The sequence below is a fragment of the Mauremys reevesii genome, linkage group 5 (assembly GCF_016161935.1).
Source record: "Mauremys reevesii isolate NIE-2019 linkage group 5, ASM1616193v1, whole genome shotgun sequence".
In the NCBI taxonomy this organism is placed as follows: domain Eukaryota; kingdom Metazoa; phylum Chordata; order Testudines; family Geoemydidae; genus Mauremys; species Mauremys reevesii.
The window spans coordinates 27,279,084-27,740,134 of NC_052627.1; the positions used below are offsets into that span (position 1 = coordinate 27,279,084).

At 41.5% G+C, this 461,051-nt stretch overlaps 1 protein-coding gene across 11 annotated transcripts; it reads right to left on the reverse strand.

Moving 5' to 3' along the window:
- Nucleotides 1-50,646: 50,646 nt before the first annotated feature.
- STPG2 (sperm tail PG-rich repeat containing 2) lies at nt 50,647-460,785 on the reverse strand. Of its 11 annotated transcripts, XM_039541571.1 has the most exons (16): nt 460,595-460,615; nt 457,155-457,264; nt 454,065-454,155; nt 452,377-452,535; nt 450,560-450,724; nt 421,687-421,802; nt 419,323-419,434; nt 374,381-374,491; nt 368,522-368,681; nt 366,349-366,512; nt 359,381-359,470; nt 304,609-304,774; nt 207,462-207,577; nt 125,310-125,396; nt 53,640-53,790; nt 50,647-50,928 (listed from the first exon to the last, which is right to left on the reverse strand). In XM_039541571.1, the coding sequence occupies exons 2-15, from the start codon at nt 457,205-457,207 to the stop codon at nt 53,653-53,655; spliced, it is 1,728 nt and encodes a 575-aa protein (XP_039397505.1). In that variant the 5' UTR covers nt 457,208-457,264; nt 460,595-460,615; the 3' UTR covers nt 50,647-50,928; nt 53,640-53,652. The 11 variants fall into 11 exon arrangements, with proteins under 11 accessions (XP_039397505.1, XP_039397503.1, XP_039397508.1 ...); XM_039541569.1 differs by lacking the exon at nt 454,065-454,155 and having other exon boundaries at nt 460,595-460,779; XM_039541570.1 differs by lacking the exons at nt 50,647-50,928; nt 454,065-454,155 and adding an exon at nt 51,006-51,713 and having other exon boundaries at nt 460,595-460,784.
- Between the last annotated feature and the right edge of the window lie 266 nt (nt 460,786-461,051).

Genomic DNA, 461,051 nt, shown 5'->3' on the forward strand with positions numbered 1-461,051 from the left:
ATTGCAATCTTCATAAGTCTGCTTTAATTAAAGTGCAATTTCTTTTTTAAAACTGACACACACCACTGCTATCCAGAGCTCTGCTTTGCATAGATATTTTTCAGCACTGTGCAGTAAGTTGTTATGCAGTACCACTCCGAGAAAGCTTCGCAATAAGAGAAGTGATAATGAAGACAGCAGTTGTTACTAAATTACTAAAACAAGACAGATTTGTTGGCAAACACTAATATTCTGGGTACGTTTTTTGCAAGTTCAACACTTCTGTAAACAGCCATTGTTTGGACTCCTCGGATGGTGTGGGATGGTACCAGTTGACAGAGGACTTACGGCTTTGCTGACACAGCCAGCCGCTCCATCTAGTGATCCCCATCACAGGAATGTAATTAACAGCCATCTTGCTACTCCACGTCACTTCTCATCTTTTAGAAAGTGAATTCTAGTGCTTGGGATAGGGCCAGAATGACAACCCTAAAGGCCAAAGTCCTCTGTTTTCCCACATAAGAGGAATCACAGTCAGAGCACACTTCCCCGTATTGTCACACCAAGGTGCTACAACTACAAGCTAGAGGAGAAAACTTTCTAGTTCAGTCTCTCTGCTCATTCAGTCCTTGACCTCTCAGTTAAGACAGTGAACCAATGCCCAGTGGAGTCCAGTTCATTCCATGTAACACAATAAATAGCTGTCTGACAGTGACTGAAAGATGTTACTACCAATCTGGGCAGGGTCTGAACCAGAGACCTAAAGGTAAAAGGCTACATATATATATATATATATATATGTATATATGTATATATATATATATGTATGTATATATATATATATATATACACACATACATATATATATACATATATACATACATATATATATATATACATATATACATATACATATATATATATATATATATATATATATATATATATATATATATATATAGGGCCAGATCCTCAGCTGGTGTAAATTACTGTAACTCATTGGAGCTAGACTGACTTATACCAGCTGAGATTCTGACCCAAACTTCCTGACCTACCAAGTCCCCTCAGATTATTGGATGTGTTTTATCATCCACAATCTTACACTTTTGAGAAATTTCCATAGAGAATCAATCATTGATTTTACTGCCCATTATACCATATAAAGGAGCACAATAGCTGGCCATTGTTCCAGCAGATTTATGTGCCTTTGCCAAGTTGTCCATATGGGTACAGGTGTGCAACAGGCATTTTGAATTCTGGTGCATTTGCTTCCCTCTCTTTCCCCCATGCGTGGTCTGAAATAGTCAGCTCCCTGGATGGAGAAAGCCAGAAAGGAGGCATTTTCCTCTATATCATTACTATTATTGCTAATTTTACAGTGCCCAGAAGTGTACTAGGCACTCTACAAACCAAACAGCCACTGCCTCGAAGATCTTACAGCCTAATGTTCAATGTGACGCCATTAGAGAGAGTAGGAAACAGTAGTGAAGGGAAGGACAATGATTGCATCAAGGAGATTGTGTAATTACTCATTTTATGTATGGTGGTGTCTGGCTGAATGTGATTCATAGATTTTTAAAGTCAGAAGTGACCATCAGATCATCATCTAGTTGGACTTCCTGTACATCAGTGGCCATAGAATTTTACCCACTCACTCCTATATTAAGCCTAATGAATTATGTTTGGATAAGAACTTCCAAAAAGTCTTGAATTTTTCCTATGCCCCTTCAGTGGCCAGTCCACAAAGAGGATGAGAGCCTACTATTGTTCCTATTAATGGAGTTTTTCTTTAGCTAAAGTGATAGAAGATTATGCTTTGATTGTGGGCACTGTGGCAAAGATGAGGCTTAAGGAGGGATTTGAATTAAGAGACGGTCATGGCTTTGTGCATCAGAAATGGAAAGCTGCTCCAGGAGTAGGGGTCAGGGTAGGAGAGAGAGAAGTGGATGAATGGGGTGAGAGAAACCTAGTAAGAGGGATGGTCAAGCATGTAGGCAAAGCAGAACCTCGTTCAGAGCCTTGAAGTGACAGCAACATATTTAAAACTGAGGAGGAGGAGAACATGGGGCCAGCAAGAGGTTTCAAAGTCATAGGTAATGGGTTCAGACTGGCAGGTGAGGAAGATCATTTTGGTGGCCATATTCTGGATGAACTGCTGAGCGGGTTTGTGTGAATGTCTTGTGATTCAGGGAGAATGACATTGCAGTAGTCAAGATGGGAAATGACCATGGTGAGGAAGAAGGGGTTTGGAACTGGGACAGGTACAATCTTACCCAGCTTTTGATATCTCAGGAAGTCTGAGGGGGTTTTCATTGTGCCTAGTGCAATACGCACGGTAGACTCTGTGTCAGCCTTGCCATTCAGATGTTCTCTCTCTAGTCCATGATTCAAGTACCAACAGTTGTCTCAGTGCAGAAGGCATGTTTCAACACTGGCATTATTTGAGCAGGAGGTCACATTGCAGGAACAGCTGCTGCACTGGCGAATCTTATGAGACTCTTGTGTGAAAGGACATGGCGATGTGCCAGAAATGAGGAAAACAAAGAATAGAGGTGTGTGGGTTGGAGCGTAAATGCCCCTAACCAGACACACTCACACCCAAACCACTGCTGATGGGGAAGATGGAGGCTACCTTATCAGATGCCCTGGCCAGGATTTGGTGAATTAGAAACAAATGGGGCTCTCTCCCACAAGGAGGCAAGGAGCAAGACCAATCCCTACAATAAAAAAAGAGAAGATAGACTCTGCTGTCCAGCAGAGTCTGCGCAGGAATGGTGTTCTTACCATTACTGTCTAGAAGTGCCAAGGGAGCAGAAGAGGGAGCAGGTGACTCTCCACCTCCATTGTCCAAATCCAAAAAGGGCAAGGGGTGTCTTCAGCCCTTTTTCTCCGGCGGTGGCTCTGTGGTGTCCAAATGGCTGGTGGGTTACCATCGGGTGGATGAGTTTGTTGTTTCTGACAAAAAAACTTTAAGAAAGAGAGTTTGGGAACAAAAAGGCCTAAAAATAATATAAAGGGGAAGTTGGAAGCAGATGCCAATGTAGAGTTTCTTCTCTTTTTTTAACACAGCAAGTATGTAACACACAGAGGAAAGAAAGGCTAACCTTCTTAGTTCTCTTCAGGGTTATAGAAGAGCTGCTCATGCCAACCAGGAAAGGTCAGGTCAGCACTTTCATTAGGAAGCATGGAGGTGGGAGGGGTGTTGGTTCTTTGGTTTTTAAATTGCACAATTTGGAAAATGTAGCTTAAGCTGACTTTTTAAATAAATAAATAAATAAATAAAATAAAAAGAACATCATAAATGGGGATTTTTACATACATGGCACCTGCAACAAAAGAAATGAAACTTGATCAATGTGTAGATACAAATAATCCAAGTAGATTGGATTTAAAATGTAAATTGGGCACGTCATTCATACATAATCCTGATCACTTTCCCTAACAGCTCCCTTTAACCTCTCCTTCCCCACCCATCCACAAATCAAACTACTCAAGATTAGTAACACATTCTGCACCTTTTTTCTATCAATATTATTTTTGCTATCACACAGACCATATTGTCTAACTACATCCCAGGCCAGAACAACTCCAATAGAAGAATTTGAAAAATTGCCCAGCCATGTAATTACCTGATGAACTCAGTCTAGCCTTTTGGGAAGTAGCATGTTTATCAATAATCACCCAGGGCCACCTTCTACCTTAATTGATCTTCATTCAGCACTAGTAAGCACCTGTTCAGCTTCAGGTTGCCAGGATATGAGGATAGAATATGACCCACAGAGCATGCTGGCTCCTGCAGTTTTTACATGTAGCACAGCAACTGGATTCTTGTGTGTATCTCTCTCTCTCTCTCTATATATATATATATAGACATTCCCCTCCAACTTCATTTTAAGACACCATTTTCATCAACATGTCTTCTTCCTCATCATCAGACTAACTTAATACATCATTAATACATCGAACTAGCTTTGCTAAATAGAAAGCATACTATGCGCAGTACTGCATGTATATACACAGAGCATGGCAGTGTTGTTTAGTAGACAGAGCATCAATATGGCAGTCAGGATTACAAGTTCTGTTCCTGGCTCTGCTGATGACCTACTGTGTGAGCTGAGGCTAGTCACTTGAACTTTCTGCACCTCGGTTTACCCACCTGTAAAATGGACAATAATAAGATATTAAGTACCTATCTCACAAGGGAGTTATAATGCTTAATTATGCCATCAGATATGTATGGCCCACTCCTGCAATCGGATCTGACTCGTGTGGCTGCACCAAGCTCCACTGACTTCAATGGGACTTTGTGCAGATGTGAGGGTCTGCCTGCAAGAAACCAGTTCCTGTGGGAGGGAGAGAGAGATGGAGAGACAGAATTAGTGAATGTTTGCTAAATGCATAGAGTTCCTGGAATGCATGTTATAATTGCTATAACAGATCCATCCTGAGAGAACAGAATAACATTTCTGGAGCTGTGTGTTATTCACCTCACCCACCAGGCTGAGGTGAATAACACACATTTTATCATTTCCCATCAAATACTCCTTTATCTTTAAAATACAGAAAAGAGGAAATTAAACATAGAAAAAAAACACCTTATGTTATTACAAAACAGAGGCAACTGTTGGAATCCAGGAAATTCACAATTGAATTGAGGCCGCCAGACAACTCTCCAACACCAAATTCTACAGGCCACTGCCCTCAGATCCCACTGAGGAATACACTAAGGAACTGAACCATCTACTCAGGACACTCCCTACACTAACACCGGAACAAATCAACATACCCTTAGAGCCCCGACCAGGGCTATTCTATCTACTGCCCAAAATCCACAAACCTGGAAATCCTGGACGCCCCATCATCTCGGGCATTGGAACTCTCACTGAAGGACTGTCTGGATATGTGGACTTTCTACTCAGACCCTATGCCACCAGCACTCCCAGCTATCTCCGTGACACCACTGATTTCCTGAGGAAACTACAATGCATTGGTGACCTTCCAGAAAACACCATCCTGGCCACCATGGATGTAGAGGCTCTCTACACCAACATCCCACACGCTGATGGAATACAAGCTGTCAGGAACAGTATCCCTGATGATGCCACAGCACAACTGGTTGCTGAGCTCTGTGCCTTTATCCTCAGACACAACTATTTCAAATTTGATGACAATATATATCTCCAGATCAGTGGCACCGCTATGGGCACCCGCATGGCCCCACAATATGCCAATATTTTTATGACTGACATGGAACAACGTTTCCTCAGCTCCCGTCCACTCACGCCCCTTCTCTACCTACGCTACATTGATGACATCTTCATCATCTGGACCCATGGGAAAGAGACTCTGGAAAAATTCCACCATGATTTCAACAGCTTCCACCCCACCATCAACCTCAGCCTTGGCCAATCTACACGGGAGGTCCACTTCCTAGACACTACGGTGCAAATAATTGATGGACACATTAACACCACCCTATACCGAAAACCTACCGACCACTATGCCTACCTTCATGCCTCCAGCTTCCATCCCGGGCACACCACAAGATCCATTGTCTACAGCCAAGCACTGAGGTACAACCGCATCTGCTCTAACCCCACAGACAGAGACCAACACCTACAAAATCTCCACCAAGCATTCTCAAAACTACAGTACCCGCACGAGGAAATAAGGAGACAGATCAACAGAGCCAGACGTGTACCCAGAAGCCTCCTACTGCAAGACAAACCCAAGAAAGAAACCAACAGGACTCCACTGGCCATCACATACAGTCCCCAGCTAAAACCCCTCCAGCGCATCATCAGGGATCTACAACCCTTCCTGGAGAATGATCCCACACTTTCACAGGCCTTGGGTGGCAGGCCAGTCCTCGCCCACAGACAACCTGCCAACCTGAAGCATATTCTCACCAGTAACTGCACACCGCACCATAGTAACTCTAGCTCAGGAACCAACCCATGCAACAAACCTCGATGCCAACTCTGCCCACATATCTACACCAGCAACACCATCACAGGACCTAACCAGATCAGCCACACCATCACCGGTTCATTCACCTGCACGTCCACCAATGTAATATATGCCATCATATGCCAGCAATGCCCCTCTGCTATGTACATCGGCCAAACTGGACAGTCTCTAAGGAAAAGGATAAATGGACACAAATCAGATATTAGGAATGGCAATATACAAAAACCTGTAGGAGAACACTTCAACCTCCCTGGCCACACAATAGCAGATCTTAAGGTGGCCATCCTGCAGCAAAAAAACTTCAGGACCAGACTTCAAAGAGAAACTGCTGAGCTCCAGTTCATCTGCAAATTTGACACCATCAGCTCAGGATTGAACAAAGACTGTGAATGGCTTGCCAATTACAGAACCAGTTTCTCCTCCCTTGGTTTTCACACCTCAACTGCTAGAACAGGGCCTCATCCTCCCTGATTGAACTAACCTCGTTATCTCTAGCTTGCTTCTTGCTTGCATATATAAACCTGCCCCTGGAATTTTCCACCACTTGCATCCGAAGAAGTGGGTATTCACCCACGAAAGCTCATGCTGCAAAACGTCTGTTAGTCTATAAGGTGCCACAGGATTCTTTGTTACAATTGGGTTTGGAATTCCAGGCTACCCCAGAATCATCCAGACCAGTTATTGGAGGTGGTCTTTGAACCAAGAGGATTTGACGAATATCTGGGGAGGAGGGTGATTTCAGCCTTATCTCTGAATTCCTTGACTTGCATTATGCACAGCAACAAAGCTACTTAAACAGTGGTGGCTGTGTCACCCCTAGGCTTTGCAAACTGGACTGGCTCCTCATTTCCTTCACAGCAGATTTCAAAATGTTGGTGTTCAAGAAGGTGTTTAATAGGTTGGACCTAGTTACCTTAGAGACCACTATTACCGGTACTTCCCAAGCCAGCTATGTTCCATAGGGACAGTGCAGCTGAACAAACCAGGTTCTGGGGGCAGAAGAGTTTTGGCAGTAGACCCAAGTGGGAAGCTCTGCATCAGCAGGGATCAGGAGGAGGCCAAGTCCAATGAAGAGGCAACACACACGTTTTCAATAAAGCCTTCCCCTGAAATAATGGTCTTAAATAAAAAATTGAAGCCCCAATGGAACCAGAGAAGAAAACAGCTTTTATTCTAGCTTTTGTGCCTCTTAGTTTCATCCAGTGCTCATGTACCAGGGTGATAGGTGTTATAAAATGCAGCTAATGCTTTCTGCCTGGCTTAGGCTGTTGTTAGCACATCTAGCCCATACTCCAATCCCTTCAGTGGCTCCCCATCCTCATCAGTTGCCAGTGTAAGGCCTTGGGCCTAATCTTTAAAGCAATTTATGGATCAAGGCCTGGCTACACTGAAGATTGAATTTCAATCCATGAGATGCCAAGGTATCTGCACTGTTCTGGGCATATGCAGATCACAAAGCCCAGGGTATAGCTCTTGACAGCTGTGGACAGAGTGTAGTCAGCTGAAGGGATCTGGCTGTGGAAAGAATTCCCATAAGAGATTAGGTGAATCCAGAGTCTGACTGTCTTTAGAAAGAACTTCAAACTTTCCTCTTTAACAAAGCCTCTCCAGCATAGCAAAAAAACCTGACACACAAAAAAGCCAAACAAACAAGAACATCACCCTACCCAAGCAAAGATTTTTACTCATTCGAGAAGACAATCCAGAAACTCCATCAAGCCCAGTAGGGATTTTACTAGTGCTGGTGGAGTTCATGTGGAAGGCACTCAGATATCATGAGGATGTGCGGTAGTATAAAACCTGAAGACAGACAGTTTTGTGCAATCCGATGTACTGTGGTCTATATGCTGTGAGCTGTGATTGCCTGTACAATTAATTGTGAGTGAAAAATTGTATCTACTAACATGAAAACTCAAGACTGGGTGTTTTTCTACAAAGATATGCTCTAGGCATATTTTGAGGGAAGTTCCAGATAATATGCAGGAGGGCAGAGGTGGTGATCATAATGGTCCCATCTGGCCTTAGCATGTATGAAAAGCTGGGGTGAAGCTCTTTTAAAAATTGGAGTGTGTCTCTTTGAACAGCAGCAAGCACACTGTCAGCGCTCAGTAAATTACCATAAGAATGTGTGGCTAAATCCCAGCACTTTACACTGAAAAAGTGCCTGCCTGTGCATGCTCTCTTATACAGTTTTTTCATTTTGCACAGTAACTGGATTCTTGCAGATAGATAGATTAGATTAGATATGCAAGAATCCAGTTACTGTGCAACATGTGAAAACTGCAGGAGACAGCACACACCTATGACAGGCAGGCACTTTTTCAGTGTAAAGTGCTGGGATTTAGCCACACACTGTTATGGTAATTTATTGAGTGCTGACAGTGTGCTTGGTGCTGTTCAAAGAGACACAATCCAATTTTATATATATTTCCCTCCAAGCTCATTTTAAGACACCATTTTCTATCTGGGGATGATTTTCATCAACATGTCTTCTTCCTCCATAATCCCATTAAAAAGAATTAGGAATGAACAAGAAATTTGTTTAATCATCTTCTGTGAGATCAGCTGAAGTCTAATGCTGTTTGATTACAGCTAGTTGCAGAAATGTCAAGTGCATTTCCATTTAAAGTGCTTGCTTAAACAGCCATGCAAATGGGGAACACCCGAAAAAATCAGCTTATATCATGAGAGATCTGAGCTTCCTTATGGCACATACTTGTTTTAATCCACTCTCTTGCTTTTTAAAATAATGCATTTTCCAAGCACATCATTTCCCTAAATGAGTATGATACATCACCGCTGCAGATTGAGTCATGGGCCCCATTAATAAAGTCAGGGGATTCTCAGCAGCTTTTCTCACTGGGAAGGTGGTATCTTACTGTCTGCCTTTGTAATGAATATGATGCTCTTCTGGTTGAGCCCATCCCACAGGTCCTGCTCCCCTGTCAATTTTGATTGGAGGTTTTCATTGCAGAGGCAGTGGCACCATGTTGGAGAATAAATAATGCACCATTCTTTTCCCTGAGTAAGTAGCTATTCATTTCAACTACAGTAAAAGTGTTTGATTGAAATGGGTTTCCATTGTTGTATGTGATCCACTTCTTTTGTTGTATGTGATCCACGTGCATCCGAAGAAGTGGGTATTCACCCACGAAAGCTCATGCTGCAAAACGTCTGTTAGTCTATAAGGTGCCACAGGATTCTTTGCTGCTTCTTTTGAAATGCCTGTCTCCTAATCTTCCATCCCACTACGTCATCCGCTATGACATATCATGGGGCTTTTTTTTAAAATGGTCTCCAATTTTGTGCCTGCAGTTTTGCATGCTCGTTGATGGGGCAAATAGCTAGGGTTGGTTGAAAATTTTCCATCAAAACTTTTGGGATAGAAACTATGGTTGTAGGTTGTAGAATAACCTAAAATATTAATGTAAAGTGTCTACTTTCAGAGAACTAAACACCCCCACCAAAATTATTTTAAATTGTTTTTGGCTGAAAATTTTGAGTTTTCAGTAGCAAAAATGTTTGGTTTTCATTTCTTCAATGAAAACTCAAAATTTTCTGGTGAAAAGATTCATGAAAACAAAATATGTTGTTGTTGTTGAAATTTTCCATGGGGGAGGATCATTTTCTGAATAGATCTGGAAATGACAAACATTAGACCATATCGGGGCTGGGGTTTTCAATAGACCCTAAGGGAGTCAGGCACCCAAGTCAATGAGAGTTGGGTACCTCTCACAGATCTTGTTGAGTGCCCCTCTTGGCCACTCAGCCTGCTGTGAAGGGCTCCACCTCACTGGGCCGCAGGTGCTTTAAGCCCCTTGTGTCTGAACCACGTCCAGGTACCGCTTCTTGTTTGGGATCCTATGCAGTTTCTCAGGGTTAGATCCTCTAACACTCCTCCTGGGAGCTGAGACCTCACGGTTCAACTGCTTAGATCCTGGGACTAGTGCTGGCCCTACAGACTCCTCCATAGCTTAAATGCATCCTCTCCTAGAACTTCAGTTGTGTGGGTGTTCCATGGCCACAGGTTAATTCTTAAAGGGCAAATCATTGCTAGAACATGTACAAAGCACAGACACTTTGCACAGGATCCTAACACCATTACCCTTTAATCACATGAGAAATTCATAGATTTATACTTAAAAAAACCTACACACATTTCCTTTCCTTCACTTCCTCACTACTCTAGAGTGTTCTTTGGGCTGCAGTCAGAGTTCTCTGGGATCATCCAGGATCCTTCTGTTGCAATGCATGGCTTGACGTCTCAGGCATGGAGTCTCTCTCTCTCTCTCTCTGCATCAATTGCTTTGACCTTGGTTGAACCCACAGCTAAAACACCGCCTCATTGCCCACAAAATCATATACCTCTCCTCTCCTCCTGTCCAAAGCTTCCTGGGTGGCTCTCTGCTTCTCACAATTTATATATCCTACCCTCAACACCTGGTTTCTTCCGAGCTCCAGCCAACCTCCTTAGCACACCTGTTGACTAGCCAGAGTACAGTCATTAAGAGTAACTACTCTCCATTGTATCTTGTCTGGAAGAGCCATGATTACAGGCTTGTCAGCAATGGTGGATACATATAGACAGAGGCATTCCATGATACAACAATTTTCATAAGAACAACTTCAGAACATCAATCAGAATTCATGAGTTGTACAGATAGATTCTCCAAATCACCACAGCACCTGACTCCTTTAGTCTTCTTTTAGGCAGCGTTGCTGTAGCCGCGTTGGTCCCAGGATATTAGAGAGGTCTGAAGAACAACTCTGCGTAAGCTTGAAAGCTTGTCTCTCTTACCAACAGAAATTGGTTCAATAAGAGATATTACCTCACCCACCTTGTCTCTTTAGTCTTCTTTGACAGTCTCAGCCTGGGCCCACAAATCAGATGTGAAGCACTCTTGTTGCCCTAATCTTACCCACGTTTTGCCATCCACAACTTGTTGCTGGACACAAAATTGCAGATGCAAAATTAGTGGCTGGACAGAAGATCCTTTAAAAATAAGGCCCTATACTTTGAAGCTATGTATTATTTAGACCATGAAGTAGAAGGTCATTAAAGATTTGGAGGCTCAGATAAGAGATAAATTACCTACATTTGAGACATTTATCTTCAAAGCTTCACTGAGGCCTGGTCGATAATACAAACTTATGTCAGAATAACTATATCACTCCGGCATGTGGAAAATCCACACCCCTGAGCTATGCAGTTATACTGACCTAACTCCCAGTGTAGACAGTGCTGTGTTGATGGGAGGGCTTCTCCTATTAACACAGCTTCCGCCTCTTGAGGAGGTCAAGTACCTACACCAGTGGGAGAAGCTCTCCCATCGGCGTAGGTAGCATCTTCACTAAGTACTACAGCGGCGCAGCTTCAGGTCTGTAAGTATAGACAAGCCCTGAGTCTGTTTGGTCTCAAATCTCATGGAAAAAAGCTCCCCAGTGAGATTCACAAGTACCTTTCAATGTAAACCACCTTGAAAGTATTGCAGGAATGGCATCTTTTATGATGGTACTTCCACTTCCTCTTCTGGTCAAAATGAGGAAGTACAGAGATGTGACATTTAAAAACAACAAATCTTTTAAGTTTTACCAAACTTTTTTGAACCCCCAAAGAATTTACTGGGTTTGAATTTTGAGCAGACATTCAGCCCAGTTCCGGTTTTCTCCAGCACATTTGTCCAGCTTTAACAATGGCTGGTGCATGTATTATGTCTGATATCACATATGCATGGACTAGAACTTACAAGGCATATTAGCCTCCCTCTGATCAATCCTCCCAATGAAAGCAGAAAAGGAGAAAAGAGAGCACTGTTTAGAGATTACTCCCTATCCTGTTTTTAGTTATTTCATTATAATGGACTGTAAATAGCTTACAGCCGTTAAGACCCCATTGGGGCATGAAGCATTTATAGCCGCTTCAGCTATTACAAAGGCAGCTACTTTGGTTACTGCTGAGCTGTATTAGAAGGAAGATGGTGTGAAGTTGACACTGAGAGCCAGGAAGAAAGCCATACATAAACAAGGGAGCACAAGATGAGGATACAGAACAGGCAGGCACTGATGGACAGGAAGTGAAACGTCCTTTGGCTGTGTGTCGCTAACACAAAGGAGCAGACAGTGCCTAGAGCATTAATTCAGCAGAAGCAACCAGGATTGAGAGTTGATTAAAAAACAAAGCTAGCGTTGAGGAGGAAAAAATACTGCAGGTTACCACAGCTAACATTCATGTTCCGCTTGGGTCCAGGGGTGAAGGTAAAATACAGCTCTTACCGGTACGGGTCCCACTCTGACTCCCCCCACCCTCCCTGAAAGGGGCGGGGCCTCAGACAGAAGGGGTGGGGCCAAGGGTGGAAGTAAGTTACATTTCTTACCCGTACAGTCCAAACACAAGCAACCCACCTCTCCTACATACTTCATGGATCCCTCCCATTGCATGACTTAGATATAGAAAATAAAGCTACTATTACTACTACCAGTACTGTCTGTAATAAAACTTTACTATTGGAATAAGCCTGAAAAACTGAAAACTCACTGTCACATTTTTCTCCTTGTCCTTCCTCCTCCTCTTCCAGCCAGGCTGCCCAACGCAGCTAGGCTCCACGTTCCCTCAACCCCCGCACTCAGCAGGGGCTGTGGGGGCTCCCCTCTAGCTTGTAGCAGGGGGACTGGCTGAGGGAGAAGCCTCCCCAGGTAGCCTTCTGCCTGCATAAGAACAGTTTAAACTTAGCTGTTCGCTCTGCCGCGGAACCGCAGGATTTGGGGCTATTTCTGGCATCCTTGTTAATTTCACTCACAGTTGTTGTGTGTGTGTGTGGGGGGGGGGGTGACCAATGCCGGTGCAGTTCTTTTCTGGCTGGAGGAGAAAAAGGAGAGAAACAAACAAAGAAACGTGACAGTAAGTTTTCCCTTTCCCAGCTTTTATTAGCTTTGAGTTTTAACTTTTTGTTATGCAGCCAAAAGAGGTGAAAGTAAGCCAGTACTGAAAGCTCCACTTATTGGCCGGTACACTCTGCACCTTTTTTTACCGGTACTCCGTACCGGGCCATACCGGCTTACTTTCACCTCTGCTTGGGTCTAGAAAGAGTATGGCTAGGCAATCTATCTTACAATTCCCTGCAGCCTGCTAGCATTACAGAGCCAGACCAGTCTACTGGAGTTCCACTTAAAAACAATATTTAAAAAACACAGGAGGTTTGACCAACTTTGTAAGAAGGCAGCCTAATAAATGGGAGATCTGGCAAGTCAGTGGACTTGCAAACCACATTAGCCCAGAAACCTACAGGGTAAATTACATCCAGGAGAAGACTTGTATTGTACTGCAGGTTTCCTGAAGTTTTGGGAGGAAGGAGAAAACTGGATCCCCTCTGATGTGTAGAAATTTTCCCAATTAGAGATGAGCCCAAGCTGTAAAGCTTAAATCTAGACTTGAACTTTCCCAAAGTTTGTGGGTGTTCAGATTTGGTTTAGGTCCATTTCTAATTCCAAGTAAAATCCCAAAATGTTTTAGGGGTCCAGGAGTCAAAACAGAAATGTTGGTGATTAAACCAAGATGCTTTACATGATTTCATTGTCTTGAATTCCAGTGTGGAATCTAACTGTGACAACTTGCAGTAACTCATGGGATGTATCACACAGTAACTCAGAAAGGAAGCCAGCTGTCTCCAGTCTATTCTGTATTTGCTTCATAAATCACTGTGAATTCTTTGTCCTTGCTGTGGAAGGCAAATAGGTTTAAATCTTAATTTAACCTTTCCCATTATTCTCCCACCCAACCCCGTCCCTTAATGACAGAGGCCAGGGCATGTTGCAGCGAGTGTGCAGCGCTGCTGCCAGCGCAGCAGCGCAGCCAGCGCTATTGACAGCGCTGCCTGACCCTGCTTGTTGTGGGCACACTGCAGCACTTTCCAGAGGCACAGTTGAGAGACTTTCCAGCCACAGGGCAGCAGGAAGCTGAACATTGCATTCCCGCCAGCTTTTGGCGCTGCGTATTGTGGGCAGGGAAGGAAGGCGCCGGTGTCAGCATCGTGAAGGATCTGTGCATCGCTTGTGTGCGCGTTTACTCTTTCCCGTTCGCGATTTCTGGCGCGCGCCATTGTGCGATCTGCGCAGCTGGCTCTGTGAATCGCGATTTCTGTGGCAAATGGAGCGATCTGCTTTGAGGACGGCTGGCATGAGTGCTGCCAGCACAACACGCTTGTGAGTCAGAGGAGTTTCGCGATGATCCAAAGTGAATGCTAGTCCGCGTTGAAGAATCAAGGGGGATTGCGTGCCGCGTTGATTGTGGGAAACAATCGTGAGTGGTGCAATCAAAGCAGCGGCACATGGGATGAACTGTGGCTGATGAGTGCCTGGGCTGGTGGGGGACTCACAGTGGCATGAGCGCTGAGGATCGAGACTGGCCTCGCCACTTTCTTCTGAGAAAAGCCACGTGGAAAAGCCTGCACAAGGTGGCCTGACACTCTGCGTGTGGACTGGGTCTGCCGAGCTGGCTCTGACGGTGGAAAAGGTGGGTGGCTATTGGTGCTCACTGGTGGCAAAGTTTGACAGGAAGTTTTCCGTGCGGATGTCGCGGTGGTTGTGGTGCAGGGGATTGACTGCTGGTGGAAATGCAAGTGCATGATAATGTTTTGCTGGAACTTGGATACGTGGGGCTTTGGTGATAGATGGGGCGCATATGCCTATGATGGGGGATGGCTTTGGTGAGGTGGCTCTATTCTGGGAATCCCCACCTGGCATCAGAAGTAGTTAATTTCTGGGGGTATTTCTCTAGCTGGCAGGGCTTGTCGTTAATCGCGCAGTGTTTCAGATGGGCTTACACAGGCTGGCCTGGCTTGTTCAGGGATCTAGGCACACACTGGCCAGTCAGGAGGAAGATCAGATGCAGGGGAACAGTGGAGAGGAGTGGAAGATGGAGGGCAGGGAGATGCCCTGTGAAAACTGTGATCCTGATAGATGCCAGGAAGAAGCTCAAGTGGAAGGCCCATGAAACCCTGACACAGGCAGCTACAGAGGAGCAAGGACCAGTTCAACTTTGGAGCTAGACAGGAGACTGCACCGGCTTTGCTGGGCGGTGGAACATAGGAATGTTTGTGGGAGAGCTTGAAGTGGGAAATGCTTGGGCGCTTTGGCCTGCTTGGCATCCCCGAGGGGAAGTAAGCAGGATTGCTGCAGGTGAAGGTGGGTGAAGGGAAGATAGAGACACATGGACCACTGTGAGGACCGAGGAGAGGCTGAATAGGGACACAGAGAGAGCAGCCAGATGAGAGGAGCCATAGAGAGGCCAGCAGGAAGGAAAAGAGCAGGAGGGCTTTGAGCTTGAGGCTGAATTGCAATGCTGACACTAAGTGGATGCTTTCTGTATGCACAGCTAATTGCACTGCTTATGATAATTATTCTATATCTTGTATCTTTTCTTTTTTGCATAAGGTGTCTTTTCTTTCATGGGCTAAAAAATTTCACTATTAAAGCCAAGAATTGTTTTATTGAAAAGAAAATTCTTCCTTGAACAGAGAACAGACACACAACATTTCATTAACACAAGAGGGCAAGGACACAGGTTGGTGAACTGTACAAGGGACAGTTTTGCATAGCCTGTGTCTGGATTGCTGTTAATGAACTGCATGGTGCATTATACTGCATGGTGATGGGGGGGGAATGCAGAGGGTGGGGTGGTGGGTGGTGGGTATGGGGGTGGTGGGCAGAGGTGGGGTGTGGGAGTAGGAGGTGGGTGGTGTGAGTGGTGGCTGGGGGGGGGGGGGTGGAGGTAAGGGCGGTGGGGGTGGGGTGTGGGGACGGGGCAGCAAGGACGCACGTACGGGGAGTGCTTGGGCAGTGCTCAGGATGCTTAGCACTCTGCGGCGCTCAGGATGGCTTGGCCGCCCAGGCTGTTTCCCTCTTCTCTGCTGCTTTTCTCTCCTGCTGCATTTTTCTTCTCTCTCTCCTTTTCCTCTCGCTCTCTCTCTTTCTCTCTTTTCTTCTCTTCTTTTCATTTTCCTGTCTTCTTTTTTTGTTTCTTTTTTCTTTTCTTTTTTTTTTGAAGCCTTTGTCAAAAATCTTCAACATCCAGTCAGATGTTGTCACACTACACACAGGCACAACATTCAACACGGGCAACATTATCATCCACCTTCATCAGACATGAACCAGCACACTGAGGTTGTCACTTCACTTGCAAGTTCTCACTTGCATTCTCACAGAAACATGAAAACACAACGAGAGAAGAGAGGTGAGGGGGAGAGGGGAGCTTGAGTGAGAGGGGAGGGGAGGGTTGGGGGTTGGTGAGAGAGAGAGGGGAGGAGGATAGAGTGATCTGGAAGATGAAGAGGTGATCTATCTCTTCACTTCTCTTCACTAAAGAGTCTCTTCACCCACTTAATCCTGAAGATGTGAAGATGTTTCTTCAGAGCAGAACACTTCCAATTTGGATTTTTCCTTGGGACCCTTCCGCGGGGCCCCCTATGCGCCTGAGGTCCCCCCTGGCCTGCCCCTGGAAATGTGCCCGTGCGGCAGTGGACACGCCGCCACCGACACTGGGACAAGGGGCTCAATGCAGGCATATTGCCCATTTGCTGAGACGCCTGAAGCAGATTGCTGAGATGAGATGAGAGAGACACGCGACCGCGACCAGATCAACCACCTATTCGGCATCCAGAACCCCCTGCGCCTGCCACCACACATCCCCCCTTCCTCCAAAAAACGCTTCCATTTCCAAACAGAAAATACAACGCCGCCGCCCGCTCTGCTGTCCCTCTGCTTGTCCTGCTGGCACTGCTGGCTGCTGGCTCTTCCTCCTGCTCCTGCTCTTCTCCCATGGCTGCCTCCCTGCTCCATCCCATCTGCCTTTCTCCCCCCCCCTCCTTCCCCCCTCCCCTCCTCTCCTCCCCTCCCCTCCCCCTCCTCCCTCTGTCCCTCACCTGCCTCCTGTCCCCCCTGTGGCCCCTGCAGCTCCAGGTCCCCCTCTCCACGGTATGTTGTCCATCTCCACGGGGGATCTCGATCTGGGCGATTCCCTCCTCTCCTTTGCTCGGCTTTGTAAAGGGCACTACTTTCTCTCCCACTTTCTGCGTCCCAGTGATGGCCCCCGCCCATATCCCCATGTCATGTATATGCCGATATCCAAAGATCCATTAACCTCTACGGCCGCGCAGCTGGCTGTGCCTCCTCGCCCGCCCACCCCAAACACTGATGCAGTTCACCAATGCACCATGCTCCCATGCTGGGCCTGCTTTGAGGCATGATGTGGGGGTTAACTGTAACCTGTAAACTGATAACTGAACACACACCCTGGCTGCAGCAAACAGGAGGAAGATTTTTTAAATTATTAGCATTTTTAAGGCGGGTCAGGCAAGAGCAGAAGGAGGCAGTGCTGATGTGCAGAGTGGCTGAACAGGAACAGGAATTCTGGGATAGCCTCCCCTGGAGGGAGGGTAGGTAAGCGCTGGTGAGTGTCCCACTGAGCAGCAGCAGCGTGTCACCGCTGCACTCTGCATACCCCAACCCGGATGATGGTTTTTCAGCCAGCGCAACCAGGAGCAGCGCGCGCCGCTGCCCTGCAAGTGTGGACGGGGTGTTAATTGCAGCGCTGGAAAGCCTCCACCAGCGCTGCAACTTGTAAGTGTAGCCAAGCCCAGAGAGATTTTAACTGCTGCAGATCAGTGCATGAGCCACAGGTGGTGGTCAGATATAGTTTCCCCCGGAGCCAAAGCTATGTTAATCATTATCAGCAGAGAGAGAGAGACTTGCCGCCTGACTAGATTAAGATCTAGAAAGCAACATCATCTAAGTGACGTATTGATTCTGAAGTCATCAATGACATTTCATACCGCAAAGTTTCAGTCATTAGCCAAACCCCAGAGCATTGGCACCAACCCTGAAATTTATCTCTAATTTTAATTGAATATCGAGTACAAAAAAAAAGCAAAAAAGTGGGAAAAAATGAACTCTGTAAGGGATGATTAATTGTTTAATAAGTAATGCAGCTGCATAAAAGTGATATGTGCTGAATGGTGCTCCACTTTAACTTCCCGGTAAAACCCTTTTTGTGAAATTGGGATAAAATACAGTAACTCAGTGATACAGCACATGATTAAAATGTCACTGTTCAATGGGAAGGCTGAAGTATAGGTAACAACTGTTCTTCCATGTTAAGTTACTGCTGAAAATTGATCAAACACAGGATGGATGAAACAGTTCTTTACTTCATTTTATCTTTAGCTCCCTAGGGACCAGCTATTATTGCATGCTCCTGACTGAAGCACTGGGAAACACTGGGTTAGATTTTATCACAAGTACCCCAAAGGGGAAACACATGTTCTGTCTAACTTTTCCATGCTTGTGAATACGGAAAGTGTCTGACAGCCTACCTCAGTATGCAGAACACCTGTCTGGAAGGAGAAAGCAAGAGCAAGACCCCCTGTCATGTGACTGGCTACTCTCTGTTTGTAACGCAAAGATCTGTAATAAGAGCCATCTATCTTCTATAAAGCCTTCTCACTCAGAACATTTTTACTGAAAGCCCCAAAACTGACAACCAACTGGGAGTTTTCCTCAGGCTGTCGTTAGAGGAGGAGACAAAAAGCCCAGATTAAAGATGTATTTTCTAGGGCGCCTGCTGAACGGGTTTAAGAAGCTGGCCAATAAACCATTACTCAGTAGAGACAATCAACCCAATTGATAATTATGTTCAGGAGCCCAGCCTTATTGCCCAGACTATGTCCCACCCTTTTCAATATCGGAATCATTCTATCATTTAGCTCATTATGTCTTGCACTATAATCTCGTAATGAATTCCTCTGCTGTTGTAAATATTAAGTAATCACACCATCTTTTGCATGCAGACATGTGGAGCAATCGTTCAGAGCTAGTGGGTCCTTACAGATAAAACAAAATAATAAAAATCATCATCATCATAATACCTTGTACTTACACAGATCACATTTTCAAAAGAGGTGAGCTCCCATTTAAAATGAACTTGTGTGGTGGGTCTATTTGCAAATCTGGCCAACCGTGTTGTTCCTCTGAAGCCAATACAATGCTTTACAAACAATGGGCCAGATCCTCAGCTGGTGTAAATCAGCATATTTCCATTCACTCTAGTGGAATGATACCAATGTGCAACACTGAGAATTCCACCCATTAATTACATAAGCTTCAGAACACCCCTGTGAGATAGTAAGTATTAGCATAGAGCGGGAAACTGAAGGACATTGAGGTTAAGGGTGAAATGTACTCCTGGGTAGACAGCCAGTACAAGGCCTATAAATCGCTTAAGTAGGATTTAAGTGGTGCAAAGCCCCATGCTGCTCTCAGCACAGAGGTAAGTTTCATCCTAAAAGACTTGTCTCACGTCACAGAACAGGACAGTGTCTGTCCTGGTAAAATGCACAGATTGCCTGACTCTCAGTCTCATGCTATAACCCTTAAATCACAGTTCCTCCCTTCCAAGATAAAGGGCTTGAAATAAATTTTTGCTTCTTGCCAGTGTGGCTGCTCCTGAAGTAACGTGAAAAATTATACTCAGCCAGGAAATTTTGCAAAATTTCCTTTCTTTTTTTTTTTTTTAACCACACACACAATTTTGGTGCCTGAAATGTATTAACCATAATTGCTAATAGCACAAATCTGTTTTGATCAAGAACAAGGAAATGTTTCCATTTCCTTAAAATATAGCAAACTGATCTCAGGACCTGAATGCTACTGAGACCTCAACGGGGAGAATGGTGAAGCAAGTGTGACAAAGTTCCTCTTCTACCTTGGTGGGTCCTGCGCTTCTTGGCGGATTTGCTCACCTCAGTGATCTTCCCCTCTGGTGGAACCCACAGTCTGGGTCAACTCCTCCTGTGTCTGATCAGGAGTTGGGAGGTTTGGGGGGAACCCGGGCCGACCCTCTACTCCGGGTTCCAGCCCAGGGCCCTATGCATTGCAGCTGTCTATAGTGCCTCTTGTAACAGCTGCATGACAGCTACAACTCCCTGGGCTACTTCTCCATGGCCTCCTCCAAACACCTTCTTTATCCTCACCACAGGTCCTTCCTCCTGGTGTCTGATAATGCTTGATTGTATGATAATTCCTTAATCCTCCAGCAGCATCCCCTCTCAGTCTCAGCTCCTTATGCCTCTTGCTCCCAGCTCCTCACACGCACTTCTCTCCTCTGGCTCCTCCCTCCCTGACTGGAGTGAGCTCCCTTTTTAAACCAGGTGCCCTGATTAGCCTGCCTTGATTGGCTGCAGGTGTTCTAATCAGTGTAGCTATCTCCACTGCCTTCTAGAAAGATCTTAAGTGGCCTCAGGTGCCTTGATTAACCTGCCTTGATTGGCTGCAGGTGTTCTAATCAGTGTAGCTCTCTCCACTGCCTTCTAGAAAGATCTTAATTGGCCCCAGGTGCCTTGATTAACCTGGAGCAACTGCCATTTGGTTACCACGGTGCTAGGGATTTGTTTAGCCTGGGGCTAACATACCTGTTCCTCAGCACTTTACTGTAGCCATCTGGCCTTGCCCCATCACACAAGCTTTTGGAGGAAAAACCTGAAGAGAATACTCTTATTAAATTGCAAAATGATAACAGAAGATTCTTTACCTCCTTCACGATTATGTGACTGTTTATTAACTATTCTGCTTTCTGTGATATTTTAGGTAGAGTAAAATGGAATTTATTTGTAAAATTCTACTACAGATAAAAATTACCCACCCATTGTTACTATTTTCCTATGCTGCTAAGTAGTTTGCCAGGCCTAAGAGGTATACAGAGAGGTATTGTACCAAAATCTCCTTGAGTGCTTAATTAAAATTACATAGACTACTCCACACTGCTTTTACAGAGCCGATCCAAAACCCACTGAAGTCAAACAAGAGTCCCATGGGCTTCACTGGGATTTGGGTCATGTCCACAGGGCTATACAGATTCCTGTTAGTGGAACATGAAGGTTTACAATATGTTTTTATATACCGAGCAGCACCTTGTGGCATATGTCAGCATCTGTGAGCACTGAATGGTGTAAATAACTAATAATACTAATTAATAATAAATTTGTAATGCAATAGTGCCTAGGAGCCCCAGTCATGGACCACGCCCCCAGTGTGCTGAACACTGTACAATCGCAGGACAAAAAGATGGTCCTTGACCCAAAGAGCTTCCATCTAAGTAAATCTACTGCCACTGGGAGCAAAGGCACATTCCAATAACTTGACTTTACCTGGAAGGAATAATTTGGATGAGTCCTTATGTGTCACCCAAATTATGCAGGAAGTGACAAAAAATAAAGCTCACGGGGGAAAAATATATAAATATGTGTGTCCAAGAGAGAGAGAGATTGCTGATCAGAGACATTTGGTTTCGCAATGCTCTGTGAATTTCACTAAATATTTTTGTACTGTGTTTTTACAAAATCTGTTCATGATGCTGTAAACTCAAGCAAACATAAATATGACCTTTTAGTTCCAAGGCATGAGTGACAGTGATTCAGTTTTGCCATATTCTGAATATAGCTCATAGATAATTATGTACCATATTTGTAAGGAATCCGGTCCATAAATCTTTACATGCAGCACTTTAACCAACTTTAAAAGAATGAACAGCTGGATAGAATTGTAATGATATAATGAGGAAGAATAAAAGTTGAAACCTTATACTTACCTAGTAAATTTTATCCATTTTATATGGTCTCTTCTATATTTATTATATCATATATCAAATTATTTTACTTTCTCAGAAGCTCAGTTTTGTCTCTGCGCAGTTGACACCATCATCTATAGACATGGTAAATCTGGAGGAGTTGTAACGGACACAGAAATAAAAGGAGACCGTTAATGATTTTTTTAAACAGTTGTAAAAAGCAAAGTAGTGCTACTGGGTGAACTGGTCAATTGGTGGCATATAATTCATACATTTGTTAAGGTCAGAAGGGACCATTAGGTAATCTATTCTGGCCTCCTGTATAATATAGACCACAGAATTTCATCCAGTTACCACTGCACTGAGCCCTGTAATTTGTCTTTGGCTAAAAAATAACTTTCAGAATGACATCCAGTCTTCACTTCAAGACCACACAAGATGGAGAATCCATCACTTCCTTTTCTGGTTTGTTTCAATAGTAAATCACCCTCTCTGTTAATAATTTTAAAAAAAAGTGCCTTATTTCTAATGTGAATTTGGCTGGCTTCAATTTTCAGCTATTGATTCTTGTTATGCCTGTGACATTGGCAGACTCAATGCCAGCTTTTGGAAAGGCCTCAGGCCTCACTGAATACCGACAAATGCATAGCTGGAAACCAATCTGGCTCACCCGTGTGTTAGTATTGTTAAAACAGGATGTTAGAGTTATAAGATGTCTTTAGTGTTTAGACTTTATGGAATGCTCATAGGATGCTGGAAGTGTTAATCCTACTTATAATATCTGTATCCCATGTTATAAGGTAATGATTAAATGTTTGCTCTGTGACTATACAAATGTTTGCTTAAGACTGTACCTAAGAACATAAGAACAGCCATATGGGTCAGAGTAATGGTCCGTCTACCCAGTATCCTCTCATCTGACAGTGGCAAATACCAGATGCTTCAGAGGGAATGAACAGAACAGGTAATCATCAAGTGATCCATCCCCTGTCGCCCATTCCCAGCTTCTGGGAAACAGAGGCTAGGGACACATCCCTGCCCATCCTGGCTAATAGCCACTGATGGACCTATCCTCCATGAACTTATCTAGTTCTTTTTTGAACCTTGTTATAGTCTTGGCCTTCACAACATCCACTGGCAAACAGTTCCACAGGTTGACTAAGCATTGTGTGAAGAAATACTTCCTTTTGTTTGTAAATCCTGCATAGCCAAGGGAGAAGCATGACCAAGTATGAAATGCTAGTTTACCACAAAAGGTGTTATCTCCGCCCAAACAAAAGGTCTACAGACATCAGACAAGACATTGTGGACAAAAGACTTTGTTGATTGCTTCACCCATACCCAAGAAGAGGGTATGTGCATAAGCCCTCAACCCACCACAGCACGAATGCTGGGGAAGGGAATAAAAATGCCTGCTAGGGAGAAATAGCTAGTCACATCCTGCTTGAACTCTGTGGGGCAAAGATTTCTAAGCATAAGCAAAGGATCCTCAGCTGTTTAGCTTGGGTTAGTCCTAAAGGACACAGAGTTTGTATATTATAGAAATTTCTATTATCTTTTGAAATCTACCACTGAAATTCATTTGTGTATATTTTTATCCACTTTAATCTTATAAATAACTCATTTCTTTTTCTTAGTCAATAAACCTTTAGATCGTTTTTTTTACAGGATCTAAGGTGCAATTGACCTGGGGTAAAAGTGGCTGGTCCCTTGGGACTGGAAGTAACTTGAATATTGTGATTTTTTTTCGTGTAAGAGACTATCTATCACAGAGGGAGGCCTGCCTGGGAGGCAAGATAGATCGGAGTGTCCAACAAGGCTGTCTCTGGCTCCCTATTAAGGCTGTTATACTGCCTGAGGATTTCAGACTTGTTACTTCATTGGCAAACATAAGTATAGAACACAATGCGTTTGGGGTTCATGCCCTGTTTCTGACAGCCTGCCCAGGGTCGTGGATGCTCCAGACATCATGACAAAGCCTTTCTCATTTGGATGGAAGAGTCCTTTAGTACTCCTTATTTTCTCCCCAAGAAGGCATTTATATACCTCTTAATCTAGTCACTTCTCAATCTTCTTCTCAGTTTAAATGTTGATCTCATGTTTACGGGTAAAGATGATGTTTCCTTAGAAAATGGGCAAATATTTGAGTTTGTGACCTAAATAGGCTCTAATGTTTAATTAACCCATTGAAAAGTTGACACCCCCAGTGCTTTGTTCTTCCATTATAAATACAACTAATACCCACAGACTTCAATAGGATTTACCTGACTGGAGAACCAGGGCCCAGGAGTATTGTACATCAGAAAGGAAACTTATTCCACACAGACGACCATACTTTTATCTTGAAACAAAAGTGAATTGTAGGTATCAAACAATATTTATTACTTACAGAGTAAATTGGCCTGAAAATCATTTTTTCCCAAGTTACTAATTCAACTTAGATTATATAAGGAGCTGTCCTATCACCCACTACAATTATATTAACATGAGTCATAAAGAGCTTGTCACATTTTCCACTTAGTGTTTCACGGCATCGTTTAGGGCGGAGAGAATGCTTATAAAATTTGCAAATGACAGCAAAGTGGGAGGGGTGTCAAGCCCACTCTGGAGGACAGGACTAGAATTCAAAACAACCTTGACAAATTGGAATAATTGGTCTGAAATCAATAAAACGAATTCACTAAAGACAAGTGCAAAGTACTTCACTTAGGAAGGAAAAATCAAATGCACAGCTACAAAATGGGGAATAAGTGGCTAGGCAGTAGTCCTGCTGAAAAGGATCTGGAGTTTATAGTGGATCACAGATTGAATATGAGTCAACAATGTGATGCAGTTATGAAAAAGGCTAATATTCTAGGGTGTATGAACAGAAGTGTCATATGTAAGACAGAAGAGGTAATTGTCCTGTTCTACTTGGTACTAGTGAGCCTCACATGGAGTATTGTTTCCAAGTCTGGCCACCACACTTTAGGGAAGATGTGGACAAATTGTAGAAGGTCCAGAGGAGAGCAACAAAAACTATAAAAGGTTTAGAAAACCTGGCCTATGAGGACAAATTAAAAAAACTGGTAGTCCTCAAAAAAGAAGACTGAGGGGGCACTGATAACAGTCTTGAACATATTAAAGGCTGTTATAAAGAGGATGGGGATCAATTGCTTTCCATGTCTGCTGAAGGTAGGACAAGAACTAATGGGTTTAATCTGCAGCAATGTAAGTCTACCCAGGAGGGCAATCTACATTTCTGCCACACCCCACTGCACAGAACATCTTCTGTTTCCTCCCCCTCCAACCACCTCCAGCTACAAGTTATACAGAGTGGATGAATCTCCTGGAAGGTCTCCTATGCTATCTGATCCAACATTTGGGGACCAGCAGAGAACTGTAGGATGGGTTCACTCTTCTTCCCTAGGCGGATCCTCACATCTATGTCTCCTGGAAGCTGTTCTCCTCTTAGCTGGCTTCCTCTGAGTCTTTGCAGCCGAGAGCTTAATATTTTAAAACAATGGCATTTTCTTCTCCAAGTGGGATTTTTTCCTCCCATCCACAGGCACTTTACAGACAAAAAAAAGGTCTTTGTCGTGAAGCCCAGTTTTGAAACAAGGCCCATGTGCCCTCTACTGGACATTGTTTTCACTATAAAAACTGACATTTAATCACTTCACATTCTTTGCTCTTGCAGTTGCTTGCTTTTTACAAACTTCTTCTTATTATTATTCACTCCCCGTGGAGCATAAGGCGCCAACCACTCTCCTCCATTCATTTTGTTCTTGAGCGAGACAGCAGATTTCATCCCACTTCATTCCCATACCTTTCATTTCCTCTTCAATGGTCCTTCGCCACATCCCCAATGGTCTACTTCTCCTCCTTCTTCCTTGTGGTGTCCATTGTAGGGCAATACGAGGGTGTCTGTCAGCATCCATTTTACAAACTACTGTGAAGAAAACCCATGAAATTCTGCTGTCGAAGTGCAGCACCAGGACAAACAAAATTGCAGAAAATGTTGCCAAAAATGTCCTACAAGTTTTCCCCAACTCAGAACCCATTGGTTGTATGTCCTGTCTCATCAAAGAGAAGCATCCTTTCTTACTTGTCAAAAGTACTTAACTCTGAACTCCACTTTTCAGGAAAAGAAACTATTACTCGGTTTTCTTTTTTACACACAGGCACTGTCTTAGATATGATGGAGACCCCTTTACGAAAACATCTCCAGGTAGGCTTAACAAAGAGCAACCAGAGATTCTAGTATTTCAGAGCAAGCCGGTGACCAAGGGAAGCCAAATACAGTGAATGTCCTTGAATACCTGTAGTGAGTTTGAGTTCGTCTCTTCTTCCCAGTAGGAGGGGCATATCACCATATAGTTTTCCTTTCCAATAAATCTACCCACAGGAATCTTGTCTCCCTGCAGCTGAGTTTTAAATGAGTGAAGTCAGAGAACTGTTCAATTGTTCCTAATTACAAATAGAAATTTAGTAACTTGAGATTTCCAGTTCTTTAAAACTAGGGAAATTAAATGACATTTTACATGAATGTGTGTTTAGAACTCGTAATCTTTCAATACAATAAATCTGAGTGCAGAGCTCCTCAAGGTGAGGGATACTGCTTGCCATAGTATATTGTCCTTAAATCAAGAAACACCACGCTTTGAGTGTGGCTTGGCATCCAGATTCTTGCTCATAAAAAGTTGTATGCAACTTTTTTATTGTTTTTGCTTGGAAATATTCTTTTTTAATGATCAATGAGTGAGAACAAAATATAAGAAAGGGGGGAAAAAATAAAATCAAACAGATGGAGGAGCCTCTACCAGAATGATGCCAGCATGGAGTTGCAGCAAATAATTTAGTTAAAGCACACTTGCTTGGTTTGCTTAGCTGAGCAGAACAAACAATCAGATAAGCCGACTGGAGCATATTCACAGTCTTTCACTGAAATAAAATAATAGAGCCAGATCCATGGAGTGTGCTGCACACTGACACCAAAAGTGTAACAAAAAGAAAATGTGATTTATTATAGCATTTATCTGACAGCGAATGGTATATCAAGGAGCAGCAGTGGAAGAATGCTTTTGTATCATCTGGGGCGTCATGCTCTTTTCTGGCCCCATCACTGAAACAGAAATTTTAAAAGTGCCATTGACTCAGAGTTTCCAGTGGCACAGAATGAATTGTAAAGCAGTCAGCACGATACACTGGTCACTATAGCTACACATCCCCGAGGGAGATCAGAGCAACTTTTCACACTCAATTGGCCAAACTTGCAGACAGGAAAATGAGCAGGGGAGCTTACTCCCTGGTAACAGGCCTCCGTGGATGGTACACACCTCCACAGGAATTGCCGATTGCTAGAGTATCATCATTTGTTCTCCTGTTTCATGCAGCACAGTAGGGCTTAGAAACTGTGCAGAGAAAACCAAACTCATGAGCAAAGAAGGGTACATTGTGTCCCGCTCGTCCATCTCCAATTTATGTTCGAAACTGGGCATCAAATTACAAGGACTGTCAGGACACAAACTGATCATCAATTAGAGTTAAGGACCTTTACCTCATGGGGCAGATATTCCACAATTTGCCCCATTTATGGCACAATGAGGCACCTCTCTATGAAAATGAAGTTCTAACTCTGAAAAGTGACCTCTAGCTGAATGGCATTGTGGGTTTCCGTGATTACTGCCTTTCAAACACTTCAGACCCAGTTTGTTTGGCAGATGGTTTTTCTAACTGCTACTACTGTAAACTCCACTGGGGATCTGAGAGGCAAGCTAGGCTCCTTGTCCTTCTGACTCAGGCATCAGCACCAGCAATATAGAATCTACCAATGGAACTTAGTGCATGAGACAGAAAAGGGTCTAGCTCACTCCCTCCCACCCCCACAAAGTTCTGGTGCCTCTGGAGGGCTAACAGAAGCAAGAGTTAACATGTATTCTTGTCACTACCCTTGTTTCTGGCTGCAGAAGATCCCATAGCAGGCATTCCACTGCATGAAGTAGAGCTCAGGGGTGAGGCACACCATTCCACATCAGCTCCCTCCCTACCAGGATACAGGGTGTAAAATGCAGTCAGACGTTCTGCTACCATGACTCCTCAGATCCTCTCTCATGTACATAAACACATGGCAGACATAATTAGAGCCACAGAGGCTACTGCAGCCTCAGGGCTACGTAGAAGCTGCAGAACAGCTCAGCAGCCATAGTCCAGTGCGGGGGCTGGAGAGCATCACTCCATTGGCCACCCCAGCTACTCATGCTGGGCACAGAGCTGAAGGTTTGCCTCTAATTGCATTCTTTTGCCTTGCTCTGCAGCATGAGATATTGGCCACTGTGACTGGACACTGGCCTAGATGGACCACTAATCCAGCATGCCACATCCTAGAAACGTAATTATTGGACCCCGATCAGGGCAAGAGCACCTTCCACATTAACAGCAATCTCTGTGACAAGCTTTTTGCTACACAGAGCTCTTATAGACCTAATAGAAGGGCACTATCCCCCTTTAGGCCCATGGTTCCCAAACTTTTTAGTAATGTGGATCCCTTATAGATATTTTAAAACTTGGTGGTTCCCCACAACCAAATATTATTTTCTTTACTGACTCAGGATGCTAGATCCCAGAATTCAGGACACTAGATTCAAGAGGGACACTAGAATTTGAACAGGTTTGCGGTTTTATTCAACTACCTGCAGTATGTTTAAGTATATAATCTGAACCAAGCCAATCTAGTCCAAGTTTTTAAAACTATAATTTGACAATATGGATTGTGGGCAAGTTCAGGCCCAGCCTAAGATTTCAGTGAGCAGGACGGACCTGTGACATAACAGTTCTTCTGCTCTTGCTTTGACAAATCTCACTCCACACACAAGCTGAGCCGTGTTGGCTACATCTACGGACTCATCAATATGCAGTACAAAATATTGACTCTTCTTAACTTATTCCATCAACTAGTCCTGAACATTGTCTGCAAGTTATTAGTGGATCAATGGTGGGCATTATATGGCATAGGAATGGTTTTCAGTCCCCTGGCTGCTTGTTTCCCAGTCATAATTCTATGTGTCTGTTGCTGCTAGAAGTACAAGAGTCTTGCCAACGGTGTGTGCTTGTTTATATTTTCAATTCACATGGTCACAAGGGGCTTCTAAATCTTTTTGAGAAAAAGTTGCTTCTTTAGACAGGACTTTTGGCTGTTTAATTCTTTTTGTTTCCAAAGGGAACAATTGCAGCTCTGTTTTACAGATTCCAGGTGTCCGGTATCTACATAGCTCAGCAGTTTCCCAGGCCTCATACTTTCATTTACTAACACTTGAAAACAAACACCACATTGTAGCGGTGGATTTTCTGCAGTAATATCAAGAGACAAAAAATCCAAATGTAATGTAACTATCCTCATATAGACTTTTCTTCCTTGTCTGCTTAGCTTTATTAAAATCATCTTCTTCAGCCGAACATTCGCTCAGCACTTTGTAAAAAACATTCCATTATAAAGATAAGACAGACCTATCTCACAGCCTCTTTTCCCTATCGGCTAGTGCTCTTGCTGCCCCCAGCCCAAGGCCCCACCAGCACATCAGACACAAACCCAGAGATAAAATGCAGGTGATCTGTAAACCTTGTTTATTATTCTCTTAATTAGAAAAAAAACCCCAAATGGGCATAATCCATTAAAATTTTTCCCAAACACTTGTGGCTCCCCCAGGAACCTTTTGTGACTCCCCAAACATGGGCAAAGCCACCCTTATTAGAACAGACATAAAACTAGCAAGTTCTTGACAGAAGTCTGGGGAAATCTGGATTATCTTTTTTTCCTCTCTCCCTCTCCCCTTCATCTCCTGTTTTCATCTAGAGACCATCACCATATGACATAAGCACTGCTTATCCATCCCTGCCCTTCCTCCTTTCTGCTCGCCTGGGCCCTGCTGAGAACATGGGGCATACCCTCCTCTCCCACCACCACTCTGATTACTGTTGCTCCCCACTTGACCTGAAAAACTTGATCCGAACAGGGAGCAGAGGGCTCCTCAGAGGAACACTCCCATGTGTGAAGCAGAGCAAGTGTTACAGGAGTGCGCTATCAAAAAAGAAATGCCTGCATATATGTAAACACTTAATAGATAAGGTACCAGTAGATGGCACTGAAGAATATTTAGCACAGTTCCCGGGTTTTGTAGGACCTATACAATTGCTGTTGTGCTCTGCAAATGACTTCTTGTGTGCAGTCCTTTACATGGAGCTCACAGCAGCAAGGAGCAGTCCCTGTGTGTCAAGCAGCCCTGGTTTGGGTGTGTGGCCAAAATCTTCTCACTTCTTTTTTAACACCAATTAAAAAACAATCCCACCCTCCATCTCCATCGTGACTGCTGAGGTGTTTGTCCTACCCTTATCTCCTCCTTTGATTCCTGCAACCTCCTCCAATCAGGCCTCCCTCCTAGCCATAGAACTCACAGTGCCAAATGCCACAGACAAAATTATCTTCTTTGCCCATGTATCAGGCCACATTACTCCCCTCTCTTTCAACTGCCCAAGGGCTTCCTCTTGCCCATCCTGTCATGCTCAAGTTCATCCCCATCAAAGTCCTGCACACAACTCAGCACCAGCCCACATCCGACAGCTCATCTTCCATCATGGTCACACTCATCCCCTTGCCTCCACCAACAATACCAGTGTTCACATCCCCTGACTTTGTGCCTTCTGCTGCACTGCCTCTTATGCATGGAATGGCCTCCCAATTCTAGTCTGCCAGGCCTCTCACCCTATAAGCCGCTCCCTGTTCACCAACTGCTTCCTGGAGGCTCAGAAGAAAAAACAATAAATTAAAGGCCAGATCCTGATCTCCTCACTCACACCAAGTAGTACCTTACTCTGTGAATAGTCCCATTGTCTTTAACATCAGTCAGAAAATGGGGGCTCTATATCTCACCTGGATCCTATTGTCCCTCCAGAATGTCATTGGAATGAGATTCTAGACTACTTTTTTTCCAATGGCCTTGTTATTGCATCTGAAAATTTGGGAGTAAAATCAATTTGTGTGTGCAAACCCCACATTTGCATATGTAAAGCAATTGTGCGTGTAAACGAGCATTCTCACACATACAAAGAAAGAGACACCAGAAAATACTGTGGGTGCATTTTTGGAAGATCATTTGATATTACATTTCAATATTTGTTTCTTGTATCTCTGGTTTGAAAAGTAAACCTCACCACACATGCTTAAAGATTATTTACTGAGCCTCATGAATACTTTCTAAACTATGACTTTCCAATGATGTAAAGCAATGGTTCTCAAACCAGGGCCGCAGCTTGTTCAGGAAAAGCCCCGGCGGGCTGGACAGGTTTGTTTACCTGCTGCGTCCGCAGGTTTGGCCGATCGTGGCTCCAACTGGCCATGGTTCGCTGCTCCAGGCCAATGGGGGCTGCAGGAAGGGTGGACAGCACATCCCTTGGCCTGCGCCACTTCCTGCAGCCCCCACTGGCCTGAAGTAGTGAACAGTGGCCAGTGGGAGCTGCGATTGGCCAAACCTGCGGACACGGCAGGTAAACAAACCGACCTGGCCTACCAGGGGCTTTCCCTGAACAAGCTGCAGCCCAAGTTTGAGAACCGCTGATGTAAAGTACACACAGTCACATTTTCTAAGGGGCATAACCCAGACCCCCACATTTGAATGCCTAAAGTTATTGCCATATGTTTTTCTTTGCTTTCTTTTCGGCATCTGTCAAGGCTGATTCCCCACTCTGGCACTTCGAGTGCAGAAGGTGGGGCCCGCAAGGATTCTAAACCTTAATACTGACCACTCCAGGCTTGTATTAAACTCCCAAGGTTACAGCTTTTCTCTGACCTTGGATGGGTCGATGCTGCCACCATCCAAGTGCAAAAAACCCTTGTAGAACCCAGGAAGGTGCACTTGGGAATTCCTTCCTGTGGGGTACCCTCAAACCCTTTCACCCCCGACCTTCTGGGGAAGAGCTGAGAAAGAAAACAAAGGAAATCAGCTGTTGCCACCAGCTAATTAAACATAATAGGCACAAACCTCGTAGGAAACAAAATCCAATCCTGTTCTTAGAAAAGATAAATTTCGTTAAAAAGAAAAGAAAGAAAATACATTTGAAAACTCAGGCTATTGCTAAATTTAAAAAAAAAAACACTGACAGGAATTAGGCATCAAGAATAACCTTCTTGAGGTCCATCTTAAAGGTTACAAGCAAAACAAAAGCATTTGGGATTAGCACAGGGGAGTCCACAAGCCATAAAGAAATAAAAATAAATAAACCGAATGCGTCTTTCTAGACATTTCCTGTTCTACTTACATATCTGGGAGTTTCAAGTGAGTAATTTCTAGGTATGATTCAGATGATTTTTCGTACCTAGCCCCAAGCTTCTTACAGCATATTTCCAGCCCTGTCTCTGCTTCTCCCCAAGAACAACAAGACAGACAAAGGGGAAGCTTTTCCCCAATTTTAAAAATGTCTAGCCTTCCCATTGGCTCTTTTGTTCAGGCGCCCACTCCCTTCCTTTTACCTATGCAGGGAGACCTTTTAACCCTTTACAGGTAAAGCAAGTAGAGAATAACTACTAAGAGGGATTTTATGGCTAACTGGCTGGCTGGATCCATAAGATGAAGCTACCTCCCGCCCCCCTAATTTATCACAGCATCTATGATTTTGTGCTTGTAAAAAGTCAGGTGTGAGGTCAATGGGAGTTAGGCATCTAACTCACTTAGGCACTTTTGTAATTCCCACTAGGCACCTTGCATCTTTAGGAACCTAAGTATCTTTGAAAATCTGGATCTCACTGTCTCCGAGTATTTAAAGCTCCTAATTATCAAATTTGTTCCAACAAATACAGTTTGCATGCACATACAGAAATCTTGTCTGATTCTTTTTCTCACACAGATCTAGTTCCATTAGAGTTTGGTCTCTTTTAGGCAGTTCGCTAAGGTGACCCTCTGAGCAAACAATGGATTCTGTGCTGTTCGTACCACAGTTAATAGGTAGGGTAGTATAATCTGCTGCTCCTACCCACTGAAGGAAATGGACTGGGCCAGTTAGAGTCAAATACTGGATCTGGAATTTTAAAAGGGCTGGATAACTTTACAAGCAGTAACAAAATGTGCTGTTAAGAGTATTCAGATGCATTAGTTAATCTCTGCTGAGGTCAGGAAGGATTTCCTTCCTCCATATAGAGCCCTCCACAATCGGCCAGGTAAATTATGGGCTATGGTCACTATGGAAGGCAGGACACTGGACGTAATGAACCAAGGGACTAATACAGCATGGCAAATACTGTCTTCCTATAGAAGTGGGTTGATGGCCCCTTTGAGAAGGAAGGAAGCCAGTGGAGATTGAAGCAGGCTCTGAAGAGCCCAGCAAAGATTATCAGATAAAATTATTGTCTCAGGGCCTATGCTTACGCACGCCCCACCTTGTTGACTTGCTGACACCCCGCTGTTACTCACAGCTGCAGAGAGGTCAGTTCCAGGTGCATGTCTCCAGGTAAGCTCCTGCATCTTCACCATTCGTTGGCACAGGCAATCCTGAAAAAAAAAGAGCACTTTGCACAGGCTGTACATTGGCATTCATGCAGCCACTGACCATTTATCTCGCAAAAGGTTATTTCTGCAACTTCTATTTATGTTTCCCACACAGTGACTGCTGAGGGTTTGTTTAAAGAAAACATTTCAGTCAGGTATCAAGACTTTAATATCCTAAAGTACTGCTCCAGAATTTGGTTGTGCTGCAAAGGTCTGCAGTTACAGAGATGTCAGGAGAGAGAGGGTTTGGAGCAAAGTGTGCTGATGATTGGGTGGTGTGTGGAAAGGGGAGGGAGTTGAAAGGAATGTTCCAGGGCTAAAGCTGTTTCTCAGAGCTGCAGTTCTGTGGCAGTGTTGCTAGATACAGTGGTGGGACCCCATCCAACTGGGGATTTCACAAACAGTTTCAAAACAGGCAGTACTGACAGGATGGCTCTTTACAATCTGTAACTCTGGCAACCATTATGAATGGTCGGAGAAAATGAACACTTCCCATTGGCTGATGGAATTTTGACCTTGGCTCTATGTAATATAAATGGCTACCAGAGTTTTGATCCCACCCCTACCGTGAAGACCTGAAGATTTATTGTGATTGGCCTTCCCTCCTCCCCCAAATCTTTTTGGGCTGCTGCTGTTGGCAATCCCCACTGAAGGCCATATGGATGGCAATTAACAAGTATTCAGCAGCTTAGGACCAGTGATTATATTACTGGGGAATTTTATTATGAGATGTTTGAGCCTCTGTGTGCTATGTTTTCCGGTGACATGTCTGAGTGCCAGCGAAGGGACTTTGTAAACACATTGCTCATGCTCTTTTGCATTGATCTGGTAATCAAGAAGAAATTGGGCTTAATGGGGTTATATTGGTGGCAAATTTGCCTCACTATGTCCAATGACTAAAAATAACTGCTCCATAGAATCTCACATGGTCTGATGAGCATAGCAAGAGAGAGGCAGGAGCTGTCATGGAAATTTGTTTCCTTTTATAATACACAGAAGCAAATTCAGACCTGCCGATGGCTGATAGAATGCCATTGTCAGCAATGGAGTTGCACCCACATACACAGGGTTTGAATTTGGCTCATGGATTTTTCAGATTTGTTTTTAAAAGGCATCTCTACTTGGTCCAGCATCATGCCCTAGCAACTTCAGGACCACGTCAGAAGGGGAAAAGTGGTGACAGTCTGATGACTAGAACTGTGTGGGAATCAGAATTTCCATTTCACAGGAAATCTCACAGTTTCCAAATTTGTTTCATTCTGAATCTGAACTAAACCAAAGAATTTAAAAATTTCCTGTGAAACAAAAGTAAATTTAAAAAGTATAATATAAAATAATACATTCCAAAACAAAGTAATTTCAAAAAGAAAAACATGCTGCATATATTGAAATGGACATTTTGACCAATATCAAAACATTTTGGTTGTTGTTGTTTTTTTATTTCTATTAATGAAATGAAATTTCATTGAAATTAACACAGTCCTACCTGAAATTTTGATTGCAATTATACAGTATTTTCCAGTGGAAATTGTTCTGTTGGAAAATTTTTGACCAGCTCGAATTATGACTGAGTGCTTGTTCTGCCTGGATGGGTGCATTTCTTCAGGATCAAACACAATGAATTTACAGCACACTTTATAGGCTTTGACTGAGTTGTTGACGTGACACATGACTTAAATTAGCAACTAGGACCTTGTCAAGAACATAAGTATATCTGGAAATGATCCTTTGTTCTGAGTATCTTGGGGGATCTCTTCTCATACTAGTGATCTGGACTGATCTGTAGACAGAGTGGGGAAAAATTCCAGACTATGAATATACACTGCAGTTGGCAATACTTCTAGCACACACAGTCAAGAGTGTTTATTTCTCCTCCCTGGGAAAGGACATCAGTGTTGTTATGATTTGGTCCTCGCAGGCTAAGTGGTCTAGTGCAGCAGTTCTCAAACTGTGGGTCGGGACCCCAAAGTGGGTCACAACTCCATTTTAATGGATTTGCCAGGCCTGGATTAGACTTGCTGGGGCCCAGGGCCAAAGCCTGAGCCCCACTGCCCCAGCCAGCAGGGCTCAAGTTACAGGCCCCCTGCCTGGGGCTGAAACCCTGGGGATTCGACTTTGGCTCCCCTGCCCAGGCCAGTGGGGCTTGGGCTTTGACCCCCCCGGCTCACCCAGGACGGCAGAGCCTGGGCAGGCTCAGGCTTCGGTCCCCCCCTCCTGGGGCAACGTCATAATTTTTGTTGTCAGATGGGGGTCACGGGGCAATGAAGTTTGAGAACCCCGATCTAGTGCGTGGTCAAGGCTAATTTGGTGCTATGTTCATGACCACCACTTGTTTATTTGTGTAAATAAAGCAGTGGCCATAGCCTTCTGATGACAGGTATGGCTCTGAGCTAATGATGAAGCGGGACAGGGAGGGTGTGGGATATGCCAGTGTTAATGAAGATTTATTCAACAGAGACATTGGATCAGATCTACTGGGTGAATTCTTAGATTTCATTAGTTAAAGACATAGAGCAGTTTGTCTGATTAAAGAGAGAAAAAGCAGTGGGGAGCTCACATAAATTACTACAGCTCAATTAGGTGCAGACAATTTAGTGAGTGTTTATTACCAGTAGAAAGGAAGATTTTCCAATTAGATTAAAAGGTTTTGAAAACAACAGTTATAGTGCACAGTGATTTAGATCCACTGCTAGAATAATACATTGTGAGAAGTAGCATTGATTAAAAGCAAACTGATAAGTTATTTGCACTGCCTCATTGTTTATCAATGGAGCCCCTGCTGCCTAGGTGCAATTTACCTCACAAGATCAATGTGTGGACTTGGCTAATTTTCTCCTTGGCCTGAAGATTTATATGAATGTAAAGGGCAGCTAAATCACTGCTGAAAATACCAACATGATTTATTTGGGATAATCATCACGGAAGTGAAGCTGCATAAATCATCAGGAATGTATCTTTGCCATGCTGGGCCTTTCAGGCTCGCATCCCTGCTGCAAAGCTGGGTTTAAAAAAAAAAAGATTTTAATCAGAAAAGAACTTGATTTCAGTGACATCCCATAAGCTCATTGCGCAAACTGAAAAAGGCATTAAAACAAAAGTGGAAATATATAGAGTGCTCAGAAAGTGGTCAATCAGTATTTCTGACAACTGATTGAAGGTACTCAGTGTATAGTTCAGTATAAGCCCATGATTCATGAATCCCTATGTCCTAGGGTGCAGAGTGTGGCTTCCAGCCGTGCTGAGCGAGCTGGAATTCAGGTCTGCTTTGCCAAAGGTTTTTTGGATATGGGCTATGAGAGGCAGGGGGTCATTCTCCACAACTGTGAATGACTGATTATTTCCCATGTTGAACTGGGGGCGAGGGGAGAGGGAGAAAGAAAAGAAAATGAATGATTTCTAAATTCCTCATTGTCCTACTGTGCCCTTCAGAACACATGCAGGCTTGCAGCTGTTTCTAATCCCCGTCTCCCAGAATTGTTTAGAAGACTAGGAGAACTAAGTGGGACAAAAAAAATGACCTAAAATGTTCATTTTAAACCAGATACATAGAGTTCTAAGTTTAAATTTTTTTCCTTTGTTTCGTTTATGCATGTGAATAGGACTCAAATGAATCCAAATGTCACAGCACTGATACCTCTTCCTCTCTGTATTCTCCTCCCTATTGCATTAGCATATGCAGGATTTTGCCTTTGTTAACACATTTGCCCTAGCACTGGATTCAATTCAATAGCTATTGAAGATGATGGCAAAAGGCGCATTGTCTACCAGGGAACAGAATTGGGCCCTCTTCTTTTGGTTTTAATGATCAGTCCTCTCTCGCTCTCTCTTACACACACACCGCAAGAACACTAAGTGCAATTGTCTTCCATAGAATCATAAAAACTAGAGCCGGAAAGGAACTATTATTATTATTTATATATATTATGTCAGCGTGTGATGGATGCTCTCCAAGCACACAGGGATACACAGATCCTGCCCGCAAGAGCTTGCTGGGCCACTTCTACATAAAGGAAAGGGAGCAGATTTGTGTAAACATGTGAGCACATTTGTTCCTGTACAAATACCCATTTGCTTGCACGAGATACTATTTTCACGCATACCTCTTGGAGGGACATGCTGTAGCTCACAATTGCTGTGATCACAAATGGGTCTCAGCATTTTAAAAATGGGGCTCATTAGAAGCAACATTGTCTTACGTACTTACACGAATAATAGTCCCATTGACTTCAGTGTAAGCACTCACCAGCATACTTAAGATGTACACGACACAGCCCTAAATCATCTGATCTTCCCCTTGTCCCGTGCAGGATTATACTAGTCTATATTATAATTCTGAGTGCTCTGTCCTGTACAGTCAAGCAACGGGGCGTTCCCTTGGGCATCTTTTACACATTATGAGATGTCACTGCCCTAATCGTAAATACATTTCACCAAAGCAACCAGCAATAATTTCACATCAGAATAAGTCACATTCAAATCCCATCCAGCCACCCCATCTGGTATTTTCACCTGATTTGAATAGCTCCTGGTGAATAAACGACATGACATTCCTTCTCACAGCAAATGTCCTGGTGGTTTGCTAAACTGGGCTTTAGGTTTGTTTTCCTTTTAATTGAAAGAGCCTGTCATTTAAGGCAACAATTAACATTTGTTGTGAGCAACTTGATTGTAAATGACTCCTACTATTACACTAAATACATTTAATTATGATGTATCAGTGCATAGCAACCTTTTGTAAGTCATACTCTAACATCCATTTTTGCTTAATTAAACTCATTATAGCAGCACTTTGCTACATAACCAGAGCAAAATCAAAATGGTAAAACTGACAATCCCATACTTGTGTTCAAAATAAAGGACATCATGGAAAATAAGCAATACTGATCTTGCTATTATGTTGTTATTTTAATGGTGCTCCTTGGATAAAAGCCTGGAGAAAGCTAAAGTTATAAAGAGATTTACTTACTCATAGCTGGAATTCTTTGAGAGTGTTGCCTCTAGTACATTTACATGAGAGACATGTCATGGCCCCTCAGAGTTCTAAAAACTTCTGAAAAAATGGTGCCCATGGAGGCCTCTAGAGAATCCAAGGAGAATTATCTATGCCTGTATGTAAAATCAGTTGTACTCAAAGCAATAAACTATGGTTGCTTAGTAAATGTATGTAGTGCTGTAAAATCAGGATGTAATGACACCATTTGGCTTCAGGAGCTTTCCAACAGCCCCTGGAATATTTTTGGTGTTCTGTGCTCAAATTATGGATAATGGGGCTGATTCTGAGAAGGGCCGAGCAGCTGTAGCTCCCACAGGAAGCCCTCAGAATTCACAGACAGCTTGGTGCACAAGACATAAGAATGCTATTGCCTTCTATCTGCAGGTGTTACGAGCAGTAGGAGCATAATATAGACACATCTGAAACAAAGTAAAATGCACGCGCGCGCACACACACACACACACACACACACACACTGTGCTGTGATAAAAAAAGAAAAGGATACTAGACCTGGCCAATCTACTGACTTGTGAATCTGACAGGTAATTTGGGGATTAATAATAGTCATTTTTCAATTAGTGTAAGTATCCATTATGTAGAGTTGGAGTTATCCAATTAGGTTACTGGCAGGAGGCGTGCTAAAGCAGAGATGATATGGATAAATGTGAGATGAATACATGTCAATTACAGCCTAAATTGAGAATAAATGTACACATACCAGTTCAACAGAGATGGGCATGAACTGTAAAACCTAGATCTGAACTCCCCTGAACTTCAGGGGTGCTAGGATCAAGTGTATTGTTTCTGCCCCTAGAATTCAAACACATTCTAAAGCAACCCCTCCTTTCTCTCATATGGACTCTGCTAAGAGGTGCTGAAAATCATGCAGTGTCCAATCACGTTAGCATTTTGCATTGCTAAGATTCTTTACTGACTGATTTTCAAGTTATAGTATTTCCTTGGTCATCTTGACCACTCCATGTCAAGAATCGAGGCCACATACTAGATTTCCAGGCCAAACAAAGATAAACAAACTTTCTCTTCTTCATTAGTGCTTCCCACACATACATACAGCACCTGTAGCTGCTGCCTTTATCGCTACAGTTTACACCGTGATATTTTACTGCAGAAAAAACTCACAAGAAGCAAAGGAGGTTAAGACGTGAGTGGGGGGATTTGAATTTTAAATTCCCACTGAATCTAGATGCTTCTGAAATGAAATCAAAGTGAGCCCAGGCTCAAATAATCTAATCTTCAAACACAGTTTCATGTGGAATGAAGAGTGGCATAAATATTATTTTATTTTTTATTTACTAACATGGTGGTTTGATGACATTAGCATAAGACATAAATGGGGGCATTTTCAAAGTGATGTGTGAAATGTACAGGCTCAAATCCTGTTATTTATAACACGATTTCTGTATGTAACTCCTGTGCAGTCATTGAAAATTTCCCCTCCCCTCCTTTCTCCAGTTAATCATGAGGTCAGAGTTAAACTGCAGCCTGTCAGTATTTAAATGAATACGTTTTACATATCCTAGCGGCTCCCTTGCTCAGCAACAGCCTATGCTATCTGGAGGCCAAAGATAAGTGCTCAGGGATTACCTTTAAAACAATCACCCAGCTCTATTGTCAGAAACTCAGAACAAAAACTAAAGAGCAGTAATCCTCTCTCCTGTGGACTGGCCAAATATTAACAATGGAAGGTTCAGAAAGAGCCCTTGAAAGTCAATATCAAAGCTCAACCAAATTTACAGTCGCTATGTTACAAGAACTGGCAGAATGGACACCATTTATTTTCATTATTTTTTCCCCAGAAAAACCAGCTTCAACTCTTAACTGCTGCCAAATGTAGATTTGATTGACTGTTGCTCTGCACATTCTCTAATCCTTTACCCCAGCATAGAGTGGATGAAGAATGCTAACACATCAGAGTAGTAGCATATCACATCCACTTTGCACAGGGGTAAGGGTCTACACAAGGTGCATCTTGCATATAGAATCAGAGATGGAAAAAGAACAGTCACTATGTAATGTAGTCCATACAGCCACCTGAATAAGGTGGCCCATACCATACTGTGGCCTAGATTTAAGAATCAGCCATTGTGCAGCAGGTGGCTAGGTAGAGAGAACTACTTCCCTTTTTAAGAAAGCAGCCTGACCTGAGGCAGAAACCCTCTGACTCAGTTTTGTTTGCAAAGGAACCAGTGAAGCTTTTCTGTAGCCCTGGGTGAAGACTAAAATTGGAGCCAAGTAAGGGCAGGAAGTTAAAAAATCCTGCCTCGAGAAATGGAGATGGATTTCAAAGAAACCTTATTGAGGTTGCAGGAACAAACCATCCCGATGTGTAGGAAGAAAAGTAAATATGGCAGGCGACCAGCTTGGCTTAACAGTGAAATCCTTGCTCGTCTTAAACACAAAAGAAGAACAGCTTACAAGAAGTGGAAGATTGGACAAATAACCAGGGAGGAGTATAAAAGTATTGTTCAGGCATGCAGGTGTGAAATCAGGAAGGCCAAATCACACTTGGAGTTGCAGCTAGCCGGAGATGTTAGGAGTAACAAGAAGGGTTTCTTCAGGTATGTTAGCAACAAGAAGAAAGTCAAGGAAAGTGTGGGCCCCTTGCTGAATGAGGGAGGGAACCTAGTGACAGAGGATGTGGAGAAAGCTAGTGTACTCAATGCTTTTTTTGCCTCTGTCTTCACAGACAAGGTCAGCTCCCAGACAGCTGCACTCTGCAGCACGGTATGGGGAGGAGGTGACCAGCTCTCTGTGGAGAAAGAAGTAGTTCGGGGCTATTTAGGAAAGCTGGACGAGCACAAGTCTATGGGGCCGGACGCACTGCATCCGAGGGTGCTAAAGGAGTTGGCCGATGAGATTGCAGAGCCATTGGCCATTATCTTTGAAAAATCATGGTGATCGGGGGAGGTCCCGGATGACTGGAAAAAAGCTAATGTAATGCCCATCTTTAAAAAAGGGAAGAAGGAAGATCCTGGGAACTACAGGCTGGTCAGTCTCACCTCAGTCCCTGGAAAAATCATGGAACAGGTCCTCAAGGAATCAATCCTGAACCACTTAAAGGAGGGGAAAGTGATCAGGAACAGTCAGCATGGATTCACCAAGGGCAAGTCATGCCTGACTAACATAATTGCCTTCTATGATGAGATAACCGGCTCTGTGGATGAGGGGAAAGCAGTGGATGTACTATTTCTGGACTTAAACAAAGCTTTTGATATGGTCTCCCACAGTATTCTTGCCAACAAGTTAAAGAAGTATGGGCTGGATGAATGGACGGTAAGGTGGATAGAAAACTGGCTAGATCGTCGGGCTCAACGGGTAGTGATCAATGGTTCCATGTCTAGTTGGCAGCCGGTATCAAGTGGAGTGCCCCAAGGGTCGGTGCTGGGGCCGGTTTTATTCAATATCTTCATTAATGATCTGGAGGATGGTGTGGACTGCACCCTTAGCAAGTTTGCAGATGACACTAAACTGGGAGGAGTGGTTGATACACTGGAGGGTAGGGCTAGGATACAGAGGGACCTAGACAAATTAGAGGATTGGTCCAAAAGAAATATGATGAGGTTCAACAAGGACAAGTGCAGAGTCCTGCACTTAGGACGGAAGAATCCCATGCACTGCTACAGACTAGGGACCGAATGGCTGGGCAGCAGTTCTGCAGAAAAGGACCTAGGGGTTACGGTGGACGAAAAGCTGAATATGAGTCAACAGTGTGCCCTTGTTGCCAAGAAGGCTAATGGCATTTTGGGTTGTATAAGTAGGGGCATTTCCAGCAGATCGAGGGATGTGATCATTCCCCTCTATTCAGCACTGGTGAGGCCTCATTTGGAGTACTGTGTCCAGTTTTGGGCCCCACACTACAAGAAGGATGTGGATAAATTGGAAAGAGTCCAGCGGAGGGCAACAAAAATGATTAGGGAGCTGGAGCACATGACTTATGAGGAGAGGCTGAGGGAACTGGGATTGTTTAGTCTGCAGAAGAGAAGAATGAGGGGGGATTTGATAGCTGCTTTCAACTACCTGAAAGGGGGTTCCAAAGAGGATGGATCTAGACTGTTCTCAGTGGTAGAAGATGACAGAACAAGGAGTAATGGTCTCAAGTTGCAGAGGGGGAGGTTTAGGCTGGATATTAGGAAAAACTTTTTCACTAGTAGGGTGGTGAAGAACTGGAATGGGTTACCTAGGGAGGTAGTGGAATCTCCTTCCTTAGAGGTTTTTAAGGTCAGGCTTGACAAAGCCCTGGCTGGGATGATTTAGTTGGGTTTGGTCCTGCTTTGAGCAGGGGGTTGGACTAGATGACCTCCTGAGGTCCCTTCCAACCCTGAGATTCTATGATTCTATGATTTGGCCATCAGAACCTCATGCATGTGCAAAAAAGGTGTTGAATGCTGTTCAGATGATCAGAGAGCCTTCCCGTGGCCATGCTTAACACAGGACTGAGTCAAACATCCACACCCCTGAGCAGCACAGTTCAGCCAACCTCATCCCCAATGTAGACAGTGCTTGGTTGATGGCTACCAGTACTGACAGGAGAACCCCGCACATTGGTATAGGAAGTGTCTACACTCAAGCGCTGCAGCAGTGGAGCTGTGCCACTGTAGCATTTCAAGTGTGGACAAGCCCATAGTGACTGATGGATTTTATGTCTTGTTTATGGCTGCTCTGGCCTGTTTGACGCTGTATGTCACAGTCCTGCACTGTCCTGTATAGGAGACAGCCAGATTTACCATCCAAGGGAATGCTAGGCTGTTAAGCTGCCCAGTGCACTTTTTGGTGCTTCTTGCCCCAAAGAGGTCATGGCTGCAGTAGTGGTGAAGGACCAGGCCATCCTGCTTGCCTAGTGGAGTTAGGAAACTGGAGCTGTGGGCAACTGCTTCAAGGACATGAAGAAAAGTAATTATTTAATTGCCTACACACCAACGCTAGGAGCCCGGGTAACAAACAAGAAGAATTAGAATTGCTCATTTATGAGCATAAATTTTATTTAGCTTGTATTACTGAAACTTGGTTGGATGATAGTAATAGGATGAAATTTAATAGTGAAAAGTGCAAGGTCATGCATTTAGGGATTAATAACAAGAACTATTGTTATAAGGTGGGGAGGCATCAGTTGGAAGTAACAGAGGAGAAGGATCTCAGAGTATTGGTTGATCACAAGGATGACTGAGCCGCCAGTGTGATATGGCTTTGAAAAAAGCTAATGCAGTCTTGGGATGCATCAGGGGAGGTATTTCCAGAAGAGACAAGGAGGTGTTAGTACCATTGTACAAGGCAGTGGTGAGACCTCATCTGGAATACTGTGTGCAGTTCTGTTCTCCCATGTTTAAGAAGGATGAATTCAAACTGAAACAGGTTCAGAGAAGGGCTACAAGATGATCCGAAGAATGGAAAACCTGTCATATGAAAGGAGACTCAAAGAGCTTGGCTTGTTTAGCCTAACCAAAAGAAGGCTGAGGTGAGATATGATTGCTCTCTATAAATATATCAGAGGAATAAATACCAAGGAGTGAGAGGAATTATTTAAACTCAGTACCAATGTGGACACAAGAACAAATGGATATAAACTGGCTATCCGGAAGTTTAGACTTGAAATTAGACGAAGGTTTCTAACCATCAGAGGAGTGAATTTCTGAAACAGCCTTCCAAGGGGAGTAGTGGGGGCAAAAGACATATCTGGCTTCAAGACTAAGCTTGATAAGTTTATGGAAGGGGATGGTATAATGGGATAGCCTAATTTGGGCAATGAATTAGTCTTTGACTACTAGCAGTAAATATGCCCAATGGCTTGTGATGGGATGTTAGATGGGGTGGGATCTGAGTTACTACAGAGAATTCTTTCCTGGGTGTCTGGCTGGTGACTCTTGCCCACATGCTCAAGGTTTAGCTGATCGCCATATTTGGGGTCGGGAAGGAATTTTCCTCCAAGGCAGATTGGCAGAAGCCCTGGGAGTTTTTGCCTTCCTCTGCAGCATGGGGCACGGGCCACTTGCTGGAAGGTTCGCTGCACCTTGAAGTCTTTAAACCATGATTTGAGGACTTCAATGGCTCAGACATAGGTTAGGGGGTTGTTACAGGAGTGAGTGGGTGACATTCTGTGGCCTGCATTGTGCAGGAGGTCAGACTAGATGATCATAATTGTCCCTTCTGACCTTAAAGTCTATGAGTCTATGATTGAAATGTTAAAATCAATGGTTATAACCTATTTAGGAAGGATCAACCAGGCAAAAGAGAAGGGGGAGGGGCACTCTCTTTAAAAAAATAGAATGACCTGTTTTTGAGTGACTGATGCATTCAGAAGAAAATGATCTTGAATATCTATGGATCAATGTCCTAACAAATAAAGCAAAAGATGGGGTATTAGTTGGTGTCTGCTACAGACCACCAGATCACACTAGGGAACAGGATGACTGGCTCCTTACACACCTATCTATAATGTGTAGGGAAAAAATGTGTGAGATCATGGGGAACTTCAATATGAGTGATATATGCTGGAGATTTCATGCTGTCAGTACTAAAACAAAACATCCTTGGAATTTCTAAATATTACAGATGGCCATTTCCTAACGCAGAAAGGGTTACAGCCAACATGGAGGAATTCTATAGTAGACCTTGTCTTGACAGATGAAGAGGAACTGATTACTGAAGTAAAAATTAATGGTAACTTAGGTACAAATTATCATGACTTGTTCAAATTTATAATATGCAAACAGAATACATTCCAGAATATATACTTGGTGTTTTAAAAGGACCAACTTTACAAAGCTGAAAACAATTATGAGCCATATCAGCTGGGAGAAAGAGTTTAATCAGAAAAATGAGAATGATAACCAGGAAATGTTTAAGAACACTTTACTAGATACCCAAAAAGCCACAATTAATGGAAAATACTGTATTGGTTTAAAAATGCACCTCCAGCTTCCATCCCGGATACACCACATGATCCATCGTCTACAGCCAAGCACTGAGGTATAACCGCATTTGCTCCAACCCCTCAGACAGAAACCAACACCTACAAGATCTTCACCAGTCTTCACCAAGCATTCTCAAAACTACGATACACACAGGAGGAAATAAGGAAACAAATCAACAGAGCCAGACATGTACCCAGAAGCTTCCTGCTGCAAGACAAGCCCAAGAAAGAAACCAACAGAACTCCACTGGCCATCACCTACAGTCCTCAGCTAAAACCTCTCCAACACATCATCAGTGATCTACAACCCATCCTGGACAACAATCCCTCACTTTCACAGGCCTTGGGAGGCAGACCAGTCCTCGCCCACAGACAACCTGCCAACCTTAAGCATATTCTCACCAAAAATCTCACACCGCACCATAGTAACTCTAACTCAGGAACCAATCCATGCAACAAACCTGCCCACATATTTACACTAGTGACACCATCACAGGACCTAACCAGATCAGCCACAACATCACTGGTTCATTCACTTGCACTTCAACCAATGTAATATACGCCATCATGTGCCAGCAATGCCCCTCTGCTATGTAAATCGGCCAAACTGGACAATCCCTATGTAAAAGTATAAATGGACACAAGTCAGATATTAGGAATGGCAACATACAAAAACCTGTAGGAGAACACTTCAACCTCCCTGGACACACAATAGCAGATTTAAAGGTAGCCATCCTGCAGCAAAAAAAGTTCAGGACCAGACTCCAGAGAGAAACTACTGAACTTCAGTTCATTTGCAAATTTGACACCATCAGCTCAGGATTAAACAAAGACTGCGGATGGCTAGCCAACTAAAAAAGCAGTTTCTCCTCCCTTGGTGTTCACACCTCAACTGCTAGAAGAGGGCCTCAGCCTCCCTGATTGAACTAACCTCATTATTTCTAGACTGATTTTTGCCTGCATATTTATACCTGCCTCTGGAAATTTCCACCACATACGTCTGATGAAGTGGGTATTTACCCACGAAAGCTTATGCTCCAATATGTCTATAAGGTGCCACAGGACTCTTTGTCGCTTTTTACAGATCCAGACTAACACGGCTACCCCTCTGATAATTAAAAAACAGTAAACAGGATGACCTAGGTAATTATCTCCTGTCAGTCTGACATTGATCCTGGGCAAAATAGTGGAACAGCTGATATGGGACTCAATTAAAGAATTAAAGGAGGGTAATATAAGTAATTCCAATAAACATGGATTTATGGGAAATGGATCCTGTCAAACTAACTTGATATAATATCTTTTTTGATGAGATTACAAGTTTGGTTGATATAGTTAATAGTGTCGACATAATATACTTAGACTTCTGTAAGGCATTTCACTTGGTACCACATGATATTTTGATTAAAAAACTAGAAAGATATAAAATTAACATGTCACATATTAAATGGACTAAAATGCATGCAGAGTAGTTGTAGCCGTGTTGGTCCCAGGATATTAGAAGATGAAGCAGCTCTGATCTCTAAAGCTTGTCTCTTATCAGAAGAAGTTGGTCCAATAAAAGATATTACCTCACCCACTTTGTCTCTCTAATATCCTGGGATCAACACAGCTACAACAGCAGTGCATATTGCTATTTGATAGCTGTTCAGTGGCCTTAGTGAAATGATTTGGTGATGTCTATCCAGTTGACAAGAATCCATAGCACAAGATCCCCCAATACAATTGACCCTGCCTTTGGCAGCCTCAGGGCAGAACCCAAGGACTGAATGGTCCGGGAGCCTGAGCTAATCACCTCCTCACCCCCCAGAGATAGTTTCTTGAGGTCTAGCAACCTGGCATTTTCAGGATCCCCAGATTTGCCCAAAATGTTTTGATAAATAATTTTAGAAACCCACAGACACATTCACTTGCTCATTTACAAAAGTCACAGGTGATTGTCTGTGTCAGTTGTGGCAACAAAGTTCCAAGGATCAGACAAAAATAAACCATATTGAAAAGTGAATTTGAAGGCGAACAACCTAATAGCAGTTTTTTAAAACATTTTTTTACAGTATTAAACACCTCAGTAGCATTTCTTGACGCATTTGGGCCTGATTTTTAAACCTTGCTTCTGTTTGTGAGAATACCCAATCGACTGAAAGCACAAATGCTAACATTTAGATCTCTAAACTGAATTGCAAGCAGAGTGGAATAGTCCAATACTCAAATGTTAGCATTTACACCCACAAAAATGAAGGCAACATTTAAAAGTCAGGCCCACTGAAAATCCATAACACTATTTAGATCTATATACCTTATAGATTAACTAAATCCAATCAACCGAGAACAAAACCAATTAAAGAAATGTAGCATTAACATATGAAAACAACAGTAACAATAAGGCCAACACAACTCAAATCCAAGAGAATGCATTAGGGAAAATATATGCTTAAATTATTTGAAAATCCTACATCAGAGTGAAAAATAGTACACTGGCAAGCCTGGAGACAATTTGGCTGCATTTGCCATGCTCATGTGGAATGCCTCCGGGCTTCACACCCGTGTACTCTATTTCTGCTCCCCTCCTAACAGACACACACACACATTTACACATTCCCCAGCAACCCTCGGGCTGCAAAAGAAAAATGTGGCTTCCGATGTGTAATTACATGCACAAACTAATTTTTCAAGATATCCTTTGGAAATGTGTCTCTTTATGCATTGCCACATTCTGAGCTCTCAAGAGAGGTGACTGTACCACAGTCAAGAGGAGCATAATTGGCCACAGCTCATGCTCATGGTGAAATACACCAGTAGTGCAAGCTGGGTGTTACCATTCTAGATACATTTTGGGTATTTAAAAAGACAAGTGGAAATAATTGAGATATTTAAGTTTTAAAATTAGCTGCTAATTATGCATAGTAGTTAATTTCCTCCAACATTTTATGTGATAAGACCAACTCTTATTAAAATAAATGGGATGTTGGCACCATTCTCTTTAGTCCCACTTAGCGATGTCACAATCCTGCTTATTATGGATTTTTTGACAATACTTCCCACTCAAATGATCAGGAAGCTAGACTCCACCATTCGTGTTAATGGCAGTTGTGGTCCTAAAACTTTTTTATGGAAGATATCCCTTGAATAATATGTTTGGTATAATGGATATCATTACAACTGGAGTTGTGTGTGCTCAACACTTTTGAACATCAAGCCTAGAGTGTCTCAAGTTGGACACGCAAAAAGTGAGTCACTCCCAAATTAGTAGTCACAGTCAAACATTTTGGCCATAATATCTGTGGCTAAAAGGAGGTGGAAGGCTGTGCATACTGGATTTTGGTCAATTATCTCATATACACAGATATCATCTTTATAAAGCTTTTCATGTTTGCTTCAGAGCCAGAGAAAAAACCTTTTTATTTCTTTAATGCTTCATTTTTAAAGTACAACTTTGAAAATATGTTTCCTTGACTGCAGATTTTTGTTTCCATTTCGAAATGGCTGGTTGAATGAGGGAGGTCATGAATCATGCTGCTCTGTGAATTTTGCACTGCTAATATTGCTGTGAGTGACTCTATAATAGGATGTGATCTAGTAGCTAGGCACTGTCTTGATTAAGTTGTGATAAAAAGGAGTTCTCAATGGTTACAGTGAATTTAAGGCACTTTATTGCTGAATATAGCAATGATATATTGCAGAATGCTTTTTAATTGGTTGTTAGCTTCCAGTGTGTTGCTAAGACCAGCAGTATGCATCCATATAGCACCCACATAAAATCAGTTTTAAGGCTGCACTCTACAGTACTAGTTAGAATTAAGGGGTGAACATTTTCCATTTTCAAGATCCCTTTAATGATCAGGGTTTTCATCCCTTTCCTGGTTCTATCCCACTGTTACGTGTCCATGTCAGTAGCTACTGAGAGACCATTTAAATATCAGGTTTAAGCAATTACCAACCAGTTTATGGGTGTGTTTAATTTCAGGAGACTTTGGGTCTTTTTCATGGTTAGTCTTTTTAATTTTTACTTCTAATTGCTCATCCATATGCTTTCAAAACCCCTAAGGAGGGGTATCACAGACAACAGAGGTGGAAAAGGCCTATTAAGTTACATTATCTAGGTCATCCCCTCAGTGTATTCCATGAAGTATATTCGCAAGTGCTTTCTCCAGATGCTATATATGGAAAAGAAAAATACTGCACAGGGTGTGAGTTATTGTATGTCTTTTTTCTTACTAAATATTTAATATCCTCGCTTCCTTGCTACTACAATATAAATAACAATAATAGTTGTTCGAGATGGTAGTTTTTAGCATTCTCTGAATCAGGAATTGAAAATTCCTCACATCTGAGGTTTGGGACTTGCAACATTAAGACTTGCAAAGGTGCCAATAAAACATAGTTAGACCCAAGAACCAATAGCAGTTTAAAGGTCTAATATCTTGCAAACTGACGGAATCAGAAACAAATGTTTGGTAGCTTTCATAGGCTGTGCCAATGACATAATTGCAAGGTTTTCCAACTCTGTTACTTTGTGAGATATCATATCTTGAAACTATGTCATTCTGATTAGCATAATACTTTTGGTTCTCATTTGAATTCCAACATGATTTTAGCAGCCACTATCTTGAGAACTACCGGAATGCAAACACTATGCTTTAATACCATTTAAAGCTTGGCTCCTCACTTTGAAATTGTACAAAGCACTAATAAGTTTAGTAAACCACAGGCTACTACAACTATGTCAGAACTGAAGTGGGGAAAAGTACACGATGCTACTTAGAACGACATGATGTAAAGCTCTGCTATGTCATAATCTGCAAGGCTTATAAACTCTTTCATAAACCAGAATACATTTTTTCAGGAGCAATAAGCCCTCAGTCCTCGGCAACTGATAAGAAGGAGTAACTAAAAAATGAACAAAAGGTCCAGTCATGTCCCCTTGATCCATGCACAGAGGAGAGTCCATGTGTAGATTTGTCCCAGGCCATGTAGTGGCATGAATAGGAATCATCTTCTTCCACACCACGATCCCCTCTGTTCCTACACCAGCAGAGACCCCTCCTCTGCAGGTTCAGGGACCTGCATGTGGACAGAGGGCAGGGCAGAATATACATCCTTTCCCCTTCTCAACCACATGGGCCATCCAATCAGCAGTAAAGCACTCTGAGATTGAACAGCCCCCTCCGTCTCCAGCGGCAGATGCTAAGAAGAGAAACCTTGTCAGTACAGGTCAATCCAGAGGAGAATAGGTGGCAGCTGAGGAGCGGCAAAGGTACAGGGTCTCATGTGCAAGTCTCTGTATCTCATAGGATTCTCTGAGATCTGTGCATATCTTGAGGGATCTGTGAGGTTCAGGGACCAGTCTCTTCACTTCTTCACTTGGAAGAAGGGGGCAAATCTTTCACCCACTTACATATTCTGAGGAAAAACAGCCTTGAAGGGAGCCTCACCAATTTATCCTTCCCCCTTTCTATGTTTGTGGTGGGGGTTTCTGCCATATTGGCTCAATCAGGCTGTTGGTTAATTCATCCTGATGAGGACAGGCAACAAAAACTCAATCATCACCTTTATTTTTGTTTCACATGGCCTAGCGTTTTGTAGTTTGGTGCCTTCTCTGGTATCTGGCAAAGAGGAGAGTGGGGAGAAAAAAGACAAAAGGAAACAAATGTTTCATCTCATATTTTTATTTGCAGTTGTACTTTAAAAAGAGGACAGTCAGCGCTTCATGAGTTAAAGAACTGGAACAGATTCTGATAGTAGGAAAAAAGTACAGAGGAGGGGGAAATTAAATAAGATCTCTTGCAAGACCAGCTTTTCTATCTCTGTAGGTTATAAGAGCAAACGTTCCTTTGAGCAGCTGATGGAGGACATCATTAAAATGTAGGCACTCCTTTGGAAGAGAACTTTCAGCTTGATTTGGTCATTAATAGGCACTAATGCTGGATTATGCCTGTGTGAAACAGAAAAGAAGAAAAATCTGGTTCACTAAGTCTGACTCTCCTAAACCTTAATTAAAGGAATCCTTTCAAACATTCTCCAGCTTATTAGAAACATAAAATTCTATTGGGTCACGTTGCTTTAAGAGACGCATCACACTACACTAGGCAACTGATGAATCATAGCATGGGCTGTTTGGAGTATGCTGTGTGGATATATGTCTTCTTCATTTGCAATGTCTAGTCATGGTTGACTATCCAGTCCAAAAATAGTGCAGTGTATAGGCTGCCCTTTAAAATTTAGCTGCCACAAAATATGACTGCTGCACCATGTTCTATCTTGTAGGCACGCATGCAGTGTAGGAAGACTAGGGCTCAATGAACCATGGAAGTTTAGTTCACAAAGGGGATGATGAACCAAATCCTATGGTTTGGTTTGAAAGGTTGGAAGTGATTCAGGTTTGCTTGGATGTTTGGTTCTGATTAACTTGAACTGTCAAGGTGTTAATCCCATGGATAGCCCCCTTCCTCACCTACCACTGATGTCTCTTCTAACAAGCCCCAGGATCTCACTTTCTTTCCTAAGGTATCTTCAGAGGGTGAGGGGACCCTGGGATTGGTTAGCGAGAGAAAACAAGAAACCAGTTTGGGGGAAGGGAGGTGCACCAGCATGCCAGCTGTGCTAACTTCACCCCATGTTCACGGAACGTTTGTGGGCTAGTCACAGAAACAAAACTTGAATTCCCGTTTCAGTTTGAATCAGTCTGACATTGGATGGAGATATTTTGCACAGATGTTTCTATTAAGGAGAAGATGAGAGACAGTTCAGCATAGCCTGGTTCTGACAAAAAGAAGGAAAATCTCAGTTCTAACATTTGCTGTAACTAAGTACCCAAAGGAAATATTTTGAAACCCTGTTTAGATGAAGGGAAGATGCTTACATGACATCTTCTCTGTAATACGTCCAAACTCCACTGTTTAAAAGTACATCTGAAAGAATGCAGACCTAGGATTCTAGTAGGGTAGAGGCCTGACATACCCTGACATAGAACAGTGGATCTCAACTTTTTTTTTTCACAGACCACTTGAAAATTGCTGAAGGTCTTGGCGGACCACTCAAGGATCTTTCCAAATGGTGTTTGTACCATTAGCTAACTGTTGTAAAGCGCATTGGATAAAAGCGCTATATAAAAATAATAAACATTTTTTGTTCTACAAATAAAAGCACACAACTCATATTTTAATATCAGTAGTCTTATCTTTCTAATGCGATGGACGTGCCCTCTCTCCCCTGCCATGGCAGCCCCCAAGCTGGGGCTGAGAAGGAGCGGGGTCTCTCCTCCGCCACAGCAACCACAGAGCCGAGGCTGGGAAGGAGCGGGGTCTCTCCCCCGCCACAGCAACCACAGAGCCGAGGCTGGGAAGGAGCGGGGTCTCTCCCCCGCCACAGCAACCACAGAGCCAAGGCTGGGAAGGAGCGGGGTCTCTCCCCCGCCACAGCAACCACAGAGCCGAGGCTGGGAAGGAGCGGGGTCTCTCCCCCGCCACAGCAACCACAGAGCCAAAGCTGGGAAGGAGGGCCATCTCTCCCTGGAAGCCTCAGCCCTGGAGCTGGGGAAAGTCGCCTCTTTCTCTGGCCATCGCAGCCCTGCACATCCCAAATTCTCTCCACCTCGTTTTCTCACCCCACTGCCCCCTCCCACCTATCCCCTATTCCCCCTCACATACCCCAGGCATCTAATTAGTGGAGCCATGCCTGCACGGATCCAGTAGTTAGGTGGATGGCCCTTCATTCTCTTGTGTGCGGCCAATCAGGCACGCACCTTAGAGGGAACTATCCACGGACCACCTGAATGGAGCTCGCGGACTACTGGTGGTCCATGGACCACAGTTTGAGAACCTCTGCCTTAGAAGTTGTGCTTTTTAGTAAGCTAACAAAATATTGGATAACTTGTTAACAATAGGGTAAGAGACAAAGTCATAGTTCATTAACATATTGGAAGATAAAATAAAAGTCTATTTTAAATATAAAAAAATGCTGCTTTGTCTCAGGTACTGTCATGTGGTAGCATGGGTAAATGCTTACTTTTCAGTGGTGACCACTGTACATTTGCAGATATCTTTAAGTCAGATTTCTGAATTTTAACATTGTTTTATACTGAAGTTCACCTTTAATTTAGCAACTTGCCCATCAGAGTTCAATTATTTCTGTCTGACTTTGCAATAAAACCACAATCCATTATTGCAAAGTGATCACATTAACAGAGTACAATCCAGTGTTAGTATTAGGAGTTCATTGCTTCAGCTGATAAAGGACTTGAACTGTGGAAAAGCCTGCCACCTACATTTCATTTATGTGTAGTTTCCACAGTTTTCGCTAAAGAAGTTAGGGAAATATTTATTTGGGAAGTAGAAAGCTAATAAACTTTCCTTGCCATGCCTGGCACAATTATAATTTGATTTAACTACGAGTACAGCATTCCACTGTAACATTTATTCAAAAATTGCTATCTATCAACCCTCTTGAGTGCAAATATTAATATGGAGGGGAAAATTTGCAAATATATTACCAATTTCCTTTACTATGTGGAATAAAGAGACAGTCATTTCCCATATTAAATAAAGTTAAAATTAATATGTTTTGTAATTTTGAGACTATACTAGAAAATGTAACAACCTAATATGAACTCTTAAATCTTCTAGTAATATAGGTAAGCATATTCACCATTGACGAATTCCTAAGTAGACACACAAAGTGTGCCTGGGTGCACTGCCTCATATTTGCAAACAGTGTTGTCCATCTGAGTTGCAACAGGATTCTGTAAGGTAGCATTAAATGTTCTCTTCAGGACAGTGTCCTTAAACAATGAGCTTAGCTGTGGAGACATAAATATATGAATTTCAGTCAGATCAACAGTAAGCATACATGAGCAGAATTCTACAATAATCTTGCTTATATACTTCCTAGGAAAGAAAGATTCTGCTTGCCAGAAGAGACTGCTTCCTCCAATACAGGTTATACAAAGCTCTTGTATGGAAAAGGAGTCAACATTATCTACTACAGCTAAGAATACCTTATTACACTGTGACATTTTGAATTATTGAGCTATAAACAGTGCTGGAAACTGCAGGTGCTCAGAACCACTGAAAACCAGGCAAGTTATTTAGATGCCTACATATGCATGTAGGACCATAAGTTTAGGAACCTTTTTAAAAAATAATATGGGGCATGGTGATGGGAGTCTTAGTAGTATGAGTGAAGGGAAGGAGGAAAGAACAGAAAACAAGAGGGAAAGGAATGCGGTGTTTGGAGATTATTTTTTTCCAAGACAACAATCATTTACATTTGTGTTTCAGATTTTGTTTAGTTTTTACTCTTTTTTAAATTGTATTTATTTGTTAGCTATTTCATGATCAGTCACAGGGGTAAGAGTAGAGAAGCCAGCAAAGAGATTAACACATTTAAAGTAAATGCACTTTCTTAGGGTTTGGCTACACTTGCAGGTGTGCAGCACTGGCAGTTAAAGCTGTCTTCGTACAGCTGTGTAGGGAAAGCACTGCAGTGTGGCCACACTGACAGCTACCAGCGCTGCAGTGTGGCCACATTTGCAGCATTTGCAGCGGTGTTGGGAGTGATGCATTATGGGCAGCTATCCCACAGCGCACCTCTTCCCATTCTGGAGCCGTGGGTTGTGGGCGGAGGGTGCGGGTCATTCTGCTTCCTGTCCCCAACACCCCATGATGCATCGCTTCACATCCCAGCAATCCCTGTTTTTCCGTCCATGTTTGGCGCCATCTTGACTCTCTCAACGGTTTCTGTGCAGCGCGATTTCTGTGGGAAATGGAGCCCGAACTGCTGAGGAATATGCTGACGAGTCTCGCCAGCACATCACGTTTGGCAGTTGAGCTATTCCTTAAGATCCAAAATGATGAGGAGTCAGACAATGATAGCGAGTCGCATGATGTGTATGACACGAAATTGCTTGTGGCATTCACGGAAATGCTCAGCACCATAGAACGCCGCTTTTGGGCTCGGGAAACAAGCACTGAGTGGTGGGACCACATTGTCATGGAAGTCTGGGATGACGAGCAGTGGCTGCAGAACTTTCGGATGAGAAAAGCCACTTTCATGGGACTGTGTGAGGAGCTCGCCCCCACCCTGCGGCGCAAGGACACGAGATTGAGTGCTGCCCTGCCGGTGGAGAAGTGGGTGGCTATTGCAATCTGGAAGCTGGCAACTCCAGACAGCTACCGGTCGGTCGGGAACCAGTTTGGAGTGGGAAAGTTGACCATTGTAATCGTGTTGATGCAAGTTTGAGGGCCATTAATCGCATCCTGCTAAGAAGAACCGTGACTCTGGGGAACGTGCAGGACATTGTGGATGGCTTTGCACAAATGGGTTTGCCTAACTGTGGAGGGGCAATAGATGGGACGCATATTCCTATTCTGGCACCACCCCACCTGGCATCCGAGTACATTAATCGGAAGGGCTATTTCTCTATGGTTCTGCAGGCGCTTGTGGATCACTGTGGGTGTTTCATTGAGATTAACGCAGGCTGGCCTGGAAAGGTGCATGATGCACGCATCTTTCGGAACACTGGCCTCTTCAGGAAGCTGCAGGCCGGGACTTTTTTCCCAGACCGGAAGATCACAATAGGGGACGTTGAAATGCCCATTGTGATCCTTGGAGACCCCGCTTACCCCTTAATGCCGTGGCTCATGAAACCATATACAGGGAACCTTGACAGGTGCAAGGACCGGTTCAACTACAGGCTGAGCCGGTGCCGAATGACTGTGGAGTGTGCTATTGGCCATTTAAAGGGGCGCTGGGGATCTCTGTATGGGAAGCTAGACTTGGGGGGAAAGCAGCATCCCCGCGGTTATATCCGCGTGCTGTACCCTCCATAATATTTGTGAAGGGAAGGGTGAACGATTCAGTCAGGCATGGACCTCCGAGGTTCAACACCTGGAGGCTGAATTTGCACAGCCAGAGAGCAGGGCTACTAGAGAGGCCCAGCACAGGGCTGCAAGGATTAGGGATACCTTGAGGGAGGAATTTGAGGCTGAAAACCAACAGTAATGTTTGGTGCCTTGCACAGGAGTGAAGTGCAGTGGTTACAATGTTAGTAGGAGTCTGTGTTTCCTAAGCTGATTTGCAGTGCCTGTTTCTTTCCTGGGCTATGGTATCTTTGACTTTCTGCAATAATAAAGACTGTTTTCAAAGCCAAGGATTCATTTATTGGAAAGAAAATTACTTTATTGACAGACACACAACTTTTTGGGAACCTAAAAGGGCAGGGGGTGGGGTGGGGAACTGTACAGTCACAGGTTTGAATATGTCCTATCTTGAGTGCTGTGCAATGACTGCTGCACATCAGGATGGCTATACTGCATGGTGATGGAGGTTGAGTGCAGAGGGTAAGCGTTATAATTCTCAGGGCTGGTTGGTGAATGTACAGGTGTTGGAGGCAGCTGGTGGTGGTAAGAACCTGGATGCTGGGGAAGGGGGTTTTGAGCTGACATTGGGGCACAAGGGAAAGAGCTTTGGGACCGGGGGTGGGGGCAGGCGGGCACGGCGGTGCTCTGCCTGCATGGCTATGAGCGCCTGGATAGAGTCCACTTGGCGCGCCAGGATGCTTATCAGCTGCTTTGTGCTTTTCTTCCTGTCCGCTGCGTTTTTCTGGCAGATCCTGCTTTCCCTTTCCCTTTCCCTCCAGTCCTGCACTTTTTGATTTTCTGTGACAGAGTGTTGCATAACTGCTTGCAGCATGTCTTCTTTGCTTTTTTGCGGCTTCTTCCGGAGGTTTTGTAGTCTTTGAGACGTTGATAATACGGGCAGCTGAGATCTCAAGGTTGCTTCTGTAAAGGCAAAAAATGCAACACTTAACAGAGGCAGCATTGTTTATACCAGACAGTTATTCCCACACAGTTAAGGAGTGTAACAGTCTTCACAATTGCATAATTTTCCCATCCCAAAGAGAGTGCACATAACCCATGGGAGCCCCAAAATGGAGAGTAAGGGGGACTGATTGCTTCAAGGCTCTACTGTCCTCGGGGTTTCTGTGCGTTGGGGAAAGCAAACAGCTGCAGGGGGCACCTACACTGAACACTATCCCAACATTTTCCACAGGAGTTGATCCTGGAAGATATCTCGCTGCTGCGGGTCACCTGGGAAGCGCGGGAGGGTCTTCTACAGCAATGTGGATTCCGCCCTGGCCCCTATGCAGCTTCCCTGTGTGCAGCAATGGTCCCCCCACCCCTCGTGGCACAGTGGCGTGGACGCGTTAGCCTCACTGGGACAAGGACCACAGTGGCTCTCCCAATAAATTTGCGCAAGCGCATTGCCCACGCTCTGGCTGAAACTTTTGAAGAGATTACCGAGGCCGATTACCGCGACGTGATAGACCACATCAATACACTATTCCGCATCTAGGCATGCATGCATGCAGCCCTAACCCTCCCTCCTCTTCCAAAAAATTTCCATCATGAAAATAAAAGCCGCTTACCGGGAACCCGCTCCTCTTTTTGTCCTCCACCAAGTACTGGCTGCTGCGACTGGCTACCTTCCTCCTGGCTTGAGAAGAGCTCCTGGCTGCATGCCTCCAGGGACTCCGGAGTGTCTCCCCCCACCACAGTACCCTCACTCTCGCTTTCCTCCTCCTCCTCCTCCCCCCGCTATGAAGTGTCCATTGTGGTCCTTGGAGTGGTGGTGGGGTCACCCCCAAGTATCGCGTCCAGCTTTTTGTAAAAACGGCAGGTCATGGGGGCAGCGCCGGAACAGCGGTTTCCCTCGCGGGCTTTGCAATAGGCACTCCGCAGCTCCTTCACTTTAACCCTGCACTGCAGCGCGTCCCGGTCATGGCCCCTTTCCAACATGGCCCTTGATATCTGCCCATAGGTATCGTAATTCCCATGGCTGGAGCACAGCTGGGACTGCACAGCTTCCTCCCCCCAAACACTGATGAGGTCCAGCAACTCGCCATTGCTCCATGCTAGGGATTGTTTGCCACGTGGAGCCATGGTCACCTGGAAAGATTCACTGACTGCACTCCACACCTGGCTGAGCAAACAGGAAGTGGATTTTTAAAATTCCCGGGGCATTTAAAGGGCAGGTCACCTGAGGCCAGGGCAGTAGAGTTCGAACTGATGAGCAGAGTGGCTGAACAGGCATTCTGGGATACCTCCAAATACCTCTGGAGGCCAATAACAGCGCTTTTGGTGGCCACACTGGCGGAGCAGCGCTGCATCACCAGCGCTGAAGTCGTTATTCCCCAGGCAGAGGTGGAATACATGCAGCACTGTAGCCAGGGAGATACAGCGCTGTATGTGCCTTGCAAGTGTGGACGGTGAGTGAGTTGCAGTGCTGCAACTCTTCAGTGTAGCCAAGCCCTTAGGCTTAAAATACAAAAATAAAACCATTTTGGAGACTGCTGACACACAGGTCTTTTAGGGAGTCTTGACTACTTTTTAGTAGCTGGATGTCCTGGCTATTTGCAAAATATAGAATTGAGCTATGGACTGGACTTATGAATATCACATCCCCACCATCTTGAAAGGCTCCCTTCTCATGATGATCCTCCCTTTGGAAATTTACAGCTGAATGCAGTCCATCAACAACCCCTGATGCATTGATCAGAGAGGGCTGCTGGAAAGTGATATTGTTTGAGGTCCTCTTTCCCCTACAGTCGCTGAGTCTGCTGTGCTTTTTCCGCATTTTTAAGCCCCATCCTTTTCGACATTCTTAAGCCTCAGGCAGTCATGGGACCTCAAGACAATCTTGTGAACTGAACTCACGTCAGCAGGCTGTGCAGCATCTAGGTTGCGAGGTGGCCCATTCAAGACCAATGACCTTAACTGATTCACATTTCCACTCAGTACACACCCACATCACCCAGGTCGGCAAAGAAAGGAAGTCGATGTGTCTGACCTTCAGAAAAGAAGGAGAGATTTTACTGAAACCAACCCTAACTTTACAGAACAAATAAAAAGAGCCTCATTAGAATGTTTCTGGAGAACCTCCTCAACCCAGAAAGAGGAAACAAACCGTTATATCATGACAAGGGTAGAAAGAAGTTTGTTATCCTTTTGGCACTTTTCAAACTTGATCTGCTTGCAGAAACACATAAGAAAGTCCAGAATTATCCTCTCCGGAACTGTATGTGAGTGCTAAGGTCTTGATCCTGGAAGGTGGTAAATGCCGACTCTCAGTAATATAGGGCAGAACATGCTTTATAGGATTTCCCCCCCTCCATATTTATTTCTCACGGGCAGCCAACTTCACAAGGAGTTTTATTAAGGTCCATCAGCAGTTAGAATACATTTGTATTTTAGTCTGATATCAAAGTATCTGTGATGACAGCATAATTCAGATGTCCCCGAAAGAATACAGAAATTTATGTTTATTTAAGATGTAGTTTATATTCATTTCTTTTTATTTACTTTAAAATGGAAATTTCCCTACTTATAAAGTATGAACTTTTCAACATATTTTAATTTCCATGACAATTCAGTCATTAGCACCGCTGCAGAGAGTATCAATAAAGGTGCCCATTATGGTCATTTTTGCTACGTGAACACTTGTCCACTAGCAACTGGGACTAAGATCAGAAACTCATTTTACATAGGCCACTGAACAACCATTAGATGATAATGACTTTTAGTCACTACCAACCTGAGTCAGATAGGAGCTGGTGACCTGGAGGTAAAAGGCCCTAGGTCACATTACCAGTCCTTTGATCCTTCCTGCTCCCAAAAATAGCCAGTTCCAATCTCTACTTTTTACTGGTCCTTAACCACTGGATATGCATAATAGAACTAGCCTTAAATGATCACAGATTTATTTATCATGCAACAACTCTCATATGAAATCTCAACTGACTGCTAAGTGAAGTATTAAAAGAATTCAGTGTTGGCACAAAAGCTGTTAGAAGCAAAAAAAGATCATGCTTAAGAGGTTTTTCTTTAATCCATAAAAAATGTCTGCATTAAGTAAAAAACGAAAACTAAAAAAATAAATAAAAACAATATGGATTATATTTTTAAATCCCCAAAGACAAAAGATGGCAAACATCCCTCTGAATGAAAGGAAGAGATTTGGTTAATGTTGTTTTTCAGCCTCTGATCAAAGAACAGTATCATTTTTTGTTGGAAAAGTGACAGAGGTTTCTTCTAGCATTTCTCAATCCTAGAAGATTTCCCATAGAAATACAGAAAAAACTCTTATCTCTTTCTTTGATACTTTTAATATATCTTGCTTTAACTCTCAGGCCATAATTAAAAATCATACTATACACACATCTGAGATGCATTGTGAAGTTGATCGCTTCCATCACCCAAGACATATATTTATTATATGACACTGTCATCATGTCTTTAGGAAATAATTATTGGGCTGCGACATAGTTAATGAGCCAGAACACTAAAATAACTAAGACCCGGTGAATTTGACTAATTAATTAATCAATCAAAACCAAGTAAACATTATATTATAACCTCACATCCTGTATGTATCAGCTATATAATTCACAATTTTCATCAGACACTCAGATTGTTCCTTTACTGTAAACCATAAAAAAAGTATATAAACTAAATGAAAAATGGACTTGCTAATGACTTGATTAAGGATGGAGCTACTCAGTACTTGGCTCAGCAGAATTCATACAAGTATTCTTTATCACGTAGGTGGTCCTTTTGAACTATGTCTTCAAGCCACCAGGGCCTGATGAAATACACCCTAGAATACTCAAGGAGCTGACTGAGGAGATATCTGAGCCATTAGTGATTATCTTCAAAAACTCATGGAAGATGGGAGAGATTCCAGAGGACTGGAAAAGGACAAATATGGTGCCAATCTATAAAAAGGGCAATAAGGACAACCTGGTGAATTACAAACCAGTCATCTTAACTTCAGTACCTGTAAAGATAATGGAGAAAATAATCAAGCAATCAGTTTGCAAACACCTAGAAGATAAAAGTGGTAACAAAAACAGTCAGCATGGATTTGTCAAGAACAAATTGTGTATTCAAACCTACCTAATAGTTTTCTTTGACAGGTTAACAAGCCTTGTGAATATGAGGGACATGGTAGATGTGGTATACCTTGACTTCAGTAAGGCTTTTGATAAAGTCTTGCATGACCTTCTCATAAATAAACTAGGGAAATACAACCTAGATGGAGCTACTGTAAGATGGGTGCATAACTGGATGGAAAAACGGTCCCAGTAGTTATCAGTGGTTCATAGTCAATCTGGAAGGGCATATTAAGTGGGGTCCTGCAGGGATCATTCCTGGATCCGGTTCTGTTCAATATCTTCATCGATTATTTAGATAATAGCAGGTGGAATATACTTACTAAGGTTGCAAATTATACAAAGCTGAGAGGGGTTGCAAGTGCTTTGGAGGATACAATTAATATTCAAAATGATCTGTACAAACTGGAGAAATGGTCTGACGCATATAGGATGAAATTCAATAAGGACAAATGCAAAGAACTCCACTTAGGATGGAACAAACCAATTGTACATATACAAAATAGGAAATTACTGCCTAGGAAGGAGTACTGCAGAAAGGGATCTGGGGACTATAGTGGATCACAAGCTAAATATGACACAACAGTGTAACACTGTTTCAAAAAAAGTTAACATCATTTTGGGCTATATTAGCAAGAGTGTTATAGGCAAGACGTGAGAAGTAACTCTTCTTGTTCTACTTCATGCTGATAAGGCCTTATCTGGAGTCATGTGTCCAGTTCTGGGCATAACATTTCAGGAAAGACGTGGACAAATTGGAGAAAATCCAGAGGAGAGCAACAAAAATTATTAAAGGTCTAGAAAACATTATAAGAACATAAGAACGGCTGTACCGGGTCAGACCAAAGGTCCATCTAGCCTCGTATCCTGTCTACCGACAGTGGCCAGTGCCAGGTGCCCCAGAGGGAGTGAACCTAACAGGCAATGATCAAGTGATCTCTCTCTCCTGCCATCCATTTCCACCCTCTGACAAACAGAGGTTAGGGACACCATTCCTTACCCATCCTGGCTAATAGCCATTAATGGACTTAACCACCATGAATTTATCCAGTTCTCTTTTAAACACTGTTATAGTCCTAGCCTTCACAACCTCCTCAGGTAAGGAGTTCCACAAGTTGACTGTGTGCTGTGTGAAGAAGAACTTCCTATTTGTTTTAAACCTGCTGCCTATTAATTTCATTTGGTGACCCCTAGTTCTTGTATTATGGGAATTACTAAATAACTTTTCCTTATCCACTTTCTCCACATCACTCATGATTTTATATACCTCTATCATATCCCCCCTTAGTCTCCTCTTTTCCAAGCTGAAGAGTCCTAGCCCTAGCCTCTCCTCATATGGGAACCATTCCAAACCCCTAATCATTTTAGTTGCCCTTTTCTGAACCTTTTCTAGTGCCAGTACATCTTTTTTGAGATGAGGAGACCACATCTGTACGCAGTATTCGAGATGTGGGCATACCATCGATTTATATAAGGGCAATCTATGAGGAAAGATGGAAAACATTGAGTTTGTTTAATCTGGAGAAGAGAAAACTAAGGGAGAACATGACAGTTTTCAAGTACATCAAAGGTTGTTAGAAGGAAGAGGATGAAATTTTGTTTTTGTTAAGCTCTAAGGATAGGACAAGAGGCAATGGGCTTAAATTGCAGCAAGGAAGATTTAAGTTGGACATTGGGAACTTTGTCACTGAAAGGGTAGTTAAGCACTTGAGTGAACTGCCTACAGAGTTGTGGAATCTCTGTCACTGGAAGTTTTTAAGAGCAGGTAGATAGACACCTGTCAGAAATGGTCTAGTTATTACATAGTCCGGCCTTGAGTGCAGGGGACTGAACTAGATGACCGTCTGAAGTCCCTTCCAGTCCTGCAGTTCTATGATTCTGTGACTGCAGGACCACCCATACCAATAAAGGTTTGCAGGATCAGGATCAGGCTTGGTAAAATTGAGTTAATTCAAATGCATATGGGCATCCCACTGTTCAGGTGTTTTACATTTCTGTAATTACTAATGCGCAATATCACAAAATATTTTATGCATAAAGATGACAATAAATTAAGGAGAAAAGGATCACTTTGAGGTGAAATTTCAAGGGAGGAAGTAATTCTTTGTCTTGGAGGGAAGGAAAGACAGAGATTATAAATAGATGTGTCAGGACATGCTCATGTGGGTCCCCAACTTCTGAGGCAGAGATCAGAGGATCAGTGAGGAATAGGTGAGCATATTCTCAAAGATGTCTGCGAGAGGATTCTGGAGACCATCATGTCAATTTTGAATTTGCTAAGTCAGTTAAAGTGGCAATGGATGGGGATGATCTTTCTCCCTGAAACAGGAAAAAAGCAATAGCATTCTTAACTTTCTGTGGCTTAAAAAGTAGGGAGTTTGGAAGATTATAATAAAGGGAATTGCAAGAGAAATGGGTGACAGAAATGAAGGGCCTAATTCTCATTTACACCTAGGCCACTTTACTCTCCTCTGTTCGTGTACAGTGGGAGTAGATTATAGTTAAACCCACTTTAATATCCCTTTACATGATTAGAACAGTTTAAATGCCCCTCCTGTAGATGAGAATCGGGCCTGAAGATTTCAGTAGAGGCAGGGTCATAATAATTAAACATTCTAGAAACTTTCTAGTAAGTTCTGAAACACAGAAATGGGAACGATTGGTGAAAAAAAGTTATCATGGATAAATCCAAGATTTCTGACCTTGGGAGCAAACTAAAGCCAGATTTACAGAGTCATGAAGTCAGAAACATGGGACTAGAGCTGGGGAACTATTTCTAGTGAATGATATATTTTACAAACAGAGGCCTTTCTTCTGTGCATAAGTTATTTATTTGTTATTTATTTGTCATTGTCCCATTAGCTAATACTGTTTTAGGCTTCCAGAACTGCTTCACAGCCATCACGAACTTGAGCAGAGACACGTAGCACACAGTGTGGTATGCAAGCGGTGTGTTCGATGGGAAGCCCTGGGCTCTAAGGATGAGGTCTACAGCTTTGAAGTTAGTTGGACATATAAATTGAATAAATGCAGATATACTGTATAAGGTACTGAATTTTAGAAGGACATCGAGTGCTGCTTACAACTCAGGATTATTGAGCATAAAAGTCAATCTTCTAATAAAGTAATTTAAGCCATATTTTAACTCTGAATATGCTGTATACAACTCCTGATTTGAGTATAGAAGTTAGTCCCATCAGCTGGATAAGAAATTAATATTAAGAACAGTCTCTGTAGTGTATATCTATAAGAAGGCCATTCCTTTGGCCCTCTGAGTTTGCATTCTACCTTTTTTTAAAAGGTGCCTAATCAAAAAGCAGTCCATGAAAAAATCAGAAATATCTCTGAAACTAAGCCCCGGAATTTGTAGTTTTAGTGGATGCAAAAGAGTACAATGCGTTGGTATCTGAATTTTAAATTAAACATCTTTTTCAGTGGGTATTATTTACAATTTGAGCAAAAGCAACATTGTATTCATATGTATTACCCCTGAACTTCTGCAGCAGCCAAAATGTGCTGAATTCGGCCTTTAGGTACACGTGTGTGCATGCACCACTAAGTTTACTATGCTTGCATGAATGTAAATGAAAGTTGAGTTTAGCCCAAAGTGTTTTTACACTTGACTGATGTCATTTTCATCTAATTGTTTCGCGCATATACTCAATAAATCAACATAAATAAATGGCACTAGATTATTTTTTACAATACATATCTCCTTCCACACGGAGAACCGTTTTAAGGTACAAATGCCTCCCCTATGCACCACTATTTTTGAAGTATATCCTATGGTATGTTGTTCCAGAGACAGCATTCCCCTAGAGGATAAAATATCAGATCAAATTGAATAGATACGCTGCAATTTTTTATCATGGTCTTATAACAGTATGAAGGTTATATATGAAGGTTATTTAACAGCAATTGTTGTTCTCCAGATATATTGCCACTGCATATTCCCATGTGTGGCACTCTGTACCTCAAAGTAGTACCCTGGGTCCCCCATATTCACTACTGTGATATTATATGTTTTCAAAGTATTCCTTGTGATATATCATTTTAAAAGTCTTGATCTGCAGAACATTAATATCCTGTTGAATTATATGTACTATAATTGTATGTGAAGTTATGAAGTATTGCTATAAGTGTTACTGAAATATGTTGTGAGGTTGGGAACACCCACAGCCAGTCTTTCAGTTACAACAAAGGAGTAGTCATCAATAGCCAAATGACATTAATGATTCATCAACGCACAATTCACTATCCCAGAGACTTGAGAAGGTATGTACATCTACCCACGTCACAGCAAAGATCTTTTCAGCAAGCTGGAAGAAAGTATAAAAGAGAGACAGTGACATCATCACTTTGCTTCTCCTCCCCCCCAACTCAACAGCTGGAAGAACATCTGGAGGACAAAGACTTCGAACTGGGGAAGTTTGGTCCCACACTGGAAAAGGGTCCAGTCTGTGTATTGAAGAATTGCAAAAGTTTAGGATTTAGAATGCATGTTTACTTTTTTATTTTCTTAACCTTTATTTTCTTACCCTATCTCTGAACTTTATGCCTATTATAATCACTTAAAATCTTTCTGTAGTTGTTAATCTTATTTTAATGTTTTACCCTTACCAGTGAGTTTGTCTAAAATGCTTGTGAAATCTCAACTCATATTACAAAGGCTGGTGCATGTCCACTTTCTTATGAAGAAGTGGCAAACCAAGTAATGTGCTTACACTGGCCCAGCCTCTGACCAATGCAAGATGGTACAATTCTGGTGTGAAAGACCGGGGAGCTGAAGGGAATTGGCTGGAGCCTCTCTATTGATGGTTCATGAGCGGCTAGGAGATCATTCATGTAACACAGTTAAGTGTGTCCCAGCCTGTGGATATCTGTATAAGTGCAATCCTATCAGACGTTTGTAACTTGACATCAGCATCACGGTGTGAGAGGCAGCCCAGTTTGGTGGGTTTGGAGGGCTCAGGGTCCCATAGTCCATGTTGCACTCCGGGGACCTCATCACACCATAGTAGAGTCATTGACCTCAAGACATGAGTCACAACATCATTGAAAGCTGTACAGTTATCAAGGGGCATGCGCATGTGTGTCACAGTTCCAGCCTTCTGGAATAGAAAGTATAAAAGATGTTGTTTCTTAATTATCCCCCAGTTCCTTGCTACCACTAGAAATTATCAAAACCCAAGTAAAGGCGTGAATCTGTAGAAGCAATACATTCAGAGAAGTTGTTGCTTAAAAATAACCTTCTCCCTTTGTCTCTGCAGGTCCCCCTGTAGGAGACTAGCAAGGGAGACAGTCCTCAGGAAGAGGGGTTGCTGTGTACCATTAAAAAGAGACAGAAGCACTGCTCTCCTGGAATGAACGTCCTATCTGGATTTATCATCGAGAAATTTAGCTCTGTGAAAATATGAGTTGAAATCCATTGATGAGTCTTGCAGAGTTCGGCTATTGGTACATTGCAAAGGTAAGCTATCGATGCTGCTATCCTTCTGGTAGACTGGGTCCTAAGTCCTGGACTGATGCTTCTTTCAGAACATGGCTCCCATCTCTCCACGGTAGTGTACCCCCTTCACACACATTTCTTCAAGCACCCACTTCCTCTCCTTCACAGAACTCAAGATAATCCCTAACTTATCACTGGGGAGAGAAAACAGGCACCAGTCTTGCCATTTCATCAATGTATTGGGAGTAGGTGGTCCCCTTTCCACTCTTCTGGGTGCCAGAGGGCTTACAATATAGTTGCTCCCACCTGATTAGATTCTTCAGGAGGCCACCAACTAGGGTCCCTGTATTCACCAATCCAGAGTATGGTTCTCAGAAAGATACAGGAGACCACCCAGTCTAACAAGGTAACATGATGGGAAACTAACCCACTTCTAGCCAGGAGTTCCCTACAAGACTTTGCATGGTTGCTAGAGAACTGCAGGGTGTTTTCTATCAACCATGGAAAGAATTACAAGGTGCTACCTGCTCCTACTAAATCACACAGCCCTGACAGCAGGAGCAGAATTGTTTCCTGCCTCCCACTACTCTGTTGGGGACTCAGACTACCATCTGATTCCCTGATGACCCTGCTCAAGATCAAGAAAAGCAGTGCCTCTACCTAGAGAGTCCTCTGATTGAGGAGTAGCTACCTACTGTCCCCTGAAAATCCACCTCAGGATGTTGGTGGAGAGGAAACTGGTCCCCATGAAGACAACTAATGTTTGAGGTGTGTGTGGGAGAGTTTCGGGGTGGGGTGAGGTGAGGTGGATATACAGTGGTGCGCAGGGAGGGCTTGCTAAAGGGACAGAGATTTTTCATAGAGAGTCATGTTTTACACAAACCCTAATCTCCATGTGAAGCAGCAGTGGCTGATTCAGTGACAGATCCTGAGACCAAAACCCTGCTGGGTTAAATTAACAAAACTCATGAAACAAAGGACTCTTCTCTTCAGTTCTAAAAGTATCTAGTGGATTGAGTGCGGTGATGGACGCCAGGAGCACCTGATTTCTAATCAAGGAATCACATCCACAGGAACAGATGAGGTTCTAAAAGGGCCCAACAGACCAGTCCTTCCTGTAGCACTTGGCAAACTGGACATTCCCCACGGAGTGTGCCTGTACACAATCCACTATTTCACCTATTCCAGTTGAAACTGGGAAGAACTATCTAAAGAAACAGCAGAGCAGACATAAGAAACTGGATACCAAACTTCTACTACCTGTCCACTGCACAGGACAATTACCTAGGTACAGGCCACAAGAAGGCAGCACACACTTATCTGAACTAAAATTGATGCTGATCAATGCAAGATCCGTCACCAACAAACAACAAGCAATACACAACCCTATTAGTGAAGCAATATAGCTAGCAATACTGAGACTCAGCTGGATGATACTGCTAGCTCTGTGCTAGCCCACCTCATCCCCTAGGTTACATGGCCCATCACAAGTCCAGAGAGGTCAAGAAGGCAGGCCACACTGCATTAGTCTTCTTTTCAAACATCAGATCCAAAGGAGATGCCTCAGGTAAGACATTCAAATTAATTTAACTAACAGTAGAAACCAGAGACACAGCTAACAGATTTTATGCTCATTTATAGACCATCAAAGAGTATATGGTTCATAAAGGAGCTCACTGATATCTTATTGATGATGGTGATGAAACACCCCTGACTTGTCATCCTGGAAATGTCAACATTCAGGCTGACAAAGGGGCAAATGTAAACTCATCTCTCCAATTGCCCTCCTAGGACTTTCACAGGTTAGCTCTGATCCAACCCACACAGCCAGTCTCACCTGGGTCTTAGACTAGATGTCAATATAGAGGCTAACATAACCCAAGCAAGCCTTTGGACAAACCATAACTTCATTTAATCAGAGGACAATGGTTTCCCCACTTCCAGGTAACAAGAAAGACTCATGACTCTGATTCAACCATGAAGCATCTTAGTGAAGGTCTACACTGCAATTCAGGGGGTAACTGCAGCATGGGTAGACATACCTTCACAAGCTTTACCAGCACTAGCTTGGCTATAAATAGCAGCATGGGCTTCAGTGTTGGCTAGCAAGGCAAACAGATCCCCAGAGTGCTTGTACAGATGCGCTGAAGTCCCTGCTGCAGTATCTACACTGCTATTTTTAGCTGTACTAGCATGAATAAAACTACTCCAGGTATGTCTACCCATGCTGCAATATTATCTCGGACTGCATGGTAGACATATCCTTAGAGTCCATTAAATTCCAAAGCATGCTAAATAACAGCACCACTCCACCTTCAGGAGGAGAAGTCAACAATCTGGTGAATCCTTATGATTATACCCTAGACTCGACCTTCAACACACTTGCACCCCAACCAGCCCCTTCTCCTCGTCGTCCATATAGATTTCTTTGGTTTTCTGACACCCAGCACCAGATGAAGAGAGAAGGTCAGGAAGTTGAGCACAGAAGATGGAAAACAAAGACTGAAACAGACAGGATGAAACATAAATAATTTCTGAGGCTGTATTTACAGGCAAAGAGAACCTTCCTATCAGCCTCCACTGAAGCTCCCAAATCCCATTCCAGGAAGACAGTCTGGTGGTAAACTGCTTCATCAATCTTAACTGCCTGCAGCCCACAACAAAACCCAACACCAAGCCCTGGGAAGAACAATCAGCCTACTTTGCTGAAAAGATCACATACATTTGGGAAAACTCTCAAACAGCATGGATCTGCTCCCCCTATTCTGGCCAACAAACAGCCCCCTAAAATCCCAGAGTTCGGTACACTTACTCCTCAAAAAGTTCTGGACATCCTAAAGGAGTCTCAACCAAAGGCCTCTGAACCTCTCCCAATCCCTTCCTGGCTGACGAAAGACACTCATGAGCAACTGGTGCTACTAATGAAGGAAATAGCTGATGTCTTGTTCAGTAAAGGATTCCTCCTTCAAACACACTATAGTCCAACCATCACTGAAGAAATCTACATTCTTACACACATCAGTTCTTGCCAGCTACCAGCCAGGATCAAAAATTCCACTTCTTATCAAGCTCTTAGAGAAGCTGACCAAAGACCAATTACAGGCTCATCTAATTGAAGATAACATCCTTGATCCAGTACAATTTGGATTCAGGCCAAGAAATGGGATGGAAAAAGCTTTAGTAATACTGATGGGGTGATCTCCTCCGGTCAATAGATGGTATGTAGGCATCCATTCTCATCCTCCTGGACCTCTCTGCAGTATTCAACACTGTTAGCCATGAAATACTGCTGTCCTGCCTGAGAGAGGTGGCAGAGATCCAGGATAATACCCTAAAATGGATTAAATCCTTTCTGGAGGGATGCGCACAAGGAATAGTCATGGGAAACTGCCATTAGACCCTTCACTTATGGAGTCCCATAAGGATCAATTCTCTCTCCAGTCCTATTCTACATCTACATGCAGCCACTAGATCAAGGATAGGCAATCTATGGCATGCGTGCCAAAGGCGGCACGCGAGCTGATTTTCAGTGGCACTCACACTGCCTGGGTCCTGGCCACTGGTGTGTGTGTGTGTGTGTGTGTGTCTGCATTTTAATTTAATTTTAAATGAAGATTCTTAAACATTTTAAAAGCCTTATTTACTTCAACAATAGTTTAGTTATATATTATAGACTTATAGAAAGAGACCTTCTAAAAACATTTAACTATTACTGGCACGTAAAACCTTAAATTAGAGTGAATAAAGGAAACTCAGCACACCACTTCTGAAAGGTTGCCGACCCCTGCACTAGATGAACTAGCCAGACAACACAGACTGAAGTGCAAGCAATATGCAGTTGATACACAGCTCTACTATCCTTCATCTGACCACTAAAATAGCTCTGTGATTGGATGAAATCAGCCCCTGGAAGAAAAACAGCTGGCTGAATCTGAATCTGAGCAAGACAAAGATTATGTTGGAGCAGAAGAAAGCACTTTGAAGGGCTTGCATCCATGGCAGGTGTGTCCCTTCAGCCAGAGGATACTGTGCCATGGATGCAAGGCCTTCAAATTAATAAGTGTTATATCTGCATTAATGTAAATTAATTAGGAGTGCTCCTGGATTTTTCGCTGATGCTAAGCTTTCACATAGCAGTATCCATAACTAATGCTTTCTATCATCTTTGGTTGGCTAAGAGACTCCATCTTATTCAGCAGCCAATGATCTGCTCTTTGTTATATATGTCTTTGTTACCTCCTCTCTAAACTACAGCAAAGAAATATATGTGGCCATGAAACGATGAGATCTTAGGAAACTCCAAGCAGCACAGAATGCTGCAACACATCAACATGAGCTACTGTGAGCATCTCAAACCAGTCCTCACCTCACTACACTGGCTTCCAATAGAATACCAAGTCAAGTTCAAGGTGTAGGTCATTATCTTCAGCTCAACGGCCTGAACCTAAAGCTCCAAAATGAAAACTGTGGTTAACAGCTCTAGTCCACAAGCACAATGAAACGTGCCACCACAAGGCTAAAGCTCATCTGTGCAGGAGACAGAACTTTCTCAGGGGCTGGTCTGAGACTGTGAAATGAACTCCCACAGGAACAGGACCATCATAAACCTCACCACCTTCCACTCCAGTTGCAAGCCCTTCATCAATTTGTCTTCTCTAATATAAACAAATAGCAGTTGGCACATTTTAAAACAAACAGAACCCGACACAGCACACACGACTCTCCCGCACAGGAGAAGATGAGAGAGAGAATGACTATAGATGACAAATGTTACAATACTTAATGCACTCCTGGAAGGCACTCATATACTATGGTGATGAGGAGAGGAGAGTATTCCAGCTCTGCCACTAACCCATTGTGTTTATGTGTAAGTAACTTAAATTCTTTGTTTCAGTTTCCTTGAGGACGGTCTGAGGATTAGTTAATGTTTGTAAAATATGTTGAAAATGGAGTGCAGAGTATTTTTGTTATAAGAATGTTATACAGGTAGGTTAAGTACTACCAAAATTACTGACATACCCATGTTGTGAACAGGAATCCCTCTAAGAGTCATTATTAAGCAAGAGAAAAAATTGAAGGAGTAAGGCCCAACCTCAGGCTTTTAATCCAGGCAGTTATTATTTGCCTGGAAATGCACAACCCAGAGGTCAGCATTGCTACTATAAACTGTACACTAATAACAACATCTGAAAATGTGAAAAACACCTTTTCACATACACACAGTTTGTCTCAAGAATGGCCAAATGGAATTCTAGCAAATGTTCCAATACCAAAAAGAATATCCTCTGAGTTGACAATAATTATAAGAAATTTCAGCCCAGAGTAATCTCCACCGACCATCCCTGAAAAGTAAGTGTCAGAAAAAGAGGGTCTTATGATCTAAATTTCTGAATTTTGCAATGTAAATTCTACCACCTTTTTTTTTTTAAATTTACTGTGGGTTTACTAAGATGACATCAAAGAGTGTTCTTTACACATAACGATGGCAGGAGATGGCCTAGTGGTGAAGAAGTAATACCAGCTCTGAAAAGATTTAAGGCTCTTGGAACTGGTTACAGGTAAACAGTCATTTAGTTTAACAGCATGCCCTAATATAATAGAATTTGGGAAAATATCCAATATGGGATGACGATAACTTGTCTTTATCTACGATTTGCCACACAGTATCCATCTTAATGCAGTAATGGCCACAACCAATCACTAATACTAAAGAGCTAAGAGAGATTCCTTCTCCACCAGATGTTTTTTCTTATAATCCCTCAAAACTGTACAATTTCTTTTGTTCACTACAATAAGCAATAATAAGAATCCATCTCTGTGCTGATCTTCCAAGATTTTCAAAAATCCTCCTATATTTCCAATTTATGCCAAGCTATGTAATTAGTTTCTTTTAATGCCTTAGCTCATTAGGCATCTTAGCAAAAGGATTTACATAAAGGAAAAATCTAATAAATAACTTTATCATGTGAAAATACTAAAGGCCAGAGTTTTTCATGTAACAATTTAGTAAGTAACCCTAATCCTTCTAATAGCTATACTTTGAGTATTTAATATCTCCAGAATAGAAAAAAAGTCATGTAGTCAATTTCTTACATAACAAGAGTTATCCTGGATACAAAAAATACTTATACCACTTCTAAAATAAAACATATATTGCAATAACAATTTTTAAATTTCATGGAAAAATCAGATTTTGTCTCAAACTACTTTCTGAAATACTACAAAATAATAAATTCACAGAATATGGAGCCATACAAGAAAATGCAGAGCTACATGTTGAAAATAACATAAATAATTTATGCACTCACCGTTCCAATAAGATGACCAGTTAATGTTCTCCTTACATAAGCCCATCTAGCCCAATATTCTGCCTTCTGACAGTGGCTGGTGCCAGATGCGTCACAGCAAATGAACAAAACAGGGCAATTTATCAAGTGATCCATCATCCCCTGGTGTCCCACCTTCTAACAGTCAGAGGTTTAAGGACACCCAAAGCATGGAGTTGTGCCCCTGACCATCTTGGTTAATAGTCACTGATGGACCTATCCTCCATGAACTTATCTAATTCTCTTATGAACCTGCTTAATACTTTTGGCCTACACATCATCATTTGGCAAGGAATTTCACAGGTTGACTGTGTGTCGCGTGAAGAAGTACTTCCTTCTATTTGTTTTAAATCTACTATCTATTAATTTCATTGGATGACCCCTAGTTTGTGTGGCATGTGAAGGGGTAAATAACACTTATTCACTTTCTCCCACCATTCATGGTTTTATAGACCTCTATCATCTCCTCTCTCAATCATCTTTTTTCCAAGATGAACAGTCACAGTCTTTTTAATCTCTCCTCACATAGAAGCTGTTCCATGCCCCTCTGTAAGATCTTTCACACTGTGCTGTGACATTTTCTAAAACGTGATTGCTCTGTAAGTAAATATATTGTAACACACCTTAAAAATGCATGAGGAGAGCAAATGCATTATTCTAAACATTCCTTCTGAACACACACTTCTAAATATTCCAGAAAAAAGGGCCAGACTATATGCTAAGTAGTACCTTGCTTCACTCATGTTCACATTGACACTGAGAAGACTATTAGCATAGAAAGGCACTACTGCGTGTAATGGGTTATCTTAAGCATTTTCTGATCAATGTCATTATAATAAATTTTGCAAATCTATACATTTTAAACACTCATTTTGTAGGGAATACAAAATAATTTTTAAAAAACAAAATATGGATGCTTATCTGAACCTTATGTACAAATGTAAAAACCCTGGAGAGCTGATCTTGCCTTCCAATCAAGCTTTATGTAAGCCTTCCATTTTCAACCCTGGCTCACAGCAATAGCAGCCAATTCTATTACCTAACCTTCTGACTATAGTCTCTTAGACCTATTCCCTATCTGAGATTAAAACTGAATATTCAACAATCAATCTGTTACTGGAAATTCAAACTATTTGCACTGAAAATATAGAATTAAAGAGGTTTATAAAACCAAGATCTTGGACCAGCTGAGATAAAAGGAGTCAACAGGCACTAAACAATAAACTAAGTGACAGAATAATTGATTAAGGGCCCAATTCAGCAAAGGATTTAAGCACATACTTAAGTCTGTCTCTGTTCAGCAAAACACTCAGGCCTCAATTTAGGAGAGCATCCCTATTCAGGCAGGATGCTTAAGCATGTGCTAAAAAGTCCCATTAATACACTTAAGTCTATATTCAAATGCTTTCCTGAACCAGGAAAGCATGTGCTTAAGTGCATTTTAAAAGCTATTTAGGCATTGCTGTGCTCAGTGTTGCAATGACTGGCTAATTTAGGAGCCTAAGTCTCATTTTCAAAGGAGATTTAGACATTCAGGAGTCTAAATTCAATCAACTGTTGATAGAATTAGACTCCTAAGTGCCTAAATGCATTTTGAAAATGAGATTTAATCTCCTAAATCAGTTAGGCCTTGCAATGCTGAGCACAGCAACGCATACATAGCTTTAAAAATGTGGGCCTAAATGAAAAGTGGAATGAATGAGTGAAAAAGATTTTAAGGCAATTTTCTCTACATAAGAGTTATTTTCATGGAAGACTAGTTCACAGCCACATAATTTTGTAACTTACAATATAGAAACGAGTTTAGTAAAAAAAAATGTAATTTATAATCCGTAATTGCCTCTTGTACACAAATGGTTATCTCTATGCTTGTTCAGGCTTTCAATGGTCTGGCACTAGGCTAGTTGAAATACTATAAAAATAACATTATATTACATATACTTCAAATAAGCAAAATTAATACATTCAAAACTGCAGAAAAAAATACTATACACAAACATCATGTAATTCTTTTATCATTTTTACTGAACATACATATGTGATGCCTACACGATGAGAGGCAATTTAAAGGTTGACTGAATTGCTGAGATATGGGTCTGCTAGCTATCAGCACATATGTTAAGTATAAAGAAAGCATTCACTTTTCACTCGTTAATGCCATAATTTTTCTGTTTGCATTTCACTTTGTTACAGGCTTCAAATGCCAATTAAAAAGTTCAAACAACAACTTATTTTTTGATGACAAAGATGTAAACTTTTAAATCAGCATAGACTCCAGGAGAGCAGTAGAAAAATTATTTCCATTTTTTATTTGATTTTAACAATTAAGTACTCTGAACATTAAAAAAAACCCCAAAGTTTAGCAGTTGAACAGAATACCTATTGTATCTCTAGACAGTCAAAAGAAAGCTGCCTCAGGGAAATAATTTATTAAACATCCCTCAGACCCATTTTGAACTCAGAATAACACAGCGTGCATCCTGTCTCAAAAACATTGTGATTTGCCTTTCAGTCATATACTTCCTGCTGCTGGTGAAATCTAAGCTGTGTTTCATGAAAATGTTCAACTCAAGAATTATTACAATGCCATGGTTACAAGGCAAATGTATGGTAGCCGCAGGGGGGCAACCAAATGAAACTTGGTTTTAGAAGAAAAATGACCCCTCTATTTGGAATTTCACATGCATAACCTTTTGCATTTACGTATATATGTATCTGTAAAGTTTAACTGAATATCTCATAAACATCGTAATGCTGACCCGTTTTATCTGCAGTGCACTTTGTGTGGTCCAACCATTTATGAAATAATAATGTTATCTAGTAAAGCCTGTTTATATTTCCTTTATCATCTCATAACCATTCTGACAACTTTTCCAAAGATGTGTGAGAAATGCTTAGGGATGCCAGTTTGTTGGCAAAGCACCCAGTAAGCAATTTGTAAAGGTTGAAAACTTATGAACTTCTGAATTGAATTCTGCATCTTTTAATTTCCCTTTCAAAACATACATTAAACATACTTAATGAAATTAAAACTTTATAATGATAACATTTTCAGTGCTTCCAACACAGAGAAATGGCACAGACTAGTTTAAATCACACAACTGTGAGTAGATCCTCAACTAAAACTGCTCGGTTTAATGAGGCAGATGAGGGCCTTCATTTTACACTGCCTGGCATCTAACATGCTTTTTTATGCACTGCATGTCCCAGGAATGGATAATGGTGCTGCCGATGTTCTAGCGCAATTTCAGGATGACAGATTTTAGGAACGCCACCTGCCAGCAGGCATCCACAGGTGATGCTTTGGAACCTTGGCTAATGACAGCTGTGGGACTAGTCAAAGACTTGGTTGCCCTGGGGACTCTGGGGGCCTACAAGGCCAGGCTTACAGAGTTCACAGAATTTAGGGCACAGGAAGAGCTTTGGCAGAAGTGATCCATACCAACACACCTCATGGTGCGATACATGGTGATTTGTCCCACCATGGGTTTTCATAAATTCCCAGACCAGAAGGGACCGTTGTGATCATCTAGTCTGACCTCCTGGATAACACAGGCCAGAGAACGTCCCCAAAATAATTAATAAAGCAGATTTTTCAGAAAAAAATAACCCAGCTTGATTTAAAAATTGTCATTGATGGAGAATCCACCATGACTTTTGGTAAATTACTCCAGTGGTTAATTACTCTTACCATTACAAATTTATGCCTTATTTCCATTCTGAATTTGTCTAGCTTCAACTTCCAGCCACTGGATCTTGTTATATCTTTCTCTGCTAGATTGAAGAGCCCATTATTAAATATTTGTTCTCCATGTATATAGTTATAGACTCAAGACTTATAGTAATCAAGTCACCCCTTAACCTTCTCTTGGTAAGCTACATAAATTGAGCTTCTTGAGTCTATCACTATAAGGCATGTTTTCTGATCCTTTAATCGTTCTCGTGGCTCTTCTCTGAACACTCTCCAAAACATCAACATTCTTCTTGAATTGTGGGCACCAGAACTGGACATAATATTCCAGCAGTGGTTGCTCAGTGACAAACACCGAGGTAAAGTAACTTTTCTACTCCTATTTGAGATTCCTCTGTTTATGCATCCTAGGATCGCATGAGCTCTTTTGGCCACAGCATCACACCAAGAGCTTATGCTCAGTTGATTATTCAAACTGACTGTCAAATCTTTTTCAGTCACTGCATCTCAGGATAGAGTCCCCCATCCTGTAAGTATGGCCTACGTCCGAGGCTCCTTCCACTGTATAACCAACAACAACTAGTAGGCCGGTTCCACTGGTGTAGGTTGGTGGGTTTCCAGGCCCATATAGCACAGAAGCTCTTCAAGAGGGGTTCAGGAGGGGCAGGTACAGGAGGGACAAAAGATGACACATAACCCTGACAAGTATCAGAGGGGTAGCCGTGATAGTCTGGATCTGTAAAAGCAGCAAAGAGTCACCTTATAGACTAACAGACGTATTGGAGCATGAGCTTTTGTGGGTGAATACCCACTTCGTCGGATGCATGTAGTGGAAATTTCCACCCATGAAAGCTCATGCTCCAATCCTGACAAGCTTATCAATGGCACTACCACAGGTATTCAGCTGTGGCAGGGAGGCCATTTTTATTTAGGGCAGCATTCATTGTTGCCTTCTTTGGCACTTTTAGAGTCAGCGGGCTGGGCCTTTGACAGACACAGACAGGTCCCAGCAGGCACTGAATGTAACTGTATGGTTATTTACAGAAGCAGTGTCCCTGTCATTAAGGTACTCGTAAAATGGACCAGAAGGGAAGGGGGACTTATGTGGTATTGAAGGAATGTGCATTTGAATGCCTGTGCCCCATTAAGGCAGTAAAGCCATACTAGAAATCCAGAACCAGCAGTCAAGACTGCTGTTCATACATGATGATGGCTCTGTAACTATAAAAACATTTGCTAAGTCTGTAAAACTCCACAGTCAGGTGAGAAGCATGACCAAGTGTGAAATACTAGTTTACCACAAGAAGTGTAATTTCCTTCACAACGAAAGAAGTCCCATAGACATCAGACATTGTGGAACATCAGTGGACAAAAGACTTTGTTGACTGCTTCCTCCCACATCCCTTAAGTGGATACTGTGTGCACAAGCCCTCATCTCATCACATCTTGAACACTAGGGGAAGGGAATACAAATCCCTGTGAAGGAGGAATTGTTATCATTACGCTGCTTGGAATTTGGAGAGGGCAATATTTCTAAGCATAAGTAAGGGATCCCCAAACTGCTTAGCTTGGGTTAGCCCTAAAGGACATATAGAGCTTTTGCATTACAACAATTTCTATTACTTTAGAAACCTAAGACCTTAACTCATTTGTGTATGTTTACCTACTTTAATCTTGTAAAAAACTCTATTTCTTTTCCCTAGTTAATAAACCTTTAGTTATAGGATTGTCTACAAGCATCTTTGGTGAGAGATCTAAGGTACAAGTGACCTGGGGTAAGTGACTGGTCCTTTGGAACTCAGAGTAATCTGGATAATTAGACAGACCGGAGTGCCCAAGGGGACTGTCTAAGACTCCATGTTCAGGCTGTTATAGTGCTTGAGGAGTTCACACTTGATACTTGGTTGGTGACATCTAATTATAGAACATACAACCCGTTTGGGGTTTGTGCCCTGGCTTGACACCCACATTTATGAGCCACTCCAAACAGCGTGACAGGAGGTACAACAGCTGTTCGAGTTGGCCAGAATGTTTCAGGGATGATGGTGTCCATTTGTCAGATGGAGGCACTGACATATGGCTGTGGAATGTGAGGGAACTGATGGGCAGAAATTGCGATACCAAGTGGTGTAGGTGTGTGTGGGGGGTGTGAACAAGCTAGTCACTGGTGCCCTTTTGATTGGTTTCCAGTGAGGTTCAAAGGATAAAATTAACAACTCTCAGAGGTAAAAGACCTGGGATTTTGCTGATGGGCCTTGGCATAGGTTGATACCCTGTGGCCTTTCTGGATGTGGTCCCCACCCTTCTGCACCCTCTGTCCTCCTTGTGGGTGAGAGGTTAGTAGGACTCCAAGTGAGCAGAATACTGGGGGCTAGGCTGAGAAAAGCCTACCCAAGTTATGAGTTATGTAGTAGGAGCCCTGGAACCCCTGCACTGGAACCACTTCAACTCCTGGTATATGAGAGTATGGGTGTTTAAGTTAAAAGTTGCGGCCTGCCACTTAAAATCCATCCATATGTCTGTTCTCCTTTTGTCACTGTGTCCGAATCAACAAGGGAGCATTTTCCAATGGGCAGCTATGTCATGGCTAATCAAATGTGGCCTCTTGCATATGTTGAGGCTCTGATGTTACTTGAGCAAAGAGATCTAAGATTGGTTACAACTTGCCCCACTGATCTCCACTGTAAAGACCATATAACAGCAAATTCTGAAAGAAAACGTTTGACCATTAAGGAAAAAAAATAAAAACAGTTAAAAATAAAAGGGATTTGGTGTTTGGTTTTTTTTGGGAGATGAGGATCAATATAAATACATTTCTCTTTGATATATTTGATCTGCCACAACACTGAAAGAGGCTTTTCTTTGACTATGGCCATGATCAAGCAAAACACCTAAACTTGTACAACACATGAATAGTCCCATTTAAGTCAATAGGACTATACGAGTCTTAAAGTTCCCCACTTTTACAATAAAGCATCACTTGTGCGCTTCTTTTAACTTGGAAAATGTTCCTGCGCCTTTTAGAAGAACACCACATCTAGAAAATAAATTTGAGATAAATAGACTTAAGATGAAAATACCTAAGTAAGTAATGGATTGGACATATAGAACCTGATCCAATGCCAATTGAAGTTAATGAAAAGCCTGCTATTGACTTCAGTGTACAAATGCACATTGGAGCAAGCCCATATACAACAGATCTGAATCCACGTCTTTCATTAAGTACCATGTTGCACATCATTTTGTTGTATATTTCCAAAGGATGTTCCAAAGACTTTCAGCAAAAAATTTACAAAGCATACTATTTCCATGGACAGAAGAAACAGAAATATGCAGAGCTCTATAAATTTAAAATTCATTCTCTCAACTTCATTACAATCGAACTCTGAGGACACTAACTCAACCTACTTCAATGAAGTCTGAATGCTGAGAAGCAGCAAATACACAAATTGCAAAGTAGTGTGTCTGACTGCTAAAACAATAGATGTTTTGCAAATATTTGCAAAGTACTGGAAATAACAAAGAACCTTTGTAAAGCATCTGCCTAGAAGTTTGGGAACTGGATGCTAATGTTTGATAGTCTCAGAAATTAAAATGATCTTTTACAGTTTATTTGCATGAAAAAGAGCTTCTTTTTGCAAATGACATAAAAATTTATAAGCACTTTTCCCAAGTATCATAGAAATAATCAAATGGAAAGTATTCATAATACATTCAGTAAGGGCTTACACTTGTTCATTTAGCTACAGGAAGATTTCAGTGCATAATGCTGTTTTGCCATACCACTGAACCAAGCAAGAGAAGCTTTGTTAAAAAAAAAGCCTCAATATTCTTTCTATAAGATCCTCACAGACACTTCCCTGTGCTCATACCAAAGCTAAACTTATTCTTCTCCCTCCATATCTCAAATTGCTTATGCTCTTCCCCAGAACAATTGTACGCTGCAGTTACCACATCTTTTTCTCACCCCTTTGCCTCTGTTTGACAAATTTTTCCTTATTATCCTTTATTCTCTAACTGTCCAATTTAAAGGCTTGAAATGACTAATGTAAGGGAACCGGGCAAAACATAAGCCAAGACAAAATACAGTGAAGTTGTTTTAAACCTCACTGACAGCTTTAGGGCTCTGGGTACAGAAAGTATTCAGAATGTAAAGCTCTTTTTCTTGTTACAATCCCCAGATCATTAGGGATAAGAGCCATGGATTCCACCAGGAATAAACAGCTTAAAAAGCACATAGACAGACCCAGAAATGCATTTCAGTTTTTCCTCACAAAAAATTATTCCCTCTTTTCCAACATAGCTGTACCAGTCAGTCAGTCATAACACAGAGACTTGAACAAGTCAAGATGTCTTTTGAGATGACAGTTCAAAAATGGATTTTGGTCAGGGAGATGTGACAGCTCCCATTGGACTGTAGATCTCTCCCAATGGCAGTCTGAAAGGGGAACTCTCACCATTCAGTCAAACCTCCCTCTCCACAACAGTAATATGTGGGATGATGGGTCACTAACAATCAACTCAAGTATCGGGGGATAGCTGTGTTAGTCTGTATCCACAAAAACAACAAGGAGTCCAGTGGCACCTTAAAGAATAACAGATTTATTTAGGCATAAGCTTTCATGGGTAAAAAACCTCACTTCTTCAGATGCATGGAGTGAAAGTTACAGATGCAGGCATTATATAATGACACATGAAGAGAAGAGAGTTACCTCACAAGTGGAGAACCAGTGTTGACAGTGCCAATTTGATCAGGGTAGATGTAGTCCACTCCCAATAATAGAGGTGTCAATTCCAGGAGAGGCAAAGCTGCTTTTGTAATGAGCCAGCCACTCCCACTCCCTATTCAAGCCCAAATCAATGGTGCTAAATTTGCAAATGAATTTTAGTTCAGCTGTTTCTCTTTGAAGTCTATTTCTGAAGTTTTTTTGTTCAAGAATAGTTACTTTTAAATCTGTTATAGAATGGCCAGGGAGATTGAAGTATTCACCTACCAGCTTTTGTATGTTACCATTCGTGATGTCCGATTTGTGTCCATTTATTCTTTTACATAGGGACTGTCTGGTTTGGCCAATGTACATGGCAGAGGGGCATTGCTGGCACACAACACATACATTAGTACGTGTAGGTGAATGGTGAATGATGTGGCTGTGTGTGTGTGGGTTTGGGGATGGTGTGTGATGCTAGCGCTAGAGTAGGGGAGGGGACAGAATATGAGGATGAGTTTGGGTGGGGGTTGTGTTGTTGGTTGGTGTTTCTGTGGTGTGGTGTGTAGCTGCTGGTGAGTATTTGCTTCAGGTTGGGGGGTTGTCTGTAAGCGAGGACTGGCCTGCCTCCCAAGGTCTTTGAGAGTGAGGGATCATTTTCCAGGATAGGTTGTAGATCATTGATAGGTTTTAGCTGGGGGCTGTACGTGAATAATCAACTCAAGAGACCCCATGAGGAGGAGGAAGGAAAGGTATATTTATATATTTTATTTTTTAGAGAAATTTTTCAGAGATCCCCTTTCACCCACCCCCACACCAGCCACCCCACTATGGGGGTTTCTGCTGCTGGGGTTTGGGTTGGGAATGGAGGGGGGGGAAGGGGAATGGGAGGATGGAAGAGGACTTCAGCTACTATAGCCTTCATAGCAACAGTTCCTTGTATAGTCACAGATTAGTCAGCCCAGTGCATGGCCCCCATACAAGCCTATTGTATGTTAAGTGCTAAAGTAAAGCCCATAAAGTGCTAAAAAAAACAAAAAGGACAAAAGGAAATAAAAAAAATAAAAAAACCTATTCCTCAGTACTGAAAGAAGGGAAGGAAAAGAATGAACAAAATAGAAGGATCAGACTGCAGGTTAGACCAAGCATAGTATGTCTCTCGAGAGCACCATTTCTTACATGATTCTCTAATAGTTCTCATGGGAAAAGGCTCATCAGTGTTCAAGGAAAATCCTTTAATTAAAGCAAAAAAAAAAAAAACAAAAAGAAAACAGACAGTGCAGAAGAGAATTACATTAAAAAAAAAAACAAAAAAAAATGATGAAGAAGGTGAAAGAAATAAGAATAAAATTAAATACATATTTTATTTATTTTAGAGAAGAGAGAGAGAATACTTCTAAATTACTAAAGTAGACAACACCAGTTCATATTATATTACAACTTACTTCTATGACACTACAGTATTTCTATATTCTGTAGCTATATTATACATAGATGATAGCTGAATGCATATTTACAGTGCATCTGTACTTCAAAATAATTATAATAATTTTGAAAATACAGCTATACAGTATGTGTAGGTTAATATTTGTAATGTAATCCACACATACATATATATAAAATTAAAAAAAAAATAAAAAACAAAAAAAATATAACAACAACATATCAAAAACTGAAAAAACTGAAAAAAAACTTTTTTTTTCATGTATAATATATATCTTCCACATCAATAATAATGTTGATTGATTTATATATGAAGTTGGATAACATTTATATATGCAGATCAGTGACATATATGACTAAAGCTCTAAGCAGATCTGGGTGGGTCTCAGGCAGAACAAACAAAATGTCAGACAGAGCTCCTCACTTTGGGTATGGCTACACTTGCAGCTGTACAGTGCTGGGAGTTAAACCTGTCTTCGTACAGCTGACTAGGGAAAGCACTGCAGTGTGGCCACACTGCCAGCTGCCAGTGCACTGTCGTGGCCACATTTGCAGCATCTGCAGCGGCATTGGGAGTGGTGCATTATGGGCAGCTATCCCAGCGTGCAAGTGGCTGCAACGTGCTTTTCAAAAGAGGGGGGTGGGGTGGAGTGTGACAGGGAGCGTGGGGGAGAGAGTGAGTGGTTTTTTGGAGCTGACACTCTGTCAGCAGCTGCCTTGCAAGTTCCAACCCCCTCCCCCACCCCTCTCTCACTCACTGAAAGCAAACAACAGCTGTTTGTTTTTTTCCTCACAGACCAGAGAAGCAGTCTCCCTGAAATGGACTCCCCGAAAGGACTCCCCCCTCCCTCCCGTGCCGTGCCGCTTCTCTCCTCAAGCCCCCTCCCTTCCCCTCTCTTCAAGCAAACACTAGCTGTGGGCATTCCAAAGGGAGCCCTGCTGCCTCTGCCCATTCACAGCAAACAGTAGCTGTGTTTGTTTTTTTGATAAGCAGCTTCGGGAGCCCAGAGTTCACAACAAAACAAAGAGAGGCATCACAACAAAACAAAGAGAGTTATCTTTACTTAAAAGTATTATGGGAAGCTTCCGGAGGTCAGTTACAGCGTACTAAGATTATTCTCTGTTTACACTGGCACCCCAGCGCTGCAGCAGCAGCGCTATTCTCTTTATTCCTCTCGTCAAGGTGGGGTACAAGCAGCACTGTAGCCAGGGAGATACAGCGCTGTATGTGCCTTGCCATGTGGACGGGGAGTGAGTTACAGCACTATAAAGCCACCACCAGCTTGTGTAGCCAAGTGTAGCCAAGGCCTCTGAGAGATACATAAGCAGCTGTGGAAAGAGTGCTGAGCAAATGGGATGAAAGCTGTCCCCAGAGTGGAAATTCTGTCACTGGTGCTTTGAACAGGACAACTCCCTTGCTACTAAAGATTCACCTTCTGTTTTCCTTTTGTCTGTCTGTGTTCAGAGGGAGCATATCTTAAGGATAATATCCTGCAGCACATGGCTCTTCTCAGCTGAGGATATCATGCAATGATGCTGTCATCATTGCAACATTGGTCACAATGAGATTCCCATGCCCCAGATCACAAACTTGCTGGTTCTGTTCAGCAGGATAGGCTAGAATGTGGCCTGTTTTGGATTCCTAACAGAACCATCATCATCTCAGTGCAATATGAGGCATACAAAAGACTTTTATAGATTTTGTGACAGTTACATAGCTTTGATTTCTCTAAAAGATGAACAGATTAACAATGGACTATGCCTCCAAATCTAATTGTACCAGAAGACATGTTTTCTGTATAGACAAAAAAAAACTCATCTACTAAGAAGTCAACTGTAAAACAAGGTATCATCACTCCAGATGACTGGAGAAAGATATAAGACAGAAACAAATACATCAACATTTTATAAGATTAATAAGAAACGGAATTGGGACCAAGTGACATGGTGTGGTGGAAATATAGCATTATTTCCATTTTATTGGTCTAACAGAAGTGTTCACTGCTTACACCTTCCTGAGTGACAGTGTAGTTTGTAAGTATCATACTCCTCAAGAAGTCACCAGATGTTGGATAGCAAGTGCTAACAAAGAACAATTGTACCAAGACAGATATTCCCCTTTCCTAGAGTGACATGCAACAAGAGTGACTTGCTACAAGAAGGAATTCAAGCTAGTGACCAGGGTGTGTATTTCATTAAGGCTCATTAGCAGGCACCTGGACCTAAACTGTGGCATGTTCACAGAGAAATCTATATAATAATGATCTACCATTCATTTCCTTAAGAATTAAAAGAGTTGAGGGAAAAAATCATTACAAAGTTTATTTTCAATGTATTTTTAATCAAATGGATATTTCTCAAAAACCCAGAGGTACTGTAAAATTTGTGCTAATATTTAAGAACCATTAAGTATGATTGCTACAGTAGCTTTAGTAGATATATTACAGGCTCTTCAGAGTATGTTTATTTTTAACACCCATTTTTGCTTTTTTGTAATATTGTTTGATAATTCAGCATCTAACCAGTGCAAAGTTTTAAGAATTAAAATTGACATTACATTTTCCAGGAGAAAAATAAAGGAATAAATTTCTGGCAATCAGTGTAGTTCATTTACATGAATTATAAGCGGTTTAAAATAATTTGCTGTGTGAGTAATTCTAACCTTGCAAGAAAATCTTTAAGAGAGTTCAGATGCAAATTTACATAAATGCAATAAATGTTTCAAATCTTGCATTTATGTTTTCCTTGAGCAAAATATCTTTTTTCCAGCAACTTTTGGTCAGCTTTAATTGTAACGAGCAAAGAAGCGCTTTTTCTATTACATGAGACATTAGAGTTTTGACACCATGGTCTAGATAAAAATAGCCATGGGCACAGAGGAGTTGCAAATTGATGTTGATTTACCCAAGGAAATGTAACTTTGAGCCCTGACTGGTTTTTAAAGAATTCCCCTGGTGGAAGCTGACTGAAAAGGAAAGACACTGAATCAGCACCTCACCCAGCTGGCCAAATCCTCTCCAACTCTTGGGGAGATGCCGTCCCACTTTGGTGGTTGCATACGCTGATATGGAGTTCATCATTCTCAACCTCCCATTTCTACTCTCTTGTTGAGGCAGAAGCTGAGATGGTGCTGCTTTTGTGACAGAAGATCAGAGCAGAACCTAGTGGGTAGACAGCTAAAGACCAAAGAGTTTGAACACTCTCCTTAGGGTTGACGAAACATTGCCCCCCTTTGCTTCCCCATCTAAGACAGACAAGGGGATGGGGACCTTAAGCTTTTAGGTGGGAAGTCCTGAATTCCCTGGATTACTTCATGAGAGGAGAGAGATGCTGGTGCTGTTCAGACTACTGAATACCTTTCAAGAGGCAAATATGAGAAAAAAAAGATGGAGATTTTAACCTCCAGGATAGGGAACTAGCTCTTTCCCCTAATTCCGCTCTACCAGCAAAAGCTGTTGCAGACTTCACTTAGCAGCTGCTCCTTTTCACAGTAGCTGCCAACCCCCACTTCTGTTTCTGCCCTATTCTGAGGCATAGGTGAAGGCTGTGGAAGGGAACATACAGATATTGTTGCATATGGGGAGGGTTCCTTCCAGTCTAAATTCTATTCTGCTTTCACTGTGGATTTTGATTGATAAGAACCATATTTTAAAGTTAACTGTTGCATCTGAGTGACTTACTGTTACTCTGCCATCTGAAACAATGTCATATTGAAAGGAAGGAACATTACAATCTTGCCTGAAGGTTCCTTTAAATTTTTTACATTGAGCAGTGGTCTGTAGAAATCCATTTCCTTTCCCCTCCTTTATTATTTCTTCTTCCTTTAATTTTCCTCTTCTCAGCCTTATTCCTCTTCCTATTTTCTTGTGATTCAATCTCTTATTCAATTTAACTATCCTCCTTTCTCATTCCTGTGCCTCTTTCTATTTCTCTTTTACTTCTACTATTTTATCTTTCTTTCCTCTCCTCACTCTGTCAGATAGATAAACTATATGTGAATATAAAGAGTGAAATCCTGGCCCCACTGAAGATCTAATGTTTGGTTTTAAACTTCTGATTCTTTTTATCATTTCTGTATGAATACATTATATCATGTATTCTTGGACAAACAAGCCCATACAGTTCAACTAGACCTACTATTTTGGAAGGAGAAAATGGCCTAGTAGCCATACACATTATGCAAAGTTGGGGAAGATGAGACACATGATCTCAAACAAATTAATTTTTAGGAGGTAATATAAATGGATGATTTGCGGCCTCAGATATAAAGAGGTGGGAAGATAACAGCATATTTAAAAAAAATCTTTGTTTTCCTCAAATGCCTGGTTTGTACTTTCTATTTTATTTTGTAATTTCATCTCTAGTTCAATAATTTGTCCATAAATTTGCTTTAAGACTATCTGAATAAGATGTGAAGACTCAATTGATGGATAATCACTGTAGAGATGACGCAGTGAAAGAATGGATTTTTGAGAAGGATAAGTTAGGGCTGGGGTAGTGATTTGAGGGCAAAAGTGTTTGTGATTCTGCTCCCCAAATAGTGCCCAAAAGGACATTGTCACTAGGCATGGGAAAGTTAAATAACCTGAGAGATGCTAGGCTTTGTTACAGCCTGCCTTTTTCCTCCTCTCCCCATCTTTGTTTTTCTATCCTGCTGTCCTCCCACTATATTTTCTTCTCCTTTCTTTCCTCACCTTGTTGACCCTCAGTTATTTAGCATTCTAGTCATATAGTAAATTTTTTTAAGCATAAACAACCCAGATGTTAGAGTTTTGTGCCATATTCTTTTTCATTCATACCAGTGTAAATCCAGAACAACAACTACTATAGTCAGTGGAGTTACTCTGGATTTATGCTGGTAAAATGGAGTAGATTGAGGCCCTTTGTCCTGCAATGTTAACAACTGAATTATTTTCATTACTCTGTCACTTTGTTACCTTTGCTATCAGTAATCTTCTAACAAGGCTAACATCAAGCATGTTGTCCTTATAGATTTTTCCCTTATTCAAATAGCTGTAACTCATCTACTAAAAATAAGGTGGATAACAGAACAAGGCTTTGTGAAGTCATATATCAGGAGGAAAGTTTTATAGCTTTAGCGTTGCTTACAAATCAATTCCTTGGAATTGGGTTACCATTAGTAGCTTTTAAGACTGCCAGGAGCTGTGTCATTCACTGCTGTTTTGACACATTAATGCATTAATGGTATGTGGAGGCTGACATAACTTCTCTGAAGTACTATTACAGTAATTATTAGGAGTCTTCCACAAGATATGCAAAGTTAAGAAAGGTGACAAAAGACTATGTAAATACTCAGACATCATTTAAGCACCCATTCAACATTGACAGTGCATAATTAAGAAACTACAAAAACACTGAGATGTGGACTGTCTGCTAAGAATCCCCTTAGAAAAAAGGAGCAGGAACAAAGAGACAGTCATCTGAAAACAATGACTGGTGCTCTCAAGTAGTTATTTTTGCTTCAGTAAAAGAGGGTTATAAGTCATAACAAGGTAAAGAATGTCAGGTATTATGTTCTGTTTAGTTCTTTTGAAGAGAAAATGTTCCATTTCTGATTAGTTATTAATAAAATGAATATTAATTCAGAAGGCAATTTAAGAGGCATCAGATGGTATGAATCTTGAGTCTGTGTCTAGAACCATTAAACTTGGGATGAAATGGATATTTCAATTCCCTCTTAATATACCACAATTATCTATTATGGTAAATTAATAAGAATGGAAAAAGTAGTTAGGAAAATAAATCTCAGCAATCCCTAGTCAGTTTATTTTCCTCTAACTAAATTTAACCTGGATTATTTTTTAAGGTTAATATTCATATGGAGTAGAAATTAAATACACTATCCCTCTCCTCTCCTTCCAACAGGTCCAACAAAGATCAGTCTCATGCCATGCTAAAGGCTCAGTAAATCAGTTCTATGAACTGAGTTCCTCAATATGATATTCTGCATATTCCCCGCTACTCAGCCGCACTTCTTTTCCTTCAAGACTCCAAATTGGGGCTCAATCCTGGAAGGGGCCAAGTATCCTCAGTATCAAGCCCTTGATTCATACACCTTTAACAATCTCATTGCTATCTACTCTAGAAAATGCTATGCTCTATAGCTCAATTTCTTTGCAACTGCAATGCTGTGTTTCCTCTGGCCACACACTAAATTATGGAGAACTTCTGAGTTGGGACTACCCATACACACACACATCTCAGGATTCCAATGACCTCACAACACACTTGAGCTTTGCAACATGGGTAAAGCTCATGGGTAAATAATGTAACTCACTCCTAAGTGTGTTTTCAGACTGTTTGTGTAGTATCTTCTTTCACTCTTGATATACACACAAAAGTTACATTATAGCTGTGGTAGTTTAAAATTAATCAAAATAATCAATAAACATATAATTTAAAATGTTTGTGGGTAGTATACAGGCCAAATTTTCTGCTTGACTTCAATGGACCATGCTAATCACAATTTTTTTATTATGTTGAAAGGTAAACTGCCAGGACCTAAGTTTAAGGTTCCGTGTTGGCCCTACAATATTTCTTGCCATCATTAACCCCAAAATCAGACCAAAGAACTGCATCCCTTAAACTTCCTTAAGTGTCTATATGATCATCATTTTTAGCTGGGAAAATACAGGCAACCAGTATGCAAAGTTATTTTTAACTGTTTTTAACAATAGTTGAAATATTTAAATTAATACATTCTTACAGCCAAATCCTAAAGTTCAGTGATAATTTAGCAAGAATAAAAACTGAGCCAGAACCTCAGGATTTGGCCTTAATGATTTTGAAATTATAAACATTTTTATATTCATAGACAGATCAATATTTAAAGCTTTTTCATTTTACCTTTAATAGTATATGAAAAAAGTAGTTTAACAAGATGAACAATATTTTAACTGATCCAAAGATATTTTACGTCTGTCAGTTTTCAATCAATGGCTTTCTGGAATCAGTTTTTTCATACATATTAAATTTTTGCAGCAGCCTATTTTCAGTAAAATAGCACAGCTAACATTTTATTTAGAAACATTTCAAAACAGGCCCCAGAAAATCTTTTTTAAGACTACAAAATGCCTTGGTATGATTTATGCTATGAAAGGTAGTAATGTATCTTTGAAACATACTAGAACTGTATTTCCCTTGTTTTATTAAGAGAGTCCAGCTTGCACTTTGGCAGCTTGATATAGGTTTCTTTAAGTCTCATGTTTTTCACCTTTGCCATAAGGACAGAACAAACTTGATACTAATGTTCTACTGGTTAGATTAGCTACAAAGCAGGTCAGAGCCTTTGCACATCTTGATGGAAAAGGAAAGCAAATGAGAAAGAAAAGGTTGCTCTAATAAGTATAAGTACGGTATTGTTAGATATAAAAGCCTTTATTTTTCACTTTTTTAATCGTCTGTGGTCTAAGCTTTCTTTCCTTGTGTATTTAAACCTCCTACAAACTTTAGGTTAAAATGTGAACTTCTTGTCTCACTGACAGGGGTCCAGCCTACAGTAGAGCGAGTCTCCTGAGAACCCAATGAGCACAGCTGGCCCCAGGGGTGAAAGTAATATTAAATTCTTACCAGTGTCGAAGAAAAACTCAGTTCTCACTTTTTGTTTGGAAAAGCAAATATTATATCTTTATTAATTATAATTATCATGGAGAGAGAGAGTGCCATAGGACACCAGGTCTCTGGACAGGTCTCTCAACTGGTAAACAATCACAGCTTTTTATACCTTTTTTTACACAACAACAATAAATAATACAGACAGTAAAAACACACAACATTTTTTGTTATATACAGCTTCCCTCCTATCTCACTAGAAAAAAAACAAAGACTGACTGCACATTGCAAGGTCGTAATAACTTTCACACAAATTTCATCTCTCTTTTTATCTCTCTGCCTCCTCACACCCAGGGTCACAGTTAACCTAACTCATGCTAACTAACATTCATTAAGATCTCTTCAAAACCTTGTTAATTATTTACTGGCTTCCACACCAGTATGGGGGCCTGGAGCCAGGCCCCCAGAAGGGGCAGGACTGGGGGCCATACTGCCTGGCCCGTGCCGCCCAGGGATCCAGGGGTGATTTAAAAGGGCTCGGGGCTCCAGCCGCAGCAGCCGGGAGCCAGGAGCCCCGGGCCCTTTTAAATCGCCGGACCTAGGGCAGCTGCTCCCTTTGCCCCCCCCAACCACCCTGTCAGCGACCCCGGTGGTGGTGGGGGGAGAAGGGGCAATGATGCTAACGCACAGCCACAGCGCTTTAACATCATTGCTCCTTTTGCCTCCCCCATCGGCGGCCCTGCAAGCAGGGTCTAGTCTGGCAGGGCTGCCAACGGGGAAGGGGCAGCGACGTTAGAGCGCTGCTCGGGCAGTGCTTTAAGGAGGGTCCTTTGCCGCTGCAGCGCTTTAACGTCGTCTGTGTACAGGCCGGTACCGGCTTCTTACCAGTACGCTGTACCATCCCACTTTCACCCCTGGCTGGCCCTGATAAAAGCACTGTGACTGACTGTGCCACCTGATTGGCTGAAGAAGTCAGCAAGCTCATACTTGAGTTCACTAGCAGCAGCAGTGCTATGGCAGTGCTGGCCTGGCAGGAGTGGAAGGATTTTCTGACCCGAAATGAAGTCACTCTGGAAAGAGCCTATTAGAGAAGGAGAATAGATACAAAGTAGGGAATAAAGAGAACAGTAAAAGCAGAAAGTTATAATTGTAGGATCCCTAGCCAAGGAAATAAAATGAGATAATGTTAACCCTGTGATAGCAGGCTGCGAGATGGGGATCTTTGGATGAATGTAAAAACAATGAGCAAGCTGATACACTGCTAAAAACTAAAATGCTGGGGAAAGTTAAAATAAGTTGCCAGCTATGAAAGTATTTGACTGAAAAAAAGGATGTAATATATGGAATACCATTAGAACTGAACAATGATGAGCTAACTAAAAGCAGAGAAGATAAAGTATTAGTAAATAAGTGACTAATTAGTAAACGAGGATGGGAAAACAAGTCATCAACAGCAGTACTAACTGGCCTGTGATGGGGTGGACAAACCCCACACAAGGCCAGAAGAGTTTAAAGGGCAGTACTGGGTGCAGATATCCCCACCCCTGCAGCACATGCTCCAACTGGATACAGGGCTGAAAAGGGAGCAACCCAGCTCAGAAGGGGGTAGGACGGACCTACTCTGAAGGCACCTGATAAGGGCACTAGCGAAGTGTCCCTGTGGGAATAAGTCTGTGCAAGGAGCCTGATTAGAACTAATGGTTTGGTTGCCTTTTTCTTTTTACCTTCTATTGGATGGGAGGGACCCAAGCCATCTGTCCACCTCGCTGCTCCTGTGAGTGAAAGAGGACTTGGACTGCAATACCCACCCACTGGGAGGTGACGCTAAGTATGCTAACCACTAGGCCACCTAGCCCACTGACGACCCTAGTACATGGCCACTGTGGCTTAAACAAATGTTGTTTTCAATAAATAGACACAACGATGGACTCTACTGTGGAAGAAACAATTGATCACCTTTTATGGGTATGAAAGGACTTCAATAAAGAAAGGGGAAGATTTCTGAGGAATTCAGATGTCTTAAGGTAACAGAAGTTACATTATGTTATTTAGTAAAAACATCAGGGAAATGGAGTATTAGTAAAGAGGCTTTGTTGCATTCCCTGAAAGATACAAGGCAGAGTGAGAGAATATAGACTGCTAAGTATTGAGGAATTATAGAATATTCAGTCAAGTCTGTTTCATCATAAAAAAGAGAAAAAAGAAAAAGTCCAGTGGCTGCTCCATGCATTCCTAGCCTGCACTTTTTCCTAGTCCTGTCTCTACCTCTACTATTTCTAGCCTGGCCCGAGCCCCAGCCCCTGCCTGCATCTGCCCCTGCTCCAGCCCAGCTCCTTCCTGAACTCTGACTCCTGGCTCAGACCCTCAGCTGTACCTTCATCCTAGGCTTTGGTCTCTGATTCCTGGCTACAACCCTTGGCTTTGCTCCTGGAACTGCTATGTCTGGATTCAGCTCTAAACAGGACACTTGCTCCAGCCACTAGGCCAGATTGTCCAAGACTCAGTCGCTGACACCCACAGATAATGTTATCCAGTTCAGGATTAAACTACTAGTTTACTAACTAAACAATACAAAATAACAGTGATAATTTGTGATTAGACATGTAATATGGAAACATAATTTTCCAACATACACATGTAAAACTTTCCTAGCTAGCCATTTGCTCCCTTCTCTACCAACTACTGTTTTCCAATAATTTTGTTAACAAGAAGCACCATCTGTAAGGAATCATTGAACTTCAGAATTAGGAAATACCAGCATAGGTTTCCTCTCTCTCAAACATTCCCTTTTCAGGTACACACAGCATACACTGTGCTCTGATAATACAGAAATTGAGACTAGACTATTTAATAATTTGACAATACAGTATTTAATAATATGCCTCTGTAGCAGCTGTACTACGCCCACATACATGGTAGAAAATACAATTTATTTACCTCTCCTCTTTAGAAATTAAAGCACACAAACTTTGCGTAGGAACAGACTGCATACCTGTCCTCAATTCCATAAACAAACAAAGCTCTAAAAAGAGTTTGAGTATCAGAATATCACATGTATATCATATTTGCATGCCTGCCATGCCCCCAAAAACAAGAGACCAAAGGAAAGATTCAAAAAAGTACTTTCTTTTCTAACGACACAAAAATCTTTTGCTATATGCCAGGGGCAATCCTGGCACAGCATGGTCTGACAACCACAACCATAAAATATGAACTTTAGGAATAAAATAAATAATAATAATAAAACAACAACAACAAAAATGTTATGTATGTCAGTACACAAGCCTAAATTCCTGAGAGTAAACAGAAGCTGTTTCTGGGAAGATGCATTTTCAGAAAGGACAAAAAACTGGTGGCCAAGACAGAAGCAGGCTGCAAGCATGTGATTAACAAAAATGAAATAATTTTTGCTTGTTAAGAGACAAAATGAAACGAATGTTTAAAATTATCAGATTATGTTACATTGGTCCATTGAGAGATTTTAGAAACAACAGCCCTTTGGATAGGAAATCAAACATATATAAAGAAAAGGATTAAAAGATTCGATGTAATTCCACAGAAAGGAGGAGTTTTACACAGACCTCTTGGATGACAAAGTTCATCTTAAGAGGAAGTTCAATTGCTAGGAGCTTGTGACCAAAAAGTATCTTGCTAATATGTTTTCATTTTAAATAAAGAATGTTGATTAATGACCATAAGTAACAAACAACAAGAAAATGTATCAAAGGTTTGTATGTTAAATCAAAGACCAACGGAACAATTTTAATGTTGAGGAGCCAATGTGCAAGGAAAACCTTCAAAAGTAAACCCACTCAAAATATATCAAAGAACTGAAGAGCCACAGAGGATGGTTAACCGCTTGGATTAGAAGTACACAGATGAAGTGATTCCAGCACACATCAAATAAGAAAAAACAAGTGCACATGCAGAGATTAAACATGTATGCAGCTAATTCATCCTGCTGATGTTGAACCAAGCTAAGACTGCTGGTGAACAGATGGCCCAAGTGCCTATATTGTTGTATAGTGGATTTGCTAAATACATTGACAAAAACAACTAAGAATGTGGAGTGACTTTACATAAAAGACCACAAAACTTCAAAATGGACTTTGCTAAGAAGAGACACCACATAGCAAGAATGTAGAGCAAAAGTGTCTATCTATATGTTTTATCCTGTCTTCCTTACCTAAAGATAGCATTCTAACTTGACAGCAACATAATAGCTGAAATTAACATTGAGACATATTTTAAAATCGTTTCCTCTTTACACTGGGATACTCTGTGTAGTACAACATTAAAAGCTGTATCATCAACCTCTCCATTACTGCAGTGCATCATAATTCTTTGTAGTACACAGAATGTATGTCAAGTTCTAAGCAATTCACTCCATGAAGACTATGACACATGAACTACACACCGATAAATATGCTCTTTAATTTGTAAATTATATATTCTGACATCATAGAACATCAACCTTTGACATACAAAACATGTCTATCATCAGGAGCTAATTTAAAACTGAAGTCATGGAAATAAAAACAGTGTTTATATATTGCCTTGAGGTGGTTGCTTTTCAGCTTCTGGGGATGGATTGTTTCACAGAGAGGTGTAAGTCTCACGACAGTGCGGACCATCAAGACAATCTAGAACAACAAATGAAATAATTGCCAAGAAAAAAAAATCTCAGCGGAACGTGAGTGTAAATTGGGGAGCTTCTTTGGATAAATTAGGAAATAAAATATGAAATAAATATAGAAAAACTGAAATACCATGGGTCCCAAATCTCTCTCTGGAAGGCTTCTATGCAGAAATATGATAATTATTATATATAATTGTTCTTTTTCATAATGTTAAATGTATTTTTCTTAAGTATGCTACTATCTCTCTCTCTCTCTAAAATTACAGATTGAACAGAATGGGGAAAAAGTTTATCCACTGTAAGTTCATTTGATATGAGCAATCAACAGTGAGGAGAGTTTACAGTTATTGTAGTTCTTATGATGGGCATGAAGTTGCTCTCATTGAAGTCTATGACAAAACTTCATTATAGCTAAATAGTCTAGACCTAGGACCAGATCTTGGCCCCTGCTGTGGCTAATTTGCACCGCTGACAGCACAGAATAGCTGTAAAGACCGCAGATCCAGTCCCCTGAGGTATTATCCCACCAAAGCTGGATTTCCACCATAGGGAAACCTCCAGGTGGAATAGAACCACTGCAGTGGCTCCTGTGCTACTCCCTGTTACCCGTTCTTGGAACCAGCCAAGAAATAACCACAAACAAAGGGTGAACTAGAGCAGGACTGACGACTGATTTATTGCTTCCCTTAGTTGCCTAATTATACTCTCACACACAACATATTCATGCTGGCAGGCTGCAGGTGTGGATGTTGGTTTCGATTTCACAGGTGGCTGAGACTGGCCAGGGCACAGCTGCCCAGAGATCAGCCGTAGGACGACGAGAGTCCCCGGAGTCCCTTCGGATACGCGGGAGGGCTCTACTGTTTCCGGTCCGGTCCCAAGTTTAGTGTGCTGTTACATTTCCTTGTTGGTAACCTTGACCGGGCCACCTGTCACCAAGATAATACCATGTTGATAACATGTTCATAAGCATGAATACAGTTGGTGATATAGAGCAATACAGCTTTAAGCAAGCATCTAACATCATCGGGAACTTTCCATTGCTGCTTGTGGTTTTGTAACAGCATAACAGGAAACTACGCAAAGTGCACTCGAAAGAACAAATGGGTGTATGGGGGGGAGAGGGGGCGGCATCTGGCTACACTCCCCTCCTGGTCCTATGGAGAGTGGGTATAGCTGAGACAAACGGGATGTGGCTGGGGTATTCCTAAGTCTTAGTAATGCCTTCCTGCTGCAATGATCCCTTGGCACCAAAGGCAGATAAGAATAAAGTAGAGCAGTTCCAAGGCTCTAACTTATACCAGGTGTCACATACATCAGGATCAGGATGCACACAGGTTGTTTTGCCCCTTTCCCTCTGAGTTTTGTGTTAAATATTGCTCAGATGATAGTATTGTGGAGCTGAAGATGGCATAGAAGCAGAGCCACAGTGATTGCATAATGTTCCACGAAGGTGTGGACTGATGCCCATGTCACCACTCTGCAGATCTCTGAGATGGGAACATCCTTAAAGAAGGCGACAGATGAAGAGATTGATCTTGTGGAATGAGTCCTTTATGGGGACATAATATTTTTTGCCTGCCCCCTTGCATGTGGAGGCTACTGATGTCGGGGTTTGCCATACTGTCTCAGCTGGGTCTAGGAGAGCCTAGTTGATCGGGAGGATGATTTTCAATGAGGAGGAAGAGTGAAGGATATCGACGAGCTGGTGGTGCATGTCTTTGATCTCCTCCAGTGGTATGTCTGCCACTCTTTGCACCAGCTCCTGAAACAAGTGGAAGTCATTTGCCATGAAAGGTGGTGAAGACTTCATACAGGGAAGAGGAGGATATGGCCTTAGGTGTTACCTCTTCCTCCATGTCCCCTTCTTGCTTCTCCATTCCTTGAGGCTCTGAGGCCCTCAATGCTGTAGCCAAGGGAGCATGCCTGCAGCATTGTTGTAGGATGCTTGGCATCCTTGAGGCAGACTGTTGGTGCGCCACCCAGGGGGGTCCCAATATGGCCACTTATTGGCATAGGTCCTGGTGGAGGTGCCCAGGGGTGGCTTACCAAGATGGTGGTGATGCCATTTGCTAATATATTCCCAGATATTGTTGATGATGGGTCCCATATGGACCTTGAGTACTGCAAAATTCCCTCCAGCTCACTTAACAGTGGAGTGACACAGCATGATTGTGGGGAGAAATCCCGTGCCTGGCAATGGCTCAGTGCCATGAGCTCGGTACTGAGGGGCAGAGAGTCGGGTGCCTTCAACATGCCTACGTCACCATCTGATGGAATTCTGCTGGTACCGAGTGCCCCAGCATCTGTGGCAGTGCTGGAGGAGATGAAGACCTCATTCGCACCAGTCTCTCAGGTGCCAGGTGGGCTAATATCGCTGGAAGTACTGACGTTGACTTGTGTACCAGGAGTATCTTAGGCTGCTTGCCTAAAATACTCCCTAAAGATTCAGTGCCCATGCCCAAAGGGTCCATGGGCCTGTCAACTAGAGGCCAACATTTGCCGTGAGTGCCAGATGATTCCCGTTCTGGCAGTGCCAAGAATACCGAGCAAGATGATGATTGCTTTCAGCTATCCCTGAGCTCTCTGAGGAGACTCCCCACTTTCTTTTCCAACTTATGAGAGGAGTCCCCAGACCATTTTTCGACTCACTATCCTTCAAAGTCAGAGGTTGAGGGGAAGACTCACACCTGTCAGAGGGCTGAGATCAGAGAACTGCCTTCATAAAGATGATTTTTTGGCAAAGCTCTCTGTCCTTGCGGGATCTCAGTCAGAGCTGCTGGCAAAGGCACCACTTCTGTTGGATGTGGCCCTCACCGAGACAGTGGATGCATTAAGACTGCTTATCCGCAACCAGGCTCACCTTACTGCAATTGTGGCACTTCTTGAATCCCAACGAGCCAGGCATATCCTTGTCCAGGGGATCCCCCCACCGGGGTCCAACTCCAGAACAAAGTCATTTCTTCGTCTTTCTTCTTCCAAAGAAGCTAAAACTTAACAAATGAAAGAGAGTTAACGATCCACTAATGGACGCTAACGGCTCCATGTCTAGCCAGGGGTAGTTGAGAAGGAACTGCCAGCACTGGCTAGCCTTGTGGCACAGCATGTGCGGGCCCAACAGACACTGTTACCGAAGTTCTCCCATCAGCAGCACAGGGACGCACACATGCCTACAGTCGAGCACCCATAGGGATACTACTCAAAGAAGAAATAATATTTAAGTGAAGATAGTATTCTAATAAAAATGTCTGCTTCATGTAGCACTATTCTATTCTTTGAAAACAAAAGTTGCTTCTTCAGAAGTATTGTCCAGGGTTTTTTACATATTGCTGCATAAAAGGAAATGACCCTAACATGAATGTTTTAGCAATCTTGTGACCAATGCTGTAATACTCAGACTTAAAAATAAAATCCTCTTAAAAAATGTCATGTCAATGGCAGAAAAAATGGCTACAAAAGCGAGAGGGGAATTCAATTCCATGCGACTTCTGTGTGCATAACGAAAATCACAGCAGTAGCGGGTACATATTTTTATGTGAAAAAAGCGAGAGATCTTAAAAACTTGCAGGGGACAGCAGAAAATTTGACTCAAAATGATTTTTTAAAAGCATCTGAACAAAACCATGGCAAGTCAAAATGTTTTCAAAAGAGTCATTCTACTTAGATCAACATGAAACATCTGTGAGGTTTCAGATATCAAAGCCCTCACTCAACTTCAAACAAATCAGATCTCTTTGAAAGCAACTGCGGGACCTGAAGATACAACACAAACACAAACCTACGTGTTGATGTACTGTTTCTCTTCATAAAAAGTATGATATTTAGGTCGTATTAAACAAACACACTTAAAAAAACCCAGAGTGTGATGCCAGCAATAGCACGTCATGCACACCTCCAAATGAATAATTATTGAAAGGAGCTAAGAACTGCTCCTCTGGCCGTACTATGCCAAAACAGGCTCTGCTTGCTGACGGGAGAAGTGTATCGCAGGGCATTGCCTACTCCTGATGTGTGTGCAACCCCTATTTCCCTTACCTGGCACCTCTACCTCCTGCCCTTCAAAAGTTGATCATTTAAGCTTAACCCTGCATTACCTGACTTCTGAGGGTTGGTTTCTCAAACTTAACATAGCACTAGCTCTTTGCATGGAATTATTTTGATTTAAAAACAAAAAACCCCAAACCTCTGAAACCTCAGATTTTTTTAAATCTCCATTGGCTCCCACAGCCCAGCTCTTATGTTCTTTGCAGTAAACCACAATGGGCTTACGGGGGAACTTACAAGTTTCACCAACTTTGCCATTTTATACTTTTAAAAATAGATCTTTACCAAACTATGGTCCTTATCTATGTTATTCCTATAGTTAGAATGAACAAATACTGCAGGTAGTCAACACCTAATTTTCACCAGCATCCACTGCAGGCCCACTGATTTTGGCCTATTCAGTTTGAAGCCTGCTGAATTGAGCCCAACTTAACGGAGGCCATCTCAGTGGCATCTTCAGCACACAGGTATCTTAAATTTTGAGGCATTTTGAGCAAAGTTTGTTTTCTTCCATTTCACCACACTACTTTCTGTTTATTATCTAATCACAGTCCTTTCCTCCACTACCACGCCCATTTGGTATATCAGGCTATGACAAAAGATATTTTTACTCAGTGATGCTGGAACAATTTGTATAGTGAGGGTACTGAGAGCCATTGAACCAAACTATCAACCATGTATATGATGGAAACCACTTCAAGCCAGAGGGTGCGGTATCACCACTAGTTCCAACACCTATGCTTTTACTTTAAAAATAGAAAATGTTCTAAACGAGAACATGTATAAAATAGCTCCGAAATGATGGTATGTGTGGGTGGGGACCACTTTGTGAGGGAAAGAATAGATCCACATTTATGTCCTTCTACAGGAAAAAAAAAGAATATATTTAGAGCACACATTTACATGTATTTGTAAAAGTAAAAGATCAGTTTCATGTGTGAATATATATGAAGGACAACTGCCTGCTAGGTAGGAAAGGTCATAAGTCTGTGTGCTAGAAAGCAGCAAACAAAAGTGTCTACATACACATTTCTGTGGAGAACTTGTGTATGTAGATGTACCCCTAAACAGTGATGGACATGCGTGTAGACGTTTTTAACTATGCTGAGTATGCAACTGTGTGATATTTTATGTATATATGGGGCAAAGATCAAATGTAGGGCATCTGACAGGTCTGAACAGGCTTTAATTGATATATCTCTGTAAGTTCATTAACTATGAAATATCCTGAGCAAAATTCTGGTCCTAATGAAGTCAATGGCAAGGATTACATTGACTTCAATGGGGCCATAATTTCCTCCACTGTATCCAAAAGATCTATCATGGGTTAGGATAGATTTGATTATGACTAATCTTGGTTTATGAGAAACTTGATTAGAAATGGCTGAATTTGGAGTGAAATCACTTAAGGGTGAGTTTGAGATGCCCTAAATTTGAAATGTTCCATGAGTTGGTGGTGTAGGATAGCCTGAATATCAGATAAAGACAATATCATTCAAACTGTCCATCCAATTAGGGTTCTTCTGGAGTTCGAGCACAGAAAACCAGTATTAATGTTTTATTTGCTATTGGAATACATACTGACAACCGAGTATTAAACGGGGTCTGCTAATTTCTGAATTGCTATGCAATTTTGAATCACATAAATACATTCTGCATGCTACAAAGGTAAGCACTGTAAATGTACATTAAGTAAACACAAAGATTTGATGATCCTAGTGTGCTAGGCTCTCGTTCTAATCAGATTTCATCATTTGAATATGGACTATAGTTACATGTACATAAAGATACAACCAAATAAAAGGACTGCAATCAAAGAGCGTGTCCCTGCAACCCTTACTCACACAAGTAGTGCCTGTGATGGGTGTATAACCCCATGTTAGCAGGGAAGGGGCTAGAGAGGCTCTGTGCGCTAAATTAGTCCCACCACTCTGGCCCTGACAATCAAGCATGGTAGAGAGGAGGAGTTTAAAAGGAGGAAGCTCCAGTCTGCAGGGGGGAAGCCCTGAGAAAGGAGTGACCCCTGAAGCAGTAGGAGAAATGCACATGCTAGAGACCACGACAGCTCTGCAAGGAATCCAGCGAACAGCAGAGCAAGTCCTTTAGGGTAGAGACTGACTCAGCTACCTGGCCCTAAGGACTCCAGTACAACCACTACCCAGGCACCCCTGACCTTTTTGTTGAGTCTGGGAGGATTTGTTCTCTGTAAAGTCTGAGCTATGACTTTTCTGCCACCCATATACAAAGTAAGCAGGCCTGCAAGGGCAGAATCCACGGCAAGAACTAAGAGTCTGGGGTCTGGACTGGGTTCAGCCCATGGTGGTAACTGGATATGGCAAAGGGCCTCAACTCAGCTAGAGAGGCACCCCAGAGAGACTGTTTTCACAGTGCCAGAGGAAAAATGATTAAAAGATACATTTGCACCTAATATAATTGGAAAAGTAATTAAAAAAATAATTCAACTTTGCAGACATATTAATCCTGGAACTGAGCGACAATCAGCATCAACATGAGTTACCTTCTCTGGTCATGTTAACTAAAAATTACCAAGAGCAACTATGTCTATTATACTCAGGGCATGTCTACACTTATCAGTAGATTGGCACTGCTGCAATCGATGCAGTGAGAGTCGATTTAGCGGGTCTGGTGAAGACAAGCTAAATCAATGGGAGAGCACTCTCCCATCGATTTGTGTACTCCAACTCCCTAAGAAGCATAAGAGAAGTTGATGGGAGATGCTCTCCCATTGATACAGTGCAGTGGAGCCATCACGGTAAGTGGATTTAACTATGTCGACTTCAGTTATGTTATTATGCAACTGAAGTTGCATAAGTTAGATCGATTTACGGTGGTAGTGTAGACCAGCCCTCAATTATAGACCTTGGGGAAAGATTTTCTTTTGTGACATGCTTCTCTTTATTCATCTGTGCCACCATTACACCCTTATGATCTTTAGTATAAATGTAATGCCCATGATCCACACACAATTACCAATGGCATCTGTGGGAATCAAATGCATTAAATAAGTAATGTTCACGAACTTTTGTGTCCCACTGTATACCACAATAAACAAATTAAATGTTTATGGATAAGTTTCATGTCAATAACATGTGACAAGCATGGTGCTGAATTTTCTGTAAAAACCCTCCATGAAAACTGAGCATACACAATGTATGCTGCTAGAAATACACCCTCTGCTTAAAAGCAGAACATTTCTGTCTTATTAGTCTCCGTGTTCTGAGATCCACATGATACCATGTATTTGGTAGTATTAGCCTTTCATAATATATTGCTGAATTTATATTTACAATCATTTGCTTGATATACAATTCAAGAGAATGATCATTTGATTTTACCTGCATAAAAAATAATTAAGGGCCTGACCCAGCTACCACTGAAGTCAACAGGAATTGCTCAGCTAAATTCAGTGGCATGGGCCCTGAGGCTATGCCTACTCTGCAGCTGGGAGTGAGCCTCCCAGCCCAAGCAGACAGACTTGTGCTAACTCTTCTCAAGCTAGCGTGCTAGAAATAGCTGTGGAGACACTGCAGCTTGGGCAGCAGCTCAGGCTTTCAAGTCCACCCGATCCCTTGGGTCTGAGCTCAAGTCTACACTGAACCACAACATCCACACTGCTATTTGTAGTGAGCTAGTCTGTCTGTCTGTCTACCCGGGCTTAGACGTTCACTTCCAGCTGCAGTGTAGACATAGCCTAAGTGGCCAAAGGAGTCTAGAACATCAGCATTTATGGAAAGAATTAATACATTTATACCTTTTGTTAAAAGAGCAATTTTGAGCAAATGTTAAAATGATAATTGTTACACTGTTAAAAAGATATTACCTCACTCACCTTGTCTCTCTAATTGTTACAGGATCATTCAAAAATGTATTTACCAAGGCAGAAACTTTTTCTGTGTGGGTCCACAATCACTGATTACGTGCATTACATTTTGAATTTGTGCAGGTTTCTCTATTTTATGCAAACTCTCTTTTTACACAAAGAACAAAAGCACTGATATTACTGAGTGAAATTCCCTCTTATGCAGAGGGTCAACTGAAGGTCTAGGCCAGGGGTAGGCAACCTATGGCACATGTGCCAAAGGCGGCACGCGAGCTGATTTTCATTGGCACTCACACTGCCCGGGTTCTGGCCACCGGTCCGAGAGGCTCTGCATTTTAATTTAATTTTAAATGAAGCTTCTTAAACATTTTAAAAACCTTATTTACTTTACATACAACAACAGTTTAGTTATATATTATAGAATTATAGAAAGAGACCTTCTAAAAATGTTAAAATGTATTATTGGCATGCAAAACCTTACATTAGAGTGAATAAATGAAGACTTGGCACACCACTTCTGAAAGGTTGCCGAGCCCTGGTCTAGGCACCTCTTACATTCCACTTAATCCCTCATAAAAGGGGTTTAAGCGAGACTTAAGTGGTACAAAGGCTGTGAGCTGGCCCTGAGGCTAGGGATGAATTTCACCCACTCTAAATGAATATGTTGATATTATATTTTCTGTGAGTGTGTACTTTGAAAAGTTTTAGAATTGTGAAAATACTAAACAGAAAATTGCTTTTATTTTTATATGCAAGATGTGTAATAATAACTATCTTAATTCTTTATTCACTAGTATTTAAAAAGGGCTAGGTATTGTTGATGGCTTCTACCACTACCCCAGAGAAAATGTAACATTAAAGTTATTATTTCATGCCCTGAATATGTATGAAGAATGAAATGTCCCTCTGGAACTCTCATAATTTCAGTTATGCTGTTGCATCTACTTGAAAAGTTTTACTGTATTTCTATGAAAGATTACTCTATGCACTTTTCAACAAAAAACATTTGCTATAATTTCTTCTAGAGAAGCCAGAAGAGATCTATGGGACTTGAACACTATGGGCCAAATCGTATAGTCTTTAACTATCCAAAAATCCCATTGACTTTAATGGGAATTTTGCTTGAGTAAAGACTGCAGATTTGGTGCTATGTGAGCAAAGTATATAATGTGATTCCCGAGAGTTCTAAGTGTGACAAAAACTTCTGAGCTCAAGAAAACCTATCTGCATATATGATTTACATGAGGGAACTTCTATTCTCTCCTTATTTCCATGGATTAGAAAACAATTCCCACTGCCACCTTTGCAGTGATACTTTTATTTTAAAAGTATATTTTAATCAATTTAGGGGGGAAATTTCAGTCCACAAAAACAAAATAAATATGCACATGAAACCATCACTCATAGTTTGAGACTACAAATAAAAGACACTCCCCTATACTGGGAAAAGAAAATACTCCCATAGAATTACATACGATTAGATCATTTGTGAACTACATTAGGAAGATAATGCTTTTATCACTTGCATAGAAGATTTTTTAGCATCCCTCTTCTAGAAAGCCCTAACTTAGCTCTCTATTAATTGCGCTAGTAGCATAAAGATATTCTATCCAAGTTGACCCTGTGGGGCACATTTTAGTGAAACCAAACCAAAACAACAAAAAAACCCTTTTAGTACACATTCCATTCCACTCCTAGCTGTAATGATTGTAATTAATCTGTATTATATTTCAGTATGTCTTTCAAACACCACTTTCCTTTACTTGGATTTATGTGATTTGAAGGAAAGCATATTTGCTTTTTTGGATGCATGTATGTATATATATGTATGAGGTAAGAAGTTAGACCTAGAAAGTGTGTGTGTGTATATATATATATCAAGTGATTTTATATATATATATACACACACACACACACTTTATATATATATATCAAGTGAAATGAATTTCCTTTTAGTATTTGACTGGAAGCAGTTTTACAAGGAAAATAAGATTGACTGTTCTGTCACTGGACCCATCATCATCCATGCATCCAAAAAAGCTAATATGCCTCTCTCTCTCTCTCTCTATATATATATATATACACACACAGAAAAGCAGTAGAAACCTCAACATAGTTCACACTACAGTTCAGTGAATCAATTTTATCTCTCTCTCTCTTCTCCATTTTGCGCTCGTCACAGATATTTAGTTTATTATTTAAATGTGTTCTAGCTCCAGAAGGAGATATAGGGTATCCAAGTTTGTTTCTGAAAACAAAGGTCAGACCTTACATAATTCTCACACGAGCCTAACAAACATTCTTGACATTTCAAGAGTTCATAAAATGTCAAAAATACAAACAAGGCACACTGAAGAGAACAAAAGTAATTCTTTTACAGAAACTACAATCCCATCAGCCACACTATCAGAGGCTCATTCACCTGCACATCTACCAATGTGATATATGCCATCATGTGCCAGCAATGCCCCTCTGCCATGTACATTGGCCAAACTGGACAGTCTCTACACAAAAGAATAAATGGACACAAATCAGACGTCAAGAATTATAACGTTAAAAAACTAGTTGGAGAACACTTCAATCTCCCTGGTCACTCAATTACAGATCTCAAAGTCGCAATACTCCAACAACAAAAACTTCAAAAACAGACTCCAACGAGAAACTGCAGAATTGGAATTAATTTGCAAACTAGACACCATTAAATTACGCTTGAATAAGGACTGGGAGTGGACAGGTCATTATAAAAAGTAAAAACTGTTTCCCCATGCTAATTTTTTCTCCCCTACTGTTACTCACACCTTCTTGTCAACTGTTGGAAATGGGCCATTCTGATTATCACTACAACAGTTTGTTTTCTCTTACTGATAATAGCTCACCTAATAGCTCACCTTAATTAATAGCTCACCTAATAGCTCACCTTAATTAATAGCTCACCTAATAGCTCATTACATTTGGTATGGCAACATCCATTTTTTCATGTTCTCTGTGTATGTATATCTTCCTACTGTATTTTCCACTGCATGCATCTGATGAAGTGGGTTTTAGCCCACAAAAGCTTATGCTACAATAAATTTGCTAGTCTCTAAGGTGCCACAAGTACTCCTTGTTCTTTTTGATGACACAGACTAACACGGCTACCATTCAGAAACTTAACAGCATCATGAGATCAAAGTGATAGTGTTTGGTGTTACAAAAGTATTGTAGTGGGAAATTGTAGCGAAACTTATGTTTAGAATGCCTAACACCTTTGATCATAAAAGATTCTTATGACCTTTTCTTGAGGTCCATTGTTTGCAGAAAGCAGTTGAAATCTGGCAGGGACAAAGCACCAAGGCTAGAGATGTGCCTTTAACCTGTCCCACTAAATTCATTTAGGTTTGGCTGAGAAACAAACTTCTAAAATTTGTCATCTCCCTTCACTCCCTTTTTTCCTTAGAAAAATGTTGTCAGCATGCCAAAATAAAATTGAATATAAACATTCTAAGCAGGATCCATACCAACACCTGGCAGTTGCAGAAGCAGCTGTAGTGGGAGAAGGGAGAGATAGAGAACCACACCCTCCCCAGACCTATAGTCTCCATTCCCCTCAGAGAGCTCCCTTCATTGCCTGAGGGAGAGGGGGAGGGAAATAGATTGAGCTCCTCCAAGTTAACTGCCCCCATATTCAGAACATGACTTCAAGCCTTCAGCACTTCAGAAAACAAAAAATGAAATATACCCATATGGATCTTCAAAGCCATTAAAAACACGAGAGGCATTTCAGACACTAAGCTCAAACACCAGGTGTAGTACAAGAACTTTTAGGAGGGAGCAGAATGGCTTGGATCTCAATTTAACATAACAAAAACCAAGTAATTAACCTCTGTACTGAAAGACAAAGCTTTACAGATCATGCAAAAAGAAAGAGATTTCTAAGGATAACAGGAAATGTAAAAAACGGTCAAATTACACATCACATGTGCCATCCAATTTTCATGTTCATAAAAAGGCCAAAGGAGAGCTACAGCAGCTAGACGATGGACTTCACCTGCAAAAGTTGAACGTTCAATGCCGTGGGTATTCCCTATCCCAGTGGCGCCAAAACTAAAACATCCTGGTGAAATACATCAATATACTGCTGCCTAATAAAGAAATTAGGAATGAAATATATTTCACGCCACTTTAGATGACACTGTTACCTACTTAAGTGATATCAAAGCAAGTTTAAAATTAGATTTAATCTCTGTGTACCATCAATTAAAATTTAATCAAGACTACCACTATACTAGCATTCTCAACACACACTGGACCTTGATTTGAATTTTGGCATCCCATCTGCAGCAGAAATCTTTCAGATTGACATTAAAGGAACACTGTCATGTTTAAATGGAGTATTGAATGTCAGTGATGACATTCTAGTACATAGAAAAATGCAAGAATAATGACACCAGATTGGAGGGCATCTTTCAAAGACAGAAAGAACAATTCGGCTTTACATGAGAAAAATATGATTATTAAATAGCATTTGAATTTTATGGCTCTTTTTTAAGAAAAAGAGAGTGTCTGATGACCATGATCTGTTAGAACCCCCTGAAAGTTGGAGGCATAAAACAAAAGCCTATGAACTACAAAACACTGCAGAGATAAGAATCTTTCAGGCCCTAGTCTTTTTCTTCCTTTCTTTCTTTCTTCACACACCTCCCCCTGCCACGGTCATCATCTTATTCACAACATGGCTGTTACTTAGCCTTTATGTAAAATAACATTTAAAAAATAAATAAATAAATAAATAAATAAAACATGAGAATGGACAAAAACATATCAAAATGCCCTGAAAACAGTTTTACAAAAATACAGACACTAGTGATTCTATCATATCATACTTTGACCCACAGAAACAAAACAAAAATAGTGAACAAAGTTTTCTCAATTTGAAAGGCTTTTAAAAACTGACCCAGATGTCAGGTTAAGTTTGCACGGCTGGTAGTTAGAAAAATACAATTTTGAAATTGGTCAGATTTGTTATGAAAATCATTGTGAAACTGGAAATAGGGAATTGTAAAGGCCATTTTTAAAGAGTCAACTTTCAAAATTTAACCACATTTTAATTCTGTTATAATCAAAAGCAAAAGTAAGTATATGTAAAATAGTAAGATCAGAACTTAGCTATTTAGCACAACTAAGATGCCTCTAGCAAACACATTATTTAATAGACCAATGGATAATAAATTGCTGTCCATACAATCAGTGGGGAATGATATGGATAAAGAAGCTATTCTCAAGCAAGACATGCAATTAAAAAAAGAGAAAGAAAGAAACACAGCTGATAGGAAAGTGCAAATGAACCAACCATACATAGAATATTGGTTGAAAGCGTGAAGCCAACCAGTAAATTTCAGATATCACATGGCTAAATTCCTTTTTAAGGTTATTTTAAAAGAATAACAATGATCCCCAGCATGAAATGGAAAATTTTCATGGACTGTAAGAAAGCAAGCCAGAGAGAATGCAAGAAAAAAAAGCTGGTGGTTACTATCAGGAATCAAGATGAGGTTCTAACAGATCATGGTCAAGGCATAATTGAGGACATCATACCATTTTATCTACAAGGCAAAGCACCTATCAACACGTGAAAAGACTTTGGACAGATTGTAAATACTTCTCAGAAGAGTAGGAATAAATACCACCAGATCAATTTTTGTTTGCAAAACAATGATGGAGAAACAATATCATATGAAAATTTTAAAAAAAGATGTAGAGTTCTTACAAATTCCTAAAATGTAGATATTACCATTCTGCTGTCATGCTGCAGCTGCTCAAAGTAACTATACTAATACTCATGTACCACTCTTAGGGCTAGTGAATGAATAAAGGTATTGTCCAAAGTGTTCCAACACAGCAGCACTATAGATGGGTCTCTGTTTTCTGCAGTGACGGTTTTATATCAGATAGAGAGATGAAAGGCAACTCAGTATTACAGCGATGCGAGCCATAGAAGGACGTTGTAGATGGACAGAAAGGAAGGGAAAGGGAAAACAGGTGCTTACTTCTCCTCTCCAGATTTGAATTGGGTTCTGCTGCAGAGCCCAGATGGAAGCTCTACACAAACCCTACAGACACTACAGAGCACTGTATTTGGTTCAGTGTTTAAAATATCTAAAAACTGAAAAAGCTTGTTCAGTCAGAGTCCCATATTGTACAAAGCAATGAGACTAGATCTAAAGCTTTGTAGAATGACTTATCAATGTTTGGATGCATTCACTTTCTGAATACTTCAGTGTTAATTATGAACTAAAGTCAAATGTTGATTTCTTTGATTAATTGATGAGAATGAAAAGCTAGGAGAAAGCAGAACAAACAGTATCTGATTAAACAATTTAGAATGTGTTCCGGAATCTATTTCCCCATGTTATTAATCATTTTAAAGACATTTTAAATTCATAAAAATACTGATTTGAACAGGAACGATTTAAATGTGTTTTCTACATGTGTCTAGTATAGAAATATATCATCAAATGCAAGAGGAGATCTTTTATTGGACCAACATCTGTTGGTGGAAGTACAGGCTTTTGAGCTACACAATGCTCTTCTTCAGGGGAAGGAAATCAGAGTGTCTAAGCTAAACACAAGTTTGGACAGATTGTTAAGCATAAGGGCAAATGCATGTTGTAGGTAGTCAAATGAAATGAAGTGGGCAATTGAGGGTTAGATTGTTAACCTGCCTGCTACCCTTAATTGCCCACTTCAAATTCCTTATGTATAACAATCTATCCCAACTTGTATTTAGCTCAGAAAACCTGATTTCTTGGAAACCTAGAAAGCTTGTACTTTCCACCAGCAGAAGCTGGTCCAATAAAATATAGGACCTCACCTAACTTGTCTCTCTCATATCCTGGGACTAACAGGGCTACAACAACATTGCACATAACTAGAAAACAAATACACTTCTGGTCTGGTCCTGGCACAAGAAATATATTGATCATGAGTGATATGTAACTATGCTGCATAAAAGTGGTTTAGTCCACTGGTAAACAAACTCTTTTGTACTCTGTAATACAAACAACTTTTATATATATATATTATTGCCTTACTTTTCCCCTTATTACCTTTACCTTTTCTTTCATTGGTATAATAATATGTGGAAAAAACTTATTTCTTACTGTAACCCTTCTGCCCATCAGAGTTGTCAGCAACAAGGGCCGGATTCAGTATCTAGGGGCTCCTTTTCAATAACACAATGCAATTGTAAAACCTGGAGCAATTACATACCACCCCCCTGGAAGCCTCTAAGAGGCAATACTTCCCCTCTTGCAAGTACAGAGTCTGAGTGTAGCAAAAGCCTTTAAATAAAGGAGGGAAACAATGCGGCATTATGTTGGGGAAACACCACAAACAGGATTCATAACACAAACTATGAGCAAAAGACCCACCCCCAAAAAGTATGGCAGTGTCCTTTTCCTCTGAGGTTCTTAAGTCCAGCAACCCAACAGTCACCCCACCCACAGTTTGTCCTTGGTCAGTGCAGCTCCCAGAGTTCAGAAGTTCATCTGCAGAGTTTACCTCCCAGCCTGGGTGGAAGGGCGGGGGAGCTTTGGGGGGCACCTTACATGCTCTGCTGCTCAGATTGACGGCCGATTGCCACACCTCTCCATGGGGTTCTGCTGCAGTCTTCACCACCAGCCATGCCTCTCCGCCAGCTGTCAGCTCCTCTCCGCCTGCTGTCCTGCTGGCCACTCCTCTCCACTAGCCAGTCTGCTAGCCACACACCAACATGTCTTCAGGCCCCCCGCTACTTAACACAGCTCTCAGTGATTTCAGCTCTTTAGTGATTTCAGCTGTTAGTCGGGGGGCTCAGTGCTGGTGCACTCAGAACCACTAGTCCAAAGCAGGTCTAATGCTTAGACCTAGGTATCAGTGATTTCAGCTCTGCAGCATATAACAAGACTCCTAATGGAGTAAAAATTAGCTCTGTTATTACACAGTGGAGAGAGGATGGGTCAAAATGCTGTTTGGGGCCCACACTACCAGGTACAAATACCTGTCCCCAGCCTCTCTCAATTCACTGGGCTTTGGAACCTATGTCCCTTGCCTAGCGTATGCTACTTAGTTGAGGGTGAGTCCCTCCGTCATAAACTGCCAAGTACAGTCCTACTGTCCTTGATACACATAACCAGGATAACAACACTTTATTACTCCTGCCCCAATATCAGAGACTGGGGATCCCACAGCAGCCAAAGTGACCATTTGGGCAAGCAGTCCCATCATGCTAGGCAGTGGGGCAAGCAGTCCCATCTCCCAGGCAAACGAGATCAGCCCCAGAAGTCCTTTTCCACAGCTCACCACCAGACGTCAGGGTAGAGCTCATTCTGACTCTGCTTATATCACCATATCATATTATCTGAAAAACACTGAGGTCAAGATTTTCAAAACTGAGGAGCAAATTTTCATTTCGAAAAGCAAAAGGATAGAAGTGATTAACTGTCAATTGTCTATGAAAATCTCCCTGCATGCCTAAAATCAAGCTTCTAATTCCATATTTGTGCACCTAAACAAATAACCTGATTTCTGAAGGTGCTGAGGACTCAGTAACTCCCAATGACTTGTATGGGAACTGTTAGGTGATCAGCCCACCTATTGAGGTACCTAAACTTTGAGGTGCCTAGACTTTGAAGCCCATTTTAAAAAATCTTGACTTGTGGTAATTATGAAAGACCAGTGAGTTTACAGACCTAAGACTACTGGAACATCACATGAACTGTATATTCAGAAAAGAGTTAGCTAATTTTCTACTTTCTCATGCATCCATATTACTTGCACATTACTAAACAAACTATCCTTCTTTTAGCTTATTGCGGTCCCTTCTGAACATTCACACCCCTATTTTATAAAATAAAGAGGGAATTATTTATGAACTGTTTATATGGTGTATAAGTGAATCATAATAAAAAGTATCTGGAGGAAAATGATTAAATGTAATAAGGTTGGTAAAAACTTCACATAAACACACTGGGCCTGACTCACTTGCTGTATTCTATGGGGAAGGCCACTGGAACCATGGCTGCAGGCCTTCAAAAATGTCACTCACAGCAAAGTATCACAAGTTTGCTGATACATTCATTTTGTTGATAGATCTGGAGTCAGCCTACCCAGGTCAGAAAGTGGACTGGGCTGGCTGGTGGAGAGGAGGTGAATGCAGGGAATCGTGGTGATGTGCTGATTTATCATAAGCTTTTAATAATCCCTAACTTGACTCCATGAAGACATCCAGTAGCTCTGATGGCAAAGAGCACTTGACCCATCCCTCCTAGCACCCCACATTCCCCAGAGCACTAACACTGAGAACTTATTTGGGTCCTCTGGGAGGCAGGGAATGCCATCTGCTAAGGGAATGCTCTTTCTCTATTCTCGTCTGAGCTTTTATGGTTTTGGGAAGTTCCTTATCTACTCTACCTGGGCCACAAGTATTTTGTTTTTATGCTTGGTTAGGAAACTCTTACTTAAAAATTGTAAACCTAGATGGAGAAAAAGCGTCTTTCATATTTATTTTTACTGCCCAAATCATATCCATTTCCTGTGTGGCAACAATAGTATCATTTGTCATCACACAGTGATAAGATCACATCTTATGTCAGGGGCCAGGAGAGAAATGTGATATTCTGCATTATATGATCTTATCTTTAAATTGTAAAAAGGCTCTTTAAGAGATAAAGGACAGCGTAACCCAAACCAAAATAAGATTTTTATTTTTTTAAAGAAAAACATGATCTTGTTACCTTTTCAGAGACTGCCCAGCTTGCTTAGTATTACTCAGCTCCCTCAGGCAGAAGAGATCTTTATATTAAGAAAAAAATGGAGGATGATCCACCACAGTAAAACTTTCCCTAGTTTCTTCCAAATATTTTAGTCAATTTTTTTCATGTTACAGCTTCAGATTTAAATATTTTAAAGAAAATTTTATAGTATAGTTGGAGAAAGAAAAACATGTAATATTAATAGATTAACAAGAAGCAATTGCTTTACATAAAAACTAAACATATTAAATATTTGTTGCCATTGCTGAATTTTTGAGCATCAATGGAGGATCCTGTTTACTTCCTCAGCTGCAAATGCAAAGCACTTACAATAATAGTAATATTTACACACACACAAGCTGGTAAGTGTGAAACTCGATGCAGGAGAATAGGTCAGACAAATAAAAGGATCTCACTGAGGTGCAAGTTCAATTCGAATATAAAACCAATAACCGTTTTTAGAGATATATTTCAGAAATAAGACAATAAAAATTAATATAATGAATTATGCATCTAGCATTATAACATAGAAACAACTAAAAATGAGGTGTTGCATTGAACATGTCCTTTGGAGATACATCAATAAAAGGTAGAAAAAAGGAAAGTTATATTTATGAAAACCAAAGATCTGTAAGAATGGGCTATTATCTCAGACACTCAATCCCAGATTCTGATCAGTATATAGGTGCCTAACTTTGAATTAAATGAGAAAGAGAGAAGGTAGGTGAGGTAATATCTTTTATAGGACCAAATTCTGTTGGTGGAAGGGACAAGCTTTTGAGTTTCACAGAGCTGTTCTTCAGGTCTGGAGAAGGTAACCAGACTGTCCAAGGTGGGACAGATTGTTAAGTATAAGGTATTCACACATGCTGTAGGAACCCACTTAAAATGAAATAGACAATTAAGGGTCAGCAGGCAGAGTGTGTGTTACATATAGTTGTCATGAGCCACAAAACCAGTGTCTCTGTTAAATCCATTGTTTTTAGTGTCCAGCAGAATTATGAATTTAAAATCCTAGGCTCTCCTTTTTAAGGTGTTCTGCAGGTTTCCTTTGCAGTCACATTTGGAGTGATCACGTTGAGAAAAGTGTTCGCCACTGGTGTTTGGTATATGGTGTTTTTATTTTATTTTTTCTGTGTGAGTTCACTCAAGAGCATAGTGATTATCTGGCTTCCCCAATGTAATTGTTACTGGGGCATTTAGCACACTGGATGAAGTACACCACATGTTGCGATAGGCTTGTGTAGGACCCATGGATCTTGTAAGGTGTGTTGTGGGGGTACAGATCATTGTAGCAGTGGCAATATATTTGCAGGTTTTGCATGTGCTGTTCTGGCAGGGTCTGGTGCCACTTTGAGTTGGTGGGTCCTAGTCTGTGGTGAGCTTGCTTCTGATGATGAGCTTGATGAGGTTGGGGGGGGTTGTTAGAAGGCCAGAAGAGCGGGTTCAGGAAAGATTTCTTTCAGAATGTGGTCCTCATCAAATATGGGATGTAAATGTTTGCTGATACCCCATATGGATTTTAGTGTGGGGTAGTAGATGACAATTAAGGGTGTATGTGTAACCCACACATCTTCTGGGTGTGGTGCTCTATCCCATCTAGTGGCATCAAGACCACTTAGAGAGAGCAATAAAATGAGTCTGCTCTACAGCCCTAGCTAAAAGTCAGTTGGCTTTTAGCACATGCAGTAGAGGCTCATGCACTAAGCTCCAAAGATCCTATGTTTGACCCTGCTCACTGACGACCGGGGTCTGTTGGCGTTACAAGTGGCAACGGTTTGTGCAAACATACATGCACTAGCTCCACTCAAGCTAGCATGCTAAAAAAAGTAGTGTGGCCATGGCTGCACGGGCAGCCGGTTATGGCCCCAAGGGATTGGGCAGGACTGTACTCAGGCAGCTAGCAGGACTCGCCACCCGTGCTGCCATAGCCACACTGCTATTTTTAGCATGCTGAGCTGGAGCAAAGTTAGTGCAGGTATGTCTACCTATGATGGGATTTATATCTGTGTAGATGTACCCTCAGTTACATTTCAATCTAATTGCAGCCACATTAATTCTGCACATGTTGTTAAAAGTCAGGGCATATGGTTAGTTATTTGAACTGCAAAGTAATTTTCTCTGGCAAGGACACTGTTTCTTCAGCTATTTTCTCAAACACACATGAAAATTATAATTCACACCATTGTCACCTCTAGACTTTATTGTTGTAACTCCTTATTTTATGGATGTGTGAACAGATCCTCTCATAGCATAAAGATTGCAACGCACGCAGAATGGCGCTGTTAAGGCGTTTATTGACTCTAGGTGTTCAACAGAATTCAGCAGCTCTTCAAATAAAGATGAAAAATGCTACAATTTAAGATTCAAAGACATAAGAATTATTTTAAAAAATTGTGTAAAAGTCATGATACGTTCAATATGGGAAAAAAAGTCAAAATCTGGCAAAGGACACCCTATTCAGACTATTTCTTGTCCTAGAAAAAAAATGCCTTAGAACTTTATTTTCTCCATTCATAAACTGCAGTTCACATTTTTATGATAAAAGTCTATGTTTGAAGTCATTACTGAAACACCAACTTATAAAAATGAGGCTGGGGTCACTGCAAATGCCCCACTAGAGAATCCTGTTAGAAAAGGCTTTTTATACCAACTTTTCAAGTTGAACTGTAAAAAGCTGCTCTAATTTCCCTGTCCCCTCTTTTCCCATCTCGAGAGCTTTGAATTATAGAATATCAAAAAAATCCAGAAACTCACTGTTTATTACTGTGCAGTAGTTCACAAGTGGTGCTGGGTATCAAACTGTTCTCATGTGCGGCAGATAATGTGCTGTGGTTTGTTCAGCTGCCTTCTATAGTCATCTCAAATTTCAAGAATCCTTTCTTATAAGAATCACACAAGGATAGTAACAGACATTCTTGCAAATGAAGCACTGCATTGGTTTCAGTGGGAAAACTATAGTTGCATGATCATTATAAAGGGAAATTAATTAACTGTAACTCAAGTTTCCACATATCTCTTGTGAGTGATTCCAAGAATAAAACAGAAGTCTATAGACATTCAAGAAATGATTGATGTTAGCAAGGGTTATTACTATATATTCTAGCTCTTACCTGTAAGATTAATTTTTGCCTAACCACCTATTAACCACTTATAGTGACAAATATTCAAAGTGACCTCCCTCTGGTCTACAACTTTGTAGTCACTTAACAGGAGAAGGCAAATTCAGCCTTTTTCATAGATGATTCCATGTGAAAAATTATAGGTATTGTGATGGAGCAAGGCCAGATGGCTACAGGAAAGTACTGAGGAGCAGGTATGTTAGCTCCAGGATAAGCAAATCCCTAGTACCATGGGAACCAAAATGGCAGTTGCTCCAGGCTAATCAAGGCACCTGGGGCCAATTAAGAACTTTCTAGAAGGCACCGGAGAGAGCTACATTGATTGGAGCACCTGCAGCCAATCAGGACAGGCTAATCAGGGCATCTGGTATAAAAAGGGGAGCTCACTCCAGTCTAAGGGGGAGGAGCCAGAGGAAAGAAGTGTGCATGAGGAGCTGGGAGCAAGAGACACAAGGAACTAAGAACTGAGAGGGGGTACTACTGGAGGATTGAGGAAAACACCATACAATCAAGCAGCATCAGACACCAGGAGGATCCTGTGGTGAGGATAAAGAAGGTGTTTGAAGGAGGCTATGGGGAAGTAGCCCAGGGAGCTGTAGCGGTCAAGCAGCGGTTACAAGTAGCACTATAGAGACTGCTGCAATTCACAGGGCCCTGGGCTGGAACCCGGAGTAGAGGGCAGGCCCGGGTTCCTCCCCTAGCCCCGCTACTCCTAATCAGACATAGGAGTAGTTGATCCAGACTATGGGTTTCAAACAAGGGGAAAACCACTGAGGGGAAGAAATCCGCCAATAAGCGCAGGACCTACTAGAGGAGAGGAGGAACTTTGCCACAGTATATATTTGGAGATTGTTTTAGTTTTTAGCATCTCAAAGGGAAGTAGCAGGAATGTCTTTGTGTCCAGAAATGTGACACAAGTAGAAGTGCTCTCTGGCAAACAAAAGTAGGGTTGCCAACTCTTCTGATTTTTATCATAAGAGTCATGATAATTGATGCTTTCCTAAAAGACTAACTTGCTGGAGTCCTATGAATATCTGAAAATCTGAGCTTTCATTAAAAAAATGTTAATTTAAAAACATTTCTAGACATTATGGTTGAAGAGAAAAATATGAAAACGTTACCACAGTGTACCCTACAGGCTCAAAGAGCTGAAAGCAATAAAAAGAGCTATCAAAATATATCATAATTTTTAAGTGAATATCATGATTTTTTAACATTTGCTGCTAGTGATGCTGCAAAAGTGTCAAGGGGCTGAAATGGCCTGATTGCCAAATTGGTTGCTGAACTTCTGCAGCTCATACTGATTTCAATGTCGGTTGAGTTTGAGTTGAGTTTCCTCCAACTCTGGGCAGGGTAACTGATGTCTTGAGCCATGAGGTCTGCCAGTTGTGTTCTACCCGTAAGAAAGAGGATAACCAAACTGTTTACTATGCTTTGGTTCCATCCATTCTGTGGATTTTTCCTGTAAGGGGCAATGTCTGAAAGCATTATCATCCATTGAGACCCCCTACTAGGGCCAGCATTACAAACCTTAGTGTTGGGGTTGGCTCTCCAGGGGCCATACATCAATATCGAGGGAATTGTAGTGGCCAAGAGGGATATCCTCCTCCAAGTAGCTGTAGAACATGAAGATATTGTCTTGCAGACATGTAGAATATTGTCTTACTTCAGGAAACACACTCTACTACTGACACTTTCAACTGTCAATTCCTGGCTTTGCGGTTGTGCCTTACCTCCATCACAGGCAATACAGGATGGCATCCTGCATCAGGAAAGGTATCCCAGCAACTCCGGTCTCATTATCAGGTCCATATGATGTTATCGAATGGCAGGGTATAAAAGTGAAGGACCTGATTCTTATCAACGTCTACAAACATCCATCTGCCAATTGGCCAACTCATGCCTTACTCATTTTCTCAGGACCTTTAGTCTACTGTGGCGATTTTAATTCACACCATTCCCACTATGGGATATCCAGATAATTATGCAGATGGAGTAAAGCTAAAGAAGTAGATGTCTATGGACAACCTGCAGGTTCTGTATGATCCTAAGCAGCAACCCACTTTCCATACCCTTTTATACAACTGGGCAACATGCTCTGTTGGCCATACAGTGTAAAATGTTTGTTTTTCTTCCTCAGTCCCAGCCATATCTGTGCACAACATGCATACAAATTCCAAATACATGTGGCCTCCAGAAACTCCAGTGGAATTTCTGAAAGGCAAGGTGAGATCTGTTCCAATCTGAGTTCGACTCTCTTGTGAGTAAAGACTTCAAATCAAATATTAGGAACAAATATATTAGTGCCACCTATCAAGTTTTCTGTGATAAAAGTTCTGGCCACTGCAAATAAATCGATACTTAAGGGATTTTTCTGAACAATTCATTCCTGGAAGGTCATATGATGCAAACAGATATCAGGAATTTAAATCCAACAAGAATGAACAGGAGATTTTTGTGAAAACTAGAGACTTTTTTGCCTTCTAGATCAAACCAGGCAAGAGCGATGGAAAGAAACTGTCTCCAAATCAAAATTCACGCATTCTAGTTGTGAAGCTTGGCAAACTTTTAAGAGTCTGAGCACAGACTCTAGTCTGGGCAAGAGGGAATACACAAAACTCCATCACATCTCAATTGGTGGCCAATGGCAGAGCTCCCAATCAAAATAAAGTTTTCAGACATGCAGTTAAAATGGTTGCTGACAGATGGCAGACTTCAAGTGTGGACAGGAACTGATGGCTCCTTTTACTGATCAAGAACTCAAACTGATTATACATGAGTTGCAACCTAACAAGGCTCCTGGTCCAGACAATATCCATAACAAGTTAATCTCTCACTTTGGGCCAATTGCCAAAAGCTAGCTGCTTCAATTTCTGAGTCTGTTCAGAGCAAAGATCATAGCTGCTCCCAAGCCAGGGAAACCATTGACAGATCCGAAGAGCTACCAACCCATTTCTCTGCTGTGTGTTACTTATATGCTGATGGATAGACTAATCTTGATGTGGATTAATGAGGTAGTTGATCCTCAGCTACCTTGCATTCAAAGCTGGATTCAGGAGGTGAAAATGAACCCAGATATTTTGTCTGAGTCAAGACAGAAAATCTATTTGAGTCAGGAAAGAAAGGTGGTCTAGTCCTCACTGACCCGATGGCTACTTACAACACAGTGTGGCATGTCGGAATCACTGCCAAGCTGCTGCAAGTTATTTCTTGTAGCCAATGATGTGGTGTGGCTGAGAAATGATTAACAACTGAAATTTCATCCTGAGAGTCAGGGAGAAAATCAGTCAACTTAAATGTTTCTGCAATAGCCTTAAACAAATGGTAAGTTTGGGCTCTGGTTTTGTTCAATATAGACACATTCAACCTTCCTGAAATGCAGGCTGAGAAGTATGTGTATGCTGATGACATCTGTATTGTGACAATGGAAACAATTTCCATAGGTTCCAAGTATCAATAGTAGAGTGTGTTTCCTGAAGTAAGACAATGTTCTACATGTCTCCAAGATAATATCTTCATGTTCTACATCCACTTGGAGGAGGATATCCCTCTTGACCACTACAATTCAGACATTGCCCCTTACAGGAAAAATCCACAGAACTGATGGAACCACTCATATTATCAGTGGCTGCTTGAATTATACACCAACCTCCAGTTTGTATGTGCTAGCATACGTAGCACCACCAGACCTCTGACGAGATGCGATTATTGTTAAGCCTGCCTGGCGAGCTCTGACAGATGAAACCAACCTATTACATCGTCAGTTGACTGATGCCCCATTTTCAGACAGGAAATAACATGCATCACCAACTCACATTCAGGGCAGGAATCCCACTCCTGTGGACCAGGGCGTAACTCCACAGTTGATCTCTCAACACCCCTTTGCTACAGAAGCTCATGCGCTCCTGGCCATGAGCACTACTGACTCTTTACCATGCACAAATAATTACCGCCACTAGAAAAATGAAAACTATGTTCTTATACAGTGGAAACATCAGTGGGAACTGACATTAAGTACATACAGAAGTCTATCACTGCACCTGCCTCCTTGTCCACTTGATCATAGATTCTGAACCAGGCTCAACAGATTGCTCGCTGGTTCATCCAGTTTTGCCACAACTATGTACAAAACTGGCCTGATTTCCCCTCCACACTGTAATTATGGGGCAGCATTGCAGACAATAACTCATGTGGTGGAAGAGCACCCAACTTGACATCTGGAGATGGTTTACAATGCCTAGCCTCCCTTGATACAGAAGCTATCTTCTGGTTATAGAACCTGGACATCAAGCTCTTGTCTGCATACAAGACAAAGAAGGGGGACTCAGAACTACTCCACTTGAGCTTTCTTCAGGAATTTGGGATTACTTGTTTCTCCTGTAAGAAGGAGAGTCTTGTGGAAGCAGAGAAAGAACTGACAGGAAGGGGATTGCAATGCATGACAGTTTTAGCAAGAGTCAGGCTAACTGTAACCCTAATAACGCGAGATTTGTAGAAGCGAGGATTGTGTGAGGCAAGTGGAAAAGAACTGTGTGAGAAGTTGTTTCGACCTTGTGTAGATAATGTATAGATAATACGAAATGTAGACTGGAGTCTCTTAAGTGAGAAAAACAAGATATCAGGATGACCTATGTATAAACAAAATGCAGCTGTTGCTTATTATTGTCTGTAACAAAAGTATAAATGCTTGCTGTAATTGTTTACCTGTTGAGAGACCTGTTTAGGAAGGGGAGACCCTATGTCCTAGTCAGGGGCGGCTCTAGAAATTAGGCTGCCCCAGGCAGCGCGGTGTGCTGCACCGCCCTTCCTCGGTCCCGCGGCGGGTCCCCTCTTCCCGCGGCTCCAGTTGAGCTCCCGTGGCAGGTCCACTGGAGCCCCGGGACGAGCGGACCTGCCGCAGGCATGACTGCGGGAGCTCCACCGGAGCCGCGGGAACAGCGAACCTCCCGCGGGCACGGTCCGGCGGCTCCGCTTGAGCTGCCGCAGTCATGCCTGCGGGAGGTCCAGCCGAGCCGCGGGACGAGCCCCCCTCCGCAGTCATGCCTGCGGCAGGTCCGGTCGTCCGCGGCTCTGGTGGACCTCCCGGCCCAGCCTGCCGCCCCCTAGATTTGGCCGCCCTAGGCAACAGCTTGGTTTGCTGGTGCCTAGAGCCGCCCCTGGTCCTAGTGCACTCTCTCCCTGCTGTAGCTGCTAAACAGAATAAAGTATCTCATTTTGCTGTACCCAACCAAAAAGTGAGAACTAAGTTTTTCTCCGACAATTCGCTCCAGCTCTCCTGCTGCAAGGGTTGCCTGTTTTACCTTCAGGAAGACAGCACAGACATTACTCATAGTGACTTTTTAATAAAGGGAATCTGACTGACCATAAATGACTGAAGGCTATGACTACACTACAGAGACTGTTGGCATGGCTATTCCAGCATGGCCCCTACTGCAGATTCAGTGTATACTGACAGGAGATTTTCTGGTGAGATAGGAACACCACCTCCCCAAATGACTTTTACTACATCAACAGAAGCCCAGTTCTGATGTCAGAGCTGCGTCTACATTGAGGCTTTTATCAGCATAACTATGTTGCTGGGGGGGAAGGGGTCATACTCTCACCAACATTGCTATACTATACTACTAGACCACGCTAAAAACACGTGTTGAGAGCTCTCTCTTTCCATCTACAGCATGTGCCTATGAGTAAAAGATCTTGCCTGGGCATCTGGGGAAGAGAGATAGGGGATGAACTATATGAGTAGTGTCCTTTCTGGAACAAGAGTCAGAGTTGTCCCCAAAAATATCTATTTTACCCTTCAACCAGGCTAGATGCAAAGATGCAAAGTTACCACATGCTGTCAACTGGTACTATATTATAAATAAGGCTACATTTATGTCACGGAGGTCATGGAAGTCATGGAATCCATGACTTCCAGAGACCTCTGTGGCATTCTCTGCTTCAGCCCCAGGGGCGGTGGGACTCTGGAGCTGGCAGGCAGTGTGGCCCTGGCAGGGTTCCAGCGGCAGGTGACAGGCGGCCCTCTGCAAGGTTCCAGAGACAGGTGACCGACTCTTGAGGGGGCCCTCCTCAGGGTTCCAGCAATGGGTGACAGCCTCACACAGGACAGGGGCACACCTGAGGCAAGCGACTAGGGGTGTTCGTTTTCTCTTTGGGAAATATGGTCACCCTGCAGCTCCCAGCCATCGTGCTGTAAGCCCCGCCCCTTCCCAGCAGCTTCCAGCTGCTGCAGGTGGAGGGGGAACCCCACAGTCCCATCCACCATGGTGGTGGGGGAAACCATGGAGCTGCAGCAGCAAAAGTCACAGACAGGTCACGGCTTCCATGATTTTTTATTGATTGTCTGTGATGTGGCCGTGACTTTTACTGAAAATAACCATGACAAAATCTTAGCCTTAATTATAATCACTCAGGGGCAGTTCTTCAGGTCTTTTTGTTATGTATTTGCATAGCATCTAGCATAATAGGGCCCTGATCCATGATTGTGACCCTAGGTACTACTACAGTGCAAATAACAACATTTAGTCAGTGGAGTCAGTCCACCTGCCTGGAAGCCATATTGAGCTAGTGAGGCCTTATACAACTGAATGACATTCTTCTCTTTGTCTGTCAGCATGTCTGTCTATTTTACAGTATATACAATGATAACTTTTGAACATCACATCTGATCAATTCCAAAATTGTAGGGAATGTTCTAAGCACGAATTGCCAGTACCATATTGATTTTGGGGACAATCAGAAAATTGAAAGAGGGCAAATGAGGGGACACATGGTGCTGCTGTCATCTGTTGACGGCACCCATTAACACCTTGCTGCATAACAATAGCCCTGCTTATCCTCCCAATAGAGTTGAACACTGTTGACATCCTGAATGACAGAAGAGAAATAACTGCTCTTCTTTCTGGGAGCCTTGGGACAGGCTTAAATAGAGGTAACACTGCTAAATTCGACCTAAAATCGTAGTGTAGATCAGGCCTCAGTGAGCAGGGACAGAGGAAGAGGAAAGACAAGTTTTCCTTCTTTCCGTCCTCCTTCCTAACATCTTGCCTTCTCCAGATTGGGGAAAGAGGGCATCAACTATCAGCCCCTCCCTTCCAATCTGGGGGGAATAAAGGTACTTTGGGTTGGGGGAAAGAAAGAGACACAGAGCCCCTGGCATGGTGGAGAGAATAGTGGACCTGGGTACAAAGAACACTGGAGGGCGATTGGGGGATACTGGTATGGGGAAAGGTGGGCTCACAGAGCCCCTGGTGTGGGGGATAAGGTGGGAATGGGGCCACACAGAGCCCCTGCCATTGGAAAGGAAGTGTGAAATAGAGGACCTGGGGAAAAGTGGGAATGAAGGTGCCATAGCTGTTGGCATGAGAGAGAAAATGGGGGCCCTGATATGGGGGAGACACAGATTCCCTGCCAAGGGGGACATCGGGGGAGTTGCAGGAAGTCACTGTAGTACAGGGTCATGGGAGGGTGGCACAAAGGTAGTTTCTGTAGGTAATGGAGGATGCAAGGAGCCCCTGCGATAAGGTCCGGCTACATAAGTTATGAAGTGAAATCCTTGCTGATCTTCAACACACAAAAGAAGCTTACAAGAAGTGGAAGATTGGACAAATGACCAGGGAGGAGTATAAAAATATTGCTCAGGCATGCAGGAGTGAAATCAGGAAGGCCAAATCACACTTGGAGTTGCAGCTAGCAAGGGATGTTAAGAGTAACAAGAAGGGTTTCTTCAGCTTTGTTAGCAACAAGAAGTCAAGGAAAGTGTGGGACCCTTACTGAATGGGGGAGGCAAACTAGTGACAGGAGATGTGAAAAAAGCTAATGTACTCAATGCTATTTTTGCCTCTTGTTCATGAACAAGATCAGCTCCCAGACTACTGCACTGGGCAGCACAGCATGGGGAGGAGGTGACCATCCCTCTGCGGAGAAAGAAGTGGTTCAGGACTATTTAGAAAAGCTGGACAAGCACAAGTCCATGGGGCTGGATGCGCTGCATCCAAGGGTGCTAAAGGAGTTGATGGATGTGATTGCATAGCCATTGGTCATTATCTTTGAAAACTCATGGCAATCGGGGGAGGTCCCGGATGACTGGAAAAAGGCTAATGTAGTGCCCATCTTTAAAAAAGGGAAGGAGGATCTGGGAAAATACAGGCCAGTCAGCCTCACCTCAGTCCCTGGAAAAATCATGGAGCAGGTCCTCAAGGAATCAATTCTGAAGCTCTTAGAGGAAAGGAAAGTGATCAGGAACAGTTAGCATGGATTCACCAAAGGCAAGTCATGCCTGACTAACCTAATTGACTTCTATGATGAGATAACTGGCTCTGTGGATAAGGGGAAAGCAGTGAACGTGTTATTCCTTGACTTTAGCAAAGCTTTTGATTCTTGCCAGCAATTTAAGGAAGTATGGCCTGGAAGTAGAAAGCTGGCTAGATCATTGAGCTCAACGGGTAGTGATCAATGGCTCCATGTCTAGTTGGCAGCCGGTATCCAGCCGAGGGCCCCAAGGGTCGGTCCTGGGGCCGGTTTTGTTCAATATCTTCATTAATGATCTGGAGGATGCTGTGGACTGCACCCTCAGCAAGTTTGCAGATGACACTAAATTGGGAGGAGTGGTAGATACGCTGGAGGGTAGGGATAGGATACAGAGGGACCTAGACAAGTTAGAGGATTGGGCCAAAAGAAATCTGATGAGGTTCAACAAGGACAAGCGTAGAGTCCTGCACTTAGGATGGAAGAATCCCATGCACTGCTACAGACTAGGGACCAAGTGGCTAGGCAGCAGTTCTGCAGAAAAGGACCTGGGGGTTACAGTGGACGAGAAGCTGGATATGAGTCAACAGTGTGCCCTTGTTGCCAAGAAGGCTAACGGCATTTTGGGCTGTATAAGTAGGGGCACTGTCAGCAGATCGAGGGACGTGATCATTCCCCTCTATTCGACATTGGTGAGGCCTCATCTGGAGTACTGTGTCCAGTTTTGGGCCCCACGCTACAAGAAGGATATGGAAAAATTGGAAAGAGTCCAGTGGAGGGCAACAAAAAAGATTAGGGGGCTGGAGCACATGACTTATAGAATAGAATAATAGAAAATCAGGGTTAGAAGGAACCTCAGGAGATCATCTAGTCCAAACCCCTGCTCAAAGCAGGACCAATCTCCAGACAGATTTTTGCCCCAGATCCCTAAGTGGCCCCCTCAAGGATTGAACTCACAACCGTGGGTTTAGCAGGCCAATGCTCAAATCACTGAACTATCTCTCCCCCAGGAAGGGATATGAGGAGCGGTGAAGGAAACTGGGATTATTTAGTCTCCAGAAGAGAAGAATATGGGGGATTTGATAGCTGCTTTCAACTACCTGAAAGAGGGTTCCAAAGAGGATGGATCTAGATAGTTCTCAGTGGTAGCAGAGTAATGGTCTCAAGTTGCAGTGTGAGAGGTTTAGGTTGAATATTAGGAAAAACTTTTTCACTAGGAGGGTAGTGAAGCACGAAATGGATTATCCAGAGAGGTGGTGGAATCTATTTCTTTAGAGGTTTTTAAGGTCAGGTTTGACAAAGCCCAGGCTGGGATGATTTAGTTGGGGATTGGTCCTGCTTTGAGCAGGAGGTTGGACTAGATGACCTCCTGAGGTCCCTTCCAACCCTGATATTCTATGATTCTAAGCGTGTGTCCCCCTCGTCTTTAGAGCAGAGATTTTGAACCTAGGGGTCCACAGACTATGTCTAAGTGGTTTGCAAAAGGTTGTTACCATAGAACAGTGTTTTCCAACCTGTACTCCAGGGGCCCCAGGCAGGCCGCAAATTATGTCTAAGATTTCCAAGGGGTCCACACCGCCATTTGAAATATGTGTAGGGGTCTACAAATGAAAAAAGGTTGAAAACCACTGCTTTAGAGGTTTCTTATTTGAGCATTAAAATACAATTAAATTTAAAATCCTTCAAAACAACTTCTGTTAAATAGATGCTAAATAAAAATGCAAAGGGGTTCTAAAAGTAGGATGCTCCTTTTTATATAAAATATTTTATGTAGTTCTTTATATTTTAAACTAATTTCCCTACCAAGACCTACTCATTCATTTAGAATAACAAGCTATTGCTATGACTATTTGGCTCTATTGTCTATAATTCTCAGCATGGGCCAGATCCTCTGAGCTGTTAAGGCCCCTCTGTGCTGCCAGAGAAAAGTACTATTGCTTTAGCCAGCATAAGTAAGAGTAGCGCTGTGACTGCTCTAATTTGTGCTGAGGTCAGTTCAGCCCCCAGCCAGCCCTAGGATGTGGGGGGAGGGTTTTAAGGTCACTTAGAGCCACTTTTGTCTCTCCTCCACTCTATCCCCAGCTGGGCTGTGTACAGGGGCGGCTCTATGTTTTTTGCCGCCCCAAGCACGGCAGTCAGGCGGCCTTCGACGGCATTTCTGCGGGTGATCTGCCAGTCCCGCGCCTTCAAAGGCAGCCTGACTGCTGCCGCCCCCACGGTGACCAGCTCGCTGCCTAGGGTGACCAGACAGCAAGTGTGAAAAATTGGGACAGAGGGTGGGGGGTAATAGCAGGGGCGACTCTACGTTTTTGGCCGCCCCAAGCAGTCATGCGCGGGAGGCGCCCCGGAGCCGCGGGAGCAGCGGACCTCCCGCGGGCATGACTGCAGAGGGACCGCTGGTCCCGCGTGGCTCAGCTGGACCTCCCGTGGCTGCGGACGGTTCGCGGGTCCGGCGGCTCCGCTTGAGCTGCCGCAGTCATGCCTGCGGGAGGTCCAGCCGAGCCGCGGGACGAGCGCCCCCTCCGCAGTCATGCCTGCGGCAGGTCCAGTCGTCCCGGGGCTCCGGTGGACCTCCCGCAGGCATGACTGTGGCAGGTCCGCCGGCCCAGACTGCTGCCCCCCCGGCCGCAGGGGACGCCCCCTAGATTTTGCCGCCCTAGGCACCAGCTTGTTTTGCTGGTGCCTAGAGCCGCCCCTGGGTAATAGGCACCCATGTAAGAAAAAGCCTCAACTATCGGGACTGTCCCTATTTAATTGGGACATCTGATCACCCTATTGCCACCCCCTGCGGCTTGCCGCCCCAGGCATGTGCTTGCTGTGCTGGTGCCTGGAGCCGCCCCTGGCTGTGTATGAGCTTGGCACACCTGGGGATTGAACTCTATTTAGGCCACATGTTCTGCTGAAGTTGCTACTGCAACTAGACTCTTTACTTAAAATTCAGCTCTCTGTTCAAGGGGACTGGCTAATTAAAAATAATATTTTTTCTACCCATGAAGTTGGCAAAAAGGAGAGATGCAGTCATCTGTATTATAACAAACATTGTAACTTACAGCCCATGGGCAATTATCATTACTACAGAGGTTACAAAAGCCCATATGCATTGTCCATTACGGCCTTGCTTTTTGTTTTAGTTTCATTTTTCAAAACTACAAAGGGTATGAGACCATTATTACAATCCTGGGAGAATAGCCATTTGAGTGATTATTACGATTTTGCAAGATAATACCCTCTAAATGTTAAAGAAAACACTGCACCGCATGATTCTTAAACAGCTTGTTTATAGATAAACAAAAAAAGTCATTAGAATGAATGGTAAAGTTATTTAGGTTGGCATCAGTAGTACAGAGAATTAACCATATTTATTGTGATCTGAGATGAATAGCCCATCTTCTTCATCATAATCAGCTTCATCTAATTCCATCCTTCAGATACTTTAATTTATCTAACTTACACAGAATGTGTTAAACAAAAAAGCACTTCACAATATTGGTGTAATTTACATCAAATGCACTAGAGAAAATTACCTAATACAATTTTCTAAACCATTTAGTATCATGAACTTGGCACTAAAAGGGAAAATTGCATTTTATGATTTGTAGGCTATTGAAACCACTGCACACCTGAATTCACACAATCTGTGCATTATCATGCCTCTCCCTTAGCAGTATAAAAGCCTTAATAAAGCTGAAAGCTAGCCTGAAGATTCTGTGCATTAGGCAGAAAGATATATTAAATTCCTAGCCCCACTAGCCACGTTAGAATCTGCAATTGTAACAATATGATTGTGGTCTCTTTTCAGATTCTGGCACGAGTGTCTAGAAAGTCACTCCTTACTCTGGAGTGGTTTCCTTCTGAGGGAATAGGAAAACACAGCAGTGGAGAAATAAACATCAATTAAAAAAAACAAACAGCTGAATCAACGCTACCAAATAACAGGACTCTGCTAAAGTAAAGTCAATATATCTATAACATGTTGAGATTTCATTACCATTTTTGTTACCTGTGGAGCTGTTTGTACAACCTACCCCAAATGAATTTAAGCCAAAAGAGGATAATCACATATAGAAAAAATGTTGCTAAGATACTACTAAATACACAGGGCCAAAATTGCGACGCCTTTCCTAATTCATGGCCAGATCATTCCCTACTGGGGTCTACTCAATGGGAGGGAGATCAGGAGGAGAACATTTCGACCTTACAGGGATTCCTCACACCCTCACTCTGCATAAAAGACCTCTTCTTTTACTCTGTTTTTATTCAGGCAAACTTCACTTGGAAAGGAATGGGCTACATCCTAATAGGTAGTGAGGACCCATTACTCCCTCTGAAGTAAACGGGACTTGTAGATGGTCAAAGATTCTCTGGATCTAATAATAGGGAGTTCTGACTCAGAAAAAAAATGAGTGTCAAATGAGTAAGAAACCTATTAACTTAATTTGGAAAATGTAAATCTTAATTAAAACAAATCTATTTTACAGAGTAATTTGGAATACACCTCTACCTTGATATAATGCTGTCCTCAGGAGCCAAAATATCTTACCACGTTATAGGTGAAACCGCGTTATATCGAACTTGCCTTGATCCACCGGAGTGTGCACCCCCCCCCCCCCCGGAGCACTGCTTTACCACGTTATATCTGAATTCGTGTTATATCGGGTCACGTTATATCGAGGTAGAGATGTACTTTTCAGAAATACATGTAGTTTCATTACCAGCAAATTGAAAATTCAAATTGTGAAAACAAGTCCATTCTAAAAGGTAGGCTTTAAAGGATTACCCTAAACAAATCTTAGGAACAGAGCTACCAATTTTGTAGACAAATGCTCATTTAATTCAAAAAGTAAATGACAAATAATGGTACAAAACCAGTTTGCAATATTTTTATATTAACTAAGCAGTTTTTAATATATTAGAAAAAGCAAAACAGTGAAACTCTGTCTTTAAGGTCAAAAAGTAGCAAAGTCAGCAGGCATGCAAGCTATATTTTGACATGAGACTGAAAAAAGTCACAGTACCCAATTTACAGTTTCCATGAAACATAATATTCCATTCCTTGAGGGCAAGAAAGAGTTTAGTATTTAATTGCTACTTTTCCCAAAGGAGCAGAATGGCTATGTTCAGAACAGTTTAGAAATATACAAATACTAATTTTAACTGGCTTTCCTCTATAATTTTTTCTATAAATACTAAAATTATTTTGTGATTTAACACTTTTACCTACTTTGTGTATTTTTCCTATTTTTTTTGGCAGAGGACTGCATTGTCAGATATAAACCCCAAATCCAAAATTCTGTACTGTAATGCTAATAGTAATTTAACAGGAAATTTTTAAAGCAAAAACAAATTGTGAGAATCAGAGGGTAAATTTAGACAACAGCCAAGGGGCTCCTAATTAAGCTGGCTGAAATTCCCTAAGGTTCTTGAGGATCTAGTCCATGTTACTAACTGTAAGAAATGTAACTCTATGTTCGCTATATAGATTACAGTTGATAAAAAAAATCAAGCAAGAGCAAGCATATCCTTAAACTAAAATACTTTTAACACTATTAATTGAAGTTGATTTGTCAAATCAAAGGCAAGTTACAGTCAAATTGAAACATCAATAAGAATCAAGTCAATAGATCAATGAATGTGTGCTAGAAATATGTTTAAAATATACAAGGATTTATACAGTACTGAGTCTCCATTCACCTATTTAGGGAGTTTAAGATGGAATACATTTTGTACAAAGCCTTCTATTTTTCTACAGAAGAGGTACATCCTTGGCAGTATCACTGCATGCATCTTCACACTGCCTAACCAATGTGCTTGAAGTTGAGAGAAGTTCACCTGTAACAGTGAAAGGGAAGTTTGGTTTTGAGAATTCCACCCCACTCTGGATTGGCTCTGCTCCCATTTAAGTCAATAGTAAAGCTCTCATTGACTTCAACGATAGAATAGTACAGACTCTAAGGGTGGGATCTTCAAAAATGCTCAGTAGTAAAATCTTCATTGACTTTAATAAGAGCAGAGTTGGGCCAGCACTGAGCATTTTTGTAGATCCCACCCTTAAAGTATGTACCATTGATCACTAGCTTCTCTGCTCAAATTGCCAACAAAGGTATCAATTAGAACTAATTTTGGTGTGGATATATCCATTGGAAACTTGATCAAAAGTTACCACATCTCTTTAAAAAGGCCAGTGGACAATCATTGGAAGGTGAAAGTTGCAGTCATCAGTGACCTGGGTCAGTCACACAATAATCTAGCAGTGAAAGGCTAAGATCCCATGACCAATCTCCTGAGACATGCCGTGCCCTCATTCTAACCATTTGGCCAGTTGCATGTGAAATTGAAAGAATCAAAACAGCATTATGGACAAAACGTAGCACATAAATTTTAACTTAGGTTTCTTTTATAGACACTGCAAAAGAAAAGTGATTGATAAAACATGCTCTCACTTAATAATATCAATGGCAAGTATAGTACACACTTACTATAAAAACAAATAAATAAATACTGTTTCCTCTCCACCTTAAACTTTTAACGACAGTGGGAAAATAGTACAGCAAACAAGATATTCAAGCTTTATCCAAAAGCTCCTATAAAAATGACATTCAGCTTGAGACTAAAATAAAATTTCAAACCCCAAAAGCTTTGAAATATATAGTCAAAGGCTAAAATAAAATTACAATATTTAATTTTCAGCACTGTGCAGGTGTGATGGGACAAACCTTACCTGAGCAAAACATTTTGCAAGATTGTAGCAAGGAAAGCAGTGTTATAAAAAATTGTTTTGAGGTAAAAATTCCAAGTTCTTCAAAATAAAAATATACTATATAATTGTTCAACAAGATACAGTCATCTGAATACTTTTTTCCTGATGGTTTTTACCTTTATTTATTTCTCCCATTTTTTCCTTACAGTTTTAGATGCTTAACAAGTATGTATAAAGTTAATTCTCTTATATAATTCCCTAGAATATTTAGAAACTGCTATATTTACTGTTTTTCTTTTAAATTCATTTAGTGTGTTTTGTTCTACATTAAAGAAAAAGGATTCACAATCTAACTAAAGGAGGAATTATATTTATATCCTTTTAATAAAAAATAATTCCTCCCACTTGCACAGTATGTTTCATCTGAAGATCTCAAGTGCTTTAAGAATACTAAGGGCCAAATTCTGGGGTTAAATGTCAGCATAAGTTGCATAGTGCAAAACTAGCACGAGTATAAATTAGTTTATATAGTGCTCAGGTGTGGGAAAGAGTGGGGTTCTAGCAACAAAGCAACCAGCAGGACTTTAAAGGATGAGGGATGCCTCCGTTAAGAACAAGTTTGAAATCTCTGTAAATTCCTTTTCTGTGGCACTGCTGCAGGGCTGTGATGGTTCAAGATACTTACAAAATCCACTGGTAAAGTATTCAGACTTCAAACTGAAGAACCTCATGTCAGTAATCTATACTTATTACTGGAATGTCCAGCAGCCCTTGTGAGCTACAGAGGCCAAGAAATTTTCAAAGTTAGTTAAGGATCATTCTGTAAAGGCTGCCTTAGCTGATGATTTTATGAATGCCACCAGGGGACAGGAAGCACCTTTTTTAATGGGTCCAGGATCTTAATATTTAGCACTGGCCCAGGATTAATCTAAACAGGTCCAGAGTGAGGACAGTTCCATTGCAGATCTGTTAAAAATGCTTTCACCCCAATATACAGAATGAAAAATCCAAGGTAAGCTGAATGTTTCTAAAAAAAGACTACCCAATCGGGAATTTCCATTTACTGAAACTAACCCGTTTTGCTCTTTCCTGAGGTTAGCACAAAAGCGAACTCTTTTGAGACTAAAAAGCAGTCTTGGTCTGAAACAGAATGAGGGAGCTGAGGATCTGCATGAAGTGACTGTTTTGCTAGGGTGTGCATGAATCTAAATAAATTCATCCAAAGTCAGTACAGGATTCCATAGTGTCACTTCATAGGACTACTGAAAAGGGAAGCATCTAGTAAACTTCATACAAGAAATTTTAGTTCTAGTGGAAACAGCTTTTTGTCCAGCTCAGCTCAACTTCCTGGAGAGCGCAATAAAGATATAACATGTACACTTCAAATTATCGCGATCCTTTGCACTCAGGAACCCAAGTAATACAGAGGTGAGATGGAGATCAGAACCTAACAAAACCCAGACCAGTGTGTCCTGCTTCAACTCTCATTAACCAGCATTTTTTACTTCAGCTAATGTTTTTGGATTTCAGATTTGAATAAGAAGCTACCGGTATTCTGGAAGAGTGATATGAATGGAGATAAGTAACAGAAGAGGCTATCAGTCAGTGGTTAAGAGGATTTCATCTGGAGGACATGCAGCGTATTTATCCTTCCCACCTGGTAGGTCAACGCCCCCCACCTGAGCTGGGATTCCACTTCCCCCTTGATCCTCTCTGATATTGCCCTCTGAACCTTCCCTGTGTAACCTAGGGCAGCAGAGATGCTTAAAGAGGCCACTTTTTCTCAGTGCTGTCTGGACAAAGACCTACCACATTCAGTTGTAGTGAGGACATTTTCTCACACCCTAATCCACAGACCTTTTAGCCTGTGCAAACTCGGACTGTGGCTCTATACTACTAATCTGTATCATCCTGAACTCATTCTCCAGCTTCAAAAGACTTAAAAATTATCTCGTCATCAACAGGACAGATGCAACTGAATAATGTAGCTGTCTTTAAATGTGCATCAAGACAATATCAGGAAACTAAATGTAAATAAGATTGCTGACAGTTTCATCCAGAAAGCTACAGTAAGACACAATGTCTTTAAACTGGGACATTAGTGAAGACAGCTTGTAGGTGATTGAATGATTTTAATATACTGTAATTTATGATAATGTAATTATGTAGTTCATAACAATTTAATCATTATTAAAATAGTAAAGATACCAATGATAGACATGTTCAATAACTAGAATATGAAAGAAGTGTATAAATATACTGAAAATAGCTTCCCCCGAAAACTGACAGAGTGCCCCCTCCTCCCCCAAACACACACATCTCTTCAAAAGCATCCACCGGCAAAACCAAAAGTCAGCGCCTATGGCACCAGCTTCATGGACTCATAGAAGAGATGAGTGACCCATCAGAGCACAGGACTCAGATTTCTCCTTTCTTGGAAATGAGCTTGACTATAGAATCTTTAAATTAGTGGGATCTTCGGCCTCTCTAAGTGCCAACAGATGATAAAAGGCTTCAGTGCCTTGTCTTTCACCAGCTAAGTCTCCCGATGTCAGTGGCCAAGAGGCTGGAGTTCAGTCATTCAATCAGTAATTCTAGCCCTTTTTAGCTCTGAGGATGAGAACAGTGTAGTATGAGCATCACTTAACATGAGAGTCAGCCCCTCAGGTACCTCAAACAATGGATCACAATTGACATTTTTCTATTTTAAGATGCATATTATTGTAAAATTGTTCTTGTTTTAAAGCTAACATGGAAGATTATGGGAAAGAGATGGTTCCTTGATTACTTCGTAAGTGGGGAGAAAAAAAGACAAAAGTTGACCATGTAGACAGGCCTTTTATAATCTCCAGTCCTAGAACATTCAGTTGTTAAGTAGGTTTTAAGTGGCCCCTGGCAACCTTACTTCTGTCAATATTTTTGCAGCTCATAAGACTCTCTATAACTCCTGTAGTTGGCATGGTCAGAAGAGTAGAGGACTTTGCTCATGCAGCCATCCTTTGATCGTAACAACCTAGCCAATTATCACCTTGTGACGAAGTTGCCATTTGTGAGGAAAATTATTGAGAAAGTCAAGGCAGAGCAACTCCAGCCTCACCTGGGCTCCTCCAATTTCCTGAATCTCTACTGATCTTCTTTTTGGTCTTGGCATAGTATGGAGACTTCATTAGTACCTTTGGCTGATGAGCTCCATCTTGCCATGGGCAATGGTCAGATGCCAATGATGATTTTATTAGCTCTATTGGTGGCCTTAGATATGTCAGGTTCCTGTATATAAAATACTAGCAATATTGATTGTGTCCTTTTAATATTTAAATAAAACCTCTCTTCATGAATGTTTTTCCAGCTGCTACCTAATTTACCTAATACAGTATTGGCTTGCTGTAAATATTAGTGTGGAACAGAGTGACATACCTATTACATCTCGGAGAGGATGGGTAACAGGAAGGGGGAGTGTGGGGGAGAAGAGTTTTACTCCTATCCCTTTTCCAGATGATGTGGTTGGGCAGCAGCAGGAGAAAAGGGGATGGGACAGTGAATCAAAGAGTATGGGAAAGCAACAGTGGATGGGGGCAGCAAAAGAGACTGTATACTCAAGGAGGAGAGAGTGGCGCACAGCTATGGGTGGTGACAGAAATGGGGTCTAACCCCCCAAGTGTTCAGGTAAGTATGCAGCAGTGTTATGGGAGAGAACAAGGCATTGGCCACTCTTCTCCAGGACATTATCTCAGCTAGACACAAGGAAAGCAGAAAACTACAATGCCCAGATTGAACATAAATGAGATTTAGATCTGATCACTGTCCTGTGGACACTACAGCCTAAAACACCTCACTATCTCCTCTAACAGCCTTTCTTATACATCTACCAAAAGGGCAGAATAGGACCCTGCATGATGTTTCAGTGCAGATGAACAGTTATTTAATAACACATTTTTGTCAAGTGAAATTATAATTCTCATTTATTTAGGTTGGTTGGGAACAAACAAAGGCCTGCATGATTGCCAGAACCTTGTGTCAATGAGTAAATCTAGGCCTCAGATATTAGGTTATCTATCCATTGAACACTAAACCTTTTGCAGGCTGCATGTGAAGAACTAGAAAGTCCTCCCAAAGACAAGCGTTCTTGGGAAGGCAACTTAGTTCAAAGGAAGAAGAACAGGGCTGAATTCTAATTTGGTCTCTGCTACAGGCTTACAGTGTGACCTCGAGCAAGTCACTTCCCCGCTCTGTCCCACGTTTTCCACTTGTGAAATTGTCCATGGCCCCTGATGCATGCACAGAGGTAGCTACACACACACACACATACATTATATATATAGATATAGATATATTTGTGCCCTCAGGTAACTTTTGCTTTGTTTATATGTGAAACCAAACTGGATTATTGGATTTAAGCTGTCATGTTTTAAAGTAGCCTTAATAAAAGATACACTGTACACCATTAAAAGCTTGACTTTTACCACAGTACAGTGTTTCCAGTACTCCCCATTCTTAGAATTGGAAATCTCACAAATAGCATAACAAATATTTCACTTTGGCAAGAGGTCTATTCAAAGATTTTAATGGTGATCATTGTAAAGGTAATACATCAAAATGCGCTTGCTGGATATTTTTAAACCTGTTAGAAATAGGAAATCGCAAAAGTTAACGTATAAGTAACTTACCAGATCCTTTCACCCCACTTTCTAACAGGGGGGCTGTATTTAGATAAGAAAACTTTCCCAGTGATGAAAGTAACTATTGATAGGGAGAGATTCCCGTGAATGAAAATATTTAAAACACTCAAAATCCCAATTTCCTCTTAATTCACCTGACTCCCCGCTTTTCTAAAAAAAAAAAGACTGAGCAAAGGTACTCGTTGCCAGCCACACTGAGCTGACATCTCCAAAAATAGACTTGTCTCTTCTCTGACAAAAGCCACACTTTACAAACGTGATAGCCATGCATAAACTGACATAGCTGAGATATCTTTACATGGTATACTCACCTTTTCACAATATTGGGAGGGATATTATACTAATCCAATGCAAGAACGTATACATTTGGGATAAGTATTATCTATATCCTTACTACAGCATCTATTCTATTGAACTATACATTTGAACAGATATGGTTAGTGAATTGAAGTTAGAGATTTTAACAATTAAAAGCTAAATTCTGAGATGTTTCAAGGAATGCCTCAGAAATGGGAATAGGCTGAAGTTTATTCAACTTATGTAGCTTCAAAACGGCTATACCTCAGATCCACATTCTTGTAGTAAATGACTCGACTGAAAGAACTATTTGAGCAGCTGACATTTATATTCTGACACAAACTATGCTGAACGTGTATGGACAGCATAGGACACTTGGCTCTCTGGCTCTCCTTAGTTGATGAACAGTTCTCGTTAGCTACAGGTTAGAGGAGCTTCCAGGCTTGTAAGGGTTAATAAGAAAACTGTAACTGTCTCTGAGCCCTCATCCACACTAGCCTCTTCTGCATCGAATTTCTGCTTAGTGCAGCAAAGAATCTAGACCTTTGAGGGTGAAAATAATCCTATTTGCCAAACTTGAAATTGAAGCACAATATAAATAACGATGTGAGAATAAATCTCCTGTGCTGAAGAAATAAATCTGTGAATGCAACTCTAGGACTTAAAAATCCACTAGGTCATGCATCATTTTCAAGTGAGGAAACCTTCCCCGGTAAGCATGGAAAACTAAACCATCAATTCCTGTAGAATTTAAGCTTCCATTTTTAAAATCAGTAATATTTACAATGCTTGTGGTTGTATAAATAGCCTTACACATAAAATTGATGCAACCAAGACAATGTTTTATTTCTGAGTCTGCAGACAGATGGCTCCATTTCTGTTTGTAGCTGTGTAACCATGCCTCCTCAGTGGATCTCAACTGAGAATGCCAAATTCATGACAACCTGCTGAGAAATGGGGCAAATACACCCCAAGACTGGTGGCTAATCCCCCATAAGATATACCAAACCAGCAACAAAAGGAAACTTCTGTTTCACCACACTGGCTAACAAGAAGTCATGAAAGCAGTTTCCTTAGGCATTCCAGTCCTTATAGTACCACCAAAACAACCAGACTTAGAGATGAGTGGTTCTTTAAAATCAATCTCTTCAAATAAAGGGTTCTTCTGATCCCAAAGGACCAGCCACACACCCAGGTCAATATATAACTTAGATCTTACTCAAAAACTCACACTGATGCCAATCCTTTAGTATCTAAAATCTAAAGGTTTATTTATAAGAAGGGAGGAAGGAAGGAAGGAAGGGAGAGAGGAAAGAAGTTAAAATTGGTTAAAGGAATCAAATGCATACAGTTATTGCAAAGTTCTTGGTTCAGGCTTGTAGCAGTGATGGAATAAACTGCTGGCTTAAGTCAAGTCTCTGGTCGCTTCCAAAACATTGGAAGATCCTCAGTCCCTTGGATAGAATACTCCCATTAGTATAAGTCCATATTCCAGAGGTTTGAGTAGGAAAGAGGCTGGAGCAGAAAAGAGGCAAAATGGAGGGGTTTCCAGGGCCTTTTATCTCTTTTGCTGTGTGGAGGGAATCTCATGATTCTTACTATGGAAATGTATGGTAACAAGATGGTGGTTGGAGTCACATGGACAAGTCACATGTCCATGCATTTTGCCTAGTCATTGCAGGAAGCCATTTCCTATACTTCAGATGGAACATTTGCAGGATAGTCCATTCAGTGTAAATGGGCGTCTCCCATGGTCCATTGTCAGTTAAGTGTTTCTTGATGAGCCACTTAATTTGAATAGTCTCTTCAAGATGTGCTGGCGAACTACTTCTTTAATTACCTCAGGAGCAAACATTTGAAATACAGGTATAGAGCCAATACTCATAACTTCAAATACAAATACGATACATGATACAGAGAGCATAATCATAACGAGCAAACCTTTTTATAGACACCTCACTTGACAACCTTTGTACAAGATTTGTTGCAAATATATAACAGTGGTTGCAACAATAATCTATATGGTCATATTTTAATCAGATAACGTCACAAGCTGACAAGCAAAAGCACAGTGAAATTAACAAGATGGGTCATTTTCAGGACTCTGATGCTCCCTAGACAAAAGTGAAAGTGTCATGATTCATGTCAATTTCAAGGTGCTGCTGTTCAACAAAGTTATGAGTCACAGCCACTGTTGCTGCAGGGATTCATAAAGGATAAGTACTATAAAAATGTAGGCTAGAGTGGGAGTAGAGTAGCAGAGACCTCTTACCCCCCAGGAAATCTAGGGGAGGGATAGAGTAGTGAGCAACTTGAAGGGGTACTGAGTGGAGACCCTCCACCTCCCGCAGCAGACAGGAAGCTTTGCAGTATATGTATGCCCAATAGAAACAGTTCCACTTGCATAAGTATGGATATACATTAAAAATATGAATCATTTTGTACAAGTCACAAAGGGAAGAAATGCCTCAAATATGAAAGAGAAATATGTAGAAATTTGTGTTTTGTTGTTTCTACCATAAGACTAAACATCAGATCTTCCTAACCACAGCTAGTGTTGTCAGTTCCTATTTAGAACCACTGTAGGATTTAAAGTGGCAAATGAAATGGCAAAAACCTCAAAGGAATATTGAAATTCCAAGGGTCAAAATGCGATCTGTATATACACTTGAGGAATTCTTCAGATCTCATTTTCAGTGGAAATAGTTTGATTTAAATAATCATCTTTGTTGATGCAGATCTCAAACTGACACATGCATGTTCTTGTTCAAATGAAAAAACAAAGTTACTTTATCGTATATTTTTATTTTTTATCTTTTAGATGAGTATATATCATACTCAACTTGTCTTGACTTTTGCAACTCCCTTCTCTACGGACTCTTCAATTCCCAGCTCACCAGAATCCAGCATGTGCTGACAGTCGTAGTCTACCTCTTCACATATACGAAGAGCAAGCAGCACATCAATTGAATTGTTAATACTGCCAGCTCTCAATGCATTTCAGAATCTAGTTTATGGTTTTCCTCCTTGTTTTTAAAATCCTCACTGAATTCACTCCAGCCTGTCTCACAGACTTTGTTGCTTTTTTCCCCCACCACCACCACAACCACCACCACCTATTTATCTCGTAATGGTCTTTTCTCTGTTCCTTTACATAATTTTAACAGTGTTGTTACGGCTTGAACATCATCGTAAATCTGAGGCTAAACCGAAGAGCTTATCATCTCGTTTATATAGAGTAGAGACACTTAGAGAAGGAGCAAGGGAACATGGGGGTAGTGGGGCAAAAAAGACGGTTACTCACCGTTGTAACTGTTGTTCTTCGAGATGTGTTGCTCATATCCATTCCATGTAGGTGTGTGCGCGCCGCGTGCACGTTCGTCGGAAGACTTTTACCCTAGCAACTCAGTGGGTTGGCTGGGCGCCCCCTGGAGTGGCGCCACCATGGCGCCGGATATATACACCAGCCGACCCACCCACTCCTCAGTTCCTTCTTGCCAGCTACTCCGACAGTGGGGAACAAGGGTGGGTTTGGAATGGATATGAGCAACACATCTTGAAGAACAACAGTTACAACGGTGAGTAACCGTCTTTTCTTCTTCGAGTGGTTGCTCATATCCATTCCATGTAGGTGATTCCCAAGCCTTACGTAGGCGGTGGGGTCGGAGTGAGATGTTGCAGAATGCAAACTGCTGAGCCAAAAGCTGCATCATCTCTGGACAGTTAGACCAAAGAGGCAAAGGTCCGGAGAGAGGACCAGGTAGTAGCATGACATAGCCCTTGGAAGGGTATGTGAGTCGGAAAGGCAGCAGAAGAAGCCTGAGCCCTGGTGAAACGAGCAGTAAGGTGGCTCGACGGAACATGGGCCAAGTCACAGGAGGTGCAAATGCATGACGTCACCCAAGATGGAAAGCTCTGGGAGGAGACAGGTAGGCCCTTCATCCGGTCTGCCAATACAACGAAGAGTTGGGGGCGTACAAAAAGGCTTGTCCGCTCGACATAAAAAGCGGACGTCTAGGGAGGGCAAATGTGCTCCCTTCGCGATGAATGGGGCTTCGGAAAGAAGACCGGAAGGAAGATATCCCGGATGATATGAAGGGTCAACAGCACCTTAGGGAGGAAGGCCAGATGTGGTCACAACCGCCCCTTGTCCTTACGCAACATAGTGTACCGTGGGTCCACTGTGAGAGCCCGAAGCTCGGAGACTTGTCCAGCCGATGCAAAGGCTACAAGGAAAAAACTGTCCCTCAGGACAGGCATCTCAGCGAGCATGTTGTCAGTGGTTCGAATGGAGCAGGCATAAGTCTGCTTATAACCAGGTTGAAGACCCAGGAGTTGGTGGGGCGGTGAACCTGGGGGCATAAATGCCCCAAGCCCTTGAGGAACCTAGAAACCACAGTGTGTGAGAATATGAAGCAGCCACTCTCCCTTGGGAGGAAGGTAGAGAAGGCTGCCAAGTGCACCCTTAATTTTGAACTGCGCCAGGCGCTGCTGTTGGAAGATCATAGGCGATCCAAGAGGAAATGGATTGGAACCTCTGTGGGGGAAACATTGTGCTTTGTAGCAGCAAGAGAAAGACTGCCAGTTGGGCAGATACGTTAACCGAGTGGAAGGCTTCCTACCACCCAGGAGAATCCTGTAGAACCGAGGCAGAACAACGTAACTCGGATCGGTTTAGGCCCGCAGCAGGCATGCGGAGATGTGCAGGGATTGCAGGTCTAGGTGGTAACGTTTGCCGTGATCCAGCGTTATGAGGTCTGGGCAAAGAGGCAAGGGAATTGGTTGGCTACCGACAGGTGTAGCAACATGGTGTACCAGTGCTGCCTGGACCACGCTGGAGCGATCATGATCAGATGCACTCTGTCCCTGCGGAGTGTTAGCAGGACCTTGCGAACCAGTGGGAGCGGTGGGAAAGCGGACGGCAAACGGCTCGTCCACGGCATCAGAAAAGCAGCCAAGATCAAGCCCTGGGAGAGGCCTTGGCATGAGCAGAACTTCTCTCTCGTTCTGTTTCCGCGAGAGCAAAGTTCCGGAAACGTAATGGATAACCTCCGGAGGAATCAACCACTTGAGAGACAGGAAGGATCTGCTGAGGCGATCCGCTAGAGTGTTCCGCACTCCTAGGAGAAAGGACACTACCAGGACCATCAATTGAACTGTGCAGGAGTCCCGGAGCTGGATAGCTCCCTGCAAAGAGAGGAGGACCGTGCTCCTCCGTGCTTGTTTATGCAACGGGTGTCCGTTGTGTTGTCTGTGAACACCGAGACACAACAGCCTTGTAGGTACTGCTGAAGCGCCTGGTACACAAGGCAGACTGCTCTCAACTCCCGGACATTGATGTGCAAGGGCAGCTGTTGAGCCAACCAAAGGTCTGGAGTGGGAAACTGACCCAAGTGAGCACCCCAGCCAAGAGATGGGGGCGTCCATCATGAGGGACACCGAGGGTGAGGTGGATGGAACAGCACCCCTGCACACATCAGGGAGGGCGTCAACCCCCAGTTGAGGGAGCCTAGGACGCTCGGGGGGATCGAGGCCACCATGACCATGCTGTCTCTGGCCGGGTGGTACACTGAGGTGAGTCACGATTAAAGTGTACGGAGGCGAAGCCTGGCATGTTCGGTTACGCACGTGCAGGCAGAAAACCTAGGCAAGTTCAAGCCAAAGTTGCCGGGAAGGTCCGTAGACCTTGTACAATGGTTACCATTGTGTGAAATCAAGGCGTAGGTAAGCAGGCTGTGCGATATTGAAGTCCAGGGTGGCCTCAGTTAAGTCTATTCCCTGAGCGGGAATCAGGGTGGATTTCGCTATATGGATCCTCAGTCCTAAACCCAGGAATAGGACCTCGTTGACGCCCACACGAGTGGTAACTTGGGCCCCGGTGCCCCCTGGAATGAGCCAATCGTCCAGATATGGAGAACGTGTATCCAACAGTGGCGGAGAGGGCGGCGACTACAGCCAGACACCGTGAATACACAGGGGGCTGTATAGAGGCCGACCGGGAGGACCGTAAACTGGAAATGACGGTTGGCCACAAACCGGAGGTACCTTCTGTGCGGAGGATAAATGGCAACGTGAAAATACGCGCCCTTCATATCGAGGGCGGCATACCAGTCTCCGGGATCCAAGGATGGGATGACGGTCCCCATGGATACCATGTGGAACTCCAGGTATATCATAACCTGTTGAGCTCCCGCAGGTCTAGGATAGGTCTGAGACCTCCCTTCACCTTGGGGATCAGGAACTAGTGGGGCTAGAACCTTTTGTCCCTTTCATCCTTGGAACCTCCTCTATAGCTCCGATGGTGAGGAGCGGCTGCACCTCTTGCAAGAGGAATTGCTCGTGAGAGGGGTCCCTAAGAGGGACGAGGAGGGATAGGTTTTGCTCGATTGGTGGTTGGGAGGACCCAGATTTTGGCCCCTCCGGGGTCCCGACCAACGCCTACGACTGCCTCAGCATCGCCTGCTGGTAAAGCCCTGTCGTCGTCTAGGTGCAGGGTAAGGGCGGTGAGGCTGGCGGAAAGGTCGGCAGTGAGACATCGGCATGTACATGCCGAGAGGGAGTGCATAGTGACCTCGCTGTCCTTTGGGCCCTGCAGCCTAGGGTCAGCTTTGAGAACAGGCCTTTGTCATTGAAGGACAAGTCCTGTATAGTGTGCAGCAGCTGCGAGGGAAGGCTCGATAACTGGAGCCATGAAATTCGCCTCGTGGCAACACCCGAGGACAGAGTTGTGGCTGTGGAGTCCGCTACATCCAACAAGGTCTGGAGGGAAACTCTCGCCACTTTCGGCCCTTTTTCCAGGAGGGCATCAAACTCTAGACGGGAGATCTGAGAACCTACTCAGTAAATTCTCCCACCGCCGCCCATAGTAACGGCTAAGCAGGGCTTGCTGGTTTGCTACGCGAAGTTGCAGGGCGCCTGGCGAGTACATCTTATGGCCCAGGAAGTCCATTCGCCTAGCCCCCTTGAACATAGGGGCTGCTACCTGTAGGCCATGGCGTTGCGTCTCATTGACGGACTAGATGACAAGGGAGCAGGGGGAAAGATGTACATATAGGTGCCCGTCGCCCCTGGAGGATACCATGCACATGCACTTGACTCCCATGCCCATGGGCGGGGTAGTGGCCACTTGGAGATTCATAGTGAATGCCACCCGTCTCGGGAGGTCCTGATGGGCCCCCAGGCCAATTAGGGGAGGGCCCAAGGAGTACGCTTCTGCCACCGCCTCATCTGGGGAGGAGGGAGAAGAAAGGCTGGGGACAAGTGGGTCCTGTGTGGGCTCACACTCCTGGACGACCTCCTGATCCGGTGGGATGTGGGAATCTGGTGGCAGAACCAGACTTCCTCCGTACCGGTCAGATGGGGATGGCTAACTGTCGCCCCTGGTACCCAGTGCTCTGACGGAACAGAGCGCGATGGGATCACAGGTAGGCCTTTGGCCTGATGGCACGCCCAAGATGTACAGGGCAGCCACTGATGGGGGTCAGGGTCCTGGCCTGGGGCACCTGGAAGACTCTGGTGTGCACATCCGAATGGATGGCCATGGAGAAGTTAAAGCCCTGGGCAGAGTCTCCCTCTCCAGCTCATGGCGCTCGATTGGTACCGTGAGGCCTACCGGTACCGGGAGCGAGAATGGGACCTGCGACCGGAGCGGTGCCGGGAGGCTGACCGAGATCTCGAGGCTTGACGCCGGGAGTGGTTATGGGAGTCCACTGCCTGGAGCGGTGCCGGGAGCTGGATCGGCACCGAGTGTTGCAGGTCGGGGAACAGGACGCTGATCGGTGCCGCGGGTACGACCGGTACCGATATGGGGAACGGTGCCAGGACCGTGAGCGGTGCCGGCAGCTGGCTTGGCGACAGGACCGAGAACATCTGCGGGACCGCGATTGTGAATGGTGCCGCTCTGTGGTGCCGACGCAGGGTGGCCTGAGCAAGACAGGCTCGCCGATAGACAATATAACCCGGACCGGCGGTGCCGGGGGTTGAAGCAGCGCAGGCTCTGTCCTTGCCATCAACTCCCTCGCTGTGGAAATGTTTCCGGCATGGAGGGAATAGTGAGCTCAACCACGGCTCGCACCGGGGAGCGTTCAGGTGCTGGACTCAGCAGCTCTTGCGTGGCCAGAGTCGACGGTGCTGATATTGTCGGTGCCGCGGCAGGTATCAGAACCGGGCAGACCGACTTAGTATAGCGCTCGGCTGCGGAGCAGGCGGCTCTGACGCAGCTGAAGAGTGAGCTCAACCACGGCTCGTACCGGGAAGCGTGTCAGTACCGGACTCGACAGCTCTTGCATGGCCGGAGTGGACGGTGCCGATACTGTCGGTGCCGCAGCAGGTATAGGTGCCGGGCAGTGCGACTTAGTAGAGCGCTCGGCTGCGGAGCAGGCGGCTCCGACGCAGCTTAATAACAGGCTTGACCACGGTTCATACCGGGGAGCTTTCCAGCACCGGACTCGACGGCTCTTGCATGGCCAGAGTTAGCGGTGCGGATATTGTCGGCGCCGCGGCAGACATCGGTGCCGGGCGATCCGACTGAGCATAGTGCTCGGGCTGCGGAGCAGGCGGCTCGGACGCAGCAAGAATCGTGCCTCTTCATCCTCCAGGAGAGGGGTCCATGCCGGGTGGACATCGGAGCTAACAATGGCCGGTGCCGAGAGGCCTTGGCGGTACCGGCGATCCGGTGCCGAGGGGGCGCTCCTTGAAGACTAACCCGCGCTCGGTGCCGAGAGCGGAGGAGCAAGAGCTGCCTCCGTCAGGAGCTGCTTGAGATGAAAGTCCCGCTCCCCTTTGTTCTCGGAATAAAGGCCTCACAAATGTGGCACTTATCTGTGAGGTGAGATTCCTCGAGGCACTTAGGAGAGGATCTCTTGTCGGCATCGGCTTGTGGCTGGCCGAGCATTATGAAACCCTGTGGACCGGGCATCGGACCCGGCACCGCGTGAGGGGAAGGGGATAAACCCCGAATCCCTGTGAAATAAATACACTATACTATACTACAAACAAATAAAGTTAACTACAACTATAAAAATCTGAACTATATACGATACTTAACGAGAGAAACTACGAGTAGCTAGGGAAGTGGAGGTCAGCTAAGCCGCGCTCCACTGTTCCAACGACCGACACGGGCGGTAAGAAGGAACTGAGGAGTGGGTGGGTCGGCTGGTGTATATATCCGGCGCCATGGTGGCGCCACTCCAGGGGGCGCCCAGCCGACCCACTGAGTTGCTAGGGTAAAAGTCTTCCGACGAATGTGCACGCGGCGCGCACACACCTACATGGAATGGATATGAGCAATCACTCGAAGAAGAACAAAAGGAAAGGAGAATTATTTTTTTGCCAGCATGTATTATGGATTACAATCTCTTGAGTTCTCCATTTACTTCAGTCTTTTATAGATTCTTTTAAAAATATTTTATAATTGTATCATGGGTAGGCACAAGAGCATCCAAATAAAAATCCATGGGAGGTTGATAAGTGAAAGTAATGAGTTTTGAGGAGGGATTTGAAAGACAAGAGTGTGGTTACTCGGTGCACTGGAAGAGAGATGTTCTTCCAAGCTCAAGGGACAGCATGTAAGAAGGTTTAGAGCCATGAATGGGTGAAAGAGAGAAAGGGTACATCTACACGGGGATAAAAGACCCACGGCATGGCTGCTGCTGGCCTAGGCTTGCAGGGCTAAAAATCGCTATGTAGATGTTCATGTCTGGGCTAGAGCCCAAGCTCTGGGACCTTCCACCTTTGCAGGGTCCCAGAGCTCGAGCTCCAGCCCAAGCTCAAATGTCTGTGCATTGATTTTTCAGCCTGAGGCCTGCAAGCCTTGGGCAGCTGACTTGGGCCAGCTGCAAGTTCTTTATCCTTGTGAAGACGTAGCCAAAGACAGCATGAAGGTGTGTAGAGTAGTAGTAGCAGATGATGGTTTAGATATATATAAGGTCAGAGTTATGAAGGATCTGGAAACTAGTTTAAAGGAATCTAAATCTGATGCAGGAGACAGGACATTACAATGGAGAGCTGAAGAAAGGGACATTGCTATAGTGTTGGGAGAGAAAAATCATACTTTCAGCAGTGTTTTGGAGGAAACGGAGGAGACTAAGAGGAAAGCTAGGGATGCTAGGGAGAACATGGTGGCAGGGTTCACTGTGATGATGGTCCAAGCCAGGGATAGCAGCTTTAGCAGTGGGACAGAAAGATTTTGAGATATTGAACAGGAAGAACTGACAGGATTTAGTGATAGACTGAATGTAGATGGGGATAAAAGCAAGAGAGAGAAAGGAGTCGAGTAAGGAATGGCTTCTCTGCTGTACCTCCCCTGCCACAGGAACTACCTCATTTTAAATCTCAGATTACAATATGTATTTTATCATTATTTTAGACCACTCAAAAATGTATAAGGCACTTGGTCTTTTCTCTTTTACCTATACAGAATGGGTGGGCTTTTCGGTGAAGCATGATGACGATCCAGGCAATCTAGATTCTAATTCCCAGACTGACTTTCTGACTGATGCTGCGCATGACCCCTGCACTTTGGGGATCTCAGAGGATACTCTGTTCCCATCTGTCTCCAGAAGTGCGAAGCACCCCAGAAAGGGACAGGAGGAGCTGGAACAATGGCTTAACTCCCCATGCATGGCCAGTAGCACTGGATGGCTGCAGACTGTACACTGCACCCCACAAAGGGGTGTAGTGGCAGTTGCACAACCTCTGAGAGCCTAGCAGCTCCAGGAAGTACTCCCTGAGGCAGAATGCGTCCAACTGTTCTCATGGGAGCGGGGAAGCTCAACATCAACCTTATCATGGGCCGTGAATCAGTGATACAGTTCAGCCCAGAATTCTTAGAAATGCTCTCACTTTCAGCTATTTGCTGTTTTGGAAAACAGCATGTACACAAAACACTATCTACAATGATACAATTTTACATTGAATATAATGGAACATCATAAAACCGTTACAGTTACAACATAATCTTTAGTACATTTATGGCATCTCTTTCCCAAATCAATCTAAATATCTTGTCAAGATCCATAATGCCCAAGTGTATCTTACAATTGAGATGACAATCATAATTCCCTATCAAAATGATCCAGCAGCCTCAACTTTTTTCATGTGGTAACTCAATCTTGGTACAGAGATCTGTATTCCCAGAGAAATACATGTATTCTGCAATTATGTGGCCACAGAATTTGCTGCAGAATTGTGCTCCACAATTCAGCTTTTTAAAAAAATATATATATTATTCTGCCCCTTATTATAATGAGAGAAATAAACAAAAACAAAAGCCCACAACAACCTTGAAAATGTGAATCAAATTAGACCAATGAAACATTGTTCTCCTGAATTAGCATGCAGCCTGAAACAATAATTCTGAGAGATGTAAACTGCTCCATTCAGCTTAATGGACTGTTGACTGTGAAATCTAAATCTGCAGAATATTTAAAAACTGAAGATGTCAGGAGAGCATGAAAAATGGAATGAAAATCTAATAAATACCACATGAGCTGCTTTATTGGCAGGAGTAAAAAATTATTTTTTGTCAAGGTCTAAATTTCTTGGTCAAGGTATAGTCAAAGTCCACACTCCAGAGAAGATTTTTTTTTTAAATAATGATAATAATAGGTAAATAAAAAGATTTTGGGGTCTGTTCAAAAGCATCTGATGGTTTGGATTTTTCCCATGGTCGACCTATTGACTATAGCTGGGCTATATTATTCATTTTTATATTTAATTTAATAAAAACCTCCATATGTTTAATTTAGCTGAAGTGACTGAAAAATCTAAGGGTCTTTTTGCAGAATTTAGGTTCAGCTTGCCTCAGAGTAAATGGAGCCCGATTTATTTTCTAAATCATGTCTGGATTTAGAAAATAAACAACCTGAATGAAATCTTGGGAAACATGGTGTATAAACTGAGAGACAGAATTTGATCAATAGTATTAACTAATCCTTGCTTTTTTAATGTAATAAATGCAAATATTATCAGCTTTCTTAGCTGTTTAAAAGGCAGGCTAGTTATCTTGCATAAAGACACATTGGATGGGATACTATGGGTTCATTCCCTGGTATGGTTTGAAGAGGCCTTTTAAAAGGCTTTCATTTGTTGCAGTATGCTGAATCCAAATGCTCGGGTTTTAGAAAATAAAAAAATAAACCTCTTGAACATATAAGAATAAAAATTCATTTCAGGTTGGCAAAGATTAGGATATAAAACAGTACTTTCTGGTTGAGCGCAGTTAGTATCTCTGTTAATTCGATGGTGTTATGGGACAGGATTTAATTATTGAAAAACTCAGAGCAATGCTACAGTAGCAGGTAGTATTATGGAAATTGCACTTAAGCATCAATAGCTGAAGTAACTCATGCATCATTACCTACAGTACGCGGAACATTTCTACTGTTCTTTAAATAAGTGGAATATATTCATTAATTACATTAATCCACAACTTAGAATTCTCACCAAAACCTGAATATTAACCTCACACTTTTCAACAATGATTTAATTGTAAAATAAGAACTGATTACAACACTCTACTAAGACTTAATTACTTTTACATAATATACTACAATACATTTATTGTATACTTTACAACATAATTAAAACTAAACTACACTTGCCAAATAAATGAACAAAGTATATTTTGTGAGTAAGGGTCCCTGAGCATTTTTAATGTATTCGTTCATTTAATCAGTAACCGTTCAATTCAGAGGGAGATTTTCAAAGGCGCAAATTGAAGGTAGGGGTCCTAATCCCATTGATTTTCTATAAACAATGGAACTACTTTTATGCTTAAAGTTAAGCATGTGCTTAAGTGCTTTGCTGGGTCAGGGTCTAACTGGCAACTATACCATCCTTACTTATCCTGGGAAGTCCTTTATTCCACAAGCAGTCCCATTGATTTAGAACCTTAGAAAAATCAAGATTTATATAGTAATCACTCAGCAATTACATGTTTTCTCTGCACTATACACTTTTTGCTACTCATAAATTTATATTATCTGGCAAGAAGCATTGTTCTATTAAGTTTGTAAGACTACGTATTGGAGGGGAAACACAAGTGCAGGTCAAATTTGGAGCAGCACTGAACTACTTCTGTGGTTATCTTGTTTTATGAATGGTACTGAAAGAGCCACATAATAAATGGTAAATATACTTTTGAATCATCCAGTGACTGTTTTTATTTCTGATATAACGAAATCATCAAAATTTGTGAAAACTATTCTTTAAGTCATAAGATATCACAACATCATTATTTGTATATGAGACAATTGGTGATACAAAAATCAAGGTACCCTCTCAGTTACACGTTTTCTTAATTTATTTAGATTGCTAAAAAGATCTTTAAGATAACCTTCAGATGTGCAATGACACTAACTTTTTATTTTTAACCAAAGTGTTAATTACAATTTCTTTCTTCTGTAAAAGCTTTTTTTAGAAAGAAAGAAAGAAAGAAAGAAAGAAAGAAAGAAAGAAAGAAAGAAAGAAAGAAAGAAAGAAAGAAAGAAAGAAAGAAAAAGCCAAACAATCTACTTGGAAGAAGCAGGTAATTCCTAGAGAAAAAATTCAGGTACCTATATTTAAATTGTTCTTCTCTGCCACAGCAATGTGAGTAATTCAAATTGATTATGAAATTTCAACTAGTGCCAATGCTATAAACTCATAACTGTTTAAGTCCATACTTTGTGGACTTGGGACAAAAAGCTCTATGCTTATGACTACTACAAGAAGCCAGAAGAATTTATTTAGAAAAATATTTCTTTTTTATTTCAAGTAGGTCCTAATCCAGCAAAGCACGTAAGCACCTACTCAACTTTAACATGTGTTAAAGATAAGACTGTATTTAAGTCCTTTGATGGCTCAGGGCCTTAGAAACCAATGTTATTCCCTTACTCAATTTTCCTTGTCAAGCCAACAAAAGTAGTAACTCAATTTCTATTGAAACCAAGATTATTTTTGCTAATATGCCCTATTGGTAAATAATAATGGGCCACCTCGTGAATGGTCCTTGCACAGGTGCATCAGGATGGAGGGAGGTAAGAAGAGACTTGTGCAATGGGCTAGTCACGATTGCATACCCTGTGCTCCCCAAACCCCTGGAACTGCTCTCTCCTACCACCCCTGGAGATACTAGACACTGAAAAGGGAGTGGGAAGGAGCAAGAAAGAGAGTGGTGCATCGCCATCCATTCTCTCTTCACATTCCAGAATAGCTTGCAAGCTATGGAGAGTGAAGATATAACCTCACCCACCATGTCTCTCTCAAGTCCTATGGGACATATAATTCCATGTTCATACAAAGTAACTTAAAATACTACAGAAAAAAAATCTACTCTTGACCATCCTAACTTGTGGTCAGTCATGAAGGATAAGCAAACGCTAGAGTCTGCGCGGGCACTTCCATTGGTGGTACTCCTTTTTCTGAGTCAATATTGAACCAACCCTCTAACACAATGTTACGAAGCAATATGATGGTGGAGGTTTAAATGGAATAGCTGTAAAGCTGAGGTTCTGACTTTCTGACCAATAGGATAGCAATTTTTACATTCCAGTGTCTTGAACAAATTATAACATTCACAGATGACTAGCCAACATTTTCACCTCCAGTTTTTGCATTTTTCTCTAATGACTAAAGATACTTTTTCCTGGAATTGAATGAGAAATGTCCTCCCTCTTCTACCTCAAAATATTATGCCCTCTGGAATCCTCTGCTGCAGAGGGTTAAATCCACAGGGGTCAGGACTGGCACATGCTTGGGGCAGCACAATTCCAGGGGCGGCAATCCAGGTTTTTTTGTTTGTTTCTTTGTGTGGTTTTTTTTGTTTTGTTTTGTTTTTGCTTGGGGCAGCAAAAAATCTAGAGCTGGCCCTGACAGGGGTGGAAGCTGATGCAAGAGGCGAGGTTCACCTCAGGCTGGACAGGACAAGGTCGTGGCTGGGCAACCAGCAAAAAACAGGCAAGGTGGAACCAAGGAGTGAGAATGAACTGTAGCCCAATCTATAGATTACTTATTAATTATATTGATTACTTAAGAATTCCCTGTAATTACTCTGAGCTTTGACAGGTTCTTGTTTCAAGATCAGACCCAGTATTATCAAAATTACTGTTCAGTTGGGAACCCCAATGTACACAATTGCAATACTCACACTTTAGAATGTATTTCTTGCATTACTGCTGAATAAAATAAATACTAAAGGTAGTTCTATGGGCTACAGAATTCAGTATTCTAGAGAAAGTGTTTTGTTGTTGAAAAACAAGCCTTGGGTTCTAGTCCTCTTTCTGCCACTGGCCTTCCTGGTGACCTTTACCTCTGGGCCTCAGTTTCCCTAATTGTAACATGAGAATAATGATACCAACTTCTTTTGTAAAGCACTTTGAGATCTGCTGATGAAAAGCACTGGATAAGAGCGAGATACTATCATTATTTTTCCTTCTGTGAAAAATCTATGAATTAGAAAACACTTGAAATGAGACATGAGAAAAGAAATGAGCAAGAGAATATGTGAACCTGCCTTGGGGTGGAAGAGAAATGAGAGAAGAAATAGATAAAAGAATTGGAGAGGAGTGTTAATGGCTGTGCTGCCAGGGGAATCCTGGATAAGTGAGGCCTAATTCAATTGGACAGGTAGCATACGTTCAAGGCTGCCACTGCTGAGGAATTCCATGGGAGTTCTCTCTCAGGCTTTCCCAATAAAAGATATTACCTCACCTGCCTTGTCTCTCTCATATCCTGGGACCAACATGACTACAACAACACTGTGTACTACAACCGTTTTCTCAGATACTACAAATCAGGTATGTTTTTATTATTTTTGGCATTTGATTTTGTTGCATATGGAACAAGAACACATTAAAGAGAGACCTTACTAAAACTGTCTAAAAATCAGATACCAAAATGTACAAGTGTTCAAGACACACAGCATTTGAACACAGATTCACATACTATACTAATATCTTATTGGTGTGTTTCATACAAAGTTGTGTAATGGGTGCATTTCTGCTTTTGGATCAACAAATTAAGAATCCAAATTTCTACAGATACTGTAAACACAATGTTGAGTAAACAATAAATATATGGTACCCGTCAAAGAAATAGTTAGTGAACTGATTATTCCTAACTTTTCCACCTAGTTAAATGTTGTGCCATGCATCATGGAATCATAGCCAGTTGGTACAGATGGCTTCATACACAGCCTACCAAATAGTATATACAACTTTCAAATAGCTATATTACACACAACTCATTATTAAACACCACCATAATCAGCATCTGGAATCCACTCTGCAAATCATCAGACTTTCTAACCTTGAAACTTAATAATGAACCAGAGTGTAATCTCAGTTATATTTGTGTAAACCTGGATTAACTCCATTTTCTTCAGTAATGTTAGTCCAGATTTACTTGAGTATATCTGAAATTAGAATCTGGCCGAGTATTTTCTTATTCTGTATAGGAGGTCAATTTTTTAATGGCCAGTTTTCGTAAAATTGTCTATACAAGTTGGAAAAATATAGCATCCACTATAACTATAGAGTAACAAAATCCATTTACCAAAGTTGCAGTAATCATTCTATGGAAATTAATTATAATCTTAATTGTAACACATAAAATGTATTTACAAACAATTATAAAGTTGTCATCATCTTCTGATAGTCAGTCTTCAAATACATTTTCCTCAAATATTACTTTTCCAGTGATATAATTCTGACGGAAAATCCATCATTCAAATAGACAATTATATTTGTACTGCTTGAGATGCTAGTTATATGGGCATACTGATATGTTTAAATGGTCCCTGAGTTCAGATGATAGATTAATCTAAGGGTAGTTTGAAGCTGATACAAATAAATGTTTACAGTTTAAGGTATTCATTCATTCAGCTTGATTACTACTTGCTTGGTCCTGTCACTAAAGTAATTAAACCCAAAAACTTTTAAAGAAAAACTATCCCTCCAACATTAGTATGATTATCAAGAAGAAAAATAATAATTCACTAGCCTGAAAAAAAAAACACTAGAAAAGTTTATAAGTACTATCTCGAGGATGCAATCCTCACCTAGTGAAGACAGCAGGATAATTACTTTAGTCTACCTCCAATTCCATCTGGGCAATTTTAAACTCTTAAAGCTTTGATGACATTTGTTTGGTTAGTGTGAATTGTATTCATAATTATTCCTATTTTAAGCACTAGTTGGTGGGAGTCTATAATTGGTACAAATGAATAAACATTAGATGTAAAAAACTAATTCAATGTATCAATGCAGAAATAGTGGAGCAAGAGTTGTTAACATATACAGAATAAGCATGTAATAACTTTGCCACAGAATATATTAATATTACCACACTGCTACTTTGTAGTATCTATCTTTGTGGAAAATGTAGCGAGCTGAAGGACCTATTTAATTTGATTTATTAATCTCTTAGGGCTACTATTAATGCTGAAATAAAATAATTGTGGTTATTATTACCACATGTCAATCTGCTGCAACATTATACCTGAAGCTACTTGAGCCATTGTCATAAAATTTCCATTATGTTAGAACTCTATTAGCTACAATTCAGTGAAGAAAAAGCAGTTCAATTTTTAGAAAACAACATAAATTATTTTAAAATATATTGAAAACCCGACATCACCTTGAAGTCTAGTATTATATTCCTCTCATTTTTCATTGTTAATTATAGGAAATAAGCGCCAGCCAAGCAGCTCTATTGGTTTTATTTATGCTTACATTTACATCACTATTGTTTCTGTTCACACCTTCTCATGGGAACATCAATCTGAATCTTTAAGTTATGGGGAAAATGACACCATTTTTAAACTTTCTATGAAATAAATATTGTGCATTAAGATGACAACTTAAAGAAGTATCATATCAAATATGACCATAAAGGCTTCCAGATGAAACCAAGTGTCCCAGCAGATGACATGGTGAGTTTAATCCATATAATACAAGAGCAAGAGCAGGAAGGAAATATTCTAACGTTTGGCAAAATTGCTACAGTATAGATTTAGGAGAATTCCTTTCTCAAATCCTATATAAAGCATCCATCATTTGTTATGAATGTGAGTATGTAGAGAGTAAAAAACAGAAAGTTTCACAGGGCTCAGTGCACACTGTATTATATCCACAGTAAACAAGACAATAGCCAGATTTTTGTAGATCAAGTGTCTGGTTTATCCAAGATATGGAAAAGATGGTGGAGAGCACAACAAGCTATTAGAAATTTCTTGTTCTTCTGAATCAAACTTAAATAACCCCAGTTTCTTGTCTTCTGAAATTAATTTCTATTGGCAGGGGCGGCTCTAGGTATTTTGCTGCCCCAAGCACGGCAGGCAGGCTGCCTTCAGCGGCTTGCCTGCGGGAGGTCCCCGGTCCTGCGGATTCGGTGGCACGCCTGCGGGAGGTCCGCCGAAGCCGCGGGAGCAGCGGACCCTCCGCAGGCATGCCGCTGAAGGCAACCTGCCTGCCGCCCTCGCGGCGACCAGCAGAGCGCCCCCCATGGCTTGCCGCCCCAGGCACACGCTTGGCATGCTGGTGCCTGAAGCTGCCCCTGTCTATTGTATATATCAAAGTATATTAAATTAATTCACAAACAATTTTGAAAAAGTAGCAGATTTTTAAAGGTCTGCTTTGCTAGAACCATTAGCTAGAAATAGACCTTAATCTTACTTAATACTGGATACTTAAACTACTTTGGAACTTTTAAACTTACATTACTTTAGAATTTTTTTTATATTTGACAACCTGTTCAGATTCCCATCTACACTGCTTATGTAAAAAATATCCCAACACAAAATCTTGGATACATTTACCAGTTGACCTAGACTGATTAGAAACCAAATTACTCTTCAAGATAAAATTAGGTTATTCTCTAGCACATATTGGCCTTTATAGCTTTAATAAATAATTACACTACTGTAATAGAAAGGTCGGGAAATTAAAAATACATAATGTCATTTTTCACAAAATCCCAGATGTCACAGTATTACTGTAATTTCTGATACACTAAACTGAAATTCAATTTTCAAAACTACACTAATTAATTCTATGGACTTGGATTAAAGACTAAAATTTTCTCCATCATAATCACACATAGTAAGAGAGACTCTTATTACAAGGCTCCTATGTAAAATTATTGTTAATGATCCTAGAAGCATCGTATTAAGAGAACAAAGGCTAGGAATGTCACCTGGTCTAGGAGGATGTTGTTGTTAGATTGTGCTAGTTTGGGTGAGCTGTCAGAATAAGATAAGTGGAGTTCAGTTGTGCCATTAACCTCTGACATTTTTGACTGTGTAAGGCTATGTACTGTGAGAAAAGTCGCACATTTATTCTTTTAACTTGCTTCCCCTCCATTTGTAATGGTACTAAGATAAGATAGAATGGTTTAATGAAAGACAAAAAACACCACCACCAATACCCCAAAACTGGTTAAGAGAACCCATAAGGCATACAGAGAGATTTTTTAATAATTAGATATAAAAAATGAACCTGTACAGAGTAAATGAAACAAATTCTGCCAAGAGACAAAACACTGTAAATGTAGATAATTTACCCATCATAAATCTGGACATTTTAAGAACAAAAATTACAACTTCCAGTGCTGACAATTTGATTTATACTCTTGTCAAGCTAAGTTTAAATATCTAGAGAGATAGAAGAACAATGACAATCGTTGCACTATTTGTGCTTCTGGAGTTAAGTTTTAACTTTATAAATCCCAAATTCTTGATGTCTGATTTGTGTCCATTTATTCTTTTGCATAGAGACTGTCTGGTTTAATGTGATATATACCATCATGTGTCAGCAATCCACCTCTGTCATGTACATTGGCCAAACCGGACAGTCTCTACGCAAAAGAATAAATGGACAGAAATCAGACATCAAGAATTGGAACATTCAAAATTCTTGGAGAGCACTTCAGGCTCCCTCGACACTCAATAAAAGACTTAAAAGTGGCAATTCTTCAACCAAAAAACTTCAAAAACAGACTTCAATGACAAACTGCAGAACTGAAATTAATTTGCAAACTGGACACCATCAAATTAGGCCTGAATAAAGACTCAGAGTGGATGGGTCACTACAAAAAGTAATTTTCCCTCTGCTGATATTCACAACTTCTTGTCAACTGTTGGAAATGGGTGATTGCATTGGCCTCGTTAGCACTGACCCCCCGACTTGGTAAGGCAACTCCCACCTGTTCATGTGTTGTAATATATATACACTGCTTACTGTATTTTTCACTCCATGCATCTGATGAAGTGAGTTTTAGCCCATGAAAGCTTATGCTCAAATACATTTGTTAGTCTCTAAATTGCCACAGGGACTCCTTCTTCATTTGTTGGGATTAAGCACTGGTATAACAATCTCAATACATTATTAATATAATTCTATGGAGACAAGATTACAATGTCAAAATTAAACGAAATGATGTCAAAACAAATATCTGGATGTGCATTATGCTGTCAAAATAAAATCAGGTGAAAGGCTATTACTGCAAATCTTTAGAGACAACATAGTGCTGTCAGGATGACTAAAATGTCTACAGAGAAACTTATGATGTGAAAACAAAAAACTAAGTTACTAGTAAACAGAGTTCACCAATATATGGTCTTTACAGTTCCCACTTGAAGTCATGCACTGTAGTACCTTAGAATTGTTTTTAAATGTATGAATTTTTAAAAGTACTAAACCTATAAGCCCACCATATGCACATGTACCATGGCACCTGCTATGCTAAGAATTATATACAGAAGTACACAGAAGTGCAACAGCCTCTCATCCTCTGACTTCCTGTACATCTGTCCAGACAAGATATTCTGAAGAAAAGCTTAAATGAAGGATGGCATTGAATCTAGATCTGTGAAGGCAATTTATCTGAAGAATTCCCATTAGTGGGAGTTTTTTCCCCTTATAAATCTACCTCCACAGATCCCCACTCTAGCAAGCAATAAATACGTTCATAGGGGAAGGGCTAAGAAGTAAATATAAGTAAAATATCATGATAAAACTGTCTTCCCTAAATAAGCCTATGAGGTACCTTCTTCACCTAAATAGTACCACTGTGAAAATATGAATATAGCTCAAAATAGCTACCTTATAGATATCAGCCCAGCTGGGAACCTTGTTGTGATATGTCTTCAAAGCTGCCATAGCTTTTCTGGAATAAGGCTGGAGACTTTCTGGTGCTGAAACATGTGCACTCTTATCAATCAATCAATTCTAGTAGCTGCTTAGATAGTCTTAGAACTGTCTCCTTTGGGACCATGCCCTTTTAACGATACCCAACAATGCCAGGAAGATTTACAAATATCTTCAGTTTTCTCAGCATAAGAAATCCATGCCATTTCATTGCCAACTTGTAGAGAATTACCCATCTTGGAAGAGCTGAAGGATAGAAGGGAAAGAAAATTGGTTGAGCAATGGACTACCGAAGCAGGAATTGAGACATGCGCTCAGGAAGAATTCAGGCAGTGCTGTCATGGGACAAAGTCTTATGGAATATAGTGAAGTCACTCACTTGTGTGATTATGGTGATTGTGACAAAAAGCCCCCATTTCAAGCAGATAGTAGAAACTCTCTGAGAGTTTAAACTAATTCTGTAGCTTAGAGAGGACCAGATAGTGATCCCAAAACTCAGCAGGGATCTTTGTTGAATGACAAAGATGAAAAGATTTTTCAAGATGGATTTTCCCAGTGTGAGTAAATAAATGGAGATTTCTCTTCCACTGACCTATGATAGTACCCTCTACTTGGAATTCATAGGAGTGAGAAGTTAATTTCTTTAACTAGGATTGTAAAATAGGACTGTGTGATCCCTACTCTCACCCTAAATTTCCATTTTGCAACATAGGTCTTTGGAGATGCTAAGAGATTGCTCTATGTTTCGCCATACAGAGCAGTGCCATCCCACTCTAGTTGTCTGGCTATGCTGAAAGAATGACATTAGATATGGGTTTAATCAGGCCGCAACTTTATTATTGACAGATGTCTGGGACTAACCCAGTGGATAAAATGTGTGCAGTGCAGGTGCAAAATTTATGTCCCTCCATCAGATTCACTGCTGGGACCTTACCAATTCCAGCCAATTCCGTGGGGAAGGTGGGGGGGGTGTGGATTCCACAGCTCCCCACTAATTATCCAGGTCCCTCCAGCAATTCCCTTGCCAGGACCTTACCACTTCCAGCCAGCTCCGGGGGGAGAATGGGGGCGGGGGCCTTGCACCAGCTCTCCCGCCCCCCTTTTCGTCCAGGTCCCTCCAGCAATTTTCTTGCTGGGACCAGGTCCCTCCAGCAATTCCCTTGCTGGGACCTTACCAACCACACCCCCTCGTAGGAGGGGGTTAAGGTGGACTATAATGATGCGGGGGGTTGGCTCCCTGCTGTACCAGTTATAGGAGTCCCCAACTGTCCCCGGCTTGCTCAATTACCAGCACCTCTCCTTAATTCCTTTTCAAAGCCATATCTTTGTGTTCTTTTGTGCCTTAATTTATGGAGTACCTGCACTATACACCTAAATAAAGAGTTGCAACATATGCTATGCCTGAACCGAGCCTAGCTGAACCTGCTGCGAGGAAGGCGAATCCCCCCAACACTGCACTTGGCCAATATGGTGGTAAGGGAAAAATTCCTTCCCAGCCCCCCTTAGTGGGGTGGCTAGCGTAATGCCCACAGCAGATATAGCTGAACACCCGGCATATTTGTGACCTAATTAGGGAGCGAGGGTGGGTGCTGCCCAGCCTGTTCTGAGTAAAAAAGGGAGGGGTCAGGCCAAACTGACCTTTTTAAACCCCACATTCCTATGTGGTGAGTCATGTACCATGCTGACTGCTCTTTCCAACAGCTTTTCATCTACCCTCCTCCCCCAAGCCAGAAAGCATTGCCTCCCACAAGCCAGATAGCCTTCTTCTCCCGGCCAGCCAGACAAACTCCTCCCTGCTTAAGTGTAGGGTGGCGAAAGTGCAAGATCCATACTCCTATAGAAAAAAAAGCCATTTCTGGATAAAGAATGTGCCCTTCTTTCTGGAAGAAGCAACTGGGAATATGCCCAGTCCAGTGCAGTACTGAGATCAAATATAGTCCTTGGATATATAAGGAAGGAATATCCAGTGAAGTAGCGAGGTCTTATTACCACTGTATATGGCATTACTATTACAGTAATGGTCTCATTGTATCCAGTTCTGGTGCCCACACTTTTAAAATTATGTTGACAAATGGGAAAGGGTTCAGACAAGAGTTACAAGAATGATTAAAGGTTTGGAAAACATGCCTTACAGTCAGAGACTAAGAAGATCAATCTATTTAATTTATGTAAGAGGAGATTAAGAGGTGACTTGATAATATTGTATAAATACTTACCACAGCAAAAATATTTCTGACAGTGAAGGGCTCAGTAATTTAGCAGACAAAGGCATAACAAGATCCATTAGCTAGAAGAAATAAGGGGCAAATTTTTATCAGTGGGTAATTAACCACTGGTACAACCTACAGAGAGATATGGTAGATTCTCCATCACTTGAAGTCTTTAAATCTTTCTAAAAGATATGCCAGAGTTCAATTAGAAGTTATGAACTTGATGCAGGAATCATTTGGTGAAATTCTACGGGCTGTGATATGCAGGAGGTCAGCCTAGATAAGGGTCACTTCTGAACTGAAAAATCAGTGGCACTCTGAAAAAGTGGTAAAGCAAAAGGAGGATTTTACAACAACACTAGGAGGTCTGACTAAAATTAATGAGCTTAAATCAGAGTCATCAGGATATGATGGGTATTTTTGCCTTGCTTTATGTAGCACTTTGGAAACAGAGGGAAGGTACACAGAACTTGTTTACAATTGTACCAAGTCAATGCCTGGATACCTTTCCTTGTCTTTGAGCAGAATTATCAGCATTTGCTCTTCTTCTGACTAGCAGAGGTCTATGTGCAAGGTATCACATTCCAGAAACTACCTATTGACTACAATTTGAGATAAAGACCACCTGTGCTGATTCCAGCCCAGACAAATGAGGCTGCTATTCTTGTCAGGAGAATAGCTGAAGAAAAGACTATGTGCCATTCACAAAGATGAGTTACCTCTTTTCAAATTAAATTGGATCTTACCTGACCCTGACAAATGAGAGAGAATATTGCTGTAGTCTTGTCTATCAGCAACTGAACTACATGACCCTAACTGACTATAAAGAATAGACCACATAAAGAACAGCAAAATGATGAATGAGAGTGTATTAGAATACCATTCTTTTTTTTAACCCAAAAAATTGAAAACAAAGGGTTTGCATTTTGAGCTTTTACACACACTCTTATGTGGAACAAAGAGAACTTTTCCAAGAGTACTTTTCACAGAAATACTGTAAGATGCATAAGAGCTATTTAAAATCAGATCACATTTTGCTAGTGAGTCAATAAATGGGAATGCAGTAACACCCTCTTTTCACTTGTATGTGCAAATCCACCAATATATCTACAATACAATCCCAGATGAACAGATTAAACAAGACCTAATTTTGCTCCGTCAATACACATCACATTCACAAGAAAAGTGGAATACTCTCAAAATATTAAGGGCTGTATGAAATCTCCTCAATAACTGCTTTCAGCAGATCACTTTCCCTTGTTCATCACAACAATTTAAAATTACATTGTTTTTTCTTGAGGGTTGGACTGCTTAGCATTTTGCAAATTTAAGAAAAAGCAGTATACTTTGGAATATATATTGTACTCTAAGATGTTTTATTATATATAATATAAATATTATATATGATATTGTTACCTGTTTTCACACAAGCAGTTTGCCAAAGTTCAGGGTGCTGTGAGTTGTTTCTGCCTGAGGAGAAACTGATGACAGAGTCACAGTTTACCCAATCCTGTTTATTCACAAAGAATGTACCAAGTCCTGTTTCCCTGAGCACAGGAGGAATGAAACAACAGGAGGTAGCTTCTTTGCTCACAGCTCCAAACTCCTTTCAGCCAGCCCTCCATCTCCAAAACTTTCTCTCTAGGCTTTTCTCAGGGACACACTCCCAATGCTTGTTTAGGCAGTATCTGGAGCTTCTTTGTTACCTTCTATCTGCTTCTGTGGTGTTTCTCACCCTCTCTCTCACACACAAAAATACACCCCTCCCCCAAATGATACCCAGTGAAAAACCTTTATCCACATAGTTCTAATTCCATGTGCCTTTGTTGTGGTTTGAGGTCTCTATTGTTTCTTACATTTGTCCCAAATGAAGGGTGGCTGCTACACTCACCAATTTCACTATCATTTCACCCCAAACCATAACATTATAAATATACTAAAATTAAACAAATTTTCCATTTTGGACAATTACAACACAATACATAGTGTTTCAATGGTAGGGCCAAATCTCCATCATCTTATTCATAAAAAAGTCATATTAACTCTAATGGTCCATGATTTGACCCATAATTTGTAATCTTATGCAAAGGCTTTAATAGCAGCAAACTGCTGCAAATTTGACACCATCAGCTCAGGATTAAACAAAGACTGTGAATGGCTTGCCAACTACAGAACCAGTTTCTCCTCCCTTGGTTTTCACACCTCAACTGCTAGAACAGGGCCTCATCCTCCCTGATTGATCTAACCTCGTTATCTCTAGCTTGCTTCTTGCTTGCTTATATTTACCTGCCCCTGGAAATTTCCACTCTTGCATCCAACGAAGTGGGCATTCACCCACGAAAGCTCATGCTGCAAAACGTCTGTTAGTCTATAAGGTGCCACAGGATTCTTTGCTGCTTTTACAGAACCAGACTAACACGGCTACCTCTCTGATACTAAAGGCTTTAATGTTTGTCAGTAAAGGAAAGAGAACAGAAACAAACTGAATTTCATTTTATATATTCCCTTCATACTAAAGATATCTCATAGGACCATGCATACAATAAGGGCATGTCTACATTACACGCTGGATCAACTGGCAGCAATCGATCCAGCGGGAGTCGATTTATCGCATCTAGTCTAGATGCGATAAATTGACTGTCGAGCACTCTCCCGTCAACTCCAGTACTCCACTGGAGTGAGAAGCAGAAACGGAGTTGATGGGGGAGCATCAGCAGTCAATCTACTGCAGTGAAAATACCGTGGTAAGTAGATCTAAGTACGTCGACTTCAGCTACGTTATTCACGTAGCTGAAGTTGCGTAACTTAGATCAATTCCCCCCCTCCCACAGTGTAGACCAGGCCTAAATAACACACTTATAATACAAGAAACCACATAATCAATCATTAAGCTAAGAGCAACAGCTCTTACATCCTTGAATATTACATGTGAATTTATCTAAAGAGGAAATACTGGCCATGAACTAGTTTCCCCAACTATTTGTGCAAAGCACCATGAGATATTTAGCTTTTTTCATGGACAACCAGCAGAAAAGAGTAGAAGACACCTCAGCTTACAGTCAGATCACAAGGGTGACAACTTATTATCCAAATGTGACACTTTCTCTTGCCTTCAGTATTGCTTTGGTATGGCAGCCCTAGCTGTATTTCTATGGTACATTGCATTGTCCATTTTCAACTGATATTTCTGTGAAAACAGGAATTTATTTTTTCAAGGAATCCTGCCACAGTTGACAGACCCCAAATCCAGCCCATGCTCCTGTTAATCGTGAAAACATTATGAGTCCTCTGAAACAAGAATGGCAATATTCTTAAGTGTCTAAGAACCATGCTTTAAAGCACCTTTGAAAACCCATACACAGATAGATAAACAGATAAAGCTTGATGTCAAAGGGAGTTGAGGGCATTCAGAACCTTCAGGATAAGGCAAAAAGAAAAATCTCAATGCACAGGTTATGTAGTACAAACAAAATAGGCCTGGGACTTTGGATTTCCTGCACTTGCAGGGACTGTGAGTGGTAGTCCTGCAAGTACAGGCAAAGGTCTGTGCTGGGAACATGGGAATCATAAAAGTGCAGTTTTAGGTCCAACCATTGTGATTTTAAGATTACTGCAACCTCATTTGGTGGCTCTTGGGGGGGGATCCCATGGAAATTACAATATCTTTTAAAATTGGGGGGTGGGCAGGGAAGAGAGGTCCAAACTTTAAAATGTCCCTTTGGGAATTCATCCGCTCCCATTTCTTTCTTAAATGAAGCTAGCCTTTATTTAGACATTACAATTGATTGCTACAGAAATTATTATATCATCATAAACTAAGAGTTACTTCAGGAAGAGAGCAGGCAGCAGGGACAGAGACTCAATGGTTGTATTTTCATGCATAGATGCCTTGTAATAAAGAATGAAGAGAAATACAACAAATTGCAGAAAATGCACTGTTAGGTTGGGAACGATTGCATGGTATGTACTCAAGTAAAAAGCTGCTACATCTCATGGAACACTTTGGGGTTGTCTGCATGGAGACATGTAGAAAATTAAGGTGTATCAGGTAAAAGTGTGAAGTCAGTGAGCATAAGTTAAAGCACGTTAAATCTTCATGTGGATGCTCTAATTCGGGAGTAAAGTAGTTTTATGTCTGTGTAACTTAATCCTCCTTGTAATAACAACTCCTTGTAGGAGGATTAAGTTACAGCAAACTAAGGCTACTTTGCTCTTGAGTGAAAACATTCATATAGCTGTGGTGTGTGTGGATGTATGTGTTAATGCACTTTAACTTATATGCATTGACTTCATACCTTCAGTTGATTCACCTTAACTTTCGTGAGTATCCTCCTGTAGACAAGCCCTTTGAAATGTATTTTATTACACTATAAGGGACTAGAACGATTTCTTAATAGAATGCCTTTCTCAGTGTTCCATGACATGTAACAGCTCTGTAACTTGAGCACAAACTCACACAAACATTCATGTTCTAAACTAAACCATACTGCTTCAGTAGGCATATACCATCTAAGTTGTATTGTTTACACTAGTAGTTTTACTTGTATGATTATGTTTCTTGAACAATGGACTGTTTACAGCTCCCTGTTAAGAGAGAGATTAAGGCATTCTTCTAATTTTCCACTTCATTATTCCTTTGACTATTGACCTTTTGTATTTTTGGATGTAACTGATCATGGAAAAAGTCAGCAGAGTACTATTGCAATAGATTAAATTCAGCTTTCCAAAAAGATCGCATATCCTTCAGAAAAACATACTAAAATGAAACACAATATCAAAAGTTATTTTCTTGAATGCTTTGCAAACATGATGCAGTGTTGTGTCAGAGAGGAAAATTTCTGTGAAGCCTTTCAATCTGCCAATGGATTTCTTATATTTTTTTCCATTTTTTAATAGGAAAAAAAGATGTTTCCCAAGGAACAACCCATGCATACTGAATACCTCTCTCCTTTATCCCTTTATTTCATGGTTCACTTTCATCAGTACATGGGGAGCTGATATAGGCAAGAGAAGTTACAAGCTCATCCTCTTTAAAATAAATGCTTGAGTTCACAGGATGATACACCTCTCCTTTCCACACTGACTTTTTTTTCCTAACTTGGTTAGGGTCTAACCAATCACATGCATGAATCACATGCATTTTTCCATTCTCGTATATTGAAAATGATTAATTATTTAAGTGACTTGTCTATGTGTTCCAATTCACTGTAGAACTGCACAAAACTTTATTGAAATAAACTAATTTGGGGGCTTCTTCTATTGTGTGCTTTTGTAAGGATATCACACACAAAAAAATAATAATAAAGAATAGATGACAGCATCTGAAATCTAACTTAAGATAATCCATATTCTCATTTTCCAAGTTTTTCAAGACAATTACTGACCTTTTAACTATGTTTCCACTTACTTTTTTTTATTTTGTTGGGTAGAATTTTCATTTATCATTGGTGCTATTAAGCCCACCTTCACAGCTCCTGCTGCTGCTGCTGCAGAGAACAATGCCTGAATGAGGGCACATTCTGAGCAATGGACAAGCAGGGGTTGCCTGAGGATCCCCTATGTGAAAAGCACTCTTCAATATTGCAGTAACATTTCCAAAGTACACTCATATATTTAAAACATGACATCTAATTGAGGATGGTAAAGGAATGGTAAAGGGAAATGTTCTAACCTGACCATGTGGGATGTTGAGCCTATAATGAGCATGTGTGGTGTTGAAGTCATTCTTACCCATAATAGTAATTTTGTTGCAAAGATACATTAACCTTTAGAGGCCTGGAATTTCTTTACATTACCAACAAAAGGCATCACAATGAATACATTATAAGTAGCTCCTGTTTTGAAAGCATTAAAATTATGCGTGTCCACTTCGGGCCAATTTGTCTTTGTCTCTAGAATCCATGGGATCTGTGCATAGCCCACACAAGGGGTATGCACAGGAACAATCACAGTCCCTGAACTCAGAAAAGTCCAGCCCACCTTTGCATTTGTCTGCAAAATATACCAGATGAACCAGGGCACAATCCCTCTCAGGGCTCTCCCAGGGTGGTACAGTTCAGCATCATCCCCAGCTAATGGCCGTGGCAAAATATCACCATCTATTCTGGGTATTAGGAGAGCTGGAGAGGCAACATGCTTAACCTCTGGATTGGGAAAGTGTACCTCACTTTGCTCAAAAGTGGTCTCCATAGCTTTGATCTTGCTGGCTCTTTGACAGCAGCTTCTCATCCAATTTAACTTCCCTGAAAGTCATACTCTACCTAGTAACAGTTTTCTCCAGGGCAAGCTGCTTTCACTAAATACATTTAACATGATGGCAGGCATTGTCCAGTCTCCCAGGTACGTTTTACAGTGATTTATTTCAATTTCTATCAAACTCCTTAGTGGAAGATCCCAAAGGCAAAGGAAGTGACAGCACTCCACAGCAGCTACAGGACACCAAGTTAACAAATAAGTCATTTTCTCTAACAAAATGGCTAAATATGCTGTCAAGTTGGTGAGTCCGTATGTCCCTTGGCACACAGCTTTCCATGCTTATTAAATAAAAGCTTCCAAGTCAAAGGGAGCTGCTTGTGTGCTCAGCAATTATGAAAATCAAGTCATCTCTTTAGGTGCCTAAATATTGACCTAAAAACCTAACTTCGGGCTTCTATTTTTGAAAATCTTGTCCACAGCTTTTTCATATTAGCATAGAGAATGATAGGCTTAATCAGGGTCTGCAACCCAAGCCCAGCAAAAGCCAGACTTGGAGAGTGGTCAGGTTAAGAGTAGAGTGTTCAGTATGTGGTGATCTAGCCATAAAAGGGACTATATTCCTACGTCTGCAATCCATTCATTTTATAAGACATTTTATCTGATGGGACTAGCTGCTTTGTTCAATATGGGATGTAGTCAGTGAGCTTCTAAGGCTGGTCATGAGTCAGCTTCACTCCATGTCACACAGCAGGCAGTAGCTGATTCAAGTGCTTCATTAATGGACATGCTTTGTAATCCAGTAGAATCCTGATTTTTATGAGTATTGACCAGTTTTCTGAACCACTTTTCTGCTGCTGAAGTAATCTTTCTGCCACCAAATGTGACATCAATCCTTCCGCCAATATCAAGCTATCAGAACATGAATACTCCCAGATGGTTTGGGCATATGAAGAATCACCCTTCTGCACTTACCCAAAGACAATGAAGCAACAATGAGACATAGAGGAGATGCATGTGGAAGTTAAAGGCAGGCATCTACATCATCCCAGGCTGGGAGTGCTCTTGAGCTCGCTTTTTTTCTTATAAGAAAATGAAGGGAATCAAAATTACCTAACTTGCAACAGTGAAACTAATGGGAGCATTTGCAGACTAAGGACTAAAAGACTTGACAAGAATAAAGCACGGCACATGGACTTTTCCATCTGTGGCTGATCATGTAAGGACTGGACCTTTACTGACTTTGGCAAGATGTCTCTCATGGACAGGGTAGATGTCTAAGGCATTGACCTCTCTATGGAACCTGGACCACTGTTTGAGGTCTGTGCAACCATTCATGGTTTTGGGTACGAATGGATGTTGGCTACTGCTGGGATAACTCCTTAGGTTGAGATGGAGGCACTTAGGGATGACAACTGCTTCAGGGGACACTATGTAACTGGAGCTAGAGTACATTTTGGAGAGTTTCTGTGTATGTTTATGTCAGCAACATTGAAACATTTGTAGTTTAACAGTAAATCCAAGTTTATATTGTTCCCGAATAATTTTCACATAAACAAAAGGCTTGATTAGGCCCAAGCTATTTTTTTTTTACAAGTAATGAACTCCAATTCAGTGTTAAATGGAAGTGGAAGAGTTGGTAAAAGAGCATTCATTATTAATGCTGTACCTCCGGTTTAAGAAGATGAACTAATTACAATAAAAATAATAGCCTCTATTCACAAAAAGTCTCATCAGCAGCAAAGGCAGATTTATATAAAGATAGATATGGATCAATACACCTTATAAAAACAAAGAAACATAAACGTTGAACATGATTAAAAATACAGTCCTTTATGCAAATGTGAATGTGCAAATATTTAACTCTTATGATTTAACTCTAATGAAAAAGAAATCTTAACCATGTAAGAGATTGGGGAAGTTCAGTCTAGTGCACATGTTCATATTGAAAACACAGGGAAACAAATCCTCTGCAGTCAGAACTGAGGACTGGGTTTTATGATTAACTCTACACTGCTCCTTATGTGACTTTGGACAAAAACACTTTTCTTCTCTTTCTCAGTATAACTGTTTGTTAAATGGGTATAATAATACTTACACACCACATAGCAGTGTTCCAAGTAAAATTTGGTGGGGGAAGTATATTACAATTACTGGTCCGGTGTATAATGAAAAGTAATATTTTTACTTAATTTATATATAAAGCATTGTTTTTATATATACCTAGACTGTGAAATACATGGATTTTTATAAAGTAAAGAGATAAATAAGGTGCTAAAGATATGTCACTGACTGATGCTTATATTAACCACATTTCCATACTCTCAGAAGTTTCTTCATCATTCATTTAAATATACTGTAAACTGAATTATTGAGTTCTATACTGAATAACCATATAATAAAGTACAATAGCACATTATTCTGGAGAGATTCAAAGAGAATTAATTTATTTCAACTAATAATGGTCTCATATTGATTTATTTTCTAGTCAAATCTAAAATGAAACTTGATAAAAAATATTACTTCAAAGTAACAGGATAAAGGAAACAAAATATTCTTTCAGTATGACCCTCTGAGAACATGATTTGGGGCAACAATTAAGTAATCAATTTGGTTATTAAATGCCATTGCCTTTTAAAAACAGCAGCTCTCTGATTCCATTAGGGTGTCAATTTAGAATTATGAAAGCACTTTAAGTTCTTTCAGATTCTGCTGGAGCGAGTGATCCAAAGTAAAAAGCCTTTCCAAGTTCAAGGGGGACTGACACATTTCAGGTGAAAGTTTACAGTCATTGGGGTGACGCAAAAAAGTAGAATTCTTCAACTGTACCACATTTCTTTGTAGACTCCTTTTGTTGGTTATTATGGAGAAACACAGTTGAACCCATGTTCTACTCTGAAAAGGACAATGTAAAAATGTTAACTACTTAACTCAAAAGATCTGTTAACTTTTTATGGTTATTTAGTTTCATATAAGCCCGCTTCATTGCCAAAAATAAACTCCTGCTGCCTTTTATCCCTGTTAACCCTGCAGGCCAACAAAGCTAAGAGCAAGTCTACACTTAAAATGTTGCATTGGAGCAGCTGGGGAGAGAGCTCTCCCACCAACATAGTGCTGTCTACACGGTGGGTTAGGTCGGTTTAACTATGTCACTCAGGGATGTGGATTTTTCACAACCCTGAGTGACATAGTTATACTGATATAGGTCTGTAGTGTAGATCAGAACTAAAACTTCAGTGTAGACACTCAATACTGTGATGCAAGTGGTTCTTCCATCGCCGTAGTCAATCCACCTACCTCAGAGGTGGTATAGATTGAAGGAAAAAAATTTCCATCCACTTCACACTGTCTACACTGGGGTTAAGATCAGCTTAACTATGTTGTTCAGGGGTGTGGATTTTTTACACCCTTAAGTGACATAACTTTTCTGTGTAGAACAGCCCTAAGTTACTGTCAGTGAAACTGTGCAAACCCATTAATGGCAACTGGGCTGTACAGGTATCAAGGTGGAAACACCCAGCACTGATGCATCACCCTCAATTTCTGGGCAGGATTTTAAGTCTTCTCTGCATGCATTAAGCTCGCTGAGGAATAGAGATGTTGGGAGCACTTTGTTGCACCAACCTGTGTTTTAGACCTGTATTTTTCTGACTGGTAAATGCCAGTGGGGAAGACGTGTGCTCATTGTTGGTGGAGAAGGTCAATCACCCACTTAGAGAAGACAGTTTGCTGGCTTCCCATAAGAATATCCTCAAATAGTCTGTGCTCATGAAACCATCAGTTAACACGTCAATCTGGGCAAACAGCAGCCTGTATCTAACATTTAGTTTAACTCTTTCCACTTATACTGTCTCTGTTTATGCTGTGTTTTTAAAAGTGCAAGCGCTTTGGAGCTGGGATCATGCTTCTTTGTACAGCTTCAAATATATTTTGGATGCTAAGAAACAAATACATACTAATAATATTCATACTAAACATCATTTTTGGTTGTCTCTGTGGGTGAAATTCTGCTAGATTTGATATCTGCACTATGCTTTTAAAGATTTGTCAAAAGCATCTATAACATTTCAGAGGTGCTTTATATTTTTGCATATACATAGAAATCAGTATGTACACGAGTACTAGGTAAAAGAGAATCCTGAAAGTTCAGTTACAAAAGAAGATGTCTGATACTAAAATAGCAAAAATGTGAAATCCTGATACACAAAACAAATTCAAACAAAATACACACCTACACAGCTGTTACAGTAACAGCTGGGCCACATCTGTGGCTCTAAAAACTGACAAAGATGTTATGTGAAAACAGCTGTCTGAACATATTTAAAATGTAAATGATTTTACATAGTAGCAAGAGATGGGGAAAAAACAACACCCTGTTGCTTCGTTATGAACAAGACAACATTCTGATTCTCCTTTAAAAAAGGATATGCTTGTAAATATTTTAACAACATATGAATCAGTATGCAGCCAAACAGCAAAAGTTTAGCTTGACCAAACTGAATAAATTCTATTTAATTACATGCAGTTCTAGAGCTTTAAAATTCCATCTCTCCTGCAGGGTATTTTCTCCCCATATGGAGATTTTCATTGAACAACACTGCATTCCCATAAAAAGGCATTCCTCTCATGCAGCAATGGTGAAATGTTAGGGCTCTGGGGCTGTGAAATATTAAAGCCATCCCTCACCTGAGGCTTTGATACCATCAAGTGTCACAAGCTAAGATAAGAGGAGGGCTTGCTCAGTGCTTGCAAGAGAGACCCTCAAGGAAAATCCTCCCCCTGAAGAAAGTGATGTTGAGGACATTATGCTGGGAGAAAGACTATAGTTGTAAGAAGACATGGGGCGGCTCCAGGCCCCAGCACGCCAAGCACGTGGTTGGGGCGGCAAGCCGCGGGGGGCACTCTGCCGGCGCCGCGAGGGAGGCAGGCAGGCTGCCTCCGCGGTTTGCCTGCGGAGGGTCCACTGGTCCCGCGGCTTCGGCGGACCTCCCGCAGGCGTGGTTGCGGGACCATCGGACCATCTGCAGGCAAGCCGCAGAAGGCAGCTTGCCTGCCGTGCTTGGGGCAGCAAAATTCCTAGAGTCGCCCCTGAAGAAGACATAGACAAGATTGTATCAATTTTGGTTCGATAAATTTCCCAATGGCACTTTTCACAAGAATAGAGTTTTAGATCCAGTATTAATGGCCAATTTCCCATCTGACTTTTTACATCCTGTCAACTAGAGTGGGTCACAACATTTTTGACAAGATGTAATTTCATCAAAGACAAAAGTTTTTGTGGAGACATGTTGATTTTGGTAATGTTTTCGATGGGAAGGTTTCTGAGGTCCAGGGCTCTCTGTCACTTTTGAACAAAGTGAGAATTAGAGACAGACTAATGGAAAAGCTCACGTTTTCAATCCAAAAACAGCTGTTTTGATGCAAATCAGTTTCACAAAAAACATTTGAAAAGTTTTATTTTCATTTCCAAGTAGAACGAAAATAAATTTCAAAACACTTGTATTCCAGCCACTTCTACTCAGGGGCGGCTCTAGACATTTCGCCGCCCCAAGCACGGCGGCACGCCACAGGGGGCGCTCTGCTGGTCGCCGGTCCCGCGGCTCCGGTGGACCTCCCGCAGGAGTGCCTGTGGAGGGTCCGCTGGTCCCGCAGCTCCACCGAAGCCACAGGACTAGTGGACCCTCCGCAGGCACACCTGCGGGAGGTTCACCCAAGCCCTGCCTGCCACCCTCCCAGGGACTGGCAGAGCGCCCCCCGCGGCATGCCGCCCCAAGCACGCGCTTGGTGTGCTGGGGTCTGGAGCCGCCCCTGCTTCTACTGTCTACTTTAATGACTCAGAGTTTCACTTTCTGCCCCAAGTTATTGTATAGAGTTGTTGTGTGAGGTGAAACAAATGCTATGTTCCAGTTTAGAGGATTGTTGCATTTCAGAGGTAAACCACTTTGGGAGACTTGGGAACTAAACAGCTGTTTAAATGAAGTGTTATTAGTCATTGTAGTTCCTCACACACAAACCCCACAGAGAAAAAAGTAATTAACGCATCTAGGTAAAAGAAATTATACTTCAAATCACAAACCCTTTAATTTCTGTATTTCTTACATTCCAAACCAATATATTTAATTTACTTTAAAACTTCAAAATTGTTCTTGTTCAATATCTTTTTCAAAGTTATACAGAACACATAATATATTACAATGAGAAACTTACGCAGCCCAGACTATTTAATTTAAGAAAAAAGATTATGATGTGATTTGATCAGAGTTTGTAAATACTTACTGTAGGGAGATGATTTCTGACGCTAAAAGGGGCTGCAATGCAATAGTCAAAGGCATAACAAGATCCAATGGCTATAAATTGAGGCCGAAGAAATTGAGATTGGAAATGAGGCATACATTTTAAAATAGTGAGAATAATCAACCACTGGGATAACTTATCAAGGGATGTTAGCGGATTTTCTGTCATTAGAAATCCTTAAATCAAAATTGGATATCTTTCTTAAAAAAATAAAAAAAAGCTCTAGCTCAACCAGAAGTTACAGGCTTGATGCAAGAATTACTGGATAAAATTCTACATGTGTTATGCAGGTCAGACTAGACGGTTACAATGGTCCCTTCTGGCCTTTACATCTATGAATCTATGTTGACTCTCTCTATATATTAAGAGACACTAGATTGTTCTTCGTGGGTATATGCATTGTAGGCAGGGCAACTATAATACCTGGAGTACTCTGGTGTCTGGGGGAGCATGAAAACATCTATACTCCTTGAAGGCCAATGTTTGGGTGAAGGGAATCACAGTTCCACTCATTGTCCATTCTCCTCAACCTCTTTAAGACACTGTGTGCTTCCAGGGAAAGTCTTAATGAGCTGTCCCAGTGCTCCCTGGAGTTATGGGGAGGAGTCCAAAAGACACAGCTTCTTATTCCCCACAGTACATCTGTGTAAGGGATAGCCAGATTCTAGTCTTAAATGTATTATTTCAAATATTATACAAATAAAATTCCCATTTGCAAATATAACATAACAGGAGTAACTATGACATAGTGATGTCAGCATTTCAAACGCGCTATGAACATAATGACCATGACATAATCACCCTCAAAAGTACATTTCCATTTTGTAGGGTTGGAGTATAAGGGGACTGTCATAAAGATTGACAATTTTGCTTTATCCGTATGATTCAAAATTTGAGAGAGGAGAAAAAATGTTCTATTATTTGTTTTGTTTTCTGTGTAGAAATCATAGAGCTGTTGTTCAGTTTCTAAATTCAGAGACAAGTTTGTTTTAAAATGTCCAAACGATAAGAATGCTTTAATGAATATGCCTTTGATTACCTACATTCTTTTTTGTTTATTTTTTGTCTCAAACCACATGCCTTCCTTTAAAAATATTTTCAGCATGATTAAATAATGGCAATGTGACCCCACCCCCTTTTTTTTTTTGGTTAAAAGGTTTTAATGGATAGTATTTAAGAGGCTGTCATGGAAGCACTACTTAAATACTAAAGTTTTGAGCCATTTATGTTATTGCAACTTTCATGAGCACATATAAAATAAATCTAACGTAATACAGTAAATGCACATGGAAACATATTTACTAAAAATCCTCTTTATGTAACTGTCTTTATCAAGGATTGAAGAGCAATGCAAATGCATAACAAAACACCATCCTTATAACTTAGTGGGTCTTTTTGTTGTTGTTGCTTTTTAATGACTAATATTGAATTTATTTCTAATATACTATCACTGCAATAAACACAAATGTACATGTTGTCCAGCATATTATGGACAAAGGCTTACTGGACTGGAAGAAGAGCAGAGGACAGGGCTGGCTCCAGGGTTTTTGCCACCCCAAGCGCGGGGGGGGGGGGGGAGAAAAAGCCGCGATCGCAATCGGCAGCAATTTGGCGGTAGCGCTATCACACCGCTTTCTTCTTCGGCGGCAGGTCCTTCCCTCCGAAAAGGACTGAGGGACCCGCCGCCAAATTGCCGCCGAAGAACCTGACGTGCCGCCCCTTCCCCTTGGCCGCCCCAAGCACCTGCTTGCTGAGCTGGTACCTGGAGCCAGCCCTGGCAGAGTAATAGCCAATGCATGAGGATTAGCATAAGCTTCATGGCATTGGAACCAGGGATCCTTATTGCACTACACAATTACAAGTCCATGTTTATGTTTCTTCTCTTAGGTCCCGACTCAATTCCTACTTAAGTTAATGGGAATCTTTCCATTGACTTTGATAGGAGCTAGGTTGGACCATATATCTCCCCCCATCCCATTGAGGATCACACAAATTGAATTTCTGCTCCATCAAAAATGTAGAAACATTGTAACTTTTCTCTTCTGCACATCATTGATAAAGAGGATACTATTTGGTCCACTGTAAGCAACTGGTGCAGGGGTAGGCAACCTGCGGGACGCGAGCTGATTTTCAGTGGCACTCACACTGGCCGGGTCCTGGCCACTGGTCCAAGGGGCTCTGCATTTTAATTTAATTTTAAATGAAGCTTCTTAAACATTTGAAAAACATTATTTACTTTACATACAACAATAGTTTAGTTATATATTACAGACTTATAGAAAGAGACCTTCTAAAATGTATTACTAGCACGCAAAACCTTAAAATAGGGTGAATAAATGAAGACTCAGCACACCACTTATGAAAGGTTGCCGACCCCTGAACTGGTGTATGACATGCACTTTTCTTCAAATGTAAGCACATCCTTACACTATGTATTTGTTGCCGTACTTATTTAAAGCTGGCAATTGTTAAAAAGTATTTAGAGAATCTCCTTTAACAAATAAAAGGCAATTATGATCAAATTAACATTGAATTCTAATTAAGCAGGAAGGTGGCTGTTTTATGTGCCTAGCTAGACATATCAAAACTATGAGATGGCAGCAAACTTTTAAAATTGTTTTTTTTTTTATGATTCTGAGACCAGCTTTCACTCATGATCACAAGCCTTTTTTGGAACATGAAGAAATCTCTCTCTGCCTTTGGGCTATCCATTATCTGTCTGTTCATAAAATAAAATAAATACTCAAAAAAATCCTCTTGTGAATGTCCAGAATGTAAGTTAGACAAAACCTTGGCGATATATTTATATTGTATGTCCCTGATTTATTACATGCTCTATTTTTATTAATATTAGGTTAGGTATTTTTGTTGGGACATCTGAACATTATTTTTGTGGATGCTGTCCTTTTATTAAATATGCATTCTGGAGAGAAGTGTTTTCACTGAACTAGTTGCACATGAACATATCATTTCCCATTTGTTTAAAATTTAAACTAGAGAATGTTATTAATTTTAATTTCAGCTATTCTGTACACTTTATGTGTAAATGCTGTAAAAAGATGTGTAACGATTGTGTACATTAAAGTAAATTGGGCGCTTAAAGCAAACAGAATACAACTGTAGTGTTTTACTTCACTGAGTATTAATGTTTAATAAAAACCAGCATTAATGCCTGTGGATTTTAATAATAAACCACATCCAGAGAATTATTTTGATAATTTTAGACAAATATAACGTATGTCTTCAGTTAATATACTTCAAAAATGGAATATGTATTTCTAATTCCTAATAAACTGCATTTAATCCAAAAATTTCATGAAGAAAAACAAATTAAATGTATTTTATTGATTCATAGATTCCAGGAACAGAAGGGACCATTGTGATCATCTAGTCTGACCTCCTGTATAACACAAGCAAGAGAACTTCCTGAAAATAATTCATAGAGCACACTTTTTTATAAAAACAGCCAATCTTGATTTAAAAATGGTCAGTGATGGAGAATCCACCATGACCATTAGTAAATTGTTCCAATGGTTAATTGCTCGGACCATTATCAATTTACACCCTACTTCCTGTCTGAACTTGTCTAGCTTTAACTTCCAGCCATTGGATTGTGTTATACTTTTCTCTGCTAGACTGAAGTCCTCGTTATTAAATATCCATATGTAAATACTTATAGACTGTTAGCAAGTCACCTCTTAACCTTCTCTGAGTTAAACCAAACAGATTGAGTGCTTGGAATCTCTCATTATAAAGCATGTTTTCTATTAATTTAATCATTCTTGTGGCTCTTCTCTGAACCCTCCCCAATTTACCAACATCCTTGAATTGTGGACACCAGAACTGGACACAGTAGTTCAGCAGTGATAGCATCACTGCCACGCATAGAGGTAAAAAAACCTCTCTACTTCTACTCAAGATTTCCATTTATGCATCCCAGGATCGCATTAGCCCTTTTGGCCACAGCTCCACACTGGGAACTCCTGGTCAGCTGATTAACCACGACTTGCAAATCTTTTTCAAAAAGTCACTGTTTCCTAAGATAGAGTCCCCTATCCTGTAAGTATGGCCTACATTCTTTGTTCTAGATATATACATTTACCTTTGGCCACACTAAAACACATATTGTTTTCTTGTGCCCAGTATACCAAGAAATCCAGATCACTTTCTGTAAGTGATTTGTCCTCTTCATTATTTACCATTGCCCCAATTTTTGCATCATCTGCAAACTTATTAGTAATAATCTTGTGTTTTCTTCAAGGCCATTGATTAGAATGTTAAATAGGGTAGGGCCAAGAACCAATCCCTGCAGGACCCCACTGGAAACATACCTGTCGATAGTGACTCTCCATTTACAATTACATTGAGACCTATGAGTTATCACCTTTTAATCCATATAATAATGTTTGCCGTGTTAATTTTATATTATATCAACCCTATTACCTTTATCAACCAAACTTGTAATCTCATCAAAAAATCTCATCAAGTTAGTTTGACAGGATCCATTTTCCACAAACTCATGTTGATTGGCATTAATTATATTACCCTCCTTTAATGCTTTATTTATCAAGTCCCCTATCAGCTGCTCCATTATCTTGGGTGACTTGAAACTAAACATATTAGAAAGCACAGAACAAAGAAGCCAATCACTAATTCCTAACCAAAGTGTGGGTATTATTTATGAATACTCTCATATTAAAAATACATCATAGATCAGTATTGCTAAGGGAGTCAATAACTGTGTTTTTTAAGTTGGAAGAGACCAAAGACACTAAAGAATCTGATCTTTTTGCATATCTTTGCTGCTTACAAAATAGTGTACTTTTTATGTATTGTAACACAGAAACATTAGTCCCTGATCCTGCCAAATACACTTTTGCTTAACTTTACTATCCCCAGTTGACCCCTTGAAATCAATGGGACTATCCAGGGTAGAAGCTATCTAGTTTGCAGGGTGAGGCACTTAACTGTTAATGTGGGGGAATCCCCAATTATACAGCTCCGACACCTTGCCTATACTCTGTCCAAAAATGTATAAGAAAATAATAACTGGTCTCTGCAAAGTGTCTATGGTACATTTTGGCTCAAAGCAAATTTTTTCAGCTGAGTTATCAAGTCCTAAAAATTAATTTCTAATAAAAATGCTAAGAGGCCTTTAACTACAGTGGTGCTAGTGGGCACTACTAAAATAAACAGAAGTCCCTGTCAGTGCCAGAAAACCAGTCCATCGTTAGAGACACTTTTCTAGAAGCTTTTTATTATATCTGGATGATAATAATCTTCCCACTAGTGAGTCTGCTGGTTTCAGGGACATACCAAGTTTGTCAGAATAATTTTACATGTTCCAAACAGCAGGCAGAGTAAACAATAACAAAATAGAAAACAAACGTTGCATGTCTTCTTTCTCGGAAGTTACTACAGTAACTTTTTGTAGTTAGTAACAAAAGCAGTCATTTAACCATACTCCTGTGCATATTAAAATTCTCAATTTAAATAGCTGAAGATACAATGTAAACTTTCTGGGCCCAAGTCTCAGATGTGGCAGAGGAGCACTCAACAAAGCTGAGGAGTGAGAGTGTGTGCATGTGCAAAGGCAGATTTAAGCTACTTTTACACTCCCCTGATGATGGGGCCACCCTGCAGTGGGCTGATCCCTGACATAAATTTAAGAGGCGTGATGGCTGCCCTAATTTATTGTGGTTGCCTATGGCTCCTAAGCACATTAGGACAGCCCAGAGTCCCCAAGGCATAGGGATGCACCAGTGACACCACTGTTCTCCCAGTCATGCCCTCTGAATTAGTCTCAGGAAGGGGAGATGGCATAGGAGCCACTGTAGCTGCTCTATGTCACATAAAGAATACCCTCTACAGGTGGACTCCTCTACCTGCCAAGTATGCCACTTTGTACCTGGCAAGTATACAACTTGGATTTCTGAACAGTTCTCCCAGAGTAGTACAGCAATCTTTTAAAAATTAGTTAAAACCTTGACCATATTACAGGCAAGAAATAGATTTGCGAGTTCTGTTAGATTGTGATATAAACTGTGGCCTGACCCGTGCAAACATTTCCAAAGGACTACTCTGGTAATTACTGTGATGCTTGATAATAAGTGTTTTAAGGACTGGAGCATATTAAAAGCAAAATTAAGACTGACACTATCCTTAAATTGTCCATATTTCTTAGTGTATTGTACATATTGTCCCGTACATAACATCACCTGTTGCTCTGAGACTCTTCCACCCAAAGGATGAGGTAAAGGTTAGAGAGTCAGGTTTAAAATGAAGTTGTTTAGCAAAATCTGTAGCTTAGTTAGTAACTTGGCCTGCAGAACCTTTATTACTGGAAATGGTAGGAACTCAGCTTGGTAGGAAATGGTAAGACTCTCAGAGACCAGACTCAATTTACAGGGCTTTTTACTTATAAGCTTAGCACATTTGATCTAGAAATTAATGGGAGATGATAAACATAGACCCTCAAAATGCTGTTTGTCAGTCACTTTTCACAGTAGATCCACACTTTAAAAAAGAAACCAGGTAACTGACAGTGGCATGACACAACAAAGCTGAAAGAAGTCTGTGTTTGACATGAGTTTTATGTCACTGAAAAGTGCAACACTTTCTGGCTAGTGAGTCACTTATTTGGAACATAACATTGACTCTTGCAATGGTAATGCACACACAGCACAAGTTAGTTTAACTGGGAAGAGGCACATGCATCTCAGAGCATATCATAGCCCCAAACACTGGAGGGTCAAACATTTTGAAGAACAGCAAAATATTAGATGATCTTCAGTAAAATACAGAGCCTATGGTCAATTCCTTCAATACTTAACTAAAATTAAATCCTAAAGATTCTGGGTGAGGATAAAAGTCCAAAATGATGTTCCTTGCTTTCAAAATTGAAAACGAGTTTTCAATTACACACACACCTAAAAGTATTTTATACTGATAAATATCTGCCACCCTCCCATCCTACCAATTAAATTCTCCAGTAGAAAGAAAGAAAGAAAGAAAGAAGCCAAACCAAGTCTTTGAAAAGTTGCCCAAAACCATACCTCCATTTGCACACATTATATGCAAGGATTTAGCTTGGAGCACATTTTTACTGCTAATTTATAAAACCTTGAAATATGGGGTTTAAAACAGAATGTTAATATAACTAACTACGGCAGTGCTTGCAGGCACTGCTATAATGAAGGAAATAATTGCATCAATAAAATTATAGTAGTTTGACACTAACAGTTTGCCAAAACAAACAATTCTGAGTATCTAACAAGCACTATAAATATGGCTGTCATCATAAATCAAAGCTATCTGAGACCAGGATGGATGAAACTCTGAAAAAATACCAATGCTACTGATGACTCTTTATAAAAAGAAAGCATCTTTTGTCAGCATTAAGAATTTTATTAAGCTCCTTCATGCTCAATTATGAACTCAGTGTTCCTTTGAAATTTTTCATCAGCTATCATGTTTTACAATATATACAATTATGAGTAACTTGGACATAAGCTTCTATTTGATTTGCTGTAGAATCAACAAGTTCTAAACTCATAAAATTACCTCAGCAATTTAAAGAAATATAGTCAACTTGGAATCTAGCCAATTTTAAATAATGAATTTAAAGTACTTCCAGGCGCTATACTATTTCCTCCCACTAATTACTGCAGTTTTATAATCACCATTTTTGCTTTTTATAGTGTTTTTCTCACTCCTATTTCTGGGCAAAAAAACAAAACAGTGAGAACTGCTAAGGCCCCAATTCTATGATACAAAAGCCCATGAGTAATTTTAGCATGTCAGTTGACCCATTGGGTTCCACAAGTACCCACAGGATAGGGGCCTAAATGATTCTAAAGACTGGTCTACAAATAGAAATTACATCAGCTGAACCAAATCTAAATTGATTTGGTTAAATTGGGGCAATCCCCATGTGTGGACACTCTTCAATCAGTTTATGGGGGCCTTGTATTAGTTTATCTTAAATTGGTAGCAAACAGAATTAAACTAAATTGATATTAGTCATTTTTAAATCAATTTAAGTTTCCCACACATGGGGGTTGATTTAGAAACTGACACAATGGCTGTATGAAAATATGCCTAATATTTCACATTTCAAGTGTTAAACCCTACAAAAGGTGTGGTTCAAATACAGGCTAATGACCTCAAAAAGATTTTATTTTTCCTGCATGCCTGAAAATTAGAAAACAACAAATCAATTATGTTTTTTTATTGTAATAAACAAATATTACTTCCAAATCAAAATTTGACTATGATTCAATAAACGTTTGCAGCTGCCTACCTACTGATACCTCAGGTTTTCAGAAGCCACCTGTCAATGTGGAATTATACATTATGGAGGAATAAAGCTCTGTATTAAAATATGAATATGTTTTGTGGGCATTGCTTTAATGAATTATAGTGAGTCTCTCCATAAATTCCCAGATGTTCTATATTGATGAGCTGATGAGTCTACAAACCTAAAAACATAATTAAGTTCAGAAATATTTCCCAACAGTTTCTGAAGGACTCAATATTTTTCAGGCAATTATTAGAATGGAAGCAAAATGGATTTTTCATAATCTGCACATTCTTTTATGTATTGCTCTGGACTTCAGCGCATTTAATTTGTTTAATGCATATGGATGATCTATGTTGTGCAGTATGGTTTGAAGCAGAATTGGTGAACTCTTTCTTTTTCAATTTGGATAGTGCATTCAGGGGGAAACATTTAAGTAAAATAAAGAGCTTTAGAATGCAAAGTATGTTGCTACAGTAGATTGACGAGTTAAATTATATTGACATTTCTTCTTGCCTGATGAATACCTTCCTGATCTTAACTATTATTACGTAACAGACCACTGCCAAGTATTGCTGTTAACACAGCTATGAAACCTAAATATCATCTCATTTGTGTTACAAGTGTGTGTGATTTACTGTCATTACCAGGATAGCGTGGCTTGAGATAGGAAGACAGAGGCATTGACACATTAGATAACCATATACTGTTTAAAGGGCAACTTCAAAAAACGAGAAAAATTTCAAAACAGGTCCCATGTCATATCATCAATTATAACACTGTCACACTAATGGCTGAGAAAAGCAGGGGAGCAGTGACAATAAGTGCATTCATCTTACTATTGCTCTGGAAAAGGTGCACCTGTATCCCAGTGCACTCTGTCTCCTGTTATCCCCTGATGAGTGCGCTCCACGACAGTGGATCTGATAGTGAGAATGTTAGCTATCTGTCATCCCTTCTTGCTGAAAGGCACCTTGACTACATCTAATGACTGTAACAAGAGTAAACTAGAGCCTCCCCCTCTACCTATGTCCAGTTTCTTTGTTATGATGCTGACATAGTAGTGAATTATCTAATAAACATATTCTAAAGCAAAGGCTAACAATGTCTTTAATACACTTTTGCTGTGTAAGTATTGCATGATATGTAGCCGATATAAACAACAGGAAACAACTGTTATGGTAGGCATAAAGAAAACTCTGGATTTTTCATAAGTATTAAGGTATAGTACTGCATTTACAAACATGCAAGGAGGTAATATACACTTAGGGCCCGATCCTGGAGTCTCACTGATCTGCACAGACTAGAAGTGAAGTGTACATAAGAAAGGTGGCTGAAAGCTCACCTGTGCACTCTTCTGATCTTGTTGCTACTCTTTGCAGAGCTGGTCCTCCTGGTCCCTGTTTGAGCAGCCCAACACATCCTACAGCAAACAGCCCCCCCATCACCAAAAATGCAGACAGGAATCAACATGACAAGGAGGGATTCCACTTATCCCTTTTTTCTGGTGTACAGGCAACAGGGCAGGGAGTTCCAACATGGTATCATGGTACAGAAAAAAATTGAGAAGCAGTGTTCTTGAATGATTCCCCCCCAGACTAGTGACACTGGCTTTAGGGCCAGTATACACGGGCACTGTGATGTGAACAGTCACACTCCAATGGAGAATCTGGCCAGTAGCTTTTGCACAAGAAGGGAGGATTTGCCTCTAGATACTTTCCTTTTCAAAATAGTTCACTCCCTGATCTGTTTGTTTTTTATGATTCTGGGGGAAGCCTTTTAGCTACTGAATGAAAATGTGATATGTTTGTACATTATCTGGAAAATTTAATCCTCCCCTTTGTGGAAACATTTTTGATAGATGTTTTGTTGTGTTGTTGCAGTCCTATAAAACATTATTGATAAGTTATTTAGTACGGTGAAGTTTAGCTTGGGGATTTCTATTCACATGGGGTTTTACTAATGTAAATGAGACAAGGGAGAATAAGATTTGCAACAGCCACATTACATAGAAAGCAGCTTGAGTTGTAAGCAGTTAATTTTGTATCCTGATGTGATCAGTGCAGATAAATATTTCTGGCAGGTTGATGGTTTATTGTTTACCACTTACAATGTTTGTACCTTGTTTATTATCTGTTTTGGTCTTATTTTTGATGCCAACAGTTAAGTACCTAAGGTAAAATGTGAGTAGATACAGTAACAGCACTGCGTGATTCCACATTTTTGAGGAAGATGGTAGAAATGATTCCATTAGCACCATTTGAGCCATTGATTTTTTTAAGCAGAAGCCCCTCTTTGAAATCAATAGAGGGTTTCTGCTTAAAAATGTATGACATGAGACAGCTGTTAGCTTTTGCAACCTTGAGTCTTGAGTTGCAAGACTCATCTCTTCCTGCAGGCATTCTCTTAACGACTAAGAGCAAACGGTCTAGTAAATAAATCCCCTAGATTCAACTACTCAAAAGGGACTTATAGCTAAGGGGGAGAAGCTGTTCTTTCTTCTGAAGTAAACTGTTGAACTTCTAAATGAATGCCAAAGTGTTTTGACATTATACTAATAGGTGTCTTAATATAGCAGTTCAAGTGCTGATAATTGTTTGATTAACAGGTTGAAGTTGTATTGAATCCACAGCCTTTTAGTTCCTTGATTAAAGTATTTAATTTTGCTCGGCTGGACATTTTTTCCTTAGCTAAGGATATAGCTACTATCTGTTCATTTTTTTTTAAGTTTGATTGCAGAATTACAAACTCAAAGTCCAACCCTGGAGTCTTTACTTAGGCAAACTCTTATTGAAATCAAACAGGAATTTACCCTGTGTAAGAACTACAGGATCAGGTCCTCTGTGCATTCCTATAAATAACATGAACATTTTGTATAGTTCCCCCCCAGATTTCTCAATAATATTTCATTTCTTTATTAATGTACAGTACAAATACTCATATTTATTATTTTACTAATATCACAGAGGAAATTGCCTGTAGTTATAAAAGCATCATAATATTTTTATGAGACTAAAATTATTGATATCTAGAAACTACGCCAGTCAGGAACCTGTCCTACCAGGTGCTGAGGATTTTCAAGGAGTTCAGCATTCCCATTTCCCACTGAAGTCAATAGGATTCAAGGGAGCCTCACAGAAAGCATTCAACACTAGAGCTGGGCTACATTTTTTGGACAAATAGTTTATTTGCTGAAAAATGCAGTTTTGGTCAACTTAAAACAATTTGTGAATTCATGCCAAAGTCACCAAATAGTTCAGGACAATAAATTTTGGGGGACAGGTTCACAAAAGAACAGGAGGTGCTAGTACACCTCTTGCAGTCTATAGCCCAGTAGTTAGGGCACTCATCTGGGAGACCCAGGTTCAAATCTCAGCTCTAGAACAGGGATCTGAATCCAGTTCTCCACTCTCCTAACCACCTGGGTATTCTGCAGCAGAGCACGTATCTATACAGTCATTTTCTCGCTCACATCCAATGACTATTCAAGTATTTTATACATTTCAATTTGCTGTAAATTCCCCAAAGTTTCAGCTTTGGTTCCACCCAAACCATTATTAATTATTATTATTATTATTTTAGTTTTTCAGAATGGCAAATGAACAGAAAAACCAGTTATTTGCCAAATTCTACTCAACAACTCAGGATGAGGACTCACATAATAAAAATAATACCCGACATGGACAGTGAGTGTTGGAGAAGGTTTTTTTTAATTATTATTGTCATTTTAAGCTGTAACAAAAATGATAAAGGCATGAAAGCTTTTATAAGAATTCTTTACAATAAGAGCATGGTGATAGAGCAATAAAGATCTACAGCCTTCTGAGCCATAAAAGCTGCTGAAGGCTGTGGTTGCCAATTCTGTGACATGCCACCTACCAGTCAAGGGAAGGGTCAACTTGCTATAGAAACAGAGGTATGCTTCTCCTTTTTAAGTTAATGGCATTTTGCTATTGATTTCAGTGGGAGCAAGATCACGTCTTAGGGGAACAGACCTCAGGTAACTGAAGTCACCTTCCGTGAAGAGCAATTATGTCTTCTCATTTCTCTGTTCATTTGTGTATGTCCTCACATCCTGTTAGAGCCATGCAGGCATGAGAGATAGCACTGTGCATTAAACTACTTAAAATATAAGCTCTAATGGTAGCTAATTGCATTTTTTAAAGTAGGAGTTTTAAGTTGTGAACAGTTATTTATTTAGTTGCCTTCTTCCACTGGATCAAATAGGAGGCACTATCAGAAACTGAAGTGTCTAAATGGTGGTGGCAAAACAAAAACACTAAACTGCAGCATAACAAAGTCACTGCAGGACTGGGTGGTATATATTTTCAAGGCCACTAAAAGAATTTAAAAATGAAGGGGCTGAATTGCTAACAAAAATCAAACACTAAACGGAATCATCTGATCTTCACCTGAATTTTGGACCACTCATGTACATAAAAATACTGATTATGTTAAGAAAATCCAAAACTTTACATTAGGGAGAAGTGTTTGTGTTAACAATAAATTAGTCTAAATGTAAATACAAGGCCGTCTGTTAAAGAAAGGCAACGTAGTGCAAACTTCATATATAACCTCATGCGTGTGCATAAGTGTATGTGCTGTTAATAAGAGAGGTAAGGTAGGTGATGTAATATCTTGTATTGGACCAACTTCTATTGGTGGAAGGCACACGCTTTCAAACTTCAGAGAACTCTGCCTCATGTCTGAAGAAAATAACCAGAGTGTCTGAGCTAAAGGTGGGGCATATTGTTAAGCATAAGGGTTTTCACACATGCTGTAGGAAACCACTTAAAATTATGCGCACAATTAAGGGTTAGCAGGCAGTAGGGTGTGTTTCAAATTGTCATTGTGAGCTATAAACCAGTGTCTCTATTAAGTCCATGATTTTTTGTGTCCAGCAGAGTTATGAATTTAAGCTCCTAGGCTCATCTTTTGAACATATTGTGCAGGTTTCCTTTGAGGATGAATACTGGGGGGTCAGACATAGAGTGATTGCTTTGTGAAATGTGTTCACACGGGTGATTGGGTGTTTTTGTCTATAATTTTTCTATGTGAGTTAATTTGAGAGCATAGAGATTGGTTTCACCCACATAGTCGTTGGGGCACTTGGTGCACCAGATGAAGTATACCACATGTTATAATAGTCATGTGTAGGTCCCATGGATCTTGAAAGGTGTGTTGTGGGTGGTTTTAAGTCTGTTAAGATGTATATCCCAGACTTTCTTTGGAGCAAATTCTGTGGTATCAGAGTGTCTGGCTGTAGATAACAGATTTCTTAAGATGGTTGTGGCTGCTGGATCAGTGAAGATGGATGTGCTGATCCATGGGTATTTTGCATTTAGTCATCTGTAGGGTTCCAAGGTTGATGCTGATCATAGTACCAAGAAAGTTGATGCTGGTGTAAGAGTGTTCAAGAGAGAGTTTGAGGGACAGGTGGTGGTTGTTGGCTGCTGGTGGTTGAAATCTAAGAGAAGATGAAATCATCATCCATGTACCCCAGGTATGGCGCATAGTGCATTTTTCCAGAAATGTAATGTTAATATATAGTTCATGGAATAAATCACAGCATTAAAATGTTGTTTTAAAAATGCTTTTGCTTTCAATACTCTACTTTTCTCTATATGTTGCTTTTTTTGATCTCCCATCCCCCAATATTAACTCTGATGTTTACCCAGAAAACTGTGAAGTTAATATTTTGCATTGATTTTCACCCATTTAATTTTTAAAATAAACTCTAATAAATTCTTGGGGATTTAAAATAAAATAAAAACTGAAAATGAAGAGAGTCGTAATTACTCGAGAGGCATCTGGTAACCTTTGCAGATAGCATACATATTAGTAGAATTTTGAATAAAGAGAACCTTTATAAGTAAAGATTTACAATGTCAAAGAGGGATCTAATACTCCATATCTCACTGTTACAGCTAATGAACTAATTACACTAGAAATCATGCTACTTTGGACTTCTATAACACCTTCCATCTGTAATTTCCACAGAGTTGCGGGTATTTCTACAGGAATGCACTAAATTTTGAAGTACTATGTATTGTATAAGTCACCAGCTATTGATAGTGACCACCAAATGCTTTTTTAAATTGAAGATTGTGAATTCCTAGTAAAATGGTTTCAATTAGCTCTAAAAATGGTTAAATGCACTAAACTGCTGGACAGAATGACAAGGCATTTACTGTTTTTTAATAACTCTATCATTTTCTTAGCAGATGATGCAGAACCAATTATAGCTATTAGACCAATTTAATCATGAAAAACAACAAGTGATGACTGGATCATAATAGTACCATGGTCAATTTTCTCTCTGTTTTAAGCTATAGTTTAATTTTAATAGTGTATGTCTCTGCCATTTCTCATAAGCAGTGCTTATACTCAGATTACCCATACTCTCTATGGAGGTATGGGGAGATTTTTTAGCATTAGATTTCTCATCAAGAGAAATCACATTTTGCAAACATTTTTTTCTGAAGAGGTTGTAAGACTGGGAATTCACGGAAAGGCTACAAAACGGCAACACAGAAACACCATAGCTAGGATAGTGGCTGCAGCCACTCTGCACCCCTGACATAATGGTTTGGGCCACTAGATCCGTATCAGCATGTACAATAGCCTCAACACAGGCTCACCCTAACCTTCCACTTTACATGCTGGCCTGTTTGGGGCGAAAGTCGAGATGCACCCCACTGCACACAGGGTTTGTGGACACCCATCCATGCAATGCTCCCTCTGCACCACTCTCAGCCCAGCTATACTACAGGGCCTAAGTGGAGTGAGGAGACTCATGAGGACCCTCTGTACCAGAGCGAACATCAATGCGTTTGATTATTTATTATTAGTAGTAGTATTTTGTAGGATTACTGGGGAATATCTTAAATTGATATTTTATATGTAGTAATTTCTAACAGGCCAAATCTTCAACTTCTGTCCAAGAAGGAGAGGGAGAGAGAGAAAAAAAAACTGAAGTACCATGCTGTAAGTCAGTGCAGCAGTGGGGAGAATGGAAGAACAGCCACACTGGGTCAGATCAATGGTCCATTTAGACCAGTATCCTGTCTCTGACAGTGGCCAGTACCAGAGCTTCAGTGGGAGCATACAGAACAGAGCAATGGTGGAGACATCCACCCCAGTGTTCTCCTCCCAGCTTCGGAGGTTTAGGGTCTCTGTGAACATGAAGGTGCATCCCTGATCATCTTGGCTAATAGCCATTGATTGACCTATCCTCCATAAACTTGTCTATTTCTGTTTGGAACCCAGTTATAATTTTGGCGATCACAACAACCCATGGCAATGAGTTCCACAGATTAATTCTGCATTGTGTGAAAAAATATTTCTTTGGGTTTCTATTAAACCTGTTGCTTATTAATTTCATTGGGTGACTCCTGGTTTTTGTTTTGTGGGGAAATGTAAATAACACTTCTGTCTTCATTTTTTGCACACATTCATGATAATCATATCCCCCTTAATCATCTTTTTTCTAAGTTGAACAGCCGTAATCTTTTTAGTTTTTCCTTATATGGAAGCTGTTCCATACCTTGGATCACCTTTGTTGCCTTTCTGTGAACCTTGTCTAGTTCCACTATATTCTTTATTCAAAAGATTATGTTCATAGTACTACTTACACAGCTCTGTCCACTCATGCTGAACCCAACTACCGCTAGCATATCTATACATCTATTTATCTATGTTATTTATTTGTCCCCAATTACCATAGTATCTAAGCATCTCACAATCTTTAATGTATTTATCTTCAGAGTTTCACAAAACATAAAGAAAGGTTAAAATAGAATGTTGAGAATTGCAGCCAATAGCACAGCTGATAAATTGTGGGAACAATCTCATGACTTACATGAAGGTAACACTGACCACCTCCACTCTATTACAAGGCTATATTTTTATATGTCCTTCAGCAATGAATTACGCTCAGGTGCCATGCATTCCTGCATAGCGCAACAGATGGCAGCTGAGAATCAGCATTCATGGCCTCTCAGCTGGACCCTCTCCCTGTGCTTCAGCAACACTCCACTTATTCATCTTCGGAGCCTGGATAGGGCACAATATAATTACTGCTTTGTTTTTATGGCCCCTATTCCAACTAATTTGAAGCCAAAACATATCGACCCAGAGTGTTTACAGTACATTTCCTATGTGAAAATGACAAATCACAGCAGTCCACTGGAACAATCTAATCTCTCAGCAATACAGAAGCTAAGATGTCAACATGATATCGAGTTTATCTGTTGTAGAGACCTTTGCCCTGTGCATTCAATTAAACATAATGATGGACTGAAAATGTTATTTTATTATTATTTACAATGTTAAGAGTATGTGTTGAATACCATTTAAGCACAATACTAAAATTTGCAAGCCATTTTTTCAAGTTCACAAATGCAAGTTCTCCATAATCATCAGTTCCATCTCAATGTGACACCTAAGCATTCACTTTGCTGGTGACTGCAAACACATAATTAAGCCACACTGGAAGCTGTCTATAATGGAAAGGCATTTTCTGTATTTTTCAATATTGCACAATTTTTAACAGTTTTAATATTGTAAGATAGTAAATAGAAAACTTTAAAAAATGCATCTTATGGAGGAAAAATGAACTCTCCCTGTCACTGTGATTCTGTAAGAACTCAAAAGCTAAGATGAGTTTAGCTGGGACACTTATTGTAGGTATTCTAGGAAGTGGTGTTTGTGATTCATTAGACAGGACTCTTACTTCTGAGTCAGTACCAATGCCCTGGTGTGGTGTGAAGAGGAAACATTCAGCTGGTGATTCTGATGACATGAATGATTCTGCATGGTGATTCTGATTTACTGTGATGATTCCAGTGAAATGTAAAACGAAAGATGCTCAGCATTTGTGGTCATACAAGATCTAAAATATTATGGTGATACTTTTAGAAATCTTTATTAGATTAGATATGAGACACTACTTTTCATAAAAGAGTACAGATATAAACCCTGACGTCTCATCCAAATTCCACTTACAGCAATTACATTCTTCTTATATAAACTACCCCTGTTGTTTCAACTGGATAGAGTACACTTCTTCATTCTTGCTCTAAGCTGTTGTCTAATGTTGCTATCTGCTGTTTATCAGCTACTACATTCCTCCCCAAAAAGAAGGGACTGTATTCCAGTGGTGGGCAAAATGATATAGATAAAAAATCCTCCTTCCCTTAATACATTAAATGCATTTAAAATGCTTTCAGATTTGCTACATAAAAGAGTAAATTATTTATCTTTTATGATAGTCAGGCTTTGTTCACTGGTGTTTCCTTGACATATGGCACTACAGTTTACTCCAGTGTGTTAATAATATAAAGGCTACCTTCTCTAAAGAGTAAGAATTCAACAATTTATTACATTTTTGCTTGTACCCTCGCTACCATGTTTTTCCATCATTGTGTAACACGCAAAGCTGAAAATAATAGAGCTTCTTTAAATACCAGGAGCCTACAGGTGAACTGAAAATGACCAGTTACCAAGGAAACTAAGTTGAATAGTTAAAAGTGCTGTGAGTATTGTTATAATAAACAAGATTTAAGAAAGCAGTGTAGCAGTTAAAGAAATACTGACCTGAAATCATATTTCAGACATAATGTGTGGTATCAACTCATCATCCTAATCAACATATCACTCCTCCACACATCCATTGTGAAGATTACAGTCAGTATGGTTGAGAAGATCAGGGCAAACCCATGCCTATCACTATACACAGACCTCTTCGGCCACTCAAAAGCGAGGTTATCGTCAAGGCACCATTCTGGGCCCACTTGCCATGCCCAGATTTCTCTGCGACACTGATGTGGCAGGAAGAATGGTCTGCAGCTGATGTCAGAAACCAGTCTCTTATAACTTACCCGACCACGTGTGTACCAGGCTTTGATTTTCCAGGACGCTTATAGGCCCTTCTGAATCGATTTTGAATGGGCCAGGGTCAGTGTGCAGCCAGTTTTCACACCTGTGGCCAACAAGAGGATCCCACATGCAGCTGTGGCCAAAGGCAGACAACATCCCACATCACTGATGACTGCCTTCTGACCAGATTTGATGGTGGTCGGAGGGCTCTGCACTTTGCTGGTGAGGCAGCCACTAATTGCCTTGGCAAGCTTCATAACAAGTAAGATGACCATTTACACCTAGTCATTTCTTTCTGTCCACAATATAGTACTCATTATTTCAGTTGTTCAGATAGTCCCCAACTTCTTAAAAATCATATATGGTTGCTCTGACATGGTCATTTAACTTAAGGTTTATTTTGTCCCAGGAATAGTTTTAAATCAAAGAGAACATTTTCTCATAAAACAAAAAAAAAGTTAAACAAAACAGAAAACCCTGGTTAGTGCTTTGAAGATTTACTTATTTATTCTGTCCTTAAAAGTAAAAAGGTCACATTTATTTTTTTCCCTAAATAAAAGGAAATCAACCTTTGTTCTCAGAATAAAAACACATACAAACTGACTGAATTACTTTTGGCGGTTAGCTATGTAAATGTTATGAATGTAGCTATAAAAGTTAAACGTCATCTAATTTGCACAAAGACTGTTAATAATTTGTACAGCACATAATTAGGCAACTTGTATGCTTCCCTCAGGTCAGGAAAAAAACACTCCAAATTTCCATCTAGTAACAGAACATTTAAAAAAAAGAGAAACTTCTGCTTTACTAATCTCCTTTATCAAACTGCTCCCTTCATTTGTGAAAAGGTCATTGTAAAATCTACTATTTATTAAATAAATAGATATATTAAAACCCCAGTTATCATGTACTCTTTACTGTACTTCCCCAGAGGGGGAAAAAGTACAACTAAGATTTGAGAATTTAAACAAGAAAAGAATTATTAAATTGTCAGTTAAGTTTCCAAGAGAAGCATTTTAACTACCTCTCCATTAGTGCTCCTAGCCTCCATATATTAGTAGGAAACACACCCAATATAACACTACCCTTTTGCTCACAATTAATACAACAAGGCCTTACATAACCATGGGCAATGTCACATCCATCCATCCATAAAAAGTGAAAAATACAGGCAGTATATTATAGTCTAGTGCAGGGGTTCCCAAACTTGGTTTGCAACTTGTTCAGGGTACACGCCTGGCGGGCCACAAGACGCTTTGTTTACCTGGAGCATCTGCAGGTATGGCTGCTCGCAGCTCCCAGTGGCCAAGGTTCACCATTCCCGGCCAATGGGAGCTGCGGGAAGTGGTGGCCTGACCCATGCTGCTTCCCACAGCTCCCATTGGCTGGGAACGGCGAAACTGTAAATGTAGTTGCTTTGGATTGTAAATATCAGCTTACAAAATGAAACAACTGGAATGCAGTAAACTTGTATATTATTTTTCAGCTCTTGCCTATTTTATTCTCTCTATCCAAAATTTTCTATTGTGGCCACCAACTAAGAACATTTTAGGCCAAAAGAAGCTTTTAGAGAAGGTAGGCTACCAAAACAGAGCTTAGAGTGGAAAGCCTCTTGCACCTTTAACAATAGAGTTGTGACTGGCAACTCTGTAATAAGGATATAAAGAGCTTAAAACTGATTTTACACTCTGGGGATAGTTTAATCAATAGTGCAATTACTGCAGCAATAGTATCTAAACCAGAGTTTACTATCTGGAACAAATGACAAGCACAGAATACAAATTTACTTTTGCTTTACAGAGTGAATACCATCACCTTTCCTCCAAGTGAATGACCCTAATTGATTACTACATTTTACTGACATGAATCAATCAGAAGGGATTTCTGAACCCAAAAAGCTTGGTAATTAAGATTAACATATCAATGTCAGTTATCAGGTAATGTTGGTCCTGATGTAGGAGACAAGCTAAACTATTAAACAGTCATGAAATGAAATGAAAAACTACTTAAACATCAGAATTACTATATGATTTTTATTAAAGAAGGTGTATGTGATATGTATCATTGTTATTAACAATTCTCCTGGTACGGCAAAAGGGAGGATCACTCAGCTAAAGAGATAATGTCAAATGAATAGCTAGTTACATCTTGGAAAGAAGTATTAGATAATAAGATTTAAAATAGAAATACGTCATATTTTCAGCTAGTGTAAATCTACACTGACTTCAATTGAACTACACCAGCTGAGAAACTGTCCAACAAACTGTATTTCTGTTTCCAGTATTCATTGCCAAAAGAAGAGGAAAGAGTTGTATTTTATAAAACTATTTTTCCTATTAGCAAAAGATACAGGAGTACCCGAAAACAACCTTTATTGGTTTTGAGTCATAAAAGCCTCAAAACATGTAAAAATTTGTTCTACCAGGAATCTAGCATATTCAGAGCTATTTGAATGCGTCATCCACTTCCTTAATAAAAGAACAGTCATTCAATCAGCAATTTATCCCTTCAACATTTATTCTTGCATAGGTTACAGTAATAAAGAAATAGTTTTCCACAACAAGAAAAAACCCTAAACCAGTAACAACTATCCCCAAACCTGGGTATGATGCACTCTTTTGAAAGGCCTCCTCTCTGGTGAGATCTTATACTGCTTATTGAGTTCCCCAACCCTTCTTCATCACTGGCCCAAGCCACTTATAGAATCATAGAAAAGTAGAACTGGAAAGGACCTTGAGAGGTCATTTAGTCCAGTCCCCTGCACTGAGGCAGATGAAGTATTATCTATTCTAGACCATCCCTGACAGATGTTTGTCTAACCTGTTCTTAAAAACATCCAATGACGGAGATTCCATAACCTCCCTAAATAAAGTGTTCCATGCTTAACTAACCTTACAGCGAGGAAGTTTTTTATAATGTCTAAGCTAAATCTCCCTTTCTGGAATTTAAGCCCATTACTTCTTGTCCTGTCCTCAGTGGATATGAAGAACAATTTATCCCCCATCTCTTTATAACCACCTTTTTATGTACTTGAAGACTAAACAAACTCATTTTTTTTCAAATCTTTCCTTCTAAGTCATGTTTTATTTGTATCGCTCTCCTCTGGACTTTCCTGAAGTGTGGTACCCAGAACAGGACACAGTACTCCAGCTGAAGCCTTATCAGTGCTGAGTAGAAGTCTTGCTTACACAATTCCTGCTAATACATCCCAGAATGACGTTCACTTTTTTTGCAATGGTATTATATTGTTGACTCATATTTAGTTTGTGGTCCATTATAACCTCCCAGTCCTTTTCTCCAGTACTTCTTCCTAAGCAGTCATTTCCCATTTTGTATTTGCGCAAATGATTATTCCTTCCTAAGTGGAGTACTTTGCATTTGTCCCTATTGATTTTCATCCTATTTATTTCAGACCATTTTTCCAGTTTGTCAAGATCACTTTGAATTCTAATCCTGTCCTCCAAAGTGCTTGCAATCCCTCCCCAGATTGTGTGAGGCTTGAGCAAAGAACTAAGCCCCATATCTATAAAGGGATTTGCAGATAGATTTTTATGCAGAGGAAGTGCGGGAGGATGGTAGAACAGAACAACCTGGCCACCCTTATAACCTCAGTCCAATGGTTATTGCACTCATCTGGGATGTGGGAGACCCACATTCAATTCCCCTGTTGCCTGACAAGAAGGGATTTGCAAAGCGGTTTCTACCCCCCTTTCCCTGAGGCCTGGACAATAGAGCCATTCTGTTTCTCTCTCTGGCCCAATTAATATTTAATACAAAGTGGAACAGCTTCAACCAGAGAGCCCCACACCAGAATATTCCTTAGCCCAATGGCACTCGCCTGAGAAGTGAGGAGCCCCTGTCCAAATCCTTTCTCCTCAGCAGGCAGAGGTGGGAATTGAACAGGGCATTCTCACATCCAATTGAGCATCCTAACCACTGGGCTAAATCACTCCTCCCCACCATCAACTATTTTGCAGTGAGTTAGGCATGCTCAGAGCATGCCTTCTAGATAGGGCCTTTCAGGTCACATAAGTGTTTGAGTCGGGGGCTTGTGGATTAGTAGCAACTACATCAGGGATTTAGGTGCCTATGTCCTTTTTCGGATCTGGACCTAACTTTTTGGTTTCTGGGAATCAGTTATTACAGAATTTTCCCCTGTTGCCAACTCTTACAATTGAATCATGAATCTCACATTATTTGGGTTTTTTTCTTAAGGCCCCCCGCTCCTAAAGTCATGTGATCACATGAGAGTCTTACCAAAGTTTCAAAATCTATCATTTTTAAGCCTGAATTATTGTTTTTGAATACAGGAGGCTGGCAGTACTGCTTTTGTATCCTGTTACACAATTTTTCTGTAATGGATTGTTAAAATGGTTTCGTCCTCTTTACACTACAGAATAAACAGTTTTAAATCCTGGCCACAAGACACTTAGGGCAATCTGTGGTTGACATATGTTAGGGTTTTCTACACAGTGAAATAGCCTGGAATAACTTCTGCTATCGCTCCACTCTTATTCCACACTGACTGCCTTTGGGGAGTTTAATACACTTTCAAAATGGATTAAGCTAATCTAAAGTGCAAAAAGGCATCCTTAGTGCAGAATAAGTGTCTCCACACAGGAGCTACTGCAGAATAGCTATTGCACTTTAATTTCACACCCCAGTTTATTTCACAGCAGCTTCCACATGTTGACAAGCCCTTATTATTGCAGGTCATTTTCCCAGTGCAGCAAAAGGTCAAGAGTTTGAATGTAAAAAAATATGGAGACAAGCAATACATTCATATCCAAGAAGAATCTGAAATTTTCTTATCAAGTTAGGGGCAACCCATGTTATGTTGTCCTTATTATGGTGCAATTGTTGTAAAACTCTTGAAATCAGAGGGACTAATAGAAAAGGCTTAATATGGAGAGGATATCCTGTCAATTGCCCCTTTCTTCCCTGCTGCGAGAGAGATCCTTTTTGTTTAACTATGGAAGACACTGGGCAGTTTTATTATCTAATAATGCTGAGTAAACACAGTTTATCCATTGTCTGTGCAGAACATTTGGGATTAACTAAATTTACATGGAAGATTTAATTTTCAACTCTAATATTTGGGTTACAGGAACATCAAATTAATCTCTCCCATGCTGAAGATAAATTAAGGTATTTCAAAGAGTAGCCTTGTGCCTTACTGCTCTCTGGCTGTTGAGGTTTGAGACTGCAATCACCGTGTCTGACCTGACAGCTGCATTGTCTGTACCTTGCTCTTGTATGTCAGTGAGGCTTCTCAACTCTTGCAAATTGATCTAAATCTTGTACTCTGTTCTGAAATTTTTCCCTAAAGCAATTTGGTCTTTCAACAAGGCACCCAAACCAAATATAGTAGCATCTGCAGTTAGAATAACCAGCAGTGAGTATTCATGCAAAGAAGATAAATCGCCATCTGGCTGAGACCCAGCAGCAGAAGTGTCAGACCCAAAAGTGATTTTTTTCAGATAAGCAAGTGAAAACAGAGAAGTCTAGTGAACTCCATACATAATCTTACCTACAAACATTACTCAACATATGGTCTATGCAAAACAAAACAACTTTTTATTTGTTTTACTCAGATAATTAAAGGAGAACACCATTCACTTAATGAGGAAAGGAGAAGCAGGTATACAAAGTGGCAGGTCATCATGTTGAGGGAGTTAATACTACACAAATAATAAATTGTATAATTATGGCCCTGAGTTTCATGCAGTTTGGTGCTTTCCATGGCAACACAGAATACCTAATTAGTTCAGTTAGCTGCAAGCATATCTAGTGGACCTGAGAAATCGATAACTATCTTGTTTGAGATTTTGGGGTATAATTTCAGCACTTTATACTCAAAGCTAAAGAGTTCCACAGTCCCAACATTCAGCTTCTTAAAATTATAAACTTGTTTCAGATGACAACTTATTTTTAACATGTTAACAATAATTAACAAGATCTGCCACTAGTGTAAATTGGAGCAACTCATTTGAAGTCAACAGAGCTACTCTCATGTGCAATAGCAGAAAAATTTCCCCAAGATTTCTTAGCGCTTTTGATAGCTGTAAAACCTTAATAAAAATGGAAAAAAAATTGAAGCATCTTTAAAAGTTGATAAGCATGAAGTACATAACTTGTAAATAAAAATTAAAATAAAAAAGGTAAGAAATGAATGGAACTATTTTAAAAGTACACATTGGTAACTCCCAACATTTTAGGTCCTTTGTGGACAGGAGATGAAATATATTGTGTGAGGCTTTTTATGAATTACTTTGAAAAAAACGTTGCATAAGCACATATAACCCAGAAGATTAGAGAGAATGAGTGGGAAGTGTTGTTAGAATCCAGAGTTAAAACTAATTGAAATGAACTAATTGCTCTGCACCAGAATACACCATGAGAAAAGGATAAAGTTCCCCACTAGCAAAAGGTCAGGCTAGTTCTTATCTTTTAGTAATTTGATTTATCCTTCCTTTGTTAAAACCCCCACTGGAAGAAATAGGCAGCCTCTAGAACATATAATACTGACTATATAAATAATTCCTAATCACTCTGAACAGGTGCCTAATTGAAGGGTCACTCTGGTGTTTAATAGTGTCAAATGCTGCATTATTGTGCTTATATTGGTCTGCTACTATTATAACTAGGGCTCTACTAAATTCACGATTCATTTTAGTCAATTTCACGGTCATAGGAATTTAAAAATAGTAACTTTTATGATTTCACCTATTTAAATCTGAAATTTCACAGTGTTATAGTTGTAGGGATCCTGACCCAAAAAGAACTTGTGGAGTGGTTGCAAGTGGTTATTGTAGGGGGGGATTGCAGTACTGCTATCCTTACTTCTGTGCTGCTGCGGGCGGCAGCACTGCCTTCAGAGCTGGGCACCTGGAGAGCAGTCGCTGCTGGCCGGGAGCCCAGCTTGGAAGGCAGGGCTGTTGCCAGCAGCAGGGTAGAAGTAAGGATGGTATGGTATTACCACCCTTACTTCTGCACAGCTGCCTGCACAGCTGGGCCCTCAGTCAGCAGCTGCCACTCTCTGGCCACCCAGCTCTGAAGGAAGCAATGCAGAAGAAAGGATGGCATGGTATGGTATTGCCACGCTTACTTCTGTACTGCTGCTGGCATGGCATCACCTTCAGAGCTGGGCACCTGGCCAACAGCTGCTGCTCTGCAGCTGCCCAGCTCTGAAAGAAGTGTAGAAGTAAGTGGCAATACCGCGACCCCCCCTGCAACTCCCTTTTGGGTCAGGACCCCCAATTTGAGAAATGCTGGTCTCCCCCATGAAATCTGTATAACGAAAAGACCATATTTCACGGTCCATGATGCATTTTTCATGGCCCTTTGGTAGGGCCCTAATTATAACAGTGTTGGAAAAATTATATCGTGAGCTTCTTAGCCCAAGGACCAACGTCTTGACCATATTTGTCCATAACATGTCATGCCCATCTATAGTGTTGCATAAATAATAATAATTGTGCTTATTAAATTCTATGTAGTGAAGCAACATTGTAGAGTAACAAAAATATTTCCATAAGTGCCTTTCCTCCTCTTCAATTACATTTCACCAGTTTTTATAATTACTCCATACATTAGGCCAAAGATCACATTAATATTATATCCACAGAAGGCTATAAAATGTTCCATGTCTGGAAAATTGAACAAAATTGCTAATTACATCATAAAAAGGTGTCACACAGATAAGCTGGCATACCAAAAAGAACTGACATACTAGCTTTCACACTGTCAAGTAAAGGGGTGACAGGTATTATGACAGAAATGTTTACACTTTGCTACATTTAACAGTGTTAAAAACAAGTAATTAATTTGCACTCACTGTACAGCTTTTTTGAGGGTTATAACTTTTATTAAAATGTCTGCCAATTAAAAAAAAGGCAAAACTAGAACTGTGCATTAGCACAATTTTTCAAAAGAAGCATTATTTCTTAATATACTGTATGGCACTGGTTTGATTTTCTAAGGTATTTCAATGGGACTTGCAGCTGCTTAGCACCTCTGAAAACCAGGCAACTCATTACATTTCGAGACCTTCATTTTTACAGACCATACTGTGCCACCAGTTTTCAAGTAGAATACACCAGTGAAATCAGAAGGGAGTTCTGTTTAAAAAGCAATGACATGATTATGGCGCTATGTCATTTATGGAAGTTTTACAAAACATTTTGGGTTTGCTCCTCCCACATCTCTTGACACTTTAAGCTAGGTGAAAAGGATCGAGTGGCATAAGTTGTTCTAAAAGAGTAGCTAGCCAGGGCTGCGGCAGTGGAGATTCTGGGCAGTGCTGCACCTTTAGGGCCTAGGCTGCCATAACTGATGACACACACTGCAGGGCTATCTAAAAGATGGTGGACGTCGCAGAACAGCCCAGGATTCTGAGGGTGCGGAGGTGGTTTACCATCACTTTACTGCACGCCTGCCCTGAGCTCCAAGTTATTTTTTTGCTTCTAGACTTAGATCCATAGCACAGAAATTCGGCGAGTGGCCGGCGCAGGCTCTTCTGATGGCTACCCAGCCGCCCGCCTGGTTGCGGCGCGCCCTGGCGGGCGCTAGGCTCTCAGGGATGGCGGCGTTACTAGGTCCAGTTGACGGCCCCTTCTCCCAGAGGGGAGAGGAAGGCCCAGGAGTTGGGTCAGTTTCCTCGGCGGAGGCTCCTTGCTCGGAGCCGGGCCTCTAGAGCCCTGGTAAAGCCCTTGCGGTTGCGGTGTGATTGCTCCAAATGCTAAGCCTAGCCTCAGGCGGTGAAGTGCCGTGGTCTCCGAACAGCTGGGAAGGGAGGAGGTCGGGAAGGCAGATGGCTGAGCTGGGCTAGGAGAGAGGACTTGGTGGGTGATGTCGCGGCGAGTGTGGCCAGGTGCGGGCGTGCATGTGGACCGCTCGCGGGGAGGGAGCTGCGGAGCCATGGAGGCAAGAGTGGCTCGGGAGGAGGCGGAGCGACGGTGCGTGAGTTGCTCTGGTTGCATGGCTCTGCTGCGGCATGAGCGAGGGGATTTGTGTCACGGCAGGAGGTGCCTGGTGGGAAGCTGCGTGGCCAGCTGCTTCGAGCGGCGGGGGCGAAAGCGGGCACGCGCCGGAGCTTGCGATGGTGTGGTGGGCCGGGGTCGCGCGTCGCGCCCTGATTAGGGTGCGCTGTGTGGACAGTGATTTGAAGGGAAGGTGGGGAAGAGGGAAGCCCGGACCCAAGAGGCGGTGTTGGAGGTTGAGGCCGGGCTGCGATGGCAGGGAGGCGGGGCCGCGGAGAAGGAGGCCGAGCGGTGGGCTCGGGAGGAGGCTAGGCTCGAGGTGGAGGAGGGCGGAAGGCCTTGCCATAGAGATCCAGGGAGGAAGGTGGGATGGGGCGGAGGCGGAGGCTGGAGAGGAAGGGAGAGGGGCTTGGAGGACCAGCACGGCAAAGTGGGGAGGAGGTCGAGGTCCCAGGCGAGGCGGAGCGATATGGGAGGCCCAGGGGGCGACCGGCGGGTCGGGCAAGAGAGGCCGGTCCCTCCCGGCGGTAGGGGAGGGGGCCTTGCACGCGGCCAGATGAGGAGGACCGAGAAAAGCGCAGACTGTCCACGGAGGTGATGGTGGACTCTCTGGCGACCCAGACCAGACCCTGGCTGGTGTGAGTGACCTCTCCAATCTGACCAACGGTGTGTGGCTGGACCAGGTCGCCCTTGAGGGCTGAAGGCTTTGGGTGCGAACATCCACTTCCCCTGCCTGCTATGGCAGGGGCCAGAGGCTTCCATTTGGCATGTGGGGCTTGGGGTGGCGGGAGGTCTGCTAGTCATGGAGAGATTGCAGCCTGCATGGGAGGGAGGGAGTGGCAGTGTGAAAATGCAGATTGCCAGGAGGGAGGGTGGTGACCTGCCAGCGAGAGGTGGAGTGATGTGTGTGGCTCCATCATTGAGGCGAGCCAGGCTGAGTGTGGAGCAGGCTGCTGTGGGCTCTGGGAAGGAAGGATGGTGGAGCGATCGCGCCTTGTGGAGGAAGGACAGGAGAGAGCGGAGAGCTCGAGGAGAGGGGTGAGGAGGATCTGAGACAGCTGAAGTGAGGCCCCCCGAGGCAGAGGGCAGAGGACCAGAGATCCCGGGAGGAGAGGCGAAGAGGAGAGACGGGAGGAACCCCACCTCTGGAAGATGTGTAAGACGTCAGAGGCGGGGGACCACCACTCGTGGGAAAAACCCAGAAAGGAAAGGAGGAGGTTCAGGCGAGAAGAGGGGGGGAGAAGTCCAGCCCTGGAGAGCTGTGCCTGAGGTCAGAGGAGGAAGAGGAGGAGCAGAGAGGAATGGGGTGGGAGCGGACTTGCACGCCAGTCTCTAGCCTGGCTGTGCCTTGTTGTGCGGTCCGGAGTCCTGGCGGACACATGCCTTGCGAGCCGCTGCAGCTGTTGTGTTGTAACGCGGACAGCGGACGCAGGTCCTGCAGGCGAGAAGCGCGTGATGGAGCCGGAGCCCCGCGGCGAGGCGCGGTGCGCCCGCCAGAAAGCTCGGTCCTGGTCGCGCAGGCGCCCGAGGTCAGCGGGTCGGCGCTCCGTCGCAGCCGAGGCCGCCGTCGGTGACGGCGGTCTGCGGGCGGACGAGAAGGAGGACTCTGTCGCCGCGCGCCCCACGCCGGCGGGGTGGCCGTGGCGGAACCGCGGCGGTGGTCGGCGGTGTGCGGGAGCAGGCGGTCGTGACCCAGCGGTGCGGCGGACCAGCGACGAGGTGACTCGACCAGACGTGCATGTGAGCGCGGAGTACCGCGCATTGACCGAGGAATGAGGCAGGAGACCACGTGGCGGAGAAGACCACGGCTCAGTGTGAGGAGGAGATGAGACCATTCGAGAGCGCCGAGAGGTGAGCGCCAGGCGCCAGGGGCAGGCCGAGCTGCTCACCATTGACAAGCAGGCGAGGTGTTGAGCATTGGAACAGGTGCAGTGAGGGGGCTAGCAGGGCCACTCGGTTCGCCGCCTGGACAGCCGGTCGCCACTGACCGGGGCCTCGCCTGGTCTGCCCACCCTGCGAGGGCACCCTGCCATCTGGCGCTGGGCTGGTACCAGCTGCTGGCGCCCGCGAAGGGCAAGCTGCAAACCACACGCTGCCTGGGCAAGGTTTGTGGTGCCGTGGCAAAGCCTGCAGAAACGAGGGCAGGCTGATTGTACTTTGTGACGAGGAGGGGCGAAGTGAAGTGGTAAACCAATCTCGAAGAAGTAAGGAGGATCATGTCGAATCTTGCAAACCAAAATCCCCCCTCCAGAGAAAGATGAATTGCCCGTTGGGTGACCATTTGTTCTTGGGGCTCGGTATTTTTGAGCATCAATTTGTTCCAAAGGTGAGAATAGAGAATAACCCCGCCTGATAGCCTACTCCTGGGTCATGAAATAGCAACCCTGCCCTGCCCTCTGGAGGCACTCATGGGATGGCACCAGGCATCCTTGAGGAGGGGGAGGGGGATGAGGGTGGTGAGAGAAGGAGGGAAGGGGAGGAGGGGGGAAGAGGGGGTGGGTCTAAAGGAGGGGGGCGTCTGTAGGAGGAAAGTATCCCGTCTGGAGGGTCTGAAGAAGCGAGAGAAAAAAGGTCGGGATAGGGGGAACGAAGGAAACAGGCGGGATGGAAAACAAGGAGGGAGGGAAGGGAGAGGATATGATGCGGAGTGATGGGCGGTGCAGGACTGGTTGCCCCTGGCCCTTTGCGGAGGCATGGGGAGGAAGGCGGGCTGGACTGCCGTTACGGGATTGCCTGCGCGCTGCGCGGACCTTGGTGATGGGCCCTGGCGGGACCTGCATGGCGCCGGCGGCGCGTGCGCATGCTGTTGCGGGCTGCGGCTGCGTTGCGGTGAGGGCGTGCATGTCCGCATTCAAGGTCTGTAATGGCGAGTCGGTCTTCAAAAAATGTATAGTCCTTGGTCTTTTGAACCTGCCTTGGTTCTCAGCGAGGATTGGCCTGGCGCAAGTACTGCACCTCTTGTGGCGGCGAGAGCGATTGCAGCCGCGTGCGCCGCGCGGCCGCCGTCTCGCCGCGTCTGTCGCGCCCGCTGTCGCGTCGCCGAGAGCCGTGGCGCGCAGGGTCGGACGCCTGTCGGCAGAAGTTCGTCGATTTTCGCCCTGGCGAAGTTGTGGCCAGAAGTGATGTCGCCAGGCCAGTCATGGGAGATGGGAGATGCATTTGGCATACCTGGCCGCCAGGCCTAGGCGTTAGCGCAGCGCATGCGGCGTGGCCCGCGGCGCCTAGCTTGTCGGCCCTGCGGGGCGGTTGACCGTTCGTTCACCATTGCTGACCGGTGCCTCGACCCCCGTTGGGTTGGTTCCGATCGCGAAGTACGGGGGCGGGATACAGGCCTGAGTACTTCGCTCTACAGGGGCAGCGGGGGGGTGCAGTGGGGTGTTGCAGTGGGTGCGGCAGGCGTTGCAGCAGAGCGTGCAACAGGCGTCTTTGTTGGCTTCACGTGCTGGTCTGCACACCGGCCCGGCCTGTCTGGGTCCGACCTCCTCATCCTCGGCTCCTCATGCCCTATGGCCGCGGAGTAGTTCCTGTGCGGCAGGCGCTGGAGGGGGCCTTGAGGGCAGCCAGCCGGGGAGTCCTAGAAGTCCCAGCCACGGTCCGGCCAGGGCGATGACGGAGACCCGCCCGATGGCGTGCTCGGGGCGCGATGGCGCGCCAGAGGCGGCCAGCCAGGCCAGGCGGGGCGGGGCGGGGCGGGGGGGGGCTGGGGGCGCGGAGGGGGGGAGGGGAGGTCGCGGGGAGGGCGGAGGCTCCGGGCGGGCATCCTGGCCGGCGCCGGCGGGGGGGGGCGCGGAACTTGCGCGCGTGGTGCGGAATGCCCCCCCCAGTGGCCTGCTGAGCACTGCTGAGCACCTTGCGCGGGGGGAGGGGGGGTGGAGGCGGTGCCGGTCCGCGCCGCCGCGCGCGCGCCGCGCGCCGGGCCGGGCCAGCGGGCGCGGCGAGGCGAGCCGGGCCGAGCGAAGCCGGCGTCTGACCCGGTGCGGGTGGTCCGTGTCGGTCCGACCGGACCGAGTGCGACTCGACCGCGGCGGGCGCGGCACCGGCGGCGACGGGGCGGCTGCGCGGCGGGCGCGGCGCCGGGCGGTGGCCGCGCGGGCTGCGGGACCGGGCGGGGCGCCGGCGGCGGGCGGTGGCGGCGGCGGCGATGGGACGCCGCGGCGGTCGACGCGACCCGGGACGCGACCGGCGCGGTGCGCGGGTACGACCCGGTATGGCGCGGCGCACGATGGGCGGCCGGCGAGATCTCGACGGGCGCGGGGCCGGCGGCGGGAGCGGGCCGCCGGTCGACCGGGCGGCGGGCGCGACGAGCGGTGGTGGGGCCCGGCGTGTCGGTCCGTGGCCGCGGCGCGGTCAGATGCCCGGACCGGAACTGCCCGGTTTTCAGCCGCCGGACCGAGCCCGCCGGAGCTCGGGAGGCGGAGGCTCTCGTCTGTTCGGCGCGGCTCGTCGTCGTCGGCGTCCGGCCTCCCGGCGGCACAAGGCTCGGCTTACCGGCGGGCGCGGCGCGGCGGAGTCGAGCGGCGGACCGGGCGGCACCTCGCGGAGTCGCCGTGCGCGCGCCGCGCAGGGCGGCTGGCGCACAGCGGACTTAGCTCGAGCTCTCAGCGACTCTTGGCTTTCTCTCACGCTCGCTTCGGTGAAGTGGCGCGCGCGGCGGCGGCGGCGGTGGGGGCGCGGGCGGGGCCGGGGGGCGCACGGCGGCGGCGGCCGAGGTGCGCGTGGTGAACGGTGCGAACCCGGTGGGGCCAGCGTCCGGTGTGCCGCGCGCCGGTTGGGCCCCGCTAGTATATCTGCTGCCTGTGGGTGTGGTCGTTTTCCGTGTGTCCTTAGGCTGAACAGATACAAAGCGTGCTTGCGTCGCGGTGTCCTCAGCGAGGCGGAGGCAGCGGCGCTGTGGGATCTCGGGCGGGGGCTTTTGGCTTGGCTTGAGGGCGGGAGAAGTGCCCTGTGCCTGAGCCCGCCCCGGGCCGGGAAGGGGGGGGGAAGGAAACCAACCAACTAACAACTAGAACAACAACACTACACAAACTAAAAAAAAAATACTAACTACTAACTATACAACTATATATATAAATACAAAAAAGTGAGTGAAGGCTAGGTGAGGGGCAGAGAGCACTCCACAGTTGTTCCGACGGCCGTCAAGTGGCGAAAGAGACTGAGAGAGCGGGCGGGCGGCTGGGGTATATATATAGCCCGCGCCACGCGCCGCGCCAGGCGCAGCGCCGCCGCCGCAGGGGAGGGGAAAAAAAAGAGAAGCTTCGTGCGTGTGGCGCGCGCACACCTAACTGGAATGCATTGGAGCAATCACTCGAAGAAGAATCTCACCCACCAAGTACAGTTTGAAATAAAACTATTTCAGTATGCAGAGAGAATTTTTGTTGTATTTAGACTAAGGACCTTTATTCCAGTTAACCTTTCTTGAAACAGTTTCCATATTCTAGAGCATAAGGGTCTGATGTCACAGCTCACACTCACATGGATACAGGCTTCAGAATTGGGCCCTAACAGTTCACCATCAAATATTAAGAAGGAAAAAATTAGAATTTTGTTATATATTCTTTCTAACTCCCTGAAGGCTCATTTTAGTCTACTGCTGACTAACAGGAAGTCCAGTGGCAAAAATAATTCTTTACTTATCTGCTTCGCAATTATGGCAGTGAAGATAAATGAACAGCACTCTATATTACGGGATCCATAGGGACTTATGATGAGTCATGCAATTTAAGCATCATGGTTATAGTTACTAGTGTATTTCAGTTTATATAAACACACATAACTTTCTTGTAGTAAACAAAGCAGTGTAACTTGAGAAGTCTAACGCATAATAAATTAGGTAAACATTACTTCAACTATAAATAGAACTTCAGTAATAGCTCTACGCTGGCCATGATCAGAGTATTGTAGCAGTGTATAGTGTACCATACCACGACCACACAACTTACTGAAAATTTCACCCCTTTGTGTGAAATTGTGCTCCAGGATCCCAGCTTACATGGAAAAAAAGCATGTTTCTAGCCAGTATGGTTGTGGAAATAAACTTGCAATTGATAATGGAATGTAAACCAATGAGGTGTCACCTGATGGGCTCTGCAGAGAGTCTGAGACAATAGATCTAAAAGATTTGGACTGTCTGGTTCACCACAGTGGACTCTGCATTGCTGCAGCCACGAAATATAGCTTTTTTAAAAGATGCCACTAAATTCAGTTTTTTGCTGAAGAATTTACCATTTTTCTGTGGCCAGGCATTAAACACTGCTTTTTTCGACCACCTGCCCTGCCGGGACCTGACTGCAACAGCCTGCTGCTTTGCACCTCTCCACTACAAGAAGGTGTTAATTATAGCATATTTTCCATACACTGTTTCATGAAGCATGACTGCATGAGATCAAAGGAGCTGAGGAGCTGTAGCTCTTCCCTTCCCTGCAATATGGAGGAAGGAGATTCTGAGTCATGCCACTGGGAAAACATTGCAGGAACACAAGGGTGGGAGGCAATGGGCTGCCCAAAGAGTACACTAAAAAAATCCACCCAGAAATAAATCACTATAAAAAATAATCATTTATGAATTTTATGTCAAGGAGCAGATTCAGCTATGGGCCAGTTGTGTCGTGGGAGCAGATGGGTGTGTGAGAGAGATGGGAATGAAATAGCAATAGAATAAGTGTATATTGCTATGGAAATTTGTACATGCACAGGGCCCTAATCGTGATATGTGCTTTTATCACCACAAAATTCTGATTGTTAAAATTGTCATCCTCAAAATATTTACTGGATGTCTGACCAGCTGCACTGTAAAAGCAATATGTTAATCAACAGTACATTTATAGTTTTTAATATAGTTGCAACATACACAGGGGAGAACAGACATTAAAAAGGACACCACTGAGTCCTTTACTGTTAAAAACTGAAAAGTTAAAGCTTACTAAAATTATGTATATCAAACTAAAGCACAGAACTCTACCATTATGCTTTTCCACTATGAATTAATTAATTTTAAATGATTTCTAATATACAGTCCTATGATACACCAGTTCCTGTCCATAACTAAACCCAAGATTAAGACTAATCAAAGCCCAGCTGACTTCCCCAAAATGCTCCACTTCCTCTGCATCCTCAGACTATGGATGAATAACACACAAAATCAAGCAGAAGCGAAAGTACACAACGCATGCTCATTTTTCCCATCAGATGCAGGCGAAAACAGATGAACGCAACCAAAAATACTACATTAGTATTGGAAATGATAAAATCATTCAAAAATATAGCTCCATCATTGCAGCAGCATGTATTTTAAAAAAATCCAACAAATTTCATTTCCCACTACTGAATCCAATTAGTCCCTCAGCTATGTTTAGAAGAATTGGACTCATGCTGACATCCAATCCACAGAGAGGTCTCTCAGACATTCCCTCTGATACAGAGTCCCCATTGACTCCTGACTGATGCAAACACTGATAGAATTACTGTACGCACATTCTGTACGTGTACTCTGCTTCCCTAACCTTGTATTGTCCCCTTCAATGATTTTTCTTTCTTGTTTAGAAATTTGCTCAACTTTTCTTATCTCTTCCCTTTGTCAAGCCATTCCCTTTTCTATAAAGTCTCTCTTCCCTCTTACTCTGTTTTCCATGTTTTTGCTCTCTTCCCAATCTTTCCATCTCTCATCCTTCCAATTACTTCATTCTCTGTGTTCCCTCAATTGCCATCTCACCCCTTCTTCTTCTTTGTACTACCCCAATCTCTCTCTCCATTATCCCACTCCTGCCATTGTCAAAACGCTGGGTTCTCTATTTATCTCAGATCATATATAGCCACAATGGAGAATCTAAACACCACACCACCATAAGGTATGAAAATATTATTCTCATTTTACAGACAAGGATCTGAAGCACAGAGAGATTTGATTGATGACTTGCCCAAAGTTCACACACATCCGGGAACTGAACTCAGAACTCCTAATTCACAGTCCACTTCCTTGACTGCAAAATCATCTTTCCTTCCCCCCCAGTCATTACACTGCATTCTGTTCTCCCCAAAAGTTGTAAGGAAAGGATCAGGCAAGGTTCCTTGTGGCAGCACCTATTCCCTCACAGGACAGAGGAATAATAATGAGATCAATTAGATCTCTTTTTCACCCCCTCCCCCATGGAGAAGAAAGCCAACAGGGTCCAAAGGTGGAGCAGAACAGGAGGGGGAAGGGAAGAGGCTTTCTACAGATACTGTTGCTCTAGAAAGAGTAGTTGGTCAGGGGACCAGAGAGGAACTAACAGGGGCCTTTCCTCCTTCCCCTTCTTGCTCCACATCTTCACTTCAGTCTCTTGCCTCCCATTTCATTGCCTGGGAAGACCAGCTAATATGGCTGAGTTTCCTCAGACCTAATCCCAAGTAGCAGTGCATTTGGCACATAATTGCCACCCAGAGATGAGAGAGCTATGGCAGGGCAATTGTAGCAATTAGTTATATGGTGAAGGCTGCCCTTCCATTGCTCTTTCATCGAGTTTTCTGCTCCACAGAGCTAGGCCCCCTCCCTCAGTAGGCCATCAGTCAAAGATGTTTAATTTGCTCATGGCTAAATTCACATTGGAATACATAAGTATAACACAAAGAAAAGATTCAGGCACTGAAAGTGTGCTATATTTCATTACACGGAGCAACAGAGGGAGCGAAAGCGAATCAGAGAAGCAATATTTATTTACTCCCATCTGATTCAGCAGTGAATAATGGGTCTGAGGTGAGCCTCTACTCCAGCATCTATTTAAAGCACATACAGTAGGTATGTCGACAAATTGTCATTTACTCTGCTTATTACTGGTCACGTTTTTAAAACCTGGCCTCCATTCCTGTTCCCACAATTTGGGAATTGTCATTTAGATAGCTAAATATAGACTGTCCCTACAAATCATGTTAAATGCCTAAATACTGCCAGGAAAACTACAAGCACAACAAAAGCAATCTAGCTAAGGCAAGGATGAAAAATCAGCCCCAGTATGTGACCGAGAACACAGCCACATCAACAAACCTCATAAGCTCCTGGACCGGGAGTAATCTCTTTCACGTCCTTAAAACGCTCCACTCTGGAAACAAATAGGGAAATACTGGAAGCTGACTTCACTACAGGATTGTACGTCCCTGGTCCTATGGGGGGAAAAGGAATAATTCATTAAGTAAAGAATTCTTTTAAATGGCTGTTAATAATAATCTTAGAATGTTGTTTGACTAGTATATAGTTTATATATATCCTGCAACCTTACTGCCAGATGTCCTACATCATTTGTTTTTCCTTTTAAAATGTAATGTTCATGAAAGGCACCAGAAATAGCATTGTGGACTGAAACATTCAGAATAATTCCATCACAAAGAGAAGCAGTATAAACTTATCCACACCATTCTATCAATGTGGCTGAACTCTGTGTTTTGAGGGACTACCTTCAGTGGAAAAGCAGTACTCCAGACTCGACTACCATTTAGTCCTTGGCTTCTCTGCTGAAATGTGAGCTGTTGTAGTAACTGTGGTAATTCTGAGAGGAGAATGTGATGACTACACAATATATGGAATCAGGTGACTTCGGACAGAATGTTAGAAAAGAGAATCTAGTGGAATCTGGTTGGGAGCTGGTGATGGGGTTTTTGTTTGTTTGTTTTCTGGTTGTCTACACTACAAAACATCCTTGCAGTCTTGACTTAGACATTCTATCACCATGTATCTAACCTTACCTTACTCAGAGCAAAATAGTAACAATGCCTGAGTCCTATATTCGTACCACAGTCAAGGTACTCTAGTGGTGAATTACGGCTACAAAATTTGCTAGTACTTGCAAGGTCTCAGTGAATAAGTTGAGAAGAGCTCAAAGAATGTGTGAGGATGAGATCAAAGTTGCTGCCAACACGAATTTTGTGTCAATTATAATCTTTTGTTGGCTGTGTGCATAAGATGTGTGTAGAAAGAATCACAGCTTAACTGAGTCAAAGAATTTATCTTTCATTCTCTTACTTTCTTCCTATTTCTCTGCAGTCTTCCTATTGCCTCTATATTTAGCATAGGATAATTAGGATATGTTGCTAATTTAATAAAATCTTTATGTTATTTAAACGATTAATGGGACCAACTCTATCTATTATAACAGTGTAAATTCTGAATCACTGCTCTGAATTCAATGGAGTTACTCAGGACACCAGCATAACAGAGAGAAGAATTTGGCCCTCCATTAAAAGTAAAATAAGGTGTTGATTTAATTCTTTTCTGAAACATCTGAAAGCAATTGGTGTTCCACTAGCCAAACTGACATATCTAACTGCTAACAAATTTGGCTCCTCAAAAAACTATGAAATTGTGTGCAAATGTGTGTGGCCACAGACTGAGTCTCATATCTGGCGCCCTTTGATGGTAACAAAAAGCAGCAGGGTGTGCTGAGCAAAGGTGTCCATGATAGTGAAATGAATACTTTGATCTTTCTCTCTCTCTCTCTCTCTCTCTCTGAATACACTCCAATACATAATGAATGACTTTAAAATTAGTAATAAATATCTCCTTACAAGTGACGTAACACTAAGAGTGTAAAAAGATCAGCATTTTTGTTATTCTAATAACTGAATATCATACACCTTACCAGTAATCGAGGGCAGGAGGACTAGGTTGGATTTGTTTCGATTTTTATGTAAAACAAAATTCTGCAAAAAAATCTTTCTTACTTAAATGCCTAAACTGGGGTTTTCGAAGGAGACTATTGGAGTTAGGCACTCAATTGCAGTTTTATACACCTAACTCCCTTAGTCTCCTTTGAAAATCCCAGTCCTACTGTATACTTAGGCCTGGTCTACACTAGTCTGTTATTTCAGAATTAGCCGAGTTAATTCAAAAAAAAAAAAATGATTCCATTCACATGACCAAACCGGCTTTTTCGATTTAAAGGGCTCTTTAAATCGATTTCTGTACTCCACCTCAGCAAGTGGAGTAGCACTTAAATCAAGATCGCAATCCCGGGTTAAAGGTATTGTGGAAGCAAATCAATGTTATTGGCCTCCGCGAGCCATCCCAGAATGCTCCCTTGTGACCACTCTGGACGACACTCTCAACTCTGATGCACTAGCCAGGTGGGCAGGAAAAGCCCTGGGAACTTTTGAATTTCAATTCCTGTTTAGTCATCATCAGCACAGGTGACCGTCAGCACAGTCCACCATCACAGGCGACCATGCAGAGTACACCATCACAAGAGATCACGCAGTCCCGGATTCGCAGACAAGCTCCAGCATGGTCCGAATGGGAGGTACTGCATCTCATCGCACGTCGGGGAGACGAGTCTGTTATGGCAGAACTACGTTCCAAAAAAAATGAACACAAATATGTATGCTAAAGTCTCCAGGGCCATGACGGAAAGAGGCTACTCCGGGGACACAGAGCAATGTCGTACAAAACTTAAATGAGTTACTCCACATACAGACTCAGATATTTAAAATAATTTTATCCTTATGGATTTTTTAAACATCTGGAATAAGGGTACATAAAATAGTATGTGAACTTACAAGTAAACAGTAAAAACGTATCACTTTGTGTGCTTTCAGAAAACCCACAGTCACAGGACTACCAAAAAGGAATCAGTGACCAGAGAGAAAGAATGTTAAACTCGACTGTAAACCATTTTTGAAGAAAAAAGATTGTCATGATTTATAGATGAGGCTGATAATACTTCCATCAGTGTCTAACAGATAGAAACAGATTATTTGTTCATCCACATAATTTATAGCCAAATGGTTTAGCCTTGCTTGCAGGAAACATTTCCCATCAAATTTATTTTAAAACTCTCTTCCCCTCCTGCCCCAGTTCTTTCTCATTAGAAATTTCTTGTAGAGAGAAATTGTAGATAATTTTTTATGTAGAGATATTTTATTGGATATTTATTAAATAATATAGTATTATACAGTTTCTCTATTCAAGCAGGATACGCTGGCCTCCTGTAAGCTAAGAATTCTTGGACCTCATGCTACACTTTCAGCTGACCCCACCTTCATTCATTTCAAAATGATCTTCTGAATGTTAAGACTTTGGTCAATGGAGGGTGGGAGTTTTGTGTTGAAATTAATTTGAAACATAAAAGAAAGGGAATATTAAATAAGCATCATTAGAAATCAGCCTTTACCATTTTTACTTCACAGGTTTGATACACATATATCCTGACTAAAGATGTACTTACTTTGGTATTTTTTTAATCCTACTCTCATGTTTACTTGCAGAATGTGTGTTCCCAATGGCAAAGGCAAATATTTTAACATTGTTTTAAAAACAGACAAAATTTATTTTCTCCCTTTAGTTTACAATTAAAACACACTATGCCAAGGTTTTAAAGATACTGATACCATGCACCTGCATTATACTTTTACTAGCCCATGTATATTTTTGCTCTGTTCTGGTATGGAAGGTCATATAATAAGTGATTTACTGTACATTTTGGAAGATCATTTTAAGATCTTCAAGAATTGCTTAATTGTTTATTGATCTCATTATTATCCTACATTTGTGGTTTCTTCGGATGTTAATGTTAGCAGTATGCTACATGTTAAATATTATTGTTAGGTCTGTTATTTCCAAAACATCAATATAAAAACAGTACATATGAATCATTACATATTAATCATACAGATGAATCATAGGCAATATGATTCATATTGGGGGGGAGAGATAGCTCAGTGGTTTGAGCATTGGCCTGCTAAACCCAGGGTTGTGAGTTCAATCCTTGAGGGGGCCACTTAGGGATCAGGGCAAAAATTGGTCCTGCTAGTGAAGGCAGAGGGCTGGACTCAATGATCCTTCAAGGTCCCTTCCAGTTCTAGGAGATAGGCATATCTCCTATTATTATTTATTATAATATGCATAGAGGGTGAACTACATCAAGTGGCTAGAAAGTATGTGGTCCAGGGAATATTGTAAGAAAAACTGGATAATTAAGGAGTATCTTTTTGTTCAATACCAACAAAATGTACACACATAGGGCTCAATCCTACTAACACTGAACTCTGTGAGAACAGGATCAGGCTCATATTGTAATCAGGAATTGTGTGCCTAGTCCATGGATAACATGTACATGAAAATGTACCAACCAACCACTAAGACCTACTCAGGTTAATGCGACATGCAAGACTCTTGCCCAAAATAATACTGATTTTAGAACAGATTTGTCTCTAGTCTGTTACCATAATAATGATTTATATTTTTAATTTTGAAATAGGCTTTCTAGTCTTACCATTCTTTACAATAATTGCTAATGCATTTACATATGTGTCTATAGCTACTAAAGCAGTTAAATGAGTTACTCTATGGCTTTAACCTTATTATTATTATATTGAAGTCTTTCACAGAGTATAGGGTGAAACAAAACTTCACTTATCTTGCCACCTGATGTCAGTCATTTTTCTTCATTTCTGCATTATGCCTGTTTTAAGACATCTAACATTAAAAAAAGTGTATTGTGTTACACAGTTTTTTATCTTAGAATATATTTCCCATTACATATGCTGCTGCTTATGTGATACAGGTCAAAGGCTTTCATTGCATTTCCCAGCACCAGTTCAGAGCTGAATTACGCAGAAGCTATCTTCAATTTATTTACCAAAATGCCACATTTTAATCACAGGTCAACGAAGAATAAAACTTCTCATTCCAAATCAAACACCTATGAAAAATCTGCCTGTATCATGATTGGTATGTAATGGGAAAATCAAGAGCAGATGATTCTTATAATTATATATTTTCCAGCCCTATGCCGGCTCACTCTCTATGAAATGTCAACCAACGCTACAGGGCAAAAATGGCAGAGAACAGGAACAATGGGTAATTTAAAGTGAAAATCTATGTTTCTGGCCCCTCAATGAGAATGTTCCAGTACATCAAAAAAGGACTGGAAAATGACTGCTTTTATAAATAAGAACTTTAAAATCCAAACTTAGATGAGAAGCATGAATTTTCTTTGTAACAAGTAGAAAATTATGAATCATACACTGCTCACTTGCTCTTCTACATTACTGGGAACTGCTGTTACAATATCTTATGTGGGATTACAAAAATCCACTGTTAATGAAAGCATGAATTCGAAGAATAAAAGGGTATGCTAATACAATGAAAATGAGAAGAGTTGTTTTATACAATGTGTTTTAAAATTACATATTTTTAATATGTATGTTCTGATTTTTGTTCTAATCAAGTAACTGTAAAGACAACAGATTAGTGCATAAGGAAATATCATCACTGCCTGGAAAACGTTATGCTTAATATTCATCTGCTACTACTAAAATTCATTTTGATTTAAATGGCACTTCCAATTACGCTTATAAAGCTGCACAGGCCATTCAGTCTGTCATATTTGTAAAACAAAATAGACATATACACAAGGATACGAAATTCTAAAAAGTTGCTACCAAAACACCCCTACATTTTGATAAAAAAATAAACAAAATACTGCACTACACAAAACAACAGTGTGCTGCACAGGGACTGATAAAGAGATAAGAATATACCTAGTTGGACTGTACTGTGCCTGTATGACACGGAAAAAAATCTGTTTATACTAGTAAATGACCTCAACATTGTTTCAATGCCATTTGCAATAAAGATCCTACCTAGAACTTGTAACAGTCATTCCTTCCATTGGCCTGGAATCATAACTCTAGTAAATGCTGCAGCTCTGCAGAAGATAACATGTTTGGAAGCAGTAGTAGGATTCCAGACACCAAGATGATGGAGATAGTTAGTTTTGGAGACAAAATATTATGAAATTTCAGGCTTTGTGCCCCTGACAACTGAGTCAAGAGTCACCCACTTATGTACAGTAGTGGTCTCTTTCTCTCTCTCTCTCTCTCAAATGTTGGAGGGTGCATGGAGTAATGTTAGGATCAGTGCAACTGAACAGAAACTCAGCAGACTCCTAGGTTAAGCAGCAAAAACCCTCCCTGAGAGTTTAAATTTGCCTAGTCAAACCAAAATAAAAACAGAATAGCAGGTTCTCTGGCCATATTCCCTTCATTCAGCTGAACAGCATTGACATGATAATCAGAGCAGCTCTCAAACCTACAGAGTTTCTTGGCCCAGTATCTAAACAGAAATCACCATGTGTTTTAAGGCTCTGAGCCCAACTGGGCTCAGCTACCTGCTTAACTCAGGTGCAAGTAAAAGATTTAGGATTTGTGCCAGATACCTTCATGTAACTAGTAAGATACAACAAAAATACTCTGAGCACACTGTCCCTCGTAACACCTTCCCACCCCCCAGGGGAGCAGCAAGCTAATTGGAAAACAGGTGTTAGGAATGTGTGTGGGGTGACTCTCCAATTACTGCCTTTAAATCCTTGTTTAGGGGTTTATTTGTGGCCTATCCCTTCTACTATATGTAATTTAATTTTTAAAAAAGTTCGTGTTAAGCTGTTGCCCATTTAATGAAGTCTATATCGTAAAGAAACCTGTCTGTCAATCCAGCATCTCTTCTTTCCTTTTGGTGACAATCAGCTGTATACTTAAGCTCAAAGAGACACTCCCCAATAGTATTCAGAAAATGCACTCCAGAACCCCCGCTAGGATGCAATCACCTCTACTCCACCACAAAAGACTCATATACACCTCTGCCCTGATATAACGTTGTCCTCAGGGGCCAAAAAATCTTACCACGTTATAGGTGAAACCATGTTATATTGAACTTGCTTTGATCTGCTGGAGCACGCAGCCCTCCCCTCCCCTCCCCTCCCCCACCCAGTAAAGTGCTGCTTTACTGCGTTATATCCAAATTTGTGTTATAGTGTGTTGTGTTATATTGGGGTAGAGGTGTATTACTGTCTGACTCCAACAGGTGCACAATTTAGGCATGTTAGATCCCAGATGCTTCTGAATGCACAGGAAGTGGTTGAAGCCAAAAGCATTTCTTCCATCTGCATTTTGCAAAATGAAGGCAGCATTCTCTCTCTCTGATGCAGTCCTTGCCACAATTATGCTGTTTCTGTCACCTTGTAGAGGAGCGGACTCACCCCTGCAGCGCCTCCTGCTGGTGACTTCTGGGAATTAGCTCTTTTCCAGCCAGGAGCGCCCTCTGCAGGCCCCCGTGTCCCTCCCTGTACCTGGTGCCCTTTTACCTGGGGTGCTGCCCCTGGCAGTAACCCCTCAGTCTTAGGGTCTCCCCTCCCCAGGGAACCCCCACCCACTATTCCCACCTCGCCTCAGTATATGGCTACTGCCGGTCATCGTCTAGCCCCACGCCCTGGGGCAGACTGCAGTATCAGCCTACTCATCACTGGCAAGGTTGGGTTTGGACCTGCTGCCTTGGCCTATCCCTGGGCTGCCCTCTGCAACCCCTAGTACCCCTTGGCCTTCTGCTAGGCCGCAGCCTGGGGCTTTCCAGGCTGGAGCTCCCCAGCCCTACTTCTCCCAAGTACTCTGCTCAGGTCCCTGCAGCCAAGTCCATCTCCCTCTACAAACAGAGAGAGGCTGTTTGCTCCTGGCTTCCCTGGCCTTATCATAAGGCCCTGTTGCTCAGTTTGGGGCGTGGCCCCAGCTGTAGCCACTTCTCCTAATCAGCCAGGGTTTTACCTTGCCCAGCCCCAGCCCTCTGCAGGGGCTTTTCCAACCCCTCCAGGGCCGGAGCGGGTGCTCACCCCGCTACACACCTCTACATTGCTGTAATGTGTTCTACATGGGTCTACACCTTGGGATCATTCAGGAGCAGAAGCTAATGCAAAATACTGCACCCTACTTATTAAGTAGAGTTGCACATGGGAACAAATCAAAGCAGAGCTCCATGATCTGCACTGACTACCATGGAGAATTCAGGGTATTCTAACCTTGTTACCTGAGAGATCCCCTCTCACTCTGTGATATACTGCCACACTGAGCAAAGGCTCTTGAGCTAAGTTTATATCCTCAACATAAACAAGAAAAATCTGGTGGGAAGCCATTCTCTGTGAGCAGTATTTGGAATTTCCTTTCTCCCTCTTGGTCTGAGAGACCCTAGATTTGTAAATCATCCAGGCACGTTTCAAAGCTCATCCTCCCCCCCCCGCCCATGTTAAGGCTGTGGAGGTGATATATTTATGGGACAGTCCTTTATGTTTATGTTGTAACTTTTAATGTACTGGATAAATAGCCAGAGCTCTTGATGGGCACCTATTTGAAAAAATTGAATAAAATAAATACATTCCCATGGTGGGAGTCCAAATGGGCAACAAATGACCAGTGCACACCACCACAGTATGCGACTGATTGTTCTGCACTCTACAATTTGGCAACACTGAAAAGATTCTGGAGGGCAAAAGGACTGCACCTACTAAATTACAGTACCAGTTTTCTAAGCAAAATAAGCTGATGAGCTTCTTAACTCAATGAAACATCCTTTCTAGTTTCATCTGTTTGAGGGCGGGGGGTAAGGTACAGAGAGAGGAAAGGAGAAGAGGGAGGGCCAGCTGAAGCAGGACAAAGTGAGTGTGAACTCAGAAGAAATTCAGAATACAATGGGTTTTATTCTCCACGGCTGCACCCTGTGTAGTCATTTATGTCTGTGCAAAGTGATGTAAACTGCTAGGTAATATTTTTACACCCACTCTGCACAGCTGAAAATGACGACATAAGGTTCAAGGCCGACTCCGGATCTGTGATGGAAGACATTTGCGGAATAAATCAATCACTTCTCTCTACTTTATTTTTGATTTTTTTTTTGCAATTTCAAATCTAAATTGAATATGTAGCAACAGTTCTCTCACGGGTTGTTGAGTTGAAAAGCTGAACAATTAACTCAAATGTGAAAGATAAGTGAAAAGAGTTTCAAAAGCTTCAGAAAAGAGTTGCTGCCCCTCAACTTGTTAGGTTCTGTTCTCTGGCCCCAAGTTTTTGTACTTAATGTAAATTAGTTAAAGTTTTCTAAATTGCAAATATTCTAGTTTATCAATGGCTAATATTCTGGGGAGAGGGGTTATTCTTCACATTGTAGATAATGAAGATGTGATACTAAGAAATAAGATGAATTCAATAATTTATTAATGCAGACTATTTATCCTTTGGTACTAAATAAGAATCTTTTAAAATGATAATCCTTCTAAACACATTCTGAAAATATGCAGAAAGGCAGTCGAGCATGTCTTTCCCAAAGGTTAAAGGGTGTTTGTGAATCTACTGCTGCCATTAATTTAGCCAGTAAAAACAACATGGAAAAGTTAAGAACTTGGTTTCCAGTATAGTACACTATAAATGCTGGATAGGTAAAACATTTAGTTTAATAGGACTCTGTGGGAGGGTTTAGGACAATTTGTAATGGGAAGGTGAGATCTAACCTGCTGAGTCTTCAGCTTGAAGCAGTGCTTTCCTGTTAGTTGCTCTGTCATCGTGTTTAGCTGTAAGTCACTATACATCTAACCCCATAAAAAAAAGATTAGAGACATTTTACACCTACTGAGGTGGTCTTATGAAAATGACATCTTCTTAAGGACTCTGATCAACAACAAAGTATTTACAGTGGCTGCAGTTAGCGTAGAATTAGCATTTTCATTATAGAACCCTAGTTCTTGTGTTTATAACTCAGCTGAAAAAAGGGTATCTATGTTATAACTTAGCAAACCTATAGAACCTACAGTCACTGTTAAAATATTTACAATTGCCTTGGTAAGCAATAAATGTTACTGCATAATTCTCCAAGTTGTCCCTATTCTAAGAATAGAGGAAACAGTAATACCATGGCAACATTATCTACTTGTAAAAGGCAAGTTTAATGGTAACTACATTACTGTATGTGCATATATATAAAAATATATATATACACACACACAGATTGTAAGACTCCAGGGGAGGGATTCTACCTTTTGAACTCTTTCTATAGTGCTTAGACAGCATTGGTTCTCTCCAATAAATAAATATATTTATATTGTTTTGATTTTCAACAGGCAGAACACTCACCATTTTCCATTGAATTAAATGGAAACTGCATAGGCTCAGCACCTTTGAACATCAGATCTATACATTATAGGTACAACAGTAGTGAGACCTACATTAAGGATTCATAATACTTTCCATTATAAATCTCAATCACTTTGGCAAACTTGAATTATTTGAGCATAAAGTTTGAGCAAAAGCTGGTTAGCATTCATTCAGGACAAAGAGAGTGGAAAATAGGTTGTCTTACCATAGTTACATTTTTCCCCCGACACTTGAACTTGATATTTGGCAAGGAGATAGTCCTGGCAATAGAGACATGCCTTTTGCTATAGCCATGAAAATCCATTCAGGTTTGGTGACGTTACAAGTCATAGAAAATCACAACAGCAAATGCATAGCAGAGCTTGCTAGAAATGTGCTTTTTACATTCCTACTATATTACGCATAATCAAACCTCATGAATTCTCATAAAGCAGGCACACAATGAAAACTCTTTTCCACACAGCACACATGAAATACAAATAAGCACCTTATTAACTATAGACAACATCTAGTGGTACAGAAAACTAATGAATTACAAAATCAAAGTCCACATTCATATTTTGTTTTGGTTTTTTTGACAATGCTTTTAATGGGCAATTCTACTTAAAAAAAAGTGACAGTAAAAATGACATTATTGAGTTCTGTGTTTATTGTCTGTCAAAGATTGCCATCTTAACATGTTCAGTTGACAAGAAAAATGTTTGTCTAACTGCTAGCTCACCCTGGAATCTGAGAGTCAAGCTGGGTTCTTTTCTGCCTGTGCATCAGCACCAAATTAAAAAAAAACAACATTTTGAAGGTCAAATTATGCCCTTAATTAAATCAATGCAAACCACTGAATTCAAATTATGCATAATATATTCCAGCTCCTTTGCGCACAGCTACATTGATTCTTCAGTGTTAACAGGAATACATTTCAGTTGAAACATATTTTTGTCACTACAGTTAATAGGACTCTGAATATACACAAGGAACAGATCTGTTGAGTAAGATGATGGTATCACTTATACATAGTCACTTTACAGAGCAGATGAGTAACTTAAGGCTCTATAATGCCAAGCAACTTCATTTTTACTGATCTTTTCCAAAAATGAGTAATAATTGACGATCATGCAGCTTTATAAGCTTTTCCCCAGGAATCTAAGCAATTTTTGTGTATTATCCTTTTGAGAAGGCAGCCTCTATCTGGCAAAGTATTGTGTTAAGTGTATGTTTGGCAAGCATTCTATTATATAGTATAGTCAAAAAAGTAAGTCTAATGAGTATTTGAAAGCTAAATCCAAATATATATCTCGTCTGTTCCTGATATGAAGCCAGTTTTGGATGTGTTTGGGGCATTTTACTGCCAATATACTCATCTAGCAATATAGATATGAAGGAAAATAAGAGATACACATTTGCAAGAGTAAAACAAGAAAAAGAATGTACATGGCTGTCATGGGTTTCAGTATGGCTCAAAAACAGCACAGTGATGTTTAATGTCTCCTTTAAAAGCTGAAGCAATCATTCACTTTACTCTGAGTGACCTCTGGTGGTAAGAAAAACACATACACACATACATTGTCCAGCTATACCAAAAGGAGGACAGGAAACACTTGATATGATTTAATAAGGCTGCAACTTTATTATTAGATGTCTGGGATTTCCTGGTAGATAAAAGTGTACAGTATAGGTAACTCCATGATCATTTCAATATCTGTGGGGGGCTTCTGCCACTCCCCTCCCTTTTCCATCCAGGTCCCCCAGCCAACCAATTGCTGGGACCTTACCATCCTCCCCCTTGAGCAAGAGTTAAGGTGGGCTATAAGGAAAGGGGGTTGGCTCCCTGCTGTGCCCGTCATACGGACCCCTCACCCCTCCGTTCCACTCCTTTAACAAACACTTCCTTATTAAATCCTGTACCAAGCCATTTATCTGGTCACTGTATCCCTTCCCTATGGAGTACCTGCATTGGACATCTGGCCCATACTTACATAATGAGTTGCGACATCATAGCCTAACTCCGTTAACTATTCACTATAACAAAGCCCTCCTTGACCCTGCTGTGGGGAAGGTGAACACCTCCCCCCCCGCCACACACACTCTCCATGTTGGCCAATCTGGTAATGATGGAAAAATTCCTTCCCAGCTCCTCTAGAAAGGAGTCACTAGAATGATGCCTACAACAGGTCCTGACCAAACCTGGTATTTTGCCATCTCTAAGGGGAGAGAGGATGGGTGTTGTTCCACCTGGTCTGGGGGAAAGGGGCTTCTCATTCTGACCTTGCCCTTTATCAACTTCCCAGCCCTTCCGGTCCATGGGGGACCATGAGTCAGCGTCGCCACACTGACCCACTCAACTTTTGCAACAGCTTCTGAACCTCTCTCTTAACCGCTGCTCATAAAGAGTTATACCTTTTCCCCTGACAAGCCAGACAAGCCCCCCTGCCCCATTTAAGGTGCAGTGCAGTCATTACCAGCCACTCACTCAGGGCTGTCCCTAGCCATTTGGGTGCCCTACACAGCCCTCCCATGAGGGGGCTGTGCGGGCCTCAGGCCTCCCCCCACCAGAGTCTGGGAGGCAGGAGTTGTGGGGGGTCACTTTTGGGGGCCCCACAGGCCCAGAGTCACCCGGGGGATTAGTGAGGGGCCAGGAGCAGCCCGCTCCACTTCCCTAGCCTCGGCCCCAGCCATGTCACTCAGGGGAAGGGGCTTGGGGGAAGTGGAGCAGCCCAGCCCCAGCCCGCTCTACTAAGCCAGCTCCCAGCTGCGGCGCTCCGCTTCCCGCCACTGGTGAGAGCCAACCCAAGTGACATGGCTGGGACTGGGGCAAGCGAAGCAGAGTGGGCTAGGACCGCGTCTCTCCGCTTCCCACCGCTGGGGGAGCAGGGGGGAAGGGTAAGAGGCAGGGCGGAGGGAGTTGTCCAAGGCCCGACCTCTCACTAGGGACGGTCCTGTCCCTTGCATGGGGGGCCAGCTGAGCATTAAGGCTGGTCACCGGAGCTGGTACTGCTGCGTATGCAGCACGCAGCTGCCTAGGGCACCATGAAATTTGGGGCAATTTGGTGCCCAAATTTCATGGTGCCCTACACAGCTGTGTATGCCTAAGGATGGCCCTACACTCACTTATCAAGACTACTTTTAAATATATGTTATTACATAGTTTCTTCCCTTCATCTTTTTCAGAATGATACAACAACAGAGGAGTTCAGTTCAGGTTCTGTATATTAAGAAGGAAGTTTTAAGTATATTTTGCTCTTCCTAATGTCCTTCACTTTAAACGTGCCATTGTTACATGAAAAACAAGATAATTCCCAATTACAGAATGGTATATTCCTTTGGGATTTGGCTTTTTTATATTTGGTGGGTTCCTTTGTCTTTTGGGGTTATAACCTAAACCAATCAAATGTTATTTCATCCTTATTACATTGTAATCAGTAGAAAATAGTCGAAGACCAAGTTCTGACTTTGGACTTCTTTAATGAGTCTTCATCAAACTTATCTGATGATTCTTGTAAAGTACCGAGGCCTTTATTTAAATGTATAAATCTAATGTAAAGGAAAGCACTTACAGCTATCACATGCAAGACGTACAGTCCTAAAAATGAAAGATGTATTCAATTAAGTAATATATGTATTGAGACTGTGATGCTTGCATTGTGCTAAATCCAACATGCAACTAGATAAGAAATAGCAAAAACACCACACCCACCCGCACCCCCACACAAAATTAAGAACAGATATCCAGAGGGTTACAGTCAACATTTTCAATAGCTTACATTAAGCATTTTTGACCCAGAGCAATATTAAAAACATCTTTACAGAAACAGAAAAATATGTTTTTATTATTTGAAGTATTCATAAAAATGTCAAAAACTGTTGATAGACTCTAAAGAGTTTTGACCAAGAAAATTATTACAATGCATAACTGCTGATCGCTGCAGTACCCCCTCTTATTTAACAATGTCCATGAAAAAAAGAGAAACATATTAGGTCTCTGCTTCAGCAAATACTGAAATCTATTTATATGCAAATAAGCTATCCATTATTAGTCTGAGAAGAGACTTAGGCATAAAGGGAGAAATAAATTATCACTGGAAACCCTTAATGAAATCTACTTCAAAACATAACATTTTACAAGAGCCCTCACTCATGTAATATTTGTTCAAGCCTAGAAAGGAATTGGTGAGTTCTGCACTTAGATGAGATCTCATACTACAATATTTCCCATGCCAATTTGTTTTATAAAATGCATTTATTCTTTCCTTAGAAAAAAACCTGATAATTATAAATCCACAGTTTCCTTATGAAGGGCTGTATTTTCAAACTACAGTGGACTTTGGTGCTCCTTTTACATTATTACCAGGCAGTTTTGTTTTTTTTAAAGCACTTTATTTTTGTTAACCTATGTTGTTGCTAATTTATGTAGAACAAATCAACATTATTGACAATTCCTGTATTAACCAAGGAACAAGCATTTGAGAAAGGTGTAGGCTGAGCACTACTGAGTTCTAAACCCAGGACTGACACTGGCTAATTCTGTAGCCCTTGGCTAAATCACTAGGAGACTCTGCCTCAATTTCTCTACATATAAAATTGGGATTCATAACAGCTTTTGAGGTTCTGATGATTAGTTAATGTTTGTACAGTGCCTTGAAGCTGGAAAGTGCTTTTTAAGAATTATTATTATTGTTAGATGACCGCTACCAGCTCAAAATAAATAAGAAAGAGACAAATTCCCAGTTTGAATTCAATTTGTCCATGAATCTACCCACATTCCAAGTATCTGAATCTTGTGCAGAACATTTTCAATAAGAAACCTTGATTCTGGACCCAATCAGCACTGGCCTATTGACCTTGAACAGTCTCAGTTCTCAAAACAGGGCTCCTCCCTGGATCAGGTTCTTCTTAGCATGACTTTGGTTAAGTGATGTTAAGCATTCCATAGTCTGAAGTCTTTCTTTTGTAGGCATGCCATGTCAGCTGAACCCACCATCACAACAGGGCAGGTTGCAAAGCTCACCAATTAACACAACGTGTTGCCTGTTTTTCTGGGGATCCAGGGAGAGGTAGCTTGAGTCTTTTAATGGCCACCAAGCCAATACGTTACCATCATTTAACTGATATATTTGTATATATACACACATACTATGAGTATGGTTAATCAGCACACAAAATTATGATGAATAAATGACTTATTAAACAATACAGCTGTTAGTGTCACAAACAGTAAAATGCAAGGATGCAGTTTCCTGCTGGTTAGGTGTCTGTGATATTATCAACACTTGCAAAAACACAGATCTTGGACTTTGGGTCACAGATAGAAATGTAATTATTTGTCATTTTAAGCTTACATATGTACTATTAGAGCCTGATCCCGAGTGGTACTGAGTACCTTAAGGGCTGAGAACTCTCAATTCTCACTAACATCCAGTGGAAATGAGAGGGCTGAGAACCTCACAAAAGATTCTTAGTACATTGCAGAATTATGCCTTTTATGATCTCATATTAAAAACAATGTTTATAAATGTTTTTCTGTTCATTTGTATAAACCTAAGAAGCACAGAGCTCATGTCACTGTTTGATAAACCTAAGTGAGGGTCACTTCTAAAGCCAAACTTTGCTCTTGGTTACAGCATGGTAAATCCAAAATAACTCCATTAAAGTCAATAAAGTGACTCTGGATTTATAATGGTATAAATGTGAGCACATGAGTAATGGGGGAGATGCAGACATGTAGTTTTCTGCAAATTAACAGAAAAACAAAAATAAGACCAAGATATCAAGAAGCAGACTTGATAAAACAAAAATAAACCTTCCAGCTGCACATAAATGGCTACATTTTTATATCAGTTACATTGGGATGAATCTGGAATAACTCCATTGAAGTTAGAGGTGGTTACTGAGACAAGAATCTGATCCAAAGAAATTTCCACTGAGCTCTAGAAAAAAACATAGGTTTCTGATGAAACAAGTCAATTCTACATATATCAGCGATAGGCAAATATTCAAAATCAGACAAAAATCACATTCAAGGGCCAAAATATCTGAAGGTTATCCAGATGCCTAATTATCATCTGTTCTCTCCCTCCTCCAGGATTCTTTTCCTCTCAGGGGAGTGGCTTTCACCTAATATTATTTTAGGAGAGTGTAGGCATGGACCAAACAAATTTTAACAATCAATCCTGATATCTTCAGAGGAGGGAGACAGGTGACAGGCTCCCTATTTCTCCTAAATTGTCAAGGGTAGTTAAATGGTATTGCTGCCCATACCTAAATACACTGGGCAAAAAGAAAATTCCCTCATTGTAAAAGACCTTCTTAACTATTTTAGCAGTTGACTCAGCAGAATCCAAAGACACCTCTTCCAGCCCAGCTGTCCTCACCCGTTAAAGTTCTCAGTCTGAAATTCCCAAAATGCTTACAACTATGGGGAAATCTTGCCCATTAGACTAGTGTGAAATAACCATTGCAGTGGGCCTGGAAAAAGAAAATCCCAGTGTTACTGCTGCAAAATAGGGAAGGAAGGACTTTTAATATGTAAAATAACTTGGCAAGACAATTTCACAAACCAGATATCTCCTTTCACGTCATTCCAAAACCAACCACCACTGACACTTTTATTGTGTCATTTAAACATTTTCCCCTCTATATTTTTATATACATAAATGTAAGCACAACATTATATTGTTCATAGGAACAAAGAACAATAAGCCCTCTTTTCCCTTTTGTCTGTCCCCTTTTTAAATAATATTGAATGTTTAATAGATTTACTTCTATTATTGCCATAGAGCTATTTCCCCATGATCATGATGAATTGGCAGTTCCAGAAACAGTCTTTTCTGGAATTACAGATTAGGTCTAGCAAAGGACAAGCAACTCAATAGTAACTGTAGGTTAAGGAGGAGTTGAAGAAACATGATTTAATTGTCAGATTGTGTTATTTATGGATTCATACTGGCACTTCAAAAATGGGGCACTTGCCAACATTGCTTTCAGTCAAAATGTGAGTTACCCACACTTCTACTTCTAGTGCCTATTGTACAAAAATATGAAAATGGGAACACGAAAGTGTCTTTAATGGGTATAATAAATCACAATCACATCAGTAAAAAGCAATTACAGCATATTTAACTTCATACTACTCCAAGTCAATCTATAATATTATGTGTTAATTTCAGTTCAAGTGATATTAAAAAAAAAACCCTACAGGTATTTTTCTTGATCTCACCTCTTCTTTGCCCTTTTCATTGATCAAATTAGTCCATATTCCCTCAAAACCTTTTGACTGTAGTAACACCATTAGAGAGGGCACAGCTACTTAATTTTTTTCTGTTATAATCAGCCAACAAAACCATTTACCCCTACACTAGAAGTGCATGGTTTTTAGAAAAATGAGATCTCTTTCTCTCCCTCTGGGACAAATGTCAGGCCAGGTGATTCCCAGAACCTACATGCTGTTCAACACCAAGTATTTTGTTAGTACTTAATTTAAATTCTCGATATATGATGGTGTGAATAAAAAAAATAACGCTGTTCACAATTTTGAATTCATTAGTTTGCTAGATAAGCAAAGTTAATTCATGAGAATCTCACTAGTTATGTGGCTGGATTACTATGGTTATCTTTGTAGGCATCTGTTTTATTGTAAACTAATATAGTACAGAAGTGATCTTTCAGATTTTGTTTAAACAACAATGGGTCAGTTTATACCAGCACAAAATGTAGTCTAATATCTCTGCCTCCTAGCTAAAATATGGACTTGGGTCCAAAACTGTGCTGTTTATATGTATGGAAGTACTGCTTTACTATTTTGTTAGATTTTCTAAAGTAAAAACACTATGTAACCCTTGTTTTCTGAAATAGGTTATGTAAGATATAATAAAATTGTCATCCTGAAAATTTTAATGACTTCACCTGGGCCTGATTTTACACTCACTTACACTGATGTAAACAGGGAGTAGCTCTGTTAATTCAATCGAGTTATACTGATGTCAGAGGAAGTGTTAATTAAAATATGAACAATGACCAGGTCAAATTCAAAAGTATCTTGTGCCACTGGGCAATGCATCAAATTGTTTAGATTTACCTAGGAAAGTGGCAGATAACACATCATGAAATGGCCTGCCAATGTCAAGATCAACTTATTCCAGCTCAAAGGTAGAAGTAAGTCCTGAGGGGCCAAGTAAGTCCTTGTATGAGGATACAAGGAGAAAGACAACTAGAAGTGCCTGGGGGACAGCTGAGAAAGGCTCACTCAGGGGAAGCCTCTTTGGCAGTATTGATACAATTTCCTGGCCTCTGAGGCGTACCGATAAGTGTCAGTAGGGACTGTTTGAGTTGGAATCATATGTGGAACTAGCATGGTACTCAGTAGAACACTGCACAACCTGTGCTATGTGCCAGTAACTGAGAACAAGTGAAGACTGCAATACAATCTGCAGAAAAGTTAGTACATCCCTAGATACAGACACTCCCTGGGATACGCAAACCCGACTTATGCAGATCCACACTGACGGAAAAAGTTCTGTACGTTCTGTAAGCTAGAAAGGTTTTTTTGTTTGTTTGTTTTTTGCCTAATGGTTGGGTATACATTTCCGACTTAAGCAAAATTCAAGTTACGCAAGGCATTCCGGAATGTTTTGAAGCACTTGGAGGAGAAGAAGGTGATCAGGAACAGTCAACAAGGATTCACCAAGGGCAAGTCATGCCTGACCAATCTGAATGCCTTCTATGATGAGATAACTGGCTCTGTGGATATGGGGAAAGTGGTGAATGTGATATATCTTGACTTTAGCAAAGCTTTTGATACAGTCTCCCACAGTATTCTTGCCAGCAAGTTAAAAAAGTATGGGTTGGATGAATGGACTATAAGGTGGATAGAAAGCTAGCTAGATGGTCGGGCTCAATGGGTAGTGATCAATGGCTCGATGTCTAGTTGGCAGCCGGTATCAAGCGGAGTGCCCCAGGGGTGAGTCCTGGGCCAATTTTGTTAACATCTTTAATTATGATCTGGATAGTGAGATTAATTGCAACCTCAGTAAATTTGCAGATGACACTAAGATGGGAGGAGAGGTAGATATGCTGGAGGCTAGGGATAGTGCCAGAGTGACCTAGACAAATTGGAGGATTGGGCCAAAAGAAATCTGATGAGGTTCAACAAGGACAAGTGCAGAATTCTGCACTTAGGAAGAAAGAATCCCATGCACCGCTACAGGATGGGGACCGACTGGCTAAGCAGTGGTTCTGCAGAAAAGGACCTGGGGATTACAGTGGATGAGAAGCTAGATATGAGTCAACAGTGTGCCCTTGTTGCCAAGAAGGCCAATGGCATATTGGGCTGTATTAGTAGGAGCATTGCCAGCAGATCGAGGGAAATGATTATTCCCCTCTATTCGACACTTGTGAGGCCACACCTGGAGTATTGTGTCCAGTTTTGGTCCCCCCACTACAGAAGGGATGTGGACAAATGGAAGAGAGTCCAGCGGAGGGCAACGAAAATGATTAGGGGGCCGGGGCACACAATGTACGAGGAGAGGCTGAAGGAACTTGGGTTATTTAATCTGCAGAAGAGAAGAGCGGGTGATTTGATAGCAGCCTTCAACTACCTGAAGGGGGGTTCCAAAGAGGATAGAGTTAGGCTGTTTTCAGTGGTGGCAGACTTCCAACCCTAATATTCTATGATTCTATGCATAATTAGTGGACATTGAAGGCTGTAGGCACCATAGTCCCATATTAAAAATACAAATGTTAACAGAAATATAAGTAAACCCAACAACTTCCTCAAAGTCAGTAAAGAAAGCAAAAACCACCGCAGTCTCAAAATACCAGCCCCCCACACACCCTTCCTCTGCTCAAAATCTTGGGGAAAGAGGTGAGATTTGCAGTATGCGTGGACAATTAATTTGGGCTATTGCAGACTAGTGGGAGGGAAGAGAATTCTTAAGTCCAAGGCCTCACAGTGCAACAAGCTGCTGGCAACTCCCTCTCTTTTATACCAAGGGGGTTGCAGCTCAAGCAACTCTGATAACCACTGCTCTGCCAATATTACACAGGCAGAAAAGAGATCACAGTACAAAGGCCCACACCTAAAAAAATAGTCACCATCTCCTGAGTAGAAAGAGATGCAAAAAAACATCCTGGTCACTGCTGTTATATGGTAATCTAAGAGTATACAGGGATCCAGCAATACCCCAGAGTGTGAACTATCCTAAAAGTAGCTGGCACATGCTCAAAGGGGCAAATATAACCCTTCTCATATCTTCCAGTTGTCTCTACCAATTTCATTCCCATCTCATCTGCACTGAGTTTCAGCCAGATAACCCTGTCTATTGCCCTGGTCTTTACCAAATCCTGGGCAAGGCAAACACTGGCTCTATTAGATGACACAGATATAGGGAGAATTCTCATCTGCCACTGGTAAACACCATAGTCTATTTCCTCCTCACTAACCTATCCAATGGTCCTATATACATACTGAACAAGGAGGAGATAAGATGGAGCACCTGTGCAACTTCACATCTTCCATTTGGGAGAAGACCAATTGCCCCAAACTACCTTCTCGAATTTCTCAGAGAAACAGGAATGACACCACTGAAGAGCTGTCCCATCAACTTCTACTAGTGTTCAGAGAAGGGTCAGCATTACAGCATGATCAATGATATTAAGGGAAGATGAATAATACAATTATATTATTATGGACATATGATCATTCATTGCCAGGAGGAGATCATCTACTAAAGCCACCAGTGTAGCCTCTGTGCTGTATCCTGGCCTTTATCCAGATTAACAAGGCCAGGAATATCTGAGCCATTTAGGTACTCAGATTTGTTTCAGTCTAACCTTCTCAATAATTTTAACCAGAAATGGAAAATTGGGTACATGTTGATAATTAGGCAGACAGCTGATGTCACAGGATATTTTAAGTGATATGTGTACAATAATTTCCTTTAATGACACCAACAACTTACTGTGACAGAGGCATAGATAATCTCCATCAGTAACAGACCCAATTCTTCCTCACTGGTCTTCATCAGCCAGGAAGGACATGGGTCCAAAGTACAGGTTGTGGCATGAAATATTTCTAAATCTTCTACCATTTATTGAGCAACAATGACCTAAACTCAAGCAGAAAAGACTTTGCATTCAGTTCAGTCCAAATCCATTTGATTTAAAAAAAAACCATCCACATGTTAATTTTCAAATAACTGACATTGCTGTATGTTCCAGTCTATGCATCCGATGAAGTGGGCTGTAGCCCACGAAAGCTTATGCTCAAATAAATTTGTTAGTCTCTAAGATGCCACAAGTATTCCTGTTCCTTTTGACATTAATATATGTGTCTGCACATATAGTCATATGGACATGCATCACTATATTGTAGAAGTAAATAAAAAATGTTAAATATATATTATATACATTATGAGACATAATACTATTAAAATAATTCTTATATCACTTATTACTGTACAGTGGTAATATGCATACTTATCTAAGAACTGCACTTTAAGAACAGAAAGGTTAGTGTATTAAAAATGAAAGCGTAGTGTTCTGTGTCTAATACTATTCAAGAGCTTTTCTCAAAAGGCTAATTTCACTCCAGATTTGCAAATAACTAGCTCTATAAAATGTCACAGAAAAAAAACTCAACAGAAACAGAAATAGCTTCTATAGGTCAGATCATCAATATTTTTATCTTCATCAAGTGTATCATAGTTTTTACTTTTTAACATTAATTCAAGATATTTGTATCTGTTATCTATCTGTTCCATTACTCGTTATCACAATCCTAAAGACTGCTATTTTTAAATATATTTTTTTCAATTATGTAGATTTTTTTAGTTTGGCTTTTTTCTCATTTTCTTTTAAAAAAAGCTTCACACTCTATACATAATAACTCAGCCAAACATTCCTTCTGCCACAGCCCTTTCCCTCTATTTTATTCCTGTGTAATCTAAGAATTTCCTCTCTGGACTCTGTGAAATGCAGCAGGGTTGATTTTTCTCCCAAGTGCAGTGTTTTCTGCCCCTTCTAGCTCAAGGGGCCAGATGATACTAAATAAATTACTTATGTAGTGCTTTTCCAAGAACTATACAAACATTCATCTTCAATCCACACAGTTCCTCTGTGCAGTACGTAAATAAGGACTGTATTAATATCCCAATTTGACATGTGTGGAAACAGAGAGGTTAAGTTATTAGCCCCAAGTCACACAGCAAATAAATGTGAGACCCACGAGTCAAAATAAGGTATTTCAGAGACTGAAGTCTAATCCATTATCACAAATTGCTATCTGGACAAGTCATTCAAACTTCCTGGGTCTCAGCTTTCCCATATGCACTTACATTGCACTTTTTCATCTGTCAAAACAGTTGACAAAAGTGGGCAATCCAGCATAGCCTCTTTCTATGGAGTGACATAATGAGCAGATACATATAAAATAATTTTTCTAAGCAGCAAAGTAGCTTAGTGGATAAGGAATGACCCAAGAGTAGGAGAAAGGTGGCTTTATGCCAGCTAAATCTCCGTTGTTCAGGCTGAAGACAGAATTGTTCGGCCCCCAGAACAATTGAGAGAATCCTCAGGACTGTTTCATCTCACGCCCCAGCTGCACAAGTCTCCAAAGATCTATTTGGGCAGCCAGGAATAGTCAGGGCACAGCAGCACTCCGGCCACACCCCTTTTCCTAACTGTGTTCCACTGTGATTCATTTACCCGACCACGATCACATAAAAGTACTTGAATAATACAATATCATATGCAATTTTCTATCAATTTCTACACTGGTGTAGCAACATGTAGCACTGTTTACCATTCTGTGTATGCCCAAGTCATATCCATATGCCAGAGTAACCCAGAAAGCCCATAGCCAAAGAGTGCAGAGGAGGGTATATGGAGTATGGTTGGAGGGCTTGAAGCCCTACCTGGAAGCTTTCATCCAACACAGAACCCCTTTAAATAACCACAAATTTCAAGAAGTGTGAATGCTATTATAGTAAGAAGGAGGGGAAAACCACATGTATCCAGGGGCTCCATCTGATACCAATGCAGTCCTTCATATCATATTGTCAGGGGCGGCTCCAGGCCCCAGCACGCCAAGCACGTGCTTGGGGTGGCATGCCGCAGGAGGCGCTCTGCCGGTCGCTGGGAGGGCGACAGGCAGGCAGCCTTCGGCGTCATGCCTGCGGAGGGTCCGCTGGTCCCGCAGCTCTGGTGGACCTCCCGCAGGCTTGCCTGCGGAGGGTCTGCTGGTCCCGCGGCTTCAGTGGAGTACGCCTGCGGGAGGTCCACCAAAGCCGCGGGACCAGTGACCGGCAGAGCGCCCCCCGCGGCATGCCGCCGTGCTTGGGGCGGCGAAATGTCTAGAGCCACCCCTGCATATTGTTATATTTCAAATTTAACACATCTCAATATTAACTAAAAATAATTTTAAGTATATACAGCTCACAAATAATGCTTTCCTGCAGATGTTGTATGAGGGTGGAATCTTGTACTTTCCCTTCCAGAATATAATAATTTAAATTATAGGCTTAACTAAATGTTGCTTTGGCCTGACAATAATAGCTCCACATCTGCATTGGCCTTATTTTATGACCTGAATTTGGTTCAGAAATTATGATAAGTTTATTTTTTTAGAAAAAAATTCAATTATTATAGACTCACAGACTTTAAGGTCAGAAGGGACCATTATGATCTTCTAGTCTGACCTCCTGCACAATGCAGGCCACAGAATCTCACCCACTCACCCACCTGTAACAAACCCCTGACCTATGTCTGAGCTATTGAAGTCCTCAACTTGTGGTTTAAAGACTTCAAGAGAATCCTCCAGCAAGTGACCCATGCCCATGCTGCAGAGGAAGGCGAAAAAACCCCAGGGCCTCTGCCAAACTGCCCTGGAGGAAAATTCCTTCCCGACCCCAAATATGGTGATCAGCTAAACCCTGAGTATGTGGGCAAGACTCACCAGCCAGACATCCAGGAAAGAATTCTTTGTAGTAACTCAGATCACACCCTCTTTACTGTCCCATCACAGGTCATCAGGCATATTTACCGCTAATAGTCAAAGATCAATTAATTGCCAAAATTAGGCTATCCCATCATACCATCCCTTCCAGAAACTTATCAAGCTTAGTCTTGAAGCCAGATATGTCTTTTGCCTCCACTGCTCCCCTTGGAAGGCTATTCCAGAACTTCACTCCTCGGATGGTTAGAAACCTTCATCTAATTTCAAGTCTAAATTTCCTGATGGCCAGTTTATATCCATTTGTTCTTGTGTCCACATTGGTAGTGAGCTTAAATAATTCCTCTTCCTCCCTGGTATTTATCCCTCTGATATATTTATAAAGAGCAATCATCTCTCCCCTCAGCCTTCTTTTGGTTAGGCTAAACAAGCCAAGCTCTTTGAGTCTCTTTTCATAAGACAGGTTTTCCATTCCTCGGATCATCCTAGTAGCCCTTCTCTGTACCTGTTCCAGTTTGAATTCATCCTTCTTAAACATGGGAGACCAGAACTGCACACAATATTCCAGATGAGGTTTCACCAGTGCCTTGTATAATGGTACTAACACCTCCTTGTCTCTTCTGGAAATACCTCCCCTGATGCATCCCAAGACTGCATTAGCTTTTTCCAAAGCCATATCACACTGGTGGCTCAGTCATCCTTGTGATCAACCAATACTCTGAGATCCTTCACCTCCTCCCAGGCTTGCAGTGCCTAAGCTGATTGGCGCCGCAAGCCGGGGAGGCGGGAGAAGTGAAGCAGTGACGGCGTGCTCGGGGAGGAGGCGGAGCAGGGGTAAGCTGGGGTGGGGAGTTCCCCTGCGTGCCGCTCCCCCCCTTACTTGCTGCAGGCGGCCCTCCCCGCCCCCCCTCGCCCCAGTTCCCTCTGCCTAAATGCCGGAGGCGACCGGGGCGGCCGAAGATCTGGCCGCCGTGGTCGCCGCCGAAGAAAATGCCCCCTCCCTCCAAATCCTAGTGCCCCAGGCGACTGTCTAGATCGCCTAACAGGTTGCACGGACCCTGCTGCTATTAGCTCAGATAAAATTTTGCAACTCCCAAATTCCACAAAATTCTGCAAGGACCTGAGTGCAGCGATCGATCCAGCGGTGGTCGATTTATCACATCTAGTCTAGAGGCAATAAATTGACAGCCGAGCACTCTCCCATTGACTCTGGTACTCCACCAGGGCGAGAGGCGCAGGCAGAGTTGACAGGAGAGCATCAGCCGTCGACTTACCGCAGTGAAGACACCATGATAAGTAGAGCTAAGTATGTCGACTTCAGCTACATTATTCATGTAGCTGAAATTGCGTAACTTAGATTGATTCCTCCACCCCCCTCAAGTGTAGACCAGACCTCAGTTCTGTGAAATCCTACCCAATTATGTCAATGGCAAAACTCCCACTGACTTCAGTGGAGCCAGGATTGCACCACAGGATTACTCCTGCAGGTTTTAATGACACAACTAACATGGAATGCAATTTGTTAGTCTCTAAGGTGCCACAAGTACTCCTTGTTCTTTTTGCTGATACAGACTAACACGGCTACGACTCTGAAATGTAAAGAATGTAGCTCCCTGCTCTGTGTCAAGCCTTACAAGAGAAACAGAGAATCCCAGTTTGGGATCTTGATTGGTAAAAGCCATTTCAGCTTACTATTTTTATTCTGGTCATTTTCAAACTACACATATATTCTGTTAATGATTTTAAACATTTTTTTCCAATTATCATAAGGCATTTTTCGCTATTATGCTTAAAGAGCAAGATGATAAGTTACAGTATCAATGTCACACAATAGAAATCTGTTCATTACAATGCATAATAATAGCTGTACTAAGAGAATGTCATTCCAAACTGTTCCAGCTCATTGGCTATAAAAGAAAAATAAATAGTTTGTACATCTATGGCCCATTTATGACTAATTTTGGTCATTTTGATGCTCCTCCATGATACTGACCAAAGTAGAGGGTCATGGAAACTCACCCACACTAAAAGTGCCGAGTGAGGGGAAAGTCTTATTTCTGCAGAATATTTGTATTAGACGAACTGAATGTATTGCATTAAAAACCTTCATTTTAATTTCTACTACTACTTGGTGTGCATAAATTTAAGCATATAAGTCTTTGCAGGACTGGGACCTTACCGATGAAGACAATTCAGATTTAAAAAGAGTTAAGGATTACATTTAATTTTGTTTTTAAGCATAATTCTTTTCGGGACACTGTGTCAAGAGATCTTCTAACCTGTACTAGTCAATAATGCTGAATTATTGCTTTGGAGTAGTTTGTGTCATTGATAATACCAAGGAGCCTCTTTGTAACTGAAGTGTTAGCCATTGCTGATTATCACTTAACAACTTTCATTTGTCTTAAAACACAGAAAGTAATTAACCTTTACATTCTATTACGTTGTTTCACTCTCTGCAACACTATTACATTTTGTATATTTCCATCCTTACAGTATTTAGACTTTGGGGGGGGTTGTTTTGTTTTGTTTTTTGACTTCCACTAAACTTTAGGAGCTAATTAAGCAAGTGAGCATCTACTTTTGAAGCATCTCATTAAAGTCACATGCTACCAATACTGAAATGTCCTTGAAATTTCCGAAAATTATAAGTGACAATTTCATAGCTCAAAAAGTGTTGCATCCAACACTGAGGAATTGTATCTTAGGACACCATCCTGACAGATAAAAAAGAACTGATCAACAAATTAAAAATTAGTGGTTGTTTATGTGCAAGTGATCATAACTTCATTACATTTGTTATGGATAAACAGAATGAAGCCCCAACTAGTAATATATATACTTGGTGCTTTAAAAGGACCAGTTTCATAAAGCTGAAAACAATTATGAGACAAATCAGCTGGCAGAAAGAGTTTAAACATGAAAATTGTGAATAATTGGGAAATGATGAAGAATATTTAAGTGGATGCCCTTAAAGACACAAATCAAGGAAAAAAAGTCTTTACTGGTTTAAAAAAAAACAAACAGCCTGCCTTAGAGGGGAAGTGAAAGCAGCCATGGGCGCCAACTTATATGGGCTCCTGGGGCTAAAGCCCCAGGAATATTCAAAGTCAGGGGCTCTGCTCCACCAATATTTGGAGCTGCGGGGAGCCCAGAGCCCTTTAAATCCCAGCCGCGGCCGGGAGTCAGAGGGCTCTGGGTTGCCCGCAGCCGCGGGGAGCCCAGAGCCCTTTAAATCTCAGCCGCGGCCGGGAGTCAGAGGGCTCTGGGTTGCCCGCAGTGGCGGGGAGCCCAGAGCCCTTTAAATCCCAGCCGCGGCCGGGAGTCAGAGGGCTCTGGGTTGCCCGCAGTGGCGGGGAGCCCAGAGCCCTTTAAATCCCAGCCACGGCCGGGAGTCAGAGGGCTCTGGGTTGCCCGCAGCGGCGGGGAGCCCAGAGCCCTTTAAATCTCAGCTGCGGCCGGGAGTCAGAGGGCTCTGGGCTGTCCGCAGCGGCGGGGAGCCCAGAGCCCTTTAAATCTCAGCTGCGGCCGGGAGTCAGAGGGCTCTGGGCTGTCCGCAGCGGCGGGGAGCCCAGAGCCCTTTAAATCTCAGCCGCGGCCGGGAATTAAAAGGCTCTGGGCTGTCCGCAGCGGCGGGGAGCCCAGAGCCCTTTAAATCTCAGCTGCGGCCGGGAGTCAGAGGGCTCTGGGTTGCCTGCAGCGGCGGGGAACCCAGTGCCCTTTAAATCTCAGCCGGGCTGGGAGTCAGAGGGCTCTGGGCTGCCTGCAGAGATTCCGAGCCCTGGCTGGGATTTAAAGGGCTCATGGCTCCCCGTGGTTGCCAGCAGCCCAGGGCTGTTTCAATCCCGGCATGCAGCCGCTGTTTGCCCCCTCCCCAGACTTCTGCCCCAACTGCCCCCCAGGACCCCCACCCCTATCTAACACTGCTGGTGGTCCTTATTCCCTGATACCGCTCTCCTGGGACTCCTGCCCCTAACTGCCCCCCAGGACCCCACCCCCTATCTAAATGCTGCTCCTCCTTGTCCCCCGATTGTTCCCTCCCAAGACCACTGCTCCAACTGCCCCTTGGGACCCCATCCCTATCTAAGCCTCCCGTCTCCTTGTCCCCAACTGCCCCCTCCTGAGACCCCCAGCTTTCCCCAGGACCCCACCCCCTACCTGTCCCCTGATAAATCCCTGGGACTCCCATGCCTATCCAACTGCTGACTGTCCCCTGACTGCCCCCCTGAACCTCTGCCCCATCCAACCACCCCAGCTCCCTGTCCCTTGACTGTCCCCTGGAACTCCCTACCCCTTCTCCAACCCCCAGCCCCCTTACTGTGCCACTCAGACCAGCGTGTCTGGCTCCATGCAGCTCCAGACACGCTGCTGCATACATCCTGCCGTGCTCCCCCACAGAGCCCACAGCCCCACCCCCATCCCAGCACCTGCCCAGGGCGCGCGGCCAGAGCGCCAAGGGCGCGCTTGGGGCGGCCGGGGGCGGTGGCGCTCGTGGCGCTGCCGCGGCATGCCGGCGGCAGCTCGGCCCAGCCGGAGAGCGCGGACCGCGAGCGCCGCGACCGCGCGCGGTCCCCCTCCCCTTCCCGCCGGCCGCTGAGCTGCGCGCGGGCTGCGCGGGCTCTTTCCGCCGGCTCTCGTCCGCCTGCCGCCAGGAGCTCCGCCGGAGCCGAGCCAAGGGGGAAGGAGGGACCGCCCCGGGACCGGATAGGGGCGCAGCGCCCCGCCGCGCTGGGGGCAGCCCGATTTCTAGAGCCGCCCCTGCACCTGCCTTCCAGATTTGAACACCTCAAAATTCAGGAGTGCTCAAGCTCAGTCTGGGCAGCTGTTACTTCATTTCTCCCAAATCAAATATACTGATCCACTGTAACTTGCTGTAGAAAAAGCAGGATAAAATTGAGCAAGAAATGCTTATTAGCACTGGAATTGCTATTTTCAACAGCCATTGCCTTTTTGTTTGTTTAAGGAAGACAGTGATATTGCATTGGAAAATTCCCCATAGAAAGAAAGAGTGGAACAAAAGAATAATAAAGGCACCTCAACTTTTCCTCATTTATGGAGGACAGTCATATAATATGCATCCAGATATCTTCCAATCACACAAGCTGAAAATTGTTCCACTTTACTGCAGCTCTGTAACCATATGGGAACCAATCCTGTCTGTGTTTTGTGCACATACAAAATTCCTGCTGAATGATCTGCCCTGGGAGCATTACCAGTGACCCAGGGCTGGGGAGGCAGGAGGTGTGTGTGGGGGGGAGGCACTGGTGTGGGGGAGCCCAGGGCTGGGGCACTGGTGGGGAGGAAAGGGGGAAGCCCAGCAGCAGGGGGTGTGGGTCAGTGGGGGGAGAGCCCAGGATGGGGGCAGCAGGGGGGTACAGGGGGGAGCCCAGGGCTGGGACGGGGGCAGACAAATTTTTTTTTGCTTGGGGCAGCAAAAAACCTAGAGCTGACACTGCCGGGTTCCCCCAGCCGCCGGAGCCCCAAGCCCTTTAATTTGACCCTGAGGGCTCCCAGCCACCTCTTCAGCTGGGAGCCCCCGGTTGATTTAAAATAAGGTATCACCTCCCCACCCCCAACCTTCCTCTGTCGGAGCATACTGTCTCCAGGGAAAGAAGCTTACACCTTCCTGGGTCTGACCTCGGAGCATTCAGCATGCACTTCCACATCATGCACTTTCCACAGCGAGTCTGCCCAGGCGGGTCCTGGGGCAACCAGAGGTCCCTGCACCCCAACTCCGCAGTCAGATGTGACTCTCAGCCAGACAGTAAAACAGAAGGTTTATTAGATGACAGGAACACAGTTTAAACAGAGCTTGTTGGTACAGAAAACAGAACCCCTCTGTCAGGTCCATCTTGGGGGGGTGGGAAGCCCAGAACCAAGTTCTGGGTCTCTCCCCATTTCCCCAGCCAGCTCCAAACTGACACTCCCTCCTCTGGCCTCTGTGTCTCTTCCGGACAAGGAGGCCACCTAATATCTTTGTCCCCAACACCTTCAGTTGGCATCTTGCAGGGGAAACTGAGGCACCCACACAGCATTCAGAGAAAATATTAAGAACATTCCCACTTCATCACAACAGGTGCAACAAAATATAATACTGTATATTGAAGTAGGCAAGTGCTGCTTCTGACTTTCCACTTTTAATTGACCCTTGTAATCTTGTGGCACTGACGCATTGTAGCTTCATTTTATATCGGCTTACAGGGTGGGAGCGGGGGGGCACCACCATTTTGGGCCCCACCAAAAATTATACAAACCTGCCACCTATGAAAGCAGCAGTATATGGCTCTGTGTGTGTTGTGATAAACTCAGGACAGACAGCTGCGAGGGAGGGATAGAAAACAGTCTCAGAGGGTTAAAGGGCCCTCCTCCCTATCAACTGAGGGGTACTACAGGTCAATCAGGTTCAGCTGAGAAGGGGCTACCAAAGTATCAATTAGAATCAGCTGAAAGGGAGCTACCTGAGGTTCATTAGGATCAACTGATTCCAACTAAGGGCTGCCTGAGACCTTTTTTAACCCTCCCCTGGGGGAAAAGAAGGGGGGAGAGAAGGAGCTCTGCTGCCAGGAGGTTAGGAGCAGCAAGACAGTGAGCCTCACCAGGAGGAGAGGCAGTATTCTCTCCCACAAGGGAGAAAAATACCCGGTACGCTAAAAAGGACTGGCGGAGAGAAGGAACAGACTTCCCCTGTGTCCCAAGGGGGACCAGATTACCTAAGCCTATCTCGCCAGGGCTAAAAGCAGTGGAGGCTGGGGAGACTGAGAAGGTGCCTTGCCACTGTGTGTGTGTGTGTATGTATACACATGATTATAAACTAAATATACACAATGAATATAAGCTAGAAAAGACACAAGGAGACACCTATTACCTGCAGAGTTAAGGATAATAAAGATTTTTTTAAGTCTCAGAAACAAAAGGAACCCAAACAATGGAATTGGTCCATTACTACATGGAAATGACAGAGCAGTCAATAACAACATATAAGAGGCAAAAGTGTTCAGTGAATATTTCTGTTCTGTATTTGGGGAGAAAGCCAAATGATATATACATACGGTATGATGATAAAGTTTAAATACTTTCCAACAGTAACTAAGGAGGATATTACATAGCAAGAACTGAAGTCAGACATCTTAATCAGCAGGTCTGGTTAACTTCCTTCTTTTAAAATATATGAGTTTTAAAAGAGTTAGTCAATGAGTTTGCTGGCCCATTAATGTTGATTTTCAATAAGTCTTGGAAAACAGGGGAAGTTCCAGAGGATGGAAAGGAAGTTAATGTTGTGCCAAAATTTAAAAAGGGTAAACAGGATGATATAAATAATCATAGGTCTGACTTCAATCCCAGGCACAATAGCAGCTGATACAGAACTCTATTAACAAAGCATTAAGGGATGTAAAATACTTAATGACAATCAACAGAGGTTTATGGAAAATAGATCCTGTCAAACTAACTAGATTTTTTTTTTGGTCTGGGGAAGAGCTTACAGATTTGGTTGATAAAGGTAATAATGATGATGTGCTGTACTTACACTTCTGTAAGTCATTTGATTTGGTACCGCACAATTTTTTGATTAAAAAATGAAAATGATATAAAATCAACATGGCACACCATACATGGATTAAAAACAGTCTAACTGACAGGTCTCAACATGTAATTGTAAAGAAGGAATCATCATTCAAGTGGGTCTGTTGCTGGTGTGGTATCACAGGGATTAGTTACAGTACTACACTGTTTAAAACTTTTATCAATGACCTAGAAGAAAACATAAAATTACTGATAAAGTTTGCAGATGACAGAAACATTGTGGGAGCAGCAAATAATTAAGAGGAGAGGTCACTGACAGAGAGTGATCTGGATTGCTTAGTAAGCTGAGCACAGTTAAACAATGCATGTTTCAATAGGGTCAAATGTATGATTATATATCTAAGAACAAAGAATGTAGAGAATGGATGACTCTATCCAGGGAATCAGTCATTCTGCAAGACTTGGGGATGAGGGAATGGTGAATAATAAGCTGAACATGAGCTCTTGATACTGTGGATAGAAGAACTATTTTGACCCTTCGATGCAAAAAGAGGGGAATATGAAGTAGGGTTAGCAAAGATATACTACCTCTTTATCTGACACTGGTGTGACCATTACTGGAATACAGTGTCCAGTTCTGGTATCCACAATTAAAAAAGAATGTTGAAAAATTGTGGAGGGTTCAAAGAAGAGACACAAGAAAGATGGAGGATTAGAAAACATACCTTGGAGTCAGGGGCGGCTCTAGGCATTTTGCCGCCCCAAGCACGGCAGGCAGGCTGCCTTCGGTGGCTTGCCTGCGGAGGTCCGCTGGTCTCGCAGCTTCGGCATGCCTGTGGGAGGTCCGCCGCCGTGGGACCAGCGGACCCGCCGCAGGCAAGCCGCCGAAGGCAGCCTGCCTGCCGCCCTCGCAGCGACCGACAGAGCGCCCCAAGTGGCTTGCCGCCCCAAGCACGCGCTTGGCATGCTGGTGCCTGGATCCATCCCTGCTTGGAGTGGAAGATGCAGAGAGCTCAATGTATTTAGTTTATAAAAGAGAAAAGATTAAATGCTGATTTGATTACAACCTATAAATACTCACACAGAAAATAGAAATTTGATAATAAAGGGCTTTTTAATCTAGCAGACAAAGGTATAACAAAATCCAAAATCTGAAAGTTGAAGCTAGACAAATTCAGACTAGTAATACAGTGCATTTTTTTTAAAACTTGGGGGATAATTAACCACCAGAACAATCTACAAAGGTTGTGGTGGATTCTCTATCACTGGCAATTTTAAAATCAGCATTGCATGTTTTTCTATAAAATATGCTCTAGAGTTCAACCAGTTATAGGAACTGAAGCAATAATTAGTTCAGGGAAATCCTAGGGCCTGTTTAATATAGGGGAGCAGACTAGATAGTCACAGTTGGTCCCTTCTGGCCTTCAAAATCTATGAATCATATAAATTTTGGGGAAAAAAGAATAAAGAATTGCTCTATAGTGCCCTTTTAAAAGCCGGCAATCTCCCTCATTCCACAGATTTTCCATATTTCGCATAACCACAATAACATACATTTACAGTGATAATGTACTATAAGTTTTTCAGTATCCATAGACGTTTCCCATGTGTAACTGTATTGTAGCTTTAGAGTCATCAAATCCCAATGAGCCAATTACATCATATTACTACTCCCAATAAGCGTATCAAATATGTAATTGCATTCTAAATATCCTTTGCAAATTAAAGGCAATAGATGCAGAGATCTAACATGAAACTATCCATGATATCAGAGGGCACATAATATTAAATATTTATGAAAAAAATTAAAAAGTTGAAAAAGTATTGCAAAATCTTAAGAACTTGTCTAAAGTTTTTTAGTTTTGCAAAATCAAAATTTCTTAGAGTTCTTCTATCTCTAGTGCCTATACAGCATACATCTTTTTCCAGTTTTCACAAGTGAACTATTTCTTCTGCCTTCAGAAAGATTATTCACACTTTCAATACATTATAAATGCACATTTTGATAACTCGGTCTATTACTTTTCTTTTTAATATATTCCATAACGCCAATGTTATTTCTATCAAAAAAGTAAAAATCACTTCTATACATCCTTGTATTCTTTGTTTCACAAGCTTTGATCTCACATTTAAATTCTTCTCAGAAAGAATGCCATCTTGTTTCCTCAGACTACAGACAATATTGAACCTCCATGCAGTAATCGTTTGATTGTGGGAAGTAAAGCTGCACTTTCAATGATGTCCTTACTTGATATAACAATGCAAATGTATTTTGATGTTACGTCTAGCACTGACTTTGAAATGATTCCATAATTAATGTAAGCAAGCATATGTAACAGCATGTAAAAGCCAACTACCCACAGACACAGCATTATCTACCTGTAGCAATACAGAATTTTCAAGTCAAAGGATTCTATAATATATTAATAAACATATATATTATATAATAAACAAATACAATACTTTTCTTTAGTACAGTTTCTTTATTTAAAAAGCTTTTCAGAGTTATTTTAAATGATGCAATTAAAAAGTTAAATAATAATTGCAGAGAGAGAAAGGTATAGGACAAGGTGAAAAGCAATGTTTTCAGCTGCAATTTTTAATGAGACGGAGAGTGAATTAGGTGGACAGGGATCTGTTCTGGGTCTGGTCTTATTTAATATATTTATTAATGGTCTGGATGTAGGAATAAAGAGCGTACTGATCAAATTTGCAGATGACACAAAGCTATGACAGGAAGGCTATTCAAGGCTACACAGGCTGCAGTGGAGTGGCACCCACATACCAAGGCTGTATGGAGTGATGGGAAGAAAGCCAGTTCAAGATACGCACAAGCAGTGCAGATGGTAGTAGACAGACAAGGGATCTAATTCTGATCTCACAAAGTTTACACTGGTATAACTCTGCTGATGCCCATGGATTTATAAATGTTTACATGAGAGAGAAGAATAAGGTCCAAAGTCAGTGAAACAGGCTGGAAAAGGAGGGCATTTATGAACAGGATCCTGAAATGAAATGATGTCTGGTGGAGTTCTTTTATACTGGGGACGATGTGGTTGCCTTCCTTTATCCATGTGAAAAACTCAGTCATTAGCTTTCAGTACACACTGGAGTCTGGAAAGTGGGGATTTGGGGAAGCCCTACAGAGTCAAGAGTTGCAATTTTAAAAGATTAAGCACAAATGAGGATTTCAAAGGGGGTTGAGGCAAGGCAGTTTTTTACATGGACAGTATCAAAAAAGTAACGATAGGCAGATTTCCAAACAAAAAGCGTTCGAGGAGAGTTCAGTGTCAAACATGACATGAAGGTTATGCACAGAGGAAGTTAATATAAGGTCTGAGTTAAGGGAGATGGCAGAAGAGACAGAATTGTGTTTGAGAGTGATCTCTTTGTCTAAGAGAATCACTTCTGGTTTTGAGACATTTAACTGAGACAAAACCAAGAGAGACTGATTCTCCTCTGCTTTCCACCAGTTCTACACTGATGGAATGCCACTGGAGTGACAACGGAGACACCATGACAGAAAACTACAGTAACACAGTGGAGAATGAGGCCCCATATGTTTACTTAGTCAAGGAAGGCAAAGTAAATGTACAAGAAGGAGGAAACTGAGATGTCAAAAGTTTATATTTGAGTATTATGAACATAAAAATGCCAGTTCATTTATAAGCCGACCCCCCCAAGATGGATAGGTAAAAATAGCAAAAACTGTATGACCCTTTCATAAGCCGACCCTATATTTCAGGGGTTGGCAAATTTTGGCTCCTGGCCCGTTAGGGTAAGCCACTAGCAGGCCTGGACATTTTGTTTACCTGGAGCGTTCACAGGCATGGAGCCCCTCAGTTCCCAGTGGCCACAGTTTGCCCGTCCCCAGCCAATGGGATTCAATTTTTTCTTCCAGATCTTTCGGCAGCTGACGAAGACAGAGACCATGACGGTTCATGAAGCGAGTACACCAACCCGCTGATGTGACAAACACTGATAGCTTTACTGACTTGTATTTGCCGTCTTTTGACATTTGCAGAGCATGCAGACGAATTCCAGTTCTAGTGACAATGTATCCATTTTGTTGACATTCAACAACCCAATTATTGAGTTCTTTCTCCAGCTCAGGAAACGATGTGCACCTCATTGGACATGTTTTTCTTGCTTCTTGGCATGTCTTTTAGTGTTGTTTTATTTTTTTGCCATTCTCTTACTTGCATCTCATTGACACAGAATTAATGAGCAGCGGCGCAATTATTGTTTGCTTCTGCATATTCAGCAACTTTAAGTTTGAACGCTACGTGTTAAGCAAACCTTTTTCTTTTGATTTTACCATTGTTCATTTTAAATACTAGCATGAAAATAGATTATTATTGTAGTTATAGATTTTGTAGGACTTTATATAGGAATGTCACCTGCTTTATCACTGTCAAATTATTATTGTTCTTTTTTTATTTCAAAGCAGCCCTGTAGATTGGCATGTCTGTGGGGATTACAGGCTATTTCAATTTTATTAGGGATTCCATCGATTCTGCACATTATATTTTCATATTGGCTCAAGACTTATAAGGTCCATTGGTAGAAATGGATGAAGAGATCAAATTACACCGTAGTGGACTGACACCAGTGCTATAGTATTATCGTTCATTGTATTTTTCTGATTGGCTTGTAAGGCATAGCATTTTGTGAAATGCATGGGTCAAATGTTGTGCAGATCTGCAGGACTGCTCTTTTAGTATTCCTTTCAAGCCAATCTAGTCCACTAAACAAAGCCTTTGCAACTTTAAAAGGCTGCAGTATTGACATCAATAAATGGGTTGGCAAACTTTGGCTCCCGGCCTGTCAGGGTAAGCTGCTGGTGAGTTGGGACAGTTTGTTTACCAGGAGCATCTGCAGACATGGAGCCTCTCAGCTCCGTGGCCGTGGTTCACTGTTCCCAGCCAATGGGAACTGTGGGAAGTGGTGCCACTTCCCGCAGCTCCCATTGGCTGGGAACAGTGAACCGCAGCCACAGGGAGCTGTGGGGCTCCATGCCTGCAGACACTCCAGGTAAACAAAATGACAATGTATTAGATATTCAATTCAATGAGTCCATAGAGTTTAAAATCATCAAATTTTGGTGTAGACCTGTTTATAAGCCGACCCCCACTCTTTGATGTGTCACTTTTTTACCAAAAATATTTGGCTTATGAACGAGTATATATGGAAAATAACAAGAATTAGCATTATCAGGCTAGAAGTGGAAAGGGCAGAGGGTCAGAAACTAAATCTAATGACATGGGGCAACAGCCAGAAAGAGAGAATGTTAGAGAGGATAAGAACCAGGAGAGCTGAGAAGAGGGTGAAGGAAGGAGGTGATTTTCTAAATAATTAATTAAATGTTTCAATTCACTCTGAAAAGAAAAATGCTAAGAATCATAAAGGAGGTGGATCTGAGGGGAAAAAAACCCAAAGATTGCCAGCACTGTTGGAAAGAAAGAAAATGTTGATAAAAAACCTTAGAACATTGAGGGCTTCATGCACTGGGAATGGAGATGGAACATGTGCCATTCATTATTTTTCAAGATAACTTGTGCCTTTAATGGTCTATAGTTCATCCATGTACTTTGGGAAGCTTACATGACAAATGTGTGTTTTCTGGTGAAGAAAAAACAGCTCAGGGCAAAGGGTGTAGATATCAAATACAAAGACTTTTTCTTTTGGGGAGTGAGAAGGTTGTTAGCAAATGGGGAAGCAAAAAAGCATATCAATCTGGAGAGTTTTATGGGGTGAACGTGCTTGAGACCATATTGAAGAAGGTAACTGTCAAGGCTGATTCCCCACTCTGGCACTTTGAGGATTCTAAAACTTAATACTGGCAAGGATTCTAAACCTTAATACTGGCCACTCCAGGCTTGTATTAAACTCCCAAGGTTACAGCTTCTCTCGACCTTGGATGGGAAGTTGCTGCCACCACCCAAATGCAAAAAATACCCTTTTGAGAACCCAGAAAGGCACACTTGGGAATTCCTTCCTGTGGGGTACCCTCAAGCCCTTTCTCACACACACACACACACTCCAGGGAAGAGCTGAAAAAGAAAAACAAAGAAGATCAGCTGTTGCCAAAAGGTTAATTTTATTAGAAAGAAAGAAAGAAAGAAAGAAAGACAGAAAGAAAGAAAGAAAGAAAGAAAGAAAACATCTGGAACTTAGGCTTTCTGCTAGATAAAAAAAATAAATTACAAACATTTAGCATCAAGATAGCTCTCCTGAGGTTCAGCTTAAAGGTTACAAGCAAAACAAAAGCACCTGGGGTTAGCACAGAGGAGTCCACAAGCCAATAAGAAATAAAAGAAATAACCCTAATTGTGTCTTCCTAGACCTTCCCTGACTTACTTACATATCTGGGGTTTCAGATAAGCAATCTCTAGGTATGATCTGATGGTTTTTCATACCTGGCTTAAAGCTTCCTGCTCTGCGTCTCCTCTCTCTGGAGAACAACAACAAAACATACAAAGGGAAAGATTTTTTCCCAATTTAAAAAAGTTCTAGCCCTCCTATTGGCTCTTTGTGCCCACTCTCTTATTTTTACCTATGGGCTTTTTAACCCTTTACAGGTAAAGCAAGTGGAGAACAGCTACCAAGAGGGATTTTATAGCTAACTTCTGACTGGGAGTCCATAAAAGGAAGCTTCATTTATCACAGTAACGTTATGAGGAAAATAAGTGACAGAGGGAATTCATTAACATAACAAGGGTGGGTGGTGTATGTGAATAGAAAAGGGACGTTGCTGCTAATAGGTGCTCAGAACCTGAACATAATAGAATATAACCAAGAGTATGGTCTTGGGCATGCTTAGGAGTAGTGACAGACTAAGACTAAGGATTCAAGAATGGAGATAACACTGGAAGAAAATGGGTCATAGTGCTCATAAGTATGCATTAAAGAGTCCCTAGTAAGGATGAAATCAAAGGAGAGGACAGTCAAGGAGAGAAAATGAAAAGTAAGCAATGATAGATTAAAAAAACAACCTAAAGTTATTCTGTGCCATCCTCTGCCATTTAACCTACATATTTTTTTGAGAAAATATTTCCTCCTAAATATTCTTTGACCACATCTGTCATATTAGGATTACTATTTAATCACAGAATTTAGTAAACAATGTGATGGAATAATTACTAATACAATAGCATGCACAGTGTGAAAAAGACTTTTTACATTTTACTTAGCTGCTAATCACAATTTGCCAATTTTACTACAAAAATAAAAGAGGTCAACCCTGCATGTGAGCAACTTTATTCACATGATTAATTTTATTAACTACTTGAAAACAGATTTTCTTTCACACAAGATTAATCCTTTGGATCCATTTTTTCCTCTTTTTTGTTATATATCTGTTACTGATGTCAAAAGGAGTTGGAGGAGCTCAGCACCACATGGGAAGTGCTCAGCACCTCATACAATCAGGCCCCTAAAATGAAGGTTACTGTAACTGCATATAGCCTTAAGAGGAAAAAAAATCTTTGCCATAAGAGTTCCTATTCCAGAAATATGCTGGTTTCTCTGGCCTGTTGCCTTTTAAAAATATATAAGTTAAGGTATTAATATATCCATTTTAAGTGGAAAGGCTTTTGAAAAAAACCTGTTACTTACCATAAAATAACTGTGGTTCAAGATGTTGTAGACAGTGTGGATTACACTCTAGTTGTGAATGCATCTCACGGGAATTTGTGAGCAGCAGTGTTCATCTGGGCAATGCATGTGCCCTGTGCTTAACTTGTACTCCCTTGTGAGAGCATAAAGGAAGAAGCAGATTTATACCCTCCAAGATCAGGTCATTTCTAAAGCAGATTGCTGCAGCCTGTGCTCTGGTGGAGCATGTTCAAAGAGAGAGGTGGGAAGCTGATAGCAGGTGGAAGTGTACTGTGTGATCCACTTGGAAATTCTCTGCAAAGAAATGGCTTGCTGTCTGGATGGACCAGAAATGGTCATAAAGATATGGACAGATGGCCAAAAGGACTTTCTCCAATTAAGATAATACAGTAAAGCTCTGGATACATCAAAAGGTGTCTTTCTTCTCTCTCAGTATTGAGTGTGCCTTTGGGAAGACTAGCAAGGTAATCAAATAATTTAGGTGAAAGTCTGAGACCACCTTGGGTGTGAATTTTGGGTCCTGTGCAAGCACCACCTTGCCCCATGAAATACTATATAAGGCTGTCCAGCCATAAGAACCTGGAGTACTTGACTCTCTGAGGTGAGATGATGGCCAACAGAAAGACTGATTTAAGGGTAAAGTGGTGCATGGAGCATTCTGACAGTGGGTTCAAAGGGATACTCCATGAGCTTCAGGAAAATGACCCTGAGGTTCCAGGAGGGAGCCAGCTCTCTAACTATGAAGAGAGCCTTTAAGGAATTGTGGGCGTAAGAAGATTGAGTGTAACTAATGGAGTGTGCTCGTAGGTGGATCTTGAGAGAGTTCAATGCTAGTCCCGCCTGTTTTTAAGATCTTTGGTATTGATGCTGCCATAAGTCTCAATTGTTCTGGGGTGCCCATCTGGACAATCTTTTCCCTGTTGAGAAATAAGTCTTCCTCTGTATGAGAATTTTTTGAACCAGTCTCTTTCAGTAGTGCCCAGCCAACCAACATCCAAGCTGTGAGATGAAACGATAGTGGTCTCGGTTCAAGAGCTGATCTGGGTTCTGTTATATTACGTCTATACATGATAGAGGTATATAAAATCATGAGTGATGTTGAGAAAGTGGATAAGGAAAAGTTATTTACTTATTCCCATAATACAAGAACTAGGGGTCACCAAATGAAATTAATAGGCAGCAGGTTTAAAACAAATAAAAGGAAGTTCTTCTTCACGCAGCGCACAGTCAACTTGTGGAACTCCTTACCTGAGGAGGTTGTGAAGGCTAGGACTATAACAATGTTTAAAAGGGGACTGGATAAATTCATGGTGGCTAAGTCCATAAATGGCTATTAGCCAGGATGGGTAAGAATGGTGTCCCTAGCCTCTGTTCGTCAGAGGATGGAGATGGATGGCAGGAGAGAGATCACTTGATCATTGCCTGTTAGGTTCACTCCCTCAGGGGCACCTGGCATTGGCCACTGTCGGTAGACAGATACTGGGCTAGATGGACCTTTGGTCTGACCCGGTACGGCCTTTCTTATGTTCTTATGTTCTATGCAGTACAGGTCTGGAAGGTAAATACACATGGAGTGCACAGTGACCTTTGAGTCTATTAATGAGTACAGAGCCATATCTGTCCACTCACTGAAAGGCTTCATGCCCTTGAAGGGCAAGTCCTCAATCATGACCTGTACCTTCCTCAGGACGGCTGATACTTGGAGCCACGATGCTCTCCACATTGTCGTCAGGGTGGCCACAGATCTTGCTGTGGTCTCATGTTCATTGTTTGGTTTCTTGTGCCATCTTGCTGATATTCCTTTATGATGTCCCTTAACACCTCCCACTGAGAGCAATGCCTTAAATAGGAACAGAGTATGTCAACGCTGAGTGCTTCTACCCATATTATAACCTACTGATCTCAATAGGACTACTTAATTTGGTAAGAACTATATTCAGTAATGTTTGCAAGATTGAGTCCTAAATGTGTAACTGCAGGGTCACAAGCGGTACAAATCAAGTATAAAAGAAAGTGATTTATGCTGTAAGAGAATTCATTAGTTAAACAGAAAGGAGCTTCCTGCATAAGTCCTGAATAGTGGGTTTGATTTAGAAGTCTGAACCAGATTTACTGGTGACACTTAGCTGATCTTATCGGTAGTTAGAAAAATCCCTTCCCTAATTTAACCTAGGTTAGAAAAGCCCACTCAATCCATTTTCAAAATAAGGCTTTTCTTTCCTTTCATTTTGATGAAAGATGAACAAAGCTGATAAGAATAATTTGTTCTTTTCTTCTTTATGTCAAGGTACTTTACTTATTAACTTTAACCTAAGGTCCTATCCGATTAGGCTTCTAAAAGATAAGTATTTAACAATTTACCAGTCACACTTCTAACAGAAATCAATATTCATAAGTGAAAAGTTTGTGGTTTCTCCAAATAAATAAACCCCTTTTGTTTTGGCATTCCTAAAATATGCTACATGTACTGTATACTGCCTTATTTGCATATTTAAAAACTACAGCCTACACATTAGATTACACTTCATTTTAGGCAGACAAGTCATTAGAATCATACTTCACAAAAAGTATGTGAACAACTTAATTCTGTTCAGATATTTTATCACTGACTGACTGAAAGCCATTCTGTTTCGATAATGTACATTTTTTCAAAATTAAATATTGAATTTGTTTTTTCTGGATGCTTGCAGCTGCATTTTACTATATACTTTAGAAAGGAACTGTAATTACTCAACTGATAGCGTATCTATCATAAATCTTATTAAAGAAAAAGCATAGAAAACTCATAGGATAGAGGAATTGTGCTTTTTATTCTGTCATTTCATGTAATCAGTTATAAGTATACTATCAAAGCAGCAAAAACAACCTTTGTGTGAGTGAGTAATCTTTTTTTTCTTATTGTTGTAAATAGCATTGCTAAACAACAAAAAGGAAAATGTATCAGAAGTTTTTCATGCATAACTTCTGTAAGTTTTGAGAAAATTCTTGCTAATTTATTTTTCTTTTTATTCCCTACAGAAAGGATAATCTTCTGCAAAATATGTTTTTATAAACATAAATCATGCCTTTCAAGAGCTCTGAATCTGCTCTGAGCTTCCTGATATTAGATTAAAAAAAATGTTTTGTAGAAGGAGAAATAAATGAGGATTACAAAGTTACAGCAATAGGTAATAAATGTTTGCCTGGAAAAAAAATACAACACATCTCTTTCCACTGAAAGAAAAAAATTAATGTGTAACAACATTTTACTAGATGTTCAAATAGATGAATCATCAGACCTCAGACACACACACACACGCATTTTCTAGAGTGATATGGAATTAAGGAAAACAAATAACCATTGGGCAAGAGGAAAGTCACCTCATGGATTTAAAAATGGGGTCTGTGATAGAAAATAAAGAGTAAGGGCATATGGCTGCTCCTCCTAATAGAGATTAACAATGGGTTGCCCCAAGGTTGGTGCTGGAAACAGTGTTATATGACATATTAATGATTTGAAGAAGTAAACAGATAATGAGATGGTATAAGTTTGATGATGATACAAAATGGTTTTGTGTCGCAAGAACTATATGGGATCATTAGACAATCTTATCTTTGGATAAGTAAGGTATTATTACATGGATAAAGAACACTCAAAACTTCTCATATACAATAATGAGCTGTGAGGAAAATGCCTTTGAAATCATCATTAATATCTCAGTGAAGATATCTGCCCAGGTATTAGCAGCAGCTTTATAGAGCAACTAGTATACTTTGATGCATTAAAAACTTGATGCAAAATAATACAGAATATGTTATAGTGACATCAATTCAACAATAACTCATTGAAATGGTAAGATATGGTTAAGAGTTAAATCTCCAAAGAAGTTACAACAAAGATTATTGCAGATGTACTTGGATATGGCAAAACATTGCAAAATGGTGATTATTTAGTCTAAGTAGCAGCTTATTAACAGAAGGCTTGAATGGTAACTGACTTGATGGACCAAGGATTTAATCTGGAACTGCAACTCCTTTATTACTAACCTGTAGCTGAACCAGTCTGACATTCAAGATTTCCCATTTTCTACTTGTGGAGGTATGGTTAATTTTCTAATTGGTTACTACATAAGACATAATGAACCATATTTGTCCAAGGTGCACCTCCATCAAGAGTCAATGGAGCTACATCAGAGATGAGTTTGGCTCAATAGGCTGTTAGAAATATAAACAGCCAGGCACAGTCCTGCCTACGCTACACCCCCAGGCTCCCCCCTTCCCACCCACACTGCAGCTCCAGTCCCCCTGTGTGGTGGCCCCGGCTCAAGCTGGGGCTGTGCCACCCACCCTCCCAGCGCTCTGGGGCTGGGGAGGCTCTGGCACATGCCATCTGTCCTCCCAGCGCTCCGGAGAAGGAGGGGCTGCTGGTACTTGAGATGGTCTTGCTTCAGGTGATCAACGGTGCTGGAGAATGCCAAATGGATGGAGTAGAGACCTCTTGGCTTAGGTTCATATCTGACAGCACCAGCAATTCTGAGTATTCATAGATCATAAGGTCCTCTGGGACAGTGTATCTACGCTTTGTTGCTGGTGGGTGAACAGGGCTTCTGGCCCTTGATGGTGCTGGCAATGCCAGCTTTGGATGGGTGGTGGTTCTCAGTACTAATGACTCCTTCCCCAAGCGAGTTATCATCATCAATGTAGGAGGCATCCACTCACTTCTCTCTTATGTTGATGCCAAGTAGGGTCCTGCTCCATCAGCAGCCGCTGGACTTAGAGTACTCTTAGTTCTCAGTGCTGAGCTCCAGGCACACCTGTACATGGGAGTGGGGTCTCACACCTGAGTTAGAAGGAATCAGTGAAGAATTCCTCTTCTTTGATGAGGAGTTAGCGGGGGATTTTTATGTTTGCTCTTCTGGAAGTATTTACCCATATCCTCCTCGTACCTGTCCTATTTGTTGGAGTCCTTACCTCCACTCCCAGAAGTCCCAGAGCCAGAGAAAACCATGCTTAAGGGAACATTTCTTGGTGCCTCTGCCCAGTGTATAGAGCGGTCTGACAGGCCAGGATTAGACTGTGACCTCGTCGAACAATCCATCACAAATCTTCTGAGTCTCAGCTCACAGGATTGACGGGTTCAGTGAAGAAAGGACTGACAGATATTACACTTGTAGGGGATGCATGCTTCCCCAAGTCAACACAGGCAAGTGTCATGACAGTCACTGATCAGGAAGGCCTGGGAGCAGACCATGCAGATGTTAAATCCTGGGATTGGGCATACTAGGCATCCCATAAGGGGAGGCAAGGGGGGAGGAGGGGCTCCAGAGCCTGAGTTCCTAAAACTAACTCTAGCTAATGAAAAAACTTATCTCAGACAAAGCTGAACTATTTACACAGAAAACAAAAAAATGTTAGCTAAAGCTGCAGACACTGAAGAAGTTCCATCTTAGACCATGGACCACAGAAAGAAACTGGAGAGGCATTTGGTCCACACTACTCCTTATGCCTTTGGTTTGGAGCGCAAGGAGGAGAAAGGTGCAAGCGTGGATCAGTGAAAAATCTTCCTAGTCTCAGGCGTCTGGAGTGCATGCATACCTCAAGTAGAGTATACATAACAGCCATCACTCGAAGAACTACTAAACTATTAAATCTGAATTTATATTTTGCCAACCTGCCAAACTCATGCATGAATTAACTACATTGACTTTAAGGGACTTCTATCACACATTAATTTGGCCTATTGTTTATACTGTCTGCACTGCACTGTAGCATGTCTCCACTTGTATACAAATCAAGATATCTTGCATTTATATTTAAGATGCACTTCTCAGAAAGTTAGAACACATATTAAAGATGTTGCCAATACAACAGCATGGAAAAGAAGTAAAGTTATGTAGAAAAGTAAAAACTAATTCATTTAAGGGAAATTAGAAGGCTATTTCTGAAACTATACATCTCCTACAAAACAGCTAGGTACAATGACTTGCCAACATGAGTAATATAGGCACTGAAAGCATAGGTAAGAAAAGTGAGATTGCATGGGCTATGATGTTTGTTCTGATCTCATAAAGGATTGATCCAAAAGAAATCACTGGGCAATGATTATATATTCAAATATTTTGCACTTGTAATTTTTACACATATTTAAGTATGTGAGAATCTGTACCTAAAAGACTGAACTGCTACAGTACTGAGGCATCCCAGCAGCAGGTAAAGGAAGTGAATATTGTAAGAAGTAAGAATGTAATAAGACCCTTTTCAGAGTTTGCAGTTCTGCTCATAGGCTATTCCAGAGTTTGAAGCTTTAATTGTCTAAAGATTTTGCATCACTGGTAAACCACAGGAAGAATCACCTAATGCTTCCATACAACACATTTTAATCAATTTAATGAAAAGCAAAGTTTTGTTTGGAATTGTTCACCAAATGAAAGACAGTTTTCACAGGAGGAAAGCAGCTTTCCATTGAAATCAGAGATGAAGAAACCCTAAGAGCCAAACTTCAGACAGACAACCTTTCCAAAACATCTGAGGGATACAGTCTGCTAGATACAGTTAACATTAGAAGCTTAGCTTATGTTTGAGAAGAATTAAATGATAACATTAACTTTTCTGGAACAGAACATGGAGGAAGGTAGACACAGACAAGGCATCTGGATGTCCTGGAGACGCTCAAGTCTGCAGTGAGCTATCAGGTAGCATCTTTCTAGCTGGTTGTTTGTGGAGAAAAAAAGGTACACTACTATTGTCACCAGTCACTGAAGCTGCAAAAAATATTTACAATGATAAGAAGAATCATGAGAACATCAAAGCTATCCACGGATGTGTCTTTTTCTTTTCAAATTTGTTCTTTGTCTGTGATACTTACAAGGAGTTCCAGACAGAACTAGGGAGCCTAAGGAAGTGTAGGTGTCTCCCAGACAGTATTCCTGTGATTTTTTTCCATTGTAAAACAAGCTAAAATAAAATTAGGTTTTAGAAGTCTCAAGTACTGGAAAGATAAGAATTCTTCAGGCAGTAATAACTGAGGAGTGTCCACAGAATAGTCCTACTAACCTAGTAAATTGGGGATCTGTGCCAGGAATATGTGTAATGCTGACAGTCCCCGTCGTCAGTGGGCAGGATCGAACCAAAGACCTCTGGAGCTTAGTACATGAGCCTCTAACAGATGAGCTAAAAGCCAACTGGCTCTTACTTAAGGCTGTAGAGTAGACTAGTTTTCTCTCTCTCTAAGTGGTCTCAATGCCACTAAATGGGACAGAATACTACACCCAGAAGGTGTATGGGTTACATATGCCTACACACACACACTCATTTCCTTTATAAAACTACAATGATAAAGTATAAAAAGGAATATTTAGCAATAGCAAAGGCTCCCATAAACTGAGAGAACTGAAAGAACACTAGAAGATACTGAGTTAATGCTGGTTAGAGTCAGACAAACAAGAAATTGGAGCTTTAAAGGGGTGGCATATGGTGAGAATGCCAAAAAAAGGAATGAAAGGAAATATGTGATTTCTACCATATGATTTTCACCAAGTAACCAAAAAGCTCAAAACTCAAAATCAATAACAAAAGGCTTTGTGAAATCTTCATTGACATCCAGATTGTTCATAAAATTGTTTGTCCAGCTTCAGTGAAAGGTATATGGAAGCAAATAAGTTTTAATGAAGCACTATGTTTCCAGAAACTTGCCTAAGATTAAAAAAAAGGCTGCTTTTCAGTACCTTCAGAGCATCACATCAAGGATTATTCACAAATCTGCTCTCCATTTCCAGATCAGAAGGGGAATACTGAGGGATGCCAGGTGGTTTACTATGGTACTCCTTGGCTCTATCATAGCAATAAGATGTTTCAGGATTTGCATTAGTAGATTAGTGGTACACACTCTGAGGGCTTCTCAAGGTCTTGTGCCTTCAGCCACTCAAGAAGTAGAACACAGGCCTCTTAAATTCTTAAGAAACTAATTTAGAAGCCTTAAAACAGCTCTCCCTTAACATCACTAACCTAAACTTTAATTTAAGAATCCAATCTGGCTCTGGAGAGCAAGGTCCACATTACAAGGGGAAGCAGAAGTTTGCTATTTAAGTTTCGCTGATAGCCTTGCAGCTGCATTTGCATTTATCTCTACTTCCCTTAGTACTGATAGTGAGATAAATGCTTAGCATTTATGGCTTCCTTTGTTTGGCTCCAAGACAGTGTCGCAATCCGATACGAAGTTATGGCTTTGAATGGCCAATTGTCGGTCCACGGCCATCTTGTCCTGTTAAAAGGACAGGACTGCCTCCATCTTGGACCAGGTTCTTGTTGTATAGGAGAGGGCAGAGACTTAATCCTGCCCAGCAACACTGGCTGTGTATGTTCTCCTGTGCTTTTTGTTTTTTTTCTCCTCTCTCCTGCTGGGCCATCTAAAGGTCAGGCTAGTTCTGTGTGTGAAGGCCTGATTCTGCCCAGCAACCTGGATTTTTGGGCCGGTCGTCTGGAGGTCAGGTTAATTCTGCCCAGCGACTCACTTTCCTGCTCTTTTTGGACCCAGCCATCTAAGGGTCAAGCTTGTTTACTTGTCAACTCCAGTGTGCCGTGTGCAAATCCTGCCGGCGTGGGGTGGCAACAGCTCGAAGCCTGGAGGGAGGAGGGACCAGGGAGCCAATCAGATACTGGCACGAGGGAGTGAGACCTCTCAATAAAACTAGGTTTCCCCCCAAAATTTGTGTGGAGCATCCGCGTGTTAGCTGAAGGATCTGATCACCCTTTCGGCCAGGGTCTCCTCCCGGTAAAGCGCGCTCGTGTCGTATCATTTGGATTCGTTGTCGTTTGGACCCGATCCCTGTCAGCTCGTCATGCTTCTGGTGTCTGTTCTGCTGGTCAGCTGCGCCTGGAGTGCAGTATTTGCTTTTTGATGTCTGACAGTTAGCTTATCTAGCCTCTTATTTTTCCCCTCCCTAACTCAGTACCAAGTATCTACTCAGGATATCAGGATTGTATTAATGAGCTCAGAATTACACAATTGCTTAGCTAGCTTGTATAATTGTTCTAGATGTTAGTAAATTGTTCTAGATGTTCATTCCAGAGTGAATGAATCTGGGAGCTGTCTCCACCTGGAGATTAGCAGACCAAGGGGTTCCCGTCCCCGCAGTCTGAGTGAGTGGAATCTGCCCAGCTGCAGCCGCACCACACTCTGGGTTACCCTTAGTGTGAAAGCAAGGGTGGCTGAGGCAGTGGCCCGTGGGTCTCTGTTCTGTGTTGCACCGGGTACCGCCCTGACGAACCCGATTCCTATCTTGTAAGATTGGTGTGTCTGCCTATTTGGTGTGGTGTGGTGAGCAGTACAAAATGTATTATTACTGTGTTTTGGGGTGTGTTTGTAATTTTGATACCATCCCAGCCAAAGTTGCCTGCTCCCCCGGCCCAAGTTGTAATTATCCCCCAAATAAACGCAGCCACTTGGCTTTTCACTGTTATTCTGGTCCTGCCTGTTTTTCCTCACTCAATACCAAGCTTAACGGACCGCAATCTATTTCGGACAGACAGGACAGAACAGACAGACATGTTTTTCACCCCAACATTCCTTATCTGTCCATGCTCTGGCACCGGCTCAACACTCTGATCCCTGCCCAAGGGCACATCTGTACACCTCGTGCTCCATACTCTCCATTTCCTCACTCTTGTGTCCCACCCCGATAACAAATGGTGGGACCTAATATCATCTGTCGAAGGTGAGGAACCCCGGTGGGCCAACCTATATTCCACCCTTTGAGGAGCAGTGGGTGGTGTCCAGGGTTCTCTGCTCTGTATCCCCTTTGGGTTCCCTATTTTTGACCCTTTGAACTTCACACACGTCCTTGTTATTTTTTTTCCACTGTCCCCCATAATTACTTGAATTTCAAGGCTCTTCGGATCCTCCCCATAGGCTGGGGGAGGGTCCTTTAGCCTTGGGCAGGCTTGTGCCTGCCCACCTTCCCAGAACCCAATAGGACTCCTTATCTGTTGCTATTGTCCTCTGAAGGGTGAGCTATGTGGTCATTTCTGAGGCTGCTACTTAAAAAGCATGTAAAGCTCTCATACCGGAAAAGATTTATGGAAATAAACCACTATGCATTCATAGCACTTTAAATGTACCTATTACTCAAACACCAGAACCTTTTGCCTGATCTCTAAGTAATCATAATGGTACAACATATACCCCCACTTGCAAACAGCACAGCATAGTTCCCCTGTATGATTTTGTTATTGCTTTTCTGACATAGGTTCACTTCAATTTGTATTCAAGTAAAATTTTGTAGTTGAAGTATGAGAACTGTTATGAAAAGGAGCAATGAGGTAGAAAACTGTCTTTTGAACTTTTTCTTATACCACGACTTTTTTCACAGTGTATTTCAAACAGATAAGAACTGTTGCAATCTGTGAATGCATGTACCCCGCAATGAATTTAATTTAATCCTTAAAAATAACTTGACTGGAAAATACAGTTCAGAAGGCTATACTATATACTGAATTTCATTTACAATGAAACAAAATGACTCACAGTACAACTATAATCTCTTATCATACACTGCTATGATGTTACGATTTTGTATAATACCATTTTCTACCCTTGTAGTGAATACAATTTTAGAGTTGTCAAAAATGTTTTAGATTGACTTGAAATACATATATATCTCCTTGACAAATATTTCACATCATATTAAAAAGTTACTCTTTGGCAGTTTGGGTTCCTTCCTCCCTCCCCTCCCCCACCCATTTTACTTATGATGAAGTAAGCAAAGATTTCACATTGTAGACAATAACAACTACTACAGAATTTCTGAATCTTTTAATCAGGATTTATAATAACTGGAGTTGCCAACTGCTATAGGTGACTTCACTTTAGGACTGCTTCCCATTAAAGCTAGCCTATGATTCTAGAACTCTCTTCAAAAGTAACCTTAAAAAGGGACCAAATTCTGGCCCCTGTATGTTGTCCCAGGAACACATAGGGGCTGTAAAGTAGTCATAATAGCCAAGAGGAGAATTTGTCAGATGCAGGACCAGCCCTATGCAGCATATGTGGCCTTATGTTGTCCCCTCTCTTTACTCTCAGAGTAGGGAGCATGCCAAAGGTGGGAGGAGGAGCAGCCAAAAGCCTTTATGGGCTGGGAGACGCTGATGTGGCAGCCATTGAGGGGGCTGCAGTAAGGGAATTCAAAGCTACATTTCCCTTTCCTCATCACCTGTACCTCCTGTGCTGACTGTTGGCTGCAACACAGAATCTAGCCCTATATATTGTGTTCTGTTAATGTGCTGAATATCCTGTTCCTCAACTAACCAGATGAAGAGGGTCATTTATATTTCAAAATAGATCTTTGGTTTTTTTCCTTGAAGACCAGCTCCCACTTGGTGTAACGTACAACATGTACTCTGCTGATGACATCATATCCACAATAGAAACATGGAGCCAATTTATAAGGGTATGATCAATTGGTTTTGCTTGCAGTACTGCCTGATTTTGTCATACATTATAATACGACAATTTTTTTCAGACTTTTGAAAAACACTATTATACAAGATAAATGGGATTTAATCTACCCCTATAAACAGGAGCCAAAATCTACAGTGATTCAGTGAAAGTGATACACTAACAGTAGAAAGTATGGTAGGGGAACACCATCAAGTGGGAACTGGTGATCCATAGCAGGTCTGGATTTCACAGATCTCCAACTGAATGAAAACTATGTGCTGAATACTTATTTTATCATTTAGGGGCATTCAGAACATAGCCTAAATTTGTTTGATTTTTTTCTTTGTGGACATACAGAAGAAGTTATTAAGAAGTAACATTTGTTGATAAAAATCCATTAGCTGGGCTGCTGAAGTCCAAAAGTGGCAGGAATAGTGGTCTCCCTGATCCTTCCAACCTGGGAAACAAACCAAAAAGGTCTGTAAAACCCAGAAGATGCAGGAATAGGGACCTGTGTCTCTCCTAATTTTGTCTTTTTTTCCCCGTGTCTCTACCCAATCGATTTTTAATCTACTAAATTCCACACAGGAGAGAGAAATCAATCTGGCAAGATGACTATCCATGAAGGGCTTGACCCTGAAAGGTGCTGAACACTCTAACCCTGACCCAATTAAGGCACTTAAACACATGCTTTAAGAGTCTTTAAAGAAACTACTCACTTGCATTTTTGGATCTAGACCAGAATGTTCAGTACTTTGCAGGATCAAGCTCTAATGGAGCTCCACTGCCAGAGTCTATACGTATGCCAGTTTAAAATGACTTAGAGATCCAGGAGACTTTGATAACCCAACTAACAAATGTCTGGAGATTCCCAAATCCCAGATGCCTGCACAGAAATGCAATTCTGAAATTAAGAATTTCTTTACAAGATGTTAAAGAGAAGCAGCTTGATTCATTGCAGAGCTCCTATAAGCCAATAATGCAACTGCAAACAACATACAATGGCAAAAGACTGGAATGTGCCTGCCACAAAGGCATACATTAGAGAATTATTGTTTGAAATAAAAGTCAGTGAAAATTGGGATGTAAACCTCCTTTAAGGAATTAATAAAAGATGCAGACAAACATGCTGAGTGACTGAAGTCAAGGCAACCTTAAATGAATATTCAGATATGCTAACTGATATATATGGTTAAAAGCAAGAACCTTAAGATGGAATTAAAAATAGATGATTAAGGCCGGATTCTGCAATCCTTACTCACACTGGGCAAAACATTTCTCCATGAATAGATCACTGAAGTCATTGGAGGTAGGCAGAAACTGGCCCTTGGAGAACAGGGCAGAAGAAACAACATAAGAATGAAAGGACCCCTAGACGTGACAGAAAAGGGTAACCTTAAAACATATGAAAACCCCACAAAGAGAATTATTGTGGAAAGAGGCAGAAGTTTCCATGTACATACACTGAGCACACTGCAAAGTCTCCAGTGTGTACTTTATTCGCTTTAAGAAAGGCAAGACAACTCAGTAGAATTACCGGACACCTGCATCAGGCTACACTTTAACCCCTTTCAAGAGCTGAAGCCAGTGCAAAATATAGATGCCTCTTTAGGGTGAATCTTCCCAGGAGTTCACTACAACAGTGGTTCAGGATTTTTACTGGCTGTCTATTAGCGTCTGGGTTGAGTTTAAGGTTTTACTTTTGACCTATGTAGCCCTAATTGGCCTGGGTCCTGCCAACCATCATATTCACTTAGAAAAGCTTAAATCTACCAAATGTAGTGCATGCTCCAATGACCATCTTCTTGTCATTCACGAAAGTACCAGATAGTCTCATGATAGAAAAGTGACTGATCCAAGCCCCTATCCACCTGGGAAATTTAGCTATTTTGTTTACTGTAAAATAGTTATAGTTAAGCCTCTGCTCTTGTAATAGACAAAATTAAAGAAAGTTAAACTTCTGCTCCTGCATCAGCCCTCATTCCAAAAATTGTAACTGTGTAGTAATTTAATATATATAACAACAGATTTTTCCCTATATCATCTTAATACCTGCAAAATGTAAATAAACAAAAAGTATACAATAAACAAAACATCAAATAATGAGAAAATAAATCAGAATTTGCCAACTTTTACTGAAAGTCACCTCTTATTTCATGCACAGAAATCTGTAATAATTGCAAGCTGCACTGTTGACTAATGCTAACATACAATAATCAAAGCATCATCTTTACCCTATTTTCAGTAAAGATGACACCTGTCAACATTTAGTCAAAACAATCATTTAAAATACAAAATCAATAAATAATGAATAACAAATTAATAATAAAGTAATAAATTAATGTGTTACCTTTAATAGCCCATTCCCTGAGGAGTCTGAGAACTGTACAGAAAGTAAGCAAGTCTAGAAAATCTCTCCAAAAAAATCACATGTTGCCCAAAGGGCCTATAGCAACTTAGACAATCTTCTTAATCAGCTGCCCTAAAAAAGGAGACTGAAGACAGGTCACCAATTGGCTAAGTCTTCAATGTTAAGAAATGGTTTCCTGAGCAGAAATTAAACATAAGCATCATTCTGCTGGTATGGCACTCATTCTCCCACCTGCCAGGAAGGGATTAATAAATGACCACTTTGTCATTGACTTTCATAAACCCAGGCAGGCAATCAACTTTGTCCACATGTCAGGGACCTGCCCTCGTGTAGGGCCCTCCATACATCATGAGTAAATACTGTCAAAATTAACTGGATAGCAGATATTTTTATTGCTTTCCTGCCTAACTCTACAGAAGATGAGGAGGCAGGAGTTGTTTTTAGGAAGGTGTTCTTCCTATTGGCTCACAGCACTCAACTGATCAGCCTCCTTCAGGAGACAGCTGGTTTGGATGAACAAGTTTGGCAAGCAAAACAAATCATTTCTCATCTGCTCTCTACAGTGCTAGAGTATGCCAGCACCCAAGGTTGGTGGAGTTTTCTGCCTCTTCAAGACTAGTCCTTCAAGGAAACTCCAGCCTCCTTCACTGTTATTCCAGATTTCTGTTTTTGGTGGAAAACATGAATGTCAGAAACAAAAAGATGAGTCTCTTGATCGAGAGAATGTCGATAGCTAAGACAAGTCAGTAATCAGCTCCTAATCCTTATGGCTGTATGGTAGGTTTACTTGCTCACAGATTCTTCAAGAAGAAATTGATCCAGGAGCCTTCAACGATGAACCCAAGCATCCAAGATTATTTTACTAACTTGTAACCAGGTTGAATGACCTTGAATTGCACTAGATGAATATCTGAGCATGGCACTGGTGTGACCCTAAATTCCTCTATATTCAGATTTATGACAACCCTAGATCCAACATACTTGTATTCTCCAAGAAGTCAAAGTGCAATGAAGAAATCAGCTTGTCATATCTCAGAGAATAATTTCAGGTTTATGTAGGCTGCTTGTATGTCAGATTTCTCAGACACAGCACTTCCTTAGCTTAACGAATCGGGGAAAAGACGTTCAAATGATCCACTATCCTCGGTTAGCTACTTGGCACTACAAACTGATGCAACAAACACAGTCACATTGTTCCCCTAAAATTCCTGTAATGTGGAAATTCAATTGTGCTCCTCCATTCACTCCCTCTATGTGATCCCTTAAGAATTAAAAATATAAATAAAAACTAAAAACCTTAAGGATTCCTAAAATGTTTAATAATAATAGTCTCAAAATACTTAGCTCTTCTATAGTACACTTCATCCATAGATCTCAAAGTGCTTTACAAAGGAGGTATCATTATCACCATTGTAGAGGTGGGGAAAAGGAGGCACAGATATATGAAGTGACCTGCCTAAGGTTACCCACCAGGCTTTCAATACAGCTGGAAATAGAACTCAGGTCTCCTCAGTTCCAGTCCAGTCCTCAAGGAGGCAGATCACACTGCCTCACAGGATAAGAGTAGAATAAACAGCTGGGACAAATAATTGTTTTCTTTTTTATAATGATTTTTCTACTACTGAAGCCATATGTGCCAAATGTAACCTAATATGAAATTATAACCAGATTTCATGGGAAATTAGATGCAGCACGAGTGTCCAGCATTTTACTGGGTACTTTAATTGCAATGATCCATTTTCCATAGTGAACTGATATTGAGTAAGTTTGGATATTTGGATACTACTCTTTTTATTTACTTCCTTACTTTTCCTCACTATGTAAGGGAGCAAGTTTAACATCTCATTACCTTCTGTCATCTGAAGGCAGGAAGGGTAAGAGAGGAAATGATAGTTATGGAGTTGATAGGGTTGTCTTATTCAAGGTCATTACTGGGATAACATCCTGAAAGCAGAGCCAATAGCAAAACTGCTTGGCTAGCTCAGAACAGGTGCCAGTATGAGGTAAACTAGGGTGGGAAGAAGGGTATCCCAATCTTAATTAAAAGCTCTCAAGCCCAGACAAATTTTTTTGGAGAAAGAGTGGCCCTGATGTATCATTCAGGTACAGAGGCTTATTTACCCATTCTGCTACCCTGGAACAAAACTCAAAATGTCACTCTGTGGTCTTCTTCATATAAGGGCAAAAGGCAAAAATCTGCCACCACCTCCTACAAGCTGCTGAAGTTAATGGGTTCAAATCCAGCAAACAAACAGAACTTCAAGCAAATCTTTATAAAGCAAAATGAAATACAAGACAATGACAAAGCAAATTGAACATCTACAAAAACGATGAAATATCATTTGAGTTTCATTTTTAAATAGTTACATAGCTACATACACACTTCTTATGTTCAGGTCCAACTGCTTCCCTATTATGTTATTGTTCTATTGATATCAATACAAATTAAACAAAACACCCAGACATAGGGATGCAATACATATCCCTTACATCCCTATGTTTAGGGATTTTATTTAATTGTTGTTGTAATAAATAGAACATAATACTAGCATAGGGAAACACATATACAACTCTTTTGCTTAGGCCTATGTAGATATGTAATTTATGATTTTGGCTTCTATGTACTGCTCCATTAATTTTCTAGGTCTCTGTTGTCTGCAGAAGCAGCTGCCAATCTATGATACATGCTGTGCATGCTCTCTCGCTCTCTCTTGTATTCTTTTTTGTTTTGTTGGTTTAAGATAAAAGTAATTCACACGGAAAGTGTGGGTTTGCATTTTGTGTATGAGAAACTGATATTACTATTTATATTATTGAAGCACCCCAAATGTTCAAAGAAATTTCCAAACATACAGGAAGACACAATCTATACCTGAAAGAACATGTCATCTATAAAGACAGACAGATGAAGGGTGAGGAAAAGAAATACTCCAGACATGAAAAATGGCCAGGATGACAATAGACACATGTAAGACAGGTTTCTCTTGGTTTTATGTTATAAAATTAGAGGACCATTCTTCTCTTCTGGGGGCTGGCTCTGCACTTAAAAGGGGCTCCCCTGTCCACTTTTCTTTCTTTTCCCATTTATCACACACAATTATTATCTAGTAAAATTCCTATTGCAGTGCAATGATTTTTCAGAAGACGATATGCATCATGCAGTTTAATTTCATATATATAATATATAAATAATTTAAAATAAGGGCAACAAATATTTCTATGTCCTGGAATAAAGCTTTTTCCCTAAATTTAAAACTAATATTTTATAACTAGCATAATCAGAAACAATACATGGTGCAAGATGTCACTAGCAGATGGTAATTTTAGAGAAAAATAGATCTCTATGAGCACAGAAAACCTGTGAAATATGAAGTTTCTGTTTACATTTCACTGTACTGTTTAGAATCTAAAAGCTTTTTCTTAAAAAAAAATTGTGTAACCCTCTTAGTAGCAAAGACATCCTTTTTTCTGTAAATCAAAGCACTATTGTCATTTTTGTTCTGCAAACACTGAAATATTTTAGGGGCATTCATTTTAATGGGGTGCAAATTCAAAGCGTCAGATTCTCAGATGTGCCTAATAAGCACTGAGCTCAGCTGAGGTGGGAGAGAGGCACGAAGGAGCCATTTGTGGGTTCCCAACCCTACTGCCGGCCACAGACTGGAACAGCCTCAAGACATGGTTTGGAGCAGACTCTTACAGCTGCCTGAATTATACTAGCTGCCAAAGCCCCTCAAAGCAGCCTTTCTGGCATCTGAGGATTTTCTGGTAGGATTCTGGTCACACCATCTATGTCAGGAACCAAAAGGATTATGTTATCTCTGTACCACTGTGGATCCACATGTCAACTGTATCCTCAGATGTCCAGCTCATTCAGTTGCACAGCATGTACCTGAACTACGTCTGGCTAAGGCTGCTAGTCCTTCATAAACACTAAATTCACTCATAACTTTAAAAAGAAGTAATAGAAGTAGTAAATACCATTCTGCTTGCTTTTCTATCTCCCATTGCAAATATCTATCTACCCTAACCACAAAGAGTGAAGGATCAGATATTGACAATCTGAGGGTCTGATCCAATGCCTACTGAAGTTTATGGGAGCTTTTCCATTAACATCACTGGGCTTTGGATCAGGCTCTAAAAAATTTTGGGTAAAATTTTCAAAAGTGCCTATGTCCCATTTTCCAAAGCTATCTAAGTCATTTATAAAGTCAGTAGAATTTAAGGACCCTAAATAACATAGACATCTTTGAAAATGTTACCATTCACAGATTCCAAGGTTAAATATGCCATTAAGAGATGGTTCCTCACCTTCTTGTAACTACTGCTCTATGAAATATGTTGCTTATGCCTGAAAAGCTGATCAAGAAACTAGACACTCTTCCATCAAGACAGACTGGAACTGTTCCCTAAAGCTCTAAAGGCATGAGGCTGGTACAGTATCAGAGGGGAACCAGTTGTGCCCAGACCAGGATGTGCTTTGACAGAGCATCTTCTGTGAGAGCAAGAACAGGAGACCCAAGAACCCACTTCAGACCTGACAAGAAGTAAAAATACAACAAAGCCCAATTTGGTGCAGTACCAGAAGGAGTCCTCAGAGACCAAGACTGGAATTCACGTCAAGACTGTAGTACAGGAGGCAGCATCAAACCCTTCCTGGAGATTGGAGCCATGAGGTGAGGTGAAGTTGGTACCAGGGGCCTAGACATCATAGAGGAGGCCGATGAATGTGGCTCTCAGACACATGGGGCCATAACAGACCCTAATAGCGGTGCTGATGAGCATGACACACGTAACCATGCCAGTACAGGACCTTTACCCTGAATCAGTGACAATGGCATTAGTGAAACATACAATAGGTTCATCACAGCTGTTTAGGCCTCTGGGGTTGTAAACATCTAAATGGATGGTTGCCATGCCATAATCAGCAATGATGAATCTACTTCCATTACCAACGAGGTAGCCAGTCTCAATAGTCCTGGGATAGGTAGCAGGGTCAATGGTTCATCCCTGTGAGAGTCACTGTGACCCGGTACCATGGAGTGGCAAGCTAAAAGGCATGCTCTACCTTCAGTACCAGATTGGCCTTCTGCTGCAGAGGAGTCCTGTAAGAAAGACTTTGAAGAAGCCAATGTCATCTTTTTCTTACACTTCAGATGCTTGGAGTGGTCCAAGTTCTTATACCTCGAGGAGGAGCACCCCAGTGAAGGGGATCTCCTACATCTCTGTCTGTTGGCAAGACCAGGGTGGCACTCCTAGGAGTGGCTGATGAGCTCCCTTATGACCACTGAAGGATTCTGATATGGGCGAAGAGCAGCATCCATGAAAGTATATCTAAGATGCTCTTCTCTCTGTGTCTTCATTATGGATTTCAAGCAATGGCAGACTGGATGTCTGTCTCTTACATGAACCTGACCCAAGTACTTTGAAGAGCAAGAGAGAATGTCACTAACAGTCACCAGCTTATGACAGCCTAAGCAGGATTTAAAACTAGGGGACCTTGGCACAGGCTCCCCCAGTACCAGTCAGGGCCTGCAGGCCCTCAGGATCTGGAAAAGAACAGAAAAGAACAGAAAAGAACAGAAAAGAAAAGAAAAGAGGATGAAGCAATGAGTACTGATAGATAAAATTATTTAACTATAAGCAACCTTGTTCACAGAAGAAAGAAGCTGTAAAGCACAGAAATGCTCTCACTACTGACCACGGTTCATTTTTACTGTTTGAAGGACATGTGGGACGGCTCTGCTCTTTATATACTCAGTTTGGAGCTCAAGGAAGCCAGGGGACATGTAGGGCTGCCCCTAAGGATATTGCTAGAGAAAACTTGCCAACACTGGTGCATGTGACACGCACACACCTACAATCTAATGAAGATATGTAAACATTTGAAAAAGAATTTGTCTTACTATCCGTATGTTTCCATGCATTTTTATTTTTACTGAACCTTTTAATGTGTCTATGGTTTTAACAGTAGAATGTATGACACTTAAATTTAAGTTATGGCAAGGTTGCAGATTTGAAATATTATGGTTCACATCAATTTTTCAGAGTCCTTATTCGCTTCCACCATTCTCGCTGAAATTTTGAAAAATGTTAGAAGAGTGAACTCCACTGATTTATTACACAGCTGGATGTTATTTGAGCTAGTCAGTTAGAAATTTCTCAGTGTGTACAATATATCAAAATACGTTAGTAGCTTTTATTATGTAGCAACATAAAATAAACAGAGAAGCATATTCAAAAAGTTTATGTTCCACTCTACTACAGTAAAAATTCTCTAAACATCACCCCTTTTGGAGCCAGCAAGTCTTTTCCCAGAGACAGGAGGACTACAATACAAGTTTGAGAACTGATATCACATCTATTCTCTCACATCTATTTTCTCCGCAGTTCAGTAATTATAGAATCATGAGATATCTTCAGCATTTAGAGCATTATAACTTTTACTCATGGCATTTTTATTGGTTTAATTTTCTAGGTAGATTATTTAGTACATAATCTTCTGAAGGGTAGGCAACATGTCATGCAAAAGTACCTTAGATATATCTGAAGTATAGGATCAGATCAAATTTAGTTGGACCTACCAACTTAAGGTACATAATATCCTCTTGTAACAGAGTACTTCTTAATTTAAATATTAGATTAACAAAAGTTTGCATATCCATTTCAACTGTTCAGAATAAATTGTCTAACATCTTCTCATGTTTATAGCATCTACCTTGACTAAATGCTCAAAGCAAATTAGCCTAACAAAGCATCAAAACTTTCTTAAACTATGTTTCTTAAGGATGCCTAAACAGTCTTCATCTAACTGCGGAGATTCTTCCTGAGACCTTTAGGAGAAAATGGAATGGACAAGGGTAATTAAATATTTTTTAAAAATGAAATAGTCATAACTCTGCCTCCCGCTCTACAAATATACACAATAAAAATAACCAAAGGTTATATCTTTATAACTAAAACATTTTGTACTAATAAAACAGGTGCCAGTCATTATCCTGACTGCCTTGTTTACATATTGCATCTCCTTCTCCCACACTTCTTTATCTTTTGTCTTTTTAGATTGCAAGCTCTTTGGGACTGATTCCTCATATTTGTTTGAACAACACCAGCATCTAAGGGCAATACCAGAATATACGTGAGAATATAAATAACACTCAGTCCAAAGCCAGGTTGTTAACACTTAATCTGATGAAGCTCAATCTTTATCACTGGCTCAGTCAACTTCTGCATGTAGTTCTGTAAAAAACTATCAGACAAATTTTGGTATCATGCTGGTATGCGCCCCTGACGTCCATTTCTTGTGAATTTATTTTGACTGTACTGAGCCAACCAGTGTCTCAGAAAATGTTGGTGTCAATTCTGATTGCTGATTTTCTAGAAAAGGTGTTATTTGCTGCTCCTGGGAGTCTTCTGATTTAGATATCTGTCATGTATCTGTTATTGGCATTGAATAGTCAGGTATTAGTTGCTTTCTATTAAGTTTGTACCTTTCTCCTGTACGTGTTTTGATGTAATATGATTGTGGCTCTGGATGTGTAGCTACCACCCTTGCTGGTTATCAAACTTGTGTTCTTTCCATGTATACTGGATATTGAGTATGGAACACAAATAGTGGCTGAGCTGTCTGTATTTCTTCTGTCAGTTCTGTAGCAATTTGAATCTGGTGTGAGCCCTCCAAGGTATTTTGGATGGCAGCAGCACGTGTAAGGATGGAAGAGTTGTTCTCAACATCCTCCCCACCAACAACTGTCCATACCCATCAGTGATGTGTTTCGCAACTTCAAAAGCACTAAGCTGAGATCTCTACTTGATTCAGCAGTTTTGTGAAACACTGATTTTATTGGCTGAAAGGTTCTTTCAGCCATTCCATTAAACAGTGGGTATCCAAGACCGGAATGAGTAAGTTTCATTCCCCAAGATCTTATAAAGTTACCCATGTCTCCGATTGCAAATGGAACACAGTCACTCATTAACTCTTTAACAATTCCATGTCTTGCAAATACAGCTCTCAGTTTAGCAATAATATGTGCTGACTTGTTTGGCAGACACAATAACTTCTGGAAATTTGGAAAAGTAGTCCACTCTGGTTCCTGAAGTACAGAGACTGCAGCATGCAGAAGATACACTAGGCTACCTGACTGTGCTAGAAAGCATGACATGGTGTCAAAAGTTACCACATTCTGCATGAAGCAAGAAGTGGCTGTTTTTGTCAGGAGCACAGCGCATAAGTAAATGGTGCAAACTACTACACACAGTCAATATACTGGTTCTTGATGCTCTGTGAATTGCAAACAGAAAGTACAGAGTTTTGAGGTACAGCGAACACAAAAGCGAAATCAAAAGTAAAGCAGTTAAGCTAGAAAATTGTATTTTAAAAAAATCCAAACATGGAATGTTGCAAGCCATCCACACCTTTATATTTCTAGTAATCTGCCTGAGAACTGGAGTAGAAAGAAACAACACTTTTGCATCTATATGAAAGCCTCAGGAGCAGATAAAAACAAAGAGGACATAAAAATAGTGATTTCACTGTACAAAGTGGGAGAGGAGTCTGTGGACATTTATAACATATTGACCCAGCAGTTCACTGAAAATGCTCCCACTTAGATGTCTTAACAATGCTGAGAAACTATTGCAACGTTAAGAATATATGGCATGTGAATGATACCAATTCTGGTCTCACCCACACCTAGGAGAACAGATATACAAGTACATCATAAGCAAAAAGAAAGAAATTGTAAGTTTGGAAATAGTGAAGATGGCATGCTCACAAAACTGTGTTTCTTGTTACTGATAAAGGACTAGAGAGAAGGTTGCGGAAGGACCCTGATTTAGGCTTGCAAAAAGAAATAGACATTTGCAGAGTCTCACAAATTATAAAGATACAAATAGAGATCATGTTTGGGCCACACACTGACAAGTTCATACAAATCTTGCATAAAAGAGTAATCAGAGCAACATGAGCAGGGCCCAACCACCTGAGAGTCACAAAGTAGACACATCAGTAGCTCACACAAAGAAATTGCACATGCTGTGATAAGACACACCCCACTCATAGGGTACGTCTTCACTACCCGCCGTATCAGCGGGTAGCAATCGATTTCTCGGGGATCGATATATCGTGTCTCATCTAGACGCGATATATCGATCCCCAAATGAGCTCCTGTCGACTCCGGAACTCCACCAACCCGAACGGCGGTAGCAGAGTCGACATGGGGAGCTGCGGACATCGATCCCGCGCAGTGAGGACGGTAGGTAATTCGATTTAAGATACTTCGACTTCAGCTACGTTATTCACGTAGCTGAAGTTGCGTATCTTAGATCGATTTCCCCCCCGTAGTGTAGACCAGCCCATAGTCTTCCCAGCCTTTGGAGAAATGTCTCAAAGTGGAAAATTAAATCACTATTCTTCTATGTGCAGAGTGACAAACTTATCCAAACTTATCCAAAATACAAAGTGACAAATCTCCGGCTAAACCAGAACGTGAGCAATCTCTTGTAGATACAGTATTGTAGGGTAATAGAAATCCTATAGTGCACTCAGCAGAACATTGGTATTCTACTGAGTATATAAGGAATATTCCTTCAAAGTTCAAGCTTGGTACTGGGGCTGAAGCTAAATGTTTTACCAGTTCACCTTTTGAAAAAGGTCAGTTCCATCCAGACAAAAGCAGTCTGATGTGCTTGCCTTATAGTATAGGCAAATGCAGAATAGACTCTGAAGGAGATGTCACCTTAATAGCAGCAACTGTCAGGTTCCCCATCATGAAGTCATCTTCAACACCTCTGTTAGGCAAAGAAGCTTGCACACAGCTAAACCTAATACACAGAAAAAGTATACTGCACACCAAGCTGCAGCATTTTTTAAAAGGGACTAGGAGATTCCATGGGAAGCACTGCATATATAGGAACCCATCAGTCACCCTTAACATACACGGTTGCAGAAATATGCCTTTTGCAATGACCAACAGACTCAAAGCAAGCAGTTAGAAGAGGAAAGGATTATAGCCAAAATGAATACATCCACTCCATGGATTAATAGGTTGATCATAATTGGGAAGACAAATGGTAAGATTAGGATTTGTTTGGATTCTAGAGATCTTAATAAGGCTATTCTGAAGGAGCATTTTACTCCATCCTCACACCAGCAGGTGTTCAGTACTGACTAGCTAATAAAAGCATATTCACTATTCTACTTGAGAAAGATGGATATTGAAAAGTGACCTTACATAAGGAGTTGTCTAAGCTGTGCACTTTCAGTACACTCTGGGGCTGATAAACGTTTCTCAGTCTACCTTTTGGAATAAAGTCATCTAGTGTTTAAAAAGTCAGGGGCTGTTCAATTTAGAAAAGAGATGATTAAAAGGGGATATGATAAAGGTCTATAAAATTATGAATGGTGTGGAGAAAGTGACTAGAGAAGTATTATTTGCCCCTTCACATAACACAAGACCTAGGGGTCACCCCATGAAATTAATAGGCAGCAGGCTTAAAACAAAATGAACTACTTCTTCACACAATGCACAGTCAACCTATGGAACTTGTTGTCAGGTGATGTTGTGAAGACCAAAAGCGTAGCTGAAGAATTAGGTAAGTTCATGGAGGATAGGTTCATCAATGGCTATTAGCCAAGATGGTCAGAGACAGAACCAAATGCTTTGGGTATCCCTAAACCTTCAAATGCCATGAGCTAGGAGTGGACAACATGCAATGGATCACTTGAAATTGCCCTGTACTGTTCATTTCCTCTGAAGCATCGGGCACTGGTCAGTCTGAAGACAGGATACGGGGTTAGATGGACCATTGATCTGGCCCAGCAAGGCTGTTCTTATGTTCTTGGTGAAGTGTTTCAACAAAAGAAAAATAAAGCATTTGCTGATATGGCAAGTGTCCATATAATAGCAGATGACATTATAATAGTGGTTTCAACTCAGGCAGAACATGATCAGATACTGAATAAAATGATGGCAAGGGCTCAAACTGAGAATATCAAGGTTAAACCAGATAAAATTTGGTTCATGGTAAAAGAAATCAAATGTTTAATTTGTGCCGAGCTTGCCAGGACTGAGCCCTGGCACCTCTAGGCTTAGCAGTTCATTGCTCTGGCACCTCTGGGCTTGCTTCATTCATTATGAATGTAAAAAAGTTGCTTGAGCCCCGGCATCTAATTATTTGAGCTCCAGAACCTCTTTCATTACAAATTAATGACTCCATGGCATGCATACTCTCATCAAAGGAATCAGGCCAGATGACGATGAGGTTGAAGCTGTAGCTAACATGAAACCTCCACAGGACAGGAAGGCATTACAGAAGATGCCTTGGGGATACCTGGGGGATACCTGGGGATGATTTGATTTCTTGCACAGCACACCACCAGGCGACACATCTTTGACTACTTGTCCTGTCCTCACTGACTAAAAAGAATTAGTCCCTCTACTTTTCCTAGCATATTTAGGCATAACTATTAAATCAAATTTACTTTTATTTCCATTTATATGTGCTGTTTAACAACTTCATGCTTTCTTCAGAATGTTTGCTTTCTTCTTCTGAATTTTCATGAGATGCTCATTTCTTAATTCTCTCCAGTTTCACTTTGTCTTTCTATAAATGTGATACTCTAAACTGAACAGTATTCCAACAGAGACTTAATTAATCACTGCCAAGTGGAGCAGAATAATTACCTTGCATGTTTTACACATAATATTCCCTTAATACAAATGAACGTATCATATGCCTTATGTTGCTAGAGTGTTGCCCTGTTGACTTATATTCAATCTTCCATAATAACTCCCATCTCTATGGTCCTTATCTGCCTAGTATTCTTCATTTATTTGATTTTCCTAAAGGAACCATTATACATTTGGGTTTTTAAAACTCATTTTATAGATTTTAGCCCTTTTCTCCAGTTTAGCAAGTTTATACTTTATTTCTAGAGGGCTTATATAAGGTTGGGAAGTGAGGGACATGATATGGAGATTGCACTTCCTGCTTCCCCTGCATTGAACTACTGTTAACATTTCATTTTATTCATGGAAGTAGAGGAAACATGCAGGCCTCACCTAATCCTCCAATCCATTAATATACTGAACAGCTTTAGAATCAAAATAGACTATTATAGGACACCACTCATCACTTCCTGACTTGACAGTGAACCAATGGTGATAATTTCCATCTTATTATTTTAGCAATTTGTGTATCTATTTTATAATAGTTATATCTAATGGACATTTCTTTAGTTCCACATGATGTTCTCATAAACTGTATTACACGTCTTACTAATGTCAAGATATGTCAACCATTTCCTTTAGCTACTAAGCTTGCTGTCTCATAAAAAAAAATTAAATTAAAATGCTGACACTCAGTACTTGCAAGTAATTAACACCATGAATAATGCAACATTTTAATACTGACCATTGTACTGTGGAATGATTACTTTTTGATTAATTACTGTTTATTCTTTATCCTATTTTGCCTAGCTTCTTAAAATATTTTTTATTTTTAGTAGTATAATGCTGTGATGGTCTGTACCCCTATGCTCACCCCTTTCACAGGATAATGATTAAGGCTAACATTTAGTCATGGATATTTTTGGTAAAAATACCCCTGACTAAATCTCTACTTCTGAAGCCCTGCTGTGACTTCCGTGATCTCCATGAAAGAATCACAGCCTTAATTATGATACATTTCATACAAATTATGCCTTGTGAGGTATAATTTGAAAACTCATAATTGTCTAATCATTATTGTTGTATTAAAATATGTGTGGCAACAGTGTATATAAAGTTATAAGATTCTTCTCTATGGTATTATCGTTACTTTGAATTCACTCTACGTTGTTACGTCAGGCATTAGTTGTGTTTTACTTTTATTTTTCTTGTAACCTATTATCATTCATTATATTCACATAAAATCTATCTTTTAGTAGTTAATAAACTTCTTGTATTGTTTTATCTAAACCAGTGTGTTTGGACAGAACTATTTCGGAAACTCCATTTGGGATAACAGAATTTGTGCATATTATTTTCTATTAATAAAATGATGGACTTAATATGAGCTTTTATTGTCCAGGAGAGATCTGGGCAGTACAAGACATGCATTTCTAGGGAAAGTCTGGGACTGGAAATTTGCTGGTGGTGTTATGTATTGTAATTCAAGAGTGGCTGGCAGCAGCACTCATATACTATAACTGGGAGTAACTTACATACTGGAGGCTGTGTGAGAGCAGACCAGGAGTGGTAGGTCTCACAGTGAAGCCGTGTAAAAGGCACCCCAGACTGGAAAACTGAGGGGACACAGATGTTCATTAGTCCAGACGTACCCTGGGTAAGTCACAAACGGCTAGAAACCATAGTCATTTGAATGAAAAAAATATATATAGCAATCTATTTAACAGGTATTTAAGTTATATTTATTGCTGAGTAATTCTCTAAAGTTCTTCTTTTTCCCTTTTGAAAAACAGCTATCTAGGTATTCTATGAGCAGTTCCTTCCTCATTTTTAATGTGTTCCTATCAGTCTTGAACTTTTATTCCATTAATCATATTTTAAGATGATTGAATCAAAGTAATTAACTCTTTCAGACCTTCTCACAAACAGCTATTTTTGCCCCCTCTCTGTGAAGTAGTAGATCATCATTTTCTTTTGCTATTATTCTTATTTCTTGCATACTTACAGTTTGGAAGTTTGGAAAAGAGAAGACTAAGGGGGGACATGATAGAGGTATATAAAATCATGAGTGATGTTGAGAAAGTGGATAAGGAAAAGTTATTTACTTATTCCCATAATACAAGAACTAGGGGTCACCAAATGAAATTAATAGGCAGCAGGTTTAAAACAAATAAAAGGAAGTTCTTCTTCATGCAGCGCACAGTCAACTTGTGGAACTCCTTACCTGAGGAGGTTGTGAAGGCTAGGACTATAACAATGTTTAAAAGGGGACTGGATAAATTCATGGTGGCTAAGTCCATAAATGGCTATTAGCCAGGATGGGTAAGAATGGTGTCCCTAGCCTCTGTTCGTCAGAGGATGGAGATGGATGGCAGGAGAGAGATCACTTGATCATTGCCTGTTAGGTTCACTCCCTCAGGGGCACCTGGCATTGGCCACTGTCAGTAGACAGATACTGGGCTAGATGGACCTTTGGTCTGACCTGGTACGGCCTTTCTTATGTTCTTATGTAATATTTTCTACCTTCTCTTTCTACTTTTTTCATTAAATATTGAGCTGTTTCTATTGAAACATTTCAAAAATATAATGGGAAAATGTTTCTATTGACATTAACTTCTGTATAAATTTGAGGTTTTTTCACAAAATCTAATTTTGGTACTTGACAACCTCTCTATAATATGTCTAATAACCACAGTAAGAAAACCATGATCATGTCATTCTGATGTAACAGTTGGGTGAAATCCTCTCTAATACTCTCTTGTTTCAGAGGACATCGCTCATTTCCCAAAGTTACCTACATTCCAAACACACACATTCTCCCTTCACTTTTATTGTAGAGCTTTATTTACATAAGAAAAAATATGAAAATAAGCTTACAGAAAACTTTATTTATACTACAGGAATGAATCTCACATTTTAAGTTTCCTGGTTTGGGGTTTTTTTTTGTGCCCCTCATTTTGGGTCTTTGTCAGAGATTGCATTCCACATTCAGGCTTTGACAAGTTGAAGGCATAGGACTAGGTTACCATTATAAATTCCAAGCAGTGATTAAATTATAAAGGGAAGGGAATTTTATAAATATCATAGCTGCTAGCTGAAAGCTGTTGGCAGAGTGTTATTAGTAAGCACCAAGAAGTCAGCTTTCTCAGAGAGAATGCCCAGCATTTCCATAACTCTACTCAATCCAGAAAAACATTGCTCAGGCTTTTAGAAACAGAAATACACTCAGAAGTTTGCCACAGACATCGGTACAGTCACTCTCATTCTAACATTACATCTTCTACATTCAAAGTGAAGATTTGACTTTAAATGGCATATAGCCTTATGAGAGCAGAGTTGTTTGGGGTGCCGGGAAAGAAAATGGATTTTTTTAAGTTCCTAATACATTATTAACAGGTGACTTATACATACATACATACATACTTGGTAGAATCACCTGCGGTGAAGAAATTCTTCCTCGACAAAGCATGACTTCCATAATTGTTCATTTTGGCGGTAAGAGATAGAAGAAGTGAGCTGTAGCCCATGAAAGCTTATGCTGAAATAAATTTGTTAGTCTCTAAAGTGCCACAAGTACTCCTGTTCTTTTTGCGGATACAGACTAACACGGCTGCTACTCTGAAACCTATCTAGTAGGGTAATTCCTGTGTAACTATGAGAAAATTTAACTTGTATTTGCAAATATACATTTCCTAGTAAATATTTTAAATGTTCCATTGTAATTATATTATTATTGGATAATTTCCATTTCTTTTTAGTACAAAGTGATAAAGCAATCATTTATAGACAAATTAGGTTTTTATCATAAAATAGAATAATTTATTGCTTCTAAGAACAAACTCATGATTTGAAACGCTGTTTAAATGTCCATTATTATTTTACAGATTATTGTTCACAAAATCAGTTTTCAGTGCTGTAATTTATTTTATTTAGATTAAAAAAAAATTATTGATTGATTTATTTTGCAGGAAAGCAAGTTTACCAAGTAAATAAAAGTAGAAGCAATGATCAGATCCTTAGAAGAAAAAACTACAGCATTTTGTTTTGATTTATTTTTATTGCAACTGTGTAGGTTGATAACCATATGTTCCTACTACAAACTATTATGAAATAATAAAAGGATTTTTTTTGTTTTGTTTTGGAAACAGCATATTAAATTATTTTTAAAAAGTAAACACTAGTTTTTTGCTTTGGGATTTGCTCTTACAGTACTATAATTTTTTGTACTAATTTATTAGTTTAAAGTGCACAGTATCTTTGCTATCAATGGTAACTGTAAATTTAATATTACATAATGTATGTAAGTAGACATGATTAATCAGCTATATATGTGGCTCTCTTAATATGGCTGAAAAACTATATCAACAGACCAAAGTTCCCATGTACTCTACCTAAGCCATGTTTTACATCTATCACAGTGTAACTGTAGTTTGTTTCCTTTAGTTCTTTGTCTTTATTCAGTAAGGGGAAAATAAACTAACTTCTGTAAAATCTGTAACTATAATATATATGCCAAAGCCAGGCTATGCTATGACTCAATATAATGCAAAACTCCCATTGACTTCAATGGGAGCAGAATTGGCCCCTTTAGTTTTCTTATTTTCCTCACGTAAAAATCACACACATCCCAGGTTTTACCAGAACTTGAAAACAGACTGATCTGCAAGGTACTGAATACTTCCTGCAACATTCTGAGTGCCCTCAACTGTTATTGTCATCACTATGCCATGTAGTGATGTCATGGAATAACCATATAATTATGATTAAGATATTTTTCATGTCTGTGGTCCGAAGGTAAACTGATTTTTAAAGGCATATTATGTCATAACAGGTCAGAGTTAAGGCTGCTTGGGTGCCTTAAGTGTGCATTTCTACACCTAAACATGTTTAGATTTCTATTAACCTTAACTCTGAATTTCCTAACTGTGTAATGCTTGTTTTTGGAATAATTACAACATCTTTGTAATGTTTCTAACCTTAAGTTATTGATATGTACTCCTGCTTAAAGTAGTTTATATGTGGGCATTTATACAATGTGATTTTCCTAATAATTTGATGATATATAATATCTAAATTATTATCTATTTAACTTGTATGACCAGATTCACAAGTAAATTCTGGCTACTTTAATCTCTCTCTCTCACACACACACACACACACACACTCCTTCTTATTCCCCTCTTTCTCTTGCACAAGTATACCATTTCAGAGTGACAGGCCAGGAACAATATTCTAGACAAAGTACAGTGAGTGTACTTGATGAGAGTCAACATGTCAGGAAAGCCAGAGGAGGACGACGCCATAGTACTGATAAGGAATAAGAGTTTTACTGGCATGGACTGAGAGAAAAGGCAAAATATTAAAGATTCTATGAAGGAAGAAACAGCAAGATTTGAACATGGTCTGGGTGCATGGGTCTAGAGAGAGAGCAGAGTTGTAGAGGCCTAATTAAATGACAGAATGGTGATGCTGTCAATAACAACAGAACAGGAGAGGAAAAGAAGATCAGTTTTGCCATATTCAGTGTAATTTCATGAGACAATATCAGAAACACCTGCCTGAACCGAAGTAGACAGGTCAGGTACAGTGAGATAGATTTGTGACTAAGGCCTTAAAACACAATTAACGGAAGGACATTTTAGGCACCTTGAATCGATTTTAATGGCATTTTACTAGGAGGCTGTACTCTACCTAACGTATATCAGTATCAGTATTAGTATTAAGGTTAGTATTAGGTGTGATCGCGCATATGCCCTCGACGCTATGCCGCTAGCCATCAGTGAGTGCACCAGTGACCGGGCAACAAACTCTGGCAGTCATGTCAGGTCAGACAAACAGGACTGCTTTTTGAATTTGAAAGTTTTTGCCGTTTGTCAGAGTGGAGCTCCGATCAGGCGAGGGGGCGGTGCAGTCCAAAATAAAAATAAAAAGGAGCGGACCATCGGGGATGATGACGCCGTGGCGGGGCTGGGCGGGCAATCCCGGCAGCGCAGCAGAAGATTCAGAAAAGAACAGACAGAAATTTTTTTCACAGACTCAGGCAGACACTCAGACAGACAAATCAGATGCGACGCGCGACAATGGACAGAATCAAATGGACGCCATGGACTGGGGGGGATGGCCTATCTCACAGTTCCTGCAGCCTCATTCTTGGCAGTTGTATTTGTATTTCTGGCCTTCTGCATTCTTCCATGGGTCAGGGCAACAGGTCAGGCGGGTCAGGGCACTCACCCACAATCCCACCACCCCCCCAAACAAACCCCAAACCTTTTACAACAAACCCCTATCTTTTACACATGACTTTTGCTAACATGAATGCTGCAGATAGACACTGCGCTGCACCCACCAACATCCCACATGCTCCCCCCATCCAACATGGATGGGGATGGTATCCTCACATCTCATCAGCAGCATGCATCAGCATCAAATGATCCAAATCAAATCCATCATCATCATCTCAGCTGATGATACAATCAGCGACTGGTAACTGTCCTTTCACCTGCCTCTATTGGCCCTAATTTTGCTATTGATTGGATGGGATCTGGTGTGGCTATCATCCTCAATATAGCAACAGGGGCTGGGCCCAGGCTCCCCACCCTTCATGTGTACCTTCAGAAGTAAAGATTGCAGCAGTGGCCCCTGTGGCATGCCCCCTGCACACTCTGCACTGCTTTATGTGGACTCTCATAGCTGCTGCAGCTGAGCTGCTCCTCACCTCCCTTCCACTCATTTCTCTATTGTGTCATATTGTGTCATATTTCTTTATTTCATCACACATTCATCACTGGGGGGGTAGCCAAGAAGTGGGCTGGGAAAAACGAAGATGGAAAAAAATGGGGTTATTGGTTGTTACAGTCCCTGTAGCACACAACATATAAATAATTTTCTGGGCTCAGCATAGCAGCAGCTTCCTGGTTCTCTTGGTTCTCTGGTTCTTGCTCACTTCTGTAGCAGCATATTAGCTATAGCTATATTTCTATTTTCTATTTTAGATACCAAATTAGGAATTGATTCAGTTCCCAACTTTTTTTTGCCCCTGGCTGATCGGCCAGGGGGGCACAGGGGCACACAGCTAATGACAAAAAGGATGGTGGGTGCACCAATCAAAGGTAATCTATGTGCTCTGGCTTTTTGGCACTGGCCAGGGCACTTGGCACAAGCACCACAAAAGGACAAAGGACTGGTATCATCCTCCATCCCAATTTATGGAAGGGTTTTGGATGGTGCAATATGGCATGTAACCATCTCCATGCAAATGCAAAAGCAAAGCATGCAATGCTTCTGTCTGTCTCTGCTGAATCGTACTGTGCTGTGAGCACATACAAACGGACAACAAGGCAGCCAACAAACATGCCCATGATCTCCATGTATGGCATCTGCCAGCCCTGCCAGGGGAAAAAAATGAAAATGCTTGCTTGCTCTGCGTTGCTTTCCCAGACGAAGGGTGACTGGATGACATTACCACCACCCCACCCGATTTTTGCCCCATCAGGATCAGGACTCATCCCGAAGTTCCAAGGGGCGGGGAGGGCGGGGAACTATGGGGAACTATGGGGGAATAGCTAACCCAGCTACCAACAGTGCTCGATCGACGCTAGCCACGGACCCATGACACACCACCACCACAATGTGTTTGTGTTTAGTGCGCGCCGCACTTTTTTTTTAAAATCTGTTTTACAAAACCGGTTTATGCAAATTCGGAATAGTCCCGTAGTGTAGACGTACCCTGAGTGTCAAGACTGCAGTTGAAATCATAGAAGGAAAGATCACCTAGGGAGAGGGTTGCAGACGGACAAAAGGAGTGGGACTGTGAGGATGGTTAAGCACTGGAATAAATTGCCTAAGGGGTTGTGGAATCTCCATCATTGGAGATTTTTAATTGCAGGTTAGACAAACACCTGTCAGGGATGGTCTAGATAGTTCTGCCATGAGTGCAAGGAACTGGGCTAGATGACCTCTCGAGGTCCCTTCCAGTCCTATGATTCTATCAAAGAGGACTGACCACCAGCAACAATAAAGAAATGATCAGCGAGGCAGGAGAAGAATGTGGACAGGATCGAGGGCCCAATCCAAAGCCTAGTGAAATCAATGGAAAGACCCACATTGATTTCAGTGTCATGAAAATTAAGATAGAAAAAAGATGTTAAGAATGGCCTACTCAAACTGTTAAAAGCAGCTGAATAATCACAGAGGATAAGGACAGAATAGGGGCACTGATATTTAATCAAGAAGTCTTGGAGATTTTTAGTAAGTGCAGTTTCAGTGGAGTAGTGAGAGAAAGATTGGATGGGAACAAAGAGTTGGAAAGGCGAGGAGCTTGATGCAGCAGTTGCAGACTGTGTGCCAGAAACTCATCATCTTTCTTCTGTCATTAAAATAGTTTTGGATTGATTTTCTGACTCTACATATTTCATTTCCTCCCCCTAGTCAAACTAAGATCTCCAGATCCTCAACTAGATTTAAAATGTAAAAGCTTCAGCAAGTAAAAGTTCAAACTTTAGTGTCTCTAATCTCCAGTCATTTCTGCAGAGCATGTGGAAAAGGGATGCTATAGAGTCAGATACACACATAATGTATTCTGATAACCTCCACTGACATCACTTAGCATGCTCTGGAAATCAATTTTTATTACTTTAAATCAACCATAGACAGTTATGCCAAGTCACTGACACATTAATAAGCCTCAAAATGTTTCAATAAGAAACAGAAAAGCAGGAAATAGTGATGTTTTAAATTTAAAATGCACTTGCATTAAGTATTGCAATTTGCATGAAATAAACTTCATATAAGAATTATCTGTATTTTGTTAATTAGCTGTTTAATTACGTTTAAAACACATATCTGATACCTTTTATCTAACTCTTTTATATCACTTACATTGTCCTCAAATCTGATTGAATTTTTATTTTCACTAACAAAAATGAGCTATTTTTATATATTCCAAATGTTCTCCTATAATTTAATTTTAACACAATTTTATTGTTTAATAACTTTCCTGTAGAAAATGTTCTTTACAGGATTGGACTCTGTCCTGAGCTTTATTCAAAGGGGATATTATTTTCTTTTGTTTAAAAAACAAACAAACAAACAAACAAAAAAGACTCCCATGTCACTGCTCCAACTGTTTTAACAAAAACACTGTGTCTTGTCTATGACTTCCTATGGAAATTAATCTTTTGTATGCAACTCAGAAGTCCCATTTAAGACCTCAATATAGGGATATCTCCATCTCTGATCTAATGTGAATCTGCATCTGCTGCGCTGTATTCCTCTTTGCCTTTCCATAACTAAAAACTTTTCAAAATGGCTGCCATGGTACTTCTGCACAAAACTGTGTGAGAGAGAATCTGTGAAATCACAGAATTCTGCATAAAGATTGGATTTTGCAAGCTGACCTGCAAAAAGGTAATGTACCTCAACATTATGAAAGTGAAGAGAAGTGTTTTTACCCTGCTTGTAATCAAATGAATAGGGGGCTTGTTTTCTTAGTTTTTCTGTTTTGTTTTTTGTTTGTTTTTAATTTTTTTCTAGGTGCTAGAATTTCAGAGTGTGACTCGGTTGCCTCTGCAGTGTTCCCCTGTGGTCTGTCAGAACATGACTCACCCAGCTGTCAGGTTGTGCTGGTTGACTGCTGTCCAAGGTAGTGGGGCTTCGGCCCTCCAGCCAAAGCACGTCAGTCTTACCATTTCCAGGGTGTTACGGTCCAAAGGAAATCAGGAACAAAAAAACCCAAGTCAAAACAGGGTCATGTGACAAACCTTCAGTGGGATCGCGTCCTTCTATTCAGGACTTGTCTCCAAACAGCCAGCTTTTACTGATCCCCCAGGGCCCAGCCATCCCTTCTAACATGGGCTTTGACCCAGCTTCTCTCCTAACAAGAGAAGCAGAGCTCTGATTTCCTTTCTGGTCAGCCTTGAACTGAGCTAGATCTCCTCCTTTAAATGTCCTTCTCCATACCTGAGGTTTACTGCAGGCATAGCGGGGCAAGGCACATTTTTTCATTACCAGTGTGGGGAATATTTCCCCTATTACACTGTTATAGCTGTTGATGGAGAAGAGAGCTTTTACCAGAATGATTAAGCAATTTACTCTTCATCATGTATGAGAAAATTATGGCCTGAAATAATAAATTAAAAAGTTGCTTAATGATAACCAGGTAAAGATAAATTCTCAATAGTGCCTTACATGTTCTGGGACCAGCAGAGGAAAGAGAGCCATTTGAAATCCACTGAGCCTGGAGATCATTTCTAGATTGTACCTGTCCCTTTTGTACTTTAGAATAGCCCCAGGACTGCTCTCAACTATGCCAGCTAGCTATGGGCCCAAAGGGCTGATATGCCCACTGTACATCACTAGAACACATCAGCACTCTGGTCACTCCCCTTCTAACACCTTGTCCCCTACATTGGTGGTGAAGAACTGGCATTATTCTATGCCACTCAGAGGCTCTACTATTTTGGAAAGAGTCCCCAATTGGCCATTGGCTTTCTTTACCACTGTGCACTACCAAAGCAGATGGATCAGGGTCCAAGGACCTAGTCAAAATATTTTTGTAGTTGTCAGGAGGATGTTAAACTAAAAACAAAATGAGAGCATGAAAAGAGGAACAAATGAGCACAAAACACACATACATACCGTACCTAAATCATTTAGCACAAAATCAAAATGCTGAAAGCAAAATTAATCAAGAAACAACAGCAATTCTTTAATTACTTATACACCAATGCAAGAAGCCTAGATAACAAACAAGAGGAACTGCAATTGCTCATTTAAGAGCATAAATTTGATCTAATTGGTATTAATGAAGCCTGGTAAAATGATTTGCATGATTGGAATATTAAAATCAATTATTATTACCTATTGAGTAAGGATTGAGTAGGCAAAGGGGAGCAGGAGTGGCCCTGTGACAAAAGTGGTAATACTAGTTTCTGAGTCATGGACTACCCAGAAGAAAATACTCTTGAATGCTTATGAAATAATATCCTAACAGACAAAGCACAAGATTGGGTCTTAGCTGGTGTCTGCAACACACCACCAAATCTCACCAGGGAATAGGACCAACTATGGTCCTATTCCTTAAGTACCTATCTATAACATGTAGGAAGAAAGCTGCTTGATCACTTGTCAGTCCAAATGACACATGCTAGCGGTCTCATACTGCCCATATTAAACATTGTCAGAATTTCTAAACATTATATATTACACTTTCCTAACATGGTAGAATTCTATATTAGACCTCATACAACAGATACAACAGATAGAGAGGAGCTGATCACAAAACTAAAAATGAGTGATAGCTTAGATACAAGTGGTCATGATGTGATCCCTTTTTTATAAAGTCCGAACCAGCAAAATATAAATAAATAAATAAATAGATAGATACAGATATAGATCAGACGTGGGCAAACTATCGCCCGCAGGCCATATCCAGCCCGCGGGACCGTCCTGCCAGGCCTCTGAGCTCCCGGCTGGGGACACTGGTCCCTGGCCCCTCCCCCACTGTTCCGCCTCCCCCGCAGCCAGGCCATGCTCTGGCCCGCCGCTCCCACTGGGCAGCGTAGGGAGTGCAGCTGGCTCTGGCCGGGTGTTGTGGCTGCGAGCTCCTGCTGCTGGCAAGGGGGCAGGGAGTGGGAGGGATGGGTAAAGGAGAAGGGGGTTCTGCGGAGCAGGTCAGGGAGACCGGGGCGGTTGGATGGGGTGGAGGGGACAGGGAGGGTTGGTAGTGGGAGTCCCGGGGGGGCCTATCAAGGGGCATGGAAGTGGTTAGGGATCAGGAGGGAAGTCAGGGGACGGGGGGTTGGATAAGGGGGTGGGATCCCGGGGGGCGGTTAGGGGCCGGGGAATAGTTTATGAACATTTTACAAGATGTCCAAATGACCATAATCCCACAACTGAGAAAGAAGTCCATATTAGTTAGAAAAATCAACCTGTCTTAGAAATGAAGACATCTATAAAAAATAAAATAATAAATAACAAATAGAAGAAAGGGGAAGTTGATAGTGATGAATATAAATCAGAAGCTAGGAAAAGAAGAAAATTGATAAGTGAGGCAAAAGGATACAAGGGAAAATCTGTGGCCTGCAGAGTTAAGGATGATAAGAAATGTTTAAAAGTTTATTAGGAACAAAAAGAACCCTAATAATGGTATTGGTCCATTTGGAAATGTTAGAATTATCAACAGTAATGTAGAGGAGGCAGAAGTGTTCGATAAATATTTCTACACAGATCATATAATGATGAAACACTTTCTGTTCCAATAGCAACTTAGGTGAATGTTAAACAGCAGCAATTAAAATTAAACATTTTAAAATCAGCAGGTCCAGATAACTTGCATTCAAGAGCTTTAAAAGAGCTGGGTAGGGAGCGTACTGAATAGTTAATGTTGATTTTCAGTAAGTCTGGGAAGGCTTGAGAATTTCCTTGAGAAGGAGGTCTTCTCCAAAGCAAACCAAACAATTATCATCCTGTGATCACATCTAGGGATCTTTTGAAGCCACCTTTGTTTTGCATGAGAAACAAAAGGAAAAAAAACAGGAGAAACCACCAAAAAAACACAGCACAAAACAAAAAGAAGCTCAAGAGATTTTAAGACCTTGATGGACCTTGCCACACGCAACATTTATAAAATAAAAATCCAAACAGGTGAAAAGGGAAACAAAATAGTGAATAGGTCTTAGAAAGACCTTTCTCAAAGACAAATAAAAAAGGAATTCCCTGAAGCACCACTGAAAGGAGCTCCTCGTTCATCTTCACAGAAAGAAAACTGTCATTTAACACACCTGCCGACCACCATTATGCCTACTTCCTGTTGAGACTATTTAAAGATTCAAAACTTTGAACTAAGTATTTTCCACATCATCTTCTTGGGGGAGAAATCTAAGAGTTGACATTCATCATCACTAATTATTTTTGTATGTTAAAAACACTGAATAAAGGATATTCCAAGCAACCAGTGTGAAATATAACTTTTCTAAATGCAACCAATTCTTAGATTATACTCAATATATGGATAATTCTCCTCCTTTTCTTTTTTCATTCCCCACAATGTATTTTCTTCAATTCCATATTTTGGTAGTACATGCACAAATTATTTCAACATGTTATATAGGGGGAAAGTTATATTGATAAATATATGCACCATTTATTCCATCAAAATCTTCAGGAAGTATAATACAGAGATTTACAGGTGGCATTAATAGTAAATGTAATTCTTTAATGTTAGAGTCTCTTCTTGTTCTTGGCGAATTTGTAATCCAGTTGATACTAATTTGGCTTCCAGACTTTTCTTTCATGTCAAAGATTCAAAACAAGTACACCCTGTATACTAAGAATTCTTGTTCCTGTTGAATTCTTCTAATATAATCTAGTTTCCCCAAAGTATATGTTGTAATGAGAACTGCCTTTTAAAGCTTATTTTTTTATTTTTTAAAAGATTTATAATAACGCTTATTTTCCCCCAAAGTTATACCTACTCTGGCCTTGACCCTGCAAAGACTTACACATGCCTACCTTCACATATTGTGAGTAGTTCTATAATTGCGAGATCAGGGCTCCTGGGTACTATTAAAAGCAACTAAATATCAAGGTCCCCAACCTGAGACACTCCGCAACATGCATTCACAGGAAAATTTCTAATGAAGTTTTTTTATAATGATTCACAAACAAAGCTGGTCTTTGAATGAAAAACCCCATGCTTAGAGAAGATAAGAAATGCTGACATTAAAGAATCATCATGTTTTCCATAATTCCCCCTCTTTTTTCTAATAGATTAAAAAGGTAGCACAAGATAACAACTACTGATTTATAAACATTGAAATATAAATGAAAAATTGTTAATGGTAAGATTGCAAGCTTTGACAGCTATATTTTAATTATTTATAATTATGGATAGCGAATGAGTACGGAAGAGGTAACACTTAGGCCAAGTCCTTGCCAGCATAAGTGTGATTTTGCCAATTCTTCTTTTACATTGAATTGCTAATCTGCTTAAAATGATATTGCTGACAGAACAAAGGTAACGCGTTGTATTGGAAGATGTAGTGATACATAAACATGGAATGATAAATAAAAGCCCCCTTTTTCTAGGAAGACCCAGGGCAGGGTAACATAAAATGACATGACCCAGAAACTGGAAAGCCAACAGGAAAAAATAGAAGTTGAGTAACAGAAGCTTGTGCATGTGAAATGTATGGGTTACCCAAAATTGAAAGGGCGGATGTGTTAAAAGTCAACTGGATAAAGATTAAGTAATCTGTAATGTAGAATTGTATAACATGGGCCCAAACTGGAGAAACACCAGACCCGAAAATGAAGGACAGGATTGAAGGATCAGATTAGGAGATCAGGAGGGGAAACAATTATCATGGAAGATGGTAACTTAGGCTCATTTACCAGTTCCATCTCATCTACTATTATTTGTCTGCCAATGTATGTACAGCTACTACAGATATAATACTTTTGTCGGAAATTACATTAAATAAAGACAAAAATTGATTAAGCCTAAATGTGACTCTCAGTTTCCCAGCTTTCAGCCCCAATAGGGCCTAACAGCTGTAACATATACAAATTTGCACTCCAAATTAGTACCACTCCCATCAGGATCCCTTTTATCGAGTGGGCAAAGAATATGGATGACAATAGTCTATATGCAGAGGTTCTCAAACTGTGGTCCGCAGACCACCAGTGGTCTGAAAGCTCCATTCAGGTGGTCCATGGATTGTTCCCTCTAAGGTTCACACCTGGGTGGCCACACACAAGAGAATGAAGGGCCACCCACCTAATTAGTCGAGCCATGCAGGTGTGGCTCCATTAATTAGGTGTGTGGACCCTGGAGAAGATGCACATGTAAGGTGAGGTGGTGGCTTTGGGGGGGAATAAGGGGTAGGTAGAAGGGGGAAGTGGGGTGAGAAGAGGGAGTGGGGGGAATTTGGGACGTGCAGGGCTGTGGCAGCCAGAGAAAGAGGTAACTTTCTCCAGCTCCAGGGCTCTGGCTGCCAGGGAGAGATGGCCCTCCTTCCCAGCTCCAGCTCAGGGGCTGCCGTGGTGGGAGAGAGAGGGCACATCCATTGCATTCGAAAGGTAAGACAATTGATATTAAAATACGAGTTGTGTGCTTTTATTTGTAGAAACAAAAAACTTTAATTATTATTTAATAATTTAATAGGGTTTTTTTTATATAGCACTTTTATCCAAAGTGCTTTACAATACTTAGCTAACAATACAAACAACATTTGGAAAGATCATTAAGTGGTCTGCTGAGACCCTCAGCAATTTTCAAGTGGTCCGTGGGAAAAAAAGTTTGAGAACCACTGGTCTATAGGAATCAACATGTGTACAGTACCTGCCAGTTTAAAGAAACAGAACCAACAAATCCTACAGTAGAAGCGGACTGATTTTGTTTATATTGAGATCAAGTAGAACCATTATATTTATTTTCACAAATATACTGTGCTAATCTGCAGTTCATTTCAATATTCAAGCAGTATATTTTAATTGAAGAAAAGACATTGCATCTAATCCTGTTCCACCAGTAAAAATCCAGAGAAATTCTAAACAAAGTAACAAAGACCATATTTTATTCTAATGGGAATGTTGCTTAAGCAAGTACTAACTACCATAAATAAAAGATCAATATAAGTTTTAGGATCTGAGCTACTGACATACTGCAATAACCTGAGAGCTCAGCTGTGTTTTAGAAAATTCATACTGTTTCCGAGTACATAATATTACAAGCCAACAAGCAAATAGAAGAAATAATTAGTTTTCACACGACAGTGACTTTTATATCAAAGGTATTGCTTGTAGTCACTAAAAAATGGACAAAGCTACCTTCATGTGATATGTTCAATTAATGTTAAAGATAAATTCTATTTGTTACCTAAAGTAATTTCCTGTTGGAATGTGCCTAGAAACACAATTCATAGATTCATAGATTCTAGGACTGGAAGGGACCTTGAGAGGTCATCGAGTCCAGTCCCCTGCCCTCATGGCAGGACCAAATACTGTCTAGACCATCCCTGATAGATATTTATCTAACCTACTTTTAAATATCTCCAGAGATGGAGATTCCACAACCTCCCTAGGCAATTTATTCCAGTGTTTAACTACCCTGACAGTTAGGAAGTTTTTCCTAATGTCCAACCTAAACCTCCTTTGCTGCAGTTTAAGCTCATTGTTTCTTGTTCTATCCTTAGAGGCTAAGATGAACAAGTTTTCTCCCTCCTCCTTATGACATCCTTTTAGATACCTGAAAACTGCTATCATGTCCCCTCTCAGTCTTCTCTTTTCCAAACTAAACAAACCCAATTCTTTCAGCCTTCCTTCATAGGTCATGTTCTCTAGACCTTTAATCATTCTTGTTGCTCTTCTCTGGACCTTCTCCAGTTTCTCCACATCTTTCTTGAAATGCGGTGCCCAGAACTGGACACAATACTCCTAACTAGCGCAAAGTAGAGCGGAAGAATGACTTCTCGTGTCTTGCTCACAACACACCTGTTAATGCATCCCAGAATCACGTTTGCTTTTTTTTTTTTTTTGGCAACAGTATCACATTGTTGACTCATATTTAGCTTGTGGTCCACTATAACCCCTAGATCCCTTTCTGCCGTACTCCTTCCTAGACAGTCTCTTCCCATTCTGTATGTGTGAAACTGATTTTTCCTTCCTAAGCGGAGCACTTTGCATTTGTCTTTGTTAAACTTCATCCTGTTTACCTCAGACCATTTCTCCAATTTGTCCAGATCATTTTGAATTGTGACCCTGTTCTCCAAAGCAGTTGCAATCCCTCCCAGTTTGGTATCATCTGCAAACTTAATAAGTGTACTTTCTATGCCAATATCTAAGTCGTTGATGAAGATATTGAACAGAGCCGGTCCCAAAACAGACCCCTGCCGAACCCCACTTGTTATACCTTTCAAGCAGGATTGGGAACCATTAATAACTACTGTCTGAGTATGGTTATCCAGCCAGTTATGCACCCACCTTATAGTAGCCCCATCTAAATTGTATTTGCCTAGTTTATCGATAAGAATATCATGTGAGACCGTATCAAATGCCTTACTAAAGTCTAGTGTGGCAAACCCAGGTCAAATGACTAAAAGGGGGGGGGTAGGAATTAGTCCCAGGGGGATTAAAAGGCTTCTCCCTATCCATTGAGGAGAAATAGCTGTGAGAAATTAGGTTCAGCTGGAACAGGGGTTATCAGGGAACTAATTTAGTTCACCTGGCCCCAATTGCTGGTGACCTTTTTAAACCCTCCCTAGCAGGGAAACAGGGGGGGAGTGAGAGAAGCAGAGAAGCTGCCAGCAAATAGGTGCAGCAAGGCTCTGCCCTCTTCCAGCAAGGAAGACTGCACTCTGTCCCCAGAAGGGGAGTAAAACAGCAAGGGGCTGACTGAGAGGAGGATCAGCCAGACCCTGCGTGACTGGGAAGGCTTTTACTTTGCCCAAGCCTGTGTCTCCAAGGCAAAAAAGGACTGAGCCAGCTGAGGAGAAGCAGGTACTTTGCCACACGTGGTGTCAGAAGTGGGATGTGATAGCGAGTGTGGCTCTGTGGCAAGCCACCTCAGGGCAAGGTAAATCACACACACAAAAAAAAAGGAGGATGTAGTGAAGGCGCTGTCACAGGCCACTGCGGCCCAGCAAGAGGCTACCAGGGTACAGGCGGCGGCCCAGCAAGAGGCAGTACGTGTCCAACAGGAGACCAACCAGCTGCTGATGAACCAGGCGGCCCAAGATCGAGCCACCCTAAATGAAGTAGTGAACCAGCTGAAAGCCCTGGCCACGGTGACGCACGGGGCCCAGGGGACCCGGCTGCTACAGGCTAGCAACTATTTACAGAAGATGACTACAGATGACGATATAGAGGCATATCTCCTCGCATTCGAGAGGACGGCACTGCGGGAGTCCTGGCCCCAAGACCAGTGGGCAGGCCTCCTGGCCCCATTCCTGTGTGGGGAGGCCCAGAAGGCCTACTTTGACTTGACCGCAGACGCAGCTATGGATTACCCCCAGCTGAAGGCGGAAATCCTGGCGAGGACAGGCATGACGCCGGCCATAAGGGCCCAGCGCTTCCATGAATGGAAATACCGGGATGACAAAGCACCAAGGTCCCAGCTATTTGACTTGATACACCTCGCCCGGAAGTGGCTTCGCCCTGAGACCCATGGGCCGGAGAAGGTAGTGGAAATCCTGGTATTGGACAGGTACATGAGGGGTTTGCCGCCAGACATACGAGGGTGGGTCTGCCAAAATGATCCCTCCTCTTGTGATGAACTAGTTGCTCTCGTAGAGAGACACTTGGCAGCCCATGAACTTTCTCGGACCACCGAGGAAGGGAGGTGCCAGAACCGGAGACCAGTCTCTGCGCCGAGGCCCCGGTTTGCCCTAATGCCAGGCTGGACAATGGAGAGGAGGAAGGAGGCGGGAGAGCAGCCGGCAGTCCCGGAGGGGCTGGAGGACTGGGGGAGAAAGACTCGGGGGATAAATCCCAGCAGCCCGAAAAATAGGGGGCTGCCCCAAGCGGGGTACCGATGCTATGCCTGTGGTGAATTGGGGCATATTGCTGCCCAATGCCCAAATCTAGGAGAGCCTATGCAATGTGAACTGGGAGATATAGGGGGACTATGTGATCTAATAAGTCTGGTCGGGGTTGCGATGGTCCCGCATAGATACACTAGACCCGTTAAGATGAACGGTATAGAGACCACGGCATTAATTGACTCGGGAAGTGCAGTCACATTAGTCTCGGGGAAGCTGGTCAGGCAGGACCAACTATCCCGGGCCAAACGCTCGGGAATATCCTGTGTGCATGGGGATGTCAACTATTATCCAACCATCCCCGTAAGCATAGAAGTTCTCGGAAACCCCACTAAGTTGACGGTGGGAGTAGTTCCGATACTCCCTTACCCTGTCCTTATCGGACGAGATTTCCCGGGGTTTGATGGCCTACTCCCCGGGGACGAGGTAGAAGAAAATAATGACCCTGGGACCCAAGGTGTGGTCCAGATAGATGACCCATCCCCAGCCTTCCATGAGTTTAGCCAGGATTTGTTCTCCCCGCCGGGGAAGCCCAGGAAGACTCAGAGGGAACGGAGGGCGGATAAAAGGAGGGGGACGAGGATCCTGACCCAGTACCAGAAATCTACGCTGGCCGGGGAAAGAAGGGGCTCGGCTGACAGCGGGACTGGGTCAGCCATCAACAACCCTATCATTGGGCCTGGTTCCCCAGGGGCTGTCCCCGAAGGGGAGATGGAGGTAGACCCCCCAGAATTTGGTCAAATGGGGACCGCACGCGGGAATTTTGGTCAGGATCAGGCCAATGATCCCATATACCACAATATTCATAGGGAAGTAGTCGAGGTAAATGGGGTCCCAGTGGAGGGGAGAGTTAAGGGCCCCGGGCCATATTACGTGATTAAGAAAGATCTGCTATATAGAGTAGTCCGGGTCCAAGAGCAAGTTATAGAACAACTCTTGGTCCCCTGAAAGCATCAGAGGGCGGTAATGGATCTGGCCCACAGTCATCTGTTCGGGGCCCATCTAGGGGTAGATAAGACCCTTGATTGGATCCTACAGAGGTTTTTTTGGCCTGGCATTTATGCTGCCGTCTGGCGATATTGTACCTCCTGTCCGGAATGCCAGATACATGGGCCCCAACCATACTTAAGGGCCCCTCTGGTACCTCTGCCAATTATCGAGGTTCCATTTGAGCGAATAGCTATGGACATTGTAGGGCCATTGGAGAAGTCAGCCCGGGGCCATCAGTACATTCTGGTAGTGCTAGATTATGCCACCCGGTACCCCGAGGCCGTACCCTTACGGAATACCATGTCCAAGACCATAGCCAAAGAATTGGTCCAAATTTTTTCCAGAGTAGGAATACCTAAGGAGATCCTGACGGACCAAGGGACCCCCTTTGTGTCTAAACTGATGAAGGACCTATGTACCATGCTCCATATACGAACCCTTAGAACGTCGGTCTATCATCCTCAGACCGACGGCCTTGTTGAACGTTTTAATAGGACATTGAAAAGCATGTTACGGAAAGTGATTAGTCGTGACGGGAAAGACTGGGACGCCCTGCTGCCTTATGTAGTGTTTGCTGTACGGGAGGTTCCTCAGGCTTCCACTGGATTCTCCCCCTTCGAGCTTTTAAATGGTCGCCACCCCAGGGGCATACTGGACCTGGCTAAAGAAGACTGGGAAGAACAGCCGAACCTGGGGAGAAACGTTGTGGAACATGTGCTGGAGATGAAAGACACAATAGCCCGAGTCGCTCCCCTTGTGCGTGAACACATGGAGAAGGCCCAAGGGGCACAATGGACGTACTACAATCGTCAAGCGAGGACCCGGAAGTTCCAGGTAGGGGACCGGGTGATGGTGCTCATACCCACAGCAGAGAGCAAGCTCCTGGCCAGGTGGCAGGGGCCATATGAGGTAATAGAAGCTATAGGAGAAGTCGACTATAAGGTCCAACAGCCAGGTCGCCGGAAGCTGGAGCAGATCTACCATGTAAATCTGTTGAAACCGTGGCAGGATAGAGAAGCTCCGGTGGTTGCGCTGGGGGCACCATCCCCTACAAGCAACCTGCCCGACCTGGTGGGAATATCCTCGGAGTTAACTCCGGAACAACGGTCAGAAGTGATCAGCCTGATAGAACGCAACCAGGACGTGTTCTTGGAAAAACTAGGCAGGACGACTGAGGTTCACCATCACATCTTCACAGAGCCCGGAGTGAAGGTGAACATCAAGCCATACCGGATCCCGGAGGCCAAAAGAGAAGAGATTAGGAGAGAGGTCAGGAAGATGCTGGCCTTAGGAGTCATCGAAGAATCTCATAGTCAATGGTCCAGTCCCGTGGTTTTAGTGCCTAAGCCGGACGGCAGTATGAGGTTCTGCAATGACTTCCACAAGCTGAATGAGGTGTCCCGATTCGATGCATACCCTATACCCAGGATAGATGAGCTGATTGACCGATTGGGAAAGGCACGGTTTATGTCTACCCTTGACCTTACCAAGGGTTATTGGCAGATCCCCCTGGCCAAGGCCGACAAGGAGAAGACGGCCTTTGCAACTCCAGAAGGACTATATCAGTACACGGTTCTCCCCTTTGGGTTGCATGGGGCTCCCGCTACCTTCCAATGGCTAATGGACAAACTGTTACGACCCCATGGAAAGTACGCGGCAGCCTATCTCGATGACGTCATTATCTATAGCCCCGACTGGGAGACGCACCTGGAGAAGGTAGAAGCAGTCCTGGACACCCTGAGGAAGGCAGGATTGACTGCAAATCCGTCCATATGTTCAATCGGGTTAGCTGAGGCCAAGTACCTTGGGTATATAGTGGGGAGGGGCGTGGTGAAGCCCCAACTCAACAAGTTAGAAGCTATACAGAAGTGGCCCCGACCACTCCGGAAGAAACAGGTCAGAGCATTCCTGGGACTAGTGGGGTACTATAGACGGTTCATTCCCCACTTCGCCACCAGGGCATGCCCGTTAACAGACCTAACCAATGCTCGGGGCCCAGACATAGTAAAATGGTCTGCTGCAGCCGAAGCCACTTTTGCCGATCTGAGGACGGCCCTTTGCACAGACCCCGTACTAGTAGCTCCGGACTGGGGGAAGGAGTTTATCCTACTAACGGATGCCTCTGAAGTAGGGCTGGGGGCGGTGCTTTCACAAATGGTTGGAGATGACGAACACCCCATCCTCTTCCTCAGTAGGAAGCTCCTACCTAGGGAACGGAAATACGCCATAGTGGAGAAGGAATGCCTGGCAGTAAAGTGGGCCATAGAAAGCCTCCGCTACTATCTACTTGGGCGGCGGTTTACCCTGGTGACAGACCATGCCCCTTTGCAGTGGATGCACCAAAACAAGGACAAAAATGCGAGGGTAACAAGATGGTTTCTGTCGCTTCAACCCTTCCACTTCAAAGTACGACATAGGTCTGGAACCCAACATGGCAATGCAGATGGCCTGTCGAGGGTGCACTGCTTTCCGACCCAAGTAGCCCAACCCCGTAGTGTTGAGCAGGGGGGGGATATGTGGCAAACCCAGGCCAAATGACTGAAAGGGGGGGGGTAGGAATTAGTCCCAGGGGGATTAAAAGGCTTCTCCCTATCCATTGAGGAGAAACAGCTGTGAGAAATTAGGTTCAGCTGGAACAGGGGTTATCAGGGAACTAATTTAGTTCAGCCGGCCCCAATTGCTGGTGACCTTTTTAAACCCTCCCTGGCATGGAAACGGGGGGGAGTGAGAGAAGCAGAGAAGCTGCCAGCAAATAGGTGCAGCAAGGCTCTGCCCTCTTCCAGCAATGAAGACTGCACTCTGTCCCCAGAAGGGGAGTAAAACAGCAAGGGGCTGACTGAGAGTAGGATCAGCCAGATCCTGCGTGACTGGGAAGGCTTTTACTTTGCCCAAGCCTGTGTATCCAAGGCAAAAAGGGACTGAGCCAGCTGAGGAGAAGCAGGTACTTTGCCACACTAGGTATACCACATCTGCCGCTTCTCCCTTATCCACAAGACTCGTTATCCTATCAAAGAAAGCTATCAGATTGGTTTGACACGATTTGTTCTTTACAAATCCATGCTGGCTATTCCCTATCACCTTACCACCTTCCAAGTGTTTGCAGATGATTTCCTTAATTACTTGCTCCAATATCTTCCCTGGCACAGAAGTTAAACTAACTGGTCTGTAGTTTCCTGGGTTGTTTTTATTTCCCTTTTTATAGATGGGCACTCTATTTGCCCTTTTCCAGTCTTCTGGAATCTCTCCCGTCTCCCATGATTTTCCAAAGATAATAGCTAGAGGCTCAGATACCTCCTCTATTAGCTCCTTGAGTATTCTAGGGTTTTGGAGATGATTCAAATATTTTCCCTATGAAGGAGATGTTTTTTAGTGGAACGTACTGTTCCATGTTATAATTGTTGATTATTTATTAAGCATCTGGAATGTACTTGGCGCTGTACAAAATATATCTACCAAATTGCAAAATATTTCAGGTAATGACTGAGGCCTAATACTAAGTCTTACTAAGTCTTAACTCAATGATTTTTCCAGGTTTATTTTAATTTTTTTCCCATATTTCTGTCTCTAACTTTTATTAACAGCAAATAAACACAAATGGCCAAGTTCTACCCTCTTCTACAATGGAGTAAACCTGCAGTAGATCCTTTGTAAGTTTAAGTAATTTTTCTGCATTTCATTTCAAGTGAGGCTCCCTCATAAAGCCATTTACAAAGCTTTAAAGGAAAACTTGTTATAATAAAAGAAGATTGCTTTATAATGTGATCCACATCATTTGATATTTTCTTCATTAAATAAATTCAAATACATTTTTATATTAGATTACAAGAATTTTAATGGAATACAGATGAATGGTCACTATGACACAATTTTCCTACTTTAATTGTGCTTAATGAGGTTGTTTTATTGCTTTTTTTAAAAATCTAGCTAAAAACTAGATTATAAACATTGTGGATCTGGACATTGACTCAGGTTTCAGTACAGCAAAACAATAATTTAAATCACTGTATAAACAAATATGCTACATTTAAAATAGTTCTGATATTTCGTGCAATAAACACAGAGCTGCAGATGTTCTCTCTTGTGACAAGAGATTCATCTTCTGAACAGAAAAGCATCACAAAAATTTATTTCCCACATCTCCTGGGGGAACATATAAAAACCTACACCTCAAAGTCACCTTCTGAAATTATTCTTTTTGAATTACCTTTCTCCAAGAAACAGTATCATTTTGTGTTTAAAATGTTTTACTTCACAAAAGAATTGAACACTAGTGTATAACGTGTACATAAAGAGCCATTTATATCTCTAGTAATAGATTCCCTCTGGCAACCAAAAAGGGGGGAATTACTTTGCATCAAGCAAACTGTGTTTAATTATATATATTTTAAATATTTATCTGAACCAAATCAATGGTATTACATATGTGATGTTTCATTCCATATTCTTTATTAAAATATGCTTTTGATATGAATATGATATAACGGATATATTTTATGCAAAATGGGTCTTGTAAGATATCATTGGAAAGGTTATAATTTACTGAATGTAATTATCCAATGTGTATGCCTGTATCATTTCTGTATCTGAAGTTAGGAATATTGACTATGTATCTGTATTTCAACTATGCTACTTTCGGTGACGCCCACTGCTAACACTTCAGGTACAACAACGGAAAAGCCAGACAGGGAGGATGGCCCATCAGCAAGGACTTGGCCTTCCTGTGAATGCTCCATACTGCCACTGACTCATGGACGCTGTGATATGACAGAGTCAGGTGGTCTTGTCACCTGATACTAACTATTACTTGGGACTTCTTGTAACTTTCCACTGGAATGGAAGGAGGGACAAGTTTGGGAAACAAAGGATTCCTGGCTTATGTAAATCCTATTTAAGGGTGGGGAGGAAGGCAAACAGGACTCCTCCTCTCTATGGCCTGTCTGCCTAAGAAGAAAGACTGCTAAAGTCATCTAAAGGGGAGGCAAGGGAGGGATCCAGACTGAGATGGGGGTCCAGTCTGAAAAGGAATATAACTGGAAGTCTGAACCACAGAAATTTTGCAACTGGCCTAAAATAACATTTAGGGTGAGAATTTACATTTTGTAACCCATTTCTTAAGTATATTGAGCTTAGCTTGCATATTTTGCTTTATTTGGTCAGTAACCTGCTTTGTTCTGTCAATCTCTTAAAATTCACCTTTTGTAGTTAATAAACTTATTGCTTGTTTATAATATAACCCAGTTTATAGTCTAACTTGTACATAGTCTAACTGTGGGGGGCAAGAAATTGTGCACATCTCCCTCCACATTGAGGGATGGGGCAAATTTCATAAACCCTTTAGGTATGTACCCCTTAAAGTGAGAGAGCCCCTAAGGCTGAATCTTTCCAGAGTGGGGAGAGACTGGGGAAGACCCGGCTGGTGGCTCCTACCCTGCGCCGGGCTCAGCTGCTAGTCCCGGCTGGGCTGGAATGGATGGAACTTCCTCTTCTTGTGCCGGGCATCTGGGACTGTGTCAGACCCACCCCCCAAATTTATCCCCTGGCTGTAGGATGTTCTGCAAACACACACATGCACCTGCGCTTCCTACAGCCATTGCCCCTCAGCTGCAAGAGTAAGAATCCATGTACAGGGAGCTGCTCCCTCATCTGCCCAAGCCAATGCATCCATCTGGCCAAGCCTCACTCTCCTGCACTCAGAACCCCTGCAACAAGCCCCATCCCCCCTACACCTGGACCACCCTGACCAGCCACCCTCACCCGGATCCCCTCCCCACTGAGCTCCCCTGCCGAGCCCTATTCCCCCACACCCAGACCTCCCCCTGCTGAGTCCTAAACATCTTCACCTTGATCCCACTACAGAGTCCCATTATCGTTTCACCCAGAACCCCCCCAACAAGCCCCTGTGCATCCAGATCCCCCACCCCCCACATACAGATCCCCCACTGAGCCATCTTGTCTGAAATGCCCCACACAGAACCCTCCGAACCCACACCTGGATCCCCCACACACACTAAGCCCTCTACACTTGGATCTTGCCTTGCTGAGCCTGCCTGCCCACACCTGGTGCATGTGGCACTGAGGGGCAGGGCTCTGGAGTGTTTCTGGCAGGCCCAGTCCTTGCGCTGTGTCAGGGTTGTGTGCAGCCTCACCGCTTAGTCCATGTCCCAGGCACAGGACAGGAACTGCACAGTGATCTCCCACCTCTGTGCAGCCTGCCATACTGGAGCCTCCACATTTATTTGACAAATAAAATTTGCAGAATTTTAAAATATTGTGCGCAGAATTTTTAAGTTTTTGGTGCAGACATTTTTATTTTTTGGCACAGAATGCCATCAGGAATACTACTGCTTCTAAGGACACCACCACTACTACCTACTAAATGGTCTGATTCTATTGCTTGTCCCAGATCCTACACATCCTGGTTTCAGCTCTGTAAATTAGTTATCTGAATACAGCTGAAAAGGAGTTATGGTTAAAAGGGACCGTGATAAAAAAGTTAAACACAGAAGTGGTGACTAGAAGGGTTTTCAAGGGCTAAAAGAGAGACTCAGCACATCACTTTCCAGTGATTGGGAGGGATGGGATCCCCCTCAATACTATTTATCAATCTGGAATGAGAGAGGACTCTCTTTTCCTGTAGCATTCTCCAGTGAACAAAAGGAGCTCTTCCAGAATCCTAGGTAAATTAAAAAAAACCAAGAATCAGGAAACCTCATCGAACTGACAGCACACTTCCTTCATCTCTGCCTTACTCCAACCTATGGCGCTGGAATAACCTCCCATTCTTGTCCCTCTTTTTCCTGTCCTTCTTCCTGCTCTGATTCCTTAATACTGTTAAGAAGTCACTATAGGGAAATAAAGAATGGGATTCAAAGGGCAGAGAGCTGAACTTCATGCATCTGGGACTGCAGCCAAAGAAAAACTTAGGTGATAGTGGAGGAGTCTGTCTTACATTTGGGGTCTTTCGTTATTCTTCACCTCTATTTCCCTGGTAGATGGCTTTATAATGATTGTAGTCTGGAATGTTCCTCAGGATGAGAGAAAAGGGGGATTAATCACACACAGTCTTACATACAATGTTTTCTGATATCTATTTACAAAGACTATCAGGTTAGTAAAATGTTGCCAATCTTCATCATGTCCCTTTAAGTTCAACATGGGGGGGAAGGGGAAATCACATGACATTCTTTTATTGTATCACATATTGTACTACATTAAACCTACTTTCCTCTGGTCCTCCTCATTTATATGCTTCAGGAATATGCAATTACAAATGAGAAGAAAGCTAACAAAAAGAGCACTCATTTAATGCACATTTTCACACACCTTCCCTCTAGTGATTCCAGCATTGTTCTTACATCTCACTGCTACCACGGGCTACTTTTTGAAGTTCCATTTCTTTGTAATGTATCAATTTAATTTTTGATCAGTGTGCTTTGAAAGCAAATATTACAGGCCAGGAGTAACCTTTACAAGTAGCTTCACAGACACCCTGTAACCTAAAATTTTATATATTATGCTACACAGAGAATAAAATACTAGAGCTGGTCAAAATGTACTCAATGTTCACATTTTTCATCCAAAATATATTCAATGAATACTACTTCAGTTCTACTTCTGATCAATTATTATACAAGACTACACGAAACAAAATTCCCCTCAAATGAGCAGATAAATAAAAAATGCACATTATACCTCTCTAAATTTAGTCCAGACAGAATTACTAAAAATCTCAAACTGAAAAGGTAACAATATCCAAACAGAAAAGAACTAGTTCTACAATCAATTAGAAACAGCACTATGTATGACAGAGATTCAAGCAAAAGTCTACAAACATGCTGTGGTTTCTCATCAGCTCTCATCATTTCTGGATCCTAGTAAACCAAATCCAAGCAAGTGTTTACTTTGGAGTTGTCATGGTAATTTTTTAAAGTTATCAGCTGCTCTTTCTTCCTTCTCTAATTGCTGTGAGAGATCTAATATAACCTCTTTTTCTAGGAAGAAAATGGTTGCTTTTGAACATGACAGAATGCTTTTCCTCCTTATTGTTAACCTGACTGAACAGTACTATAAGCCAAAGTTCAACACATTGGTGTTTATCATGTTATCTGCTGCGATCTGCATTTACAAATGCTGTTGAACAGCCAAACTCCCTTTTCAGAATCAGAAAGACCAACTGATATTTGGTAGAGTGGACCAATTACAAATTGCTTCGATCTTGGTCTAATTATTCCATTCTCCCATGTATGCTCTAAGTTTGCAGCCTAAGGTGTTCCTAACTTGCATTTTTCAGCTTTTACAGTCAGGTCTTCATGTAGATTGTGTCCTTTATGAATCATAAGTGGTTGCCCCAGTTTGGCTTTCCAAGCTCTGGGAGTAGGGCAGCCCCAGTGGTAATCTCAGGACTGGTTTTCTCAGGTTTAACAGCAGTTAAAGAAAAAGTGAATTCACTCAGTCCCTCCAGCACTTTGCTTATCATTCCCTGGAAAGTTGTAGCTACATTGAGTGTGCAAAAGGATAGTTTAGGGATCTCAAACAACCTAGAGGGGTAATGAAGGCTGACACCACCAGTCAAAGATATTTGCTCATAACCTTTCTTCAAATCAATCCTAGAAACAAACTAGGCGAGTACTAACCTGTCTAATTAATTGCTGGTCTGGGTTCAACCTGCAGTATTTATAGAAACGTGGGACAAGCCCTTTAAGCTATAAATAATATTAGAAATCCAGAACTTTCTGAAAGCCTGTTTACACATATCCATTTCATGTTATCTATTTCCCTATTAGTCACCTGATCTATTATCTTGCCAGCTCCAAAGGTCACTCTCTCCAATGGGATCTATGTCCATCCCATTCTTGGCCAAACCTACAGGCTCCATGTGAATCAGTGCATGTGTGCCACTGGGGGTACTATGATACTGAGACATACTACAGAAAGAGTAGTTCTTGAGGTTTCTGGACTCTGAGTGACAGGTACTAGAAAGTATTTCTTAGCCAGGAGAGGAAGATAGGATACATGTCTGGGATCAGATGGAAGCAAATACCAGAGGTGTGTCTGGGTTTGAGAGTGGGGAAAGGTATAAAATCATACTGGGAATGCTGTACTTCAGAGATGCAGAAGAAAGGAGAGATGCAATGCCCGCTGTCTGTCTGGGGAAGAATGGAGTAGTATCAATTGTTAATGGCATCCCTCCTTTCTTGTATGTGAGTGGGATGATGACAGGCATCCTAGTATTTTAATTGCTTTTCTGAATGTAGCTTCACATTGATTAAAACATTTTTCCCCCCCTAGAACAGACATGGCCTATGGGAGGGAACAGAAAACCCAAAAGGAGTTTCAGTATGTTCAGCAGTTTCATGACAGAGTACCATCTAATGAGCCCCACACTCAGTCAAGGTATCTCCTAGTGCAGAAATTCAGAAGCATACCATGAAACTACCATTTGGGAAGGCCTAATATCTTCCAAAGTCCCTGGTCAGCACCATCCCTGGATTCTAAACAACTCAACAAAATATGAAGGCTCATTTGTCATTTATATTAGTTAACATTTCTCCCCATTATCAATGCAGGTACAAAGACCACTGGAGTTTCATATCCTTCCTAGCAATGTTGTTGCTTACAAGTACTGTCAGTAATGTTTCATGATCAACTCAGGAAACACACAAGTTACATGCTAAAATAAATTTATTAGTCTTTAAGGTGCCACAAGTACTCCTGTTTGTTTTACAAGTTACATACAATTTTTGCATCTTTAGTAATGCACTTTTGTAAAAAACTTTCTACAGCCTTTTTATTTCCTTTATCAGCTTGAAAAAGTAGTAATTAACTGACTACATGTTCTGGCATTTTTTTTACCTTCTTTTCCAGTTTCTTTACATTCTGAAAAAATACTTCCTTTTTCAGGATATGACCTTCACCTTTTTTTTTCAGTAAAAAGACAAAGCAGTCATCAACCTCATTTATCACTAACTTTTTATTCATGTCACTAAAAGGTGCCAGTGATACCTTGGTCAGGCTGTTTGCTTCTGTTGTATACAGTCGGTGACCTACAAACATACCAACTAGTCAAACAAGCTTTAGAATTATGTACTGAATGCCCCAAGTAAACAATATAAGAAGGCAATGAAGTAAATTTGTAATTCAGAACTACTTTCCCCCTTTTGCAGGTATGTTGACATCCAGATTTGTCATAGCCCCGTTGCTACTGTCGGCATGAGGGCCCACCATTCAGTCTGCTGGTGACATCAAACCCACCTCTGACTGAATTCTCCTAGAGGCTTAAGAGTTTGCCTGTAAGCTCCTATATTTTCTCCTGTTTCTTTGACCCTCCCTTCCCCATCTACCCCTCTCCCCCGCAAAAAAAGGAAAATTGGCTAGCTACTTTAATTTTACCCTGATTATTGACGCATACTACATGTAATTTTAAAGTTGTTGGAACCTACTTTCACTATGTTATATATAGAAACTGCCAGTAATTGCTATGGCTGAATATCTAAAACTACACAGCAAATTATTTTTGTTAAGCCAAATGCAGCAATTACTAGCGCTATCTGTTAAGGGAAAAAGCAGACGTACAAATCATTACTGTTAATCCACAAACCAAATAATGGTATTATGGGAGAAAGTAGCAACTTTTTCTACAGTTTATTTTGACCCTTTCCATTTAAAAACGGTTAGCAGATTGAAACTTAGAGACTGAAAATCCTCTGTATAGCCATCAAATAAATATACCATGGACAATGTCAGTGCAAGCTCTCTCTTATTGCCCCATCATAGTGCCTCAAACAGGTTCATTAATTCTGTCTCCAAGCAATCCTTGGCTCTCTGTTGAGACTACCACCAAAGGTGCTGTTTATTGACAATTCTGGTGATGGTTTTGTGATGTGGATTCCTGCTCACTGGGAAATGTTTGGCCTCAGACAGTCAGTTCATTTCACACAGATGATCAAGCAAACAGCAGATGAATACAACTTTCAATTTATTACCAGTTTGGGCTTGATTTGCAGAAGCAACCCGAAGGTGAAAGTCTCTATAAACTCATTATCAATACCATTATAAACTTATGATTTAATACTGGAATTTTTATTGATACATTAATTTCAAAATTTGTCAGAACAACTTGAAAAACGCTGGAAAGAGGTTTCAAAATAATAGTTAATGTAGGCAACAAAATAAAGTGGATCCTCATGTCAGCACTATGGCTAACATTCTTGAAAGACCGGGACCTCATTGAATTTTGCCTCTAGGTTTTGTAGTTTATTGGATAGCCTGTATTTGTCTGATTTTGTTTTTTAATAAACCTTTAATATAAACTGTTTCTATCCCAAGGTTATTATTCTGAGATTCCAGAACAAAACACAGACTTTCTGACTGTTTACTGACAATACATTTCTAGGACACCTTTAAAGAATTTCTTACTATTTATTCTACTTTTCTTTCATTTTTTGAAATTGTATTTGATACCTCAAACTTCCTTAAAACACACAGACTCTTTGAATTATAGTTCTGTTTTCTCACAGTTTGTGAGGTAAGGCATCACATGTCAAACAGAAACCTGGCGACCAGAATACAATGGCTAGCAATAGTGTGACAATTTGCCACCCACCAACTTAATGGCTGGGAAACCTGATTGTATCTGCAAGGATAAAAGGAGAGTGTACATAGGGACAGGCCCCTCCTTCCCCTGAATGTCCTACTGCCCAACCAGAGAGATGTGATTAGCTCTTGCTCCTAAATCATTTATTTAAAGCCCAGCCGAGGGTTTCTCAGGCCTCTTGCACCAGTCATGGAGACACAATTATGATAGGATCTATGAATAGTATTTAGGAATTTAATATTAGGAATTTGTATGAATGTTAGTTTGTCGCAACTTGCAGCTGGGGTTCAGTGTGAATATAAGGCCAAAAAGCCAGCAAACAGAAAACAAGAGACATGGGATTTCACTGGTAAACCCTAGGTCTATAGGAAAAGTCCTGAAGTCCTTGCAGACTGGGGTCCCTCTTTGGTACCTTCTGACCCTTCCGCAGGGGAAGACAAGAGGATTTAGCCAAGCAAGCTGAACCCTTGGGTTAGGCAGTGGAGAGCTACCCTGATTTATGGGCTATATGAGAGATGCCCAGTAAACCCCACACTGAATTCACATAAATGCCTGGTTTGGGAAGACAGGCAGATAGTGACCCTTTCCAATTTTAAAAAAAGATGCAGCCTGCTGCTTAAAATCCAACCCTGTCTGTCCTCATTAATTTGTGTCCCCTGATCTACGATTCATTATATAACAAGGCAGAGATGGATTTACAAGCACTTTTGCAATGATTTCCGAGACTCAAATTACAAAGAATTTTTTTCCCTGCAAGTTATTCACTGGACGTTGAGAATATATTTCTATTTTCCTAAGTAACTTTATCTTAATGAGCAAATATGTAGCATGTGGAGTATTAAACATTCTCATACCCAATCAGTAGTAAGTCAACAGTTTGACAAGCAAATCAAACCCCACTCATATGCCGTAAACAAGGTCTATATTTTTAAATGGAAACAAAGATCTTTATATTAACAAGGTTCAAAGTCACCATGCAGAATGAAATATAAAGTAGGCATATGGTTTGCCCACTTATCAATTTGATCGGTTTTCTTAAAAAGTAACACTCTGCTTCCTTCCCCAAACCTGAAGAAGAGCTCTGTGTAGCTCAAGAGCTTGTACCTTCCACCAACAGAAGTTTGTCCAATAAAAGATATTCCCTCACCTTATCTCTCTCATATCTTGGAAAAATCATAGCTACAGCAACACCACAAACAATTTTTTCTTAAAATGCAGTGATATTGGTTATTTCATTCCTTAAACAATTTCTATTTCACCAGCAAAATTAGTCATCAGATAGCCTCAGATTAATTCCCTCAGATATGAAGAAGTGGCTTAATTCAATAAAGTATTTTAACAGGTGTTGATTCTTTGCTTTCTATTTTACTTACCGGACGCTAAATTGGAGGATTGGCATTAAGGCTCAGATTTGCATCCCATGGGACATGGGTGTCTAACTTCCCTAGGCTCCTTTGAAAATCCCAATCTAAAATCACTTGTCTCAAATGACTTAACACTAACATTTTGGAATGGTTCTCAAGAAAAATAATATTGTAGCTGTTTTAGTTACAGTTTTATTAGGAAAGAAAGTAATAAACTTACCTGGTACATCTTTGTCAGTATTGGATATATTTTTTCTAGGTGTTGCACTGAGAAAAGAGGTATGCTTTCTTTTAGCCAGTGTGGTTCGGGGAGGCATATAGTGGCTTTTACTATGTGATTTCTCAAATGATTTTTGAACCTCATAGGAGCCTGGTGGTGGAACTTCCTAAAGTATTAAAGAAAATAAGAAAAGTGTCAACTGAAATAACCTAGAATTCAGTCAGTGTGGTAAGCCATTACAACACCTCTGTACCACAAATTGCAGGAAAGCACCATGTACTTAATTTAAAAAAACAAACAAACATTGTTTATCTTATGTCTGCTACAGATAGATTTCAATATCATTATAATACTAGTTTTATTGCATCACTAGACCGTTAGTTTAATGAAAGGAATAATTTATTATGGGAGGAAAGCCAAAGCTTTATTAATCACACAAGTACAGAACAGGCATAAAATTATTGTTACAACTATTTATTAAATTCTCCCAAATGCCTGGAAGTCTGTTAAGACACTGTTCCACTACAGAGTCTGCTAGAAAACTGTGCGGCACTTTGAGCTCAGGAAAGGAATAGCCAATGTCCTTTCAGAACTAGAGCTGGGCGAATTCCCCTCTCCCACCAAATATTACATTGTGTATAACTAATTAAATAGTCATTGGATCAGGAACTTGGAGTTGAGTCTCCCATATTGTAGAAGAATACCCTAGGGTAATCAGGAGTCGGTCTATCTCAGTTTCTCCTGTTGAAGCTGTTCCACGCTGGTTCAGAGACAGCTATTGAGAATGATGCTATAGCCTGGTGGTTAGGGCACTCATCTAGGTAGTGGGAGACTCAAGTTTATGTCCTTACACCAATTATTAATTTTTTTTTATACACAGTGGAACAGCTTCCACAGGAGAGAATGAGAGATACTTACACCAGGATATCCCATAGCTCAGCAGTTAGGATGCTCCCTTAAAATGTAGGAGATCCAAATTAAAATCTCTTCTCCAGATCAGGCTTGGAGAATTGAACTTGGATCCTAACTAGAGTAAACAGACAGACCAAACATAAGGATTCAATATGGAAATCCTGTAATATGGTAAACAGAGTGCTCATTCATATGACCGCTCCTCCTCCTCCTCTTGAATAGGATTGACATGGGAGAGACTAGTAATCTATGTTCAATGGTACCTGCATCTACAAGCTTCTGAGGTGAAATCCTGGCTACATTGAAAGGAGTGGGAGGTTTGCCACTGACTCTGATGGAGTTAGGACTTCACCTCTGAAGTTTACATCGCTGGGGAAGCTATAGGCACAAGCTGCTGCATTAGGTTAAAAATCCCCATTGAAAAAATGAAAAGATCATTTCAAAGATGAAAGTGAAACTGAAAAAATATATCATTCCGATGCAGAATTTCCTGTAAATAGATAAACAATGTTTTTCTAAGATTTCACTGATATATCAGCAACTCTTTAGTAATTCCAAAAAAACACAAAACTTGTATCTTTGATGATTTAATGTTTCTTTTTTTAAAAACACATGCATGAATGTGAAGTACCTTAAAGCAAAAAGTATTATAACACAAGAATTGCTATATTTAAGCATGTGAATTCTTCCATTATTTCAACTGAAATTGTGATTTTGCAAGCCCAGCGCGGCAAGCAGCGGCTCTAGGCTGGGGGCCGCGCGGGGGCGGGGGTTTTTGCGGCGCTGAGCTCGCGCGCTGCTGGCCTGCGGAGCCGCCGCCGGGGCGGACGGCGAGCGGGCGCTGGCATGGCGGCGCCGTTCCCGCCTTCCTCCCGTCTCGGTTGAGCTCGCTCCGGCGCGGCTGCGCACGGTGGCGCCGGGCTGGTCCGACCTCGTGGAGGACCGCGGGCATGCGTGAGGCTCAACGAACAGCGAGGAAGAGGACCGCCCGCGGGGGAAGGGCGGCGCAGCGCTCCGCGCTGCTTGGGGCAGCCTACTCTCTAGAGCCGCCCCTGTTTGCAAGATATATCATTTATTTCTGTTTGTTTCCATTTGCATCTCTCAAAACACTCTAGGCTCAGTACTGAAGTTAAAAAACACAAGTGTTAGTCAATCACATGTCAAAAGGCATTGAAAGGCAATTAGCAAATTAGATATATTGTATATATTGTAAAATTAAGTTTGTTTTTCATCTACTGGGTAATTTTCAACATCTTACAAATCAGGCACGGTGACTGACAGTGCATCTTTTGCTTGGAAATAATCAACTATGCAAATTGCAGTTTTAAGAATTCAATCTTTTTTGCCTCTGGTAATTTCTTTGCTTTATGTGAATGTTCTCAAATATCACCTTCTATCTATAATTATATCTAACACAATGTGGCAGGCCAAACAAAAAACGGATCACACTCTTGGTGGGTTTTTTTTGTTGTTGTTGTTTTTTCTGGTAACAGAACTAATTTCCCATGACACTGGCTTTCTTTCCCAGTCATTTTCTTAAATTGGCTTGGCCCCTCCTCAGACTAAACTAAGTCTTTCTTAAATTATACACAGTTGCATATAACAGAAAAAGCACACAAACAAGTGGGTTACTTGCCTGTTCTTCTATGAGAGATCAATGACTCTTACAGCTTTCCCCAGTTCTTTCCCCATTCTGTGGGACAGGAGTTTTTTATATACCCAAACCCTGTTCCCAGCAGACTTTGCTAAAGCCAGAGACTATGATCCTGTTTGCCATAGGAACTACAGCTCCCACTATGCCATGCTCTCCTGGTCTAGTGAGAGAGAGGCTGTCTGGAAACACACAGCACCAACTTAATTCCTTACTGCTATGAGGTGAGGGAAGATCAAATTCACCCTGCTCATAGGCCCTAAACCATTAGCAGAGTGGGTTTCTCCATAGCCCAAAAAGACCATTTCTTCTGCCTTACAAACTACATCACCAGTCCCTCAAGTAAGTTTTACGAACACTTTAAGAGGACAATACTAGCCTATCCAAAACTGTAAAGGGCAGGTACACCCAGTCACCCACACGTTCTGAGCACACATTTTAACATTTAGCTTAATTCAGACATACAACAACTAAAGCCTCCAATTTAATATATATCTTTAAAATATTAATTATGCAACATCAAACAAGAGAGACAGAAAGGCAGTATACACCCATGTTACTTGCATGCTGGAGGTTATCATCTTGAGTTCATACTCATTTGAGAGGACTCACCACATGCTAAAATCATGGAATGGGGAAAAGGTGGAAATAACTAAGATGTCCCAAGCCACCCAGGAGCACCACAGAACTCCAACTAAAACAAACCAATTTCTTGTCCAATCTACGTCAGGATTATTGTTCTAGGTGACTTTAATGTCCATGCGGGCAAGGGCTCTTTTAGGTTGCCTTTGGATCTCATGGTCACCATAACAGCCATGAATTTATCCCTGGCCCTCATGTATACCTGGGCACATGTCTGTTTTTCATTTCAAGTGGAACTGGGTATTGAGTGTAATTTTTAAATACTCATTAGGATCAGATCATCACTAAATTGAGTTTGAGGTGTAGTTTCATCTTTGTTTCCATCCAGATAGAGAACTTATTTCATTAGTTTAATCATGAAGTCCGCAGGATCCAACTGATTTCAGATTTCTCCAGGGGAGAAGACCCTGAAGACAGCAACCCAGTCCATTGCTAGTGTGATTGTTAATCAATAATCCTTCTAAGCATCCTATTATTTGTCATCACCTGTCACTATTCATTCATACAAAATCATCTGCAACTGACCAAACATGTGCAGCCAAGTCAAACTGATATTTTTTTTAATTCAGTTCTGTGATGGTGGCAGTGCGGAGGTGAAGAAAGTTTTCTCTTCACCTCAGCATTTGCAAAATCAAATCCAGCAAAAAACTGTCTCAAGTGATTGGATACCCAGGTAAATCCTGATGGTCTCTTTTCAGGGAGTCGACATTTCTCTTCCACAAGGAATTTTCCACTTACTTCACTTACTTCTTTGGAATCAGGCACAGAAAAGATTTGAATCCACATCTCCTGAATATGTTAGTCACCAGGCAAAACAGCCATTCTTGTTCTTACTCTCTGTGGCCCAAGGAATACAAAGTGGAACTGTATCAAGAGAAGAGATTAAGAGGAGAATAGCCAATAGCCTGGTGGACAGGGCACCCACCTGACAGGGGAGAGAGCAGAGTGAAATAGATATTTATACAAAGTGAAAAGCTTCAACAGGAGAGATTGAGAGCAATGCATTTGAGAACAGCCTACAGTCTGGTGCAGAAGATGATCACCTGGGTGAGGAGAAATCTGAGTTCAAGCCTCTGCTTCAGAGTGGGGATTCAAATCTGGGTGCCACCCAGTCAAGTGCCCTAACTGCTGGGCTAAATGTTATTGTGGGTGGGGTGCACACATGCAAAGTTTTTTGAGCTGGCCCTGAAAAACCTTTTCCCAGCCCAAATTAATTGGTCAATTCACAATTTCAGATCAACTGAGACTGAATTTTTTGGCAAATAAACATTTTGTCTGAAAAATGTCACTCCGGTCTAGTCATTAGATCCTTATTCAAGAAGTTATCACTTCACACCAGAAGAAGGGTGCAGAAGTCAAATTTGGCACTGGTGATCATGGTAGTAGATAGAAAGCAGAAAGAAAAGGAGTTTAAAAGCAGGAGAAACCAATGGAAAAATAAGAGCATTATGGGTGGGAGAAAGCTGTAAATTAAGTCACATTTCTGGTAACTCACATGCCTAGTATCCAGGGGTAGGGAGGATGGGGAAGAAAAGAGACAGACAGCCTCTCAAGAGAACCTTAGGTGCTGTGCAGATTTTACCTTTCAGTGAGACCAGATTCTGCCACCTTTATATGTTGAATGCCATTTTTGTGAGTAACTCCACTGATTTCAATAAAACTACCTCTGAAGTAAGCTGCTGCTCAACAGGAGAAAGGATATCAGAATATGACACAATGTGTGCAGTGAATGAAGCAAAGGGTCTTGCTACATCCTGCTTCTTTCAAGTAGGATAGAGGGAAATGTACTTGTCCTCTAGTCAGCTAAAATGCATGTGAGCAAAGATAGCCTGGATAACCCTTCTATTCCAGCAAATGCAACTGCCATGGATGGAGGCAAATAATTCCTTCTGAAAAAAGTTCTTTGATGAGATCACAACTGTGACTGGCATACCAAGACATCCCCTCCAGCAACTCCACACAATCTCTCTCTCTCTCTCACACACACACACACAGGCTAAAGAACCTTCAGAAGGAAATATCAATAAAACAAGATAAACGTAACAGAGACCAAAACTGGAACTAGTTCATCCCTGGTCTCATTGAGAATTACATAAAGATTTAATTTGGCACTCTTTCTAGAGATCTGTCTAATGAAAGTACATTTAATGTAGCTGTGCATTCAGACACTGGTATGGAAAACTGGCTTTCTAGCAGTAACAATACTAATAAAGATTATTATTTTTCCAGTACAATACATGTTCTTGACAGTTTGCAGGCCAAAGACAATAGTTCTGAATCTTTTGCATCAGTTTAAATCAGGCATAATTCCATTCAAATCAGTAGATCTATGCCACTCTAAAACCAGTATAACTGAGATCAGATTCATATTTATTGTCTCTGCCCCTAAGAGTTTACAATCAAAGTTAAAATATAACATGATGACGGCTGAAAAAAACAATGGGGATATAAGGTGCAAGTGGGAAGGAAGGAAATGGACCAAGACACTCAACATTCCCCAAATGTCAAATCTTTAATGTTACTGGGTTTTCCTAAGTTATTAACAAACCTTGACATAGATTAAAACTATTAAAAATCAAACCTTTCTGCCATACTGAGGACCTTTAACTAAATAACAATATATTCAGAGATTAAGATTTACTAATAGCAAGAAATTCATTTTCACCTTCCTGATATTGCTTACACAGAGCTCCACAGTAGGACACTATTTAGCTGTGACCCCTTTGAGAAGGTAAGCTGAACAGCTCTGAGGCATTACTCTCCCAAAACCAGCATCAGCTCCTGATGCCATGTGGAGAGAACATGAACTGTAAAGGTATATAACAAACTCCACATAGCATCTCTACATATTTCAGATATGGGCACATTGCAGATGTATGTCATTAAAGTTGGCAGAGGACACCAAGCCAGTCCAGCTCTGCAGATGCATGAACATTAGCCAGTTCATAAAAAGATTGGTTCATAGTATTATACACTTAAGACAGCCTTTGAGACTAGATGGTTTAACCACAGAATATTCTCCAATGTCATACATTCTGTTCAACTTTCTGAATTTCTTATTTCAGTTTAAGTTGTAGCTAATTTCTTTTTTGACATCCAGTGTGCAAACTCACTTCCCCAGAATGATTATGAGGCTAGCCTTTGGGGAGTGTGGAGTGCAACAGGCAAGTGAGGTTGATAAAACTGAACTCCAATAATTTTTTTGTCAGAAATTTGGGATAAGGCCCAGTACCACCTTGCCTTTATGGAATATAATATAAAATGGCTTGGCCATCAAAGTCTGCAACTCCAAGACCCTCTTGCCAAGGTGATGGCCACGAAAAATAAGATCTCTAATACTGAGAGCAAAATCCCAAAGCCCTACCTTAAGTTTAGTTAATAGCATCCAGGTTCAAAAGATATTTTTTAAAGTATTTTGCTAGGGAACTAAGTAAACCAAAGTTACCAGAGATAGCTTTGAAGACACCAGGACAGAAAAAAAAAGTAATATAACTGGAGCTGAATAGCAAACCAGTCAAGACCGTACCTTGAACAGACTTTTTTAAATAGTTCCATTTGACAGTGTAACATTTCCTGGTATAAGGCTTTCTAGACATCAACAATATTCTGCTTTGATCTCCTCAGGTGTGTATTAAATTCTCCTACTCCTACTACACAGTAGCTATGTTCTCAGATTAAAGGATATGATATCTTGATAAGCTTCCCTGACGCTTTGTTAATATAAGAGATCTTTTCTCCAGATAAGAGTGAATGGATGTTCTTTGGACAGAGCTATAAGCTCTGAGATCCAAGCCTGCCATAACCTTGCAGATGCAACTAAAATTACTCAGTCAGTCTTGCCACATCTTCCTCAGTACTATGCGAAAGAAAAGAAAGCAAGGAAAGACATGAAGGAGCCCCTCCTTCAGTGTATAAGAAAGGCATTTGATATACATGGTGGATCTCTACCCAGTCTTCAGCAAAATGTTACTTGTTCACACCTGCAGAAAAAAATCCATATACAAATGACACCTCCTGACCCCAGCAAATATCTGGCAAGCCACAGAGAGTCTGAGTGATCAACTTTTCAACTCTGTTTCTCAGCTCTGGACTTACTTTTTCTTTCCTGCCAGGTGCAAAGCACATTTCTGGGAGAATCGGCATCAGTTGCCCTCTGATTTATAAAAGAAGATATGAGAGCCATTCTGAAGGCGCTCAGTTCTAACCAAGTTTACATGGAGTCTTCACTCCCGGGGCTTCCAAAGTTCATAGACAAAGATTTTCGCCACTACATATTGGATGTGTTTAGGCCTAGCATTATCTGAGGAGCAGGATGAGAGAAGACCATCTCTTCAAGACATTCTCTGGCAGTGTCCACCAAATTAGAGTTTTTGGTCTTCTGAGATGGAAACATTAAGTTAAAGCTGTAAACATTCGGTTTGTATACTAAAATCAATTGCCCATGCAAAAATCACACTGTAGTTTTTGTAAATGAAATGACAGAGATGTTGGCTGACATCAGGCCTAAACCTCATGAATAAAATATCCCCTCCCCTCCCCTTTGCTAAGTCCATTGCTTGGATGACTTGGATGACTGGGTGTCCATACCAGCTCTGAGTTTCAGGTCCTGATGCTGGTCGGGATGCCAAAGCTCTTGTGGAATCTAAGTGCCCACTGTGACTAGTAGAACACACATTGGGACCAAGATTTGTTTTAATTTACCCTCAAACAGAGATCTGCAGAGGGAATAAATAGCCCAGAGAATGTTAACCAACCCCTGTAACATTTGGCTCATGTGAGCCAGTCATTAAGATACAGGTTCACCTGTAAGACTTGATGATATAGATGAGCTGCATCCACTTTCAAAGTGTTTGATGAATATCTTAGGAACTGCCCACTAGCCCAAAGAGCAATAGCTTAAACTGTTAGTGGTCACCCACCATGAGCCAGAGATACTTACTATGCTTTGTCTTATGGAGATGTGCAAATAATCATCTCAAAGGTTGAGGGCCTTGAAACACTCCTGAGATTCTAAAGCATGAGTTATACTTTTCAGTTAAACCATCAGAATTTTATTTTCAATTTTCAGTTTTCAATTTTCAGCTCCAGAGCAGGGCATAGATCATAGCTGTAGGATGAGTAAATGTGAGGGCTAAAACTCTTTCCACTTGTTAAGCTCTGATACCAGTTCTATGACTCCATTATCTGCAGTACCAATACCTCTTCTGGCAGCAGTTTCTCATGAGGGGGATCTTTGGCAATGAGTTTTGGGATGGCTTTGAAATGGAGCAAGTACCCCTGTTGATGAGCTCCGGGGCTCAGTGGTCTCAAGAAATGACTTGCCAGCCCTGCAAAAGTGAGAATAAATGGTCCTCATAAAAGGTGCATTAGAAAAGCAAGAAGAATAAAGATGTGGGTACTCCAAGACTGGCTTTAAGTCCTTTGGGACTTGGGCGAGCAGTGATGCCAGGTGGCTCAGGCAAACCCTGCACAGTGTCCCATTTTCTCTTTGGGAAATATGATCATCCTATGCACAGATCACTTTCAAAATGGGATGTAGTCTCCTACATCACTTAGCTATTTTTAACAAATTTACCCCGTGTCACAATCCATATGAACAAGGGGATAGAGTTAAGATTTTATTTTCCTTTTTTCAAACTGAAATAACACTAACCATTAAAATAGTAAAAATAGAACATGATCATATAATTAAAGACTGTATCATAATCCATATACACAAGGGAGCTGAATTAAGGCTGCACAAGCATGTGTACAGACCCAGTTCTCCCCATAAACCTCAGCAATTGTGAGATCTGTCTCCCCTTCCTCCCACCCACTGGTTCCTAGTTTCCTTGTCCAGCCATTCCCAGTTTCTCTCTCCCCATCTCCTTGTCCAATCTCAGTGTTCTTCATTGGCCAACTGGCTCCCATTTTCTTCCATCCCCCATTTCACTCATCAGCTCCCAGTCCAAGTCTCTTTGCCCAACCAACCCTAGTTTTCTACCCCTCAACACTCAGTAAATTTTTTTCTCTTCTCCCCTCCCCTCAGTCCCAGTCTCATCAGACTTCTTATCCCAATCAACACTTTTTCCTCCCCCTAATCTGGCAATTGTCCTCTCTACATGTTAATCAGTCAGTTTCTACTTCCATACTGCCTGGGCACCTGCAGGGCTATTTCTGAAAGCACAGGCGAGGCAGGCTCTCTGCTTTCAGTTCTGGTGGCTGACCCCTCTCTGGCACACAGCAGCATATTCACAGAAAGGCCACCTTTGCCTCCATAGCCTTAGGCTAGCTAGAACATGCTCATTCACTCTTTAGGGATGGCATATATGCACTCCTGGCAGACACAGACACTGTGAGGGAATTGGAGCATTCTTAGTCACTGTGTAGGGATGGTGCATGTGCAGTGTGGTCAGCACGAGGGTGTGTGAGGGGGTTATGCATGCTCAATGAGGACAGAAACTTGGGAGATTTTATCTGCTAAAAATCTCAGAAGTGTTTTCTGAGCATGTTTCAAATTTTCAAAGGCTTATAACTAGTCCAAATTTGGGCAAATGTTCATACAAACAATAAAAGGCAAATCAATGACACAAACGTCACGTGGGCCATATTTTAAGTCCTTGAACAAAGCAAGTGGGTGGTAGAGTACTCAAAGAAAAGGTCAACAAAACTTTTTTAACATTACAAAACAACATATGTTTCTCTAGGCTCGTTCTTAGAAGTGGCCGAACTATTTTGGCCAAAGATTTCCAAAAAATATCATTCTGAGGCAGACACTCAGCCCAAACTACTAAGTTTGGCAAAGTTATAAGTAACTAAGAAGAGGGTCTTATAATAGAAGTGTCAGGCAACCTTAATAATAGATGGTACTACCAGTCATCTCTATAATAATACTTCACACGTGACCAGTTCTTACATACAAGTACTGTGAAAATTCTACATTAAATTTAACATTTTGTTTTATTTAGAAACTGTTTGTCCCTTTTGATTGTAAGTTCCCTGGAGCAGGACTGTCCCTAAGTATGTGGAAATGGCACAGTAGGTAATGGACACCAACCCAAATAAACATTAATACTAATATTAATAATATATTAAAGCCAGACTTTCAAGACATGCTTAAAATCCAACATTAAGACATAGAAGGTGAAATTCTGGGCTTCCTTCAATGACTGCAATAGAACTAGGATTTCGCCTAGTCTATTTTCCAGCTCCTACAAAAGGAAGCCCCAAACAGGATGCAAATCCGCTATTAATATATCAGATGGCAACATCCAAACTGCAAAAAGTGGGAAAGAGTTGGCAGAACAATAATTCTAGTCACACAACTTAATTCCAACCTGGATGACAAGTGCCAAAATTAGTATTTAAGTCTTTTAATATCCCTATATAAAAAGTATTATACAAGTGAAAAGTTTATTATTTGGTTCCGGCACCAGAACTGAGCTGACTGTAATACTTTGTGACAATGGACACAGAACATTCCCCATTCACTTCTCTTGGCATAATAAATACAGCTGATCTAACAAACTTCAGCATGACAAGATGAAACATCCCCAATCCTTATCCCCCTAACCGTATGTATGCTGCTTCTGAACCATCTGCAAACACGCCACATGACACAGGGTTAAGAAAAAAAATCATCAAAGTACATAACAGTTAAAAAGACCTTTTTCTCTTTTCACTCTTCTCTTTTGATCTCATGTCCATGTTTCTATGTTTTATGCTAAATACGTAGTGCTGCTCACACCTGACAAGTCCAATTGCAGGCCATGATTTTTTTTTTAAATAATTTCTTTGTGTACCAAGCACCTTACATTTAATTATTTTATATCCTTGGCAAAGTGAGTATCTGATCATGTCTCAGCTATTTTGATGGTAGTTAAGTGACTTGCATACTTCAAGCCAACCTCTAATTTCTAGATAAACTACCTTTCTCATGATATGCAATTTCTATTAAAGGAAAAAGATTATTCAGGGCAAGAATCTTTAAAAATCTAATCATAGTCCTTGTCGTTTTCAAAATCAGTTTCAAATATCCAAATGCATAGGGACTGACATGTAATTGTAACTCAATTTTATTCAGAATATAATGTAATTTTACTAATATCTATATTAGACATAAAAAGATGAGGTGTCTTATAAAGGACTCTATCATTCATTAATACTATTGAGGAACTGTCATGCTAAAAGTTATTTCTAACTTTCTTCATGTATTTTATAGGATTAAACTAAATTGTATTTTGCATTATTTATTGCCTAATTTTTAAATGTCTCAATCATAGTCATTGTGAATCTACAGCTTAATATATCAGAGGAAAATATAAAATTTCTGGATACAGTATTCTGGCCTAAGAATATTGTTAATTCCATCAAATCTTCAGATTCCATCCAACGATGGCTACTTAGTATAGCTGTGATATTTTTTAGTATTTTGAAAAGCAAATACCTTTGTATCCTGCAAAAAAATGTCATACCTTTAAGATAGAGGACCCAATTCTACACTCAGTTGCAGAAGCTTCATTACCATTGAATTCATTTGTGACCTCGTAAGTGAATGCAGAATTTAGCTGTGTGTGTGTGTGTGTGTGCGTGTGCGTGTGTGTGTGAGAGAGAGAGAGAGAGAGAATTACTTGAGCTTTCTAATTACAAATGGAAACACCCTCTGTGCCCTTTTCTTGGAGTGCGGGAGTGAAAGTCTGTGAAAAACAGGCAGTCTGGAAATATGTACATCTGGCAGACTCCCTATCATTGGAGGTTTTTAAGTGCAAGTTGGACAAACACCTATTATAGATTATCTAAGTTTACTTGGTCATACCGCAGCACAGAGGGCTGGACTTGATGACTCCTGCAGGTCTCTTCCAGCCCTACATATCTATGATTTTATGATTTCACTGTCAACCAAATCTTTACCTTCAAACAACTTTTTGAAAAGATGGCTGAATTTAATAAATATGTGCAGCATTCTTTTACAGACTTCCATGAGGCCTTTCATTCAGTGCACTGACTAAGTTTCTGGGATCTGATGAGGCAACTCTAGGTCCCTGAGAATACAGTGTCATTGATAGAAGAGCTCTACAGTAGAATGGAAAGGTGTGTTCAACTCAATGGCAGATACATAATAAATTCCTCAGGAATTTGGCTAGGCTGTGTTTTGTCGCCATTGTTGTTCAATATCGGCACTGATTGGTTAGTAGGTAAGCCTGAGGTATTGGTGGTGTTGAGCTAAATATCATTTTGCTTTTGGATCTTGAATATTCTCAGGACATTGTCTGGCCAGGTCTGTTTGGTGAACTGCTGCAGCTGATGGCTGATCTAGTCAGGCATAGGTTCATACATTGCAAGAACACAGTAATTCCCTTTAAACTAGAACCTATATTTGAAAAAAAAAATCCATGAAGTAGTAGGCATTGATCTGGTTATTAATCTGCTAAAATGAATTTCCTGGCCATTACTATCAAGCAGCCTCCAAATTCAGATTACAACAAGCTCAGTATTAACCTGTCCAGCAGGTGGCAACTAAGCCAGCCCTCTGTCATGCCAGCTCCAATTAAGGGAGATAAATTGGAGCTGCCTAGAGAAACCTGCACCTGATTGGCGAATGGGAAACAGCTACCAGCCTAATTAGCCTGAGGCTACATACAGGCCCCAAGGAAGGAAGCCAGGAGGGGAGCCATAGAGTGAAAGGAGAGCAGTAGCTCTTCCCTTCTGGGTGCAGAAGCTGAGAAATCCTTAAGTCTGAAAACCCAAGCTGTACATGGTGAGAAGTTGGTGGAAGCACACGCTGTAAATAAACTACACAGGTGACTGCTGAGCTCCAAGGATCTCTGAGTGGTTTGTGAATGCAGCAGAGGCAGGAGCAAGGGGAGCCCTGCTACACTCTGCTATATGGACACTACTATATCAAGAGATGTTGCTAAATTTCATGCCCTTGTGAGGACATGACATCATACTTGCTTCAAAGAGGCAGCTCTATAGAACCACAGTTATACTAATTATATGGTACAGCAGCAAAGCATGGGCGCAGAGGAAGGCTGAAGAGTGGCGGACTGATGTTTTCAATTCTCATAATCTTTGACAGCAAGATAACTGGCAGGATAAGATCAGAAATGAGGATATTCATAACCAAATCCAGCAATTGCCTCCATCAGCACTGGTTCAGTTTTGGTGGCTGACTTGGTATAGACATGTTATTAGGATGGAAGACCAATAAATTACAAAGTGTATTTACTAAGGGATGCACCTACATAACCAGCAATCAAGTGGTCACCAAAAGCTTCAGTGGTCCAGTAAGGTCCCAATGCTGGACATAGGCTGACTATCCAGCCAGATCATCTGAAAGACCTAACTAGAGATTGATTTGGGTAGCACTTGATGGGCAAGGGGGATACATCCCTTTGGGTGTTGCCATGATTATGATGATGAATTGTTGTCATCCATAAATTTTATCAGCAGTGATTTTATATTTACTTCTAGCTCATAAATGAATATATTGAATAGCATCAGGCCAAGTACCAATCCATGTGGAACCCCACTACAAACACCCTAATCACTTCCAGTCCAGTGATTAATTCATATTTATCTGCCATAATAAGCTCCAAATGAGAGCTTCTTCACATTAAGTGCAATACCATGGTCTCAAAAAACATCATTCAATGGATTCTCTATTAACAACTACTTTTTTAAAGATATGTCAGTTAGCCACTTCTTAATTCGTTTAATGTGTGTGAGAGAGATGGGGTGATATCCTGTCCAGAGCAAGAGAGTGCTAAAGACCATACTTGGATTCTCATAGCCATACTCACTGCACCTGTCCTGGGTTTGGTCTTAAAACGGGGGAAGTCTGGCAGTTCGGCTGGAGGCTGGCTGGGTTGCCAAGAGATGGAAGATTTTTCTGACCCCAAATGAAACCACTCTGGAAACTGAAGAAATATCTATTGGTGATAGAGAATGGATACAAAGTAGAAAATAAAGAGAGAAAAGTAGAATCAGAATCAGATGATCATGAGATCATCAAAATAGCAACGCTGAGGAAGGAAACAAACCAAAATGTCATAATTGTAAGATCCCTAGACAAAGAAAGAAGATTGGTGATGTTAACCCTGTGAAAGTAGCTAATTGGGTTAAAAAGAAGCATAGAGGATATAGTAAGAGCCATGAGGCTGTGAGATGGGGATATTTCAGTAGAATGTAAAAACAATGAGCAAGTTGATATACTACTAAAAAATAAAATGCAGAGGAAAGTTAAAATAAGTTGCCAGCTACCAAAGTATTTGACTGAAACAAAAAAGGGGTAATATATTGAGTGGCATTAGAACTGACCAATGATGAGCTAATTGAAAGCACATTTCCTCCCCAACTCTTGCAATTTTAATATACAAAACAGACATGGGAGGGGGGAGAATTGAGTGTATTTAAGTGATGGATTTCCAACTGTGCACTCTTGGGAACTGGTGCATAGTTGTGACATCATCAGAAAGGCCCAGTCAAAGTCCCCAGACATTGTCTAATAAAGATTTTGTAGCTGCCCTGGGGCTGGACATGATCACTCTTGAGGTCCCTTCAAGCCGTACAATAATACGATTCTATAAGAAGAATAACTACCTTTTATGTCTAAACTAGAGATGCATGTACATATAGTTTTGTTGTTGCTCTAGCTGTGGGATATCAATCCTAGCTCAAAGCGATACCAAAAACTAGAAAATGTGCATCTGGAAAATCTGATATTTCACACTAAAGATCAATTTTCAATAATCTCTTAAAATTTGCTATTTTGACTTTTGTATATGTTGCAATTTGTCTGAGACAACATTAAGTTTGGGTTGGGGAATGCCGAGTAATTAAGGATTATTTGCCAACCGAGAACTGAATAGACTCTTACCTGCTCATGTCCAGACTTTCTAAGGTTGGGGGTTTTAAAAGGTGTGCAATTTTTGTAAATAAAATATAATATTGTTTTCTGGGTATTAGCTGAATTCCGTTGAATCACACTTAAAACTTTAACTCTTTTTTAAGATATTCTATTCCTGACTATAAGATTTCATTATACTGACTACATATCTATTGTGTGCTGAATTGTAGCCTTTTCTTAAGATCATTAAAAATATAATTTTCTTCTTTTTCATTTATCCTAGACATGAGAGGAAGACCCAGATTCTACTCTTATATCTGGCCTCTTCTGCTTTCTCGAGAAATCAGACACTGATATCCCTAACATACAGAGAAAAATGCACTAAAATCACAACTGAGCACTCCTTATGAAACAGTACAAAGGAAGACAAACTTTGTTTTTATTTTTACAAAATCATTACCGCTCCTGGTTTAAAAAACACTGAGGAAGTGGATGTGAAAATGTTTATCTCAACTGGAAGACATTTAAGAGTATTTTCTTCCAGTCATGACTTATGAAGTGGAGACATGAAAACAAAAACTAAAAACACTGAAGGACACAGTCTTTTTTCTCAAGTAAATAATGAGCAGTTTCCTTTATTATTTGCTGTTTTATGGTCCCACTGTAGCAGCTTTATACCATAGTGTCAGCTGTATAAGCATTTTCATTCTATGCTAGTATATTCAGGTGCTTCTAACTTCCTTGAAAAATTACACCTTGGGATTCAAACTTATAAAGACTATGCCCAACCAAAAGGTGATTTAAAAAAAATTGAATTATTCAAATATGAAAAAAATGGTTTACTTTATGTTACATAATAGTTTGGTTTTTTTGTTCATAGAAGGGATAGACACTGTTACTCTTAAGTGGTTCCATTTCTCTCTAAAGTGAACCAAAGGGTAGGACCAGGCGATTTCTGATCTACTTAGAGGGTTTTCTCATGTTGCTGTGTATCACAGGGTTATATTCCTTCTTTCCTGTTCAACATTTATATGAGGATGTAAGGGGAGATAGGAAATATATTATGGAATTAGGTATCTTCAGTACGTAGTGAAGATATTCCCCCATCAGATAGAACAGTGCAGGTTATCAGGCAAAATCAGAGCTTGGATGCAAGTTAGCTGAAGAGAAGTCAGGTTGTGAAAAACCCTGGGTTTTGGGGTGGAGGAGGAATTTGAACTTTAGATCACAGAAGTATTTACAGTAAAACATATCTGAACTTTTTTAATACTAGAAACATTAGGCCTTAATTTCAGGCTGTGAATGAAAGTTTCAACTATTGTAAAATGTTAAAAGGGGACTGAGGTGAACATCATGGTTCTGTTTACACCTATTACACAACAATATTTAAAAAAAATAAAAACTGCTCTGTATATGCACCTAGAGCCTGCCCTGCAATATGGAATACGTAAACAGGAGAAAACAGTTGCCAGGCTGCAATACAAATCCAGCACCCGGCATTTGGTGTATCATTGCCAAACATTTTAAAAATAATATGTAAAAGATTAGCTATGCAGCTAATCATAAGTAAATGTCATAAAACCTGATACTAATCTGACTAAGTCAATGGAATGACTCCCATTGACTTCAATGGGTTTTAAATCAGACCCTTAAGACAGAGAATAACTATTTCCGGGTTCCGATTCTCTCTTGAATTACTTCTCTATTAAGGGTTCTTCTATTATTAAACAATACAGATTTAAAAGACATTTTTATAAAATAGAGTACACACTTATCCTCAGTAATTTGTAAAATTAAATAAAATATTTTATAAGTTTCATGGTGGTAACTATTTGAATTAGGTTGTTCCACAGAGTAAGAAAACTGTTTAGCTTCTCCTTGGGGGCTTTACCACCATAATGTTCATTAGACACAATCAAGCATAATGATAAGTACATCCTCCTCCCCACTACTAGATACCCATCTACTATTACAATGCAGGTACTGGAAGAACTGAAAACTGAAATGAAAAATTAATGTATACTAGAAGAACTGAAGTGAGAAATGTAAAAGTCTAACAGTAATAGAGCTACTGCAAGTCCTAGAAAGTAACAGAATGGAGGCCTAAACAAGTGACATTGCTTTCAAGGTAAAGCCAAGCAGAGAAGAAATGTTTTAATTTTGTTATTTTCGCTATTGTCCAATGAACGTTATGAAATATTAAACTACCTGAATCTGTCGCAAATTTGTATCTGATGAAGTCCCACATATCTACATCCAGGAACTTTGTAGGCACATATGGAAATAGAGAATGCTCTGAGCATGGAATTAAACAAAATGGGATATACACACCAAAAAAGGGATAGTTAAGGGGAATTGTGTTTAATGGTAACTTGAAATTGTGCTTTAAAACATCTCATTTTAGAGTACATTTATTTCTACGGTGTTTTGAGGTTATTTCAATATTTAGCTATTTATACAGCTTGAATATAGGGATTGAATCACTCATCTGTGCTTTGAAGTCCTGAAGACCAACATACTTATAATATAAAGAGAAATAATCCTGGAACAAGGTATAAATTTATACATAAAAAGACTCCTATTTTAATCCATTGATTACTGTATGATTAATAATGTGCTTCATGATAAATAACAGAGCCATAACATATTAAATGTTTACTTTTCTGTCACACTGATATGCACACAAAATTTTTTTATTAAAGCTATTTTTCAAATCCGTTGTGATGCAAAAAGTGTCAGGTGACAACCTCCTCATTGTACATTGCAATAATCTCTGTAGACTCAAACAATATGTTCATAGTTGCTTGTGTTATGGGGCTTTAATGACATCTGTCTGACTTGATTTATGTTGCCTCTAGTCTGGAGTGAAACAGAAAGTTCCTTTTGATGACAGCCAGTACGCCTTAAATCAGACCAAGAAATCAGAGCAGCACATCCATCAACATGAACAATTAACTTCAAAATCAATTGCTTATTAATGGATAACATAGAATATATTGCACCCAAAGGAGTGACAACTGAGGTCCAATTCTCTCAGGCTGTAATAAACCTTCTGCTAAATAAAAATAACAAATGAACACAGGTAATGTCTAACTGACTTGTACAAGATATTTACATCTATAAACAAGAATATGCTTGATATTTCTTTATTTCAATTAGCTTTATTTACAACACAGCATTACCATAGTGTAATTATAGTATTAGAAGTGCTATGAATGACCTGAAATATGTAGCATTCCAAAAAAAAACCTCAGTGAAGATGTAATATTAATGTTATGAAATCGAGAAATTAAGAAGTCTATAAATGCAGAATTGAAGATGAAAGCCCTCTAACTCCATAACAATGGGAAAGACTTCAATACGCACTAAATCAGATCTACAGAGACCTTCAATTTTTAAGATCTTGTATTGATTTATTCAGACAGTAGAGCATAAGGAATTCAATTTATCTACCTAGAGAATGATAAACTGATATATGCCTGCCTAGACTGGAACCTGTCATTCCAGGACACTCTGGACTTCAGCATGAGCAGAAAGCTGCTCCATGCCTTCTTACACTTACAAAATGATGCAACTCGAATCCTATTTTCAAGTCAGATCCTCTAAAAAAAAATAAAAAAAAATTGCCTTTCTGGGTGAAATCCTGGCCCCGCTGAAGTCAATGGGAGTTTTGCCATTGACTTAAATGAGGCCAGGATTTCAAATCCTTGTTTTCAAAATTAGAATGATTTCTCCAGACTACCTCACAGACCTTCTCTCTCTAATCAGCTCCCAGGTCATAGCAGCTATCTAGTGCCATTCACCTTTATTTCATTTCACACACACATGCTGTTGCTGGACAAGAGCTTTCTCAACAGCTGTTCCTGTCATTAGGAACAGCTGATCTGTATCTCTTCAGAGATCATCAGAATTCCATTTGGTTTGATTTTCTCCTTTGCTTAAGCCTCCTTTTATTACTGCTTTCTGTATTATTTTTTTTGGCCATACATGGCTGAATTTCAAAGTACACACACACAATCAGCACTTTACATACATACATATACAAAAGCAACTACTGCAAATAGTTGTACACAACACTCAATTACACAATAGCAAACTGCAGTCAAGCATTTCTGCACACAACAGAAGCAAATATTTCTGAAAACTTAAATAATACAGGACATGTGGTCTAACTCAGTATGGCTCTTCTGTCAAGAGTATTCAGAGGATGATCTCTGGCTCATTTTCCATTTGATTTAAAGCTCAGGCCTTATCTGATCTCACACACTCATGTAATTCCACAGACTTCATTGGAGTTACTCCTGATTTATACCAGTGTAAGTGAGAAGAAACAAGCCTTTTATGTGTTAAAGTCCTAATGAAGGTGCCAGTTGTGGTTTGTTTGTTTTTTTAAAATCGGGAAAGCACAGCTGTTTGATTCAAGACTCACAGGCTGCATCAAATTCAAGGCTCTGAGAAAAAAGAAAGGGTCAAGAGAAGTATTACTCTACCTCTCTGTCCCACTTTAAGCATCTGTTTTACAAAAAAACTATCCCATTTTTCAGCAAGATGGAGCTGCAATGACTCCAAGTCTAATGTAGAATGAGTGCAGCTTTTACCACTGTGACAACTTGGTGATAACAACTCCTGTACTCAGTGTACACTGGAGTATACACCAATGGTAGCACTGCTGCAGCTGAACTGTTGCTGAAAAATGTAAAATGTAAAAAAACTCTCTCTCCTCCCTCACCTTTTTTTCTAGTTAGGCTTCAACTGTATTGCCACTAAAATTACTTCAGCTGCTTAGAACATCCTCAGGCCCCTTCAATAACACCGTGAAAACACAAAGTACTGCTGCATACTAAACACTGTCAAAGCTTTCTCTCACACTAGATAATAAATAACCCCAGATGGTATTTACAGAGGAAAAACAATATTGCTTCTATGCTATAATAAAATAAGGTACTGGTAGCACAAGAGTCTAAAAGATTTAGGGAGAAATGAAAAGGACACATATTCCTATATCCATCAAACATTAGGGTACAAAAATGAGTCCCTATGCTGTGCTGTATTTATCTTCAAATAGCTTTTTAAAATTATCTAGCATGGTCCATCCCTGCTTTTTCCCACACACACATGAGGAGGTTACTCACCCTGTGCAGTAACTGAGGTTCTTTGAGATGGTTATCCCTTTGGGTGCTTCACTTAAGGAGATTGCATGCCCCTACGCTTGTTATCAAAGATTTGTAGTAGCAGTGCCTGGCTGGATCGCACATGTGCTGTCCCCATCTCATGCCACCTCAAGCAGTTACATAGCACCATGCCACCAACCCCACCACAGAGTCTCTAGCATGAAAATTCCAAAGTAGAGGGGAGAAGGGAAGGTAGTGGAGCACCCACAGGAATAACCATCTCAAAGAACCTCAGTAAAAGCAGCAAAGAGTCCTGTGGCACCTTATAGACTAACAGACGTTTTCACCCATGAAAGCTCATGCTCCAAAACGTCTGTTAGTCTATAAGGTGCCACAGGACTCTTTGCTGCTTTTACAGATCCAGACTAACACGGCTACCCCTCTGATACTAAAGAACCTCAGTTACTGCACAGAGTGAGTAACCTTCTCTTCTTCTTTGAGGAGTGTCCTGTGGGTGCTCCACTTTAGGTGACAGTAGAGCAGTGCCCCTCAGTGGAAGAGAAGGGCTTCAGAGTTGCAGTAATGGTGAATGATAAAACTGCAAGTCTCAATAGAGAATCTGATGGTAAATGCTGCTGCTCTATGGCATAATATGTGAATGTATGGGCTAGCACCCAGGTTGCTGTTTTTTGGATATCCATAATGGGGACATGGTTGAGGAAGGCTATTGAAGCAGACAGTACTCTGGTGTACGGGTCCCCGGTGGTAGTTGTACCTGTTGTTGGCGGTAACAAAAGTCAGAGCAACTGGAGATCTATTTTGATAGCCTCTGTTTAGATATGGTGGACCCTTTAGCCCATTCCATGATGGAAAGAAATAATTGTTGTGATTTTCTAAAAGTCTTTGTTCTCTCAATGTAAAAGGCTAGCGCCCTTTGGACATCCAGGGTATGGAGTGCTGCTTTTCGTTTATTCTCATGGGGGTTTGGAAAGATCAACGGGAGATGAATTGGCTGATTCAGATAGACCGAAGACACAACCTTATGTAAGAACTTGGGATGTGGTCTTAAGGTAACTTTGTTCTTGAAAAATGTTGTATATGGGGGTGCACCATGAAGGCTCCTAGTTCCATGGTGGACATGATGGAGGCAAGAAAGGCGACCTTCTTCGAAAGTTGGAGTACTGAACTGGTCACTAGTGGTTCAAATGGGGTACAGTAAGGCTCCGTAACAGCAGTCCCATGATGGAGTAGGGGCTCATATTTTCAGGTAAATGTTACAAAGGTTCTTGCGAAAATACTTGCTGGTTGGGTGAGCGAAGATCGAGAACTCATCCACTTTGTGGTGGAATGCTGTGATAGCTGTGAGGTGTACTCTGATCAAGCTCATAGAGAGGCCCAATTTCTTAAGTTCCAATATGTAGTCTAGTACCAGTGGTAGAGAAGAGGAAACTGCCATGATTTCTCTATTTTGGCACCATGTATTGAATCACTCCCATTTGTTCGGGTATGTATGTCATGTAGTTGGTCTACAACTGTTCAAAAGAATGTTCCTTACTTCCTCTGAATAGGTCATTTCAATTTCTCAGAGCAGGGGAGTAGCCACACCTTGAGGTGGAGTTTTGCCAGATTCAGGTTGTGGACCTGGCCCACATCCTGAGAGAGGAGATGAAGTAGATGAGGAAGAGTGCATGATGAGCACATGGTCATCTTTAGGAGGTAAGGAAACCACATTTGTCTGGGCCACATGGGGGCTATCAAGATTATTCTGGAGTTGTCTGTTCTGATCTTACATATGACTCTAGAAAAGGGGTTGAAAGAAAGGTGTATAGCAGGGGTGCATCCCATTTGATGAGAAAAACATTGCCCAGGGAATAGGGTACCAGACCCAATCTAGAGCAGAATTGCGTGCACTTGGCGTTTTGGGTCATCGGAAAAAGGTCTATTGTTGGGAACCCCCCACTGTTTGAATATATTCCATATATATAATGAACTGGGGTTCATTTCCCACTCATAGTCCTGGAAAAGCTTTCTGCTTAGTGCTTCTGCAGTGATGTTTTGGCATCCTTCTAGGTAGGAGTCTGAGATGTCAACATTGTGACTGATGCACCAATTCCATAGTAGCATGGTTTCCATGCATAAAGAGTGTGACCGTTCTCCCCATTGTCAGTTTATATAAAACATGCAAGCAATGTTGTCTGTGAGGATCTTTATAGTTCTGTCTTTGATCATAGGTAGGAAATGGGAGCATGCATTGCGAACTGCCCAAAGCTCCAGTAGGTTTGTATGTAGAATGGCTTCCAATAGGGACCAGCAGCCTTGGACTGTGTGATTGCACAAGTGAGCTCCCCAACCTAGTAGGGACGCATCCATAGTCATTATCACCGTTGGAGGGTTCTGTACAAAGGAAACTTCTGTGCCTAGATTGTTTGGTTGTGTTCACCAATGTAGAGAGGGTTGTTGTTGTTTTTTTTTTTTTAACTTTGGTTGGCATCGTGAGACATTTGTTTATGCTGTGTCTGTGTGGAACATACAATGTTCAGAACCAGACTTGCGGGTATCACATGTAGATACTGACATTTTTGACGACAAATTCCATTGTGTACATGTGGCCCAAAAGTTGAAGGCAGGTCCTGGCCAATGTCTGGGGACTGTCTAGTGTTGTGGAGATTACATTTAGTAAAGTCATAAACTAGAGTCAGGGCAGCGAGGCTGTAGCCTCCAGAAGGTGAAGGTAGCCCCGATGAACTTTAGTCTCTGCACAGGTATGCATGTTGATTTCTGTGCATTTATTTGTAGGCCTAAATGTGTGAAAAGAACTACTATGTTTTGAGTAGCTTACAGTGCCCCTTGTTGAGTCAAAGCTTTGAGTAAGCAATCATCCAAATAAGGAAAATTATGACCTCTTGTCTGCAGCGGTGAACCACTACCACTGCAAGAACTTTCAAAAATACCCATGGGGCAGTGGACAGTCCAAAGTGCAGTACTTTGTACTGAACCTCCTGCATGAGGGATGTATTGTTGTAAGAAAATATGTGTTCTAGAGGTCGAGGGCTGAGAGACAGTCCCCTCTTTCCAGTTCTGGAATTATGGTTGCTAATGTGACCATACTGAAGCGTTGGGTCTTCACAAAATTGTTGAGGCTTCTTAAATTGAGAATAGGTCTCCATCCTCCAGTTTTTTTCCGTGTTAGAAAATAATGTGAGTAGAAACCCCTCCCTCCTTCTACTGCACCTAGGCATATGAGATAGTTTACCTTCTGTCACAGTAGATGTATGTGAGAGGGGTCCCTGAAGAGGGACAGGGAGGGAGGGTGGGAAGAGGAAATGGAGGTAAATGGGATGGAATAGCCAGTCTCGATGATCTCTAATACCCATTTGGCTGATGTGATGGTCTGCCAGGCTGGGTAGAATGGGGTCAGATGGTCTCGGAATGGATGGGAGGTAGTGGATGTTTCCATCACTTGAAAATGTGGGTATCTTGGGCCCTCAACCAAGATCTCAAAATTGTTGTCTTGAAGGAGGTTGTGGGGACATCAAAGGCTGGGACTAGAGTTGTTGTCATCTTGCGGGTCTCTACTTATATCTTTGTCATCATTTTGTCTCTGGGGTTGTGTATAAGGCACTGCGTAATACTTGCCCCCCTTTTTTTTTCTTATTTGTAGGTGTATATATGCACAAGGATTTCAGAATCTCTCTGGAGTCCTTCAGTGTGTGGAAGGACTCATCCATTTCGGATGTGAACAGCTTCAGGCCTTCAAACAGGAGATGGTCAATTGTTGATTGTACCTCTTTGGAAATCTGGAGAGATGGAGCCAGAAAGCGGATCACATGATTACAGCTGTGGCAATGGAATGTGCTGCCATGTCTTCTGAGTACAGTGAGGCTCTCAAAGCTGTTCGAGTGAGAAGATGGCCTTTCAAGATGATCACTTTGAATTGCTCCTTTTAGTCTTCAGGCAGAAACTCAGTAAATTCCAAAACTTTCAGGTAGTTGGTGTAATCACATTAGCCATTAATGCCTTGTAGTTGGTGATCCTAAACTGTAGGGTCACCAGTGAGTAGGCCTTGCAACTAAAAAGGTCAAGTCTCTTCCAGTCCCTGTCATACGGAATGATGTTGTCTGCCCCTTTCATTCACAGCCACCACCACAAGGGAGTTTGGTGTGGGGTGTGAAAAAAAATTCCATTCCCTTAAAAAGAACATAATATTTTTATCTGCCCTTTTGCAAGTGGGTGGGACTGTTGTTGGGGTCTGCAAGATGATTTTGGTGAGGTCCATCAGAGCATCATTGATTGGTAGGGAGATTTTGGAGGAAGTTGACATCTGTAGTGTGTCCAGCAACTTGTGCAGGGACTCGGCCACTTCCTGTAATGGTATGTCTAGGGAAGCTTCCACCCTCTTATGAATTCCAAGAATTGTTTGGAATCGTCCCTCGTAGTAGGAGGTGGTGGCGTGATGGCTTCATCCAGAGAAGAGGATGAGAAGTTGGCTGCTGGTGCAGCTTCCTGGTCTGAAGCCTCCTCCAGTTCCTCAACTGCCTCTTCCGGGGGTTCAGAGGGTCTGGCTACAGAGGATAAAGGGGAATGTCTTGACTTCACCTTGGGTGGACTGGGAGGCTTGTGGTATTGTGCATAGTATGCTGTCTATGGGTCCCAATAAGGTCACTGTGATGGAAAAGGCATGGGTGGTGGCATCCATGGGTGTCCATACCAGCTCTGAGTTTCAGGTCCTGGGTGATAATCCCATTATTGTGATGGACCTGGTCCAGTATATGTATGGAAAGGTGAGGAGTGATGGGAGGAGGAAATTTCCCCTTCATCCTCATCATCCTCGTCACTCAATAAGGGAGGAGCTGATCTGGGAGGTGTGGTAAATTGACACGATACCGAGAGTGCCAGGGTGAGGTCAGTATCGAGAAAAGGAGATTCCGCATCAGGAAGATGAGGAGATCCTTGTGGCAGAGAAATTGCTGCAGTATCAAGAGCATCAGTACTGAGGAAGGTGTTGTCGATGGTACTGATTGCCGAGGATCACACGCTATGTGCTGTGAAGGCAGAAGGTGGCACCACAGCCTGCAGCAGCGCCAAACTGCTCAGCACCATATGCCTCATTGGCTCCGATGGTACCAAGGTGGAGGGTTTGGGTTTCCCTTTGCTGCCTTTGTCCAAGACAGCCAGCTTAGGGTCCTTTGCTCATGCAGTATTCATGGCATCAGATGGTCCCACTACCTCAGAGGTGGAAGGTCCTGGTGCGGTGGGTACCGATGGGGTCTGCCAAGTTGGGGAAAACCGCTTCTTGGTGGGTTCCGAGGAAGGGAAGTCGGATCCCGCTTTTTAGTCACCTTCTTGGAGTGCTCTTTTGCCTGAGTATGTGGAGGGGAACGTCTGTCAGAGACCGGTGTGGGAAACTGGTGTCCAGGGGGAATCCGTGATCCAGGCTCAGATGCCTGGCATAGACACTTCTCCATCATGAGGAGTTTCAGTTGCAGGTCTCTCGCCTTCCTGGTACAGGTTTTCAAATTATGGCAATGTGAGCACTTCTGAGGGATGTGTCTCTCTCCAAGGCAGTGGACACACTGCAAATGCCCATCAGAGACTGAGATACAGAGTCTGCACAAAAGACAGTGTTTAAAAACCAGGGAGCCAGACATGTCCCTCAGAGAAGAGTTTTCTCCCATAAGGAAGGGTAACTGAGCTATTCTAAAGGGGATTTAATAACTGGAATTTAATTTCCTAATATAAGAGAAAAAAGTTTTTTTTTTAAGATAAGAAAATAAACAGTGAAGGATAAATAATTATAAAACTAGCTAACAACTAACTATTAACTAAATAACTAGAGGAAATATTCTAAGGTACAGAGGCACTGCTAAGTGCTCCGTCTCGAGCCGAGGGCGGTAGAGAAGGAAATGAGGGGGGGTTGGTTGCACGGCACTGTAACCACCTGAGGCAGTGCAAGATGCAGAGAGCAAATGTGCGACCCAACCAGGCACTGCTACTACAAATCTCCAATTCCAAGCACAGGGGCATGCAATCACCTAAAGCTGAGCACCCACAGGGACAATCCTAGAAGAAGAACCTACAATTCTTCATATTGGAACAAATTTTATATTCTTTTAACAAGGAAAAGATTTTAGCCACAACTCTTGTAACTGTTTTGATTTTTTTCATTCCCTGCTCCTTTCATATAGCCTGTGTTCATTTCCAAAGATTTTTTTTTTACTCCTTTCTCCAATTGTCCCCAACACAACATTTCCCAGATATGCAGCAACTAGTTTTAATGGGCAGAAGCTGAGAAAGAAGTTGTCACATTTTCTGCCATCCCAAAAGGACCCAGAAAGTAAAGAATTTCATCCGAGAACAAAGTTCCTGATTTGTCAGGCATCAGGAAAGGCTAATTTCTAGAATGCAAAGTGAGGCCACTCAGCTCAATTTCAAACTAAAGAGAATTCAGTGAAATTTGGCAAAACATATTTATCCAGTCCAAATTTAAAGTATTGTTACTTTAATTGCCTGAGACATACACTTGCATGTCCCGCATCCCAACACTCTTGCACTCAGGGACTCACCTCATTAAATTATGGCTGCCATTTTGAATTTGAATTGGGAAGAATTGAGTCTTTGTGGCTATTTTAAATGTTTGTAAAAGAATGCCAGTTAAAAATATGTATTTGAATGTATGCATTTTACTTTAAATCTAAGGCTTTAAAATGCTTTAAAGGACTAGTGGAATTTGCTCCTTCTGAGTATTTGACAGGTACTGCAGTACACCAGAATACCATATGGCAATAGTCTGTGATCCACAAAATTGCCTAAAATTAATCCTACAAAACAATGGGAGGTTTTTGGGTGCTGAGAAGATTGGTGAAGGCTTGTGGGTTTTCCTTATGCCAGTTCCACAGCCTCTAGCAGCATCCTTTCCCCAGCCCTAGAGTATAACATTGTGTGGACATAGGAAAGGGAAGAAAGGACAAGAGCTTCACTGTGATGGTTAGTGGCAGGAGGTGGAATAGCAGGAGCAGAGGGAAACCTATTGCTTCTTTATTCCTCTCCCCTAGCTGCACTGGGCTGTAGCGATTGCTGGATTCTGCCAAATTTTAATTCTCGGTCACTAAGACCCTGCAAGCATCACTTTGTGACCCATCTGAGAGTCTCACTCCAAGAACAGAGAAACAAACCTACAGGTTGGTCACAAATACGTTATGCTTTTCAGCTGAACAGACACAGTGTATTTCTAGCTCTGATTCCCTACATTGTTTTGTCGACAAGTGGGGGGGGGGGGGGGAAATAAATCCAATAAACTACAGCACCCATCAGCATCTTTTAAAACCCCTACTGTTTCCTTTACTGAAACTTTCTTCCTTATGCACTTCAAAGTTAGTACTTTACTTAGAGACAAACTGGCCAAGTTTTACCAATATGAATTATTTTGAAATTGGCATAATCTGCTGGAGCATGTACATCTGATTCTACATATTCATATTTAAATAAAAACCTCACACCACACTATGGCTAAACATTTTTTTAAAACAAAGCCACTAGTGGTTTCCCAGAGCAGAAAGGACTGGGAATACTGTGGAGGTAGTGCACTTGGATCCACGGGGAGATAGCATCCCTCCTGCTGACCCAGTGATGGCACTGACAATTAATTGGGGGAAACAGACAGCATCTCCCAGAAGGCACCAAAAGAGCCACTGTCACAATTTCTGTGCTTTGCTATTCCATGCTCTAGGAAGAGATCAGAAACCATGAAGTGTAAAAATAATTAAGTTATAAAAAGTACTTGACAGTTGAATCCTGTATATAACTCCCTTGGAGGTTCTTAGTACCCCAAGCACTATAATACACACATATTTGATTATTGATCCTAAAACACAATCAAGACACTCAAAAAGGGAAAACAAAGTATAACATTTTTAAAACAATTCATTTTATATTTTGGATGAAATATTTTCTAGGCTTAAAATGTCACTCTGTCTCATTCATATCCATGGAGATCATTGAATAATGGCATTGATACAGGCATATGTTATTCTTATGCTCATCAAGTAGGATTTCAGAAGGGTCCCTTCAGATTAATAAATTTTCACAGTAGGCTGCAAATCAAATCATTACTTCCTGCTCAGAATGCTTTAGAGTAGCTCCATACCGACACTCATAATGAATAGGGAATAAGACCCCCAAAATTGCTGTTTAGCAATTCCTAGCTCCTTAGGCACTACAACTGTGAACAGGAAAAACAGGGGCACCCTCCAGAGGAGGGAGAATTGTCTATAAAGACCTTTGTCAGTTTGTGCCTCACATGAGGGATGTAGAACAGTTAATACTAGTTTATTAGATGCTATTTTAATCTCTCACACCATGAAGCACAAGAAGATGGTAGAGGAATCCAATAGTAGCTGCCACAACATCATGCTGATTTTCATTAAATTTGTTGAAAGGGGACTCAGCATGGAATTATTAAACTACTTCAATGGCAAATGACTAAAATGGCTCATCTATTTATAGCCATCATACTCAATCTTTATTATTTTTATAGTGACACCTGCTAGTGCTGCTATAGTTAAGGTTCTGTCGGCCTTTCTTCTATAATACATGTTTCTCACAGTCTTCTGTCTCTGTGATAAAAACTATCTTTTGGCTGGAATTGGACAATAATAATATTCAGAAAATGTTTTAAGAAAACAAAACTAAAAAAAGCACAGTAAAGGTTACTTTCCTGTATTCCTTGCACATCCAAAACTGACATCAGCCCTCACTGTTTTCAAATTGCTTTTTGTATTTCAATAACTCAGATATGAATGTGCTTTTTAAAATGCAAATTTACAGGCAGGTAGGCTTCATAATATGCTAGAATCTTCTGGGATTTTTAAAATATATTTATAAATAGCTAAGTTATAAACATGGAAGTGTCTATTTTTGCTGAAGTCGTTATCAGAGAAAATTCAGCTCACCCATATCTGAGTGGGATGGAGGTTGTCTGTGATAACAGCACTATCTGAAGAAAAGAAGATTAGTAAGTGCCACTGTGGCACCTTAGTGTATCTGAAAGGTTTGAGTGACTCTAAACATTGATGACACGAAATAGCATCACAGAACTATATACATTCTTAATGCTCTGCTGTCATAGCATCTGCAGTGTGAATATAGATGTAGCCAATATTTTAAAATTACCTGTGGCTCATACATATTTGAGTGATATGGTATCAATCCTAGGCCAAATTTTACCCTCAAAGATGCATGCACTGCTCCTGTTTACTTCAGTAGGAGTTTCACACATCTGCAGCCCAGGGCAGAATTTGACCTTATATCAGCTTTATACTATACATTTATTTATTGAGATTTTCCATTTATACAAACTCCATACCAAGGGGAGCACATCCACAACTCCAGGCACCCTTAGCATACATTTAAAATCATGAGAAAACAGAAGCTACAAAGTAAAAATCAATCAGGCAACAGCACTTCCTTTCCTACCCTAACGTGAATCATTTGATCACCAATTCTGTGATCAACACAGTTTAAAACCACCACCACATTTTCCCAGTACACAAATCCCCTTCCCTCAAATACTTAAGCCCTTTGCTCTGGTTGCTCAAACAAATGGGTGTGGCGGCATACCCAGAAGATCAACACATTTGGACTCCTTCAAACCTTGAAAGGCAGAGCATTCCAAAGGAAATGGGCCCTTACAGAAAAAAAAAATCTACCAGCAGCCCACTTCTTTGTATAAGGGTCAGTAAGCTCAAGAGCCTCTGCTTATCACAACTGTGGGCATTTGACATCAGGAGAGAGGTGGTCTTGAGGGTAGACAGGTGCGAATCCCTGTTTGGAACATGAAAGAGTTCAAAAATGACTGTTTCCATTTGGAACATGTATAAATCACCATTTCTTTCACAGTTCTCATGGGAAGATTTCAATATCGGAATTCAACTTTGTTTGAACATTTTGCTGATATCTAATCATTAAAAAATAAAAACTTTAAATGAGTTGGAACCGTTCATAGAGTCAATGTCAGGAGGGTCCATTTTGATCTTCTAGTCTAACCTCCGGCATAACACAGGCCACTGAACTCCACCTAGTAATTTCTGTATCAAACCCATTAAACTGTACACATGTGGTAGATTATCTTCACATCCTCATTCCCCCTCTTCACTCACAGGTCAGATTTTACTTTCAGAGATGCACACATGTATCCAAGAGCAGAAGTTGATCGTATATATATATTTTTGTTACTTCAACTTCTTTTAATTTAGGCACACATGCGCATTTCTATAACTTAATTCATGTGAACAGTCCCTCACATAGCTACTGATCCTGACTGGGACCTCAAAGTGCTGCCATAATATAAATAATAAATAATATCCACAGCATTCTAGAGTCAAGTTAAAAACTTGCATGTTAACAGTGAAAAGCAGGTGAAACAATAGGTGTCATTTGAAGAAACTTTATCTATAACAAGAATATTTTAGTGGAAAATTTTAAAAGATACATTGCTAGAAACTTTGAGTGTGAAAAGACTGAAGGATTTGGACCCACCTAGACTGCAGTCCTGCAAACACTTTTAAACTTGCTTAACTGGGGCACTAATGGGTTAAACATTTTCCTCAAGATGCTAGATGTCAAATAGGTGAGTGTAACTTAGGAATTTCAGGAGGCCATTAAAAGATAGCAAGCCAGATTCTCAACTAATATAAATTAGTGTAGTTCCACTGAAACAGATGGAGTTACACCAATTTACACCAGCTGAGGACATGACCAACTGCATCTTAAAAACAGTCTAAGTATATTGACAATGTCCTTAAACAGAACATAGGGTATGTAACAACCAGGGCTGCCCAGAGGATTCAGGGGGCTCGGGGTAAAGCAATTTCGGGGGCCCCTTCCATAAAAAGAGTTGCAATACTATAGAATCCTGTATTCTCATGGGGGCCCCTGCGAGGCCTGGGGCAAATTGCCCCACTTGCACCCCCCCCCCCCACTCCGGGCAGCCCTGGTAACAACTTACTTAATAACATGTATAGTAAGCAAATTAGTACTTGGGTACATTTCTATGAAGCAAGCTCAGCATGGTGTCCCAGAGAAAATTGCTATGTAAGAGCAAGATCAGATAGCAGTGTGTGTCACAATGTCAGAACTTACATGTCAAAAAAAAAAAGTCAAATTCAGTCCACAAGTAATTGTTATTCTGATGTACAGTATCCTATACATATGAAGCTGGAACTCAAGAAAGTAAAGCTTGCCAAAAGGAACACTCTATAATATATTAATACAATACACAGAGATACATCCTGTACCACAAGACATGAGGAGAATCTTTAAAACACAAACTTTCTTAATGTGTATATAAAAATAACTGTCTGAGTGGGGAGGCAGAAGGCATAACTAAGGATCATAAACTGTTGCCCTCATTTTAATGAAATAAATGGTAGCAGAGATTACTCTTATTCAAGCCATACATAAATCAAGTCAGTAGTTACATATTGGCTAGTCATGACAGCACTGGCTTTGGTTCTCAACCATTACAGTACACTTTGTACCTTCACCGAAGTCTTTAAACAAAAAGTAGGTTTCACTAGCAGCCTCATCTACAATTAGAAACCCAAAGATTGGCACTCAAGAGGAGTTCCTAGATCAGAACAAAGGATTCAACAGTTTTACATTCTTAAAAGAAGAGAACAGTTTGCTAAAACAAAAAAGTTTTGCTTGCAAAGATGCTTTTAGACTTTTTACTGAAATGTTGTGAAAATGCAAGAATGTGTGTTAAGTTCCCTTAAAAATAAACTGAATGGTTTCACCTAACATAAATTAGACACCTATAGCGTAGGGACAAAAGCAAAAAGGCTAAGGCACAAAATGAGTTACACTTAGCAAGGAGCACAAAAGGCAATAAGAAGAGGTTCTTTAGGTACAGTAGGAGCAAGCGAAATACAAAGCTAAGAGAAGGAGATCTCATAACAGATGTCATGAAGGCAGATCAGGTGTTTAATATCTATTTTGCTTCACTCTTCAGTAAAAAGGCTAATGGTGACCAGATACTCAACACAATTAATGTTAACAACAAGGGGGAATAAATGCAAGCCAAAATAGGGAAAGAACAGTTTAAAGAATATTTAGATAAGTTAGATATATTCAAGTCAGCAGAGCCTGATTCAATTTATCCTAGGGTACTTAAGGAACTAGCTGAAGCTATCTCTGAACCATTAGCAATTATCTTTGAGAACTCATGGAGGATGAGGTCTCAAAGGACTGGAGAAGCACAACCATAGTACCTGTATAAAAAGGGGAATAAAGGGGACCTAGAGAATTATAGACCAGTCAGCCTAACTTCAATATCTGGAAAGATACTGGAATAAATTATTAAACAGTCAATTTGTAAGCACCTAGAGGACAATAGGGTTATAAGGAATAGCCATCATGGATTTGTCAAGAGCATATCATGCTAAACCAACCTAATTTCCTTCTTTGACATAGTTATTGGCTTAGTGGCTAGAGAGATGCTGTAGGTGTGATATATCTTAATTTTAGTAAGGATTTTGAAACAGTTCCACACAGCATTCTCAAAAGCAAACCAGAGACATGTGGTCTAGATGAAATTACTATAAAGTGGGTGCACAATTAGCTGAAAGACCATACTCGAAGAGTAGTTATCAATGGTTTGCTGTTTAAGTAGGAAGGCATATCCAATGGGGTTCCACAGGGGTCAGTCCTGGATCCACATTATTCAATATTTTCATTAATGACTTGGATAATGGAGTGGAGAGGATGCTTAAAAAAATCTGCGGATGACACCAAGCTGGGAGGGATTGTAAGCATTTTGGAGGACAGAAGTAGAATTCAAAACAACCTGTCCAAATTGGAGAACTGGTCTGAAATCAGCAAGATGAAATTCAATAAACACAAGTGCAAAGTATTTCACTTAGGAAGGAAAAATCAAATGCACAACTACAAAATGGGGAATAACTGGCTAGTGGTGGTACGGCTGAAAGAAACTGGGGGTCACATTGGATCACAAATTAAATATGAGTCAAAAATGTGATGCATCGGGTGTATTAATAGGAGTGTTGTATGTAAGACACAGGTGGTCATTTTCCCAATCTACTCAACACTGGTGAGGCCTCTGCTAGAGTACAGCATCCAGTCCTGGATGCCAGACTTTAGGAATGATGTGGACAAACTGGAGAGAGTACAAAGGAGAGCAACAAAAATGATAAACTATTTAGAAAATCTGACCTGCCCAAGGAAAGGTTAAAGAACTTGAGCATGCTTAATCTTGAGAAAAGAAGACTGAGAGGAGATCTGATAGTCTTCAAGTATATTAAAGGCTGTTATAAAGAGGACAATGATACATTGTTTTCCTTGTCCAGTGCAGGTAGGACAAGTAGTAATGGCTTAAACTGCAGCAAGGGAGATTTAAATTAGATATTACAAAATCTAACTATAAGAGAAGTTATGCTCTGGAATACGTTTCCGAAGGAGGTTATGGTATCGCCATCACTAGAGAATTTTAAGAACTAGCTGTCCAAAAACCTGTCATGGATTATTTAGGTTTACTTGGTCCTGCCTCAACAGAGGCGGCTGGACTTGATGTCTTCTCAAGGTCCCTTCCAGCTCTACATTTTTATGCTTCTATCTTTTGATATCAATGCTTGAATTTGCTTTAAATCTTTACTTATCTACTGTCAAATAGCAATGAACAAAATCTATATACATTAAATACCATGTTGTAGTCCCTCTAGACATTCAAATTAATGCCCCTACTTATTGCAATTTACTATCCAATCTTCTTAATTTAATAAATATTAATGTATGTACTATCTGCTAGAGCACACATGCCTTTTTTTTTTTTTGACTTCCATAGGTATAATAGTATGTGAGCGATGGCGGGAGCTTGGGATAGGAGGAGAGGTACTTAATAAAAAGATAAGGTGCTTACCTGAAAAATAATATAAGTTCTCATTCCCACATGTGGAGTTCAGGACTTTTTGTCCATTACAAATATCTTTTAACATTTTATGAATCAGAACCATCACAAGTGTTGCATTTAAATGTATCTAAATGACAATTAATAGCAGACAACTGCTGAGTTTAAATTGATTACTGTGTCTCATTTTGTGATAGTCTCAAATTTATCTGTATAAGAACATAAGTTCTGTAAAAAATAAATTGACTTTCTAAACAGCAAGATGTGAGGAGCTTAAGCAGCTGGATGCTAGAATCACATGCCAAATTTTCGATGCTATAAATGTTTCAACAGATTTTTGCATAAAGACTGGCATTTGTTTAAATACAGAAACATATTATTATTTTTCACTTTCTATTCACATACTGACATTCAGATCAAAGATACACCCCCCCCTTCTTTTTTTTTAAACGGATGTAGGGAGCAATGTCATACCTAGCTACCAAGGAAAGAAAGCATCAGCCAGAAATGAAAAATCATGAAAATGAATTTAACAAAGGAAGATTTTGGAAAACATGGAAACAAATGGAAAAAATTACTTTATAGGTTAATATATTTTATCCATTTTCATTTTAAAAATCCCATTTGCCTAGTTTTCATATTTTTTGTTTTTAAATTTCTTTTTATATTTAGACAAAGGCCCCAGAGATCAGCTAATTGTTTCTTCCTCTGACCCTGTCCACTTCAGTAATGCTGGAGAAAGGCAAAGAACAATAAAGATTTCAGTATGGCACATATATAAAATTTTCACCCATGTAATTCGTTACCACTTATTTGCCTGGCTTCTGTCACAGCTGAAATTATATCACAACTACTTCTTGCTAAGAAGGTGCTCCTCAGATCAATCATCCAAGAAAGGGTTCACAAAGGAAATCTTGCCTCCTACCCCAAGGACGACAACAACAACAACAACAACAACAAAAAGCCCAGATGCCATGGAACCAGCTTTCCCAAAGGAATGGGAGCAGAACCTGTGGATCTGCTACTAAACTGATCTAGCTATGGAGTATCTGAATGGTGTCCTGGGGGAGGAGGATTCCTTCCCCAGAGTCACCTGGAACCCACATGCCCAAAGATTTGGTATAGAAGAGAAGGATGTAGTCCTAAGAGCAGAAGAGTATGCTGTTTCATAATGAACATCAAATGTATGTTAATTTATAACGTCGCTATCATTGCAATAATCACCAGTGTGAGAGGTTATTTTAATTTTACATATATAGTAATTGGAATCCAATCACCTAAAAATATACTTAAGCTTTACCTATTATGCTGCCTACCCTTTGAAGCATTAAGTAGGATTAAACATTTCATTTTCCTTCCCTGCTTTGATTTTCTGATGTATAAAACTTAGAAAAAAATTCTCTATTATGTAGTTATATCATATTTAAAAACAGGATTTCAGCTAATTAACCCCAAAACTTCTACAAACTGTACTGCATTTCACCTGACCATAAGTCTGAGGTAAAAGATTGGATTTGCCTGTCAAAATATTAATAACATTCAGTTATTCAGTATTGTACTTATGTCTAGGAATTTCTTTTCAAATAAAAAATATGAAAAATAATATTCAAGTTAAAGATTATAATCACATACACCCAATTACTTCTCAAGTACTCAGTTCATTTGTATTTTTAAAAAATATTTTAATTGTAAATCTTACACACACACTTACTTTTATAAAGGTAAGAGACCTAAGTTATCAGCAAGACAGGATGGAACTCCCCAGTTCAAAAGCTTTCTGGTCCTCTGTGGTAGTAGTAATTACTGTTAGCCTGTGAGATACCTACACATAAAACTGCTCAGTCACACAACATGAACCGTCACTGCCATCATCTCAGCCCTTGGTCAGTATATTTTTCTTTTGAATTTTTCTTACATCCACGGGGCATTCTTCTTTTGTTTGTTTGCGTAACAGGGTGTGACTCACCATTGCAGCACCTCCTATTGGATGTCCCAGGGATCAGCTCTGCTAGCCAGTGCACCCTCTTCTGGTGGTGTCTTGCCCACCATCACCACACTCCTCAACCCGTGTTGCCTCAAGGACCACGGCGTCCTCTTCAGGACACAGCCCTCTGGCAGTATCACAGTTGGCTGTATCACACACACTTATATCACCCAGCCCTCCGGCTGTATCCCCCTTCCAGGGGAATAGCAGTCCACTGTCCAGCCACTTCTCAGTGGTGATTGGGGGCTAGAGGGGGGGACCCAGGCCTGCCCACTACTCTAGGTCCCGGCCCAGGGACCCTGTAGATGGCAGCCACATGCTGCGTCCCCTCCAACCTCTCAGTCTACTTTCCTGGGCCATTTCCCCACAGCCCCAGCACCTTCTCCGCCCTTGTCTCAGGGCCTCAGCATGCCAGCCATCAGCCGGGAGCTCACTCTCACTCCCCTGAGCCTGCCCAGCATTGCTCTGTCCAAGGCAGCCAGTCCTCCTCCCTCTCCAAGTGACTGACCTGCTCTGCCCTGCAACTCTTCTTATATGGGTCTGCCCGGCCCTAATTGGCTATTCCTTGTAGCCCTCTCCAATTAGCTGTCTCCTGCCCAGCCTTCCTAGGGTCCTCTCCAATTGGCTGCCTGTTGCGCAGCTCCCTTTAATAGAACCCTTTATGGGCTAGTGTGGGGCAGATGCCCCATCACAGTTTGATTTAAATTACACAACATTACTGCTGTCCCTCGTGACCTTCCAGCAACCATTTGAATTCTGCAAAAAGCAATGGCTCCTTAGAAAAAGTTAATTAGCAAAACATACCATACAAAAAGGGACAAAACAGTTTTATTTAAAACTGCCCTCCTCAGGAATAAAATAAAATTTCATAGAAAGGAACATGACCTGAAGAAGGCCTCAGTTTTTGCTGGAAGATGGATGGCTGAATGAGAATCTTGAGCGGTTATATCTTATGTAGAATCATAAGCAAGAAAGTTTCTCTTTCTTTAAAGATTCTGTCTACCCAGGATTCTCATTCTTGGAGAGTAATTAGCTTTAGGATGACTCAAAATAAAAAGAACTGCCCAACATTAAAAACCTTTTTTTAATTAAAGAAGGGATATAGTATCTCCAAAGGATTACAAGAGGCACAGACAGAGAGAGCCTCAAATGTGTGTCTTAATAAAAGCAAAATCTTTCACAAATTGACCAACTCAAGTAAGAGACTTCCTAAACTAATCTAAATTTGGGGGACAGGCAAAGTTTGGGCTCCCTTATTTCAAAAACAGCTTATTCATAACCTAGAGATTAATATGGGATTCCTCAATAGAAACTACCTCTAAGCAACAGGTTATTTTTAATTTATATATATGGAGGACTATATGGCTGTTTTGCACATATTCTAGATAGAAACATTATTGCATATGACAACCAAATTTGCCCTGCTGTGGATAGCATGAGCCATGAGAGAACCTTCCAGGTACATGCCTACCAGAACACAGTAGTGAGAGAGCCATTTGATATGGTCACCACTGAGATAGCATTGACCCCAGAAGATAGACCTTTAATCATCAAGGTTGTGAAGAAGGACTTCACCAAAATAGGCATATAGGCACAGGGGAAACACTTGCAAATAAAACTAAAAATCTTTTACCACTTTCAAAAACAATCTAGGATGAGTCCATAGCATCTCCTTATCCTTATAAATTTGATTTAAAGTGGATTATCTGGCAACTTTCTCTGAGTTGAAATCACTGACCCCAAGAAAGAAACCTCCCATGTAAAAAAACCTTAACTCGTTCACTCTGTAAACTGAAATCACTGACCCCCCTCCCCCAAATAACCTTATGTAAGAAACTTGAGCTTACAAGTACTGAGTGCCTTTAAATGAACTGTCATAAATTTCGTCAGGACAACATTAATTCCCAAGATGCAGGGGCCTTTGTAATGACTGCCCTTCACCTTTAAGCAGGGGAGTGTTTGGCTGGCTGGACAAGTGAAGGGAACAGAGCTTTATGGCTGGTGGGGGAGGAGAGGGTGAAGATGAAAACTGCTGCACAAGGAGTCAGCGTGGTCACTGACTCATCCCCCGGGAATGGTAAACATGGGGTTATCTGCACTGTACACTGTTATCTGCTGGGTAGTCCCACACATATAATAATAAAGTTGTAGCCTGATTAAACCCATGTCAAATGTCTCCTGTCCTTTCAGTATAGCCAGACAATGAGAGGATTCACGTATCTCAAGCCATGCATTGAACTTGATAAACAAGGGGCTCAGACACAGTTTAGCTTGTTCATGATTGTCTGAAATTATCATATGAACATGGATGAAATTAGTCTTTAGAAGAAGGAGATGGCCTTGTGATTAAAGCACTAGCCCAAGACTCAAGAAATCTGGGTTCAGTTCCTATTTATACTACAAACTTCCATGTGCCCTTTGATAAATCACTTAATCCCTCTGTGCCTTAATTCCATGTCTGGTAATATTTGGATGATGATAATACTGTCTTCCTCCCACACACTGTCTTTTCTGTTTAGACTGTACGCTCTTGTAGCAGGCACTGTCTCTTATTACATATTGGTCAATGACTAGAACTCTAATAAATGTTAATACTGTTAATGTTGATTTTCAGTAGCTTTCAGAATACAGAAGAAGTTTCAGAAGACTAGAAGAAAGCAAATGTGCCAAAGTTTTAAAAGAGCAAATGAAATGACTGGGATAATTATAGGCCTTTCAGCCTGATCTTGATCCCTAGGCAAAATAATGGAACAGCTTATAGAGGACTCAATAAAGGCCTAAAGGATGGTAATATAATTAATGACAATCAACTCGGATTTATGGAAAATAGCTCCTGCCAAGCTAACTTGGTCTCTTTTTTTTCAAATGAGATTACAAGTTTGGTAGATAAAGGTAAAATTGTTGATGTTAATATGTATGACGTGTAATATATGATATGCTAATAAGATGTTAATAGTGTTAATATTTAGACCTATAAGGCACTTGACTTGGTACTGCACAGAATTTTGATTAAGAAACTAGAATGATACAAACTTAAAATGGCATTAAATATATTAAAGAATGGATAGGTCTCAAAATATATGTTTAAACAGAGAATTATCAAGTCTTTGTTAACAGTGGAGTCCAGCAGAGAACAGTTCATGGCCCTACGTTATTTAATGTTTTTATCTGTTTTACCTATATGTTTTACCCAGAAGATACCATAAAATCATCACTGATTAAATTTGTGGATAACACAAAAATTGGAGGAGTGGTAAATAATGAAGAGGACAGGCCATTGATTTAGTCTGATCTGGATTACTTGGGAAGATGGGTGAAAGCAAACCATATGTATCTCAATACAGCCAAATATATATGTATAATCTTGTAATAAAGACTGTAGACCATACTTTTAGGACTCTATCCTGACAAGCAGCGACTCTAAAAAAGACAGGGGAGGGGGATTTCCTGATAGATAATCAGCTGAATATAAGCTCCCAGTATGATACTAGTATAAGGGGGTAGCATCTGAAGAAGTGGGTTTTTTACCCATGAAAGCTTATGCCCAAATAAATCTGTAAAAGCAGAAAAGAGTCCTGTGGCACCTTATAGACTAACAGACGTTTTGGAGCATGAGCTTTTGTGGGTGAATACCCACTTCGTCGGATGCATGTAGTGGAAATTTCCAGGGGCAGGTATATATATATATATATATGTGAGCAAGAAGCAGGCTAGAGATAATGAGGTTAGTTCAATCAGGGAGGATGAGGCCCTCTTCTAGCAGTTCAGGTGTGAAAACCAAGGGAGGAGAAACTGCTTTTGTAGTTGGCAAGCCATTCACAGTCTTTGTTTAATCCTGAGCTGATGGTAGCAAATTTGCAGATGAACTGAAGCTCAGCAGTTTCTCTTTGAAGTCTGGTCCTGAAGTTTTTTTGCTGCAGGATGGCTACCTTTAGATCTGCTATTGTGTGTCCAGGGAGATTGAAGTGTTCTCCTACAGGTTTTTGTATATTGCCATTCCTAATATCTGATTTGTGTCCATTTATCCTTTTCCGTAGGGACTGTCCAGTTTGGCCGATGTACATAGCAGAGGGGCATTGCTGGTATATGATGGCCTATATTATATTGGTGGACGTGCAGGTGAATGAACCGGTGATGGTGTGACTGATCTGGTTAGGTCCTGTGATGGTGTCGCTGGTGTAGATATGTGGGCAGAGTTGGCATCGAGGTTTGTTGCATGGATTGGTTCCTGAGTTAGAGTTACTATGGTGCGGTGTGCAGTTACTGGTGAGAATATGCTTCAAGTTGGCAGGTTGTCTGTGGGCGAGGACTGGCCTGCCACCCAAGGCCTGTGAAAGTGAGGGATCATTGTCCAGGATGGGTTGTAGATAAATAAATAAATAAATAAATAAATAAATCTGCTAAATCTGTTAGCCTTTAAGGTGCCACCGGACTCCTTGTTGTTTTAGTGGATACTGTAGCCAAAAGAGTTAATGTGATCCTTGGAAAGACAGGAATCTCAAGTAGGAGTAGACAGGTTATATTACCTCTGCATTGGTACTTCTGTGATTACTGCTGGAATACTCTGTCCAGCTCTGGTGTCCACAATTCAGGAAGCTTGATAATAAATTGGGGAGGGTTCAGAGAAGAGCCACAAGAATGATTAAGGGATTGGAAAACATGCCTTATGTGACAGATTTAAGGAGCTCAATCTATTTAGTTTAACAAACAGAAGATTAAGAACTTACTTGATCACAGTGTGTAAGTACCTACAAGGGGAACAAATAGTTAATAATGGGCTCTTTGTGTAGCAGACAAAGGTATAAAAAGATCCAATGGCTGGAAATTGATGTTAGACAAATTCAAACTGGAAATAAGATTTACATTTTTAACAGTCAGGGTCATTAATCATTAGAACAATTTACCAAGGGCTGTGGCTGATTCTCCATCACTAACCATTTTTAAATCAAGATTAGATATTTTACTGAAAAGATATACTCTACTTAAAACAAATTATTTCAGAGAAAACCTATAGCCTGTGTTATACAGGAAGTCAGACTAGAAGATCACAGTCATCCCTTCTGGCCTTAGAATCCTGAACAGTGGAGCCCTGATTTTGAGGCCTCAAACGGAGGTTGGTAGGTAACTATTCCACTTAACTGAGCACTGGTGAGGATTCCCCTGGAGTACTATGTCCAGTTCGGGTTGCCACACTTTACGAAAGATGTGGATAAATTGGAGAGAGTACAGAGGAAAGCAACAAAAACTACATTTTGCAGGAACAATTAAGGCACCCCATTTCCAATATCTGGTCCCAAATGTGGAAAAAGTCCAAAATATTTAAATACTAAGATACTGCATACATAAAGCTTTTAACTTCCCAGAAATATAATTTACTAAAAGAAAGAAAAAATGTTTTTAAATGTTTCAAGGATCACAGATCTCCACTGCTATATGGTATCACAGCTTAAGATGAGTATAACATATTAGCTACCTATTGTAAAGTTAATGGAGTAAATTTTAAATTCTCATATGTGAAATCATTCAAAAATTTTCAACAGCTAAATACCTTAGTAAGCAGAAAGGATCTAATGAAATTCCAGATGGGACTAACACAATTTTAGGACTTCAGCAGCTTGCTTAAATTAAGTTTGAATGCAATTCCTTTGTCTGAAGGAGCAGAAATGTATTTTAAAAGAAGACAGCAGAATGAGATTGGGTAAATGAAGTGAAACTGTGGAGACCTGCAACTTAGGAACCCATGCACAGGGCACCAGAGCAGAGTGCCAGAGCAGTAACACGGCAATCTGGCATGGGGCTTTCTCCCCAAGTGGGAAGTGGCAGTACTGCCTAAATCAACAATTTGTTTAAAAAATCCGAAGACAAACCAAAATAACCCATGAGATTTATTTCTAAACTGAAGGGCATATACATTTCATACATACCACTACTCAAAAAACATCCTAACTTATGTCTCATTTTCAGCAGATACAACCAATCCATCAACAAGACAGCACTGTGCCTACTATTGGAGAAACAGACAACAATGGTGGAGGGGAATGCCTCTTTTATATTCAAACGACCAAGAGATTAAGCCCATTCTTCTCAGTCAGCTATGATGATTCCTGCATTCATTACCCCTAGGTTAGATTGCTGCAACACAATCTACTTGCAGATCAAAGTAATGGCCAAATGAAAAGCTTCAGCTGGTACAAAATGCAGCAGCCTGCTTCTTAGACATTAAAGACAGGAGAGCACACAACACCAGCAGTGCTCCATACACAATATAAGCTATTTGTTTCCAGATCCAATTTAAGATTCATAGTTTTCATTTTTAAAGCCCTTAAAGCTGCTAAGACCTACCCGTCTTGTAGAAATTTTTCCTTTTAAGTGACTCTGCCCACTTGCCTCTGGGCAATCATCTTTCAGATAGCAGTCCTCAAGCTGCCTACTACTTATTAGGGTATGGCTACACTTGAAAGTTGCAGCGCTGGGAGTTACAGCGCTGGTCATGCAGCTGTGTAGGGCCAGCGCTGGAGTGTGGCCACACTGACAGCTACCAGCGCTGCAGTGTGGCCACACTTGCAGCACTTTCCAGCGCTGTATTGAGAGGTGCATTGTGGGCAGCTATCCCACAGAGCACCTCGTCTCATTTTGGCGCTCAGTATTGTGGGAAGGGGAAGGAAGTGTGTGGGTCATTCCGCTTCCTGTGCCAACGCCCCGTGGTGCATCGCTTCACATCCCAGCATTCACTCTTTCCGGCAACGTTTGGCGCCATTGTGAGTGTCTTTCTGTTTTACTCTCTGTGTGTGAATCGCGATTTCTGTGGCAAATGGAGCCCGAGTTGCTGAGGACTGTGCTGATGAGTGTCGCCAGCACAACACGTTTGGCAGTCGAGCTATTCCTTCAGCTCCAAAGTGACAGTGAGGAGTCTGACGATGATATCGATATCGATTCTCCTGCCGCGTGTGACACTAAAGTGCAAGTGGCATTCACGGAAATGCTCAGCACCGTTGAACGCCGCTTTTGGGCTCGGGAAACAAGCAGTGACTGGTGGGATCACATCGTCATGGAAGTCAGGGATGACGAGCAGTGGCTGCAGAACTTTCGTATGAGAAAAGCCACTTTCATGGGACTGTGTGCTGAGCTCGCCCCTACTCTGCGGCGCAAGGACACAAGATTGAGAGCTGCCCTGACGGTGGAAAAGCGGGTGGCTATTGCAATCTGGAAGCTGGCAACTCCAGACAGCTACCGGTCGGTCGGGAACCAGTTTGGAGTGGGAAAGTCGACCGTTGGAATCGTTTTGATGCAAGTTTGCAAGGCAATTAATCGCATCCTGCTAAGAAAGACCGTGACTCTGGGGAGCGTGCAGGACATTGTGGATGGCTTTGCACAAATGGGTTTCCCTAACTGTGGAGGGGCGATAGATGGGATGCATATTCCTATTCTGGCCCCCCCCCCACCTGGCATCAGAGTACGTTAATCGTAAGGGGTATTTCTCTATGGTTCTCCAGGCGCTTGTGGATCACCGCGGGCGTTTCATTGACACTTACACAGGCTGGCCTGGAAAGGTGCATGATGCACGCATCTTTCAGAACAGTGGCCTGTTCAGGAAGATGCAGGCAGGGACTTTTTTCCCAGACAGGAAGATCACAGTAGGGGACGTCGAAATGCCCATTGTGATCCTTGGAGACCCCGCTTACCCGTTACTGCCTTGGCTCATGAAACCCTATACAGGGAAGCTTGACAGGAGCAAGGACCGGTTCAACTACAGGCTGAGCCGGTGCCGAATGACTGTGGAGTGTGCTTTTGGCCGTTTAAAAGCACGCTGGCGTTCCTTGTATGGGAGGCTAGACTTGGGGGAAAGCAGCATCCCCGCGGTTATATGCGCTTGCTGTACCCTCCATAATATTTGTGAAGGGAAGGGTGAAACATTCAGTCAGGCATGGACCACCGAGGTTCAAGTCCTGGAGGCTGAATATGCACAGCCAGAGAGCAGGGCTAATAGAGAGGCCCAGCACAGGGCTTCAAGGATTAGGGATGCCTTGAGGGAACAATTTGAGGCTGAAAGCCAACAGTAATGTTTGCTGCCTTGCATGGGAGTGAATTGCACTGCTTACACTGTTATTCTATTATCCCTAAAATGATTTGCAGTGCCTCTTTCTTTACTGGGCTAAGGTATCTTTCACTATCTGCTATAATAAAGACTGTTTTCAAAGCCAAGAATTGTTTTATTGAAAAAAAAAAACTTCCTTGACAGACAGACAGACACACAACATTTCATGAACACAAGAGGGCAGGGGTGTGGGTTGGTAAACTGTACAGTCACAAGTTTGCATATGTCCTGTCTGGAGTGCTGTTTAATGAATCCTGCACTTCAGGGTGCATATACTGCATGGTGATGGGGGTTGAGTGCAGAGGGTAAGGGTGGTAGGTATCAGGGCTGGTTGGTGAACGTACAGGTGTTGGAGGCAGCTGGTGGTGGTAAGAACCTGGATGCTGGGGAAAGGGGGTTTGAGCTGGCATTGGGGCACAAGGCAAAAAGCTTTGGGACGGGGGGGGGGGGGGGCTGTGGGGCAGCATGGGACTGCTCTGCCTGCATGGCTACAATAGCCTGGAAAGAGTCCGCTTGGCGCGACAGGATCTCTAGCAGCTGGTTTGTGCTTTTCCTCTTTGCCACAGCGTTTCTACGCCAATGTCTCTGGCGGATCATGCTTTCCTTTTCTCTCCACTCCAGCAAGGTTTTACTCTCTCTAGCAGAGTGATGAAGAACAGTTTTCAACATGTCCTCCTTGCTCTTTCGGGGATTTTTCCTCAAATTGTGCAGCCTCTGTGCTGTGGTACATCTGCTCAGTCCAGCAGTCAAGGTCACTGTAGAAAGCCAGAAATGACAACATTTAACAGGGCAGCATTGTATTCACTATCTCCAGACATTAATTGATACACTGAGGGAGTTCTTAGTCCTCACTTTAGCATTCTTTTACCACACACATAACACAACAGAAGCCACGAAATGGTGAGTGAGGGGTGCTTATAGAGGGAGAAGTGGGGCTTGAGTGATAGAGGGGTGCTGGTTGCTTCGGGTAATCTGGAGTGATAGAGGGGTTGAGTGAAGATGCAGCTGCAGGGGTGATCTTCACTATCTCCCTATCTCTATCACTATCTTCACTAAAGAGTCTCCCAACATTTTTCACAGGAGTTAATCCTGGAAGATATCTCCCTGCTGCGAGTCACTAGGGAACAGCGGGAGGCTCTTCTACAGCAATGTGGATTCCGCCCTGGACCCTATGCGGGTTGCCTGTGTTCAGCAATGGTCCCCCCACCCCTCGCGGCACAGTGGCGCGGACGCGTCAGCGTGACTGGGACAAGGAACACAGTGGCTCTCCCTATAAACCTGCGCAGGCATATTGCCCACGCTCTGGCTGAAACTTTTGCTGAGATCACTGCAGCCGATTACCGCGACGTGATAGACCACATCAATGGGCTATTCCACATCTAGGCTGGCATGCATGCAGCCCTAAACCCCCTTCCTCTCCAGAAACATTTCCACCCAGAAAATAAAAGCCGCTTACCGGTAACCCGCTCCTCTGCTTGTCCTTCTGCAACTGCTGGCTGCTGCGATTGGGTACTTTCCTCCTGGCTTGAGAAGAGCTCCTGGCTGCATGCCCACTCTGGGGTGTCTTCCCCCATCCCAGTAGCTTCACTCGCGTTTTCCTTCCCCCCCCGCCGCCTCCGCATCCGCCTCCGCCTCCTCCTCCTCCTCCTGTCCCCCAGCCTGCTCAGAAGTGTCCATCGTTGTCCTGGGATTGGCAGTGGGGTCACCCCCAAGTATCGCGTCCATCTCCCTGTAAAAACGGCAGGTCGTGGGGGCAGCTCCGGATCGGCGATTCCCCTCGCGGGCTTTGTAATAGGCACTCCGCAGCTCTTTAACTTTCACCCTGCATTGTAGTGTGTCCCGATCATGGCCCCTATCCAGCATGGACCTTGATACCTGCTCAAAGATATCGTAATTCCTACGGCTGGAGCGCAGCTGGGACTGCACAGCTTCCTCCACCCAAACACTAATGAGGTCCTGCAATTCGCCAGTGCTCCATGCTGGGGCTCGTTTGCCGCGTGGAGGCATGGTCACCTGGAAAGATTAACTGATTGCACTCCACACCTGGCTGCAGCAAACAGGAAGGAGATTTTTAAAATTCCCGGGGCATTTAAAGGGCGGGTCACCTGAGGCAAGAGCAGTAGAGTGCAAACTGATGAGCAGAGTGGCTGAACAGGAATTCTGGGATAACTCCTTATTCCCTGGAGGACAATTAAAGCGCTGGTGAGTGTCCACACCTGCTGAGCAGCGCTGGATCACCAGCGCTGCACTCCTTATACCCCAACCGGGATGGGTTTTCAGCCAGCGCTGCAACCAGGGAGTTGCAGCGCTGGTTGTGCCCTGCAAGTGTGGACGGGGTGTAATTGCAACGCTGGAAAGCCTCCACCAGTGCTGCAACTTGTAAGTGTAGCCAAGCCCTAAGAAGACTGTTGCTAAGCATTGTGAACCACATGCATACCACTCTTTCAGTAAGCAGGCACACAATAAAGAAAAGAAATACAAATAATTAGCATTTATTTTTCTTCACTGAATTTTGTGCAAATATAAAACGTATAGTAATCATTACATATTTTACACTATATACTCTATTTCTTCCACTTTTTATAATCATGAATTGGGTTCTTTAAATATATTCTGCTGTCAAATAACATATTGCAGAAGGTTTTTTTAAGTATTGTATATAAAAATCTAAATGTTCAAGGAAACAATAAATAATACTTTTGTTACATACTAAAATAGCAGCAGTTAAAATGCTGTTGCCATTGCCGACTGTGATAGGTTTATTATTTTCACATAATATAGCCTACTTTTTAAGCTGTGAAATCAGGCATAGCCTATTGAAAGATATAAATTTCTTAATAAATACCTAGACATGAAACCCCTGTAATGCATATCACCACAAAAATGCAGATTTACAATCTGTAAAATAAAACTTTTAGTCTGCAAACTATAATTATGCAGCACAATATGATTTCAAGGAAACCCTAGCTCTTGAAGTAAATGAGCACTATGGTATGCAGTACTTTTAATATGCTACCAAAGTGATTCTATTAACAATTCAGCATGAAAGCAATAATTGTGACAATGTACTAAAAATGATTTAGCCATTAAATAGAAGCCACTTAGCTACTTACACAACATATGCTAGCAGAGAGAGCAGGGCTAGAAGCAATACAGTTACTAAATCATTCAAACACTATGGATTTTCTTTTTCTGTTTCCTTTATTTTAATGCTTTTATTTTCTACATTTATTCATATGTCTGAAGAATCAGTCCAAGTTTCAGTAGTTACGCACTTATCTGGATAAAGCTAGTTCTCTAATAGTTTGTGAAAATAATAAATAGTAACAGTATTAGAAAGCCTTAATTCTCTCCTGTATCTTTCTTCACCCTCCCTCCCCACTTTTATACACACAGTCACACAGAGAATGATTAAGGTGTTCCTATATTTGATCAGAGCAAAAATTTTCAAAAGCACCTAAGTGACTTAGGTGCCTAAATCCCATTTTCAAAAGTCTCTTAGGCACCTAATTCCCATTGACCGGGAAAGCATGAATCCCCAAATGGCAAAAATCTCACCTGATCCCTTCATTAACACCACCGATATCCTTCTTTTCTCCCAGGCTTTGGCTACACTTACACTTCAAAGCGCTGCCACGGCAGCGCTTTGAAGCGCTAAGTGTAGTCAAAGCGCCAGCGCTGGGAGAAAGCTCTTCCAGCTCTGTCCGTACTCCACCTTCGTGTGGGGAATAACGGACAGCGCTGGGAGCCGCGCTCCCAGCGCTGGGGCTTTGACCACACTGGCGCTTTGTAGCGCCGCAATTTGCAGCGCTGGAGAGGGTGTGTTTTCACACCCTGCTGCAGCGCTGCAAATTTGTAAGTGTAGCCAAGCCCCCAGGCTTGCAGTGTAATGTAATCTTCAACAATTTGCTCCCCTTTCCCACATGTCTAGTCTCTCAATGAGTTCTGTCACTAGTTGCGTCCACCTTCATTGTCATTGCTCATGCCATGGCCACCTCGTTCCTTGACTACTGTAATATTCTACTTTCTGGCCTACACCACTTCCCTACCAACCACAGCCAAAATGCTGCTCATATAATCATGTCCTTTCCCACTGCTCTGAACATGTCACTCCTCCCTCATCCACTGGTTTCCTGCCCCTTATCATATCAAAGCCAAGCTCCTCCTTCTGACACTTCAAGGACCTACATGATGCTGCTCCTACCTTTATCTCCTGTCTTTTCTCCCACTCCCCTCTCATTCCTTATTCTCCTAAATCCTCCTCTTTTTTTCCTTTTTCTTTTAACTTAACATGGGAAAATAGATTCAATTAGTGTAATGGCCCAACCATTCCCAGTCTCTGTTTAAACCTAAGTTAATTGTATCTAATTTGCATATTAATTCAAGTTCAGCAGTCTCTCTTTGGAGTCTGTTTTTGAAGTTTTTTTGTTGCAAAATTGCCACCTTCAAGTCTGTCACTGAGTGGTTAGAGAGGTTGAAGTGTTCTCCCACTGGTTCTTGAATGTTATGATTCCTGATGTCAGATTTGTGTCCATTTATTCTTTTGCATAGAGATTGTCCAGTTTGGCCAGTGTATATGGCAGAGGGGCATTGCTGGCACATGATGGCATATATCACGTTGGTAGATGTGCAGGTGAATGAGTCCCTGATGGCGTGGCTGATGTGATTAGGTCCTATGATGGTGTCACTTGAATAGATATGTGGACAGAGTTGGCACTGGGCTTTGTTGCAAGGATAGGTTCCTGGGTTAGTGTTTCTGTTGTATGGTGTGCGGTTGCTGGTGAGTATTTGCTTCAGGTTGGGAGGCTGTCTGTAAGCGAGGACTGGCCTTGCAACAAAGCCAAAACAAACTTATACCATTGTTAATCAAAATCTTCTTTTTTATGGTTGCTTTGGCTATAGATCCTTATGATTCTGGATTGTTAACGATGAAATTAAGAGGAATCTCTTTCCTAGATATAAATCTTAACCAGAAGATCCAAAAGCTGACACATTTTTCTGTCTGTATCTATTAAGATGTATGATAATATTACCTTTCATTTTTATTTCAATTTTAAATGGAGTGCCACATTTTAGTTCCACATTCGGGACCCAATCCTGATGCCATTGTAATGAATCAGATTTCTAAATCTAATATCTATAAGAGCAAGATATGGGCCCAGATATCCTGACGGCCTTTGCTGCTACTTGCAAGTCCCATTAATATATAAAACATATACAAAAAGATAATTGATTATTAATTTCTCCAAGTAGGTCCAGTATTCTTACATTCAAAATCATTTGGAAAATAGACAGTTTTTGAAATATGCTACACATGAATGTGGTTCTGATTTTATTTAACTGCTAAAGAAAAACGTTATCTTTTGAGGTGGCTACTGTATTTCTAAATACTTTCAAAATAAATATATGTTCCTTCAATTAAAACAATTTACTGCACAAAGTGATTTACCATTTTTATATGCGCTGCACTGCTATTTAGTTGACACATGACTTGTCTGGTAGAGACAGTAAACATTTATTTTATTGTTGAAAAGTGCTTTAAAACATTAAGATCTATGCCAATTACAATATACATGCAAGATGTGGAATTCTTAGTGTTGAATAATTGCTCCTGAGGGAAGGACAGGAAATTATAATGAGTTTGCAGATTTAAAAGTGAAATGCCATTTAACATTTCTCTGAAAACTCAGTAACAAATTTGGAAAAAAGGAAAGAACCCTACACTAACTGCGGTTCTGCAAGATGTTATAGTCAGTGGGAATCCAACTGTAGGGGCGAATGCACCTCATGTGCACAAGATTTAATTATTTTTAATTATAATCAGGGCCATACATATGCCATGTGCCTCCGTGTGCTGCCATAAAGTACAAGGCAGCCATGTCCCTCCCTCAGTTCCCTCAGATCTATTGTAAGTCCAACAGGTATCAAGGCCGGGACAAGGTGAAGATCATGCTGGACTGCCCATAGAGAGAAGTTCTTCCATTTAGATGAATGGGTTCTTCTGGCTGACATTTTCCTGCCTTGTAACAGGATTTCCTGGACCTGAAGGGAGCAGCCTCTGTCCGTAGTACTTAGCCAGACAAGAGCGATGCCATCAGGTGCAGCAACTTCAGGTCTGGATGGAATATTTGTCTATGGGGTCCAGGCAGTCTGGGAGCTAGACTGGAACTGAACAGAAATGTTCAGCAAATCTGTCAGCCAAAACTGTGTAGGCCCATACAGAGCCACCAAAAGATCATGCCTTTGTCTCTTCTCATCTTCAAAATTACTCTGAGGAACGAGGAGATTGGTGAAAAAGTATATAGTATGCCTTGAGACCACTACCGAAGGAAAGCATTTTAGAAACAACACCAGGTTCATGGCCCCCTTGGAACAAAAGTTCTGGCACAGCTTCCAGACAAAGGGAAGATGAATATGTGCCCCCTTGTTTTCTTATGTATTTCATTGCAGATGGGTTCTCTGTCAGTATTTGCACTGTGGAGTTTTGAAGAATATGGAGGAAGGCTCTGCAGGCTATTTTAGTGGCTCTGAGCACCAGGAATTTGATGTGGAACCTTATAACTTCTGGGTCCTAAGTCTCTTGCATTTGTGGATGGTCCCAATGGACCTCTCAACCTGTGCCAGATATTTCCATGAAGTTTTTGTCAATGAGAGTTCCGAGAATGGTACCCCTCCATGCATGTTTCTGAGTTTCTTCTGCCATCCTAGTTCTGCAACAATGTGAGGCGAGACCAAAGCCTTCTTGTTCATCTGATGTTTCCCTGGGGAATCGACTGACCTGAGGCAGAGGTGAAGATGTCGCAGGTGAAGTCTGGCAAGTACTGCCATGTATATGCAAGCAAACATATGGCCAAGCAGCCCCAGACATGGCAATAACACCATAGTCAACTTTTACTCTATCCCGATAACACTAGCAATTGCATCAACAGAAATCTTCATTGGGAAGGTATACTCTTTCCGAGCTGGAGTCAATCAGAGTTCCTATGAATTCTATCATCTGTGATGGCATAACAGATGATCTTTTTCATAGTCCATCATGTGGCCTACCATTTAGAAGAGGAAGGCTTGCTCTTGTCTCCTGCTGGAATCTGCACTTGATCAGTCAATCATCCAGGTAAGGATAGACATCAGTGTTCTTCCTTCTGAGGTGTACAGGTACTATTGCCAGGCATTTCATGAAAACTCTCAGTGGAGAATCCATTTTGTATTGATAATGGTTGGACCCCACTGTGAACGTCAAGTACTTCCCACTGGCCAGATGGATGACTATGTGGAAGTATGTATCCTGAAAGTCAATAGCAAAAACCAGTCGTAAGCCTGGAGAGATGTGATGATGTAGGTAATTGTTACAATCCTGAATGTGAGGAGGATTCCATGACTTTCCATGACCTCCATGACTTTTCCAGCAGCCAGTGCACCTGGCTCAGGGGCAGCTCAGGCAGCCCCTGCGCCATAGAATCATAGAATCTCAGGGTTGGAAGGGACCTCAGGAGGTCATCTAGTCCAACCCCCTGCTCAAAGCAGGACCAATTCTCTGGCCCCTGCGCATGCCCCCAACCTTCCCCTAGCAGAAGAGTTGGGGTGTGAGAGGGGGCAGGGGATTGGGGCATGGAACAAGGTGAGGCAGAGCTTACTTGGTCACCTCCCAGCCAATGGGGACTGTGGGTGCAGTGCCCTGGCCAAAGGCAGCACACAGAGCTGCCTGGTCATGCCTCCACCTAGCAGCTGGGCGAGGGGGATGTCGCCACTTCCGGGGAGCCCCCAGGTAAGCACTGCCCAGAGTCCGCCTCACTCCATCCCATGTCCCAATCCCCTGTCTCCTCCCACACCCAAACTCTGCTGCTTCGGGGGGGAGGGTGGGAAGGCACAGAGCCAGGTAGGAAGTCTGCCGGCTCCGCCAACCCCCACCCCCCAAGCATCAGCGGGGGTCATGGGCCATGCACCGCCGCCGCCGCCACCCACCCGCGCCTCCAGCCTGCCCTTCACTAACACCCGCAGGGTCCCTGGGTAGCGCCCGCCCCCAAGTTTTAGTCATCACTATTTTTAGTAAAAGTCATGGACAGATCAAAGACCGTGAATTTTTGTTTATTGCCCGTAACCTGTCCATGTCTTTTACTAAAAATACCCATGACTAGAACATGGACAGGTTACGGGCAGTAAACAAAAACTCCATCTTGGCCCTGCCAATTTCCATTTTAACTTGTATCTACCAGTTTATGCAGCTTCCTGCTGGTTTTACTTGGGCTTAATTTCCATTTGTTGAAGGATACATTTGTCTCAAATTTGCCTCTTCAGCCCTATGATACAAGATACAAGTTAAAATGGAAATTAGCAAGGCCAAGATGGAGTTTTAAGAACAAATTGCCAATAACCAAATAAATAATGTAATTGTATCAGAAGCAGGAAGCCTGCAAAAGGACTAGTGAGTTTGCTTAACTATCAGGGACTAACAAGAGCAATAGGATATTACAGAAAAGTTACATGATTCATTTGCATCAGCTTTCAACAGTGAGGATGTTTAGGAGACATCAATCCCAAAGCTACTCTTTTTAGATAATAAAAAACAGATATTGTCAGAGAGTGAGGTGTCAAAGGTAGTTGTAGTGCTGGAACAAAACAGTAAATTAAAGAACAACAAAATCACCTTCACCTAATGATATACATCCAGGAGTCTGTTTCTGAAGTTTTTTTGTTGAAGAATCCCACTTTTAGGTCTGTTATTGAGTGACCAGAGAGACTGAAGTGTTCTCCTACAGGTTTTTGAATGTTATAATTCCTCAGCCTGGACCAGTCCACACAAGAGGTCTACTTCCTAGATACTACAGTGCTAATAAGCGATGGTCACATAAACACCATCCCATACCGGAAACCTACTGACCGCTATACTTACCTATATGCCTCCAGCTTTCACCCAGACCACATCACATGATCCATTGTCTACAGCCAAGCTCTAAGATACAACCACATTTGCTCCAATCCTTCAGACTGAGACAAACACTTCTAGGATCTCTATCAAGCATTCTTAAAACTACAATACCCTCCTGGTGAAGTGAAGAAACAGATTGACAAAGCCAAAAGGGTACCCAGAAGTCACCTACTACAAGACAGGCCCAACAAAGAAAGTAACAGAACGCCACTAGCCGTCACCTACAGCCCCCAACTAAAACCTCTCCAGCGCACAATCAAGGATCTACAACCTATCCTGAAGGATGATCCCTCACTCTTACAGAGCTTGGGAGACAGGCCAGTCCTTGCTTACAGACAGCCCTCCAACCTGAAGGAAATACTCACCAGCAACTATACACCACACAACAAAAACACCAACTCAGGAACCAAACCCTACAAAAAAACCTGGTGCCAACTCTGTCTACATATCTATTCAAGGTAAAACCATCCTAACCACATCAGCCACACCATAAGGGGCTCATTCATCTGCACATCTACCAATGTGATATATGCTATCATGTACAAGCAATGCCCCTCTGCCATGTACACTGGCCAAACTGGACAGTCTCTACGCAAAAGAATAAATGGACACAAATCTGATATCAGGAATTATAACATTGAAAAACCAGTAGGAGAACACTTCAATTTCCCTGGTCACTCAATAACCAACCTAAAAGTGGCAATGCTTCAACAAAAAAAAAACTTCAAAAACAGACTCCAACATGAAACTGCAGAACTGGAATTAATTTGCACATCATAAAATTAGGCTTGATTAAAGACTGGGAGAATTGTCTCATTAGACTGACCTCACACTTGGTAAGGCAACTCCCATCTTTTCATGTATTTATACCTGCTCCTGTATTTTCCACTCCATGCATCTGATGAAGTGGGTTCTAGCTCACGAAAGCTTATGCCCAAATAAATGTGTTGGTCTCTAAGGTGCCACAAAGACTCCTTGTTGTTTTTGCTGATACAGACTAACATGGCTACCACTCTGAAACCTGACGAAGGCTAGAAACTAGCCAAGACAGAAAACAAAGAATAATACCACAGTGCCCCAATGTTCCACACAAGGACAGGTGTTCTTTAATACACTTATTAATGATCTGGAAAAGGGGTAACTAGTGAGGTGGCCAATTTGCAGATGACACAAAAATTTAGGATAGTCAAGACCTCAGAAGACTGTGATGAACTTTGCAAGGGCCTCATAAATTCAGGTGAAAGGGTAACACAATGGGAGATGATATTCTTTGTACACAAATGCAAAATAATACATACTGTAAGAACTAAGTAGAACTGCTTGTACACATTGCTGCATTCTAAATTAACTTTAACATCTTAGAAAGAAGGCCTGAACATCACAGCTCAATAAAAACCGTCTGCTCAATGTACAGCAGTGGTAAGAAAAACAAAAATCATGTTAGGACACACAGAACCAGAAATAAAATAATATTGAAAATATTATACCACCATTCTAGAAGATGTCATTCTCACTGCTGTAAATTTACAGACCCCACAGAAAATACATGCCAGATTCTCTGCAAGCATAATTCTATTGATTTCAATGGATCTTAGCTTGCAAAGAATTTGACCCCACAAATCTTATTTGTATTCATTAGTTTAAAATATTAGAGGGAATACAGTAATATAAAAAGACAACCTAAATAATCTGGAGAGTTATCTTACCATGGCAACTACTGGAGTTCTTTCTGTTGATGACAAGAAAACAGGTAACTGCTTATGTTGTTTATGTGATTCTTCGGTGCTCCTTTTGCCCTGAGAATTCCAAAGTACACAGAAGTGTTAGTCTTTAAAAAACTCTATTTCAGACTCTGAAAATTCCTTTGTAGTTTTAATTGACATCAGTTATGTTGGCATTAGAATCAATCCATTCAGTGTTTACAAATACACATTGTCTCCTCCCAGCCAAGTTCCCCAGGATAAATCTCTTGAAACCTAAACAAATACATGATATTAAGGTACTGTTAAGACTATGATGTTCAGTGCTCCAAACTCAGCAAACGTAAAGCTAAGATGATGACAGCCTGGCCCTATTGCTCATCCTTTATCTTTTATAGCAAATACTTAACAATATAAACATCAAAATATAGAAGTATTCATCTAAAAAAAAGAAACAGGAATAGAAAATAGTGTAATGCAGCAAAACTAAATTTTTACTATGAGCACTTTAACTTGAAAGTTCCTGGGTTTTGAATGTTTAAATTTATAAACTTATTGTTATATTAACAATATAAAGAGTAATTTATTTGGTTTTCCTAAAAGGAAAAAATAAAAGTTAAAAGAGGGCCTTAAGGGTTCAAAGAACCTTTATTTATTTATTTCAACTCACGTTGTGGTCTATCACCAATCTTTATGCACACACACAAAATATTTTAAAACATTTATATGAATAATAACCTAAATTAACCTAACATCAAAAATATGTTTGATTTCAGATTGCTATGTATTAAGCTGTTAGGACGTGATTCAGAGAAGCACACAGGCACATGCTTAAGTCCCCCTGGCTTCAAACGCCACATGTATTATTGTAATGTGAGGTTCCATACATACACCAGCTTAATGGTGACATCAATCGGACTTAAACACATGCTTAAGCAGGGCCTTAATGCATGCACCTTAGCTGTTTTAATTACAGAACTAAAAAAGCCTACATTATGATAACACTTGTGTAGCTTGTAATGTCCATTTCCACATGTTTTGTAACATGTAACACTTGTAACTATGGCATGCATGAGTACTTATAAACATCACAAGAGTTACAGCACAAAAGTAGCACCACCACAGGAGCAGGAAAGAAAAGATTGAGCAAATAGACTGTTTCCTGAGCCTGCAAACGTGTACTTTATAAAATGTACCCAGGGCTACTACGGTAGGGATTGCAATGGGAGCATAAAAGGATAAAGGGTACTTTTAAAGATACTGACAGCATCTTTACTCACAGCTACAGTCTTACATTTGTTGTGAGGAAAGTGGGGACAGGTTCAGGACCATGCAGTTTCCTCACCTGCACTCTTCTACTCTCTACCCTATATCCATTCTTTCTCCTCAAGTCCAATGACCCATACACACACAAAGCCCACTCACCCCAGGTTGGTAATCTATTATATAAATTATGCTCCCCACTGGTTTTGTGACACCATATAAGCTCTGCACTTCTTACTCAGTGGAAACCTTTATGTGCTGCCAGCTTGGTGTATTTAAAAGCTTTATGCACAAAAAATTAAATGCAGGAAATGGAAGAACAGGAACAGAGGAAACAATAATCAAAAGCTACATTACTCCAAGTAGAATAATAATTTTTTTACTACTGTAACAACTTTTGTGGCCAACAATGAAAGCTGTGGCCTTGAGAACCAATGTAACATTTTGAACTGTTAACTGCAATTTTTGTTCTTTTTCAATCACCGTTTTTCATTTATTATTTAATGCAGTGAGTTTTTAAGTATATTTTTATATAGGAGTTTACATAGCTAAAGGTATCAATATTTTGTTATTCATCTCTCTTAATCAATCAGTACATGAATGTGGAAAACACTAGCTATTTTTGAGAATGTCTTTTGTTAAAGGTGTAGTAATTGAGGGGCGGGGAGGTTACGTTTTGTGTTCCATTAGGTTTTAGTAGCCACTTTCAAAACTAAATGAAACACTGCTAACCATTGATTTTGGTGCACAGGCCTGGCTATACCCCCAAGAAACCTTAGTTTGCAACCCCCACTAGGGTGACCAGATGTCTCAATTTTATAGGGACAGTCCCGATTTTTTATATAGGCTCCTAATACCCCCCACCCCCTGTCCCGATTTTTCACACTTGCTGTCTGGTCACCCTAACCCCCACCTCTATGAAGAGACTGTTAGATCTAAATTGTTCTATATTGAGTTCTAATGATAATGTATGTGAACTGTTCAGCTTGCTTGATTAAGACCTAGGGGAACTAAGTTATTTGCATTTGACAAATACTGGAAAAAACTGTCCTACATCTAACATATTTAGTAATATATATTCTCTTCCTTCCCATATGATAATAATTCTGTTAAAGGAAGCTGTCAGGGAGCAATAAGGGGGTCCTTAGGTCAGTGATTCTCAAACTTTTATACTGGTGACCTCTCTCACGCAGCAAGCCTCTGTGTGCAACCCCCACCCCCACCATAAATTAAAAATAAAACCCTTATAAATTAAAAACACTTGTTTACATATTTAACACCATTATGAATGCTGGAGGGAAAGCAGGTTTTGGGGTGGAGGCTGACAGCTCGTGACCCCCCATGTAATAACCTCATGGCCCCCTGAGGGGTCCCGACCCCCAGTTTGAGAACCTGTGCCTTAGGTAATTGTAATTGATATATTTGATAATACAGAACTTGAGAGACAGAGTCACTCCATGCGTGAAATATGTTTACTTGATCCTGCATGAGAAGCACTTATTTTGTTGTTTATGTTTAGTTTGACTTTTAAGATTTTTATCTCTTTACTTGAATGCTGAAATCTACTGTACTTTTCCATTTATAAAAAAACTATTTTAGAACAAAAATTAAGAAAAAACACTTATTGTGCTCTTCATTGTAAAACAAGATTAGAAAATTACTGTAGTTCATCTTTTGTTTACTTGCCTCAGCCTAATTTTATCTTTGAATGCCGTACTGATTATTTATTGTCAGAAAGCAATGCTGAGTACTCTGTAATTCCACAAAGCTAACAGAAATTTGCCAACAACTAAACCATATGAATTGTTACACTGTTTCATGATTGGTTAATCTAGCTGAAAGCACTGTAATCCTACTGGATGTTTTCTAAGGAGGCTAGAGTCCTCATCGCTTTAACTGGGCATACAGTATATATCTGTGAAAGATCACAGAGAACCAAACCATGGAGAACTGTATGAGATCTGGGAGCTCTATTGAGAAAAACTATGTTTTAGGTCTAAATTATTTTGATCCTGACCAAGAATTTTACAAAGAAGAAGAAGAGGATAAATAATGAAAATATTACTAACTGAGGTCTGCGAAACAATGGTTAATGTTAACCAACTCTCAAACACTGTTAGAAAACTTAGCCTAAAAATTACTCTGATATAGAAGAGGCCTGGCAGCAGCCTAACCAATACAACCCCAATAGGGGTGCAGAAAGGGCAGAGGCTCCTGTGAATGATAGGGCAAGGGGATACTGAGACTTGGAGGCAGCCAGCTCCAGGCTAGAAAGGAGGACCCTCAGAGTTCCTATCAGGGGCAGCTCCAGGCACCAGCACGCCAAGCGTGTGCCTGGGGCGGCAAGCCGGGGGGGGGGGGGCACTCTGCCGGTCGCAGTGAGAGCGGCAGGCAGGTTGCCTTCGGTGGCATGCCTGCGGAGGGTCCGCTGGTCCCACAACTTCGGCGGACCTTCCGCAGGCGTGCCGCCGAATACGCGGGACCAGGGACCTCCCGCAGGCAAGCTGCCGAAGGTAGCCTGCCTGCCAAGCTTGGGGCGGCAAAATACCTCGAGCCGCCCCTGGTTCCTATCTGCTCCTGGGATCATTACAGCTCTTCCAGGCTCCACTCCCTGTTCTCCAGCCTGACCTCAGGAACCACAACAGCTGCTCCAGCCCCTCTGAATCCTGTGCCCCTCCCCGCCCAGGGGCTTTCATGAATGTATGCAGGCATGGAGTCCCCACAATACTTCCACTGTGAGGGCACTAGCCTCTCTTGCCCTCTGGTTGCACCACCTGAGAAAACCATATTTGAACTTTGCAGAAAGCGTTACTGTAAGTTAATCAAAAAAACTATGAATTATTAGAGGGAACCTGTGAAGAAGGCAGAACATTCTTTAGCCTTTACAAAAATTTAATTTTATTTGATAGAAATTTAACCAGTGCTGGTGCATGTTATGTAAATAAGAATTGAGAAGTAAGTGTGGAAGGAGGGGAAAGGGCTGGAAAGAGACCCTGCTGTGGAGCAGAGAACTAGACACTCGTGAAAAATCTTTGTGGGAACATGATAAAACAAGAGCAGATCAAAGAAAGGTACAAGGATGGATTGCAACAGAAGTGTAAGGAGCATGCAGACCTCTCAAATGAAGTTTTATTCACAAGCGAGCCTGAGCACAGAACTATTTGTGAGCCATGCTTACTCAGCATAGCTCGCTGTCCTTCTCTAGTGTCTAGACCAAACAAAATTTAATGTAGCTGTTCAGCCTTTGAGCTAGCAAGTGAGGGTTTTTCAGATGAGGCATCAAAGGCTCAGACTGTAGATCTATAGGTCCAGGTTTCAATCCCTCTGTCAATACCCCATGCAGGCAGGGGCGGCTCTAGGAATTGCGCTGCCCCAGGCAGGGCGGCACGCCGCGGGGGGCACTCTGGCGGTCGCCGGTCCCGCAGCTCCGGTGGACCTCCTGCAGACGTGCCTGCGGAGGGTCCGCTGGTCCTGCGGCTCCGGTGGACCTCCCGTAGGCATGCCTGCGGATGCGCCACCGAAGCCGCGGAACCAACAGACCCTCCGCAGACACGCCTGCGGGAGGTCCACCGGAGCTGCCTGCCGCCCTCCCGCGGCACGCCGCCCCAAGCGCGCGCTTGGCGCGCTGGGGTCTGGAGCCGGCCCTGCATGCAGGGATGTCAAAGAACACCTCCAAGTTGTAGTGGACAGATAATGACTGGGAGCAAATCACCCATCAGGAAGCAGATGACAAGTAAAGTTTGCCTAAATACAAAGTGTTCTTGACTGGACGAACAAAGCCACCCCTTCAGGGTATCTTGTGATTTACAATGACATAGGGTAGAAGAGAGAAAAGTAATCTACTTATTGTTCTACTGAAATTTTGTGTTTCCATGAAATATTTACTTTTATAACTTTTAATGTGGAAGTAACATAAGTCATAAATTGGAAGACCCTGGGAACTGATCCCCATTTAAGATAAGGCCCCTTTACTCTACTATACAAAGTGTAAATTTATTTTATTTAAGGCTTCTTTCTTGCCAGAGTGAGGTAAAGGGATTTTAGTTTAAATGACAGTGATGCCCCATGTGATTATCATTGCAGTAATTAAGGGTAATACAATAACAGTGATAATTTATAAAAACAAGTTTTACCTGTACATAAATCCTAAAGTAAAAAATGGTATATCTATCTAATCTTTTGCATAAAGGTTGTGTGACTAGAGCACCTGTGGAAAAGTTAACAGTTGATCTATGTGCATTGCTTGTTTGTAATCAATTATTCAAAAGTCTCTTACACAAAACAGCACGAACATATATATTCCTAAACAGCATATGACTCTGGTGGAAACAATTGCTTGCATTATTTTGCATTACTATCTGTTCAAGTCTTATTAATATTTGAATCATCTTTGAAAGAACAAAAATGTAAATCTATTGTCCAAATGCTGAGTAGGAATATTGTTAACAATTATTAGATATGTGCTATATTTCCAAATAATAAATCCTAGTGAGAAAGAAACATAGAATTGTTAAATTATTTCAATATCTGATTGTCTGTGTTATTGCATGCCCAAACGGAAATTATCTGGGCAAATCTGTGTTATGTGAAGGGATGATATCCTTCATGCCACCTCCACTCTTTAAAAATATCACCAAGCTTGCCTGTTCTACTTTATGAATATTTATTATTTTAGCTTTGTTAATTAACTGGTGCCCAGCTTGGTTCTAATTGGGAATTTGATAGTAGTCCTTGCTCATTTTAACAATTGTGTGCATATACGTGAGGGCAGAATTTGATCTTGAGTGCATTAGTTAGACTATATATCCAGATTAATCAGCATCAGGGCAAACTGCCATACCATGGTGAATATATGGCAGAATATAAAAATATGTCTATGCTACTTAACCTGAACTGAGAAAATTGTGACTCAGTTGATAAAGTTAAGCATTTCAGTAACATACCTACACAGCATTTTTAGAAACAAAGTGGGGTCTTAGTGTTCTGATATGCATGTCAAAATGTCTGAAATGATTTTTTTTGTTTGATTGTTTTTTATTGTTTTTTTTTCCCCCCTAGCTCACAGTTATTCCGGTAGAGTGGGAGTCCAAGTTCTGGGCAAATACTGAAAAGCTGAAACATGCATATATGGATCTATACTGTACATACATGGGTGTTTACTATTTAGTTCTCTTCTTCACAATGTGTATTGCACTGCAAATTGGGACACTGGTCAGGATGGGTCAGGGTTCTGAGGGGAAGGAATTTTTTCCTAGGTCAGATTGGCAGTGACCTTGGAGCATGGGGTGGATTGCCTTCCTCTGCAATGTGTGGGTGCAGGTCACTTGCCACACATCTGGGTATATCTTATTTAATCATTTCCCTAATTGCAGGGACCTCAAGCACTGGTGCACCTTGGTGCCTCCTATTCACTACCCGTGGCACATAATAATCTAATCTCCTGTGTCCCTTGTTTACTTTGGCCTCAGTTCCATTGGGTTTGCATGCAGGTGCTTGGTGGTGTCAATGGCCTACAACATACAAGAGATCACACTAGATGTCCTGGTCATAGAGTTGAAGGCCAGAAGGGATAACGTTTTTAAGAATATATATTTTATTTCTAAAAAATATTAATGAAACATTTCCAAAATCCTGAGGTATTTTATACTGACAGACCAAGTCCCCAAGAACCTCTCTTTACTGATTTAAAAAAGTTAATAGCTTCAAGTTACCTGATAATCAGCTGGTCCAGGAGTACAGAAAGCTCCCCTCTTAAAAACATATAGAGGTCGAGGTGCTGAAGATCCAAATGCTCCTTTCTTTGTACTCTCCAAGTAAGCTTTTTTTAAATTCTCTCTTTCAATACTATAGTTGAGAATATTATAGAAAGCTGGACCTGAAAAAGTCACAGTAGGTTATGAGCCACCATCATAGTTTTGATTTTTTTTATCATAAATAGTCATTTAGAAATACATTATCTTTTAATATTCATTTAAAAATTGTTGTGTTTTCATACTGTAATGAAATTGTCTCAACCAATAAAAGCACAGGGATGCCATACATTTACTGACCCACATCTGTGAAGTTATCTGCCAGTTATACAAACGTATGGACCCTATGGTCTGAAGGATTTTGATGTGCAAAATGACTAATTATATTTCAGTAATATATACAGTAATCATTCTTAAAGGCTTTCCTATTTTACCTTGGATAACTAAATAACTACCTCAATACTAGCAGTGTCAGTTTAAAGTCCTGTTCAACCACCCTTACACAGACTGAGTAGTCTCTTACTCTGCAAGTAGCCCACTGGACATGACAGCAGTTACCCAGGACAGGCAGCACTGGTATTGCAGTATTGTTGATTTAGTGAAGAATGGGACAGCAGTTTAATAAGTGGGACTATTGAAAGAAAAACGGCCTACTCAACATGAGTAAGGGTGGTAGAACAGAACATGAGGTGAAACTCAGCCATGGGCAAAGGGCCTAGACAAGGCATATACACCACTTAAGTCCTCAAAATAGAACATTGCAAAAGGGAGAGTTGTACCCTCAGTAAACACCTAGGGAATGTGACACATACAGGAATGTCATTAGATATTAGAAAACAAAAAAATATGTTTAGTGACAGTTAAAGCTGCAGCAGAACACACCACATGTACCCAAAACCTTAAAAACATGGAAATAAGAAGTTAAGGGGAATGACATGTGCATTCCTTTCCATCTTCATACTGACTACAATGCTATTGATAATGCACTCTAATGCTCCATAAGGCTTTACTTCCATCTCCAACAAAGTCCAAAATTAATATATATCATAACTTCATCAGATTTGCACTCAGTTTTGCAAAGAAAACATTTACAGTGACCTGTATCAACAGATAGCACATATGACTGTCACACATTCAGCGTAGTAATCACTCACCTCCCAAAATATTCCACAGTGAGGGGGATAGAAGAGGGAGAGAATGGGGAGTGGAACCATATATTGGAAAGTAATATTTTCAAGAGATGCTTTTTCAACACAGTAAGGGGTTTAAGAGACATTGAAGGATGTTATGTCCATAATGGTGAACTTTAAGTTATTTTCCCTTTTTTTTCTCTCTCTCTCTCTCTCACCCTTCTAAAAAGAAAACAATCTAAAACCCATCTGGATGCACACAGAAGGATTCACCAAAGTGTTGGGGAAGAGGGCTATAAACAAAAGACAGACCCCTAAAGCGTCTGTCATCAGTAGATAACATTTGCCCTGAATATGGACTTTGTGATACTCTAATTAAAGCAATTCTTCTTCTAGGGCCCTGCAGTGAGGAGTGCATCGGCGGGATAAATAGTTTTACCTGGCTATGTCCTTACCAGGCAGGAAGTAAGGAACAAAAACCTCATTGACGGTTGTTAAATTACTATATACTATATAACATCAGGCAGAACCACACTCTCCATGTTAAGATAGTGGATGTTGGGTATTCTGCTGCTATGAAAAATCTACAAAGTCTAACTTCGCACAGAGAATCCTTATTAAATAACAGCATAAATAAAAAAAAAACACTCCCCACAAATGCAATTCATATTCTGTTTATTTTAGCTAGGATTTCTATAAGATCAGTAAACCCAACAGGTGCAAATAATATTGCCTACATTTATCACTTTGAACTAACAGTATAAAATTACCTGGAAACACCAAGCTAACAAAATCTTGAATAGAAGACTACATTTGTTTCCCTTTGGGCTCCTTCCAGATTTCAGTATAAATAAGACTGCTGTTTGATATGTGTATTTTGCCCAAATGCCTACTGTATTTTAATAATACTTTTTAAGATTAATTGCTAACTTCCTTGAATATCAATCTGCCTAATATCGGGTCACGTAAACTGAATGCCGACAGTACTTGGATTAATTGCAAACCTGGTGTTTTTTCTAGCCTGGAGTCTTGAGTGAACCGAACTGTAGTTTGACCAAATGGGATCTTTTTCATTCCTGATGTTTTATTCAAGGATTCAAGAGCTGAGCGTGGTTCATTATATGTACCAGGAGCTGGGGTGATTGATTTCACATGTACAAACCTCTAGAGAAGCACAGGAAAAAATATGCCAATGACAACCTGCAACACATTTAGAAACTATATGGACAGAAAGTGCTTACATCAGTATAGCAACATATAGGGTCTCATTTCTTTCTTAATGAAGTGAAGATAATTTATATGTAGTAACTAATATCTTGAATCTATCTGGACATATAGGACCTGATTTTCAAAGAAGGGAACAAGTGCAAATGTCACTTGTATGTTTACCAATATTCAGCTTCTGTATAGCCACAGTCACTTATATATCTGACAGTTTGCACAGATATGTACTCAGTCTGCACATGCACAAATGTTATAGGCCCAGGTAATAACACATGCCCAACTTTGAAAATCAGACTCCTCATATACAACTTTTATTATTATTGTCTGTACAATACATAGATACATACACACACATATGGCTGTACTTGTGTGTGTGTGTACGAAGTAATTCAAATTATATAGTTATAGATAGACAGATATGTAACTAATTTGAATTACTTCATACACGCACATGAGGACAGATAGATAGATCTAATATGAATTAATTCATACACTCATGCACATAAGTACAGCCATATTAGTAGCCAGTAAATACACAACACAAACATAATGGGGAAGAAGAGGCCAAATTTCTGTGCAAGTACATCATAATAGTCTCATAATCCTATATGAGGAGATATTAACTGTCCACAAAGAAGATATAGGGGATTGCTTTTATGTTCTCATCCAAAACATCTACAAATAGTGGTGGTCAATTGATTTATCTTGGAGAGATTAAATCAAATTTGATGACTGAGCCAAGGGATTACCCCATTTTTCTCTATGCTCCCTCCCAAAAAAAACCCCATCAGCTAATTCACAACTAACTTGAAATGAAAGTGTGAAGTAAACTTCAATGTGCAGGAATTTAGACATGCAGGGATGAATTTTCAAAAGGGCTTACGTGACTTAGGGCTTGTCCACATGACAAATTACTATGCTGCAAGTCAGGATGTGAATCTACAACACTCCAACTTGCCCTGAAGCAATGATACGGGTGGACACTGCTATAGTTCAGTGAAAAGCATGAAGTGCCCTCAGATGCACAAGTCCCACTGAAAGTCAATGTGCTCCTAAGTCACTTATGAGTTTTTGAAAATCCTAACCACAATTCTAACTACTGTAATTAAAATCATAAGGAACAGAAGGTTATTTACCCTATGCAGTAACGGAGGTTCTTCAAGACGTGTCCCCTTATGGGTGCTCCCTTGTAGATGTGGTAGCACCTCCTGCGCTTGGGATCAGAGATCTTCTCTAGCAGTGCCCACTGGGCTGCACATGGGCTCCTCCCCATCTCACACCATGAGCAGTGTTCGTATAGCACTGTGCAGTCCAACTGTCCTCAGTTCCTTCTCTACCACAGAGTCTATCTTTAAACTCCAAAGCAAAGAGGAGGAGGGTGGGTAGTGGAGCACGCATAAGAACACACATCTTTTTTTCTTCAAGCAGTGTCCCTATGGGTGCTCCACTATAGATGACTGTAGATGAGTGCCCATAGATTGAAGGCCAGGGCTTCGCAGTGACATGGGTAATTGCATAGTGTTGGCTAAAAAAAGTCTGTAAATGCCCAGGTGGCTGCTTGGCAAATGTCAGTAACTGGCATGTTGCTCAGAAAAGCAATCAAGGTGGACAGTGAGCAAGCGGAATGTGTTCAAGTTCCAGGTGGGGGTTGCAGTTTGCGTCATTGGTAGCAAAGGCAGAGGAACGCCAAGATCCATTTAGAGAGACATTATTTAAATATGATCTTTGATCTCTCTACAATGGAAAGGAATAAGTGTGCCGATTGTCTGAAAGATTTGGTTCTGTCAATGTGAAAGGTTAATGCTCATCTGACATCCAATGTGGGCAGCATGGCTTCATGTTGGTTTCCATGTGGCTTTGGGAAGAAAGAAGGAAGGTGGAAAGGTTGGTTTAGGTGAAAAGAGGATGGCATCTTGGGTAAGAATTTTGGGTGTGGTCATAACATGACCTTGTCTTTTTGAAAGACTGTGAACAGAGGGTGTGCCATGAGAGCACCTATCTCTCCTACCTCTCCGGCGGATGTGATGGTGATGAGAAATGCTGTCTTCATGGATAGGTGGGTGTAGGAGCACGTTCCCATGAGCTCAACTAGAGGGCCTGTGAGACAGTGCAGAACTAGGTTGGTATCCCAGGGTAGGGGTCACATATTTGAAGGTAAAGGTTCTGAAGGCCCTTGAAGAATCTTTTTGTGATGGGTGGGTAAATATGGAATGACCGTCTATCTTGGGGTGGATTTATTGTTCAATGACAGGTGATCTAGAGACTGAAGAAGACAGAGATCATCTTTGTGTCTGCTTGAGCTCCATGGATGATTTGGAAAAGTTTGCCCTATATGCAGCCCCTGGTTCCCAATAGGGCCAATGTGGAAGAACTGGCATATGGGCTTGCATCCATGGGGGTCCATATCAGGGACCTGGTTCAGTTCTGATCATTGGGTATCGGAGATGAGAGGATGGTTCTCTGTGTGTGTCTGCTCTTGATATGATGGAGGACTGCGTGCAGTGGAGTACTCCTCTTCTTCTTCCTCTTCCGCTTACTCAAGAACGTCCTCAGTTTGGAAGTAGAGTGCTGTTGGGTCGACTGATGACTGCGCTAATGGTGAGCGCCACATAGGAGAGATATCGGGGCCAAAGTCTGAGGCTGGTTGCACAGAGCTCTCCATGAGTAGAAATTTTAGCCTCAGTTCACAGTTCTTTCTGTACCAGGCTTTCAAGTTGAGGAATTGGGTACACTTCTGAGAGACATGTCCCTCACTGAGGCAGCATATGCACCGTGAGTGACCATCAGTCATGGGGATGGCCTCACGGCAAAAGAGGCATCTCTTAAATTGAGGAGATCCAGGCATAACTCGAGCAGGGAGAGCTTCCCAATCAGGAAGAGCATAGAAAAAAGGAAATTTACTCTAAGCTAAAGAGTAATAGGGAGAAAAGGGCAACAGGGTTTTTGTTTTTTAGGGGGAAGAAAATTAAGGAAACAGCTGGTATCTACAATTAACTATAATGGAAACACTACTATTATTGCTATTACTAAAGACATGGGATGGTTGAAGGGCTCTGCTCAGGATTCCGTCCCAGATCAAAGGTGGTTGAGAAGGAAGTGAAGACATTTGGACCGCACAGCACTATATAGATGCCACTCATGGCACAAGATAGGGAGAAGCGCATGTGCAGCCCAACAGGCACTGCTACTGAAGATCTCCCAGGCACAGAAGGCACTATCACACCAACACTGGAGCACCCATAGGGACACTACACGAAGAACAACAAATGTTCAACCATGGGTTCCTAAAGTTAGGCACCCAAATCCATATTTTGTCATCTAAATAAAAAAATGACCTACTTTTCAGAGCACTTTTCACCATTGTAAACCACTGATTATTCAGGAGCTAATTGTGCTCAACACCTCTGAAAATCAGGCAGTCTCTTTAAGTGCCTAAATATGGTTTGGCACCTAAATTTAGGCATCCAAGATGGCAAATTTTGGTATAAGCACACCACTGAAAAATTATCTCTAAAATATACAAAATATTATAAATGTTCCTCTTGTAATAGCAAATATTTAACAATCTTCAAAAACAAACATGCAGAACTATACAAGATTATTTTCTACATGAGTTTAATAAATGTACTTTCTAGTTCATATATTTGATGGAACACAAAAAATGAAACAGGAAAACTGAATAAAGTTATACCTACTTATAAAGATTCTGAAGACACACACCCCTTGAATCTTTGCTCTCATATAGCAATGATTTTAAGTAAATACTTGATGCATTTGCAGAACTTTATATTTTACAGATTACAATAAATATAGTAAACCCCATGCAGAAAAATCCTTTATATGAATTTTCAGAAAAGGAAAAGCCACTCTGATAGCCTGCTGAATTAAGTCACTCTAGCAGCCTTCCTAAGAGAATTTCCATGAAGTTGTTTAAACTAAATGGATGGAGAATTTATTTAGATTCCTCTGTCTTTTGGGACACCTGACAACATTTTTGGTGAGTAAAAATAAAAATTAGATGTATGCCATGCATGGAATAGACCAACTGTGGCTTGCATAAGATGTTGTTTGAGGAAGGAAGTAAATATGAATGGAAGGAGAAGATAGTGAATGAAAGGGATGACAGGAAAAGAGAGAAGGAAAGGAAATTAAAGAAAAACCATGACCATACATTAAATATGATAAAAAATCATCAGAAGATATAGTCTGCAAATTCAAAGTGTAACACCATATCAAAGTTTCACTCTTACAATTTATGATGTCACCAGAACCTCTCAATGAAAGCAGAGTGTCATAATTCATAGCTACCTCATTTATTCTCGGTACAGTGTAATAATCTTTCTTTTCCTCAGCAATTGACAGCTGAGGGTTTGTGGGATGGGTGGTAGATTGTGATTTAAGAGCTAACTCAGTCAGTTATTCAGCAGAGGTCTTATGCATACTGTACGTTTTGTATTAGCTCTGAGTTTTTCCTTAAATTTTAAGAGTCATATTCCAAAGATCTGAAATTTTGTAGATGACCACATAGTCATGAAATATAGCCCCTGACGTGCTAGTAGCTGCAAATTCTTAATTAGCAGTGGGATTATGGTTATATTAAATTATTCTACATATATTCTTTATACATAGAGGCAGCTGTGAATAGAAGGATTATTGTAACTCCATCAAGGGATTTTGATAATATCATAAAGTATGGAAACAAATATCACATAGTCTGTATAGATGTTAGAACACTGAGATGGCATCAGATCCTTGTTTCATAAATTGGCTGTTTGTTATTTTGTATTGCGGCTTGTGCTCATAGCCTGTGGCTGCCTTAGGATTTCTACTCTACAAGGCCTTTTCCAGTTTTTAAAAACTTTTTCAAAGTTCCATTTCTGGTACTGAAAATGTCCAGGTTTAGTTTCTCCTCAAAAATAAATATTGTGGAAAGTCTAAGCAAGAATTCTTCAGCTATTTTAGAGAATGAAGAGATTGAAAATATTTACTATTATAAAAATAAATCTGCAACTATTTTTAACATCTCAAAGAAAGGGATGGAAACTTCAGATTTGGCACAAATATATCAGATTATACATGTACCTTTCAATAGTTCTGTGAAAACACATTTGAATTTGGCAGTTAGAAGAATTTTTAAAAACAACATTTGTACATGTGCACTGATTTTACACAGCCACAAGAAATTTTCATTCACCACATCCCAGTGTTATATTCACATAGGACAAATCTGATTAACGGGTGTAATTTGAAAGGTATTTACTATCTGTGAAAGTGCAGATGGAGCCTCATTCATATTTTATTTGGAAATGTGTACAAAATGAAGTGGGTTCATGTATGCATATGTTTATTTTTATATATATGCATACATTATACACTCATACACATCCCTAAATATATATGCATATCTATCTATAGCATAGATATGTATATTCACACACATACAATTCTACATATCTTTCTATACATTCATATACACGCGCACACAGATCAAAATACAACACAGAGAAAGAAAAAATCATTTACTAATCATGGCTCACAGTACAATTATAATCTCCTGCGGATTATGCAGTTAATTATTTTTTCAGGCAACTATGACCAAGAAAGTACAGAAGAAAGAAAAATACACTACTGCCACTTACTTTGGACTGTGAAAGAAAAGGAGCACGTGGAACTTCATTTCCATTCTGTGCTATATTCTCCACCTTCTGAAACTGACTTTTTATTTCATATTGCCCAGGTCCTGGAACACCCTGAAGAACATAAAAAGAGAAACACTTAACACCCATTAGAGAAGTGCCCACAAGTACACTTCAGGCCAGGGGACAACTAATTAAATATCTGAACCAAACTCACTGGGTTAAAAGTGACCACTCACTATGAAATTATGAACACTTAATTAAAAGACAAACCTAAAGCAAATGTTAAACAGCTAATAAAGAAAACAAGCAAAAATCTTGCGACAGTTTCCAAGATCTCAAAAAAAAGATCCCCTGCAACTTTGCTGCCCTCTACTGACAGAGCTCAGTACTTCATCCACAAGCAGTACACAGCATATTTAAATAATGTAGAAAATATAAAATATTTAATATTTTGTGATTTTATTCTTTTTCCATTTAGAGGGATTTTTCTGGCATATTTATGAATCAAAGTTTTCTTTGTAAAGTTTCTTTCCCATTTAATTATTTAATGTAACTATTTGACACTTAATATAATCTGTTTAATAAAAGAAAATATTGCTCTTTTTGCACAAGACTGCGTGTACTTAATGAGTGTACGCTAGATGTAGGTAGTCCTTTTAGTGACCAATTACTAATGATTCATTGTCTAGCTCTATGTGTGTCTTCCATTTTACAATATAGAAAAGATTTTGCATCTGCAATATTCATTTACATAATTACAACATAAATTTTAGTTAACTCAAGAGTCACAATACATTCTGAATTTCTAATAAAAGGAAGCAGGACTGCTCTATAGGGACAAACAAGAACTAATTAAATGTAAGAAGCTTTAAATCAACTAAACATGGTACAAAAATATTACATGGCTAAAGAAGATAGAAAAATAACTCTGAAATTGATCAATTACAGAAATGAAAAGGACATTGTGCTTTGGATTATAAATGATTCAAAGCAGAAAATTAAACAGTGACAATAAACACTTTATTAGAAAAATGTTGCACCAGTTGCCCTAACATATGTTAGCAAACCAGATGCTGGGGAAAAGAGCATTGCTTTTAATGTAAACTTATAAGGTTCAGGAAAATCCGACGAAGTGGGTATTCACCCACGAAAGCTCATGCTGCAATACGTCTATTAGTCTATAAGGTGCCACAGGAATTTTTGCTATATTTTTGCTATATTTATCTTTTTTAAAAAAAAATCAGAAAAATGTACTGCATTTACAGAGAATATTCCCAAGCAGCAGCAGCAACACTACTGCTGATTCTGTGTTACAACTGTTTGCAAAAAGGAAAAGGCAGCACTCCCCTCCCCAACAAAAGATAGCCCTCTATGGGAACATAAGCACAAATATGCAGCCAACCTCTGTCATGAGAAAATTATCTTATGCTATTATAGTAGCACCAGAGAACTATTACTTATTTTTTTGTAATTTCATAGATGTTGTTTGATGGAGGGTAAATTGGACAATGCGCACCCAAACTATGCAGTTGTATCTAATACCTAGATGTGATTCAAATTTACTCAGGAAAGCATCAATTTAAATCACTGGATATTTTGCCTGACTAAGTGGTACAGGATTGGGTAGAAAGACAGAACTTTCAGCAGCTAATAAGAAATCTCATGACAGGATGCTATTGTAAAATACTATAAATGGATAAAGTGATGTTTGTACATACAACTGAGTATTGTGATAAATGAATCACATTTTTCTATATTTTAATAAGCAATGACATATTTCTGTATTATGAATTTTCCCTAACATCTGGCTAGCAAAGTTTGTTTATGCTACAAAAATGAATTTAATTTAATTTAAATATATTTTTTAAATAAAAAAAAATCTGTAGTAAGTACAACATTCATTGCAGCAGGCAGGAATTTATTTTGTTCTGAGTAGTTTGCTAAAAAAAGCTAGAATTATTATTTAAAAAGATTTTAGTTACCATTCTCTTACTTTTACCTAGTCACTGAAGTGATATTATTACAATATGATCTGTCTCGTAGAATCATTTGTCTTGAAATGGAGTACTTAATATTTTATACAGGTTTCATCAGAATATTTTCCATTTCTGGGATGAATGTGTAAGAAACATATACAGAGGTGTAACAAGACAGGACACTTTTAAAACAAACAGCAAACTCATGTATATGTAAATATTCAATTAAGTTTCTTGTAGCTTGTGCCAATTTCCAGAAGACCCAAATACACACACTTTATCTACTGTAAGTAGTATTAGTGACGCATATACACTGGAGTTAATAAGTCTGGCCAGTTTCAGTGGCGGGCATAATTGAAACTCATCCATGGCCCTACCCCCAGCCTGCACCCCCATCCAGAGTCCTCACACCCCTGCACCCCAACTCTCTACCCCAGCCCTGAGTCCCCTCCCACACTCCAAACCCCTCAGCCCCACCCCCACCACATGAATTTTGTTATGTGCACCGATATGAAGGTTGTGTGTCACACATCACCTCCATATTGGTGCACATAACAAAATTCATTCTGCACCTGGGCAGAAAAAATTAGAGGGAACACTGATCATCAGGTTCATGGTAGAATTGCAGCATCTAGTGTGTCCTGTAGTTCATCATGCTGTCAATAATACTTTCATTATACCGACTTATATATCTTCTTTTCCACAGCTGAAACCAATACGAGATGTCACAGTGTCTTAATTTTGCATTTGTCTCCTAGGTAAAGGACAACTGGCTTAAACTCAACCTGGGCAAGACTGAAACAATGCTGATCAGAAAAGTTTTCAAGAAATAGCTGAGACATCATTCTCTCAATCCACTGAACATCCACTGCTCATCAATGTGGTGTGAAGTCTTCAGGTCTTTAGTTTAAATGGTTAGGTCAGTGACAAAATGCCTTCTTCCACCTTTCACTTTTGAAGAAGCTCTAACCCTTCTAATGGTTAAAACAGATGGGGAAGCTTACCAGTCCTGATAGTTAGATGTTGTCATTCATGTTGACATCACATGGGCAAGTGACATTGTATCATATTATGTGATAGGACATGGAAGAGAATGAAAGCAAAAGGAATAAATACATCTGAAAGGAATCCACATCCTCAAAACCAACCACACAAAAGTGTTTTGAACTCATAGATAACTTGTCCCTAAAGTCAGACAGTCAGTCCCACTGTAAATAATATTTAGATAGTACAGGTTGATAGATATCCTAACCTATAAGTAAGCTGATGAATAAACTTTTTTTCCAAAAAAGTGTCTAGACTCTTTGGTTCTTTTATTTTTTTTTTTGGTAGTTGACTTTCCCAACTTTTTGACTTTCCATTTGCAGCACTAATGACCCATGAAGTTGGAGGATGAGTATAAAAATACTCATAACCTGTGGACAGTACTTGATATCTCTGACCAGCACATTCTGAAGTCATTCAAACTGAGGCAGAGATAGCCCAAAGATTTTTTGCCTAAGTTTCCTTCATTTACAGGGAGGGAAATTATATTTTGAGATGCTAGTTGGAAAATATCAAATAATTTGTATGGCTTTTCCTGTACGATTTCTAGTGGGACTTCCAATGTTTCTGCTACATGCCTCAATAATTCTGGAAAGGTTTTTAAATCATCTATTGTTGCAGGCACCATGTATAAGATAGTTTTGTCAAATGAAGAAGAATGCGGAGGACCAAAGGAAGCTTTCTGGTGGATGAACACCTCCTCATCACTATAATTCTGTTGTTCTACTGATGCCGTCATTTGAGTAGGAGAATGATGCAACACTCGAGACCTTGAATTAAATGACGTACATGTTGTCACAGATCCAAGCAAGCACCCCTTCCTGGACACCCATCAGGACTGCTCTGAGAGGGGAATCCAAGATTTTGTGCTCTGGATCCTCAAGGTGTTTCAAGCTCCTGGAGCCTGCATAGAGTTTAACCACTGTCTCAAGCTCAGGGTCTAAGCACACTCTCCAGACACAGATCTGCCATCTGGCACCCTCCTCCAAGCACTGGAACCCACTGTTTAGCTGCCTGGCCCCTCTGCATGGCATTGACCCTTTAGACTCACCAGTACTTGAATGCACCCCTTTTCCAGAACTCCACCTAAAGGTGTGAAGCTTCTTGCTTATAGTTTAACTCTCACAGAGGCATGCACTAGTTTTGAAGCAGCCAACATACACACACTTTTCCCAGTCTAACATCTTTATGCTCTTTTATATATATTCATATAAAGCACAGATGAGTACAAATCACACAAAACAAACACTAAACACATGGCCCTGCCTCAGGTTCCTCACCACTCCAAGAATTTCTTAAGCTGGAGTCTGAGTCCCTGGGACCATCTGGGTACAGGAAAGTGGGCTGGAGCCCCAAAAGTACTGCATGCTGGATGACCTCTCCCTCCTGGGCTGGAGAAAATGGCCACGCAGCAGACCAGACTCCGCCTTTTAAAACCTTCAGTATGCTATGTCAGATGACACTCTTTCCAGTTTCCCCACATCAGCACCCACCAGGTGACTTTTTTGCCATGGCAACTTCCTCCCATTAAAACAGTTCTTCTGGGAAGGGACCAGTCTTTTGCCTAGAGTAAAGAAATGTCCAATGACTGGGTAGTTAAGAGTCAACTATCCACTATTCCAGAGGATTGGAAAAGGACAAATATAGTACCCATCTATAAAAAGGGAAATAAGGACAACCCAGAGAATTACAAACCAGTCAGTTTAACAGGGTAACAAGCTGTGCAAATGGGAGGGAAGCAGTGGAAGTGGTATATCTTGACTTTAGTAAGACTTTTGATACTGTCTCACATGACCTTCTCATAAACAAACTAGGGAAATAGAACCTAGATGGAGCTACTATAAGGTGGGTGCATAACTGGTTGGAAAATCGTTCCCAGAGAATAGTTATCAATGGTTTACAGTCATGTTGGAAGGGCATAACGAGTGGGGTCCCACAGGGATTAGTTCTGGGTTCTGTTCTGTTCATAGAATCTCAGGGTTGGAAGGGACCTCAGGAGGTCATCTAGTCCAACCCCCTGCTCAAAGCAGGACCAAACCCAACTAAATCATCCCAGCCAGGGCTTTGTCAAGCCTGACCTTAAAAACCTCTAAGGAAGGAGATTCCACCACCTCCCTAGGTAACCCATTCCAGTTCTTCACCACCCTACTAGTGAAAACGTTTTTCCTAATGTCCAACCTAAACCTCCCCCTCTGCAACTTGAGACCATTACTCCTTGTTCTGTCATCTTCTACCACTGAGAACAGTCTAGATCCATCCTCTTTGGAACCCCCTTTCAGGTAGTTGAAAGCAGCTATCAAATCCCCCCTCATTCTTCTCTTCTGCAGACTAAACAATCCCAGTTCCATCAGCCTCTCCTCATAAGTCATGTGCTCCAGCCCCCTAATCATTTTTGTTGCCCTCCGCTGGACTTTCTCCAATTTATCCACATCCTTCTTGTAGTGTGGGGCCCAAAACTGGACACAGTACTCCAAATGAGGCCTCACCAGTGCTGAGTAGAGGGGAATGATCACATCCCTCGGTCTGCTGGAAATGCCCCTACTTATACAACCCAAAATGCCATTAGCCTTCTTGGCAACAAGGGCACACTGTTGACTCATATTCAGCTTTTCATCCACCGTAACCCCTAGGTCCTTTTCTGCAGAACTGCTGCCCAGCCATTCGGTCCCTAGTCTGTAGCAGTGCATGGGATTCTTCCGTCCTAAGTGCAGGACTCTGCACTTGTCCTTGTTGAACCTCATCATATTTCTTTTGGACCAATCCTCTAATTTGTCTAGGTCCCTCTGTATCCTATCCCTATCCTCCAGCGTACCACTCCTCCCAGTTTAGTGTCATCTGCAAACTTGCTAAGGGTGCAGTCCACACCATCCTCCAGATCGTTAATGAAGATATTGAATAAAACCGGCCCCAGCACCGACCCTTGGGGCACTCCACTTGATACCGGCTGCCAACTAGACATGGAACCATTGATCACTACCCGTTGAGCACGACCATCTAGCCAGTTTTCTATCCACCTTACCGTCCATTCATCCAGCCCATACTTATTTAACTTGCTGGCAAGAATACTGTGGGAAACTGTATCAAAAGCTTTGCTAAAGTCCAGAAATAGCACATCCACTGCTTTCCCCTCATCCACAGAGCCGGTTATCTCATCATAGAAGGCAATTAGTTTAGTCAGGCATGACTTGCCCTTGGTGAATCCATGCTGACTGTCCCTGATCACTTTCCCCTCCTCTAAGTGGTTCAGAATTGATTCCTTGAGGACCTGTTCCATGATTTTTCCAGGGACTGAGGTGAGACTGACTGGCCTGTAGTTCCCTGTTCAATATCTTCATCAATTATTTAAACAATAGTACAGAGAGTACACTTATAAAGTCTGCAGACGATACGAAGCTGGGAGAGGTTCAAGTTCTTTGGAGGATAGGATTAAAATTCAAAATGATCTGGACAAACTGGAGAAATGGTCTGAAGTAAATAGGATGAAATTCAATAAGGACAAATGCAAAGTACTCCACTTAAGAAGGAACAATCAGTTGCACACATACAAAATGGGACATGACTGCCTAGGAACGAGTACTGCAGAAAGGGAACTGGGGGTCATCGTGGATCACAAGCTAAGTAGGAGTCAACAGTGTAACACTGTTGAAAAAAAAGAAAATATCATTCTGGGATATATTAGCAGGAGCACTGAAAGCAAGACACAAGAAGTAATTCTTCCACTCTACTCTGTACTGATTAGGCCTCAGCTGGAGTATTGTGTCCAGTTCTGGGTGCCACATTTCAGGAAAGATGTGGACAAATTGGATAACGCCCAGAGAAGAGCAAAAAAAAATATTAAAGACCTAGAAAACATGACCTATGAGGGAAGATTGAAAAAACTGGGTTTGTTTAGTCTGGAGAAGAGAAGACTGAGACATGATAACAGTTTTCAAGTACATAAAAGGTTGCTAGAAGGAAGAGGGAGAATAATTGTTCTCCTTAACCATCTGAGGATAGGACAAGAAGCAATGGGCTTAAATTGCAGCAAGGGTGATTTAGGTTGGACATTAGGAAAAAGTTCCTGTTGGGGTGGTTAAGCACTAGAAGAAATTGCCTAAGGAGGTTGTGGAATCTCCATCATAGGAGATTTTTAAGAGCGGGTTAGACAAACACATGTCAGGGTCGGTCTAGATAATACTTAGTCCTGCCATGAGGGCAGGGGACTGGATTAGATGATCTCTTGAGGTCCCTTCCAGTCCTACGATTCTATTGTTATTCTTTTGCCACTAGCCATTGGAATTTTCAACCTAACATGGAGGCAAACAGACCATAGAGAAGGCAAAACGCTGCACATTCAAAATGGAGTTTTCAACCTCACAAAGACATATGAGGTTTATAATCTCTCACAGAATTCATAAATTGTACAGACATAGTCCAAATTCATCACACACATATGTCCTGTGTATTGTGGGATAACTTGTCCCAAACTTGTGGGGGAACTTGCGGATACCATAGCTATAGGGACCAACATAGTCAAGGTAGAGGACCATATGGGTGAGACACATTCACCCAACTTAGAGGATACCTAGGAGAGTCATTAGGATTTAAACTTTTAAATTCAGAAGCCTCATTTGTGTTGCTTTTTCTATTATTCTTTTCTTTTTCTGACTTGCTCTGTTCTTAGGTGGATTCCCCTTGCTGGAGCTGAAGGGAATTAGAGCCAGAACATGCAAATATTTCTGCTGATGGGATAGCCAAAGGAGATTTTAAAACTCAAGTAGGCTTCTATTCTGACCCCTATTGTTATGCTGATGAAGAGAAACCATTCATGAAAGGTGATTTTGGCTGCTAAGGCTGGGAGAGTGCTTGCGGTGAGAAACTACTTTAGACAAGGATTTTAGCCTGCTAAAGTCACATTTAGACTACAAGAAACGTAATACTTTTTGCTTTATATGTAACCATTTCTATTTCCATTATCCTTATTCAGTATCTTAAATCTTTATCTTTGATAACAAATTTATGATTGTTTTCACTATAACTATATCTCAGTGCTGTGACGTTATAGAGAACCTGATGCTGAGTTGTAACAGTCAAGCTGAGCGTTTACTGTTTCCTTGGGGACAGAAAACCTGTTAATTTCTGTGAGCGTCCAGTGACAGGGGATGGATACTTCAGGAGGACTCTGCCAAAGGGGATCACGGGCTGGGGTATACCTACTGTTACCTTCAATGCAAAGTAAAGGCTTGCAGAGCCCTGAGGAAAATTTTTGGGTGGCTAATAGACTGGTGGTGTCCAGGAGCTGACATTCAGTTAAGCAAAAGTAAAGTAAAGGGAGGTAACAAGGTAACCATTAGTCCTGGGCACTCTGAGAAGCCATCACAGAGATTCCCTCATCAAAGATGGTACAGCTAAAGACGCAGTCAGGGAGGATCCTCCAGGTTTCCAGCAGTATTCAGCCAGACTGGTGCAAAGCAGATAGAACAGACTCAAAAGTCAATCCCAAAGTGTTCACAATAACTTTTCTACTCCCACAGGATTTTCAGTGACAGGGATTTATTTGGTCTACTGGGTTTTTGATTTATTAATGAGATGCCTTAATAACCATCATAATATAGTTACACATATCAAAAGCTACTATGAGTAAAATAGTATTATATTATGAGCTCAATAATCTCTAGAGAAATAATATATACGGATATTCTACCCACATAAGTATTACTTCAGTCCAATGAATTTCATCTCCAGCACGTTGAATCAATACATGTTATAATTATACTACTAATGCAACTTCTGAATTTATTTTATAATGCTAAAGTGCTGCAGTCTGTACAAAAATGATAGCCAAATTCGTCAGTTTCATTCTAAAATTATAAATATTCAGCGTGAAAAGGCCTTAGGATTGAAATAAAACTCTTTCTATGAAACTTTACCTAATGAAAATTCTTTCCTCGGATAAATATTTGATACTTACCTAAGCGATCTGTGTATTCACATAATGTAGGATTATGACTGATACCAACCTCCCAGCACTGTTTCTTCCTTTGCTGCCCCCCTTGACATCTTAACAGAACTTGAGAAATCTCCATTTTTTTCATCAAGCAGAGACCTCCTTGGGAATCTAGATACAACATAGAAGTGTATGACCCTGCCACTACATTAGAAATGAGCTTACTTTTCAACTCCCAACATTTACTTTTTATTGATTGAAATATTTTAAAATCATACATATGCTGTATTCTACACAGAAAATCACAGAAAACTATACATGTTCATAGTTTGGCACCAGAATAAGCTCAGTACAAATATATCCGTATGGGTCAATGCCTGAATCCCACATTCACATCAGTGAGAAAATGAATACAAAGCCAAAGAGTGTAGATAAACATGCATCTTAAAATGTCTCATCACCATTTGAAGAGTTCGGTGGAAAGAGGTCAAGAAGCCATATTTGACTGATTTTCAAAATTACTCAGCAAAATAACAAATTTGCTAAACTTAAACAGATATTTACATTAGCACATGTTAACCCCACTATTATTGAATGGGGACAAAGAAAATTGTAGATAAATGTATTATTAATAAATAATATAATATCAATAGATTTAACTATATATAGATATTCATCTTCAAAGCTCTGTACAAACATAACTAATTCTCACAATAATCCTGTAAGGTAGGTATGCACTATTATCGTAATAAAAGTGAGTGGTTAGTTTGATGGCTAAGCCAGTCTGCCTGAACGTTCTTGTTGCTCCTGAAATATCTTGCAGAGAAAATAAAGCCACAGGTCTCTGAATAGAAAAGAATCACAAGCTTTTTCTCCCCCATGGTGATTTCTATAAGCAACTGTGGTGCTAATGTTACATCCCAACAAAATGGAATTGGTAGAGATGAGAGGAAGGAATTAACTAACTGCCGGGCCAATTACCCTGAGCTCCAAGAGACGGAAAATGAGGATAGACTCATGCGAAGTCCATTTCCCTTGAGAGTATCTGTTCACCATTTGGCTTTCCAACCTGAAAGATTATCAGTAAAAATTCAGGTCACAGGAAACCATTAAGAGGATTGCCTGAGAATTAATTGGTTTTATGAACCCAACAGGAAAAAAACAGTAGTATGAATCTCGGCAAGGTCACAAACCAGAACATTAACTGTAAGTGATGGTCCTGCTAGGACAGTAGAAAGGACTGAAGGAAGTTTATATATGGCGTTAGAGACCAGTCAACTGTATCTAAACACGATACCATCAAGCCTAGAAGGCGAAGGCCCAGACAAATACTCAGCCTAGGAGTCCTATAAATCCAAAATAAGGTGTCTGAACTGGGAGAATCTGTCCTTTTAAGAATTGGTGGGAGGAGGGAGGGGGAAGGGGTGCACGTAAGAGAGAGATTCAAGTCATTTTTGGCCAGAAAAAGAGCTCTCAAGGTATATCTACACTATAATAAAAGACCCATGGCACTGTCTCTCAGAACCTGGGTCAAGGGACTCAGGCTCACAGGGTTCAGAGTATGAGGCTAAAAATATAATTGTAGAAGTTCAGGCCTTACAGGGTCTGAGAGCCTGGGACCCAGCTCAAGTCCAAATGTCTACACTGCTATTTTTAGCCCTGCGGCCTGGGTCCCATGAGTCTCAGTTAACTGACCCAAGCTCTAAGACTCAGTTGTGCTGGTTATACACTGCAGTGTAAACACACCCTCAGATGCAACAAGGAGTAAGAGCACTCTTCTGAAAGTTGCTAATGCATTTGTGCTCATTTAAGACAAGCAAGTCTCTGTTAATCACACAGCTTGATGGTAAAAGGAGGCTTTGATTAAAAGGCCATCTAAGTAGTAAAAAGTTCCTTTCAGATGAAGGGCAGCCACCAGCACGACAAGTCTTTGAAAACACTTTTGGGGCTGTGGCTGAACAAAAGTGTAGAGTGATGGATTGCAGATAATACTCAACAGTAGTATTTCTCTCTTAAACAGTGATATTTAATTCTTACCTAAGATGCATGTGCCCAGCAATGAAAGAGAGAAGAGTCATGGGGCCAGAAGATGGGAATGTGAAGACATGCTTGCATGGAGTTATTTCCTTAATTAAAATGAATGTCTCCAAATAAAAGGAAAAATTCACTTTGCAGTTATGCAGGGAGAAGTTCAGAACCACACTTAGGTCACAAGATCCATTGTAGAGCCCAAGGATGATGTGGAGTGCCAGGCACTCCATCCTAACACACTCTTCCTACTCAAATGTGCACCCTATGTGGATTGAGAAGAGCCAGCTACACCAACTGAAATTCTCATGTGGCTCTTTAAGACTACTTTCAAGTTGCTTTTTTTTTCTGCTAAGGCAGCACTAACCAGATGGAGCCAGGCCAAGGATCTGGCCCATCATCTGAGACTAAATAAATAAATTTTATCTATTAAAAACAACTCATCAAGGTCTTTCATAGTCTCATTGATCTCATAGTTGGTTTATTTAAAAATTTGAAAATGATCTGAAAAGACCAAAATGCCGGATTTCACTGAATCAAGACATGTTACTCAAACTGGTGCTTATTTCCAATCATTTTCTATTCTTAAACATGGTACAATATATCAACCATGAATGTAAGAAGTCAGTCTATAATATAACTGTGATGCATGACCAGAAAGGGTTAAACATCCTGCAAAATAAATGACTCAAATTCAACCCTTAAAGACTCGTGGGGAGATAACATTTATGTTTCTGTATATTTACATATGTATGAGTAGTGGTCAACAATGTAATCAACAGTTCCTGTCTATGCTATATTTTGATCATTCAAAGATTAAAAGAACATTCTAACATTTAAATGAAGTGTAAACATGGGATATCTCTGTATTCATCTCTCTTTGAAATGTATAGCAAATCATCAGTGAATGGTCTTATGTTAATTTCTATAGCTAAGTACCGGTGATAGACTGCCTGATGGATAAATTGCCTTATGTGAATCTGTGTGAATAATTGACCGAGATGCTTAGGAAATAAGAGCCTGGTGTCTCCCAAGGAACTCCAACTTGTCAAAGAAGACCTGTAACTATATAAAAGATCATTGGGACCTGATCCTATTTTATCTCAGATCTGCTTGAGGTTTCATTCAGGGGAAGCCTAAGCCACAAGGACTGAGATCCCAGTTCTGACTGGACCACCCTGAAATGTAAACATTGGACTACAACCTATGGACTACTGCAGAAAGAACTCTTTGCAACTACAAAGCTCACCATCTCTGCTATGAACCTGAACCTAAAGAATTGAGCTTTTGTTTGTATGTATACTGATCTTTTAACCATACTTACTCTCTCTCTGTCTCTCTCTCTCTCTCTTTTTTTAATAAATTTTAGTTTGGTTAATAAGAACTGGCTGTATGTGTGTATTTGGGTAAGAACTGGAATATTTCCTCCCAGGGAGGTAATGTGTCCGATCCTTTGGGATTGCTAGAACCTTTTCTTTTGTATGATGAAATAAGATTTTCAGATATCTTCATCATATTTGACTTGGGTACCTGGATGGAGGCCTGAGGTTGGGTTACTGCAAGGGAACTGTGTTGCTTGGACTTCTGAATAACCAGTGAGATATAACAGAAACTGTTTAGTGCTGGCTTGGTAAATCTAAGTATAGAACTATCCACCAGCTTTGGGGTTTGTCTGCCCCATTCTTTGCAGATCACCCTAATTGAGTGACCTCGGCTGGCTCCCCATTTGGACCCTGGTCACAGTGGCATAGTCGTGGTAGGATATACATTACCAAAAATTAATTGGGTTTTTGCATCAGAACCACATGCTTCTCAACAATTAAGTTTGATATTGGAGAGTTTAAGGGTTAAAATCAGTTACAGTGAGTGACCCAATGATCATGTAAGGATCTTGACAGAAAAAGCCTTGAAGAATTGTGCTCACAGAGGGTTTTTTTTTTGTTTTTGTTTTTGTTTTTTTTTAAGTAAAAGCCTCAGAGCAGGAACTAAAAAAAAATCTGTTAATTGCCAGTGATAAGGAAGCAGACACAGCGAAAAAGCTTGCAGTGAGAAACCAGCATCAACTTGAACAAAAGCAAAAAATAGCTGATATGGAAAGGGAAGCTGCTGAAAGAGAACACCTGTGTTTTGAACATGAACAAAGAATGGTATATATTCGACTGCAGGAACTAGAAGCTAAGGCAAAAGTGGAAAAACTTCAGCTCCAAATCAAGAGAATAAAGGAAAAACAGGAAGGGTAATAATAATATAAAAAATAAGTAATAATAATATAGAGAGATATACCTATCTCATAGAACTGGAAGGGACCCTGAAAGGTCATGAAGTCCAGCCCCCTGCCTTCACTAGCAGGACCAAATATTGATTTTGCCCCAGATCCCTAACAGGGCAGGGGGTTGAGGTGCAGCAGGGGGCTGGGGTGCAGGTAGGGGACTCAGGGTGCAGAAGGGGTGTGGGGTGCAGCAGGGGGCTCAGGGCAGGGGGTTGGGGTGTGGGGTGCAGCAGGGGGCTCAGGGCAGGGAGTTGGGGTGCAGGAGGGGTGTGGGATGCGGCAGGGGGCTCAGGGCAGGGGGTTGGGGTGAAGTAGGAGGTTGAGGTTCAGGCAGGGGGCGTAGGGTGGGAGGTTGGGGTGCAGCAGGAGGTTGAGGTTCAAGCAGGGGGCTCAGGGCAGTGAGTTGGGGTGCTTCAGGGGGTTGGGGTGCAGGCCGGGGGCTCAGGGCAGGGGATTAAGGTGCACAAAGGGTGTGGGATGCAGCAGGGAGCTCAGTGCACGGGATTGGGGTGTGGGGTGCAGCGGGGGCTCAGGGCAGGGGGTTGAGGTGCAGGCAGGGGGCCCAGGGCTGGGCGTTGGGTTTCAGTAGGGGGTTGGGGGTGCAGGCAGGGGGCACAGGGCAGGGGGTTGGGGTGCAAAAGGGGTGTGGGGTACAGTAGAGGACTCAGGGTAGGGAGTTGGGGGGCAGGGTGCAAGAGGGCTTTGGGCTCCGGGGTGGCAGCGGTGCACACCGGGGCCAAGGCAGGCTGCCAGCCCTGGCCCCGGGCCCAGCCCCAGCCCCGCCCTGAGAAGTAGCTGGAACCATGTCCCTGCGGCCCCTAAGGGAGGGGGGATGCAGGGCTCTGCACGCTGCTTGCCATGCCTCCAGGTACCTACCCCAAAGCTCCCATTGGCCACGGTTCCCCGTTCACGGCCAATGGGAGCTGCAGGTGGGGGGGTGCCTAGAAGCCAGGGCAACACACGGACAGAGCCATCTGCTTCTCCCCTCCCCTGCCCCTGGCCGCAGGGACGAGATTCCAGCCACTTCAGGGAGCAGTGTGGGGCTTGATGGGGGCAATCCTGTGGGTGTAGTTTGCCACCCCTGGCCTGGAGGTAGGCCGGGGGGGGGAGGCGCTGGCCGCTTGGTGGGCCGCAGGAAATAGCCCCGCGGGCTGCAGCATGTTTGAGACCCCTACTCTAGTGAATCTGATGTCTTGTGGATGCAGAAATTGGTAGGTGAAAAGCAGGAGAACTGAGGTTCAGATATGATAGAAAATGGTTGTCTCTCTTGAAAGCATGATGTCCATGCAAACTGCCTAGCTGACAAGAAAAAAAAAAAAGGCACGCTAACTCTTAAAAAGCAAAATGCCCTTACAAACTTGCCTCCCTCATCTCTAAAATACCAAAATCTCAAGGAAGTTGTTCAACTGAAATAATATGTTAAGAAAAACCCTAAAGTAAAGAAAAAGCTACAAAGGTTCAAAAGGGATATTGAGCAAGCTGACCTAAAGAATGATTTGTCTCAACCAGGGGTCGGCAACCTTTCAGAAGTGGTGTGCCGAGTCTTCACTTATTCACTTTAATTTAAGGTTTGGCGTGCCAGTAATACATTTTAACATTTTTAGAAGGTCTCTTTCTATAAGTCTATAATATATAACTAAACTAATGTTGTATGTAAAGTAAATAAGGTTTTTAAAATGTTTAAGAAACTTCATTTAAAATTAAATTAAAATGCAGAGCCCTCCGGACTGGTGGCCAGGACCCGGGCAGTGTGAGTGCCACAGAAAATCAGCTCGTGTGCCACCTTCAGCACCCATGCCATAGGTTGCCTACCCCTGATCTAAACAGAGGATTGGAATGACAAAAATTATTGTAAATATACACTTGTGATAGAATTGATATTATTGCTAATGATTGTAACTAACTTGTTGCTAATATCAAAGACTGTAAAAATGTACAATGTGCATGGTCTTTTGGAAAAGCCCTTAAACATTTTAAGAGTGGTACATAATAGAAACCCTTATGCTGTTTGGTTCAACAAGAACACTCTTTGTATTAAAAGGCCTTATAGTGTTAAAGTTTCACAGTCAATGCCTATGCACATTCCTAAAACTTTCCACAGCAGACAAACCATTACAAGCTTGAACTGTTGTGCAAATGGGGAAACAGAGGCCTTGGCTACACTTGCAAATTTGCAGCGCTGCAGCAGGGTGTGAAAACACACCCTCTCCAGCGCTGCAAATTGCGGCGCTGCAAAGCGCCAGTGTGGTCAAAGCCCCAGCGCTGGGAACGCGGCTCCCAGTGCTGTACGTTATTCCCCACAGGGAGGTGGAGTACGGACAGCGCTGGGAGAGCTCTCTCCCAGCGCTGATGCTTTGACTACACTTAGCGCTTCAAAGCGCGCGGCAGCGCTTTGAAGTGCAAGTGTAGCCAAAGCCTGAGATACAACACCTCACAGCATTCATGGCTGAATGCCAGAGTGAGTGCTCTCTAAACAATATTAATGGCTACGTTAAGTCAACACATAGACCAAACCCTGGAATCACTAAAACGTTTCACAAAGTATGGACTACGTTTTTAACTTGAGTCAAAGCTGCATCAATAATTTGGCCTTACTAAGAATTCAATGTAAACACAGCTCATATCAATGTTGGAAGGTCCTTAAGGTGCATCCAGGAGTTTTAATTTCTCCATTCCACACCAATCTCACACTGGGGATGTGACGCATGGCCAGAAAGAGTTAAACATCTTGCAAAATAAATTATTCAAATTCAACCCTTAAAAAGACATATTGGGAGATAAGGTTTGTGGTGTTTTTGTATTTACATATGAATGGGTAGTGGCCAACAATGTAATCAACAGTTCCTGTTGTTAGAATATAGATATTCAGGCCTGCCTGTAAAGGCCTATACTTTAAGAACTTAGGTGTATTTTTATCACTTAGATAACAAAGAATCAAAACCACAGTCCATCCGTATATGGGCTCTCTCTCACTAGGATACTCTGAGGCCTTTTTTTCCATAGCACTTGCAACCCCTCCCAGCTTGGTATCATCTGCAAACTTTATACGTGTACTCTGTATGGCATTATCTAAATAATTGATGAAGATATTGAACAGAACTGACCCCAGAACTGATCCCTGCGGGACTCCACTCATTATGCCCTTCCAGCATGACTGTGAACCACTGTTAATTACTCTCTGGAAACAGTTTTCCAACCAGTTCTGCACCAACCTTATAGTAGCTCCATCTAGGTTGCATTTCCCTAGTTTGTTTATGAGAAGGTCATGCGAGACAGTATCAAAAGTTTTACTAAAGTCAAGATATAGCACTTCCCCCCATCCACAAGGCTTGTTATCCTGTCAAAAAAAGCTATCAGGTTGGTTTGACACGATTTATTCTTGAAAAATCCATGCTGACTTTTACTTATCGCCTAATTATCTTCTAGATGTTTGCAAATTGATTTGCTCCATTATCTTTCCAGGTACAGAAGTTAAGCTGACTTGTCTATAATTTCCTGGGTTGTTCTTATTTCCCTTTTTATAGATGTGCACAATATTTTCCCTTTTCCTGTCTTCTGGAATCTCTCCTGTCTTCCATGACTTCTCAAAGATAATCACTAATGGCTCAGATATCTCCTCAGTCAGTTGGGTGACTTGAAGACATCTAATTTGTACAAGTAATTTTTAACTTGTTCTTTCACTATTTTAGCCTCTTCTGATCCTACCTCATTTTCACTGGCATTCACTACATTAGATGTCCAATCACCACCAACCTTCTTCGTGAAAACCGAAACAAAGAAGTCATTAAGCACCTCTGCCATTTCCACATTTTCTGTTATTGTCTTTCCCTCATCATTGAGTAATGGGCCTTTATGTCTCTGGCTAATTTGATCTTGTTTTGTGTCTTGGCCTTTCTAATTTTGTCCCTACATACTTGTATTGTTTGTTTATATTTATCCTTTGTAATTTGACCTAGTTTCCACTTTCCTTTGTAGGACTCTCTTTTTTATTTTTAGATCATTGAAGATCTCCTGGTTAAGCCAGAGTGGTCTCTTGCCATACTTCCTATCTTTCCTATGCAGTGGAATAGTTTCCTCTTGTGTCCTTCTCTTTGAAAAACTGCCAAGTCTTCTATTGTTTTTTCCCTTAGACTTGCTTCCTTTGGGATCTTACCCACCAACTCTGTGAGTTTGCTAAAGTCTGCCTTTATCCATTGTCTTTATTTTGCTGTTCTCCCTCCTACCATTCCGTAGGGTATGGCTACACTTGCACTTCAAAGCGCTAAGTGTAGTCAAAGCACCAGCGCTGGGAGAGAGCTCTCCCAGCGCTGTCCATACTCCACCTCCCTGTGGGGAATAACGTACAGCGCTGGGAGCCACGCTCCCAGCGCTGGGGCTTTGACCACAGTGGCACTTTGCAGCGCCGCAATTTGCAGCACTGGAGAGGGTGTGTTTTCACACCCTGCTGCAGCGCTGCAAATTTGCAAGTGTAGCCATGGCCTTAGAATCATGAACTCTATCATTTCATGATCATTTTCACCTAAGCTGCCTTCCACTTTCAAATTCTCAACCAGTTCCTCTCTATTTGTCAAAATCAAATCTCTCACCCCAGTAGCTGTCTCCATCTTCTGAAATAAAAAAGAATGATATGAAGATTCAGAAGTGTCCAAATTAGGTTGACCAGACAGTAAGTGTGAAAAATCAGGACGGGGGTGGGGGGTAATAGGCACCTATGGAAGAAAAAGCCCCAAATATCGGGACTATAAAATAGGGACATCTGGTCACCCTAGTCCAAATTATAGAATTAATGAAGATAATGATGGCAAAGATAAGGCAAAACTAGTCACGAAGATACATTTGAAGCTCAGAGGAAAATAGTGGGGCAGACGCTCACCACGGTTCTGTCTCACTACCAGGCAATAAGAGGGAACTGAGGGAGAGCTGCAGCTACTCCACCCTTTATGCCTTAATACAGGACCACAAAGAGGCTCAGGGAGCACATCTAGCCCTTGACATTGCTATTAAAAAAATACAACAATTATTTCAGACTCATGGGATGTATGTGCAACTATAGTTGGATCCACACTGTCACTCAAAGAACTCAATTTTTTTAGAAAGCTAACAATGAAGGTATAAAACTCTGGAGCCTACTGGCAATCAAGTCTCTCAGAAGAAAAAGCTTAAAGAAAAAAAAAAGAGCATCAGGGAACAAAGGAGAGAAGCTGTATCAGCCACAGGTTAAAGCAGAACTGTAGAAAACAGAAATAATTATTCTGTTAGTCACCTGTGCTAACATTACTTCCTCAGTACATCTGATGTTCCATTCAGATCAATATTGGAAAATTATTGTCTTGATAAAAACTTTAAAATTTCACCCAGAAATTCTACATCATTGAAGATCAACTTATCCCAAAATTAATATAAATGTAAAGTAGCAGGAATTATTAAAACAAAGAACATGGTTGGAATTTAGCTAAGCAAGCCTTCAGAAGCAGCTACTGAGATAAATCCAGATTGGTCATGTCTGCTTTTGACATTACAAGCAGTTAAGAGTATTTCATAGTTTATATGTTTTCTCCTATAGTGCCATTTCAAACTATTCAATCCTCATGTTCTCAGCTGACAGAATAACATTGGACGGCATTTGGTATAAAAGTTGCAAATGCCAGCAACAGCACTAAATGTCACCATAACTTTAATAGGCACATTTAGAAAAACTATTGTTACATTCAACTACATAACTTCATTGAGTACTGAAATAAATTCCTCTTTGGCTATTTTATGTTCTTTTGAAACATTATTAAAAATGAGTGCATTTATATGAAAAAAAATTTAGTCTCTTATGCAACACTGCTTAGCTGCTCAAGAAAACCTGTAAAATAGAACACTCAGATATTGGTAAATATTTCTCTCTTATTTTACTTCAATATACTCAAGGGTTTCCACTGACATGGCCACTGTTGTAGCAAAGAAAAGCAGGATGTCCTTCTGAAGCTCAACACCTTAAATTGGGAAAGAGGCTCTGTTCAGTGACAAAAAGTGTTCATCTTTCAGGAGCAAGGGAAAAAAACTTGAGTTACAAAATCAGGCCTTCCAACTGGTGTTGTGGGAAAATTAATATAAATATTTGATTTTTTTAAAATCAACCATGGTAGTAGAAGAGGATTAATCCTCATTAAATTTAACAGCAATTCTACTGTTATAAGGAAACACAGTTTTTGCTTTCACCTATGTGTATCTATTTTAAACTTTTTAAGTTGGTAAACAGAACTATGAATGCAATGCAGTTCTTAAGCACTGTGGAATTCTTTCAAAATCCTTGTTTGCAATATACATAAAATACTTTGGTTCTATCAGAGAAAAAGAGAAGGTGAAATCAATACCTAGAATTTGACTGAAAATGTGTGTAAAAGTTCAAAACCACTGTGTGTTATATGGCAAAATTTTTGCTAAATTTAAACAAATTCAAATATTTGTATTAGCCGTAGATTCATTTTCATAAAGCTAGTTTCAGAAAAACTGGAAAGAAAAAGGAAACCCACAAGGACAAGCTGGCTAGTTCAAGAAAACAAAGCCTAGTATATCAGTGTTATTCAAAATATTTTCTTCACTCTCTGTGAGGTAACTGTGTATGTGTGTCCTGTATAGAATGACTTTGCCAATCCTCCAGGTGCACCCAGAGGGCAATGTAGGCAATAATGACCCATCTGTTCACCACTGGCAACTAGCAAACTTCTAATGAAGACAGATGTGGGTCACCTGTACAAGCAGGCTGCAGGGTGTTAATGAATCCACCTAATGGTCACTACCTGCCACTTCTGACTGATTGATGACTAAAAAGGTTAAGCTTGAAAAGCAAAGATGAGTATTTCAGGTAATCATTAGTCTTACCAAGACATCTCTATCAGTCTAAGACACTCATTCTTTACTATTGTCTTTTCCCATTTCTGAAAAATGCTTCTATTATTTTTTTTCAGGTATCTGAAATAACCCTGCAAGACCTTGTGAAAAATTATTTCTGCTTGAAGTTCATTGCCCAATGAAATAAATGTTCCAACTAGCTATAGTAAACTTAAAAACATACTTTCATACTATATTTTATGAAATCTTCCCTCACATCTGACCAGTAAAACCGAACCTAACAATTAAAAGAGACATATTTGCCAGTTAAGTCTAAAACTCTTCAAGTATGTTTATTAATAGTTTTATACAAGTTTATTTGGGTAGCATACCTACAGTATGACAACTATTTTTTAAAGTTAACTTCAAACACCAAGACCAAGTACAGTAACTGGGCTTTGTGCAACGATCTTTGTGGGAGTTAGTGGAGATGGAATTCACTCTCCTAACCCCACATGAAGCCAACGGCACCACAACACAATCTGTGGCTTATGAACACTGTATGTGATGCAAATCCAATAAATATTTTTATAAATGATAGTCTGTTTAAAATGATTTGTAAAAACTTAGGTTCCCTTCTGCAATTTAAACAGCAAGTTTTTCTTAGAATGAAACTCTCCCACTGTGTCCTTGTTATCTAACCCCATGTAGAAAGATTATCGAGAACCATGATATATCATGCCTAAACTATTTTTAGGCTTCCTATTGTGTGCTCATTTCCCACTCTTGTGTGCTTTAGAAATGTTTCAGTCTTAGCCTAAGCTTCCTGGCTTGATTTTTACACACAAAAGTACCTTAAAAATTCAACAATTTCTCGAAGAGGGAAGAATGGCTTTGTCGTGCAGAATGACAACTTGTCTCCAGTTAGAGCCAGATGTGAAATGAAAAAAGAAAGCAATTAAACCACAAAAACAAGACATGTACATGGGATATTTTCATCCTACTGGTACAATAAACAAAGTACATTATCAGGTGTGCTTCTTGGTTACGTGACACATGCTTGAAAATCATTGCTCATTTATTTATTTCAGTAGTAAACTAAGACAAAAAATGTTGATTTTTAAAAACCTATATATGAGGTGTATGTTGGGATGAGGAAATTCTGCAGATGGAAATTTCTCCCTGGAGATAAAGGAAACATTGCAAACCTTTTTGAGTCTACTCTGTGGTGAAACCTGAAGACAATTTTATCTTCTGCTATTATCTATTCACCAGAATCTTATTAATGTGTGGCAACAAAGAAAAGTCACACAGCATAAGTTTTAAACAAACAATTTAATACTGGTACACAATGATGATGATTGTGAAGCTTCATTGAGGTGGAGGAGTCAGAGGGTGGGATATTTCCCTTACTGCTAAATGAACTAGCAATTAGCTGAGCCCTCAAGGGTTAACTCTCTCATTCTACAAGGCAGCAGGAATGAGGGAGATATGCATATTTCCCCCTTAAGTACACTGCCTTGTTAATTAGATCAGTTTGCTGAGACCACAGCTGCTGCGAGCTCCCTCAGTCCTGAGCCCTGGTGTGTCCCCCCTGCTCTTTGGAAGATGGAGTAAGCAGGGTGCAGGAGCGGGGGGGAGGAGGACACTCTGACATTAGTCCCTCCTCTTCTTCTCCTCCCCACCATCCCCAGAAAAGCAGGCAGGAGTCTAGGGGAGCAACTCCAAGGCAGAGGGCAGGAGCAGCACACGACAGTGGGGGAAGGGACAGCTGCAATTGCTAGCCTGCTGGGCAGCTGCAGCACAGGGAACTTAGGGGAGCAGGGAGCTGACAGGGGGAGCTGATAGCGGGGCTGCCGGTCCACCATGTTTCCAAGCCCCAACCAGCTAGCTGCAACAGGCTGTTCTTCCTGCAAACAGTAGACAAAGCAGGCGGCTGCCAAACGACGTTAGAAGGGAGCATTACACAACTTTAAACGAGCATGTTCCCTAATTGATCAGCAAGGTAACAACAAAACAATGTTAACCGGAATGACTTTAAAGTGAGGAGTTACTGTATTACAAGTTTTTATTCTGAATGAGTTTATTCATTTTCAAAACATTATAACATAACTAGCCAATCTGATTTCTGGTGCATTTTCAGTGACTGGAGGTATGAATTCAATCCAGTGATAGTTTGGACACAAAGTACTGTAAATCACTCACTGGGAAATACTGAATCTCAGCTATTTCATAATATTAAGCATTGTATTTGTAATATATTAAGCTAACAATCAGTTGATTTAATACTTATTCTTAAAAAGCTAATAGCAAAAGATTATTATTAGGAGACTGGAGACATGGGTTTTATTCCTGGTTCTGCCACTGGGTTGCTGTGTGACCTTGGGGAAGCCATTAACCCCTTTTTGCCGCAATTTTTCTGATCTATAAAATGGAGATAATTACCTACATCATAGTAGTTTTGTGAGGCTTAATTCATTTATAGCTGTAGGGCACTTCGACAACCTAGGATGAAAGTTATTAGAGAAGTGCAAAGTATGACCTGAAAGTTACATGCTTCTCACTTTGCACACATGGATAAGAGAATTTTTGGCTTGATTCAAGCTAGCTGGTGGTCTTATCAGAATTTCAATAGAACTAACACTTACCCCAAGCCTTTTGATAGGATGAAAGAGAGCACTATATTACCTTTAAAGTCTGAACATTATTTACCACAGTATCATAATACTATTCCTTCAACAGTATTCATTCATCTTGTGTATTTTATACTAACTTTTTGTTCACATATTTAAGAATCCATATAAAACTAAACAGTCAGTGACCCTTTCAGACCTATCTTGACATAGACAGTGGGTTTTTTTTTCCAGTTTTTCGTAAATGGAAGGAAATTTATGTCGACTCTTTGAGGATAAATACTGCTGGTTTTCCCTAATATATATCCATGAGGACTGCAATTTAAATTACCTTTTCAAACAGATTTAAATTCACAGATGATTTACTGTTGTTCCCAGCACTGCAATGATTAAGAAGCCTCAGTTTTTTAGCCTGAGGCAACAAAAGCTCTTCAAGATCCAATGAATTCAATCTATATAAGTTTGAGTATTCACTTCTGCAGAAAACCACTGACATTACACCGAAAATTAAACTTATTGTACAAGGTTGATTGATTTATAACAAAAGCATTCATTGACTCATACACAGGGACACCTAACAGTGTGGCAAAGTTGAGAAAAGAAAAGGATTAAATGAATTTATTTTGTGTTTATGAGAATGTCCTCAACATGATATGTAGCTAAACGTCCATACAACAAGTTGAGAATATACTCTCTTTCGAAAGAAACTAAGATGAGTGTTCATACTATTACAATAATATATACATAAACCATTCTAATGAGGACTATACTGTTCTTCATTTAGATAATCTCCCCCCTTATTTAATTGATTAATGAGAAATATTAATGACTCAAATCAAATCTGGTCTTCAGGCACTAATAAATGTGTTAAAATTATCCATAATGACACCCTCCAATCTCTAATTACTATTGCAAAAGTATAATACAGTTTATAAAATGGTATATTCATTGAATATACAATGCAAAAGTTATATTCTGTGAGGGATTTCAGATCTTGAACCCAGGCCCGGGTCCACAGGCAGTGGTCATGGCTGTCATCTGGCAGCTCACTGGACCCATGGAGAAGGGGGATGACAGAGCTCTAGCTCACCAAGGACTCCATCCACAAAGTTCCTGATTGAGGGGGGGATGTCCAGCTCCATTGATTGGCTTGGATGCACTACTTAAGCAATGTTTCCTTTATCTCCAGGGAGAAATTTCCATCTGCAGAATTTCCTCATCCCAACATACACCTCATATATAGGTTTTTAAAAATCAACATTTTTTGTCTTAGTTTACTACTGAAATAAATAAATGAGCAATGATTTTCAAGCATGTGTCACGTAACCAAGAAGCACACCTGATAATGTACTTTGTTTATTGTACCAGTAGGATGAAAATATCCCATGTACATGTCTTGTTTTTGTGGTTTAATTGCTTTCTTTTTTCATTTCACATCTGGCTCTAACTGGAGACAAGTTGTCATTCTGCACGACAAAGCCATTCTTCCCTCTTCGAGAAATTGTTGAATTGTGTTGATGCAAGTTTGCAGAGCCATTAATCACATCCTGCTCAGAAGAACCGTGACTCTGGGTAACATGCATAACATTGTGGCTGGCTTTGAACAAATGGATTTCCCTAACTGTGGAGGGGCAATAGGTGGGACACATATTCCTATTCTGGCACCAGCCCACCTAGCCTCCGAGTACGTTAACCAAAAGGGGTATTTCTCCATGGTTCTCCAGGCGCTTGTGGTCATTTCATTAACGCAGGCTGGCCTGGAAGGATGCAAGATGCATGCATCTTTCGGAACACTGGCCTGTTCAAGAAACTGCAAGCCGGGACTTTTTTCCCAGACCAGAGGATCACCAGGGGAGTCAAAATGCCCTTTGTGATCCTTGGAGACCCTGCTTACCCTTTAATGCCATGGCTCATGAAACCCTACACTGGGAGCCTGGACATCAGCCAGGAACAGTTCAACTACAGGCTGAGCCGGTGCTGAATGACTGCAGTGTGTGCTTTTGACCGTTTGAAGGGTCGCTGGTGCTCTCTTCATGCAGCATGTTTTCTTTGCTTTTACGCCGCCTCTTCCTGAGTCTTCTCAGTCTGTCGGCCGGTGATAAGAATGACGGCTGAGATCTCAAGGTTCCACCTACACAGGAAAAATGCAACACTTAACAGAGGCAGCACTGTACACACCAGACAGAGCAATGATTCCCCTGCACTTAAGGAGGGCAATCACAAAAACCATACTTTGCCTGTCCCAAAGCGAGCGCACATAACCAACAGGAGCCCCAGAAATGATGAGTAAGCACAGGGTCCATGGGGACTGATTGTTTCATGGCTGTACTGTCCTCTGGGTTTCTGTGTCTTGGGGAGAGCCAACAGCAGCAGGGGACACCTACACTGAACACTGTCCCAACATTCTCCACAGGAGTTCGTCCTGGAAGATATCTTGCTGCTGAGGGTGACCAGGGAAGCAAGGGAGGGTCTTCTCCTACAATTTGGCTTCCGCCCTGGCCCATACACAGCTTGCCTGTGTGCAGCAATGGTCCCCCCTCCTCGCCCAAAGAGCCCGTACCTAAAAACTTCCTTCCCAAAAAGAAAGCCGCTTACCAGGAACCTCCTCTGTTGTTTGTCCTTCCCCAAGCAGCAGACACTGCAACTGGCTGCCTTCCTCCTGGCTCGAGAAGAGCTCCTGGTTGCACGCATCTAGGGATTCCGGGGTGTCTCCCCCAGCCTCAGCACCATTGCTCAGGCTTTCCTTCTCTTCCTCCCCCCACCCTTGCTGTGCTGCGCTCGGAAGTATCCATGGTGGTTGTTGCAGTGGAGGTGGGATCGCCCTCAAGTATCATGACCAGCTCTTTGTAGAATGTTCAGGTCGCGGGGGCAGCACTGGAGCGGCCGTTTGCCTCGCGGGCTTTGCAGTAGGCATTCCACAGCTCCTTTAATTTAGCCCAACACTGCACCGCATCCCAGCCATGGCCCCTGTCCATCATGGCCCTTGATATGTGCCCTAAGGTATCGTCATTCCTACAGCTGGAATGCAGCTGGGACTGCACAGCTTCCTCCCCCCAAACACTGATGAGGTCCAGCACCTCGCCATTGCTCCATACTGGGGATCACCTGGCGTGTGGAGACATGGCCACCTGGAAAGATGCACTGAGAGCACTCCACGTATGGCTGAGCAAACAGGAAGGGGATTTTCAAAATTCCCAAGGAATTTAAAGAGCAGGTCTGATGCTTGGTCACCTGAGGACAGGGCAGCAGAGTTCAAAAGTGATGACCAGAATGGCTAGAACAGGCATTGTAGGACACTTCCAGAGGCCAATCAGAGCCAATCAAAGCGCATTAGGTGTCCACACTGGCACCGCAGCGCTCCAGCGAGAGCGCAACAAATGTTATTCCTCGCAGGGAAGTGGAGTACCAGGAACGCTCCAGCCACGGAGTCAGAGCGCTCTACATGCCTTGCCAGTGTGGACGGGTAGTGAGGTAGAGCGCTCTTAGTGGCTTTATTGCACTATAACACGTAAGTGTAGCCAAGGCCTTAGACTAACGTATTGCTCTCTTTTTACTTCCCTTACTATATATAGCAAAGTTTTAATAAATTCTAGGTAGAAAAGGTATTTTATTTTACATTAATCAAACCACGGGATGTGCACAGTTTAATTTCAGATTAGCTCCATGCACAAATACCTAAGAAACAAACAATAACGCAAAAAAGAAGCTCTCTTTCATTACTGATGATCTTCAAGTAATTCCAAACTATTGGCGCCATCTAGTGAAATCTTACCAATATCTATACTGACTTCAAAGAAATGTTATGCAGCTCTGGTTCAAAAGCAAGTTACCATAAGGAAGTTAAAATCTCATGCTGTACACTGAAGAGAAGTATCATAACATACCTTTCATAGCCAAATGAGGAAGTGTTCATAAAACAAACTAAATATCTGTAGGTGCCTTTGGATGTAAAATTCCTGGTTAACAAATATTTAATTTTTTTTAAACAATTTTTGCCATTTCTATGTTTACCGATACAATAAGCTTGAATGGCTATGAATGTTAGTACAAGCAAACTAAGTCTATTTAGAAAGTAATTTAAGGATATATGACAAATTACACTGCACTATTCTAGTAAAAGCTTCTGCATATTCTTTATTACGTACAAAAACTATGTTAAAAAAAAGGTTGAAAATTAAAGTACTCAATTATTAGGAAATGCCAGAATTTAACCTTAACGTGATCCCCTTGTGCATTATGTTATTCTTCCCCAACATTACTGGAAATCTGTGGCAGAGCCAGGGATAGAACCCAGCTCAATCCAATGCACATTTCCTCACTGCAGAGGATGCGAGGGAGATTCCCACACCTCAGCCATTCTTTTTAGGTGACAAATCTGAGGAACTATCCCAGATTGAGGTGTCAATAGAAGAGGTTTTGGATACATTAATAGTTAATAAATTAAACAGTAATAAGTCACCAGGACCAGAGGGTATTTACCCAAAAGTTCTGAGGAAACTCAAATATTAAATTGCAGAACTATTAACGATGGTATGTACCCTATAGCTTAAATCAGCTTCTGTATCAATGACTGGAGGATAGGTAATATGACACAATTTTTTTTAAAAAGGCTCCAGAGGCATTCCTGGCAATTGGTATCAGGCAAATTGATTGAAATTATAGTAAAGAAAAGAATTATCAGATACATAGATGAAGATGATTATTATCATTATCTTTGAAAACTCCTGGCAATCGGGGGAGGTCCCGGATGACTGGAAAAAGGCTAATGTGGTACCCCATCTTTTAAAAAAGGAAGGAGAAGGATCCGGAGAACTACAGGCCAGTCAGCCTCACAGAAAAATCATGGAGCAGGTCCTCAAGGAATCAATTCTGATGCACTTAGAGGAGAAGAAAGTGATCAGAAACAGTCAGCATGGATTCACTAAGGGCAAGTCATGCCTAACTAACCTAATTGCCTTCTATGATGAGATAACTGGCTCTGTGGATGAGGGGAAAGCAGTGGACGTGTTATTCCTTGACTTTAGCAAAGCTTTTAATATGGTCTCCTACCGTATTCTTGCCGGCAAGTTGAAGACATATGGGCTGGATGAATGGACTATCAGATGGATAGAAAGCTGGCTAGATCGTCGGGCTCAATGGGTAGTGATCAATGGCTCCATGTCTAGTTGGCAGCCAGTATTAAGCGGAGTGCACCAAGGGTCGGTCCTGGGGACGGTTTTGTTCAATATCTTCATTAATGATCTGGAGGATGGCATGGACTGCACCCTCAGCAAGTTTGCAGATGACACTAAACTGGGAGGAGTGGTACGCTGGAGGATAGGGATAGGATACAGAGAGACCCAGACGAATTAGAGGATTGGGCCAAAGGAAAACTGATGAGTTCAACAAGGACAAATGCAGAGTCCTGCACTTAGGATGGAAGAATCCCACGCACTGCTACAGACTAGGGACCGAGTGGCTAGGCAGCAGTTCTGCAGAAAAGGACTAGGGGTTACAGTGGATGAGAAGCTAGATATATGGGTCAACAGTGTGCCCTTGTTGCCAAGAAGGCTAACGGCATTTTGGGTGTATAAGTAGGGGTATTGCCAGCAGATCGAGGGACATGATCATTCCCCTCTATTCAACATTGGTGGGGCCTCATCTGGAGTACTGTGTCCAGTTTTGGGCCACACACCACAAGAAGGATGAGGAAAAATTGGAAAGAGTCCAGCAGAGGGCAACAAAAATTATTAGGGGGCTGGAACACATGACTTATGAGGAGAGGCTGAGAGAACAGGGATTGTTTAGTCTGCAGAAGAGAAGAATGAGGGGGATTTTGATAGCTACTTTCAACTACCTGAAAGGGGGTTCCAAAGAGGATGGATCTAGACTGTTCTCAGTGGTACCAGATGACAGAATAAGGAGTAATGGTCTCAAGTTACAGTGGGGGAGGTTTAGGCTGGATATTAGGAAAAACTTTTTCATTAGGAGGGTGGTGAAGTACTGGAATGGGTACCTAGGGAGGTGGTGGAATCTCCTTCCTTACAGGTTTTTAAAGTCAGGCTTGACGAAGCCCTGGCTGGGATGATTTAGTTGGGGATTGGTCCTGCTTTGGGCAGGTGGTTGGACTAGATGTCCTCCTGAGGTCCCTTCCAACCCTGATATTCTATGATTTGTTGGGGAAGAGCATCAACATGACTTTTGTAAAGGGAAATCATGCCTCACCAATGTACTAGAATTCTTTGGGAGGATCAACAAACATGTGGACAAGGGTGATTCAGTGGATATAGTGCACTTGGACTTTCAGAAAGCCTTTGACAAGGCCCCTCACCAAAGGCTCTTAAGCAAAGTAAGCAGTCATGGGATAAGAGGGAAGGTCCTCTCAATAATTGGTTAAAAGACAGGAAAAAGTGTACGAGTAAATGGTGAATTTTCAGACTGGAGAGAGGTAAACAGTGGTGTCCTCCAGGGATTTGTACTGGGACCAGTGCTGTTCAACATATTCACAAAGGATCTAGAAAAATGGGGTAAATGGTGAGGTGGACAACAAAATGGTAGATGAAATTCAGTGTTGATAAATGCAAAATAATGCACATTGGAAAACATAAACCCAACTACATATAAAAAATAATGGGCTCTAAATTAGCTGTTACCACTCGAGAAAGAGACTTGAAGTCATCATGAATAGTTCTCTGAAAACATCTACTCAATGTGCAGCAAAAGTCAAAAAAGCTAACAGAATGTTAGCAACCACTAGGAAAGGGATAGATAATAAGATATAAAATATCATACTATTACTACTATATAAATCCATGGTGCTCTCAAACCTTGAATGATCCGCGCAGTTCTGATCACCCCATCTCAAAAAGGAAACATTAGGATTGGAAAAGTTACAGAGAAGGGCAACAAAAATGATTAATGGTATGAAAGAGCTTCCATATGAAGAGAGATAAAAAGACTATGACTTTTCAGCTTGGACAAGAGACAACTAAGGGTGGATGTGACAGAGGTATATGAAATCGTGCATGGGGTGGAGATAGTCCATAAGGAAGTGTTATTTACCCCTTTGCAAGAAGCAGGGATCACCCAATGAAATTAAAAAGCAGCAAGTTTAAAAACAAACAAAAGGAAGGACTTCTTCACACAATACACAGTCAACCTGCGGAACTCATTGCCAGTGGATGTTGTGAAGACCAAAACTATAACAGGGTTCAAAAAGGAATTAGATAAGTCCTGGAGGATAGGTCCAGTAATGGTTGTTAGCCAAGATGGTCAGGGATGCAACCTCGTGCTTGGGTGTCCCTAAGCCTCGGATGGCCAGAAGCTGGGAGTGAATGACAGGGGATGGATCACTCTATGATTGCCTGTTCTGTTCATTTCCTTCTGAAGCAGCTGGCATTGGCCGCTGTCAGAAGACAGGACACGGGGCTAGATGGACTATTGGTCTGACCCAGTATGGCCATTATTATATACACCAAATTCTGGGATGGCAGCTGGTACTAGTGCTGCCTTTTCCCTTTGTCTAGAGCTCTAGCTCTCTACTTATCATGCAGGATGCTCTATGGCGACTGGGAGCATCTGAGTTCAGTTGGCTCTGTGTGATTATACATGTTTAAAGATTTTAGCAGCAAGCTACTAACTAATAAGCTTTTAAAATGACAGTTTTCATAGTCTTATAACGCTGCCAAATCTGGGTGGATTTTAATGGGAAAAGCATAGAGAACTACCCCCTATTAATCCAAGAACTTTGCTCTGCCAAATTCCAAGTTTCTGTTTCAAATCATGAAGGTGTTTGAGCTCTTCAAAAGAAGAGTGGGTTGGTTGGCTTTAACATTAGCAAACTACCTATTTTTCAGTAGCTTCAGTCTCAGAAATGGCTGAACTGTTTTCATTTAAACTTTCACACACAAAAGAAATTCATCCTGAGGCAGAGAAGAAACCTGCAAAATTTCAGCCTTAATAACTAAAGTTTGGCAAAAAAGTAAGCAACTAAAAAAACTCCATGATATGGCAACTCAATCCAAGCACTGGAGTGGAATGCGGTCTAATTTGCTGGATTTGTTCGTCTACCTTGTAGTTAATACAGTTCTTTTATATTGTATTCTGCTACATTATTGTCTAATAATATGCAATGTTGGATAATGCTGTGTTGTCAAGTTATAATGGATACACAAAGAAGCAAAATTAACGTTAGTATGAGAATTAGAACTCTAAATTTCCTGACATTTGAGATATTCTCAACCTGAATGCCACGGTTTTTTATATACATAAAATCCTAAATACACATACATACACTATTCTGAGTTGTGTCAGGTAGGTTAAAATATATTCATGCTCCAGTTCTTTCAGTCTCTATTTAAATCTTCCCCAAGGGTCTTTCTGTTTTATTAATTCTGAGGTAGATTAAGGGAAAATCTAATATTTACTCCCTGGAAATTTATTCCTACTTTCTTCTCAGGATTGTTATTGTGATTGCTGGCAGCCAATCAGGGAAATAGGATGAGTAGATAAATAGTGGGAATTCACCTTTCTTTATACTTAATTTTTAACAACTTTTCACCAGTAACAAATGCAAAATGGAATTTAAGAATCCACAATAAACAGCAGTCAAACACTTTCCTAGATATTTTTAACATTTTTGGCAAGACATTCAGAATTTTATTTGGTATACAGATAATCTATCCTGCAGTATTCTTGTTTTGTCTAGCCCCATTTGGATGTAGTTGAAGGAAAAAATAAAAGTGTTATATCAGCTTTCTGACAAAGGTGATTTCAGGTTGGGGGGTTAACGGGGAGAGGAAACATATGACGCAACCTTACAAATGTTACTATTTGTATTTAAACTATAAGAACTACTGTGAAGTTGGAGAAGTCCTACAAACCTTTCTCCTGGGAAGCCCTTTTTCTCAAACTGTTCATATGAATTCCCAGGCAAAAACTATGGTAAACTGGAATTACGTTTGAGAGTACAGTAATTTAAGATAAATACATTCCAGGGATGTTATACTTGTCCCAAAACCAAACATTCTAAATCCTGGAAATTCAGAGTGAAGGTTAAACTTAAAAGAAATCCAAACACATTAAGGGATAGAAATTCAGAATTAGGCTACGTCTACACTACAAAGTTAAGTCAATTTAAGTTACGCCAACGTTCATCCACCACTGTAAGTAAACCACTGCTGCACATCCACCCACGCATTTTGTGATGGCAGAGCACATCCACAGTGGGTGCTCTTGCATTGACACAGAGAGCAGTACACTGTGGGTAGCTATCCCACTGTGCAACTTGCCGCCATCTGCCATTGGGTGTTCTGAGAGAGGTTTGCAGTGCTTCATGGGGGTGGACTCAGCATCCCATGATGCATTTTTCTCCATCTCATCATTCCACGGGCTTCGTGGAACATTTTGCGACACTTTTCAATAGACCCTGTAAACTGTGCTCCTGCCCCCTATCAGAAAGCATGACTCCTGCACTACTCTCCAGTACTGCGATGAGCATTATGAATACAAAACAACTGATCCTGCAGTTTTTTATGAGCTGTGAATCTGATGACGACAATGTGGTGTCTGTTCTGCTGTGTGTACCATGAACAGAAACAAGACTGGCAGAGGCCCTGGGGGTTTTTCACCTTCCTCTGCAGTGTGGGGTATGGGTCACTTGCTGGAGGATTCTCTGCACCTTGAAGTCTTTAAACCACAATTTGAGGATTTCAATAGCTCAGACATAGGTTAGGGGTTTGATACAGGAGTGGGTGGGTGAGATTCTGTGGCCTGCAATGTGCAGGATGTCAGACTAGACAATCCTAATGGTCCCTTCTGACCTTAAAGTCTATGATTCCCTTAATTTAAGATTGCTGCTAGCATTCACAGAGCAGCTGCACATGGTGGACTGTTGGTTCTGTGCATGAAAAATAAGCACTGAATGGTGGGGTCACATCGTTATGCAGGTATGGGCAGGTATGCAGTAGCTGCAGAAATTTAGAATGTGCTCCTAGAGCTTGTCCCTGCCCTCCAGCACAAGGACACCAAAATGAGAGCTGCCCTCATGGTGGAGGAGTGAGTGGCAAAAGTTGTGTGGAAGCTGGCAATGCCAGGCTGCTACTGCATCAGTTGTTAATCAGTTTGGAGTGGGGAATTCCACAATGGGGGTTGCTGTGATGCAAGTGTGCAGGACCATTCATCACCTCCTGCTTTGAAGGACTTTTCTGGGCAATGCGTATGAAATAGTGGATGGTTTTGCGGCAATGGGATTCCCTAACTGTGGTGTAGAAATAGATGGAATGCATATCCCCATTTTGGCCCAGACCACCTTGTGATGGAATACATTAATAGGAAGGGCTACTTTTCTATGGTATTGCAAGCACTGGTGCAGCACCATCAACGTGGGCTGGTCAGGGAAGGTGCATGATGCACACATCTTCACGAACACTGGCCTGTACAGAAAGCTGCAAACAGGGACTTTCTTTCCAAACCAGAGGAGTCCCATTGGGGATGTGGAAATGCTAATAGTGATCCTTGCAGACCTAGCCTATCCCTTGCAACTGTGGCTCATGAAGACTTACACTGGCAACCTTAGCAAAGAGCACTTCAACAGGCTCAGCAGGTATAGAATGACTACTGAATGTGCCTTTGGCCATTTAAAGAAATATTGGCGCTGCCTTCTGGCAGGTTGGACCTCAATGAATAAAACGTTTCCATGGTCATAGCAGCCTGCTGTGCTCTACATAACATTTGTGAAGCCAAAGGGAGAAGTTTCCACAGGGGTGGAGCACTGAGATGGATCGGCTGGCTGTTGCTTTTGAGCAGCCAAATTCCAGGGCTGTTAGAGGGGCTCAATGGGGAGCTATTTGAATCAGAGAGGCTTTAAAGGTGCATTTTGACAATGAACCACAGTAATGTGGGTTTCTGTAATGCATTGAGCCAAGCATTGTTTTTTTGCACTGAAGTATGAACCCTGTAATGACTTCACTACGTGCAATAATTTAACAATGCAAATGCACCAATTGGCACAGTCTATGAATTTCAGCAGCAACCACTGTATGTAGGAGACAAAGATTCACTCACTTTCTATAATTATTTTTTTACTAAACACCGATGCAAACATTTCTATCTTCTGGAAGGAACATGAAAATCAAGAGCACATTTGCCAATGAGGCTCTCACAGCTGAGTGTATGTCCAGCTGTCATTGTGAAACATCTCCATTAGTGTGGTGAGCCTGGGGCACCGTGACAACCCTGGAACATGCAAGGAATGTGGGAGTGAGGGAGAGGACATGGAAAGCAGCTCTGTAGGGCTGCAGGGAAGGCGGGCACGGATACTTGCAGTTCACAGTCAGGGACCTCAGCATGTCTGTTTGATCCTTGAGCAGCTTTATTGTCTGCTCCTGCCTATTTCCTATCCTGATTATCCATTTGCAGATTTTCATTGATAGTCTGTCCATGCTCTCTGCTTGCAATCCAAAGCACCCAAGGATTGCAACACCTTCTGAAACATGTCTTCTTTACTCCTCTTGTTTCATCTCCTTATCAGAGGGAGCCACTCAGACAGTGTGCAGGACGAGACCCTCAAGGGCATATCTGCATATGCTAAAGAAACAATAGACCGAGGCACTTTTATTGTGAGTGCACTCACACACTTGATCCAAACAAGTTAGAAACACAACTTTCTCACTTTCCCATGGCGCACACACAACAGATGGGAACCCCAGCCCTGGTGAGTTTGGCCTGGGGAGCAGGGGAGATCACTACAAGCCCCTAGGGCTACTACTGATATAACGCTGTCCTCGGGAGCCAAAAAATCTTACTGCGTTACAGGTGAAACCGCGTTATATCGAACTTGCTTTGATCCGCCGGATTGTGCAGCCCCACCCCCCGAGCACTGCTTTACCACGTTACATCCAAATTCATGTTATATCAGGTCGCGTTATATCGGGGTAGAGATGTATTCTGAATAGTGGCACCGTTTTCCACAGGTGGGGGTGTTAGCAGTAGATATCTCACTCCTGACAGTAACCGAGGATGCAAGTGTGAAATTCCTGCATGAGTGCAGCTGCCGACCAGATCTGTGTGCTGCTCACTTATATGCTCCTATGGTGCCTGCAAAAGTAGCAACATTTCCTACCGCGGGGGAAGAAACAGGGCAGCCCTCCCAAGAAACTTCAGCAGAGGATTACAGAGTACCTCCAGGAAAGTTTCCTAGAGATCTCTATGGAGGATTTCCGGGGCATGCACAAGCAATCTGCCTGTAGGTATTCCTGTGGCTTGCATGGAGCTGTGACTGCACAGCCTCCTCCTCCCCACAGAACCAGCAGATCCAAACCTCCGGGGTACTCCAGGCAAGAGCGCATTTGCTGCAGGGACTCAGCATCGTGAGCTGGGCAGATGCTATGTGAGCTGTCCACACCAAGCAAACAGGAAGAGCAATTTAAAAAATTCCCCGGGCTTTAATGAGGGAGGGGCACAAGCCTGTGTACCTGGCTGCAGGCAAACAAGTTCAACCTGGTGACCAGAGTTGTCACAATGGGCATTGTGGGACACCTCCTGGAGGCCACTTTAGGGTGACATAAGCAATGCAGTGTCTACACTGACACTGTGTCACTTTAACTACATAATCTTAAGCACTATGCCTTTATTATGTCGGTGTAGCAGGAGAGTTGAATCAGCAGAAGGAGCATTGCAGTCTTTACACCTCCATAGTTAGGTCGACATAAGCTGTCTTATATTGACTTAACATTGCAGTACAATTGCCAAGCAATTAAAAAAATTAATTGCAATTATTCACACTATAAAACATTAGAATATTTTTCTACATTTTAAAATATATTGATTTCAATTACAACACAGAATACAAAGTGTACAGTGCTCACTTTATATTTTTTATTACAAATATTTGCACTGTAAAAAAAGAAATAGTATATTTCTATTCACCTAATAAAAGAACTGTAGTGTAATCTCTATCACAAAAGATGAACTTACAAATGTAGAATTATGTACAAAAAATAACTGCATTAAAAAATAAAACAGTGTAAAACTTTAGAGCCTACAAGACCACACTGTCTTACTTAAGACAATTGCTCAGACAAACAAGTTTGTTTACAATTTGCAGGAGATAATGCTGCCCTCTTCCTGTTTACAATGTCACCTGAAAGTGAGAACAGATGTTCGCATGGCGCTGTTGTAGCCGGCATCGCAAGATATTTATGTGTCAGATGCGCTAAAGATTCATATGTCCCTTCATGCTTAAAACCACCATTCCAGAGGACATGCTTCCATGCTGATGACAAATTCTGCTCGAAAATTATCCAAAGCAGAGTGGACTGATGCATGTTCATTTTCATCATCTGAGTCAGATGCCACCAGCAGAAGGTTGATTTTCTTTTTTGGTGCTTCAAGTTCCGTAGTTTCCACTTTGGAGTGTTGCTCTTTTAAGACATCTGAAAGCATTCTCCACACCTCGTCCCTCTCAGATTTTGGAAGGCACTTCAGATTCTTAAACCTTGGGTTGAGTGCTGTATCTGTCCTTAGAAATCTCACATTGGCACCTTCTTTGCATTTTGTCAAATGTGCTGTGAAAGTGTTGGCAGAATGTGGGTAAAACAGAACAGGAGACATGTGATTCTCCCCCAAGGAATTCAGTCACAAATGTAATTAACGCATTTTTTTATGAGCATTATCAGCACAGAAGCATGTCCTCTGGAATGGTAGCCAAAGCATGAAGGGGCATATGAATGTTTAGCATATGTGGCACGTAGATACCTTGTAACACCGGCTACAAAAATGCGATGTGAATGCCTGTTCTCACTTTCAGGTGACATTGTAAATAAGAGAGTCAGCAGTATCTTCCGTAAATGTAAACAAACATGTTTGTCTTAGCGATTCGCTGAACAAGAAGTAGGACTGAGTGGACTTTTAAGCTTTATAGTTTTACATTGTTTTGTTTTTGAGTGCAGTTATGTAACAAAAAAAACTACATTTGTAAGTTACATTTCATGATAAAGAGATTGCACTACCGTATTTGTATGAGGTGAATTGAAAAATACAATTTCTTTTATAATTTTTATAGTGCAAGTATTTGTAATAAAAAAATGTAAAGTGAGCACTGTACACTTTGTATTGTGTTGTAATAGAAATCAATGTATTTGAAAATGTAGAAAAACATCCAAAAATATTTAATAAATTTCAATTAGTAATCTATTAACAGTGCGATTAATTGTGATAATTTTTTTTATTGCAGTTAATTTTTGAGTTAATCATGTGAGTTAAAGCAATTAATTGACAGCCCTACTTTGTAGTGTAAACAAGCCCTTAGAACACACAAACAAACTTCATTCTTCCCTATAGGACAGCATGAAATAACCCTATAACTGTGAACAAAGCATTCAGTATTTGGAGCCCTAGATTAGAACACAGATTTTTGAAGAGATTAGAAGTTTCCTTTCCCTCCTCACTGTAGCTCAGAATTAAAGCTGATTGGGTGCTTAACTGTGAATTTCCATATCATAAAATGTTTGGATTTCTTTTTAATTTAACCTTAACTCTGAATTTCCTGAGTTTAAAATGCTAGGAAATTGGGGATAACTTGGGGATAATTACAGCATCCCTGTAATGAATTTTGCCCTAAATTACTGATATGCACTTTCATCTTAACATAGTTTTTGTCTGGGAATTTTCTTATTTTGTTTTTTAAATTGAAAACTTCATCCATGAATAGTGTAAACAAGAAACCCAAAGAGAATGATACCGTGTGATATTACTAATTATTTGAAGATATGAAGTATCAGCCTTAAATCTTCTTTTTATTTTTACTTTGATTACAAGTTTGAACAGTAGGGTGTTGCTGCTTTTTGCCAAGTGCCACCAAGCAGTCAGAGCATAGTTGACAGTTAAGCTGGGTTTACAGCTGCTTAGTTTTAGAACAGCAAATCAAGGCAGCTGGAGTGCATACTCCAGTTTCCCTCTACCTCCTGTCCTCCAAATTTCTCCTGCCTTTTGCAACTTCCTAGATTCCCTGCCAATACACACCTTTTTCCCCCCACATTCCCCTGAATACAAACACTCCAACTTCCCCTTCTTCCTGCATTCTCTTACACATATGCACCCCATCTTCCCTTTCCCACCTCATACATTCCCCTGTACATACATGGTGTACACACACACACTCACCTCTTAGTATCTCCCTCCCTCCTGATCTCTATGTTGAGAATATACGATGCAACAGGTAGCTTATGAAAATAAATATTTAAAATAGTCATTGGTTGCCATTATTTTTCATGACTGAAGGTTTATCTGTCAGTAGAGGCTGTTGATTAAAATCTCCTTCCAAAGAAATTCACAAGATTGGTCTCTTTGCTGACTTCATAGTTTAAGTTTCCCATCCTCTACTTGCCTCTCTGGATCACACCGTCAAAGAGGAGTCGTCATTTTTTAAACATGTAATTCAGATAGAGCGATAATTATAGTGCATCCCACTTAATTCATTCAACTTACAGTATCACTATGGACTCCATGGTTTAATATTGAATAAAAGAAACATTATTTCTACTAATTCGATTGGTTCAGCCTTTTTTCCTACTAGGTAAACCCCAAATCTCAATATATAGTTCTCTAAATTGATTCTCCAGTAGTTTAATCCTTCAATCATGGTCCCAGTTATATTTTGTAACCATGCTTTCAAAATATTTCAGCTTAGCTGCCATTTTATGCTAACGGTGCATTGCTTCCTTCCAGATGGTTTAGGGCAAATATCAAGAACCACATCCTCACTAAAATTCATAATTTTTTTTGAGGACAACATTTCTATTTTGCTTCAAAATGAAAACAACCGGTAGTGAAGACCATCACTTTATATGTGGATGGAGTGCAGCAACTCTAAGCCAGACCTCTGAATTTGATGGTATACAGAGGACTAAGATTTAATCTTAACACTCTGACAATCCACATGCAAAAAAAAAATTGTCCCTTTCGTATAACAACTGCCCTCTTTGCAAATCTTGACATTTAGAAAAAACTTCTCTATACTTCTCTCTTTTCGTCACGCAATATTTTTACAGCACCATTTCCTGTCATTTAAAATATATATTGTCCATCATCTGATGTTTTCAAATACTATAGAGTATTTTAGGATACAATTTGTATGGGTAAAATTTGTATTTCTAGATTTTTGTACTACTAATGCCTCTGTATACTCACAATATGTTAATAAATTCAGTTTGGAATTTTGGAATATAGTCACTAAAATCTCCCAGGCTGAAGTGCACAAGTAAAAACTATTCACTTATAGCACCTATGCTCCTTTTATCCATTCCCCTTGCCTCAGAACTGCCTTTTTAAAAAAACAAAAAAACAAAAAAAACCACACACATAGGCAGGAGGCTATGGTTTACCATTGGCATCTCAGACATTACAGAGCAATGACAGCAGTCATTTGAACAGAAGTGTTTTAGCAATCTGCAGTTCTCACTTTCACTAAGGGGCCCACTTTTAGAATATTTTTTTCCCCACTGCTAACATTCCATGAGATTCAGTTGAGCTTTCATGGATTTGTTTTCTTAAGATCTTTGCAGTTGCTAAATCATTAACGCCATCCATCACTTCTAAGGACTCTCTCTGTCCCACTCAAGGCCCAGGCATACTCTTACTCCTGTATGAAGTCCCACTGAATTGGGACTAAGGCCCAGATTCTACACTTAAGTAAGTGCTTAACGTTACACACTTGAATAAGTGTTTGCAGGATAAGGATCTAAGTTATTAACTTCCCCTTCAGGTACAGCATGAGACAATCCTACATGAGAAACTGTGGCCTGCAGTAAGTCAGATTTTTGCAACATGAGCTCATTACTTCAAGATGCTATATCAAACAGCTTTTGCAGATTTATGTCTATACTAACACCTCAAAGGGGTCCTGTGCAATTAGGGTTGCTACCTTTCTAATTGCTGGTAACTGGACCCCCACGACCCCACCCGTGCTCCGCCTCTTCCCCTCACTCTTGCTCTGTCTCTTCCCCCAAAGCCCCACCTCTGCTCTGCCTCTTCCCACAAGGCCCAGCCCCGGTTGCCCCACCCCATCTCCCCCCGGCGCTCCCTGGATCGTCTCAATGAGCCTGCCTGCAGGTAGGAGGCAGCCCCAGCTGACCAGGGCCTGGCATGGGTTAATGACCCAGTATCTCCCCCTGCCCTGCGGTAACTGGACTTTTGGTTCAGGTGCCATTTAGGGTTGCCAGGTCCCCGAAAACTGAAACCAAAAACCAGACTATCTGGGTAAAAATTGGACAGGTGGCAACCCACTGAGCAATTATGAAGCAATCTTGATCACAAGAGGCTTAACTTGAAAGGTCTTCTGGTTAAAAATACTGTTTCCATCTCAGCACTGTAACTAAATATAAACATTTTCAAACTTATGACGCCTTACATAATTTTACGTTATTTGGACATTAACAAAAAAACTAGCAAAGCCCCACTCCATCCACCATTTCACGTGCATAAAAGCATAATTTGGTTAATTCTTTTTTAAAACCAACTGCTCCTGTTAATCATCTTGATACTTTATTCCATCTAATAAGTGTTCTCCGATAAAAATCCATCCAAGTGCCTCTAGTGCCCAAACCTTCCTAACATGAATCCCATTGTTCCTATATTGCATCCTAGCTCAAATATCTTTGAAGAACCTACTGGATTTATTTCAGAGTTCTTTATAATGCATCACATTCAGCAGCTTTGATTGGCTGTCTTTCCCCCAAAGGTGGGAGAATAAGAAAGGATAGTCAGATGGAGATTTTCCCTGAAGACTAATGGTTTTCCCAATGATGTGCAAAGGTAGTGAAAACTGAGTTTAAGGAGTAAAAACAGATTTGACAGGTCTGCTGGGAGATTTGCTTCACTAAAGAACACAGTTCTGGATAGTTATAATTGATTACAATAAGGACCAATTATCCTAGCTTCTTCCAAAGCTCTGGAAAAAATTACTTCATGGTATATATATGATAAATCTAATCTCAAACTTAGGCTAACTATACAAACTAGGTTATATCAATCAACTTATAGGCAGCACACTTAATTTTTTACCATTTGAAAGCTTTTACTGGTTCTAGTGCTATTTTCTACTATATCTGTACAGGAAATCTTTCTGAAATCAGTAGAATATTTGAAAAACAGGAGAAAATATTTGGGTGCACATAGAATACATGCAAGTCTCCTTAATAAGTATGCATCTACTCAAAAATCAGTGCAATGCTAAAATGCATTTATAATTTTCAAAATGATCTCTAAGTATAAACACAAAATGTAAGCACATTTAGAAATAAAGCAAATAACTTTTACTAAGGTAGGATCAAAATAGGGAAAGAACAAGTCAAAAATTCCTTAGAAAAGTTAGATGTGTTCAAATCACCAGGGCCTGATGAAATGCATGCCAGATACTTAAGGAGCTGACTGAGGACATATCTGAGCCATTAGCAATTATCTTTGAAAAGTCATGGAAAATGGGAGATATTCCAGGCGACTGGAAAAGGGCAAATATAGTGCCCATCTATAAAAAGGGAAATAAGGACAACCCAAGGAATTACAGACCAGTCAGTTTAACTTCTGTACCCATAAAGATAATGGTGCATATAATTAAGCAATCAATTTGCAAACACATATAAGATAATAATCATAGAATATCAGGGTTGGAAGGGACCTCAACCCCCTGTTCAAAGCAGGACCAATCCCCAACTAAATTATCCCAGCCAGGGCTTTGTCAAGTCTGACCTTAAAATCCTCTAAGGGAGGAGATTCCACCACCTCCCTAGGTAATCCAGTGCTTCACCACCCTCCTAGTGAAAAAGTTTTTCCTAATATCCAACCTAAACCTCCACTGCAACTTCAGATCATTACTGCTTATTCTGCCATCTGGTACCACTGAGAACAGTCTAGATCCATCCTCTTTGGAACCTCCTTTCAGGCACTTGAAAGCAGCTATCAAATCCCCCCCCACCACCATTCTTCTCTTCTGCAGACTAAATAATCCCAGTTCCCTCAGCCTTTCCTCATAAGCTATGTGCTCCAGCCCCCTAATCATCTTTGTTGCCCTCCACTGGACTCTTTCCAATTTTTCCACATCTTTCTTGTAGTGTGGGGCCCAAAACTGGACACAGTACTCCAAATGAGGACTCATCAATGCTTCAATCTGCTGGCAATGCTCCTACTTATACAGCCCAAAATGCCGTTAGCCTTCTTGGCAACAAGGGCACAATGTTGACTCATATCCAGCTTCTCATGCACTGTAACCCCTAGGTCCTTTTCTGCAGAACTGCTGCCTAGCCACTCGGCCCCTAGCCTGTAGCAGTGCATTGGATTCTTCCGTCCTAAGTGCAGGACTCTGCACTTGTCCTTGTTGAACCTCATCAGATTTCTTTTGGCCCAATCCTCTAATTGGTCTAGGTCTTTCTGTATCCTATCCCAATCCTCCAGCTTATCTACCACTCCTCCCAAATTAGTGTCATCTGCAAACTTGCTGAGGGTGCAATCTACGCCATCCTCTAGATCATTAATAAAGATATTGAACAAAACGAGCCCCAAGACCGACCTTTGGGGTACTCCACTTGACACCGCTGCCAACTAGACATGAAGCCATTGATCACTACCCATTGAGCTCAATTATCTAGCCAGCTTTCTATCCACTGTATAGTCAATTCATCCAGCCCATTCCTTAACTTGCTGGCAAGAATACTGTGGGAGACTGTATCAAAAGCTTTGCTAACGTCAAGGACCTGCTCCATGATTTATCCAGGGACTGAGGTGAGGCTAACTGGCCTGTAGTTCCCCAGATCCTCCTCCTTCCCTTTTTTAAAGATGGGCACTACAGTAGCCTTTTTCCAGTCATCCGGGACCTCCCCCGATCGCCATGAGTTTTCAAAAATAATGGCCAATGTCTCTGCAATCACATCAGCCAACTCCTTTAGCACTCTCGTGTGCAGCGCATCCAGACCCATGGACTTGTGCTCGTCCAGTTTTTCTAAATAGTCCCCAACCACTTCTTTCTCCACAGAGGGATCGTCACCTCCTCCTCATGATGTGCTGCCTTGTGCGATAGTCTGGAGCTGACCTTGTTCGTGAAGACAGAGGCAAAAAAAGCATTGAGTACATTAGCTTTTTCTCTATCACTAGGTTGCCTCCCTCATTCAGCAAGGGGCCCACACTTTCCTTGACTTTCTTCTTGTTGCTAACATACCTGGAGAAACCCTTTTTGTTACTCTTAACATCCCTTGATAGCTGGAACTCCAAGTGTGATTTGGCCTTCCTGATTTCACTCCTGCATGCCTGAGCAATATTTTTATACTACTCCCTGGTCATCTGTCCAATCTTCCACTTCTTGTAAGCTTCTTTTTTGTGTTGAAGATCAGCAAGGTTTTCACTGTTAAGCCAGGCTGGTCGCCTGCCATATTTACTACTCTTTCTACACATCAGGATGGTTTGTTACTGCAGCTTCAATAAGGATTCTTTAAAATATAGCCAGCTCTCCTGGACTCCTTTCCCCCTCATGTTATTCTCCCAGGGGATCCTGCCCATCAGTTCCCTAAGGGAGTCAAAGTCTGCTTTTCTAAAGTCCAGGGTCCATATTCTGCTGTTCTCGTTTTTTCCTTGTGTCAGAATCCTGAACTAGACCACTCCCAGGTTCCCATCCACTTTTGCTTCCCCTACTACAGTAAAGACCTGTTTACGCACGAATCCACTTAACGCGCAGTAGCGCCATGCTTCCCAGGGCCTCCCAGTGCTACCTATTTAAGACACGAGACTCGTTAACACGTGCTACAGGAACTTGCTGTGTAGCGCTACAGATTTGCTCACTAACTCACTGACATAGAAATCGACAGGAAGTGTGGAGGGGAAAAGTGTTGTGCGTCTTTACCACCGATGGGGGGGGAGGGAGCAGCAAAGTTAAAGCGCTGCCATGGCAAAGGACCCTGCAGCACTTTAAGGTCCCTGATCCTTTGCCCCCCCTCAGACACCAATGGGCAGCGGTGGGGGGAAAGGGAGCAACTGCCCTGGGGCCGGCGATTTAAAAGGTCCCAGGGCTCTGGATGCCGCTATCACAGCAGCAGCATCCAGAGCCATGGGACCTTTTAAATTGCCACGGGAACTCCAGGGGGGCGTGGACCAGGCAGCCTGGAAGGGCTGGCTAGGGAATGCCGACTCCTAGCCCCTTCCCTTCCACCTGAGGCCGTGCCCCTTCCAGGGGCCAGAGCTGCTGCCGCCGCCCCGTACCAGTAAGCGTCCTGAGTTACTTTCACCCCTGTGTAGTAATAATAATGTTTTTATCAGATGACACATTTCAATTTATATTCTTGCAAAGCACCATTAACAGATAGGCCTGCAGTATTTGGGATGTTATGAATACGTATGTAATCCTAGATAATTATACATGTATATATCGATATCTTAGATATTTCAGCAAGGCCCTCTTAACCCGTGGTCCGTTAACACATGGTCATGATGGCTTGACTCCCAACATTCGCATGTAAACGGGTCTGTACTGTAATTCTTCCCTGTTTCTGAGCAGCAGGTCAAGAAGTGCTCTGCCCCTAGTTGGTTCCTCCAGCATTTGCACCAGGAAATTGTCTCCTACACTGGATTGTCTGTGCACTGCTGTATTGCTCTCCCAGAAAATATCGGGGTGATTGAAGTACCCCATGAGAACCAGGGTTTGTGATCTAGTAACCTCTGTTAGTTGCCTGAAGAAAGCCTCGTCCACCTCATCCCCCTGGTCTGGTGGTCTATAAGGTGATAAATAACAGTCAGCATGGATGTGTCAAGAACAAATCGTGTCAAACCAACCTAATAGATTTCTTTGACTGGGTATTTTTCTAATTAACCTTCTAAATAGATTTTAAAGTACAAGTATATTTAGTGGATCTTGCTGACTTCTAAGATGAATAATGATTAGTAATAATCTAATGTAAGTTTGTCATGCTATTCCAAAAAGATCAGTTTAAACATAATTTTCCCTTTCATTATTTCTAGCAATAAGAAAAAAAAGCTTGTGCCCCTTCGAATAAAATATTTTGCCTGCTGTAAGGCAACTTTTAAGAAAAGGTAGAAGGAAGAAATCAAATGAGAGAGCTAAAAGATCAATGAACAGGCTACAGATTTTTTATCAAGAAAGTCTTCTTTCATATTTCAATATAAATTGCAATCTGTTTGTTCATTCTGTCTATACAATCTTCAAATCCCAGTGTTTCAATCCTACAATAAATTATTTTTTATGTACTAGTAAATAGCTGAATTGGCATTACCTTCTTTTCTTCCTGTAATACTATTACTTCATGATACCGTGGGACATAGGGTTCATATTTTTTCTTGTCTTCCTTTTTGATGTTGACATTCCAATAATGCAGTGCACTTTCCCTTTAGAAAGTTTAAAGAGAGATTTATGACTCTCCAGTTTTAAATGCCTGAACATGTAAATACGCCTAGTGAAAGCCTTTTGTCCTTTGACTATATAACAAACAGCTGCTGTTTGTAATATTTAATGAAAGACAGGATTACTCACTAATGGGAGGGTATAAACATATTGTACAATTACACTATAAACCTGCAGAAGCCACACAAATCATGTTTCACTAATTTTGGTTTGTTACTTTTTCATATTCAAAACTATGTAGTCATTATCACAGGTTGAGTCTCGCAACAATGCAAAGGAGAAAAAGCTAAAAATCAAAGCCAGACAAGTTAGGGTTTCTGTCCTATTAGATGTATGTGCATTGAAAAGCAAAGCCTCAAGTGACTTATAAGGTTCTTACAGTATTAAATCTACAGTTAAAGTAACTAATACTGTAATGTATTTATAACCTATTTATCTGCCTATTTATAGCACAAACATTTAAAATACTGAGAGGCTTTTGAATTTTATAGTGGCAATGCTCAGAAGAGAACTCCTTTATAATTTAAATACAGAGAGGCACAGATTTCAAGGAGAGGTCCTTTAAAAAGATAAAATTATTTCTATTGGTTACTTAAAATGTCATCCTCTTGCCTGGCATTCCAAGAGACCTACAGAAGGCTGGAAAAGAATTAAATCATGACAGATACTCGACTAGCAGATTAACACCAATCAACCTGTAGCTAAGGTATGTTAAAATTAGCTGTAAATATTTATCTCTACCACTTCCTAATCAATTCACCATTTCTTCAAGCATCAGTTTTAAAATTTAAAATTCTGTGGCAGATATCACCTGGTCCTTATTCAGCAGATCATTTAAGCACAGGTTTAATTTTAAGTACATTCTAAAATTCTAAAAACACAGGCCACGATTCAAGAAAACAATGAAGTACATGCTTAAGTCCATCAAGCATTAAAGTTCACTCTTTATAGAATTAAAATTTAAGCCTACCTGCAGAGAATGCTAAACATTAGACCACTCAGACAAATTCTGCTGTCAAAGCTCATCCACAAATACTGACTGCCATCAATGTGAACTGAATATGCATATCTTGGGTTAGTTTCTGGCCCCATAAGTACCAGATAGAAGCTTGAATTTTTTTTTACCCTCTAAGAGACTTAGGAGCCTACAGCATGGTCTACACTTAAAAATTAGATCAACCTAGCTACCTTGCTCAGGGCTGTGAAAAATTTCACACTCTGTGCAACATACTTTGGTCGACTTAATTTCTGGTGTAGACATAGTTACATCAGCGGATGAATTCTTCCAGTGTCCTAATTACAGCCCCTCAGAGAAGAGGATTAACTACACTGATGGAAAGTCCCTTTCATTAATCTATGAAGTGTCTACTCTAGAGTGGTACTGTGGTGGAGGTGCAACACCATAGCTGTGCCACCGTAGTATAGACATACTTAGTCCCATTTTAAAAACTGATTTAGGCACTTAAGGCCAGATTTACAAATGTATTTTGATATCTAAAGATGCATATAGGCACCAAAGTGCCTATGCAGGTTAGGCACCTAAATACCATTGAAAGTCATTTTTAAATTAAGGGCTAATATACAAACCCTTCTTTTTCATATGCCAGGAGATAAAGGACTTAAGCAGTTGCTCAGTTACAACACAAAAAAGGAGCAGATACATATTCATTTTTTATATAGCAGAATAGACAGTTAGTGAGAGCCTAATAAGTGGAGTAAGACTGAAAGAATCTTTACCCTGCTCTGAACATGGCTACTGACATATTACACTAGTCAGGCATGAGTATCACTATAATATATTTCTCATCCATTGTCCTGTAGTGTGCAGGTTTCCTATCGTTTAGAATTCAAGTTTTAGTCATAGCACACAAGAGCTTCTGAAGGAAGTTTATACTTTTGCAATCACTGACTATCCTGCTTGTCACTAAAACAAACCTTTTAAATTGTATTTTCATTGCTTCTGGACAATAAGCAACATAGACAATTCTTAATGTGAATTTCCCAAGTAAATAAGTGGAATTGTCTGGGTAGGTGGCATTGTTTGGCAATCTTAACTGTGTATCTCCATACTTTAAGCTGTGCCCCTCAATTTTTAATAATTATTAGCTTGGGATGGATAACCAATTCTTTTGTATAATACAAGTCAAACTAAATAATTATGTCATTGAAATTAATTTGAAGACTACCTCTTTTTGGAATTAATAGACAAGGTAAAAAATGGCATATTGTTACTTACTGAGTTATGTCATACTCTCCAGGTCCAGGCCCTGCTTGAGCCTTAAATTCACTACGTTTTCCTGTTAAATTACCAAAATGTACTCCTTTATACTTCATGGCAGAATACGTACCATTCTGAAAAATAAAGATAAAGACATTTTACAGTTTGTGGGCCAAATTTTCTACCCCTGATCTCTAACACACATAAACTTAAAAATATATAGACAGATCTGTTTCCCAAGTGTGATTCAAATGTTGTTATACTGCATCCTGGTTTGTGTACATCTGAGCTGATCATAAAAATTCCAGAAAAACTTGTTTTTGTCTAAATCTGCCAACTTATCGAAAACAAACATTTTGTGGAAACAGTTCTATTACAACAAAACGTCTGATGGCCCCAAGGGATGTTTCCTGCCTGCTTGCCCACCTGGCTCCTCGGCACCCTGCTAAGCCAGAAGCCTCAGAGCTTGGGATCGCCAGCTCCCCTTCAGCTCACCAGGAGGGCTACTAAGAACCCAAGGCTTCCCAGGCTCCCCATCAGCCTACCAGGCTGACTGCCATGGAGCTGGAGACTATGGAAGTGAGGACTGAATTTGACATAATTCTTATCAGTTTCACTTCTTAGTAGCTGGTGTGAAACTGACCAGACTCTCATTCGGTGGGCAGCCGGAAATCCCAGGGAGCACAGTTCATTTTGGAAACACCATGTTTTGGTGGAATATTGTGAATCTCAGTACCATGATCATGTTTGAGATTTTGGCTTTTCATCCCAAATTGGGAGAAAAATATTTCTGAGGAACCAAAATTCAGTTTCCCCGCCAGCTCTAGTGCACATAGATAAATCTGCAAGTAGTATTTATAAATCCACATCTCTCCTAAAATGACCATATTTATTTCTGTATTTACTCAAGCTAGTGCCCTCATTTTAGCTTTCACATACAGAATAGCTCCCTAGTCAGACCTTGACACATCAGGTAAACGGTCTGTAGCTTTCTCAGAGACACATCCATAATTGATGTGAAAAAGCAGGTGCCCATTAGCAGTTCCCCTCCAAAATATATGGACTAATAACCCCATGTAACACAAAATACGAAAAGGACAAATATGCCAAAACTTAGATACAGCATTCTGAATCAAGTAATAAGCTTTAGCCCTCCATGCCACTCATCCATTTTCTGTCCAATTATACCATGTATATGCAGCCACACACTCATCACTCTAGCAGTCAAATGCATGTCCTCTCATATAACACTCAGTGGACTTCAGATAATGTAGACCAGAAGAGACAGGTCCCTTAATGAAGGGCATGTCAAACAATTTAAATTTCATCTTCATGTCACATCGTTCTGCCCCACTATCCATTCATGTTATGCTCCTATTTCAAATTTGTGCCTAGGTCATTGGTTACATAAATAATTTACGCATGGGTCATGAGTCTTAAATGGCTGGAGAAAATATGTACAGCTGTGAAAAACTCACCAACTTTGGTTCACAGAGTGTTTGTGCAAACCTTGTATTTGGTTTGGTTGTTAACACCTGAGTTTTGCATTCAGATGTACTCAAATATTTGAAGTAAAGCTCAGTCAAGACCCCTGAATTTCACCCAATTTCATGTCAAACATTTAAAAGGACAAACATTAAGGAATAACTAGGAACAGAGGCTGCAATTTATAAAGGGGTTTGAGAAAGTCGGGTATGAAATTCAATAGGAGTTGAACACCTGACCCTAAAGTACCTTTGAAAATTCCAAACAAAAAATATAAAGTTTTTTACAACAATTCCAGAAACTTAAAACCGGAACCAGAATGAATGTAACTTCTCTCTCAAAAACATGATGGGACAGTGATCCTTGGATACACATTACTGGTATACAAGACAGATAAATAAGGTTACAGTGGAAAAAGTGGTATATTAGGCAGATATGTAGCAGTGCCTCTAATCAAGGATGACATAAGCCCATTTTCAGCTGCTTAAAATAGTGCTAAACAACCATTCAGGCTGAAATTTCCCATGCCTGGTCTTTTGAGTTTTTTAAAACTTTTGGCAAAAACAGTTCAGCAATTTTTAAGAACCAAGTTAGAGAAAAATAGGTAGCTTTCCCTATATTGAAAAATCATTGTTTCTTTGAAGAACTCTAATTCTTCCACGGTTTGGAACAGGGACTTTAACATCAAGAGGAAGTCAGTCCTGGAGTCAGAGAGGTGCCTTTTGCTCTCCCCAAGAAAATCCACCCAGAACTTCATGACTTATAAATCTCTAAAAATCATCATCTTCACTTATGAGTAAGTGTTTTTAGAGGTTTGCTGCTAGAATTTTCAGACATTCTATCTGCACTAAGCATGCCCCAGCCCCACAGAATACCTACATGCTCATGCCCCAAGTATGCTCTCTCATGCCCCACTTGGGTTTCTTTGTAGCAGGCACAGAGCTGGAACTTCAGATGGAACACATGCACAACAGCATCCCTTTCCCTCTGGCGTAGGGGAAGGAGTCTTTTCTATATTTCAGCCAAGCACCTTCCAGAGACTGGTGTTCATAATTATGTAAACTTACTATTAAGCAAGGCCTCAGACTTAGAAGGTAAGCAAATGTTCTCCTCGTTTTACAGAAAGGGGACATAACAGATTGTACAAGAACACATCTAGCATCCCTGGGACTAGAACCCTGACTCCAATATGGCTCCAAGTCCCATCCATTTAAGTGACACTGCATTTGAGAATGAATATTACAAATCTGTATGCTTGGCTATCTGAAACTACTAGATCACACTCCCTTCCAAAACCAGGAATCTAACCAAGGAATCTTGATTCCCAAAGTTCTGATGTCTAGAAAATAGATGTGTAAGTCACAGACAAAATGTGCTGAGCCTCCCTCTAATGACTGCTCCACATAGAAGATAACAGCCTATTACTGCTATCAATTACTCTCATAATATAAGTGGTAGAGATCTGTCCTGTGAATCTTGAGGTCCTGAATTCAAACCTTGCTGATGACCCATGAATAAGTCATCATTATTCCATGATGCAAAGAGTTTTTTTCCAGCTTCCTTTTTAAAAAAATATAGTAAATGACATTTAAAAATGACATGAAAAAGAAGATTAAAGTTGTAAAGTCACATCTTCAAAAAAGTTAGCAGATTCAGGGTCGTCCTTGCAACCTTCTGAGTGTATGCATTATGGTACAGTGTTTAGTTACAGGACCACATTCTTTTCTACATGACCTCTGCCTTATCCAGTTCAAAGGGTGGAGAGTGAATGAGGCAGAGGGTTGCAAGAAGTATTGTGTTTCAGGCACTGAACTATGACCTACAACAGCTGGGCTCTATTACTCAATCTGTCATAGACATCCCATGTGATGCTGGGCAAGACTCATAACGCATATGCTTACAACACCATTGGAGAATACTGTTACTCTCATCTACCTGAAAACATGCACACTCCTACTACCACTTGCCCAGAGAATAAAACAAAACCTTGCTAAATAACCAAAAGAAGGAGCAGAACACTTGATGGTGGAATGCGTATTTAAAGGTTTCATCTTCCCTATATAGTAATTCACCTAACAAATACAGTGCAGCATATATTTTCATACATTAATCCAGACCTGTAAATCAGCCAAGCACCTTCCAGTGACTCGTGTTCATAATTATGTAAACTTACTATTAAGCAAGGCCTCAGACTTAAAAGTTAGGCAAATATTCTCCTCATTTAACAGCTTGTTCAAGAATACGTCTAGCATCCCTGGGACTAGAACCCTGACTCCAGTATGGCTCCAAGTCCCATCTGTTTAAGTGACACTGCATTTGAGAATGCATATTACAAATCTGTATGCTTGGCTATCTGAAACTACTAGATAATCCAGACATGTTCTGTGTGTGTATGTATACATATATATCTTCCTACTGTTTAAGGTGCCACAAATACTTCTGTTCTTTTTGCACACTCATCAGTATAATCCATAAATGGTTTCCACATGTTTTCAAATAGATCTCCCTTCCTTGCATATGAAAAAAATCATTATCCCAAGAGATGCAATCTGAGTAAGGCTAACTGTCCATTCAACATCTGTTGTGGGAGCTCTGTCTTTCCAATATCTTAAAAATTATTCTCTTTGCCACCATTAATGGACTCTGCGTCTAGGATGCCGTCCTTGGTGAAATGTTAGTCCAAGCACATATACTGTTTAGTACGAACAAAGTTTGATTAGCAAAAGTCCTTGTTCAGAAGGATGATCGTCTTCCCTGTCATCTTTTCCCAATATGCACATGACTTCACAGATCTGAAAACATAGGGATAAAATGTCGCACATAGTTCTGACTCCTTTGTCAAAAATGTATAATTCCTGGACCAATTCTACCCATTTTCAGGGATGCCCGCTATAGATTAAAATTCAAATGCTTATAAATTTTACATAAAATTTTGTCAACTATTACAAAACTAAGAAACCAAAATATTTTCCTTTCTTGTACACCTCTACCTCACTTTCACCGCCTATGACTGGCATAAGATGCCACTATTATATATATAGAATCATTATATAAAATAGATTATTGGTGAGCACTACATCTAATTTTCGCAGTTAACAGGGCTTTAGCACCATCAGGTGGCTTCTGTCAGGCACCATTTACTATTGTTCTAATATACTGCCACAACTGTAAATAATGCCATTGTTCAGATCTGGCTAGAGCTGACTTCATTTAATTGGAAAAGATTAGGGCCAGATCATCCTGTGGGGATCTGTGCATGGAGCAGAACCTTCCCACAGCAGGAAAAGTCCTGTCCATTTGAACCACTCTGGCTAGGTGTCAGAGGACCCACAAAGTTTGATAGCCCTAAACTCCAACATATTGTCCATGCCCTGTGGAGACATTGGGTGAGAATGGCCTCACATCAGTCAGTCTTAATTTTTTTGACCACTTAATGGGTGAAGTATAAATGTCCTTCAAATGGAATCCTGTCCAGAAGAACAGGTGCTGTGAAAATAGCAAGGTTGTGGGGTATGAACAACGGACATTTTAAAAAATACTCAGAGCTATAGCAAGGATATCAAGGCCCATTAGGAAGGAAAATTGACACAAGTAGACTGTCATGTTACTAGGACATCATGTCATTCATATGTTTTTGTTTTTCTCTCAACAGAAGCAATACCTGGCAAGCAAATAACTTCATACACTGCAAGAGTATCTGGCCTATATTTAAATTCTATTCAGAAGTATATATTAAGGACACATTTGTATTGAAATTGTTATATCCTGAATGTCCCTGAAGTATATACAAAGTCCTTTTGTTATCCTATAAATAAAATGGATGGTGTGTTTAATGATAGTGGTATTGGAAATCATATAAAAAATAAAAAATTAAGAGACATTAAAAAGTTACAGCAGGGATTCTCCTACTTCATACAAAGCTTACTTTAAAAACTCTGGCTTATTCCACTGTAGTTAATGAGAGTTTTACCACTGATTTAAATAAGGCATGATTTCACCCTATATTTAAAAATTATCTTCCATGAAAAATTGAAAAGGACACTAAATTAAAAATATTTTCTATGCATTTTTTAAATTCAAACACACTGCGTGATTAATGGGAAAATTATTTGTCTTGCTCCCTTACTAACTTATTTTTAGCATATATTATGTAAAGAACTAATAGTGGTAGGAAAGAAAATTAATCGGATATGTATTAATAAAAAAAATGTCTTAAGCAACCTGTGCTCAGTACTTAATAACTATGTTATCCCAACTTCAAAATATTGCTATAAATGCCTTTAGTAATGCTTTATACAGTAAAATGTTTAAGACATATGATTCGATCAGTGAGCAATTTTAGAATTGCATTATTTAGTTTACAGAAGCTCAAAATAACATTCATATTTGTGCTTTACACACATGCTTAAGTGCCATCTTGAATTGGGCCTTAGTTTGCTAATTACTGGAAATTGAGTATGTAAGGAACAGATGTATTTTCATTTATTATATATCATTTATTCAGAATTCAGAAGTGTGTTAGGCACTTTATAGGACAGATACAATGGTACAGTCCCTATTCCAAAGACCTTATACTATAATTTTAGATGTGACCCTGTGAGAGTAAAGGGATAGCATGAGGAAGGAAAAGGGTTATCTGATTTTTTCAGTTATGGTATGGTTCCATTGAAGTTAATTTTTACAGTAAATTACTCATTTTTAAGACAATATAAAAAAGGTCAATTTTTAGAGATATGGATGAGGAAAATGGTTGCTCAATGAAAAACAAATAAAAATAATGTATATTCAGCATACAGAGCCAAAATCAAATCAAGTAAGGAAACACAAAAATAAAGGAATTAAAATGCATCAATCAGGAAAATTACATTTTAATGAAATTATGTTTTTACTTTTAAAAAAATATGTAGCATTACCAGCTGCTTGTCTTCTGAGCTCACTATGCAAGGCCTTTCTTCACTTGAAGACAGACACTAACTAATATACAAAATTTCAGGAAATAGAAACTAAGTAATGATAAAATCCCCAAAGGCAAACCTGCATGAGTTGGCAGTTTAATTATGTATGCATTGTGTATTTGGATTAAAAAGACATGCACCATCACCTTCCGAAAGGGGGAGTGTGGAAAAAACATGTATTGAGAAAAACAGAAGTAGTTTTAATGACAGACACTCTAAAGTTCATTATCACACTGATTTGTCCTATATGTTATTTTAATGACCTAAAACTTTCTACTCAGCCACTATAGCTTACTTCACAATTATGCAGACCTTTAGTTTTACTATTATGGCATGATTATCTGACAAAACTATACAAAGTTATAAACCAATATAAATGTAAATGAATTACTGAATCTCTTGTATTTAAGGTTAATGAACAAACTTCATAAAGAATTAACTTTTCATTTATTACTAAGCTCAATTTTACTGTCACCAATGGCTTTGACAAAGATGAAATCATTTACGCATATATTTTTTTAATTGTTGAGATTTTTTTTCTGATGGAGTGTCATACAGTATGCTTTTTTCATTCCACACTGAAATCCAATACTTATATGTTTAGAAATATGCAAGAATCTTGGAGCCCACAAACATCTGACATCAAGAAAGAGCATTTTTAGTGATTCAAGCAGTTCCACAATGAAAGCAATTTTAAAGGTGATCCAATAACTGCCTATTCCTTTTCAAACTCAAAACACTTTTAAAAAAATCATTGTCTTACATACGCAGATTAAAACTCTGCATTAAAAATAATATAAATTGACTACTACTTAACTCACTACCCTGTGCATTACTCAGGTAAAATATCCCATCTGTAATGGAATTAAAAAGCCTTTTAGAAATACTGTCATAGACTGAAGAATAAATTGATGCACTCTTAATAACTCTAAATCACCAAGCTCTTTATGCCAAGAAGTGTTGACAATACCAACTTCAAGGTCATTGTCAACTTGGTAAGTCATTAGCAAATAAAATATGGCTTAATTGAAGCAAACTCAGCAAGGAGCTGCATTATTTTAAGTGAACATTGCAGTATAACTTGAAGAAGAATTACTAATCGCCACTCCCGTTGACAATGAAATAGATGAAGAAGGTGCTTTGTAACTTTTTTCTATGACTTTCCCGTAATTAAATATGGAAATAGATTCTGTGAAGAATTAAAAGTCCCAGAGTGCATTAATTTCAGGCACTAATGGACTGCCTTCCAGTGTTGAAGCACGCAGGTAGTTCCCAGCATGATTCCAACGTTAGCTAATATGTCAGTGTCAAACTCCAGCCATATTCTTAGCTTGAAAACCCAGCTTTGAAAAGCAGATTTGGGATGATTCCACATGCAGTTTTAAATGGAAGCAAAATACGTGTTTCATATTCTAAAATGTTACCTAAAACTTTATGTATGTGTAGTCATAAAATGGCTTGGATTAAAACTGTGACCTAATTGCCTAAAGATGTGGACAAACTAACGGCATACACATGCGCACACATTGGGCTTACGGAGCCTTTATAACCTGCTCACTTACACTACTTCATGAAATATGTAATTTGTGAAATAAACTATAATTTTGTATAAATGTATTTTAAATTATATTTAAAGAAATCTTTTTTTAAAAAAAGCATGCACCTCATTTAGCTATTTTTCTTCCCTTTTCCTAACTTGCGCTGCTAATGCCACCATCTTCACAATGGGAGTAAGCCTTTTTTCAGATCCTGTTACTTCAGCATAGAGAGCAGCTCTCAGGTCAGACCTCTCCATTTGCTGCTCTATTCCTCCAGTCTGTCCTCATCACATTGTACCTGCACATTTCCCTCCAACCTGTATTTTATGGGCAAACAGCCCGATTTCCAAAGAGTTCCCTAAGTCCCAGCCTGAGACTCCCACCAGTACATCTCTACAGCAGCTGCCAACATGTCAACCCTTCACATGGCTCCCTGGAAGAAACACAGAAAACAAACCACTACTTTTTTAAAAACTAACTCTTAGAGCACTGACACACCAGTTTAAACAACTTAAGTATTTGTATTATAAAAATGGTTATTTTCATGAAAGTCTCTGCAGAGCTCCATCAGTAGCAAAGGATCTGGCCCAGTATCACAAGGAGGAGTGACAGATTTTTATTAGTACTGCATACAAGCAACCCCAATCCACCAAAGTACCTAAATATGTTTATCTTAAAGCATGTGAGTAGAAGGTTTCAGAGTAGCAGCCGTGTTAGTCTGTATCCTCAAAAAGAAAACGAGTACTTGTGGCACGTTAGAGACTAACAAATTTATTTCAGCATGAGCTTTTGTGAGCTACAGCTCACTTCTTCGGATACAGACTAACACGGCTGCTACTCTGAAACCTGTCATTATGCAAGGCACTGCATTTAGCCGTATGGAGTGGAAATCCATCAACTTAATGAAAAAACTTGTACAGATACAGACAGACATCATCTTCCTTTCCAAATGTAAACAGATGGACATCATACCAAAAGGACTAAAGGTAAAAAATCCATTACAATCTACATATCACACAGACTATGCTGACAGATTGTGCCACACACTCTCAAAGAAACTGTGAAACCACCTGATCAACATCCTATACAGCAAATAGGGGAAGATTAAGACTGAACTCTCAAAACTAGATACTCTCATGAAAAACCAACCTTCTACACAAACTTCCTCATGGATAGATGTAGTGAGGCGGCCTGGCTCCCGGCCGCACCTGAGAGGGAGGAACCAGAACAGCCACCTCAGTGGGCGGAGCCACCACCGCCTGTCCCCGCCCCCCGGAAGTCAAGGGGCGGGACTGGAAGTATAAAGGCCCAGCCCCAACGCTCAGTTGTTGCCCGGCGGCTGGAGAGGATAGACGCTCCTGACCGAGCTCCCGCTGGACCGAGCCTGGTATCCGGAGGTGGACGGACCGAGCCTTCCCCAAGCCAGGTATCTGGAGGAGGACTGGCCGAGCCTGCCCCGAGCCCGGTACCCTGAGGAGGACTGGCCGAGCCTGCCCCGAGCCCGGTACCCTGAGGAGGACTGGCCGAGCCTGCCCCGAGCCCGGTACCCCGAGGAGCCGTTCGAGCGCTACCCCGACGCAAGTCCTGAGGAGCAGCCCGAGCCAGCCAGCCCTCCACACGTCGGGGAGCCCATGGTGTGGGACCCCGCGCCCGACCCCAGAGACGAGCAGGTACCCATAGAGGGGGAGATGGAGTGTAGCCCGGGGGTAGCCGACCCCTGTCAGGCTGTAGGCACCAAGGTGCCCATGTCAGTGTGTTGCGGTCAGGACCCCACTGACCAGCGGCAGTGGTAGCCGCTAATAGGGCCCCGGGCTGGGACACAGTGGAGTGGGTGGGCCTGTGTCCCCCCTGCCACCCCACTCACGGGTGGCAGTCTCCTCCTTACACCAGCGCGCAGGCACAGAAGCCTGCACTTGCCTGATTGCTGCTCAGCTCCTGATACAAGGACCTGGGCCTCTGAACTAGTGTTGTTGCTCAGCTCCTCAGACAAGGACCTGAGCCCCTTGAACTATTGGTTGTTGCCCTGCCCTGACCTAGGGCTTGGGCTTACTGACTATTGTTGCTGCTCAGCTCCTGCTGTAAGGATCTGAGCCTAGAACTGCTGTTGTGCTGCCCCGCCCTGACTGAGGGCCTGGGCTTACCTTATTGACTCTGGGTGCTCAGCTCCTGCTGTAAGGACCTGAGCCTAGAACTGCTGTTCGCTGCCCCGCCCTGACTGAGGGCCTGGGCTTACCTTATTGACTCTGGGTGCTCAGCTCCTGCTGTAAGGACCTGAGCCTAGAACTGCTGTTTGCTGCCCCCCCCCCGACTAAGGGCCTGGGCGTACCTTATTGACTCTGTGTGCTCAGCTCCTGCTGTAAGGTCTGAGCTCAGACTGCTATTTGCTGCCCGCCCTGACTGCGGGCCTGGGCTTAATCTACTGACTATGTGTGCTCAGCCCCTGCCTGAGGGTCTGAGCCTAGAACTGCTGGTTGCTGCCCGCCCTGACTGAGGGGCTGGGCTTTATTGACTGTGTGCCTTTTGTTCAGCCCCTGCCTGAGGGGCGGAACCCCTGGACCTTCAGAGACTGACTGCTGATTGCCGCCGTGTAGTGAGGCGGCCTGGCTCCCGGCCGCACCTGAGAGGGCCGAGCCCCCGCACTGGACCCTTACAATAGACTTTACAAAAACTAGACAAGCCATTTACAACACAAACTTTGCTTCTCTACAAAAGAAAAAGGACACTAAACTGCTACATGCCACAAGGAGCCACAACAGTAGCTCCCTTAACCCACCCAACAATATTGTTAATCTTTCCAGCTATTCTCTTAGCCCAGCAGAAGAATCTGTCCTATCTCGGGGCCTCTCCTTTTGTCCTTCCAGACCCACGAACATGATACAGTTCTGCGGTGACCTAGAATCCTACTTTCACCGTCTCCGACTCAAAGAATACTTCCAACACACCTCTGAATAACATACTAACCCACAGAATCCTTCCTGCCAACGCTATAATAAAAAGGACTCTGCATGGACTCCTCCTGAGGGTCAAAACAACAGACTGGACTTCTACATAGATTGCTTCTGTCAACGTGCACGGGCTGAAATTGTGGAAAAGCAGCATCACTTGCCCCATAACCTAAGCTGTGCTGAACACAATGCCATCAACAGCCTCAAGAACAATTCTGACATCATAATCAAAAAGGCTGACAAAGGAGGTGCTGTCGTCATCATGAATAGATCGGAATATGAACAAGAGGCTGCTAGGCAGCTCTCTAACTCCACTTCTACAGGCCATTACCCTCTGATCCCACTGATGATTACCAAAAGAAACTACACCATCTGCTCAAAAAACTCCCTGAGAAAGCACAGGAACAGATCTGTACAAACACATGCCTAGAACCCCGACCAGGTGTATTCTATTTGCTACCCAAGATCCATAAACCTGGAAATCCTGGACGCCCCATCATCTCAAGCATTGGCACCTTAACAGCAGGACTGTCTGGCTATGTGGACTCTCTCCTCAGGCCCTATGCTACCAGCACTTCCAGCTATCTTCGAGACACCACTGACTTCCTAAGGAAACTACAATCCATCGGTGATCTTCCAGAAAACACCATCCTGGCCACTATGGATGTGGAAGCCCTCTACACCAACATTCCACACAAAGATGGAATGCAAGCCATCAGGAATAGTATCCCTGATAATATCACGGCTAACCTGGTGGCTGAACTTTGTGACTTTGTCCTCACCCACATTTCACATTTGGGGGCAATATATACCTTCAAGTCAGCGGCACTGCTATGGGTACCCGCATGGCCCCACAGTATGCCAACATCTTTATGGCTGACTTAGAACAATGCTTCCTTAGCTCTCGTTCCCTAACGCCCCTACTCTACTTGCGCTACATTGATGACATCATCATCATCTGGACTCATGGAAAAGAAGCCCTCGAGGAATTCCACTGTGATTTTAACAAATTTCCATCCCACCATCAACCTCAGCCTAGACCAATCCACACAAGCGGTCCATTTCCTAGACACTACTGTGCTAATAAGCGATGGTCACATAAACACCACCCTATACCGGAAACCCACTGACTGCTATACTTACCTACATGCCTCCAGCTTCCATCCAGGACACACCACACGATCCATTGTCTACAGCCAAGCTCTAAGATACAACCGTATTTGCTCCAATCCCTCAGACAGAGATAAACACCTACAAGATCTCTATCAAGCATTCTTAAAACTACAATACCCACCTGCTGAAGTGAAGAAACAGATTGACAGAGCCAGAAGAGTACCCAGAAGCCACCTACTACAGGACAGGCCCAACAAAGAAAACAACAGAACGCCACTAGCCATCACCTACAGCCCCCAACTAAAACCTCTCCAGTGCATCATCAAAGATCTACAACCTATCCTTAAAGATGATCCCTCACTCTCACAGATCTTGGGAGACAGGCCAGTCCTCGCTTATAGACAGCCTCCCAACCTGAAGCAAATACTCACCAGCAACCGCACACCATACAACAGAAACACTAACCCAGAAACCTATCCTTGCAACAAAGCCCGATGCCAGCTCTGTCCACATATCTATTCAAGTGACACTATCATAGGACCTAATCACATCAGCCACGCCATCAGGGGCTCGTTCACCTGCACATCTACCAACGTGATATATGCCATCATGTGCCAGCAATGCCCCTCTGCCATGTACATTGGCCAAACCGGACAGTCTCTACGCAAAAGAATAAATGGACACAAATCTGACATCAGGAATCATAACATTCAAAAACCAGTGGGAGAACACTTCAACCTCTCTAACCACTCAGTGACAGACTTGAAGGCGGCAATTCTGCAACAAAAAAACTTCAAAAATAGACTCCAAAGAGAGACTGCTGAACTCAAATTAATATGCAAATTAGATACAATTAACTCAGGCTTAAACAGAGACTGGGAATGGTTGGGTCATTACACTAATTGAATCTATTTCCCTATGTTAAGTTCTCCTCACACCTTCTATGGGTCATCTTAATTATCACTTCAAAAGTTTGTTTTCTCCTGCTGATGATAGCTCATCTCAATTGATTAGACTCTTCCTGTTGGTATGCATACTTCCACATTTTCATGTTCTCTGTATGTATAAATATCTCCTGTCTCTGTGTTCCATTCTATGCATCCGAAGAAGTGAGCTGTAGCTCACGAAAGCTCATGCTGAAATAAATTTGTTAGTCTCTAAGGTGCCACAAGTACTCCTTTTCTTCATGGGAGTAGTAGTCATCAGGGCTACTCACATGCTTATAGTTCTGCACTTGCTTAAGTGCTTTGCTGGACTGAGGCCTTAGATCAGGTTGAAATTCAGAGTGCTTTGGGAATTCAATTGCTATCCAAAATAGTACCCATGGGAAAAGACTAGGCCAACCCAGGGGAGTGACATGAGAACAGTAGCAGATGAGGGAAAGAAGGATCACAAGGGAAGGTCTAGACTAAAGTAGTGCAACATTAATATAATGAAAAAGCTATACAGCTCTCCCACACCATCTCTCTATGCACAAAGAAACTCAGTAATCTAGGAAAAAGAGAAAGCAGAAATAGAAAAATAGACTACCACCGGCACTGCATATACGTACTGAAAGAAAAGAATACCTGAAAAATATTTCACATATATTGTCAACTTTGTTTGAGCTTTTTTATCATTTATTTCTTTTCTAATATTGTTTTATATTGCTTTGTTAACTAAGCCTCTTATTGGATGAAGGGAAACAATAAGGAAAAAATATAATTTAAATGGATACAACTTTTGTAAATATATAGGTGTTCTAAAAATCAAATTTTCAGAGAAATTATTATAAAAAAAAGGAACTCATTTATTAGTACAATAAAACTCTCCAGTTTTGAAATGCTGGTGTATGTCTGCCGTGTATATTCACTGATGAAAACAGACTGGGATTGTTATTGCTTATGTAGTCCCACAAGCAATATTATCAAAATCAAGTTATTAACAAATCCTACAGAAACTACTTATCGCAGTTAGAAAGATTATCATCTGTAATATATAACAAACTGTTTCTATATCGAAACAAAAGTTACAAATCACAGCCTCATAGTACCTCTGCATTAGAGAGCCCTCAAGACAAATGAGCAGTTGCCCAGTTTGACCCTTTGAGCCCAGTCAGACACAGAAGAATGAAAATACTTAAACATGATTACTTCTATCCCAAACAAGGCTGTAAGCCAAGTCAGTAGGAGTTTTATCGTTGCCTTCAGCACAGCCATGCTCTTACCCCTTGTCTGTGCCCATTCCCAAAAATGGTATCCAGATCTAAAATCAGGCTAAAATCGAGGAAATCGGAGGACTCAAAAAAAACCACCCACAAGCACCAAAAAAAAAATGCAGAGCTGCCACACTGTTAACTTATTACCTATTCCTAAAGAAAGCAAGTTAGAGACAGGAATAATTGGCAAGATTATCTACACTCAGGTTCTTATTTAGAAAAGCACTTAAGCACCTTGTATAGAGAGGTGTTGATAATCCCCATCAATAAGAGAACTGATATTCTTCTGTATTCCCTTGCAAGGTAAATTGTTTTTCCCCCCATTCTTCAACCAGTCAAGGATACAGACCTAGTTTGTAGACTAAAATCCAAAGCTCTGACAGAACCTCTCAACATTTCTTGTCTCCTCTCATCACAGAACAGTTACCTCGGAAGCAGTCAACTCTCTATGAATACAATCAGACTTGTCCACAAAATAGATAGAAAAGTCTCACAGTGCAAAACACTTGATAGTGTCAGGGTGAAGACACCCCAAATATATATACAATATAGAGATCTAGTAGTCAGGACTTTGACAAAACTATATTGGTGGTGAAGAAAACTTTCTTCAACTCCATCATAGCCACAGTATTATTTTAAAAATGATTTACAGCACCACTTGGCATTTATAAAGCAACTTGTACAGAATTCTCTATTGAAAATTTCAGAAACCCTATTGCGTCCATTAATCTCAGTATGGATCAAAATGTTAAAAAATTATTCAGATTTATCAGTTAATAATTTATTTACAATTTTTTAAAAATCAAAACCATTTAAAGTTCTTTGGAAACCAGAATACTTTAATTTATTCTTTTACATTTAGAATGTAAAATGTCTAAATAAATATGATTTTTTTAAACTTATACAGAAATGTGAATTTTGAATAAAACCTTGTATAGCAAGCTTTTGCCAGAGTGCTCCCCCCACCCCCTTTTAAACAACCAACATACAGTAAGGTCGAATGCTCCAGTGAAACATCTGAGGTCTGAGAGCGAGGAATTCTTAAATCTGATCCAAGCTCAAACACTAATTTTACTGTGCGGCTCTGAATGTCATTTAAACCTATCAGTAAACTGAAATAAAATTTACGTTTCTGGCCCAGGTATTTTGTGAGGTTATTTATGTTTGCATAGTGCTTTGAAAATGTGAAGTATTACATGAAGACTCTGCTGTAGTAGCAGCATAATACACTCATAGAAGATGGGATTTCAAATGGAAAAGCTAACAACTTCAACTCCTGTTCAATGTTAGCATATAACACTTGGAAATCATTAGGAACAGAGTCAACTTAATGACTCTGCTGCCCCCTAATGCACTTGCTGGAAAAAATAGTTTCAGGGAATAAACACTAACTATAAAGAAGTGCTGAATTATTCCCACATTTATTTTTGTTAATTATAAACTAAAAATTACAGTCTCCCATTACTATGAATAAGGTGAAGTTCTGAGTAAAAAGGGCTATATGTAAATGACTCAAAACCACAATGTAACTGTAATAAAGAACAGTGATTATATGCCATTCTGCTAAAATACAGAATTTTGTATTGCATCTTGTTCAAGACAAATGCCACTGACTGGGACACTCACAGGACACCTTCATCACTACCCAGTGAATTGCACTGCCTGGCTAGTTTAGGTAGTTTCACAGTCATAAACACACACTGGGCTGCTTATCTTTCATCAAGATATGTATTCATTCCTCTCTTACACAAGAATATTGTACAATGCAAGCTTACAGCAACAGCAGGCTTCCATACAGCCCTCACTCCTCTGCACAAGCTCAACCTCTGAGGGCTTGTCTACACTACAGGACTATTTAAGTCTAAATTTGTGTATTTTTGTGGATCGAACCTTAATACAAAATCTTTGTGTTTCCTTACTAAATAATACTTAAGTCGAATCTGTATCCACATTCACGGGGCCCAATTGAATTGTGTCCAATCCATCATTTGAATCCTCCTTTCCCCACATTCATGGCCTAATTTTTCCATTGCAGTTTTCTGCCAATCCCGCTCCCCATTTCAGGAAAATTTCGGGCGCTGAAATCCGAAAAGCGCTTCTTCTGAAATTCTGCTGGCGCTTCTTCAGCACCTTGAAGCGCGGCCGCCCCGCTGCGCGCGCGCTCCACAGCACGCATCATCGTCTCGCTGCACACATGGTCGCCCACCCGCCACGAGCAGATCCACAGCACCCAGCGAGTAGCTGAGAAACTGGCACAGAGAGGAGCGCCAGAGCAGCCTCTTCAGTGGCGGGCGCCTGAGAGGCAGTGAGAGCACCGGAGGAGATGGGTGGAGTTCATGCAGTGTGGGCGGAGTGGTGGGCATGTGGAGGGGGCAGTGGGTGTGGCAAGCGGATCTGGGGACTGGTGGAAGACACAGGTCTGGGAGGTCTGGGGATTGGGCAGGGGATGGTGGCTTTGGCTGGGTGGAGTGCTGCTGCTGTGAGGACCACACAGCAGGCTGCCCTGGGGCAGAAGCGAGAACTGTGTGCATGCGGGAACTTGCCCTGCCACAGCCTGCACGCCCGCTGTGGCAGCCACGCCTGACCAGCAAACATACCATCAGTGCTGCTACCATGCTCTGGAGCGCCAGCAGCCTGTCAAGCAACTGCCCCAGTAACTGCTCCGTGCGAGTAACTGTGGCGTGGGTTGTGTCCATCATAGCTTTGCCATCCACAATGGTGCCCAAACCCGCGCGGATGGATGGATCAACAATGGTCCCCATCCAGAGATGGGCACTGCATCTATCCCAATGGCCCGGCGGGCTAGCTTTTAACCAGCATTCAAGGGGTGGCGGGACCATACCAGGCCAGGCAGTACACCAACACGGGTGGGGCTGTTGCGCATCATCAGCCGGTGGTGTGGGCAGCGTTTCTGTGGCAGCGGCCAGGTCAGGCGGAGGGTTCTGTTTAGACGGGTCCACAGGTGTTCAGGCACTTGGTGATGCAAATAACGGTTGGGGACCCCCAGTGCCCCTGCCTACCCCTCCCTCGCCAACCCCCCTACAGCCCTGTGCAGACACTGACACTGAACTCTTCAAACTCGGGACCCGCAGCCTCAAAATAGTGGCTGTGGGTGGCCAGTGAGTGACAGAAGGATGGTGGTGGTCATGGACGCTCGGACCGGAGATCAGGTGATGGTGAGGACCTCGATGCTGGAGTGTGCAAATATGCAGAAGTGAGAGACTGCTGCTCTGCTTGCTGTGTGCTGGACAATCTGGCTGTTGAGAGGCTGCTGCTTTGGCGAGACCTCTGTCAGGCTGGGAGTGGGAGGCAGCCAGAGCCAGCTGAGAGCCGATATGAAGAATGGCGATATGAGCCAGGAGAGTTCAGCATCCTTGCTTTGAGAATAGCCGAGTTGAGTTTCTGGTGAGAAACCCTGTTTTAAGTTACTTCACTAGACTTTAACCTTCTTTTTTACTTTTTTTAGTTTTAGTAATATTTCGTTTTATGTTTAAGTTTAATTGTTTGTTATTTACATGTTTTTTTTTTGTTGAATTTGCATTTCATTTTGTTCTGGAAAACATGGAATGATTCATGTGTGGTGTTGGTGGGGCGAAAGGTGGGGGGAAGGGGTGGGCTGTGGGTGGGGGGGGGTTGAGGGGTTGGGTGGGGGGTGTATTGGGCGGTGGGGGGTGGGGGTGGGGGGGGATGTGTGGGGGGGCCTGGATGTGGTCCGGGTTTGGGGCTCGTGGCAGGAGGAGTGCATGTGAGGGGGGATGGCAGGGAGGTCGTGGCACTGCAGGCAACACACATCAAGGAAAGGAAGCCCAAAGGGAAGGACACATACACAATACACCAGACCGGGATGCAGCACATGCACACCCTGCAGTTGACCTGCAGCTGACCCTGCAGCTGTGGCTGTAGCACCTGCAGTGACATCTGACTGCAGTCTGCAAGTCTGATGCAGTTGCACACACAGAACCCACAGAACAACACAGAACAGAAATGAACAACAGAAACCAAAACACTAACAGACTAACAAAAATGTAATTGCATAATGTAAACAAACTTGGGGGTTTGAACTTTGGTTAATTTACAAAAATGCTTGTAGAAAGAGCTTGTACAATTGACAGCGACAGTTGTCATTGCTAGTGTCGGTGGACAGTTCTCACCGCCCCTCCGTCCCCTGGGCCCCGACAGGACTTCCTGCAGGGGGGGCGGAGGGGGCACAGGGCAGACAGGCCTTGGCAGGCGGTTGCAGATGCACTGCACTTCAGGCGGAGCGGTCCTCATCTACAAGGGGGGCAAGCCTCTGCTGAGCGCGCTCTGCTGACCTAGCAGCACTTGAGTCGAGTTCGCGTCTTCTCCTGCCTGCACCTGCTCTCCCTCCCTCACCAGCCTCCTGCTGTGCCTGCTCTCTGCTCTCCTCCCTCTCTGCTGCCTGCGCTCCCTCTCTCCCTTGTCTTCTCTGTTCAGTTCCTCGCTCTGTCTCTGTCTTTGCCTTTTCTTGGCCTATGGTCTTTGGTCTTTTCTGCAGGCGAGGGGTGTAGTGGGGAAGGTGATGTGAAAGTGAACATGTGAAAAGTGAACACAGCAGTTGAACAGTACATGTGTTCAGACAGTAAAAACAGTCCAGTCAGTTTCAGTTAACCAACAGACAGGAGAGGAGTCTAAGAGAGAGCTCTCAGAGTCCCGAATTCTCTCGAGAATTCTCATAGCGGAATTGCAGATTGCAAAGAGAGCCACATTGTCCTAGTAAGCCACTGGAGCAACTACTGTGCACAAAGTCCTGGTTGCATACTGCCTCCCAGTTGCTGCTTAGCTAAAGCTGCAAGCAGCTTGCAAGCAGCAGCGCCAGCAGCCAGAAGAAAGCTCAGCGCAGCGAGCGATGTGCAGCATTTAGCAGCCTGTGGACTTCTTGACTCTGCTTGTTCTCTGGCATATTTATTGCGGTCATGTTTATATTTAACCATTGTTAACTAATAAACTATAAACCATAAACAACTTGCATAATTTGACTACGTGCCGAGCCCAGACTGGATGCAGTAAGACTGCACTGCAGACCAGGAAAGACCGCATGGGCTGGGGTAGAGACCAGCAGACCAGGATGCATTGCAATGCATGCAGCCAGTATGCTAGTCTGCTATGGATGCGTAGGCGTGATGGTCTTTCGGCGCTCCTGGCTTCCTCGCTTCCTCTTTCGTTTCCCCCTCGCGAACAAACCTCCACGCGATGAGAGAACCAATGAAATGCAGCTTACTATTTACTTTTCTTCTAGTTTTTTTTGTGACCTTCTCTTTTTATTTTTTATATAGTTATATTTATATATTATCTTTATTTTAATATTTTTATAATTTTTAATTTATAATGTTTAGAAATTTTTCTATTTGTTATTATTTCATATATAATATTATTATAATATAATATATTATAATTTAATATTTATTTTTTTTATTTTTGTTTTTCTATTTATAAAAAATAAATGTTTAAAATATGTGTTATAATAAAAATCCTCCACTTATCCTTCCTGGTTGTCTTGAGGCTCTGGGGAGGAGGGGGGGATGGGGATCTCTGTGAGGTGATGAGGAGATCTCTGTGAGAGGGGGAGATGGAGTGGGTCGCCCGTCCTCTGCCTGTCCCCTTTCCTCCCCTTCCCCCCCTTCCGAACAGGGAGGGGGGAACTGTCAGTACACTATTCCGGGGAACTGTCCACCCGTCACACTGTCTGGGCACTGGTCACCACCTGGGGCAGGCATGGCATGAACTCGTGAAGGGCATGGTCTGGGTCGTGGCTCCGGGCGTCCTGCGGGCTCCGCTCTTGACTCGCTTTCTGTTTTCCCTTTTCCTCACCTTAGGTCACGCACTGCATCGCATCTGTATCCTTTGTCTGTCTCTTCTTGCTCTTCTTGAACTTTCTCTTGTTCTTCCGCTTTTGCTTCGCGCGCTCGGAGGCTGACTTCGAGCCACCGAGAGCACAGAATCACAGAGATCCATCCGGTCACTCCCTCCTGACTCCATTCTGGGACCTCTGGATCGGACTCCTCTGCTGGCTGGCTCTGCCTCTGCTCTGCTGCGGTGCCGTGGAGCTCGCCAGCGAGCAGCAGCAGTCAACCAGATTCCGCCCAGACAGAAAAAAAAATGAAAATTCATTTTCTGTGGGTCATTTCTGTGGTGTGGCTGGCCAAGCCCAAGCTCTGACTGCTGTCCAGAGAAGAGTGGTGTGTGTGCACTGTAGAGCCCGAGCTGCTAAGTAGATTAGCATCCACACCAAGCCTAATTCGAGCAAGTGCGGTGCGCGTTACTCTCCACCTGCCGGGTGGAGGACCACCAAACAAAAAGCAAAGAGCCCCTCTATTAATTAAATGGCTTCCTGGTGTGGACGGTTGAGCGGTTAGTTCGAATTAACGCTGATAAATTCGAATTAAAGTCCTAGTGTAGACCAGGCCTGAGCCTCCTTCTATTTCCTCCCCTTCTATTTTCCCCCAATTACCTTGTTAGCCTAGTGATTGTCACCCAGGTGCTCACAGTCCCTCAACAGAAAGTGTATAATTGCCCTCAGCTGGGCTGCAGCCTTCTCTAGTCTGTAGCAATGTCAGTGATTAGGGTGCTGTTGATAGCACCCTGTCACAGACAACAAACAGAAATGGGCAAAAATTTACACAAGACAGAAAAAAGAGGAAAAGTTTCAAGAAACCTCTTACAGAACAAGAGCACAGAATCTAAACACTTTTGCATCACATGCATTTTGCAGATGAGGTACATTAAGTAACTAGTGACATATACATTTGTACTGTTTTTGTTTTCTTTTTGCAGAAAAAATTTTCAGTGTAACATATTGCCTTGGTTGTTTTTAGTTCAGTTTAATTTTCATACGCTACAAATGTGTGATTCCTTAACTCTGAGAGATCCAGACATTTGGTCAAATCCATTCCAGCTGATCACCAAAAACAAAGTCATCCCACCAGAAATCCATAAAGAGAAAATCCTTGTTAACTTACAAGATTTCTGCTTTAAAAGACACTATATAAGCCTGATGTGAGAGAACCAACAAATGACACACCACCCATAGAAAATAAAAAAGAAAGTTAGCATCACATTGCTAAATAACAGCAGATCCTTTCCCTGCCCGAAGGACCAGAATGATCATTAGTTCCCTGAAGGATCAGGGAAATCAGTATCTAAGGTGTGACTGCCTTTGGGTTTTGATCAAGAAGTTTCCCTGTTGGGGATGCAGGACATCCAGTTCAGCAAGAATAGATGAGTTCTGACTATGGAGGAAGGAGCTATCTCCAGGCATTTTTATTCCAGATCTCAGCTTCAAATCTCCCATCCACATCGATGGCTCCATTCTTTTTTGCCCTTCTAATATCCAAAAAGTACCTGACCCAATGGACTTTTCAAAAAACTGGGCCTTCTAATGGGTCTAGTTATGGTCTAATAAAAGTATAAGGGAATTTAATTAACAGTCTAGCCCTTTAAGATGGGAGAGCAGCTGTTGCTGACAACAGCATATTGGTAACTTTCTTTTCCTTTCTCTCACTTACCCAGTAGTCAACATTTCACTGGTCTACTTTCCATGTTGGGTTTATAGTAGTCTAAAGCTTTGTCTTCACTGCCAAAAAAGTTGTGTTTTTACTGTGCAATAACTAACACAGATTAGCTATCCCACTGCAAAATCCTAGTGAAGACATGGCACTGCTGTTTTTAATCACAAGGTGAGCTAGGCAAGGTCAATCCTATACTCCCCGTCCATGGTCAACTTCTCTTATTAACCTTGTGGTAAAGACTACAGTGCCGTGTCTTCACTAGGATTTTACAGCAGGATAGCTAATGCATGTTAGTTATTCCATAGTAAAGAGAATACTTTGATGGCAGCAAAGACATCGCATCAGCTTTAGGGGCTTTCAGCTATAGAGGGGATTTATCTGTCTAAAAACCCTTGAAAACAATAACTAATGTTTTGGGTAGTCAGTCATTTGGGATCAAACTAAAACAACCAAAGATTGGACTACAAGTCTTCATAGAATGCTTAAAAAATAAAGACTTGGTCCCAATGCCCTTTGGAATAAACATTCTTTGCAAATCAACTGTGATTTGGATATTTAATTCTCATAAATGTTAATGGAAGTCAGACAGGTAAATTCCCAAGAAATCTGTGAAAAAACTTTAACCCATACCATTTCAATATCCTGATTTATGTTGACATTCTACTGGGGTGGGGGGAGAGTAGAGTCTCTGATGGGCAGGTAAGCATTATGATTAAAACAGGAAAGGTGGTGCCCAAAAGTCTAACAGAGATGCCATTTCTGTAGTGAGTTGTACAGACTTTTTTGCTGGATCTTTCTTTATTTTGGACTAATGTCTTTTTTTCATTAAAGTTTCCAGATTTTGCTGAAGAACATACTAGGGAGATTGTGTTCGTTTGTTTTTTACAGTAATGGTTTACTCTTTAAAAAATAAACGATGGTGCCAAAGCAAATTAAGATCCTGAAAACACAAAACAGCCCTAAAAGCTCTTGTGTTTCAGGGAGTAGGACTGCTCTTCCCTCTTTTCGTTGCATCTTCGCAAGCAGGCTGCCTAACCTAATGAAGAGGGCTTTAAACTAGGTTCACCGGGGGAAAGAGACCAAAGCGCTGAGATAAGTGCGGAAGTGGGATGCCAAGAGGAATCACGAGCAGGAGAGCACAAGAGGGGAGGACTCCTGCCTCATACTGAGAGAGCAAGACGATCAGCAAGTTATCTTAAGTGCCTATACCGAAATGCAAGAAGCCTGGGAAACAAGCAGGGAGAACTGGAAGTCCTGGCACAGTCAAGGAATTATGATGTGATTGGAATAACAGAGACTTGGTGGGATAACTCCCATTACTGGAGAACTGTCATGGATGGATATAAACTGTTCAGGAAGGACAAACAGGGCAGAAAAGGTGGGGGAGTTGCACTGTATGTAAGAGAGCAGTATGACTGCTCAGAGATCCGGTATGAAACTACAGAAAAACCTGAGAGTCTCTGGATTAAATTTAGAAATGTAAGTAACGAGGGTGATGTCGTGGTGGGAGTCTGCATTAGACCACCAGACCAGGGGGATGAGGTGAACAAGGCTTTCTTCAGGCAATTAACAGAAGTTACTAGATCTCAGGCCCTGGTTCTCATGGGAGACTTCAAATCACCCTGATATCTGCTGGGAGAGCAATACAGCGGTGCACAGACAATCCAGGAAGTTTTTGGAAAGTGTAGGGGACAATTTCCAGGTGCAAGTGCTGGAGGAACCAACTAGGGGCAGAGCTCTTCTTGACCTGCTGCTCACAAACGGGGAAGAATTAGTAGGAGAAGCAAAAGTGGATGGGAACCTGGGAGGCAGTGACCATGAGATGGTCGAATTCAGGATCCTGACACAAGGAAGAAAGGAGAGCAGCAGAATACAGACCTTGAACTTCAGAGAAGCAGACTTTGACTCCCTCAGGGAACTGATTGGCAGGATCCCCTGGGAGAATAACATGAGGGGGAAAGGAGTCCAGGAGAGCTGGCTATATTTTAAAGAATCTTTATTGAGGCTGCAGAAACAAACCATTTTGGTGTGTAGAAGGAATAGTAAATATGGCAGGTGACCAGTTTGGCTTAACAGTGAAATCCTTGCTGATCTTCAACACAAAAAAAGAAGCTTACAAGAAGTAGAAGATTAGACAAATGACCAGGGAGGAGCATAAAAATATTGCTCAGGCACGCAGGAGTGAAATTAGGAAGATCAAATCACACTTGGAATTGCAGCTAGCAAGAGATGTTAAGAGTAACAAGAAGGGTTTCTCCAGATATGTTAGCAACAAGAGGAAAGTCAAGGAAAGTGTGGGCCCCTTGCTGAATGAGGGAGGCAACCTAGTGACTGAGAATGTGGAAAAAGCTAATATACTCAATGCTTTTTTTGCCTCTGTCTTCACGAACAAGGTCAACGCCCAGACTACTGCACTGGGCAGCACAGCATGAGGAGCAGGTGACCATCTCTCTGTGGAGAAAGAAGTGGTTCGGAACTATTTAGAAAAGCTGGACGAGCACAAGTCCATGGGGATGGAGGCGTTGCATCCCAGGGTGCTAAAGGAGTTGGCTGATGTGATTGCAGAGACATTGGCCATTATCTTTGAAAACTCATGGCGATCGGGGGAGGTCCCGGATGACTGGAAAAAGGCTAATGTAGTGCCCATCTTTAAAAAGGGGAAGGAGGAGGATCCGGGAAAATACAGGCCAGTCAGCCTCACCTCAGTCCCTGGAAAAATCATGGAGCAGGTTCTCAAGGAATCAATTCTGAAGCACTTAGAGGAGAGGAAAGTGATCAGGAACAGTCAGCATAGATTCACTAAGGGCAAGTCATGCCTGACTAACCTAATTGCCTTCTATGACGAGATAACTGGCTCTGTGGATAAGGGGAAAGCAGTGGACGTGTTATTCCTTGACTTTAGCAAAGCTTTTGATACGGTCTTCCACAGTATTCTTGCCAGCAAGTTAAAGAAGTATGGGCTGGATGAATGGACTATAAGGTGGATAGAAAGCTGGCTAGATCGTCGGGCTCAATGGGTAGTGATCAATGGCTCCATGTCTAGTTGGCAGCCGGTATCAATCAGAGTGCCCCACCGGTCCTGGGGACAGTTTTGTTTAATATCTTCATTAATAATCTGGAAGATGGCGTGGACTGCACCCTCAGCAAGTTAGTTTAGTGTCATCTGCAGAGAGGAGTGGTAGATACACTGATGAGTAGGGATAGGATACAGAGGGACCTAGACAAATTAGAGGATTGGGCCAAAGGAAATCTGATGAGGTTCAACAAGGACAAGTGCAGAGTCTTGCACTTAGGATGGAAGAATCCCATGCACTGCTACAGACTAGGGACTGAGTGGCTAGGCAGCAGTTCTGCAGAAAAGGACCTAGGGGTTACAGTGGATGAGAAGCTAGATATATGAGTCAACAGTGTGCCCTTGTTGCCAAGAAGGCTAGCGGCATTTGGGGCTGTATAAGTAGGGGCACTGCCAGCAGATCAAGGGATGTGATCATTCCCCTCCATTCGACATTGGTGAGGCCTCATCTGGAGTTTTGCGTCCAGTTTTGGGCCCCACAAGAAGGATGTGGACAAATTGGAAAGAGTCCAGCGGAAAGCAACAAAAATTATAAGGGGGCTGGAGCACATGATTTATGAGGAGAGACTCGGGGAACTGGGATTGTTTAGTCTGCAGAAGGGAAGAATGAGAGGGGATTTGATAGCTGCTTTCAACTACCTGAAGGAGGTTCCAAAGAGGATGGATCTAGATTGTTCTCAGTGGTAGCAGATGACAGAACAAGGAGTAATGGTCTCAAGTTGCAGTGGGGGAGGTTTAGGTTGGATATTAGGAAAAACATTTTCACTAGGAGGGTGGTGAAGCACTGGAATGAGTTACCTAGGGAGGTGGTGGAATCTCCTTCCTTACAGGCTTTTAAGGTCAGGCTTGACAAAGCCCTGGTTGGGATGATTTATTTGGGGATTGGTCCTGCTTTGAGGAGGGGGTTGGACTATATGACCTCCTGAAGTCCCTTCCAATCCTGATATTCTATGATTCTATGAAGACACTGTTTCTCTACAGCCATTTCCCAATCTCCAGCACATAAGTAATTGTAATCAACCGGAGCTGAATTACAAGTGAACAAGACTTCCCTCAGATGTCTCTTCAGACAGTGTTACTCATTATTAAATCACTTTACAAAATAATTAACCTCAAATTAGAGGCATGTGCACTGCTGTCTCTAAACTTCAGGATAAACTTTCAACTTTGAGATACAATCATACAAAGATCGAAGCAGTCTGCCCCAGATAAAGCGTAGGTGTTAAGCACATTCATAACTTTAAGTATGTAAGAAGTTTCATTAAAATCATTGGGACTACTCATACTTTTAGTAATGCATTCACATAAGTGCTTTGCTGGATTTGGGCCAAATGCTCAGCACATTGCAAGATCAAGCCCTTGCAGAGAAACTACAAAACATAAGTCAAAATCATACTGCTTTAAAATAAGATGATGAAAATGTTACACAAGTATTCCAGGTTCTGAATGGGACTGTGCTCTGATGGTTACAGACCCTTCTGCATCATCTTCCCATCCTGCCTCCATACTTTAGAACAGGGGTGGCCAACCTATGGCTCTGGAGCCACATACGGCTCTTCAGAAATTAATATGTAGCTCCTTCTATGGGCACCGACTTCCCATGGAAGCCAACTTTCAAATGTCCCGGGGGGTGCTCACTGCTCAACGCTGGCTCTGCCACAGACCCTGCCCCCACTCCACCCCTTCCCCTGAGCCTGCTGTACCTTAGCTCCCCCTTGATCTTCCTGCATGCCACAAAACAGCTGATCGGGAGGTGCAGGGACGGGAGGAGGTGCTGATTGGTGGGGCCGCCAGTGGGTGGGAGGCACTGGGAGCAGGGTGGGGAGCTAACGTATTACTGTGGCTCTTTGGCAATGCACATTGGTAAATTCTGGATTCTTCTCACACTCAGGTTGGCCCAGGAGCGGCGCCAGAGTTTCTGGCGCCCTAGTTAGAATTCGGGGGGGCGGCATTTTGTGCGCTCCCCATGGGGCACGCAGGAGCTTCCGGTTCCGCTCCCGTCGTGCCGCCGAAGAAGGACCCTCCACTGAAATGCTGCAGGCGACAGTGGCAGTCATCGAGCTGCTCAATTGCCTGCCACTGTTTTCCATGGCACGTCGGCAGAAGATCCTTCTTCGGCGGTGCAACGGAGGCAGAACCGGAAGCTCCATGCGCTCCGTGGGGAGTGCACAAAATGCCGCCCCCCCAAATCCTGGCACCGGTCACCTAATGGAAGCGCCGGCCCTGGGTTGGCCACCCCTGCTTTAGAATGTCCTACTCCAGCCTGTGCCCTTATGTCCCTATCTCCCTCTTCTCCTGTTCCTGTCTTCCCCACTCCAGCTTGCTCTGTCTCTCTCCCCGCTCTCCCCTCTTCCTCATCTATCTACATTCAAGTGTGGCCACTTCCTCCTTTTCCTCCACACTGCCCTGGCAGTAGCAGGAGATGTATTGAGAGTACAAAAGAGACAGCCTTCCCTGCTCTCAGTTGCCCCAGCAGCTCATGTCAATCTTTGTGATAACTGGCAAATAATGAGATTATTAATTACTCTATGCACCATGCAAAGCAACGTGACAAAAATACAGAAGACTACAAAACGAACCATGGATAAGAATTTGACTATTGTTTACTTGCTATTAGTTTTATTTCATCTGCCACTCGTTCAGGGAAGAGACATGAGTGAAGGGGAAGAATGGTAGTATTCCACTCTAGCTCTGGCTGCAATCCCAGAGGAAATGAATATTTTTGCTAAAATTATCAACATCAAAATAGTTTGTCAAAACATCTAACTGGCTTCAGCATAAAAAGCCTGTTTAGATATATAAGTAGTGCCCTACCAAATTCACGGCCATGAAAAATGCATCGCAGACCGTGAAATCTGGTCTCCTGACGTGAAATCTGTTCCTTTGTGTGCTTTTACCCTATACTACGCAGATTTCATGGGGGGAGACCAGTGTTTCTCAAATTGGGGGTCCTGACCCAAAAGATAGTTGCATGGGGGCGGGGGGTTTGCAAGGTTATTTTAGGAGGTTGTGGTATCGCCACCCTTACTTCTGCGCTGCTGCCTTCAGAGCTGAGCAGCCAGAGAGTGGGGGGCCGCTGACCGAGGGCCCAGCTCTTCAGGCAGCAGCGCAGAAATAAGGGTGGCAATACCGTACCATGCCATCCTTACTTCTGCACCATGCTTACTTCTGTGATGGTGCTGGTGCTGGCGCTGCCTTCAGAGCGGGGCTCTCAGCCAGCAGCCACCACTCTCCAGCTATCCAGCTCTGAAGGCAGCACCACCACCAGGTGCAGTGCAGAAGTAAGGGTAGCAGTACCACAACCCCGCCTACGTTTTACCTTGCAACCCCACCCACCAACTCATTTTTGGGTCAGGACCCCTACAATTACAACACCATGAAATTTCAAATATAAATAGCTGAAATCATTAGATTTATAATTTTCAAAATCCCATGACCATGAAATTGACCAAAATGGACCATGAAATTGGTAGGGCCTTTTATCTGAGGCAGTTTGTATCCCTTAAAGCTATTGTTTCAGCCTGTCTGTTGACTCAGTAAGACAACTGCCTCAACTTGGTATTCAGAAGGACATCTTTGCCACCAAAAGAGCTAGAAACTGAATTTATTTAAAAAATAAATCTTGAATTCTGCAGAAACTGGTGAGACCAGAAGAGGACAGTTTGTCAAGCCCACAAGCACATTCCTTCTTAATTCAGCTCTTGTACTCTTTACAGCATTGCTTGCTAAACTAGTGGCTACTTTTGTGTTCCCTTTCCAGCCAGGTGGAACTAGAAGAGGCAGTAGCAACGACCTTTTAAATCTATATTGTTTTCTATTCTTTGTGCCAAATTCAACAATAGTCAAGTAGGTCCCACTTATTTCAATGGAGTTGTACCCATATAAATCAAAAATGAAATTGGCTCTGTAGCCAGCCCAAAATATATAATAGTACCAATACCATTAACTTTCACTCTTAAGAGAAAACATGTCATGATAACATTTTATAGCTAAAGATAAACGTTAAACTATTTTGTAATCCTGTAGCCAGTCTTATGAAATTGTTCTAAAATTACTTACAATTATTGGTTGATAGTATGCTGGGCCTAATGTCACATCTCTTTGAGGTGGGTATTGTTTAATAAGAGTGCCATCCTCAGCTTCTTCATACCCAAATGCTTGGCCTGGAGAAGGGATAGAGGGACCATCCACTTTTCGGTACACTTTTATACTGCCAGCAGTCCTCTGTAAAAAACAATTAGATTGTGCTTTAAATTAGATCACAAACACATTCCATCCATGTTGTATAAACTGAAGGTGAATGCACCCAAAGAAAAAGAAAGATACAGCCCTACACTTTATTAAAAAGGTGGTCTGGAATATTAAATTTTCACTTTTATGTTTTGAAGCATATGTACTTTTAATAGATGTCAGTGTACTAGTGAATCATTAAGTAACAACTGAACCTTATAATGTCACATATGTAGAAGGATAACAACAATACAGCACTTTGCGTTCATATAGGCTTATTGGCAGAGTGAAAATTTAACTTTATTTTTCTGTGTAGACTTCCCCAATTTGATATTATCCCTTTTCAGTTCCCATCAAATTTCTGATCTGTTTATTTGCGTGGTTATAAATTCTACTAACAGTTTGGTAAAATAAAATTTACACTGTAAGCTTTATGATTACATTAGTACCTTCCTATATAATTGACTGTAATCTCATTTCTTTCAGTGATCTATTGCTGCCAAATGAGCAATAAACTTTTGTCATTTATGACCTAAAGGTAATTCAACTGCCATGCTGATAAATTACAAATAAAAGTCACATGAGGAAAGCTGTGACATAAAGAATGATACAATAAAGCAATGATGCAAAACACATCTAAGGAGTTCTACTCTATTTGAAGTTAACTACAGAAGCTCTTAAAAAACTTTCTGGTAACCATAAATTTAACCTATATAAATTAAATTGTTGCTATACCCTATTTCAGTTAATGTCAGACCTCCAAATCTGTGCTGAACATGGATTTTTGAGTCTGCACACTGCTCAAGCACAAACAAATGAAATTCTACTGCTCTGCCAGGGAAAGCAGGTAATCCCATGCAATGGGGCAGCACCAAGTAACCTTCTGACTGCTCCCTAAGGGTATGTCTAATAGCAGTTGGGAGGTGTAACTGCAGCACAGGTAGGCATACCTGAGCTAGCTTTGAAGTCTTACCTCCCCACTCCTAGGTGAGCATCAGAACCACCAGGCTATAGATTTTTCTGGGTTGTGTTGCTCTTGATCTCTCCTGTTGAAGCTTTCTACTTTGTATAGACACTTAAGTATTCCTCAGAGAAGGGCCCTGAACTTGGTTCTCTCCCCTGCCAGGTGAGCGCCCTAACCACCAGGCAACATGCTATTTTCCTCAACCTCACCTGTTGACACCATTCCACTTTGCATGAATGTGTAAATATCTCTTGGACCAAAGAGAACAAGTGAGAATTACTCTATAGCATGGTGACTGAGGCACTCATCTGGGAGGTAGATGTACATCCCTCCTGTGAATCAGGCGGAGAGAAGATTGTACTTTTAGTGTATACTGGAAGATTAGTCTTTTAAAAGATTTATTCTTATTTGAAATGGTTTCATAGTAGTTCTATAGGTTATTGTTTGCTTTAATTTATTTTCCCCACATTAATTCAACCTCCTCCCATCACCTGATCTGTCTTGTGATAATCGTGAGCACCACTGTAGGTATGCAATTGTACCACTTCAGTCTGCTTTTGAAAAGATTAAGTTCAGTAATATGTTTACTAGTGTTTTTATATATTTTATGTTAACATTTGTGATCAATATCAAATTTTAAGAAAAAGAATTAATATGGCATCATCCTTTTTTACTAACATACCAGCTGAATATGTTCTTTAGGCTCTTTCTGCTTCCTGTTATTAATCTCTAACTCCACTGCAGGAGGTTGGTTATAGCTTCCAGGTCCTGGAGTGTCTGTACTGATCTCCTTGAAACGTTTTTCTTTGTTCTGTGGACTCTTACCACCTTTTATATTATTCTAAAAATATGAAAAAATGAATATTCTATGAAATTGTAAAGTAAAATAAATTATGAACTTGACAAGAACTTCACAAAATAAAAAACAGTTGATAGCCAATCCTTTAAACCGAAGAGCTGACAATGTCTGCACTAATTTATATTAAAATATTCTAGATGCAGATCAATTTTCTTTTCCCAGTATTGTTTTACTTGACTTAAAATAGGAAATGCAACTATTTAGATAAAGAGGCTGAAAATGTTTGTTTCACTCTGCAGTCTTCAATGAAATACTATTTTAAAATTTCTTACAGCAATACTCCTAAGTGAATTACAAGTATCCCTGTCATTTCTAATGCAGTAAGATATTAGTTGTTGTTTCTTCTTTTTCTAGAAAAGGAAAAACACTATATCAATTATTTGTTCATATTGCAGTAGCACCTAAGAGAGCCCCAAACATGGACCAGGAGCCCAAGGTAGATACTGTACAAACAGAACAAAAAGATGGTCTCTGCCCCAGAGAACTTACAATCTAATGCTGGGCCACCAAAAGTTAGAGCACTGGCTCATTCTATATAAATATCATTAGGTTTAAATAAATTTGAGTTGAATTGTACATACAAAAGCTTCTGCATTTTCAATACACTGAATCCAGAATCAATAGGTTGTGTTCTTCTTTTCAATGATTGAGACGTAGCAGCAGCACCAGTGGTAAACAAGTTCCATTATAGGAATCCAGACGATGACAGCTTTATAACCACCAGCTATGTGACCTTTGGTTTCTAATGAGTGGCTGTCACTCTCCCTTCGTGGGGGCTGAGGCCTATGATAGGCCTTCAAGAAAGTGAAGGGGTGTGAGGAGGAAGTCCAAAGGGGAGGGAGGAGCTACCAATGCCCAACACCTTGAGACAGTACTTACAGAATTACAACTCATGCAGCTATTGTAGGGGTTAGGACTGGCTCATAATATGACTAGGTTTTGCCTTTTTCTTCAGAACACAACAGAAGAAACAGAAATGAAGTATTCCTGATGTCTCAATTTAAAGGGAACTAAGACATATTGTGGGAATAGAACCTCAAAAGAGCACCAAATACGTTATTTCAGCATTAGTGCTGCTACTGTATCTGACAATTATTGACAATAACAGCACAACTTATCCATAGCCAATTAGTAAATCAGAAGTTACAGAAATGCATTTTTATAACTACTCTACAAATGCAAATTTTACAGAAATATAAAATGTCAGAAATTGCTTGGTTTACTTCATTTCACCTGTGTTGTTTTACGTCATATCACATTCCATCGTGTAAGCTACATTATGTCAGATTTCATAGAATGCAGTATTAGTGTGACATTAACTAAACACAGTACCATAATATATTATGATGTATCAGGGAAGAAAGGAATAAAATGTCTTTCTAATACGAGTTTACTTGTGCGCTGTTTATAGTATTTCCCCCCACCGCTACCTTGCCATAAAAGAAAATGACTATCTACAAGTTCCACACTGGATGACTGATAATCAATTCTAAGGGCTTGTCTACACTTACCGGGGGTTCGACGCATGATGATAGATGCATTGGTGGTCTAGACCCGCTAAATCGATCGCTGATCGCTCTCCAGTCAACTCCTATACTCCACCTGAACGAGAAGTGCAAGAGGAGTCGATGGGAGAGCGTCTCCTGTCAACATCTACTCAGGACACTCCCTACACTAACACCGGAACAAATCAACATACCCTTAGAGCCCCGACCAGCTCCTGTCAACATGGCATAGTGTGGACCCCGTGGTAAGTAGATCTAAGTACACTGACTTCAGCTATGTTATTCACCTAGTTGAAGTTGTGTAACGTAGATCCATCTCCCTCTGTAGTGTAGACAAGGCCTAAGTGCTGCCAAAGCCCTAAGTACCTTTTCCCTACACAGCTAATTTACAATTACTCTGTCTGCAAACAAAGTAAAGATTAGTACATAAAAAATGCTACTTGAGGGATTATTTATTTTTTCACACTACAAATTAAAACAAAAGCAAGATTCAGCAGGAAGACAAAATGTGAGGAAGAGCACTGAAGAAACCTTCTGATACTTTTAACTAGGATTGTTGTTATAGCGTGCTAGTATGAAACTGATTGTATTACTGCCTTTTCCCACTGGAGGGTGTAAACTGCAGTCAAAAAGTCTTAAAGGAGTCTGCAATGGAGAAGATCAAAAAACAAGTATATTACATTACAATGACATAGCCATAACAATGAATTTTCCACTGTAAAATAGCAGCACACTTTAGAAATTGTTTAATGTTTACACTAACTGCATTGTTTTTACTTGTTTCATAATTGCTAACAGATAGTATGAAAGTCATGTTTTCTTTTAATTCCAAAAGTGAACTGTAAAACCCAAGTGTTAATACCTCATATTAATTAAATTTAAAATATGTATTTACATTGAGATTGTTGCCTTGCAGACTTAATTCTAATACACAGTTATAACAACTTCAACTGTGTGTTATAGGCACTGGCCCACTTTGCTGCCCCAGCAAAGCAGAACCCTTCCTCAGCCTCTGGCATACAGAGGAGCAGGATACTCTCCCCACACATCTGGCCAGCTTTGGCTGCAGATACAGGAAGGGCGACCAGGAGCCCCACCATCACTCCATCCACTTCTGAGTGTCTTGAACACGGAGGAGAACGCTAGGAGGAATCACATCTCTGTACTCAAAAGAGCTCAGGGACTGCAATTGTGGCCAATCACTGTGCATGAATATGGGGGTGAAGGGAGGCTTCTGGTACCCTTTCCACCCTTATAATATCCTCAAAGCAGTCAGATACAATCTGGATCTATATAATCATTAAAACATTTCATTTCTATAGCCTTACATGTGATTTCAGATAAATTTAAATCTAATAAATATATCTAACTAACAAGTAAATGTTTTCAGATAAATGAAGAATGAAGGAATTAAATAAAATTCCAGCTTCTCTTTAATGCTAATGTTATTACTGAAATTCTAAAAGCACACATACAATAGAGCAGTGGTGCGCAAATGGGGGTTCCTCCTTAAGGCGGGGGTGCAAGAGGTTCTCTGAGGCGGCACCAAGAAACTGGGATCCTGTGGGATCCTATAGGTCCTGCAGGACCCGCTGCCATAATAGCAGGAGGGGGATAAAAATTGAGTGGGTATTGCAGGGTGGGACGGGAATGGGATTAAAAAAAAAAACAGTCCTCCCACACCACAAACAACATGAATGCCCTGGCCAGCAGCTGCTGCTCTCCAGGTGGCATAGGTGCCGACTCTGTGTGTGCTCCAGGGCTGGAGCACCCATGGAAAAAAATTAGTGGGTGCTCAGCCAGCTCCCTCCCTCCTCCCGCAGCACCTCCCATCTGCCAGTGGCCCTGCCAATCAACTCCTCCCCCTCCCTCCCAGTGCCCCCCTCCCGCCACAATCAGTGGGGCCTGAGGCTGAGCAGGGGCAGGAAGAGGCGGGGCAGGGGTGAGGGCTTGGGGGAAGGAGTCGGGTGGGAGCAGGGCCTGGGGTGGAGCGGGAATTTGCACACCCTGGGGCCCAGAGGAAGCCAGCACCTGTGGAAGGTGGCACTGCCACCAGCAGCGGCACAGAAGTAAGGGTGGCCTTACTTCTGCACTGGCTGCGGGTGGCAGCGCAACCTTCAGAGCTGGGCAGCCAGAAAACGATAGCTGCTATCTGGGGCATTCATGTTGTTTGCAGTGCAGGAGGACTATTTTTTTTAATTCCACTCCCATAACACCCTGCAATATCCACTCCCATATTGTTGAATTTTTATCCTGCTCCAACTATTATGGAAGAGGGATCCCAGTCCCGCTACAGGATAGAGCCCTGGCAAAAAATCCCAAACAGTTTCAGATTACAAGTAATGGAGGGAGGGGGCAATAAATTCCGTGAATGGTAAGTGAGGCATGACTGGAAAAGTTTGCGCACCACTGTAATAGAGTATACAAAAACCTATCAAGCAAGCCTGAGAAGGTTCCTTTGCCTTTGCTCTCAAATAATTCATCCAGCATTAACCTGAACTCCCTTTATTCTTACTGGAACCATTACTACATAGTTTCATTTATCAAAATCAATATAGCATTCATTACTCAAACTTCATGTGTCTTCACTCTTTTAAAATGATATTAACTACTACATTGAGGCATCAAGAAATCTTGACCTACACCATACACAAAGTACCCACTACTACTGGAAGTGAACTGCATGAAAACAACAGAACGTCTAGTGAGTTGGACAGCTACTTAAAAGCACTCAGAAAAAAACTGAATTTTTAACTGTCACCAAGCATCCAGCAACACCATTGTTTGGGGGCATCAAGGACTCTCTTGTCAGTTTTCCATTGGGGAAAGAAGTAGAGCAGGTGGGGAGAAGGGGGGGATGCATGAAGAGGCAGAACAAGGAGGAGGAAAGGATTGTATATAAATAAAAGTCCTTGTCCAAATGATCACTTCCCACCATGCTGTCTCTTTCACCCCGGCACTTTAATTTTAGGAGGAGGGTGTTTATTGACTTGTTTCACTGAAATTTGTTATGAACATCACTTGTTATTACTGTTTTGAAAGTCAGGTTGCAAATTTCCTCTCTTAACTTGTTTAATGCAACTTCTATAATTTTACCTGCACTTTGGAAATATCATAGCGTCCTGGTCCTGGAACATCAATCTCAGCATTTGGAATAGTAAATGCAGAGTCTCGAGTTGTCAAAGAAAGAAATGGAGCATAGCCATCTGCAAGTGAGGGGGCATGAAAAATAAAACAGTAAAACATATGCACTTACAAAAGTTTGAGAAAGCAAACAACCCATATATGCATCAAAATTATTTTTTAGTAATGAAAATATTTGGTTCATCTAATTTTTCTGCTCCATTGAAAAGATGGGAAATATATAAAGAGTGTGTGGTTGAAAATGATAAAGCTATTTTACAAGGCATAAAGCTATCACTGTAATTATATTTTAGACCTGAAGCAGTTAGCAGAGTCCCAAAGCCCATTCTCTATAGCTTCTCCAAACCCTACTTCTTCAGGTTCCTGTTTGCACAGAAAAAATTAACAGATTTTAAACCCAACAAGGCCCATTATGATCCTCTAGTCTGACCTCTTTCATAACATAAGCCATAGAATTTCACCAAATGCTTCCTGCACCAATTCCATTGATTTGGTTGACCCAGAAAGACATCTAATTTTGACTGAAAGACTATTAAGCAATGGAGAATCAAGCCATGGAAGGCTATTGACCTCCTTCTCACATGTACAGAGAAGTGCAAATTCACTAGCCCCCTATTCAAACAACTACACTGGCTGCCCATTCATTTCAGGATCCAGTTCAAAATTCCCTTTTCTAACTTTAAAATGCTCCATGAACTTGCTCCATTCCCTCTCTATATAGATTACACTAGGCTCCTCTCAATCCCTTCACACATAATCTGATCACTGTTGGTAAGGGGGCTGCCTCCTTTGGAGCTGCAGCCAATTCTCACAGCCTTCTACATCTCTCTCTCTCATTGATCCTCCATTCAGGGGCGGCTCCAGGCCCCAGCACGCCAAGCGCGTGCTTGGGGCGGCATGCCGCGGGGGGCGCTCTGCCGGTCGCCGGGAGGGCGGCAGGCAGGCAGCCTTCGGCAGCATGCCTGCGGTGGAGTCGCAGGACCAGTGGACCCTCCGCAGGCACGCCTGCGGGAGGTCCACCGGAGCCGTGGGACCGGTGACCAGCAGAACACCCCCCGCGGCATGCTTGGGGCGGCGAAATATCTAGAGCCGCCCCTGCCTCCATTTCATTTAAAATCTTGAGTAAAAACATGCCTTTTCTCCTTTATCAACCTCTCCTAATTTCTGACTCCCCCTCTGCTGTTATTTAACTCTAAGTCATGTTATTTAACTTCATAAAGTAGTTGAGATAGTTTGTATAAAAGATGTTATAAAAAGTTATTCATAGATTTCCTGTATTTTAAACACACAAATAACCATGATCACCTAGTCTGACATCCTGCACGCTGCAAGTATTATGTAGTAAGGTTGGATAGATGTACATAAAATTATAGAAAAGTGTTTAAAAATGAATTAATTTCCCTGTAAATGAAGTAATGCTTAATTACAATTGTATTTATGTTCAACTGGGATTTACTTTAGTTGTATTTAAATGCAATGCAGTCTCCTACTTCAGGTTCATTAGGGAAGTTTCCAGTGGATTTTTCATTTTACTTCTGGGATAAGGTAATGTTGACAGCAAGAGGGAAGGTAAAGAAAGAGGAGCAAATAAAAGAAGAAATGTTACGTTTATTTTTAATGCTCCTCGCTTCTATTCCTAATACTTTCCTTAGTAAGATCCACAAAATGGCCTTCAAGGGCTAAGACCAGCTATAGGCTTAAAAGGGATAAACTCTGCATTTAATTTACCATTTTACAGATACAATTAAGATAATTAAAATTAGGTAAAATCTTACTGCATCTCAATTTAGGGTTTTTTGGTGTTTTCAGAGGCTGTACCTCTGATGAGTGCCACTAGGGGACAACCTAATGAAGTCTGTATTTCTGGCATGGCCTTAGAATTAATCCATATTTAACTGCTACAAAAGAATACATTAACTTAACCCTATATCCATCTTGACTTTTGACTGCTGATTGGGAAGAAACCGTTACGCATAGCTCCTTTAACTTCAATTTGTATCTGAGACTGAATTCTATATACCTGCTTCTAAGATATCACTAATTAAGCTGAAAGAAGTGGGATTCCATTACTACAGACAGCTATTCTCAAGTCATTCCTACTTTAAATGGGGGGGAAAATAACTTGTCAGATATCCCAAATGTTTATATCTTCAGTTGCAGAGCCTTCTCTGGTTGAAAAGAACATAAATGGAAATTCAAAGCCACCCAAGGAAACCCAATTTCTTTTATTCAGTACAAAGGAAGTAAAAATACTTCTAGTAAAATATATTAAAGCCCAGCTACACACTGCACCCTTCTGAGAACTCACATTTATGTCAAAGTGGGATAGATAATTAGATAAGGTTTTTCAACAAGAGAATTAGAAAGGTATTTCTGAATACAAAGCCATCATTTTAACAGTGTGGCAGACTGCTGGACTTTGTACCTAGGACCTTGCATTGCAGGATTTCCAAGATTTTTCCTCTCACATGGGCTCTGAAGATGATTGGCTGCATCTCCAACAGAATTCAAAAACACCATATACAAGGATTCTTTTAGGGGAGAGCATAGGACATTGGGAAAAAGAGCCTGGGCCTAATTTTCCTCTCACACAGGAACAAATCAGGAGTAACGCTGCTTAAGTCAGTACTGCAAGAGGGTAAAACTTGTGTGAGATATGAATCAGGTTCACCATGTTTAAATATATGGAAGGAAGAGAGAGTTCAAGTTAAAGAAAGGAATCACATCATCTCCATTTTGAGAACCAACTCAACCAGCTATCCCTGATGTAAAATCCTAGCAGAGCCATGGCACAGGTAGTTTTTAACCTCAATGTAAACCCTGGGTGGGGAGAAGGGTATACAGTATATTGATCTCCATTAGCTATACTGAAGTAAAAACTACATGTTCCTTGTTTCCACTCCCCCTTTCACAAGGCGATGGCTCTCTTGGTGGGCACCCTTTTGCAGCTTACCCAGGAAGTCCCCTTTCTCTGGGTCTGACCTTTCTCTGGGTCAAACCTTGCAGATAACAGGAACAGCTCAGGCCTGGGCTCTCTGCCCAGGCACCTGAACCAGACCTGGTGAATGTCAGTTACAGCTGCACCAGCCAGGCTACCCGTTATTTGCTCGCTGCCTAGTTCCAGGGGGCGCAACCCAGCCTTGTGACTGGCACCGTCCTACATAACCCTGCCTGAGGTTTTCATCGCTTCCAAGCAGCCCCGACGTGGTTTCAGGCGCTGTTTGATTGCCCCCCGAGGCGTAGCAGCAGCAGCAGACGCGGAGCGTGGGTGCGACGGCGGGTCCCTGCACAGGGGGCGGGCTGAGGCGGGGCCAGGGCAGGGTTTGTCTTGAGGGGCTCGGGGGGCGGCCAGGGGCAGCCCGGGGTGAATCTGGGCGCTGCCCGCCCGTTACCTGCTTTCTGCTGTTTCCCGGGCTGCAGCTGGTAGGAGCCGGGCCCCACATGAGCCTCGGTGCCGGCCGCGGGCCGAGTGAGCGCCCGCGGAGCCCGGTCGTACATGCCGGCTGGCCCCGCACCTCGAGACCCAGCGCTGGCCGGCGGCTGCGGTCACCATGGACACCGCGAGGCCCAACACGCCAGGCCGGCCCGAGGAACCGGCCCCGCCCTTCCACAGCCAGCCCGCCCCGCTCCGCCCCTACCGCCTCCCCTTCCCCCTGCAACCCGCCGCAGCGCTCCCCTCTCCGCCCCTACAGCCTCCCCTACAACCCGCCCCGCAGCGCTCCCCGCTCCGCACAGAGCCTGTCCCTGCCCTCGGGCACCCGCCCCTCTCCGCCCCTACAGCCTCCCCTACAACCCGCCCCGCAGCGCTCTTCTCTCCCCACAGAGTCTGTCCCTGCCCTCGGGCACCCG

What these genes read in the sequence shown, in the direction of transcription:
- STPG2 (XM_039541569.1), bottom strand. Translation starts at nt 460,700, where the DNA reads ATGTACGACCGGGCTCCGCGGGCGCTCACTCGGCCCGCGGCCGGCACC. An exon ending in ATGATATTTCCAAAGTGCAG is followed by an intron (nt 452,536 to 457,154) that starts GTAAAATTATAG and finishes TCATATTTTTAG; the next exon opens with AATAATATAAAAGGTGGTAA. An exon ending in CAGGCTAGAAAAAACACCAG is followed by an intron (nt 366,513 to 368,521) that starts GTTTGCAATTAA and finishes TGACTTTTTCAG; the next exon opens with GTCCAGCTTTCTATAATATT.